General features: G+C 37.8%; 2 protein-coding genes across 4 annotated transcripts in view; both read left to right on the forward strand.

The window, feature by feature from the left end:
- LOC121402033 (protein unc-13 homolog B-like) overlaps positions 1-15857 on the forward strand; it is a 44562-nt gene extending 28705 nt beyond the window's left edge. Inside the window, exons 6-7 of the mRNA XM_041587759.1 lie at positions 1137-1257; positions 15491-15857. Of these exons, the coding sequence (XP_041443693.1) occupies positions 1137-1257; positions 15491-15569 (200 nt within the window). The 3' untranslated portion in view covers positions 15570-15857. The remainder of the gene's footprint in view (positions 1-1136; positions 1258-15490) is intronic.
- Positions 15858-41133: 25276 nt separating this feature from the next.
- Positions 41134-294492, forward strand: LOC108712323 (protein unc-13 homolog C-like). Of its 3 annotated transcripts, none has more exons than XM_041588308.1 (34): positions 41134-41693; positions 45050-48223; positions 75216-75238; positions 75957-76018; positions 114064-114142; positions 116243-116248; positions 118108-118179; positions 123467-123686; positions 140312-140539; positions 143107-143248; positions 146975-147144; positions 156175-156290; positions 157329-157492; positions 164678-164828; positions 167955-168023; positions 170055-170144; positions 170384-170512; positions 180720-180853; positions 197174-197259; positions 218644-218770; positions 221987-222083; positions 223181-223324; positions 234886-234963; positions 238580-238657; positions 239540-239569; positions 248674-248762; positions 251653-251802; positions 253748-253871; positions 261860-261916; positions 266725-266805; positions 274110-274257; positions 287783-287875; positions 287966-288125; positions 292896-294492. In XM_041588308.1, exons 2-34 carry the CDS (start codon positions 45229-45231, stop codon positions 293176-293178), a joined length of 6675 nt encoding a protein of 2224 aa, XP_041444242.1. In that variant the 5' UTR covers positions 41134-41693; positions 45050-45228; the 3' UTR covers positions 293179-294492. The 3 variants fall into 3 exon arrangements, with proteins under 3 accessions (XP_041444242.1, XP_041444243.1, XP_041444244.1); XM_041588309.1 differs by having other exon boundaries at positions 41134-41654; XM_041588310.1 differs by lacking the exon at positions 239540-239569.
- The last annotated feature ends 255918 nt before the right edge of the window (positions 294493-550410 follow it).

The raw sequence follows: 550410 nt of genomic DNA on the forward strand, positions 1-550410 counted from the left end.
TCAAATTCTCCACATACAACAATACAATGTACAGGGCTTGAGGCAATCAAGCCAAAAGATGAGCACACATTGCAAAGGTTCCATATAGAGGAAATACAGTCCACCCCAACTCTTTGCCTACTTCCGCTCTAGGAAACCTCTCTGGAGACTAAAAAAATCAATGGGTGGACTGGAGAGCTATGTGGACACTAGTTCTCATAAAAACCAGAATAATGGAATGTTTTGTCTATACCTAAAAATTGAAGCACTATTGAGAGACTTAAGGATTTGGTTAAGGACGATCTCATTCTTACTGACCTAGTCCATCATGGACTCAGGTATCTGTCTGGGTGCACAAAGCAATGACATATTCAAGAAAAGTAAGGATATCCTATTCATTAACATAATTTTTGAGATGGTTCATAAGTACTGGTGCAGTTAGGACCTTATTCTTATAACTAGTCCTGAGTTTGGAACTAAACTGCATATTAACCAAAACAGTTGACATTCGGGTCATTCTTATTCCTGAGAAAAGATGGCCAGGCAAGTACTTTGTATTGCAAAACAATCTAGGCTAAGGTTGCTGTTCAAGTGCATTTGCAAATTTGTTTTTCTACACTTACACATTCATTTACTCATCTTTGTGAATTGCATGGCATGGCCATGGCCATAACTAAGTTCCTTAGGTACAGCTTTCTCAAAAGGATATCAAGGGTAAGCTGGGTAATTGCTACATTACTATTCGTTTCTATAGCCTTGAAACTGCAATGTCCTTTTGACATTTTTGATTCATTTTCATGTACCCACACAAAATAAAACGGCAAATTGGAATGAGGAAATGAATTTAAAATTACACTTAATTTAAATTATGTACTTATGTTGCATACAACTAGTTCTTCAAAACACAAAGATAAACATGTCAAACTAATTTTAAATAAATGAGGTGCCATGAAATGTGTCTACATGATTAATATGGTACATCCACAATTAACAAACTGTGGATAGGAATAAATACCCACTATGCTATTGGAGTTTTAAAAAATGCTGCTTTGTCAAGATGTTTTTGTTATCCCTGATTTTGATATAGAATTGGTGAAATGTTTCTATTAAAATCCTAATTATGAGCTTATAATATGACTTTGTTGATGTTCCAGCAGATGGTGTAACTGAAAATCAAGACTTATATCCCAGAAATGAATCCCTTTGGAAGAATTCTGACAGCGCCAAAGTTTCTACTTCATCTCAAAATATTCACAGTACCATTAAAAAAGAGACAAGGTATATTTTATCAATACCCGTTGAATGGAATTCATGACTAATTCAAATAGGGTTGGAATCGATCCAAAAAAAGCAGTGTCATTTCAGTTATTGAAATTTTTACATTAGTTACTGTCCATAGTACGCCAATTTGGAATTAAGATTACAAATACTTATACACAAAACATCCTACAAAAACCTATATGGAGTCCTCATTTATTATACATCCCTGGTTCATTTTACAATTTATATTTCAGATCCTAAAGATCTAAAGATCCTTTAGAATCTTGACAGCAGTCAAAGACGCAGTGGAGGGGTCTGTTTTTATTATAACTTGAGATTTCATTGCCAGAAACCTTATTGCCCAATATTTGGAATACCAAGGTGTTTTCATAGAGAGATCCTTTCTAATGGGCCATGGTACTGTAGCATATGGGCACTTACTTGGCACCCGGGAGATTCGAATTTCCCATTGGCTATTGGCATTTAATGTGACATTATTATTGCTTAATTACTTAATTAGACCCTTATTTCCTTTTTTTAATAGCTACAATTACTTGAAGGTGTATTTAAAAAGAAGCATATGGCTAAGTAGGATTAATAATAAGTCTATGGTGAAAACAGATACAATTATCGGATATATACCCCTCTTCCCCCATTATGCTGCAAAATTGCATATACATTTTTAAAGAGAATGGATGATTTTAACCTTATACAGTTGGTTTTTTTCCCGCTTGTTTTATTGAGATGAACACATGCAAATTCCCAATATGCCAGGGCTGAAAAATAAGCATGAAGCAATTATTTAGCTTGCCAGTTTTATTGTTTTTATAAAAATGGATACAGCTGAAAATGTAGAATATAATTAATAATACAATTTTTCTTAAAATGATTTACTTTTTCTCTGTAATAATAAAGCGGTACTTTGTACTTAATTCAAACTAAGATATAATTAATCCTTACTGGAAGAAAAAACAGTTTATAGGATTTATTTAATGTTTACATGATTTTCTGGTAGACTTAAGGTATGAAGAATCCAAATTATGTAAGGATCCATTATCAGGAAAACCCCAAGTCCTGAGCATTCTGGATAACATATCCCATGCCAGTATTATCAACTGTCTTGAACAGCAAAACAAAACATTTACAAAAACGGGACACCGAGCTAAACATGTTTCCAGCCAGTGATGCTTTTTGTCAAGTGTCAAGTCACAATTGACAAAGAACCTCAGTGGTTCGATATACAGTATGTTGTTCAAATTAAACATACTTTTGAGTAGCAAGCCCTGCATCATGGCCGTTTTACTGTAAACTTATCTTTGCTGTTCAATACTGCTGAAAAAAGCAATACAGTATACCAGCAGAAGTACGTGAGCTGTATATGAGCTCCAGTGAGGTCACATTAATTCCAACTATAAAATATCCATTAATCACATCATATGAATGTGGTAAGGATTGTTCAGGCTATTGGATCTGATTTATGCTTTGAATGCTGTCTATAAAAAAAATAAGTGATTGACTCACATTAACTCTCTTCAGATTCAAATTCTACATTTAAAAGCAAATGCTAGCAGGACTGGCATCAGGATTAACAGGGCCCCCTTATGCCAAACCCTGCTTATGATACACCAAACCCCACCACTTGCTTACATGTCCTGCCCCTTTCTGTCCCAAATTGCACTTCTGCATATCTTAGGGCTCCCTCCCACAGAATGGGACCTGTTATCTAGAATGCTTGGAACCTGGGGCTTCCTAGATTTGAATTTTTCTGTAATTTGGATTTTCAAATCTTTAAGTCAGCTAGAAAATCATGTAAATATTAAATAAACCCAACAGGCTGGGTTTTGCTTCCATTAGGATTCTTAGTACAAGGTACTGTTTTATTATTACAGAGAAAAAGGAAATAATTTTTAAAAATTTGGATTATTTGAATAGAATAGAATATATGGTAATTTGGAGCTTTCTGGAAATTTTGCCAAACTTCAGATATATATGTCACAACTTTGCCCTCTCTGTAACAAAATGCAGCAGGCAACGTTGTGTCCATTTTTATGGCACTTCACAATTGCATCAAGAGGAACACCCATTTGTATTAACAATAATGCTGGAATTCTGTAGGAAAACAGCAATGTTTTATTGCAAGTAGTGATGAGCCAAAAATTCACAAAATGGCAAAAAAATCCGGCAAACACATTGATGTCAATGGGCGTTTCTTTGTGCAATAATTTTTCAACTCATGTGACATTTTTAAACAGCACAACATATTCTTTACTACGTTTTTTTTCTCTGCAAAACACAGAGAAATACTTCACTAGTTGCAAGTTATTTTGTGTTTGTGTGCTTTTTTTCTCTCTCAATATCAAATTCTGATAAATTAGGCTTCCCGCATTACCAGCGGTTTTAAAGTTAATGATTAAATTGAATTAAGTAATATATATTGTTGCATTTAAATTTACAAATAATTTTAACCAAATAATTTTTAATGAATGTATACTGGATAGACATTGTATTTCATTGAGTAAAGGTGGCCATAGATGTAGAGATCCGCTCGTTTAGCGATGTTGCCAAACGAGCGTATCTCTCCCCGATATGCTCACATTGAGGTGGGTGATATCGGGCTCATCCGATCATCGGCCCTAGGGCCAAACGATTGGATCATAATGCATCCGATGTGGGCGGTCGGATCGTGGGACGACATAAATGAACAGATGCGGCCGCAATCCGACAGGATTTTTTTAACCTGCCTGATCGAGATCTGGCCCGTTGGATGGCCCTACACACGGGCCAATAAGCTGCCGACTTGGCCTGCCGGCAGCTTTTACCGGACCATGTACGGGGGCCTTAAAACTGTGTTTTTGAATTTACATCATCTTTAAACTTAACAGCCGGCAACCAGATAAGAACTGACTCTCTCTTTGTCTTGCCTCATGGAATAAAAAGCCAGCAGCAAGGGGGAAACGAAAGGAGATGTGTATGAAGCAGTCCTTAGGTTGAATGCTGGGCTCTAGGGCTGCTTACATGAATCTATTCTCCTGGAGGTCAAAGTGCTGTTGCTACAGGTTAGTTATATCTCTAGGCACAGAGACCATACACAGTGCCAAGATTTTATATACTGTACATCCCCAGCTGTTACCTATCAACTGCCTTTAATCTAATTTCTCAGTTAGAGGGGAAGTACACAGACCCCATCATTTCTTTACACATGTTTTCTGGATTTCCTATCAAGGACAGCTCTAAATCAATAAATGGTGTGGGTAATCCTCAGGAATGTTTGTGTTTTGAAAACATGTTGGGATGGAGAGATAGCTTTAAGCCAAAAAGGCAACAAAATGCATAAGTATATTTTAAAAAATGTATTTAGCTGTCCATTAGTGAACCTCAGAATTTTGCATTTTTATCTTTGCACCAATCACCAAATGGTCTGTTAACCCTATTTGATAATTGGTATATTTCATTTTTATTTATATTTATATTATTCCTGTTGCTTTAATTTGAATGTCATCACCTACAGCAAAAATACATCCCATGAACCAGTTAAAAGGTTTTATGAGGCGAGCAAACAGTTCTGTGAACCAGAATAAAGGTTCTATGACCCTTTTAAAAAGTCCTGTGAAGAGACTCGCAAAATGCTCAGCAAATGATTTATTCATATCAGAAGCCAAAAAACAAGACAATGTTTACGATGCAGAAAATACACTAGGATTACTGTTTTATTTCTCTGACAAAGAATAACTTAACTGAAGGCATGTGCAATCTGAGCAGGTCTTAAATAGCTGTGGATTTTAACCACCTTGAAACTGATTGATGAACTCTCTTTTTTTTGCTGGTCCCAGTAGAAATAATTAATGAGCGTTCTTTTCAGTCCCTGTACTAGTTACCTAGAAATATAACCTGCATCCCTGCATTTCAGCTATATATGCCTTTATGGTTAGCAGCAGTGGTAGGTTATTATTTTTTACAGCATGATAACATAATTACTTACAGTATATGGACTTTAATATTTTCAAAGCTTACAAAGAGATTTCCTAGACCTCAATTGTTAAGCCTAGTGACTTACATTGCATTACTTTTAACATGTTTAATATGCTGGTCTTAGCAGTTTGCTGGAGTTTTAAGAACGCAATGTCTGCTTTGTGTGTGTTACCATTTTGTACTAGGTTTTACCAAGAATGTTAATAAAATTTTGCCAGTGAGACATACCATAATAATAAGTAAAGTTCTGGAATGCATAAAAGAATCAAGTTCACTGGTGAATAATAGTTAAGCACTGCTAAATACTGTAAGTGGCGAGCACTGAGCATATTGGGGGGTCTCTCACAGTAGTGATGTAAAGCAGTTGCACAGCAGAGAATCAGCCAGAAAAGTCTTTGTATCAACTACCTGTGATGTAGAATTTCCAGAATCAACATATTCTTTATACAAATGTGGTGTCCTTGAGTTTGGGTGGAGGCATCTCTTTCAGGATCATATTGTGTAATCTAGTTACTGTACTGTTAAATGAAGCATCAGACTTTATTGTATGGTGCCCTGCTATATTTATGCATAATTATTATATTACTCCTTAAGAGCCTTGTCTCTATAGAATCAATGAGGTCTGGCACAGTGCCGAGAGACGGGCAAATTGCTAAAATGGTGCAACTATTCAAAAAGGGATCCCGTTCTCAGCCTCAAAACTGTAGGCCAGTTAGTCTGACATCAGTGGTAGGAAAGCTTTTTGAAGGGCTATTAAGGGATAAGATACTGGACTTCATTGCAAATCATAATACTATGAGTTTGTGCCAGCATGGTTTTATGTGAAATAGATCTTGCCAGACTAATTTAGTTTCCTTTCCCTTTTTAGAGTGGTGGTAATTTGAACATTTTCTAATTGGACCAGTGTTGTTAGTGGAGTACCGCAGGGCTCTGTACTTGGTCCTTTGCTTTTCAACTTGTTTTTTATTGACCTGGAGGTGGGCATTGAAAGTACTGTTTCTATATTTGCAGATGATACTAAATTGTGCAGAACTACAGGTTCCATGCAGGATGCTGCCACTTTTCAGAGTGATTTGACTAAATTGGAAAACTGGGCAGCAATCTGGAAAATGAGGTCCAATGTTAATAAATGTTCATAAATGATAAATGTTCATTAGCAAATCTGTAATAACTGAAAAAAAACACAGAAATGTGTTCAAACTTTCATAACCTTGCAAATTTTGTAAAATGAACATGGTAATTAGGGGGTGTGGCCAAAAAATGGGAGTGGTCAAACGATTTTCACCACGCTGTGTAGCGCTGCAACTTTTTTGTCTCTATTTTTATTTCCAAAATGTTGGGAGGACAGTGAGGTTGTGGAATTCACTGCCAGATGCTGTTGTGATGGCTGATTCTGTTAATGCTTTTAAAAGGGGCTTGGATAATTTCTTGGGCAAGCATAATAGCTATTGTGATACTAAAATCTATAGTTAGTATAGATACCGGTATATATAATTTATGTGAGTGTATGGAGGAGTCAGTGTCAGTGTGTGCGTGGATGCTGGCTTTCATTTGGAGGGGTTGAACTTGATACACTTTGGTCTTTTTTTCAACCAGATCTAACTATGTACTGTAACTATGTAAATAGTCCCAACAGCCTTTCTCATAACAGAGACCAGCGCTGCCATCAGGACGCCTTCAGGCCCGGGCACACCTTGACAATGCCGAAGTCGTGCCGCCTCCTTCCGAAGTCCCGAACAGCAGAAATGCGGAAGTGCAGAAAAAGCCCGAAGCGGTGAAAAGACCGGAAGTCACTGAAATAGCCGAAATTGAAGTCCTGAAGCGACGAAAAGACCCCAAGTCATGAAAGGAGACAAAGTTGAAGTTCTGAAGCCACGATTTCAATTCCTCTGAACACCAATGTGTGTTTTTTTTAATGTGTTTAATCCCCTGGCCCAATGTATTATTTTAAAACTCTATAGGCCACCAATTTTTTTTTTTAAATATTCTTTGGGACCCCAATTTTTTTTTAAACTTTTATGAGAGGCCCTGGCACCAATATTTTTGTTTTTCTTATAGGGGGCTTTGGTCCCCAATTGCTTTTTATAACTTGTGTGTGTGGGGGAGGTTACCTTTGTGCCCTGAAAATTTCTAACAGTGGCCCTGACTAAGACTTCCCATACCCTTTATAAACTTACCTTTATAAACTCTCCTGTAAATATATAGCTATTTTAATAAACTCTAAACCTGCTGAAATTGTTTCGCTTATAAACTTATTTTTGCCGCAGTTTCGTAAAAAAAAAAAAATTCCAAATGGCAAAGTACAGTATTTTGCCACAAATTCATGCCTGGCAAAAAATTCGCTCATTGCCCCTGGAGCCTTATGCTATGGGCACACAGGCTTTAAGGCTCTGCTGCTCCTTGCTTGCGTATTTTTGCAAGTGGAGAAGCAGTGTGCCCCTGCTACATTAATTTAAATTATATCCTCCTGCATGCCCTCACATGATTGGTGCAGAGGTGGAGAGCAGCAAAAATATGGGAAAGGAAGCATCTTCAGGCCGACCTCTGCTTGTGTGTGTTTATACAGGCGGAAACATGGAGTGGATCTGCTTCTTTCAGCCTGCAAAAAATGCATGCTGAACGCAACAGAGCCTTCAGCCCCTGTGCCCAAATCTTAAAAATTATCTGTCCAATCTGCCTCACCACCTAGGGGGTTAAATTAGGAAGTGATCTGATTTGCAACATTTTGAAATTGGGAGATTCTAGCATGTTTGGCCATATTAAATGATACCAACAAAAAATTTAAAAGTACAAAAAATACCCAAGGCTATACTCACTTTGCAAAATCCAGAAGGAAACCTAGCTGTGTCATTCAACACAGATTAGTCGTTTCTGCCTATATACTAGCACATACTGTATGATTTGCAGACCAGGCCTAAACTGGAAGTAAATCTATATATTTTTGCAAATGCCAGATGTGCTACCATAGACATTCCCTATTTACTGAGCCTGCCAGGGGCTGTTTGGGACTCTGTGTATCTCAAATGCCTATTTTAACTTTCAGTCTGGACCTGATTATGGCACTTGACTGGATAGTTGTGATATCTTTTCTATTGTGTTCTGTACAAGTGGTTTATGTTAAATGCTTTGCCTAAGATTGCAATACTCTGATTTAGTAGATACATTTAAGAATTAATTAGATAGTGATAGGGTTCAGTCTTAATTATCCTGGTAGAAACCTGATTGCCTTGTTGCAATGTAGAATAATTTATTTACCCATCACTCCAAGTACATTAGTTAATGCTACAGTACTGTTTGACTTGCCTTCGATTGGCATTTGTAAGATGTGTTTATATCTTAAATTAATTGAATTGCAGTAACTAAAGTAAGCCTCTCAGCTGTGCTTTAATAATATATTGCCATTCAACTCACTAAAATGCTTGTTTTTACTAAGTGGGATTAATAATCCTAGCTGCACAGTGTACATTCCCATTGTTTCTTTATGGCTGTCCATAGTGCACTGAATCAATAAATTGGACTTGTGATCAGACCACACATAAAGGAAGGTGCATCCAGTGCAACTTCTTGCCCCATATGATCTTCTTCCTATAACAATGGAAGGTGTTGCTTTACTGATATTCAAGTGAGATGATCTTATATTTACATCTTAAAAACATTTAACCATTTTATTGTAAACTTTAGATTGTTAAATGAGAAAGGCAAACTATTCCTGGATTGTCTTTAAGACAAAAAAACGTAAACTAATCCTCATTTTGAGATTTTTCTAGTTTATGTTTATCCACAATTTACCATATCCCCTCTGATTATGTGTTTGCATATATAATGCTTGTTGTTAAACTCATTTTGTTGTGCAAGCTAGTGTCATAAATTGTGCAAACTTGGATTAATGTAAAGAGCCTTAGATGGAATAAAGTGTGAGATAAATTGAATGTATTAAATAGGGGCATGATGCAAATCCAAAGGCACACATTTTCAAGCAAACAATCGACATACCAATATTTAGCTTATGATGCTGTCAACTAACCTGAAATTTTAAGGTAAACTAAAACTTAAAGGGATACTGTCATGGGAAAAAATATTTTTTCAAAATGAATCAGTTAATAGTGCTGCTCCAGCAGAATTCTGCACTGTAATCCATTTCTCAAAAGAGCAAACTGATTTTTTTATTTTCAATTTTGAAATCTGACATGGGGGCTAGACATATTGTCAATTTCCCAGCTGCCCCAAGTCATGTGACTTGTGCTCTGATAAACTTCAATCACTCTTTACTGCTGTACTGCAAGTTGGAGTGATATCACCCCCCTCCCTTCCCCTCCCCCAGCAGCCAAACAAAAGAACAATGGGAAGGTAACCAGATAACAGCTCCCTAATACAAGATAACAGCTGCCTGGTAGATCTAAGAACAGCACTCAATAGTAAAAACCCATGTCCCACTGAGACACACTCATTTACATTGAGAAGGAAAAACAGCAGCCTGCCAGAAAGCATTTCTCTCCTAAAGTGCAGGCACAAGTCACATGACCAGGGGCAGCTGGGAAATTGACAAAATGTCTAGCCCTATGTCAGATTTCAAAATTAAATATAAAAAAATCTGTTTGCTCTTTTGAGAAATTGATTTCAGCGCAGAATTCTGCTGGAGCAGCACTATTAACTGATGCGTTTTGAAAACAATTTTTTTTCCCATGACAGTATCCCTTTAACAAAGAAGCAGGGTATAAATGGCACATGTTAAATTTTTGGATTCTATGCCAGCAAAAAGCAACCACAGCCCTTAAGTATTGAAGTACTGTGCCTCTGAAGATGCCTCTAGTAACTCTGCATCTTCTTCATGTTGATTAACAGCACATGCTCAGGCGTATCAGTAACAAATACAAATTCCCATTACATGGCAGCTCAGAAACCACACACTCAAGTAAATTTGTGGACAAAGGCACATAACGCAGTTCACATTCTTTAATTACTATACTGTGTCATGTATGAAGTAACTAACAGTATATGCCAGAATTACAGTTTCGCGTGGGACAGGTACAGTACTAAAAAGGCACAGTTATTGCAGATGATCCATGCGACTTACAACTCCAAAACCAGTGCAGATTGTTTTGGAATTTAGTAATTTTAAACGGCCTAACAGAATCCAATAAGTAAGCTCCTGTGCTCAACCTTGAAGACCAAATTATTGTTGGTATAAAAATGTTGAACATCTAGGCTGTTATATATTATAAGGTCAAGGTATATTAAGGTATATTATAAATCTCACATAAGAGCTATTGTACAAGAATAGTACAAGAATGTCGGCTGTACATAGGGCATTTTTTGTACAAAATGAAGCTGATGAAAACAAAATTCGCTTTCTACATGTTTCACCGTTTTTTTCCTTTGGAGAAGTTCCAGTGCTGCTTTATTGCCATGAATTAGAATAAATTGACATCAGACATGTCAAGATGATTAACAGTAATCCAATAATTTGAATACAAGAATTCACACTAGTGATGGGCGAATTTGCGGCGTTTCACTTCGCCCAAAAATTCGTGAATTTTGCGTGAAATTCGCGAAACGGCAAAAAAATTCGTGAAACGGCGCCGGCATCTCGTTTTTGACGCCGGCGCCCGTTTTTTGACGCCGGCGAATTTTTCCGCAAATTTTCGCGAATTTATTCGCTGGCAGCGAATCGCGCAAATTTGCCGCGAATTCGCGCCTGGCGAATAAATTCGCCCATCACTAAGTCACACTATTTTGACATATTTAGCAGATACCAAAATTAGGAAACACATATATATTTCCCTGTCTCTTGATGTAATTTTAGGCTTTTTGCCACCTTGACAGATGGATATTGGTATCAGTGCTCGAGAGGCCAGATCTGCAACTTTTGATTTGGGTAAAAACTCTCAGAAGTATGTTGACGAAACCTGAGCCAAGATTATACTGTATATATATATATATATCCATAGCGATGTTTAAGCTTGTTTTGCCAAATATAAATATATTTTTGTGCAGAGCACTGTGTGAAGTTGATAAACTATAGTGTGTGGCAGGCTGTCGCTGTAAAGATTCCTCTGGGTTCTGATTAAAAATAGAAGGAAATTGTGTTTGCTGTCTGTTTTGGATTCAAGAATTTGCCTTGCTAAGGAAGACTGTGCTGAGAACAACACACTGCTTGCATTTATCTTGTGAAACATAAATTACATTAGATGCAAACACAGACTGACATCTAATTTGGTCGCAGATTTGTTGAGAGCCATGGATAATGTCTGATCAAATGAACTGGAAAATGTTTCTAGAAAAGCATTTGTGGACATTTATTATTAGCTTGAAAAATATAGACTGAAACATTGGGGGTAAGAGTGAATGCAATTACATCTAGGATACGTAGGGTTTATCTCTAACCTCTTTAGTCAGAAAAAAGGTTTTACAAAATGCATCAGTTAATAGTGCTCCCCCAGCAGAATACTGCATTAAGATACATTTTGTACAAGTAGATTTTTTCATATTTAATTTGGAAATTTGACATGGGGCTAGACATTAGTTAGTTTCCCAAGTGCCTTCAGTCCTGTGACTTGTGCTCTTCAGTCTTCTTCTTCTTTACTGCTTCACTGCAAGTTACTGTATGCAATATCACCCTCTCCCTTTCCACCCAGCATCCCATCAGCACAACAATGGGAAGAATATGTCCCATGCAGATAGGAGAATAGCACCCGAAAGTAGGAGATCACTCCCCCTTTTAAACCACACCCATGTTATCACAAGAGCTTTTAAGACTATGTCCACATTAATGGTGGCAACACACCAAAAAAACAAATGGTTGGCACTCAACTGCAGGGATATCACTTATCACTCATATGTGCCCCTCCAGCAGTTTGTATGAAGTATGAACAGGTGAACAATGTGGGCACTTTTAGTCTGGGTCTGAGTTATGAACTGTACAGAGCTTTAGGGGTGTGAATAATAGGTGTTACAGGTGTGAACAATGCAGGGAGGATTACAGGTGTGAATAGTACAGGAGCCTACTGTCTGAATTATAGGTGTAAACAATGCAGGGGCCACTTAATTACAGTACTGATACCTTTTAAAGTTTACACAAGGTAAGGAATCACAGCAGACAGACGTTCATGTGGGGGGTCACACAAAGGGGAGTCGCGGGCCTCCAGTTGGACAGCCGTGGCTTATCTGAAAACCATTCCATTGTGAAGTGCTAGCTCTTTATGAAAGCACAGGATCAAGCTAGGGTTGCCACCTGTATTTTTAATAGCCTGGCCGGTAAAAATTATGCATGATCCAAATGCTATTAATAGGGGGAAAACACAAATATACAGGAAGGCCGGTATTTTTTTTCCTGAAAATATGCCAAGTTGGCAACCCTAGATTTGGCACAATGTTTGGAGGTGGCTGCCTAAACATCAATATTACAATTAAAAATATATATTTGTTGCTTCTACAATAACATTTTAAATTGTAGAATGGATTATTTGCAATGTGCATGGTGCAATTTAGTAATAAGAACTATACCAAACAAATCACTACTGAATCCCTTTACTATTTATGCAAACAGTATATTTCAGTTTATTATCCCTTGCTTTTTACATAAAACAATTTCACATGTAACCCCATATGTAATAAAATACACACGGTTTACCCAGGAGCAAAAACCTATACCAACCAATAAGATGTTTTCAGGTTAACAGGTGACCAGTTAATGCTATCTGCTGATTCATTTCTGTGGGTTGCTGCCTTCGGGCAAAATGCGGGCCTTTTTATTAAATAAACCTAAAAAGCTAAGCTTGTCTTAGTGCTTTGAAATAAAAGCATAACAGCTTTAACTACAGGATTAGATATTCAGTAATATGGAGAAAAAGGGTCTGAGTACTTTTGTTCACTACCATTATCAATGCAATGACAATACGTATTTTGTAGAAATCCTGTTAGTATACACAAAGTATAATTTATTATTTAAATTATCTGTGTAAATATCACTTACCAAAAATGCTACAGCGTTTCCCAAATAGACGAGATGTTAATTTAAAAAGTTTAGCTTCATTAATTTTTAATGGGTACAAGAAATTTTAAATATCTGATTACACTGAGAATAATAATAATATCAGCTATATTTAAGAGATGTGCTACTGTTTTAAAATGTGTTAAATGGGACATATTTTCATCTGCTGCTGGGAACTCATAAACTAAATTGTATTTGTATTTTATTGTGTCGCACAAAAATACAAGGCTTTGCTCAGAGGGGTAGTTTTTAAAATAGCATCCAATGGTAACTAATCTACCTTTTTTACAATCATTTGGTCACCAGAGACCATGGTGGATTTAACAGGCTACTCTAATGAGTAACAGTATGCCAGCCCCCACTCTTGCAAAGAACTTCTCTAGATTCTTAAGGCTTCTTGGGAACAATGCTGAGAAAAATTAGTTTTGCTGAACCTTTACTTGTAATAAATTTATAATAAATTTTATGCACTGTATCTATAACAAAACTCCCAACTGTCCCATTTTTCGCGAGGCAGTCCCGATTTTGACAAATCAACCCACAGTGCCAGGTTTGTTTCAAAAATGTCCTGACTTTCTCTTTGATATCCTGCACTGAACAGCCAGTAAAAGATACAAAGTTTCTAACTTAATTGGCTTTTGGCAGAGAGCCCAAAATACATACTTAAATACATTTGTAACAATGTAAGATAAGCAGGTCTCTTGGGGAAACTGACTTGCAGCTTAAAGGGCAATTCATCTTTATTAGCAAAACTATAATAACACATAAAAACCACAGAAATCTGTTCAAATGCCAAATTTTGTAAAATGACCATGGTAATTAGGGGGTGTGGCCACAAAAATGGGTGTGGTCAAACAAATTTGCCAGGGCTCCGCGCAACAAATCTTTTTGTCCCTCTTTATATTTCCAAAATGTTGGGAGTAGCGATGGGAGAATTAGTCCTGTTTCGATTCGCTGTGAAATTCGCAAAACTGGCAAAAAATTGTTGCTGCTGTCAAAATGGGCGCCGGCGTTAACGTTGATGCCGGCGCCAATTAAAGTCAATGGGCGTCCGTTTATTGTAAAACTATTATAGCATACCTCCTAACTAGTGATGGGCGAATTTATTCTTCAGGTGCAAATTCGTCCGTTTGCTGCAAAAACGAGCTGGAATTTTGACCCTGGCGCCGGTTTTGACACCATCGGCAAAGTTTTTCCAACGCCGGCAATGGTTCCGATGCCGGCGCCAATTTAGACGTCGGCATCTAAAAAACTTTGCAGCTGGCATTCCAGTTAATTTTCGCTGCAAATTCGTGAATTTATTCGCTGGCTGCGAAACGGGCAAATTCACCGCAAATTCGCCCATCACTAGTTAGGAGGTATGCTATAATAGTTTTTGCTGTTTTTAAGTGATAGAGGTTATGATGACTTGTGTGGGTAACATTCTACAAGGATAGTGTTAAAATATTTCTAGGGAACATCAGCAGCCAGTTCACTTATAACCTGATCTCCAGAAAATCTCACTATGTTTGCTTTAAGTTTTAATTCAAATTCTCAGCTTGTACCACTAATATCAGGGGGATGAATTTAGCTATAGCTTTTATGTGGAGAGAAGAAAGGTGGTTAAAAAGGAGCATCTTTAAAAGTGCTAGCACCCATTGATTACCATTCTTCCCTGCAATTATTGCAATTTTTATTAGGGTGCCTGTAGGGTACTTGTTTTTAATTGCAGTCTTTTGAAGCAAATTTTCTGAGCTGGCTTTTAACATTGTATTTTAATATATTTTAACAATCATTCTACGGACACGTATTTAAGGAATACATTTATTTCACAGCAACATTTGAGCATGTCAATATTTTTCACAGTAGCCCTGATTGCATGATGAACACCAGATGCCAGACAGAAATTGCAACTGTCATATAAGAGCTCCAAGCACTCAGGCACTCAAAAAAATTATGTGGCAATGACTCTTAGTTGTATTTATTTTTGCCAAGCTAATACAAATATTGATATTTAAACTTGTCAATATTGCATCCTAGTCCTGAACCATGGTGGACAGAGTCAGAAAGGAAATGGTAGAGAGCATTTATTTAGGAATGCTATGGCTAAATATATTCCTTGTGCCTTATGACTTTATTTCTTATGATTTTGTCCATTTTAATGGCAGGTCACAGTGTTTTATTTCATAATTATACAAGAAGGTTATATCGCTTGTTACAGCAGGAAAATATGATATTTGCATTTAAATCGTATGCATTGTAACATGTTTCAGGCACTTATCTGACATTGTGCTGAAATCTCCTATTTTTCAGGAATGAAGATGTGATCTTTACAAGCAATGTTGTCAAAGAAAGATGGGGCAGAGCTATTCAAAAGGTGATATGTCTCTAAAATGTCAATAGATATTCAGTATAATTCCATGTTAAAATGCTTTGCAGTTTTTATTCATCCTGACCTTTAGGCTTGTAGCACAATTATGTTTCTAAGAATTGATTTGTTAAACACATTATTTTGTCTTTCTGCTTGTCTGGTTTTATTTAAACTTTATACTGAAATTATCAGCTTTGATTTATGTCAAACATTTTGTCTTAGGTTGCTATAAAAAAAATAGTGTCATCGTATGATCACATTTTAAGGAAACAATTTTAATTCTAAAATAAACTTCAACCGCAATGTATTATTTTCTGTTGCATAACAATTTCAGGTTTGTTCATATTGCTGAAAATCAGCGCTGGGCATGTCTAGGCAGTGGTGCAGTAAATGTAGATGAGTCTATCAGATAAATGATCTTGAAATGGATCTTGAGATGCACTGTACTTGCTTTAACCCTTCAGGAATCAATAAGGAATGCAGTGTGCAAATCTGCCATTGTTTGCATGTGGTACACTGCCTTGCTGGGGTACAGAATTGCCACAAGTCTTGTTGTTCTGAAATGAAATGGCAGTGCTGTACTTAACGGTGGAAGAGGGTGAGACACTTAATAAGTGACCCATAATTACTTGGAAGTCCTTTGCCATGAAGGAATATCCTTAATCTTATGAATGATAGCCTGCATATATTTAAAAGCCCAAATCATAGCATTATATTTAATAAGTCTGGTACTCTGACACCAATACAGGTATAGGATCCCTTATCCGGAAACCCGATATTCAGAAAGCTCCGAATTACGGAATGGCTGTCTCCCATAGACTCAATTTTATCCAAATAATCCAAATTTTTAAAAATGATTTCCTTTTTCTTTGTAATAATAAAACAGTAGCTTGTACTTGATCCCAACTAAGATATAATTAATCCTTATTGGAAGCAAAACCAGCCTATTGGGTTCATTTAATGTTTACATGAATTTCCAGTAGACTTAAGGCATGAAGACCCAAATTACGGAAAGATCCGTTATCCGGAAAACCCCAGGTCCTGAGCATTCTGGATAACAGTTTATAACTGATGACATCAGAACTCACCGTTTATAAGGATATAATTTACAAGATATTCATAGCTTTTGTGTATTATATATATATATATATATATATATATATATATATATATATATATATATATATATATATATATATATATATATATATAATATCAAAACAGGGGGGTTGTGGGAGCACTCTAAAGGCTTTAAAGTATATATAAGTATAATAAATGCTATTGCATATGTACCCAAAACAGGGGTTATTTTGTTACAAAGTTATGATCATAAAATTGATAAGCCACCATACCACGTCAAGGTAAACCCCGAATGGCGGTCCCTAACTTGTTTTATATTTTATGTGCATTTTAGCATTACCTGTAATCAATGTCCGTTGAACGCTGTTTTTTCACTAAGGGCTAAATCCTCCCCAGCCAGCAATCAGGCTTTTAAAGGAGAGATATTCCCAAAACAAACGCCCAATTTTAAAAGCATAGGATCACCACTAGTTTAAAGGGGGGGTATGGGGTGCTACAACCACTGAAGCTATGCCACAGCTCCTGGCTAAATATACAATATCAAAACAATAGCAATAGCATTTATTATACTTATATATATACTTTAAAGCCTTTAGAGTGCTCCCACAACCCCCCTGTTTTGATATTGTATATTTAGCCAGGAGCTGTGGCATAGCTTCAGTGGTTGTAGCACCCCATACCCCCCTTTAAACTAGTGGTGATCCTATGCTTTTAAAATTGGGCGTTTGTTTTGGGAATATCTCTCCTTTAAAAGCCTGATTGCTGGCTGGGGAGGATTTAGCCCTTAGTGAAAAGAACAGCGTTCAACGGACATTGATTACAGGTAATGCTAAAATGCACATAAAATATAAAATAAGTTAGGGACCGCCATTCGGGGTTTACCTTGACGTGGTATGGTGGCTTATCAATTTTATGATCATAACTTTGTAACAAAATAACCCCTGTTTTGGGTACATATGCAATAGCATTTATTATACTTATATATATACTTTAAAGCCTTTAGAGTGCTCCCACAACCCCCCTGTTTTGATATTGTATATATATATATATATATATATATATATATATATATATATATATATATATATATATATATATATATATATATATAGAACAAGAAGGATCAGCACTCACTGTATTGATGTGAAGAAAAGTTTTGCGTTTATTGATTTACAACATAATCCGACGTTTCGGTCCCACCTGGGGACCTTTCTCAAGGATGGGACCGAAACGTCGGATTATGTTGTAAATCAATAAACGCAAAACTTTTCTTCACATCAATACAGTGAGTGCTGATCCTTCTTGTTCTATATATCCTGTATTTGATCGTGCACCACGAACCTGTTTAAAGATCGGAGTGCTGGTACTGTGGGACTACATATATATATATATATATATATATATATATATATATATATATATATATATATACACATGTTCCATTCTCTGGTTTCATTTCCTAAACAAAAATGACATTGTGAATTGTACATAGGCTTTATATTATGTATTACATATTTGCCAGAAGCCAGGTTTCAAGCTTAGAAGCTAAAAAGTGAAATATGATGACTTGTCATTAAGGCTTCTGCTCACTCAAATTACAGGAGGTTTATCAAGTTGGAGGGACTGAACATGTAGCTGATATTGCAAACTTCTCAGCTGAATTAAACCACTCAAGTTAATGGACTCTGGGGGCTGACTGAAGCAAAGTTAAGGGAAAAAAGTGAGCCTTGAATCTAAGCACATTGGTAATTAGAAATTTATATATATATATATATATATATATATATATATATTTATATATATATATATATGGAGTGCACAGTCAGTAACCACATTGTGTAGCTGCAGTGCAGTCTCTTTATATTAAAAGAATCAGGGAAACCTAACATTATTGGCAGTTGGTAGAATTTTTATTTTTACGGAAACCAAAGATTGCTATTTGTAGCACATCTAAGTGCAGAATTAATATTGTTAATTCTTTAGTGTCCAGATTAGCTATGCATTACAAAATACATTTTTTTAATGAGGCACGTATTCATCTATCAGTAGTGTGGCTGTTTCGCCTCACTGAAAAATTAGTGAAATTACAAAATGTTGCCAAATGCATTGGAGTCAAAAACTAATTTTTATTGTGGCAAATGCATTGGAGTCAATTGGCATTTTTTTCCCCATTGTATTTGTAAAACAAATTCTAATAATGCTGTCAAAGAATTTCATTTTTAGATCTGCTTTTGGAGATTTGAAATTTCATGTAACAAAGGTGGGATCTGATAAAGGTTAAACTTAATCCATGTATTCATTTTTTCTTTGGAGGCACAAGGGTTAAACAGTTCTGTTCTGCCTATCCTTTCAGATATATTTTCCTTACAAAACAACATTGTAAAAAGCAACATTTTAAGGGTTTAGTTAAAATATTGCCCTAATAAAATTTACATAGAGCCATTCTAAATGTTGGCTGTTATATACAGTACTGAAGGAAAGAATAAATACATGTTGTTAAACCATTACATACTGTAGTCATTTTTTGTATAAAGCCTCTCAAAATGTCTTACCCCACTTAATTGACTCTGCATGTCATTCCAATATGATAAGCCTGTATTATATTAACTACTCTGAATTTGTTAGTAGCTTTAAAATTAATATACATTTGACTGTCTACTTAATAAGTTTCTTGCATTGATGTTTGACCTTCAGCTCTCAGCACCCCCTGACAGGTGCAATGACTGTAACTGCAGATCTGAATTTATTTGGCTGAGATGTGTTTTTTGTCTTAACTGTGTCTAAAATGCCTTCTCCATCTTGGCACCAGGGCAGCAAAGCTGAAAGAGAATGAATACTTTATGAGCAGCAGAACTGGTTAATTACAATTACCTTGGGAGATCAGCAAAGGATAAAATGACAAGTTGTGGCTAGAGCAGCCATTATCTGGAGACTGCTGATGGTAGATAGAACTCCTTAGAGGAGACTTTCTATTACTTTGTCACATTGCATGGAAAAAAAAGAATTTAGGTTTTTTTTTCGAGATTTTTGTGGGACAACATATTTAATCGCTGAATGTGGGATTGATATAATGCATATATTTCTTTCTCAGTCTCTACAGTTGGGCATTGAAATCATCTTCCAGTGTATAGGTCACATATGACCACTACAAACATTTAGGGGCAGATTTACTAAAAGGCAAACTGAGTAAGGCTGGCAACGATTCAACATCGTTACCGATTTCAGGCACTCTGCCGATTTACTAATGGGTGCCGGCGTAACTTCCCTAGCAAAAGAGACAGGTGCTAGCGCTCATTGGCACTCTATCGCCAGGCGAATTTTCGCTCTGGCGAATGGACGTTACTCCGCAAATTCACTAAGATGCGGATTTTACTGAACCTTACCTTTGCCAGCTCAGACCAGGTGAAGTGCATTTGAGTGCATAGATCTTCCGCATTCTTCTGTTACTTACATCATATTTTTAGTTGAAAAAGTAAAACGCTGGCTTCTTTTCCTTTATTCAGACTGCAAAAGTCCTTCAATTTTTTTTTTCGTAACTCGGTTCCCCCATACATTTTCTAACATATGGAACATAAACTATACAGTGGTCTCATGTGTAGGGCAATATAAGAACTCTATTTTCCTTATATTTAGGGTTCCCTGGACTTGTGTAATGTAATGTATTTGCTGCAACATATACGTCCATTTAACTTTGTAATTTCCCACCAAAAGCAAATTTGCCTGAGCGAAGACCTCTAATGAAGTTGTGCAAGGCATAATTGAACGCCAGCGCATCTTCGCTTTGATTGCTGAAGTAACGCTAGCGAAAATTCACCAACGTTCAGCACCCTGGACGCAATTACACATTTTAGTAAATTATCTTATGAGTGAATTGTGATGGCTGCGAAGCCGTCGCTGGCGAATTTTCGTCGCTTAGTAAATGTACCCCTTATTTCAATGAAAAAAGTTAGATTAATGATATATTTAAATCAAGTGACTTGCTTCTTTATTGGAGTAATTTGTGTCACTGGCCCAACATTTTGAAATTGCTATGCTTGGTTATTCAGGTTGTAATTTTAAAGGCACAAACAAATTTACTGAGGTTTCATATAATTTAGACTGCTATGGATGACCCCTTTTAAAGATATCTCTTTAATCAAGGACTGTGCGCGCCTCGAGTCCCCATGTGGATCACCATGGGTTTTGGGTTAACCCGCACATCAGTGGTGGGTAGCATGCAATTAGTTCTTCTCTACTTTAAACTATGGGTCTCCTGAACATCCATTTTTTAAATATGTGTCAGATGTATCGCTTTGTAAATTATTTTAAGGTTTTGGTATAAAATGATAATGTTTCCACTATCAAGAGAGATCAGGGTACCTAATATGTTCAATGTCAGATCATGTAAGAGTGGGTGCATGTGGAAGGGAATGTGGCTATATTTTAATTTTAGGGGTTATGGGTTTTCCCCTGGAAGAATTCCAGGAATACCCAACAGCTGAAACACTACCTAAACATATGTGAGTATAGGGAGTATAATGTTGAAATATTAAGTACCACTGGCTGCTTATACACTAATCATTTTAGCTGCCAAATGCAGAGGAAATAAAAGAAAATATCCTTTTTTATAAAGTTAGCATGTGCAATCTGTGGTGGTACAAAATGACTTATTTTTCTCTAGGTGAACTCAAAGTACTTTAAACACAGACAGACAGCTCTCTGTACAATAAACATGCTCAGACATTCCTCATATGACTGCAGTACTTAAACCACTGCCTTATGCTTTGATCCATTGTCATTTCTTTGGCCTTCAAACCCACTTATGTTGCCTTTATTAGTCAGTTACAGGCATCGACATTGAACTGTCTTTTCCTGAGCTACATATGCTACATCGGGTCAGTGGCAAAACCAAACAGGGGGTGGAGTGCATGAGAGAAACTCACTGTAATTTAAACCTCGCATCATATTATTCCTTCTTTTTAAACAATTTAGTGGTAGTATAAAAGTGAGACAGAAGAAAAGGTTTGTTTGAAACTTAAAGTCACTATATAACAGGTAACGGATAATAATCCCTGTATGTAGCATGTTTTGATTTGAAATATACAGGGTTTTCCTATTGCCTACATGAGAGGAATCAAGAACTAAGTGTTAGCTGTATTATATTCATTGCAGTGCAATTATAGCAAATCTGTTATACATTAAAGATTTATGAAGCTGAGTATTAGTCACTGTAGCTCACAGTTTTAACGCTTTCACTTTCAGGGTTCTTTCCAAGCTTTGTATTGTCTATAAAAAGATTGCAAATTAATCAAACTTATATTTGATTTGAAAAGGTGGAGCATTTCGTATGGCTTTGCAAACCAGATATTGAATACAAGGCATGTGAAATGTACTTGATTGAATATGTTTTTTGATTTGTTATGATTATTCAGATTATATGTATTTTATGTATTTCACATCTCTAGCCATCATTCATGATTTAATGGAATACGGAGGTTCTGAATGCTTAAAAAGCAAAAAAAAAATAATAATGCTACCTCTGTCTTTAGAATCAATAGATGTGTAAAGCAATTTCTTACTGTTCCAAAGGGAGAGAGTGATGTCCAGCAAAGTTTACTTTTAAAATCTATTGATTTGTTGCTTAAAACATAGTACAACAAGATCTGACAAGCCTTTTGGCAGCTTTTCTATCACTCAATATTGTAAGATCTTAGAAGGTGTTTTTGACTGTCTTACTGCTCAGAGGGAATGTAAGGTTTTAATGCTGCAAAGTATATGAAGCTTAACAGATAAGGAAGTCCCTCCTGCCAGCAATAGCAATAGAAAACTGGTTGTCTTTTCCAGTCCTTTGTTTTCTAGTAGATTTATGCTCCTCATACTTTAAAGATTATGTGACTTATTATGGCAGAAAACCAAAAGATGAAAAAACTATTTGTAATTCTTACATTTCATTGGTAAGTCACCATGGAAAGTTTCTTATGGTACAATATGTGCAAGCAACTAAGAAACATTTTATTCTAGTTTTGTGTCCAACTTTACCTAGCAATCAGTTGAATGAGAAACTGGAAGTTGAAGAGCAGAGAGTCTGAAGAGGAAGGTGCTCTAAGTAAAAAGTTACAATAAAACAATGACCCTTTAATGGAATGGGTCTGTAGGTGTCGGGGAGTAGGAAGTATTGCATAAAAAGAGCTGGGGGAAAAGAAGAGGAAGGCCATATTTTTTACATCTCTGTTATTGCTGCTACATAAATTATGAGACAACCCCATCCATTATCTCTAAGGACGTTTCCGTAGCTGCTGCCACCTGAGGCAGTAGTCCTAGTGCTGTTGGATCACATTGTTGCCTCTACACAAAAAGAGAAAATTGCAGTAAAATTGGAATTTTGAGATAAGTACTAGATTTGATTGATCAATGACTTTGCCATATAGTATATTGCAATATATGAACATGTGTTTTTGAAAAGTGAATGCCACAAGGCAGGTCATATAAATAAGGCTGTCTTGGTATGCCAGTAGTGTTTTCTGCACCTGGTGCTGGATTTTTAAGCAGACATGTGCTCAGTAAATGATGATTTAGGTGTGTGCTTTTTGCCAGGCATTGTTGAATGACCCCTCTTGTCACCAGTGTTTCATTCCCAGCATCATTAATTAATGGACTACACTGTCTCTTTTTTGCCTTGATCTTGTAACTTGGTGGTATGTATATATTTGTGCTAATACTGTTGTGCATAATATACCAGTTTGTCTGGTGTATATTTGTTAACTATACACTATATAAAAGAGAATTTAAATACCACCTTTGTTTATTAAGTATTGTTTTTCTTTATTGAGTGTGCATCCCCTCTCTGTTCTTATAAACTCTTTACTCCCCGATTTATACCCTGTCTAAACTAAAAACCCTTTTATATTTTACTGTTAGCAGAAAATATGTCCGATCTTAAATTGCTAATTCAATTGCAGATCTGAGATGAAGCAGAACCACCAAACATACAATGCATGCAAGAGAAAATATTAAATGCTGGATGTCCGTTTGCAACTGAAAAGCAAAGATTATTAGTGCTTTAGGCTAAGGCTGAAAAACCACCTCTCCAACTGCTTCATGCTGGCTGCTGCTTGGACTCATCATTCACTTCTTAAGATCAGTGGCCTGTCAGGATTTTGGATGTGAATTTTACTCCTTAAGGCAGAATAAGTAAAATAAAGCACAGCAGTGAGTAAATCTGGAAAAAGATCAAAATATAGACTGTGGTAGAGGGGAAAAAAATTATATATATATATATATATATATATATACGCTATACTATATATATATATATATATATATAAGTTCAGAAAGTACCTGCATATATATATATATATATATATATATATATATATATATATATATATATATATATATATATATATATATATATATATATATATATATATATATATATATATATATATAAAACTTTTCTTTCCTTAATCTGGGATTTTACTAATAAATTTACTGAGCCAAAACCCATCAACTGCTATCAGACCTGTTTAAAATTACAGGGGTGAATGGGAGGTATGCTCCAGATGGCAATTATTCTCTTGTGCCTGAACTTTCTTCTTTTCCAGGAAATAAGTTTCTTGCGCTACTAACTAACCTATATTTCACTTCCTGCCTGTTGGTGAATTCTAAATAGCAGCAATTTAATGCATTTCTCGAATTTTGCACAAATCGGTAAAACATTTTCCCAGTCTTTTTGTAATCAAAAAGATTGGTAAATACGAACCAACTAATATTTCACCTATCCCTCACACCCGTGTTAACACTGGGTGGGTTAAAAATATTTACATACATGAAGGAATACATTTGTTTCGCACATTCTGTCAAAAAAGTATATTATTTATGGCTCTTCAGATATTTACAAATATTTCTGCCAAATACTGTAGTCACAGTAAATAACCTTCATAAATAAACCAGAATATCAAATATTGAACATGTATAGGGTTTGGGATACATATTTACTGTTGGAGTGTGACATTCAACAGAAAAAAACCTTAATTCTTAAAACTATTACTGTATCTAGGTATACAACCTAAAAATAATTAAAGTTGTTTATCTATATCCCATCTTCTAAATTGCACTGGGCTTTGGCTCTCTCGTTAGATTTACATTTTCAGAGTACCATTTGATGGATTCTCACAGAGATTCAATGCCATGGTGTCTACTGCGCAGGAATAACTGCAGCCTCAGTATTGTCAAAGACATTGATTTTTTTGTCTGTCTTGTGAACAAAAGTAGAAGTCACATCAGAAACAAATACAATAATGACAAAACACATAAAATTCCATCTAAAAACAATAGAAAAATTGCAAATCACAAAACCCATCCCATTCCCAGTGGTATTTCTGTAACTTGCAGATACTATAATGTAAAGGCTATATGGGTAAGACCTAGCTGGTCCATCTGGTTTTAGATTGGTCTCTAAAATGGTTATCTTGCCATGTTAGCTGATGTATAGGGATGATGATGAGCAAATCTGTCAGTTTCCATTTGTGAAAAACTCATGAAATGACTGAACAATTTGCAAAATGTATTGATATCAATGGGAGTTTTTTTATGCAAAATTAATTGGAAACTTAGTGGTCCATTGGGAAAGAACATCCTCCTACTGCATAGTCAGTAAAATGCATTATACTATCAATGGATGAGAACTATTGCCTCAAAAATCCCATATTCTGCAAGGCAGAGGTAGTGCTGAGAAAATAATGTGTGTCTGCTGCTTCAGTTAATAAACCCATTGCTATGTCCATTAAACTAAGACCGAAAAAAAAGCAGCTTGAGACTACTTGTTAAATTACATGCATATCCTCTCTCTGTTAGGCGACTTTTTGAGATGATACAACTACCTGTGTCAAAATTGTCTAAATGATTAAGAACTGTGTTGCAAATTCAAAATTGAGTCCTTTTTGAACGCATCACCTCAATATTGGTTTTATTTGCTTCTTGAAGGAGCTGGCGATCTTCTCACTTTATACTCTTAAGTCCCCAACCTTCAAGACCTATTGATATTTCAAAAAATTGTGCTCAAAATTTAGTTTCCCATCTTCCCTTCTATTGACACCTCTCCATTGAGATTGCATGATTTAGATGAATCATAGTGAGATACTAAGGGTCTGACCACACGGGCAGATTCAGTTTCCAAAGTTGCCCGAAGTTTCCTAGTGAGGCAATTACTTGCAACTTCAAAAAACGAAGCGTTCCATGTGCCTGCCCCCAGGCGATTTAAATTTTAGCCGGCAGAAGGCAGGGGAAGGCAGATCAGGGAGATTAGTCACTGCGAAGAAGATGAGATTTGTCGCCTGGCGACTAATCTCCCCGAATCTGCCCGTGTGGCCAGACCCTAAAAGTGTAATCACGCAATTACCTTTTATAAAGATTTTACTGTGCTGAGCTATTATTTGTGTATTTTTGTAATCTTCAGCTTTAACATATATATAGTTTTAAGTTTAGTGCTTCTGATTTGTCCGTCTATTTAGTTAGGTGTATTTATCTCTTCAGCTCTAATTGTTAAATCAACCGCAGCCATCTCCAAGCACCAGTTTAGCTGAAGTGTTTCAGAAAAAAAGGTAATTGATCCTGCTTTGTCCTGGGGGGCAGAGGCTCAGTTCCTGATTGTTTACTTTATCTAGAATCCTTACCATAAAGCAAGACAGATGTTCTGACGAAGGAACAGATACATTGCTCAATGCAAGAATAAAAACTGAAAGTTTTTTCTGTAAAATTATTTTTTTTTCAATACACTGCTTTACACAAAATTGCACATTTAGTAGTGCTTTAGGATTTACTTTAATCAGATGAATAAATCAGAGTGTCTTTGAATTAGCTATGCAGGGAAGGTTCCTGGTTGAGTTTGCCTGCTGTCGTCAAATACTGCAGACTCAATTTCAAAAAGACCTGTGCAAGCAATATTCACTCAATATGTATTCATTATAGTTACATATTAGGTACATTTCTCTATTGACTTATTACTGTCAGTATACATGTAAACTATACCTTCGCTTCCATTCCCCTTGGTTCTGAGTTTGCACAATTACTGTATCTCCCTCTCTTGCACAAAATTTCCACCTCCTCTTCCATGAAATTTGCTTGCATCAGGATTTGAGAGTTTCTTGGTTTCTGTATTACCTATCAAGCTAATAAACCAATTATCAGGAAATGGGAAAGACTCAATACTTTAGAGACTGCCTATTTAGGTAATGATTATTCACATTTAAGGGGTGTTGATCTTAGTGTGTTTTGAAATATACTAAATCCTTTTTTTGTTTATATAAAATGATTGTGTATGTACAACAAATATAGTTATTTACAAAAACTTAGTTTACAAAACTTAGTTTCAGTATTCAATATTTTTTACAGGTTGCCAGGCCTGTGTGTTCCTTACCTTAGATCTTCCCATAAGTTCTCCTGATCTTTGCAGATTTTTATGGATGACAGCTACTGTATGTAGTGATGGGTGAATTTGCGCCGTTTCGCTTCGCCGAAAAATTCGCGCGAAACGGCGAAAAATTCGCGAAACGTTTTTGGCGCCGTCATCTGTTTTTTCGAAAAAAAAAATTTTGACGCCGGCGAATTTTTGACGCAAATTTTCGCGGGCGTTTGGCGAATTTATTCGCTGGCGGCAAAACGCGCAAATTCGCCTCGAATTCGCGCCTGGCGAATAAATTCGCCCATCACTAACTGTATGTATATATATATCTGCCATGAATTTGCGGTGAATTCATAGATATCCACCAGATGGATTGGCCTAGGGAAGCTCTGGAGCTATAAATGCAGGGGCTGCATGACAATGCATCTGAATGACCAGCAGCCAAATGACACTGGTTTATGTTTAGAGATGGGCAGAATCAGATGGAGTTGTAGGTGAGAAGGAATGAGTTAAGGAAGAGGACAGCTGGGCTGGGGGTGGAGAAAGAGAAGGATGTAATGTCAGGGAAAGAAGCAGTTCACTTCCTTATCTTCTGAGCAGGTAGAAACATCCCACCCTCCCCCTTTTTACATATTTTGCAAAATGTCAGGTGTTTTTTTCTTTATGTTCTCATATTATCTAATATCTAGTAATAACTTAATGTGGATGTTTTTCTGCATTTATAGATACTTAGACTGGGTTGAAAAAAGACCAAAGTCCATCAAGTTCAACCCCTCCAAATACATTCCACAACCTCACTGCACTCACTGTGAAGAATCCCCAAAGCTGCTTCAACTGAAAGTCCTTTTTCTCTAGTTTGAACCTGACAAACTCTGTGCATTTGCCAGCTTCACTGTTTGGTTTTGTATCTTTATACATTATAAACGTGAGATTCAGCATTGTATTCATGTAAAATCCAAATCCTTGATACAGGGACTGTTTCCGATTTTTTCCCTCTTGAGGCAAATTTGGCACTGGCTTCAATCTGTTTTGTTTTAGTGGATATATGATAATGTATTTTAAGTTTTATTTGACACAGCAGCAGTAGGACCTTTCTAGTGTACTGCACAGGTAAATGTGTATAAATGCTGTGGCCATTTTACCTCATTTCTGGATCCTGGTGGTTCATTAAGATAAGTAACAATGGGCTTCAGTGGGATGCAGGCAGACACCAGTTCTTTTTTAACTTGTGGGGGGACCTTCCACCAATGTTGTTTTTTTAACTTGTAGTGGGGCCCTGACCACCAATGATTTTTTGTTTAACTTGTAGGGGGGCCCTGGTTCATTGAGATAAGTAACAATGGGGTTCAGTGGGATGCAGGGCAGATACCAATTCTTTTTTAACTTGTGGGGGAGCCCTTCCACCAATGTTGTTTTTTTTAACTTGTAGTGGGGCCCTGACCACCAATGGATTTTGTAGGGGGGCCCTGGTTCATTAAGATAAGTAACAATGGGGTTCAGTGGGATGCAGGGCAGACACCAATTCTTTTTTAACTTGTGGGGGAGCTCTTCCACCAATGTTGATTTTTTTAACTTGTAGTGGGGGCCCTGATCACCAATGTTTTTTTCACTTGTGGGGGAGCTGGTTGACCACCAATGATTTTTTTTAAAAGGAGAGCTAAAGCTTAACTAAAGAAGTAGGCCAGAAATGTTGTATATTATGTTTTAAGGCTTCTGTACCAACCATAGCCCTTTAGCAGGGAAGAGCTGTGCCCACAAATATGCCCCTGTAGCTCCCCAATTTCTTTTCTGCTGATTCACTGCACATGCTCTGTGCCGCTGTCACTTACTGAGCTTAGGGAGCCACTCACAATATACAGTACACATAGAATGAAATGTCACAATGTAAGGCTGATTAGTATTAATACAGACAATTACTACATGGCAGCTCAGAAAGCAGTGCAACTAGCATCATATTTAATATTTAGTCTTGCAGCATCAGCTTATATTACAGGTCAACCTTATTTTTTGATTGATGCTTTACAACAGTCTATAAGCTTAGCTTCTTAACATCTGCTCAGAACCCACTGGGCATGTGAGTGTCTGAAGTCCTGGATCATTTGCTGCTGTTGAGAAGCTGAAACTTTAGGCTGGTGCAATAAGTTCATTATATAAAATATGATAACTTGTAGGGGGGGGCTGGCCACCAATGTTTTTTTTTTAACTTGTAGGGGACCCTGGTCACCATTTTTCTAACTTGTGTGGGAGCCCTGGCCACCAATGGGCAAAGCCTGGGGCTAGCTTGAGTTGGGTGGAACCCAGGGGTCCCACAAAATGTTGGCATTCAGGGCCCCATTGTTTCTGATGGTATCACTGGTGGGATGGTTCAAGAGAAGGGTTAAATTGAGGAGCCCCATTGTCATGCATTTGCTGACTGATCCAGCTTTGCTTGGTAAGGAAGGACTATACAGGAAAGAGGAGGGAGTGTGGTTTATATTTTATATATTCAATAGCATTGAGGATGTTTAATGAATTTAATGAGAGATTGTGATTCAATATATACAAAGAACTAGTGTATTAGTCCCTCTTTAAAAAAATACAGAATGCTTTAGCATTCTAACTAATTGCAGTGTTGCTGATTATGTATAGCTTATAATACATGTATTAAAACTGAGCAGTGTCCCATGAGAGATTGCTAATATCACTTTATGTAATTAGAATCTACAGGGGAACATACATTGTCATAACATTACTGTCACATAAAGTCCATGATAACATGACCTAGCTGGATTGTTGAAAGTTTTGCAAACTAACTAATGACAATGGCAATCTACCTATAGGGGTCATGAGAACACTAACAAAATAATCAAAGTTATTGAATGCAATTTAATTTAAACCCCCCTACCCTTGAAAAAAAGGATGCCCCAAAATCCAAAAAACCTCTGATGTGCCAGAATGAGGCATGAAACGCATCAGGTGACTAGACACATCATAGTTTAGTTAAAGGTTGTTATTTAGTTATGAATACCTGTGCTTGTTTTTAATGTAAACTTTGCAATAAAGATTTTTTTGAATTTCACCCATGCAAAGCTCAGTTTCATCCCCTACTCGACTGAATACCACTGATTTGGGCTGGAGCAGAGTCCAGTCGAGAGGAGGCCACTACACGGGTAAAACTACAAAACCGTTTGAGATGCAGGGGGCCGATTCACTAAGGGTCGAATTTCGAAGTTAAAAATACTTCGAAATTCGACCCTCGGATTGAAATCCTTCGACTTCGAATATCGAAGTCGAAGGATTTAGCGCTAATCCTGCGATCGATCGATCGAAGGATTTTCCGTTCGATCGAACGATTAAATCCTTCGAATCGAACGATTCGAAGGATTTTAATCCAACGATCGAAGGAAAATCCTTCGATCAAAAAATCACAGGCAAGCCTATGGGGACCTTCCCCATAGGCTAACATTGACTTCGGTAGCTTTTAGCTGCCGAAGTAGGGGGTCGAAGTTTTTTTTAAAGGGGAAGTACTTCGACTATCGAATGGTCGAATAGTCGAACGATTTTTCGTTCATTTAGTTCGAATTCGAACGAATTTAACCAATTCGATGGTCGAAGTACCCAAAAAATACTTCGAAATTCGAAGTATTTTTCATTCGAATCCTTCACTCGAGCTTAGTGAATCAGCCCCTAAGTGTTCCAAAGCAAACTCCCCCAAAATTCAGTTTCAGCATTTCTTAAAAGGAGCTGACAGTCTTCAATGGTGCTTGTAGAAAATGTAATCCATTGACATCTGGAATGGATGCCATTCTTTACTCATTCTGGGCTTATATACAGTAGTTTTAAACTAAGTTGTGAAATACATCATGTCTTATTTGGCGCATGAATGTATTTTGTGTAGATTTAGGAAAGTTGCCAATATATCATCAGTTATCACCGTTCGAGTAAGGCCAGAAATAAGCTCTGCTGAAAAGATAATTTATGGCTTTCCCAAGCAGCATACTGTCTCTGCAGCCAATATAAGAAGTGACAGGGCTATCAGTTGGATTTGTATTCTACTGCTGAATGTTCCAGAAGCTGCTATTATTGTCAACTAGCAGACATAACTGATAAAGGATCGACTCACTATTGTATGCACATACATTATTTTAGTCAGTGCATTTCTTTCTAATAAAATTATTTCACAAGCTTCAGTGAGGGGCATTCTCAGCACAACAATTATTGATAGACAACAATAAATATAATATCTTTATCAACATTAAACAAGCCCTAGTGGTGTATCAGGTATATGTTTCTTTGCCTTTTGTTAAAGGATCTGTGTGGTTCCCAAAAGGTAGAACAATTCCTGTTATGACGCTTCAGGATTATAGAGAAAACCATTATGGTGTGTTAACTATCAGTTGGGCCAAACATATGTGAGAGTGAATTTTCTTTTTAATTATAGTTTTTATTGAACCATTTTAGTCAAGTAGGGGGAGGGTACAGAAGAAAGATGGTGGAGGTGAGAGTAGATGCTCAAATGAACAACATAACATTATGTTGTATTGCAAATATGAAATCACTTTTATATTTATGGAAATATTTTAGAATAACATTGTTAGAGTACAGTCAAGAGAGTTGTTGACAGAGACAGAGATTCTGAAGTTCAAATCAAGTTGCACATAAGGGTAGTTGATGGCTCAACTTCAGCCGTGTCATTTATGTGGCACATACAGTACAATACACTAAGGGATCCAGTATCTGAATGAATAAGATTTCCATATTTAGTTCACTATCAGGAGAAACAGCCCTCAATGATTCAAAATGGTGCACTTAGCTCTGCAAATAAATGTTTTCATTTATGTTCATTGGAGACTTTCATTTCTTGGGGCAGCTGGGAAATTGACAATATGTCTAGCCCCATGTCAGATTTCAAAATTGAATATAAAAAAATCTGTTTGCTCTTTTGAGAAATGGATTCCAGTGCAGCATTCTGCTGGAGCAGCACTATTAACTGATTCATTTGAAAAAAATGTTTTTTCCCATGACAGTATCCCTTTAATAATTATCAGATTAACACATAAATAAAATATCTAATGCTTGGTCTTTTGGATGTTGCATTGTCCAAAGGAGTCTATGGGAGATGGTCTTTCCGTAATTTGGAGTTTTCTGCATAAAGGTTTTCCAGATGCGTCCCCATACCGGTAATAATAGGTCTCCACAGATAAGTTTATGTTGATATCTCATGGCTGTTGAGATATAAATGTAAACTATAATCCACAGATGAGAATCTTAGGTTAAGTTACTCTCAATTTACAATTATATGAAAAAAGCACAATTTGTTAAACAATGTACTAAATCATCACCAAAATGTTTGTGTATTTTTCCAAAAGTCTCTGGATTAAGCAAGCATTATGGCACAGAGATCCATCTATCACTGCTCCATGTACAAACACTCTTCAACTTGCACATGATTTGCCAAATTGAATATGTTTAAAACTGCAGCAAATACTATTTAGCTGGCACCTGCTATTATCATGGAATTAATGAAAAATGCATGAGTTGCTTGCAGTTGAAAGAAAATGGCAGTTTGCATTTCTAAATGACCATAAAAATGTTGTAGAATTATTGCTATTTAGCGTAACAATGCGCACTTACATTTAACAGTGCAATATGGTAACTCCAATTATGTAATATGCTATGATTTGCAATAATAGCAATCTCTTTGTAAATACGTCAGGTCAGGCTTATTACAGTATATGTGTGAATTAGTATAAACATATACACATACTGTTATATGTGTATCTGCACATAAGTCCATATTGTGTATGTGTGTGTGCGTATATATACAGTACATACATGTTATAATAAGGTTTAAATATTGGTACCGTGAGTATTCTAGCATATGCAATACATTTCATAACCTGTACGTGCAGTGCAGTGATTAATATTTTAGCATTTATTTTTATCCAGAGCAGGATTACCATTGCAAAATGTTATGTGAAACACGGTTCCCAGCTAACTACATACTTCATAAGGACTGTTGTTGGATACTAATTTGACCCATGAAGAGCATATCAGCATTGTCACAGCCTATTACAGGCATGGGACCTGTTATCCAGAATGTTTGGGATCTGTAATTTGGATCTTCATTCCTTAAGGCTACTAGAAAATCATGTAAACATTAAATAAGCCCAATAGGCTGTGTTTACTTCCAATAAGGATCAATTATATCTTAGTTTGGATCATGTAAAAGGTACTGTTTTATTATTACAGAGAAAATAATGTGTGTTATTTGGATAAAATTGAATCTGTGGGAGATGGCCTTTCTGAAATTAAGAGCTTTCTGGATAACAGCTCCCATACCTGTACATGATATTTTGCTTCTCTGCTGAGGTTGGTGCTGGCTAGGTATGTTTGCAGCTCATAGGAAAACAAGAGTCCAGCAGAGGGTGCTACAAGAGCAGTTCATGAAAACAGTGGTTGGGTTTTCCATTAATACACTCCACTCTGCCTTATATGTACTGTATGTTATAAACACTAGAATTTGCATGATCCTCATCAGCTACATGGGTGTCTGAGCAAAGCAGTTACCATTTATGCATCTGAAATACCTTATTTGTACACATTTTGATTTCAGATTTGTTTGTAAATCTTTTGTTCAGAGATTTTCTCGATACATTTTTTGGAGCATCAAACCTAAAGTTTACAAAAAGGAAAAAAATTAAAAATGAAGTGTAATCAATTTAATAGGATTGTTTTGCCACCAACATGAATTTATACAGCTTAGTTAACCTCAAATACAAGGTACTGTTCTATAATAACAGAAAAATAAGGAAATAATTAAAAACAGTTGAATTATTTGCTTGATATCGTAAGATATCTCTTTTCCCATAATTCAGAACTTTCTGAATAATGGGTTTTTGGAAAAGAGATCCCATATCTGTATATATGTTGATTGAATGTTCCACATGCACCAAAAGGTATTTTCCAAGGAACTCTATTGGGGGAATGTAATAAAAGTCACAAAGAGCAAAACAAATTGCACAAGTAAGAATAAAATTTAGCATTTTGCAATGTAATACTCTTCCTTAAACTGTTATTATACAGTAAACTGTTATTACATTGCGAATTTTAATTGTGCATTGCCCACTTTTAAGAAGGGCTTGAAGGTGTTGTAATTTTTTGGAGCAAACATTTTTCAGTAAGAAAGTTTTATTACATTCACTGCGCATTGGCACAAACTATAATATTTCCAAACCTTCTCCTCCTGTCGGAGGTGGTCGAAAAACAGTTTCTGGGTTCGCAAAAGCTATATTAAATTTGTGCAAAGGCAAATTTTTTGCACAAAGGCATAACTTTTCGCATTGCAAATACTTTTTCAGTTGCCGACTTATTATTATTATTATAATAATTATAATTATTATTATTACATTCCCTAGATTCTCTAATGTCTTATTTCATATTTAAATTTTATCAGTAATGTGACTTCTTCGTGCTTAATAGCTCCTATATTGTTGTTAATTGCCTTTTTTTTGCTTGTCCTCTAGTGAAGGGGCAGAACAACACCTTGGATCTTCTCAATTATATACTGATTGATTGACAAAGAAAAACAAATAATTACAACCAGATTCGTGTCCATCACGCGTCTATACCCAATAGCCATTATGCATAGTGCAGATATTTCTGCTCGAAAGAACCCACATGTATGGTGATCATGCTGTTGTACAGTAGTTGCTCCTGCCAGTAGCAAAAGGCTGTTTGTGGATGGTAGGGACTGTTGTCAGATGGCCCTGTTATCACACTACACTAGGTTATGTTAGCAGCTGAGACTAGACCATTTAAGAAGACTGTTCAAGCAGCAGTTTTCACAAACATGCTATGTTAAAAATCAGTTTCATTTGTTAAACGTTCTCTATATAGCACCAACACATTTACACATCACTTACCGAGATTATATATATATCATTCACATCAGGCCCCTACCCTTGAGGATCTCACAATCTAAGGTCCCTATCGTATTCACACACATCAGTCAATTTCATCAGAAGTCAATTAACCTTTGTGTATTGTTTTTTTTTTTATCTCTTTGCATTTAATGCAAAGCTTAAAACAGACATAGACAGGAAATAATTACACAAGTGATATGTTTTCTCCTTCTACGCGGCACAGAGCATCTCAGGTTCATCAGAATATAACATGCAAAGAACATTTTATCAGCCTGCATTCCAATTCTGCCCAAGCCTGATCTTATCTACTGAATTTTACACTGAGCATTCCCATGCGACACCAATTGAAATGAAATAACTATAAGTGCCTTGGTTTGTAACAAGGTGTTTTTTACATTGTCCATCTATATTTTCAACCCATGTATTCGAGCCGGAGGGCCAAAACTGCAGACATTTCTTGAAAGCAAAAATAAATTACAAATGGATGGCCATATTTTACATTTTACTGTTTTCCCAGGAAGCTGCAGAAGAATGTTTAATATGGAGACAATGTGCCAACCCATTTCCTTTCACTGTGTTTAGCCTGCCAATAATCTGTACACATGAGATAAACCATTACACTAATACAAAAGCTATTGTCAGGCCCAGATTTGTGGAAAGGTCACCTAGGCCCAGGCCTAGGACGGCAGGATTTTAGGGGGGCAGCATGCTGTCCAACCACACCCAAATTGGTTCAAAAACACTGGTGATGTGCTGGAGATACAATCATGTCAGAAATTGTGTGAGGAGCACCTGGTAGTGGCCGGTTTATGGTAAAATGCTGGTCTTTCCACTTCCTGAATATCGCCCCAATGGTGCTCACTGGAACATTCAGAAGCTCAGAAGTACATCTATAAACAATGCCATCAGTATGTTTTGCAACAATAAGGTTGTGAAAGTCTTGAAAGAGCTCTCTGCTTTTATCATAAGGTGCTTCTTGTGTAATGAGACCGTTTTATAGTCCCTCAAATAGGATTAAACCAACTGATATTCATTTGCACTGATAGAGGGCAGGGCTGCTTTCTAAATACTGACAGATTTCAGCAGGTTTCTTGGCTGTCCATGCCTTTTTGTACCTCCCTTTCTTCATTGGTTTAATACTTATTCCCTGTGTCATCCCATTTTAGTACACATAATTTAATTTATGGACTTATTTGTAGTGATGGGCAAATTTGTCCCGTTTCGCAGAAAAATTAGCGGAAACCGCAAATGGTCAAAAATTCACGGAACAACACTGACGCGCTGGCGTCTGTTTTCACAGCAGTTTTGCGGTGTCGAAACCCGGGTATTCGCCGCGCATTCGCGCCTGGCGAATAAATTCACCCATCACTACTTATTCGTTTTGAGTTCTTTGTTTGTGTGGATTACTTGGGTTGTTACCGACACGGGGAGGATCATTTATCAAGAGTCGAATTTATGTGAGTTCTTTTAAACTCCCCTAAATGCCCATAAATTCAAAATTCGACTAGTCTAAATTTATTAATAAAATCATATTTTGAAAACTTCGAACAAATTTAAACAACCCGAAAACTTGAATCAAATTTGATTATAAAACTTGGTTTGAATAATAAAAACTCGATTCGAATTTACAAAACTTGATTCGAGTTTTTTCTCTAAAAAGAAACTCGAATGTCAGGAAGACTGCAAACATCACCAAATAAATCCCTGGACCTCTCCCATTGACTTATACAGTAATTGGGCAGGTTTTAGGTGGTGAATATTCCAATTTGAGTTCTTAAAGGGCCAGAGTATCATAAATCTCGGAATTTGAATTCAAATTAAAACTCAAATCGAGTTTGGATAAAAAAAAGTTGAGTTTTGACCCAAAAAAAAAAAATTTGAAATATATATATATATATATATATATATATATATATATATATATATATATAACATATACTGTATATAACAGTTGTGCTGTTATTTGTTTTATAGCAATAAATATATATGTAACTTTTAGGGTTTTGAGGTATCTTATTTTGAGATTATACAGTGTTTATACTATTAATTTTATTCCACCCCTTCCTCCCTGTTTTCTAATGGTAATTTTTTTCAGCAAACACTGGGGATTATTTATGTCAGTTTTTCGCATTCCAAGTTTAAATGTGTAATCCATTAGACTCCAATGAAAGAAAGCTTTCTGTAGGCTGTCAGTCCACATAGGGCAGTGATCCCCAACCAGTAGCTCGTGAGCAATATGTTGCTCTCCAACCCCTTGGATGTTGCTCTCTGTGTCCTCAAAGCAGGTGCTTATTTTTGAATTTTAAGCTTGAAAGATAATTTTAATTGCATAAAAACTAAGTATAGTGCCAGGGAGAGCCTCTTGTAGGCTGCCAGTCCACATAGGGGCTACCAAATAGCCAATTACAGCACTTATTTGGCACCCCAGGGGACTTTTTCATGCGTGTGTTGCTCCCCAACTCGTTTTACATTTGAATGTGACTCACGGGTTAAAAAGGTTGGGGACCCCTGACATAGGGGCTACCAGACAACCAATTACAGCCTGTATTTGGCACCCCAGGAACATTTTCATGCACGTGTTTCTCCCCAACTCTTTGCTATATTTGAATGTTACTCATGCATAAAAAAAATTTGGGAACCCACAGTTTACTGGGATAGAAAAGTCACTGAGACAATTTAAAGGTATTTAATATAAAAAAAAAAAACAGTACCATATGATAAAAAACAGAGAAAAGGATAACAAGCTGAAAGGGTGACTGTTCATTTCATTTCAGACCTACAGGAATTTGTAAACTATACAGGAGTAAATTATGTGTATACTGAAAAAATATTTTTCTATACTCTGCTATGTCCTTGACCATAAGCAATTACACACTTATCTCTAATCATGCTGCAACTCTCAATTACACAGTACAAATATGCAATAATGGGCTCACATGCCGATTATTATTAATACTGCACACATTTCTAAAGCACCAACATATTCCAATAAAACAAATTATATAAAATCTGTCTATAGATATAGAGGCCTTAATGCTTGAATGTGTTTTATATGTGAGATTGTAACTGTGTGATTTGATGTCAGTGAAATGAACTTAAGTCGTTTGACTCCATGGGGGAGATTGCAGCACAGGTAGTAGGAGCCAGGCTTTGTAATCCTCCCCCCACCCATTAAAATACACAGAAGGGCGCTGATAGGCTGAAGTTTACCTGCCATAAAAAATTCCAAGAGTATAAATAGCAGCATGCATTTGGAGTTAACTCAGATGCACAAAACTAGGCAGAAGATTTGTTCTCACACACCCACCATGTTTTATTAGCATTGGTTGTAATATATGGAAATTACGTCTTGGCTAGTAGACAAGGCAGAGCCAACTTAGCGAATCTTTTGGCAGCCTGAGTTGTAATGTTCAGGGTTGGCTAGGTTATATTACAGTCATTTTAAGTTCTGTATATCAATTGCCAAATTGAGCACTTTCTTTTAATAAACACTGTGACCATTCTCCATCCAGTACTGGTGTTGTTTTAGCATTTCTTAATGTCAATTATTGTCAGTTAACACATTTATGTAATGTTTCATAGTTGTTCGGGCAAAAAATGTCAGGGCTCCTTGTGTCAATGCTGCATGCTACCCCCATGAATGGTATTAATAGTTAGCATGAATTGAAGGAAAGTCAAAGGTTGTGAGTTCTTTGAGCTCCTACAAGTACTATGGGGCAAATTTACTAAAGGGCGAAGTGGCTAACGCTAGCGAAACTTTGCCAGCGTGACCTCATTTTGCCACTTCACCGATTTACTAATGGGTGCTGGCGTAATTTTGCTAGTGAAGTAGACCTACTCTAGCGCTACTTCGCACCCTTACACCACGCAAAGTTGCGCTCTGGCGAAGGGACGCAACTACGCTAATTCACTAAGTTGCGGATTTTCGTGAACGTTACCTCTTGCGCCAGATTTTACTTCGCCACCTCAGACCAGGCGAAGTGCAATAGAGTAGATAGGGATTGGTCCCAAAAAAACGCTGGTGTCTTTTACTTTTTATAGGATGATAGGCTGAAAAAGATCTAAATTTTTTTTTTTAGGGTACCCTCCTTCCCCCCTACATTTGATAACATATGGCACCTAAACTATACTGTGGGCACGTGTGTAGGGCATTAGAACACATTTATTAAGGTTCCCTGGCCTTGTGTAGTGTAATCTGTTTTCTGCTGCATATATGGCCATTGTACTTTAACTGCATGCCGTATGCAAATTTGCCATCGATATCGTAACTTCGAACCGCTGATTGTAATATCGCTAGCGCAACTTCGCAAACGATTGGTAACTTGTGCGCAACTTCGGATCTTCGTGAATTTGCGCAGCCTGGTTGAATCTACTTCTGGCGAAGTGCGGGTGAAGCCAAAGCTGGCGCAACTTCAGAGGTAAGTAAATTTGCCCCAACCATATTTCTATGCAAGCATCACACCCAGCTTTTATCTCCTACAAATGCAAGTATGCACTACTAGCATTAATAGTGATAGTCAAAGTAAAGTGACAAATGCATTCAGTGACAGGTGAAAAGCCTTAACCATTGTTTACTAAAAAAAAAATTGTAATTGTTGCATGTAAGTTTCCATGTTTTTGCCCAAAATGTAGTGATTTCTACTCCCTCAATTTTCAATCTAAAAGTTGCAGCAAACATTATAAGAATGGAGATGTCATGTGTGCAATGTTAATAACAGCGTTAGTGCCAGATTTGTCTGCCACAAATCAGTTGCAACTTTGATGCAACTCACTAAGGAAACCCTGAAAATACTGCTACTCCCAAGCTGGCTGAAAATTAAGGATTCAATGCATGCCCTTATGGAGATTTATTCAGAGCAGGAGGGCATATTGGCACTACCACAAGCTGACTGTGTATAGGCACAATTACTTTTATAAACTGTATCAGTGAGTGCTTAGCTTTGTAACTGTTTTAGCTCTTTGCACATGCAATCATAAATGTGACTTAATTCGATTTATTTTAGTGTTATCTTTAAAGCAGGCATAGGCATCCTGCAGCCCCTACAGATATTGCTGAGCTACAACTCCCAGCATCCCACATCAAAGACGATATGCTGGAAGTTGTAAATGTATTGTCTCCAAGGTCACTGCTATTTTTTTTCCTCTAAGATCCAAACAGACTTTGCACAAATTCATACTTTACACATTATGTCAATTCATGGCTTTCAGCATTTAGTTGTAGTTCTTATGGAAATAGATCCCTTCATTGAAAATTGAAATAAAATAATAGAAAACCTCCCATGAATAAAATTTAATATCTATTTTAAAATGTTTTTTTGCCTAAGAAGTACAAAATGCATTATAACTCCTTTATTTTTCTCTGCTAAGTTGTAAGATGCAATGTAATTAAGTGATGTCTTGCCTTTCAAACCCCCCCCCCCCCAAGAAATCAATAACAGCTATGGGATCTATTATCTGGAGACCCATTAACCATAAAGCATCAACGTGTGCCAAACCATTTTTATATTTTGACGGATTTTATCTTATTTATTTTCTCTGTAATCTACACTGGTGGCAATAGAATTGTTTTGTGTTTATTTATTTCATATTTATATATTTTAAGTAGCCTTTTGGTTTAGTGCTTCTAATTATGGAAGGACCTCTGATCCAGAAAATCCCAGCATTCCCTACCTGTAATGATAACACATAGTAAAAAAATAAACCTCTTTCCTTTTTTAAATCTTGAAAAAAAGTGTTCACATATTTTTTTAATGCTGTATCTGTGCATCAGTGGTTTAATCAAAAACAATAATTTTTGGAGGTTTTAGGCTTTCAGAATGATTCTCTTGGTCCTGTTAGGTCAAAACCAAATTCCTAGGTACAACAAGAGAGGAGAGAAGGCAAAACAATTCCCAACTTGCTAGTGGGAGCTTGGTGATTCTCATGCCGACAGACGTGCATCAGCAATTAACTAGGCATTCATCGCTTTCACTCTTTAAGTGCAAAGGCTCTGCTGAAAGCAATGGCTGTGCAGTTGTCACTCCTAGTCACGGATCTGTGATAAATGAAAGGTTAGCTATGACATGGCCCTAGCAACTAGATTTCCTCCACAAGCTATAGAGGCGGTACCATGCAATGCTCTGTGTTGTGGCTAGTGTTGCACCTGCTGGTTTTCAGAGTGCATCACATGTGCTGGATGTGGGAGCAAGGACTTTCACTAAACCTCCCTCTCTCTCTCTCTCCTTTTTTTTTACTCAATCTGGAAAGCGGAGGGGCTGCTTCCAACACAGGCGGGCTGTGGCTATTGCAGTGAGCACTGCATTCAGAAACGGAAGCAGCCTGGACAGCAATGTGTGAAGTTACCCACTCGCAACACACCAGGATCTCTACAATTATCTGTAGTTAATGTGCTTGTCCGTGTCTCTCTCTGTCTCTTTTTTTTATTTCCTCCAGAAGTGACCAATATTGTTAGTTCAGACACGCAATACAAAATAACAAGCCTCAGTAGGAAGCAATAGATAGGATGTATCTGGGACCAGCCCGGTGTTCATAGTGAAGTTATAAAAATGCAATTGACGGCGCCTGGGGAACGCGGTGGAATTTAGAAGAACAGATACCGTTGCAGACTAGCAATATGCCTGACTGCACTTGAGTCAAATCACTGTGAAGCTGCTTCATATTCCATTGTAACGGGCATGGCTGAATGGAGAATAGGAAAATAGAAATGGAAATGAGAAGGAAAAACATTTAATAGAGCCAGTGGTATGTAATTTTCATTCTTTTAAGAGGAATTTGATACAGGTATGTATCCTTTTTCCAGTTGTCTTTCTTGAGTGTATTTTCTCCATGCTTTTCACGACATACTTTTTCCTAGTAGCAGTGGCTGTGTTTATTTGGAGTGCTGGATGATTATTTTACATGCAGGGGGACAATTAACACTGCTGCTGCTGTTATACTGGGAGGAAAGCATTTGATGATGAGAATATGTGTGCATGCTAAGGACTTAACCTCAACCAACATGTAAAGTTCACTTTCATCAGAAGTACTGCTATGTGATGTGCATGTGTATATGGCCGGGTGCATGCTAATACACTTGTGTTTTGGTTTTTTTAATGGAATGCTGTGCACACGCTGTAGCTACAATTTCTACACAAATCCATCGGTTATCTCTCTGTGCATGATCTGAATCTGGCTGCTTCTGGCAGTGCTGCTGCTGCTGTTTCCGATAAACACTTTTTTTTCTAGTTCATGACAGGATTAGTATTAAATAGAGATTTGCAGTTGGTTATGTATTTCTGGTTCTTGATTGATCGCCAAAGAAGAATATCTTGTCTAAAAAAAATATACAAATGCATTGTGGATTATTCTGTTGAGCAATGGTTGACTCGGATTAAAATTCACTTCTGGTCAGAGGAGGATTAGGAATTGACCACAAGTGGAATCAGTGTTGAGTCAGATCATTCAGTGATTATTTTAGATTATGCCATCAGTTTTCCTTTTGCTTCAGTTCCTCATAGGGTCTTGGATAAAACACTAACATACAATATTGCAACAAAATACTGTATGCATTGTGATTTTTGTGTTGTTTAGCTTAAAGCCTTCTCTTACAAAGCTATTACAATGGTTAGCGTAAAGTTTAACTTCAGCTGACTTTCAAGGACGTTATTTATTTGGCCAAGTACAACTGCAATGGCCATGTTTAGCATTATGTCATCATTCTCCGATTCATTTCACAGAAAGTGCCATTCCTTTTTCTTTCATTCCAAGGGACATCATTATTCAGCCTGCAGCAGTATGCTAATGTTAATCACATGTTTGCTTGTACAGAATCTTGGACACCTGACTCCAAAATTTGAATTTGTACCATTGCTTGCTGTGAGATTTCTAGTGCCCTTGATACCACGCTTTGTCATGAGTGGTCTGCTTAAGCCTTAATGGGTATGTCTGATGCTTTTGATGTGAAAATCCTATCGTGCTATGTTCTATTATATTTTAAGGAAGTCAAGAATAGAGATTGGGTTTGCCTCCTGAAGCTGAGGGTGTTACTATGACAGTGACACCCAGTCATTCAGAGTTGCATCATTTGAGCATGGAAACCCCTAGATACATTAATACAGGTGTTATAAATATATTTAAATGAATAAATATTAAATACACTCAATGTCCTACACATATACACACACACTGTAGATGGCAATAGTGCCACTTCTACTATGTTTTGTTATGTTATGTTATGTTTTGGTAGCCGAGGATGAGTAGAGTATAACTGTGCTTTATTAACAGGCTCATACAGCCATTACACAACAGTAAGCAACTCTAACACCACAAGCTGTATAGAAAGTATGCACAGTATAAGTTTTGAGCACATTTGTGGTCTGGTGACCCTAGCTTTTAAATATTGAGGACTTGACATTGGCACTGGCTTTTGAAATACAGTACTGTGATATGCTAAAATACATTCCTAGAAAACCCCTGTACTTACCTCAGCATTAAATAATTCCCACCGGCATAGAATGCAAACTGTCCTGTCACATGACATAATAATGATAGTGGTGACATCATAAATAATGCACAACCTTTAATTTATATATATATAGTACAGAAAGGAATCTCGGACATTCAGCAGATTAAAAATAGAATTTAATAAATAATATAGAATATAAAGTTCCAGTGCAGCAGTGTTTGTAAACTATCCATATAGCATATACATTCAAATTTATAATAACAGGTTGTGGGCTTTGTGGGTTAAAAGAATAAGGTTGTGCAATCTGCTGCCTTAATTCACAGTCTTCAGTGAAATTGTCCCTCACTGGTTAATTAAATACAGAAGATGTTCTCTTCTTAAAGTGATAGCAAACATGCCTTCCCCCCTGCTGTGCCCAAACCAAAAGGTTTAATGATATGGTGAAAACATAATGCATATCATAACATTCACACTATAAAATTTGGTATGTAAAAGCCCTTTCCCCCCAATATGCTGATAAAATGCACAGAATGTTTAATGTACACTGCAATCTATTTAACTCTCTTCAGTTCATATCAGATAAATTAAACCGGGCTATGATTTTCACATGAGGACTCATACACTGGACTTTTGTCATTAATCCCCCTATTTATCAGTAGGCAATATATTCCATTTTATTTCTGTCTATCATATGTAGATTGATGAGTTAGCTATGTACACTTCTTTTGTTATTCATTTAAAATCTTTAATATCTACTGCACACCTTCACATTTTTATAACTCTATTTATACCTCGTTACTTGTTGCCAGCTAAGTTTATACTGTACCGTAATTCACAGTTTTTTTTGGAGGGACTTAATCTTTAGGGACTTCTATATGGTGAACACACATACAATCCCATATACCTGTGCTCAAAAGATTGCATGCAGAAGGCAAATCTAATCAATCAGTTGATAGAAATTGTACAGTATTTGTATGTTAAAACCTTTCTGTACAAAAGGTCATCTGGGTACAACATTTTAACTCTCATGTGTCCAATCCATTTGAAAATCTTATTGTTGATGTTTAACAGATGTTTGCATTTGTATATAACTTTTTTTGTGAAACACATTGGTCTAACTTACTGGAGGCCAGGCTGGATAAAAGTGTATTTATAATAACCTGGTTTATTCCTCTTGATTTTTTATATAATCCAGATCAAAGATTGGCCATTTATCATATAATGTTCTTCAAAAGTATACAAAGTCATTTTACAGTGTTAATACATTCATGTTTACAAATAGAAAATTAAAATAGATTATATATGCATGTGAAGTACATTATGCACACTTTCCTGGGCAGACTAAGAGCATAAATTGTAATAAAACCAGGCAATTACAATTATAATAGGACAAGGCCAACTTTTGATTAAATAAGGTAAATAAGACCAGTTACAAATCTTTTAAACTAATTTACTTGTGGAGTATGTGCCAACCTCCATATGGACTCAGCTGCCCCACAATGTAAAATTTAGAAAGTGTTAAAGATATCAATGAGAAGTTGAAATTTTTCATAGTTAAGTATCAACCCATCATGGTGCATGAAGATTATATTATGATATAGAATATGTCTGTTTTTTTGTTTCACATTGGAACACAATTTTTAGTTGTTTTTAACTTACTATAGCAATGATTTTATAATTCCCTTCATTGTAGACATGCCAAGGAATCATGAGGAACAGTAGCATTTTACAGCCAAAGTCATCCCTCCTCAGGACTCATTTTATAAAACGAGTAGAAGTGTTCTTTTCTGCAAAAATGGTGGACATACAAATATATGCTGGATCCAATATTTGTTGTTTTTTATGAGGATAGGTTGATATAAAAGCCCCCCCATGGTTTCTACCCTATTGAAGAGCCTGGTCTTTTATTATATATATAAGATTTGCAAAGGAATGTTTACAAAGAAATTGGGAAATCCTACAAAAAAGAAAGATAGTTCAAGCAAAAAGGAACAGGATATTTCCCAATTTGGACTATCAAAGAACCCAAACATTTCATCTACCATTAAAAGCACAGTGAAAAAGATTGCCAAGTGTTCTTCTTCCTGTAACTTATCAACTGAAGAAGAGACAATAAAGAGAGAATTTTCTCTCTCTCCAACTTTTAGTTACAGGGTGGCTATTGCCAATGGTCTCCAGAATAATATTGTGGTAGGTGGTAGTAATGAGGATGGTCTTCAGGAAATTTCATCTCTTGATAGTTCATATTCAGAATCCCTAAGTGAAACAAGGGCTAGTAGTAACATTAAGGAATACTCATCACACACAATGCCAGTGAGGCGTAATAGGAAGAGCTTAAATAGTCTAGCTCCATCTGACGGGAGCTCAGACGGGGAACGTACATTGCACAGTCTTAAAATGGGTGCTTTACGTAAGTTACGGAAATGGAAGAAAAGTCAAGAGTGTGTTTCTTCAGATTCAGAGGTGAGCACATGGAAAAAGTCATGGGGTTTGCGAAGCAAATCCTTAGACAGAACTGTCCGTCAGCAGAAACCCAATTCACTTGAACCCAGCTTTAGTTCCACTGGTTGCATTAGTCAGACACATGATGTCATGGAAATGATTTTTAAAGAACTTCAAGGAATAAGTCAAATAGAAACTGAGCTGTCAGAACTAAGGGGACATGTAAATTCTCTTAAACAATCAATTGATGAAATTTCAAGCAGTGTGGAGGTTGTACAAACTGAAATTGAACAGTTACGAACTGGATTTGTACAATCAAGAAGAGAAACAAGAGATATTCATGATTACATTAAACAAATAGGTCACCAAGGCAGCATGGCCAGTCTTAGATTTTTAAATGTGCCTGAAGAAAAGCAAGAACATTGTGAAAATGTTGTTTTTAAAATTTTAATAGAAAAAATGGGATTTGTAGATGCACAAAGCAGCATGAAAATTGAACTTTCTCATAGAATTGGAAAACAAAGAGAGTGTCCCAATGCAAAACCTAGACCAATTCTTGTATATTTTGGAAATCCACAACACAGAGATTTAGTGTTGAAAAAATGTTATAAACTTAAAGGGACTGGAATTGGTGTTTCAACAGATATTCTTACTCAAGATTTAAAAATTAGAAAAGAAAGACCTTTACCATCTTCTCAGACATATGAGAGCATGGATATGAAATTTTCAGCATTGGAGCCACAGATTAATCGTAATGAATGGGAATCCCACGAAGATAGCGATAAAGAATTAGAACCTGATATAAACAGGAATAGTTATGCAAAAATTTCTAAATCAGAGGCTCATATTAGAAACAGCAGCACGAAAAGAAGTAGCCAGACATCGCATAGCAAAAGATCTCATAAGACATGTGCTGACGCCACATACACAGCTAAAGAAGAGGATGGGGATCTTAATTTTCAGTCACCAGTATCTGATAATTTAGAAAAGCAAGGCAGAGGATATTATAATGATATGGCACCTTTGTGGCATTCACAAAATGACTTTTTGACACCAAAATTAAGTCGTTCAGAATCAGATTTTTCAAAGCTGTGTCAATCATACTCTGAAGAATTTTCTGAGAATCAATATCTTGTAAGGACCAATGGTAGTTCTCTCTTATCTTCTTCTGATCGTGAGCTGTGGCAAAGAAGACAGGAAGAAGGCTCATCAAACTTGTATGCAAGCTCACAGGAACAGGCATACAGTAATGAGGCAGATCCCTATCCAGAAGAAAATGAACTGGAGAACACTGAAACTGTTGATAGTGGTGTAAGCAATGGGGTTATTTGCGTTTCAGGTGATCACTATAGCGATTCCCAACTTTCTTTACACGGTGATTTGTCACCTTGGAAAGAGTGGCACCAATTAGAGCAAGGTGCAGATTCTGGACTTGATACATCTACACAGCATGTTTTTGACTACAATGTCAATTGCCCCTCAAATCAACAGCTAGAAGGTTATGAAAATAATTACGAAAAGTGCCAAAGCACAGATCATCAATATAGTCCAGAAAACTATGATTATTCAATGTATGGGAATTCTCCATCTTGTCCTAGAAATGCCAGTGAAGCACAAAATGAGTGGCCTAGTGAATTTGATGCTTATACTGAATCAAATGTCAATGATATGTATCAGAACCAAACAAGACTTCCCATGATGTACAGAAGCCAGAGTGAATTTCAAAGTGATGATTCTGAGGATGCTCCACCAAAGTCATGGCACAGCCGCCTAAGCATAGACCTTTCAGATAAAACCTTTAACTTCCCTAAATTTGGATCAACCCTTCAACGTGCCAAGTCAGCTTTGGAAGTAGTGTGGAATAAAAGTACTCAAAGTTTAAGTGGTTGTGATGAAAGTGGCTCTTCGTTTATGGGTCGATTTCGGACATTATCACAGTCAACAGCTAATGAGTCTAGCACAACTCTTGATTCTGATGTGTATGCAGAGCCCTATTATTATAAAGCTGATGATTACTATGTAGAATACAGCCAGTCAGCAGATGATAATGACACTGGGGAGAATTATGTTGAAGTTATGGAACAGGTTCTGGCCAAGCTAGAAAACAGGACAAATACAAATGAAAATTTAGAACAAGTGCAAGAGTACCAAGCATATGAATACAATTCATGTGATACAGAGTTTGAGCCTTTACAAATGGATAATTATGAAACTGAACTTAAACTATTTACTGAAGAAGTTATAGAGCCTGAATGTGAAATAACTTATGGCTTAACTGAAAAGGATGATGAAAATCAAAAATTACCGTCAGAAAAAACAGTTGAAATTCCAAAGAAAAAAAGAATCCGTCCTAGTTTCAAGGAGGCCGCAATGAAAGCATATAAAAAGGAAATGGCTGATCTGGAAGAGAGGATTCTTGCTGGAGGTACTTCATTATAAGTATTTCATTTTTAAAATATGAACGTGTTTGTGCAGTATGTTGCATGTCTGACAATAACAATAGTAAACATTTATTTTTTTGTTGCATTTTAATATAAAACTAGTTTACTTATGTCCACAGGCTACTAGTGTATAAAAAGGAGGATATACTATAGAAAGAAAGTTTGTTAAATGTTTTTTCATTTATGCATTCATAGCCTATACTGCATTACACATTACAGTTTATAATATCATTTCAAATCAAAAATGCAATAATAGTAGCTTGGTACATAATCATTCCATCCAAGGTCACAATGTTAATTATAGGATCTGAAGAAATTGCAATTTATATCAAATATATATAATTGTTTTCATCAGTTAGGGAAAAAGTTCTGCAGTAAATGCACAATATGGGTTTATATAGTCAATTCATTAATGTTGCTACCTATTGCATGAGCATTCATAATTTAGATCTGACACATACAGTATACTATTGTATAATTAAGGTTCTGTACTCATGTGCTATAGGTATTTAAAATGTAAAAACTCCAATTGTCACCTTGACTGAATATTTGCTTTGTTAGCTTTTTATTTCAAGGCCATTTTGTGATCCACAACAACATGTTTAAAACATTCTGAATAATGATTTATAAGGTATCAAACATATTCTGCATCCAGATCATCTTTTAATACTGGTGGAGTTGTTGAAGCCATTTTTGTACATTTTTCAAGAATTGAATTTGGCTAAACCAAAAGGAGTCCATAGCAAATGTGATTTATCTTATAGAAACTATTTTGTTATATTTTTACCATTTATGTTTAAGGACAAGGAAAGTCAGTGTTAAACCAACCAATAATTATGCACAGAAGCCCCATCTGACCCAGTTGCTTTTTTGTTGCCCTGTAAATTCTCATTGTGGCAGATCAGTGTTACATGACCTTTTATCTGCTCTTGTAGGAATGTCCTGAATGCTCCTGAATATAGTCTTGGAATGGCCAATGCAATTACTGTATATGTGTATTTTGCTATTTCTTGCAATGGTCATAGAAGTACAGTATGTCGATTTTAAGCATTTATTTCTGTCTATTTAATAGTAACATGCACATGTGTTGCCACGTGTATACACTTTTGAGGGTGTTGAGTCTGTAGCTCTGCTCTATGGATATTACAGGGAGTTACAAAATGGAAAAAGCAGCTTTTCTAGATATATGTGAAAGCCCTATTCCTATAGCCCTATTCCTATGACAAACACTGCTTGCCATTGGCATTGTATTATGTGATCACCCAAAGGGGTGTGACCATGTTGCATTTACATCAAACTAGGACACAACAGTGGTGTGTGATTTTTTTGAGCCATCACTAAAGCAAGCAAAGGAGATGACATGTGTGTGATAATTTACCAAAGGGGTCATGGTTTGCTAACAGGCAGTGTAGTTTATTACACCTGATAGAGAAACACACAACGTACCAAATAAGTACCAGCATTCCATAATCGGAAAGTAGAGCTGTATATGAAGGACCGAACATTGTTTGTTAAAATTGTTGATAAATATTGGCTGCAAACAAACATTCCAGAGAAGTTGTTTTAGACTAATTATATTTACTAGTATTTATTTTCTGGTAGTACCATATTACAAGTCCCATTGCACAGAGAATTTAATTTGCAGAGGATTAGAGACTTTGCAAGACAGGCATGCACAGCTGAAATCTTTCCCTTGCTTTGTCACTATTATATTCACTTGCAAAGAGGTCTTACGATTACAAGCAGAGGTGCATGTACTATACCAGAGGGAACCTTCTGCATTATTAGCTAAAGTTTAGTACACAATAACTGTAGGTTGCTCCCATGCTCTTTATAAAACCATTAGGCTGCTTCATTTCTTAAAACCTCATAATCTATGTTGATACGTGTTCTGTCCTTTCTTACAAACTTGTGAATATTGTAAATGTTATATGTATGTTGGGGATTATAAATGCAAACTTCAGCTATTGTTGTCAGTAGTGATGTATTGTTTTTTGAAAACCTACTTTTTTCTATGTGGTCTCATTAGAAGATGTTACACCTTCTCAGTCAAGGTGCTATGGTAAAGCAGGCAATGCATCAATTTTCTGGATATGTCTGTAAATTGGTTTCATTATGGGGCAGATTTATCAAGGGTCGAATAGTAAATTTGAATTTTCAAGTTTCAAAATTCACACATTTGAATTTGAATCCCCCTATTGGAATGTAAATTCGAATGTCACACCTCGACCATGGAAACAGTTCTAATTTCATATTCATCACCTAAAAGCCGAGTTCATGTAAAAGTCAATGGCAGAGGTCCATTGAGCCATTTGGAGATGTCAATAGCCTTCCTGACATTCAAGGGCTAGAACCATTCGATCAAATATGAAATGTTTTTCTTAAATTACCTCCCATTCGAATTAAAAAAAATTCACATGAATTTGAAATTCAAACTTTGATAAATGGGCCTCTGTGTTTGTTTGGCAACTTATATAGATGACCAGACTTATCCAACTGATCATTCTGCATTCTTATTCAGGGTGGGTGAGGGGATATTATCATCCTACCTAGCTTTCATTGCTGGTATGATAAACTCTGGTGATCATTCAAAATGTAAGTCAGAGGCCAATACTTTTATAATTTAGGTAATCAATGCTTTGTCCCAAATGTAAGTTCATTATTAGGAGCAATTCTTCCAGGCTCTGGCAACTCCAGAGAATGACCTGTAGTATCTATCAATGAATTTAGATTAATTAATTAAGGCTGCCAGATAGAAGTCACCATTCACTATGATCCCAGAGGAAACAGAAAAATTAGTTACTGCAATGATGCTGAGATTTAATCAGCTGCCCCAAATGTGAATCTGTTATTTAAACAGCTGATTATATTCAACATTTGTAATATAGAAATCTAAAGCTGATGGATTTTGTAGCTGAATAGAAGCTGGAGAAAGACTTAGGTCAGTTAGCTTACCTGTATTCTCTGATACAATGGTGTTTTTAATGGGTGAAGAATTCTTATTGGCTTTGACAATTTTGCTTATTTAATAATAGTTTAAATAGCAAAAGGGTATAAAAAGGATGTTTACCTCTGTAAATGATCGTTTTATCATGTGTTATACCTTGGTTCCATGGGCATTGTATAAACATACAGGCATGAATTATTTGGTATACTCTCCAGAACAGCTAAACCCCCATAGAGTCTTGTAATGAGGTGGAAATCATTTTTATATTAGAATAACACCAACCCTTTATTTTGACATTTCATCAGTCCATTATATTTGCCATGCCACTCACATCAGCATTTTCAAAGTGTCAGCATTTATTAGACTGCAGAGTTTTGGAACTGTCCTGAGTATACCCCTAATATTCACCATTTGCTATCCAGCTTATATATTCCACTGCAAATTGCCCCTGGATATTTGACAAAAAGCTTCTATTATGTTCCAAAGTTCAATAGATTCATTTGCAAACTTTGTTTTAAAATGAGTTTACTTGAACAGAGGAAACACCTGAGCATGAAAGTCAATTTCAAGGACATGCTGTAAATTACTTAGGCTTCTGCGGGATGGAAGAACAAGTGTATTTGAAATATTGTCATTAGATGAAAAAGATTGGTTTTATTTTTAGTTAGAAAATACATCAAACACCTTCCCCTCTGTTTCTTGCTTTAACTTGAAACAAACCTGCATATATTATATTCAATGAAAATGTTTAGCCGTCAGTTTGTACATTTCCAAATTGCTCCTGTGGGTACAAGAGATACTAAGCAAGCAAATGCATAAGAAAGACTTTGATATGGCGGTAATTAGCAGAATTTAAGCTCTATGGACCCGTTTCTTTTTTTTCAATAGAAAACAGAGAAATAATATAACAATATAATAATGTCACCCTGTCCATTTCCTTGTGGTAAGACATATTATTTATAAATGTGGGCTGTGCAATTCCAAGACTGAATTCTTTGCCACATAGAGCTGTGCTAAATCCATCAAAACTGGTTACCACATTTGTAACCAATCAGATCTTTGCTTTTGTTTTCTAATTTATAGGGGGCTGAAATATAGTTGCTGATTGGTTGCCATGGGCAACATCTCCAGAAATCTCTCCAGATATTTATCTCCAATGTAAGTAAACATGCCCTTAGGTTTGTCCAGGTGCAGTAACCCAGCAAGCAATCAGCAGGTAGAATTTGCTAGTCACATATTTAAAAGCAAACATCTTATTGGTTGCTATAGGTTACTGCACCTGGGTAAAATTTATTGTATATACGTGCCTTTATTAGATATAGACTGTTAAGTTATGTTCCCTGAAAGTTAAGTTGTACCCCAAAATTACAGTGTAGTCGGCCTGCCGGCTTTCCTAATAATATACTTTTATTAGTTCTTCGTTTCTTAGTTGATATTTGCCTTTTCAGGTTTTGGATCAGGATGAAATCTGCCCAGGCCCAGGAATAGGGCAGCAGAGATCTGGGGGGCGACATGCTGCCCGCTGGCCACATCTGAACAGGGGACTGGGCGGGAGATTTGAAAGTTGTTTGAATCTCCCGCCCACCCAGTCTCCAGTGCCTGCAAACATGAAGCTGCAAAGATGAGGGAGGTGAGCAGTGGGGCTGTGCGAGCAGAGCAGGTTGGGTATGGGGGAGCGGGTTGCGTGCAAGTGTTTGGGGGGGGGTCATGTGGCATATGGGTGAACATTTTATAAATCAAGCCCTAAATCTACCTGTCCAGATTTCTAAATTAGAAAATCGGAACTTTGATGTTAACGATGCGGGGACAACGTGATGTCATAGACCCACACTGAAACATCACCTATTCTGCCCCTGACATCCCACACCCCACCCATGGGAACTTGGCCTGGTTCTGGCTATGCTCAAACCTCTAAATATAATCCGTATAGAGCAAATTTTTATCTGAAACCACTGAAATTGCAAGGTATGATTTTACATGAATATAGGTCCTTCCTTGCAACAACACTTTATTGTTTTTCCTAATTAGGCTGAGCTGGTCACTTATTACATGTTGTTGTTGGTATCTACCTTTTTCTTAAAGGAGGAGGTTAAAAGCATATTACCATTGTAACATACTTATTTAGGTTGACAAATAAATACATGTCAACATTTAGGAACCTCTTTTTTTCTAACCTTGATGCATACCCTTTGCTGGAAAAATGTGTTAGTGAATAAAGTAAAGCATGTTTACTGTATGCACCATGTATATATTTATATATAGTTATCATATCTCCCCTAAAGAGCTTCTTCTTCAGTGCAAATAAACCCATCATGCCCAGTCGTTCTTCATAACTGAGATTTTCCATACTCTCAACCAACTTACCTTTTTTTGGACTCTTTGTCCAATAAACAATATCCTGTTAAGCACTGAAGACCAACCAGTGGTTGGAAAATTGGGTAAACAATTACCCTCTCCTATTAGTGAATCTATACCCCTTTTAATACACATCAAAATCTTCCTTGTTTGCCCTTGCAGCTGATTGTTATTGCTTGATTTTGCCAAGTTTGTAGTCTTTAGTGTCATCATTCTTGCAGTTTAGATTAGTAATTACTTAACCCTGACCATTTGCTTATTTTAAAAGGCCAAGAATTGGAATTTGCTGTGGAGGGTCCTTCACTGTTGAGGGGTGCTGTATCTCTGGGCCAGAATAGCTAGAACATTTATAGGGTCATTTTTTAGGCTTCGGTTTTCCTTTAATAGGAAGACACAAAAGATAAAAAGAGAGTGAGATTGAGCCACAAAATTCCACCTCCAACATATTCGAATCAATAAAAGACAATGGTAGCAAAATAAGGACGTTTTTAAAAACAGAATAATAATTTTAAAAAGTCTATATCAGTTTATGGAGTGGGCTGATTCCTGCAGGTATAATTTGTGTATGTATAATAAGAAGGAACATTAAATTCTCATCATATGTTTGATTTGTATTAGTTTTTAGATAGATTGCAGTTTTAATACTTTTGCTCACTTACTGCCAAGTAGAAATAAATCTATAACAATTTCAAATTAAATGAATATAGTTGGCTTGGTATATGCATCTTGTGCTTGCTGTATTGAAACACAAGTGGCTCACAGACTTGGAAAGAAGCCACTAAGAATAATATAGAAGCTTTTAGGTTATACTTTACAAAATTCAAAGCAGAGTTTATGTTCTGGTGTTAATGTATTTACAACTGTTGGCATATACTGTATCTAGTGAGACTCTGCTTTTGAAGGAATTAGTAGTGTCCAGCAGTGAGTAAAGTGCTCACAATTTGGTTTTTGAGAAACATTTAGGTATGCTGAAATTTCTGCCAAAACTTGTCATGTGTCATGCTAGTTTCCCAGTTGAACCTTTTGAAACGCCGGTTTTGGATTTGCAAAATAAACTTTTAATTGCTTAACAGGCATATTCTTTCTTTTTCTCTTGTTCTTTTGAGTCTGATATTTCATGATACTGTACATATATTGTCAATAGAAAAAAAACCTTGAAACAAAATAATATTTGCTTATGGTGCATTAATCATGAAGAAGTATGGGGCATAGGATAAGGACTGGGCTCCAAATTTTAGAAACAAATCTACATTTGACTAGCCTGCTGGTCTCTATCCTCCAGCTTTTGTACCAGTTGGTGGGTGATCCAGATGGACTACAGATTTAAAATCCCTGATGTTGTTACTAAAATATCTACAATTATTTCATAATGAATATTTGTAATTGTTTTTAAACATTTTCAAAATGCTACTCTTTCTGCTACTGAACCATGGAGCCTTATCTGTACGGGGCAACTCAGACCCTTCCTATATTTGTGCAAAGCTTCTAGACTTGAGCTATGGGAGACATGTTTCCCATAATTCATAGGGAATATTTCATGCATATGTGTGTAAAAAGCCATAATTATAATATAAATCTACTACACCATTAGGTTTTTGTCCCTGCTGCTATCATACTGTATTTCTCCTTCCTGTTCCAATTCTTGGTGACATGGTATGAAGAGAAGATTACTGAAATGCACCCACCAACATATTGCATATTATCAAAGCATCTGCTGTATCACTTATATGGTAGCACAGTGACAGAGAATACCTTCTTAATTAATTATGTTATTAAAGATGTTTTGGGGTACAGTAGCTATTCATGGCAGTAGACTGTTGCCCATTGTACAATAGCCATTGTAATTGTGATGTGAGATTAATCTAGTAATTACTTTTTTAAGATCAAATTGCTTGCTTTAAGAAAGAGGCTCATATATACCATGCTTTATGCTCTCCAGTGTCAGAACATCCAGAAAACTAGAGGTCTGCCAGGTATTTGGTGATGTTAGGCAGTGAGCACAATTGTTGAATGCATTAGATTTACAAGCTGAATGTTACTGGGTCTATGACTGGGTCTCGAAAACTCATAATTCTTTTCATGCTAAAGTAAAATGATTTAATAATAGCCAAATATACGTCTGTTACTGCTCCTTAGTGCTCTTGCACTTGCATCTATAACATGAATACATTATGTATTGAGCAGTTGACATATAGGCTCATGTGGGATATTTAGATGTCTATCTTGCCATAGCGCTACAATGAAGGAATAGGAATCTAGGTTACAAATGTGCAAATATTAATAAGTCATAGGGGGGAATTCACAAAAGTGTCGGGAACGAAAAAATGTCTTTAAAATGTCGTAAAAAGTGTCGTAGCAACAGCCGACAAATTCACAGAGCATTTCTCCGCCAATTTTCCGACATGTGCGACACTTTTGAATTAGTGTCGTTAAAAGTGGGCGTGGTTTTTTCGGCGCCACTTTTCCCGCCATTTTTATGAATTACTCGTAAACTCATTTTTTTTACCGACAATTTTTCAGACACTTTAGGCTCTCCAAAATGAAAATGTCAGACAAATTGTCGTTTAAAAAGTCTTGGTAAATGTCGTTTGTACGATGAAAAGATATACGACATTTTAGAAAATTGTCAGACTTACGAGACATTCAGAGATGGTAACATCTGCCTTTGTGAATTTGCCGTTCATACGACATTTTACAAATTTGTCGACCGCCACTTCTGGGTTACTTTTTTTACCGACACTTTTGTGAATTCCCCCCATAGAGTTTTTAAACACCTTTCTTTCAGCTTGTTCAGGGACAATAAGACCGCTTTGAATTTTTATGTGTGATGTCAATTCAAACAAACAGTAACATGAAAAAGTTGTTTCTTAAATAAAGATATTGAATCTTCTTTTTACCTAAAGTCACATCTATGAAAAGAAAATGAGCCTTAATTAAAAGGCTGCGTGCATCGATGCCCTTAAGTTGTATTTATCTAATTTGCAAGTTTTTCTTGGCACGTCTCCTGCCACTGTACTCTGCAATTTGTTTATGTTGTGTAATGAATATTTATGCACTCCTGCGTGAAAATGCTTGCCTGGTGAGATGACAAGCCAGTGTATGAAACTGTATGAATGAGCTTGCTCAAAATAGACTTTCAGAAGTGGATGCTTTTCTGAAACTGGGGATGGTGTCAAGAATGCAAAGATGAAAGAAATCCATGTTTCCAATTAGGGCTGTTTAGCCTGAATTTAAGAGAATTTTTTTCCAGATCATAACCTTCAATGGCTACTCTTAATTAACTCCCATGGTTAATGGAATGAATGGCAAAATGTTTGCCGTGGTGTAGCAACTCAAAGCAACCAATGTTTTATTAGATTACACCTGATATTGTTTAGAACAAAACATACCTCTGCAGTTTCTCCCTCTAATTTGGAACATTGCTTTAGTACACAACTTTAATAATACAATATTTCTAGAGAGAGTTGAAAAGACTGAACATTTAGATAAGAACTGATAACATAGCCAGGCATAGCATCATGCCAGACCAGGCACCATTTGGTTTCACAGAGAGACCCTTAGTTACACTCCAGTACCAATATTATATTGCAAATATAACCCGGACCAGAAAAATTTGGATTTTAGTAAATAACCACCTATGATTTGGGCTTCTCTACCAGCCCAAGGTAACCACAGCTCTGTAGTATTGAAGATATGTGCCTCCAAAATGACCCTGTTGCTCCACATCTTGTTTTCTGTTGAATTACTGCACATGCTCTGTGCTGCTTTCACTTACTGAGCTTAGGGGTGACAGACAAATACTGAATATTTATAAAATAAATGTCACAATATAAATCTAAGGTTAATTATTAAATACGTATTGGTACATTGCAACTCAGAAACCAGCAAAATGCAATTAAAATCAGAATTTAATAATCAGCCCTGTAGCTTCAGATTTTATGACAAATCTCATTTCTGCTTGATGATTTACAGCGACCCCTAAGTCTAGCTTCTCAACAACTGCTCAAAGCCCACTGAGCATTTGTGTGTCACTGACACTCCTTACAAAATCCAAGATGCAAAACTTTTGTGACAATTTTGAAATTATTACTATAGAGATGCTAATCCTTCAGGCTTGTGCAATAACTTCAGTATATAAAATATGGTATGCCATTTTAATTTGTATGGGTTATTGGGTTATCATAAATAGAAAGTTGCCATTTTAAAAAAATAAGGGCTGGGATCATAGTCTTCATGGTGAACACAAACAAATCATACATGTTAGGTCATATGAGTCAATTAACAGAGAGAGTTCTGTCTTTTACTTTTACCCTTCTTTTTAAAGTTAGATCTGCCATATTTCTGGTCAGGTGATCTCTAAGGAAGCACAGAGACCATCACGAAATAGTGGCTCAAGGCAAGAGATGTAAATGGGCAAGATTTACTTAAATATATATATATATAATATAATCTGTTGCTTAAGTATTCATTTTAAGGGTATAAGTTTTCCTATAATACACAAATGCCATGAATATCCTGTAAATTATTTCCTTATAAACAGTGACTAGTGATGTCATCAGTTATAAACGGTCAGTAGTGATGCCATTTTTGTCATATGACTCACTAAAACGTGTGTATTATAATAAATAAAGTACCCCTTGTTGGACACATGAGGATATTAAAACTTACCATGTTCCATGACCATATAAAAGCACAAGGCCAGTGACTTATAGGGGCAGATTCATTAAGGGTCGAATTTCGAAGTTAAAAATACTTTGAAATTCGACCCTCGAATTGAAATCCTTCGACTTCGAATATCGAAGTCGAAGGATTTAGCGCTTATCCTTCGATCGATCGATCGAAGGATTTTTCGTTCGATCGAACGATTAAATCCTTCGAATCGAACGATTCGAAGGATTTTAATCCAACGATCGAAGGAAAATCCTTCGATCAAAAAAAGGTTAGCAAACCTATGGGGACCTTCCCCATAGGCTAACATTGACTTCGGTAGGTTTTACCTGCCGAAGTAGGGGGTCGAAGTTTTTTTTTAAGGGAAAGTACTTCGACTATCGAATGGTCGAATAGTCGAACGATTTTTCGTTCGATTCGTTCGATTTCGTTCGAATTCGAACGAATTTAACCAATTCGATGGTCGAAGTACCAAAAAAATACTTCGAAATTCGAATTTTTTTCATTCGAATCCTTCACTCGAGCTTAGTGAATCGGCCCCATAATGTCCTTATATTTTACAATAGGGGGTACGTTATTCACTATATAATACCATCTGGGACTTCAAGAGGCCCAGTTTACTTTATTGATCTGGTAAGCTGATCTGTCCATTGGAGGTTAGCTGCGCCCAGGCTCCAACCCACCAGCGGCCTTCTCACCTGTACATTTTCTCTTCCAGCATCACAGCTGGGGCCACGGTAATAGTTCAATGCAGGGAGCAGGTCTGGCCCAGGCCAACCCTGGATGTTAATTCAGGTATCATGAGTCTATCTTGTCAAGGTAGAGAACACATCTCTAAAACATAACCTTACATGTTTAATTTTCTCGGGAATAATAATTATAAAGATATATTTCAAGTTATATTCGAAGCTCCATCCTTTGTATATATGAAATTCAGTATCTTAATATTTATATATATATATTTTTAACTAAACCCAAGCTCTGTATGTGATTTCCATCCATCAATTCTGCAAATATGTTGATATTTTCTAATTCCACTACAGTTGCTAATATTGGTAAAAAGAGACCTAACCGAAAATATATTACTGCAGTGTAATAATGCATGTGTAGCATTACATTTTATAGTGTAGGTGTAAACTATCCATCATTTAGGTAGTACATTTCTAATTCCTCGAAATAATATGAAAAATGCTATATAAAGCAAATGGTGCATCTTTTGTGAATTAGACTGCATTAGTTAGCACTTGCTAGATGAAGGGGTGCAAATAATGTGGTTCTGGAATGCCTGAGTTTAAAGAGCACAAGCACCGTTAGTCTAACATACTCCCTGCCTTATGACAAATGACTCCCATTAAATAGCTGATGACAGTTTCTACTGTAGGAAAGACACCATTTTGAGATTTCCCAGTTTTTATTGGTTTCACAGAAATATTATCATCTTCAATTATTAGAACCATTGTAGACTGTTTAAATCAGCTAATTTAAAAACAATTGTATAAAGCATTCACATTAATACACAACATAAACCCCAAAGCCTTTACGTTAAATTTCAACTGGTTGCGTTTGAGTATATGCCACTGGGAACACATCTTGTTCTGTTGACTGATTTTTTTCCCCTATAAACCAATCAATACCTTTGTATAGTAAGTGACTGACTATTGCCCTTTATTGCATCTTGTAATATCTGCAACATAATCGAAACGTCAACATGTCATAAATAGATAACATCTAGGTCACAAGTCTTCTCCTGCGGACAAAGAAGAAATAGTGCTGACATTATTTATTTTGAAAATCCATGTTAATTACAGCTTTAAGTGCAACAGCCCTGCAGCAACTGACTGAGAAGGCAGATATTACCTCCTTGACTGTGAGACTTCAATCCATTATGAAGATAACAAACATGCGCAGAAGCATACTCTGCTGCTTGGTGTTTTTTTTTAAAAGCCAGCTTTCAAGGAGCAATGTACTGTATGTGACCTAGATATTCTCACTGATCTGCATTCAAGCAAGCATTCCTGTAAAATGCTCTACTATCCTTGCTATTTAGAATGTAGAATTTCGTATTGTTGAGTCAGCAGCTGTACTGTATGTTATTGTGGGTAGGAAAGGATTGTACTATAGTTTGAACTGTGGCAATTGCTCTTGGTAAACTATTCCCCCTATCTTTAGATACAGTAAGTATTTTCTGTCTTAAACACAAGGAAGCAATAAAGGGAGAAACTGAGAGTGGGGATTTTAGATTGCATTTTACAATTTCTTTATAATTGTCATAGACATAGAAACATTAAGAAACTGATTTTTAATTATATAGTTTCTGCACATTTTTCTGTAGCTGTGGTTAATTTTCCTTTAACCCTCCATGATAGATGCTGCTGTCAAAATAACATAAGACAAAAGCCTAGTATAGAATTATACTGGTCTAGAATTGATTGCATGCATGGGCTAGCTAGTGGGAAATGCTGCAACCCAATGCATGTGTTTTGATGTCATCACCAGCATGGTAAGTTATAAGTTATCAATATAAGTAAGACCTAGCAGAGAGCAAAAAGGAGCAATCCACCATGCTTTGACTGTTTAAGGAGGTAAACAAACATTAGCATAGGTACTGCCTTATAAGTAGAGGGGTATTTGTTTCACTTTAACTGTTGCAGGACAAGACCTTTGTGGCTGCTGGGGTAAAGACCCTCATAAGTGCATACTGCTGTTCTATCTGTACTACACATGTACAATAGCTCTACAATTAAATAATACAATTAAATCACCCACTCATGTCTCAGACAGGGACATGAGTGGGTGAGCTCAGGAGCAGGTAAAGTGTCAAGGAGCAAGCAAAGTGCTGGGGAAGAATTGTCCTAGGGGGACATTTGTGAATTCATCTCAAAGTGTGAAGGTGTTCCACTATTCATTAGTGTATCAGTAGGGTATACTGCATACATGTTATGGGGAAAGTATTGTATTAACATCTTTGACTGACTTAAATAAATCAGATTAGTAGGAAAAAAGCTCCACTGTGGATTTGTAAGTCTATCCCACAGAAGTCTTTATTATGGGGTTTATTTGCTGATATCACCACCATTATGTGGTATAATTTTGCATGAGCTCAGTCAGAGCTACAGTTGACAGCTTAGTTGTCAGTGTAGCCTGCCTAAGGCTGGGTATATATTGGAAGCTTTGTAATATCCCTTGCGAAATAGAAAATAAAATAAAAATTCAGTACCCTGTAAAATTGTGTGCTGTATTTAGTCATAGCACTTTTGTTGATATCTTAAACTTTTTGTAGATACTTTTATTGCCTGAGATCTTTTAGGGGGTAATGTTTTTTAAGTTATATTAGCCCTTGAGATCTTTATGCCTCCAAGCCAGGAATTCAAAAATGAGGTCCCTTGGAGCAACATTAAATGGCTAATAAGCAACATGTTGTTCACGAGCCACTGGTTGGAGATCAATGAGTTAAGCTATAACAATATAAATTACCTCATATACTGTAAATAAAGTCAGTAGTATTTCTAATGATATAGCACAAGCACATAATCAATCAGGCACTTAATCTTCCTCCAATATACTATAGCTAATGTAGGCAAAATTTTACCACCACTTTATCAAATGTGCATTAATGTTAAAAATTGCATTAATAGCAAATTAAAATGTGCCTTAATCATCCCTTATAATGTACTGTATGAGATAGGAAATTGGAGTGCTCAGTGTGATGTCTGTATTTAGCAACAGGATTAGCATATTTCTTGTACAACATCTACCAGTAGTTGTCTTGTTTTGTCTAATTAATAGCCATTTAAGTACAGTAGTGATACACACAGATGAGCAACAGAATAAGAGAATTTTATAATGAGAACACATAAAGATTGCATGTGTACACTAAACTGCACATTTATGCCTAATTTAAATTATGATTGGATGATACTGGTGTTAATTTTAACTATTACATATTTATTAGAATAAGGATGTTGCAAGTTCAGACAAGTCATTTTTTTGCATGCCACTAATGGGCAATAGTCAGTCACTTACTATACATGCCACTAATATTTCAATATAATGATAATTTTTCTAATTTTACAGACAGGTATTAACCACCAGCTTCTTGGTTACAATCTCCCAAACTCAATTCCTCAATAAGGAATGCACATAACTCTTTTAAAGGGCCCGTGTAACACAGAGGAGCGTCTAAGCTCCAAACAAAGGTGGAATGCAGCATGTTGTGTTCCACCCGCAGTCAGCACTTAATGCTTCTGTGTCAGTACAGGCCCCTTTAAATCAATACACTGCTATTCTTACTGCTCTCCCCTGTGGCTGAACGAATTTAAACTGACTGCAACGAAAGAAGAGCTGCTCTGAAGGAAGCACCCTTATAGTAATTTTTTTTTTTGCAATTTGAGTGAATTGTAGGTAAATTTTGCATCCGCAAATGTACCGTCGAATTTTCGCGGTGGTTTCTTGAATTTATTCACTGGCAGCGAATCTTGGGAATTTGCCGCAAATTTGCGCCTGGCTTATAAATTCGCCCATCACTACACAGCTTAAGTGTTTTCATTTGTCCTATGGAAATTGTGCCCATTGTAGAGTACACAGGGCAGTTCTAGACTATTTAATTCATTGAAAAAGCCTTAAGATTCCTTAGAGTATCTAAAGACAGAAAATTAAATTAATAAGGATTTCAGCTGAAAAGACAGACTGGCAATATGGATTAATAATAGTGGATAAGATTTACTTAATGGATATGATAATTTTATACAAATATACATTATAAGTGAACCATAAATTTAATTTTGCAATTGATTAATAGGTCTTTTAAGAGTGTATTGCATATTTTTTCACTAAATTAGCCATTACTCTATGTTATGCTATGTTAATGTGTGATGAATGGATTTTCTAAACAAAATATACAGTTTAATGTTCTAGCTGGTGCCAGTAGCTATAATGTTCCCTGTATCTTTGATAAGAGCCAGAGTATGTAATATTTTTAAACATGTCCTAGCTGAGCAGGAAAAGAGTGGAAGTCATTATAACTCTAATATACATTTTGTGATCTACATTACTTGAAAACCAGATATTCAGGGGCTGATTTAGCAAAGTGTGAGATTAAATCTCAGAATACAAAAACTCACCCACCTTCTATGCATTCCTATCGGATTTTGAGAAGCGTATTTATGAATCAGTGAACGTTCATCATTTGATTAATCCCACAGGAATGAATAGAAAGTGGGTGATGTTACTGCCATGACTCTAATTTCACACAATCTGCTCTTAAATGACTCTTGTGCTTTGATTATTTCACTGACTTATTATTCATTAGTATTGTGGCAGCTCTATGTGAGGGCCTGTGCTGCCAGCAAAAAGCTATTGTAATGCATACAGGTAATTTATAGAGGTACTATTCACCCAATATTTATTGAAAATATATATGAATTAGGGCCTCATATGGCCCCATGCAGCGACAAGGTCTGCTTCCTCTGTATACCTGATTCAAAGAAACCATGACAGTAAGAAATGTTGTGCCAATAGAAACAAACAGGTAATCAACCATCAGTATGGAAACTAGAACTGTCTACTTTTTAGAGATTACACGCAAAAAAAAAAAGTGCAAACTTTTTATAAATAAAAAGCTATACTAAGGGGCACATTTACTTAGGGTCTAATATCGAGGGTTAATTAACCCTCGTTATTTGACTGTCGAAGTTAACTCCTTCGACTTCAAATATCGAAGTTGAAGGATTTACCGCAATTTGTTCGATCAAACGATCAAAGGAACAATCATTTGATCGAACGATTAAATCCTTCGAATTGAACGGTTCGAAGGATTTTAATCCATCGATCGAACGAAATTTCAATGATCAAAAAAAGCTTAGAAAGCCTATGGGGACCTTCCCCATAGGCTAACATTGAGGTTTGGTAGGTTTTACTTGGCGAAGTAGGGGGTCGAAGTTTTTTTTAAAGAGACAGTACTTAGACAATCGAATGGTCGAATAGTCGAATAGTCAAACGATTTTTAGTTTGAATAGTTCGAATCGAAGTCGAAGTCGATGGTCGAATTAGCCCAAAAAAAGTTCGAAATTCTAAGTGTTTTTTCTTCTATTCCTTCACTCGAGCTAAGTAAATGTGCCCCTTAGTGTATATGTGTGTGTGTGTATATATATATATATATATTTATTTTATTTCTGTTGCATTCCAACGTTTCGGTCCCCTGTTGGGACCTTTCTCAAGGAGGATTCCAACAAAGAGGATTCCAACAGGGACCGAAACGTTGGAATGCAACAGAAATAAAAGCAAATATTTTATATATGGGAGTGCTGGTTCTTTTGAAAATTTCTATATATATCTTAACCGTACACCCCAGCTGGATAAGCTACAACAGTGTGCCTTGGAGTGCGGATACTCAGTGGACCGTGATATATATGTGAGGCACATGTAAACATGTACAGTATCTACTGTTTAATCACTATTATAGCTAGACATTCTGTAATTTAAGGAATTAGGCATGTAGGAAGGAAACAGAAAACAAAAATTAGAAGATTCTATTTTATAAGAATTTTTGTATTTTTAATAAATATGTTCTCAATAATGTTCATTCTAAAGTAGTGGTTTCCAAACAGTATGGGGTTGCTACCACATAAAATGACCTGAAGCAATAGGTGGAAATGGCTTAATAGGATCTGAGACTTGGAGTTGACCTCCATATACTTATAACTACAAAAGGAAGGCTAATACACAACAACATTGATGTTTTGATGTAATGTTGGATGGAGAGGGGGGTCTTCGACTGAGTAGAGACCTCTGTTCTAGAGGGAGCAAAGCATTGGCTCCATATATTTGTTGTAGCACTGTGTACATGCAGGGGAAGTTTGGCCAAACATAGCATCAAATGCCACCAGATTTCCAGGATTTCCAGTACTGCATGTAGAAGATGAACAGACACATTCTTATTTAATTTTAAAAGAATTAAAAAGAGATTCCACTGCTGTCTTTTCTACAAAGCAGCTTAGCTTGGAAGTGCAAAGATAGTCAGATGAAACAATATCATGTTCAGATATTCTAAATAGAACAGATATTGCTTTGGTGTCATCTATCAAAAAGCATTTATAGCATTATGTAGTGCTTTGTTTTACAATCTTTTATTGAAATAAATGGCTGTGTGAATCTTGCTTTGTTTCTATACAGAAAGGCAGGACTAGAAAACTTTGCTGTGTCTGTGATATACAGTAATATTGGATGGATCTAACATCAAGTCAGCAAGATACTAAAAGGAAAACGTTATACAAAAAAGTTTAAGCTGATATTTAAAGAGACAGCAGCATATGAAACATAACAAAGATTCATTTTTTCATTGATAGTAAAAATAGTAACATGTCAATTCTAGCTCATTTCACTGCTCCCTTTTCCTTGCTGTAAGCGGCTCATTATGATACAGCTTTACCCCCCCATCCCAATGAACATATATTAAATGCAACCAGAAACAAACACTTCCAAATAAACAAGAAAGGCCATTAAGTGCATGAACGAAAACATGTTGTTTATTTATAAACTGCTTTTGTTTCTTTTAGCAGGGCTTTTGAGGAAGTTTATGAATATGTATTGTATTATGGTGTGTTGTTTAGTTAGATAAAATGAAGCCAAAACTTATAATAAATACACTTTAACATAAAATAGGAATTCTGCTTCAATAACATTTTGTACATGTAAATAATAGAAATAAATTGATATCAAATTAATAATTTAAATTTTTAGAGTTATCAGTCCTTTAAAATCTAAAGACAAATCTAGCATGAAACTAAAACTGCTTTCTGGTTACAACAATCTTTGACTCCCCCTCAACAAACCAAAATGCAGACAGTCATAGGGTATTATATTCATCTACACATTTAAATAATAGCCTATTGCAAAGTGACTATAGCCAAAGACAAGGCAAGCAGCATATGTATACATCAGCCTCTGTAGCATGTACCAGGACTTTCTAGTTTGGAATAAGCAAGATTGCATTGCATTCATAGAAGGCTACTGGAGAACATACTTCTCTGTTATTAAGGAGTCTCAGATTTCAAAATGTCGACCTTTCCATCTTACCTTTTTTCCTACATTTTATGATAGAGACTGCCAAGAGCAAAATGTTGTTCTGCAGTGATGATCAGTACAACATAACATATTGCACTACATTTTGGGTCTGAATCCATCTTATTTCATAATTTATGGTAGGGGTTTTATACCACCACAATAACCGCTAAACCAATTACACAGCTTTTATTCCACAGCTGTTTATTTCATTGAGTAATGCAGATTGTTTATGGCAATTCTAGGGTAGATTCAGGGTTGCGGTATTACTTTTGTAATCTGATGAAGTGCCCTATAAAATTTCTTCTGAGTCTGTGTCTATTAAATCTACTGCCACTAACTGAAATTGTCAATGTTCTTGTTTAATCATTATTCATTGTTTAAACCAGCAGAGCTCAAGTGGTAAAGGTTTACTTGATCTGTTAGGATAATGATTTGATGAATGCGTTTGATGAACCATGGTCAAATCTTCTTGTTGTTGAGAAGAGAACTTGTTTTTTCGGGATGAGTGAATTCCAAATTGGTTTCTGTTACTTGTTGTCCCTTTCATTTTTTTGTATCTTCAGAGTTCATAGGGAGCATGGTGTGCCCTGTTTAAGTGTCCTGTTTCGCGGTAGTCTCATTTTAATGTCTCACTGAAGAAAGATTTTTTTTTAGTGTTACTTCCGTGTTACACTTTTGTCCTGAAAATTGGCAGAGCATGTTGTCTGTGTTTAGTTTTGCTCTAATTGTATAATCTGTTTTGTTTTATCTATATCTATATCTATATTATTATATATTATATTATATTATTATATATTATTATATCTTTGTGTAGGCATTTCCTTATTTTTGTAGAGGCAGTTCTAATTTTGTCTTGCCTATAGAACTTTGTATTCTATTTCTCTGCTAAAATCCTCCTTATGTCCTCTTGAACTTTTGAGCACTGGCCATAGAGAAGCAACTCAATTGTGAAATTGCTGGATGAGTTGACATTTGCCTGGTGCACATCTTCTTTTGGTCTCTGCCTAAAGATCATCTTCTGTTGACCTCAAAGAAAGAACTGCTAAGAAAAGGTGTGAGAGCGAGGATATCCAATCAAAAAAACTGTATAGGAAAGAGAAAATCCAATTATCCCATGACAATTGGACACCAGTTATGATATTTTCAGCCAATCAAAGGCACAGCTGAAACTCAGAAATAAAAACCAAATTACTTTAGATACATTAGACCAGGGATCCCCAACCTTTTGAACCTGTTAGCAACATTCAGAATTGGAAGCAGTTGGGGAGCACTGACTAGCATGAAAAATGTTCTTGGGGTGCCAAATAAGTGCTGATTGGCCATTTGGTAGCCCCTATGTGGATTGTCAACCTACATTGAGGCTCTGTTTGGCAGTGCACCTAGTTTTTATACAACCAAAACTTGCCTGAATTCAAAAATAAGCTCCTGCTTTGAGGCCACTGGGAGCAACATCCAAGGGGTTGGAGAGAAACATGTTGCTCACAAGCTACTGGTTGGGGACCACTGTATTAGACAGTCAGAAGACATCTCAAGCACCTTTTATTTTATTATTTCCCTCTACCACAAGTAAACATAATACCTTGAGTTAAGTACTGTATATTTCTTTTAGAACTCTGCCCTGACACCCAACTTCTCTTGAACTAATCCCTTTCTGTATCTGTGTCTTGTTTCATGTTTATGAATTCAGTTAGCTGAGGCACTGCTTTATAGTTTATACCTTATTTTCTAGAGTCTTTGTATGGGGGAGAACTCAAATTAAATCATTCTTGCCCCTGTTTGTAAGATTATTTTGTGGTTTGTATAAATTATTTAGACTTTTTTCACATTTAATATTAAGGTTTTAAATTAATACTTAGGGACAAAATTTCTTTTGCACTATTATCATGCTAACAACTAGGCTAATACTGCTAAAAATAAAATAGCAATTATGTTAGCTAACATAGTGTATTCATGACAGATAGGAGTGGAAATGGAATTTCACCCAATTCACTTTTAAAATGCCCTGATGCACATCATTATGATTTGTATTGATTCTGCACAAACAAGATGATTAGCTAGATGAAGTCTGACCTGTTATTTACCAATTTGTCCCAGCATTTCTCCTCAATGCCAATAATTTCTATCCTAGGCAATGTCTGTAGATAATAGACTTTTCTGACTGTGACCATGACCTTTAGCTACCATAGTGCATTCAGCAGAGGTATGAACAGGTGATAGATGTACTTTAGCAGCTTCCAATTTGTAGTGATAAGGTAGCAGCAGGATAGTCAAAAGTTCTGTCATCAATCAAGCATTTTTTGGCCAGGATAGATTGCACAGTTGTTTTACAGATCTGACAGCCCTGATCTATCCATAGTTGTGATAGGTGCTGTCAGTCTCTGTTGTATTTGTTTCCATCTAATGATTTTTTCACTTGCACCAAGATACAGTTAAAGTGACTGTGAAGATGAGGTTATGTATATAATTTTTGATGTATTCATGATTGAGTATTCTTGTCTTACACTGAGGTATCAATCTGTGTAGAATGTGCTACAAGATCCATTAGTTTATGCATTTATTTTTACACCTTCATATGAAATATAACTCCACATGTAATAAAAGGCACTACATTTGTCCAGTAGCCGTAATCCATAGGAACCAGTAAGATGTTGCTTTTAAACAGGTAAATCAGTTAATTATACCTTGGTCATTGAAAAAAGACTATCTTGCTTAATAAAAAAAGAGAGCTAATTTATTTAAATATTTAGTATTCCTGTTAAAGTATTTTCAATGTATGTTTAGTCTAGGATGTATAAAATTATGGTGTATAAGTTGTGGTATATACCTCAGCAGAGCATTTGGCACACAGAATATATACCTGTCTACAGTTTAAAGGAAAACTATACCCCCAAAATGAATACTTGAGCAAAAGCTAGTTACATCATATTAAGTGGCATGTTAGAAAACCTTATGAAAATGGAATATATATAAATATATATATATATATATATATATATATATATATATATATATATATATATATATATATATATTTATATATATATATATATATATATATATATATATATATATATATATATATATATATATGTATGTATAAAAGCTGTAAAAGGTCAATATTTACTGAGCCCCCATTTTGTGATGGACTCTGTGTTGCCTCACAGATCACCTGACCAGAAATACTGCAGCTCTGACTGTAACAGGAAGAAGTGTGGAATCAAAAGACAGAGCTTTGCCCGTTAATTGCCTCATTTGACCTACCGTATATACTCGAGTATAGGCCGACCCGAGTATAAGCTGAGGTACCTAATTTTACCTACGAAAACTGGGTAAACTTATTGACTCTAGTATAAGCCTAGACACAACTACAGCCCTGTCTCCCAGCCGCGCACATTCTGCCAAAGCGATCCCCCAGCGATCAACCGGACTTCTTTGCAAAGTTGATGGTGACAGAGAATTGCCAAACGGATTACTGTGTGCATTGTCCCACTGTCCCACTACCATGTACAGAGGTTGCTGTGTGATATTGCCATCACTGTTAATCTTTCGTATAACCAACAGAGAGCGCTGTGTGATATTGCCATCACTGTTAATCCTTCATATAACCAACAGAGGGTGCTGTGTGATATTGCCGTCACTGTTATTCTTTAAAATAACCAACAGAGGGCGCTGTGTGATATTGCAGTCACTGTTATTCTTTCATATAACCAACAGATGGCGCTGTGTGATATTGCAGTCACTGTTATTCTTTCATATAACCAACAGAGGGCGCACTGTTATTCTTTCATATAACCAACAGAGGGCGCTGTGTGATATTGCAGTCACTGTTATTTTTTCATATAACCAACAGAGGGTGCACTGTTATTCTTTCATATAACCAACAGAGGGCGCTGTGTGATGTTGCAGTCACTTTTAATCTTTCATATAACCAACAGAGGGCGCACTGTTATTCTTTCATATAACCAACAGATGGCACTGTGTGATTTTGCAGTCACTGTTATTCTTTCATATAACCAACAGAGGGCGCACTGTTATTCTTTCATATAACCAACAGAGGGTGCTGTGTGATATTGCAGTCACTGTTATTCTTTCATATAACCAACAGAGGGCGCACTGTTATTTTTTCATATAACCAACAGAGGGCATTGTGGGATATTGCAGTCTCTCCCCAAGTGAACTGTTGGTATAGGAATGATTAAAAGTGACTACAATCTCAGCTACTGCCCGCTGACCCGAGTATAAGCCGAGGTAGACTTTTTCAGCACATTTTGGATGCTGAAAAACTCGGCTTATACTCGAGTATATACGGTAACATGTATGGTTTGTTTTGTGTGCAGGGTGACCCTTTTTTCTTAAAAATTGCAATTTTAAATTTAGGATTACCCAAATGGCACATGCTACTAAAAAGTATATTATTATGAAAATGGGTTCTTTACATGAAGCAGGGTTTTACAGATGAGCTGTTTTATAAAACAAATTTTTATAGAGACCTACATTTTTCAGGGGTATAGTTTTCCTATAAAGGGGATTGCTGTAATATTTCCACCAAAGACAATGTTCTAAACTGTTCTGCATCTTTATATGCCACTGTTTAATGGGGGAGCATTAGCTATTGTCTGCTTAGGATATTGTAAATATTTTTTCAGTATTCTTTTTACCAGATATCCACAAAAACTCATTGTAGGGAATGGCGTATAAATTATTTTTAAAATGTACCTGATATTTGAAGGATAAATCAGAGTGCTCTGTTATGCTATTGTATGTGGCAGTTTTATTGTGCCTTTCACTTTCCTCTGGGTGGGAATTCAAAAAAGTTTTATATATAAAAAACAAGTTTTCTTTTTATATATAAAACTTTTATATATAACAGTAGATTATTGCCAACATAACATATAAAAACATATATTTAGTTTAATGAGGTAATATTAGCATTTGAAGTGATTATATATTATAGATCTTTAATTAGGAATTAAAATCTAACTGGGCAAATTTTAGTTTTTGTACCAGAACACAGCCCATTCCCCATCATGCCCAAGAACTACAGAGCTGCTGTGTTGCCCCTCCCCCCCCCCGAATATGGAAGGAAATCCCATAAATCTATCACCACTTTTATTTTGTGTCAGTATTATCACTTTTGTGAATCCCCCCTCCCTCAGTGATATTTTATATAATCATAATTTAATCAGTAAAGTATTACTTATTCATTCTTATAAATTTAGGGATCTAATCAAATTGGCATTGGAATGTTGATCATATTCTTTAAATCTGGAGAGCATTCTGAATATCTACTAGGTATCAGCCTCTCTTGCTTTTTTTCTGGTCAGTGTTATGCATTTCATCATGTACTAATGCAAAGCATAATGAACTGCTGCTGACATAATAAAATATGCTTAGGAAAGGAGTGTATATTGTAATAATGAGTTTGCCCAGGAGCAGTAACCCATAGCAACCAATAGGATGTTTGCTTTTAAACAGGTGACCGGTGAATGCTACCTTCTGATTGGTTGCTATGGGCCACTGCTCCTGGGCAAACGTAGTACCTTTTATTACATGACCCTCACAGTTTAAAATACTATTGCAGCTCCAAGTAACCACCGCAATACTTTTGTTTGCAACATAGTTATTTCATCTCATCTTTGTAGAGGTAAAAATAAAAAATACAATCCTAAGAGAGAGATGTAGAATGTCATACCTTTCATTTCTTTTCAGATGTTTACATTTACATGGAAGTGCTGCAAGTTTCCCACTAGGTTTCAGAAACACAACTAGGGTATGGACTTATAGTATACAGACTGGTTCCTTTCTCAGTGGTGCTTGTACCTGCATTTCAGGGCCATTGGTCTTTGTTTTTCCAGCGGGAAAAAACATGTATTTTCTATATTGTGGGTGGTAAAGTTGAGAGAAGGAGAAAAAGATACACTCTGCCATAATTTGGGTTTTGATTGAACTTTTGAGCAGACTCACATTACTGCATTGTGTGATGACATTACAAATTACATTTGTTTGTCTTCTTCTGTGGGAAATTCTTTGCAGTGGCTGATTTAGAAATTTTTTTCTTGATTTATTTCATATACAACAAAACTTAAATTTTATATCCCCTGATTTTAACCTTTCCCTAATTTTTCACAGTTTTTTTGTGGCCCCACAAATGCATAATACATTTCCCTGATTTTAAATTTTCCTTGGATTTTGCACCATTTTTTTTATGGTCCACTGAAAATTGTATGAGAAATCAAAATCTGCAAGAGGAATATTATAGGGGCAGATTTATCAAAGCTAGAGGTGAATTTTTGAATTCATAAAATTGAAATTTCAAGCTATTTTTTGTGTACTTTGACTAGGGAATAGTCCAAATTCAATCTGAATTTGAAAAAAATTGAAAAATTATAATGTTGTAATTTATCATGTACTGTCTCTTTAAAAACTCTACTTTGACCATTTGTCATTTAAAACCTGCCGAATAGCTGTTTTAGCCTATGAGTGACCTACTAGAACCTATTTGGAGTCAATTGGTGGACTTTTAAAAATCGAACGCGCTATTACTTCGATAGGGATGTAGCGAACCGCCGATAATGTGTTCGCGAACGCCGTTCGCGAACACCGGCAAAAAATGCGAACAGTTCGCGAACAGTTTGCGAACTTCGAACATTCGAAAATCGTTCGATTCGAACGATTCGACCGAATGGTCGAATGGTCGAACGATTTTGACGCGAACGCCTATTGGCGAACGTCGCGCGACGTTCGCGAACTTGCGGCGGACGCGAACAGCCAATGTTCGCGCGAACAAGTTCGCCGCAGAACAGTCCGCGACATCCCTATACTTCGATACGTACGATTCTAATTCGGCCGAATGTGGATCGAAAACTGACCTATACGGCCAAAAAAAGCTTTGACTTAATTTCGGCTGGTCTTTTTGAATTGGAATTTCAACGTTTTTCAGATTTGAAATTTGAACCTTTATAAATATGCCCCTTAATGTCTCAATTTTCATTTTCAGCATTTGGACTTTTATTTTTATTTTATAAACAGCCCTTAGTCTGTTGTTCAGTGCTATTTGTTTTGTAGAAATGTTGCATGGATACTGAAGGGTAGAATTTACATTTGTCTTGATTAAATATATCATATAGTGATTTTTACAAGTTACTGTATGTACACATACTGGGAGAACTGATTCTAACAAAACCATTTGTCTTACAAAGAAAAAGGTTTAGGGCTGGGGGAAGCGGTCTCATTTATAGGATATATGAATATATTGATGTATTGAGTCATCTTAAAAATACCTTCACTATATTGTATACATGAAGCAATGTTTGAAGGAGGACTCGTGCTAAAATACCAGATTTTCAGAAATGTGGGGATATTAAATTGGCCCACTTTATACTCACATGATTGCAGGAACATCCTCAATTCTTTCATTTCTGGTTACTTTGTACATGGGGTTAAACCATATATTGAGGCAAATCTGTTGTAGCAATAATTTTGCCTCAGAACTAATAGATCTGTGCGGCTTTAAATTAATGATTTATATTATTATGCCACTTCTATAAAAGCAGTTCTATTTCTGTAGTGAATTTACAAGCTGGTGTCTTCTTATGAGACTGTGCGGCAGTGGGAAGAGCTTCTCCTAAAAACAAATTTAGTGGCACTTTTGTTGATCAATCATATGTCTGAAATGTGGATAAAATTCACTAGTAATGGGGACATTTGTAAGACATTACTAGGGACATTTCTGGGGACATTTTTCCTGGGGGCTTAAAATGGACCTGTCTTTGGGAAAGGGGAATAAAAGGGAAAGTTTGTTTTTTTTATTTGAAGTTATAGTATTGTTGCAATTATATTGATTGTATGTGGACTATTATCTACTGGTCATATTGACTAATACGTGATTTACTATCCACAACACTTCTGCAGAATATGTTGGTACTTTCTAAATAGAAGATACCATCCTTTATCACTAAATATTATGCTTCTATCATGGAAATCATTTTGTTTCTGAATTATTACAATTCTGTAAGCATTTAAGCAACGAGCATTTGACTTTGAATGTTTCCCCTCTAGAGTATAACAAAAAAGGATCTTCAAATGCAAATGGAATTAGCTATTGTAACAGTTCTGGAATATTTATTTCATTTAAAGAAGAAACCTATTGCTAAGCTGTCTTGATTTCTCAACATTAGTAAAGAAATTTGATAAATTATATTTTGTTCTATAACTTAATTTATAATTATATAACAAAAGCAGGTGATGTGAAGGTGACAATTCTTCCCAATATGCCACATGCTGAGTCAAAATTAATGCAATGAATGCAATTAAAAATGTGTATTTATATACTAGAGAGGTATTTACTGTATATCTATGTAAAAAGTCAGCTGTTTTTCATCATTAATGTAAATGCACATAAGTGAAGGAAGTAACTTTATCAAATGTGATATGGCATAGCACATCAAATAGGGCCTTCTTTTTATTGTCAGGTTAGTAAACATCATTTCATGCCTAATTTATTAATAGTGATGTAAACTAAAAACATAGGAATGCTCCTTTTTCTTCAGAAAGGGTGAAAAACCATAACAATAAGGTGTGTTCACTTTATTAGACTATTTTATAAATAAACTTGCACTGAAATTCCCTTAGCATGTTTATATGTTTACATATTTTTCAAGTATTGCAACCTTATTTTTGACTTTTCCCGAAAAGAAATATTCATTAATAATATGCTATATCAGTAGCTGTTTTCTACATACGAAATCCAGCTATATCCTATACATTTAGTCAAACTAGTTATTTCTTTGTTCATTCATGCCATATTTCATCTGTTGTGTCAAGTCTTGCAAAAATTATCATTTTGACTTGTTACAATTGTAAATTCGAAAACATGGAATGTAACACGTGAACATTTGGACAATAATATGTCTAACATCTATTCCCTTTTCATGATTCTCTTTCAGATAGCAAAGCTATGGATGAAAAGGTTTTAAATCACATCTTTCCTTAAGGGATCATGTCTTGTTAATATTTGTTTGTGACTGATTCAACATGTTTGGGTCCTTCATTATGTTGAATATTGCATGTGCCCCCTGGCTTCCCATTGTTTTGCTGTCCAAAAAGAACACCACATGTGTTGCATTGTTAAACAGAGTCACTTTAACTATAATGATTCAGTATATTCAATGTAAAAATAACATCTGTGACTGTGAAGTCATCATCGTCATCAGAAGTTCAATTTGTTTGAGATATATATACGTCCCTTATATTTTAATATTATATATTTAAGTTTTCCTGTTTGGTTTTGGAGACTAGGTTGTTGCTCTTGATGTGCAAACTGCCCAACTTTGTGCAGGAACACTTGAAGTTATACCTTCCAGATATCTTGTAAGCTGTTTCCCTCTCCTGATGGATAAGCTTTCTGGCAGGGCACTTCTCATTTTTCTAACATGTAAAATATTTTTGTATGGTGTCACACATTTGTGCTGTCAGTTTTTCATTGGTTGCCGGTACATTACTCACCAAGAGATAATTGTATTTTTGAGTGTTTTTCAGATTTAAAAAATACCAGTCGTTTGCCTGGAGCTGACCCTGCTTAACATTTATCATATTAGGTGTTCTGTGTATGGTGAATTTCTTCAGAAAACAAAATGTAACATATTCACATGTAAATGTTATCTCCCCCCTCTTCCTTTCCAAAAAAGGCAAGAATCATTGGACACTCCTTGGATACTTCCAAACTCTATGAAATCCAGACAAATGGAGGGTGAGTGATGATTTTAATCTTTTTTATTAATGTATATTTTTTTAGAGATATGCCATAGATACTCATTCTCTATGTTCTGTTTTTGTTGAACAACAAAATTGATATTAGGAGGCTTGAATATGCCACAAATATATCACACTATTGTGGCATGGCTTATGGAAGCAGAGACCCTCTTCAGTATTCTTTGAAACAAGTTCAAAAGAATATGAGCTAGTTGACATTTGGAAAACTCATTGATCAAAATAGTTAATTGGCAAAAATGTGAGCTTTGGTCTTCTACAAAAATCAGTTGAAATGTCTTCTTTTAAAGTGTTATGGTTTATTTCTCATATAGCTGACAGCACTGTGCTCAGCAAAACCTCAGTGTGTTCATAGATGATGTTGGCTGTTATTTATTTAATAATTGTGTTAACAAGAATTGTATTGGTAATTGCTCTGTTCTATTCTTTTTGAATATTGAGCCTATACATTCACCCACGTATTTAATTTCACTGGATCTACAGTATAGAGTATCTGCTGTTTTATTCAACTTAACTTGTTCCAGACCTGGTGTTAAAAATGTTCTTAACATTCCCTCTACATTTTTGTTTCTCGACCTGCCCTCCTCTTGCAACTGACAGAAAACAGTTTCACTCTTATAGTAACATTATTATTATTATTATTATTTATACTTTTCTTTGCAATGAGGAGCAGTCTGTTAGCATAGTGGCTAGCATTGCTGCATTGCATCGCTTGCGGTTTGATTCCAGCCAGGACACTATCAAAAAGAATCTCTGTAATGCACTGCTAGATATTTTAGCTTTATATAAATAAAACACAATAATGCTATGCACCTAGTATTGCAGAATTAGTGTCTAAAAGTAGATAACTGTTATTATAGTGTTATTACAACAATTATGAGAAGACCTGCGGCAATGATGTTTAGGGATGTAGCGAACGTCGGAAAAAAAGTTCGCGAACATATTCGCGAACTTGCGCAAAAATGCGAGCGGTTCGCGAACGGTTCGCGAACCCCATAGACTTCAATGGGAAGGCGAACTTTAACATCTAGAAAAGACATTTCTGGCCAGAAAAATGATTTTAAAGTTGTTTAAAGGGTGCAACGACCTGGACAGTGGCATGCCAGAGGGGGATCAAGGGCAAAAATGTATCTGAAAAATCTGCCTGTGTGTGCTTGGAAGAGATAGTGTAGGGGGAGAGCTGTTAGTGATTTCAGGGACAGATGATAGTAAGTTTGCTGGCTAGTAATCTGCTTGATACTGCTCTGTATTGGAGGGACAGAAGTCTGCAGGGATTTGAGGGACATTTTAGCTTAGGTAGCTTTGCTGGCTAGTAATCTACTGTTCTCTTTAAACAACTGCCATACGTTGACCTTGTAGGCATTGTTTGCCCAGTTTTTTTGGACGCAGCCACTGAAGCACAGTTGCCATAAAAAATATGCCATATAAATGCTGAAAATAGTCATTTTTCGCCATACGTTGACCTTGTAGACATTGTTTGCCCAGTTTTTTTGGTTGCAGCCACTGAAGCACAGTTGCCAGAAAAAATATGCCATATAAATGCTGAAAATAGTCATTTTTTGCCATACGTTGACCTTGTAGGCATTGTTTGCCCAGTTTTTTTGGTCGCAGCCACTGAAGCACAGTTGCCAGAAAAAATATGCCATATAAATGCTGAAAATAGTCATTTTTTGCCATATACGTTGAGTCAACGTATGGCAAAAAATGACTATTTTCAGCATTTATATGGCATATTTTTTCTGGCCTCTGTGCTTCAGTGGCTGCGGCCAAAAAAACTGGGCAAACAATGCCTACAAGGTCAACGTCGTTTTTTTGGCCGCAGCCACTGAAGCACAGAGGCCAGAAAAAATATGCCATATAAATGCTGAAAATAGTAATTTTTTTGGTCGCAGCCACTGAAGCACAGTTGCCAGAAAAATTATGCCATATAAATGCTGAAAATATGCATTTTTTTGGTTGCAGCCACTGAAGCACAGAGGCCAGAAAAATTATGCCATATAAATGCTGAAAATATAAATTTTTTTGGTTGCAGCCACTGAAGCACAGAGGCCAGAAAAATTATGCCATATAAATGCAGAAAATATGCATTTTTTTGGTCGCAGCCACTGAAGCACAGTTGCCAGAAAAATTATGCCATATAAATGCTGAAAATATGCATTTTTTTGGTTGCAGCCACTGAAGCACAGAGGCCAGAAAAATGATGCCATATAAATGCTGAAAATATGCATTTTTTTGGTCGCAGCCACTGAAGCACAGTTGCCAGAAAAATTATGCCATATAAATGCTGAAAATATAAATTTTTTTGGTTGCAGCCACTGAAGCACAGAGGCCAGAAAAATTATGCCATATAAATGCTGAAAATATGCATTTTTTTGGTTGCAGCCACTGAAGCACAGAGGCCAGAAAAATTATGCCATATAAATGCAGAAAATATGCATTTTTTTGGACGCAGCCACTGAAGCACAGTTGCCAGAAAAAATATGCCATATAAATGCTGAAAATAGTCATTTTTTGCCATACGTTGACCTTGTAGACATTGTTTGCCCAGTTTTTTTGGTTGCAGCCACTGAAGCACAGAGGCCAGAAAAAATTAAACCAGTAGGGTTTGCACCCTAGTTTGTAACGGTGGCGGAGGGAGGAGGACGCTAAAGGACAGCTGTGTGTGGAGTCATGAGGCTTGAAGAGAAGGACAGCTGCATAGAAGTCAGAACAAGTCTTCCGGCGTGCAGTAACCCTCCGAGATCCACCCCTCTTTCATTTTAATAAAGGTCAGGTAATCGACACTTTTGTGACCTAGGCGAGTTCTCTTCTCAGTTACAATCCCTCCTGCTGCACTGAAGGTCCTTTCTGAGAGCACACTTGAGGCTGGGCAAGACAAGAGGTTCATGGCAAATTGTGACAGCTCTGGCCACAGATCAAGCCTGCGCACCCAGTAGTCCAGGGGTTCATCGCTCCTCAGAGTGTCGATATCTGCAGTTAATGCCAGGTAGTCCGCTACCTGCCGGTCGAGGCGTTCTTTGAGGGTGGATCCAGAAGGGTTGTGGCGCTGCCTTGGACAGAAAAACATTTGCATGTCTGACGTTACAGACTGGCCAAAGGGCTTTGTCCTTGCAGGTGTGCTCGTGGCAGGATTACTGGCACCTCTGCCCCTGGAATGTTGATGAGTTCCTGAAGTGACATCACCCTTAAAAGCATTGTACAACATGTTTTGCAGGCTGGTTTGTAAATGCCGCATCTTTTCGGACTTGTGGTATGTTGGTAACATTTCTGACACTTTATGCTTGTACCGAGGGTCTAGTAGTGTTGCGACCCAGTACAGGTCCTTCTCCTTAAGCCTCTTGATACGGGGGTCCTTCAACAGGCATGACAGCATGAAAGACCCCATTCTCACAAGGTTGGATGCAGAGCTATCCATCTCCGCTTCCTCATTATCAAGGACTGCATCATCCACGGTCTCCTCCCCCCAGCCACGTACAAGACCAGGGGTCCCCAAAAGGTCACCACTAGCCCCCTGGGAAGCCTGCTCCTGTTGGTCCTCCTCCTCCTCCTCCACAAAGCCACCTTCCTCCTCTGACTCCACTTCTGGCACCTCTCCCTGCGTTGCAGCAGGTGCCTGGGTTCGTTCTGGTGATTCCGACCAGAAATCGTGCGCTTCCAGCTCCTCGTCACGCTGGTCTACAGCCTCATCTGTCACTCGTCGCACGGCACGCTCCAGGAATAAAGCGAAGGGTATTAGGTCGCTGATGGTGCCTTCGGTGCGACTGACCATATTTGTCACCTCTTCAAAAGGTCGCATGAGCCTGCAGGCATCGCGCATAAGCACCCAGTAACGGGGGGAAAAAATCCCCAGCTGTGCAGATCCAGTCCTACCACCCAGTTCAAAAAGGTACTCGTTGACGGCCCTTTGTTGTTGCAGCAGACGTTCCAACATAAGGAGCGTTGAATTCCAGCGAGTCTGGCTGTCAGAAATCAAACGCCTGACTGGCATGTTGTAGCGCTGCTGAATGTCAGCAAGGCGTGCCATGGCTGTGTAGGAACGTCTGAAATGGGCCGACACCTTTCTGGACTGGGTGAGAACGTCCTGGAATCCTGGGTACTTGGAGACAAAACGTTGGACTATTAAATTTAACACATGTGCCATGCAGGGCACATGTGTTAAATTGCCTAGTCTCAACGCTGCCAACAGATTGCTTCCATTGTCACACACCACTTTTCCGATCTGCAGTTGGTGTGGGGTCAGCCACCGATCGGCCTGTGACTGCAGAGATGACAGGAGTACAGATCCGGTATGGTTTTTGCTTTCCAGGCACGTCATCCCCAAGACAGCGTGACAACGGCGTACCTGGCACGTCGAATAGCCTAGGGGGAGCTGGGGGTGCACAGGTGTGGAGGAGGAGAAGGAGGACCCAGCAGCAGAGTAAGAAGAAGAAGAAGACGAGGTAGAGAGCGATGGAGGAGTAGAGGTGGTGGCAGAACCGCGTGCAATCCGTGGCGGTGACACCAACTCCACTGTTGTTGTTGAGCTACCCATTCCCTGCTTCCCAGCCATTACCAAGTTCACCCAGTGGGCAGTGTAGGTGACATACCTGCCCTGACCATGTTTGGAGGACCATGCGTCAGTAGTCATATGGACCTTTGGCCCAACACTAAGTGACAGAGATGCGGTAACTTGGCTCTGCACATGTTGGTACAGGTGTGGTATTCCCTTTTTAGAAAAAAAATTGCGGCTGGGTACCTTCCACTGCGGTGTCCCAATTGCTACAAATTTGCGGAAGGCCTCAGAGTCCACCAGCTGGTATGGTAAAAGCTGGCGGGCTAAGAGTGCAGACAAGCCAGCTGTCAGACGCCGGGCAAGGGGGTGACAGTCAGACATTGGCTTCTTACGCTCAAACATGGCCTTCACAGAAACTTGGCTGGTGGCAGATGACTGGGAATGGGAACAGGTGGTCAAGGTGGAAGGCGGAGTGTAGGGTGGTTCAGACGGGTCAAGGAGAGCAGAGGTAGAGCAGTAAGATGCTGGACCAGAAGGAGTGTGGCTTTTAGTTTGCCTGTTGCCTTTGAGGTGTTGCTCCCAAAGTGCTTTGTGCTTGCCGCTCATGTGCCTTCGCATAGAAGTTGTACCTATGTGGCTGTTGGGCTTACCAAGGCTCAGTTTCTGACTGCACTCATTGCAAATTACAATGCTTTTGTCAGAGGCACACACATTAAAAAAATCCCACACTGCTGACTTTTTGGAAGTGTGCGATCTGGCGGTAACAGTAGAAGTTGGCGGCATTGGCGGCAATGGCGGGTGCGTTGGCCGGCTGAACACAGGTGCCGATACATGTTGTTGCCCTACTGATCCCTACGGGCTGTCCTCCCTGCTTCTTCTAAGTCTTATTCTCCTACTGCCTCTCTGACTCTCCGTCTCTCCATCTGAACTACCCTCCTCTTGCTCTCTTCTACTAGGCACCCACAAAACATCAATCTCCTCATCATCATTCTCCTCAGATGCATCAATTTCTTCTGACACATCACAGAAGGAAGCAGCAGCGGGGACCTCCTCCTCATCACTCATTATGTCCATCTCTATCGTGTTCTCTGCCAGAATTAAATCTGGTGTAAGGTCCTCATCTCCTTCATCTTCTTCTGGCAATAATGGTTGCGCATTACTCAGTTCAAGAAACTCATGGGAAAATAACTCCTCTGACCCCAGTGAAGAAGGGGCACCGGTGGTGGAGGAAGTGTTACGTGGGGTGGCCATAGCAGTGGAGGATGAGGAGGATGTTGTGGTAAAGTTAGAAACGGTAGAGGATGGGGTGTGCTGTGTAAGCCAGTCAACTACCTCTTCAGCATTTTGGGAGTTCAGGGTCATTGGCTTTTTAAAACTGGGCAATTTGCTAGGGCCACAGGATTGCATAGCAGCACGGCCCCTAGCACGGCCTCTGCGTGGCGGCCTGCCTTTGCCTGGCATTATTTTTAAAAAAACAACAACAACAACAAAAACTCAGTTGGTTTTTCTGGAAACGATAATACACACAGCTAGATGGCGGGTTGAAGAAAACAGTGTGCAAATAATGCCTACAAGGTCAACGTATACACTACTACAGCGGTGGATACGGATTACGTAAAATATATGAATGCTGCTTGAAAAAAAGTAACTCAAGTGGTTTTTCTAGAGACGATAATATTATCAATATTTAGACAAAATGTGAACAAGCTCACACAGCTAGATGGCGGGTTGAAGAAAACAGTGTGCAAATAATGCCTACAAGGTCAACGTATACACTACTACAGCGGTGGATACGGATTACGTAAAATATATTATGGCTGCTTGAAAAAAGTCACTCCGGTGTTTTTTCTGGAGACGGTAATATTATGGATATTTAGACAGAATGTGAACAAGGTCACACAGCTAGATGGCGGGTTGAAGAAAACAGTGTGCAAATAATGCCTACAAGGTCAACGTATACACTACTACAGCGGTGGATACGGATTACGTAAAATATATTATGGCTGCTTGAAAAAAAGTAACTCAAGTGGTTTTTCTAGAGACGATAATATTATCAATATTTAGACAAAATGTGAACAAGCTCACACAGCTAGATGGCGGGTTGAAGAAAACACTGTGCAAATAATGCCTACAAGGTCAACGTATACACTACTACAGCGGTGGATACGGATTACGTAAAATATATGAATGCTGCTTGAAAAAAAGTAACTCAAGTGGTTTTTCTAGAGACGATAATATTATCAATATTTAGACAAAATGTGAACAAGCTCACACAGCTAGATGGCAGGTTGAAGAAAACAGTGTGCAAATAATGCCTACAAGGTCAACGTATACACTACTACAGCGGTGGATACGGATTACGTAAAATATATTATGGCTGCTTGAAAAAAGTCACTCCGGTGTTTTTTCTGGAGACGGTAATATTATGGATATTTAGACAGAATGTGAACAAGGTCACACAGCTAGATGGCGGGTTGAAGAAAACAGTGTGCAAATAATGCCTACAAGGTCAACGTATACACTACTACAGCGGTGGATACGGATTACGTAAAATATATTATGGCTGCTTGAAAAAAGTCACTCCGGTGTTTTTTTCTGGAGACGGTAATATTATGGATATTTAGACAGAATGTGAACAAGGTCACACAGCTAGATGGCGGGTTGAAGAAAACAGTGTGCAAATAATGCCTACAAGGTCAACGTATACACTACTACAGCGGTGGATACGGATTACGTAAAATATATTATGGCTGCTTGAAAAAAGTCACTCCGGTGTTTTTTCTGGAGACGGTAATATTATGGATATTTAGACAGAATGTGAACAAGGTCACACAGCTAGATGGCGGGTTGAAGAAAACAGTGTGCAAATAATGCCTACAAGGTCAACGTATACACTACTACAGCGGTGGATACGGATTACGTAAAATATATTATGGCTGCTTGAAAAAAGTCACTCCGGTGTTTTTTCTGGAGACGGTAATATTATGGATATTTAGACAGAATGTGAACAAGGTCACACAGCTAGATGGCGGGTTGAAGAAAACAGTGTGCAAATAATGCCTACAAGGTCAACGTATACACTACTACAGCGGTGGATACGGATTACGTAAAATATATGAATGCTGCTTGAAAAAAAGTAACTCAAGTGGTTTTTCTAGAGACGATAATATTATCAATATTTAGACAAAATGTGAACAAGCTCACACAGCTAGATGGCGGGTTGAAGAAAACACTGTGCAAATAATGCCTACAAGGTCAACGTATACACTACTACAGCGGTGGATACGGATTACGTAAAATATATTATGGCTGCTTGAAAAAAGTCACTCCGGTGTTTTTTCTGGAGACGGTAATATTATGGATATTTAGACAGAATGTGAACAAGGTCACACAGCTAGATGGCGGGTTGAAGAAAACAGTGTGCAAATAATGCCTACAGGGCAAATAATGCCTAAAAGGTCAACTTATACACTACTACAGCGGTAGTAAAATAAAAAAAAGTAAAATAAAAAAAAATGAATATTAAAAAAAAAAAATTAAAGTTGGTGCTGCTGAACTACTAGGAGCAGCAGATTAGCACACCAGTCCCACTCCCCAACACTGCTAGACTAATAGCACTGGGCTCTTATAGTAGTAGTAGTAGTAGTAGTAAAACAACAAAAAAATAAATAAAAGCAGTCCTTACAAGGACTACTGTTATTGCAGCAGTCAGCAGATGAGATCAGAAGCAGGACAGCTGCCCACTGCAGCTACATACAGAGCACTGCAGTAGAAGGTAGATTACTAGCCAGCAAAGCTACCTAAGCTTAAATGTCCCTCAAACCCCTGCAGACTTCTGTCCCTCCAATAACAGAGCAGTATCAAAACGATTACTAGCCAGCAAACTTTCAACTGTCCCTGAAATCACTAACAGGCAGCAGCTCTCTCCCTACACTTTCTCTTCAGCACACACAGGCAGAGTGAAAAAACGCTGCAGGGCTTCGGTTTTTATAGGGAAGGGGAGTGGTCCAGGGGAGAGCTTCCTGATTGGCTGCCATGTACCTACTGGTCTGGGGTGAGAGGGCAAAAAAAAGCGCCAACAATGGCGAACCCAAAATGGCGAACGTCGCGCGACGTTCGCGAACTTCCGGCGAGCGCGAACACCCGATGTTCGCGCGAACAAGTTCGCCGGCGAACAGTTCGCGACATCTCTAATGATGTTGTGATGATAAATGTTTATCTTCTTTTTTTATGTCTGGCAAGAAAAAGAGGCAGTTAAAAATATAAAAAGTTTTGTATATGGTATCAATTTATATTGATTGATATAAAATATTATTTAAATTGATATAACTATGTAATCCCTAGGACCCAAAATTGGAGCTGCTAGATTCCTTTGCAATGCTCAGGAAGTTGTTTGTTTTGTCCTTTAGGATAGGTAATTGTGGGCAACAACCCACATTCCTGTTGAAAATCCATAAAAAGTCCATCTTAATTAAGTCTGGAGGTTTTACTCATGTCTGGAAGTTTGGGTAACTGTACAAATAAAAATCATTATCCAGGAAAATTGGGTCCTGCGAATGGCATTGAATAACATGATTGTGATACTAAGGAATTGATTGTAACATTGTTAATATTCACATGGTGTATATCTTCTATGAAGCAAATATATAAAATTCAAATCCGTTTGCAAGGTAATTGTGTTACCATTTTGTAAGAATATGACGCCTTCAATGTTTCATTCTTTACAAATTATGACTGATGTATCAGTGTTGGAAAATAGCTAAAATTGTTTGGAAAGTATAATTAAGAGTCCATGTATAGTTCCACCAAAACAATCCAAGGATTAAATTTGCATTCAGATGAAAATCAAACTTGAGTTTTTACAAATAATGTTGATCTTGAAGAAAACATGTCAAGCAGCTGTCTTGTCAAGAATACTCCTGAAGAAAACCTACTTTTTATGGAACTGTCACAAGAATAACATGTCACAGCCTGTAGTGAAATTGTTTTCTAATGTAGCACCTGTTCATCTAGATTAAAATCTAACTTAATTTGTTTATTTGCTGGGAGAGAGAAATTCACCCACCACTATTAGGAAGGAGTTTCCCTGAACTAACACACTAAAACCTTTAATTTGTAAAAGTGTCCAACACTGTTTCAGCTATGCTACATCCTACCAATCCAGTAAGCCCATGGAAAAGAACAGGCAGTTTGAAAGCATTTCTTGTCTTTAGGAAACTTACTGAATTAAAATAAAAATAAAAATAAATAAATTTGTATTACTATGAAATGCTTGCAATGCATAGTCTCCAATAAGTTGCTGGTTATTAATTTTTGTTACCACTTGCAACAAATACATAATCCACTCTCAATTTTATTTTCTATTTATTTTTTATTTTCATAATACAAAAACACTACAAGAAGGCAATGGACTGTTAAAAATGTTTCATTAATTATAATTAAGAAGCTCACAAACATCTGTGGCGACTGTAATTGTGACAAGTTTATAGTAAAACATTAAATAACAATCAAATCCATTCTATATAATATAATGTATTCTAATCCTCATACCTACAGTACTGAGAAATTGTGTTGTTGAAATTTTACATTAGCAGTGATAGTATTGCTGTTACTCTTTGTATCGTTTTACTTTGAACCCTTTTATATTTTATTTTGTGAATATTTTTAACATTTTATTTAATAAAGCTTCTTGCCATGCTATCCCAAACTTTTCTATAGCTATCACACCCAATTAAAGGGGGGTTTCACCTTTAAATTAACTTTTAATTTGATATTATGAGATAACAAAAATAAACAATAACATTGTTGCCCCACTAAGCCATATAGTTTTTGCTGCACTCAGATGGTGTGACCCCCATTTTAAATTTTGAAAGAGGCAGAAAAAGAAGGCAGATCATTCAGAAACTTAAAGATATAAAACAAAGATCAACAGAAAAGTTGCTAAGGATAGAATATTCTATAACATACTAAAAGTTAATTTAAAGGTGAACTACCCCTTTAAAGGGGTGTGTAAGAAGTTTGTGTGTGATATTAATCAGCATAATGGGGGAATACTGAGACTTTTGTGAATTTGTCTTTTAAACAGTTTCCAGATTTCATCTTTTTGCATGACATTTTACCTTAGGTTTCTGAATTTGTCTTTTGCTCTTCATAAACCCTTCAGTCTGCCATCAGGTATCTCTCAGCTCTACCTGTGCCTTGTTATAATGTTTATACTTTTCAGACAAGAGATTCTCTGCCACTTATAAAGGTCAATATGATAGAACACATTCTTTATTACATAAGCTTTGAGTGATCTTCTCATCTCTCAGTTGATGAATGCAGCACCACATGAGTTATATCCATTAGTTGTCTTTTGTTAAAGGGACAGTAAAACTACCTGGCAAAATTTCAATTTTAGTGTCAGTTTACAGATCATCCACCCCCTCCTTTAAAGAAAGCTTTATAAGCACTCTAATGCTAACATTGCCTCATACATTAAGGAAAAATAGCAAAAACAAATGTTGTCACCTATTGTATGTCAATAAGCTACTTTTATATTTAAAATGCTATATACGACACTTATTTTATTGTTTATAAAATTGTTATACAGTTTTACAGAAAACAGGGCTTGAACCCTGACAATAGACTGCTATGTGACTTATATGCTTATAACTTCCCCATAATTCACCTAAAATTGGGGTGAACAGAGACTGAAGGAAACATTGCAGATCATGCACAGGGGGAGGCATTACACTGAGCTTTACTCCATTTTATGGGCATGTCTATATAGTAGGTATGCACCATATCCACTATTTTGGATGTAGCTAAATCCCTGAATCCTTCATGAAAGATTCTGCCAAATACCAAACCAAATCCGAATTCACCCAAATTAAAATCCTCCTGAAAAAGGCCAAATACTGAACCGAATCCTGGATTCGGTGCATCACTACCATAAAGTGAGCATGACCAAACAACTTTTACCTCGCTGCAAGCCAAACATATTTTGTCCCTCTTTCGGTTTATTATATGTTGGGAGGTATGCAGTTTTAAAACCAATTTTACTCCAAAGAATTGTGAATTCCCCCAATGATTACAGGCAACAAAATTACCTCAGATTATTGCAATATCCTTTACAACTGAGAGAACTTTATCCTCTTATATACAGTATGTTTGAGTAGACTGTTTTAGGTCAGTGGCATACTAAGCTTTTTTTTTGCATAGACACTAAGGCAAAGAATAAGCTGTTCTACTCCATGGAGCAAATTTCAGTGTCAAAATACAGACTTAAGCATTTTCCTGTCATAATTTACTCCATGTTGTGTGTCCTAATAAAGTGTAGTGTGCCATTGGCTAATGTCACACTGGGGTTACTAAGGATCGAATTTCGAACTTCGAACACTGGGGTTACTAAGGGTCGAAGCTAAAACTTCTAAATTCGACCATCGAATTGAAAAAATTCGATAGTCGAAGTTTTTCTTTTTATTAAATTTAGCAGTTTTCAATCTAATTAAAATCATTAGTTCGATCGTATAAATCGGTCGAATCGGCAGGTTTAAGGTGGCGAAGGGTCAAAGTCAAAGTTTTTTAAAGAGACAGTACATTGATTTTCAAATGGTCGAATATTCAAAGTTTTTTCAAATCGAATCGAAGTCTAATTTGGCCTATTCGATGGTCAAAGTACCCAAAAAATACTTCGAAATTCGAAGTTTTTGAATTCAGAAATTCACTTCTAATTCACTTCGACCCTTAGTAAATGGGCCCCTGGGTGTCTTCTCTGCCAGCATGATTCCACTGGTGCTACCAGTCATTGATTTTAATGCTAGCACAGGCTGTTTTTATCTAAAAATGCTCAAATATGCATTTTTCATGATTAAAAAAGTTATTTTTACCCACTAAAATTTTTTTAGTTACATTTCTTTTGCAGAAAATATCTTAGTTACTGCAAAAATACCAAATACAACAACTGCTGTAGAATTGTAGTGAAAGATCCTATCAGAGAATTTATTTGAGAGCCAGCCTCAAAATGTAAGATGAGATGCTGTGGATGCCTATACCAGTTCTGTGTGAACCCACAGTGAGTTTTGGCTTGAGGAAAGGGTATTGAAAGGTCCCAGCATGTGTCCCCTGTGTGAGGACAGGTTCTGCTCAATAGCCTGGGGTCTACTGCCTCTATCCAAAGGACAGATAAAGGGGGCAGGTAAAACTACCTAGGGTAAAGAGCTGTTTGGACTGTGTCTGTGTTTGTCTACCAGGAGTGGAGTGTGGGACTGTGCCCTGGGTAGAGACTATGCCAGGAGTTGGAAGACCACATTTCCAGTATCTTTCATTTAGCAAAGGGGATTCAGGACCTGTGTATAGTATGATTAAAATGATATACATCCTATAATACATGCGGTGGGAAAATAGAGTTACAGTACGTGTCCATTGACTTCAATGCATTTTGTGAATTTTCACCAATTCGCAAATTTTTCAACGGTTTTGCAAAACATGACAGATTCACTCATCATTATATGCAAATATATATATGAAAAGAGTAGATATAATAGAGAAAATCATACCTTTTTCTGTAATGATATACAACAATTATACCCTAAATGTTTAAATACTTTAGCAGCTTGTACCCTTAATGGCTAGGTTTTCTTCTACAGTAATTCTGACTCCATGTCCTTAATGCCAAAATATGCATAAAGCATATTTAGATTTACTATACTTCTCTGGTTATTCAAGTTCAGTATGATTCTCCTGGAACCTGATGTATAGTATGTACTCATACATAAGCATGCTCTGCTTTTTTTAGTCAGTTGTATTCCTGGACATTAAAGTACTACAAAGAACTCCCATCTTCTATTCCCTGATGAGATCAGCTGTCTTGTCTTGACCTTATTTCATTTATGTTTGATTCTGCAGTACAACCCTCTGTATTGCTAATGTATAGAGATGTCGCGAACTGTTCGCCGGCGAACTTGTTCGCGCGAACATCGGGTGTTCACGCTCGCCGGAAGTTCGCGAACGTCGCGCGACGTTCGCCATTTTGGGTTCGCCATTGTTGGCGCTTTTTTTTGCCCTCTCACCCCAGACCAGCAGGTACATGGCAGCCAATCAGGAAGCTCTCCCCTGGACCACTCCCCTTCCCTATAAAAACCGAAGCCCTGCAGCGTTTTTTCACTCTGCCTGTGTGTGCTGAAGAGATAGTGTAGGGAGAGAGCTGCTGCCTGTTAGTGATTTCAGGAACAGTTGAAAGTTTGCTGGCTAGTAATCGTTTTGATACTGCTCTGTTATTGGAGGGACAGAAGTCTGCAGGGGTTTGAGGGACATTTAAGCTTAGGTAGCTTTGCTGGCTAGTAATCTACCTTCTACTGCAGTGCTCTGTATGTAGCTGCAGTGGGCAGCTGTCCTGCTTCTGATCTCATCTGCTGACTGCTGCAATAACAGTAGTCCTTGTAAGGACTGCTTTTATTTATTTTTTTGTTGTTTTACTACTACTACTACTACTACTATAAGAGCCCAGTGCTATTAGTCTAGCAGTGTTGGGGAGTGGGACTGGTGTGCTAATCTGCTGCTCCTAGTAGTTCAGCAGCACCAACTTTAATTTTTTTTTTTTAATATTCATTTTTTTTTTATTTTACTTTTTTTATTTTACTACCGCTGTAGTAGTGTATAAATTGACCTTTTAGGCATTATTTGCCCTGTAGGCATTATTTGCACACTGTTTTCTTCAACCCGCCATCTAGCTGTGTGACCTTGTTCACATTCTGTCTAAATATCCATAATATTACCGTCTCCAGAAAAAACACCGGAGTGACTTTTTTCAAGCAGCCATAATATATTTTACGTAATCCGTATCCACCGCTGTAGTAGTGTATACGTTGACCTTGTAGGCATTATTTGCACAGTGTTTTCTTCAACCCGCCATCTAGCTGTGTGAGCTTGTTCACATTTTGTCTAAATATTGATAATATTATCGTCTCTAGAAAAACCACTTGAGTTACTTTTTTTCAAGCAGCATTCATATATTTTACGTAATCCGTATCCACCGCTGTAGTAGTGTATACGTTGACCTTGTAGGCATTATTTGCACACTGTTTTCTTCAACCCGCCATCTAGCTGTGTGACCTTGTTCACATTCTGTCTAAATATCCATAATATTACCGTCTCCAGAAAAAACACCGGAGTGACTTTTTTCAAGCAGCCATAATATATTTTACGTAATCCGTATCCACCGCTGTAGTAGTGTATACGTTGACCTTGTAGGCATTGTTTGCCCAGTTTTTTTGGCCGCAGCCACTGAAGCACAGAGGCCAGAAAAAATATGCCATATAAATGCTGAAAATAGTCATTTTTTGCCATACGTTGACTCAACGTATATGGCAAAAAATGACTATTTTCAGCATTTATATGGCATATTTTTTCTGGCAACTGTGCTTCAGTGGCTGCGACCAAAAAAACTGGGCAAACAATGCCTACAAGGTCAACGTATGGCAAAAAATGACTATTTTCAGCATTTATATGGCATATTTTTTCTGGCAACTGTGCTTCAGTGGCTGCAACCAAAAAAACTGGGCAAACAATGTCTACAAGGTCAACGTATGGCGAAAAATGACTATTTTCAGCATTTATATGGCATATTTTTTATGGCAACTGTGCTTCAGTGGCTGCGTCCAAAAAAACTGGGCAAACAATGCCTACAAGGTCAACGTATGGCAGTTGTTTAAAGAGAACAGTAGATTACTAGCCAGCAAAGCTACCTAAGCTAAAATGTCCCTCAAATCCCTGCAGACTTCTGTCCCTCCAATACAGAGCAGTATCAAGCAGATTACTAGCCAGCAAACTTACTATCATCTGTCCCTGAAATCACTAACAGCTCTCCCCCTACACTATCTCTTCCAAGCACACACAGGCAGATTTTTCAGATACATTTTTGCCCTTGATCCCCCTCTGGCATGCCACTGTCCAGGTCGTTGCACCCTTTAAACAACTTTAAAATCATTTTTCTGGCCAGAAATGTCTTTTCTAGATGTTAAAGTTCGCCTTCCCATTGAAGTCTATGGGGTTCGCGAACCGTTCGCGAACCGCTCGCATTTTTGCGCAAGTTCGCGAATATGTTCGCGAACTTTTTTTCCGACGTTCGCTACATCCCTACTAATGTATATCACACAAAATGTACAGTACTTTCAAAATACATTGCTTCTTAGAGCTTGTTGTGGTGCAGTATACTGTAGTACCACATCATATCATCTTCCTCAGTTGCTTTAAATGGCAATTATTTATAAGGAGAGCTTTTGTTTTTTGCATCTACTGTATGTCTTCAAAAGTAATGAAAAAGACATGAATACATGGTTTCTATGCTGATATGGCATTAATCATTAGACATGACAGCAACAATCTCATCTCCGATTTCTTTTTTGACACTACTCTAAAAAATTGAGTGTATTTTATAGTGTTTGCCCTTCTTTTTATCTTGAAATAATAGTCCAATGGACACACACACTTGCTTCGCCCGCTAGCTCCTTACTGCTTGCCCTCCTTGCCAGCCCTTTACCGCTCACTCCTCTCCACACATTCCTAGACTTTGTCAATTAAAGGAAGGAAGACAGTGGGGGAAGTGACAGTATCTACAGGTAGGGATCAGGTTTGAACCAGTCCACGAGGGCTCATTGAAGATCAAGATTTTTTGTACTGCTAACAATACATTTTAGATCAGGGGCTGTAGCAAGTGAAAATAGTACTGTATGTCAGATTTTATAACTTGTATATTACTTGAAATAAATAGTAAATAAATAGCACATTCTTCAATGTAATGCTTTATTTTTTTAGCCTTTGTTTAAATAGCACATTTTGCAATGTGATGCTTTATTTTTTCACCTTTGTTTTAAGGCTATTTATGAGTTTGGATCATCCATGTCTTTTCTTGAACCTGTGTGCTAATATCTTCATTGTCAAGATATGGGATAATGATATTTAGTGTAAATAGGAAGGCTTGGGTTAAATCAGACCTGGTTTAAAAATATTCATGCATCTAGACCTTAGTATAATACCAGTTGCACACGTCCTGCTTCAATATTTTTACTGGAAAAAATGTGAAAATGCTAAAATATATTGTTCATTTGTTTTAGTGCAGTGGACTAATATATAACCATATTATTTAATTTGTGGATCTGATGTTTGAATTCAGGCACACATTGCTTAATACTTCTTCCAAGAAAAAAAGTGTGTGCTGTGTGTGCTGTGTGCACTGTGTCCGTTGCACATGAGGAAATAAAGTGTGCCACTTTCACTCATGAATTAAACATTATGCATGCCACAGTGTATGGTCATGTGCTAGATGCTTTTGCTGTAATACAGTATCAATGGAGCACAATTGCAGCTTGTTTTTGCAAAATAGGGTTTTATGTATGATGTAAAGTATTAACACAGACATTTATAAAGTAAATGCATGGATATGACTAGCTATTTGTTAGCATTCCTTTGGATGCATACAGTCTACTTGTTCAGAACCAGTTTATTTATTTTTTTCTTATAGCCGGAGATTGATACTTATTTTGTGTCTATTTTCTTTAGCTCAGTAACAGTAATTCTTTTAGTTCATGGTACAGCTGAGCTGTAAAACCTTATTATAAAAAATAAATAGAGGCTCATACATGATTCATGAGCAAATATATGTATATTTTTAAGTGATGGAGCTAACTAGTGGAAAAAACACAGATACAGTTAAAAAGAAGAGGGAATTAATTGGAGTTTAGCTTCTGCAAGGTTCAGTCACTGTTTAAGGTGACCTACTGTGTTAAACTGAATTATCACTGTTGTAACTTATAAACTATTCAAAAGAGCATAAAAATTAATTACCACCAAGCTCCCGTGTTTTAAGTAGTTTGGTTTTAAGAACCAACCCACAGAAATAAGTCTTTTTCTATAATGGGTAATAGTCTCACTGTAGGAAAGCAAAAAAAAATGGCTGCAGGTGAAACTATTAGCACTCAAAGAGTAGAGTGAAAAATGTTACACAGGTATGCATACGACAGGAATGCCAGGGCACCCAAGATGGAAAGAGGCTTTTACACTTATGGGCAGATTTATCAAAGGTCGAGGTGAATTTTTAATTGAAAAAATTCAGATTTCAAGCTATTTTTGTGTACTTCGACAAGGGAATGGTCCAAATTCGATTTGAATTTGCAGAAAATTTGATTATTAAAATGTATCATGCACTGTCTCTTTAAGAATTTGACTTTGACCATTCACCATCTAAAACCTGTCGAATTGCTGTTTTAGCCTATGGGGGACCTCCTAGAACCTATTTGGAGTCAATTGGTGGACTTTGAAAAATCCACCAATTGGATGTCCAGTCTGTCAAAGGTCTAAATCCTCCCGTCATTTATCACAAGGTCTGTTAAATCCGTTGCCAATCCCTGAGAAGCCATGGTCGCATCTTTCGATGGATTTCATTGTAGATTTGCTTCCCTCTCAGGGTAAAACTCTAATTTGGGTGGTAGTGGATAGGTTTAGTAAAATGAGCCATTTTGTTCCCCTTCCACACCTCCCTTCTGCTAAAACCTTAGCCGATCTGTTTATTTCTCAAATTTTTAAGTTGCATGGGTAATATTGTTTCAGACAGAGGAGTTTAGTTTGTCTCTAAGTTTTGGAGGGCCTTTTGCTCCTTGGTTGGAATTAACTTGTCTTTTTCAACCGCTTACCACCCCCAAACCAACGGACTAATTGAGAGGGTGAACCAGTCCCTAGAGCAATATATCAGGTGTTACGTGTCTGATAACCAGTCCTCTTGGGCTGAGTTATTGCCCTGGGCAGAGTTTGCCTACAATAACGCTACTCACTCCTCCACTGGAGTGTCTCCTTTCTTCGTTGTCAATGGGTTTCACCCTAAAGCATTTTCTTTTTCCGGTTCTGGTTCCCCTGTCCCTTCTGCTGACTCCTCTGTGGAACACTTTTCTAAAATCTGGTCACAGGTGCACGACTCTCTCTCAACAGCATCCTCTGCTCAGAAGAAGGCTGCTGACAGGTTTATTAATCCAACATTTCGGTCCCTTTCTCAAGGTTTTCCTTGAGAAAGGTCCATGTGTGGGACCGAAATGTTGGATTAATAAACTTTGCTATATATATACATAGATGTACTTTGCGCCTTTTAGTTTTCCAGAATTGATGCTTGTTGAAAAATGACAGCATGGAACAGAGTTCCTAATGTATCTCTACATATTTATGCACATAATAAAATGGCCCACTGTGTAATGCTGAATATTCATAGCTGCTGATCTTAAACTATTTATTCTATGACATATTTGTTTGTAGTCATTATTAGCATGTGCAGAAAAAGCTACAATATTTAATTTTTTAAATATTGTAAGGACATCAGCTTTTCTCCAATCCATAGGTACCATACCATATGAAAGTGAATCTGAGAAAACCAGAAATAGGAAAAGGTCTAAAATAGAATTAAGCTCTCTTAGAATCCTGGGGTGTATGCCATCTGGCCCTGGCACCTTGTTTACATAAATTTTTATTAAAGCTTTATGAATCATATCCTGAGTCAGCCACTGACTAAATTGAGCCAAGCCAACAGTGCAGCTATGAAGTGAGCATGGGAACTCTGACTTCTCTATTGTATACACTGAAGAAAAGAACTGATTTAGCACATTTTTATTTTCTGTATCTGTTACAACCATACTGGTACCATTATTTAAAGGAGCAACACTCTCAAGTATATTACTATTAATATACTTAAAAAACTTTTTGGGGTTAGTCTTAGCTTCAGCTGCAATGCACTCCTCATTTGCTATCTTTGCCTTCCAGATTGCTGTTTTAAAACATTTATTATAGTGTTTATATTCATTAAATGCATCTGTCCCAACAGACTTGTAGTTTTTCAAAGCCTTTCTTGTCTTTCCTGTTAACTTTTTTACTTCTATATTAAGCCAGATTTGGTGATTCTTATTGTTTCTACATTTACTCATTAAAGGAAAACTATACCCCTAAAATGAATACTTAAGCAATAGTTTATATCATATGAAATGGCATATTAAAGAATCTTACCAAACTGGAATATATATTTAAGTAAATATTGCCCTTTTACATCTCATGCCTTGAACCACCATTTCATGATGGTCTGTGTGCTGCCTCAGAGATCACCTGACCAGAAATACTACAAATCTAACTGTAACAGGAAGAAGTGTTGAAGCAAAATACAGCAAACTCTGTCTGTTAATTGGCTCATGTGACCTAAGAAGTATGTTTGGTTTGTTTGTGTGAATCATATGATCCCAGGGGGTGGCCCTTATTTTTTTTAAATGGCAATTTTCTATTTATGATTACCCAATGGCACATACTACTAGAAAAGTATATTATTATGAAAATGGTTTATTTACATGAAGCAGGGCTTTACATATGAGCTGTTTCATGCAATATCTTTTTATAGAGACCTACATTGTTTGGGGGGTATAGTTTTCCTTTAAGTGAATAAATTGAGAACAGTAATGATTTAATATAATTCTAAATGACAACCATTTCTGTTGTGTTTTTGATGAAAAAATAATGCCCAAATCTATGCTCTGATGTTCTCAAGGCACTAAAGTTAGCTTTTCTGAAATTTTGGTTTGATTCGCTAAATCCAGTATAGCATTTTTTCTGGTTTGCTCCTCAACAACTCGTGCCATAAAATTGTTATGCAACACGTTTGTAAACTTGTTCCCATTAACTGACCTGGCCATACTCTTGCTCCAGTCAATATCTGGGGAATCAATATCCCCCATTATCATTTGCTTCAGGAGCGTAGCCTCCTCCTCCTCACTTATTTTAGGGGGTCTATAGCATACTCTTACAATTAATTTGCTGGACTCGGTAAGGCGCTTCACCCATAAGACTTCTGCCCCTTATTTTCTAACATCACCACCTCCTTTACTGAATATTAGCTTTTAAATCCTGCCTAACAAACACATACACCTCGTTTTTTTCTATTGCCGCTGTCCCTCCAAAACAAAGTATAGCCGCTGATATTAACTGCCCAGTCATGTGACTCATTCAGTCATGTGACTCATTCAGTCATGTTTGGGCACACCAATCACATCATATTTTTCTTCCAGCACCTCCAGCTCTCCCATTTTACCAGTCAGACTCCTTGCATTTGCAAACATTTAATACTGGTACCATATTGAACATACAACATGTGGTCCTTCCTGTCCTTAGCAGTACCCCAACCCACTACTTCACTACCTCATCTAACCTGTCTTCCATGGAATCCTTTACTGAATCCTCCCCCCCACGCCTATCTTAAAATCTCCTCCAACCCTCTAGCCATCTTCTCCCCAAAACAGCTGCACCATCATCATTGAGGTGCAGCCCATCCATAGCAATTAGCCTGTAGCCGATTGAGAAATCAGCCCAGTTTTCCAAAAACCCAAAACCATCCTCCCTACAGCAATCTCTCAGCCACGCATTAATCTCGCTCCCACTGTCTTCTTAAAGTTGCTAGTGGCAAAGGTAATATCTCCTTGCCCTCAACTTTTCACCTATGCACCTATGAACATGCACCTATGTTACATATTAAGTTGGGTTGAAAGATACCAAAGTTCATCAAATTCAACACCTCTAAATGAACCCCCAGATCACATAAGCACACATACTTATACCAACCTAGCTATACATTCACATATATAAACAACAGCTATGCTAAATTATACTGTATTAGATTTTAGTATCACAATAGCCATTGCTATTATGCTTGTTCAAGAAATAATCCAAGGCATTTAATAGAGTTAATAGAATCTGTCATAACAACATCATCTGGGAGGGCATTCCACAACCTCACTATTCTTACTTTAAAGAACCACCCCTGTTCCTATAATCTAAAGATCTGGCCTCTGGTGTTTATTCATATCACAGTAACCAAAATTTTGCTAATGCAGAAACTCATTAAAAGATTAAATTGAAACAATACACTCCACTGGCCAGTTTAGGGAAAAACAGTTGATCCCTTGTTTGGTTTAATGTAACAATAATTATTTATTGACTAAGGGGGTTATTTAATAAAAACGCTGAATGCAAAAATCACAAAAAAAATTGATTTTTTTTTATAAGCACATTTTTTGGAATTTATTAAACCCTGAGGATGGAAAAGTCTGAATCTGAAAATCCGGCATCTCAGACCTGTCGAGGTTGCATATGAGTCAATGGGAGAAGTCGCAATGATTTTTTGATGTGTGCTTTTGATTCATGAAAATCGGGTGAAAAAAAATCAGAAAAAATCATGAAAATCTGATTTTTCCCGCAAAGCAAATTTTAGGGAAAATTTTGTAATAAATAAGCATACAAAAAATCGAGCGGATTTGATCAGAGTTTGTAGCAGAAAATATTGAGATAAATTCAGACTTTGATAAATAACCCCCTAAGTGTCAAAACTCACAAATTAGAATTTAAAGGCACCAATTCAAATGTAAATTCAAATTTGAGATTTATCACACCTTGATCATGGAAACAGTTCTAATTCACATATTTTCCACCTAAAACCTGCCAAGTTCATTTACAAATCAATGGAAGAGGTCTGTTGAGCCATTTGAATATTTCAGGTCAGGCCTATTCAATCGAATATTAGACATTCAGAATTCGACCTTTGATTAATAACCCCCTAAATATCTCTCCAACATGCAAGTGCCCATAAAGCTTTCTATACATGCTTATTGTTTTCTAAATGTATAAATGTTTAGTATACTATTCTTTCTTGTTGTTAAATACAAAGTCATAACTAGATATGTTCTTATTGCCTTTGTTTTTTAGAAATGGCATGTGATGCATCTTGGACATCTAGTCCTTGAGAATGCACAGTCATATGGTTTTCTTTTAACTGAGGAGATGCAATTTAATAAAAGTCATGAGGGTATGTAAGAAATTCATTTATTCTTACAATACTCATCTTTGAATTTCACATAAAAGAAAATGCAGTAAAAACATATAAACATACTGTGCCATAAACAAATGGCTGGGTGGTATGTGTGTTTTGGAATTTTTGATTTGTGTTTAACTCTTCATTGCATTGCATATTTGGATGTACCAAAAACCTTTGCACCTAACATAGTAACATAGTAACATAGTAACATAGTAACATAGTAAGTAAGGTTGAAAAAAAGACACATGTCCATCGAGTGCAACCTTTTTTTTTTTTTTGTTTATTAACTACCTATCTGCCAGTTGATCCAGAGGAAGTAAAAAAAAACCCATCTGAAGCCTCTCCAATTTGCCTTAGAGGGGGAAAAATTCCTTCCTGACTCCAAAATGGCAATCGGACTAGTCCCTGGATCAACTTGGACTATGAGCTATTTCCCATAACCCTGTATTCCCTTGCTAAAAAGCCATCCAACCCCTTCTTAAAGTTATCTAATGTATCAGCCTGTACAACTGATTCAGGGAGAGAATTCCACATCTTCACAGCTCTCACTGTAAACAACCCCTTCCGAATATTTAGGCGGAACCTCTTTTCTTCTAATCGGAATGGGTGACCTCGTGTCAGCTGGAAAGACCTACTGGTAAATAAAGCATTAGAGAGATTGTTATATGATCCCCTTATATATTTATACATAGTCATCATATCACCCCTTAAGCGCCTCTTCTCCAGCGTGAACATCCCCAATTTGGCCAGTCTTTCCTCATAGCTAAGATTTTCAATACCTTTTACCAGCTTAGTTGCCCTTCTCTGTACCCTCTCTAATACAATAATGTCCTGTTTGAGTGATGGAGACCAAAACTGTACGGCATATTCTAGATGGGGCCTTACAAGTGCCTTACAAGTGCTCTATACAGTGGAAGAATGACCCCCTCCTCCCGTGACTCTATGCCCCTTTTAATACAGCTCAAGACCTTATTTGCCCTTGATGCTGCTGACTGGCATTGCTTGCTACAGCCAAGTTTATCATCTACAAGGACTCCAAGGTCCTTTTCCATAATGGATTTGCCTAGTGCAGTCCCATTAAGGGTATAAGTGGCTTGGATATTTTTACATCCCAGGTGCATGACTTTACATTTATCAACATTGAATCTCATTTGCCACTTAGCTTCCCAGATTGCCAGTTTGTCAAGATCCTGTTGCAAGGATGCCACATCCTGGATGGAATTAATTGGGCTGGATAATTTTGTGTCATCTGCAAACACTGATACATTACTTACAACACCCTCCCCTAAGTCATTAATGAACAAGTTAAATAAAAGTGGACCCAATACTGAGCCCTGGGGGACCCCACTAAGAACCTTACTCCAAGTAGAGAATGTCCCATTAACAACCACCCTCTGTACCCGATCCTGTAGCCAGTTTCCTATCCATGTGCAAACGACTTCATTAAGCCCAAAAGACCTTAGTTTAGAAAGCAGTCGTTTGTGGGGCACAGTATCAAACGCTTTGGCAAAATCCAAATAGATCACATCTACTGCCCCCCCACTATCCAGAATCTTACTTACCACATCATAAAATGCAATCAAATTCGTCTGACATGACCTATCCTTCATAAAGCCATGCTGATTGTTGCTCATAATGCCATTCATTAGGACAAAATTTTGAATGTGATCCCTTAACAAGCCTTCAAATAATTTGCCCACCACAGATGTCAAGCTTACTGGCCTATAATTGCCAGGCTGAGATCGTAATCCCTTTTTAAATATTGGAATAACATCAGCTTTTCTCCAATCCATAGGCACCATACCAGATGACAGTGAATCTGAGAAAATCAGAAATAAGGGCTGGTCTAAAACTGAACTAAGCTCTCTTAGAACCCGGGGGTGTATGCCATCAGGCCCTGGAGCCTTGTTTACATTAATTTGTATTAAAGCTTTTTGAATCATATCCTGAGTCAGCCACTGACTAGATTGAGCTGAACCATTCGTGCAGTTATTAAGTGAGCCTGTGAACCCAGACTCCTCTATTGTATACACTGAAGAAAAGAACTGATTTAACACATTTGCCTTATCTGTATCTGTTACAACCATACTGGTACCATTATTTAATGGAGCAACACTCTCAACCTGCATCTTTTTACTATTAATATATTTAAAAAACTTTTTAGGGTTAGTTTTCACCTCCACCGCAATTAACTCTTCATTTCTTTTCTTAGCCTTCCGGATTGCTGATTTACAACATTTATTACAGTGTTTATATTCATTAAATGCAGCTTCTGTCCCTACAGATTTGTAGTTTTTAAATGCCTTTCTCTTCTTTCCCATTAACATCTTTACCTCTGTATTAAGCCACACAGGATGATTCTTAGAGCTTCTACGTTTAGTCCTTAAGGGAATAAATTGAGAACAGTAATGATTTAATATCATTTTAAAGGACAACCATTTCTGTTCTGTGTTTTTAGCTGAAAACCTAATGCTCCAATCAATGCTCTGTAGGGCAGCCCTCAAGGCACTAAAATTAGCTTTGGCAAAATTCATGGTTTTTGTTGCCCCAGTATATTTTTGTTTTTTGCACCAGACATTAAAAGATATAACATTATGGTCACTATTACCCAGGGGTTCAATGACTTGCACATTTGCTATAAGTTCTGGGTCATTTGAGATCACTAAATCAAGAATAGCATTTTTTCTGGTAGGCTCCTCAACAACCTGTGCTAAAAAATTGTCGTGCAATAAGTTTATAAACTTGTTCCCATTAACTGATCTAGCAGTACCGTTGCTCCAGTCAATATCTGGGTAATTAAAACCCCCCATTATCATTACTTTACCTAAACTAGCAGCCTTTTCTATTTGCATTAGGAGCTTTGTCTCTTCCTCCTCACTTACATTAGGGGGTCTATAGCATACTCCTACAATTAATTTGCTGGATTCTTTACAATTGGTGAAGAACTCCACCCATACGACTTCTGGCCCCTCATTTTCTAACACAACCTCTTCCTTTATATGAGCTTTTAAATCCTGCCTAACATACAGACATACCCCTCCTCCTTTTCTATTGCCTCTGTCCCTCCAAAACAAAGTATAGCCACTGATATTTACTGCCCAGTCATGCGACTCATTCAGCCATGTTTCGGCCACACCAATCACATCATATTTTCCTTCCATCACCAGCAGCTCCAGCTCTCCCATTTTACCAGTCAGACTTCTTGCATTTGTAAACATACATTTAATACTGGCACCATATTGAACATATGACATGTGGTCCTCCCTATCCTTAACAGTATCCCTAGCCAAATCTCCTCCCCCATTTTCCCTTTCTTTGCCCACTATCTCATCTAACCTGTCTACCACTGAATCTTTTACAGAACCCTCCCCCCCCACACCTAGTTTAAAATCTCCTCCAACCCTCTAGCCATCTTCTCTCCCAAAACAGCTGCCCCATCATCATTGAGGTGCAGCCCATCCCTAGCAAAGAGCCTGTAGCCGACTGAAAAATCAGCCCAGTTCTCCAAAAACCCAAAACCCTCCTCCCTACACCAATCTTTTAGCCACGCATTAATCTCCCTACGCTCCCGCTGTCTCCTTAGCGTTGCTCGTGGCTCAGGTAATATCTCTGAGAAAATTACCTTGAAAGTCCTCGCCCTCAGCTTTGAACCTAGTTTTTTAAAATCATTTTTGAGGACTTCACCACCTCCTCTAACTTTGTCATTGGTACCTATGTGTACCAAGACCGCTGGGTCTTCCCCAGCCCCTCCCAATAATCTGTCAACTCGTTCCACCACATGCCGAACCCTAGCACCAGGCAAGCAGCAGACTGTTCGGCATGTAGGGGCCTTGCGACAGATTACCCTATCCACCTTTCTAATAATTGAATCCCCTATAACTAGAACCTGCCTTTCCTTCCTTGCACTCCCCCCACCACCCGTATTAGAGCCACTGCCTCCCGGGGTGCTCCGAGAGTCAGCCTGATCCATACACGCCAGTTCGGAGTTTTCCTCCCCAGCATCTTCAGCCTGCTGTGTGTGGGCTTTTCTCCTCAAATCTCATTGTGCTATTGTAAACATTTGACAAAGAGGTTGCTTATTTATTGCTTCAGCCACAGCACTGTCAATATGATTTGTGAAAAAGTAAATAGTACCAATCAACACACAAAGTACAAAAAACGTGATTGAACCAAAATAGCTATTTCGCGTACCCTGTTATTTCCAGTTGTTTGTAACTGTCTCAGCATGGTCTAATTGGGCTTTCAAAAGAAACAAGACAAGAAAAAATGTGATTGACTTCTCCTGTTGTACACTGTGCAAAATGTATTCCCAAATACATATAAATATTGCGTTATTAGTATGTGGAAGAAATGTAAAATAACAATTAAAAATAACAATTGGATGCTTTAACTTGCACAATCCTTTGGAAATTTTAACAATTTGAGCAAAAATTGTAGTTAATTAAGGGTTTCAAACTATATCCAAACTAAATTATTAAAATATACTTTGCCTTACTTAAACACTTATTGAGGACCAATAATATTTTAGTTACTGCTTACAGTGAAATTGCAGGATAAATGCAGTGTTGGTCATGGCAAAGGTGGGATGAATGCTGCAATTTAGGCCTACAAAACTACTTAGACTTCTTTTCATAAGCTCACCAAATTCATGCCGTTACCAAATTCATTACTGCTTGTACCAAGCAGCAATTCACCTGCAGAGAAGGTCCATTATACATGAAAAAAATGTTGCATGAGAACCAATATTGTTTATGAATGTGTTTGTAACGCTTTCTTGGCCTATCCCCCTAATAGATCCTATAGGTCCCTACATGTTTATATTATCATTAGAATATCATGTTAGCCCTCAAATCTTTCCAGTGCAACATGATGAAAAGCAGTCCTATAATTTAACACTACTACAGTGCGTAATTTTTGTGTAATTGTTGTGTGTGAGTTTTGTGCACTGTCTTTTACTTTTAAAGTATGGGTTGTCTTTAAGAAGATGACTGACAATAGAAGAAATATCAATAGACAAATCACAATATTCAAGTAAAGATAAAACGAATATGTATAGAATATGTAATTTTCCGCAGTTCTCCATTTCTTTACTAAATATTATACATTTGATTCGAAGATAAATTTAGAATAACTCTGTATCTAAAATATATGCTACAAATAAGTGAAGGTATTATTTTGCTCATATATAAACTGTATAAACCTATGAATGCAAATTAAGAAAAAATCATTTAGCTGTTAGTGTTATAATCTCTGAATTTACAATCACATTATGCTAAATTACTCATAATATATTTTAAAAGATTACATTTTTGTGCTCTTACACGAGTCAGTTTTCTAGTTTATGTATTCATCACTACTGTACCCATTAAAGCCATGAAACTTAATATATTACACTGCAAACTAACTCCATTTGTCAACAGTAATGACAGTAATGACAGACTGGGATTTAAATATATTCCTGCTTGGCTGCACCCTAGGTCTTAAGTATGATTTTGACAGAATCAACTGTCCTTTTTTTAGTTAAAACAAATATTGAGTCTGTTAAGGCCCTAGAGGCTTTGAGCCTGACATCTGTGTTGTACAAAGATAAACACACAGCCAATTGTGTCTAATGTAATGTTAAAGTATAGAAGTTCTATGATGAAACCCACATACATTTCACGAGATGTGAGTTCTTTTACATAAAACTAAGGATTGCCTATAGTCATTGCAAAGGGCTAAAGGCCTTATATTTGATATTTCTCTTTTAAATTGAAACACAAATATGTAGCTACCTCAGACTTTTTTAATTCAATTGAATTCCCGGGTTGCAAAACATACTAACTTTGCTAGACAACCCAACAATCACAGAACTTCAGCTACATTTAAGTACAAAACAGGGGACATCCAGGCCACAAGGACCACCAAAAAATAATATAAAAATATACTTTTTATTGTAGCGTAATTTAAAAAATAACAACATCTCCATTGGCCCTACACATTTGGGCGTTATTCAATATCCAAATTTATTTTTAAATAAAAAGTCTGAAGAAACTAGAATAGACTATTTGCTTTTATTTATCAATACAAAAAACTCAAATTGGATTGTGAAAAAAGCATATTTTTTGGATTGTCGTATAAAAATATTTTTTCCGTTTGACGACAGAAAACCACGAAAAATGTGTTTTAACTGAAAAAACAGCATCAAACGCCGAACACTCCGAACATTTTGTGAGGGTTAAAACATTTTCAAGTGGTGAAGGGGTTAACTGCCATTGACTTTTACATGGATTCGGCAGGTTTTAGATGGCGTATTTTTGGATTCAGACTTGAAACAGATTCAGGGTATAATATATTGTGAAAAAATCTAGTCTTTTTTTAATGCAACTATTTCGGGGTTTTCAGCATCAAAACAGATGCTGCAAAAAAAAATCGAGCCTTAATATATTCAGTATTTAATAAAAAATGATTCTTAGGAAAAAAAATAGTTTGCAGATAATTAAACAAGAAAAATATGGATTTCCATCTTGGATTTCTTAGTCAACCTATGGCATTTCTGAAAATGTTTTAATCCATTTGTAGAAAAGCATGACAACTTGACAAGCCATTCATTAGAACATGAAAAAATGACTTAATGTGTTAATGCACTATAATTCAAATTCATGAATTAATAATTTGCTTTAGCTTTAGTCAAAATAACTGTCAGTCTTTTAACATTTTGTTAGAGAACAGAACTGCGCTGTCTTGTATGAAAATAATGCTGATTAGGGTGACTATAATAACCATGTGAGCTGACATGGTTTTCAAATGCCCTTGGCCTTATATATATACAGAACCCCTACTAATTCAGAATTTTCACATTGGCATACATATTCAAAAATAGATATATTCTGATTCATGTTCTTCTTTAACACTCAATGAAATCCATGAATTTCAGAAACGGTCATGTTAATAGTCTCTCTCTTCCTTTCTTTTAAAAATATATACAAAATTATTGCATTGGAAATCATTGTAATGGACCTTATCTTTATTCTAGCTATATATTCGTATGATCCATTATTTGGAAACCCAATACCAAGGAAGCTCAGGATTACAGGAAGGCCATCTCCTATAGACTTCACAATCAAATGAAATGTTTAAAAATGATTTCTTTTTTTCTCTGCAATAATAAAACAGTGCCTCATACTATATCTCAACTAAGATATAATTAATCCATATGGGTATCAAAACAGTACTACTGGATTTATTTAATGCTTAAATATTTTTTAGCAGACTTAAGGTATGGAGATCCAAATTATTGAAAAAGCCCTTATCCCGAAAACCCCTTGTTCCATGATAATACATCCTATATCTGTAAAAATCTCAGAAGACTCAAAAGACTTAATTAAAATCTGTAACCTAGCAGTTTTTAAAGACCTTAGTGGGAGATGTTGGTATAGATATGGGGTATATATAGAGTGTATGGAGGGGTCAGTGTGAGTGTGTGTATATATGGATGCTGGTTTTCATTTGGAAGGGTTGAACTTGATGGACTTTGGTCTTTTTTCAACCAAATGTAACTATGTAACTATGTATTTTCAACATGCATCATATTAAATGTACAAATTAACCCTTTGCCTGCCAAACACTTATGCCGTAGGTGCTGGCAGGCAGGGGCTTTAACTGCCAAGGCCTTAAAATGTACGTCCTTGCAGAAATCCACTATTCTCTCTGCATCGGCTGCTTTAGCTGCCTCTACAGAGAGTGGGCAGAACTGACAGCCCCCTGGGCAACGAGGCTGAGGGGCTATCATGTCGGTCCTGCGAAAGGATTGTTGAAGTACTGACTTAGAAGCAGCAGATGGCGACATTCACACGGATCACGCCTCTGCTGCAGTGCCCGGCTTCCTTCTTCATCTGGGCCTGCCCACACAATTCCTGCTTACCGAGGCTTGCAGACACAATGCTCCAGGACTCCTCTAGCCATCAGATCGTCACTCCTGCTCCAGGAATGGTAAGTGGCATTTATTTACCTACCTATACACACTTAGATACATTATACACTCTTACAGAATCATTTTAGTAAAGATCCATTTTTTTTTGCTTTTTTTTGTCATATATACACTTATATACACACTGTCAAATGGGATCTAAGTTTTGGGAATGTTTTTTTTCTTGTGAACTATTTTTCCAATTCTTGATTTTTTATAATAAAACTAAAGGTTGAGCAAAATAATCATTAGGAAAATAATCTACAAGTTTAATTAGAATTTATTTTTTGTGATCAAGTATAAAAAAATAAATAGATCATCCTTCCTATGTTATGACAAGAGTCTAAGGAAAAAAAAGTATTTTGTTAACATTTTACACAAGATACGAAAAAAGGAGTTGAGAAGTACACCACTACTCAGAAGCATCCTACATTATTCCTTCGTTTTCTATCTAAACCATCCCATCTGAAAATATTTACCAATATTTAATTATGGCTTGCCTTTTAACATAGTTTAAGGTGCAGATTTACTGATGTTTAAGTTGTTTTCTTTTCAAGTTTAAAACTTTTTAAAGCTAAAAATTAGTGATGGGCAAATTTTTTCGCCTTGTTTCGCTGCGGAAATGACGCCCATAGACTTGTATGGCGGTGTGCGACAAAAAAAAACAACCACATTTTTTAATGCCGTCTTGTAAAATATAAGGATATTATAAGTTACCGAGGAGTTTCATGACCATATAAAAACACAAGGCCGAAGGCCGAGTGTTTTTATACAGGTCATGGAACTCCGAGGTAACTTCTATGGGCGTCATCTCCACAGTGTCATTTCCGCAGCGAAACAAGGGGGAAAAATTTGTTTTTTTTATTATAATACACAAGTTTCAGTGAGTCATGTGACAGAAATTACATCAGAACTCACCGTTTATAACTGATGACATCAGAACTCACCGTTTATAAGGATATAATTTACAGGATATTCATGGCTTTTGTGTATTATATCTGAATAATACATAGTGCTGGTAAAACAAATTCTGATGAAGTGGCAGGACGCCACGAAACGCGTTAAGCGGGCAGCCACGGGTTGCTGCTGTAACTGGTTTTTATATGTCTATTGAATAAAATTTAAATTTTTTTACATTTTACTGAATTCTCACGGTGCTTCGCCTTTTTTTGTTCCTGGAAAACAAATTGGGGGGAAATTGTTTTGTATATTTTTTACCAGGTGGTGAACATGAAATACAGAAATAGCCAATATGATTGAAGCACGTGGGACCCACATTGGCATCCCTTTTTCTTGTAGACCAGGGTTTTATTTACAAAAGATCAGAACTAGTACATGTACTGTATGATAGCTCTTATACTGAAAGCTCTAAAATTTCAAGAAGACTATCCCCAATAAAACATGTTTTTTACTTTTTTCTTATTATTTCTGTGTAATAATGGGAATAGCTTCTTCTTGATGGTAATTTATCTGCATATAATACACAAAAGCCATGAATAGCTTGTAAATTATATCCTTATAAACGGTGAGTTCTGATGTCATCAGTTATAAACGGTGAGTTCTGATAAAGTACCCCCAGTTGTAAAATATGAGGATATTAGAAGTTACCTCGGAGTTCTATGACCTGTATAAAAACACTCGGCCTTTGGCCTCGTGTTTTTATATGGTTATGAAACTCCTCGGTAACTTATAATATCCTTATATTTTACAAGAAGGGGGTACTTTATTCACTATATACTGTATGTTTCTCTGGGTAACATAGTGAGCTTGATTCAACAATGATAGAACAAATGTGTGTGTATCTTTCTCTATGGCAGTGCTGTCCAACTGAGGTCCCACGGCCCCCCTTGTGTGGCCCTCCATTACCTATGATTGCTTACCGATGTTTACCTATGTGTCAGCTAGCGCCTGCATTGTTCACTCAGGCAGTAAAACCAATGTTTTGTTCCCACTTGTATTGTTCACACCAATGAGATCCTGCATTGACCACACCTCACGCTGTTAGTGCCTACATTATTCACCTGTTCACACTTCAGACAGACTGTAGGAGCAGCACTGGCTTTGTGTAACTGTAGATAATACAGTACATACTGTTCATCTTAGAGTGCTCTTTATAGGTTTCCCTGTATCTTACCCTGCTCTGCCTGTGCCTGTTCTACCCTACCTGTGTGTACTCTACTCTGCCAGTCCAAAGCTACCTATGTGTGCCGTACTCTGCCTGTGGGAAAAGAACCTGTTGGGGGTTTGTTGCATCTAGAAATACTTGTTAGGGTGTCTCCAAGGTGTTTAATCATGTGCTGGGGTTTCTACTACCCCCCACTGGGGAGGAGGAAGTATATGATAAAAGGGTATATCTTAATATAACAATCTTTTTTCATATATGGGTGATATCCCTGCAGTGAGCATCAACCATTTGTTTATTTTGGTGTGCTACCATCATTAATTGTCTTAATATTTCTTGTGATAACATGGGTGTGGTATAAAAGACGTGGTCAATGCTGGCTTCCATCGGCCCTCCACCACGTATGTCAGAAAACTTCTGACCCTCAGTACCACAGAAGTTGGACAGCACTGCTCTGTGGTGTCACTTGGAAAAATCTCTTCCCATAATTATCTTCCGTGATTGTGATACTTACATTTTAAAAAATGTAAATCTTATCAAGGTTCTATATTTCATAATAAATAATAAAATAATCTTGTGTTTGTCTGTAATGGGAGGGTCTTTAAAGTGCCATTTTCCATTCCTACTGATGATTATATACTGCATTTTTGCCTTATTCTGAGCTACTGTTTTCTTGTCTGGCCTGGTGGTTGATTTTGGCAGCAGCTCTTTTGCATCTTAATATTTATTTAACCTTCCCTCAAGTTGTTTATACTGGACAATATTATAGACCTGATTAGGTAACTTGTTTATATGTAGTTAATGTTGTAAATTTGTACACGTGTAATTGCTCAGTTGACATATATTTGGACAATATGATGAATCCATAAACAGCTGTTCTTTTACAGAGTACAACACTTCTGACCTCTCTGTAGATGTGGCAAAAGGCTGTAATCCCTCAAGTCACTGACTATCTAACTGAAAAGGAGTGATGCGCATGTAATTGCTTTAAATTAATTCTGTAACATGAATTCTCTGCTTGTCCTCTGTATTCATGGATAAGAAGAGCATCAGCACTTTTATAGGTGTTATTAACTACTTGTGTACATTAGTAGTAGAATCACTGTAAAAAACCTTAGAGGAGAATTTAGATGCACCATAAATATTGCCCTGTAAACAACACATTGTTAGTGTGAAATCTATTTTGAAAATAATTCTGTATTTTGAAAATATTTTTGAGCATTTCTAGTACCACAAACTGACAGATATTAAACAAATTAAAAAACAAACAGTATGAATTCCTTTTCATAAACATTTTCTCTTTAACTCCCAACTTTTGATGTTTGAACCATATTTTTCTCACTTTTAATCAGAAAAATTAAGTTTTTGCCAAAAAAGTTGGTGTGTCAAGAGCTGGATGGCTTGTTGCAGTGTTTGCAGCAAAAAAAAACCTGTAAATGCATTTCTTTAGAAAATTGGCAAATTCACCATTTTTTGATATGAAAACAATTCATCACAAAAAGTGTGCTTGAGGTTATTTGAAATCAAGACAAGTGGGAATATAATATATGTCAGTCTATAAACATGCCGGAGATTAATCATGAGCCCATGATTAAGTACCCCTAGGGTACGAAATGTGTAGGGCCTATGGAGATGTGATATTTTTAAATAGCTGAGTGTCTGAGGCTGGTGCACCTGGACCACTTGATCTACTCATTGAGCAATTCACATTTACATGTAAATTGATATTCTGGAGCACCCCTTTTCCTTTTGCATAATTTTTTCACAGTGACCACATTTTTAGCCAATAGAAAAGCTGGTTTGTATAAGTCAGATGAATACTAAAATCTTATAGACGTTGTGATGCCTACATAGGTGATACTAATGATAGGAAAAGTATGGGGTCTTGATGAGGAGAATTTGTGCATCCTGTGTTGTATAGAGCTTTTAAGAAATATACTAAAAATATAGTAAGTTTTTTGAGATCCATGGATCGTAATTCGATTTTTAGTAAACTGGCCGCTCAGTCAGGAAAGACAGAATTATCATCAATTTGGAGAAAAAAATGTTTTCTTCTGAAATTGAATTTCATTCGTGAGTTTTAACGTAATAAACCAAAAGATAACGTTTTCTCACAGAATTGAATCTGGCCCATTATTTGGTTGTGGATGGACCCATTTGGCACAGCACTTTTCTTGCTATTCAAAGCAAACTAAGAAAAGCCCTTATCTATAAATAGGGAACATTTCTTTGAACCAGTGTTATAAGATAACATTTGGAAATGGTTAGTATGAATTTTGCATAGACTGTCGTGATTTTCTTTCCATTTGTGGAATAAGATATAGTAGGTCGGTAGAAAGAAAAAAAAATATTAATTTATTTTAATATATATTTAAATCATATATTTTAATTAGTATATTTATTTTTGGATTAAGCATTTTACCCACGGGAATTCAATATTCACCTGCCAATTTATTCAATTATAAACATGCCACATACAAGCACAAGAAAGGAATAAGCAAGCTATGTTTCCTCCCAAATACTCAAGTATACATTACTTGGGTTTCTCCAGAAATTGCACCTATTCACCTAAAAACATCTTTATGAAACTGTTACAGTATTAAATTCAAAAGCCAAACAATTGTGTCCAATTCTGTGATTGTTAGACAATTTGTAGTGGTTAGCTGCATGTAGAATTCTGATGGAATGTCAAACGACTGCAAAGTGTACATAATATGACTCTTGAACAGTTGTTCCTACTTGCCAGGGTGTGCTTGACTGCAGAGAGGGAGCATCTCTTATACTTTGCAGGCAGCACTCATTGCACAATAGCTCTTGGCTATGCAACTATATACTGTTAAATGGAATATCTTTTGTGTGTGACCTATCAATTCAGCTGAGGTGAGCAGAGTACAAGGAGCAGTAAGCTTACAGTTTATAGCAGAAGCTACTCACAAGCTGTTTTTTATAACTGTGTGTAAGACTAATAAGTAATAGTGATTTCTGGGTCATGGGTCGGTGTCAGGAATAGAAGGGGATTTGCATAAAAGGCCATACACAGTTGTCAGTTTGTTACTCTTTAAAACCATCCATTGAATTTTTAACTTTGGAATATGATATTGAGTCAGAGTAAACATAATTGTAGAGATACAATTTCCAGTTATACAGCACATCTCTTTAGTGGTGATGTGCCAGTGTGTACAAACTGTACCTTTTACACTGCTTTCAACCCAAGAGATTTATAATGCCTCCAGGGAGGCTGGAGATAACTATGCCATACAGAGTCACCAGGCCTAACCAGGGGTGTTCCTGCCATGATGCAAATTAAGTATTTTGTTGGCAAGCTGAATAATTTACCTGGGACAGTGCCCCACAGGTTACCAAGAGCAACAAAACACTGAACCTGTTAACTCAACTTTTTTAATACCTTTAATTTCACAATCCTTACTCAGTTTCCTCTCCCTTGCATTTATCTCACTTCCTGGACCTGTCTTCTTGTCCAGCCTGCGTCTCTGCCTCAAAAGGCATACAAACACAAATAATTTTAAAAGGTTGAACTTGATGGACATGTGTCTTTTTTTTCAACCTAATTTACTATATGATTCAGTTTGTATAAACATATACAGAGTGATCCTCTGAGAACTTTTGCAATATACTTTCAGTTTTTCATTTTAGACTGTTTTATACAGCTAGTAAGACTCTAAGCTCAACAACTTTTTGAAGTGTCAGTTACCCTATCTATGAATTTTCTTTGCTCTTCTTGACTTCAATTAACCCTGATGGTTGCTGGTATTTGATCCAAAAGCCTGGGATTAGCATGGGATTAGCAGTCTAAAAACATTAATATCTCAGAAACCACTAAAAATGGAAATGAATATAAGCAAAGTGCTCAGTGCATCCTGAGTAAGTTTACAGGAATACATTTTTTGGGTCGTATACAGGATTATTTAAGGCTCCAAACATATACAGTATATGTTTGCACTTCCTATAACACTGAAGCAATAATAATTCTGTTTTACCTATTAAGAAATAAATGGAACTCTAAAGGCACTTGGACCCCAGGCAATAATGGGGCTAAAAATGTAATTATACCCTTTCTCTGTCAGATTTGATAAGATTCTGCTTAAAATGTGCTATTGTTTTACAGTATATGCATAGGGATGGGCAAACTTTTCTCCTTGATTTGCCACGAAAATTATGCCCATAGACTTGTATGGCATCGTGCGTTAAAAAAAAAAAGACACACGTTAAAATTTTTTTGACTTTAATGGGCGTGGGCGACATTTTGCCGGCTGTGAATTTTTTGTGAAAGGAAATGGGTCAAATTCGCCCAAGACTATATATGCATAAAAACAGGGAGGGGGGGTCGGGAGGGGTCAGAGGGAGTCGGGAGGTTGTCGGAGGGGTCGGCCGCCCAGTTTAGGACTGTCCAAGGCCCGGTTCTGGGCTGCAGCCTGGTGGTTGGGGACCCCTGGTTTAAATGGTGATTATTTACATAAGTAGCTTACAATTTTGGCTATTTTTGTATGTACCACATTTCTTTTGTTATATTTACAAAGTAGAAGCCCTGTCTGTTTCTTTTGTACTGTACTCTGCCTTTGCTCTAGGGATAATCAGGGGTGCTTCGCCAATGAGGTGAGTTGAAGCTGCGCCTCAGGCGGCAGCACCCCACTAGGTACCAGGGGCAGCAAAAATGCTGCTCCTGGTACTTTAAGAGCGAATTTCCGGGGGAGGTGGGGCAGCAGCAACTACTGTTGCCTCAGGCGGCGGAGGGGCCAGGATTGCCCCTGGGGATAATTGATACTTGCTACAGTACTTTGCCAAATCCCAATGTGCCAAAAATATCCTAAGCAATGAAATTTCACACACAAATCAATTGCTATCCCCTGAGTGCTAATGACCTACTTCTATTGCTTTATAGATACCACTATTAGATAAAATCAATAGCACACACAGTGTAGGCGACATGCCTCACTTTCCTTGTTGATATATCTGATAATTGTCTCTAAACCTTCAGATTTTTGGGGTTTCTAGCATAACTGTCAATAAGGCATAAAGGTTTCAGTTAAGGTTTTCAGGAGCATTGTAAGCTTGAACTACCCTTCAGTGGGGATGAGTGTGATATTCATTTCTGTTGGTTGCATTACTATTGCCAAAACAATGTCTTAAGCAGTTTTGTATAATAAAAAGTTAGCTGGAAGCTTAACAATATATATGTAGGTCAATACTAGTGTGACTATTAGCTGCATATGATTAGATAAATGAGTAAAGCACTGTCAGTTGTTTTCATACAGTATGTATAAAAGCACACCAAGGTCCACACATCGCCAGCTCTACTAATATTTGTTTGGTACAGATATCAATGCACAAAATAAATCAGAAATGAGGGTTTTGAACAACTGGGGCACCAGTCTTATGTGGAATATAATGTTCTCAATTGTATATTTTGTTCAACAGTCATAACAAATGCATATTTCATGAGTGGTTTTGTCTGATTATTGTAATTTACTGCTCATTATATATTGCTTATTATTCAATCTTGGAAAGACAGATGTAGGGGAACAGACTCCATTTTTCCATTTCTTCTTTTGTTTTAAAATAAATGTTATGTCTTTTAGGCCAGCAAGTGGACTTTATGGAATTGACAGCATGCCTGACCTACGAAGGAAGAAAACAATTCCCTTTGTCAGAGATGTGGTAAGTTTGAATATGTTTTTTGGTCTGCATCGTACACTCTTTCCCTTAATATTTTTCTACAACACTTACAACTTACACCATGTTGTATTTCATATATATACATATATATGTGTGTAATACTGCTATACAGTACATAGGTCCTTGGTGAAGCCACTTAATTGTGGGTATTTGTATTTACTGTCTCTTGCCACAGTTATTGCAATTACTTGCTGTAATTCCATATTTTAGCTACAAAATATCCTCAGCAAATGTACAGAAAAATAAGCATAAGATTATTTTATGTGATAGCTCTCACATTCTGCTAGTCATTCATACAGAAGCAACATCCAGATTTGACTTGCATATTGATTGTAAGTTATTTTTACAGATATCAAATGTTTTGGAAATCTATTTTATCACAGCTGTTCATTTAATCAAATGCATTTTTAGAATGTGTTGTAAATCGCCCAATTGCTGGCACACAGGCACCCCACAGTTGCATTTACTTCCACAGATATGTGAAGTATTTATACATTATAAGGATAAGTTGCCAATTTTTCATAGAAAGAAAAATCAACGTATGAATGAAAGCGTTAAAAACTCCTAATCATAAAGTCACTTTTTTATACATTCTGACTGAATTATCATAGCATATCATATATTTTGGGACACTAGTATCACTTAAAGGATCAGTAACCTCAAAAAAAATTCAAAATTCGTTAATACACAACTAAAAAAAACACCAAGACAAATTATACTTTAAAATCGCAAAGTCTTTATTAAGAAATAAACTTCCGCTCCTCGTCAGGCGACAATCCATCGAGTGGCGCTTGATTTATCCTCCCTGGCTTCCGCTTCCTCCTTCTGTGCTTCCGTAGTGCAGCGGTGCTTCCAGCATGAACTATCTGCGGATTGGGGCAGGCTCGCTAGTGTGCCTTGGGTACTGCTGGCACAGAGCAAGCAAATAATAATAATTATCCCTTTAATGGACATACGAGGTGCATAATTATCCCAGATGTCCCTGCTTCAGGTTTACATTAAAACCGGCCCAATAGAACAGCATAGGAACCGTCTTTGGGAATGAGTGTAACAAACAACCTGCCTGAAGTGAGGAGACACCGCCACAGGCCACGCTCTTGCTCTGTGCCAGCAGTACCCAAGGCGCACTAGCGAGCCTGCCCCGATTTGCAGAGATTTCATGCTATAAGCGCCGCTGCACTACCGAAGCACAGAATGTGGGAGCTAAAGGATCCAGCAGCAGAGATCCAGGGAGGATAAATCAAGCGACGCTTGATGGATGGTCGCCCTGTCGCCTTTTCTAAAGAGGAGCGGAAGCAGAGTTTCTGTAAGTTATTTCTTAATAATATATTGGACAAATATTTAGACAATATATTAGGTTATGCATAAACACCTTAAAGAAATGCATTAGTTATAATAGCAAGCTTGTAACTGATGCATTTCCTTAAGGTGTTTATGCGTAACCTAATATATTGTCTAAATATGAATTTATATAGGTATGTGAGATGCATTACACAATGTTCTAATCAAACCTCTAGTATATGTATTTTAGTTGTGACATAGTATAACAATTTGTTCTGGTTAAGCCCACACATGAATCCAGCCACTGTGTGCTCTGTACATTTGCTGAGTTTTATGGACATGGTCCCACACTTTGTCCTGATGTAAGGACAAGTGAGTCTGTCTGTAATTGTATTTGGCAGTGTGCACATACCATTTTTATTGATTTATTAAAAGTTTTAACTCCTTAACTTATTCTATTGATCTGAACTGGATAGCTTGAGGTTTACAGACATTGCATGTTCTATGTGCAATGAAACCAGTTAAACTTTATATTTTGTGAGTGTGTTAAGAGTTGCACTGGAAAACAAAAACATGGAACCAAAAAAACTTTTCTTAGACTGCACTCTTCAAGAGCTTTTGAAAGTTCACAGATCCTTGACCTATTAATAAAAATACTGCTAAGTGTAATTACATTTTCATTATGGCTTTAATTGTGGTCCTATATATTTTGTAATATTATCTTCAAAAGACCTAACATTTTTAAATTATCTTCTTCTTCTCTTCCACTTAATCTCCAAAAACTTCAACTCTTGGCTTCAGGCCCTGGTGAGTATCTCTTTGTACTTCTTTCATTCAATATCTCTGACTGCCAATATTTTGTGATAAATGTAGACATGCTTTCTTAGGTTTAAGGTATATGGGAAAAGAGAGACCCCAAAATGCCCCTGACTCCTTAAAATGACTGTTGCATGTAAGACCTAGAATTTAACTCTTTTTGCTCCTGCTTTGGCTATTTCTTCTTCACTCTGGCTCTGAATTTATTTCCTGCAAAGATCTAAAACCCCGTCTTTTTCAACAGGCGCTCCTTTCAGTGCATGACATACAACTATATGTATGTGTGTAGTTTTTCAAAACCACTTATGTACAGTTAAGCAATGATGCACTGAGAGAGCACAAGTTGTGCTTAGTAAGTTGGCGTGCCTTTAACTGATACTTGTCTATGTAACAGTCTATGTAACAGTCTATGTAACAGGCTCTTAAACTGAGATGGTATAATGGGGATGTCAACCAAGTACAACAAATGTAGCTCCTACACAGAAAATGGTGGTGGCAACCTGTTCCTTGTCTTTTTACTTTTTAGTTTATATAGCGATAGACCTCCTAAACACAGGAACATTCTTGCACCGGTTAAGCAAGCAAAAAATTACTTGGCAAAATGTAATAAATTATTTATTTACCTCCTAATAAGTTTCAACATGGGAAATTCCAAAATATAGATGTAACCTTGTGGATTTCAGGATCCAAATCACAAATTTATAGCCACATGAATATATTCATATCTAATTAGGAAAAGCTCACATGTACAGTGATCTTATATTGATTTAGGCTAGCTGCATCTGATATAAAGTGATCTGTGATCTTACCATATGAGTTCTGAGTTGTAAATTCTTTATTGATCACTTTATTGATGTATAGTGTGGAAAAACACCTTAACCCGCAGAATATATATATTCAGTAAAGTGTCATTCATTGTTCTGGAGCAATAAAGGCCATATTAAATTTGAAATTTAACCTCCCATGGAAAATACATCTGATAACAATAAACCTTACATCCCAATAAACGTTTTTATGACATCTGTAAGTCTGACCTACATTTATGGTAATGATATAGCCTATAAATATTCTTTATACTTTTTCCTATTTATGCATTATCCCAAGCCATGCATTTTTGTAGAATCATTTAGAATGACGCATTTTGCGCCATTGGGTGCTTCATCTGATGAAGTGCCCAATGGCATGAAATGCGTCTGGAGGGAATGGCTGGCACAAGGTATACAGACAGGGAGGGAGACACTGTCATGTGGTATGTTATGCATGAACACTTGTATTGACTATGCATTTGTACTTCGGTGAATTTGCACAAATAAATATTTGATGTGAGGTTCTGTGCATGTTTCTAATTTGAGTGTATAGCTATCACAGCATAATGTTTTTCTTTTTATCTTGGGAAAACAGGGATTTAATTAAAAGATTTGCAAAAGTCGCAATGGATAATATCATGGTTAAATTACACTAGTTTATTGATGGCAAAATATGTTACCCTTTCGGTGTTCGCTAGGGCTAAACTACTCATATTATGAGCATCTGTTTAGGCTATGAATCTCTTTAATCACAATTAAAGTATTGCACCCAAGCTGTTTCCTTTTTTGTTGTTTGTTTGCTTTTGCCATTGTCTTTCAGACTTTGCACTCTGCAAATACAGCTCAGCTGGTCACAGATTCCATGTTGTGTTAAAAATCACTGTTTATCTGGACATTGGACTTGTGTTCTGTCATTTGATTAATAAGAAGATATACTTTAAAACTCACAGATTTTATTCATCCCATAAATAAGTAAAGTCATATACTATTGTGTGTGTTTACATTCATATCATGCCAGCAGTGACATCTGTATTTTCTGTTTAGACACTGGCTGCAAGGAAAGCAGGAATATCAGTAGCAATGGGCATCCGAACATTTGTAAACAATGAGGAGCTGGTAAGTGCATTTCCAGTAAGAATCATTTTTTATTTGCAGGAAATGTATTTTACTGTGATCGCACAAAGGACCAGAAACTGCAAACTGTATAATTGCTGTTTTTTTGTGCACTAGTGCTGATAGTTTTACAATGCAATGATGACACACAGAGTTGTTATTTATCAAAATCCAAATTTTTCTCATGTTTTAAATGAAAAAAGTCTGACCAAACTAGAATCCACGATTGCAAATCAAATTGCAAATAGGACCTCTGCCATTGACTTCTACAGGACCTCGATAGGTTGAAGATGGAGTATTTTCGGATTCTGACTTTTTGCATCCTCGGTGTCAGGGAACTGGGAGTTCCCTCTGGGGAAGTTGTCTGGATCTAGGAGGAAGCCCCTCAGGAGGGATCAGGAACTTGGTATCCAGGGATTAAGCAGAAGGGGTAGTCAAGTTCGGGCAACTGGTCAAAAGGCAGGCAGAATACAAACAGAGTCCAAAGTCCAGGCAGGTAGTAAACAACAAGAGATCAATCAAGAATATCCTCATGGATAACAGGAATAGCAACAGGGAACCCAGGAATCTACTCAGGAACAAGATCCTATTTTCGGGCGCCTCAGGCGTCCTTTTAAAGGGGTTTTTTGGCGCCCTTGCGTCGGCGTCAGCACGTCTGCGACCGACGCGCTGCGCCTGCGTCCGTCGCGCCGTTGTGACGTCTTCGCGCCTGCGCACTTGCGCGCAGGCGTCTCTGCGCCGGCGCCGCTACCCACGTGGCGGCCATGGGCGCCGCCATTTTGGGAGCGTCGTCGGAAGAGGTAGTTGCGCCGCCCGGAGCTCCTGGTCCTGCTCCGGGCGGCGATCGTGACAGTACCCCCCCCACTCACGGGGGGCCTCAGGACCACCGGGACAAGGCTTCTGGGGAAACTTGGCATGAAAATCCCTCACCAGACGAGGAGCGTGAACATCACGGTGTCCTTCCCAGGAGCATTCTTCAGGGCCAAAGCCCCTCCACTGAATGAGGTACTGAAGGGACCCTCTGGAGATCCTGGAGTCTAGGATTTTCTCCACCTCATACTCGAGTTGACCCTCCACAGAGATGGCAGGAGGAGGAGACTGACCGCCAGAGAACCGGTTGGTGATGGCGGGTTTCACCAGAGACACGTGGAACACGTTGGGGATTCTCATCTCTGGTGGAAGCTGGAGTCTGACAGCCACAGGGTTGATTATCTCCAAGATGGGAAATGGACCTACGAATTTTGGACCCAACTTGGGAGATGGTATCTTCAACCGGATATTCCTGGAAGAGAGCCAGACATTATCACCCACCTTGTAGGGAGGAGAGGATCTTCGACGACGATCCGCGAAAGTCTTATGAACAAGAGCGCTCTTCTCTAGGTTCAACTTGGTAGCAGCCCAAATAGCAGACATATGGGCTGCGGAATCGTCAGCAGCCGGGACGTCAGATAACACAAAGTCTTGGGGAAAAGCTTGAGGATGCTGACCATACACCGACATGAACGGAGACCTTCCTGTAGAGGAATGACAAGCATTATTATGAGCGAATTCCGCCCATGGGAGGAGATCAGACCAGTCATCCTGGCAGAGGGATACGTGGTTCCTCAGGAACTGTTCCAGGGCTTGGTTGACACGTTCAGCTGCCCCATTCGTCTGCGGATGGTATGCAGAAGAAAACTGAAGAACAATTCCCAAGTCTTTGCATAGTGAACGCCAGAATTTGGCAGTAAACTGGGTGCCTCTATCGGAGACGATCTCCACCGGGAAACCATGCAGGCGGAAGATGTACTGGATAAATAGCTGGGACAACTCCACCGCAGAGGGCAACTTCTTCAAAGGGATGAAATGGGCCATTTTGGAGAATCGATCAATGACAACCCAGATCACAGTGTTCCCACAAGAGGGAGGAAGTTCGACAATGAAGTCCATGGACAGGTGGGTCCAGGGACGGGAAGGAACCGGCAAAGGCTGTAGTAACCCACTGGGGCGAGAGTGGCTTGACTTAGATGTGGCACAAACATTACAAGCAGCAACAAAGTCCTTCACATCTTTGCGGATATCAGGCCACCAAACCAGGCGTCGTAAGAGTTCAAGAGTCTTAGCTGGGCCTGGGTGTCCGGCTTGCCTGGAGCAATGGGTCTGTTGCAGGATAGGCAGACGCAGCTCAGGAGGAACAAATGCCATTCCAATGGGTGTATCTGAAGGAGCAGAAGACTGACCAGCCAGGATTTGGTCAGCAAACTGTGGATACAGGGAGGCAATAATCTTGATTGGAGGGATGATTGGCTCTTGTCTCTCAGGAGAGCGGTCCACCGGAGTGAAGCTACGAGACAAGGCATCGGCCTTCTGATTCTTGGAGCCTGGGCGATAAGACAAGATAAAATTAAATCGAGAGAAGAAGAGAGCCCACCTTGCTTGTCTGGGGTTTAGCCTCTTGAGGGACTGGATGAACTCGAGATTCTTATGATCGGTGTAAATCTGAACAGGAATCAGAGAACCCTCCAGGAGGTGACGCCACTCTTCAAGGGCAAGTTTAACAGCCAAGAGTTCTCGGTTCCCGACATCGTAGTTCTGCTCCGCGGACTAAAACTTCTTGGAGAAATAAGCACAGGGATGCAACTTCCCATCAGTGGGGTGTCTCTGAGACAGGATGGCTCCGGCTCCGACTTCAGAAGCATCAACTTCGATGCAGAAGGGTAGTTCGGGATTGGGGTGTCGGAGGACAGAAGCGGACGTGAAGGCCTCTTTCAAGGACTGAAAAGCTTCAATGGCAGATGGAGGTCACAAGCTGGGTTTACCCCCTTTCCGGATGAGGGCCAGGATAGGTGCAATGCGGGAAGAGAACCCCCGGATGAACTGCCGATAGTAGTTAGCAAATCCGATAAATCTCTGGATTGCCTTGGTACTCAGCGGGAGAGGCCACTCCTGGATGGCAGACACTTTCACGGGATCCATCTCAAATCCCTCAGGAGAGATAATGTATCCTAGGAAGGGGATCTTGGACACCTCGAAGACGCACTTCTCCAACTTGGCGAAGAGAGAGTTCTTCCTCAGACGAGAGAGTACCTCCTTCACCTGGGAGCGATGGCTTTCTAGGTCTTTAGAAAAGATCAGGATGTCGTCCAGGTACACGACTACGAACCTTCCTAGGAGATCCCGGAACACATCGTTAACAAACTCCTGGAAGACGGCAGGGGCATTGCAGAGGCCGAAGGGCATAACGAGATATTCATAGTGCCCGTCACGAGTGTTGAAAGCCGTCTTCCATTCATCACCCTCACGGATGCGAATGAGGTTGTACGCCCCCCGGAGATCCAACTTAGAGAATATCTTCGCCCCCTTCAGCTGGTCGAAGAGCTTTTCCAGGATCGCCTCCAGCGTGTGTCCCACGTAATTCTGCCGGGCTTCATACGCCTCCATGCGGGAATGCAGGCCCCGAAAGGCCCTGCCGAAATCAGGCTGAGCTTCCTCAGTGGGATCCATGGCCCGAAAATAATGTCAGGGAACTGGGAGTTCCCTCTGGGGAAGTTGTCTGGATCTAGGAGGAAGCCCCTCAGGAGGGATCAGGAACTTGGTATCCAGGGATTAAGCAGAAGGGGTAGTCAAGTTCGGGCAACTGGTCAAAAGGCAGGCAGAATACAAACAGAGTCCAAAGTCCAGGCAGGTAGTAAACAACAAGAGATCAATCAAGAATATCCTCAGGGATAACAGGAATAGCAACAGGGAACCCAGGAATCTACTCAGGAACAAGATCCTATTTTCGGGCGCCATCTTGGCGCCTCAGGCGTCCTTTTAAAGGGGTTTTTTGGCGCCCTTGCGTCGGCGTCAGCACGTCTGCGACCGACGCGCTGCGCCTGCGTCCGTCGCGCCGTTGTGACGTCTTCGAGCCTGCGCACTTGCGCGCAGGCGTCTCTGCGCCGGCGCCGCTACCCACGTGGCGGCCATGGGCGCCGCCATTTTGGGAGCGGCTCGGAAGAGGTAGTTGCGCCGCCCGGAGCTCCTGGTCCTGCTCCGGGCGGCGATCGTGACACTCGGGGTATAATAAATCTCAAAAAATTCTAGTATTATTTCCACTAAAAATTTGGATTCTATACTAAAAAGAAACTCAAAATTTTTGAGAAGTCGAGCTGTTGAGTCCTGATTATTATGTAGCCCACCCTAGGGCCTATATGACCTTTCATCTTTTTTTATTCTTCCTGCACTGATATATATCATATAAAGTATATATTTTCATATAACCGCAACAATTTTATAAGATGCAGCTATGTGCAAAATGTAAGAGATAAAAAGTGAAACCTAATAGCCAACACCTAGCTTCATGGCTATTATGAAACTATTTGTGGACAGTAAACAAAATTGTGCAAAGGAAAACGTTGATGCCCATATAAGAAAATGTTGCTTAGCTTCTTTATGTAGATTTAATGCAGATGTATTTTAATCAATGATGTGTAAGACAATGCTTTTGATATGATATAAGACATGATAAATATGTGTGTAAGGGTCAGCTTGGGCAGGTCGTTCTCCCCGAGCTACCGAATGCTTATGTATTCTGTGCTTGAATAAACTTCCTTCTCCGATTGAAACTTTGAAAGGGCGTTGGCTGCAATCATTGGGATAGACACTCACTAAGGTCCAGACCCAACAGGACTTTTATGAATAACCCCCACCGTGTTAAAAACTTTGCATTTCTGGACCAAAATAATTGCATATGTTTCCTATTATTGAAGAAAAATCTCAGTCCCCAAGTAAATATACACCTACCCTTCCTTTGATTTAATGTCAAGCTAATTCACACATAAACCAAGTTGAACAATTACAAGCATATCTCTATTAAAATATCCCTATGTTTTAAGGCTTCCGACACACAGTCTGATTAGTGGGTGAGATCTGAAAAGTAGCTGGCAGGCTGATTGGGCAGCAATATATGGCCCCATCTCTCGGAATTCCTCTGATCCAACTGGTCACTATGCAGCTATTTAGCTGGATTGCTACACGCGATTGTGACTTGACTCATTGCATAATAAGGTATTAGTGGGAATCCTCTGTCCATAATTTGCCTATTTGTAACCCACTTACGTAATGTTGCAAGTAGTAAAGTTATGGTAAAAAATGGACCTTAGAATTTACAAGATATAGAGATATATGGCCTGGTTTAACAGGTTTATATAACAGCTAGATAGCAGTAAGTTACAGTCATGATTTCAAATAGTCCTGTAACTACCAATAAATAAATAAATAAATAAAAGTCTGTAAAGATAATCTAATAAAAATCAGTGTTGTGTCTCAACAGAAAATGCACGTGTTCAAGAAAACACTTCAAGCTCTGATTTACCCAATATCTTCGACCACACCACACAACTTTGAAGTTTGGACTGCAACGACACCAACCTACTGCTATGAATGTGAAGGCCTGCTTTGGGGCATAGCAAGGCAGGGTATGAGATGTACAGAGTGTGGAGTCAAGTGCCATGAGAAATGCCAAGACCTTCTAAATGCTGACTGCTTACAAAGTAAGGGTCTTATGTCAACTATTGTAAATATGATTAAAATAATGATCTTTTGGACAGGTATAATTATAATTAACCATACATGATGAGGGGCTGTTCCATTCATAGTTATATTAACTCTTTCATCAAGTGATGTACAGGTATAAGATCTGTATCCCATTATCCAGAAAGCTCCAAATTACAGGAAGGCTGGCTCCCACAGACTCCAATATAAACAAATAATCAAAATTTTTAAAAATTATTTCCTTTTTCTCTGTAATAATAAAACAGTACCTTGTACATAATCCAAACTAAGATAATTAATCCTTATTGGAGGCGAAACCAGCCTATTGGGTTTATCTAATGTTTACATGATTTTCTAGTAGACAAGCTATGAAGATCCAAATTACGGAAAGATTCATTATCCAGAAAATCCCAGGTCCTGAGCATTCTGGATAACAGGTCCCATACCTGTATAAAGAATCTGGGAAATCACAGTCTCCATGAAAGAAAATGTTTGTTTGTTTGTTTGCCGTGATTTCCTTACAATTTACATTTTTATACAAATTGCATTGTATTCTTACTGATTCTGCAGGAAGGGTATCATTAAAAGAAAAAGAAGAAAAGCTCATTTGTTTCATTATAAAGCTAAAAAAGCAGTGTGACTCAGGTGATAAGATAAACAGTAGCCATAAGCAATATTTTTAGGATATCCCTTTTTTTAAAACATTTGCACAAAAGTTTGCGGTAAAAAAAAAAATGATTTAAATTGCATCCTCTTATTTATGAAAATCAATGTATAAAGGACCTTTGGTGTTTGATGTTGTTTCTCTTGATAAAGGTGCACAGTATCTGAGGGCCACACAATATATATATTCCCCATGCTCACAAATAATTCCAAACTGACAACAAAGCACAGGGTGAACAATGGGATTATATATAGCATCCCTTCTGACTTTTAGAAAATTAAGGCTTTGTTTTTGCAAATGTGATGTTATTTTAATCTTTATTTATACAACACTAACTTGTTTATGTAGATCTTTACAAAGACTGTTCAATATTCACATCAATTGTTGCCCCATGGATTTTACAATCTAATGAGATAACAATGATTTGAATAATGTACCATGCTCTTGCCTGGTTTTGGAAACATCAGAGCTACAATTTAGTAACTGACTGGTTGCATGTCCCACATTGGGGGGCAGATTTATCAAAGTGTGAAATTAGAGCTCAACACAGTAAAATTACACCACACTCTATTCATTTATATGGGATTTTGCAGGATTATTTATCAAATGGTAAATGCTAACTTTCACCCATTGATAAGTCACCTTTAAAAATCCTATATAAATTATAGATAGTGGCAGAATTTTTCTGTGTGCTCACTAGTCTTATCCTTAATATTAGAATTAGGTATGGGGTTCTTTTTCCGAAAACCCATTATCCAGAAGTCTCCAAATTATGGGAAAGCCATCTCCCATAGAATTCATTTTATCCATATAATTAATATTTTTAAAAATGATTACCTATCTGTAATAATAAAACAGTACTTTGTTCTTGATCTAAACTAAGATATAATACATCCTTATTGGAAGCAAAACCAGCCTATTGGGTTTATTTAATATTTACATGTTTTTTTAGTAGACATAAGGTGTGAAGATTCAAATTACAGAAAGGTCAGTTATTCATAAAACCCCGGGTCCCGAGCATTCTGGATAATAGGTACCATACCTGTATTATTACAACGGGAGGCCCATTTATTAAAGGTTGAATTTTAGTGGTATTAGAGCTTTTTGAAACCAAGATTAAACAAATTTTCTCTAAAACCACAAATTACATGAACGTTATTAAAGATCAGATTATAAAAAGCACAAACTAAAATAGCCACTGAGCATTTCGGAAAAAAAACCAAAACCTCGAAATTTTCATGAATGAATGAACATTCGTATGAAAACAAACATTCAGGTCCCCAAAAACCTTGAAATCCATGAACAAAAACAGAAAAGAATGGCAACTTCCATTTATTTCTACATGACCTCGAGAACTTTTACTTTGGCATACTTTCATATTTGTAGCTTTTTTGGTTTTTACGGGGATAAAAAATGACAAAAGTGCACTTAAAAACCAGAATCAGAGAAACAAACTTTCCCAGAATATTTTTAAATCAGCCCTTTAGTATGGTTTTCACACTGCAGTTTACAAAGATTTTCTAGGCACCAAGAGTTCCGTCACAAGTTTATAACTGAACTGATGGTGCCTGTTGTTGAAAAGATATATTATGAGCAAGGTGTTCTTTGGACAGTTTTTGACAGGGAGAATTGAGGTGGTCAAAATGCCCTTTGCCTCCAGTAGTTTCCTTCGTTTCCAGTTCATTTTTTAATTTTAATTTAGAGTAACTCTAAAGTTCTAATGCCTGTAGAAATGAAGACTTATGAAGGTTTATATACAAGCAGCCATTACGTCTTCACATCATAACTGAATAAATTATTATTGCAGCTTCATTTTTGAAAAGGTAAAATGACGGTAAACCGAGTGTAATATATTGCCTGTGTCAAAAGAAAAAAAATTTATTGCACAAGTAAACACGGCATTCTTAGTGCCTTTATTTTAATAGGTTTTCTTTCCATTTGCAAGATGAAATTGTGTGCTTTTTGAACCAAAGTGATGAAAAATAACTCAAAGTAATAACACTTTTCATTTCTTTATTGATGCACTAAATGTGCATTTGTAAATAACGCACTAAAGTCTAGCACAAGAGAAATTCATCTCCTCTTGTTTAAATAACAGAATATTATCAAAGCAATTACTCTAATTCAAAATGAGATTATGGCATAACATATGTTTTTGCAATTAATGCAATTTTGCAGTACACACCCAGGGGCACATTTACTATGGGTCGAATATTGAGTGTTAATTAAATATCGATAAACGACCATCGAAGTTAAATCCTTCGTCTTCAAATATCGAAGTTGAAAGGATTTACCACATTTCTTTCGATCGATGATGGAAGGAAAAATCGTTTTAATCCATCAATCGAACAATTTTCCTTCGATCAGAAATTACTTAGAAAGGATGGGGACCTTCTCCATAGGCTAACATTGGTGCTCGGTAGGTTTTAGGTGGCGAACTAGGTGCTCGAAGTTATTTTTAAAGAGACAGTACAGATGAAGCCACTTGGATTTGTGAGTTAAATGCGTCATGACTCAGGGTTAATTGAATAAACTGTGTTATCTAAAGTCATCTTAACTCATTTAATGCATTTAACCTTTTCATTAGCATACCAAAGCACCATTGTTCACAATGGTGAATGCTTTGATTAGGTGGGATGTTGTGACACAGTTTTCTGTGTTAAATGAGATAAATGGGATATCTGTGTTTAGTTATTCTGTGTCAAACAGATAAACCAAAGTGGCTGCATCTGTACTTCGACTATCGAATGGTCAAATAGTCGAACAATTTTTAGTTCGAAACGTTCTATTCGAAGTCGAAGGTCGAAGTAGCCAATTCGATGGTCGAAGCAGCCAAAAAAACCTTCGAAATTCAAAGTATTTTTCATTCTAATCCTTCACTCGAGCTAAGTAAATGTGCCCCTAAGTGTCAACCCTGCACTTGCATAAAAGCTATATTTTATCAAGGGAAAAAGTAATCGAAAATCTTTTGTAGAGGTTGGCAAATTTGGTTAATCAAATTGTCTTATTAAATGTCATGTTTTTTTAAAATTTCGTGCATTTTTTAAAATATAAAAAATAATATAAATATAAAAATATTATAATATAAGCCCCCCCAGTTATTTTGTGACCCCAACAAACATAAAGATAACATTCTTAGTTGTAGGATGGAAAAAGGCAGGCCAGGCATACTAATAATTCATAACTATACAAAATAAGTGATGAAAACCAACCAAACAATTTATAAATTCACGAAATCGCAGCGAAAATTCAACGGTGTCAAAATATTTTTGTTGCCGGCGACAATTCTGATGCTGGCGACAATTCTAGGTGCCCATTGACTTTAATGGGTGTCAGAATTGTCGCCGGCGTCGGAATTGTCGCCAGCGTCAAAAATATTTTGATGCTGCTTCAAAATTCGCGTTTCGCTAATTTTTCGCTGTTTCACAAATTTTTCGGCGGAGCGAAACGGGATTAATTCGCCCATCACTACTGATAATCTGTCCACTCGTAACTTCCAAAAATTATTATAAAACTGAACATACACTTTAGGTTAATAGTTACCAAACAGCAGTTTCAACATCAATAACACAATAAATAGGAAAGTCAGAGAGGCACTTCCCATTTTCTATCAATACTCATCCCCCCTCCTACTCACACCTTCAATGAAAGAAGTTCTAATTGCTGAGCAACATATTGTTTTAGCTATTATATTGTTTTTATTTTTTCAAATTCCTTAGAGAGGATCAGAATAAAAGGATTACGCTGACAGACAGGCCAGATGGTGTTGACATTTTGAAACCCACCAGAATGCATTCAATCCATTCCTAATTGTGATCTTTGTTGTCCTGAAAGCATTAAATGTTCTTTTCTGGAATTAATATCGCACTGAACTCTTTTTAAAGATCACTTTAGAAAGTCTAACATTTCATTCTTCATCTGTGTGTCATGATATCTCCTGAATGAACCTTTATAGAGGAAATAAAATGCCACAATAATGTAATGCTAATATAATACAAGTACAGTAAGGGCTTAGGTTAAGCATTTGTACAATGGCTTAAGATATACAACATGCTTTTGTTGCCTAATACATACATAAAGTGTATAAATGTACTTGAGTGTACTGAATAAAATGCTTGACTTTATAAAGGGTGGCAGCTAAAAAGCTTCTGAAATGCACAACATGCTTTTCTTTACGCTGCCCCAATCTTTTTAATCTCCTTCAATCTTCAGATCTATTTAAACAGCCCCAAGGTTGTTATACTTGTCAGGTGCAGGAAATGACCCCTGACATATGCTTGTTATCCATTGCAGACAGTTTTATCCATTCTTGAAAACTCTGATAAATCACCACATTACACCATGAAAGCAACAAAGGAACAAAAATGTGGATGAATGTATCCAGTGGGCTATGTCATCTGATTTGGAATAAAAAAAATAGTTGGCAGTTGGCAAAGTGTTTTACTAAAACAGTTATTTGAATTTACACTCTTGGCTTCAAAGCTTAAGAAAAACTTGTGGCATATTTTATATAGTTTAGAAAATAAAGGAAAAGATAACCAGAATGAGTTCCATAACTACAGCTGCAAAAGTTGGCTGTGGCTGGGACATTAGCTATAATGCTTTTAGCCACCATGCATTGAACTATTTCTACTTTTCAGTTAAATGCTTTAAATCTCATTCATCAAATGATGGCTCTGTGCTAGGCATAAAACATAATTGTACCAAGTTCAGCAACATACAGAAAGTGCCTTTTTCTACTTTTAGCCGTCCATATAAGCAGTTCCCTGGTTAAAAAGTCAACACCAGAGCTACTGAGACAAATACAAATGCTCAGTATTCAGGCATATTTTACTTACTAAATTTGGGACAGCACTTATGGTACAGTACATTAGTGAATTAGTGAATACTGATCATTCCTTTTACTGAAACTCCAGAGGATCACATTTTCATGCTTCTTCTAGATTCTATTTTGTCATATATTCCTTGTTGCATTCATTAAATCCAACTCATATTATTTTTGTGCAAATTCAACAGTTGTTGAAATATATAATTTAAGATTTGTAGGTCTAAAGCTTGACATTGTACATCTAATATTTAGCTTTATAAACGATTGTATGATTTATTTCATTATGTAGGCCATGGGTCTTGATTTCAATTCCTTTTCAATATGGAATTAGTTAGCCTTGCAAGGTCACAGCCGTATGTAAGTTGCTTGTTTCCCTTCCTTCTCCTTTTAGTATCATGTGTTTCATAGTCATGGCATTTCAGCTCTTTAAAGTTTTTGTATGGTTTTGTAAAGTTATCACAAATGTATGTGTTTGAGGGCTCTGACTTTCTAAAAGTCCTAAATGCTATCTCTGATCTGTTTTACTTTTAATTCCCCTAAATAAAATATATTTTCATGTTACATAAGGGCCCTCACCATCTATTTCATATAAATACAGACATTCATGTATTTTTTGGTTTGTTCCTTTTAAAAAGCCTCATAATTGGTAAATGCCAGCACTTTTCAATAATTTCCTTACACATATATAGGTATATATATATATATATACCTATATATATATATATATATATATATATATATATATATATATATATATATATATATATATATATATATATATATCAAAAATGTATTTCAAAATTTAATTATTTATTATTTTACATTCATGCAATCCCTGTCAGTCCTGTCTGCTTTGTTTCATTGCTCCCTGGTGTCTGATATTCTTTAAATCTTTCTATTAAAATAATTTCACTTAAAGGAATTGTTCAGTGTAAAAATAAAAACTGGGTAAATAGACAGGCTGTGCAAAATAAAAAAATTTTCTAATATAGTTAGTTAGGCAAAAATGTAATGTATAAATTCTGCGGGCCCGGGACAACTGTCCCCCCTGTGACCCCCTGATGGTGGCCCTGAAAGGAACAGTTCAGTGTGAAAATAAAAAAAAAACTGGTTAAATAGATAGGCTGTGCAAAATACCATTTAGCACTGATGTCTATGTGGTCTTTTAACTGTAGTGTGGAGTGGGCGGGATCTGGGTGGGGCTTGGGGGCTGTGGTGGGCGGGGCCCAGGGGGCCCTGAACATTTTGTTGTACTGGGCCCCGTGATTTCTAATGGCCCTGGTTCCTTTAAATACTGTATTATAGAGCTCACATTTGTTTTTATTGACACATAGTAATACTCCCATGTCAAATAATTATCTTGAATCTAGATTACTAGCAAACTTTTCAAAAGTTCATAAATTATCCCTATGTAGTACCTGGTGGATATTTTTAACTTAAAAACTATACCAGTGGTATGAGCATCCGTATCTTTGGTCTTCCAAGTGGTTGGACAAATTGGACTGGTATTTTGGATAACTGCAGGCTCCTGTAGACCTGTCAGACATGAATCACATACATGGCCTGATGCTATACTCATTCATATGGCAAAGCCATTATTTTGTCCTCATACATGGAAAAATTATACATGGAGATAGCACTCCACTTCATAAAAAAGGCATGTTATATTTCTCTGTGCTGCAACTACTCATAAAGGCAATATTATTGGATGTGGAGTGCTGTCCAAATACATAATTTCTAAGTGATTAAATACAGTATTTGAAGAGACCAGAATATGTGCACTAGATTTATCTAAATATGTTAGAGTAGAGTGCAATATTTGGGGTTTTTATGGCCTCATACAGGTGCCAATATAATGCTAATTCAAGAATAGCCATGCTAGCAGACAATATTTGCTATATACATCTTAGCTTAAAATTTGTTTACTACATTTTTAGTGGATTTAATAATGAGTGGTGAAATAATAGGGGAGAATCAGCATTTGCTCTGCCAACCCTACACAACACGGATTGGCATATAATTCATTTTTATGAATTAAAAAATGCTTACCAAAACACATGCCCATTGGTAATTGCATTGGTTATTTATACCCATTTGTACGAATGAATAGGAGATACAGTACTATGTTGGATCAAAGTACTGTATCATTCTGAGAAAAAATAATGGTTGCATTAAGAACAAATAAGATAAATGTTTGGTGATCATAAACTGAAATCATGATACTGAGTAAACATAACTCATATATATTACATATATATTACAAATGCATTTGTAATATGAAGAATGTCATCAAGGGAAGAAGCTTAATCAAATTATTTATTGGAGGCAAGTAAGGGTGGATACATGCATGTTTTGCACTGCCTGGAAGTCATGGATAAGGGAAGGTTTCTCCCTAAACTTAGAGTGAAAATAATAACTCTTGCACTGCAGATCCCAATTACAAATCTGTAGCTCCGCCTGTCGTTTTGTAACCAATTCAAAGTATCTTACTTTCAGCACAAGTTATCTTGACACCAATCATCATGCAGTGGTTGAATCATTAAGAGCTACAATATATATCATCAAAAGACTAGAGAAACCACATTCTAAGCTTTGTGACTCTTATGGCAACAAATTACATTGTTGAAAGCCAGAGTGTGCAGGAGTATCTTTCCACTTCTAGTTGCCTACGCTTGTGAAATCCCAATTCAGCTGCAACCATTGAACGTGATTTATTTTATACTGTATTTTGGTAATAATAAGGTGGTCACTTTACCATAGCTACACTTCATTTACACATGTACCTTTACTTTTCTGTAACATCCAAAATGGCTAAATTCACAGGCTGCCTTGTCCGGTCACCTTCTTTCATTTACAGGGTTTGTAGGTAAGTCTCTAGTTTCTCTGCTCTGCCTATGTGCCATATGTACAGTAGGTACAGTTCATAGCTTCCATTGCAAGTAGTCACAGAGGTTGGCAGTAAAAGCCTACCTCGGACAGAGTCTTCAATCAAAAAAGGAGTTTAGGTGGTTGACGTAATGGGTTCATTTTTAAAATGCTTCCATGCAAAGCCTTAGCTACCTTAATGAGTCTCTGTGGCAGATTTTAAAAGGACCTCTTCACTTCACTGATAGGCTGTGGTCTATGTGGCAATGCCCCAGATGTCAGGGTCAGTTTCTGAAATCTGAATGATTGGAGATGGGATTTACAAATACACTGGAGGTATAGCATTTGCATAATCTTGTATTTAATTGATGGACAATAGGGTTATTAACCTTAAATTATGCTAAGTAACAACTTACTTTAGATGGAGCTATTTTCATTGAATACGGACTAGTAGCAATATATTTTCCCAGCATGCCATTTACATGTGTTACACTGTGAAACATTTTTGGGTAAGCTTGTTACTAAAAATTTGTATTATACTTGACATGGAACTTTCCCTTGGAATTATGTAAAGCTTTTGTGTCATGACTATCATGATGCTCTGTGCCCAGGGACATATTTTGCATCTGTGTTCATTAAATCCCAAAGGAAACCTCTATAAAATAATTATCAAAGTAAGCCAAGTCTCTTTCCAATAACTCACACATTAAGAGTATCTAGAGTTATCTGAAGAGTCTGGAAGGGAGAGACTGCTGGATTTATATTTTGAATTGGCAGAAACTGACAGTAATATTAAAGTAATGAGCTCCAGTGAGGTTACTGTTGGCCATAAGGCTATACTATTGAAAAACAACTTGGCAGCTATTCTTGCACTGTAAAGACAGTTTATAGATATGAGCCAAATATGTCAGAAATATGACAGGCTAGACCGTATGCAAGACTATCTTTATATAAAAGCTTGGAAAATGCATAATTAAGACCTGGAATAATAATAATGTCAAAACACATTTGTTTCTCCACCCTACACAGTCCGTCATATTAACACAATTAAAATATACAAGTGTGGGATTCATTATCCAGAAACTCATTATACAGAAAGCACCGTATTATGGAAAGGCCATCTCCCATAGACTCCATTTTATCTAAATAATCCAAATGTTTTAAAACAATTCTCTTTTTCTCTGTAATAATAAAACAGTACCTTGTACTTGATCCTAACTAAGATATAATTAATCCTTATTGGAAGCAAAACCAACCTTTTAGTTTATTTAATCTTTATATTATTTTCTAGTAGACATGGTATGAAGATCCAAATCACGGAAAGATCCATTATCTGGAAAATCCCAGGTCCTGAGCATTCTGGATAACAGGTCCCATACCTGTAGAATATACAGTGTTTAGCAGAAAATAGGGAGCATCTGCTAACATAGGTGCTATATTACACAAGTGCAGTTGCCCATACTAACCAAGCCTACTACAAGTTAACTATATTAGTGTATCAGAACATATATAGAAACAAAAAAAGTTCAAGGAAAACAAAGGGGAGCTGCCTGCTTGGCCCTGCAAACATAGATAGATTGCACTGGGATCGACAAAGATTTTTTGACCTGGCCGATCAATTTCCTGACAGATGTGGGCCGAAGAATCGTAAGATGTACAATCCCACTAACCGCACGATAATTTTCGAAGGATTGGTAGGACTTCTCAAAAATTGGTCGTTCGGCAAGAAGAATCGTCGCATCTATGGGGAGCTTAAAGAAGTGGTAGAAGAGTTCTTTCAATACAATCAATCTTTCAATACATCATTCTGAGTGTATAACGATGAGTAGTGATGGGCGAATCTGTGCGAAAAATTTGCGATACGCATTGAAGTCAGTGGGCGTCAATAGAATTTTGATAGATGTCAATTTTATCGCAAGCAACAATTTTTATACGCACAAGTATTTGGTCCAAATGCAAGTCAATGGGCACCCGAATAATTCTGACGAGCAACAATTTTTATGCGCGCACCAATTTTTACGTGTGTTAATGTTTTTTTTACGGGGCAGATTTTCGCTGCGTATTGTCACCAGAGTTTCGCGAATTAATTCACTTGCAGCGAAATTTGGAGATTTGCAGCGAATTTGTGTGTGGTGAATTTATTCGCCCATCATTACCGATGAATAGATTAGACAAATTCCTTGGCAAATTATTTCTTCACTTTTGCCACATCTGTGTCTTCTTTCATTTAACTAGCCTTTACATGCGGGACAGAAGTTGTAGAAATTTCTGTTGTATTTCCGAATGACATATGCATAATCACTTTATTTTATGAACAAATTTAACACTCAAATGTAAAATTAAATTTACAAAGCCTGCGTGCATCTGTGGTTTCTGTATATTTTAATAACAGAAGTGCTAACTGTTAAATCCAACACCATGTGAAAACCCCCATCTTTAGATTAGGCAATTATAAAATCCTCCATAAATAAGCTATATCTTTAATTAAACAGGCAAAAACAGTAAGCAATGATCACAGAGCTGCAGCCGGGAACTCCTGCCGATGTCTTATTTTACTTGTGCTATTGGTTTCTATAAATTAAGTCAATACTGTAATACTGCATAAAAAAAAGCTGGCACTATTCATCCATTGATGGTTGTCCAATAAAGATACAAGCATTTGAGAACCGATTTGTGTGTATGTGGCTTAAGGACATATACGCTATGTTTGTTTGCTTGTTAAAAGTCATCTGTAAACCAACATCAACAATGCTTGGGCTCTGGACTTCAAAATTGCAAAAGTGTATGTTAATGTGGCCTTAATGTACAAAACAAAGAATCACTCGCAATATACATAGTTATTATTGTTCCAGAATAGGGGCAGGCACTTGAAAAGGGCATTAACTGTTAATGAAAAAGATACAGATACATCCCTTTTGACTATTTGTCTTGCAGTAAGTAAACGACTTTAAAGGAACAGTGACACCAAAAAATTAAAGCATTTTAAAGTAATGAAACTATTATGTACTCCCTGCACTGATAAAACTGATCTGTTTGCTTCAGAAACATTACTATAGTTCATATAAACAACTAGCTGTCTACCAATGGCGGATATTGAAAAAAGGCTATATGGCACAGGATAAATAGTGGATAACAGATAACACCATTATGTTCTACAGAGCTTATCTGCTATCTGCTGTGTAACTTGAGCCTTTTCTCCTTTGAATGGCTGCCCCCATTGCTACAAGGCAGCTTATTTTTATAAACAATAGTAGTGTTTCTGAAGCAAATGCAGCAGTTTTACCAGTGCTGGGCAACATTATATTATACATAGTAACATAGTAAGTTAGTTTGAAAAAAGACAAACGTCCGTCAAGTTCAACCTTTTAACTTTTTTTAACCTGCCTAACTGCCAGTTGATCCAGAGGAAGGCGAAAAACCCCATCTGAAGCCTTTCCAAATTTCCTCAGAGGGGGAAAAAATTCCTTCAAGACTCCAATATGGCAATCAGATTAGTCCCTGAATCAACTTGTACTATGAGCTATCTTCCATAACCTATAACCTATTCCTTCCCTCACTTGCTAAATAGCCATTCAACCCCTTCTTAAAGCTATCTAATGTATTAGCCCATACAACTGGTTCAGGGAGAGAATTCCACATCTTCACAGCTCTCACTGTAAAAAACCCCTTCCAAATATTGTCTCTTCTCCAGCATGAACATCCCCAATTTGGCCAGTCTTTCCTCATAGCTAAGATTTTCAATACCTTTCACCAGCTTAGTTGCCGTTCTCTGTACCCTCTCTAATACAATAATGTCCTGTTTGAGTGATGGAGACCAAAACTGTATGGCATATTCTAGATGGGGCTTTACCAGTGTTCTATACTGTGGAAGAATGAACCCCTTCTCCTGTGAATCTATGCCCCTTTTAATACAGCTCATGACTATATTTGCCCTTGATGCTCCTGACTGGCATTGCTTGCTACAGCCAAGTTTATTATCTACAAAGACTCCAAGGTCCTTTTCCATAATGGATTTGCCTAGTGCAGTCCCATTAAGGGTATAAGTGGCTTGGATATTTTTACATCCCAGGTGTATGACTTTACATTTATCAACATTGAATCTCATTTGCCACTTAGCTGCTCAGATTGCCAGTTTGTCAAGATCCTGTTGCAAGAATGACGCAACCTGGATGGAATTAATTAGGGTGAATACTTTTTCTGCAAACACTGACATAACTTACAATACCCTCCCCTAAGTCATTAATGAACAAGTTAAATAAAAGTGTACCCAATACCGAGCCATGAGGGACCCCACTAAGAACCTTACTCCAAGCAGAGAATGTACCATTAACAACCACCCTATGTACCCAATTCTGTAGCCAGTTTCCTATACATGTGCAAACAACTTCATTAAGCACAACAGACCTTAGTTTAGAAAGCAGTTATTTGTGGGGCACAGTATCAAACACTTTGGTAAAATCCGAATAGATCACATCTACTGCCCCCCCCCCACTGTCCAGCATCTTACTTACTTCATCATAAAAAGCAAACAAATGTATCTGACTTGACCTATCCTTCATAAAGCCATACATAAAGACAACATTTTGAATGTGATCCCTTAACAAGCCTTCAAATAATTTGCCCACCACAGATGTCAAATTTACTGGCCTATAATTGCCAGACTGAGATTGTAATCCCTTTTTAAATATTGGAAAGACATCAACTTTTGTCCAATCCATAGGTACCAATACCAGATGAAAGTGAATCTGAGAAAATCAGAAATTATATTTTATTATTTTAAAAACACTTTAATTTTTTGATGTTCCTGTAAGATTAATTATGCCCTTCTTTCTATTCCTCATAACTCCTTTTTACCCACTTTATGGGTATAAATAGACAAGTTATAAAGAATAAACAAACACATACAAAATATAAATAATTATCATATTTAAAAATTGTTACTGTTTAATGGATTCCATCATTATGTAATCAACTTTATTGGGAAGCAAAAAATATAGTAAACATCTTTACCTATGTAAGCTTTTAGGCAGGTATCACAAAGTGTTTCATAAAGGGTCACACCGACATTTGTCCTATTTTACTATGAATATATATGAATATTTTATTTATATAGTGTTATGTTTCCATGTAGTGCTGTACAGTAGCATAAGGAAGATAATAACTGCTGTTATGTATGTGGTTATTAAATTAAGTCATATAGCTTACAAAACATATCCGCAGTATACATTCATTTTTAATTTTTTTGTAATGTCATGTTCCCAAATATGTACTGAAAAGAAGCTAAAAATAGCCTGTTTCTAAATCAAGAGTCTGCTCATTACCAATGAACTGAGATGAAAAATCAGCTCTAACATTAAGCATTCAGGTCATTTTCTGTTGAGTGTTCTACACTGCATTACTTTGGAGACAGGCTATTAGGTCCTGATATGCCCTTCAGTGCACTGACTCCCTTGGCATCTGCTTGTTACTAACAATATCACATTTATTGCAACTGTATTTACTCATTTCATCAAACATTCAAATTCCCTAAATAGATGATTATATTGTATAAAAAGTGTTGTATTAAAGAAATGTATCTGTCAAGCTGATTTTGCCTCCTAACGGCCATATGCAGAATATTTCTTATTATGTCCTGTCTTCCAGTTCAGCCTCTAGACCTCTCAATAGCATGTCTGTCAGTGATTGTTTATATATTGTATATTCATAATATGCACTCAACATCATGCAAATGTAATCTGTTATTTGGTGGAAGGATCCAATTATGACATTCTGAAATGTTATCAATACTTTTTCCATCCTTTTTAATTTTCCAGACAGACAATACAATAGCAGGGGAATTCTAATTTTTGTTCCAGGTATACATGAGTAAATGACTGATCCAAGAAGGTCTTCTATGACTAGGTTATGACAACACTTGTACAGAAGTGTGCTGTCTTTTGGTGTTCTGCCTTTTTGTATTGATCATTATTAAAATTCATATTTATATAAGATGCACAACCAAAGTTTACTTGTCTATCTAACAAGAAAAGTTTTTGCATCTAAATAATAAACATTGAGCTATAAAATATAATAAATATAAAAACAGTGGATCTAAAACAATACTAAAAGTAAAAAAACAAAAAGGAGAGACCGCTCAAACTCACCGCTCATTCCTCCCTTTGTCAGGTGCTCAGTCTCCAGTGTCCCAACTGTATCCAATAACGAAACTCGAAATAGACGGCACTTCTGGACAAATTTGAATATAGCAGGAACCTATGATTAAGGGATTTGATCCCGAAACGCGTTAGGTTTTGTCCAGCTACCTGCTATATTCAATTTTGTCCAGAAGTGGCGTCTATGTCGAGTTTCATTATTGGATCTAAAACAATTGGGGAAATTTACTAACCGGTGAAAATTTGCCAGCTATGGCTTTGCGCACATCGCAACACTTCACCAGGCGTAAATTCGCCTGGACAATGCTATTTCATGAAGATCCGAAGTTGCGCACAGGGTACCGAACGCTGGTGAAATTACACCAGCAAAATTACGATCAGCAGTTCGAAGTTACGCTAGCATTGGCTAATTTGCATACGGCGTGCAGTTAAAGTACAATGGTGTATATGCTGCAGCAAATACATTACACTACACAAGGCCAGGGAACCTTAATAAAATTATATAAAGTTGTTATAATGCCCTACACATGTGCCCACAGTATAGTTTAGGTGCCATATGTTAGCAAATGTAGGGTGGAATGACGGTACCCCAAAAAAAATGTACGATCTTTTTCAGTCTATCACCCTTTAAATAGAAAAAAACGTCAGCGTGTTTTTGGGAATTAGAAAAATGTTCAACTTTTTTTTTGAGGAACTCCTATCTACTCTTTTGCACTTTGCCTGGTCTGAGGTGGCGAAGGCAAGTCTCATGATAGAGGTAATGGTCAGTAAAATCAAAAACGTAGTGAATTTGCATACTAATGCTCTTTCACCAAACTGAAAATTCGCCTGGTGTTAGAGTGCGAAGTTGCGCCAGAGTCTATCTCCTTGGCGAAATTATGCCAGCTACCGTTAGTAAATTGGCGAAGTGCCGTGATGGCGTTCCCCACTTTTCCCTTTAGTAAATTTCGACTCACAAAAACGCCTCAATACTGTACATAGGACATTACTATTGCTCAGAAAAGTAAAAAATAGAATCCTTTTTCTGTAATATTCCCCCCTAACAATTGTTTTTAAAGAAAATCTTATTAAAGAGCATTCGGATGTGTATGGTTAAAACATAACATGCAAAGAAAGACTCATTTGTAGTTTTCAAATATGCAATTCCAGGACAAATTTATATATTCCATATGGGAGACTGTTCAGTAAAAAAATATATATTATGATACGAACAGGTAACATATATATATATATATATATATATATATATATATATATATATATATATATATATATATATATATATATATATATATTGTAAGATGTGTCTTAAGGGACCAGAGTCTCAAGTGTGCCCAGAGAGGATTCTGGGATTTGTGGTCTGCTGAAAGCCAGTGAGTGCTAAACTCTAACGTGTGTAAATAGAACACCATTGAGGGTGTGAAGTGGGACTGTTTATGTTATGTGATTTCCCCTATGTGAAGCCAGTGGGCTGAAGAATTGTGTTTATTTGAAATTAAAAGTCAGCAAAGCTGCAGTTTAAACTCTTCAAGGTGATCAGTCTCTGTTTTACTACCGGAAGCTCAATATATATATATTATTGATGTACTTTGCAGTTTGTAGGGTGCAGTTCAAATAATAAAAGTTCATGATTGGCAGAATGGCATTCACTGGATCTTAGGTAAAAAGGTCATGACTTGACTTTGGTAATCTATCCTACCTACTTCTACAAAAATTATATTCATATGCCAAAATTGATTGGTACATGGGGGACTGCTTCAACAGTGACCTGACAAAAATGTATAAGTAAAGGCAAAATTAATGTAAAGTTGATTCATAACAGCAATGAAATGATGGAACATTTCCTGGAAAGGTTAAGCATTTCATAACAAGTGATTTATCTCAGTTATGGCAAATTATTGTCCCTTTGCCTTATACTGCAACAAAAAGTACTGCAGCAGCCAAGAAGCAATCATAGAACTAAAGCCAAGAACTGTATTGCTGTGCTTGTAAACATTGTTTTTCCTCCTCTCGTATTGCTAAATAGACATCTAAAAAACTTTAAAATGTGAATTGAGTTCGCAAACTACAAGATTTGCCGCTCATCTTTTAAATATGAGACACTTCTACTTTTAGGAGCTGCAGAGAAAAGTTCAAAGCATGGCGCAGAGGACAAAACCCAGAACATAATCACTGCGATGAAGGAGAGAATGAAAATCAGGGAGAGAAACCGACCAGAGGTTTTTCAGCTTATTCAAGAAATGTTTCAGATCAGCAAAGAAGACTTTGTGCAGCATACTAAAGTATCCAAGCAAAGTGTTTTAGAAGGAACCTCCAAATGGTCAGCTAAGATAAATATCACAGGTAAGAATTAATTCAGCGTGCTGGGCATGGTTTAACAGTGTTTGGACACACGAAAGGTTATAGTGCATCTCAAAAATATGTACTCTTTGGAGAAAAGAGTAGGATATCCTACTATAAGTAGGATAAAAAGATATCCATTGAGTTCAACTTTTGTCTAAAGAAATATATCTAATTACCCGTCAGACCAGTTCCAGGATTAGCTTTGTACCAAGTGCAAATTTCAGTAACACTGTTTTATTCGCTAGAAAGCCACCCAACCCACCTTGATGCTATCTTATATACCAATAGTACGACTGATTCAGGTAGAGAATTCTAAAACGTCACTGGCCTCACTGTAAAAACCCCATAAAGGGTTAGTTCACCTTTCAGTTCCCTTAAAATATGTTATAGAATGGCCAAAGCAGCTTTTTAAATGGCCCTTCGTTTTTTCCTTCTTATAGTTTTTTTTAATGATTTGCCTTCTGTTCTGACTCTTTCAAGCTTTGAAATGGAGGTCACTGACCCAATTAAAAAAAAGTTCTGTAAGGCCACGCATTTAGAGGCAGATTGATCAAAATGGTAAATTTTAAAAAACTAAAACTCACCCATATTTTATTCATTCCAATGGGAAGGTTATTTATCAATTGGTGAAAACTAGAACTCACCATTTGATAAATAAAAAATCTCTCTACATCACACTAAGGGGCAGATTTATCAAAGGTCGAGGTGAATTTTCAAATTTTGAGCTATTTTTTGAGTACTTCAACTAGGAAATAGTCTAAATTCAATTAGAAATTGAAAAAAATTGAAAAATTTGAATATCGAAATTTATCGTGTACTGTCTCTTTAAAAATTCGCCATCTAAAACCGAATTGCTGTTTTAGCCTATGGGGGACCTCCTAGAACCTATTTGGAGTCAATTGGTGGGAAAAACCTTGAACCGAATTCGATCGAATGCGATATTCCTTAGATTCGTACTATTCGGCTGAATACGGACCTATTCAATCAAAACTTACCATTTCAACAAAAAAAAAAACTTTGACTTAATTTCAGTTGTTTTTTTTTCAAATTCGAAGTTCGATCCTTGATAAATATGCCACTAAGTGGTAGTTTTATCAAGGGTCGATTAAAAATTCAAATTTTAAATTCAAAATTTTTATGGTCAAAACTGTAAAATTTGACTAGGGAGTTATTAAAATTTGATTCCAGTTTTTAAAAAACTTCGAATTCGATTTTTGAGATTTATCATGCTCTAGTCCTTTAAGAACTCAAATTTGACTATTCACCACCTAAAACCTGCCAAATTGCTGTTTAAGTCAATGGTAAAGGGATCAATTTGGAATTGTTTGCAGCCTTCCTGACATTCGATTTTTTTTCAAAATTTCGAATTCATGTGTTTTTTAAAACTCCCATAAAATAAAAATTTATAAATTTTTTAAACTCGGACGAATTGAAACAACTCTAAATCAAAATTGATTTAGATTATTAAAACTCGATTGGAATTTTTTTTCTAAAAAAACTTGAATGTCAGGAAGGCTGCAAACCTCAACAAATTGATCCCTGGACTTCTCCCATTGTCTTAACAGTAATTCAGCAGGATGTAGGTGGCGAATAGTCAAATTTGAATTCTTAAAGGGTCAGAGTATGATAAATCTCAAAATTAGAATTAAAACTCAAGTTTGGATAATTCACAATTCGAATTTGAGCGTTTTCACCAAAAAAAATTGAAAATTCGCATTAATAAATCTGTCCCAAAAAGTTTATTTTTTAAATGTGAACAACGCCTTTAAGATTAAATTAAGATAGAATCTTCTTTCTTCAAATCTCAGTGAATGTCCGTGTGCCCACTGGAAGGATCTAATAAAGCTTACGACACTTTATCATACAGTATGTTCTCCTTATATGTGGTATTTTTTACATGGTAATATTGCTTCATAAGCACCTTGAATTCAGTGTAAATATTCCTATCTTGGCCAGTTTTATTTCATAAAGGAGGATTTCCTTGCACTGCACCAGCATAGTTGGCCTTATTTGGACTCTTTTGTTCAATGAAATCCAGGTTGAGCATTGGACTGCCTTACCGGTGCTTTTTTTTATGACCCTCTCCTCCTGCTTATCTACACCCCTGTTAATCCATGTCCTCTACACCCCTGTTAATCCATCTCCAAACATTGTTTAGCCTTACAGCAGCTGACTGGCATTGTTTCCTGCAGTCAAGTTTAGTATCTACAAGTACCCCAGGTGACTGAGTATCTTGTCTCAGGTGGCAAAATAGTGGCAAAAAGCTGCCACTATTGCCGTAAGTGTGATTGTACTTTCTTTATTATTAGCCATACCCAGGCTAAGAGTTGGGGGAGGGGTTAAATCTCCTGTGTACCAAGTAATAATCCCAACATCATACCAAGAATACCAAAAAGTGTCTAACATTCCAAATAGAAGAAAAACTATTTCACACTCTGCTGTCTTTCAGGAATCCATTTCCTTCATTTTTAGGCAGAGGCATGCTTTTTAATTTGATGGAAGTGCCCTTTATTATAAGCAAGCTTAGCATTTCGGCAATACTTACATATTTATATGTTTATTTTCAGTGGTTTGTGCTCAGGGTTTACAAGCTAAAGACAAAACTGGTTCAAGTGACCCATATGTTACTGTTCAAGTTGGAAAAACCAAAAGAAGGACTAAAACTATATTTGGCAACTTAAATCCAGTATGGGATGAAAAATTCCATTTGTAAGTATATAGAATGCAGAAATGCATTTTTTTTTCTTTTGTTATTGTTGCATCCAGAGATAAATAAATATATTATAATTATTTTATTATATCAATTCCCCCCCCATAGTACTGTGTGACTTTATATAAACCTTTAGTTGCCATGAAGACATTAGCAATATTCTATAAAAGGATTTAATGGTGATTTATTTAAATGTCTCAAGGTAATAAAATATATTGTGTCAATTCAACAAGAGCATTGATCACTACTCAGTTCAATGGTGCATTTTTATGCCACGGTGATACTATACTAAGTGCATATGAGGCAATACCTGTCTTACACAGCGCTCAACTAAATGCAAAGGTTATACAGTACATCATCCTTGCTTGTAATATGTCAAGAAGGGCAAGTTATTCAAACATGGTAAATGACAAACTGTCAGTAAGTACACCTTTGTAAATAATAATAAAATGTATATTAGAACTGCTTGAGGTCAGCTCAACCCCTTTCCTAATACTTAACCTGGAATTGTGAAACCTATGGCTTCATGGTGTCAAGTCCTTGTGTGTAATATGCGCAATATCTTTTGTTATTAGCCAGGTACTATGAGTATTAATGAGCCAGGTACTTTGAGTAATATCCATCGATTTTTGTATAATGGTACATATTGTTACTGAGTAGGATACTCCATAATTCTATCTAGCTATATCATAGACACATCAGTAACACTGGTCACCCTTTAGGGTCTGTAATTTTACCTCCTTTTGTTCCAGCCAGCAAGATCCAAGCCTTGCCTTGATTTCTGTTGCACTTGCAGCCTGTGATGCATGTTGTATAATGTTTGTATGAGTATCTAGAGGATTTGCAGTATAGTGCAAATTTTGACTGATGTGTTCCTTCATATACACTTTGGAATTGTAGTCTATTACCTTTAAAACTGCTACAGAGTTCTTGAGCACACAGTATAAGCCTTGTAATGTTCAAAAGGCAGATTTTCAGGGATGCATAAAATATGAGTGTTGAGTGAAAAAAGAAAAATGTTACTTTGGAAACGCCTTCAACATACGGCTGTTTCTCTTAATAGGCGACTTCTGCAGTGAAAGGGTAGAGCTTTTAGATGCATCTCAAGAGATTAAAAAGCAGCTTTAGGTTAAGCTTCCCATCTGCTACATTTCATTTCTGTAGTGTTACAACAATGAATATTCTGTTTAAATTTATTATTTATTACAGTATGCAAATATTCATAAGGCTTAGCTGTAAGAGATTTTTTTTTTGTTTTCTTTTGTTTTTCTATTTTAACAATTTGGGCATTTTCTGTTGCTGTCTGTATTTGTTCATAAATATGCATTGGTATTTAAAGGCCTATATCTAAGGTTAAACACTACTAAATCATGCTATGTATAATGCTTTCTCTACTGTTCAGCTATTTCTAATCAGTTTTACAGTGCCTTGCAAAATGTTGTTACTACACAGCTGCAAGGAGGAAAAACCAGTTGGGCCACCACTAAGAAACACTAGGGGGCCTTTTCACTAACAATCGAATTTCCTTTTTTCCCACAAATCTCTAAAAATGTGTGTTGTTTTCTATTTCATGAAAGCTCTAAAAATGCAAGATTTGTTAAATGTAAAACCTACAAAAAACCTCTAATACAAAAATTTGCCAAGTTCCTACAGAAATCAAAGGGAGCTGCACTGATCTTATTAGTCAATCTGGCTTTTTTTTTAGAGGATTTTGGATTTTTTCCATCAGTTATTGTGTGAAAAACTCTTTTAATTTTTAGAGGTTTTAGAAGTATTTGTATTTTTTGTGCATTGTTTAGCATTTTTTTGTTTTAATTCGTACTTTTTACATTCTGATTTTTTAATGAAATGTCATGCCATTTGTGGTTTTAGAGAAAGTGAGTTTAGTTGTGGTTTCAAAAACTACTCAAAATCCTAAAATGAGACTGTTGATAAGTAGGCCTCCATGATTTTGGACTTTGTATATTCTCCTCTTGTCTTTGAGAGTTTCTTGAGCTTCTTTCCACACACCAAAAATATTCAGTCAGGATAACTGACTCCTGATAAAACTGACCATAGTGTGTGAATATTATTGGGATATTACATTATAAACTATACTGGGTTAGGGAATCATTTGAATGATCTGCGATGTGCTACAGAACATGATGGTGATTTGAAATTTTGTTTCAGTGGGCTACCTAATTTACTCGCTAAAACACATTTTTGGCAATAATCTCTACTCTGACCATTAGTAATAGCGATGGCTATTACCTTGATTAAAATGCTAATTTTGTCAGATTGAGTTACAGAGTAACCCTTTTGGAATAAAAAAAATATTAAAAGTGGTATGAAGGTAATTTATTGGCTAACTAAGATAATCATAGCAAGTTTTCAGAATGTTTTAGTTAATTTTTTAAGATGATACCAACGAAGCTGTGGTGTTCTCTGGTATATGTACACAGCAATCAGACCAGATGACCCACAAAGAGGATATTCGTCTTTGTGTAAGGTGTTATATACAGTACAAGGGAACATACAAGGGACACACAGATAAGGTACCAGAGAATGTGGATCAAAGTTAGTGAAGTTAGTGAAGTGAGAAATAAAAGGAACTTCATACAATCAGTTAGTCCAGTGTCTCCACACGTGTGTATTTCTAGCTTGGTGCAGACTGTTCTTAATCCACATAATTAGTCATATATCCACGGTCCAAGTTCAGTCTCTTCTCCAGGGAATTGAAAGTTTTCATTCATTTGTATACCCATACTTTTCTTTCATTTTCTGTTTTAAATGTTCTCTTAAGAACCAAGATTCTTAAATGATTTAGGATGTTGTGGGGGCTACTGAAATGGTTTCCTACTGGTGTGTCCAGTTGTCTATTTGTTTTAGTGAAGCAGTAGTATGTATTTCTCTTTCTTAGGCTCTGACCAGGCTCTCCTATATACAGTCCTCCTGTTGGACATCTAATGGCCATGGATGCTGTACTCCTCTAATGTGTCTGGAATCTGTATTTTGTCCGAAATAAAAACGCGTGGACAGGTTTTACATTGTTTCTTGCCACAGGGGTATTTTCTATTTTTGGTGGGCTGTGATAGGGCACTTCTTGTTATTAGTCTCTTTAGGTTTGGATGCTGTAAATGCTAGGAGTGGTAGGTCTGGGAATATGCCTTTGAGACTCATCAGTATGAAGTACACACTGTAAATCCCTGGGTCTTTAGTTGTGGATTGTATGTGACCTACAGAGAACCAGCTATACAGTATATCAGAGAACTCCTCAGCTTCATTGTAATTAACCTGAAAAAGGAACCAAAATGTTCTGAAAGCTTGCTATGATTACCTTAGTTACCTTAGCCAATAAAGGTATCACTATTATACCACTTTTGTTATTTTTTTGTCTCAAAAGGGTTTGCTACTGGTCTAATGACCTAAAGCAGCCAATCAGCCAATAGTGTTTACATGGTACCATTTAAAAAGCAAACATCTCATTGGTCACTATGGTTACTGCAACTGAGCAATAAAACATGCAAAGCTTTCTACCGGTCTATTCCCCTATAGCAACCAATCAACAGGACACATTAATGTGTTTATGTGTTACTAAGCTCTGGCAAACTTTGCACCTTTAATTACCTATGGTGGTTAATGTATTTTATTTCACATAGGGTAAATATTTTGCGGATGTTAATATCAGGCTCGCCATTATAATTGAGGTTAATAGCTGCTTAATAACTACTTTACTCTCTTCGCAGTGAGTGCCACAACTCAACAGACAGAATAAAAGTGAGAGTTTGGGATGAGGATGATGATATTAAATCCAGAGTAAAGCAACACTTTAAAAAAGAGTCTGATGACTTTCTTGGACAAACATTTGTTGATGTGAGAACGCTTAGTGGTGAAATGGATGTATGGTATAATTTAGGTATGTATCAAAAATGTTTTAAATTCTTTTGTTAAGATCATCTTTGTCATGGATGGAAAAATATCAGTGCATAACAGCATAGCATGAGCTCTAATGCTGCATCCCTTACAGAATTCAGTTATAAGATCACTTGTTTGCTGGACCCTTCTGGTCAACAGTACTGCTTTACCGTAAAGGACATTTAAACCAAAATATGTAATTGATGTAAATGTAGGCAGAGCACTTTTCTGAGAACTCTTGCAATTTACATTAATATTCTATTTTTAATATCAGACGTTACATAGTTACATAGTTAAATTGGGTTGAAAAAAGACAAAGTCCATCAAGTTCAACCCCTCCAAATGAAAACCCAGCATCCATACACACACCCCTCCCTACTTTTAATTAAAATTCTATATACCCATACCTATATTAACTATAGAGTTTAGTATCACAATAGCCTTTAATATTATGTCTGTCCAAAAAATCATCCAAGCCATTCTTAAAGGCATTAACTGAATCAGCCATCACAACATCACCCGGCAGTGCATTCCACAACCTCACTGTCCTGACTGTGAAGAACCCTCTACGTTGCTTCAAATGAAAGTTCTTTTCTTCTAGTCTAAAGGGGTGGCCTCTGGTACGGTGATCCACTTTATGGGTAAAAAGGTCCCCTGCCAATTGTCTATAATGTCCTCTAATGTACTTGTAAAGTGTAATCATGTCCCCTCGCAAGCGCCTTTTTTCCAGAGAAAACAACCCCAACCTTGACAGTCTACCCTCATAATTTAAGTCTTCCGTCCCTCTAACCAATTTAGTTGCACGTCTCTGCACTCTCTCCAGCTCATTTATATCCCTCTTAAGGACTGGAGTCCAAAACTGAACTGCAAACTCCAGATGAAGCCTTACCAGGGACCTATAAAGAGGCATAATTATGTTTTCATCCCTTGAGTTAATGCCCTTTTTTATGCAAGACAGAACTTTATTTGCTTTAGTAGCCACAGAATGACACTGCCCAGAATTAGACAACGTGTTATCTACAAAGACCCCTAGATCCTTTTCATTTAAGGAAACTCCCAACACATTGCCATTTAGTGTATAACTTGCATTTATATTATTTTTGCCAAAGTGCATAACCTTGCATTTATCAACATTGAACCTCATTTTCCAGTTTGCTGCCCAGTTTTCCAGTTTAGACAGATCACTTTGCAAAGTGGCAGCATCCTGCATGGAACCTGTAGTTCTGCACAATTTAGTATCATCTGCAAAAATAGAAACAGTACTTTCAATGCCCACCTCCAGGTCATTAATAAACAAGTTGAAAAGCAAGGGACCTAGTACAGAGCCCTGTGGTACTCCACTAACAACACTGGTCCAATTAGAAAATGTTCCATTTACCACCACTCTTTGTAGTCTATCTTTTAGCCAGTTCGCTATCCAGGTACAAATACTATGTTCCAGGCCAACATTCCTTAATTTAACCAGTAACCTTTTGTGTGGCACTGTATCAAATGCTTTAGCAAAGTCTAAGTAAATCACATCCACTGCCATCCCAGAATCGAGGTCTCTACTTACATTCTCGTAAAAAGAAATTAAGTTAGTCTGGCAAGATCTATTACGCATAAAACCATGCTGGCACAAACTCATAGTATTATGATTTGCTATGAAGTCCAGTATCTTATCCTTTATTAACCCTTCGAAAAGCTTTCCTAATACTGACGTCAGACTAACTGGCCTATAGTTTTGAGGCTGAGAACGGGATCCTTTTTTGAATAGAGGCACCACATTAGCAATTCGCCAGTCTCTCGGCACAATGCCAGATCTCAATGAATCCTGAAAAATTAAGTAAAGAGGTTTGGCAATCACAGAGCTAAGCTCGCTAATTACCCTGGGATGAATACCATCTGGCCCTGGACCTTTGTTAATCTTAACCTGTTCAAGTCTCTTTTGAATTTCTTCATGTGTGAACCATGCATCATTAGTTGTATTACAAGAATTGGGAGTGTTAAGAAGGAAACCTTCACTTACTGGTTCTTCATTTGTGTAAACAGATGAAAAATACGAGTTCAGAATCTGCGCTTTTATTTTGTTTTCATCAACCAGCTGACCCCCCTCTGATAGTAAGGGTCCCACCCCTTCCTGCTTCATTTTTTTACTATTGACATGTTTAAAAAATAATTTTGGATTTCTTTTACTGCTTGCTGCAATATCCTTTTCTATAGCAATTTTAGCTTGCCTTATAGCTTCTTTGCATGATTTATTGGCCTCCTTGTACCTTATAAATGTTTCGGCTGTACCAGCTAACTTGAAAGCCTTAAAAGCACGTCTTTTCTTACCCACCTCAACACCAACGCTTCTATTGAACCAAAAAGGTTTTGCTTTGCAACGACGTTCCTTGCTTACAAGTGGAATATACTGACAAGTATATTTATTAAGCAGCATTTTAAAGACTTCCCATTTTTGTTCTGTGTTTAACCCTGTGAATAGTGATGGGCGAATTTATTCGCCAGGCGCAAATTCGCGGCGAATTTGCGCGATTCGCGGCAGGCAAAAAAATTTTTCCGAAAAAACAGACGTCGGAAAAACGGGCGCCGGCGTCAAAAACGGGCGCCGGCGTCAAAAACGAGACGCCAGCGCCGTTTCGCGAATTTTTCGCCGTTTCGCGAATTTCGCGAATTTTTCGGCGAAGCGAAACGGCGCAAATTCGCCCATCACTACCTGTGAAAAGCATTTCCCACTTAATATGTTGCAGAGATGCCCTTATACTGTCAAAGTTTGCACGTCTGAAATTTAGTGTTTTAGTTACTCCCTTATAGAATTGCTTCTGCAACAGAATCTCAAAGGAGACCATGTTATGATCACTATTCCCTAAATGCTCACCCACACAAATGTTAGAGATGAGTTCAGTATTGTTAGTTATTACAAGGTCCAAAAGAGAGTTATTCCTAGTAGGTTCTTGAACGAGCTGGAATAAAAAGTTGTCATTCAGCATATTTACAAACCTACTAGCTTTTTCTGTTTTAGCAACCCCATCTAAGAAGTGCAAAGAAAGTGCTAGACAGTTAGGGTTGCTAAAAATAGAAAATGTATTTAAATTGCAGAAGTGTGATACTCTGACTAACATTTATCATTATTGGAGTGTTGGATCCCCTTTAAATCAGATTTTTCCAAACTGTGAGTTTGATATTCTAGTGGCATTAAAGCAGAGGATGGGGGGACTCCCTGAAGGGATCATGTTGACTATTCTAGATATCCCTGGAACTATAGCTTGCTAGTTTGGGTAGCTATTATAAAAACGGTTTTGTATTGCTTTAAGATAAGGAATAGTGATGGAGAGAAAGTTTAAAGTTACTAAAGGCAGATAATCCCTGCCTTAGAGAAGCAGAGTAAATAAGTAGATGCTATAAAAAGAATTCCCACAGTTTGCTTTGTTTACATTAATGACCTTCTAGTTGCACTGTAGTCACATCTCAAAAGTGCAGAATCCATAAGATCCAGAAAAAAATAAACAAATTAAACATAAGATGGAGCATGCCATTTATTCTTACACTATATGATACTTGGTTTCTTTGTAATGAATTCCATAATTTTTAATGTAGTATGTTTACTACTTATTTGCACCAAATAAGCCATTGTCCTATATTCTTCATTAATACATCTTCATATCTATGGTTCCTGTTTATGAAAATATTGAATATTAAATAATAATATAGAATTTCAAACGTTTACACTATCAGCAGAATATGATATAGCTGCTGCTTAGCATACCTTCTAGGTTTACTAAATGGCCCTAGAAAAGAACACAAAGTGAATTGTAGTAACAGATAAAAAAATAAGTGCCTGGAAATTACAATTTCTTGGCAGAAGTTAACATGTAATATTTCTGCTGTTTTTTTATGGAAGTTCCATCAATTTTAGTGCAGATTGATTGCCTTATGGATGCAGTTTTGTTGATGGAATTTTTTTTTGTGACAATTCTTAGAAATAAAACAGAACTTGTCTCCAAGGTTATCAACAAGGTTTGCACTGGGAAGTAGTGTAACTTATGATATCCCAAAACACAGAACAAACACAGAGGTCCTAGTCTCAGCTCATGCGTCTGCCTATAACAGCTGCCTTTCCCTTTGGGAGGAGCCCTCTGCTACTCGGATGCCACCAGGTCTTAAAGTGAGAGGACCAATGGGAGAGTTCTAGGCAGACAAGGGAAACTTAACATTTACAGAAAAGACAGGGAGCATAGTTGAGAGTCAGGCCGAGAGTTATACTAGTCAAGCAGTGCAGTACAGAATCGGTAGTCAGACACATGGTCGGGGTCACAGCCCAGGGCCAAAACCAATTGTAATGCAGTACAGATTCATAATATAATTTTGTTTGATCAGTATAGTAATTACTTATTGCATTGGTACAAAAAAAATTTTGATTTGTGAAATAGTGAAAGGAGCTATATTCCAGTAGTTGCTAGGAAGTATGCATTGTGGTCCTGTTAGGATGGAAAAGGGATAGATTTTTATTATGGTCTTCATATAATTATATGGGTAATAATCAAGGGCACTACAAGGGAGAGTGCTGAGTCCACAAATTTAATGAAATATTTAGTACTATTATTATTGAGTATTATTTTTATTTTTATTGTCTTCACAGTATTACAGCCTTAACATCAATTTAGCATCCATGTATTATAAACAGTTCCAGTTGATTTTTAATTACATGCATAAATAATGTTAAATACAGTACAACTTTAGAATGTGTTGCTATTTTAATTTTGCTCTTGGTTCTCTGCGATATCCATGTGCTTTGAATAAACTGACTCTGAACTTGAACTGTGAATCTTTTAGAAATAGTGCAGCTATAAACCCAGGTAATAGCATCAAATATTCATCTGATGGCATTAAGGCTGAAAAAGATATCTAGGTCATGGCTGCAGCAGAAGATTTATAGATAAAATATGCAATAGGGAGTCTTGTAAGAATGTGTTTTACTGTGCCATTTATCAAAGCTTCAGAACAGCCATGTTGTTTGATTATATAACAACATGTCACTTATCTGATAACAACACTTAACAGTTTATTACCTCATAAGAAACACTACAGGGCACATAAGTTGTGAAATAAAGAAAAGCAATCTGGTATAGTGACATCATTGCTGGCTCTTAAAATCTTCTTTGATGGGATATTACAGAATTTCGGAGCTTTGTGTGTTCATGAATTCCAGGAGTTTATTTATCATGCAAGTGATGCAATTCTGGATCGATTCGTCTTCACAATTATCAACCGTTATTATTAAATAATCATTATTGCCATAGGATTTCAATGTATTGTAAAATAGCATAATAGCTGGTAGAATGAGTAATAAAAAAAGGTTAACTCAATCATAAAAAAGGGGCCCTTATACCAAGTGAGGAAAAAAAAATACTAAGCAATGTGTTTCATTTACAAATGGGGAGGAAAAATTTTTTTTACAGCTCCTAAAGGAATTTATTCTGTACTGAAATGTTTCTATTAGTGATTTTGTGGACTAGCTTTGAGCCTGTAAGCAAAGTAATAAATATTTTTTTCTAATTTTCTATACAGCTTTAGAACTGTTGGTTGATAGATAGTTGTAGATAGATAGCTACGCCCTTACTTTGTGTTCTTAGCAAGGCCTTACCTATATAATATGCTTTAGAATGAAATGGTTCTCATTTTTAAACTAGATGCATCTTTACAGCTTTGCTGTAAACCTTAGCAGTAGAAGGGATGTTTAAAAGTCATGCAGTTAGTCTTTTAGACTTCTATTTCATATTGTTCAGAACCTGCTTGATAACCAGTGGCTGTGTCATTGCAAGATAGCTTTTTCAGATAATCTGGCCCTACTGTATATTAGTATTCTGGACTTTATGAGCACAGATTTGCCTTACTCAAGAACATAGACCCAACCAACCTTACAGAACATTAAGGGGGTTATTTAATAAAGTCTGATTTTATCTTAACATTTTCTCCGACAAACTCTGATCAAATCTGCTTGGGTTTTTTACAGTTTTTATTATTACGTTTTCCAGAAAATTAGCTTTTCAGGAAAAAATCTGATTTTCACATTTTTTTCAGATTTTTTTCATCCGAAAACTTTTCTTTTGATTTTTGTCTGAAAACTTTGGGGTATTGCACGAAACCCAGCGCACATGAAAAAATCATTGAGACTTCTCCCATTGACTTATATGCAACCTCGACAGGTCTGAGATGCCGGATTTTCAGATTCGGACTTTTCCATCCTCGGGGGTTTAATCAATTCTGTAGAATTTGTGATTTTCTTAAAAGTCCGATTTTATAAAAAAATTCACAAATTTTTCGGGATTTTTGCATTCGGGGTTTCGTAAATAACCCCCTAAGTGCACATTCCTAGTTGTTTATAAATAAGAACAGTAATGGCCTTCTGACAATCCTTTTTTTTAAGGAAGATCCCCTGGTCATATACTGTAACTACAATTATATGACTAAGTTGTAATTGCAGTTGTTCTAAACACCAGTCAGTGGCGGAGCAGGGGTGCAATTGTACCAGGGCCCGCTGGTAGTTCGCACAAGCTTAAAAAAACCTGACGGTAGTTTGTGCACACTTGGATAAAACGATTCTGGAGGGGGGTGGCCAGGCCCGGCTGCACAGTCTGCACCAGGCCCCACACTCCATCGTTACGTTACTGACACCAGTTCACATGCATGTCGCTTTGCCCAAACTACTTTGTTGACATTTGGGAGCAAAAATAAATTTGTAAGGCAGTGGTGGTCAGGTACAGTATATTTCTTTTAAGTCCCACTTAAAGTTCCAGTCTTTTGTCAGCCCCCCTTCTTAGTTCATAAAGAGGTTATAGTCACAGGAAAATATATAAATAAATCAATAATCATTCCAAAAATACACCTGGGACACCTAGGGGCAGATTTATCAAAGGTCAAGTTGAATTTTCGAATGAGAAAAATTCAAATTTCCAGCAATTTTTTATGTACTTCGACTAGGAAATAGTCCAAATTCGATTTGAATTTGAAAAAAACCCCCAAAATTCTAATATCGAAATGTATCATGTACTGTCTCTAAAACCTGCCGAATTGCTATTTTAGCCTATGGGGGACCTCTTAGAACCTATTTGGAGTCAATTGTGGACTTCAAATCGAATTCGATTGAATGCGATATTTTTTCGAATTTGGCAGAATACGTACCTATTCGATCGAAAACTGACCTATACGACCAAAAAAAAAATTGACTTAATTTCGGTTGGTCTTTTTGAATTCAAATTTCGAAGTGTTTTTTCAATTTGAAATTCGACCCTTGATAAATATGCCCCCTAGTATATATACACTGTCATTCTCTTTTTCAAATCTTACCCTAACTGTCATTCAGGTTGAGCCCCAACTTTCACTGCTCCAAGCCCCACACTGGGGTGAAGGCAGAACCACATTTTTTTAAGCAATTTTGTAAGAACTTGAATAACTATTTCTCTAGCCCATTTAAAGACTTCAAAAGAAACTGATCTATACAGAAGGTATTAATCCCAACATTTGGCAGAAATGTAAAAACATAAACCACCAGAAATGTAGATATAAAAGTATTTTTTTGCAAGATAGTGTCCCTTTTAGACAAGCATACTTTTTGAGAAACTTTGAATCTAATTCGATCGAATGTGCTGTTACTTTGATTCGTATTAGATCGAAAATGGAACTTTGATTTTTTTTATAAATTTCAATTGGTCTTTTTTAATTTGAATTTCGTAGTTATGGGAGTTCAAAAAAACTCCTATTATTTCAAAATCCGACCCTTAATAAATCTGCCCCTTAGGGGTCCGTTTACTAAAGTGCGGTAAATCTGACTAAGTTTCCGCTTGTTATCGCTGAGAATATTTTTCCGCCACAATATTCGCAGCGACTAAGTCAGGAGTCATTGCGATCACTTGCGGTAACTACGTTAACGAACCAGCCTACGTTAGCGGAAATTTTGCAAGTTGCGAAATTTCTGGCGACAAATTACGTTTTCATGAATATTTATGCTATAAAATAGTCCTGTTTTATGGCGGTTATTATGGCAATTTTTACTGTGACATTTATGGCCAGAAATACATCTTCAAAACTTTATTGATGATTATATCATCCAACAACATTACCAGAGTAACACCAATCAAACATGTATGCATCATATAAACCCTTCTGCCAATAGAATCATATAAACAAGAAATCATACCGGAAGAGGAACGCTCTGTGGTGCTCGCTGGAATAACCGCGGACTAGTGCAGTTTTCTGCTGATAGGAGCACTGGCCCGGGGTTTCAGGAAAGTAAATACATCCATTTGGGGGTGCGTAACATTTGCCATCCCCAAGTGCTAAACAACTTTCCTTCTCCTTTTAAGGTCTTCATGTGAATCTTGTTTTTCATGACTAATTTATGTAAAAAATAGTCACACATCCCCAAAAAAATGTTTTGTTAAGCTGTTTGCCGTTCTTTGTCGGTTTTTATAAAAAGTTTAAAAACAGATTTTATAAAGAATAGATTGTATTTGTTTGTAGCTAAAAGCTTTATCTATGTACAGCTTTCTTTAAAGGTTGAATGTTCGTGTCTTTCCTTTCTGTGCTTTATGAAATAATGACATAGAGAGTATATTTTTATCAGCTCTAATAGTTCAACCAAAGCTGAATCAGCACATGCTGGAAATATAATTGTTTCTAACTACGAAAAGAAGCAGGTTGACTAGTTGCTGGAGCTGAATTTCTTTGCTGTCATAACCCGCTATGCCAAATACATGCAGAGAGCAAAAGAGTAACACATTCCGAGAGGAAATAAAAAATATGTATACACTCTCAATTAGAGCTGCTCAGCTATTAGAACAAGCTCTTGCATTCTAATTAGAACAAAGATTTCTCTATCTCTGGTGTAGCAAGCGTGATTATATGAGGCTTAGCTAATGTAAAGCACTCGAACAATAGGAGCTGACATCTGTTTTCAGCTGTTGGATCTGGCTTTATTTGAAACCATGGAAATGTTTGTGGTCTTGAAAGATACATTTATAACATTGCTGTGACTGACATTGTATTTCAGAAAAAAGGACAGATAAATCAGCTGTCTCAGGTGCAATAAGGCTGAAAATAAATGTTGAGATCAAAGGAGAAGAGAATGTGCCCCCTTACCATGTGCAGTACACATGTTTACATGAGGTAAGTATAATTCCATGGAAGCTTTTGCAACATGTCCTAAAACATAGCGAAGGAGCAATTTTGTGCTGTGTAAAAGGGTCTGTTTACCTTTAAATTTACTTGATGATGTAGAGAGTGATATTCTGAGACAATTTGCAATTGGTAGTTAAAAGTTGGAAAGAGTCAGAAGAAAAAGGCAAATAATTTCAAAACTATAAAAACAAAACATTAAGGCCGGTTACAAAGTTGCTTAGAATTAGCCATTTCATAACATACTAAAAGTTAATCGTTCGATTTGAAGGATTTAATCGTTCGATCGTAGGATTAGCGCTAAATCGTTCGACTTCGATATTCGAAGTCGAACGATTTTAGTTCCTAGTCGAATATCGAGGGTTAATTAACCCTCGATATTCGACCCTTAGTAAATCTGCCCCATAATATTCGCAATTTGCAATTTTTGCCATATTTAAAAAAGCTCTTATAGAGATTCACAGTGTGACAAAAAAATTGCAATTCTGTTTGCACTCTTTTATTCAGCTTTATAAATGTAACCGTGTGCAGGTCAAATATATTCACTGTGCAAACCAATCTGCCCTGCACAAAGTTTATAAATGAACCCGAGTGATTCAAATACTTTCAATAACTACTTTAGAAGGAAAGATTATTTAGTTAGTAAGACAGCATCCATAACTAGCTAAAAACTACAGCCAATCAAACAATCTTTCCCAGATTTCTACCTGTATGCACCAACAGGGCATTATGTAAACCCTCTGTTTGTATAAGTGTAGAATTCAAAACTACAACATTCCATTAGTTATTTATTTTATGTGTGTATTTTGAGGTTTATTTTATGAATATTTTTAGTTTATCTTCAGTACTACGCAACTAATATCAATATTTCTTCAGTGTTATCTGCCTCAATATTTTTTTTTTTCATTTGTGGAAGTTGGAACCTGTGGGGGTAAAATTTGAATAGTAACAAAGTAAATGTACATTTAAAAAGTATCACTCATAGATCTAGTGTTCTCCCTTATGATCTAAAACATTATTTACCTACAGAACTTATTTCACCACCTGACAGAAGTTCAGAATAACGGCATTATTAAGATTCCTGAGGTGAAGGGAGATGAAGCCTGGAAGGTTTACTTTGATGATGCTGCACAAGAAATAGCAGATGAATTTGCCATGCGCTATGGAATCGAGTCAATTTATCAAGCTATGACGTAAGTACACTATGTGACATCAATTAAAATGAAAGACCTACAAACCTACCTATGAAAAATAAATAAAGAGTAAAATCAAGGGGGTTATTTATCAAAATCACTATTTTCGAAAAACTACTCCGACAAAATCCGCACTGTCTTTTCCCCCATTTATCAATATTTTCACAAAAATGTCTTGTGCAGGAAAATACTTGATAAAATCATAAAAAAATCTGAATCGTACGTTTTTGGGTTTTTTCCACCAAAAACTGTGACAATCCAAAAACTGTGACTTTTTGGGATTGTCACCTGAAAACCATGAACTCTTCAGATTATTATTAATTAACTAAACCCAGTGCAGATCAAGATCTTCCAATTGTGTAAATAAGACATCTGCCATTGACTTCTACATGAACGTGGCAGGAGTACTTTTTTATTCTGACTTTTAACACCAACGTGGTGTAATAAATCATGAAAAATTCAAGTTTTTTCTACAAAAAAATTGTGTTTTCCCCTTTAAAAGTCCAACCAAAAAAAAATCAGACTTTAATAAATAACCCCCTAAGTCTCTTCATAACAAATTAATCATTATATGTTATGCTTTAAATATTAATAAAACAGCAGTTTTTATTACAGCTATTATTTATTCGTTTATAGATTTTATGAATGTACTGTAGTACTGCATATTGCACATTGCAGGACTTTGTAGGTCAATTCCCACTGCAACGTCTTTCAATTGTTCCAAATGAAAGAAGAAAATATTTTTTAAAATTGTTTGAAAAATGTTTTATACTTGGAAGGTGAACAATAACAGATCAGTTAATGTTAATTTGATTTTTTTCAGGATACAATTCTGAAATATAGCACTTGGAAAGGCAGATTTATCACAGTTTTAATTTTATTCCTACCTACTCAGAAGCCATGTTCCAATATTGGAATTGACTATTTACAGGCAAAACCATGGCAAAATATACATCTGTTTCGTATGTTAAACCTCTTCATTTCACTAACAATAAGATTTACAGAGGACAAACAGCAATTTTTGGGAACAAAAGGACAGAATTTGTATGTAAAATCCAGGAAAACGTTACTTGAAATCTGGGATATTAACCCATTGAAATAAATTCTAAATTGGTGGGGCCACAAATAATAAATGTAAAATGCGGGAAACTCAAAATCAGGATACTTAGGGGCACATTTACAAAGCTCGAGTGAAGGATTCGAATTAAAAAAACTTCGAATTTCGACTACGATTCGAACTAAAAATCGTTCGACTATTCGACCATTCGATAGTCGAAGTACTGTCTCTTTAAGAAAAACTTCGACCCCCTACTTCGGCAGCTAAAAGCTACCGAAGTCAATGTTAGCCTATGGGGAAGGTCCCCATAGGCTTGCCTGAGATTTTTTGATCGAAGGATATTCCTTCGATCGTTGTATTAAAATCCTTCGAATCGTTCGATTTGAAGGATTTAATTGTTCGAACGAACGAATAATCCTTCGATCGTTCGATCGCAGGATTTGCGCTAAATCGTTCGACTTCGATATTCGAAGTCGAACGATTTTAGTTCCTAGTCGAATATCGAGGGTTAATTAACCCTCGATATTCGACCCTTCATACATCTGCCCCCAAAAATCGAGGTTTCACTGTACTAATTTAATTTGACTTGAGCATATATAAATTTCACAGAAGATGAACTCTGCAACTCTCCTGACTTTGGTAATATTTTATGTTTTATTATGATGAAGTAAAATACTACATACTACATTTCTGGAGCTCTTGCTATTCTTTAGTTGACTTTAGGGAGACTAGGTAAAGTTCTAGGACAAGGCAGGTTTGTTCTAACGAAATTCCACCATCTGTTGCTGCTCTCTCGCCTGATTAGGCCACACCAGTCCGACCAATGTAATATGCAAAATGGAAGTAGGATGGAGCACACAAATTCAGCAGCTTTTACTGCAAAAGATTTATTAAGCACAACATGTTTCAGATCTTCATGGATCCTTTTTCAAGTGTGGCAGTAAAAGCTGCTGAATTTGTGTGCTCCATACTACTTCCATTGAGCTGGGACAAACTCCCAGCTCAACCCATTAAATAACACATAGGGGCACATTTACTTAGCTCGAGTGAAGGAATAGAATAAAAAAATACTTCGAATTTTTAATGTTTTTTTTGGCTACTTCGACCATCGAATTGGCTACTTCGACTACGACTTTGGATCGAACGATTCGAACTAAAAATCGTTCGACTATTCGACCACTCGATAGTCGAAGCACTGTCTCTTTAAAAAAAACTTTGACCAACTACTTTGCCACCTAAAACCTACCGAGCATCAATGGGAAGGTCCCCATAGGCTTTCTAACAAATTTCTGATCGAAGGAAAATCGTTCGATTGATGGATTAAAATCCTTTGAATAGTTTGATTCAAAGGAATTAGGGGCACATTTACTTTGCTCGAGTGAAGGAATAGAATAAAAAAAACTTCGACCTTTGACTACGACATTGACTTCAAATGGAACGATTCAAACTAAAAATTGTTTGATCGAACTAATTGCGGTAAATCCTTCAACTTCGATATTCGAAGTCGAAGGATTTACATTCGGCAGTCGAATATCGAGGGTTAATTAACCCTCGATATTCGACCATATGTAAATCTGCCCCTTAATCGTTCAATCAAACGATTTTTTCCTATGACTGTTCGAACAAACGAATAGCGGTAAATCCTTCGTCTTCGATATTCAAAGTCAAAGGATTTTACTTCGATGGTCGAATATTAGTAAATGTGCCCCATAGTGACATCTGGTTATCTGTGTCCCACACCAGCAAGTGTCATCAAAGACAGTTTCTTGCAAATGATACAAAAAGTCATACTTCTTCTGTGCATTGCTAGTTATGACCAACATTGCACATTGCACTCTACTAGTGATGGACACAGTAGTATATCTGTCAGAACCACTAGTCATACCATCGCAGGAACCTTTGTGGAAAAAGCATAATGTACTTTAAAATTTGGTGTTAGTTTTTAAAGAATCATAGTCAATTAATGCAAGAATAAGAAGTCATTTGTGGTATTGCTGCAACTCTTACATTGTTGGCCTTTGTATTTGTATCGATTTCTACACTTTCTGTCTTTTTTTCTGTCTGTGGTGGTGGGGCTTATTGTTTTATTTGCATCACTTGAATGTCCATTTTTTGTGCCAGCTTAACAGTTAAGCATCTCCGTTAAACAACATTTTTTAAATATTATGTTAAAAACTGGAGTTGAATTAGACACCGTGCTCTACACAGTGTTTTACACCATTTTTCACACACAAACTTCCTAGCGGCCTATATTTTTCCCATTGACTTCAATGCATTATGACAGGTCTGAGTTGGTATGACCTAATAGTGGTGTTAGTCTGGTGTCAAGGAAAATACACAATTTTATAAATAATCTGATTAGAACTTTAATGGATGACTTCCATAATCTCAATGGTGTAAACTTGTAGTTTAGGGTTATTTGTGAGTTTTACAAATCATGCCAATTTTTACAAAGTATTTTAGGCATGGAAAATTTTATACAGCTTTTTAATTACATTCCATAATGCACCACAGACTTGCTTGGGTAAGTTTAATAAATGTAAAATAGTAAAATAATGGCACTGACAAGTCTTAATAGAATAACCTCCAAAATTATATGGTTAACTGATTAAGATCTATGGGTGCACTTGATGTTATGTAATACAGGTGTGGGACCCCTTATCCAGAAACCTGGTATCCAGAAAGGCCATATACCATTGAGTGCGTAACAAGCAAGTAATTATTGTTTTCTATTTCATAATAAAACTGTACCTTGTACTTGATATTAATGAAGCTGCATAAATACATATGGGTTACAAAACAATCCTATTGTGTTGGTATGGTATGGAGATCTAGAGTATTGAAATGTCCCTTATCCAGAAAGCCCCAGTTCCCACATATTTCAGATAACAGATTCTATACCTGTATTATATCATACCTGTATGTGGCTGGTGGCTCATAGGCAAACAAAACATATGAGATACCAGTATCAAGTCAATGGATAAATAGTGGAGTGATAGCTGGAGTGTAATTGTTGTCCTTTTTCTTTTTCTAAGCATATCAGGCTGTAGCATTTAGATTAAATCTTATAACATGAAAATGCATTTAAGGGAAAGTATAAACATTACCTACAGCAATCAAGCTATAATTACAATGATTAAAAGCATGGAGTGAGGCTGTATGGATAAATGTAAAGTAATTCAGTATAACCAAGCACACTTGACATAACACATCTTTATAAATCTGTTTGCTTTCATAAAACCTGGATGAGCTGTGTTCATGATACTGACTAATAATAACACTATAAACTTGAAAAAACAGCAAGGTTTTTTTTTGTTCTTCTCCATATGGCATATTAAAGAATAATGAAGAGTGGTTTCTGATTTTACCTCACTATATTCTAGCCAAATGCCTTTAGGGAACTGTATACAAAATACACCCAAGAAATTCTAATTGTAGCAGTCTGACTTGGTGTTGTTTGCTCCTCTAAGAAGTAATTTAATAGAATGAATTTGATGCTGTTGCAAGTGAAGTTTATGTAAAAGGTTACTGGGAGATTGAATTGACCTAATTTGATTGATTTTTTTCTTTATTGCTTTTAGAGGTTAATAGTAGAATTTAATAAAATAAGAAATGCTTGCCATGGTCTGGAAACCAATAATAACCAAGCAGGTGTTTGTTTGCAATCAGGAGACCAGTAAATGCTACTTGCATGACTAGACATAGCAAAGTGTGTAGCTTTTATTACCTTATTCCTAAAGCAGTTACTCAACACATTTCAGTATTTCACTAGTGAACCTGTGCTTTATCAAAAATTCACAAAGCAGCAAAAAATTTGCCAAATGCATTAAAGTCTAAAAGCAACATATTCTTTTGACATGCAACAATTGTTTCACCCATTGGAGTCCATACACACCTTTTTTTACTGCAAAACCGTGCAAAAAAATTTTGCTCATCAATACACTTCATCCACTTTACCACTTTAGCCCTTGACTAAAATTAAAAGCAATTAGTGCAACCGTTTTTCCTATATATGATTTTTCCTGTGTGGTCTTGTTCATGCACCTGTTACATAAGAGCGGCTATAGCTATGGGAGAGGTACTTTGGTAAACTGTAGCACTACCTGGGGCATAAGAGTAGGGATGGGCGAATCTGAGCTGTTTCATTTCCACAAAAATTTGCCGCCGGCGAATTGTCGCCGACTCCCATTAAAGTCTATGGGCGTCAAAAAAAATTTGTTGCACGGCAAAAAATTTTTGACGCTCGTCTTTTTTTTTTTGACGCACGCCGCCATACAAATCTATGGGCATCATTTCCACGGCAAAACAAGGTGAAAAAAAATCATCCATCCCTATATAAGTGCACTTGGGGAAGGGACATTGAACTGTGTGGTCATTAGCCCCTTCAGTTGCAATTGGGACTGTGATACTAAAAGAACTGTGTTAAATAGACAGTCAGAGTAATATCTACTAGTGAGTTAGATAAGTCCCAACATGTCCCCAAGTGCAGAAAAGCATTATGTATTAGACTGCCCATTTCTTTCAATACATATCTATATAAAGTTTATATTTGTTTTACTGCAATTGTGTTCATTGTTAGTGATGGGCGAATTTGCTAACAATGTGTTCATTGTTAGTGATGGGCGAATTTGCGCCTCAAAAAAACGGGCACCGGCATCAAAAACGAGATGCCAGCACCTTTTCGTGAATTTTTCGCCGTTTCGCGAATTTCACGCGAAATTCGCAAATTTTTCGGCAAAGCGAAACGGCGAAAAATTCACGAAAAGGTACTGGCATCTCGTTTTTGATGCCTGTGCCCGTTTTTTTGACGCCGGCGTCAGTTTTTTAAAAGAAATAAAAATTTTGCTGCGAATTTTTGCCGCAAAATTTTGCGGGCATTCTGCGAATTTATTCGCTGGCGGGAAATCACGCAAATTCGCAATAAATTCGCCCATCACTATTCATTGTTCCTGGTGGAATTTCCCTGAGGTAAATCCTGCTGAAAAAAGCCGAATCCTGGCCGAATCCCGAACTGAATCCTGGATTTGGTGCATCCTTCTTTTAATCTCATAATTATGACTTTAAAGAGTCAAAATTATAAGTTTTAATCTCATAATTATGACTTTTAAACTCAATGTTAAAAGTCATAATTTTGATTTTTTAAAGTCATAATTATGAGATTATAAATCATAATTATGATTTTTTAAATTAATTATGACTTTAATCATTCGATCAAAGATTTTTCCTTTGATCGTTTGATCGAACGATTTTTCCTTTGATCGTTTGATTGAAGTATTTGCGGTAAATCCTTCGACTTCGATATTCGAATCTGCTTCAAAATCCACAAACAAATTTAATCCAATAAGAAAAATTAGCAATCAATTCTTAATTGTTTGCTTTTAAAAGTATCATACATTTGCTCAATGAAAATCAGTACAAATCTGATTAAGATAAAGTGTTTAGTAACTCACTTTTATCTTTCTAACATCAGTTCCCTAAGAAGAGATTTTACACAACTTGATTATGGCAAATTACCATGAAGTCTATATTTTGTAGATGAATTCAATGTGTCCCATTGGAGATTATTAAGAGAATGATTGTATATATCTGTAATTGTGTTAGAGGCTAAGGGGGTGATGCAATCAAATGCTGCACTGGCACTACGGCTAGAAATCAGCTTTCTCTTAATTAGTTTGACTGCATGTTTTTTAATCTATTTAAGTGATCATCTAATTTGTTGGTGTAAATGTATATACAGTATGAATTACATTTAAGTATGTTAGAATGGTATCCCAATATTAAACAGCAGAAATGCATTGATTGCTAAAAGATGTTGAAGTTTTGCAACATGCCTTCAACCACATAATTTTACCTGAATGTTTCAAACTAATGAGTTCTTTATGAAGGAAATACCTGTATATTGTCCTTGCTATTGTTGTTGTTGATCATGTAGTCATATACCAAGTTACAGAAGTATGTTGGCAATGACACACTATAGCACCCATAAATATTACCTTAAAAAACAAAATCTATTATTAATAAACCAATGTCGATATAAAGTGTACCGTTTTTAGAGATAAGACATTATAAAATGAATATGGCTAATGGATATAATATGATTATCACTGTTTTGTATGTTTTTACTATAGGCACTTTTCCTGCCTGTCTTCCAAGTACATGTGTCCTGGTGTTCCTGCTGTCATGAGTACCTTACTAGCAAATATCAATGCTTTTTATGCTCACACAACAGCTACAACAAATGTTTCTGCTTCTGATCGTTTTGCTGCAACAAATTTTGGAGTAAGTTGCATTTTATCATTTGGATTATGTTACACATTTATTAAAAACATGGTATGATGGCAATATATATTTTATTACAAAGTTGTGGACTTGTGTGTGTGTGTGTGTGTGTGTGTATATATATATATATATATATATATATATATATATATATATATACAGGTATGGGACCTGTTATCCAGAATGCTTGGGACCTGGGGTCTTCCAGATAACAAATCTTTCCATAATCATACCTTAAGTCTTCTAGAAAATCATATAAACATTAAATAAACCCAATAGGCTGGTTCTGATTCCAATAAGGATCTATTAAGTTAAGATTAGCAATCTTAAATTAGGATCAAATACAAGGTACTGATTTATTATTACAGAGAAAAAGAATAATTTTTGAAAATTTGGATTATTTGGATAAAATGTAGTCTATGAGAGATGGCCATTCTGTAATTCTGCGCTTTCTAGATAATGGGTTTCCAGATAACTGATCCATACATGAATATATGTGTGTGTATATATATATATATATATATATATATATATATATATATATATATATATATATATACACACACAGTATATATTTAAAAAATGCATGGGCAAACCGTCACTACCACTAATTACCTAGAATGTTTAATGCTGAGCTAATTCTATCCTTGCACAAACTGTCATGTTTCAGAGCCTGAGGCCCTAGAAGATAAAAAGGCTACCTAATATTGAAAGATGCTGACACAGGAATAAGAGAATACAACTGTTTAGTATTCACAATACTGGCTCCCTGGGCAACTGCTTGACATTTTGAAAACTGCCATTAATTAAAGGATAGATTCCTATGTTTAACTTTTTTTTTTTTTATGTGTTACATTTTTTACAATTCTGAAAGCAAAAGATGTATTATCTGTCAAAAACTGATATCTACATGATTTCTAGTTTATATTTTAATATTTATGATAACTTAATTTGAAAATATTTAGCCAAATTTAGATATATCTTTAGCCTGAAATGTCTTCATCCACCAAGTAAACTTTGTAGTTTTCTAATACTTCCATTAAAAATGAATACATAAAATCCACTGAGCTTGCTGAGTTCCTCAAAAATTAAAGCAAAGTAGTGAACATTCTGACTTTTAGAAAGCTCTTCAAAACATGTATTTCCTTAGCTATATCACACTGAAAATTGCAAGTTTTAAACGTTGGCTTGCACCATCAGTAAAATGTTTCAAGATATCCACAAAACTGCACAGTTGTATCTGTCAAGTTTAACCATCACCAAGCCAACTGTGCTTTTTTCTATACACTGTGCCATGTAACTATTTATGCTTGGGGTTACAGTGTATGAACTTTATTTGAGCTAGTTTCATAATAAATCTTTTATCAGGTTTCTGCTCTACATAATATTTGTGTATTTTGAAATTATGTATTGGCATCGTAGCAAGAACTACTTGAGATAATAAAAAGTTACTGATATTAAAAATAAAATGATTGTAAGTTTCAGATACTTAGGGGGTTATTTACTAAACTCTGAATATAAAAATCATGAAAAATGTGTGATTTTTTCTTATAAAATCAAATTTTTTAAACCCAGAGAATGGAAAAGTCTGAATCAGAAATTCCGGCATCTCAGACCTGTCGAGGTTGCATATAAGTCAATGGGAGACGTCCCAATGATTTTTTGATGTGTGCTGGGTTTCGTGCAATACCCCAAAGTTTTCAGAGTTTTCAGGCAAAAATCTGAGTTTTCGGGTGAAAAATCCCAAAAATCGTTAAAATCTGATTTTTTTTTCTGCAAAGCAAATTTTCGGTAAAAAAACCCGAACGGAGTTTGTAGCTGAAAATATTGAGATAAATTAGGACTTTGATAAATACCCCCTTAAATTATTCCTTAGGCATTTTCTAGTATACAGGTTTAAAGGACATGTAAAGCCCCCTACAAAAAGAAAATGTAATCAGTGAAGAGACTCTTTGAAATCTTTAAATTCCTGCCACTCCAATTGTGCAATGGTTATTAGTAAGGTTGCAGCATCCCCCTAATTGTTCTTTTCCTCTAACCCACTCAGCCTTCTTCTTCAGGAATTTACTTTGGCTGTTGGCTACTGAGCATGCTCAGTTCTTCTCAACTCAGATTACTAAACACACCTTCCAGTCTATCAGCCAACTAAGTGATGGCATTGCTGGTTCCCATAGAAACTCTTCTCTAGCTGCCTATTCTGAGTTCTTAATCCTAGCAGAATGTAAAGTAAACACTGTATGTGTAAGCCTGCATTCTTGCTTGCATAAACTTTACAGCATACTGTGTGTGTGCTGTCTGCAGATGTTACTGATGTGTCAGAGGGAAAATGGCTGCTGGGTGAAAGCTGCTATTTGTTTACATGGGCTTTATATAGGATATATATGCAGTACAAATTATGCAGTTTGGGTGGGGAAGATGTGCCCAACCTACTGTATATACTGTAAATGATGTGCACTGAACCCACCAGTGCCCTAAAGTGGTTCACAGCCAGTTAATATTGATTTACATCAATAATGATTTAAAATGCACTTTGCTTTTTTATTTTTTCCTAGTGATAATCCATTATTAAATCCTTATTGAGTTCCAGTATAGTAGGGAGACGGTCTGGGCTGTTTTTTTCACAATGTCCCGTCAGCTCAGTCCGACCCTGCTCTTGGTTGGATAGATGAAACCTTAACAAACAGGCAAACAAATTGTGATAACTTTAGTCACATTAAAGTTTCCAACCACCATGTATAATATGTTATCCATATCCATCCATCACTAAAATAGATTACAGTATTTTTCAACCCCCCCCATTTCCCACAAAGTTACTAATATTAATAATTTCATTTTAATGTAAAAAAAAAATGAAATGTATGAACGGGGAACTTTGACCTGTATATACTTTATTTGTAAACATATAAAATGTTTGTCTCCCAAATATAATAATTTAAAGTGCATCATTTCAGGTAATTGTACTTCTAGTGATGTTACCATAAGTATATTAAATAAAAAAAATATTACTTATACTGATGTTTATTTCTGGTAAAATTTCTACTTATCTGTTGTTATCAAAGGATTTATGGTGAATTACATCATGCATTATTAAGTATACTATTAATTGATGCTTATATGCTTTTGTAGAGAGAACGATTTATAAAGTTGTTGGATCAGCTGCACAACTCCTTAAGAATTGATCTATCAAAGTACAGGGTAAGTAAAGATCACATGAAAAACCATCATGCCACGATCATGTCATTATTTATGTATTTACTTAATTTGTTATAGAACTAAAGCTATTAGTTAGGACGGTTATAGTATAATATACATTAATAAACAGTTCTGTGAAAATAAAAGAGCACTACTGCAAGAGGCACAACCCAATGCTAAGAGCAGGGAGAGCATTCCTATGATGTGTAGCAGTTCTGGGGATACAGTATATTCTAGTCATTCCAGTTTCCTCGTGTGTATAGTAGTTATAAGAGAAGCTTAAAGAATAGTTTCTAAGAACTTAGTGGATGCTTTGGTAGTACAGGTATTAAGGTTCACAGCCTGTCTACTCATCTGCCTTCTCTCCTTATGTACTGCTGGTTCTTCCATAATTGCAACATCATGAGGGGGTTGCTCCCTTCATCATAGTGCCTGATGCATTAAAATGAATGTAATTGCAAGTGTTTGGTAGCAATTCGATTAATTCCTCTCCGAGATAAACTTATATTTGCATACAATTTCTGTTCACGCAAGTCTACTGTGCCTTGTAACGCAACCCAACCCTGGAATTACTGTAATGCTCAAGGGCAACTCTGGAATTACTATAATGCTCAGGATGGCAGCGTACACTTGTGTATGACAAGGCAGGACAAATGCAAAAATCGCGTTAGAATGCAAGAAACTCCAATTAATTGTGTAAAGCTGTATTAATAAATAACCTCTGAATTATGCTTAAAAGTATGCTTACACCAAATGTGTGAGATACACTGTATATACAGTAATATTTACTAGGCATGATCATAGCTTAAGTTACAAAAACTGGAACCTACTGCAAAACAATTTGGCTTCTGTACGTTTCAAATAATATGTTATGTTTTGCAGCAGAGAAAGATAGATTTATACATGTAAAAATACAAAATGCAACCACATTATATTACACTGGGAAATGACATTTTAGTGACATTTACAAATGGAAATGTATACTTGTAAATATTAATAAAAAGATATAAAGGTTTCTGAAATGTCAGGAATTCAGGAAATGGCTGCACTGGAAAGTGTCAGTTACTATTGTACAATGGATTGTTGTGTTACACACACATTTTTAATGAATTATTATGCTGTTGTCAGACACTGATATTCACTTCGTACAGTACAACAGTTCAACTAAAACAGACGATTTAACATATTCTAGATAATATATATATATATATATATATATATATATATATATATATATATATATATATATATATATATATATATATATGTGGAGTTCAGCAGCAGCTGGTGTTGGAGATTTAAAATGGTGCAGTCACAGAAGTACAGTAGAAAAGTGTGTAAACCCAACTTTTATCATAATGTTATCAAATATATTTGATTAGTAAGAATGCTGGGATGGGTTAGTAGAAAAGCTTACCAAAAGCAATAAATACTTGACTCAAATAGTGTTCATTTATAGCTTCTATGAAACAAGAAAATATTATCTTATATTCTCTTGGTCAGTGTTGGACAGGGGGCTGCTGCCTTGCGATGCACCCCGGGCCCCCCACCCCAACAGCAAACCTCCCTCCAGCCCCCTGTGCCTACCTTCTCCTTCTTGCGGTTACACCGGGGGCCAGGGAGGGAGGTCAGAAGCTGCGCTGTCGCAGCAACAGTTTCATGCAGGGAGACGGTCTGGGCTGTTTTTTTCTCAGTGCCCCGTCAGCTCAGTCCGAGCCTGCTCTTGGTTGGATACATGAAACCTTAACAAACAGGCAAACAAATTGTAAAAAATATAGGCACTTTAAAGTTCCCAACACCATGTGTAATATGTTATCCATATCCATTCATCACTAAAATAGATGACAGTATTCTTCCAACTCCCCACTATTTCCCACAAAGTTAGTAGTATTAATAATGTGGAATGTGTCAGCAGTATATAAATAAGTTATAAAAATAATAATGTCTTGAGATACAGCTTTCTGCAAAATGGTGCTTAAATCATAGCGTTTAGCCATTTTATATAATATGATATGTCAATCTTTTTTGTAATAGGATAATTTTCCTGCTACTAATCCGGAAAGGCTGCAGGACTTGAAATCAACAGTGGATCTTCTAACAAGCATCACATTTTTCCGTATGAAGGTATTCTATAATGTCCTCTTTTAAAAACTAGCATTCTATATACTCATACACCTCTTTTTATGTTTGCTGTAACCTTTTCATTAAAGGAGAATGTGCATAAATTCTGTGACATGATACTATGTCGCCACACACGGGCTACAGTATATGAACATTTCTAAATGACCCTCTGTTATGTAATTATTAATGCAAATTCTAAATAAAAGTTGAAATCCAAATCTAAAATTTACATTGTCTTGTAGGTTCTTGAACTTCAGAGTCCCCCAAGAGCCAGCGCAGTAGTAAAAGATTGTGTGCGCGCATGCTTAGACTCTACCTACAAGTACATTTTTGTCAACTGCCATGATCTGTACTCGCAGCTAATAGACCAGGTAAGATCTCAGTATACTTTTATTTATAATCACTGTGCCAAATGTAATGCAATGTATTGAAAATCCAGGTAAATTCACAGAATTTTTCTATTGCCAGGCCAATTGTGGATAAAAAAATGTACACAAAATTTATGAAGCAAGATTTTTAAGTTAAAACTCTACAATAGACTTATTCTATATTAAAATAATCCAATTTTTAAAAAAAAAAGTTTTCCCTTTTCTCCATAATAATAACAGTACTTGATCCTAACTGAGATATAATTAATCCTTTTTGGAGCAAAACCATCATATAGGGTTTATTTAATGTTTATGTGATTTTTAGTAGACTTAAGGTATGAAGATCCAAATTATGGAAAGTAATCTGGAAAACACGAGATCCCAAGCATTCTGGATTACAGGTTCCATAACTGTATATATATTTCTATTGCAATTTTCCTTGAGCACCCACTGCAGACAGAATAAACACACTCAGCAATTTAGTCATTTATTATATCCATCAGGAGAACAGCTAATTTTCATCACAGCTAAATGTCCAGTCTGTGCCCTTTTGGTATTCTCTTAGTTGATTATATCAAATTAAATATCATGAAATACCAATCCTGCCACACGACAAACATGTGTTTCCTTTGCAAATGTTAATCTAAGCAATTTCGCACTGTAGCAGTGATGTTGAAAGGCAGTACAAAATATTAGGTTAGCAATGACAGTTCTCTGCAAACACTTGATATAAAACATGTAATCTATATTAATCTATATCTTAATCTACATAATAACTTTGACCTAGTTGTGAGCTATTCAGATTTATAGAATATTTGATATTGTTTTTATAGTCACCCTGCAAACATATAGTAAATTGGCAAACTTATAGAAACTTTAGACAAAAGTGAAAGGTCTTGACATCCCCATGTAGAAGGAAGGTAAATGGAAAGCAGCACCAGTAACTAATTAATCAATTGGAGCCTGTCGGCTTCTGCTACAGACATAATATAGTGAATAAAGTACCCCCTCTTTAAAATATAAGGATATTATTAGTTACCGAGGAGTTTCATGACCATATTAAAACACGAGGCCGAAGGCCGAGTGTTTTTATACAGGTCATGGAACTCCGAGGTAACTTCTAATATCCTCATATTTTACAACTGGGGGTACTTTATTTATTATAATACACAAATTTTAGTGAGTCATGTGACAGAAATGACATCACTACTCACCGTTTATAACTGATGACATCACTACTCACCGTTTATAAGGATATAATTTACAGGATATTCATGGCTTTTGTGCATTATATTGATATACAACCACAGCTTGTGAAGCTAATTAAAATATGTTAATTGAGCGTATCTTTGCTATCAGTAGTAAGCAAAATATGCTGTTTCACTGTAAAGAGCTTGGCAGTGTTTGGTTTTGTTGGTGGGTTGAGCTGCTATTGAGGCTGAGCAGGTGGGAGAGCTTGTCAGAGTGGGGAATTCCCCTATCTGTAGTGTTGGCTGGTATCTCTTTGGGTAAGGGTTCCAGGAGGTAAGGGTTTGAGTCTGGCCACTTTCATTCCTACTTGCCCATCCAAGTGCAGCAGCATTTGCACCTGCCAGTAACCCTTGTCAACCAATTGGAAGTTTTGCTTTCATTGTTCTACCTGCAGATGGATGGAAAAATCGAATTGGATGCTGTAGGTTTGTGCTCATGTGCAAATTTGCCCAGTGTTTATAAATGAGCCCCAACTGTGTATGGGCTATATTTTAGTTCCAGTAGTGAATGGTTGTAAAAAGAATTAACCTTCTGTAAGAGCCTTGTACAGCTTGACCATGGGCTCTTCTTATAGAACCAAACTATAATCAGACACTACAAAGAAAGGTACAGTCTACACATCTACACCTATTGTTGTGTTGACTTATAGGTAAAATGACATTGCACATGAATTCTGTATTCAATTAAACTACATTTGAGAATTTACACTAGAACAGTGTCAACCACCATTGCTTTTCATAACCACTGATTTGGACAGCACATAGATGCCAAGGATACGTATGAGACCTTATTTGTTTTTTTGTCTAACTGGTAAGAAAGAATGAAGTTCTTGTGACTGAAATTGTATAACTGAAAAGCTCTAATTGGATTCTATACATTTGCTTTTTGCGTGAGTGGAGAAAAAAATGCTACCATAATGCTACCATTGCAAAGGCTGGTGCGGAATATAGGGTTCCCATGGAAACCGTGAGAAAATAAAAAGGCTTATTTGTTTTACTTTAAGGTATATAGAAGTATACACTGATTAAATTGCATCTTCAATATCAACCGCTCTTTGATAACAAAACAGAAATGCGGGCAGGGACTGAGTGATCCAATTTCAATTTACCCCTCCCTGATTAAGTTTGTGCTTAATGTATGGCTACAATAGTCCTTGAGTTTGGCTCATGAAAGTAGACAAATTCTGCATTAAAGATACATGTCTATAGCTTTTCTCAAATAAAAATAATTAAATAGTAATTCATCCTTTTTTTCTTTTTCCTCATCACTTCTTTGTTTGTCCCTGCATTCACTTTATATTTTTGCGTCCCATGTTCAGTCATATTTAAAGTTGCCTTATGCTTTGTATAAAATCTAATGAACACCACATTAATAAAACTTTTGAAAATAATAAGTTGAAGAGGTTGTAGAAGTAAAGAAATACAGTTATTTCAAAGATTTCCATAATATCACTGCATTTTAAGAAGACGGTGTCTAAAATGAGATTTGAGATTGAGAGTGATGCTGTATTTTCAGAAGACCTTGTGGTTTACAGAGGAACAGTAATAAACATTGGTGTCTCCCTGTGAACATTAAATAAATGTCTGTGCTTTTAAATAATGTTCATTGGAAAGAAGGGATTGCAAAGCTTTATAGTTTATTAACTAGTGTTCATCTATCACTGTGTGTGTCGCTATGTCAAGTATTGACGATATTAAAAGCAAGTTTGGCTTTTTGGAAACAACCAGCAGACAATTTATGCTACATTTACACTATATGCTACATTTCCCTTATTAATTGGGTTTCTACTATATATATTTATTTACTCATGTCGCTCATTATATTATTTCATTTAAATACATGATTCTCCCTCAGACCTTTACTATTAAAATGTAATGAGTAGGAAGTGCAAGGTATAATAAAGCAGTAATGCAGGAAACACCCACTTTCTTTATTGTACAACTTTAACAAACAAACTTGACTCAATTTGAAGGGCTACCCCTTACCAACTGGGTGATGATTACATAATAAATAACAATAAATACAATAAAAAATGGACGGATGGCCACCGACCCCATTATCCTAATCTGTATGGTTATGCAGTCAGTCAAATAACCTTTATCCATTATGTAACTTTTTATCATTTCTTCTTCTTATTATTATTATTAACCTTTCTTTATTTGTATAGTACCCAGAGAAAACCCATGCATGACACAGAGAATATACAAACTCGTTACAGATATTGTTGTGTAGTTGAAACTGAAATTAGAACCCAAGTATGTCATCTTACAACTGTCATTCAACAAAGGATTCATAGCCACAGATGTATTCCTGCAGTAAATACGTACTGCCCATGAAGAACAACTTATCTTTCTGTGTTTAGCAATAGAATGGAGACACCCACTTTCTCGTTTTATAGCTCATTTGTATGTTCTGGGGCTGCTGGCTTTTTAGGAGAGGTGATTTCATTATCATCATTTGCAGTATTATATAATCAAGTCAAACTAGTTCACACTAAAATGTTATATTTTGGATTCAATAAATATTATGAGTGGGTAATTTTTTTTTTGCTGTGTAATACTCTTTTTATAGTACTATAAGCGAAAGAAAAAAAGAACCCCAATTGCCTCCCACTCGTACCGCAGTTCCTCAGATATTACACTACTTATAAAGTATTTTGTGATTGCGTGAGGGCAATCACTGAACGTTAAAAAATACTAATGTGCTTGGTTTGCACAAATTACAATTATATTAAAGTGCCAGTGCTATAAGAATTAATTCAGTTAAATGTACTTAGACTTGATAGATACTCAATACAATTAATACTTTACACAAATAAATAATTAACCTTTTAATCCAGTGTATTATCCAATACCTTATATTTTCACCCACAATCAATCCAACCAGGAATTAATGAGAATAAAAATACTAAAGTGCTTTAAGTGCTAATAGGTTTATTGTAAGGTCGCAATTACTAAAATTTCATAATTGCTTACAAATTAATTAGTTGTAAAGTGCTAAAAAGTGCCAAGTAATTAATGATCAATAATAAATAGTGTAGTTGATATAAAGAGGACCGCAGTTAATGGGATAAATAATTTAAAAACACACAAATTGCTCAGGTTAAAAGGTTTCAAGTAGGAAATAGAAAATTGGAGAGGGTGGAGCTGTCCCAAAAGCTGCTACCTAAATTGTTTTCTATCCCTGGGACACCACAAAGATAAGGAGGCAGAATACCCGGGACTTGTGGTCTAGTGTTATTAACTAAATCCTGTTCTGTAAGAGAGCTAAATAAGCCTAAAAAAACCACGAATCCACGGGCTCTTGTGAGCTTTAGCAACAGAGAAAGGAGATACCCGAGCACTAATTAGAAATAGATTTCTTTTCCCACCCCTTCTATTCCGTTTCCCAAAGACTGAAATTTTTCTAAAAGTTATAAGTTAAAGGGATTCCAAACGCCGACGCGCGTTTCGCAGCGATAGCTTTATCAAGGCGCCTTGATAAAGCTATCACTGCGAAACGCGCGTCGGCGTTTGGAATCCCTTTAACTTATAACTTTTAGAAAAATTTCAGTCTTTGGGAAACGGAATAGAAGGGGTGGGAAAAGAAATCTATTTCTAATTAGTGCTCGGGTATCTCCTTTCTCTGTTGCTAAAGCTCACAAGAGCCCGTGGATTCGTGGTTTTTTTAGGCTTATTTAGCTCTCTTACAGAACAGGATTTAGTTAATAACACTAGACCACAAGTCCCGGGTATTCTGCCTCCTTATCTTTGTGGTGTCCCAGGGATAGAAAACAATTTAGGTAGCAGCTTTTGGGACAGCTCCACCCTCTCCAATTTTCTATTTCCTACTTGAAACCTTTTAACCTGAGCAATTTGTGTGTTTTTAAATTATTTATCCCATTAACTGCGGTCCTCTTTATATCAACTACACTATTTATTATTGATCATTAATTACTTGGCACTTTTTAGCACTTTACAACTAATTAATTTGTAAGCAATTATGAAATTTTAGTAATTGCGACCTTACAATAAACCTATTAGCACTTAAAGCACTTTAGTATTTTTATTCTCATTAATTCCTGGTTGGATTGATTGTGGGTGAAAATATAAGGTATTGGATAATACACTGGATTAAAATGTTAATTATTTATTTGTGTAAAGTATTAATTGTATTGAGTATCTATCAACCTTTAAGTCTAAGTACATTTAACTGAATTAATTCTTATAGCACTGGCACTTTAATATAATTGTAATTTGTGCAAACCAAGCACATTAGTATTTTTTAACGTTCAGTGATTGCCCTCACGCAATCACAAAATACTTTATAAGTAGTGTAATATCTGAGGAACTGCGGTACGAGTGGGAGGCAATTGGGGTTCTTTTTTTCTTTCGCTTATAGAATTAATTTAAATCTCTGACTTAGGTCAGACCTCTGCCTCCGCCGTGGGTTTAATTCACTTTTGAAAGGATCACCTTGTTTTTGTAACTCTTTTTATAGTAATCACATGGAATTAAGCAGAGCTAGATTTTTATCAAGCAAGGAGCAAACAAGGTCATCCATTCTGACTGACCAAACCTGTGCAGAAAACCATGATACAGTAAAAGTCGTAACTGCAGAAAGTGAACTAAAACACTTTTCATTTGGGATTTAATTGTTTCCCAGTAATAAAAGAACAATCCCCATAACAATGCCGATCCTACGATTTTAGGGGCTGTTTATGACCGCAAGTGCAGTGTGCATAGTGCTCCAGGGTTCCCCTGCAGCAATGAGTGGACTGCACTCAACTTGGAAAAGGAGACAAGGCTGATTGGCTACAAGTGCAACTATATGGAGGTGAAAAGAGCACCTTTTGAAGTAACTACCTTTATTAAATGGGATTTTTTTTGTGCAATTACTACAGGGAAACAACCAGAATAACACTTGCCATACTAAACAGACCATTTGAGTTAACTTTTAGTATGTTATAGATTGACTAATTATAAGTAATTTTTTCAACTGCCCTTTATTTTTATTCATTTATATTTTATCCTTTTTAAATTACTTGCCTTTTTCTTTTGACTCTGTCCTTTCTATTTGACCTCAAATGGGGGTTACTAACCCCATCTAATAAACCAATGCTCTGTAAGGCTACAAATGGATTCTTATTGATACTTTTTACTACTTACCTTTCTATTCAGGGCATGGTGGCAAGAGTAATATAGACCCTAGCAACCAGATTGCTGAAATTGAAAACTGCTAAACTGCTGAATAAAAAGCTAAATAACTAATAGTAATAATAAAATATTTCAAATTCACTCTCTACAACATACTAAGGGGCCGATTCACTAACTTCGAGTGAAGGATTCGAAGTTAAAAAACTTCGAATTTCGAAGTTTTTTTTGGGCTACTTCGACCATCGAATGGGCTACTTCGACCATCGAATGGGCTACTTCGACCTTCGACTACGACTATCGAAGGATTCGAAGTGAAAATCGTTCGACTATTCGACCATTCGATAGTCGAAGTACTGTCTCTTTAAAAAAAACTTCGACCCCCTAGTTCGCCATCTAAAAGCTACCGAAGTCAATGTTAGCCTATGGGGAAGGTCCCCATAGGCTTGGCTAACTTTTTTTGATCGAAGGATATTCCTTCGATCGTTGGATTTAAATCATTCGAATCGTTCGATTCGAAGGATTTAATCGTTCGATCGAAGGAATTATCCTTCGATCGTTCGATCGAACTATCTGCGCTAAATCCTTCGACTTCGATATTCGAAGTCGAAGGATTTCAATTCCCAGTCGAATATCGAGGGTTAATTAACCCTCGATATTCGACCCTTAGTGAATCAGCCCCTAAAAGTTAATTCAAAGGTGTACAACCCCTTTAAGTGTACCTCTGTTTCAAATTTATATTTAGTGATGAGCAAATGTATTCGCCAGGCATGAATTGACTGCAAATTTCTGCATTTTGTCATCTGTGAATTTTTTTTCACGAAACTGTGGCGCAAAAATTTTGCCGCGAGAAAAAAAAAAAGTCTCCAACACAAAAAAGTCACCCTTAGAAAAAACACCCATTGACCTTAATGCATTTGGAAAATAAAGTCTCCAAGACAAAAAAGACACTGAGAATTTTTTGTCGCTTCGTGACTTTTTTTGCAGTTTTACGAACCTGGACAGATTTGCTCATCACTTATAATATATACTAAACTTGTAGGCATTTATTAGAGGTGCTGTGAATTGTATGCATGTAGAGAGAGAGGGAGACAAAGATACTTTAGATTATATTATATTGAATTTGAGGAAAGCTCCAATTTTAAAAACTCTTGTTTTATGCAATATCAGCCTGTGAGAGATCATTTGATATGATCATTTTTTTGTTGCATCGATTTGCATTATTTGGTTTGTAATCACTCTACTAGAAGAGGGACAATTGTTTTTTGCAAGTTATTATTCAACCTTGTTGTGGGGGTGAGCACAGTTTATCTAATAATATGGTTGTGTTGAGTTTATTGGACTCCAATGCATTGCACAGTTTTCACTGTCTGAATTCAAATGTAGAGATAGTAAGCTGACTACTTCCATTTCTCAAACTTTTTTGTAATATACTGGCATAAAGAGGGTCATTAAAGAACATAGTTACAATTTCCCTGTTTCAGTGATTCAAATCTAAAAGAATAATTTTGTAAATTTCTAGCAAAAATCATTCTGATCAGATTTCATTGATGAAAACTCAGATCCATGTTGTACACAAAGTTATTCATCCATATAAGGTGACTAGAAATAACAAATCAATCCATCACTGATTTACTTCAAATATTCTGCTCCTGTGTTGTAGTTTGTTATATACATACGGTATACCAAAACCCAGAACAAACCCCAAGATTTTGGTTATGGCTCACGCTTCCACCTATAACAACTGCCTTTCATTTTGGGAGGAGCTCTCCACTACTCGGATGCTGCCAAGTCTTAAAGTGAGAGGACCAAGGGGAGAGTTCTGCGCAGACAAGATAACCAAACATGTACAAGAAGGACGAGGAACAAGGAATGTAGTTGAGGGTCAAGGCAGGTCGATGCCAATCAGGCAGTGTAGTACAAAATCAGGAGTCGGGGACATAGTCAAGGTCACACACCAGGGTCAGAACCAACCATACAGCTATTGTAACACTATTTTGCTATTTTACGTCAAAGGGCTTAAGGTCTAGCTATTGCCATAGAGCACAGGTTACATTGGACTCTAACACAACAGGCTGGGTCTTGGCTATGTGAAAGATAGTAGTGAGTTAGTTGGACTACAAATCACATACTGGACCATGGTTTACCCAGGCTCTCTAGAAAGCAGCTGGGTCAGAAGCCAAAGAAAAAGACCAGCCCCTAACCAAACACTATGTTAAAGTGTAGCACTAAGTCATCATAGGCCTGTAGGCCAATAACATAAATATGTAAATGATGTAACTAGATACATGGGCATCTGCCCAGCAACTAGAGAGATAAGGAAGTGTAGGGTTTTAAAGCCATAGGGACATGTAAACCTATGGATCCCTACACTATTGTTTAGAAACTAGTGATGGTCAAACTTGGGATGTTTCGCTGTGTAAAAGTTTTCAAACTCATGTAATGTTTCTCACAACTGCAAAGTTTTATTGAAATGCACCATAGACAGTTGTTTCACCTGGATACCTGAGCTAAGAAATAACACAAGCAATGCAGAAGAATGGCACTCACAGGACTTGCTGAATCAATCTTCCAAAGGTTTATTTTGCTCAACCCAGGGCTGGTTGCATTGTTTGATTCCTGATTAAGGTCCCTGTGGGGGACCTGAAACGTTGAGCAAAATAAACCTTTGGAAGATTGATTCAGCAAGTCCTGCAAGTGCCATCCTAAAATACAGTTAGGAGAGGAGACCTGCTTATATTCCTGCTTGAAGCTATGCCCCTTGGTGTTCACAATAGTTACCAGTAGATGGCACTGTGCTAAAGTATAAAGTCTTGGGTAGCCACTCGCTTGGGGTCTATCTTGTTCTAGCTCTGGTCTGAGCAGGCAGGCAGAGCTTCAGTGGAACCTAGAAGGGTCAGCCTAGCAAGGATAGGATACTAACCTTAAGAGGTCACTCTAGGAGCAACAGATAGACAGGATATTTAGCCAAGCAGCTTGAGGCTCCTCTGAGGAGAGAGATTCCTCTCAGGTTTCACTTAGAGAAAGGGTTGAAGCTGGATGTACCTTGAGAAAGCGCTGATGTACCTGTTATTTCCCCAGTGGTGACTGATAATAACCAAAGGTTCTGTGAGTATATGATTATCCACTGTTGTTGCAGTGTTTTGTTTCTGTGTATGAACATTCCATTGCCAAGATTCCAGCTAAATAAATGTGTTCCTGATTAAGTTATAAGACCCTCTGGTGCCAAATTATTGCACCCTGCATTAAGTTGCAGTTATACTACACCCTGCCTCCACAATGTTTGCGAGGGCTTACTCCCTAAGAATTAATGTCTCATCCAGAGCACAGTAATGGGGTGTGTAGCTCATACGATGCACTCAATTTACCATAGCGCTACATATATTACCCTATGTTGTTTCCACTATGCTACAATTGCTCTTGATAGAAAAAAACAACTCCCATGTTGCATATTTCTTCAAAACATGGCCGTGACTCCATTGATTGAATGCAGCAGCTTTTTTTGGTGAAACAGACTCCATGGGGAAATTCTATTGTGAATTCATAAAAACAGAAACCACAAAGTTCACCATAAAACTGTATGGGGCAAAAAAGTTTGCTCATCCGCATTTGAACAGGACCTTGCAACGTGTCTTAAAACTGACTTTTTTATTTAAATAAAAGAATAGAAATCGTTCCAATATATTCCATTTGTCTTGAGTTCTCCGTATTTTGTATCTTGTATTGTGACAAACTATTGTGGCTTTCATGATAGTGTTTTTTGATGCAAACTGGTCAAAAAAACTTCTTTAGTAGATTTAATGATTAAGAATTTTTTCATATTTCAGGGTAAGAAACAGGATGTTCCTCGAGAAGATCAAGGACCAACCATAAAAAACCTGGATTTCTGGCCAAACCTTATCACTCTGATGGTTACCATTATTGATGAAGATAAAACATGTTATACACCTGCCTTAAACCAGTGAGTATCATACTAGCATTATTATTCCTAATGACATTAGCATATACCATGTGGCTGTCAGAATTATATCATTTTAAGTACAACTAGAATATATGGTAAAAGATTCATTCTAAAAAGCTATTTTTCCCTCTTTCTGTTAGCAAGCATCAGTATACTATACTTACACACAGTCAAATTGTAGTTACTTCTTTAATAACTGACATGATTCTTAAAAAGAAGGCTAGAGTGTTTTATAATAGCTTAGCCAAATGATAATTTATTACCTACTTACTTTGCAAAACAGATTATCATCTCATGCTAGAGAAAGCAAGATTTGTATATATACACAACAAGAATCAGATGCATGCATCACTCTCATGGTGTGCATTACATTAAGTGGGCTTTTTTATTACAATTATGTATTTTTTTATTAAGTATGACCACAACTGCAGCACTGAAACTTACAATATTGAATACTGCAAACAATAAAGATTTGTTATAGACAGCCATGTTATTTATTTTATATCATATGAACACATGAGGAAACGTCGGGCAACTTCGAAAAGCCGAATCGATCTGAGTGCCATCCCGCCGGCATTTTAAATTCTAGCCGGCGGGAAGGCAGTTCGGGAGATTAGTCACCCGAAGAAGAATTGATTTGTTGCTGGACGACTAATCTCCCGAAATAGCAGTGTGTGTCTCTGCCGTTAATGTCTACACTCTGTACATCCGGTCTTGTTCAGTTTTAACAATAAATTATAGGCAGGTAACAGGAATACATACACAACAATGAATCTAATGAATGATACAGTATTAAACCATGATTTCTACATTCAAACTGTCTATTAAAAATTAATATGTTTTATTTGTCCCATCTGTGCAATACCATATTTTTAGCATACATATAATATTGCCAATTTAATTTAGTTAAAAATATCCTCTCAAGGGGACCAGGTAATAGAGAATGCCTCCAAATCTTTCTCATTTTTACTCCCACTTACAACCTGCAAACAAAAATTAAAGCACAAGAACCTTTTTTTTTTATAGTATGTTCCATCAGCTTTTTAAACCAGCTTTGATACATGTAGGGGCACTTTTTCTTAGCTCGAGCAAAGGGTTAGAATAAAAAAATACTTCGAATTTCGAAGTATTTTTTTAGCTACTTCGACCATTGAATTGGCTACTTCGACCTTCGACTACGACTTCGAAACGAACGATTCGAACTAAAAATCGTGCTACTATTCGACCATTCGATAGTCGAAGTACTGTCTCTTTAAAAAAAAAACTTCGACCACCTACTTCGCCACCTAAAACCTACCGAGCACCAATGTTAGCCTATGGGGAAGGTCCCCCATTGGCTTTCCTAGCTTTTTTGGATCAAAGGAAAATCATTCGATCGATGGATTAAAATCCTTCGAATCTTTTGATTCGAAGGATTTAATCGATCGAACGATTTTTCCTTTGATCGTTCAGTCGAAGGAAATGCGGAATATCGAAGTCGAAGGATTTTACTTCGATGGTCCAATATCGAGTATTAACCCTCGATATTCGACCAATAGTAAATGTGCCCCGTACAGTCAGTTACATGACAGACCTAGAACAAGTTAACTGTTATTTATTTAGCTAAACCACATACTTATTTTAATAAGGTTTAAAATAAGCATGAGGTTTAATGAAGGTTATCTTAAGGTTCTAACAGTTCGTTAATTAATTAATAGCAAATATGACACAAAACAAAGAGCAAACAGCTGTGCCTCTCTCAATATGCTGTGCAGTCTGACCTGGCAGGACCAAATAAAGAAGGGAACAATACTTTCCTATTTGTATATTATTTAGGCACAAGCCAAGGGCACAAGTGGAAGAATATTGGCTTAAATGGCAATTGTGCACCCCTTATCTTTTCAGCACTTGCATCCCTGCCTATATAAATGTGCCATTTAAATTTTACCACACTTAAAGAAGTTGTTCACCTTTAAGTTTAACTTTTAGTATGGCGTAGAGCAGTGATCCCCAACCAGTAACTCGTGAGCAACATGTTGCTCTCCAACCCCTTGTATGTTGCTCTCAGTGGCCTCAAAGCAGGGGCTTATTTTTGAATTCCAGGCTTGGAGGCAAATTTTAATTGCATAATAACTAAGTATAGTGCCAAACAGAGCTGCTAGTCCACATAGGGGCTACCAAATAGCCAATCACAGCCCTTATTTGGCACCCCAAGGGACTTTTTTATGCTTGTGTTGCTCCCCAACTAATTTTACATTTGAATGTGGCTCACGGGTAGAAAAGGTTGGGGACCCCTGGAGTAGAGAGTGACAATCTGAGACAATGTACCACTGGTTTTCATTTTATAAATATGTGTTTTTTGAGTTATTATAGCTTTTTATTCAGAAGCATATAAACAATCTGCATTGATTTGAAGAGACTGGGAGATGAATAAGAGAGGGCCTGAATAAAAGATGAGTAATAATATGTAGCAATAACAACATGTTCATAGCTTTACAGAGCATTTGTTTTTTAAATGAGGTCAATGACACCTATTTAAAAGTCAGAGAAAGAAGGGAAATAATTTAAAAACTATAAAAAATAAACAATAACGACCGAATTGAAATGTTGTTTAGAAATGGCCACTCTATTACCTACTAAAAGTCAATTGAGAGATGAACCACCCCTTTCAGGACCAAATGGGTGACTTTTTTTCTTTTGCAGAAAAAAACCCTATGCCCAAATGCTTAAACAAATATTTAAAACAAGGCAGCAACTATAAAGGATAAAAGATGCCAGGTTTCATGACAATGTCATTCTTCATCTTAATGAGCAGTGAAAGTAGAAAATTAGTGACTTACGCCCTTTCCCTGCTTGAAGCCTCTATGTTTCCAGATACTGCATTCAGCAAGCATGTCTGTTTGCAAACCCAGTTATTCATGAATGTATGATTGTGGTTCTAAACAAATATGTTTTACTGTGATAGCATTCTGAAGTATTCATTCATTGTTTATTAGAAATATCAGCATGCTGACTGCCTGGCTCATTTCCCTAAACAATGCTTTAGGATTTTGTTCTTTCTTAGTTGCCTAATTAGTTATCTAAATAGAATGCATTTATCTTTAATACCTATAAGCATTATGAACAAAATGCACAACCCTGTTATAATGTGAGCAATCGCATACTCTAATGCAAGATAAGTAAGAAACGTAGGTTCTATTTGCTAGCAATACCACATGCTTTCTTTGCAGCATGAAAAAGAGAAGGATGAGCATACATTTTTCTGCTTAATTGAAAATAGTATTGTTGAATTAAATACAACACTAAATACAATTGTTTTCTTTTAGCAATTAAGTTACATTTTTTCTGTGTAAAACTTGAAGTAGCAATGATTAAAGTCTGGACATCTCTGGGCTAGTCATTAATCAGAGTTGTAATGCATGGATTTTATAGGCTTTTAGATTCAAAGTGAAATCTGATCAATCATCCCTTTGGAACTACACTCCTCTGGAATATACAATCTACGTGACAGGCTAACAGCATCCAACATGGTTACATAGAAGACAACGCAGTATCCAACACACAACAAGTAGCCCTTAAACACAAAAAAATTTTGAGTTGCTAGATCACTTGGTTACTTGTGGATGGCTGCTTGTATAAAACTAAAATAAATGTTATTATTCCCTAGTCAGTGTGAACATTTGTAGGCTATGCATCATAAATATAATAATAAAAAATATGTATACTTTCCCTGATACAAGTAGCCAGATGAAAATCATTTGTGTGTCAAAAGTTTAAAGCTCGAATGACAATTCAGAAATGATATTTTATGTGTATCCTCTTTTCAAGGTGTGATCAAAGCAGGATATATTATAGGTGTCCAGCTTTATAGGATTGATATGACATTGACTTATCTTAAACAGCTGAAGTGCCCTTTAAATAAGGTGGCTACCTTGTCTCTTTAGCACCAGCCACATATAATATATACTGTATGTGCTTCATACTTAATTTATTAGAAACATTTTGCAGCATACATTTGAACAGACCTAGAATGTAAGTGTTTGATGTATGGCCTGCATTAAAGAGATGAATTGGCAAGCCTTTTATGAATGTTTTGGTTTTAAAAAGTTGTGTTTTTTATTCTTCACTCATCTCCTGACTTCTATTCTGTACTTATAAATTTTGTTTTTAAAGGAACGTTTTTGACATTGATTGCAGGGTGTTTAGTATCTGTTCAGCTGTATTCTGTCATCTTTTGCCTAGTGCATACACTTCTAGAAATGATGCACAATTCCATTAAAAGCATATACCTATATAATACTGGTCACACATTGACTGGGTAATATTTAATGAACTGTGCTTATACAGGTATAGTGGTAGATCGACTTATTCGGTAAGGTCACCAGGGTAGATTTCTCGTCAGTTTAGCCGCTAAGGGTGAAGACACACATAGCAGCTAGAAAGCAGCCACTTGTCACGGCTATAGAATAGACAATGTTGATGATTTACTGATAGTTGGTATCATTATTGTCTATGGCAGGGTATTTTCTGGTATCTTGTAGCCATGAAAAGTAGTTGCTACTAAGTAGCTCCATGTGTCTTCACCCTAATGTTTACATTAGAGGAGGACATCATGCATAGCAATGCAATCCTTGACAAATTGTTGTTTTTTTTTTTTTATTAAATATCTGATCATGCCAGATAAAGATGATTTTCATCCCATACATGGGTAGTCTGTAGCCATTATCAGTCAATTTATGAGCAATGTAAAAGGCCATTAACACCATAAAGTGAAAATATTTTGGTTACATTTAAAGACTTGATGTATTGCTCAAGCACCTACAAAAATATATTTAAAAGAGTTAGCCACATTTTAAAGAGAAAAAGATTGTAGACAACTGTGAATGTTATTTAACCTTAAATGTCCACCCCTCTTAAATACTAAAGCTATTGAATTCAAAAAGAGCTTGTGTTATACAAGTATGAGCACTAATAGAACTGCAATGGTTATGCCATAGCTACCCATCAAATAATTTATGATTTCTTTAAATATGTGAATTTAACATGTTTTGTACTATAGTGAGTCTAGAACACTATAGGTTTTTCTTTACTTTTTCTAGGCAAAGTGCTTGGAGCTTAATAGGCTCAGAATTCCACCTATTAACACTTTGCACATAACTGCACTTAATTCCCACATAAAAAAAGTTATTCTGAGGCTGCAAGATAGCTAGGAATAGAATACAATGCCATGACAGACAACCCCGCTTACACAAAAAAACATACAGCAAAACAAAAAAATGCTTCAACAGAGAATAAGACAGTCAAGTCAAACGTTATTGTCATCTCAACAGTATACAAGTACACATTGAGATGAAATACAGGTATGGGATCCGTTATCCAGAAATCTCTGAATTACGGGAAGTCCATCTCCCATAGACTCCATTTTATCCAAATAATCCAAATTTTTTAAAATGATTATAAATATAATCAGTATATAAAACAGTTCCTTGTACTAAAAAATTGGAAGCTAAACTAGCTTGTCGGATTTATTTAATGTTTACAAGATTTTTTAGTAAACTTAAGGTATGAAGATCCAAATTATGGAAAGATCTGTTTCTGGGAACAAAACCCAGGTTCTGCACATTCTGCATAACAAGTCCCATACCTGTACTGCCTAGAGAAAGATGTATTTAATGCCTGTATGAAGTGAGGCCGGGATACCTATCATGTGTGTGTAAATCTCTCAGTTAAACAGTAACACCAATGTTTTTTAAAGTAATTAAAGTATAATGTATTGTTATCTTGTACTGGTAAAAAAAAAGTTTTAGGCACAGGTTTAGATAACAGATAAGCTCTGCAGAATGCAATGTACTTATAGTAGTTCTTGCAAAGAAAGATAAATAGGGGTCAAAAGCCATTTATGGCTCTTTACAGACCTATGCAATGAACATTATAATCAATATTCCTATAAAACAGGACATTTGTTGACAATAAACGGTGTTTGTAGGTTCTAGATCAACAGATACAAACTACATAAACTAAAAGAAAAAAATATTTTTTTTTACATAGCTGGTGCTTTAATCTACCATGTCATTTAGTTAGGACTAAGAATGAGTGACACAATTTAACAAGTCCTCTCAGTACAATGGTGCCAGTCATTTGAGATTGACTTTTGAGATTTCTACTAAAACTCAAAATAATCAAGTTGTATCATCCACTGAGATGCCATAGAAATCAGTGGGAAGGTATTCTGTTTTTATTCTTGATGATGGCTTTAAAGTGCTTTGAAGTAGTATTTTGTGAAATTTTACCAACACAAAATTAACTCATTCATGGTTTTTCTTCTATTAGATCAAATTTGTGATTTTAACTGTCATCATTATAACTGATGTAATTTTCAATTCTGCACAAAGTCTTTGCTGTGATCCACTATGATTGAATGTTTGGTACACTTTTTTTAATATAGCTGTAGCTATTCAAGACATGGGCCTAAGTGGGGCTTAAACCCAAAAACTATGAAAAACCTACTGCATGGATTATGCACTGTTACTGGAATACACATTCATTGGGTAAATGAAAGTAATGGAAAGCTGTTCTGCTTTCATCATCCCCCCCCCAGATGAAAATGTTCTATTACTAGTTATGTACTTGATATGAGCCTCCGCCCACTGCATGATCAATGCAATCTCTTCCAACAGCTTCCGACTCTTGGTCCCTCCTTGCTTTCTTACATAAGCTACTGCTGTAGAATTGTCTATTCTTATCTTTACATCCTTGCCCTTCAGGTGATCTTGAAAGGTCAGAAGAGCCTTCCTCACTGCTCTCAGTTCCAGAATATTGGACGAGCCTTTTGACTCGATAGAGCTCCATCTCCCCTGTACACTGAAGTGTAGGTGATGTGCTCCTCATCCTACTGTACATGCATATGTGGTTACCAAACTCCAGACTGGCTCCTCGATAGGCAACCCTTTTCTGCAGATTCTCTGTCACTAGCAACCCTTCCAACTGTTCCCTGAGTCCCTCGGGAATCAAAATCTTCTGGTTCATGGAGGAATAATTCCACTTCTGTAGGAAGAAATACTGAATGGCTCTCATATGCCAACGGCTCCATCTCACCATCTGAAAGGACGACGTGAGCAGACTGTCTTGCTGACAAACATTCCTGTGCAAGAGCATAAATTCTGATACCCTGCTCCCTTACCAGGGCAACTTACGCCAAGAGAATCTATGAAAATACTCTGGGAGAAGTGGACAGACTGAAGGGCAGACAGACAAACTGGAAATGACCCTGCTGAGTTGCGAACCTCAGAAACCTGTGATGTTGTTGTGCAATTGGGATGTGCAAATAAGCATCCAGAAGATCGATAGACATCATCCATTCTCCCAAATGCACCATCTGGATAATCGTCGAGAGCGACTCCATCTTGAAATGTTGAGGACTGATGAATCTGTTGAGTTCTCTTAAATCCAGGATCGGTCTGTAGTCCACTGAGGCCTTTAACACGAGAAAGAGAGGTGAACAGAAGCCTTGAAATCTCTCTTCTTCTGGTACAGGTAGAATTGCCCTCTGAATCAGAAGCTTTTGGATATAATGATGGATTGCCTGAGACTTGGCCGGAGTAGACGGAATGGTTGAAGGAACATAATGCGGGGTCTGAGGTCTTTGATCAAATTCTATCAAATATCCCCTGCTCACCACCGTGCACACCCAGTTGTCTCGAATTGACCCAGCCCAAACCCCAGCAAAATCTTTCAAGCGACCTCCTACTTCCTGGGGTTTGGCTGGCAGATCCTCAGAATAATCTATTATTCTTGCCTCCCTTAAAGGAAGAAGAAGTTCTTTCCTTTTCCAATTTAACAGATGGCTGTCCTCCTTTCCATGCACGCGGCCTTCCATATTCTCTTCCTGGTCTATAATTCCTCTTATCAGTAGAGAGACTATCTCTGAAGGATCTTCTATTAGAAGAAGAGAAAGAACTGTTCTGACTTCTCTCTTGCGGTAGAAACAAAGTCTTCCCACTGGACATCTTCTTTATGGCCTCATCCAGTTTCTCTCCAAACAGCTTGTGACCCAGAAAGGGAAAAACACATAAATTGTACTTGGAGTTGTTATCTGCCTGCCATGAATGAAGCCATAATGCATGCTGAACAGAGACCGAAAAAGCAACGCTTCTAGCAGCAAGGCTTATAAGGTCTAGAGAAGCTTCTGCCATGAAATCGGCTCCCAACTTGAGTTCACTTAATGCATCAATGATCTTCTCTTGGCTAACCATGTTCCTCAAGTCTTCCTCGATATTCACCACCCAAAATCTGAAAGCCCTAGATAAGGCGGATAAAGCTATTGCCGGCTTAAGAGCAGAACCAGAAACTGTGTAGGTCTTCTTTAATTCATTATCCATTAGTCTTTCAATTGGATCTCTGAAACTGGTAGCATCTTCCGATGGGAGCGTGGATCTCCTAGCTAACCGAGCTATAGCTACGTCAACAGCCGGTGGCGAATCCCAAAACTTTGAATCTTCCAGACAAAATGGATTAAGTTTAGTTAACCTATTTCTGACCGATGGCTTCTTTTCCATCTTGCTCCATTCTGAAGCTATCATTTCCTTTACTTCCTCAAGGATAGGGAAAAAATTGGATTTCTTAGGTTTAGACATCAACAACTTCTTAGATTTACAGTAGAAGCTTCTTTCTTCTCTTCCCCACAATTCAAGGCTTCCTTAATGGCTCTTACCCAAGAATCCACCATCTTGAAGTCAAATAAATGTGAAGAATCCTCTTGGCGTCTTTTAATTTACCTTTGGCGCCATGATCCGAACCTGGAAGTGACGTCACTTCCTCCAAATGGAATGCACCATGACGTAATTTCCTCCAAATGGAACGCAAGGATACTGTGGAACACAAAGCGGCAAACTAGCCCTGCACCTTCCCCCACTGCCACTGGCACCTAGTCTCTCCCCACGGTCACAGAAGAATCAGTTCTCTCCAAACAGCTTCTTGGCCTCCAAGGAACGGGGGGAGACACTCTGACAGGCAGAGCGCCAAGCAGATACCCTTTGCAGAGGCTTCACCAAAGTGGAAAAAGGCCAACAATGACCCAGGTGTGACCAAAATTAAAAGCCAATCCAAACTCAGCGGACAGGAAAAAAAGACAGTGTATGGGGGGATGGAGAGGGTTCTTAAGGTCTTCTATGATTGGTCACTTGTTAAGCCTGTCCATTCTCATGATAGCGAGATTAACCCATTAGTTGCTGCCATGAGGGAACCCAGGAAATTTTATTTTTGCTGCAGATAAGAAATTGGTGCTTGATTTGGGAAAACTTTTTAACAAGCACTTTATTTGCAAACATATGTTTTCTGTTTTCATCTTGTGCTTTTGGGTATCATTGTGGGAGTGATTTATAAACTTTTTAATTTTTGGCATGATTCAAGGTTATTTAGCTTAAACTCTATAAAAAAATATATATATATATGATGACTAACGTTTCGGCCTCTCCGAGGCCTTTCTCAAAGTGTGAAATTATTGTTTCTGCACCCAGGCATACGAAGATTGTTTTTCGTGAGTACTGACACCATGGTGGAATATATATATATATATATATTACGGTAGAGGCAGGCTGCACACCTCGAAAAAATTCACAACCTGGGCGCTCTAGTCTATGGATTAATAAACCTGATCACTTTTTTCACAACATCAACTATTTGAATTCTCGAAGAAAATCCTGTTATTTTTTATATATATAAAAACAGCAAAAATGGGCCGCACATCCTTAAGATAGATACTACCTGCGTGCTCGTGCATTTGAAATTCATAAGATAGAAGATAAGAAGTGATGGCACTCACAGGATTTGCATAGAAAAACAACTTGGAGATTAAAATAAAAAAAAAGTTTATTAATCCAACTTTTCGGTCCCACACAAGGACCTTTCTCAAGGTCATTTTTTTTTTTAAATTAGCAGAATTAGAAAACTACAATTTCAATTCTCTAACTGAATTATAATTGTCTCTCAAGCTTTCCAAGCAGTCAAAATATGGTATAATATGGTATAATAAAGGTTTCAGTAGGTGGTGTTTGAATTTCAACTACATTTATTGTATCATCAAAAGAATTACAAATGATTCATGCACTCACTTTTAAAATATGGGTTCCAAACTAATAAACGAGGCAAGTAAAAATGGGCCTGAGTAAGTAATCAAAATAAATTCATTGCTTTACTGTTTGTTTAAGATCATTTCTCATTCATCTTTGACTGTTTCCAGGCAGACATAATTAATATTCTGGTTATTATCCCTTTTCAAGCAAGGAGAGCCAAAGGTCACCTCCATAGAAAATACAACACTGTGTGTATGTTCAATTACTCATACTCACATGTTTTCAATCTGACATTTGCGAGGCAGTTTTGTGTATACTTGAATACTCAGGTCTGTGCAAAACGATTGCAGAAAATGCAAGTGAGTTCCTGAAACCACTTGTAATTTCTGCGACCAATAGGAGAAATGTAATCCAACCCGATCACTTTAAGATCAAACACTTACAAGTCCCTGAATTCCCAGACTATCAAGAGCCCTTGACACCCAGCCCCAGAATAGTAGTATGCAATGCAATCTCTGGGTGGGTGGGCAACCAGGAGCTCAGCAGACCTGATATAGAAAAGCATTATACCTTGCCATGAGATATGATAACTACACACATCATAATGTGCTTCTGGGAAAGACCAAGACATGCCTTCATCTATTTTCATAAACCATAGAGAATAAAAGCAGGTGCTTCAATAACAGTCTAATTTTTAAGGTAACCATTGTAAATATGTAAAATAGGTGCTATATAGTATTAATCACAATGAGGGTAATTTTAAAATATAGTATATAACTCCTTCAACAGATGTTCTCTATCTATCAGATGTTTATATGTCCCTCAGTATGTTTCATAATGCTCTTACTCTAACATACTTGCTTTAACTTGTTAAATAGAGAACAAATGGCCCATGGCATGAATGAATCTTGAATTGAATTTCTAGTTTCTATTAAATCCGTTAAGATGTCTAGATAGAATTATAAATCTAAGTGCTGCTGTAAAGAGATAAGCAACTGCTATGCTTTGTTCTAATCCTTTTAAGAAAACAAATGTTGTTGACTGTTGATTTAGTCAGTCCATCAAAATTAAAGATTGAAATTGGTCAGCAGATCTAATAGAATTGCTGATCCTGACCCTGCTGTCCAATTCACTGGGCATTTACTGAACCACAGTCATGGCAAGACCTCTCTCTCTCTCATCCTATCAAATTGAAGTTAATTCATCCCACTAAATGTTTACTTTGGAAAAATGGGACATAAAACAAGAGAAGTCAAGGAACAATGCTATTTAGCTATACCTGTGGACATCCCAATGATCCCCATATGTTCATCCAGCTATTGTCACTGGACAAAATTAACTCCAAACGAATTTAGGTCATCAATTCCAAAACTAGTCCCTAGTTGGGGCCAATGCAGTAAAGTGAAGGGTAATGGCTAATCTGTGTAGAATTTAGAAGTTGAATACTTATGTAATGGTTTGAACAATGCTGGAACCATAGCTAGGTACTCAGTTTCATAATTACATAATCATTTATGAAGCATGGGGGTCTGACACATTTTTGATCAAGAACAAATAGAAAAAGTCTCAGCTATAAGTCATAAATGAAAGGTGACCTTATTCACTAAATGGTTTGGGGACTTAAAACAACATGGAACGTGTCACTGTATTACAAAGCGCCTCTCTCATTTGCAATGGCAGGACTTTGAGCACCTGTAGCAGACACAATGGGGCTTGTTAGCAGCTGCGTGAATACATTAGTGAATCAGAGCAGCAGTATTTCCCCTTAGGAATGATGATATCTCATTAATAAAATGCATTCACACAACCAATGCTTTGGTCTGGGACACAATAAGATTACAGCAAAGATCTATAAAATGTGGTCTCTGGTATCTCTTCAAGTTTAATGACCACCCAAATAGGCTGCACTTGGGTCAGTCAGACCATTTCTAATTAGCATTTAGGTTTTCATAAAGTTATGAACTAAAGTATGGTTGTTTCCTTTGCCATCCTGGCCTTTCTTATCTCAGTCACTATACTAATTAATCCTCTGCATGTGTCAGAATCATTAGATCTCACACCACTGTGCTGTATTTTAAAGACAGCTAGCACCTTATCCATAATGCAAGCAGAACTGCTGGTATATAAAATATGTAAGCGTTTGGTTACACTTCCCTGTGAAAGCTCAAAAGTAACTATAGATTATTCACAGTATTAATGTTATCTATTTATATCTTTTGAGTTACATGGCGTTGCCTCTGCCAAAAAATTCTTACAGCAAATATAGTTAGAGGGTGATTTATAACATTTCCTGCCTGACAAGTGGAATTGTTTTCCCTATTAATTCTAGACCAGAGATTTATTGATTTGAAAATTTCATTGCCCTTGCGATATACAGAATGCTCTTCATACTGTAAATGTCACTGGTATACTACTGTTCATTGGTATCCGACAGTGAATTTTATTGCCAACTCATTTTGGGTAATGAGCATATTTGTTTTGGTAAAGGATGTTGTTTTTGTATTCTGTGTTTGATGGCCTACTGTATCCATGGGTGGAAAAAAACTGTAAAAAAGGGGTTTATTACTAAATCTTCATTTACAAACATAGATATATATACACATATATATATATATATATATATATATATATGTTATAGTCATATCAATCTCAAATTAACTAATGCGAGTATATTTTCCATAGTAATGTGCGGGTCAGGTTTTCCCCGAACCTAACCCGCCCTCCCTCCAACCGTGCTCGCCCACCTGCGACTTCTGGGTTCCTTTTATAGTCCCACGCTGCCCCGCTTTTGATGTCACAAAAAGGAGCGGGGCAATAATGCTCGCATCTATAAATAAGGAGGCTGGAAGTTGAAAGCCGGCAGACCGGCAGTGCAAGGTGGTGGGCGGGGAGAGCAGGAAGAGGAGCTCAACCCGGACCTGCAACCGGAGGTGCGAGGTTGCCTAAACCCGCGGCTATCGGGCCAGCCCGCACATCACTAATTGTCCGCTATGCATTACTAGTTCAGAGCAAACTTAGCTCATTTCAGTACAATTGTCCAGCAGTTTTATGTGGCTTTAGCTTTCCTCTGATAACCAAACCCTGAAAATGGATTTGGCAAAAAAGCCATATTTTATATGCTGAACTTATTGCACCAGACTAAAGTTTCAGCTTCTCAATAGCAGAAATGATCCAGGACTTCAAAATTGCTACAGAATCCTTCTATCAGAAATTGCTAGGAAAGCTTATGGGGAAGGTTCCCATAGGCTAACATTGGTGTTCGGTAGGTTTTAGGTGGCGAAGTAGGTAGTCAAAGTTTTTTTTAAAGAGACAGTACACTCGACTATCGAATGGTCGAATAGTCGAACGATTTTTAGTTCAAAACGTTCGATTCAAAGTCGTAGTTGATGGTCGAAGTAGCCAAAAAAAACATCGAAATTCAAAGTTTTTTTCATTCTAATCCTTCACTCGAGCTAAGTAAATGTGCCCCTATGTGTACTGTATATTTTGAGTCAGTCCCTAAGCTTTAGTAACTGACAGCACCCCGAGCATGTGCAGTAAATCAGCAGAGAAGAAGATGGGGAGCTACTGTGGCATCTTCACAGGCACAGATCTTCTCTGCTGCCTTCGGCTAGTACAGTAGCCCAACACTAGGGGCAGATTTATCAAAATGTAAGATTAGGGGGCCGATTCGTTAACTTCGAGTGAAGGATTCGAAGGTAAAAAGCTTCGAATTTCGAATTTTTTTTGGGCTACTTCGACCATCGAATGGGCTACTTCGACCTTCGAATACGACTATCGAAGGATTCGTAGTAAAAATCGTTCGACTATACGACCATTCGATAGTCGAAGTACTGTCTTTTTAAAAAAAACTTCGACCCCCTAGTTCGGCAGCTAAAAGCTACCGAAGTCAATGTTAGCCTATGGGGAAGGTCCCCATAGGCTTGCCTAAGTTTTTTTGATCAAAGGATATTCCTTCGATCGTTGGATTTAAATCCTTCGAATCGTTCGATTCGAAGGATTTAATCGTACGATCGAAGGAATAATCCTTCGATCGTACGATCGCAGAATTTGCGCTAAATCCTTCGACTTCGATATTCGAAGTCGAAGGATTTCAATTCCTAGTCGAATATCGAGGGTCAATTAACCCTCGATATTCGACCCTTGATGAATCGGCCCCTAAAGCTCACCACAGAAAAAATAACATGTTCTATTCATTCCTTTGGGATTTTTAAAAGAATATTTATCAAATGGTGAACTCAATTGATAAATATGATTCTAAAAATATATAAATAGAACATGGGTGAGTTTTTCTGTGTTGAGTTCTAATCTCACATTTTTGATAAATCTGCCCCTTAATGTACAACATTTCTTACCTAATTTTTTAATTAGGCTTCAGTTTTCCTTTAAAGGTTCAGTACACACCTAAATACTGTATACTTTTGCCCAACACAATAAATAGGGATTTTGTTGAAAATGTAGTTTGCCTATTATTTTAATATAAAAATGTTGCAGGACTATCCTTGCTTAGAATCCATTATTTCTAGAAATTAATTCCAAAACAAGCAACAATATCAGAAGAAATGTAATTGTCTCTATCTGTGATGAAGTTACATAAAATATTTAGTTTTCAAAGCTATTATTATATTATTTAAAACTGTAACTGTTTTGCACCACGTATTCCTCTCTGATGAAATAATCATAACATAATGTTTAACAATTCAGAATGCCCTATTTTGTATTATTGCATTGCATAATATTTGGTGTAGGTCCAGTAGTAAGATGCTTTACTCTTCCTGACATGCAATTTCAGGATAGTGATCTCAAAGAAAAAGATGTTTTTCAAATGGCTTTATTACACTGAAAATGTTTTCAAACAATTGCCATTATAGCACTGTGCAGCATCAAGTCTTTAGAATCAAGCAAAAGTATTATTTACAGAGTTTATAATAGCTTTATGCTATCAGATTGTTCCTTGGAAATTGGATGCCTTAAAATTTTCTGTCTGTGTCAAAATAATTTTGAGAGACATACAATGCCATCATGTAATGTGATAAAACAATTTTTGATTATAATCAGATGGGAAAACAATCAAAATATCTTTCCATTCTAAATTATTAATGGAACATTAAGGAAATTAGAAAGGCCTCCACTGATGCCTATAAAAGTTTTTTGTGCAGTTTAATTACATAGAAAGCATTTTGAAATGTTGTATTATGGGAAGCCCATCTCCACTAGACTGCCTTTTAATAAATTTTAAAAAAATATTTTTCTTTGTAAGATATAATAAATCCATATTGGAGGCAAAACTATCATGTTGGGTATATTTAATTATTTAAGCATTCTGATCCAAATTATGGCTATTAAAATCAATTATCCAGAAAACCCCAGGTTTTGGTTGTAGGGTTCCAACTTTAAACCCCATGCCAATGTTTCAACTTACATACAAATTCAACTTAAGAACAAACCTACAGACCCTATCTCGTATATAACCCGGGGACTGCCTGCATTAGGAAGGAGTGGTCAATGTGGACGACTTCAACAGAGAGATGTTGATAAAATTGAATGTAAGAACCAAGTTTTCCAACAAATGAGATAAATGAAGAATAGAGAGACTTAAACCATCTTTCATGATAGTTTGGCACATAAGAAGGGATGCCCAAAGCAAGAGCTAATAATAGATATAGGAAAAATATCTGAAACATTGAACAATACAGGAATCCTTTTTTTATTAATGATGAGATGGCCTACAATTTACCTTGAAAAATGTTATCTTTAAAATAGTGAGATTCTAATATATTTGGTCATTGTTTATAAAGAAAACTTTCCAATTCTTTCTGATAAAGAAAGTTCAAATTTCAACTGTTTTTAACTGTTGGCCCACGTTAAAGATCAGTATTGTTAAAAGTCAGCCGAAAACACATTTTTAGCAATTCTAATTCTGAATCTTACTTGATACAGTCATTTTTTTGTGCCACACTTGCACAAGTGCTGTGTTATTCTGCATTAATGTATGATCTAATCTGTGTGTGTGATCTAATTTACAAAAGCAAGGACAGGATTTACACATATGGACATGAAACTTCCATTGTTTTTTTACCCATATTTTCTTATTCTTCATAAGCTATAATTTTGATAAGCATCCAACAAAAAATACTTCTTGTGGAAGGCTAAGTTTTAAAATGTCCTAGATTTTACTGGCATCCCAGACACCTATAGCTTCCCACATCAACTCTTGCTTATTTTTATTGTTTATCAACCCAATTAACTAATTAAATGCTATTATTTCTAGGTTCCCTCAGGAGCTAAATATGGGTAAACTTAGTGCAGAAGTCATGTGGAATCTGTTTGCACAAGATATGAAGTATGCCATGGAAGGTAAATATTGCATTCTGTCTCTCATCATTTATGCAAGTATTGTACACCATGCAATTTTTTCCAGTACGTTTTTTTATCTTGCACAGTAAATATCTCTCTGATTTCTTATCATAAATGTCAGGAGATTCAGGTATTGAACAGGCAAGATGGAGCCTATATATGAAAAACATGGTGAAATCAGTGTGTTATGATTCTTTAAATGTTCCAAACAGACAATGTGCAAAGCCTAATCAGCAGGTCAGAGATCAGGAGCAGGCAGCAGACCAGAGGCAAAGAGGTAGGGAAGGTGGCAGAGAAAATATGAATCGTAATTTTTTTTATTGCTATTAAACTTTAAAACATAAGTGTGCACAAATGTCATGGAATTGTAACAAGTAATTGTGTAAGAACCCTTTTAAACCTATTAAAGTCTCAATGCACAGCAGTATAACAGAGATCAATGAACCATTGGGATGAATGTTATTGATCCTGCCCCTTCTGTGCTGAACTCTTGCTCCCATTACTGAGTATCTCTGTCATAAAATAAAAACAGGACATTTAATAGCCGGAAAAGAAATGGAGACAATTACAAGAGTACCTAGAAGCACACTACTCCATACAAGAAAAAGTATTGAAAATGTTATGTTAGCAAAATAAAACTTTCGTCATTGAATCGATGATATTACGCACAGGTTTTTCAGGTATTTTTATGTATAGTTATTTATTTATTTACAGGAGAGAGCTACAGATTAAAAATATCTTCATGCTTTATAGCAGGCTGTAGATCATTAATGCAACTACAGTTGGCAGCTACTCATTATTCCATTTATGATTATCTGGATATAAAGGCAGCTTTCCCATCATTGTTTATTAAAGTACTAAAATTCATATGCAAAACACGTTTCTACTAAATTTCACTTAACAAGGTGAAATTCCCATAGGTAAACATAAAATAATCTTCCCTTTGCATATAATAAAATCTAAAAAATAATAGTATTCACAACCAAGTAGGTAAGAAGTTGTGGTTGTAGGCGGGAAAAGAGTACAGATTAAGATTATAGTGAGAAAAGGGGTCTGTTGGAATTGTTCATTTGGAAAAAATATGGTCATATCTCAAGACTGGCAAAATCAGCAAAATAACTTCATATCCATATTTATTAAGAAAAACAGCAGCATTTTATTTTCTACGATCCCAGTTTTTTTTCACAACTGTGTTTTATCACACAACAATACTTAGGGGATGATTTATCAAAGTTCGAATTCAAATGTTTGTCACAATTTAATTTTTTGTACAATTTCAAGTTTTATTTTTAAAAAACTTGAATGTTTGGTATTTATTAAGCACAAAAATTTAACATAAAAAATCTGAATGTAGAACTTCATCATGTAAAAAGCTTGTGAGTTCATATAGAAGTCAATTGGATGTTCTTGGCAAAACTCAGCCCGTTAGCTTGTAAATTTACAAATTCAAGTTGTTTGAGCTTATAAACTCAAAATGGAGGTTTATTTGAATTTTTTAATAAATCAGCAAACATTAGTTTTTTTTTAAATTGTGAAGTTTATTCGTGGAAAAAAAGACACACATCCATCAAGTTCAACCTTTTAACTCTATTTTAACCTGCCTAATTGCGAGTTTTGCAGCCTCTCCAATTTGCCTCAGAAGGGGAAAAATTCCTCCCTGACTCCAAAATAGCAAACAGACTAGTCCCTGGATCAACTTGTACTATGAGCTATCTTCCATAACGCTGTATAGGGAATACAGCGTTATGGAAGATAGCTCATAGTACAAGCCATCCAACCCCTTCTTAAAGCTATCTAATGTATCAACCTGTATGACTGATTTAGGAAGAGAATTCCATATTTCCACAGCTCTCACTGTAAAAAAAACATTCTGAATATCTAATTGGAACCTGTATATTATAAATGGAGCCTTACCAGTGCTCTATACAGTTGAAGAATGACCCCTTTCTGCCATGAATCAATGGCCCTTTTAATACAGCTCAAGACCTTATTTGCCCTTGATGCTGCTGACTGGCATTGGTTGCTACAGCCAAGTTTATTATCTACAAGGACTCCAAGGTACTTCTCCATTATGGATTTGCCTAGTGCAGTCCCATTAAGGGTATAAGTGGCTTGTATATTTTTACATCCCAGGTGCATGATTTACATTTATCAACATTGAATCTCATTTGCCACTTAGCTGCCCAGATTGTCAAGATCCTGTTGCAAGGATGCTGAATCCTGGATGGATAGTTTTGTGTCATCTGCAAACACTTATACATTACTTACAATAACCTCCCCTCATTAATGTGAAAAGTGGACCCAATACCAAGCCCTGAGGTACCCCACTATGAACCTTACTCCAATGTAGCATTAACCCATTACCAGTAACCCCCTGTAGCCAGTTTCCTATCCATGTGCAAATGACTTCATTAAGCCCAACAGACCTTAGTTAAAAAAGCAGTTGTTTTGTGTGGAACCATCTCACACACTTTGTCAAAATCCAAATATATCACATCTACTGCTCCCTCACTGTCCTGCATTTATTTAACTCATCATGAAAAGCAATCAATTTTGTCTGACATGACCTATCCTTCATAAAGCCATGCTGATTGCTGCTCATAATGCCATTCACTAGGACAAAATTTTGAATATGATCCCTTAACAAGCCTTCAAATAATTTGCCCACCACAGATGTCAAACTTACTGACCTATAATTGCCAGGTTGTGATCGTAATCCCTTTTTAAATATTGGAATGACATCAGTTTTACTCCAATTCATAGTTACCATACCAGATGAAAGTGAATTTGATAAAATCAGAAATAGGGGCCAGTCTAAAACTGAACTAAGCTCTCTTAGAACCCAGGGGTGTATGCCATCTGGCCCTGGCTCCTTGTTTACATTAATTTTAATAAGCCCATTAATGGTGATTAAACCATTTTAAGATGTTCCCGCAAAATCACAACAAAAGGCAATATGTCCCCTTTTGTTGATTTAATAGATTTGTTACTAAAAAGGAAATTATAACAAAAGCAAAAAATCTGAACAAAATGACCCATGCAGAAATTAATATTTTAATATTTCAGGAGCTTTTTTTTTTTGAGAGTAAGTTATCATGATCAAGGCTGTGTGGTTATTTCACTTTTGTAGAGCACTGCAAAATGGCTCTAAATAAATAAAAGATAATAATAGCAAAGTAAAAGGGCACATGCTGCTGATTTTATCAAAAGCAATGCAGCAGGCTACTGTTTTTTTTTTTTGGTCTGGTGTTAAGCTGATGGTTTTCTCTGCAGCAGAGCAGTCACCTGCTGATTTTCTCCTATTCCAGCTTGATTGTTTAATGCTTCCAAGTTACAGGGAGTTGGTCATTATCTTCTACTTGCCCTTTGACAGGAAATGCTGACAGGGTTGAGGCTATTCAAGATATTATCATGTTCATCCCACTTGCTTTAGGCATTTTATCACAGGATACAATCAACCAAGGAAATTCTTGCTGTATACAAAAGATGACATTTGGAATATTATAGACATAATTATTCTACTAATTAGTAAAGCAGCACCATAATAGCTGCTATTAATTGAGTGTACTGTTATTTTTGTGTGAAATGATAGGTTAGACTCTTAACAAAATTAACACCAACTGAATGGTATGCTTTGTGCTCAGGTTAAAGTACAATGCACGAACATGGAGAGCTCAACCTAATCCCAACACACTTGTTGTAAGTGTAGGGTGCTTATCCGGAAGACCCTTCCCTCGCATAAGGGTCAATGGGTAAATGACAAAAGAAATTCGGATGCACACCTGTTAGTTGCAATTGTGTCCAAATGGTGATTTATTTGAAGCCCAAAGTATACATCACAAAGGGGCAACCTTTCGGACCCCTCCGGGTCCTTTATCAAGCCTTGACAAAGGACCCGGAGGTGTCCGAAACGTTGCCCCTTTATGTACATAGATTCCACTAGTAATGGACAAATCTGTCCCATTTTGCTTTGCTAAGAAAAGGCAAACATTTGCAAAATGCATTTAAGTCAATGGGCATCTTTTTGCACAGCTGATGCCTTTATGCCAGTGTGTGCCTGAACCTGTCACTGTGCAGATTTCAAACCAACAATGCACACCTAAGGGTTTGAGGCTGAAATCTGTCCCATGTATATAGTGACAAGTGCATTTTATTAAAGTCTACGCAAATTAAGTGTATTAAAAAGGAAATCTTTAGTTAGCTGGTTCCTTCTTTAAAAAAGAAGTTCTTTGATCTCCCTGTACTGTTTTGACCCTGTTTCCAACAACCAATTTACCTGACTCTACAAGCTGTAGTCCCTGACCTTCTTTCCACATCTTTTGGGATTTGTTTGTGCATGTATGCTCAGGCACGTTTATTGCGGAATCCTGCAGGTATATATAGCCTTACGCATTTCAGGAACAAGATCCCTTAATCATAGGCATCTCAGTGGCTTAACCTTTTCTGATTTTGAGCACGGTATCTTCTCCCCACAGTGTTTCACATCCTCCAATTAAGCATTAGATTTGTATTGTCTTTGTACACAAATAATTTTCCAAAACCCCTTTCTCATTTCCCTCCAGTGAAACAGTTTAACAAATGCCCATAAATCCTTTGCAAATACATCTCCATAAAGCCTTAATACAGAATGTCAGCATCCATGTAAGTTTACTTTTCCTATACCACTTGTCTGCATTACAGAAAGGCTAATTGCCTGCCTTTAAGAACTAAGATTGATTGCCTGCTTGGCAATGGACGATCCGTTGGGTATACCAATTATACTGCAACTCTCGTTTTTTGTCAGTTATTTTCAGGTAGAGACCTAAGAGCCTCCTCCTGCTATTCTTTTATTGGATATGTCCTTGCAGACAAGGTTATCCTCTAGTAGATTGAGCGACTTGTGTAGATTTTGTGTCAGTAAACATGGAATTTATTATAATTATAGAGATGCTGGAAAAGCATTTGTTAATTCTTTTCCCCAACATATCTGTTCAAAGCAAAAACTGCAACACTTTAAAAGTGATATGCAGTCTGCTCCTCTTCCACTGCAAGTTTAGTTAGGTGTATTTGATTTTATAGTAAACTGCTTTATTGTGATATATATAGCTCAGCTACCACTGTCTTTTTACAATCTTAATGATGACACTTTGTTTTCACCCATGAGATCAAACAGTTCCTCTGCAAAAAAGAGTCTTATGCCAAATATAGACCATAGTTTAGATCAGTGTCCTGGAAAGTCTGAGCTTTCCAAATATAGATAATGTGTTACAAGCATGTATTATTATTGTCCTAATTTTCGTGCTCATTGTTTGTGTGACAGTTATCCACTGCAACAAAGGCAGTCATATTAAGGAATTGCAGGTCACCGCTCACGTTCCTGCCTTAAAGGGGAAGCATTGATTTATGCGTAGATCTGCAGTGTCAAGGGGGAATGTTAGTGTACCTTGCTTTATGCATCATTAATTATATACTCATGTCAAGGATGCCTTGTAATTCATTTACACATGGATCAAAGTGTAATGTATTGTGCTTTTGAGAGATCCTGCCGAGTATGATGGGGCTAATGGTCCATGTTTGATGTAAAATTTTAGTTTTTACATTAATCTTTAATGTTGTTAATTTTTCCTGCTGTTTATGATGCTTAAGATAATATACATATGTCAAGCAGCAGAGTATGTATGCTTGAATATATTAACTGGTTCCAGATAGTGACATAACAACACTGGACTATAAGTCTACAGGGAGGTCCAGAACAATTCCCACCAAGTGTGTGTGTACCCATACCATATGAGGGCCAAGAATCATTTTTGCTGTTTCCCCTATCCACAGGGCCTAATTTCTTAACTGGTTGTACGATCGCTCATTACTCACATTTTCTACATACTGTATTTTATGATAGATAATTGAATCATACAGATGCAACCATAAATAAAGCTTTTGAATAAATAGGCAATAAATATTGTATTAAAAGGTGTTCATTCTGAATAATTGTGAGAACTCCACCAAGAAGAGAACTCCCTCAACCGTTTTGAGCCTTGTAACCCTTAACCCTGCTGTCCATTAGCATATAAGGGTAAATGTAACAGATGTTTTACATCACATATTGCAGTTAATCTTTGTTTCATAAACAATTAAAAACTGTAGCAAGATTTGCAACATTTATCAAAATCTCAGCAAATGTGTGCACCAGGAGATAGATTTTCTAATAATGGCTTGTGTTGAGAAATGCTTCCTTTCTTTCATCCAAAGTCCAAAAGTTGTTTGTTTGTTTTTTTAATCACTTGCGTCTTTTATTTTGTCAAGCATAAAAATACCTGAAAAGTGAAAAGTTTTTTGAGAATTTCCCAAGGTTTCCATGCACTCTTATGGCAAAGCGTAAGAATTCTTGAGAATACTTAAGTATGTTCTAGTGGAATCATAGAAACATTTCTGTGTCCATTAGTTTGATTGAATTTCAGCATCTTTGAGTTCCCAAATTAGAAAAATTAATAACTGGCAAAAAATTGTATAGATGTATATAAATGTTCATGCTGACCTTTTTTAAATTGGCTCCTTAATTTGAGTCCATTTTCTAAGGCTCTAAGCTATCATAATATTCTAAAGACATCTCTGTTAAAGTAATTATTTTTATTTGATCTATTTTTAACCTGGGGACTTCTCAAATGGAGGCTTTGTGATGCTCCATCTCATTTAGTTTTTTTAATGCTGCAAATAATACAAGAACTCACAGAACAATGAACCCATAGCCCAGGTTCAATGGTGGCCAGGTTGTAAGCAAGAGGGTGAAAAGCCAGAAAGAGGTTTGTTTTACAAAAAAGTTTGGGGGGAGTTATCTATAAGTCAAGTGCCTTTAATTTTTTAGGTCATTGTGAGAGTGCATTAATTTCTACCATGCGGAAAGGAGGGAGGTGGGAGGAAAACCAGGTTTAAAGGAGTGCCAAATGTTAGGCACCCCCAAGTGATTGTATTGACTTACGTGAAACCCCGGGCCAGTGCTCCTATCTGAAGAAAACTGCACTGGCCCGGGGTTATACCATTGAGCACCACGCAGAGATCTTCTTCCTGTTTCCTCTTTCTTTGCGCAGTTGTGCATTTGCAGTAGAACGAAAAGTCGAACTTTAACTAAAATGTCGGCTATTTCGTTCTACTGTGCATGCGTTTGCACAGGGGAAAAAAGGTGCTCGCTAGAAAAACCCCTGGCTGGTTCGGTTTTCTGTCTATAGGAGCAACGGTCCGGGGTTTCAGGTAAGTCAAAACAGTTATTATCAACATTTATTTATAAAGCGCCAGCATATTTCGCATCGCTATAAAGTAAATGTGTGTATACAACTAAATAACATTACATATATAGAACAATCACTTGGGGGTGCCTAACATTTCACACCTCCAAGTGCAACCAGACTTTCCTTCTCCTTTAAGGGACAACTAACCCATCCACAGTTAATTGCTTATTTTAGGTAATGCAGCAATATTCCCTTTAACAAACTGTCATGCGCTCAAAGAATTTCATGTGAAAACAAAACATTTAGTATTCACTCTGACCTGAGCACACCATTTTTAAAAATACACAAACCTTTAAAATGTGCGCATTAAAATAATTTTTCGTGCACATAGGCAAGAAGGAATAAGAGTGAACATTGCAATGCATCGCTTGAACTAATAAGCAGGTTAGTTTATTCCCACTGTTGTGATCTGCAGGTGTGTGATGTATTACCTGTAATGCTTTGGATTCTGTACATAAAGTACATTTGTTTGCAAAGAGATTTTTGGTGGTTTAGCTAAACCAAGTTACAAAGAAATGTCATTATTATTAAGAAGAACAGCATACCAAGCCATACTGTATGTTTAAATAATACACTGTGGGACATGGCATTGCCAGTTTTTAGAGAATTCTGGGTAATTGATTTTCAGATAATAGATCCCATGACTGCATCTGGTACTGTGAGATAATACACAATTGCAAATGTTTTTTTTTTTTCTGATTCAATTAACTGAATGTTACATCATTTATAAATGACACAAGGGGCCCTGTGAAGCTTACTCTAAGAAACACAGATTTAAAATGGTAGAACGCTGTATTTTCTATAAGTAAAATTCTCTTGACTTTAGAGAAAGTTAAGGGTTTATGCATAGTATACATGGTACTGGACTTGTATCAATTATAAAAGTACTTCCAATTATTGTTTAAATATCTTAATGTTTCATTCTTGTTTTGAGTGTATGTTTGTGAATTGCATTTTTCATTATAAGGGGAAATATCCCCTTATTTTTTATATTTTTTAAGGAAACAATGATAGTGTATTTGTCATGGTAGGGACCAGTACAGCCCCCCCCCCCCCCGTTTAATGAGACTCTTCCCTTACCTTGTTTCGTTGAAAAGTGATGGATTCTGGGATTTTAACTGCCTCTACTTTCCCTAGCGGGCAGTGCATAGATTATCTGGAAAGCAGAGGGATTTAAGGTTCCTCTTCACAATAAAACAATATTCTCATATATTTTTTCAACATTAGCATATTACAGCCGAGAAAGCATTTTGTTCACATCATAATTCCATTCTCACTTAAACAAGAGAACCCTTGTGCAACATTTCTTTACTCTGGCTAATGTCATGTTTGCTGCACAATCTCTTTCATGGGGCACAGGTCAGGACTGGGGTCCTAAACATTAGTCCTGCAGCAAAATATAAAAAAGACACTGCTGCATTTTCCTTTTGTAAAGGAACAAAAGGTGTTTATCAAAGAACAGGCAATGATTTGGGCCATGCTCCAAGATGGAAAAGGCAGGATAAGGACAGAAATGTTCCGAGTAATAAATACCCTTTCCTCTTTCAAAAAGGTCGTGCCACAGAGGTGGAAATTTACTAACCAGCGACGGCTTCGCACCCATCACTACACTTCGCCAGGCAAAAATTCGCTCAGACTAATTTACTAAAATGTGAAGTTGAGTCCAGGGAGCCGAATGCGTGCGAATTTTCACTAGCATAACGTCAGCAATCAAAAAAAAAAGATGCGTTAGCATTCAATACTGCGCAACTTCGTTAGAGGTCTTCTCTGAGGCTAATTTGCATATGGCGGGAAATTATAAAGTTGCATGGACGGATATGTTGCAGCAGATACATTACAATACACAAGTCCAGGGAACCTTAATAAAGAAAATAAAGTTGTTATAATGCCCTACACATGAGCCCACTGTATAGTTTATGTTCCATATTTATGTTCCATTTATGTTTAGAAAATGGGGGGAACCTGGTTATCCAAAAAACTTTTTAAAGGACTTTTGCAGGCTATCACTCTGATAAAAGGAAAAGACGCCAGCATATTTTGGGACTTAGAAAATGTTTCCACTAAAAATTGAGGAAGTCCTATGCACTCCATTGCACTTCGCCTGGTCTGAGCTGGCAAAGGCAAGTCTGGCGAAAGAGGTAATGTTCAGTAAAATCCGCATCTTAGTGAATTTGTACAGTTATGTCCATTCGCCAGAGCAAAATTCACCTGGTGTTAGAGTGCGAAGCAACGCTAGCGTCTATCTCCTTCTCTAGCGAAGTGACGCCTGCGCCCGTTAGTAAATCGGCAAAGCAACGAAATGACATCATGCTGGCTAATCATCGACAGCGTTAGTCACTTCGCCCTTTAGTAAATGTTTCCCAGAGTCTTTATCATATTGTGACTATATTAACCTGGGCAAGGGTTTGAGCTGCAAGTCCACTCATCTGAAAATAAGGTTGCCACTTGGTCGGTATTTCACCAGGCTAGCCAATGAAATATCAGCCAAGACCGGGGATTGATATTACATATTTACTGGCAATGTAGCTGCTGTTAAATTTGTAAGCACTAGTCGATCTGCTCCTGACCTGCCTCCGATCTGCCCCCAGCCTGTCCTTTTCTAGCTACAATACTTAAAGGGAATCTGTCATCATTTTAAACTTTTTTTTTTTTTTGCCTTTTTCTAAAAAGTACACCTCAATAAACACTGTCTGGCAAATAAAATGTTAATTCACATTTCAATACATAAGTTATTATAGTTTTTATTTTGTCATGGGGGCTTCCATATTTGCTCATTATACATGCATCAAGGGCTACACTAACAGCAGGCACGGCATTACCTGTGTGCTTGGAGGCAGCCAGCCTCTGGTAGAAAGCCAAGTCGTGCTGCGACATGAGGATCCATCTGTGCACTCCCCTTCTGTGTCCTCCCCCTCCCGTCTCTGCTCATGCGTGTGATGTCACCAGGAGAGCGGTCACATGGTATGCAGAGCAGCTACTGCTTTCACTTCCCACTTCCGGTTTGCTCTCCAGCGTCCACGAGCAGCCCTTTGCATAAAGGAAAACTAAAACAGCTCCTGCCCTTCGGTACATTTACTCTCTGCATTCCTTTGATAGCGTTTGCAGAGTTGGGAGGGGGGAGATTTTACTCCTTGCTGCCTTCATTTGTTTGTTTGAGGCTGGTCACAAGATAAGGTGATAGAACTGTGACCGTGTTCCCTCTGCTATCCCACCCCCACACAGACTCACTCCGTGCCTGCAGTGTTTATATATAACTATCTACTCCCTTCTCTCTTCATTGATAAACTATAGAAAGCAACCCTGAACTATTTAACCCTTCCTACACTTCATCCCTCTTAGTTTTTCCTGCTTCTCGAGAATGTCCTTTTTTTTTCCCCTTTTCTGTTCCCTATCATCAGTCTTGGCATTGCGCTTTTGTTATAAGAGGTATAAATAATTCACAATTGCACTCTTCACTACCATAGCTCTGTTAACATTTCCAAGCCCAACACTGCCTTTCTCCTCCCTGCCCACTATTACCAGGGTCTAAGGCTGTGGAGCAAAGCACTGGTAACAGCAGGCAGCTACAGAACTCCTCTCAGTCCATTCAGCAGAATCCTTCTGAACAGTTGTCAGTGAGAGCTGTTATCTTGATACCTGCCTATTGTTCAATTAACAGGCTGACTAGAAAAAAGGCTCGGTTTACATTACTTCAGCTTGTAGGAGGGCGGGCTAATGACATCACTCCTACTTGCAGTGCAGCAGTAAAGTGTTCCTGATGTTTTTTAGAGCACAAGTCACATGACTGGGGGCTGCTGGGAAAATGTCAAAATGTCTAGCCCCACAGCAAATTTAAAAATTAAATATAAAAAAATCTGTTTGCTCTTTTGAAAAACGGATTTCAATGGCAGATTCTGCTGAAGTAGCACTATTAACTGATACATTTTGTAAAAAAAAATTTTTCCCACGACAGTATCCCTTTAATAAATCCCCTAACGATTCCATGATCCGCCTCCCCCTTGCGGACCCCCTCCTGCCCTGGCCGGTAAAGATGTGCTAAAAAGGTGGCAACCTATCTGAAAAGGATACTGCATGGTGGTTAATGCATGTCCTGAAAGAAGCTAATGGCAAAAAACTTTTCTCTTTTGCCAATAGAAAATTTAAATTCAGCAATATTTATTATAAATGTATAAAATAAACTCAGAAACAAGCTGGAAACCAAAACAATGGTGCACATTGCCCTAAGGGGTCCAAGGAAGTATACAGAAATGGCCATAAAACAGGACACACATTTTTACCCTTTATCTATACTGTAATCCATACTGTTGCATGAAACACACATGCAGCATTATACAGAAAGTGTTACAGAGAGTAAAGGCCAAGAAATATTCCAGTTATGCCATTATGCCTGCACCCAATGTCATCAGCTCCACTCCCTGCCCGTTCTCCCCTATCTGAAAAGGTGGCAACCTTACTCCATATTCCCAGCCAGATTTTAAAGAGAGACAGCAGTAGGATAACGGGAGACCAGGGGGAAGAGAGAGACAAAATCGGCTAACTCCTTAAGAATTACGAGGGAGGTTGCCAGCTCTGCATTTCTTTCCTCCATTTTCACTTTTATTCCTGCTGCAGTGGCGCAAATACCAAACAGCAGACCCCACAGTTGCAGGGTCCTGCTGCATCTGTTATATGGGAGTTTCTCCGACCTCGTATATTCTCTTATATTTGAATGCCGCAAAAAATCAAGTGGGTGGCAAAGGAGCAAAAGTGTGGGTAGAAAAGGGAAGGAGGTTTCTACTTGTGTATATGCTGGGCCCCCTTGAAGATTCAGAGTGTGTGTGTGTGTGCGTGCGTGCGTGCGTGCGCCAACTTTGAGACATTATAGCATTGTCCCCTATTTTTTTAATTCACCGATAATACACGAGACAAGAATATCCTGTAAATTATGTTCTTATGAATGGTGCTTAGTAATGTAATTTCTGGCACTTGTCTCATTAAAACTTTCCTTCTGCATTATGCCTTTATATAGTCATGGAACACCTTAGTTACTTATAATAGCCTTATATTTTACAACAGAGGGCATATTATTAAATTTTTAAATGGTCATAATATAAAAATTGCTTTCATTTGCTTGTTGGTCACAGCAAGAGGTGTTTAGTTCACATTTTATGAAATATGAAACCTCAGTGAATCTAAAAATGCAGTCTGCCTCAGATATCTTGAACAATCATATTGCTAATGATAATGATTTCCTGTTTCTTTAAGAGCTTCATTGGGCAATCCAGTAAACACAAGGATATAGACACGTTTCACTTCTTAAATTACAGAATGTCCATTTAAAAAGGGCATTACAGACAGCGGTATAATTAGTCTTTAGACAGGACATTTTAAAGTTCCTCACATAAAATTGCACTTTCCCTGATTAATAATCACCTATTTGATTTGCCAAGTGGAAAAAGTTCATGGTGAAATCAATGACTTACAGCATTTATTTCACTAGAAGCAGAATAAGAGGAAACGGTTGTTTTACACAAAGTCTCAGCTCAATGAGTCCTATAAAGGTGTGTAAACACAGGTCAAGTCTTTGCAATCAATGAACCAGTAGGATTACTATCAAGATAATAGTGCACTTTGTCCATGTGCACAGAATGTGCAAGCTGAACTGTAATTCTATTGGTTATATTGCTCAAAGTGTTTGCTCTGCCAGTTCAGAAGAGAGCAATTATACTAGCAAGCAAACCTGCTGAAACCAATTCGTATTTTCCTATATCACCTTGTAAAATTAGTTAGGCTGCCTTTTACATGGTCTTTGGCTAAGAGCATTGCATTTTGAGCTTCAGCTTGTGAATTGCAAGTTAACATGGCATTACAGTATATCTGATTGTCGGACTGGGATGCCTGGTGCCCACCAGGAAACCTCATTTCATGGGCCCACCCAGTACAAAATAGCGCACACAAATAAATATCAAGGTCAACATTTTTATTTAAAAAAAATAAACTTAAATGAAAATAACTTGTTCAACTCTCCAGTTTGGAATTTCAGCACTGATCTGGTTTCTAGAGTCTAAATTACCCTAGCAACCAGGCAGTGGTTTGAGTCAGAAGAAGGCAAATAATTTGAAAACTATACAATATAAAAAAAATCAGACCATTTGAAAAGTTGCTAAAAATTGGTCATTCTATAACATAATAAAAGTTAACTTCAAGATATTGAATGTGATCCAAAATTATATTATACAGTGAACACAATTGGATAGTGTCCTCACAATATAAATTGAAACATAACATTTACAGCACATTATTTAGTCAAAGGCACTGGATTCAGGGACAACAAACACATTATCCACAGGGAGAGGCAGTGACACTTGCACTTTAAGAATATTGAGAGGCAGTGGGTTCTGGCACCCCTGACAATTTATATACACTCAGGACAATGAAACAAGGTAAATGCATTACCAATTTAATTTATAATACACTCAGAACATTTGGTAGAATAAAAACCATGAAAGCATTATGTATCAATCCCCCAGAAAACAAACTAGGATAAATACAGAGCATTTGCAGGCACAACACAAACTGCAGCAGAGGCCCACAACCAAAAACAGTATAGCTGCAAATAAAATGCACTTTACTCACATTGTTTTTTTGTTGTCCCAAGCTTCTTTTATTAGTTTGTCTTCCCCCGGCTATCCATTTGCACTTTTCTTCTTCCAGTATTTCTGCCCTTGTACTTCCATATTTACCTCTCTCACCTCTTCCAGTGTTTCCCCACATTACCACCCTCTGGTCCTCTCTCCTCCACTTGCTTGTGCTCTCTACTTTGATTTTCTCTCCCTTTCTGTACAACCCCTCTACCTGTTTAATCTCTGTTCCTTTGTTCCTTTTCTGTTTACCAGTACCTCCTTGGCACTTTTTTATATTGCACCTCTTGCCCCCTTTTGTTTTTTTCTGGTCTCTTCTTTCCTTATGTCATGATTCATATTGCTTTTTACTATTTTCCCCTCCTCCCATTCCCCGATTCTATTTCCATCTGTATTCTTTTCATATTCCATTTCAGCCTTCCTCTCCCCATCTTTGGTTAGTCTATTTTGCAACAAACCCCTCTCTCCCCACTCACACACTTATTTTCTGTTGCCTAGACCCCAGGCATGAGTAAATTCCACCATACTGCTGTAAATATGACTTGAATTTCGCGCCGTATCCAAATTAGCCTTCGCTAGCGTAACTTCGCTTTATATAGCCAATCAACGCTAGCGCAACTTCGCAACCTTATGCTACCCCTGTGCGCAACTTCGGATTTTAGTCAATTTGCGTGGCCCTGGCGAAACTACGCCTGGCGAAGTGCGGCGAAGTGCGGCGAAGTTGCGCCTGGCGCAACTTCGCATCTTAGTGAATTTGCCCCTCATTGTTCTTATCGTAAGTGCAGGAAGTTCTCAGGAGGAAGTTGAGGTTGTCATGGGAACCCCACGATTTGTGCATGCAAAGAGCCTCTGGCCCATCGGGTTTCTTCACGGGGCCCTGGCAGTCCAGTCCAACCCTGCTGATATACATTATATTCATATATGCCCTTTTATGAGCAAGAATATATATTTTGACTTCCCTAGTGAAAGAAAAAATATAGCTATTTGGCTTGCAAAATGATATTGTAAAGCATTTTTAACAGCCTTGAGCAAATAATATAGACTGTATATGGGTAAAATAGCCATTCCTAATGCCATCAAACAGCTTCAGACTCGCTGATTCTCCCTAAAGAATGTAAACACTGAGTGAGATTTTTTTTTTAAATTATTGCTATTATTGCTACAATTAGCTTTTTTTTAGCTTATGAGTTGGTAAAACATTAAAATCCTATCAGCTATCAGAATTGTGATATTAGGATTATAGCAGTCAGTTCCAATTGGGGAATGGCAAAAAGCACAGTTGATATTCCTATACACCCCATTTAACTATATGTGGGCGTGGTGACCATACATTTGACCTCCAATTCTTCTACCCTATATGCAGTCGGTTATGGGGTGGCTCCAATTGGTGAATGGCAAAAAGCTAAATATGCTACTTAACATTTAAAAATATTACAGTTATGGGTTTGTAATAATAAAACAGTACCTTGATTCTAGCTAAGATATAATTAATACGTATGTAATCCTCATTATTTAATGTGTATATGATTTTCTAGTAGACTTAAGGTATCATTTTCAGAAAGATACGCTATCAGGAAAACTCCAGGTCCCGAGCAGACTGAATAACAGGTCCCATACTTGTACAAAAATAATAAATGTATGATGGGCTAGAGTCAGTCTATGTGGGGATGTGTAAGAGTTACTTGGGTTGTGTTGGAGTAGAGTTTAAGGAAACACTCAGAAAAATGCTTTGGAAGGAATAATGTTGGATGTCATTGGCAGTATATTTTGAGATGATGGAGATGAGAATATACTGTATATGAGATGTGGAGATAAGAACAAACAGTTAAATACATTACAGTTTCCATGGATAAAGAGAAAGAGAAAAGTAACTCCCTTGTAGAAATCAATAGCAAGTCTTGATTAAACCTGACAGGATATAGAAAATATGTAGAGTCCACCAAAATTGCAAATTATGGTTTCATTTCAAAAAGGGTAATTTTGTTCACTGTGCTACCATGAGTCCTAGTTTTGTCATTCACAAATAATTATATAAGGCGTTTTTATTGCATTTTTCAGCAGCTAATAAAAAACAAAGGTACTGAATTTGCAGGTACAGTTTCAGCAGACGATGATTGGATTCTGTGACATTATATATGAATGCGGCAAAAAAGAGTCCAAAAATCAATAGCTATTTTTGTATGTTTGCATACCATTGTGTTGATAACATTCCTGTCTCTCACATGAAAAGATGGACACTCTTCCTACAGAGGTGGTGATCCTAAGCTATTGTGATACAGGTGCCTTCCTTGCAGTTCTATAGATTCACCCCAGTCCATCTCAGCATTAATCTAAAAATAAAGGTAAAAATATATTTGATTTACCCTTTTCATGCCTCAGGTCTCTGATCTTGCCACCGTAATAAAAGAAAAACTGGCATTCAGAGCTCAATGCATGCGGGCAAAGCCCTGCGTGTTTATTACAATGTTTATAACATTGTAATAAACACGCAGGGCTTTGCCCGCATGCATTGAGCTCTGAGTGCCAGTTTTTCTTTTATTACGCTGACTACAATTGGGTTTGCCGATCCCTTCTGACTGTGCACCGGGCCAACTTATGCTGGAGAGGCCAGGGTGTGCTGGTGGGTTCTGGAAATTGCTCTGATCTTGCCACGCCACGTGTCGAAAATAAACACATGGCACAGGGTTAGATTTAAGAGAAATCCAGAACTTTAAAATATATAACATGGGCATACTAGAATTTTCACTGTAAAAATAAACTTTTTTACATCCTGTAGACAGTGCCCATTTTTTTCCCGTTCTTTGAAGTGACACAAGCATCTCTAAACTAAAATATTGTTTTCTGTGAATTAACACATTTGCCTGAAAATCTGGACACCATGTGAACCCCCCCCCCCCCATCTGCGCCTTATAAATACAGCCCTTCTGGTTTCAGGCAGGCAGTGCTATATTCACGGGGGGACTGCAGACACCTGTTTAAAAAGTTCATTACACTTTGCACTGTGCCCTTACCCCCTAAAAAACAGCAAATGAGACATCGGTGGTGAACTGTTTATATTTTAACTGCAGTAGCTGTATGGCTTAAAATATTTTGGCAACAATCAAACGTTGTTGCATATTATATTTATACCCTAAATCATGACATATGTAGCTGTTAACTAAATGCGTTAAATATGATTACACTATCATTTAATTATGCCAAAGATTAGATTGGTGGTAATAAAGTTAGATATAAGTGTGGCCTGCCCATATTCATCAGGATCAATATCCCCAGTGCTGAAGCTGAATATCTAGATATATTAAAACATCATACCTCATCAAATTCTGATTCAATCTTCTACTTCAATCGGTTATGGATTGACATTGACCCAGAACATTAAAGCAAAATATTCATAAAAAATTAAGAAGCACATTTAACCTGAAAGTACGTTGTACTTCAGTGTGTGGTTTTCTTGAGACTTGTATTGCCTAATACAAGTCCCAAACACACATTCAGTAAATTTGTATACAGAATTCACAAGATACAAATGAAATATTTTTATTTTGTAAAAGAAGAGGTTATTTTAGGTTATTTTACAGAATTTTTGTTCCCACTTGAAAAAACATACAAACAGGTTCATTGGCTTCTGATGACACTGACCCTAGTGTGAGTTTTGTGAATAAGGGACTAGGGCAGGGGCTTCTGATGGGAACATTTAACAGACTCTGAAAGTGCTGGTTAAACCGTGTGAAAGGAAATGTAAGCCCTCAAAACAAATAAGATCAAAATTTGCTCAGAGCACTTGCTTAAGAACTTTGCATTTAGTTTTTTTTTTCTTTTTCAAGATATCAGATGTTTTTAAACTGCTAAAATATTATATTTGTAACAGTGCCACCTGCTGGCTGACTTCTACAGTCAGGAAAAAAAGTTGTGTTGCTCTGTTTAAAAATGAACAGAGAAACATTAGATAACTCTTTTAATTCAATATCCCAAGAAAAACATTAACATTGGTTTCTTTTCTCAGTATTAAATATTTACCCAACTGTAGACAGTCAACTAAAATGACCAGCAGGTGGAAATATTGTTATAAATGTATTATATTGGTTTAAAAGCAGCTGATAATTGTCTTGATAACTAAAATAAAGTAGGAACAAAAACACATTTGGAAAACTTGAAGCAAGAAAGGCAACAAGTAATATTAAGCACTGTTTAGATTGAAAGTCAGAATATGTAAGCGGTGGTTTTGTTGAGGTTGACTTCTAATAGGATCCATTACCTGGAAGCCCTTTATCCAGAAAGCTTTGAATTACGGAAAGCCCATCTCCCATAGAGGGCATTTTCATGAATTAATTACAAATTTCTAAAATGATTTCCCTTTTCTCTGTAATAATAAAACAGTACATTATACTTGATCAAAACTTAGATATAATTAATCCTTATTGGGGGCAAAACGCTGGGTTTTGTTAACGGTTAATTGTTTTTTAGCCTAGCTGCCCCCCCCCCCCGGGAAATGCTCCTAACTTTTTACTTACCCCTCAGTGCAGTTTCAGGGATCACAGTTCACGGCAGCCATATTCCGGGTCTTCAGTAATCTGAGACTGAGGCAGACAAAGCAACTGTGCATGCAACGAAATGGACGGAAATTGCAGAAGGGCCAGAAGAAGACGCGAAGAGCCAGAAGATGGCTGCCATGAACTGAGATCCCTGAATCTGCACCGAGGGGGGGGGCAGCTAGGCTGGGGAGGAGAAGGGAGGGGGGACTACGTAGGGTAGGGTTTTTTTTTAGTTAAGGGTTGGATTTTTATTTAAGGTATAGCAATCCAAGTTACAGAAAGACCTCTTATCTGGAAGATCCTTCATCCCTGGCATTCTGGAAAACAGGTCCCATACCTCTAAATGAAAATGGTTGATCAATTAAAGAATTGGATTATTTCAATGGAATTATTGAGCACAGACGTAGGTTAGGTGTTTCAGGTGCAGCTTCAGTAATGAAATGGGTTTCTTTAATTGAAAACATGGTCAGACTGAGTATTTATAATTTCAGCAAAAAAGCTGTAAAACATATTTATTCCCAGTGATTTTACTTTTGTTTTTACAGACAATACAAGATTACAGAACCTTAACCTAATATGACAGACCCTCATGGGCAGTCCATTGTCACTATTCTATCTTACTGTATGTGCCATTGAATGTATGGTAATAAGATACTTTTTACTACAAGAAACTCATTTACAGTGAGAACAGAACATTAATACAGGTTTAAGCTGCCTTTTAGCATGGTTTAGCATGTCATTTAAAACTATTCTGGGCACTGTTGTTGCATTCTATGGAGAATGGCAGATCCACTTACTCAAATCAAATATCAAAGGAAATTCAACACATGCATTAATGATGATGTCTTTGATTCATCGATACAATTAAACTGAATACTTTAATGAGAGCTGTATTTCTCTTTTTTAATACTTGAGAATCCTTATATACAACAGCTTTTACACCTGCAGCTGTCATTATGAAATATGCTCTCTGATATGTGCATTAAATCATCACCTACCAATATACAAACTGTTTTAAAGTGATACTACACATGAAATATGTATTTTAATTTGCACTACTGTGGATATAGATTAAAAAATAATTTTAACTTTATACTTAGCCCCAAGGGGCAGTAAAATTGGGTATTTAACAAGGCGTGGGAGCATCTTGGTTGGCCTGGGATCAGTTAGGCAGCTTCAGTGTAGACTTGAGGAGAAAGGAGGCAGGAACCTGGCATCTGGGAGCAGGGTCAGTCCTCTTGCAGACAAGTAAGGTGGTTAATGTACAGTAAATCCTTGTTATGCAAATGGTTTTGTTAAAAGCTCCTGAAGTTATACATTGTTAATGAATCAATAACTGTGTCCCTCTTTTCAATCAAAGTGTGTGGGAGCTTTATTGGGGAAAACATACGGTTGCATGTATGTATGTATGTATGTATGTATGTATAACTTTATTTGTAGCGTAATGTTAAGGAGCCAAAGCCATAAAATATAAATAAAAGAACAATATATAAAAGTACACACAGGAAGAACAAGTCACATAATAAATACAATAAATATACACAGAGCTCATATAAGAACATAGACCTGAAGTGCCATGTAGTAAGAGACACAGTAGGAAGGAGGCAACTGACCTGTAGAGCTTACAGTCTAAATTGTTGGGTCAAGTAGGGGACTGAGAGAGGTCTAGTCTCAACCCTGTACCTGTCATTTGTTTCCCAACCCTCAAGATTTCCCTAAGATCCATATTAACCTAAATGTACTGTAATTCATTTAGCTGTCTATAAAATAGTAGTAGCGTGTTATGGACTCTATATCCACACCCACGTAGTATTCCACTGCTTTACACAGATTATGCTTTGTTTTTGTTCTTAAACCGAATTCTAACATTATAATATAGCCATTAAAGTATATTGAAAACTTCCACTTTTTTTCAAATGCCGTTTGTCTATGTCCATGCCACAGGTTTTAGCCTTGTGTAATGCATTTAATCTCTATTGTCCTTGATTGAAATCAAATATGATTTACCTAGTTGCTCATTTTAAGAGATTGGCAAAGTCCCCTTGCGTGTGCATTTTCTGGGGCATTCATTGATTATTTAGCATCCTTATATTCAACAAGCGCAAGAGAGACATTCTAATTGGTGAGTTTTTCGTCATTGACACAATCATCATTTTATCTTTACAGAAAATGGTGACAGTGTGTTTAATTAACACGTTTAACATCACATTCCCTATATTTAGAATGAAGAGTCTAAACATTGCTAGTATCAAGCTGTTTGCCACACGTAATCGTTGTAAAAATCTAACATATGCAAAACCCAACGATGAGCAACAACTGTAAGAATGCCAAAGCATGTGGCACCAATTCCTTGAATACATACAGCTAATTAACCCTTACTATTTCCGATAATGTAACAAAAAGCTGAAATACTATATTTCTTTTATTGCTTTAAGCTTTTCACCATTTGCTTGTTTGAAAGTACTAAAAGCATTTTATAATATCTATATTAAGAACAAGAGTTTTCACTTGCTGACAACAAAGGATGGTATTTGACAAAATAACTTTTTCTTAAAGGCATTTAATAGGCCACAAATAAGTGTTAATTTGCCTTAATCCAGCAAAAGAAATTTCTAATTTTTCCTTAATAATCCTGAGTCAAAAGGAGTTTATTAACAGTCAGGGCCATTATATTGTTTATTGGCTGAGAGGTGAGAAGAAAATTGTGGTCATAATGGTGTTAACAGAACACACTGATACTCTGTTATCATTGAATATATAAAGCAAGTAGCTTTCTTTTTCAATTTGGTTTATTATAATGATACCCTACTATACTTTGTGATATGGTACAGTACTTCTTAAAGACATCCCTTTATAAATTTGAAAACCTTGTTTTTTTTCTTTGCCGAATGTTTCTATTAAGTAGCGTAATTGATAGAGTGCACAGTTAACCTAAACTAACAATAGACTGTTTAAATCTCTTTATTACAGAACATGAAAAGCACCGGCTATGCAAGAGCACAGATTACATGAATTTGCACTTCAAAGTAAAATGGTTTTATAATGAATATGTTAAAGACCTTGCTTCATTCAATAATACAGTCCCTGAATATTCTCTGTAAGTCTTTCTCTCAATTGTTATGACACATTACTGTATATGGCAGAACTGCTTTTGACAATACGTAAATAATTTGTTATTTTGTGAAACATTTACTATAGTCCAATTATAGATTTTCATTTCTGTTCTGCCACAGTGGAAAATAAGAAACAAAGGGACCACATAAGACTCCAAATAAGTGGCATATTGAGGGAAGAGTACTAATAGTATAAAATGTAGAAAGCATAGTTATAACACAGATTATGCAAACTTGACAAGATGCATCATTTAAAGGAGAAGGAAAGCTACCTAAGCAGTTCATTTCCAATACATTAGCCACAATAGTGCAAGCTATACAACTATATTTATTCTGCAGAATGCTTTACCATACCTGAGTAAACAGCTCTAGAAGCTCTCACTGTTTGTTTAGAATAACAACTGCCATATTAGCTCGGTGTGACAATTTCCTGCCTGAGTCTCTCCCTGCTCACTCATAGCTCTGGGCTCAGATTACAGCAGGGAGGGGAGAGGGAAAGAGGAGTAAACTGAGCATGCTCACGCCCTAGCCCTGGAGGTTTGTGCTGAAAAGAGGAAGTCTGATACAGAAGCCCATGTGTACACAATAGCAGGAAAGACATGCAGTGTTTCTTTTGACAGAGGACCCAGAGCAGCATTAGATTGAGGGTTTACTGGTGTATTTATAAAGACATTTCTGATAAATCTTACTTAACTTTAGCCTTACCTTCTCCTTTAACTAGAAAATGCACATCATAGAGCAAAACTGATCTGAATTTGCAGTTATATTAATTGGATTATTTTATATGTCAAGCAGATAACGCCCAAATTAAAGGTCAGACTATGTTTATAAACGTTAAAAGATTTGATTAATTTATTGAAAAATAAATCAATCAAATTTCAATCTAAATGCACAACAGTAATGCTTACGAATTGGTCCAGGTAAAGGCTGAGCTGGTAAACTTGTTTCAAACATAATTTCTAAAGACATGAAACTACATTTAGAATAAGACTTGACTGGCATGATCTTCCTTCTACAAGGTATAGGTGCTAAATTAATGCAGCAGAGGAGCAGATATGTGTCTGTCTTGATAAATTACTTTACATTACGGGGCAGATTTATCAAAGGTCGAAGTGAATTTTCGAATTAAAAAACTATGAATTTCGAAGTAATTTTTAGGTACTTTGACCATTGAATAGGCCAAATTCGACTCGAATTGAAAATACTTTGAATATTAGACCATTCGAAAATAAAAGTACTGTCTCTTTAAAAAACTTTGACTTCAACACTTCGCCACCTTAAACCTGCCGAATTGCTATGTTTGTATATGGGGACCTCCTAGAACCTATAGCCAGTAGTTTTGAGAAGTCAAAGGATTTTTTTGTAAAATTGTACGATCGTATGATTCGAAGTACGATCGTACTATCTTAAAAAGCCTTCGACTTCGAATGTTGGATTACCCTATTCGATGGTCGAATTTCAAAGTTTTTTTCACTTCGAAATTCGACCCTTCATAAATCTGCCCCTACATTATTACTGTATATTCAGACTGGATAGCTGATTCAAAATGAAATATTAATGCATAACGCTACAGAGCTGATTTGTGACTAATCCAGTTGCGCAGTGCATGGCTGTCAAAAACGCAACTTGTTCTGCAATTAGTAATATTATGTAACAGTTTAGACTGTAAGCCCTGTGGGGTAGGGTCCTCTAGCCTTTTGTTTCCTTGACACTGAGCACTTAATCTGCATTGTAATTATATTTTATATTTATGTGAATTGTATTCTAATAATGCACTTATTGTTACTTTTTATTCTAATGACCCTTTGTTACTTCTAATTTATTGTTTTGCTGTACAGTGCTTTGCCCTCAAGGAGCGCTTTACAAATAAAAATATACATACATACATACATACATAACTCTTCTTTTCCCTTACCTGACTAGCAGAGTACAGAATACATAGGATCTCTCCTTCAGTCACTGTTATGTTGGATTTAGGGGTCAAACATACAATAATAATCTGGGTGCCAGTCGTTTGGTTTAATAGTTTTGTTATTTGTATAATGGTTTATTTAACTGCTACAGACATTGGAGTCTTGATCTCATCACAATTACTTCAGACTGCTCTACTAATAAACCATGACAGTATCTTTGGAGTCAATAGATGTAGGATCTAGTCTACCAATTACTAACCTATGTTGCTGGGGATTATCTTCTCCACACCACTAAAGCCTTCTTTTATTCTTTATACTGTTCGTCTCTGTGACCCATGGGGAAGGTAGGCAGCACTTTGTTTTGCTCACTAAATGCCCCAATAAAAGAACACATACAATAAGACTTTATTAGAGAAAACAGTTGCAGCGACTATTACAACCAGTTTAGCAATAGTAACAATGCTGCTAAGCAAAAATTCACAAACTTAAACCTCTATAACCAAATTCATAAGCAATAAATCAGGCCCACCTTTGCTACCATCTCAGCAGTGGAAATTTATCCTCTTAAGCTCTGCCTTTAACAACTAGGTCCCAGAGCTTGATTTACTGTATTTCTCCACTTGAGCTTAAGTCATTGAGACACTCCATAAATGTATTTATTGTTTACAAATATATATATATATATATATATATATATACACATATACATAAATTCAGCTGCCATTTATACTCGATCCAGCCGATCCATGATCACCTAGCGATGCGATTGGCTCCTCCAGATCTGGTCCCCTATTGGCTGCTGACCTCCCCATGCAGGATTCGCTGCTAGATGCAGCTCAGCCTGCCATTCCTCTCCCTCTTCTTTCTCATCCCTTCAAATCTCCTGGCAAGCCCTATTTGTATAGGGAAGACCTGCAGAGAAATCTCTCTGCAATAAAGGTAATGTAAGAGCACCAATGAACCAACCCACTAAAAACACGATAAAGGGATCAAAGTCACATTTGCATGGTGGCAGAATGAGTTGAAAATGAGTTGAGAAAATACAGTACGTAAGCATCAATGATAATAGAATTGTAGAATGATAACAAATTGAAAATAGGAGAGGATCAAAAAAAAAAAAGTTGGTGTAGATAATCTGTGTGAATCAATATATTTTAACCATTATTATAAGTATTTTATTTAGGTTAGTATTCTGCTTTGTGGATTTATCATCTGACTGCCCTCTGACAATATGTAGATATTGTATAAACTGAGTGAATTCTTAATTTTTACATATTTATTATATAGGTGGTTTGAACCATTTGTTATACAATGGCTAGATGAAAATGAAGATGTATCAATGGAATTTCTCCATGGAGCTCTAGGAAGAGATAAAAAAGACGGGGTAAGTTTGTGTTTTGCTATATTGTAATACACAAAATAGTAGTTAGAGGCGAGCACTCATAGAAGCAGACTGCTAAAACATTTTATTATTGACTACAAATCACATGACATGTTTCGGGCATGGCCCTTTCTTAAGTGTAATCCCAGTGTAAAGCGTGAAAACATTTAAACACAACCCTCCTCCCACCAAGTGTATTGTATTGTAATACACTTTAGGCTTCCCAAGAGAAGGAACATAAGGGGAGAAAAAATGTGTAAACTGAAGACATTATTACACAATGAGTAAAGATGTTCATTCATTACTGTCCAGTTGTTTCTTACCTACACATCCTATATATATATATAGCAGCCTTTAGTTTTTATATCTTTAATAATTTTTTTAATAAAATGGATACTATAGGGCAGATTAATCAAAGAGAAAAGGAAATCAAGACAGATTCTCAGACGTTTGATCTTTTTAAAATGTGAAATTCTTAAGTGGCTAATATTTTACAGTTCAGTAAACTGTACAGATACATTTATCGAATAGCAATTAACTTTAATAATTGTGTAACAAAATACTTTTTTTTGATGGAATGGTTTGACTTTTTTGAATATTTTCTCTTGTTAGTAAAAACTATACCCCTATAAACAAACTATATGAAAACTATACCCCTGAACAATGTATGTCAACACTGATTCATGTAAATAAGCAATTTTCATAATAATCAAAACATTTTTGTAGTATATGCCATTGGGAAATCCTAAATAGAAAATTGCCATTTTATGACCCCCCCCCCCCCAGGGGCCCACATACATGTTACATGAGCCAATTAACAGACTAAGTTCTGTCTTTTTCTTCCACACTTCTTCCTGTTACAGTTAGAGCTGCAGTATTTCTGGTCAGGTGATCTCTGAGGCAGCACAGAGAATATCATTAAATGGGGGCCCAAGGTAAAAGATGAAAAATGGCAATATTTACTTAAATATTTTTTCCAGTTTGGTAAGATTCTTTAATATTCAGCTCAATATGATTGAACTTTCTGTTGCTTAAGTATTCATTTGGAAATATATAAATCAAGTCTTAAAGCTTATTATTTTCCATATTTGTGCCCATAGTTCCAGGCAACATCTGAACACGTACTTTTCTCCTGTTCTGTTGTTGATGTCTTCACACAATTGAATCAAAGTTTTGAGATTATTAAGAAACTGGAATGCCCAAATCCAGAAGCTCTGTCTCATTTCATGAAGAGATTTGCAAATGTAAGTCATTTAAAATACCTATAATCGGTATCGACAATATGTGACAAATATTGCATACATATAGGTGCTGATTTATTAAAAAGGTGTCTTTTTTCCACGATAAGAAAAAATGCTGACTTTTTTTAAAACTCTAATTGCATATAAAGGTGTGTTAAAAAAGTCTTCCCATTATAAAGTCTATTGTGTTGTTTTGTGGAGTAGTTTAATATACTGTAAAGGCAGAAGAGTAAAAGGGTAACTTTTGGAAATGTATATGATAAACAAAACTGTAGGGTTCTTCCGTAGTGTCCTTGCTCTCTTCATATAAATGTTGGACCCATCAGTGCAATTTGTTTACTCCTGTCTCATTAAACATGTATTTGTAAGGGTTACAGCATGGAACCGCTGTGATAGTGGATAGCCATTCCATTGGGAGAGGATATGGCGGAAGCCCAGGGGTGTACCCATAGATGGTAAGGGAGGCAGACATGGTGAAAATAAAGCAGGTTTACTTGGAGCTTGCAAATAACACAGGAACAGTTCAAAATAAGGTAATTACCAGGAAGGTGAGGATAAGGAAACAATGCTGGAACAAGGCAACACAGGAGCTTGGAATCCAGGAGCTTGGGATACAGGTAAGGAATCACTGGAACAAGATACAGCGACCAGATACAGGATACGATTACAATTAATGACTCAGCCCTGAGCAAGGCTCAGGGCGGGGTTAATAAAGGGACGGTAATTGGGAATGGGAAACACATGGGGGTAAACGAGGTGGGTGGAGAATGGGGAGGAACACACTAGAAACTGACAGGTACATGAAACACAAGACACACAAGGGTAAGGATCAGCCTCAAAGAGCCCCCAGTGGCTCAAAAGAACACACAATGTCCAGAATCTGGGAAATAAAGGTTCGAGTCCCGGGCTGATCCTTACAGTACCCCCTCCTTAAGGGTCGACCTCCGGGCGACCCAACGAAAGACCCCCATCCTTTTTAGTCCAATGACTGGAGATGGGGACAAAAGTTTGCCAGGGTCAAAGGCTGGAGAGCCGCCAGGGTCAAAGGCTGGAGAGCCGCCAGGATCGGAAGCCAGATCAGAGAAGTCGCCAGAGTCAGGAGCCAGATCAGATGGATGGCCAGAGTCAGCCTGCATAGCAGAAGAACCAGCCAAGGCACCCATTACAGGCGGCGGACCAGCAGAGGCACCCATTACAGGTGGCGGACCAGCAGAGGCACCCATTACAGGTGGCGGATTGCCCAGGACAACAGGAAGACCACCACGAATAGCAACAAGACTGGTAGACTCTGGAGCACCAGAACTATCAGATCTTGCAGCAGGAATGGCAGGTCTAGAAGTAGATTTGTCCGTGGGCCCAGAGGCCATGGTACACAGGTCCTCACAGGCTGAACCCAGCAAGGCTGTTGGCACAGAGGCTGGAAGCGGCAAGGCTGCTGGCAAGGCTGCTGGCACAGGAGCTGCAGGCGGGACCACTGGCACAGGAGCTGCAGGCGGGACCACTGGCACAGGAGCTGCAGGCGGGACCACTGGCACAGGAGCTGCAGGCGGGACCACTGGCACAGGAGCTGCAGGCGGGACCACTGGCACAGGAGCTGCAGGCGGGACCACTGGCACAGGAGCTGCAGGCGGGACCACTGGCACAGGAGCTGCAGGCGGGACCGCTGGCACAGGAGCTGCAGGCGGGACCGCTGGCACAGGAGCTGCAGGCGGGACCGCTGGCACAGGAGCTGCAGGCGGGACCGCTGGCACAGGAGCTGCAGGCGAGACCGCTGGCACAGGAGCTGCAGACACAGGAGCTGCAGACAGGACCGCTGGCACAGGAGTTGCAGACTGGACTGTAGGAACTGGAGCTGAAAACGTAATGGGAGACATGGAAATTGACAGAGACAGCTTTCAGGGAGCCGGCACAGGAACAGGCAGCTTTCGGAGAGCCGGCACAGGAGGCAGCTCCTGGGGACCTGGCATTGGAACAAGAGGCAGCTGCTGGGGGACCGGCACTGGAGCAAGAGACAGCTTTCGGGGAGCCGGCACAGGAGCAGGCAGCTTTCGGAGAGCCGGCACAGGAGGCAGCTGCTGGGGGTCTGGCATTGGAACAAGAGGCAGCTGCTGGGGGACCGGCACTGGAGCAAGAGACTGCTTTCGGGGAGCCGGCACTGGAGCAGGAGGCAGCTGCTGGAAGACTAACACTGGAACAGGAGGCAGCTGCTGGAGGACCGGCACTGGAACAAGAGGCAGCTTTCGGGGAGCCGGCACAGGAGCAGGCAGCTTTCGGAGAGCCGGCACAGGAGGCAGCTGCTGGGGGTCTGGCATTGGAACAAGAGGCAGCTGCTGGGGGACCGGCACTGGAGCAAGAGACTGCTTTCGGGGAGCCGGCACTGGAGCAGGAGGCTGCTTTCGGGGAGCCGGCACTGGAGCAGGAGGCAGCTGCTGGAGGACCAACACTGGAACAGGAGGCAGCTGCTGGAGGACTGGCACTGGAACAAGAGGCAGCTTTCGGGGAGCCGGCACAGGAGCAGGCAGCTTTCGGAGAGCCGGCACAGGAGGCAGCTGCTGGGGGTCTGGCATTGGAACAAGAGGCAGCTGCTGGGGGACCGGCACTGGAGCAAGAGACTGCTTTCGGGGAGCCGGCACTGGAGCAGGAGGCAGCTGCTGGAGGACCAACACTGGAACAGGAGGCAGCTGCTGGAGGACCGGCACTGGAACAAGAGGCAGCTTTCGGGGAGCCAGCACTGGAACAAGAGGCAGCTGCTGGGGGACCGGCACTGGAGCAAGAGACTGCTTTCGGGGAGCCGGCACTGGAGCAGGAGGCAGCTGCTGGAGGACCAACACTGGAACAGGAGGCAGCTTTCGGGGAGCCAGCACTGGAACAAAAGGCAGCTGCTGGGGGACCGGCACTGGAGGCAGCTGCTGAGAAGCCGGCACAGCAGACAGGACAGGCTGGGAAGCCGGCACAGCAGACAGGACAGGCTGGGAAGCCGGCACAGCAGACAGGACAGGCTGGGAAGCCGGCACAGCAGACAGGACAGGCTGGGAAGCCGGCACAGCAGACAGGACAGGCTGGGAAGCCGGCACAGCAGACAGGACAGGCTGGGAAGCCGGCACAGCAGACAGGACAGGCTGGGAAGCCGGCACAGCAGACAGGACAGGCTGGGAAGCCGGCACAGCAGACAGCCAGTTGGGAGCCAGTCGTCGGGAAGGTCCAGCTGGACACTTGGGTAGCCGATGCTGCTGCGAAGCCTCCTCTCTTGGGGGTACTAGGCACGGCAGAAGCCCCATTTTGGGAGGCACAGAACATGACAGAAACCCCTCTTCTGGGGGCACAGGACAAGGCAGAAGCCCCTCTTCTGGGGGCACAGGACAAGGCAGAAGCCCCACTTCTGGGGGCACAGGATCAGGCAGAAGCCCCACTTCTGGGGGCACAGGACAAGGCAGAAGCCCCACTTCTGGGGGCACAGGACAAGGCAGAAGCCCCTCTTCTGGGGGCACAGGACAAGGCAGAAGCTGGGCCAGGACTGGAGGTAGCTGTTGCAGAGGGGTAGCAGGACCGGGAACTGAAGCAGACCGCTGTGGGGTAGAGGGCCCAGGAATAGACTGCGGAGGGATGGCTGGCGCTGGAACAGGAGCAGACTGCAGAGGCATAGCTGGCCCTGGAACAGGAGCAGACTGCAGAGGCATAGCTGGCCCTGGAACAGGAGCAGACTGCAGAGGCATAGCTGGCCCTGGAACAGGAGCAGACTGCAGAGGCATAGCTGGCCCTGGAACAGGAGCAGACTGCAGAGGCATAGCTGGCCCTGGAACAGGAGCAGACTGCAGAGGCATAGCTGGCCCTGGAACAGGAGCAGACTGCAGAGGCATAGCTGGCCCTGGAACAGGAGCAGACTGCAGAGGCATAGCTGGCCCTGGAACAGGAGCAGACTGCAGAGGCATAGCTGGCCCTGGAACAGGAGCAGACTGCAGAGGCATAGCTGGCCCTGGAACAGGAGCAGACTGCAGAGGCATAGCTGGCCCTGGAACAGGAGCAGACTGCAGAGGCATAGCTGGCCCTGGAACAGGAGCAGACTGCAGAGGCATAGCTGGCCCTGGAACAGGAGCAGACTGCAGAGGCATAGCTGGCCCTGGAAACAGGAGCAGACAGCGGTGGGGATTTCAAAGGCCAAGAAACTGGAGGTGGACGACCAGACACAGGCCAGATAGCAGTTTGTAGCTCATCTTCGCTCGAATCTGAATCTTCCCAGCCCACATCGAAGACTGAATCCTCCCAGTCATCGTCAGAGAGAAAATCCTGATAGACATCATCACAGAAATGGGAGCTGACTTTTGCCTCATTCTCCCCACCCCAAGGGAGTTGTAGTTCCACATTGGGACAAGAAAGCATGGAGGGCTTTCCCAAGGGCTTCTTGTTTGGCTGAGTCATTCTGTAAGGGTTACAGCGTGGAACCGCTGTGATAGTGGATAGCCATTCCATTGGGAGAGGATATGGTGGAAGCCCAGGGGTGTACCCATAGATGGTAAGGGAGGCAGACATGGTGAAAATAAAGCAGGTTTACTTGGAGCTTGCAAATAACACAGGAACAGTTCAAAATAAGGTAATTACCAGGAAGGTGAGGATAAGGAAACAATGCTGGAACAAGGCAACACAGGAGCTTGGAATCCAGGAGCTTGGGATACAGGTAAGGAATCACTGGAACAAGATACAGCGACCAGATACAGGATACGATTACAATTAATGACTCAGCCCTGAGCAAGGCTCAGGGCGGGGTTAATAAAGGGACGGTAATTGGGAATGGGAAACACATGAGGGTAAACGAGGTGGGTGGAGAATGGGGAGGAACACACTAGAAACTGACAGGTACATGAAACACAAGACACACAAGGGTAAGGATCAGCCTCAAAGAGCCCCCAGTGGCTCAAAAGAACACACAATGTCCAGAATCTGGGAAATAAAGGTTCGAGTCCCGGGCTGATCCTTACAGTATTCTCAATCATATTATTCCACTTCTGCGAAGATTATTTTTTTCTAATTATTAACTGCAAAATTGGTGCAGTTGGTCTAGTAATCCACAACAGCCAGAATTTTATTCAAATTCAAGATCACATTTAAAAAAAAAATGGTGAGTTATTTAAGGGTGAAAAAAGGCAAAACATAGATAAAAACATTGCAACTAAATACTGCTGAGTTTCTTTTAAAGTCAGTGGATGGCTCAAGATTTTGAGAAAACTTTTTCAAGTTTATCAAAACATGGAAGATTTTACAGGTTATTGGAAATAAATAGAATAAGGCCATTTTCATTTTCAAGCAACTATTTTCTTCCCTACAACAAACATGCAAAAATGTCAAAAACATGTACCGTATATATACTCGAGTATAAGCCGATCCGAGTATAAGCCGATGTACCTAATTTTCCTAAGAAAACTGGGAACATTTATTGACTCTAGTATAAGCCTAGGGGTGAGAAATAAATTTTATGACATGGCTAATTACATGGCATATTATCTTGTGTACAAGCATTAGCAGCACAGATAATTGCACAGAGGGAGGACTGAGTGACGGGAGCTGAGAGGGGAGGGACTGAGGGCTAAGGAAGATTGATCAAGCCACGAGGGGGGAGAAGTATGGGCATCACGGAGGAGTCACTGCGTGCTTCAGATCAGTGAGTAAGCAGCAACTTTGTAGCTGACTCGAGTATAAGCCGAGGTAGACTTTTTCAGCACATTTTGGGTGCTGAAAAACTCGGCTTATACTCGAGTATATATGGTACAGGTATGGGATCCGTTATCTGGAAACCCGTTATCCGGAAAGCTCCAAATTATGGAATGGCTGTCTCCCATTTACTCCATTTTATCTAAATAATCCAAATTTTAAAAATGTATTTGCTTTTTCTCTGTAATAATAAAACAGTAGCCTGTACTTGATCAAAACTAAGATATAATTAACCTTATTGGAAGCAGAACCAGCCTATTGGGTTTGTTCAATGTTTACATGATTTTCTAGTAGACTAAGGTATCCTTAAGATCCATTTTGCTTAAAGATCCATTATCCAGAAAGCCCCAGGTCCCAAGCATTCTGGATAACAGGTCCCATACCTGTATACTCAATCACATTATTCCAATTCTCTGAAGATTAATTTTTTCTATTAGTAACTGCAAAATTGGAGCCATTGGTCTAGTAACCCACAACAACAAGAGTGTTGTTCAAATTAAGATTTTTCTGCATTTAAAAAAAATGCAGATTTCAAGATACTTTTTTTATGCATTTCTTTTAAAGTCAGTGGATGTCTCAAGATTTTGATAAAACTTTTTCAAGTTTATTAAAACATCTGAGATTTTACAGGTTATTGAAAATAAATAGAACAAGGTGATTTTTTTTTTTTTTGCAACAAAGGGCAATCACGATTTTCCTGTTCAAGCTTCTTCTTATATATACACTAATGTTGTAATTTCTTTCCACAACTGTGTTTTTTCATAGACTTAGATAATAATAAACTGGCCTCCCATGTACTTTTCCTTTCTGCATAAGCATTTGAAAAATATAGTTTTTAATAGGGATGATCCAAGCCACTTCAGCCAAAAATGGACAAATGCTAAACCCTAATCTGCATATGGGAAAAAAAACTGCACGCAGAAAAAAATAACAATGCCCTTGTTCATGTGATTTTTAGGATTCAGTTTTAATTAGGCACTTGGCTGCAGTCAAATCTTGCTAAAAAAAAAACACTGAATCCTGACCAAATCCTGTATTTTGGTACTTTTGTAGTAGTATGTGCATTAAGTATAACGCTTGTAATAAAAAAATATTGCTTGTACATATGGGGATTCAACTGAACACCATGACAGAATACTTATAATGGATTTAATTACCTCAGCACCTCTTAGTGCTTTTACACTTCTTTATTTAAATATAAAACCCAATAGGATTTTTTGCTTCCAATAAGCATTAATTTTCATTTTAGCTAGGAACAAGTAAAAGGTACTGTTTTATTATTATTACAGAAAAAACTGTGCTTAGTAAAAGGTAATGTATTTGGAATATGTGTAATATATATTTGATATATCATATATCTCCACTTTCTCAGCACAGTCCCCTCTAGCCTGTTTTCCGACCAACCTACTAGTCCCTGCACTAGGTCAACACTTCACTTTAGTTAGACCATGTTTACCAGTCCATTCTCTTTTGAGAGGATTTTCACATGTTACAGAAGGGATAAGAGAGGATATAAAGATTATGGAACCACGGAACACGAAATTACTATGCTGGGTAAGGCAGAAAATTCACACAGACTTAGAAACCCTTCTGTAGAAGGGTAGAAATAGATAACACTTCACCTATAAATATTTAAATTGGACAAATACAATGAAATGATAATAGAAAGGGAATATTTATGTTTTGGGATTAAAACTGAATAGATGTTCTTCCTTATTAAGCACTATAAATGGAATTACTGCAGCATTATTTTCTGGAATGTATCACTTTTCGAATATTTACTACAAGGCCCTAGGCTATTAAATGAGTCTGACACTGAGAGCTCAGATGCATTTGAATAATTTATATCAAGGTATGTTATAGATGAAGCAATGCTCCAGATTTACTGTTCCAAATATATATATGGTTTATTACGTAATTACTGATTTGACTGTAAAATTCTCTTCTGTAGAAAAATATCTTAAAAGTCTTGCTTCACTGCTATGAAACTTAACTAAAAAAGTACTATGTCATCTATAAACTGTAATTTCCTTGGAGATCACCTGACAATGCATTGACTCATATATTTAATATATTTCATTGTACAGATATGTGATCCGTTATCCCATTATCCAGAAAGCTTTAAATTATGGAAAGGCCATTTCCCATTGACTCCATTTTATCCAAATTTTTAAAAATGATTTCCTTTTTCTCTTTAATAATAAAACAGAACCTTGTACATGATCCCAACTGAGATATAATAAATCCTTATTGAAACCAAACCAGCCTCTGGGTTTATTTAAAGATCAAAAAGGAGAAAAGGCACAGGATACACAGATAACAGATAAGCTCTGTGGTATAAAATGGAATTCTTCAGAACTTCTGACATCTACTGTATATCCCATGCTTGGAAATAGGCTACTACGACTTCGACTTCTAATTCGATTTGAAGCAAAATCGTTCAAATATTCGATCATTCGATAATCAAAGTACTGTCTCTTTAAAAAACTTAGACTTCAATACTTCGCCAAATTAAACCTGCCGAAGTTCTACAGTATGTTAGCCTGTGGGGACCTTCTAGACCATTTTTCTAAGTCTTTACACATCTAAGTAAAATCGTTCGATCGTACACTAAAATCGTTTGAATCGTTGGATTCGAACGATTTAATCAATCGAACAATTTTACTTCGATCGCACGATGGCCAAATTCGGTGAAAAATACCTCGACTTCGATATTCAAAGTATTTCAATTCGAGGGTCGAATTCCGAAGTATTTATCACTTCGAAATTCGACCCTTGATAAATATGCCCCTAAATATCATTTTATTGAGCAAACTATTCTCTCTTTGAAAGCACATACTTTATTTCAAATAGGTCAGCATTAAAAAAAAACAAATAAAACCCCAAAGACTAATTGCTCACATCCTGATATGAATAAAAAGTCAGTAGATGATTCACTGTGACTTTAACATACATATCTCTGCTTTCTTACAGCCATTTGCTGTACTTGGTTTCATGACTGTGACATACTGCCTTTTGGCCATTCCTAGCAAGACATCTGTCTTCAAGGCAGTGTTATTTTTCTGAAACATTTTTAACATGTCATAATCTGAGCACTGATGCTTATTGTTATATATATATATATATATATATATATATATATATATATATATATATATATATATATATATATATATATATTGTTTATATATTATATGTATAGTTATCGTTTTGCATAATTTTAGAAAATAATTATCCAATATTTTTGTTTTAAGGAATGGAACACAAAACAGTTCAGTTTTATTTAAAACATTGCAATGGAAAGCATTTGTACAAATATTATCTTAGAGATTACTTTAAAATTGCAAGATGTTTGTTTTGTTCAAATCCCCTGGTTTGAACAATTTTTTGTCAAGCCCTTTTGGCTCATAACAAAGTTCCCATACCTGTTAATGCTGATCCCGCTCAAGGATAAAGATTAGCAGTTTTCCACAAATGACTTTCACTGACTTTAAGGCTAGAAACACATTAACCTTTTTGGCGCTCTGGGTGGTGGGTGGGGGTGATACAGCTTGGGCGACTTTGCAGGCAGACAACTGATTGCCTGGGTGGACACATGCTCATAAAACAATTCTTCATGAAGTTTCAGTGCAATTGGAAAGATTCATTAGTCTGAACAAAGATGATTAGTTGCCACTACTCTGAAAACATCCAGGATTTGTTGCTTTCTGAGCAGGTACTGAGCTTCACTATTGATGTGCTGGGAACTCTAAAAGGGTGACAGTAGTTACCTTCTTTGAAGTTTTTTAAATAAATATATTTTGCAGAAAGTAGCATCATTTTATAGATTATTATACAAGGATTTCAAATATTAGTAAACTGTTTGAATTGTTAAATCCACTAATTGCTGCAACCTTTTAACATGTGAGAAGTCAAAACATTTGACACAATTTGGCTTACAATTAGGCAGCTATAAATAAAAAGGCTAATTATTTGTAGTACTTATATTTCAGAGATTCATTTGTAAATGTTTTTTCCTTTTACAGGTTCTTAATAAGATGTAATTAAATCTTTTAATTTAGACTGTTACATTTTTAAAACCTCTAATGCAGCAGAAGCCCCTGAGGCAGCAAAAGAATTGAAGGCATTAATGAATCTGTCTTTGTCAAGGTGGAAAGCTGAAATGGCCCTTTAATGTATTGGATCTAGTCTTGCTTACTTTACCAGTTTGTTTGCCAATGTTAATGTATTTATCATTCTCAACAGTTCCCATTTAAATCAACACATGGGGTGATAAACATTATAGTGTACCATTAAATCAGGAGTCCCCAAACTTTTTACCCGTGAGCAATATACAGATGTAAAAAGAGTTGGGGTGCAATGCAAATATTTGGTAGCCCCTATTTGGATTGGCAGCCTACAGGAGGCTTGACACCTGGTTTTTATAAAGCCTAAAGTTGCCTCCAAGCCAAGAATTCAAAATTAAGCACCACTGAGGCCACTGGTAGCAACACCTAAGGGTTGGAGGCTGGAGATCACTGCTTTAAAGGAATACTGGAATATCCAGAAACCCACTATCCAGATAGTTCTGAATTATGGGAAGGACAACTCCCATATATATATTTTAATCAATTAATTCACATTTTTAAAAATGATTTTCTTCTTCTCTGTAATAATAAAACAGTACTTTGTACTTGATCCCAACTAAAATATAACTGATTAATCCTTATTGAAGGCAAGACAATTCTTCTGGATTTAAAATTGAAATGATTTTTTAGTAGACTTAAGGTATGTCGATACAAATTACAGAAAGACCCATAGTACAGAAACCCCCAGGTCCAGAGCATTCTGGGTAAACAGGTCCCATACCCGTATTACCATATTTAACTACAGATATAACAATCTCTTCATAATTAAAATTAAAATTGTTCATTTTTTCCAATATAAACTTACTATTACACATTGTTGTCAGATATAAAGTTTAGATTTCAATAACTAGTCCCTATAATATAAACCAACTTTTAAAATAAAGCTACAATGATTCATTATAATGAATGCTTCCCTGCAGGGTGTTTTTATGAGGTCAGCCAAGTATAATCTTGATTAAGCAAGCAAGCTTAAAAGGCTATCTTAAAACTTCAAGCACAACAAGCTTTTGGGATGCAAACACCTCTACATTCAATGAGTTGCTCATTATCACACTGAAAGCAGGGGAGTGTAATTTATGAGATGCAGGTTTGAAAAGATTTGTTGAAGAGTGGATTTACCATAAGGCAAGGAGACTAGATGATAAAAGAATGTGGCATATATCATTCTAAATCCTTAAGAGTTTTTAATATACACGCTTGCAACATGCCTAAATAATTTGAATTCAATTTGTGTCCACTTATATATAAATACAAAGGAAATTAGGGTCTCTATAATGTATCATCCACTGGCCCATCATCATCATTTATTTAGATAGTATCAGGAAGTTAAACAACACCTTACAATACAATTGTCTTATAAGCAAGGGATATGGAATAAAACAATTACATGTTCAACAGCACTGTGTGTACCACGTACATTGCTAATTAGTTATTACATGTTTCCTGCTTGAGGAATCCAAACAAAAATACATTGACATATCCCACACTATAAGGGCAAAGCTCACCAACTCAGCAACAACAAAATCAACAAAACACTAATGTTATCATTTATTTATTTTGTTTTGGTACTTTGCATCCTGCCCCCTCTTTTGCAAAAACACATCATACCCATTAAATGTGTCTATTAATCAGTATTTGCCCAAAACTGGGTTTTCTGCCAGCACATAGGGCTATAAATGGCCATGTAATGCAGAGTGAATTTTATAGTAAAATTCTTTCTCTTCCTTTATATAGACTATCAACAAAGTGCTCCTTCAGTATGCAGTAATTGTATCCAAAGACTTCAGCTCATACTGCAGCAAAGAAACTGTGGTAAGTAACTAATGTTTGCATATGAAGAGTCTTTATTTACAATCATATTTTCAAATAATGCTGTACACTCTTCTTTTGGGTCTGTTTATGTGTCATGTTTAACATTTTCCATTCCAGTAATACAGAATAAGAGCTCAATTGTGATGAAGAGCTCAAGCAGTTGCGTTCATTTTGGAAATCAGATGCAACCACAATGATGCTGGAATTCTGGGGAAAACACTGCATTGTGGGGGGAAACATGCTAATTGTGCTTGAAATTGTACTTTGCTCACTGCACTTGAGGACATACATGTGACCTTAAATGTTTATTGAACTGCTGGAAATACAGTAGAACCCTCAGGTTATGCTTTTTAGGGAATTTGAAAATAAAAATAGTATAAAATCAAACTTTTTATAGACACTTAGATGGAAACTGACACCTTAGCCCCTTATATAACAGAGCTGTTTATGTTTTTTTTATATAATCTTTTTCCAATAAGTGTTACTGCACCTAAGAAACAGACCAGTAAATTAACAACATAAAGTGCCAGATTCACATTGATCTAAAAACATTTCCTAGTTAAATTCCACATTTTTCCATAGAGTCAGATGTAGTGATGAGCGAAAAAGATTTGCCACAAACTTTCAAAAATAGACAATCGACAAAAGAAAACGTCATTTTGGCCTTCCCCTCTTCTTTCACATATACCAAAGGGATCTTGAGTCATCCCCCCCTCTCTATATAATATATATATATTTTAAATACACATAAAATTATGGTTTATTAATGTGGGTTACAAAGCATGTGGTCAGATTTATTATTAGTTGTGCTTGTAAGCTAGTAGTAATATATAAATTATAGATGATGCATTTTGCTTAAACAGCAACATCTATAACCATGTAAAATTGGTGTCAAAAGAAGCATAATATCAGTGCATATTGTATGTGACTACTTGGTACATGGAATATGGGTGAAACTACCAGAATTGTATTGATTAGCTTGACCACAGAGCAGAATGAATTGCTTAAAATATTCCCTTTTCATAAAGCTTAAAAAGCAAACACTTTGTTCTCATATTTTGTGAAAGCATTTAATAAAGATACAGTATATCCCACAGTCCTGGGGAAGCTACCTAAAACAAGAGGTGGATGACTGGTTAAACATTTCTGTGCATGGGAATGCTTCTTTGTATACCTAAAAATTAAAAATTATATAGTGCAACTATATATTTTTTCAGTAAAAAAATCTGAAAGGAAAGTATTTTTCTTTTTTACTAAATGTCTTGAGATTTTGTATTCAGATATCACTGAAAAGAGTCATGAAATCTCTTGGTTACTATGGTGATGAAGAAAGATATCTTCACTCACACAGTGAGCAATCAAGCTTTAAATCTAACTGTAAATCCTCATTCTAGATTATGTAATATGCAGTTGGTAAAATACTCACGTAGTGCTACGAGCTATTAAGGTACATTTTCCTTGCGATGATTTCATGCTAGCATTATGGATGTGAGATTTATTTTTAGCTATTGGATTCAAAGCCAGTAAATAGTTAAATATGAAATTTGTTTTAGTTAACCTTTAAAATCAAATGTGTATTTTTAGGGTTTTAAAACTGTTATATCAGCTACTGTGTATTACAAAAAACAGTTTCTTTAGGCGGTGAAACAATTCCCAGCTACAGAAATGGTGCTACAGATTTCAGAGGCAGGGGGGCCAGTATGACCTTAACACATGGACCATTACTGATTTAATGCATTAATCTGCAACACTGCATTGGCTGGTCACCTGCTCCCATTAGGAGACAGCACTGGTAGACATATGAAAATGCACTTACAACCAAAAAATAGAATATTATCCTCTGCACTCATATAGTAGATGAAAATGTACTCTCTGTTTCCTTTCAAAAGGAGTTATGTCTCTAAACATTTCAGACCATAACCAGCTAGAGCACAGAGCAAATCATGTTAATCTAAGTAGTATCTAGAACCCTAACCAGCCAATGGTGCAGATCATAGTACCCAGATAATTTTATATAAAGTTTGCCATACAGTAAGATTTGCTCATTTGGTGAGGTCACAAAACAAGCAGATCTTTCCCCCAATATGCCTATGTTGAGTAGGTGATATCGTGCTTATGCGATCATTTGGCCCTTGGACCAAACAATTGCATTACAATGAAGAAGATGTGAAAAGTCAAAGCAAAGACCATATGAAAGAGCTGATGACAGAAAAATCATGCCTGCCGATTGAGATCTGGCCAATCTTTGGCCAGATATTGATCGGAGAGCCCTTTAAAAGAGCCCCAAACACAGGCAGATAAGCTGTCAAACCAGTCTAAAGGATCTAAATCTGCCCAAGTTTGGCCACTGAGCAATATCTATAACACCAACACACAAGACAGCACTGTGCTATCTTAGAGAAGATTTTGGTTTGAATATATATAATTCTGTAGGGTTTTACATAGATAGTGTTCACACTGCTTCATATCCAACTTGTAATGCATCCGATTTCTAACTGCATAACTGTCACCTATTCAAGTTCAGCCTTCAACATTATGGCTAAAAATTTCTATGGAACATTCATATTAATGATCTCAACAATGATAGCATTCAAGAGCTTTATAGAAAGTAGATTGTCTCTTACAACAAAAATCTATTTAGACAATGACACACCCAATCCAGATGAGCACTAAGCATTCATGTATGCAGCCATATTTGAGACTCTGGAGTTGAACCTTTAATCTGCTCTATAACACCATTGCTTAGCAGCTCATTTATATCCTTAATGTCTGCTTCTTTCTACTTGGATGATTTATCTCCATCTGTCTTTAGCTGCTTGGTCTGGTGGGATGGTATTTAATGGACAACATATATAAGAGGGTTTTACAGCTACTACTGCTATATGATCTGAATATTGTGTGGAACCTAGTGAAACTGATATTGATACATGGCAATAAACATAAACAATTGTCATAATAATATACAGCAGAACCTCCATTTTACATTTTCAAGGGAATAGGAAAAAATGGTGTAAAATCAGGGAAATGCAATATGTATTATATATTGGTGGGACCACACACAAAAACAACAGTTTAAAATGAAGGAAAAAATCAGGGGATGTAAATTTGAGGTTTTGTTGTAGCGTTTTTAAATTACAGGTATGGGACCTGATATGCATATCAATATCAGTTTCATACATTTCCGTAATTTGTCTCTTCATACCTTAAGTCTACTAAAAATTAATGTAAACATTATAGAAACCCAATAGGCTGGTTTGCTTCCAATTAGGATTAATTATATCTTAGTACAAGGTCCCATTTTATTACAGAGAAACAGGCAATCATCTTTTAGAATTTACCATCTATTTTAGAGGGCCTTTCCGCAATTGGGAGCTTTCTGAATAATGGGTTTCTGGATAATGGATCCCATACCTGTATTATGAATTATGATATAGATAATATAGTGCCTTTCTTGTCTCCAAACTTCATCCAACTTCTCTTTCGCATTCTTGTCAGCAGAGTCCTGTCATCTGTGTTGATTTAATTTCTTTGTAAACAAAATATGATTTCTCTCTTGTCATTCGTAAAGTATCTTTCTGCATTATTTTACTAAATGGCCAAGTTTTATGTATTTCAGCCATGTATCTTATTGAACAACATTCAACAACTAAGAGTTCAGCTGGAAAAGATGTTTGAGAATATGGGAGGAAAAGAGGTGAGGTTCACATTTGTTAATTCATTTTATTAATTGTGTTAAAAAAACACATTTAGAGATCATTAGCTCAGTTAAGCCCTAACTTACAGTTTAAAAATAAGTAAATCTGATAAGAGACTGAATAATAATGTTCTAATAATAGGCTAATGATCTGTAAAAAAAAATCATATTCATGTTGTATTCTGTAATGGAGCACAAAATAGGGGCATATGTATAAAGGTCTGAAGTTGATAATTCTTAAGATTGCTTCCTGGGTTCGGATGGCTTCACGTAATTATAATATGTATGTAAGAATCTCCTTTTCTGTGCATTTTTTACAATATTGATTTAACTCTAATAACCTTTGCATCCTGATTCGAAGACCAAGCAGTAATTAGACTTTGCATATTTATGAAGTACATTAGTTTCCAATTACTTGTAATCCTCAACATAGTTGTTGCAAGTTAAACAAAGCTGTGTGCCTCTATCACAGAGCAAATGGGAGATTAAAATATACAGTTGAACACTAAGCAAGATCTCATTTGCTTCCAATGTCGGTTATAGTTCTGGGAAATATATGGTTTAATTCCATTGGAAACGTGCTGCTATTCAGGGACTGTTTAAGGGTTCAGGGTATTGGGAAATCTGCCCCTTTTACACTGCTCATGCAGAATCTTCCTGTATTTCCATTTCAGATCAATCTCATTTCAGAAATATTTATTCATTTATTTTAATAATTTACATTGTAGATTGCCCTGAAATGAATACTTAGCAAATTTCAGATTTTTATTCATATGGCCCATAATGTGTCATGTACTGGTGTTCATAGGTTTGTGATTTGTGTTTTGTCTGTAATGTGTTATGTCTTTGTCTAATGCCTTTAATTTGCAATCGACTGAGCAGACGAAAGAAGGAGCTATAGCCTTTTTTAAGGTTTGTAAAGGAAAGCATGGTTTGATCCAGAATGTTTAACCATATGTTTCAGACAATTGCCATGTGCCAGCATAACAGGTTATCGTGACTGTGCCAGCCTACGTATTGCAAAACAGACATTCTTAGTACTAATTATTGCTAAGAAACAACATGCATTTGATTTCAATTATCCCATTTCTTCCACTTTATACACAATATTATGATAACCCTTTGACAACTCTTTGACAACTGCTTCTACATCAGAAAAAGAGTTATCAATTAATTTATATAAAGCTGTAAAATTAGAATAGTATCAACACAAAATCAGACACTGACTTATTTAGGTGATGCTGTGGCAGTAAAAAGATTATGCTGCTTTAGGCAGTTGGCCATATACCTATATTTTAATTTATCCCTCAACTAACCTGTCCCCTTGGAACCTGTTTCGCACACTTAACAGATTGTTTGTTCAGTAACTAATAAAAAACAACTTAGACTGAGCTCTGTCACTATATCTGGCAACAGCTAGCAATGCATGTCTTTTAAGTTATATTATTTTGTTTCGATCACTTTGCTTTTTAAGAGCTAAGCAGCAGCACCCCGATCTCAATAAATATTAACCTACAACTTGTGCACTTCTTAGTGGACCTGAGCCAAGGTTTGTCTGTTATGCAGGCACTGATTTTTTTCAGTCTGACAAAACAAATTCTGCCAGATGAATATTACAGAATTCACAGTGCTGGCAGGGAGAGACACTCAATCAAATAGTTTGTGGTGGATTTTTCTTGAGCATTTCTAAAATAAAATTTGCTTATCTTGCCATATTTTACATCACATGCAGTAGACTTTGAATCAACTGGATAAAATCAGATCAAGGCTCTTTTTCTTTGACATTTTGCATGCTGTGGAATTGTTGACAAAATAAATTCTGCACTGGCAGTATTTGTTCAATTTAGCATATATAACTGCTTTGCACTTTGGACATGACTTCTAGTGGACCAACTGATACTTGTTTCATGTCTATAACAGAGTAGAAAGTATAAGAAAGAGAAAGCAACCAAGTTCAGTGCATGGACAATTCTACATGTAGAGATGAACCAGATAGTTTCCATGACTAGACTCGTTGTGCTATTTGGCTGGTTTTGCTGTCTATTGACAGTTTTCTTGAGCATGTAGGATTCATGTGCCTAAACAAACTTGTACTTTCATTGGGTCATTCTATTTATCTATTTAGCACTAAACCACTGCAGAAATTTGGCTTTTGTAGGCAAGAGGGTCATTCACTAATGTTTCCTGTTAGGTAGAATAATGGAAATGTGTTTCTTGGTTGAAATACCATGTGATCTACAGCAGCAAGCACTAAGGATATAAGCATTTTAAGGAGAAATTCTGTGACTGCTTTCTGCACCTTAAATATGATCTCAGAAGAAAACTTACTATCCCTATCCAACAGTTGCTAGCCTTTAAAACTCTCCTTCACCTTTACTGTATATAGTCAGAGCATTAGTGAGGAACATAAATCTGCTCCGTACCTAACATATGTATTTATGAAGCATCCCCAATTGTAATTAACGCTCTACAAAACTTGAAAACAATATAAATGTAAAAGTTCATTAAACTAATACAATTAAAAAGACACAGTTGAAATTATTGTCCTGCCCCACAGAGCTATCAGAAGCAAGGGAGGTGGAAAAGGATCCGTGGATACAACAATGTAAAATAATGAATAAGGCTTTCATTTTTTTATTTCTGTGTCTGAACCTACTTGATGTTTAGAGTCAAATGAACAGATATGGTTTCACAAAGAGAAAGAACAGGGAAAACAATGTGGAACAAAAACAGGGATCCCACACTAACCTGAACCAATGAAGAGGATTTGTTGGCACAGACAGATAACATTTGGATAGAAAAAAGAGAATCAGGATGGAGGAAGAGAGAACTTGCATTAGAGGGGAATTATCTTTAGTATCAAAGGCAGAGAATAATCCTGGAGGATGCAATGCATTTGACTAAACTAAGACCCAAACTATGGTTTGCATATATGGATACTTAGGATCAGTTAAGATTAACTGCATGGATAACTGACCATCATGTACAGTTTACATGAGCAACAACATTTTAATAGCCTAGATATATTTCTGTAGTCTAGACATATTGCTGCCTGTAGGAGGTGATAATTTGTGATGTTGGATGTTGCAACAATCTTTATAAAATAATTATTATATTGGTTCAAAGGACCCTGGGCCAGACATTACAGGGCAGATGACCCATTAATAATCTTTTGTCCTATAACTACAAATGCACTGGGGCTTATTAGTATAGTTATTAGGGCTCAATTACAAACTGGAAGGCAAAGTGCAAAAAACAGGTGCAATCCACCATTTACACCGCTACTCGGGTGCCACCAGGTCTTAGCATGAGAGGACCAGGGAGAGTGTTCTGGGCAGGCAAGGGAACCGCACGTAGAACAGGAATGGAGAACAAGAGGCGTAGTCGGAGTCACAGGTCTTGTCAATACCAACAGGGCAGCAGTACAGAATTGAGAGGCGAGAGAATAGTCGAGTTCACAGGCCGAGTTCAAACACACCAAAATGCAGTACAAAAGTAGGATCTGAAAATAGTCAATACACAGGCAAAGGTCAGGACAGGCAGCAAACTAGACAACGTCAGGGGACAGGCAGGGTCAAGAACAACCAGAAATACTCAGAATAGCCCCCAGCAACTAAAAAATTAAACCTACATTGGGCAATGCATGAAAGGCGCATGTGCCTGTAAATATTCTAATTTTGCACCCAGACACAATGACGTCACCCGTGCCGCACATTGAAACCCAGAAGCGAGCAGCGCATTCAGCCCTTCTGTACGTGCATCCGCGCACATGAGGAAGGTGCGACAGGCGACCCCATCACACCCCCACTAGACCACCAGGGTGAGTGCTCACATTACCCCCCCCCTCTAGAGGGGGCCACTGGACCCCTAGGTCTTTTTGTAAACCTAGCATGAAACTGCCGCTTGAAATGGTCCACATGAACATCAGAGGTAGGAACCCAAGACTTCTCCTCAGGACCACAACCCTTCCAATGTACAAGATACTGTACCTTACCCCTGGAAAGGCGAGAATCTACCAGCCTCTCAGGCTGACCTTCCACAGAAATTGGAGAAGGAGGAGAAAACTGTCGCACCACTCTCGCAGGCTTTAACAAGGACACAAGAAACAAATTAGAAATTTTAAGTTCAGAAGGCAAATCCAATCTGACAATACCAGGATTGATGATTTCCGACACAGAAAAAGGACCAATGAATTTAGGCCCTAATTTGGCAGAAGGGACCTTCAATGGAATATTTCTGGATGATAACCAAACCTTATCCCCAATCTGATACTCTGATACCTTCTTACGATATCTCTCAAAGGCTCTTTTTTGAGCAGCTACTCAGAAGATAATGAATTTTGAACCTTTTGCCAAATCTCAGAAAGGTCCACCAAGGAATTTACTGCAGGCACGTCAGAAGACTGGCTCTATGATTATGACCAAAAACAGTAAAAAATGGAGATTCTCCGGTAGACAAGTGAGTAGCATTATTAAAGGAAAAATCAACCCACGGAAGAAAATCTGCCCAGAGTGACTGATTGCTGTAAATAAAACACCTGAGATATTGTTCTAAGCACTGATTTGTTCTTTCTGTCTGGCAATTGGTCTGTGGATGATATGCAGACGAGAAAGACAAATCAGTCTCCATGAGAGCACAAAAGGCCCACCAAAACTTAGACACAAATTGAATGATCCAAAACAATGTTCGGCAAGGGACTAAGCAGAGAGGATGGTGGGAAGGGGAAAAAAGTGAGACATTTAACTAAAATGATCCACTACCACCCAAATGCCAGTTTTCCGTGTAGAGGGAGGTAATTCCACAATGAAATCCATGGATATGTGAGTCAATGGCTTTACAGGAATCGGAAGTGACTGTAGCAGTCCCTGAGGTAAGGATCTGGACAGTTTGGAATGTTGGCAAACTGGTCATGAATCAATATATCCAGGGCCAGAACTAGGGTTAGGCAGGGTAGGCACCTGCCTAGGGCGCAGTCATTGGAGGGGCGCACATCTCAGTGCAGTTTAGTGCAGTCTCCACCTCATTTTTTCCATTGCTTAAAGGGGAAGGAAACCTTGTCGGCGCTAACCCCCCTCCCCCCCTCCCGTGTATTGTCCCCCCTCCCTCCTCCCCCCTGGCCTACCCCTCCCGCTGGGCAAATGCCCCTAACTTGTTACTTACCCTTCTGCGCAGGTCCAGTCCAGGGAGTTCACAGGCGACATCTTCTTCCACGCGATCTTCTTCCTCCTTTGACCGGCGTTTTGGCGCATGCGCAGTAGGAGCATTTCGCCGGTACGGATCTACTGCGCATGCGCAGTAGATCGTACCGGCGAAACGATCCTACTGCGCATGCGCCAGTCAAAGCAGGAAGAAGATCGCGTGGAAGAAGATGTCGCCTGTGAACTCCCTGGACTGGACCTGCGCAGAAGGGTAAGTAACAAGTTAGGGGCATTTGCCCAGCGGGAGGGGTAGGCCAGGGGGGAGGAGGGAGGGGGGGCAATACACGGGAGGGGGGGTGGGGGGTTAGCGCCGAGGAGGTTTCCTTCCCCTTTAACTGGTTGGTTTTGACAGTTAGTCAGGTCTGACTATATGCTCAGGTCGGACTATATGCTCCTTGCGCATGCGCTGTCTGTTTTTCTTGTAGAATAGAGGCTATAGAGTCAGGCAGGATATGCAGCTAAATGGTGTCAGGATGTAGGCAATGCTAGTGCGGCTAAAACTTTGTATGCTGACTTTCTGCATTGGTTCTATCGGCTGTCCTCTGCTACAACTACTGCGCTAAGTGACCAGAAATCTCTCCATCTTCTTTTCAACTGCTGTGTGTGCTGTGAACATGGGCGTCTGCAGTTAGCGCCCCCTGGACTTGTAGAAATGCATTTTAAGACTCAGCCCCCTCCCTCCTCAGCCCTTAGCCCAGCATAGATCAGTGAGTAAGAGGCGAGTCTGCATACTAATTCATTAGGAGAGCGCACGCAGGATCGTACTCCTTATGATGTCTTTGTCCCAAAATGCGTTCCATAAATGTGGGCCCCTCATGCCCCCCCCCCCTGAAAAATTTGGCTGTGAGTGTGACTGTTGGGGGTATAATGGTTGAGCTGATATGCTGTGACTGGGGGTTTGGGTTGGGCAGCTGTTATGTGACTGTTTGGGGGTTAAGTGTGATGTGACTCTGGGCTGGGGTGGATGTGCTGTGTGGAGGGAGTTGGGCTGGTGTCACTTTTTGGATGTTGTTGAGACAAAACTGCACCAGCTCCAATCTCTGAAGCATCCACTTCCACCAATAAGGGTATGGTGGAATTTGGATGCAAGAACACTGGGGCTGAAATGAATGCATTCTTCAGATTTTCAAAGGCCACTATCGCCTCTACTGGCCATATGCTAGGGTCGACCCTTTTCTTAGTAAGAGCAGTTGTGGGAGTTAACAGTGCTGAAAGATTCTTAATAAATTGGCAAGCCCCAGGAACCTTTGAATAGCTCATAAAGATAAGGGTTGCACCCAATCTAGGATAGCCTGGATTTTGGCTGGTTCCATCTCTAAACCCTTTTGGGACAGAATATACCCCAAGAAGTTGACAGATGGGATCTCAAAGAAACACTTATCAAGCTTAGCATAGAGGTGATTTTGCCTTAACCTACGCAACACCTTTTGGACATGGGAACGGTGATCGGGGAGACAAGAAGAAAATATCAGGATTTCATCTAGATATATACCACAATATACTGACCCAGAAGGTCACAAAAGATGTCATTAACTAGCTCTTGGAAGACGATAGGGGCATTACATAAGCCAAAAGACATTACTAAATATTCATAATGCCCACTCGAGTGTAAAATGCCATCTTCCACTCGTCCCCTTCCCTTATCCTAATTAAATTATAGGTACCCCTGAGATCGAGTTTGGAGAAGATAGTGGCGCCTTTCAATTTATCAAAGAGTTCAGAAATGAAGGGAAAGGCGTATTGGTTCTTGACCGTAATTTTATTTAAACCCCTTTAATCAATACAGGGCCTACGGCCCCCATCTTTTTTCTCGACAAAAAAAGAAACCAGCCCTGCTGGAGAGGAGGATGGTTTTATGAAGCCTCTTTCCAGGTTCTCTTTAAATGGGAGTTTGGTTGAATTTGTTTTAATAAAAGTTTGTTTTTTGTTATTTTTAGTAAATAACCCCTTTAGAGTTCCTGCTGTTATGCCAGGGGTCTTGGTAAATGACCCAGTAAACTCAATTATTTTGTATCTAGGCCCCCAAGTCACAGCAATTTTGTAGCAAATAGGGTGCTGGCCACACAACCTTCTAAAAGGTGACAAATCCTAAGGCTTCATACATCTTAAAAATCTTGAAGCTGTGATGTGTAATTCAAGGCATTAGTCTAACACTTTTGACACAAACATATACATTTTGCACTAAGACATCCTGTGTATTTTATACGTTTTAGAGGCTTTACAGCTAAATAAAGTATTTTTAACAAACAGTCTGGGCATATAAGCAGAATGTATACATTAAATGTTGTGTTCAGCTTAAAAGCTTGCAAGGGAAAATGACATAAAAATTACTTATTTATTGTGCACAACCTGGGGACATATCATTTCAATATTTCCATGTGCAACATGGAATTTCTTGCATGCCATGATAAAAAACTACACACATTACAACAGCTCAAATAAGCCTTTGGGGATTTATTACCAGGAGTTTCAGTCTAATTATATAATTGACTTGTGATTTCTTCTTAACCCAGCTGAAATATATTTGCTTAAAATACCTAACCTGTTGGCTAAATGCTGCTGACAAAAGTGGAATTAATCTTCACTTATGCCATTAAAGACAAGCCTCAAGCCTTTGTATGCATAATGACAGAGTACTTAGTACTGCCCTCTCTCAGGATGAATTCCCTGAATACCAGCAGTACTATTGTACTCAACACTGATGTTATGTTCTTTTAAATATGTCTGACACTTATATATGTGCCATTTGTAATTACTATAAGGCAAAGAGAAGAAAAGCAGGGGAGCTTTAAACTAAATGCAGCATGAGAACAAAACTGTCTTTCAAAATAATGTAGCATGAAAATTCTTAAATAGCTTCACCAAATTGGAATTGTAGAATATTTTTGTTGCAGCTGTCCAATAAAAGAAAGGTGCTGCATAACTTGCTGGTGCTACAGAAAAAATGATGATGTTAATTAAGTTTAGATCTACCAGGGAGCTGTTATCTTGTGTTAGGGAGCTGCTATTTGATTACCTTCCCATTGTTCTTTTGTTGGGTTGCTGGGGGGGGGCGGGGGAGGGAGGGGGTGATATCACTCCAACTTGCAGTACAGAGTGACTTAAGTTTATCAGAGCACAAGTCACATGACTGGGGGCAGCTAGGAAACCGACAATATTTCTAGCCCCATATCAGATTTAAAAATTGAATATAAAAAAATCTGTTTGCTGTTTTGAAAAAAAAAATTTCAGTGCAGATTTCTGCTGGAGTACCACTATTAACTGATGTGTTTTGAAAAAAACAACTTTTCCCATGGCAGTATCCCTTTAATAATCATTTTCCTTTTCCAAACAGGAGCTATCATTTAATTTTACCTTTTAAGTCTTGCTTATTTTGTGATGTTGACAATTTATATTATTGTTATTTCAACTCACTTTTTAAGCCTTCATATATATATATATATATATATATATATATATATATATTGTACATCAGTCATGGAAAGTGGTCAGAATGTAGGTATAGCATGTATTGGTCTGTTTTATACCTCGAGCACATGAACCCCAGCTGGCGGCTTGCAAGCAACATGTTTCTCCCCAAACCCTTAAATGTTGCTCCCAGTGGCCTCAAAGCAGGTGCTTGTTTTTCAATTCCTGGCTTGGTTTTGGTTGCATAAAAACCAGGTGTACTGCCAAACAAACCCCCCCCCCCCCGAGGATGCCAGGACACATATGGGCTACCAAATAGCCACAATCCTTATTTGGTACCCCTGGAACATGTTGCATGTTTTTGTTGCTCCCCAACTCTTTTTACATTTCAATGTGGCTCATGGGTAAAACATTTTGTGATCCCTGCTTTAGTAAGTGTCCTATGTTCAGGAATACCTATGATCTAGGCAATTGTATAGGACCATGGAAGAAAACTGCTACCTGTTGGTGATCTCTTGGTATCTGCTTTTGGTGGTCACAATATAGTTATCTGTGGTAACAAAAATTAGGCATACACAGAGTTAAACCACATAACAACAGTATACTTACACTAATCTGGCAACTGGTAATCAATAGAACAACAATCTACTGTGTATCTGGGATATGTGTCTACCTTCTGACACATTTAAAATCAAGTTATGTGTTAATTCGTCCTTTTGTCAATGTTAATTAACACGTGACTGAATAAAAGCAGCCAATTTCAATAGTACATATCCTTAGGTTGCAAATTTATTTTGTTTTTTTAAACATAGTACTGCCTGCTATACATTAAAAGCACATGTTGCTAGAGGAGAACTGTCAATGGATCAATGTCAAAAGGGGCCAAGGTCTCAAGCAGTTATCTGGGATGCTTTGCATGTTAATATGCAGCTGGAAACATTTTAGACAGAGGACAGACTAACAGAAACATTCATCTTTTAATCTATGCAGTTACTAAACTCACTTGAACATCCATTATACTCAGCTAACAGCTAGAGTTATCAAACCTCCTCTTAAGTGGACAAATGAGAAAACATAATGCAGGGAAAAGAACTGATCTCAACAGGCTTGCAATGTGCCCTTTAAAATGGATGGTACTCTTAGCAATTAGTTGGGTTATGAAAAAATCAAGCACCAGCATTATTTTAGAATTACTGAATAAAACGTATGATTTATGTCTGGTTAACAAAGTCGAAAACTGGTAATAACTTGGGTTTGAATAGGCATGTACCAAAATCAATGCCTATAATACTGTAAAGAAATTTACACATGTAATAGATTATTTAGGAAATTAATCTATTTCACTGTAGGGGACTTGTTATTACTGTTTATGTGAGAAAATGCATATATTAAAAATGTTTTCTTTTGCAGCTGGATCATGATACAAGTGCCATGCTCAAGGAACTTCAGGTGAAGCTGAATGGAGTGTTGGATGAACTGAGTTGTATATATGGTGCCAGGTAAATCAACATAAAGAACAATAGAAATAAAAATCAACTTTACTAGTTCAAAAAAAGAACAATTTGTTTTGTAAGACCCATTACCTAAAAACACAAATGTAAAAATGACTTCACATTAACTACCTTCAGTTCCAATTTTCTTCATGTATCCACACTGCAAAGGCTGAGCATGGTAATGGCTTGGAACCTCTTGCCATCATCAACTACAGTGCCTAGTATAACTTTGTTCCTAATTGTTGGCATCCCAAACATTGGGTCTGCTTCTGTTCACTAGCGTCCTACATTTTTTATTCTCCATAATATACGTCTCTTCCATGCTACAAAGTCTGTTTTTTTTTCTTAGCACACTTTATTCTAATCAGAAAGAAAAACTGACCTGCTTGGGTAAACCATTGTATTCTTCCTCCTATGCTCCAAAAACATACATGTAATATTATAATGAACCTTATGTGATACCTCAAAGGTACATTAGATTATAAACTCCATTGAGGCTTGGACCAATGCAAATGAGTAACAGTCTACATAGTCATGTGAAAAAAAATAGGATACTCTTTGAAAGCCTGTGTGTTTTTGTAACATTCTTGGACATATGGATATTTAATTCCAATTTAACAATACTGGGAGATATAAGAAATATAACTAAACAATTAAAACTGAAGAAAAGACTTTTGAAAATCTTCTGTTAAATGTAATTCTACAAAAAATGCAATTTCTGGTGAGGAATAAATAAGGACATGAAATCAGATGTGCTCCTGACTGTTGAGGTAAGAGTGAACACCATGTCTGAGGACTTCAGATAGAAGATTGTAGCAGCTTATCAGTCTGGTAAAGGATTTAAAAAGATTTCAAAAATAATTTAAAATCTGCCATTCCACTGTCCGTTAAATAGTCTATTAGTGGGGGACTTTCCAAACAACTGCCAACATGCCCAGGTATGGCCATCCAAGCAAGTTCACCCCAAGAGCAGATCGCAAAATGCTAAAAAAAAGTCTCCAAAAACCCTAAAACAGAGATGTCTCCAGATTTGGAAACGTAAAAAATGTGTGGGCCTGATAATTCAGGTTAACTCTCTTTAAACAAGGAATCACGTCGTCCGTACATCTATTGACACCTTTAGGCCTAAAGTAGGCAAGAGTGGCACATCACTACGTGTCTATTGCTATCACCTTCAGCACACAGGCAGCAGTATAGACCAAGTGGCAGACTATTTTACTAATTTGCCCAAATATTACTGCCTCGGCTACGCGATTCCTGATTGCACTATGCTGGTGGGCCGCATTATTATTAATTTCATGATGGAGGCTGAGGGCTGGTATAAATTTGAAAATGGGCCACAATTGGCCACCGGGCCTGACTTTGGACACGCCTGCCCTAAAATGTCATCACGGGACCTACAGCAGGCTCTTGCTACTGTTGATGTTAAAGTGCATGCCTCTACATTTAGAATGAGACTGCACAATTTTAACTAGCATGGGAGGTGTGTAAGGAGGAAATCTTTGCTCTCTAAGAGAAATATCAAGGCCAGACTGAAGTTTGCCAGAGAGAACATAGACAAAGACCAGAACTTTTGGAATAATGTTCTTTAGATGAGTCTAAAATCGGGAACAGAACAGAGGACATGCTTGGTGTAAAATAAATACAGTATTCCAGGAAAAGAACCTCATACCAACTGTGAAGCATGGAGGTGGAAGTGTCATGGTTTGGGGAAGATTTGCTGCAGCAGGACCTGACCAGCTCACTATCATAGAATCCACCATGAATTCTACTGTGTATCAGAAGGTGCTTGAGGAACATGTCAGACCATCTGTAAGAAAATGACAGCTGAAGCAGAACTGGACCCTGTAACGCGACAATGACCCAAAACATACCAGTAAATCCACCAAGGACTGAAAACTCTGAAATGGAGAGTCCTGGAGTGGCTGAGTCAAAGGCAAGATCTTAATCCCAGTAAGATGCTGTGGGTGACTTGAAATGGGCTGTACATGCAAAAAACTCCTCAAACATCTCACAGATGAAAGAATTCTGCATAGAGGAGTGGGGCAAACTTTCCACAGACTGATGTCAGAGACTGGTAGATGGCTACAAGAAATGTCTCACTTTATTCACAGTTATTTCAGCCAAAGGGGGTAACACTAGCAATTGTGGGGAAGGGTGTCCTAACTTTTTCCTCAGTTAGAATGCACATTTTTGTTGATATCTTTTGTTTAATGAGTAAATCAAGGTTATTTTTTGTTGTTTACCTGCAATTAAATCACTTTATTTTCCAGAGATAATCAAAAACAAGATTAGACATGGATACGTGAAGATTTCTTAATAAAGAACTGAATATTTAATGGGGTGTGCTAATTGTTTCACATGACTTTATGTAAAGAGTTGTGTAATGTGTTTGTACTCAATACACGAAGACTACAAATTATATTAGAAATAACTCTTGAATGAAAATGACACACATTTATTTTGCGAGTTAAGAAAATATTTGTTTAGGATTGTGTACTGTCGATGGCAATGGTATTTGATTTCTTCAATGAGGAGTGATGTAACATTTTTGTATGCTACAGAAATAGTATTACATTTTACAAAGCCTGAGAAAAGGAATGCAAATGTATACATTTTGATACCTTTCAACATTTATCCATTGTGCAGCCTCCCTTACAAAACATTTACACCACAATCTAAACCACAATCAACACAGACCATTTTAGTGTCACTGATGTTATACTGGAAAGTTTAATTCTTTATTTGTTAGGGGGTGGTCCTTTTTTAGGGTAAATACTGTATACATTTATTTTCCTTTTACCACAATAAAGGTGTTGGAAATAAGAGTTTATAAACTTGTACTCACTGATGTGTTTAATTTCATATATGTAGAATTGACATGTTGTTCTTACAGTTTTCAGAGTGTAATAGAAGACTGTGTGAGACAAATGAGCATGGAGTTAAATCAGATGAAAGGAAATGGAAATGCATCTACAAATAGGAATAATGCAGCAATGGATGCTGAGATAGTACTACGGCCGCTCATGGACTTTTTGGATAAAACGTTAGTATTTTGAACTCTGTATTCAGCCTATAAAACTGTTTACCATAAAGGCATAGACACATAGCAGGATATTGTTGTACATAGCTTGGTCACCAAACTGTAAAAATGTCATAAGCACAACAAATTTACAGAAGGTATCTTATAGTCTTATGCATTACCATTGTAATGCTGGCAAAAGTGTTGTATGCATGGTAAACAGCTGTCATCAGCCATTGGAACAACCAAGCAGCAGCTCAATGTCACAATGTTGTGACATAGTCCAGCTTCAAGAAAGAAAAGCAGAGAAATTAAAAGTAGCAGGCTGAGGGAAAATCATTTCAGAGGAAGGTCAGGCTACTGTGTGTACATACAGTATACATGGCTGACATTTGAATTGAGGTGTAAATGAACTGAGGTGCAAATTAGACAACACCTTGTTTAGTCCCAATCATGCCAGTAACACTAATTGACATTCCTTAACTCTGCTCACTTTCCTATTTTGGGTCCGCAAAGAGAATCCTTTGGTAGGGATGCACATCTGTTTTTACATTGCTTTAATATGTGGGAACATGATTTGGGGGTTTAATTGTCCATTGTTTTCTGTCTCACCTTGTCTAACTGGCTGATGTCAGGATGATTAAGCAATGCACCACAGACAAGCTATTTGCAGCAGGAAAGTACAGAAACATAAAAAAATATTCCAGCTACTACAGTTTTTTTCTACTTCATGTTTTAAATAAAGCCTTATATGTATTCATGAATCCAAGATAAACGTTAAGGTGGTCTTTGCATACAACTAATAGCCATGCATCCAACTGCATCCACAGTTCAAAACCTCATTTCATTCACCTGAGATTGTTAGTAGACATAACTATACATCTGATTAGAGTAGCAATGCCTTGTACAATAGTGTTTAATACAGAATAGATGTCACTAAGCTAAATGAGTATTTGATAGCCTTTAACATTGAGTCTGACCATATACAGTACAGAACAATCACACATGCAGTGATGGTATAGTTACTTTCTCTGAAGATTTCTCTGATATAATTATCTGTTATATAAAGCACTACAATAGATGTAACATACAATAAAACAGGCAACTATTTAAGCTTTGTTTCCATTTGAAAAAACATTTTTTCAAATTTGATTTTCCATGTAAGGAATGTATTTGGGTACACTGCGCTGAATAAATCACTATTCAGTTAATGTTTGCTCTTAATCATCTTTGCATAAGGGATTTCATATTTTTTTGCATAAGCTTGCATTTACTTTACATGCACTCTGCAAACTAATTATCTACTGTATATCACTGTGGATTCTGGCTCAGTGCTGCAGGTTCATCTTCAGGGAGGACTTTAACTTTTCTCCACTGTCCCTTGACCCAGTAATTCAGCAACTCATTTATTTAATGGCTTTGTGTGTGCATGAAATCCAGCAAGACTAATAAACTAAATTTGAGTATGCTATTGTACTGTGTCCTTTTATCATGTAAATAGATGTACATTGGCACATGACGAATTAGCACTGTCCTGACCAAACCCATAAGATCAAATGTATGTCTTGGTTCAAAACCCACAAGCATTGACGATTGACCAATGTGGTTCCTGAAATATAAATAAAATGCAAGTTGTCCTGAAATATGAGACAATATTGTTTCAGCTGGTTAAATCATTATGCAGAGCCAACACAAGGCATCATACTACTCAAAGTTCTTAATCATTATGATCAGCTCAATATACACCCCACTAAAGCAACACGTCAGAAGATCACAATATTCATCTACTTAAAAGGCATTCCGACATGCTAAGAGAAATAAAAGGTTTCTGGGATTGCTAAGCCTGGGCATTTTGGGTTTTATTAAAATCCGTGGAATTCATTTACAACAGTTCTGCAGTATGTGTCACATTTCAACATTCCTAATGTTTTTTTATTCATTTATAAAATGTTTCTTTTTTTTTTTCCAGATTATCCGTCTCAGCAAAAATATGTGAGAAGACTGTTTTAAAACGGGTCTTGAAAGAATTATGGAAATTGGTACTCAACAAAATAGAGAAACAAATTGTTCTACCTCCTCTTACAGATCAAACTGTGAGTAAACTAACATGAAATGGATTCAATATGTGTATACAAGAAAATAAGTAATGCCGACATTCTATGAGCACTTGACCTTGTTTAAATATTTTCTTAATTAATTAAAAACATTAAGAATAATGATGGGGAGTTTCTTGTAATCGAAAAGTGATAACCTGATAAGGGACCTGTGAAGTATCCCTAGGAATTGTCTGTCAGTCTGTCTCTCACTTTTGAAAGGGGCACATTTACTATTGGTCGAAGTAAACGATTCGAAGGATTTCTAAGGATTTTAATCCATCGATTGAACGATTTTCCTTCGATCCAAAAAAAACTAGGAAAGCCTATGGGGACCTTCCCCATAGGCTAACATTGGTGCTCGGTAGGTTTTAGGTGGCGAAGTAGGTGGCCGAAGTGTTATGGACAGAAATATGTCCTGAGAGTATCTGTCCCTTCCAAATTGTGGTGAATAAGTTCAGCTAGCTGATAAGAAGGAATGACACTGACACAGACAGTTCAGTATACAAAATGCTTCTCTTGCTTTATTCTAAGGCACACAAAGGTTATATAGGCTAAGTGGGGGTTATGACACCCCCATAAGCTTGCGGTTTTGCTATATAGCTTCAAATGGAAAAGTACAAACTACAAAAGCATGTTATGCGGTTTTAATATAGCAGTCGTCTTCAGGAAACAGGTGCAGAGGGGCATAACCACAACCGTCGTGACCTTCTTAGCACGAGTCTGTTTCTGTGAAGAGGTTCCTCTTGGTTTCATCCTAGCTTGCATTGATATATGGTTTTTGCAAATAGCTGAGCAAGGAAATATAGAAGACACACAGTATAACAGTAAAATAGACTTTTTAAATGATAGTAAACAGAATAGACTGACCAGTCCACCACAATCCCCCTAAAAACGTCTATTTTGCTGTCCCTACCTAGATAGAAGTTAGTAAGCTGCTCCAGAGGGAGTACACCCTAGTGGTGGGTATGATGCTTCAGCGTGGCCTGGAGAGACCGGCACAAAAATCAGTGACCAACCCTGCCAACTTAGCTAACAGCACTGTCCTTAAACTAAGCGAGGGAGGGGGTGGGAGTGGGTGGGGTCATGGGAATGTATTGGGAGAGTACAGTGGGCAGAATGTAAGGGAGGGACTGAAGGGCATCAAAATGAGGTCAAAGCCAGGGATCAACCCTACCAACTTCACAAACCTGACTATCCCTGGGAAGGAAATATTCAATTTGACAGTTGCAAAACGTTTAGTAATAGCCATTCTATTGATCAAGTATTTACCATCCTTATTATTCCTGCCTAGGGCACTAAAGGTGTAAGTTGCTACATGGGTGCTAGAGGAGTTTTACCAGAATTGTCCTGCACTTGTCTTGCGTATTGCCACCTCCTGGGCTAGTCCCAGGGGCAGTAGGTAAAGGATATAGAGCAATATCTGGTTCCTTAGGTGCATCTGTTTTCTTGCAGTGTGAGGCATGGATCCAGGTGGGTTTTCCTTCTAGCTTCACTGAAGTAGCTGTGGTAAGGAGAACTTGGAAGCGGCCATCAAATTTGGGCTCCAAACAGTGCTTTCTCAGAAACTTCTTGACTAGGACCCAATCTCGTTGCTTGAGGCTGTGGGCACCTGTGGCAAGAGAGGGATCTGGAATAGAAGAAAAGACCTGAGCATGCACTCTTGTTAGTTCACTGGTTAATTGAGATACAAAGTCAGTCAATACATTTGATTGTAATTGTAATTGTTGGGGAAAATAACACCCTAACCTGGGGGCTGACACAAACAGAATCTCGAAGGGGGACAATTTATGGTCCCCCCTTGGTGTGTATCTGACACTGAACAGAGCAATAGGCAGGCTGTCTGGCCATTTCATTCCTGTATCCTGCACCATTTTGAACATTCTGGTTTACAATGTGCCATGCATACGCTCCACTTTCCCACTACTCTGAGTATGGTAGGGAGTATGGAAACGGAGGGTCACCCCGAGAGCAGTCCAAATTTCCTTAGTGACGGTAGCGGTGAACGCTGGACCCTGGTCACTCTCTATGACTTCCGGGACACTGTAGCGACACACAACTTCGGTAAGTAATTTCTTGGCGGTGGTGATTGCTGTCATATTGGCCACGGGATATGCTTCCGGCCATCCTGAGAACATGTCGACAATCACAAGAACCCACTATAGAACACCTGCATCATGCGGATCTTGTATTTCTCCACGGATTCCGTCTAATCTTGGTTGATGTCCTGAATGCTTATAGCCTGATCAGCTAACCTATTCTGTGCCCAAGTTTAATTTGCTCACAGAATTCCACACCGGATTCATAAGTTGTGTCATTTACAACTTTAGTGTTGTCAAGAGAATATGTAATCTATCTGCAATATCTGAAATGGGTACATTGAGTGTACATATTTGGCTACGATAGATGAGAACCCAGGGCAAACCACACTCTTGATACTGCATCACACCTCCCCTCTTTTGAAATGTGGGTGAGACCATGGGAGGCAGCAACCAAATATGGTAACAGAGCAGGGGGTGCAACAGGGCAATTTCCTAAACGGCAAACAGAAACATCAGCACTCATTCTTGCTGGGCTTTTTAATTGGCAAGATGGCCTGATCTTGTGAATTAACACTCCCCTGTCAAGTAACCCTTGAATGACTGGGTGGATCCTCTCTACTTGCGCCCTGGACAGTTGGTGCTGTGAGATTTTGGGCATCTGTCGGTAATAAAGCCCATACATCACCTAGGACACATTGTAATTCAGGAGGTAGGTTCCTCCTTAGACATTTCTTTTAGTGACAGATTTGCTGTATCTGGGGCATTAGTCATCTCAAACACTTACTGAGGTGGGACAGACACAAACACTGCATCCTGCTTGCAGTATATGTTGCACCCTAGTTTACAAAGGATGTCCCTACCTATGTAACTGTCAGGGATGGGGACAAGGGACAATGATAAGAAAGGAAGCTTGTGTAAATACGGGACCCCTACTTGGGCTGGGTCAGCAGGGTTAATGTCCCAATTCATTTTAGCTAGCAGATGTTGGTAATCCGCTGGCCCACACACATGTTTGATTACAACTAACATATTAGTCCAATTAGGGTTATGGGCACTATGGATAAACAAGAGTTCCTGTCCAAATTTGAGTGGATTAGTACGGGGTTGTGAAACGTCTTGAAAAATCCTTCTAAGATTTGGTGCTGTGTGTGTGTGTGTGCCCCTGCCTCTCCCCCCCCCCTCTTCTCTAGTTTGTACTGTATGGGTGAGGTAGAGCTAGGCTACGGGGCTGAGAACTGCCTGTATCAGCGCTGCTGTTTTCAGCACTGAAAGATGAATTGTCTCTTCTCACTATTCTCTATTTTCTAACTTAACCCTTCTGCTAGCAGCTTTTCTTGTTCTTCCTTATCTCAAATAGACTATGCCCCCAATTGTCGTCTAATCCGACGGGGAAATGAACATTAAGTCTATATACATGCGTTTCTGAGAAGTCGAATGAATTTGGACCTGTTTCGGGAACGATGGGATGTCTGCCTAATTCTTCCTTTGGATAACCCTTAGTCTTAACACTGGTTAAACGATAACCTCTCTCTGCTATGATGAACACAAGACCACACACACACTCTGGACAGGACATTGGACACACAATACAATACTCAATGACGTCCACGAGGGAAACAACAACCTCAATACTGGTGGGTCTACTGACTAGCACAACTAAGGGACAACAGGGACAAGCCGCCACGGAGTGGACACGTTTGTCTCTCCAACCGATTTGACACACTCCCACGTTTGGGAGATATATGATATACAAACTTCCCGGGATCGATACGTTTGTTCGGGACACGTTTGTCCCTCCCCCCGGAGCAGACACCACTACACTCCTCGACCAGTATCTACTCAACACTTCGTCGCGTCCCACGTTTGGGACACTGGGATCGACACGTTTGTTCGGGACACGTTTGTCCCTCCCCCCACGAAATGTCAGAACCTGTGTATATCCAGTTGTCACCTGCTACCCAGAGTATTAGCCTAATCCTCTCATTCTACATTTCCCTCCACCAGTAAGGAGTTAACAGACAATAAACATGAACCATAGATTAACAGGTGACAAGATACTCTTATACAGGTTAGGTAAATGGCATCAGGCAAGATGTTACCTGTCTTTGCTGGCTGCTAAAAGTCGATATGACAGACACCATCAGCAGTAGGTATAGGTATGACACAGGCAAGAAACTAATAACATAGGTCTTACCTGTGTCCCGGAGGTGATCAGTCTCCGTCCTTTTCCTCTGCTGGGCGACTGCTGTCCGTGGCATCGGCTAGTGGTCAGCCAGAACCTGATGCCCCACGTTGGGCGCCAATTGTTATGGACAGAAATATGTCCTGAGAGTATCTGTCCCTTCCAAATTGTGGTGAATAAGTTCAGCTAGCTGATAAGAAGGAATGACACTGACACAGACAGTTCAGTATACAAAATGCTTCTCTTGCTTTATTCTAAGGCACACAAAGGTTATATAGGCTAAGTGGGGGTTATGACACCCCCGTAAGCTTGCGGTTTTGCTATATAGCTTCAAATGCAAAGTACAAACTACAAAAGCATGTTATGCGGTTTTAATATAGCAGTCGTCTTCAGGAAACAGGTGCAGAGGGGCATAACCACAACCGTCGTGACCTTCTTAGCACGAGTCTGTTTCTGTGAAGAGGTTCCTCTTGGTTTCATCCTAGCTTGCATTGATATATGGTTTTTGCAAATAGCTGAGCAAGGAAATATAGAAGACACACAGTATAACAGTAAAATAGACTTTTTAAATGATAGTAAACAGAATAGACTGACCAATCCACCACAGAAGTTTTTTTTAAAGAGACAGTACTTCGACTATCGAATGGTCGAATAGTCGAGCGATTTTTAGTTTGAATCGTTCGATTCGAAGTCGAAGGTCAAAGTAGCCAAAAAAATACTTCGAAATTCAAAGTATTTTTTATTCTAATCCTTCACTCGAGCTAAGTAAATGTGCCCCACAACATATAATAATGAATAAAGGTAGTAAGGATCTGCTCAGCTTTTCTTCCATTCAAAATTTAATGACAAAAAAATGTAAAGAAATATTACCCTTACCCTTGTTTACATGTAGGTTTTATATAAAACTCACTAATATTTTTGTCATCACTCATAATATATACATATATATAGATATTTGTATTTTAGCTGTCCAGAATGTTTCGTGTTGAACTGCCAAATAAAATGTTTCTAATTACCGTTCTTAGGGAAATTGTTTTAGAAGACTTGTTAATATTATATTAGAGTGGGATGCTAAGCAGATGGTTATTTAACACAAAGTGGCCAGTACCAGCTTGTAGCATCCTGACAGTTTCTGGCATGCTTCCCCATAAAAGTATGCTGAAATAATAGATTATTTCAATTCTAGAAGCTGAGTATTAAGATTAATCTAGGATTTGAAATCCTTCAGATATCTAAAAACTATGAACAAAATGTCAGTGAACTTATATGCAAGCTGTTCATATTGGTGCCCATGGCAACATTCCCCACTGCAAATTACATTCAAATGATAAACATTTTGCTACAATATTGTACTTATTTTTATGTACTTATATTTTGTACTTCCAGGCTTTCTTTTTTGCATTTTTTTGTTTTCACTGCAACTAGCTTTCATAAAATTTCATAGTTTTGTTCCGGCTTTATTGTTCTTAAAACAAGTGTTAAAAGAGTGACTTTTGCTAATGATTAGTTACTTGAACCTGAACTATTATCACTGTTACCTGCGACCAGGCTCATACAGGTTATTGCAACCCAGCAAGCATTGTGATGGTGTGCTGTTCACTGTGTCCAAAGATCTGACAAAACACACTTTACGGGGAATGTAATAAAAGTTGCAAAGAGAAAAACAATTCACACCAATAAGAATAAGGGGCAGATTGATCAAGGGTCGAAGTGAATTCGAAGTTAAAAACTTCAAATTTCAATCAATTTTTTGGGTACTTCGACCATCAAATAGGCCTAAATTCGACTTCAACTTTGATTCGAAAAGTGAAAATACTTTGACTATTCGACCATTCGATAATCGAAGTACTGTCTCTTTAAAAAACTTTGACTTCGCCACCTTAAACCTGCCGAATTGCTATGTTAGCCTATCGGGACCTCCTAGAACATATAGTTTTTAGAAGTCAAAGTATAATCATACGATCGTATGATTAAATCGTTCGAATCGATCAATTTGAAGTACGATCGTAATACGATCATAGGATGTTAAAAATCCTTTGAATTCTACTTCGAATATCGAAGTATGCAATTCAATGGTCGGATTTCGACGTTTTTTCAACTTCGAAATTCGACCCTTGATAAATCTGCCCCTTGATGTTCAGATGTCGCAATGTAATATTCTTCCTTAAACTTGTATTGCATTACGTATTTTAATTGCGCATTTTAAGTTTTCATTTGAAATTAATTGCTCAATTTTAAGAAGAGCTTGAAGGTGTCATAATCTTTTGGTGCAAACATAGCATTTATAAGTAAGAAGTTTATTACATTTACTGCACATTGGTCACAAAACAGTTTCCGGGTTCTCAAAAGCTATATTAAATTCGCACAAAGCTAAATTTGTTTGCGCAAAGGCATAACGTTTTGCATTGTGAATAGATTGTCTGTTACTGACTTTTATCACATTCTCCCAGTATACGAGCTTTGCAGCTCAGGAGGTGGCTCATCCATCAGCAAAATATGAAGATATGGACATATTTGTAATATTGTCTATTGGAAGGCATTCATAATTTGAAATGCAAATTATTGAGCAGTACAATAATTTCATATAGAACCCAAACCAGTTTTGTCTACTATGCTATAGGTGCCCCATAATTAATGATTGTGCATATTATTCCTTTACTGTTCGGGATCCAACCTGGATTCTGCCTTTTCCAGCATCCAAAATGCCTGGCCTTCACAATCCAAATGCCTGGCCAAACCAAATCCAAATAAAAGCATGTGACATTTCATCACACAAACAAGGAAGTACAATTTCTTTTTAACCATGCACTGTTTGCACAATTCTCTTCGTAGTCATAATTTGCATATGCAAATAAGGGTTCCGATTTGGTTCGGTATTTGGCCGAATCTTTCAGAACGAATTCAGGGTTTGGCTGAATACCAAATAGGTGGTTTTGGTGTATCCCTAACTGTTGCATATTTATTTTAAACTATTTTTGTATGAGTCCTTGCTTTTTAATGAAGCTCACAAAAAATAATTACTTTAAAGAAAGACGAATTCATGTATTGAGCAAGGACCTGTGCAACCTATATGTGAGCACTAAGGAGCTTTTTACTTAAAAATGCTCGTTATTGGCAGTTAATGGAAGCCAGCACTTAACTTACAGTTACCCACACTTGCCTACATAGCACAGCATGCTCAAAGAGAAAGAACAAGGTTGAAAAAGAGAAAGAAGTTGGTTTAAAAAGTTTGATCCAGTTTGAAAATCAGTAGAATTAAGGGGGTAAATGGTAGACTGCAACAAAATCAATGTACTCCAATTACTTAAATCTGCAATCGCACTCAAATATTGTCATTAATTAGTTTAGTGTAATCACCTTGAAACTTATTAAAGGGGTTGTTCACCTTTGAGTTAACTTTTAGTATAATGCGGAGAGTGATATTCTGAGACAATTTGCAATTGGTATTAATTTTGCAGTGTCAGCAATCTGGTTGCTAGAGTCCAAATTACCATAGCAAACATGCATTGATTTGAATGAGAATATGGAGTATTAAATAGTACAAACAAATAATGAAGACCAATTGAAAAGTTGCTTAGAATTGACCATTCTATAATATACTAAAAGTTAACATGAAGTTGAACCCCCCCTTTAAGCTGGTTTGGCTTTAGCATTACATGATGCATATATCACTTCCATCAATTAAATCTACTTTAATAAAAAGGTAAGGCTATTGAAATGGATGTACTTTGACAGTAAATTTGTTTGTCTTTTCTTTCCTCTAGGGGGCTCAAATGATTTTCAGTGCAGCTAAAGATCTCGGGCAGTTATCTAAATTGAAGGTAATACTGTTAAATCAATAATTAATTTTCTACCATAAAAAGTTAGTTTTCTACGCCTTGTAGAACCAATAAAGGCAAGTATTCTGACTGCCTTACAGGAAAACTATACCTAAAAACTATGGAGATCTTATAACATTGTTTTATCTAAATAAACCATTTTAATAATAATTTAGATATATATTTTTACTATATATTTTAGTAGTATGGGCCACTTAGTAATCGTAAATAGAAAATTGTCATTTTAAGAACTTATGGCTGTACCCTGGGATCCTACAATTTACAGTGCACACAAACAAGCCAAACCAAAAAATCCATAGTTACAGTAGGTCACGGGAGTCAATTAATGGATAAAGCTTTGTCTTTTTCTCTACACTTATTTGTGTTACAGTTAGAGCTGCAGTATTTCTGGTTGGGTGATCTCTGAGGCAGCACAGAGAATATTATAAAATGTGGGAATAGATGTAAAATGACAATATTTAGATTATTTAATAGGCCGCTTAATATTATATAAATTATATGTTGCTAAAGTATTTATTCTGGGAGTATAGTTTTACTTTAAAGAGTCAGAGTTTGTGATGGAGAACAGACTTTGTAGGGCTAAATATATAAATAATTAATGGAAGTTACATTTTTACTCTAGTTCCAGAACCTGTATTCACTTGAAAATGATCTTTACTCAACCAACATCAAGGCTAGGGTGTATTTTTCAAAGGCTGCCTGCAAGTTTCCAGTAGTCTTAGGTACTGCATCCCTGCTGTCTTTAAAAATGTCAGAACACCTTTAATGCTTTTCATTTGGAGGACTAAGCATAAAACTGAACAGGAAGGCCTGGCATTGAAGTTCACATGCTCACACTAGATCTGTACTGAGAAGAATGCACATTCTTTTCAAGCTTCATTATCAACCATTCTTTAAATATGACAATAGAAGTTGTAAAGTAAAACCACCATTGTGGTAAATTACCAGGCATACTTAAGTTTATTACAAACATTTATAAATCAGAGCATGATTTGAATTTAGGTAAACAGCTTATATACTGAATGTTCATGTGATATTCTATTCCACAAGTGTAAGGGAAGCTTGTCATACATTACTTGCTGTCCAAAGAACCAAGTAATGGCAGGAAATAGGCATGGATAAAACAAGGGAGAACAAAAGTTTTTTTTTCTAAAAACAAGGGAGAAAGAACATAAACCCATAAACAACATCTAGTTTTTGCGTTTTCTACTATAAAATATTAGGAAAATGTAATTTCTGGGGTTAGAATGCTTTTCAATTTTCATTTTATATGACGATCTAGTAGATTTTCATTGCTTCCTTGTTCTTTGATGCAGGATTTGTGGAGCAGTGATTGGTACTAAATTTCTAAATTTCAGGCACAACAAAATAACATGTGGAGTGTGACAGTGCTCACTCTGCTAAAGAATCTCACTGGCCACAAACAACATTGTTCTATGTGCCACAATAATGACACAATGTACATACTGAAGAGATTACTGCCACTGTTCATTTATACTGAGCCATTTTCCAACTTTGAATTTTGTTAAATGTAACCTCTATGATAGGTCATTCTCTTACTAAATTGTGGGTGCTAGTGAATGAGTCTATGCCAAAATGTAAGTGGGTAGTAACTCGTCAATACCAATTTACAAACAATTGAATTTCTATTTTTTCCATGAATCCTAAAAAATTTGTGGTTTTCCTAGTTTTCTTAAATGCTCTAAATAAACAAGATTTATTAAGGGGCAGATTTATCAAGGGCCGAATTTCGAGGGTTAAACAACCCTCAAATTCGACCCTCGAAGTAAAATCCTTTGAATTCTAATATCAAATGCGAAGGATTTTAGCGCAAATCGTTCGATCGAACAACGAAATTGATTCGACCAATTTTAAGCGATCGATCAAAGGATTTTTATTCAACCAAAAAAAGCTTAGAAAAGTGCTGGGGAAGGTCCCCATAGGCTAACATTGGACTTTGTTAGGTTTAAAGTGGCAAAGTATGAAGTAGAAGTTTTTTTTAAAGAGACAGTACTTCGGTTATCGAATAGTCGAACGATTCGATCGAATTTGACCAATTCGATGGTCGTAGTAACCAAAAAATTACTTTGAAATTTGAATATTTTTGCATTCAAAATATTCACTCGAGCTTAGTAAATCTGCCCTGAAGTGTAAAAACCACAGAAACATCTAATACAAAAATTGCCGGGTAAAAGTTGTCGAGGTCCTATAGAGGTCAACGGGAGCTGCGTTTTTAATTAATTCAGACTTTTAGAGGTTTTCAGATTTTTTGCTAGTGCGTTGTTCAACGTTTTTTTTTCTTCATTCATGCTTTTTAAATTTGCATTTTTAAAAATACATTTCATGACATTTGTGGTTTTAGTGAAAGTGAGTTTAATCATGGTTCTAAAACCGCTAAAATTCGACCATTAATTAATAGGCCTCTACTATTGGTAATGCATAATGCTTTCTCCAGGCCAGTTCCAGTGTAAGTGAGACATACATATACAGGTATGGGATCTGTTATCCGGAAACCCATTATCCAGAATGCTCTGAATTATGGAGAGGCAGTCTCCCATCGACATTTAATAGAAATAATAAAAAATTTTTAATATGATTTCCTTTTTCTCTATAATAATACAAACAGTACCTTGTACTTGATCCCAACTAAGATATAATTAATCCTTATTGGAAGCAAAATCAGCCTATTGGGTTTATTTAATGTTTTACATGATTTTTAAGTAGACTTAAGATATGAAGATCCAAATTATGGAAAGATCCATTATCCGGAAAGCCTCAGGTACCGAGCATTCTGGATAACTGGACCCATACCTGTATATATATATATATATATATATATATATATATATATATATATATATATATATATATATATATATATATATATATATATATATATATATATATATATATATTGCATAGAAAAACCGGCACTCTCGAAAATCAAGATTAGCTTGTCTGGGTGCATCATATATTTGTATCACAGTCCAACAGAAGAGATCCGCACTCTCAGGTCTTATAAAATCTTAGATTTGTTTATTAATAAAAAGGACCAACGTTTCAGCCTATTCCTATTCAGTGCAGTATCAGTAATTACGATTTGTATCCAGCAAGTAAGATCCGCACTCTCAGGTCTTATTTAAAATGTAAAAAGTTGTATTGTTGCATACAAGACCTTAACTATATAGATGAGAAACTAAATGACTTATAGTGCACGTATATATTTAAGACACGGGTACATGGGGAATCTAGTAGTTATAGTAGAAATTTTTACACGTACTAAAGGTATTTAGTGGGTTTCTATTAATCTACACATTGTTTGTCACACAGAATACAGGAAGTTTGTAATATTGACACAACTAAAGGAGTTCTGTACATGCATAAGAGAAGGACTGCATTTGAACTAACGTGTCTCCAAAAAGACCATTGATCCATATAAGACAGGCTCACATTTATACTGATATATTGCTACAAGAGACATAGGGTGGAGGGGTTTAACTGAATGGAATTATTCACCATGCAGGAACGGGGCATGAGTTCAGGGACTCAGATAAGAGATTTGGAATAAGAGCTGTTAAGCCGTAACTGAGAGATAGTTTTCTAACTTAAACGGAACTGATGATAAAAAGCGTTCCAGAGCAGACCTGTTATCTTAGCTCAAATTTCTGATACATTTGTAACTCATTTTAAAGCTGCGATAAGGAAGTAGGATGTGTCAGCATAATTTAATTCCACAAAATAGGGTTACATAGTATCTAGTGTTTATTTGTAATATGGATGCATTGTATAAATGTAGAGATTATTAATAGTTGCTATTTATGTATGAGCTTTGTATTTTTATAGTGATATGTTAAATGAGTTATATGTAAATGGCAGTCGTGTTTCGGAGTTATTGTTAATACGTCTGCTTCTCTGTGTCTTTTTTTCCCGCCAACTCTTGTATTTAAGGCATTTTTACAAATAATTAGACACTTTGAGAAAGGCCACGGAGGAGGCCGAAATGTTAGTCTCGTATGCAAGAATAAAACTTTTTATATTTTAAATAAGACCTGAGAGTGCGGATCTTACTTGCTGAAGATATATATATATATATATATATATATACAGTGAATAAAACAGTGTTATTTTATTCTTAGATGCATTTCCAACGTTTCGGCCCACATTTGGGCCTTTATCAAGGATACACATATATATATATATATATACCAATATTTTCCAGATCAGCACTCACTTTAGTGAGTTGCATAGTATCAATATCCAACGTTTCGGTCCCCATTGGGAAAAAGGTCCCAACGGGACCGAAACGTTGGATATTGATACTATGCAACAATTAAAATTAAATTTTTTCACTAAAGGGAGTGCTGGTCTGGAAAATATTGGTGTATACAATATTACCGCGCACCCCTCCTTTTATTGAAATCGGCTTTGGAGTGCGGATACTTATTGGAAAGATATATATATATATGTATATATATATATATATATATATATATATATATATATATATATATATATATATATATATATATATATATATATATATATATATATATTTCATTTTTATTGCTATTATAAGCCTATGCACAATGGTTGTTTTTGCATAATGCACCTGTTTCACTCTAACCATTGTTTATTAAAAGTGTTTACATTTCTGTCAAATAAATATAAATTGCTGCAATTGCCACCATATATATAATACACATAAAAAATACATAATGATTTTTTTTGCTGTGGACTTGCAGAACTTGTTTTAAAAAGATTTTTGCTTCTTCCTATTTTTGTATTTTCAGGACCATGTTATACGAGAAGAAGCTAGAAGCCTTTCACTTCGTCAATGTTCAATCATGGAAGTAGTATTAGCAACCATTAAGGTATCTTATATTATTTAACCATCACAGATTCATAAACATTAAAAAGGTCATTGACTTACTGACAATTACAGTAAATATGGATTATTATTAGCCCAGTGTTTTAACTGTTGATTTTCAAATGAACGACAAGGTGCAAAATGATTCATTGTTATTCACATGACTGCTAATTTACCACATTATCATCTTTATTAGAGAGTCAAATGCTCACACTATAGGCTTTGTACTTGTATGTATAGTGAGGCTAGAATATTAAATATAGATTTATATATCTCTGTATAATAATTTGGGATTTTTAAATAAATGCAATACAAATTGCAACTAGTTTAAAAATACGGTAACTCACCCAAGAAAGAATATAAGCATAGAGGAAACATTGCACTAAATGGTTTATCTAATCAGTTACGGTATTGGTAGATATATGTATAATCCATAAGTGAATGCAGTTATGTGAAATAGTGTTATTAATATTCAAATTCCCAGAATAATTGATGTTATAAAAGTTGCATTTGTAATTTTCTGTAGATAGAGTTGCTCTCAACCTGTATTAGGCTTAAATGTCACATAGGCAGCTTGGTTGGGAGACAGTTGAAGTAATTTAATAAAAAAAAACAGTATAAACATGTGTGCATTTAAGGAGATAATAGAAGAACAGATATTACATTCTGTTGCAGAATGTCTGAAGTTCCAGTTCTGGCTGTAATGCACAACCTTACATTGACAGCTAAAAGACTCTGGCCTTCTTTTGTACAGGACCCTGGATACAGATCTTTCCCACAGATTCTCCTGCATGCTGAAGTATAACACATTGCTACTGGATTTTTCATACAACCTCCCAATAACAAACAAAGAGATTGGCAAATCGAATTTGATTTGTTCAGATTGCTAGATAGCACTCTGGGAAATTAGATCTCTTCATTATGCCAATTAATGCATGGCACATAGACAGCTTACATCTTTTCAAAACAAATTCACCATTTTCAGTGCTAACAAATTGGCTTGTGATATTCCAACAATCCAATACTGCAAGTACAATGTCTCTGTACAATTGAGAGGGATTTATTGAAAGCAACAAAAAAATCCTCACCAGGAAACCATACTTGGAAACATGTGTCACGTGTAACCCCATTAAGAGTTGATTAGAATTATTTGTATAATAATGCATCAAATAAGCATTTCCTCTGTCTGAAAATAAATGCCATAACAAAATTATTTTGAATGGCATGTTTGATATTATTTGCCAAATACATTTTTTTTAAAAAGTAAAAGAATAATAAATGAATCACAAAACAGAAAAGGCAATCTCTTCCCACTGATGTATAGTGATACAAATACAATTAATATCATGTAGATCTATATTCTCTCAGAATGACACTGCCTGGAATTAGACAACTTGTTATCTACAAAAAACCCTAGATCCTTCTCCGTTTAAGGGATACTGTCATTTTTTTCAAAATGAATCTGTTAATAGTGCTGCTCCAGCAGAATTCTGCACTGAAATCCTTTACTCAAAAGAGCAAACGGATTTTTTTATATTCAATTTTGAAATCTGACATGGGGCTAGACATATTGGCAATTTCCCAACTGCCCCCAGTCATGTGACTGGTAAGATCTATTACATATACAATCCTGCTGGCACAAACTCACAGTAGCATTATTTGCAATAAAGTCTAGTATCCTATCCCTTTATACCCATTTGAAAAGCTTTCCTACCACTGATTTCAGTGGTCTTTAGTTTTAAGGCCGAGAACGGGATCCATTTTTGAATAGTGGCACCACATTAACAATTCACCAGTCTCTCGGCACAGTGCCAAACTTCAAAGAATATTGAAAAATTAAGTAAAGAAGTTTGGCAATCACAGAGCCAAGCTTGCTTAGTGCCCTGGGATGAATACCATCCGGTTCCAGACCTTTGATTATCTTAAGATGCCTCTTTTGAATTTTCTCATGCATCATTAGTTGTACAGTATTACTAGAGCTTGGACTACTAAGAAGGAAACCTTCATTAACTGGTTCCTCATTTGTGTAGACAGACAAAAAATAACAGTTCAGAATCTCTGCTTTTTTTCTGTTCTCATCAACCAGCGGACCCCCACTGATATTAAGTACCCATTCCTTCCTGCATAATTTTTTTTTACTATTTGCATATCTAAAAAATAATTTTGGATTCTTTTTACTGCTTGCTGCAATACCCTATTCCATCTCAATTTTAGCTTGTCTGATGTATTTTTTGCTTGATTTATTGGCCTCCTTGTACCTGATTTTTTTTTAGCTGTCCTGGCTTAAAAAGCAGGTCTTTTCTTAGCCAGCTCAACACCAATACTTCTATTGAACCACAAAGGTTTTGTTTTGAGACAACATTACTTGCTTATAAGGAATGCAACTGCACACTGAAATACAACTGCCAAGTGTAACCTAGCTTCCAATAATTCTTTAGTTCACCCACCCCTCCCCTAGTTATAGAAACTCCTTCAACATCTTAGCCATTCTTTCCCCTGGCACAGCAGTCCCCCTTCCATGAAGGTTTTAATCTACCCTTAATCTTAGAGCCTAGATCCCGGAACTCACTCTTTAATGTCTTCCATCTACCATTAATTATGTCATTAGTACCAACATGTACTAAGACAGCTGAGTCATGCCCCACCTCACCCAATAATTTGTCTACCCGATCAACCACATGCCAAATCCTAGCACCAGGAAGACAGCAAACTGTTCAGTTGTTGCAATCCAGATGACAGATTACTCTAACCACTTTCCTAATAATTGAATACCCTACAACCACAATCTGTTAAGGTCTGTCTCTGCTCTCGGCCCCACTAATACTAGAGAAACTGCCCTCCTGGCTGTTAAAGAGACCAGTCCCATCTAAAACTGCCAATCCAGAGTTCACACTCCCATATTCTTAACGCAATCTGGTGAATCTATTGGGGTGCATAAACCCAGACGCAACCTCCATTTTCCTTTTGCCCACACTAGATTTTCTTACTGTCACCCAGCTGACTACTTCATCATCCGGCTGCTGTTCTCCTCCCCCCAAACTATCTGACCCCACTAGGTCCTGTTCAGTGATTAAGAGACTCCTCTCAAGATTGTCAATCAACTGCAGTGTTGCAATGTGTTGCTTTAACACAAGTCTCTAAAGTGGCAATTTTGTCACAGAGGTAAGCAGGTTGGATCTTTTGCTCCAAATCTCAGACTGTGCACTGTGTCAAACCTTCAGTCTATCCAGCACTTATTATCCTAGTTACAGATCAAAAAACAGGAATAAAAAAATAAGTTGAGTTTAGACCAAACTTTGGATTTTGTTTGAATCTCCTTTAGTTTGAAACTCTTGTGTTTGTAACTTCTGGAGTCCCAGGCATTGTATTTATACTGTCTGCTCTCAATGGATGAAAATATTATTTTGCCTCTTTATAGGTCCCTGGTAAGGCCGCACTTGGAGTATGCAGTGCAATTTTGGACTGTAGTCCTTAAGAGGGATATAAATGAGCTGGAGAAAGTGCAGAGACGAAATTATGAGGGTAGACTGTTAATGTTGGGGTTGTTTTCTCTGGAAAAAAGACGCTTGTGAAGGGACATGATTACACTTTACAAGTACATTAGAGGACATTATAGGAATAGAGGTCCCCTGCTATTTGTCTATAAAGAGGATCACCGTACCTGAGGCCACCCCTTCAGACTAGAGGAAAATAATTTTCATTTGAGGCAGTGTAGGTGGTTCTTCACAGTTAGGGCAGTGAGGTTGTGGAATGGCTGTCTTTTAATGCCTTTAAGAGCGGCTTGGATAATTCCTTGACATGCATAATATCCAAGGCTGTTGTGATACTAAAACCTACACAGGGAGGCATATTTATCAAGGGTCGAATTTCGAATTAGTTAGAGTTTTTTTAAACTCCCTTAAAAATTAGATTGAATTCAAAATTCAACCGGGCCCTAATTTATTATTAAAATCAAATTTTTAAAACTCAAACTAATTTAAACAACCCGAAAACTCGAATCGAATTTGATTCAAATTCGATCAAACTTGATTGAAATTTTTACTCCAAAAAAACAAAAACAAATTGATCCCTGGACCTCTCCCATTGACTAATACAGAATTTTGGCAGGTTTTAGGTGGCGAATAGTTGAATTTGATAATTCCCTAGTCAAATTTGACAGTTTTGACCATAACATTTTTTTAAAATTTTAATTTGAGGGGTTAGTGTGTGTAAGTGAGTGTGTGTATGTATGGATGCTGGGTTTCATTTGGAGGGGTTAAACTTTATGGATTTTGGTCTTTTTTCAGCACAATTTAACTTTGTAGCTATGTTTAGGTGCACTAATCATAACCCAACCCAAAGTAAAGCAGTTTGTGGCAAACATGTTGTAAGCACGATAGCACACCAAACTTTGCTATTTAGCAAAAAAAAACACTTTGAGAATTAAACCACAGTACTTAAATATAGAAAACTTACTTTGAAATAATAGTTTATAAAAAAAATACTTATTTTGTGTTGATAGGTTTGCTTTTATTTGATTTTTGTTTGATTTTAGTTGTTTTTACCAGTAAACAGCCTGTTAGTAAGCCAATCTGATTGGATTCAATGGAGCAGGGACAAAAGGCAGATCTGCTTTTCTCATCCTGCAAAAATATGCAGGCTGACAACAGCTGGAGCCTTCAGCCTCTGTGGCCATAGCCTAACTGCCAAATAGTAAGACTATTCATATACTTGCTCTATTCTCAGGGGTGCTATGCGAATGAGAAACTTGCCTCAGTTGGCAGTGACCCCACTACTTACCAGGGGCGGCAGAAAGCCACTCCTGGTCATTTTAACAGCCAAATTTCAGGATTGAAAACAAGGCCAAAAGCCAAAAATTTGAGCGTGGGGGAGGGGGGGGGCAGGAAAGCCACCTTGCCTTTTCTAAAAAGGCACAGTTCAAGAAAGTAGCTTTTCACTTTTGAGCCTTATCAGAAGAACCTCTAAAGTTTAACCATGACATATTTCATATCTCTGTAAAGAACATATTTGCCTCAATTTAATTCACCAGCCTGTAGGTCTCACCACATTCCCCCACTTTAGCTTTGATCTCCAGACAAACTCACAGACGTTCAACAAACTCAATATATTGACAACCAATTGTGACAGATTTACCTTTATTTCCTATTGATCCAGTTGTTTTCTTACGTGTGAATACCATAAAAAAAAACTGTAGTGGTTTAATAGCCTCAGTGCAATTTTGGTAACAACCAGATCAATAAATCCTTCCCTTAAGCTGTCATACAACATTTCAAGGAGAACTGTAAGAATGAGCTTTACATTTCTGATCAGGCATTAAACTAGTGCTTCATATCCCCAGCTAAACACATAGGGGCAGATTTACTAAGCTCGAGTGAAGAATTCGAATGAAAAAAAATTAGAATTTCAAAGTATTTTTTTGGGTCGAAGGATTTTAATTCCAAGTCGAATATCGAGGGTTAATTAACCCTCGATATTCGACCCTTAGTGAATCGGCCCCTTATTGTCATTGTCCTGTTGCTTCCTGGTGGCTTTGCAAAATAGTAAGTTTACTTTAACAAATACAAGATTTTAATAGTGTCCTTGCATTAACATTTGTGAATTATTTAGAGGAATGTTCACAACCACATTGCATCCTCATATGTGAGTGAGCATTCTGGAAACCTGCAATGATAGGGTGCCTGAGGGCTGAACTTAAGAGTCTTTGTCCCCCTAAAGTAACAAAACAAATGACTGAGACAAAAGCAACAATGAAGACTAAATAATTTCTGTAGGTAAATAAATGTACAAGTTTTATGTTCACAAGAAGAACTGCTCTGTTTGAGAAAACAAATCAGGTGAGAAATTAAACTCAAAATGAATTATATTGTAATTAACCTCCGTTCGAGCATCAGAGCTGATGCAAATAGTAGAAGAAATGGAATAAACATTAAATGGCAGAATGGATAACTGAATATAATAAAACTGCTATCAACAAACACACGCACAAATACAGGTATAAAGAAACCGCACACATAAATAAGTTACGTTCCTTAGCTATAGCCTTTGCTGTACATCTAATCTCTCATGACCTAGAACCCAATGCAGTCACAGCCTCCAATTTATACAGTTTATTTTACCTATGTTTATATTGTATTACTGACCTTACCAAATACTAACTCTACTTGGTCTATCTACTTCTTTGTGGGGAACCAACCCAAGTCAAATAAAACAAGAAAGAGAATTATTCTCTATAATAAACAACAACATTTGCATCAGAGCTGATGCAAATGGTAGAAGAAATGGAATAAACATTAAATGGCAGAATGGATAACTGAATATAATAAAACTGCTATCAACAAACACACGCACAAATACAGGTATAAAGAAACCGCACACATAAATAAGTTACGTTCCTTAGCTATAGCCTTTGCTGTACATCTAATCTCTCATGACCTAGAACCCAATGCAGTCACAGCCTCCAATTTATACAGTTTATTTTACCTATGTTTATATTGTATTACTGACCTTACCAAATACTAACTCTACTTGGTCTATCTACTTCTTTGTGGGGAACCAACCCAAGTCAAATAAAACAAGAAAGAGAATTATTCTCTATAATAAACAACAACAAAAATTGATCAGTTGTCATGAGCTTTGTAGTTAACTTTCCCTGTTGAGCAGAAGATTTATAGTCCAGTAACATTGTATGCAAGATTTATGCCTTGATTAAAGTAGGTTTAAAAAGTTGGTTTAATATGTCACTGCTATGTCACTTAGTTTTATACCCTGTTGTGGAGAGAGGGACTAAAAGGGAGATTTACAACTAAGAATAATGTATGAAAATAATAAAATTAGGCAAAGTGATAAATGTCATTTTGAAGACTTTACAGAAGAAACCGTACAAATTATCTATCAAAGCAGAAGGGGATGCTAGATAAAGCCTGTGTGCCAACAAGACAATAGTGAGGATTCAAATGCTTCTAAATATGTTGCCATGTTAACAATTTAGAGTTGTTTTATATCTGATTCCTGTCATGTATGTCCACCCAGGTTATGTGTCTGGAAACCATTGTACCCAACTTTAAATAACTACTAAGTTACTTAAGTCTCCTAAATTTCCAGTATTGCATAACAGAAATATCACAGACTGAAGCTTGATCTGCAGATGGATACAATGTATTTTTCATATAAGTGAAGAGATAGATAAGTAGATTGGATAGTTTGGATATAAAATATGTAAAACATAGAGATAAATAATTAATATATGAAGGCTTTGCAATTTATTATAACTATTCCAAATCGTATCTTTTGTTTTTCCTTTTGCTACAGCAATACTTTCACGCTGGTGGGAATGGTTTAAAAAAGAATTTCTTGGAAAAGAGCCCAGACTTACAGTCTTTGAAATATGCATTAAACCTTTACACCCAAACCACTGATGCTTTGATAAAAAAATTCATTGACACACAAACATGTCAAGGTAAGTGCAGGACATTTTCTACCCATTAGTGAATGTGGTGAAGCTACAGACTTCAGTTTACCTATGTACAGTATATGCACAATCACTCCTGTGTATCAGTTTAATATGACTTAAGCCATTGCCTGATCTGTGAAATTTCCCAAAACAGAGTTGAGAATGACTTTCAAATAATACATTGACTCTCTCTAATAATAAAATAAATTTAACGACCATGATTTTTAACTTTTGGTAGTGACAATTGGGTGGTAATTAGCACATAACTTATGTATGTTACCAAATGTACAAAAGGGATGTTTTTTTCAATACTGTTTTTTCTTAGCATATCTACTTGGAATACCAACCCTCAACTCTCCTTTATACCAAAGTATAACTAGGCATCCATTGTGTTTTTCTATTGTGTTTCTTTCCCACGTTCTTTCTTCCTTTTCATGGGCAGCTTTTTCATTACTTTCAAAAACCCACTGGTGGACAAAGAAGCTTATTTTTTTAAACCCATTCAGCAGCAAGCCAGATCAATTGATTGCAGAAAATAAAATGGGATCAGGAATTCACTTAAAGTTTTTGCAGTCAATCTCACATGCCACACTTCATAAATCTGCTCCTTGGTGTGCTATTAGACTAGAGCAGGGATCCCCAACCTTTTGAACCTGTGAGCAACATTCAGATGTAAAAGGATTTGGGGAGCAACACTAGCATGAAAAATGTTCTTGGGGTGCCAAATAAGTGCTGTGATTGGTCATTTGGTAGCCCCTATGTGGATTGTCAACCTATATTGAGGCTCTGTTTGGCAGTACACCTAGTTTTTATACACCCAAAACTTGCATCCAAGTCTTGAATTCAAAAATAAGCTCCTGTTTTGAGGCCACTGGGAGCAACATCCATGGGGTTGGAGAGCAACATGTTACTCACGAGCTACTGGTTGGGGATCACTGGACTAGAGAGAAACACAGCTAAATAAGTATATATTGGCGGTAGTTTTATATATTTGTTATCAAATACCTATTAATGGCCAGTGCCATATAGATGCATGTGTGCAAGGATAGTGAAATGTGGAATTAGGTGAAATTCTTACCTTGGATTAACCCTTCACATTTTAACATACGATCCTCAGTATTGGGATGAGGTCTCTATTCCCTAGTCTACTTGTTTCAGGACTCCCACCACAGTGAAAAAGATTAGGTTAATTTGTCTTTCCAGACTAAGTATGATCCCTACACAGCAGACAAAGTGATCAGTAATGCCAAGGGAACCCTCCAACTGACCCCATTAATGCTATTCTATCAAACATTTACAATGCTCTAAAAAAAGAAAAAATAATTAATTATATATACAAAGGGTGTGTCCCAGATACCTAGAGGTTAATTGTATTACAAGGGTTAACATGTGCTAAGCTATTCTGAAATATGTATCCTAGAGAGTTCATATTATCTTCAAATATTTAATTAAATTCACCCACAATAATCTTGCTTAGAAAATCGGGGCAGAAAAAGGGGCAGATTTATCAAGGGTCGAAGTGAATTTCGAGGGAATTTTCGAAGTAAAAAATTTCGAAATTCATAGTAATTTTTTTGGATACTTTGACCATCGAATAGGATACTATGACTTCGAATTTACTTCGAATTCGATTCGAAGTAAAAATAGTTTGAATATTCGACCATTCAATAATCGAAGTACTGTCTCGAATTCTAAGTATTTTAATTTGATGGTCGAATATCGAAGTATTTTACACTTCGAAATTCGACCCTTGATAAATCTGCCCCTAAATCTAAACAACATCTTGTAACATTTTTCAGAATGCAGACACTGCACAAATTTGATAATTTCTTCTTCATGATTTGATTTGGAATAGAATGTGCAATGTTCCCAATGTATTTGATTTTATGTAAATAAATCTATTTTAAGTATTTTGAGCTTTTCACTTTTTTAAACACACTGCTTTTATTCTGAGCACAACTGTAGGTGTTCTTATAAGTATAAAGAGATACCATAAATGATATTGATGTCTCAGTGAATAGATCTAAAACTTTAAGAAGTCCTGTAGGTATTATTATATTCTAAGTCAAAAGTAACTTTTAGCCACAAAAAGTTTAAGTGCCAGTTAAACAAATAGTGTACACACTATAGACACAGTTATTTAAAAATGTTTAGCATAATTAGCTCCTTTTACAGTTCAAATATAGCCAGAAACGTAAAAACTGTGTTGCTTTGATGCCCTTCCATTATTAAACATAGATAAGATGGTCTCATTTTATATTTTGGCTTCTTGCTTCCCCTTCTACCTCATGAATTGTACAAAAAGTACTTTGTTTTCTCCTCGCAGATGCATTTCAAGTGTCTTGTAAATTGTAAGCAGTATCGCATAGCATAAAAGCAATCTCAAGTGGCTTTCAGATGTAGCGCTGTGTATATCATGATGGGGAAATACTGACAAAAGAAATTTGCTATATGTAATATCTTTTGTTTTGTTGACTCATAAATAAGTTGCATGAAAGGTTAAGAAGACCTTGAAGGCAGCATTTCTCTAAATGATTATAGATTATTTAATAGCAGTCTCCTTACACAGACTGGATTCCTACTGCAACAACATTGATAGCAGTTATTTAAAGGGACAAAAAAGCTCTATGTATAAAATGTATTTAATATTGGATATTTTCGGGCAGGGTTTGGGTGTTTTTATCAGGATTTGGAATTGGGATTTTTGGGGTCTTTTTGTGAACCTACAAAATCACCAGCTGGATACAGGCTGATTGGTCTGATTTAGTAAATGTTCCATTCTTCTGACAGGGCACAGGCTCATTCACATAAACATCAAATTTTAAAAAGTGCAAAAAGGAGATTAAAGTAAATGCTTATTCTTCAGTGACACGTACTGGTACCTGAAAAACCACTGAAAATGCATGGCAAGAGTTGGAGAGTTTAGCAAAATACATTTTTAAGATATTGAAACACTAGTCCTTGATCTTAAAAATCATAATATAAAATTGCAAACACCATTTTCCTATTTCAGGAGCTTTTTATACAGTATATCCAGCCAATAAGAGCAAATTAATTTACTGTTATATTTGTTACCTCTGAGCTCCATTTTGTTTTTGATGGATTTTTTTTGCATGGTATTTATTTTCAAATTGATAAATAGTAAATATATTGCTAGAATAATATAAACATGCAATCACAATAACCGCATTTCAATCAAAGTACAGATCACAAGAAATTGCTGTTTAAGAAGCTTTGTAATATTAGGTTCCCGGTATGCCATGAATCTAGAGCAGTTGCTTAAATTTTCCCAGCAACCATCCAACATCCAATTTTCACACATCTTAGTTAATGTTGCTATACCTTGCAAAAGTATTCTAATCCTTTACCTATTGCCATTTGCAATGCTATGGGGCTACATTTTACTACTTTAACTACAGTGGACCCTATTAAGCAGGGCAAGGTCCCATTGCACCAACTGCTCCACAGGTTGTTACGCTACTATATAGAGGTTCTGTAGGTTTATGGTGAACCTCTGGTACTCTGACAGGCCTGCCTAACTTTCAGGCCTGATACTGCAAGAGAACCCTTTCCCTCTACTAAAAACTGAAGCTTGGATAAAAAGGACAATGAAACAAAACACAAGGCCAAAACAAACCCAAAACTGTGAAACAAAAAAGATGGATGTCTATTAATGGCCCAGTCTCTCTTAGCTTCACTGAAAATCTGTGGAGCTTAAAAATCATACAACCTAACCTAAACAACTGGAGAAAATCTTTGTAGTGTGCAATACAGGTACAGGTATGAGACCTATCATCCAGAATGCTCAAGACCTTGGTTATTCCAGATAAGGGATATTTCTGTAATTTGTAATCATATGTTGTCTACTAAAAAATCATGTAAACAATATATCAACCCAAAAAGGCTGGTTTTGCTTCCAATAAGGATTATTTATATCTTAGTTTGGAGCTTTCTGAATAACTGGTTTCCGGATAACGAATACCATACCTGTATATTGCTGTTATTGCTGCAAAATGCATCTGTTGAAAATAACGAATACAATTAATTGTGTATTAATACTTTTACAAGACACACAAAAAAAGTTTTAGATTATGTTCAATTAAAGCAAGTGGAACTTTTAGAAACAAATTCCTGTAAAGGCAGGTTGTCCCTTGGGATTCAGATGGCAAAATACATTTTCTGTTATTGTCAGCAGCAGTATCTCCAAATCCCAGGGATTGTTGAAGTATACTCGAAATATAATTGACCCATTTGCATTTCCCACATGATACCTTAATCTAAATGTATATTATACTGCATCAATATCTTTCTGTCTCTCTTTGTTTACATATCTATAACGTATTTTATCTCCAAAGTTCATATGATGTAGTGATAAGATCACAATGGTGCTTGGCAGTTACTGCTAAGAAATGTTTCTCAGCTATGCTTTGTTTGCCATCAGTTGCTCACATAAAAAGGATAAATAATTCATAGGCAAAAGGTAAAAAGGACCCTTCATGAGACAAACAGGACTTTGCATTTATAAAACTTACTTCAATGTGCTTCTGTTCAGAATGTTGCAGCTACAATAAGAAGTTTATAGTGAATACTTATATCACCTAAATTATTATTTATTAATAGTGATGGGCCAATCTCTCTCGTTTTCATGCGCCGAAAAATTTGCGAATTTCCCGCAAAACTCGCGAGACAGCAAAATATTTGTGAAAAATTGTGAAATCTCAAAGTTCACGAAAAATTTGTGAAATTCGAACGTTTTCACTAAAAAATCAAGCAATTCAAATGTTTTCACAAAAAAATCGAGAAATTTGAAGTTTTCACAAAAAAATCAAGCATTTTGAACCTTTTCACGAAAAAATTGTGAAAAACAGAAATTTCCACGGGAGATTCTCTAATTTATTCGCCGGCGGTGAAACGCGGCAATTCGATGCAAATTCATGGCAGGCGAATTTATTCGCCCATCACTATTTATTAGATCAGTTAATAACAGGATGGTACAAGCACACCAATATTATTCATAATAAAGTGATTCTAGTCTATACCACTCTTATAATTATTTTTAAAAGGCATTCATGTTGCTTAAATTGGTGTTCCATGCATAACCAGTTTGTCCTGTCCAGTATCTCATAGCAACAATTAATTTAATTGGCCTGATGTAATTTAAACAGCCATTATTAATAATAGTTCTTAATACTTCACTATCATCTTTGTGAATTTTCTCAAGAAAACATAACCAAAACTTGCTAGTGTGTAAAGTAATAGATTTAAAGCTGTGTAATGTTCTAGGAATCATTTACAACCATTCATTCTTGTTTCATATATTTAGTTTGCCTGCTAAAGCCTGGCAGTTCCGAGTTTGTGATATGTGGAAATGTACTTGGCTATTGAATTTTCATTAAACTTATTACAGTTCAAACTCACATTTTCTTCATCACAAATCTTTTTGATTATCACAGAATCAGATTTAAAGAGTAGACTCTGGTACTGCAAATAAATCTGTTGAACTGTAATGAGAATTTGCATAAGTAAAGCCAGACAGGGCTCAATATTAAATTACTGTTTAGAAGAAGATGCTTAAGTGCCTGATAAATTAGGGATTTAAATAAATAAATGGGATGAGTAACATGTTTATGAATTTCATAGCACTGTGATTTATTTAGACACAGTAAGGACCTTTTCATAAGAACATTAAAATACCTGCCCAACTTAGAAGGAGAGATGAGGCCAGTGACTTGTTTAAATCAATGTGTAAATGTGCTACTGAATGGCTTTTATAAGCTGCTTTTTCAGTATTCTTTTGATGCTCTTACTCTTAAGTCAGGTTAAGATAATCACTAGACTTGTTCAAAAAGTTTTCTTACAAGACCCTTCATTTCAAATTCATTGTTGTGATTAATCAATCTTGGCACTGCACTTATTCATGACTGCAGAGAATTCGCTTTAAGTTGCCTTTTTAATTTATTTTCCAGTGAAAGGACACAAGGACATATTCACAATGCAATATGCAGTGTGCAATCTCAATATCAATTTATTCTTGATCCAGCACTCTGTGCAGAGAACAAAAACCCCAGTGGGCTCAAGTGCTGTCAAATGAGCACTGAGGGGCACACGCTTGAGCCTTTTGTGTGGTTGCATTTGTGCCCCCAGTTGTAAATGACCACTAAATTCATTTATAACTAAAACACCAAAAGCATTACCTTGAATAGGACTGTCCAACTGTAGGCCCATGTTCTGATGTTTGAGGGTTTTTTTTTTTGACATCCAGCATGCCTAATCTTCATAGACCTCTTTGTAGGACATCATTGTTCATCATGATTATCCAGCTCCTAAACATATCAAATACTTGATAATTGGTAAAAACTGAAAAACCTGTATAGCACTGACCTAAACAAGATAAGATTTTTAGTGAAAAGACATCAATAATATGTCCACATTCCTTCTAGGTTCTTAAGTAAATCCCTAGTTGATCCTAAAGGTTAGGACTCTAACTGACTGTATACTGACATAAACTGACAAAGCTGAAATCAAATATGTCTTCTTGACTAATGGTTAGTACAGAGGCTTTACTGAGATGGATTTTCTTGGTTTAACCTGTACCATGAATCATTGGCAATTAAAATATATTTTATTTAGAGGTGCTGCCAAAGCTAAATGGCTAATTTTTTTAGTGCACATCCATTCTCAGCCGACCTATTATACTGGATGACAAGAGAGTATATAATTTATGGAGTCAATGGTCCTTTTTTATTTCAGATATAGGATCTATTATCCAGAATGCCTGAGACCTGAGGTTCTAGGATAAGATTTTTTGTGTAATTTGGATCACCATACCCTAAATATGCTAAAAAATTTTAAAAGACATGTAAAGCCAAAAAATGAAATCCAATTATTACTTTCTTTAATGAAAAAAACTATCACCGATATACTTTAATTAAAACATGTGTACCATTTTTATAAGAAACCTGACTGTATGCAGTCAAATTCTCCCTTCATTTATTGCTGTGGACAGGAATTGTCAGACGGTCCCTTACTGCTCTACAGGGAAACAATCATACTTATGAACAGCAGGGGGAGCCCCCGCCTTACTTCCCAGCCATGCAGAACTCAAGCAGCTTTGGTTGTTTCCCTGTAGAGCAGTCGCGACTGTGTAAAGATTTGTATTGGATTTTATTTTGGCTTTACATCCCCTTTACTGTTTCCAACTCCAGATGTAGGGACAAAGATCATGGAGCCAGATTTAAACAGATAAGCTGGGATTCTATTTTGGAGGATTATTTTGCTGCAGCCACTGGTTCTGTAGAGTTGGAGAAAGTTTGTATTAAACAATACAAAAACTATGAAATCCACATTAGATTACATGACAACACAGGACCCAGTAATATTCTGATTATTAATCAGTCTTGCTGTATCGGCTTCTAGCAGATGTTATTTGACTTGTGCTTTTTTGATTATTTATGATGATCCCTAAGCAGCTCAGACCACACTGAGCATGTGTTCAGTCTTGGTCTTGCAAAGATGTTTAACAAAGTTATAAGATGGTGACTCCCTGTGGCCAACTTTGAAAGCATAAATCATTTATTTGATTAGGCTTGTGATGCAGTAAGTTTATGTTTATGTTTAGTATACAAAATACAGCCTTTCTAGCCTTATTCTATTTTAGACTTAACTTCCCCTGTAAACATCAAATAACCTCAATAGGATCGTTTTGCCACCAATATGGATTCATATAGCTTAGTTTGGATCAAGTGCAGTGTACAGTTTTATTATTATTATTATTATTATTATTATTATTATTATTATTATTACTACAGTGAAAACAGAATCATTTTTAAAAATCATTATTTGTTTACAATGTATTTTATGAGAGATTTCTAGATAAGGGATGCCATACTTGTACAAATTTATTTTGGTCTGTGTTCTTATTGAATCTCTGACCAACAACAATGGCAACAATGAAAACTGAATGAAATCAAACCAGCCGAGTTACAAAATACACTACTCTGCATTTTCCTATGCTATTTTATGCAAAAGTGTGTATATACAGTATATATATATATATATATATATATATATATATATAAAATATATATATATATAATATATATATATATATATATATCGTGACTATTATTTTTGCAATAATACAATATTGCCAAATACTTGCCATGTCACAGTATATGATTTATTTAATGATATGCATAAATATCAAATATTAATGCAATTGGTATGACAAAAAAAGGTTTTATTACAGTACATACAAATAAAAATTTTTGATTCATGAGTTTTATTTATATAGAACTCTTTTCAACGTACCAACCTTACCAACGTATAAATATGATGCTAAAGCATTTACTTAATTGCTAGAAATGGACAACACAATTATTTTACCATACTGGCCTTTTTGTTATGTTATTACATGATAGTTATCATAATTACATTGAACCATTTTTGCCCGTTCATTTCATGAAACCATCTTAAAATACTATTATTTGAGCATATAATTCATTTGGACTATGCAAATTAATATAAAGCAGAGGAAAAGCCTGCCCCTTTTTGCCACCTTGGACCAAGCAGGTGCACTGTCTCTCTCAATAATAAGTGGATGGCAAGTTTTAGCACAATTCACTTTTTTTGCCCTCAAACTCACAAATTTGAACTAAGGTTTTAAAAACTTGAATTTGTCTAATGCCATGTTTTTATCCACAACACATTAGAATTTCAGCATAATTGTGGGCACATGCTTTCCTGCATCCAACAAGTTTCCACAAAAAAAGTACAATACCTGTTGGTAAATATGTGAGCAAGTTGCGGCATCTCTTTACCCCTCTGCACTTGTTTTCAAGTGGTGTCAGTTCCAGTATTCAGTGTTAATAACATTAGCATCCAGTTAACATTCAGATACCAAGTTACTTGTGTCTACTGCCACAGCCCACTAGCAGGGGCGATCCTGGCCCCTCCGCCGCCTGAGGCAGCAGCAGTTGCTGCTGCCCCCCCATTCCACCGTGCGCATACCTTTTTGCGCCTGAGGGGGTCCAGGGGGTCCACGAGGGCAGCAGAGAGGGCCAGGACACTAGTGTCGAGAGCCTAACTACGCTCTCTGTGCTAGAAGTGCTGAATTTCCGGTTTGAAAACCGGAAATTCGGCTCTCAAAGTACCAGGAGCGGCATTTTTCCCACCCCTGGTACCTAGTGGGGCACTGCAGCCCGAGGTGAGAGCCTCAACTTGCCTCATTGGCAAAGGGCCCCTGCCCACTAAAGAAACCCTGGATATACCATAAGGTCCAGAAATAATTTCAGAATTCCCTTTCAACTTGTGCGCAATTCATCAGAGTAAGCTGCATGGGTATGTTGGCACTTACTAAACTATGCAAAGTATAGACACAAGTAATTTTCTGAATGTCAATGTGCACTTAATTTCTAATTAGTTTTAGTGCTTTTCAATTGCACTTGCATTCACAAATGTAGAAGTGTAGCAGTAGGTGGAATAAGTTTGTTATATTCTCTGTGGTGTGTTTCATTGACCAGCCATCCCTTTTCCTGGATAGAATAAAAGATGGCCACAGAGGAAACCTCTTTGCTCCTTCCCCACTAATAAATGTCACTTTCAGCTCTGTAGGCAATAAAGCCAAGCATTATCACTTTAAAGTAGTCCCAGTTGCCTGCTATTGGATTCTTTAAATTGACATTGATGCACTTCTACAAATGCTTTGAATGTTTTCTCTACACCTTCCCACTGGCCCTAGTCTCTTGTCACAAAAGATAAATGTGGCCCTTACTCATCAGTAGACAGGAAACAGGGATACCTAGTTAATCCATTCTGAACAGCAATACTATTTGCTTAAACGGACAGCTAGCTTGACAGCTAGAAAGAGCTTTAGGCAGTTTCTAGTGATGGTCAGTCATAGTATTGAACAGTCTCTATATACAATCATATGAAACAGTTTGGAAACCCCTCAATACAGATTGTGCAAATTGTGCTGAATTGTAGAACGATGTACAGATACACCATCTGGAGCAAGATGTTCTTGAAGGTCTTTGGAGGTGATCTTTGGGTTGTCTCTAACCATTCTCACAATCCTCCACATATGTATTTTTCTTGGCCTGCGAGACCTGGGTTTTTCAGCAACTGTGCCTGTGGCCTTCTATTTCCTAATTACGGTCCTTACAGTTGAAACTGACAGTTTAAAACTCCAAGATAGCTTTTTGTAGCCTTCCCCTAAACCATGATACAGAACAATCTTTGTTTTCAGCTCTTTTGAGAGTTGCTTTGAGGATCCCATGCTGTCACTCTTCAGAGGAGAGACAAATAGAAGCCCAACTTGCAATTGGGCACCTTAAATACCTTTTCTCATGATTGGACACACTTGCCTATGAAGTTTAAGGCTTAACTAGCTAATCCAACCAATTTGGTGTTGGCAGTAATCAGTATTGAGCGGTTACATGAGTCAAATTAGCAAAATTACAAGGGTACACAAATTTTTGCACAGCCCGTTTTCTCACATTTGGTTTAATTTCATACATCTGAAAACTGCTTCACTAAAAATCTTTGTTCAAAATATACCCCAGTACTCAGATGTTCCTGGGAAATGAAAGAGTTTGACGAAAACTCAGAATTTTGCCTGAAAACTTTATTGCCAAAAATCCAGAGCACATAAAAAAATCATTGAGACTTCTCCCATTGACTTATATGCAACCTCAACAGGTCTGAGATGCTGGATTTTCAGATTCTGACTTTTCCTTCATCAGGGTTTAATAAATTCAAAAAAAGTCAGATTGTATAAAAAAAATCACAAATTATTCCTGATTTTTGCATTCAGAGTTTAGTAAACAACCCCCTTAGTCAAAGGCTAGTCATAGCCCTTTGTTGAAGGCTGCGGGTGGTGCACCTGGGTCTCTTCCCTAATGTGAGGAGTTACTATCTGACTTGGGACCTTCTTTTTTATGTACATCTTTACTATAAGATCAATACCTGTTTCTTATATACTATACTAAAACTTCAGGAAACTTTAAAATATTCATGTATTCATAAGCTTTGCATTTCATTGTTGATAACCATGTGATTGAGCTGCTTTTCCTGCAGGGAGAGTTATGATCAAGAAACATACTGTCCTAACACAACAACAAAAGTTGGTAGCCAAGAGTCGGCATTTAACATGTACATGTTATGGTATGAACAATTTCATATTGAGCCAGATGCAAGTCAATTAGAGAAACTTATTTTAAGGTTAATCTCATGAAAACTCAACAAACATCTATGGGGAAATTTGGAATTGAATTATGAGAAGTTTTTTTCTCACTGAATTTGATCTGGCCCTATATTGGTTATAAGAACTGGAGCACAATTTGTGCGTATTGGGTTAGATTTAATACAATAAGAAAAATGTATCCCATGGTTTATCACATGAACATTCCATTGAAATCTATGGGGAAATTCAGAATTGAATAAGGAGAAACATTTTCTCCTTAAATTCTCCTGAAATCTGGCCCATTATTTGATTATCAAGATGATCAAGACAATACACTGAAATTGCACCTATATCATATTTTAATGACTCATATTTTTTATTACTCTTTTCTTTACATACATTTATTAATCATATTTTCAATTGCAAATTTGTTTTAGTATAATTAATACATTGATTATTGAAGTGCTATATTATTTGCAAAAGAATCACATGTTTTGTGTTTTCCATAAACAAGAAAAAAATCTTTGCTTAGTAGCTTAGGCCAAAGTATAATGAGAATACATGTTCACTAGGTTGGATCACCAATGTGGTGCAGCAGTATTTACAGTGACATATTACAAACAGGATATACAGTAAATGAATGCAAGGGAACAGAGTTTGGCTTCTCCCCATATAAATAGCCAAATATGCAGAACATTACAAAATCATTAAGATGAACATTGCAACTGATTATCCGTATTGTAAAATATGTAATTAGTAGTCAATAGACACTGTTATTTGTTAATCTAACTTTGGCAGAAATCTACAGAACTGGATTGTGCCAACTATTTTTTGCAAATTAAAATCAGACAAATCTGTGTATTTGCAAACAGGCTTGATTGTTTAGTTTTTGTTTGCATTTTGTCTTACTAATTCAAAAGCCATGGCTCAGTAAACTTTCAGTTGCAATTCAGGAATTAGTGCTCATCTCTGCCATGTGCTGATCAATATCAGTAACTGTATTTGAGATCTATCTCATATATATGAATATAATGAAAGCCTTTTTGCATACACTGTATCTAACCTATGTGTTATTTTTACCAGCTCAGTTGCCCTTCTCTGTACCCTCTCTAATGTCCTGTTTAAGCGCTGAAGACTAAAACTGTACATATTCTAGATGGTGCCTTACCAGTGCTCTATGCAGTGAAAGCAATACCTCCCCCCATGAATCTATGCCCCTTTTAATACAGCTCAAGACCTTATTTGCCCTTGGTGCTGCTGACTGGCATTGCTTGCTACAGCCAAGTTTATTATCTACAAGGACTCCAAGGTACTTCTCCATTATGGATTTGCCTAGTGCAGTCTCATTAAGGGTATACGTGGCTTGGCTTTACATGGCTTTACATTTATCAAAATTGAATCTCATTTGCCACTTAGCTGCCCATATTGCCAGTTTGTCAAGATCCTGTTGCAAGTATGCCGCATCTTCGATGGAATTAATTTGGCTGCATAGGTTTGAGTCATCTGCAAACACTGATACATTACTTACAATACCCTCCCCTAAGTCGTTAATGAACAAGTTAAATAAAAGTGGACACAATACCAAGCCCTGAAGGGCCCTACTAAGAACCCTATTCCTAGTAGAGAATGTACCATTAACGACCATTTTCTTAATCAGATCCTGTAGCCAGTTTCCTATCCATGTGCAAATGACTTCATTAAGAGGCCGTTCTAAAACTAAACCTAGCTCTCTTAGACCCCAGGGGTGTATGCCATCTGGTCCAGGCACCTTGTTCACATTATTTATTTATTTGTAAAGCTTTATGAATCATATTCTGAGTCAGCCACTGGGTAGATTGAGCTGATCCAACAGTGCAGCTATGAAGTGAGCCTGGGAACTCTGACTTCTCTATTGTATACATTGAAGAAAATAATTGATTTAGTACATTTGCCTTTTCTGTATCTGTTACCATCATACTGGTACCATTATTTAAGGGGCAACACTTTAAACCTGCATATTTTTACTATTCATGTACTTTATATAAAACTTTTTGGGGTTAGTCTTAGCCTCAGCTGCAATGTGATCCTCATTTCTTATCTTTGCCTTCCGGATAGCTGTTATGTACTAAAATGTCCTAAATTTGTCCATATATATTAATTCAAGCATCTGACCAGTAAATGCTGCATGTAAATGCTGGATGGTTGCTATGCATTGATATTCAAAAAGTAAACTTAACAGTATTTGAAGACCCAGTAAAACCTTCAGAAGTTAGGAAACAATAAGTAAATTAAGTAAAATAAGTAAAAAGAGTACATTTTTGTTTAAGTATATGCATCTAGGGTTCATCAGAAATGTATTTGTTTTTTCAGGTCAGTCCACAGAGGGCTCAGTAGGGGAAATATCTGTTCAAGTGGATCTGTTGACTCATCCTGGAAATGGGGAGCACAAAGTAACAGTAAAAGGTATGTTTTGAGCTATATTTCCTTTATCACAATATTGTAACATTTCAGTTTTATATCAAATAACTGATATAACTCATTTTCTTTTTGCAGTTGTAGCACTCAATGGCTTGCTCTGGCAAACTACTGCTATGTTCCGGCCTTTTGTTGAAGTCTATGCATTGGGTCCCAGTCTAAATGATAAAAAAAGGAAATATGGGACAAAGACAAAGAACAACACTTGGTCTCCGAAATACAATGAGAATTTTCAATTGTAAGTAATTCAATATTGAAATATATTTCTAAATTTACAATAGAATTTTTGGTAGATTTGTTGTCAGATAGCCCTGAGCTGGCAAGTAACATTGAGGTGGGTAAAAAAAGGAAATATTGGACAAAGACGAAGAACAACACTTGGGGGCCCATTTACTTAGATTGAGTGAAGGAAAAGAAAAAAAACTTCGAATGATTTTTTTGGCTACTTCACTCTCGAATTGGCTACTTTGACCTTCGACTACGAATTCGAAATGAACGATTGGAACTAAAAATTGTTAGAATATTCAACCATTCGATAGTCGAAGTACTGTCTCTTTAAAAAAAACTTTGACCCCCTACTTCGCCACCTAAAACCTACCGAGGTTCAATGTTAGCCTATGGGGAAGGTCCCCATAGGCTTTCCTATGTTTTTTTGGTCGAAGAAAAATCGTTTGATCGATGGATTAAAATCGAAAGATTTAATCATTTTTTTAATTGTTAATTAATTGTTAATTAACCCTCGATATTCGAACATATGTAAATCTGCCCCTTGGTCTCCGAAATACAATGAGAATTTTCAATTGTAAGTAATTGAATATAAGTTATCCAAATGTAGATACACTGTATAAAATGCTTTTTTTCTAAAAGATGTTTCTAAAAGATGAATTGCACACAGTAACATCTGTTTCTAATTAAATATGTTTCTAATTAAATTGTACCTGATTAGTAAATATATCCAGTTTATTGGAGTACAACATTGAAAGAAAATTCATCAAAACTATAGACATTTCTGCAAGAATTATCTACATAATTCACCAAACTTGTTCTGTAGATGCCCTAGAGAAAGGCATCATTGCTAACATTCCCTGAAAGTGAAAAATTCCAGCACAGACTACAGAAACTTCAAAATAGTATAGGAACCTCTGCATTCGACTTACAGTATATACAACCTTGGCAGGTTAAAAATGGCGGATTTTCCGATTCGGACTTTAATAAATCTCAAACAATCCGAGGTTTGTTTGCACCAAAAAGCCATAACGCTCATGAAGTTTGTGTCCGTCTATACATTATTTACAAATAAACCACTTTGGTTATGTTCAATAACATTCATTTACATATGTTATACCATTTTTTGTGGTCCCACCAATATATATATATATATAAACTTTATAAACTTAAAGAGACAGCACTTGTAGTTGCTGCTCTCTCCTCTACACTTGTTTCCCGCAGTTTGGCTTTCATGCGCCACATTTCCTTGCTTCGCCTGCACTTAACACGCTCCACCTGTTTCACTGCCTCCCATCTATCGGCTGCACGTTCCTTCCTCCCAGAGTCCCAGGTCACCTGCAGCTGCCTCCCTGGACGGTGTCGCTTCCTTCCTCACACGATTCCTCTCCACTCTCCATGCCCCTCCCGTCCACTATAGCAAGTCTTGCTCCCCCCTCCCATCCATCATCTCAAATCTCGATCCCATTCGCACCAACTATCGCATGTCTGGGAAGGGGGTGTGACTTCCTGTGTGAGGAGAATAACTGACTTTACTGTTGTGAGGTAATTTTGAGTAAAACAGCAGAAAAAAAGAGAGCAAACACAGAAAGGAATCAGGAGTTACGATTTCTAACCATATTGCAGACAGAAAAATTCTCACTCCCCTCCCATCAATCATCTCAAAACTCGCTCCCCCTCCCATACACTATCGCAAGTCTTGCTCTCCCCCTCCCATCACTATATCAAGTTTCACTCCCTCTCCTTCCCTTGGCCCACCACCATCTCTGATGCAGCAGAATGTCGCCTGCCAGCCTGTACCTATAAGATTCGATAGTTACACAGATATACACAGGTTCATTATAGTCTGTTTGGACCTTCTGAAACACAGCTACCCTTTCACACTTTAACATGAACAATTCATTTTACACACACACTTACACTGGCATTGACACACACACACATACACTGACTAAACACACCTGACAGATTCACACTCATCTGCCCTGGGAAAGATGCTGCTTCAGCAGAAGGAGATTCTCTGCTCTGATCCTCTCACACGGATCCTCCTCACACAGTTGAGGAGCAGGAAGCGCCTCACAGAGGGAAGGGGTGGAGCTAAATCCGGACTGCTGACCTGAGCAGTAGAATAGGCATTGGGATGGTCCATTATTTGAATGGGTGCTGACCTGACAAGATGTAAGTGTTTCATAAGTGTATTGCAGGTTCTCAATGGCAATTTTAATAAATGTGTTCATATAAAAGAGAAAAAAATAATATATGTACATAAGGCAATGGAAGATCTTTTATTATGAGGTACAAGTCAGGGGGGTAGCAAGTACCCCCCCCCCCTTTGCCCCTATCCGTGGATGCCCATGTCCTGTTCATTATAAATTCTAACCAATATTCATTATTAGTTCCAAAATGTAATAAATGTTACAAGAGAACACTACTAGACTGTAAGTCCTACAGAGCAGGGACCTCCTTCCCATCTTTAAACAGCATCCCGATTTTAAAAAGAGTTTGAACAAAATTCAATTGACAACTCATATTGCTTGTATTGACTTCCCAATTATTGCAGCATCCATTCACCTTGCAGCTCAGCTTCCTTAAGTTTCAGCCTTTATGGCTGTAACTCAGAGATTTATTTAATGATTTTCAATATTCCACAAGATACCTCCTTAAAAATAACATGAGGCAGCATTTTTTGTCATTTGACTTAAATGAACTATAATAGACATAAACATTAAAAAACAACCAGTACAGTAGCTATGCCATCAACATGGCTTTGTTAACATGAAGTACAAAATCTTCTCTAATACATATGCCTTTCACTTTTCAGCCAAGCTGAAAAAAAGTATCCCCAAAAGTACTATTGCCAAGTAATGTGAGCCACAGGAGGGCTTTTTAGTGCTTTCCCGATGATCAAGAAGTGCCCCAGCCTTATAGCTGAACAGTTCATAATGGTTTATTTAAAAGTACATTGTTGGAAATTGAAAAAACCAAAAAATCAACTAATATTTACTTTTAAAACTCTGGCTTATAGTAATGTGTGACCAGTCGTATACTCTACTGACTCTCGATGCAGCCCAGTCAGTGAAAGGAAGGTCATCTGCCTGTTACTGTGCATACAGGACAGGTTTGATTAAACTGCTCTAGTTTGCATTTTCAGGATGAAGTTTTGTCTGACAATAGGGTTGCCACTTTTTCTAAGGTCTGTTCGGGTCTCAATTACCTCTTCAGTTTTCAGCTTTGTGAAACCCAAACAATAACCTGGCAAATTAATTCAAAACATTAAAATATTAAGATACTCGCTGTGATTTTTTTTTCTATCAAAATGGCTTCGTTATCATCAGAAGGATGATAATTATAAGAGAAAGAAAAAGCAAATCAGTCAATAATGAGGAATTGCCATTTTAAATTAGCATTGCTGTATTCAGAGCCTTCTCTGATTTCTGTATAAGATCCAATATCTTTAATTAAATGGAGGACTAAAGATAGTGCATGTATGGTAGGAGATGAGCTTTGAAGGTGCCTGATGAATCATCAGATACAGGTAGAATTTGATTATATCTACATGTATATCTGACTATTCAGCTCTAAATATCTGTAATGAAAACAAAGTTCTTCGCAAGAAAGATAAACCTGCTCCAGTGGCATAACCCCAACAAGCATTGTTGTGTCCACCTCTGATGTCACCATACCAACCCCAGCACCATCTGTCCCACTCCCTTTTTTGGGTTTAGCCAATGGCAAATGTGGCAACCGTATCTCACATTAGCCTGTGTTGTCAGGGGGAAATACTTGATAAATCAATGATTAAAAAGTCGTATGAGTACAAAAGAAAAACAAGCAAAAAAAAAAAAAAAGAAGAAGCTTCATAACTAATTCCAATAAGAAACTGAAAAATCTATGAAATATACAATGTAATAAGGGAACAGTTATATCCTGCAAGAATCATATCAACTGCATTAAAACTGTATTTTGCATTAGCGATATTTAAATTAGCATTGTAATCTAAAAAGGACCCAAACACTCCATTATGTAATCTCAACACCCTCTTCTGTGGAACTTTGGCTACAAATGCACAACCTTTTCTGAAAATATTAAGTTTCCATCAATAGAATTCAATCCATAGAATGAGATGTCAAGTTCAACCCTCAACTCATCTCATCCATTTTTAGTTATAAATTGATTCAGAGGAAAGCAAAAACCATCTTACTGGTTCAAAGTAAAAACAATGATGTTGGTTAAAGTGAAAATTGAATAGAAATTAGACCAAAGACCAGGATGTGGTATTGTGCCATCAATTATTTTGTCTGCTCCATAGCATCAGTTAACTTACTGTCATTTGTGCTGTATAGGTAGTTATTTTTGATAAGTATTATCTGTATTGGATGACCTTCAAAAGAGCTGTGACATCTTCCCAATTCTGCTTTCATAATTTTGATAGAGAATTAAGATTTTATTATGATGCATAAAAAAACTTCTAGGTTGGGCTAGAGGGGCACATAAAAAACAGGCTTAAAAATAAAAATAAAAACCTATTAAAATGATAAATTAATAAAACCACTATTTGATTAAATTGATAGAAGCACAATAAAATTGTGAGTCTGGGAACATACGTTGCCAAGAGTCAGAGATTTTTCATTAGTAAAGTTGCAGGATATAAAATATTCCTAAGGATATATTTGAATTTTAATAAGGGTGGAAAGGCTGACTAATTGAAAGCAGGCTAAATGAAATTGAAGAGCATGCTCCTCATTCTTCTTTATAACTATATCTATTTTTTAATTTTCCACAGCATTCTGAGTAATGAGGAGAGCCCCCGGGAGTATGAACTTCACCTCTGTGTGAAAGATTACTGCTTTGCCAGAGAGGATCGCGTTATAGGAATGACTGTGATCCAGCTGAAGAATATAGTGGATAAAGGAAACTGTGCCTCTTGGTATCCTCTGATGAAAAACATCTGTATGGATGAAACCGGACTGACTATTCTGAGAATACTTTCGCAGAGATCAAACGATGAAGTTGCCAAGGAGTTTGTAAAGTTAAAATCAGACATCCGATCTCCAGAAGAAGTCTAGAACACTACTGCTGGCGCATGAGGGGACACCTCCATGGACTCAAATTAACATTGATACAGTGTTGTTCCGATTAGTGTATGCATGTGAAAAAATCAGTGGGAATGTTTACTTCAATATGTTTGTGTTTGCTAGTACATATGGACTATATTTGCAAGGTATGTTGAAGAAAATGTGTATCTTTTTATACGACTGACATTGGGCAAGGTCTTGCTCTCATGAAGTGCCAAAATAAACAGTCAGAGCTGAAATAATCGTAGGGTTTCTTTTTTAATGTCGATTTCGATCAGTTTACACATGAGCACGTTATATTACTTCAACTCATGTCAGTCACGGAGCAAGCCTCTCTCTCTCTCTAGCTATGTTCCACAGGACAACACCATCTACTCCTGTTGTTCGAGAACCTGGCTTCACATTTGTGGGCATGAGTCAATGAGGATGCAAACTAACACTCAGTCTGGAGGTCTATCAAATGTTATTCCTACATGCTTACAATTGCCTGCATTCCCTTTACATGATGTTACACTGTTCTATCCATATCCATTTGCAATATCTCCATTAAATATTGTTGTCAGTGCATATTTAACTATTCAAATGATAAACTATAACACAATTTGTAATTTTATAAAAGATTTGCATTAAAATAGGAAAACAAGAAAGGGTGGGGGCTCTTTTATGCATATGACTCTCTTTCTGGCATCACTGTGAACACAAACTATAAAGAGAAAGATTTACTTACAAAAAACTACTTGTTGCCCTAAAGTGGTAGCCCTTTCTTTGTCCACCAGCTATCTACTAAGCCCCTCTGTATAGCACCATGGGTAAGAAATGTATGCTGCAAAAACTTGCTGGAAAATGTCTTAGTTTTTATCTTTTATTATTATATATATAAAATACATTAACTTCACTCTGACTCCTATTCTTTCAGCTCTGCTTCTTGTCGCTGACAATTACGGGGTATTTTCCATAAATCTGCAGTATTTTTGTACCGTGCAAAATGTCTATAAATCTATACAAAAAATCTGCCACAGTTTATGTGCTTAAATCATTTTATGGGACACCAAGGATTCAAAATCGTTGAAAATTGTTTTGCATTTCTGAAAATCAACTAAATCAAATAATGGTTTTTTTTTCATTCAGACAGGAACGTGTGTTGCATTGTATACTTAGCTGTATGATCAGTTAAGTGTTGTCTATTTTTCAAGAAAAAAAATACAATTTATACTTATGCAACATAAAAATGTATTGCACTGAGGCAAAAGTCTTGTCTTGTAAATACATTTAGTGAGATATTGTAAAATAAAGTATGAAGAAACAGCTTTGTGTCTGGTTAATCATTTTAGATTTGGGAAATATCTTGTGTTAGAAACAAAACAGAATAAAACTTACATAACAGAAAGAAATGGCCCTAATGGCATGTTTGGTGATTTTATTGGCTAAGTAAATAGAAAATGAAAATCAATGCAATTTTCAGTGAGCTGTTTGAGACTTTCTGTTGCACATGGGCAAATTTATAAGGAAATATATGTTTGACTGAATGTAGGTGCAATGGGCAAAGCATAAATATATATGCAAATTTCCCACAGTTTCTCCCAGAATTCCATCTAAATAGCAGGCACCCTCTAAGCCAGGGGTCCCCAATATTTGTTACACGTGAGCAAAATTTAAATGAAAAAAGAAATGGAGAGCAACACAAGCATGAAAAAAGTACCTGGGAATGCCAAATGACGGTTTTGACTGGCTCATTGGTAGTTCCTATATGGATTGTCAGCCTACCGGAGGCTCTACTTGGCAGTACATTTGTTTTTTTATACAATTAAAACTTGCCTCCAAGCCTGGAATTAAAAAAAAAAAAGCACTGGCTTTGACACCACTGGGAGCAACATACAAGGGGTTGGTAAGCAACATGTTGTTCATGAGCCACTGGTTGGAGATCACCGCTCTAACCAGTGCTTGCTGCAATTTGCATGCAATATATTCATTTGAATTTCAGTTCACTTTATTAAATAGCTGAGCACAAAAATACATTCCCAGTTTCCTTCATTAGTAGGGGATGAGGAACAATGTTCCTTCACTGGTGTTAATTCGTGCACGCACATGCAAAGCTTGAGGCCAGCATACACAACAAATTGTGACGCACACAAAGAATTTTGTATATATTCCGGATCACACAGTGTTTTAAAAATGCGCACTCAGGTTTAAAATGTATGCACAAATAGGTTTTCCCCACACAGAGTTGAGAAAGAATAGAAGGAACATTGGTTAAAAGTCCTATAATTTCCAGTGGTGATAGCGTCAATAAATTTGATGCAAGTTAGTTGCATATGTAGGTACAACTCGCTAAAGTTAAGCTCTCCTTCTTTGTATTTTGCACTTGTGTTCGTAATATCTAAGATACCTGCATAAAAATACCAACTTTAAAGGGCCGATTCATCAATAGTCGAATATCGAGGGTTAATTAACCCTCGATATTCGACTGGGAACTAAAATCGTTCGACTTCAAATATCGAAGTCGAACGATTTTGCGCAAATCCTGCGATCGTACGATCGAAGGATTTTTCGTTCGATCGAACGATTAAATCCTTCGAATCGTTCGATTCGAAGGATTTTAATCCAACGATCAAAGGACAATCCTTCGATCAAAAAATCACAGGCAAGCCTATGGGGACCTTCCCCATAGGCTAACATTGACTTCGGTAGGTTTTATCTACCGAAGTAGGTGGTCGAAGTATTTTTTAAAGAGACAGTACTTCGATTATCGAATGGTCGAATAGTCGAACGATTTTTACTTCGAATCGTTCGAATTCGAACGAATTTAACCAATTCGATGGTCAAAGTACCCAAAAAATACTTCGAAATTCAAAGTTTTTTACATTCGAATTCTTCACTCGAATTTTGTAAATCTGCCCCTAGGTGTGGAGCATCATTGTTAATGTACAGTGTAAATGATTGGTTGCTTTCTTGGTGCCCTTAAACTTGATGTTCATTCATTAGCGAGCACAAATGGGTACGTTTATTGTGTAATACGCTGAATGGTTACATACAAATGCTCAGTACAAAGGTATTATTGCTTACAAATGGAAGTGGTTATGGTGCACTTTTAAAAAATTTTATGTTACTATGTAAATGCTGTCATTATGCACATACTGTATTCTCCATTCTATTCTATATCCCTGATATGTAATAAAAGGCAGTAGATTTGTCCAGAGGTAGAAACCCATAGCAAACAATTAGAGATGTTTGCTTTGAAACTGGTGATCAGTAAATGCTACCCACGGCTGGAACTAGAGGTAGACATTTCAGGCACATGCCTAGGGCACAAAGCTTGGGGGCTGCTCCAGTTATACACTGAATGTATCACTGTTTTATATACTTTATACTAAAGGAGTGAAGCCTTCTATCCAGTTTATTTTATATATTTGCAGATGGTGAAAATTTGACCCTCTAATAAGGAAGCTGCGCTTACCTGCATGGGATGATAGCCTGAAAAAGACTTGTCATTTCATCATATTTGCTACATACTGATTTATTTGGGGTTATAATTTTATTTATGAATTATTTACAGTGGATAATTGTGTGAACTTAAACTTCATCTTGAACTATTAACGTCTCCCAGTAAGGCTTGTTAATTTTTTTGATCCTTTATTAATTGGGAGGGGGGAGGATTTCTTATTTATTACATTTAGTTTACATTTAGTACATTTATAACCCATATTTATTATATTTAGTATGTTCGACTGTAACTGTGCCAGCATGGAAACAATCTACAACAAAGCAATTATTGAGTCACTATAGGAAAGGAAATGGATAGAAAACAATAAAAATACACAAGTGAATACTCAGCACTGATGTAATTTTGATTACAGTGAATTTCTGCTGTCATTCAATTTTTATGACACTTTTTTTTAACATTTTTTTTTTGCAATACTCTGCATATACGTTCCACTTAAAACTTAAACTGAAAAAGTAGTTAAATGTCCTTTAAAAGAATTGATTAATCTAGGTGTATTTCCAGGTATATGCTACCCAGCCTTTATTTTATACTTTACATTTCTATGTCGGCATCTTGCAGCTAATGTTTTGTAAATACAGGTGAAGTACAATGTGTTCCTATTGGAATCAATGCTTTTATTTTAGTCTTGCACAAAAGGGGTTCATTTCTTCTAGCTTACTAGATGGTTGATCTCCAGTCAGAGCTAATAGGAAGAGTTTTCATGGTTTGGTTGGACCCCCTACCTCTTACCTAAGCATATTTAGATGTTTGTTTGATTCCACTGGTAACAATTCACTCCACTTTGACTTTCCTAGTTTTCCAATTTTCTCTAGATCTTTGCTTGAATTTACCTGGTCTTTATATAACATGTCTGTACCACTGTTTCCAGTGTGTGGATCTACCTAACCTGTTTAACTAGCCAGGTTCTGTCAAGTTTGTGTTCTACTGATTTGTTCAGATTAAATGTAACATACAGGGAAGCAGTAAGAACACTGGTTCATGCATTTTAATAAATATAATATCAGTTTATAATTAGAATAAAACATTTAAAAAACCTGGCCTGGTATTCTAAGGACATATCGACAAAAGAACATTTCTAATAAGTAAAAATAAAGTGGTAAAAGCAAACAGTAATCACTTAAAGAGAGATTGAAAATATTTCAAACAATCCAAAAACTAAAATACCAACTGCAAGGCTTGTGGCCAGTTCACTACTCCCCTATAAACTAACAAACTTAGGAGGTTCTTATAAAAAAGGAAAGGATGTTGTTGACTACTAATACCAAGTTAACTGCTGAGGATGAATTAAATATTTCACTACAAACTCTAATGTGCCCACAGACTAATTAACCAGTTAAAGTTGAAAAAATGGTGCTTGAAAAACCATCTACTGACTTCAATCCATATTTTTCGCTTTTCGATATATACAATAATGCTGACTTCAACCATTAATTGTAGAAAATGGAAGAAAATGCAACCAGTGTACTCAGTACCCAATAATAGTATTAGCCATAGGAAAAGCACAGGTCCAAAGTATTCTAGATTAATAGGTCCCATACCTGTACTTTCCTATGGAGCAGAAACATTTCAGAAGTTGTAGGTGGAGCATTCTATTCACTCTTCCATGGAGCACAAACTGTTCACACATCCCCATCACTAATTACAAAGAAGAAGGTCACTGTACTGAAGGATCAGTTTGGTAAGGAAACGGCCAACTCAAAAATCAGCATACACATCTTTGTGTGACTTCTATACAGTACATCTGCTTAGCTAGGTATTGCAGTATTCTTTGCATAAATGTGTAAGGTGTATATAGAAAATAATTAGCAATCAGCAAAAACTGCATTTTTATATTTTACTTGTGCTGCATTTTTTGTTGGGCTCCCAAACTCTCTCACCTATCCCAAAATATTTTAATGGGCTTTCATTAAGAAATGCTATAAAAGCCATTTTCTACTGGTTTTGCAAATCACTGCAACTAAAAATCAGTGATACCTATTCTGTGCAACACTTATCATAGACAATCTACTTTCCTGATATGACATTTCAAAAATGCACAGGGTGTAGGTGAACTAATCCTCTGATAACCCCTGTGCATGGGTGTCCCCCTAGACTTGCCTGCAGAAGCGTACGGACGCTGCACTGATTTTCAGAATGTTTTCCCCCACTCCCTCAGACCTTTTCTTCTCTGCAGCCCAACGTGCTTGCTCCTCCCTTGTCACACTCCCTGCAGCCCTCCCTTCTCAGCTGTCAGTCATATGAACTCAGCCTTCTGCCCTCAGTCTTCCGCCCTCAATCCTCCGCCTCAGTCCTCTGCCTTCCATCCTCAGTCCTCTTCCTTTTAGTCCTCTTCCTTCCAGCTGTGCCATCTTTGTGTGAGCTCTGGAGGTATTTATTCATGGACTTGCCACTTTGCCATCTTTATGTGAGCTCTGGGGGTATTTATACATGAATTTGCAGCTGTGCCATCTTTGTGTGAGCTCTGGGGGTATTTATACATGAACTTGCCACTTTGCCATCCTTTATATTTAATAAAAATCTCCAAATTGGAATGATCCAAATGATGGTAGTGTCAGTAACAGTATGAAGATGCTATACGTATGCAATTTGTACTACTTTATATATTATATATATATATGCAAGTAATTTGACTCCTTGCCCCCCCCCCTGGAAAATTTTCTGCAGACATCCATGTCCCTGTGGCTAATGAGTTGATGTATATCAGCCAATTCATGTCACTCTAATCTAAAGGACAGACAAATAATCATGTACTTACAATGAGTCTGTGGCATACAGTTGGGATACTTTTACTCATTAGTCATTTCTTTTTTCCAATGTGATTAGTGTAAGAATTCCCAGACCACTTGAAATCACTGATGCCTTCATTATATGTACATAAACCAGAGCTTACTGCATTTACTTTTTTGTAGCTGTAATTAAAAATCATGTCCCAGAGTCACAGAGGAATTGATCTGCTATTAAATACATCAAAATCTAATCTCAATAGCCCAAGCAAGATTCTAATACATGTTGCCTTCCTGCTAATTAAATGTTTTTTATAATATGCCAATGAAATGTGGCAAGAATGAGAGGAAAATTTAGTCATTTTTTTATTTTTAGTAATTTTCTTGCACTCATTAGAATTACCTTATTAGTACCTATATTTCAAACAGATATGGTCTACATGTTATCTACATGTATCTACATCGTTTTTATTGTTTTTTAAAAAAAATGTGACTGCTGAAGTGATGGGGGATATTTGAGTTCATGCAGGGTGTATTGTAAAAGTAAATTGCCTAAAATTTGACCAACACAGATAAAGCAGTGTGAAAAAATATAATTTAACATAAACGTGTAACTATGCACAACTTTATTGCAATATAATTGCCATATGTATGCAGATTTGGAACAAGAGATCCAAAATGCTTACCTGAGCAAACTGCCACTTTGGAGGCTCGAGTTAGTGCACAAAGAGCAACAAATTGCAACACTGCAGTCAATTGACAATCTTGAAAGGAGTATCTTGCTCACTGAGCAAGACCTAGTGGGGTCAGAGAGTTTGGGGGAAACAGAACAGCAGCAGGATGCTGAGGCAGCTAGCTGGGCAACAGAAAATCTAAGGTGGGCAAAAAGAAAATGGAGGCTGATCCAGAGCTTATACATCTCAACAAATTTGCCAGATTGTGTGAAGAAGATGGGAGTGTGAATTTTGGATTGGCAATTCTAGATGGGGCTGATCTCTCTAACAGCTGGGAGCAGGGCCAGGCAAGGTGAGAATCTTGCCTCAGGCAGCACAGAGCGGCCAGTTACCAAGGGCGGCAAAAAGCCGCCTCTGGTAACTTAAAGAGACGAATTTCAGTTTTTTAAAATGGAAATTCGGCTCTTCTAGTGCAGCGAGCGCAATATCGCTCACTGCACTAGCGATGCGGCCCCTCCTCCACCCGCTCCGACGCTAGAAGTTAGAAGAGCAGAGCAGGAGGAGGGACGGCATTGGGGCTGCTGCCTCAGGCGGCAGCAGCCCCTGGAACGTGCCTGGCTGGGAGACCAGTTTCTTTAGCAGGAGGAGAGCAGAGGTAGGCCTAAGCAGATTGTAGTTGTAGGGGATTTGATTATTAGGAAAGTGGATAGAGTAATCTTTCATCCAGATTGCTACAACCAAACAGTTGCTGTCTACCTGGTGCCAGGGTTCGGCATGTGGTTGATCGGGTAGACAAATTATTGGGTGGGGTTGGGCATGACCCAACTGTTTTAGTGCATATCGGTACTAATGACAAAATGAATGGTAGATGGAAGACCTTAAAGAGTGATTTCAGGGATCTAGGCCTTAAGATCAAGGAAAGGTCTTCAAATGTAATTCTGAAATTTTGCCCGTGCCACATGCAAGTTTAGGAAGACAGCAGGAACTTAGGGAGCTAAATGCTTGGCTCAAGTCTCGGTGAAGGAAGGTAGGGTTTGGGTTCATAGAGCACTGGGCTGATTTTTCCCTGGGGTACAACCTATACAGTCATGACGGTTTTCACCTCAATGGACTGTGCTACGGGAAAGAATGGCTAAGAGGTTGGAGAAGTGTTTAAACAAGGCAAGGTGGGGTGGGTGAGATAAAGAATTATGGGGAAGCTAGGGTAGACAGGGCAGTGGGATTAGTAGTGGGTCATGGGGGGAGGAGTGAGGGGTAAATAATAGATATGGAGAGCACTACTTATACTCTTCAGGTGTTGTTGCATATGGTGGTGCTATTCCTTAGACGTACGGCCACTTCCACATTCAGCAAAATTTCATCAAGGGAGGTGAAACCCCCCCCCCCCCGAAACGTTGTTCTGTACTTGTAGTGGTAAAACTGCCTAAAATAAAGGATTATTTGCACAGCAAGAAGTTGTGAAGTGCTTGCCTTTCCTTTGAAAAGTGGGGTCAGCTGCTTGATGAAAACAAAAAAAGTGCAGATTCCGAACTCATATTTTTCGTCTGTCTACACAAATGAGGAACTAGTTAATGAAGGTTTCCTTCTTAAAAGTCCAAATTCTAGTAATACAACTAATGATGCATGGTTCACATATAAAGAACTTCAAAAGAGACTAGAACATGTTAAGATAAACAAAGGTCCGGGGCCAGATAGTATTCATACCAAGCTTAGCTCTGTGATTGCCAAACCTCTTTACTTAATTTTTCAGGATTCATTGAGGTCTCGCATAGTGCAGAAAGACTGAGGAATTGCTAATGTGGTGCCGCTATTCAAAAAAGAATCCTGTTTTCAGCCTCATAACTATAGGCCAGTTAGTCTGACGTCAGTGGTAGGAAAGCTTTTCAAAGGTTTAAAGTGATACTGTCATGGGAGAAAAAAAAAATTCCAAAATGAATCAGTTAATAGTGCTGCTCCAGTAGAATTCTGCACTAAAATCCATTTCTCAAAAGAGGAAACAGGTTTTTTTTTTTATTTAATTTTGAAATCTGACATGGGGCTAGACATATTGTCAATTTCCCAGCTGCCCCAAGTCATGTGACTTGTGTTCTGATGAATTTCAATCACTCTTTACTGCTGTACTGCAAGTTGGAGTGATACTGTTTCTATTTTTGCAGATGATACTAAATTTTGCAGAACTATAGGTTCCATGCAGGATGCTGCCACTTTGCAGAGGGATTTGTCTAAGTTGGAAAACTGGGCAACAAACTGGAAAATGAGGTTCAATGCTGATAAATGCAAGGTTATGCACTTTGGCAAAAATAATATAAATGCAAATTATACACTAAACGGCAGTGTGTTGGGAGTTTCCTTAAATGAGAAGGATCTAGGGTTTTTTGTAGATAACAAGTTGTCTAATTCTGGGCAGTGTCATTCTATGGCTACTAAAGCAAATAAGGTTCTGTCTCAAGGGATGAAAACATAATTATTCCTCTTTAAAGAAACAGTTCAGTGTGAAAATAAAAACTGTGTAAAATAAAAAATGTTTCTAATATAGGCAAAAATGTAATGTATAAAGGCTGGAGTGACATAATAGCCAGAACACTACTTCCTGATTTTCAGCTCTATAACGCTGAGCTAGTCAACGACTTGAAGGGGGGCCACATGGTACATTTCTGTTCAGTGAGTTTGCAATTGATCCTCAGCATTCAGCTCAGATTCAAAAGCAACAGATATGACCCATGTGGCCCCCCCTCAAGTCTCTGATTGGTTACTGCCTGGTAGCCAGGGTAACCAGTCAGTGTAAACCAAGAGAGCTGAAAAGTAGGAAGTAGTGTTCTGATTAACATGTTATACATCAAATCACTCCAGCCTTTATACATTACATTTTTGGCTAACTAACTATATTAGAAACATTTTTTATTTTGCACAGCCTATCTATCTACCCAATTTTTATTTTTACATTCTACAATTCCTTTAAAGGTCCCTGGAAAGGCCTCATCTGGAGTATGCAGTGCAGTTTTTGACTCCAGTCTTTAAGAGGGATATAAATGAGCTGGATAGAGTACAGAGACATGCAACTAAACTAGTTAGAGGGATGGAAGACATATTATGAGGGAAGACTGTCAATGTTAGGGTTGTTTTCTCTGGAAAAAAGAGGACATTATAGATAAATATCAGGGGACATTTTTACCCATAAAGATGATCACCGTACCAGAGGCCACCCTTCAGACTAGAAGAAAATAACTGGTAGGTGGTTCTTCACAGTGAGGATAGGGAGGTTGAGGAATGCACTGCCGGGTGATGATGTGATGGCTGATTCTGTTAATGCCTTTAAGAGTGGCTTGGATGATTTCTTGGACAGACATAATATCAAAGGATATTGTGATACTAAACTCTATAGTTAGTATAGCTATGGGTATATATAATTTATGTGAAAGTACGGAGGGATGTGTGTATGAATGCTGGGTTTTCATTTGAAGGGGTTGAACTTGATGAACTTTGTCTATTTTCAACCCAATTTAACCATGTAACTATGTAACAAAAGGAATATTAGGTTTTGCATATGTTTGCAACAGGCAACTGAGGATGCTTATAAACAGGAACTTGGAAATCTGTGTGCTTTTAGGTCAATGCCTCTACATAGAATGGGTCAGGGACAGTGTCGGACTGGCCCACGGGGATACCAGGAAAACTCCCAGTGGGCCTAGGTGTCAGTGGGCCCTCTTGCTTCTAACCATTTAGCCTATTTCATGGTCATTCCCTAGTTCTTTATGGAAAAAAAGAGGCTTAATAATGGAGGAATTGAGTACAGTATGTAGGCATAAAAGACTATGGAAATAAAGAGGAGAGAAGGCATAATAGTTTGGAAAATGGTCCCACAGTCTAAGGTTTTCTATTGGGCTCCTCGCATGCTAGTCCAACACTGGTCAGGGAGCTTCATACTGTTGAGCTAGAAAATTGTAATTATTACACATTACATATAAAGTACATTAAGCAGTATTTCCAGGCAAGTAAAAAGCTCACATATTTATATATTATATATTCTGACATTAAATTGCAATTAGCACATAAAATTGTATTCCTAAATGTGCTAGTGATAAATAAGTCTCCATCAATTAAGGCATTTTTTTTAAACATGATATCAAAAATTGAGACACAATACATTAGTATAGAGCATGCTATTTTATGGCACTGTTTTCACTTGATTGTTCACACTCTTCTTACTTTTGCCGTTAATAGTCTTCTCTGTCTTATGGTTTATTCCTTGACAGTTTTCATTATTATTTTTCTAAAACATTAACTTGGAGATTTTGTCATGTCTTCTGTTCATTTGATTACTCAATGAAGCATTGAGGAATTCAGATAATGGATAGTCCTTATAAATAATAATTTTATTTAAATTAATTTCACTGCCAGGAGATCAAGATGGGACAGAAAATAAGAAAAAGCACAAAAGGAATAAAATAGCTAAGCAATGGACATGCTTATAACCATACAAAACTTAAAAATAAACACTGGCATTCAAAGGTTTGGAACCACCCAGAACTGTTCATATTTTTTATAGAAATGGATAAATGCAAGTCATAAAATTTTTTTATTTTATCAAAAAATAATATTCATCAAACCTAAGAGGCTATTTTCTCTGATCTTACAGTAGAGCTCTTCCCACAACTTAATGGCTTTGAGGTCTAGAGATTGTGCCTTCAGTGTTCTGCTGTATGATGAAATCTGCATCAATCAATAGCTGTTCACAGGGAATCCTGGGGTAAGAAACGAATACATGGTTAATCCTTCCAGACTTTAAGGGGGTTATTTACTAAGCTCCGAATACCCAAAATTCCCTGAAATCTGAAAAATTCACAAATTTTTCGGAATTTATTAAACCCCGAGGGCTAAAAAGCCAGAATATAAAAACACGGCATCTCAAACCTGTCGAGGTTGCATAAATGTCAATGGGAACAGTCAAATTGATTTTTGGGTGTGTCGGGGGTTTAGGGCACTTTCATGTTTTCGGAGCTTTCGGGTGAAAATTCTGAGATTTTGGGGAAAATCCGAGATTTTCCAGCAAAGCAAGTTTCTGGGAAAATGTAATAATAATAATCACCTTTTTAATCACCTTTTCATCATCGGGACCAGAGAAATGGGGATTGGCGTACAGGAAATATCAAAAAATATCATATCTCCTGCGCCTCCCCTGTGTTTCTAAACCAATGTGCAGTGTTGGACTGGCCCACCGGGATATCAAGAAAAGTCCCGGTGGGCTCAGGTATCAGTGGGTCCTCATTCTGCTAGACATTTGGCCTATTTTATGGTCATTCCCTATTTCAATGAGAACAAAGATGGAATAATAGATTAAAGTATGTAAAGAAAAGAGACTAGGATAATAGAGGTTGAGTGAGGAGAGGAAGAAAAATAGTACTGACAGTAGGCCCCTGGTCTAAGATTAATTGGTGGGCCCTTGTTCAAAGGTTTTTGGGTGGGTCCCAGTCTGACACTGCCAATGTGGGTGTGGTTGGGCATCATACCGCCCCCTAAAGTCCTGCCGCCCTAGTCCTGGGCCTTGGTGGCCTCTCCACAAATCCGGGCCTGGATAGATAGATAGATAGATAGATAGATAGATAGATAGATAGATAGAGGTAGTTAGACACTGGAGATAGACAGATAGATACAGTGGATAGATAGATAGAGCTTATCGCACATCACATAAAACTGTATAGCTAGCCCTACATTTCAGTGATCCCGTAGCCTATCTCAAGGTCACAAACATTAAAATACAGAACCTTTTCTTGCTGTTGTGATAAATGGGGAAAATATTGAACCTTTCTTCAGGATTTCTCAGATCAATATTTGATAACTCAGCAGTTAGTTTCTGCTGATAATGTGGTTTGAGATTTGTCCCAAATCTTCACAATGCCCTTGGCTTGTTACAGTTCCTGCATTTGACTTAGCATGTCATTGGACTTTCTCATTTCTTTCTTCTGAAGAGAATGCTACTTACTGTAATTTCAGGATCTGTATTTTTTTAACTGAGCATTAGCCATTGGTACCACTCACAAAATACAGATCTTTGTAAATTTGCATTGTGAATGTAGACCAAGTTACTGCTCTTTCAAGAAAAGAATTTGCCTTGTGTGTTATTGTATTATGTGCCCATGTAGCTTACATTATTTTGGAAAGTTACATCATTTCGGACTTGCAAAAATAACCACAGATCTGTGATATGCTCTGCCTTGGCCTCTGGGAAATCAAACATCCCTTGGTGAAACACTATATTTAGAAATTCACTCCCTACTTTACATTCTATTGTTATATCTAGTATAGGTCAATCTAAAAACAACTGGAATTGCTGAGTAATCAATGAAGACGTTTCACTACTCATCCGAGCAGCTTCTTCAGTAAATGGATTAGTGGAAGAGTTTATATGCCGAGAACTTCCCACACCAGTCAGTTGAACTGAAGAAGCTGCTCGGATGAGTAGTGAAACGTCTTCATTGATTACTCAGCAAGTCCAGTTGTTTTTAGATTGACCTATACTAGATATACTATGACCTGGATGAATGAAAATCTTCATAGTCATTCTATTGTTATATACAATATTCCACCTTTGTCAAAACAGGGCTATAGGTCTGTAATAGGTTATTACTACAAAAAGTGTCGAAATGGGTCTGAATTCTTGATATGGTAGTCCCTAAAGGACTAAATTAAATTTATTTTTATCACACTTTTTATAAACTGTACTGATTTAAATTCTTTAAATCTAATCACTGTTGTCCTGCTTTTCAGTAGAAGCACGTGGAATGCTACCAATGGATACTGTAAATCAGACTCTGAGGTGCTTTTAATTCCAAAGTTGCTTTACCTTTATGTTCCCATTTAGGAAAACCTAATACAGCATTCCCATAAATCAGCCAGACTGCTAGTTCTCAGATCTTACATGCCTTTTAGAGATTTCTTCCCTAACAGTAAGCCAGGGTTTGCAGGGAAGTGACAGATATTAATCTAGCACCCTTTTATAAGATATATATATATATATATATATATATATATATATATATATATATATATATATATACACCAATATTTTGCTGGTTCCTTTATTTCTTAAATACTAATGATCTGCTAGCATATTTTTCAGTGTCAGTGTAGTTTTCTTATGAGATTATTGTTACTTGGAGAGTTGCTTGGAGAGTCAACACTAGGGATGGGCGAATCTGAGCTGTTTTGTTTCGCCAAAAATTAGCCGCCGGCGAATTGACGCCAATGCCCATTAAAGTCTATGGGCGTAAAAAAAATTTGTCGTGCGGCGAAATTTTTTTGACGGGCGTCTTTTTTCTTTGAGGCACACAGCCATACAAGTCTATGGGCGTTATTTCTGCATTGAAACAAGGTGAAAAAATTCACCCATCCATATCAGCTATAAAATGTTCCTTCTATATGGTCATGGGTTACAAAAGCCATTTTGTAATATGAATATTAACAATATGAATATTAACAAAAACTTCAAACTGTATTATAATTAATATGTGAATGAGTAAATTATTCTAAGGTAGAAAATGTGAAAATATGAGTTCTTCATGATGAGAGAGAAAGGAAATAGGAGAGGTAGAGGGCATATTGGTCCTACGGGAGTCATTCTACACCTACAAAAGCCAAAGTTCATTTGTAGTTTGACAGAGGAGATTAAATAAATATGTCTGTGTACAGATATATATTTATTTAATCTCCTCTGTCAAACTGCAAATGAGTACAAGCCATGTACTGTGAAACTGGTCATGCACAAAGCATGCATCCATTCAAAAAGGTAATAATAAAAATAATAAATAGACCATGTGATCTAATCCATATCACTGTGAAGTCAGGGTGGAGTAATTGAATTTTTTAAAAAGTAATTGCTTCTGTAGCATGTAGCAGAAGTTATTGTTAAAAACAAGTGATTGTTTAAAAATGTCTTTTGTTTATCTTATTGAAACATTTCTATATGCTGTATATTATACATTACTCATTAATGACACCTTTATTTAATCTTGCTGCTTTACTGTTCATTGTTGCTGAACATTAAGAGCAAGGTTTAGAATTTCTACTCTTCTTTGTAGAGATAAGGAGGTAATTGTACTGTTGACCAAGGGCCTTAGTGCTTAGTTGATTCTGTACATGGGACTTGTTTGAAATTAATTTTCAGAATAAGTGAAAATGAATTCACAGAATAAGCAAGACTGGCTCCATAAGGCTAGAATTACCCTAACCAGGAATGTAATGTAATTTTCTCAGAAATCCTATGGCACTATTTATAGGAACAGAAATTGCTGTAGGGCCATTTCGATATCTGCCCAGAATCAGCACACAGGGAGGCCCATTTATCAAAGGTCGAATTTTAAATTCATGTGGATTTTTTTTAATTTGAATATACTCACAGTTCGACTGGGAGGTTATTTAAGAAAAAAATTGAATGTCTAATATTCAATTGAATGGTTCCGACTCGAAAATTCAAACATATTTGATTCGTATGAATCAAGTTTTTCTCCCAAAAAAACCCTTATTAACATCTCCAAAATGGCTCAACGGTCCTCTGTCAATGACTTGTACATGAACTCGGCAGGTTTTAGGTGGTGAATATTCGAATTAGGACTGTTTCCATGGTTGAGCTGTGATAAATCTCACATTCAAATTTACATTGAATAGGGGGATTAAAATTTTAATGTGTGAATTTTGAAACTCTCTCAAATTTACTATTCAACCCTTAATAAATCTGCCACTTAATTCTTCACCATTAATAGGGTTCTGAGAGGCTAAACAAATACCTAAAGAAACATTTTGCTTAATTGTTCAACATGAATCCTATCAGTAGGGCCTGGTTTGAAATTGTATAGTCTTAATTCTTTTGGTAGAGAGAATGATAGCCAGTCTCTCTCTCTCGCCACAGTAACAAATTAAAAGTAAAAGTACAAGCCCCTAATCAGTTATTACTGTGGAGGAAGAATAATGGAAAAGTCAAGATTTCCTGCTGTCATGTATGCAGAACAAAGTACTCTAAGGAAGGTATATCTTAAATAATCTTATGCCAAATTTAAAAATGAACAAGCGAAGCAGGTATTACATTTTGGAAGCCAATGTATTCTGTTGACAATTTGTAATTGTAATCCTGGCACACATGAATAGTCTGATGCTAATGTTCGAACCTATTACTGTACATATGAAGGTGTGTTTTTTTAATATAATGTTTCTAGAACGTACATCAGTTATAAAGAAATAAAGCAGAAAGCACATGGAAATAATCACTATTGAAGTTTACACAGCATTCATTTAATTGATTTATGATTTTGAAAGTAATTTACTCAGTAATTTACTAGAGCTGCTTAGAGTTAGTCGAAAAAATAGTATGTAGTATGATGTGAAATTAAATATTAAGGTAATTTTCCACAAAAGGTAAGGAAAACCCTTCCTCTAAAACATTGAATAAAAAGTGCAATCATTCGGCTAGATGCCAATTCTGCAGATTTACAAAGTACATTAAACATTTCACTGCTTCACATAATAAAAATCCCTTACTTTAAGTTATTGCTTTCCCTCTAAATTCTAAGCCTACCAGATCAAATTACTTTCTTAAATGCCACCCATCATCAGTAACAGTCTATGCTTCAAGTGAGTGCAAACAAGTAGAATGTGTTTTGGATGCTTCCATATTTATAAACTGGGAAATTTACCTTAAAATTAGCTTTTAGTTACAACCGGTCTGGTTTGTTTATTTATTGTGATTTTCAAAATGATGAGCCATTATAGCTTGCTTTTCCCAAAACTGAAAAATAGGTATGGCATCCATTATCCAAAAAGCTCAGGATCATTTACTGTATGAAGTGGATGAATCTACCATATACCTAGCTGGATAGTCTTTTGTTTGAATTATGCATTTTAGTTCAGATTGGGCAGGGATCACTTTCCCTATTGTATCAGCTGTTTTTTTTATATGTAATCTGTATATTCGAAGTATACACCCATTTATTATAGAGCATTACTGAATATTTTAACACTTCATAGATACGCATTAATTTAAAAGTAATAAAAAATAATTGACCATGTACATTTTAATGTGTTCTGCATTATTGACATTACTTTCCCACGTTCTTCCTTTCCTAGGTAGGATTATAAGAAACCTCTTATCATGCATCATTATATACCATTTTGTTTTTCTCTCGGCTGATTCCAGTGCACCACACAGTTCTATGAGACTGTACATACTGTTGGTTTCTCAAGAGTCTTTCAATTCACTTGCATTATCCTTCACACCCTGCCTTAAGACCAAAAATTAGGCATTTCAATGTTTGACTCAAACTAACCTCCCTGGTTTTTACATTTGGTTATAGTTCTACATCTCAGAAACCATGTTCCGACATTTTATATAATGTTTTTAATTTTTATTTGTGCTAGTTAACCAGCTTTTCTTTATGAATAGTTGACAATATGCCCATTGACTTTAATGCAGTAGGAGTGAGAAAAAATTGTGTGTGTAAAAATTTTTTGCGCGTAAAAAAAGTTATGGGCCATTAGCAACTGCACATTATGATTTATTTATAATGAAAAATACAATGAAAATAGCTTTGTGCAAATATCTGACATTACTGACGCTTTTATTGTAACTTAAAAATGATCACATAAAATGTACTGCATTGGGGTAAGCTTTTCAGTAATCTCACTATAATAAGGCAGTTCTCACCAGTGATTTCCATAAAGATATTTAATGGGGTTATGTGATTAAAATGATTAATTACATAAATTAAAGGCCCTTATGACATACATGGTGATATAAAACAAAGCATACAACATATTTCTGTAATACATAGTTTCATAATGCTTTGCAGGGGATTGTCAGCACTGAAGAGAGTAAGTGATCCTCTTGATCCCATGCATATAAATCCTTGTCAGTTTGGAGCAATGTTTAGCCAGAGAGCTATGATTAATTGTTGTGGCATGGATTCATGTGTAAGGCATGGAATTTCATGGAATGAAAGCTTGGAATTCTTGTCTTGGAGGCAAGTTTTGGTTGCATAAAATCAAATGTACTGCCAAACAGAACCTCTTTTAGACTCCAGTACACATAGAGGCTACAAAATAGCCAATAACAGTCCTTATTTAGCAACCCTCGGAACTTTTTTCATAATTATGTTGCTCCCCAACTCTTTTTACTACTGAATGTTGCTCATGGGTAACCCTGCTATAGAAGAAGCAGACCCTGCAACTTTTTTTGTTTTACCAGTTTTTGCAAAAAAATAAGTCTTGGCATTTTGATGGCATATTTGTATTTTTTTTAAAAAAAACACTATTAGGAAAATAAACACTTATTGGAGAAAAAAGTAATTGTTAATAAAAAAAGTAACCCACAATCACAAATACAAAATGGAATTAAGTTTTTTCCTTGTATTGCTCAAATCAAGGCAAAGTCACAATTCAAAAATGAATACATTTGACCCAAGAGTGCTTTTCTTTGATAAAAAAATAGACACCAAGATAATTTTGCCAATTGGGGTGGCAAACTGTATGTAGGTTTTCAATCGATCCAGATTTGATCCTTGGCCTGAGTGTATTCTAAAATTAGCATTTGCCATATCATAATTCAGTTGTATTGCATGACCATCTAAAAGAGAAAAAAAATAGAGTTGGCCAGGGCCCCTTATTGCTGTATTTTTGTTATTGAAACAATTACTTATTTTGGGAGGCCCTAAAACTTTCTGATACAGAAACAAAAAGTTATCAAAGTAACCAAATTATGAGAGATTAGTCAAATTTCCTTTTTTATTCAATTCATTTTTACAAGCAGATAATAGTCTTGTTTACGTGAGGAAACCCTGCAAGAAATATACACAGGTTCTTCTTCTTCCCATTGCTATATGGGTGGTTTTTTTTAATTATGTGCTACTTGCCTATTTTCTGTTCAGGGGAAGATTTAAAAAAGTATCTGTTTGATTATCCATTATGTTACAAACAACTTTATGACAAAAGAAGCTCAGTGATTTATTACACAATTGAGTTAACATCCCCATGATAAATCTAGACTTGCATCCTTGGATATTTATGAGCTGTAACATTACTTCCAGGCTAGACTTTCTAATAATACTCACATTGCATACTGCTCTACTGCAAAAGCAAATAAAAATTAGTCAGTTTAATTAGGATTAACATGTTTTGATTATTAATTTCTATCAAAAAATTAACCTAAGACAATTATGAATCTCAAAATGATGCTACTGAAATATTTTCATTTTTCAATGACTCCCCCTTTCTTTTCTGTCTAGTTAATGGATTTATTTACAGAAGTGAAGTAATTGAGAATAACCTAGTTCTGATTTTTGAGTATATTTAGACCTTTCTGATAAACAATTCACATACAGTATTTAGGAAGTAAATGAAGCATATAAGGACAACTCCAAAAGATGATGTACTTTATATATATAACTTGATGGACGTGTGTCTTTTTTCAACCTAATTTGATTTATTACTATGTTATATACTATATACATGGGCAAACCAATTTATTCATTTTTAAATTTGAGTTCTGGCAAAGCAATTAAAAAACTAGAAACTATCAAGATTTTTTTCTGTGATCATGTTTTTTATCTCAATTTCTAGCATACCGTATATACTCGCGTATAAGCCGAGATTTTCAGCACCCAAAATGTGCTTGAAAATCCTACCTCGGCTTATACGCGGGTCAGCTGCCTTACCGGTAAATTTGTAGAGATGAATCCCACATGATCCCCCTCCCAGCCGCGAAGAAAGAGCAACAGCGAAAGGAGTGTGTGCGCACGCTGACGTCATCAGCTCAGCGACGTGACAACTCCGGCGCCGGCTGCAGGAACAGTATCCCCGGCTCTCCCCTTCTGCCTGCCAGCATCTCCGGGCTGCCCCCTCCCAGACGCGAAGAAAGAGCAACAGCGCAAGGAGTGTGTGCGCATCAGCTCAGCGACGTGACAGCGCCAGCTGCAGGAAGCAGTATCCCCGGCTCTCCCCTTCTGCCTGCCAGCATCTCTGGGCTGCCCCTACCCCAGCGATCGCTTAAACTTTGAAGGGGCCCAGCAGCAGAGAGCAGCTTCCCCTCCCACCCACTAACAACTCAGGGCAGCCTTTGAAGGCGATCAGCGCCTACTACAGGGAGCAGCTTCCTGACTCTCCCCTCCCATTGGAGCAAATTTACCGGTAAGGCAGCTGTCTTCTTAATATATCTATTTCATCTACCAGAGTTTTTTTTTTTATCATTGTACGATGAATTAATGTTTTAAGCATCATGGCTTGATTTTTAACATTAAACCGACTGTTTGATATTTCTGAGACTTTTCTGAGTTGTGTCTAGGCTTATACGGGAGTCAATACGTTTTTCTGGTTTTCATAGGTAAAATTAGGTATTATACGCGGGTCGGCTTATACACGAGTATATACGGTATTTAATTGTAAAAACTTATTGCTTATTCTAAAATACTGTAGGGGATCAGACAACCCTTCCCCCTGTTCTGCCTGTGACATGACCAAGCCCGGTTACAGGCAGGGAGATGACCAATTGGATGTATGCAGGAAGAGCTTGGGTTTGCAGCCAAATGTAAGGGGTGGCCAGAGGGAGGTTATAAAAAGTACAGAGAGAGTCCATCTTGTTCTCTGCCAAACTGCTAGAGACTCAGGAGGTGAAAGGTGCAACTGTGGAGATTGACCCTGCTGCTGACCCACTTGTATCTCCAGTGTGACTGCCTCTGAGAGCACCCTGGTGACTGAGCCACCCAAGGGAAGATATTAGCAAGGAAACAAGTGTGGGTCCCCTGTATGAGTACAGGTCTAGTTTGTGCACCTACTACATGGGAGCAGCTACTAAGAGTCCAAAGGGAAAGATACTTTGGTAAAAGGTAGCATTACCTAGGGTATAAGAGCACAGCTTCAATATATTAAAATATACATTATAGTCAAACAATACCTTTGTTGATTATATGGTAAGACATATTTTGTACAAAAAGCTACTAAAAGCTACTAAAAGCTACTAAATATTTTATTATCCTTTATTATATTGATATGGGTGGATTCCTTAATTATGCCGGCAAAACCTAATTGAACTTAATTTTAACAAAGCAAGATCTTTCATTGTGCTACAACTTGAGAGCTCAGTTGTCATTCGTGATGCTTTTGTTTTATACTATCTTTTTACGTGTTTGTCCTTCTGGCTAATATTTTCAGTGTCAGATCATAACTTTATAACTTACCACATTTCAAGTTGATATTTTAAACAAACCTGACAGTTCAGGTGCATTCTGCAGCCTGCACTAATGGGCAACCACATGGCATGCATATTAGCTAATTACTAACCAGTGCAATTATAGCACAAACTCCACGGTGAAATATCTTCTGATCCGAAACGCAGGCGACCAGTCGAAGGCGACCAGTCGAAGGCTCCGAATATAATGTAAGTTATAGAAACATCGCACCTACAAACTACACACAAGCGTGCGGTGTTCGCATTTGACAGTCGTGATGTATGCATGTAGTTTGTAGCTGCTATTATTTTTTATAACATTATTTTCTGCGCCTCCGACTGGTCGTGTGTGTTTCCTTTCAGTGTGTCAGATCAGAAGACATTGTGCCATGGAGTTTGGGCCTTACAACCCATTCACAATTACCATGTGTGAATATGCCCCAAGTGCTCTATATGCCATTTTTTAAATACATTAAGGGTAGGACTAGATGGACGTATTTGGCGCGATCCGACGCACTGTGAAAAAACGCATGTGACAAGTCGAATGTGTCTGCATCCGACAGTCGTGTCGCGTCGGATCAATGCTGCAACACCAGGCAACAATGCATTTACTTACCTTATTTTTGTTGCATGTGACTTGTCACAGTGTGTCGCATCATGCCGAAAACATTCATGTAGTCCTACCCTGAGATGTGGTAACCACTCAAAGGTGCTATACAACCAGGGCATGCTTCATGTAGTTATTTTGCTAATTCACACTATTATCTTTGGCATACATGCACATTTTATTTCTTCTTTGTCCTAGTTACATATAAGGTAAAATACTTTCTTGGTGGTTAAAGGAACACTAACACAAAAAAAATAAGTGTTTTTAAAGAAATTAAAATGTACTGTTGCCCTCTATTGGTATAACGGGTGTGTTTGCTTCAGAAATTCAGCTATAGTTTACATAAACTAACTGCTGTTTAGCCATGGGGGTAGCCATTCAAGCACAGGGTACACAATAAAAAAAAAACAGATAAGATCTGAAGAATCCCATTGTATATTACAGAGCTCATCTGTTATCTGCTGTGTAGCCCCCATGGCTACACAGCAGCTTTCTTTTGAAGCAAACACACCAGTTTTACCAGTGCAGGCCAACAGTACATTATATTTTCATTACTTTAAAACACTTTCATTTTTTGGTGTTACTGTTCCTTTAACAAACATGCTTTACCAATACTGTACAACGTCTAGTTAATAGACCTTTTTTCTCTTCCCAAGTTCTTTCATACAGCTGTAACTGCCAATAATAATAACATCTGCAGTATTAAGATTAATGGCAAACAAGCATTTCTGAAACAGTTGTCACCTCCAGAGTTGCCTTGAGACCAGTGCAGTTTGCTTTATTCTAGCTTTAAGCAAGAGGTTGTGTATTCCTTTACCACACAGGGTTATATGTCAGAATAGATAAAAGCAATATATCTCACACTGAATGAGGGCACTGAATAATATTCTTGTTCCTTCACAACTATACAGGTAATGTGAAACTTGTTCTTCAGAATTAGTCTAAATGATCAAAGCTAGTTAATTTTTGCATTTATGAATTTATATCCTCTGTAGTTAAACCAATTGCATCACACGCATACAATTTAAATATATGTTAGTTTTAAAAAAATTTCTTCATTTGAATAAAAGACATAGCTGATTTTTGAACATGCACTCTGATTTAATATGTAAATAGAACATTTAAAGGGCTGTTTTGATCAGTGCTAGTTTAAGTCTTCAAAAATTAATTTGTCAGTGTTCCACACCAAGTTGAAGAATGCCCTGCTTCTTTTAGTGCCCTATTCCCCATACTCAAGTTGTCACCCTTTAAAAATGGCTACATTTTCCATATCCACAGTCCTGTAACCTCTATTTTGGCCCAGTAACGGCCTTCCCAGACTAGTACCAGTAGAACACAGGTTACACTGGACTCTCTCACTCAGAGTGGGCCTTCACAAAGTGAAAGAGGATGGTCAGGGTGTTGTGCAATGACACCTCTCTTGCTGCTATACAGAAAAGTAAAGACTGAGGGTGCAAAGTTTCTTGCAAAAAACAAAACAGAAAGTATTTATTGAACATCCACAGGGGTTACTCACTAGTGATGGGCGAAACGGCCCGTTTTTGACGCCGGCGAATTTTTTTTTCCGGAAAAACAAATTTTTTGACGCCGGCGAATTTTTTCGGCGAATTTTCGCGGGCGTTTCGCGAATTTATTCGCTGGACGCGAATCGCGCAAATTCGCCGCGAATTCGCACCTGGCGAATAAATTCGCCCATCACTATTACTCACAGCACAGTTTCTCATAGGCCAGTGGTACTGACAACATCACATGCAGAGCGTAACACAGGCTGACACTCCCCTGCGGACTTGGCAAAAATCTCACTTCACCTCTGCGACACACCCGGTAGTGGCCTGGATAACCTCTAAACTGATTCCCTTTCCACTGGGATCCCTACACTACAGGCAATATGGCCTGGCCAAAACTCTTATGTTAGACCTCAGAACTGCTCTTTTTAGCTCACCCCTAGCTGACTTACACTCCTAGAGTGTACTGGTATGGGAGCTACACCTGCCACGATCTAATACCTTCATGTGGTCCCTTTTCCCCCCAAATTTATCTGGGTCCATGCCAAGGCAAAAAGCAGACATCCACCCTGTTCCTACGGTGGAAGGCAAAGAGGAAGTGCCACTTCTTTTCCAGAACTACATCAAAGTGGTCACCCTACCTGCTAGCCAATAGCATCCATATACAAATGAACTTAAGATACATTCCCTTCTGCCCAGCAACTAAGAGAACTGAACCTGTATGGATTTAAAGTCATAGGGGCTATTAACCCTATGTGCCCCAACATTCTGTTTGTCTAAATTACTGTTACTGTAATTTAGATGAACTGGCTTCTGTGCATTCATCCAGACATAAAGCATACAAGTTGCAAATGTGTCTGATCACTCTTTCATCTGACCTTCCATGTATTTGCTAGTATGCAGTGTTCTAACAAGGATATCTTCCTTGTATATTCATCTCTGTGCTTTGGTTTCTCTTTTCTCTGTATAGTAGCTATGCTAATAAATGGTATAAATGCTGCAAATCCTTAGGTCCTATATAAGTAATCATACCCATTCTATGTGAATTTCAGACACATGGATTTGATGTAATTCCATTATGAAGGTACCATTATCTTTATGTAACTTCAGAGAAATTTCTGGAAATTAAAATCTGGGTTACAGCACATAGGAAACCACTCAGTTATTTTTTCATTATAATCAAATAATCCACACGCCTCATGGTTCCTTCCTGTCTATTTCCTATTTCTTTATCTGATTGGTTAAAGGGAACATATAATTAAGTTGTGTTTTTAGAAAAAAGTTTCTTCAGCTGCAGGGCAATGAAACACATTTTTTGTGATCCTATTAAAGCCTTGCTAAGGCAGATATAAGACTTAGGCAAAGTCAGTATTAATAGGATTTGGAATGCTGAAAAACAATATTAAGTTTGCTTGAAATAGTATGTAAACATTTTTCTAAAATAAACAAGTGATGCACTAGTTTACTGATGACATCACTAAATGCGCCATTCCTAAGGTTTGTAATTTACCTGGCACCTATTTTATTCAAACCAAGTGGGTAGGGTTATTACTATCAAATGGATCATTTAATACAGATATTACCATCTCATGGACATACTGTATACTTAATACATATACAAGAAAATGCAATACAAGCATGTACATATAAATATAGTTAAAATTACTACAAAGTTTTGACTGAGGCTAAACTGGGAATCAAATGAAAAGGAATAGTTGCTGCTAGAAAATATGCTCCAAAAAAAGAGCATCAGATTTCAGCTTGTATGGCCCTGTGCACTCCTGGCACATTAACTCATGTTAATGATTTGACTTAATGTTTATTTTATTCCTGGAAAAAAAAATAGAAATTCCATCTTTGCCCTGCAGACTGATTAATTGAGTAATACTGTGTCAGCGTTCACAATCTGTGTATACCCTACAATAAATTACCAACAACGCTAAAATATAATCTGTTCTACACAACATTTTGTTTTGAAAGGGAAAATGCTTTACTATATTGAGTTTCGATGAACCATTATAAGCATTAAATGTTTCATGTTATATATACTTTTTAATTCTAGTAATTCCTTAACTCAATTACATCTGAAATGGTTCATCTACTTTCCGTTGGCTTATATTAAATTTGTCCATTGTTACCAATAACATTTTTATACTTACTAGCATACCCAAGTCTATGTTCAAGTCTATGTTGGTTAAAGTGTTATATGTATAGGTAGATACCATATGGGTAAAGTAAGGGAATTGTCTTGTCTCAACTTAACTGGGAAATATAATATGTTTGGTCTCTGTAACATAAATTTGGTAATGGCATTAAAGCTTGCCAATAGCCTTAACAACCTTTTATTTTACAATTTTTTTCAACATAATACATTTACTTCATGTTCATGGTGAAGAATGAGGCTGTCACCAAAATAAAAATGCTATACATGCTTTGTTATCCACAGGCCAGAGGCACATATAAAACCCATGTACATTGTGATTGCAGTTTGAGTGATATTTTTTCCAAGAATCATCCATCTACAGAGAAAAACCTAAAGGGAATTTTGACTTTTCATATAACAAGAATATCTTCGTATTTACGTATTTAAAATTTTAAGATTTTTCACCTTCCAAATAAAATGGGACATATTCTGATAACATTGACTGATGCTAATCATAATTTTGTTGATCTCTAAGTATTGGAAAGTCTGAACTTCAAAATTCCTGTTAAAAAATGTCAAATTCCTTGCAGTGTAACAAGGAAGATCTGTTTTCCTATGCACAGTTAAGTTAATTCATTTTCATTCCATGATTGTATATTTTTATGCTGATATTTTTTGCTCTTTTCTAAGGAGTAAAAGGAGTGCTAGATAATAAAATAAAATTATAATAGAGGACTGCCAGACCAGTTATTGTACTGATGGCACTTTAGACCTGCTGCAGTGGTTTTGAGTTTCTATAATGGAAGGACTAGCATTAATGATAATTTTTTTTTTTAGTAATACCAAATAATGGATAACAGTGCCATTTCCATGGCCCCTTTTGATTTTAAGGTATTGGTGCTCACAGGTTCACAGTGAAACCAAGGGCTACTAACCAATGCCCCTACATTTGTGGACAAAGTGAAAAGATCCACACAGATAGTAGGTGGGGATATTGGGAGGGGCCAATTAGGACAGTCAGAGAATCTGCAGTGCATTTATTAAAGAAATATTTAATTTTTTTACTATTGTGGTGCATTACGCAAGAAGCTACTTTTAACTTAGTGCACTGAGCTCTGTGGTTTTAAATAAACATCTCTGGTGTTAATTTGATAGCCTTACTGGTGTTGTCACAACAAGTATCAGAACACTAATGTTTTATAGATAGTTTAAAGCTCAAAATACGGTTTGGCATGACAATGTGAATATCAAATGTAAAAAGCTTGATAGTACTTGAAATTTTCTGGAATTTTGATGGATATTATATTAGTGGTTTGTGCTGTTACACAATTGCATTGGTCTGAATAAAGAATATATAACCAGACAGGAAAGTGACAGTCACTGGTAAATAGATAAGACCAATACTGTATATAGAACGTGATGTGGGAGGGTGATTTTGTGATTTAATCTTGATATGACTATGTATGACAATATTACCATGATTTATAAAATGCATTTATTTGCATGAATTGCTAGTAAAAGGTGTCTTGAGTATGTGTTTTCATCAATTACCGGTTTAGAATGTTACTGCAACTTTGCCCAGATTTAATTAGTGAGCCAGTAATGTATTTTTGTAGTTAGTTTAGTTTAAATATTGTAAACACATATAGAGCAATAACAGGTATAAAGATTCCTTTAGGTCTAGTACCCTTAGCAACAAATCAAATTTATGATTTCCAACAGCACATCTGTAATTGCTACCTGCAGATTGGTTGTTAGGGGTTACTGGAAACAAGCAGTTGTTATTAACTAAAAATAGGTGTATACACAAGTTGTTTTCAGTATTATTAATGTGGGACTACTGAAGTGAAGCAGTCGGACACAATGAGGCCTTTAATTTGTGAACTTAAAGGGGAACTCCACAAAAACATAACTTAAGCCTTTTGAAAAGTAAACATAAATTCAAGTAACTTTTATAATTTTTAATGGTTTGGAACAGTTCCCTAAGGCTAGCCCCCTGCTCCCCTGCTCCCCTGTTGATCTGTCTGACTACTTTGCTGAGCTGGCTGACTACTCTTACTTTGTATCAATAGCCAGCTGTCCTCAGCCTGCATCCTCCAAATCCCATAATTCCCTGCACACAAGATTTCAATAAGGAAAGGAACATCACAGTGCAATGCATTTAGGGTTATGTAGTGCCTGCATGCTGTCTGTAAGCTGTGGAGAAGTTGTTACAATTTGTAACATCAGTATTTAGTCCCTCCTTTCCTGCCAGGATTTCAAATAATGCAGAAAAAGAAGAACTGTTAAACAGCTGGATTTCGGCATAGAAAATGGCATTTATTCATACTTTTTGAAGAAACAGGTAACTGTGATTAGGGGTTTCTGTGTTATGTGGGCCTCTTTATCAAATTTTGGTTTGGAAGCTGAAGTTCCCCTTTAAGTTAGAGAGATATTTACTTTCAAGCATCCTATATCATGAAATACTTATTGGCTAAAATATAACTGCAATGTTCCTGTAGTGAGATACACAGAAGAAGAAAAAGAAGAAGAATGACCATAACAAGGAACTACATTATATCAAAAAGAAACAAGGTGCATGAAAAGGGGAAATTTTAGATATACAATAATTTTAGTTTACTGCATGCTATAATGTTATAATATTTGTACATTTACACAATATATATACCTTAACTGCACAAAGCAAATGGCGATTCAGCTTGATTGGTTCAGCCATTACAGGAAATTCTGGATGTGACTGCTCATCTGTGGCACATCAGTTGCTTTACAAAAGGTCTACAAAAGGTCCTTTCTTTTGAAAAAATGTGTTTATGATCGGATAGTGTGTGTGTGCCTCGAGATCTTAAAGATGCTTTTTATGCAAATTAGTATTTTATGACTACTAATTATCTGATTCAAAAGGCTGCAGAATTTCAGGACATCTCATATGAAATACAGAAGATTTTTAACATGGGTTGGGATTTTTAGCAGAAAGCTACAGGTAATCTAGGAGGAAAACAAGCCCTCCATTGTAATATAAAAATATGTAAGTCTGTCATTCTTCTTTCATTCTTTACTGGATCACTTTACTTTCTAAAATTACACATAGGAATAGATTGTGCTGTATAGGGAACCTGTCAATTCCATTAAAGATAATGACAGTATTTAGCACTGCCATCATATGGCCAAGGGTTTCATTGCCGTTTTCCTTTTGTCTAAATCAATATACAGGACACTTGCATTTATCGTCTTTCCATTTTGGGCTGTAAGTTATGGAAATTTATTTATTTGTGTCTTGCACTATGATTGTGTTACTTTGGTAAACTCAATTTGTTAAGTGCACATTCATTCTGATATAAGGAGTGCATAGTTGCATTTCACACTAAGCTGTTGGCTTGATAAACATGCAGGCATTGTGTACATTTTCACCAAGGGCTTTGTACACTAAGAGAAAAATAAAAAAGAGAAGACTCAACCGTGCTTAAAATGACTACAATGGTTAGTTTGTCCCTCTGTGGAAAAAGGCTTGAACACAAGAGAGACAAAATGGCTATACTATATATATATAGTATTCTTTCAGGCAGTACTCCGCTTCCAGCCCCAGTTGCACGATAAAAGTTCAAAATGTACTCGAAGGAAGATCAGCAACACCAGGATTTCTTATGAAATAAACAAATGTATTAAGAAATGCATGTGCAGCCAACGTGACGTTTCGAATTTGCAGAATGAGGGCTCCCAACTGGTGTGACAGTCCTACCAGACAGGGGTTTAGTGATGTAGCGGAGGGCATGGAATTTTAGGAATCCAAATGGTTAGCAGTTAGGCATAGTAAACAAAGACTCCCATCCACTATCCCTGGTTGTACATGTAGTGTTAACTTTTGAGTTGGGATAGGTTAACTTTGTTGTCAAAGCAGGGTCCCTGGCAATGGAGGTATTGCTTGCAATGTCTTGTTTCTAAGAAGCAATTATTCAGAATTATATGTCTTAAAGTTACATTTTTATGAGTAATGGGGGTCTAGGAGTTGGCATGTTATAAAGTTTTAGCAAATGCCCCTTTGTAACCACTATGCTGGGAAGAAAGTTTCTGAAGGCCGTACAGTAGTCATGCTCCTAAACTGACCTATTACCTTAGCATATTTATTATTGTTATTGTTAAGTACTATTATTTAATACATGTATGGGACCTGTTATCCAGAATGCTCGGGACCTGGGGTTTTCCGGATAACAGATCTTTCTTTAATTTGGATCTTCATACCTTACTTCTACTAGAAAATCATGTAAATATTAAATAAACCCAATAGGCTGATTTTGCTTCCAATAAGGATTAATTATATCTTAGTTTGGATCAAGTACACCCCCTCCCACTCTGACTTAAAACATCAGCGTCGGAGTGGGTCATAGGGGGGCCAGATCGCTAGTGCACTGAGCGCAATAGCACTAGCAGAGCACTAGCGGAGCTGAATTTCCAGGTTAAACCCCAGAAATTCAGCTCTTAAAGTAACAAGAGGCGACTTTTTGCTGCCCCTTTTAACAAGGTTCTTACCTTGCCCCATGGCAGGAGCAGCCCTGGAGACAGGTACAGTTGCTGCATTTATTTATAGTAGACAGTTGCAATGTATCACTTGTTAAGGTCTTATTTTGTTAGACATTTATTTTATTTTTGTATTTAGTAAAGTTTTTTTTTAATTTTTTTTTATAAAAATGCACATAATATCATTTCAAGCCTTGGGCAAAAGTGTAGCATTTACTGGTCAGTTGCGTGAAAACAAAGAGCTAATTTGTGGTTATAGGTTACCAAAAACGGGGTTACAATTTTAAAAAGTATTATGCAACATTCACAAAATGTTTATAAGGTTAAAGGGATAAAATATAATTTGTGGCCATGCACCCAGCTACAATGTGTGCTCTTAACATACTAAGAGCCCTTTCCTATTTTAGAAGCTTCAGAACAAAACATTAAATAAAAAAATTAACCAATTGCAAGTTACAAATATTGCTCTCTACAGTATACAGTACTGTTAAGAGGGTTAGTGTGTCAGGGTACACACAAGTATTGAGTAGGGCACGGTTAAAAAAAATGCAGTGGAAATTAGTTTTTTTTATTGTTGCAATTTCTTTAGTTTACAGGAATTTGCCAGTAGGTGAATATTCCCTTTACCATATAAACAAGTATTAAAAGTAACATCTAGCTTTTGAGGCATGCAGTCTATGCTATCCATACAGAAGAATATATGTATTAGTGTTTGCCCCCAGTCAACTTTCTGAGCATCTGCTCCAGTTAGCTGTGATATGAAGGAGATGATTTGTCATACCTCTAAATATGACATTTCTACCAATGTAATATTTAAGAGGCTATTTTCTGTTTGGAATTTAATTTAAGCCAACAATCCCTTGGGTGACCCAACAGAAATTCCAAACTATCCCTTCTACGATTCTTAACATTTTCTGGTGACGTGAGCAACATACATTATTTATTTCATGAATACAAATCATATAATGTTCCATTTCCCTATCAGAAATTGCCAAAAAAAATAAGAGAAAGTAGCTTAGCTTTCAATCCTTTTGTTTGATATAAAGAGATCTTAACAGCCATCACACTGATGAAAATATTCCCTAGGTGCCCTCTATGACATATGGCTACAATCATCAATGTCAAGACATTCATATAGCTCTGCCTGCCTCATAAGTAATAAAGCATATGTTTAATATCCATAACTATTGAAAGGCTAAACTAAATCCAGGAAGCACTCAGAATTTGTGTGAAAAAAGTGAAGGGAAGTTCATAAATTCACAGCACAGAGACCTGCTTCAGTATAAAGGGATAGATGACTAGTGCTAAAAAGTGATATTACAGCAATGTCTTTTAAGGTCTTAGCCAATATTTTGGACTTTATCACCTAGCAGGGATCATGGATCAGTTTCAATACATCAAAATACTTAAAGAGGTCATGTTGCCTTATGCCAAAGAGGAAATGCCCTTGAAATAGGCATTTCAACAAGGCAACAACCCCAAACATACTGGCAAATGAGCAACATCTTGATTCCAGACCAACAAGATTGAAGTTATGGAGTTACGTCCCAATCCCTGGACCTTAATCAAATAGAAAACTTGGATGAAAAATGCTATTTCTGATGCAAAACCAAGAAATACAGAAGAATTGTGGAATGTAATAGGTGCCAGAAGTTGGTGGACTCCATGCAACACAGATGTGCAGCAGTTCTCAGAAACACTGCTTATACAACTAAATATTAGTTCTGTGATTCAAAGGAAAGCAAAATCTTAAAATATTTTTCAGTTTATACAGTGAATGTTTGTGTTTGTAAAGAATAAGGCAGGCACTGCAATTTTTTGGAACAGCCTAATATTCCTTTTCTTCACTTTCTGTAAAAGAATAACACAATGTTGATACATTTTTCTTAATGTTTTGATTTGGAATAGAAGGTGCAGTGTTCCCAATGCATTTGCGTGCAAGGAAATAAAAGCAATTATAAGGATTTTGAGCATTATTCACTTTTTAAAACACATAGACAAATACAAGAGGTTGTCTGCACTCAACTCATTATCAATATATTTAAGACAGAGACATTTTATGCATACTGCTACTAAAAATGTCTTACCCTTTAAACAAAACAGGGATTGTTTGTCCATATATTGCAATATATTTAAGCTGGCCAACTACGTCAAAGTCATCCCATATCTGGCCAGTCCTACGCTCAATTTTCATCTGATTCATTAAAGTGGACCCGTCACCCAGACACAAAAATCTGTATAATAAAAGTCCTTTTCAAATTAAACATGAAATCCAATTTCTATTTTTTATTAAAGCATTCATAGCTGTTGTAAACTCATTTAAAAATCTCAGCTGTCAATCAAATATTGTCTGCCCCGCCTCTATGCCTAGGCATAGAGGCGGGGCAGACAATTACTTTCACTTTCCATTCAGCACTTCCTACATATCACTGCTCTCCCCACATTGCCCCGTTCTCTTCACAGTTTAATTGTGTAGCCAGGACATGGGGATGGACATCAGGTCCCCCATTCTGGTGCACAAACAAGATTCTGAGATGATACAAGACTTGTCTTAATAACAGTGTCCACAAAATGGCTCCTGCCTGCTTGTTATAATTATTAATTCCCAGACTGATGGAAACAAGATTCAAATAATTTATATAGTGTAATTAAAGTTCATTTTGCTTGATTAATGTGATAAAATAAGATTTTGAATAATTTTTTTCGGTGACGGGTCCACTTTAAGAATTCTATTGCTTCATTATACATTTTACAAAGGGACTAAGTTTTACCTGCAACTTACTTGCTGCTTTCAAAGTAAAACTCCCAAACTTGGCTGCCCTTTTATTAGACACCAGTGGGATCACCTGACTATAGTTGGGAAGGGTGGGGGCTACAACATGGAGCTGGTCACTGCTCCTGTATAACTATAACAAACAAGGGAAAGTTGTGCTCACCATTCATTTTTAAAACCAGGAGCAGTGACCAGCCTGCGGCCTCGTGCTTTAATATGGTCACATAACTCCTCAGTGACTTATAATATCTTTATAAATTACAGTAGGGGGTACATTATCCACTATATAATACACAAAAGCCATGAATATTGACTTATAAACGGTGAGTTCTGATGTCATCAGTTATAAACATTGAGTTCTGATGTAATTTCTGTCCCACTCACTGAAACGTGTGTATTATAATAAATAAAGTACCCCCAGTTGCAAAATATGAGGATAATGGAAGCCTTCGGCCTCGTGTGATCATGAAATTCCTCTGAAACTTATAATATCCTTATATTTTACAAGAGGGGGTACTTTATTCACTATATAACCAACCTCATATACAGGATTTTGCATTCCTCCTCTGTGCTTCCTTGTAGTTACTCTTACCTCTTCTATAAGGTCAATATATATAGAGTGAGTGGTAATCCATACTGTAGTTGTCTTTCATTCTGTAAACCCCACATGATCCCAATCAATGCAGCACGGGTCTTTCCAGATTAGAAATTAATTAAATTATTCCTCAAACTTCACAGCTCTACTTTAAGGGATTTTTTTGCCAGCAAAACATTTTGCAGCAATTTATTCAGTACTTCACATAAAAACTGGGATTCATTTGGGACCTAACAAATACTGTACCTGTAGCTGATACTAACAAGGACATGGAAATAGTAGAATCGGTACTGAAAGCCTGTCACTGTTATTTATATCAATTTTGAGTTGTTTGCAGCCTTACAAATCCTTTTCAAATATTTTGGTGATCCCTCACTCACAGTATTCAAGGTATCTCCAACAGAGTAGCAGTCCCGTCCAGCCACAAACCTTCCAAATTCAATTCAAATAAACTCTGGAGTCCCACAGCAATTCAATGTGTCTTTATTTCACACAACATGTTTCGGATAAAACATATCCTTCATCAGGTACTTTATGGGAGTTCTTAAAAACTCACATAAGTTTGAAATTCAACCTTTGATGAAATGTGCCTCTAAGTGTCAGATGAAATTCAATGTTGATAAATGTAAGTGCACCTGGGATGTAAAAATATGGAAGCCACTTATACCCTTAATGGGACTGAGCTGGGGTACTAGTTGAAAATGAAAAAAGAAATGTCAGTCAGCAGCTGCAAGAGCAAACAGAGTGTTTTGAGCTGTATTTTAAGGGGCATAGATTCAGAGGAGGAGGGGGTCATTCTTCCCATTTACAAACCACTGGTAAGGTAAAGTTTTATCTGAAATATTGTTTCCATGTTACATTTGTTACGTTTTAAAGTCAGTTAAATAGTTTAAGATTAATATATTTTGCTGTGAAGTTTACTGTTTGCGTAAGTAGGTACGAATAAAATATTTTCCACGTTTAGCCACTAGAAAAAAATGCCCATAGACTCTAATGTATAGTTTAATAAAATGCCCATTGATTTCAATGGTTTGGCAAATTTTTTGCTGTTTCCATCACTACTTGCGAGTGGAAAGATACAGGTGTCATACATATGATGCATCAATGCATACATCTATTAAATAATACGGACATCGTTTAAGTCTCTCTGTACTGCAATGGGAGTTCTATTTGCATATTATTAGGCTGAGGCTGAGCCCTGGATGTTGCTTTAGGGTCCTCAGGGGAAAACCAGTTCCATGCTGCCAACTAAATTGCAATAACACCTTGTATAAATAATTGTATTTGAAATTATGCATTTAGAAAGGAATATGCACCTGTATTGATGTCTATTGGAGAATACTCAGTCCTAGTAATGGTTCAGCCATAGCCAGAAAGCCACAGGATGTACTGTAGATTCCTGCATTAAATGAACAAAAGATTGAATTATGGTGAATAATTTTTGTTACTGTGACACAAACACAATTCTTAACAACACTATTTTGAAATGGAGAACTTAAACTGCAAATGTTATTGATATGCTAATATGAATTGGACATGTACCTGCTTCTGGTTGATTAGAATATGCAGGAAATATGAAAATAGGTTTAAAGACAGTTATACTGTCTTCAAGTCTGTGTATTCTTGTCAACTAAAATGTTTTATTCTGCATATCTGAAATATTATTCCAATAAATTCTAAACTTAGACCATTGCCAGAAATGTATTCACATCTGGAAATTAAAAAAATTCAACCAAGGAAAGTAATTATTTTAGGGAGTCTTTTTTATTTTATCTCATTCCAAACAGTGACATCTTTGGGTTTTCCAAGCAACAAACTGTGATATCTCCGGAGACCAATGTACTGTAGATAAGTTATAGATAAGTCAATGCAGGTTGTACCATACCAAATGTACTCACAGCTTCATTTGAATGCACACTATATTTGGGTGTAAAGATGATACAATTTCCACTTTGGACTTTAAAGGGATATCTAATTTATAGTTATATCTAAACAGTAGAACATCATACAATACTATGTGCTGGAAAATATATAGGAAAGAGGATTGAAGTTTCATATAGTGCTGCCATGAGTCAAATATATTTGGCATAGGTTATTATGATGGGGCCTTATTATATGAGATGGGGGATTTCTGCATATATAACTGGTAAATCTAATGGACCTTTTATGAAACAGTTTCTCTGGTCCTGCTACCATAAGTCCATAGATATTTAGATGCACAATTGTGATATTTATGAGATGAGAAGTAGGCTTCCTTTTTAAAATGATTACATTCAAGTATTAAGTAACTTCTAAAATATTCTTAACCCAACAAGGCATGTTTGAAAGAAAGACTGTAGTTCTGTACTCAAAAAAAAAGTAACTACTGTTAGTCTTGTGGTTGTCTATGCATATAACAGCACATGCAATTTATATGCAAGGCAGAGTAGGTAAGTTCGCTTCCCTGAATAATTTCTGTAGCTGACCTATGCACTGTTATTACGTGGCTGAAGTTCTCTTCACTGTAGAATTCGGGTTCCTAATGAGTTCTTTTGCCATTACCCAACTGTGCAGAACACAGTAGTTAATATGAGTTATATTACTGCAATGCAAATATTCATTAAACCTCAGATAATTACACACTCCAAAAGCAGTTCACAAACCTTTTAAAATGTAGGAGTTTGATGTATTTTACATTTAATTATTTTAACTAAATATTTGGGCTGCAATTAAAGGAAAACTATACCCTCCAATGTAGGTCACTATAAAAATATATTACCTAAAACAGTTCATATGTAAAACCCTGCTTCATCTACATAAACCATTTTCTTAATAATATACTTTTTTAGTAGTATGTGCCTTTAGGTAATCCTAACTAGAAACTGCCATTTTAAAAAATAAGGGCCTGCCCCCTGGGATCCTAGGATTCACAGTGCACACAAATAAACCATACATGTTAGGTCACATGAGCCAATTAACGAGTTCTTTTGCTCCTACACTTCTTCCTGTTACAGTTAGAGCTGTGGTATTTCTGGTCAGATGATCTCTAAGGCAGCACACAGACCATCATGAAATGTTGGTTCAAGGCAAGAGATGCAAAATATGGTAATATACTTTAATATGCCACTTAAGAATTCATTTTGGGGGTATAGTTTTCCTTTAAGTACCTCCTGTAGTTCAGCACCATTCTAAGCCGACCGGGCACCCTAGGCCGGCCACTCTGCTCCCCTCCCCGACTGTGACTGCGCTCCTGATCGCAAAGTGCGTGCATGCATGTGCTGTAGGCAGGGGAGAGTGACAGAGGGGAGATTGACTCAGGGGAGAGCAGCAAACACAGACTAGAGGTAGGCAGAACACAGGTACCACTTCTGCCTACCTCTACGTACAGCCCTGCGATATTTTGTAGCTTTTTATCAATTTTCCAATGAACAAACAGCAGTCTGATTCAATGTCACTCAGTGTATATTTGTGTGTGTACAGTTGCATTTGTGTGTGCACTGGAAGCACAAAAAAAAGCATTCTTGTGAAATACAACTACAAGAGGTTAAAGGTGATACATTTATTGTCAAGCTGAGAAGATGATCAGTACTGCCTGGACAATCACAGTCAGATAATAAGCATACAAGCACTGGGCTGCAGGACTTTTTTTTACAGTGAATTTAATTGGTGGTAATGCTAGGGGAATATAAATGTAATGTGGCTGTACAGGTTTGCCTTTTTATAGAATTTGCACACATTTGCAGAATTTTGAGAAATACTGTTCTACCTTGAAACTGGGTTCTGCTCTTACATGTACAAAGGGTTATCTTTAAAATCCTGTGTTGTAGGGTTGACGCTACAGTGTATTGGAAATAAAGCAAATAGTTTCCTAAAATAGACGCTCTGACAAGTTATAAAGCTGGGAATTGTGGAGGCTGCCAATACCGCCATGTAGTTCTACAGTGGTAAAACTGACCCTGTCTTTGAGTTATACTGTAGTTGCTCTAACTGAAGCAGTATGTGCAACTTATATAAAATTCTAGGCTGACAGTGTCTTATTGCTGTGAAACAGACATATGTATATATATATATATATATATATATATATATATATATATATATATATATATATATAAATATATATATAAAACAATTTTACACTTTTAACATAACAAATGAAAAGTCAGCAGCGGTTGTTCATGGTCCATCTGGGCAGAGGAGAAAGAACATAACTCATCTTGGGACTCTTAATTATGGATGAAGTTATAGTACTATTACGTATCTGAAGAACAGGAAAACGATGAGAACCCTTTATCTTGTTTTTGTGCAAATATATATATTTTAAATTGGTTCCTACCCTCCAGCTACAAAAAATTATCCAAATCCAGAAAATCACACAAAAAGATGGCATTAGTATGGAAATTATATAAAGGTCATTACTGTGAGTTTGGGGAAAAATATATTGTTTTAAATAAGAATTATAAAGCAACCATTCACTTATCTATATAAAGGTACCATTGAAAATATGATGAAATGGGAGCCCTTGCTAATTCCTATTCTCTAGATATGACAATTTATTGTGCCACAATGAAGTTTAAACATATGGCCTTGGTGATACCCAAAGGACATTTACTGTAACTCCTAGAGCAGAATACAGCTGTGCAGAACATATAAAACATTTTTTCAACAAGATTTTGTTGGGTCATATGGGTTAACCTATAGTCGTTGCACAGTCACTTAGGCGTTGCTTCACAGGTTTGAGTCTGTTCATTCATTACATCATGTATCATAAATCGTGATTCTGTGGTAGAAATATAATCAAATAAAGATGTGTTGGAGGATCTCAGCACACTAAAGCTGGCCATAGATGTTGAGGTTTCTAAAAGATCCGATCGTCATTGTGAGACCACGATTATCTTGGAACAATCGTACGATCGTACGAATTGTTCATCAACTAAAAAGACCAATTTGCCAGGAAAACAAAGGGGAGCTGCCTGCTTGGCCCTGCAAACATAAATAGATTGCACTGGGACCGACAAAGATTTTTTAACCTGACCAATCAATTTCCTGACAGATGTCAGCCGAATGATCGTAAGAATCCCACTAACTGCACGGTAATTTCAAAGGATTGGTCGGACTTCGCTAAAATCGGTCATTCGGCAAGAGAAATCTTTGCGTCTATGGGGACCTTAATTCTTTCAATGCCATAAATGCTGTTCACCTATAATTAGATCACACACGTTTTCTAGGCCATTTGTCTTTATTATATGGCTCACAGGAAGTGCAAAAATTTAATACACGTTTTGCCCCACCCAACAGTAACAATCACTATATTTGGCATCTTTAAAATGTGCTGAATTAGAGTAATGAGTCATTACAATTATGAGGAATTTCTTAAGTTAAATATAGTATACTGTATTAACTCTAAGGGGCCTTTTTGTGTTTAACACATTTTCCTTTGGTCATATTCCTATCTAAGACTGTATTACCTCTTATCTAACCAAAGAAATAGTAATAAATCACGGAGAGACAAGGCTCATAAGACCAAGTAAGAAATTGCATTACATGTGTATATTGTTTACTGTACTTTAACAAACATCCTAGTATGTTTATAAGCAGTAACCATGCTTTATGAGCCCTCTACTTTTTCCCAGGAGCATTGTATGCCATATCTTGTTTGCCAATGTCTGTTTTCTCTTCTGTTATTTCCTAAATCAAAGTGTATAAACGATATCAGGCTAAGCAAATAAAGTACATTTTCACAGAAACACAGTGCTTTAATATATTTAAAAATCCAACTAGAGAAAAATTGATTGGTATTCCACTCACTACTACACTAGAATCATATGCCATTAAACCCCTATCCAAGGCAGATGAATTACTACCTTTAATGCAGAACAGTTGTGGATGATTTGTTTCCAACAAACCAGATATTAACTCACAGTTAGAAGTAGTTCTCAGTTCTCTTGAACGGCTTTACCTGCACTCCTTACTCTCAGAACAGAGAGAGCTAAGGATAGGACTCCACAAGCGTTTTCGGCACAATCCGACACGCTGCGACAAAAAGCATGCATTACAGGTGAGGCTCATCAGCCCTAACACCTGTCCAGGCACTCATTTGCACTGCTCTCTGTCCTGCTTCATAGAGCATTCTGGGAGGTATAGGACCTTTTCAGGTTACTATAATTTTTAATGCATGTGTAGAAGGTAAACAGTATGTTTTGTTATTTATATTTATGTTTCAGTGCAATTCACTAGAAAAAGATGCTGTTCAAATACAGCGTAATGTGTTACAAGCATTGGTTTATTGTCCAGCGCTTTAATGTCTTCTGTGCTTCTTCCTGTGGCACAGTGCTATTGCTATTCTGGAATCAATACATTATCATGTTGTGAGATTGACAATTCAATATTATACAGCGGGACTGACAGTTCAAAGACCCCCCACTGGCCCAGAGAACCTACTAGAAAGAAAGCTGTTTGGCCTGCAGGAATTCAGACAGAGCTAGAGCTTTGAATTATATGGCAATTTCCAGTTTCTTACTTTCTTGACAGTCATGAAAGTGTTTAAAAAATGTTTGCCTCAATATGCCTTCCATCATAAAGTGTTTTTCTATAATGTTATATTTTGCAAGGCAGTACTGAATTCTACCACCTAACAAAGTCATGAAGACGCTGAAGTAAGGATAGTTATGGCATTCAGTTTTACAGGATGTGTAGCTTTACAGATCAGTACAATATTTTTGTATAGTTTTATTCACAAAGTAAGGCCAAAAAATCCAGACTATTCTCTTTCTCGTAAAAGCTAGTGGAAAAAGAAAAAAAGATTTTGGATAAATCTTCCCCATATTACTGTGCAAGTTCTTTTACGGCTCTTACAAATGGGTGTTTTTTTTATGCCTTTGAAGCAGGTTTCAGTGAACCTAAATGCATCAGCGAAAGGATTCCATTATATTCTGTCTGGCTGTAATCATGGTCATTCAGTTGCATTTCAATGCATTCACAGTGTATTGTGTTTTTTTAGACACACCTTTTGCGCTTAATGTGCATTCAAAAGGCAATAGAATAAGGTTATTTTACAGATGGACATTTCCTTCACTTATCAGATCCAGTCACATATTAAATCATTTCATCTAAGGAACATATCCAATATACGATCATTTATTACCCAAGATGTCGCCAAAATTCTTATTCACTCTCTCTCATCATATCATATTTGGACTACTGTAACTCTATTAATTGGCTTCCCCTACCAGTCCATAATGAATACTGCCACCAGGCTTATACACCTCACTAATCGCTTCTTCTCTGCCATGCCACTCTGCCAATTCCTGCACTGGCTTCCGCTACTATTCAGAAAAAAATTCCCAGACATTCAAAGCAGTTCATAACTCTGCCCCACCCTACATCTCGGAACTTATCTCTAGATACTCACCCAACCGCTTACTGCACTCGTCTTCTGACTTGCTCTGAGAATAGCACTCAATAGTAAAAATCCATGTCTGGCTTATCCAAGTCATGACCCTTTTCAGTTCCATTAAGTAGAAGAAAAAATAGTGTATCTGAAAGCACTTCCATTGTGAAGCACTGGTGTTCTGACCTCCCTATGTATTTCCCTGTTGCAGTGTGTATTTCGACATGCAGCTACCTGCAACTTCCCCACGATCCAATAAAGAGACTGAGCTTGGAGTTTGTAGATTTTACTGGATAGGCCAGTGGAATAGATAAAGAGCTGAGTGGAGAGGTGAAACTGTAATACAAACAAAAGGAGTGAAATTAGTACAAAGAATAATAATGCAAAAACATAGCAAATACATGACAATAATGCTAGCTGGCATGAGATATATATATATATATATATATATATATATATATATATATATATATATATATATATATATATATATATATATATATATATATATATATATATCAATGTCTCTGGGGGTGCTGGCAGTTGTGGAGGTGACTTGGTGCAACTATTTCATTACCAGCGATGCTACAGTGAGGAGGATGAGTAACTATGTGCTTCTTCCACAGCTTAGACTGTAAAATGAAGTCTTACCTCCCACAAGGCACTGTGCTGGGTCACATGGCAAGACCACGGTAGCCGGATAAGTCCAAATGCAGTTCTGCCATAAGCCATGTGGAGGTGCAGAATAAACATGAAATGGCCTTGTGCAATTACAGAAAGCATCCAGCGGAGGGAGTTCATTAAAGGAGCAATAAAATATAAAAGCATGATGACAGCTTATGCTGGTGACATGACAACTGTCTCTTTCTGAAAGCACATGACCGGACAAAATTACCTGATATGGCTACCTACACATCAATATCACAACAAAAAAAATACATTTATTGGTTCAAGAATAACATTTTAAATGGTAGAATGAACTAGGTGCAATGTAATTGATAAAATCAATACCATAAAAGTCATGACAGAATCTAATTGCCTCCCTCCAGTTACTTGAGTTTTTTCTCTTCCTTTAAGTCAGGATTTGGGATCTGATGCTGTTTATCTTGACAGAAAATGATCTGCTTACAAATTATATTTTCTCAGTACAGAGTTAATTTTGCAAGTTAATTTAAAATAAAATAAACCTGGAATAAAATAAACCTGACTAGTAGCTTTATCTACAAGGTATTGCCTGTCTATACGAATGACGAAAATAGAATGTCTTGTGCAAGACAATTTTACAGACAGTTAACCATTAAGTGCTAGCTGCCTTTCCATAAACCCATCTGCAAATCAACAAGTGATTTTGCAACCTTCTGTAATCTTTTCGCGAGGGTAACTTTTTGTTTACCGAGGAGAAATGTGTATGTGCATACAGTAGAACATTTTACATTTTACAGGTAACCAAGAAAAAATTATGTAAAATCCAGAAAAATGTAAAATCAGGGAAATGTGTTAAAGCAACATATTCTTTAAGTAATCAAAAAATATAAGCACAGGAGTCTGTTTTGAAATATATTGAATATTGAATATAAAGGGGGTATATATTAAAACTCCACATTTTATTATTATGTTTAAAAGAAAAAGTTGACAATAACTTCCATCCATGATCTTAATTACTAAAGAATCCAAATGAAAATTTTATAGCTAATAAAAAAACCTCCTCCTCCCCAGCCACTCTCTAACCGGCGAGGAAGGGGTACGAAAGTTTGGAGGGACATGGGCAAAGTATGGCAAAAACTCAATTCCAGAGCAGCTCTGGTCTACTCTGCTTTAACCAAATCTCGAGAGTGATAGAAGGGCAAGTAACAGTAGTCCATCATCCACCTTCCATTTGGCTGCCCCTTTTTCGTAATGGGGTTGTCCTTCTAAGCTATGCCGGTATGTACTTCTACTTCAGGCCTTCCCCATCTAGCACCTTGCCCTTTGCATCAACTTGGGTATTTTTTCCCCATACAGAACTCTTTTTGGGGTTTGCCTAGCATCAGCCTGAAGTTGACCTTGGCAAATTGCTTAATGAGGACAGTGTTCTGTGCCAAGCTTAAAAAAAACAGGCATTTGAGAAGCTGACTAGCGAGTGCAGCTTTGGTGCGATTCTGCCGAAAAGAAAGTAGAGTACACTCTTGATTGCAGATTGCAGATCTGCATAGAATAAAGGGTTCTGTACAGCCATAAAGAAACCTGAAAAGTCACCCACCCGGGTTTTGAACTCAAGACCCCACGGTCAGAAACTTGCGTTTTAACCATTACACCACAGGAAACTAGACCTTATGCTATTGGTTCTGGATGACTGTAATAACCCATTGTCCTCTTGTGCCTCTGCATTGACCGGCAGGGCTGGAAGTCAATCTTCTGCCTAATAAAGTCAATACCAACCTGAGGCCCAGTCCTATAAGAGCCTGCTTGAATAGCTCAGTTGGTAGAGCGCGCGGCTATGGTTGATAACCTGGTCCAAAAGGTTGTGGGTTCGATTCCCACCTCTGCCAAAAACACAGCTCCAGTCTGCTGTGCCTAAACCGTCTCACGAGAGTGATGGAAGGGCAAGTGCCAGTAGTCCATCATCCGCCTTCCATTTGGCTGCCCCTTTTTCCAACTGGGGCTGTCCTTCTAAGCTACGCCGCTATGTACTTCTACTTCAGGCCAGGGCTTTCCCATCTAGCACCTTGCCCTTTGCATCAACTTGGGTATTTTTTCCCCATACAGAACTCTTTTTGGGGTTTGCCTAGCATCAGCCTGAAGTTGACCTTGGCAAATTGATTAAGGAGGACAGTGTTTCTGTGCCAAGCTTAACAAAAACAGGCATTTGAGAAGCTGACTAGCGAGTGCAGCTTTGGTGCGATTCTGCCGAAAAGAAAGTAGAGTACGCTCTTGATTGCAGATTGCAGATCTGCATAGAATAAATAGTTCTGTACAGCCATAAAGAAACCTGAAAAGTCACCCACCCGGGTTTTGAACTCAAGACCCCACGGTCAGAAACTTGCGTTTTAACCATTACACCACAGGAAACTAGACCTTATGCTATTGGTTCTGGATGACTGTAATAACCCATTGTCCTCTTGTGCCTCTGCATTGACCGGCAGGGCTGGAAGTCAATCTTCTGCCTAATAAAGTCAATACCAACCTGAGGCCCAGTCCTAAAAGAGCCTGCTTGAATAGCTCAGTTGGTAGAGCGCGCGGCTATGGTTGATAACCTGGTCCAAAAGGTTGTGGGTTCGATTCCCACCTCTGCCAAAAACACAGCTCCAGTCTGCTGTGCCTAAACCGTCTCACGAGAGTGATGGAAGGGCAAGTGCCAGTAGTCCATCATCCGCCTTCCATTTGGCTGCCCCTTTTTCCAACTGGGGCTGTCCTTCTAAGCTACGCCGCTATGTACTTCTACTTCAGGCCAGGGCTTTCCCATCTAGCACCTTGCCCTTTGCATCAACTTGGGTATTTTTTCCCCATACAGAACTCTTTTTGGGGTTTGCCTAGCATCAGCCTGAAGTTGACCTTGGCAAATTGATTAAGGAGGACAGTGTTCTGTGCCAAGCTTAACAAAAACAGGCATTTGAGAAGCTGACTAGCGAGTGCAGCTTTGGTGCGATTCTGCCGAAAAGAAAGTAGAGTACGCTCTTGATTGCAGATTGCAGATCTGCATAGAATAAATAGTTCTGTACAGCCATAAAGAAACCTGAAAAGTCACCCACCCGGGTTTTGAACTCAAGACCCCACGGTCAGAAACTTGCGTTTTAACCATTACACCACAGGAAACTAGACCTTATGCTATTGGTTCTGGATGACTGTAATAACCCATTGTCCTCTTGTGCCTCTGCATTGACCGGCAGGGCTGGAAGTCAATCTTCTGCCTAATAAAGTCAATACCAACCTGAGGCCCAGTCCTAAAAGAGCCTGCTTGAATAGCTCAGTTGGTAGAGCGCGCGGCTATGGTTGATAACCTGGTCCAAAAGGTTGTGGGTTCGATTCCCACCTCTGCCAAAAACACAGCTCCAGTCTGCTGTGCCTAAACCGTCTCACGAGAGTGATGGAAGGGCAAGTGCCAGTAGTCCATCATCCGCCTTCCATTTGGCTGCCCCTTTTTCCAACTGGGGCTGTCCTTCTAAGCTACGCCGCTATGTACTTCTACTTCAGGCCAGGGCTTTCCCATCTAGCACCTTGCCCTTTGCATCAACTTGGGTATTTTTTCCCCATACAGAACTCTTTTTGGGGTTTGCCTAGCATCAGCCTGAAGTTGACCTTGGCAAATTGATTAATGAGGACAGTGTTCTGTGCCAAGCTTAACAAAAACAGGCATTTGAGAAGCTGACTAGCGAGTGCAGCTTTGGTGCGATTCTGCCGAAAAGAAAGTAGAGTACGCTCTTGATTGCAGATTGCAGATCTGCATAGAATAAATAGTTCTGTACAGCCATAAAGAAACCTGAAAAGTCACCCACCCGGGTTTTGAACTCAAGACCCCACGGTCAGAAACTTGCGTTTTAACCATTACACCACAGGAAACTAGACCTTATGCTATTGGTTCTGGATGACTGTAATAACCCATTGTCCTCTTGTGCCTCTGCATTGACCGGCAGGGCTGGAAGTCAATCTTCTGCCTAATAAAGTCAATACCAACCTGAGGCCCAGTCCTAAAAGAGCCTGCTTGAATAGCTCAGTTGGTAGAGCGCGCGGCTATGGTTGATAACCTGGTCCAAAAGGTTGTGGGTTCGATTCCCACCTCTGCCAAAAACACAGCTCCAGTCTGCTGTGCCTAAACCGTCTCACGAGAGTGATGGAAGGGCAAGTGCCAGTAGTCCATCATCCGCCTTCCATTTGGCTGCCCCTTTTTCCAACTGGGGCTGTCCTTCTAAGCTACGCCGCTATGTACTTCTACTTCAGGCCAGGGCTTTCCCATCTAGCACCTTGCCCTTTGCATCAACTTGGGTATTTTTTCCCCATACAGAACTCTTTTTGGGGTTTGCCTAGCATCAGCCTGAAGTTGACCTTGGCAAATTGATTAATGAGGACAGTGTTCTGTGCCAAGCTTAACAAAAACAGGCATTTGAGAAGCTGACTAGCGAGTGCAGCTTTGGTGCGATTCTGCCGAAAAGAAAGTAGAGTACGCTCTTGATTGCAGATTGCAGATCTGCATAGAATAAATAGTTCTGTACAGCCATAAAGAAACCTGAAAAGTCACCCACCCGGGTTTTGAACTCAAGACCCCACGGTCAGAAACTTGCGTTTTAACCATTACACCACAGGAAACTAGACCTTATGCTATTGGTTCTGGATGACTGTAATAACCCATTGTCCTCTTGTGCCTCTGCATTGACCGGCAGGGCTGGAAGTCAATCTTCTGCCTAATAAAGTCAATACCAACCTGAGGCCCAGTCCTATAAGAGCCTGCTTGAATAGCTCAGTTGGTAGAGCGCGCGGCTATGGTTGATAACCTGGTCCAAAAGGTTGTGGGTTCGATTCCCACCTCTGCCAAAAACACAGCTCCAGTCTGCTGTGCCTAAACCGTCTCACGAGAGTGATGGAAGGGCAAGTGCCAGTAGTCCATCATCCGCCTTCCATTTGGCTGCCCCTTTTTCCAACTGGGGCTGTCCTTCTAAGCTACGCCGCTATGTACTTCTACTTCAGGCCAGGGCTTTCCCATCTAGCACCTTGCCCTTTGCATCAACTTGGGTATTTTTTCCCCATACAGAACTCTTTTTGGGGTTTGCCTAGCATCAGCCTGAAGTTGACCTTGGCAAATTGATTAAGGAGGACAGTGTTCTGTGCCAAGCTTAACAAAAACAGGCATTTGAGAAGCTGACTAGCGAGTGCAGCTTTGGTGCGATTCTGCCGAAAAGAAAGTAGAGTACGCTCTTGATTGCAGATTGCAGATCTGCATAGAATAAATAGTTCTGTACAGCCATAAAGAAACCTGAAAAGTCACCCACCCGGGTTTTGAACTCAAGACCCCACGGTCAGAAACTTGCGTTTTAACCATTACACCACAGGAAACTAGACCTTATGCTATTGGTTCTGGATGACTGTAATAACCCATTGTCCTCTTGTGCCTCTGCATTGACCGGCAGGGCTGGAAGTCAATCTTCTGCCTAATAAAGTCAATACCAACCTGAGGCCCAGTCCTAAAAGAGCCTGCTTGAATAGCTCAGTTGGTAGAGCGCGCGGCTATGGTTGATAACCTGGTCCAAAAGGTTGTGGGTTCGATTCCCACCTCTGCCAAAAACACAGCTCCAGTCTGCTGTGCCTAAACCGTCTCACGAGAGTGATGGAAGGGCAAGTGCCAGTAGTCCATCATCCGCCTTCCATTTGGCTGCCCCTTTTTCCAACTGGGGCTGTCCTTCTAAGCTACGCCGCTATGTACTTCTACTTCAGGCCAGGGCTTTCCCATCTAGCACCTTGCCCTTTGCATCAACTTGGGTATTTTTTCCCCATACAGAACTCTTTTTGGGGTTTGCCTAGCATCAGCCTGAAGTTGACCTTGGCAAATTGATTAATGAGGACAGTGTTCTGTGCCAAGCTTAACAAAAACAGGCATTTGAGAAGCTGACTAGCGAGTGCAGCTTTGGTGCGATTCTGCCGAAAAGAAAGTAGAGTACGCTCTTGATTGCAGATTGCAGATCTGCATAGAATAAATAGTTCTGTACAGCCATAAAGAAACCTGAAAAGTCACCCACCCGGGTTTTGAACTCAAGACCCCACGGTCAGAAACTTGCGTTTTAACCATTACACCACAGGAAACTAGACCTTATGCTATTGGTTCTGGATGACTGTAATAACCCATTGTCCTCTTGTGCCTCTGCATTGACCGGCAGGGCTGGAAGTCAATCTTCTGCCTAATAAAGTCAATACCAACCTGAGGCCCAGTCCTATAAGAGCCTGCTTGAATAGCTCAGTTGGTAGAGCGCGCGGCTATGGTTGATAACCTGGTCCAAAAGGTTGTGGGTTCGATTCCCACCTCTGCCAAAAACACAGCTCCAGTCTGCTGTGCCTAAACCGTCTCACGAGAGTGATGGAAGGGCAAGTGCCAGTAGTCCATCATCCGCCTTCCATTTGGCTGCCCCTTTTTCCAACTGGGGCTGTCCTTCTAAGCTACGCCGCTATGTACTTCTACTTCAGGCCAGGGCTTTCCCATCTAGCACCTTGCCCTTTGCATCAACTTGGGTATTTTTTCCCCATACAGAACTCTTTTTGGGGTTTGCCTAGCATCAGCCTGAAGTTGACCTTGGCAAATTGATTAATGAGGACAGTGTTCTGTGCCAAGCTTAACAAAAACAGGCATTTGAGAAGCTGACTAGCGAGTGCAGCTTTGGTGCGATTCTGCCGAAAAGAAAGTAGAGTACGCTCTTGATTGCAGATTGCAGATCTGCATAGAATAAATAGTTCTGTACAGCCATAAAGAAACCTGAAAAGTCACCCACCCGGGTTTTGAACTCAAGACCCCACGGTCAGAAACTTGCGTTTTAACCATTACACCACAGGAAACTAGACCTTATGCTATTGGTTCTGGATGACTGTAATAACCCATTGTCCTCTTGTGCCTCTGCATTGACCGGCAGGGCTGGAAGTCAATCTTCTGCCTAATAAAGTCAATACCAACCTGAGGCCCAGTCCTAAAAGAGCCTGCTTGAATAGCTCAGTTGGTAGAGCGCGCGGCTATGGTTGATAACCTGGTCCAAAAGGTTGTGGGTTCGATTCCCACCTCTGCCAAAAACGCAGCTCCAGTCTGCTGTGCCTAAACCGTCTCACGAGAGTGATGGAAGGGCAAGTGCCAGTAGTCCATCATCCGCCTTCCATTTGGCTGCCCCTTTTTCCAACTGGGGCTGTCCTTCTAAGCTACGCCGCTATGTACTTCTACTTCAGGCCAGGGCTTTCCCATCTAGCACCTTGCCCTTTGCATCAACTTGGGTATTTTTTCCCCATACAGAACTCTTTTTGGGGTTTGCCTAGCATCAGCCTGAAGTTGACCTTGGCAAATTGATTAAGGAGGACAGTGTTCTGTGCCAAGCTTAACAAAAACAGGCATTTGAGAAGCTGACTAGCGAGTGCAGCTTTGGTGCGATTCTGCCGAAAAGAAAGTAGAGTACGCTCTTGATTGCAGATTGCAGATCTGCATAGAATAAATAGTTCTGTACAGCCATAAAGAAACCTGAAAAGTCACCCACCCGGGTTTTGAACTCAAGACCCCACGGTCAGAAACTTGCGTTTTAACCATTACACCACAGGAAACTAGACCTTATGCTATTGGTTCTGGATGACTGTAATAACCCATTGTCCTCTTGTGCCTCTGCATTGACCGGCAGGGCTGGAAGTCAATCTTCTGCCTAATAAAGTCAATACCAACCTGAGGCCCAGTCCTAAAGAGCCTGCTTGAATAGCTCAGTTGGTAGAGCGCGCGGCTATGGTTGATAACCTGGTCCAAAAGGTTGTGGGTTCGATTCCCACCTCTGCCAAAAACACAGCTCCAGTCTGCTGTGCCTAAACCGTCTCACGAGAGTGATGGAAGGGCAAGTGCCAGTAGTCCATCATCCGCCTTCCATTTGGCTGCCCCTTTTTCCAACTGGGGCTGTCCTTCTAAGCTACGCCGCTATGTACTTCTACTTCAGGCCAGGGCTTTCCCATCTAGCACCTTGCCCTTTGCATCAACTTGGGTATTTTTTCCCCATACAGAACTCTTTTTGGGGTTTGCCTAGCATCAGCCTGAAGTTGACCTTGGCAAATTGATTAAGGAGGACAGTGTTCTGTGCCAAGCTTAACAAAAACAGGCATTTGAGAAGCTGACTAGCGAGTGCAGCTTTGGTGCGATTCTGCCGAAAAGAAAGTAGAGTACGCTCTTGATTGCAGATTGCAGATCTGCATAGAATAAATAGTTCTGTACAGCCATAAAGAAACCTGAAAAGTCACCCACCCGGGTTTTGAACTCAAGACCCCACGGTCAGAAACTTGCGTTTTAACCATTACACCACAGGAAACTAGACCTTATGCTATTGGTTCTGGATGACTGTAATAACCCATTGTCCTCTTGTGCCTCTGCATTGACCGGCAGGGCTGGAAGTCAATCTTCTGCCTAATAAAGTCAATACCAACCTGAGGCCCAGTCCTAAAAGAGCCTGCTTGAATAGCTCAGTTGGTAGAGCGCGCGGCTATGGTTGATAACCTGGTCCAAAAGGTTGTGGGTTCGATTCCCACCTCTGCCAAAAACGCAGCTCCAGTCTGCTGTGCCTAAACTGTCTCACGAGAGTGATGGAAGGGCAAGTGCCAGTAGTCCATCATCCGCCTTCCATTTGGCTGCCCCTTTTTCCAACTGGGGCTGTCCTTCTAAGCTACGCCGCTATGTACTTCTACTTCAGGCCAGGGCTTTCCCATCTAGCACCTTGCCCTTTGCATCAACTTGGGTATTTTTTCCCCATACAGAACTCTTTTTGGGGTTTGCCTAGCATCAGCCTGAAGTTGACCTTGGCAAATTGATTAATGAGGACAGTGTTCTGTGCCAAGCTTAACAAAAACAGGCATTTGAGAAGCTGACTAGCGAGTGCAGCTTTGGTGCGATTCTGCCGAAAAGAAAGTAGAGTACGCTCTTGATTGCAGATTGCAGATCTGCATAGAATAAATAGTTCTGTACAGCCATAAAGAAACCTGAAAAGTCACCCACCCGGGTTTTGAACTCAAGACCCCACGGTCAGAAACTTGCGTTTTAACCATTACACCACAGGAAACTAGACCTTATGCTATTGGTTCTGGATGACTGTAATAACCCATTGTCCTCTTGTGCCTCTGCATTGACCGGCAGGGCTGGAAGTCAATCTTCTGCCTAATAAAGTCAATACCAACCTGAGGCCCAGTCCTAAAAGAGCCTGCTTGAATAGCTCAGTTGGTAGAGCGCGCGGCTATGGTTGATAACCTGGTCCAAAAGGTTGTGGGTTCGATTCCCACCTCTGCCAAAAACACAGCTCCAGTCTGCTGTGCCTAAACCGTCTCACGAGAGTGATGGAAGGGCAAGTGCCAGTAGTCCATCATCCGCCTTCCATTTGGCTGCCCCTTTTTCCAACTGGGGCTGTCCTTCTAAGCTACGCCGCTATGTACTTCTACTTCAGGCCAGGGCTTTCCCATCTAGCACCTTGCCCTTTGCATCAACTTGGGTATTTTTTCCCCATACAGAACTCTTTTTGGGGTTTGCCTAGCATCAGCCTGAAGTTGACCTTGGCAAATTGATTAATGAGGACAGTGTTCTGTGCCAAGCTTAACAAAAACAGGCATTTGAGAAGCTGACTAGCGAGTGCAGCTTTGGTGCGATTCTGCCGAAAAGAAAGTAGAGTACGCTCTTGATTGCAGATTGCAGATCTGCATAGAATAAATAGTTCTGTACAGCCATAAAGAAACCTGAAAAGTCACCCACCCGGGTTTTGAACTCAAGACCCCACGGTCAGAAACTTGCGTTTTAACCATTACACCACAGGAAACTAGACCTTATGCTATTGGTTCTGGATGACTGTAATAACCCATTGTCCTCTTGTGCCTCTGCATTGACCGGCAGGGCTGGAAGTCAATCTTCTGCCTAATAAAGTCAATACCAACCTGAGGCCCAGTCCTAAAAGAGCCTGCTTGAATAGCTCAGTTGGTAGAGCGCGCGGCTATGGTTGATAACCTGGTCCAAAAGGTTGTGGGTTCGATTCCCACCTCTGCCAAAAACACAGCTCCAGTCTGCTGTGCCTAAACCGTCTCACGAGAGTGATGGAAGGGCAAGTGCCAGTAGTCCATCATCCGCCTTCCATTTGGCTGCCCCTTTTTCCAACTGGGGCTGTCCTTCTAAGCTACGCCGCTATGTACTTCTACTTCAGGCCAGGGCTTTCCCATCTAGCACCTTGCCCTTTGCATCAACTTGGGTATTTTTTCCCCATACAGAACTCTTTTTGGGGTTTGCCTAGCATCAGCCTGAAGTTGACCTTGGCAAATTGATTAATGAGGACAGTGTTCTGTGCCAAGCTTAACAAAAACAGGCATTTGAGAAGCTGACTAGCGAGTGCAGCTTTGGTGCGATTCTGCCGAAAAGAAAGTAGAGTACGCTCTTGATTGCAGATTGCAGATCTGCATAGAATAAATAGTTCTGTACAGCCATAAAGAAACCTGAAAAGTCACCCACCCGGGTTTTGAACTCAAGACCCCACGGTCAGAAACTTGCGTTTTAACCATTACACCACAGGAAACTAGACCTTATGCTATTGGTTCTGGATGACTGTAATAACCCATTGTCCTCTTGTGCCTCTGCATTGACCGGCAGGGCTGGAAGTCAATCTTCTGCCTAATAAAGTCAATACCAACCTGAGGCCCAGTCCTAAAAGAGCCTGCTTGAATAGCTCAGTTGGTAGAGCGCGCGGCTATGGTTGATAACCTGGTCCAAAAGGTTGTGGGTTCGATTCCCACCTCTGCCAAAAACACAGCTCCAGTCTGCTGTGCCTAAACCGTCTCACGAGAGTGATGGAAGGGCAAGTGCCAGTAGTCCATCATCCGCCTTCCATTTGGCTGCCCCTTTTTCCAACTGGGGCTGTCCTTCTAAGCTACGCCGCTATGTACTTCTACTTCAGGCCAGGGCTTTCCCATCTAGCACCTTGCCCTTTGCATCAACTTGGGTATTTTTTCCCCATACAGAACTCTTTTTGGGGTTTGCCTAGCATCAGCCTGAAGTTGACCTTGGCAAATTGATTAATGAGGACAGTGTTCTGTGCCAAGCTTAACAAAAACAGGCATTTGAGAAGCTGACTAGCGAGTGCAGCTTTGGTGCGATTCTGCCGAAAAGAAAGTAGAGTACGCTCTTGATTGCAGATTGCAGATCTGCATAGAATAAATAGTTCTGTACAGCCATAAAGAAACCTGAAAAGTCACCCACCCGGGTTTTGAACTCAAGACCCCACGGTCAGAAACTTGCGTTTTAACCATTACACCACAGGAAACTAGACCTTATGCTATTGGTTCTGGATGACTGTAATAACCCATTGTCCTCTTGTGCCTCTGCATTGACCGGCAGGGCTGGAAGTCAATCTTCTGCCTAATAAAGTCAATACCAACCTGAGGCCCAGTCCTAAAAGAGCCTGCTTGAATAGCTCAGTTGGTAGAGCGCGCGGCTATGGTTGATAACCTGGTCCAAAAGGTTGTGGGTTCGATTCCCACCTCTGCCAAAAACACAGCTCCAGTCTGCTGTGCCTAAACCGTCTCACGAGAGTGATGGAAGGGCAAGTGCCAGTAGTCCATCATCCGCCTTCCATTTGGCTGCCCCTTTTTCCAACTGGGGCTGTCCTTCTAAGCTACGCCGCTATGTACTTCTACTTCAGGCCAGGGCTTTCCCATCTAGCACCTTGCCCTTTGCATCAACTTGGGTATTTTTTCCCCATACAGAACTCTTTTTGGGGTTTGCCTAGCATCAGCCTGAAGTTGACCTTGGCAAATTGATTAATGAGGACAGTGTTCTGTGCCAAGCTTAACAAAAACAGGCATTTGAGAAGCTGACTAGCGAGTGCAGCTTTGGTGCGATTCTGCCGAAAAGAAAGTAGAGTACGCTCTTGATTGCAGATTGCAGATCTGCATAGAATAAATAGTTCTGTACAGCCATAAAGAAACCTGAAAAGTCACCCACCCGGGTTTTGAACTCAAGACCCCACGGTCAGAAACTTGCGTTTTAACCATTACACCACAGGAAACTAGACCTTATGCTATTGGTTCTGGATGACTGTAATAACCCATTGTCCTCTTGTGCCTCTGCATTGACCGGCAGGGCTGGAAGTCAATCTTCTGCCTAATAAAGTCAATACCAACCTGAGGCCCAGTCCTAAAAGAGCCTGCTTGAATAGCTCAGTTGGTAGAGCGCGCGGCTATGGTTGATAACCTGGTCCAAAAGGTTGTGGGTTCGATTCCCACCTCTGCCAAAAACACAGCTCCAGTCTGCTGTGCCTAAACCGTCTCACGAGAGTGATGGAAGGGCAAGTGCCAGTAGTCCATCATCCGCCTTCCATTTGGCTGCCCCTTTTTCCAACTGGGGCTGTCCTTCTAAGCTACGCCGCTATGTACTTCTACTTCAGGCCAGGGCTTTCCCATCTAGCACCTTGCCCTTTGCATCAACTTGGGTATTTTTTCCCCATACAGAACTCTTTTTGGGGTTTGCCTAGCATCAGCCTGAAGTTGACCTTGGCAAATTGATTAATGAGGACAGTGTTCTGTGCCAAGCTTAACAAAAACAGGCATTTGAGAAGCTGACTAGCGAGTGCAGCTTTGGTGCGATTCTGCCGAAAAGAAAGTAGAGTACGCTCTTGATTGCAGATTGCAGATCTGCATAGAATAAATAGTTCTGTACAGCCATAAAGAAACCTGAAAAGTCACCCACCCGGGTTTTGAACTCAAGACCCCACGGTCAGAAACTTGCGTTTTAACCATTACACCACAGGAAACTAGACCTTATGCTATTGGTTCTGGATGACTGTAATAACCCATTGTCCTCTTGTGCCTCTGCATTGACCGGCAGGGCTGGAAGTCAATCTTCTGCCTAATAAAGTCAATACCAACCTGAGGCCCAGTCCTAAAAGAGCCTGCTTGAATAGCTCAGTTGGTAGAGCGCGCGGCTATGGTTGATAACCTGGTCCAAAAGGTTGTGGGTTCGATTCCCACCTCTGCCAAAAACACAGCTCCAGTCTGCTGTGCCTAAACCGTCTCACGAGAGTGATGGAAGGGCAAGTGCCAGTAGTCCATCATCCGCCTTCCATTTGGCTGCCCCTTTTTCCAACTGGGGCTGTCCTTCTAAGCTACGCCGCTATGTACTTCTACTTCAGGCCAGGGCTTTCCCATCTAGCACCTTGCCCTTTGCATCAACTTGGGTATTTTTTCCCCATACAGAACTCTTTTTGGGGTTTGCCTAGCATCAGCCTGAAGTTGACCTTGGCAAATTGATTAAGGAGGACAGTGTTCTGTGCCAAGCTTAACAAAAACAGGCATTTGAGAAGCTGACTAGCGAGTGCAGCTTTGGTGCGATTCTGCCGAAAAGAAAGTAGAGTACGCTCTTGATTGCAGATTGCAGATCTGCATAGAATAAATAGTTCTGTACAGCCATAAAGAAACCTGAAAAGTCACCCACCCGGGTTTTGAACTCAAGACCCCACGGTCAGAAACTTGCGTTTTAACCATTACACCACAGGAAACTAGACCTTATGCTATTGGTTCTGGATGACTGTAATAACCCATTGTCCTCTTGTGCCTCTGCATTGACCGGCAGGGCTGGAAGTCAATCTTCTGCCTAATAAAGTCAATACCAACCTGAGGCCCAGTCCTAAAAGAGCCTGCTTGAATAGCTCAGTTGGTAGAGCGCGCGGCTATGGTTGATAACCTGGTCCAAAAGGTTGTGGGTTCGATTCCCACCTCTGCCAAAAACACAGCTCCAGTCTGCTGTGCCTAAACCGTCTCACGAGAGTGATGGAAGGGCAAGTGCCAGTAGTCCATCATCCGCCTTCCATTTGGCTGCCCCTTTTTCCAACTGGGGCTGTCCTTCTAAGCTACGCCGCTATGTACTTCTACTTCAGGCCAGGGCTTTCCCATCTAGCACCTTGCCCTTTGCATCAACTTGGGTATTTTTTCCCCATACAGAACTCTTTTTGGGGTTTGCCTAGCATCAGCCTGAAGTTGACCTTGGCAAATTGATTAATGAGGACAGTGTTCTGTGCCAAGCTTAACAAAAACAGGCATTTGAGAAGCTGACTAGCGAGTGCAGCTTTGGTGCGATTCTGCCGAAAAGAAAGTAGAGTACGCTCTTGATTGCAGATTGCAGATCTGCATAGAATAAATAGTTCTGTACAGCCATAAAGAAACCTGAAAAGTCACCCACCCGGGTTTTGAACTCAAGACCCCACGGTCAGAAACTTGCGTTTTAACCATTACACCACAGGAAACTAGACCTTATGCTATTGGTTCTGGATGACTGTAATAACCCATTGTCCTCTTGTGCCTCTGCATTGACCGGCAGGGCTGGAAGTCAATCTTCTGCCTAATAAAGTCAATACCAACCTGAGGCCCAGTCCTAAAAGAGCCTGCTTGAATAGCTCAGTTGGTAGAGCGCGCGGCTATGGTTGATAACCTGGTCCAAAAGGTTGTGGGTTCGATTCCCACCTCTGCCAAAAACACAGCTCCAGTCTGCTGTGCCTAAACCGTCTCACGAGAGTGATGGAAGGGCAAGTGCCAGTAGTCCATCATCCGCCTTCCATTTGGCTGCCCCTTTTTCCAACTGGGGCTGTCCTTCTAAGCTACGCCGCTATGTACTTCTACTTCAGGCCAGGGCTTTCCCATCTAGCACCTTGCCCTTTGCATCAACTTGGGTATTTTTTCCCCATACAGAACTCTTTTTGGGGTTTGCCTAGCATCAGCCTGAAGTTGACCTTGGCAAATTGATTAAGGAGGACAGTGTTCTGTGCCAAGCTTAACAAAAACAGGCATTTGAGAAGCTGACTAGCGAGTGCAGCTTTGGTGCGATTCTGCCGAAAAGAAAGTAGAGTACGCTCTTGATTGCAGATTGCAGATCTGCATAGAATAAATAGTTCTGTACAGCCATAAAGAAACCTGAAAAGTCACCCACCCGGGTTTTGAACTCAAGACCCCACGGTCAGAAACTTGCGTTTTAACCATTACACCACAGGAAACTAGACCTTATGCTATTGGTTCTGGATGACTGTAATAACCCATTGTCCTCTTGTGCCTCTGCATTGACCGGCAGGGCTGGAAGTCAATCTTCTGCCTAATAAAGTCAATACCAACCTGAGGCCCAGTCCTAAAAGAGCCTGCTTGAATAGCTCAGTTGGTAGAGCGCGCGGCTATGGTTGATAACCTGGTCCAAAAGGTTGTGGGTTCGATTCCCACCTCTGCCAAAAACACAGCTCCAGTCTGCTGTGCCTAAACCGTCTCACGAGAGTGATGGAAGGGCAAGTGCCAGTAGTCCATCATCCGCCTTCCATTTGGCTGCCCCTTTTTCCAACTGGGGCTGTCCTTCTAAGCTACGCCGCTATGTACTTCTACTTCAGGCCAGGGCTTTCCCATCTAGCACCTTGCCCTTTGCATCAACTTGGGTATTTTTTCCCCATACAGAACTCTTTTTGGGGTTTGCCTAGCATCAGCCTGAAGTTGACCTTGGCAAATTGATTAAGGAGGACAGTGTTCTGTGCCAAGCTTAACAAAAACAGGCATTTGAGAAGCTGACTAGCGAGTGCAGCTTTGGTGCGATTCTGCCGAAAAGAAAGTAGAGTACGCTCTTGATTGCAGATTGCAGATCTGCATAGAATAAATAGTTCTGTACAGCCATAAAGAAACCTGAAAAGTCACCCACCCGGGTTTTGAACTCAAGACCCCACGGTCAGAAACTTGCGTTTTAACCATTACACCACAGGAAACTAGACCTTATGCTATTGGTTCTGGATGACTGTAATAACCCATTGTCCTCTTGTGCCTCTGCATTGACCGGCAGGGCTGGAAGTCAATCTTCTGCCTAATAAAGTCAATACCAACCTGAGGCCCAGTCCTAAAAGAGCCTGCTTGAATAGCTCAGTTGGTAGAGCGCGCGGCTATGGTTGATAACCTGGTCCAAAAGGTTGTGGGTTCGATTCCCACCTCTGCCAAAAACACAGCTCCAGTCTGCTGTGCCTAAACCGTCTCACGAGAGTGATGGAAGGGCAAGTGCCAGTAGTCCATCATCCGCCTTCCATTTGGCTGCCCCTTTTTCCAACTGGGGCTGTCCTTCTAAGCTACGCCGCTATGTACTTCTACTTCAGGCCAGGGCTTTCCCATCTAGCACCTTGCCCTTTGCATCAACTTGGGTATTTTTTCCCCATACAGAACTCTTTTTGGGGTTTGCCTAGCATCAGCCTGAAGTTGACCTTGGCAAATTGATTAATGAGGACAGTGTTCTGTGCCAAGCTTAACAAAAACAGGCATTTGAGAAGCTGACTAGCGAGTGCAGCTTTGGTGCGATTCTGCCGAAAAGAAAGTAGAGTACGCTCTTGATTGCAGATTGCAGATCTGCATAGAATAAATAGTTCTGTACAGCCATAAAGAAACCTGAAAAGTCACCCACCCGGGTTTTGAACTCAAGACCCCACGGTCAGAAACTTGCGTTTTAACCATTACACCACAGGAAACTAGACCTTATGCTATTGGTTCTGGATGACTGTAATAACCCATTGTCCTCTTGTGCCTCTGCATTGACCGGCAGGGCTGGAAGTCAATCTTCTGCCTAATAAAGTCAATACCAACCTGAGGCCCAGTCCTAAAAGAGCCTGCTTGAATAGCTCAGTTGGTAGAGCGCGCGGCTATGGTTGATAACCTGGTCCAAAAGGTTGTGGGTTCGATTCCCACCTCTGCCAAAAACACAGCTCCAGTCTGCTGTGCCTAAACTGTCTCACGAGAGTGATGGAAGGGCAAGTGCCAGTAGTCCATCATCCGCCTTCCATTTGGCTGCCCCTTTTTCCAACTGGGGCTGTCCTTCTAAGCTACGCCGCTATGTACTTCTACTTCAGGCCAGGGCTTTCCCATCTAGCACCTTGCCCTTTGCATCAACTTGGGTATTTTTTCCCCATACAGAACTCTTTTTGGGGTTTGCCTAGCATCAGCCTGAAGTTGACCTTGGCAAATTGATTAATGAGGACAGTGTTCTGTGCCAAGCTTAACAAAAACAGGCATTTGAGAAGCTGACTAGCGAGTGCAGCTTTGGTGCGATTCTGCCGAAAAGAAAGTAGAGTACGCTCTTGATTGCAGATTGCAGATCTGCATAGAATAAATAGTTCTGTACAGCCATAAAGAAACCTGAAAAGTCACCCACCCGGGTTTTGAACTCAAGACCCCACGGTCAGAAACTTGCGTTTTAACCATTACACCACAGGAAACTAGACCTTATGCTATTGGTTCTGGATGACTGTAATAACCCATTGTCCTCTTGTGCCTCTGCATTGACCGGCAGGGCTGGAAGTCAATCTTCTGCCTAATAAAGTCAATACCAACCTGAGGCCCAGTCCTATAAGAGCCTGCTTGAATAGCTCAGTTGGTAGAGCGCGCGGCTATGGTTGATAACCTGGTCCAAAAGGTTGTGGGTTCGATTCCCACCTCTGCCAAAAACACAGCTCCAGTCTGCTGTGCCTAAACTGTCTCACGAGAGTGATGGAAGGGCAAGTGCCAGTAGTCCATCATCCGCCTTCCATTTGGCTGCCCCTTTTTCCAACTGGGGCTGTCCTTCTAAGCTACGCCGCTATGTACTTCTACTTCAGGCCAGGGCTTTCCCATCTAGCACCTTGCCCTTTGCATCAACTTGGGTATTTTTTCCCCATACAGAACTCTTTTTGGGGTTTGCCTAGCATCAGCCTGAAGTTGACCTTGGCAAATTGATTAATGAGGACAGTGTTCTGTGCCAAGCTTAACAAAAACAGGCATTTGAGAAGCTGACTAGCGAGTGCAGCTTTGGTGCGATTCTGCCGAAAAGAAAGTAGAGTACGCTCTTGATTGCAGATTGCAGATCTGCATAGAATAAATAGTTCTGTACAGCCATAAAGAAACCTGAAAAGTCACCCACCCGGGTTTTGAACTCAAGACCCCACGGTCAGAAACTTGCGTTTTAACCATTACACCACAGGAAACTAGACCTTATGCTATTGGTTCTGGATGACTGTAATAACCCATTGTCCTCTTGTGCCTCTGCATTGACCGGCAGGGCTGGAAGTCAATCTTCTGCCTAATAAAGTCAATACCAACCTGAGGCCCAGTCCTAAAAGAGCCTGCTTGAATAGCTCAGTTGGTAGAGCGCGCGGCTATGGTTGATAACCTGGTCCAAAAGGTTGTGGGTTCGATTCCCACCTCTGCCAAAAACACAGCTCCAGTCTGCTGTGCCTAAACTGTCTCACGAGAGTGATGGAAGGGCAAGTGCCAGTAGTCCATCATCCGCCTTCCATTTGGCTGCCCCTTTTTCCAACTGGGGCTGTCCTTCTAAGCTACGCCGCTATGTACTTCTACTTCAGGCCAGGGCTTTCCCATCTAGCACCTTGCCCTTTGCATCAACTTGGGTATTTTTTCCCCATACAGAACTCTTTTTGGGGTTTGCCTAGCATCAGCCTGAAGTTGACCTTGGCAAATTGATTAATGAGGACAGTGTTCTGTGCCAAGCTTAACAAAAACAGGCATTTGAGAAGCTGACTAGCGAGTGCAGCTTTGGTGCGATTCTGCCGAAAAGAAAGTAGAGTACGCTCTTGATTGCAGATTGCAGATCTGCATAGAATAAATAGTTCTGTACAGCCATAAAGAAACCTGAAAAGTCACCCACCCGGGTTTTGAACTCAAGACCCCACGGTCAGAAACTTGCGTTTTAACCATTACACCACAGGAAACTAGACCTTATGCTATTGGTTCTGGATGACTGTAATAACCCATTGTCCTCTTGTGCCTCTGCATTGACCGGCAGGGCTGGAAGTCAATCTTCTGCCTAATAAAGTCAATACCAACCTGAGGCCCAGTCCTAAAGAGCCTGCTTGAATAGCTCAGTTGGTAGAGCGCGCGGCTATGGTTGATAACCTGGTCCAAAAGGTTGTGGGTTCGATTCCCACCTCTGCCAAAAACACAGCTCCAGTCTGCTGTGCCTAAACTGTCTCACGAGAGTGATGGAAGGGCAAGTGCCAGTAGTCCATCATCCGCCTTCCATTTGGCTGCCCCTTTTTCCAACTGGGGCTGTCCTTCTAAGCTACGCCGCTATGTACTTCTACTTCAGGCCAGGGCTTTCCCATCTAGCACCTTGCCCTTTGCATCAACTTGGGTATTTTTTCCCCATACAGAACTCTTTTTGGGGTTTGCCTAGCATCAGCCTGAAGTTGACCTTGGCAAATTGATTAATGAGGACAGTGTTCTGTGCCAAGCTTAACAAAAACAGGCATTTGAGAAGCTGACTAGCGAGTGCAGCTTTGGTGCGATTCTGCCGAAAAGAAAGTAGAGTACGCTCTTGATTGCAGATTGCAGATCTGCATAGAATAAATAGTTCTGTACAGCCATAAAGAAACCTGAAAAGTCACCCACCCGGGTTTTGAACTCAAGACCCCACGGTCAGAAACTTGCGTTTTAACCATTACACCACAGGAAACTAGACCTTATGCTATTGGTTCTGGATGACTGTAATAACCCATTGTCCTCTTGTGCCTCTGCATTGACCGGCAGGGCTGGAAGTCAATCTTCTGCCTAATAAAGTCAATACCAACCTGAGGCCCAGTCCTAAAAGAGCCTGCTTGAATAGCTCAGTTGGTAGAGCGCGCGGCTATGGTTGATAACCTGGTCCAAAAGGTTGTGGGTTCGATTCCCACCTCTGCCAAAAACACAGCTCCAGTCTGCTGTGCCTAAACTGTCTCACGAGAGTGATGGAAGGGCAAGTGCCAGTAGTCCATCATCCGCCTTCCATTTGGCTGCCCCTTTTTCCAACTGGGGCTGTCCTTCTAAGCTACGCCGCTATGTACTTCTACTTCAGGCCAGGGCTTTCCCATCTAGCACCTTGCCCTTTGCATCAACTTGGGTATTTTTTCCCCATACAGAACTCTTTTTGGGGTTTGCCTAGCATCAGCCTGAAGTTGACCTTGGCAAATTGATTAATGAGGACAGTGTTCTGTGCCAAGCTTAACAAAAACAGGCATTTGAGAAGCTGACTAGCGAGTGCAGCTTTGGTGCGATTCTGCCGAAAAGAAAGTAGAGTACGCTCTTGATTGCAGATTGCAGATCTGCATAGAATAAATAGGTTCTGTACAGCCATAAAGAAACCTGAAAAGTCACCCACCCGGGTTTTGAACTCAAGACCCCACGGTCAGAAACTTGCGTTTTAACCATTACACCACAGGAAACTAGACCTTATGCTATTGGTTCTGGATGACTGTAATAACCCATTGTCCTCTTGTGCCTCTGCATTGACCGGCAGGGCTGGAAGTCAATCTTCTGCCTAATAAAGTCAATACCAACCTGAGGCCCAGTCCTAAAAGAGCCTGCTTGAATAGCTCAGTTGGTAGAGCGCGCGGCTATGGTTGATAACCTGGTCCAAAAGGTTGTGGGTTCGATTCCCACCTCTGCCAAAAACGCAGCTCCAGTCTGCTGTGCCTAAACTGTCTCACGAGAGTGATGGAAGGGCAAGTGCCAGTAGTCCATCATCCGCCTTCCATTTGGCTGCCCCTTTTTCCAACTGGGGCTGTCCTTCTAAGCTACGCCGCTATGTACTTCTACTTCAGGCCAGGGCTTTCCCATCTAGCACCTTGCCCTTTGCATCAACTTGGGTATTTTTTCCCCATACAGAACTCTTTTTGGGGTTTGCCTAGCATCAGCCTGAAGTTGACCTTGGCAAATTGATTAATGAGGACAGTGTTCTGTGCCAAGCTTAACAAAAACAGGCATTTGAGAAGCTGACTAGCGAGTGCAGCTTTGGTGCGATTCTGCCGAAAAGAAAGTAGAGTACGCTCTTGATTGCAGATTGCAGATCTGCATAGAATAAATAGTTCTGTACAGCCATAAAGAAACCTGAAAAGTCACCCACCCGGGTTTTGAACTCAAGACCCCACGGTCAGAAACCTTGCGTTTTAACCATTACACCACAGGAAACTAGACCTTATGCTATTGGTTCTGGATGACTGTAATAACCCATTGTCCTCTTGTGCCTCTGCATTGACCGGCAGGGCTGGAAGTCAATCTTCTGCCTAATAAAGTCAATACCAACCTGAGGCCCAGTCCTAAAAGAGCCTGCTTGAATAGCTCAGTTGGTAGAGCGCGCGGCTATGGTTGATAACCTGGTCCAAAAGGTTGTGGGTTCGATTCCCACCTCTGCCAAAAACGCAGCTCCAGTCTGCTGTGCCTAAACTGTCTCACGAGAGTGATGGAAGGGCAAGTGCCAGTAGTCCATCATCCGCCTTCCATTTGGCTGCCCCTTTTTCCAACTGGGGCTGTCCTTCTAAGCTACGCCGCTATGTACTTCTACTTCAGGCCAGGGCTTTCCCATCTAGCACCTTGCCCTTTGCATCAACTTGGGTATTTTTTCCCCATACAGAACTCTTTTTGGGGTTTGCCTAGCATCAGCCTGAAGTTGACCTTGGCAAATTGATTAATGAGGACAGTGTTCTGTGCCAAGCTTAACAAAAACAGGCATTTGAGAAGCTGACTAGCGAGTGCAGCTTTGGTGCGATTCTGCCGAAAAGAAAGTAGAGTACGCTCTTGATTGCAGATTGCAGATCTGCATAGAATAAATAGTTCTGTACAGCCATAAAGAAACCTGAAAAGTCACCCACCCGGGTTTTGAACTCAAGACCCCACGGTCAGAAACTTGCGTTTTAACCATTACACCACAGGAAACTAGACCTTATGCTATTGGTTCTGGATGACTGTAATAACCCATTGTCCTCTTGTGCCTCTGCATTGACCGGCAGGGCTGGAAGTCAATCTTCTGCCTAATAAAGTCAATACCAACCTGAGGCCCAGTCCTAAAAGAGCCTGCTTGAATAGCTCAGTTGGTAGAGCGCGCGGCTATGGTTGATAACCTGGTCCAAAAGGTTGTGGGTTCGATTCCCACCTCTGCCAAAAACACAGCTCCAGTCTGCTGTGCCTAAACTGTCTCACGAGAGTGATGGAAGGGCAAGTGCCAGTAGTCCATCATCCGCCTTCCATTTGGCTGCCCCTTTTTCCAACTGGGGCTGTCCTTCTAAGCTACGCCGCTATGTACTTCTACTTCAGGCCAGGGCTTTCCCATCTAGCACCTTGCCCTTTGCATCAACTTGGGTATTTTTTCCCCATACAGAACTCTTTTTGGGGTTTGCCTAGCATCAGCCTGAAGTTGACCTTGGCAAATTGATTAATGAGGACAGTGTTCTGTGCCAAGCTTAACAAAAACAGGCATTTGAGAAGCTGACTAGCGAGTGCAGCTTTGGTGCGATTCTGCCGAAAAGAAAGTAGAGTACGCTCTTGATTGCAGATTGCAGATCTGCATAGAATAAATAGTTCTGTACAGCCATAAAGAAACCTGAAAAGTCACCCACCCGGGTTTTGAACTCAAGACCCCACGGTCAGAAACTTGCGTTTTAACCATTACACCACAGGAAACTAGACCTTATGCTATTGGTTCTGGATGACTGTAATAACCCATTGTCCTCTTGTGCCTCTGCATTGACCGGCAGGGCTGGAAGTCAATCTTCTGCCTAATAAAGTCAATACCAACCTGAGGCCCAGTCCTAAAAGAGCCTGCTTGAATAGCTCAGTTGGTAGAGCGCGCGGCTATGGTTGATAACCTGGTCCAAAAGGTTGTGGGTTCGATTCCCACCTCTGCCAAAAACACAGCTCCAGTCTGCTGTGCCTAAACTGTCTCACGAGAGTGATGGAAGGGCAAGTGCCAGTAGTCCATCATCCGCCTTCCATTTGGCTGCCCCTTTTTCCAACTGGGGCTGTCCTTCTAAGCTACGCCGCTATGTACTTCTACTTCAGGCCAGGGCTTTCCCATCTAGCACCTTGCCCTTTGCATCAACTTGGGTATTTTTTCCCCATACAGAACTCTTTTTGGGGTTTGCCTAGCATCAGCCTGAAGTTGACCTTGGCAAATTGATTAATGAGGACAGTGTTCTGTGCCAAGCTTAACAAAAACAGGCATTTGAGAAGCTGACTAGCGAGTGCAGCTTTGGTGCGATTCTGCCGAAAAGAAAGTAGAGTACGCTCTTGATTGCAGATTGCAGATCTGCATAGAATAAATAGTTCTGTACAGCCATAAAGAAACCTGAAAAGTCACCCACCCGGGTTTTGAACTCAAGACCCCACGGTCAGAAACTTGCGTTTTAACCATTACACCACAGGAAACTAGACCTTATGCTATTGGTTCTGGATGACTGTAATAACCCATTGTCCTCTTGTGCCTCTGCATTGACCGGCAGGGCTGGAAGTCAATCTTCTGCCTAATAAAGTCAATACCAACCTGAGGCCCAGTCCTAAAAGAGCCTGCTTGAATAGCTCAGTTGGTAGAGCGCGCGGCTATGGTTGATAACCTGGTCCAAAAGGTTGTGGGTTCGATTCCCACCTCTGCCAAAAACACAGCTCCAGTCTGCTGTGCCTAAACTGTCTCACGAGAGTGATGGAAGGGCAAGTGCCAGTAGTCCATCATCCGCCTTCCATTTGGCTGCCCCTTTTTCCAACTGGGGCTGTCCTTCTAAGCTACGCCGCTATGTACTTCTACTTCAGGCCAGGGCTTTCCCATCTAGCACCTTGCCCTTTGCATCAACTTGGGTATTTTTTCCCCATACAGAACTCTTTTTGGGGTTTGCCTAGCATCAGCCTGAAGTTGACCTTGGCAAATTGATTAATGAGGACAGTGTTCTGTGCCAAGCTTAACAAAAACAGGCATTTGAGAAGCTGACTAGCGAGTGCAGCTTTGGTGCGATTCTGCCGAAAAGAAAGTAGAGTACGCTCTTGATTGCAGATTGCAGATCTGCATAGAATAAATAGTTCTGTACAGCCATAAAGAAACCTGAAAAGTCACCCACCCGGGTTTTGAACTCAAGACCCCACGGTCAGAAACTTGCGTTTTAACCATTACACCACAGGAAACTAGACCTTATGCTATTGGTTCTGGATGACTGTAATAACCCATTGTCCTCTTGTGCCTCTGCATTGACCGGCAGGGCTGGAAGTCAATCTTCTGCCTAATAAAGTCAATACCAACCTGAGGCCCAGTCCTAAAAGAGCCTGCTTGAATAGCTCAGTTGGTAGAGCGCGCGGCTATGGTTGATAACCTGGTCCAAAAGGTTGTGGGTTCGATTCCCACCTCTGCCAAAAACGCAGCTCCAGTCTGCTGTGCCTAAACTGTCTCACGAGAGTGATGGAAGGGCAAGTGCCAGTAGTCCATCATCCGCCTTCCATTTGGCTGCCCCTTTTTCCAACTGGGGCTGTCCTTCTAAGCTACGCCGCTATGTACTTCTACTTCAGGCCAGGGCTTTCCCATCTAGCACCTTGCCCTTTGCATCAACTTGGGTATTTTTTCCCCATACAGAACTCTTTTTGGGGTTTGCCTAGCATCAGCCTGAAGTTGACCTTGGCAAATTGATTAATGAGGACAGTGTTCTGTGCCAAGCTTAACAAAAACAGGCATTTGAGAAGCTGACTAGCGAGTGCAGCTTTGGTGCGATTCTGCCGAAAAGAAAGTAGAGTACGCTCTTGATTGCAGATTGCAGATCTGCATAGAATAAATAGTTCTGTACAGCCATAAAGAAACCTGAAAAGTCACCCACCCGGGTTTTGAACTCAAGACCCCACGGTCAGAAACTTGCGTTTTAACCATTACACCACAGGAAACTAGACCTTATGCTATTGGTTCTGGATGACTGTAATAACCCATTGTCCTCTTGTGCCTCTGCATTGACCGGCAGGGCTGGAAGTCAATCTTCTGCCTAATAAAGTCAATACCAACCTGAGGCCCAGTCCTAAAAGAGCCTGCTTGAATAGCTCAGTTGGTAGAGCGCGCGGCTATGGTTGATAACCTGGTCCAAAAGGTTGTGGGTTCGATTCCCACCTCTGCCAAAAACGCAGCTCCAGTCTGCTGTGCCTAAACTGTCTCACGAGAGTGATGGAAGGGCAAGTGCCAGTAGTCCATCATCCGCCTTCCATTTGGCTGCCCCTTTTTCCAACTGGGGCTGTCCTTCTAAGCTACGCCGCTATGTACTTCTACTTCAGGCCAGGGCTTTCCCATCTAGCACCTTGCCCTTTGCATCAACTTGGGTATTTTTTCCCCATACAGAACTCTTTTTGGGGTTTGCCTAGCATCAGCCTGAAGTTGACCTTGGCAAATTGATTAATGAGGACAGTGTTCTGTGCCAAGCTTAACAAAAACAGGCATTTGAGAAGCTGACTAGCGAGTGCAGCTTTGGTGCGATTCTGCCGAAAAGAAAGTAGAGTACGCTCTTGATTGCAGATTGCAGATCTGCATAGAATAAATAGTTCTGTACAGCCATAAAGAAACCTGAAAAGTCACCCACCCGGGTTTTGAACTCAAGACCCCACGGTCAGAAACTTGCGTTTTAACCATTACACCACAGGAAACTAGACCTTATGCTATTGGTTCTGGATGACTGTAATAACCCATTGTCCTCTTGTGCCTCTGCATTGACCGGCAGGGCTGGAAGTCAATCTTCTGCCTAATAAAGTCAATACCAACCTGAGGCCCAGTCCTAAAAGAGCCTGCTTGAATAGCTCAGTTGGTAGAGCGCGCGGCTATGGTTGATAACCTGGTCCAAAAGGTTGTGGGTTCGATTCCCACCTCTGCCAAAAACACAGCTCCAGTCTGCTGTGCCTAAACTGTCTCACGAGAGTGATGGAAGGGCAAGTGCCAGTAGTCCATCATCCGCCTTCCATTTGGCTGCCCCTTTTTCCAACTGGGGCTGTCCTTCTAAGCTACGCCGCTATGTACTTCTACTTCAGGCCAGGGCTTTCCCATCTAGCACCTTGCCCTTTGCATCAACTTGGGTATTTTTTCCCCATACAGAACTCTTTTTGGGGTTTGCCTAGCATCAGCCTGAAGTTGACCTTGGCAAATTGATTAATGAGGACAGTGTTCTGTGCCAAGCTTAACAAAAACAGGCATTTGAGAAGCTGACTAGCGAGTGCAGCTTTGGTGCGATTCTGCCGAAAAGAAAGTAGAGTACGCTCTTGATTGCAGATTGCAGATCTGCATAGAATAAATAGTTCTGTACAGCCATAAAGAAACCTGAAAAGTCACCCACCCGGGTTTTGAACTCAAGACCCCACGGTCAGAAACTTGCGTTTTAACCATTACACCACAGGAAACTAGACCTTATGCTATTGGTTCTGGATGACTGTAATAACCCATTGTCCTCTTGTGCCTCTGCATTGACCGGCAGGGCTGGAAGTCAATCTTCTGCCTAATAAAGTCAATACCAACCTGAGGCCCAGTCCTAAAAGAGCCTGCTTGAATAGCTCAGTTGGTAGAGCGCGCGGCTATGGTTGATAACCTGGTCCAAAAGGTTGTGGGTTCGATTCCCACCTCTGCCAAAAACACAGCTCCAGTCTGCTGTGCCTAAACTGTCTCACGAGAGTGATGGAAGGGCAAGTGCCAGTAGTCCATCATCCGCCTTCCATTTGGCTGCCCCTTTTTCCAACTGGGGCTGTCCTTCTAAGCTACGCCGCTATGTACTTCTACTTCAGGCCAGGGCTTTCCCATCTAGCACCTTGCCCTTTGCATCAACTTGGGTATTTTTTCCCCATACAGAACTCTTTTTGGGGTTTGCCTAGCATCAGCCTGAAGTTGACCTTGGCAAATTGATTAATGAGGACAGTGTTCTGTGCCAAGCTTAACAAAAACAGGCATTTGAGAAGCTGACTAGCGAGTGCAGCTTTGGTGCGATTCTGCCGAAAAGAAAGTAGAGTACGCTCTTGATTGCAGATTGCAGATCTGCATAGAATAAATAGTTCTGTACAGCCATAAAGAAACCTGAAAAGTCACCCACCCGGGTTTTGAACTCAAGACCCCACGGTCAGAAACTTGCGTTTTAACCATTACACCACAGGAAACTAGACCTTATGCTATTGGTTCTGGATGACTGTAATAACCCATTGTCCTCTTGTGCCTCTGCATTGACCGGCAGGGCTGGAAGTCAATCTTCTGCCTAATAAAGTCAATACCAACCTGAGGCCCAGTCCTAAAAGAGCCTGCTTGAATAGCTCAGTTGGTAGAGCGCGCGGCTATGGTTGATAACCTGGTCCAAAAGGTTGTGGGTTCGATTCCCACCTCTGCCAAAAACGCAGCTCCAGTCTGCTGTGCCTAAACTGTCTCACGAGAGTGATGGAAGGGCAAGTGCCAGTAGTCCATCATCCGCCTTCCATTTGGCTGCCCCTTTTTCCAACTGGGGCTGTCCTTCTAAGCTACGCCGCTATGTACTTCTACTTCAGGCCAGGGCTTTCCCATCTAGCACCTTGCCCTTTGCATCAACTTGGGTATTTTTTCCCCATACAGAACTCTTTTTGGGGTTTGCCTAGCATCAGCCTGAAGTTGACCTTGGCAAATTGATTAATGAGGACAGTGTTCTGTGCCAAGCTTAACAAAAACAGGCATTTGAGAAGCTGACTAGCGAGTGCAGCTTTGGTGCGATTCTGCCGAAAAGAAAGTAGAGTACGCTCTTGATTGCAGATTGCAGATCTGCATAGAATAAATAGTTCTGTACAGCCATAAAGAAACCTGAAAAGTCACCCACCCGGGTTTTGAACTCAAGACCCCACGGTCAGAAACTTGCGTTTTAACCATTACACCACAGGAAACTAGACCTTATGCTATTGGTTCTGGATGACTGTAATAACCCATTGTCCTCTTGTGCCTCTGCATTGACCGGCAGGGCTGGAAGTCAATCTTCTGCCTAATAAAGTCAATACCAACCTGAGGCCCAGTCCTAAAAGAGCCTGCTTGAATAGCTCAGTTGGTAGAGCGCGCGGCTATGGTTGATAACCTGGTCCAAAAGGTTGTGGGTTCGATTCCCACCTCTGCCAAAAACGCAGCTCCAGTCTGCTGTGCCTAAACTGTCTCACGAGAGTGATGGAAGGGCAAGTGCCAGTAGTCCATCATCCGCCTTCCATTTGGCTGCCCCTTTTTCCAACTGGGGCTGTCCTTCTAAGCTACGCCGCTATGTACTTCTACTTCAGGCCAGGGCTTTCCCATCTAGCACCTTGCCCTTTGCATCAACTTGGGTATTTTTTCCCCATACAGAACTCTTTTTGGGGTTTGCCTAGCATCAGCCTGAAGTTGACCTTGGCAAATTGATTAATGAGGACAGTGTTCTGTGCCAAGCTTAACAAAAACAGGCATTTGAGAAGCTGACTAGCGAGTGCAGCTTTGGTGCGATTCTGCCGAAAAGAAAGTAGAGTACGCTCTTGATTGCAGATTGCAGATCTGCATAGAATAAATAGTTCTGTACAGCCATAAAGAAACCTGAAAAGTCACCCACCCGGGTTTTGAACTCAAGACCCCACGGTCAGAAACTTGCGTTTTAACCATTACACCACAGGAAACTAGACCTTATGCTATTGGTTCTGGATGACTGTAATAACCCATTGTCCTCTTGTGCCTCTGCATTGACCGGCAGGGCTGGAAGTCAATCTTCTGCCTAATAAAGTCAATACCAACCTGAGGCCCAGTCCTAAAAGAGCCTGCTTGAATAGCTCAGTTGGTAGAGCGCGCGGCTATGGTTGATAACCTGGTCCAAAAGGTTGTGGGTTCGATTCCCACCTCTGCCAAAAACGCAGCTCCAGTCTGCTGTGCCTAAACTGTCTCACGAGAGTGATGGAAGGGCAAGTGCCAGTAGTCCATCATCCGCCTTCCATTTGGCTGCCCCTTTTTCCAACTGGGGCTGTCCTTCTAAGCTACGCCGCTATGTACTTCTACTTCAGGCCAGGGCTTTCCCATCTAGCACCTTGCCCTTTGCATCAACTTGGGTATTTTTTCCCCATACAGAACTCTTTTTGGGGTTTGCCTAGCATCAGCCTGAAGTTGACCTTGGCAAATTGATTAATGAGGACAGTGTTCTGTGCCAAGCTTAACAAAAACAGGCATTTGAGAAGCTGACTAGCGAGTGCAGCTTTGGTGCGATTCTGCCGAAAAGAAAGTAGAGTACGCTCTTGATTGCAGATTGCAGATCTGCATAGAATAAATAGTTCTGTACAGCCATAAAGAAACCTGAAAAGTCACCCACCCGGGTTTTGAACTCAAGACCCCACGGTCAGAAACTTGCGTTTTAACCATTACACCACAGGAAACTAGACCTTATGCTATTGGTTCTGGATGACTGTAATAACCCATTGTCCTCTTGTGCCTCTGCATTGACCGGCAGGGCTGGAAGTCAATCTTCTGCCTAATAAAGTCAATACCAACCTGAGGCCCAGTCCTAAAAGAGCCTGCTTGAATAGCTCAGTTGGTAGAGCGCGCGGCTATGGTTGATAACCTGGTCCAAAAGGTTGTGGGTTCGATTCCCACCTCTGCCAAAAACACAGCTCCAGTCTGCTGTGCCTAAACTGTCTCACGAGAGTGATGGAAGGGCAAGTGCCAGTAGTCCATCATCCGCCTTCCATTTGGCTGCCCCTTTTTCCAACTGGGGCTGTCCTTCTAAGCTACGCCGCTATGTACTTCTACTTCAGGCCAGGGCTTTCCCATCTAGCACCTTGCCCTTTGCATCAACTTGGGTATTTTTTCCCCATACAGAACTCTTTTTGGGGTTTGCCTAGCATCAGCCTGAAGTTGACCTTGGCAAATTGATTAATGAGGACAGTGTTCTGTGCCAAGCTTAACAAAAACAGGCATTTGAGAAGCTGACTAGCGAGTGCAGCTTTGGTGCGATTCTGCCGAAAAGAAAGTAGAGTACGCTCTTGATTGCAGATTGCAGATCTGCATAGAATAAATAGGTTCTGTACAGCCATAAAGAAACCTGAAAAGTCACCCACCCGGGTTTTGAACTCAAGACCCCACGGTCAGAAACTTGCGTTTTAACCATTACACCACAGGAAACTAGACCTTATGCTATTGGTTCTGGATGACTGTAATAACCCATTGTCCTCTTGTGCCTCTGCATTGACCGGCAGGGCTGGAAGTCAATCTTCTGCCTAATAAAGTCAATACCAACCTGAGGCCCAGTCCTAAAAGAGCCTGCTTGAATAGCTCAGTTGGTAGAGCGCGCGGCTATGGTTGATAACCTGGTCCAAAAGGTTGTGGGTTCGATTCCCACCTCTGCCAAAAACACAGCTCCAGTCTGCTGTGCCTAAACTGTCTCACGAGAGTGATGGAAGGGCAAGTGCCAGTAGTCCATCATCCGCCTTCCATTTGGCTGCCCCTTTTTCCAACTGGGGCTGTCCTTCTAAGCTACGCCGCTATGTACTTCTACTTCAGGCCAGGGCTTTCCCATCTAGCACCTTGCCCTTTGCATCAACTTGGGTATTTTTTCCCCATACAGAACTCTTTTTGGGGTTTGCCTAGCATCAGCCTGAAGTTGACCTTGGCAAATTGATTAATGAGGACAGTGTTCTGTGCCAAGCTTAACAAAAACAGGCATTTGAGAAGCTGACTAGCGAGTGCAGCTTTGGTGCGATTCTGCCGAAAAGAAAGTAGAGTACGCTCTTGATTGCAGATTGCAGATCTGCATAGAATAATAGGTTCTGTACAGCCATAAAGAAACCTGAAAAGTCACCCACCCGGGTTTTGAACTCAAGACCCCACGGTCAGAAACTTGCGTTTTAACCATTACACCACAGGAAACTAGACCTTATGCTATTGGTTCTGGATGACTGTAATAACCCATTGTCCTCTTGTGCCTCTGCATTGACCGGCAGGGCTGGAAGTCAATCTTCTGCCTAATAAAGTCAATACCAACCTGAGGCCCAGTCCTAAAAGAGCCTGCTTGAATAGCTCAGTTGGTAGAGCGCGCGGCTATGGTTGATAACCTGGTCCAAAAGGTTGTGGGTTCGATTCCCACCTCTGCCAAAAACGCAGCTCCAGTCTGCTGTGCCTAAACTGTCTCACGAGAGTGATGGAAGGGCAAGTGCCAGTAGTCCATCATCCGCCTTCCATTTGGCTGCCCCTTTTTCCAACTGGGGCTGTCCTTCTAAGCTACGCCGCTATGTACTTCTACTTCAGGCCAGGGCTTTCCCATCTAGCACCTTGCCCTTTGCATCAACTTGGGTATTTTTTCCCCATACAGAACTCTTTTTGGGGTTTGCCTAGCATCAGCCTGAAGTTGACCTTGGCAAATTGATTAATGAGGACAGTGTTCTGTGCCAAGCTTAACAAAAACAGGCATTTGAGAAGCTGACTAGCGAGTGCAGCTTTGGTGCGATTCTGCCGAAAAGAAAGTAGAGTACGCTCTTGATTGCAGATTGCAGATCTGCATAGAATAAATAGTTCTGTACAGCCATAAAGAAACCTGAAAAGTCACCCACCCGGGTTTTGAACTCAAGACCCCACGGTCAGAAACTTGCGTTTTAACCATTACACCACAGGAAACTAGACCTTATGCTATTGGTTCTGGATGACTGTAATAACCCATTGTCCTCTTGTGCCTCTGCATTGACCGGCAGGGCTGGAAGTCAATCTTCTGCCTAATAAAGTCAATACCAACCTGAGGCCCAGTCCTAAAAGAGCCTGCTTGAATAGCTCAGTTGGTAGAGCGCGCGGCTATGGTTGATAACCTGGTCCAAAAGGTTGTGGGTTCGATTCCCACCTCTGCCAAAAACGCAGCTCCAGTCTGCTGTGCCTAAACTGTCTCACGAGAGTGATGGAAGGGCAAGTGCCAGTAGTCCATCATCCGCCTTCCATTTGGCTGCCCCTTTTTCCAACTGGGGCTGTCCTTCTAAGCTACGCCGCTATGTACTTCTACTTCAGGCCAGGGCTTTCCCATCTAGCACCTTGCCCTTTGCATCAACTTGGGTATTTTTTCCCCATACAGAACTCTTTTTGGGGTTTGCCTAGCATCAGCCTGAAGTTGACCTTGGCAAATTGATTAATGAGGACAGTGTTCTGTGCCAAGCTTAACAAAAACAGGCATTTGAGAAGCTGACTAGCGAGTGCAGCTTTGGTGCGATTCTGCCGAAAAGAAAGTAGAGTACGCTCTTGATTGCAGATTGCAGATCTGCATAGAATAAAGGTTCTGTACAGCCATAAAGAAACCTGAAAAGTCACCCACCCGGGTTTTGAACTCAAGACCCCACGGTCAGAAACTTGCGTTTTAACCATTACACCACAGGAAACTAGACCTTATGCTATTGGTTCTGGATGACTGTAATAACCCATTGTCCTCTTGTGCCTCTGCATTGACCGGCAGGGCTGGAAGTCAATCTTCTGCCTAATAAAGTCAATACCAACCTGAGGCCCAGTCCTAAAAGAGCCTGCTTGAATAGCTCAGTTGGTAGAGCGCGCGGCTATGGTTGATAACCTGGTCCAAAAGGTTGTGGGTTCGATTCCCACCTCTGCCAAAAACGCAGCTCCAGTCTGCTGTGCCTAAACTGTCTCACGAGAGTGATGGAAGGGCAAGTGCCAGTAGTCCATCATCCGCCTTCCATTTGGCTGCCCCTTTTTCCAACTGGGGCTGTCCTTCTAAGCTACGCCGCTATGTACTTCTACTTCAGGCCAGGGCTTTCCCATCTAGCACCTTGCCCTTTGCATCAACTTGGGTATTTTTTCCCCATACAGAACTCTTTTTGGGGTTTGCCTAGCATCAGCCTGAAGTTGACCTTGGCAAATTGATTAATGAGGACAGTGTTCTGTGCCAAGCTTAACAAAAACAGGCATTTGAGAAGCTGACTAGCGAGTGCAGCTTTGGTGCGATTCTGCCGAAAAGAAAGTAGAGTACGCTCTTGATTGCAGATTGCAGATCTGCATAGAATAAATAGGTTCTGTACAGCCATAAAGAAACCTGAAAAGTCACCCACCCGGGTTTTGAACTCAAGACCCCACGGTCAGAAACTTGCGTTTTAACCATTACACCACAGGAAACTAGACCTTATGCTATTGGTTCTGGATGACTGTAATAACCCATTGTCCTCTTGTGCCTCTGCATTGACCGGCAGGGCTGGAAGTCAATCTTCTGCCTAATAAAGTCAATACCAACCTGAGGCCCAGTCCTAAAAGAGCCTGCTTGAATAGCTCAGTTGGTAGAGCGCGCGGCTATGGTTGATAACCTGGTCCAAAAGGTTGTGGGTTCGATTCCCACCTCTGCCAAAAACACAGCTCCAGTCTGCTGTGCCTAAACTGTCTCACGAGAGTGATGGAAGGGCAAGTGCCAGTAGTCCATCATCCGCCTTCCATTTGGCTGCCCCTTTTTCCAACTGGGGCTGTCCTTCTAAGCTACGCCGCTATGTACTTCTACTTCAGGCCAGGGCTTTCCCATCTAGCACCTTGCCCTTTGCATCAACTTGGGTATTTTTTCCCCATACAGAACTCTTTTTGGGGTTTGCCTAGCATCAGCCTGAAGTTGACCTTGGCAAATTGATTAATGAGGACAGTGTTCTGTGCCAAGCTTAACAAAAACAGGCATTTGAGAAGCTGACTAGCGAGTGCAGCTTTGGTGCGATTCTGCCGAAAAGAAAGTAGAGTACGCTCTTGATTGCAGATTGCAGATCTGCATAGAATAAATAGTTCTGTACAGCCATAAAGAAACCTGAAAAGTCACCCACCCGGGTTTTGAACTCAAGACCCCACGGTCAGAAACTTGCGTTTTAACCATTACACCACAGGAAACTAGACCTTATGCTATTGGTTCTGGATGACTGTAATAACCCATTGTCCTCTTGTGCCTCTGCATTGACCGGCAGGGCTGGAAGTCAATCTTCTGCCTAATAAAGTCAATACCAACCTGAGGCCCAGTCCTAAAAGAGCCTGCTTGAATAGCTCAGTTGGTAGAGCGCGCGGCTATGGTTGATAACCTGGTCCAAAAGGTTGTGGGTTCGATTCCCACCTCTGCCAAAAACACAGCTCCAGTCTGCTGTGCCTAAACTGTCTCACGAGAGTGATGGAAGGGCAAGTGCCAGTAGTCCATCATCCGCCTTCCATTTGGCTGCCCCTTTTTCCAACTGGGGCTGTCCTTCTAAGCTACGCCGCTATGTACTTCTACTTCAGGCCAGGGCTTTCCCATCTAGCACCTTGCCCTTTGCATCAACTTGGGTATTTTTTCCCCATACAGAACTCTTTTTGGGGTTTGCCTAGCATCAGCCTGAAGTTGACCTTGGCAAATTGATTAATGAGGACAGTGTTCTGTGCCAAGCTTAACAAAAACAGGCATTTGAGAAGCTGACTAGCGAGTGCAGCTTTGGTGCGATTCTGCCGAAAAGAAAGTAGAGTACGCTCTTGATTGCAGATTGCAGATCTGCATAGAATAAATAGTTCTGTACAGCCATAAAGAAACCTGAAAAGTCACCCACCCGGGTTTTGAACTCAAGACCCCACGGTCAGAAACTTGCGTTTTAACCATTACACCACAGGAAACTAGACCTTATGCTATTGGTTCTGGATGACTGTAATAACCCATTGTCCTCTTGTGCCTCTGCATTGACCGGCAGGGCTGGAAGTCAATCTTCTGCCTAATAAAGTCAATACCAACCTGAGGCCCAGTCCTAAAAGAGCCTGCTTGAATAGCTCAGTTGGTAGAGCGCGCGGCTATGGTTGATAACCTGGTCCAAAAGGTTGTGGGTTCGATTCCCACCTCTGCCAAAAACACAGCTCCAGTCTGCTGTGCCTAAACCGTCTCACGAGAGTGATGGAAGGGCAAGTGCCAGTAGTCCATCATCCGCCTTCCATTTGGCTGCCCCTTTTTCCAACTGGGGCTGTCCTTCTAAGCTACGCCGCTATGTACTTCTACTTCAGGCCAGGGCTTTCCCATCTAGCACCTTGCCCTTTGCATCAACTTGGGTATTTTTTCCCCATACAGAACTCTTTTTGGGGTTTGCCTAGCATCAGCCTGAAGTTGACCTTGGCAAATTGATTAATGAGGACAGTGTTCTGTGCCAAGCTTAACAAAAACAGGCATTTGAGAAGCTGACTAGCGAGTGCAGCTTTGGTGCGATTCTGCCGAAAAGAAAGTAGAGTACGCTCTTGATTGCAGATTGCAGATCTGCATAGAATAAATAGTTCTGTACAGCCATAAAGAAACCTGAAAAGTCACCCACCCGGGTTTTGAACTCAAGACCCCACGGTCAGAAACTTGCGTTTTAACCATTACACCACAGGAAACTAGACCTTATGCTATTGGTTCTGGATGACTGTAATAACCCATTGTCCTCTTGTGCCTCTGCATTGACCGGCAGGGCTGGAAGTCAATCTTCTGCCTAATAAAGTCAATACCAACCTGAGGCCCAGTCCTAAAAGAGCCTGCTTGAATAGCTCAGTTGGTAGAGCGCGCGGCTATGGTTGATAACCTGGTCCAAAAGGTTGTGGGTTCGATTCCCACCTCTGCCAAAAACACAGCTCCAGTCTGCTGTGCCTAAACTGTCTCACGAGAGTGATGGAAGGGCAAGTGCCAGTAGTCCATCATCCGCCTTCCATTTGGCTGCCCCTTTTTCCAACTGGGGCTGTCCTTCTAAGCTACGCCGCTATGTACTTCTACTTCAGGCCAGGGCTTTCCCATCTAGCACCTTGCCCTTTGCATCAACTTGGGTATTTTTTCCCCATACAGAACTCTTTTTGGGGTTTGCCTAGCATCAGCCTGAAGTTGACCTTGGCAAATTGATTAATGAGGACAGTGTTCTGTGCCAAGCTTAACAAAAACAGGCATTTGAGAAGCTGACTAGCGAGTGCAGCTTTGGTGCGATTCTGCCGAAAAGAAAGTAGAGTACGCTCTTGATTGCAGATTGCAGATCTGCATAGAATAAATAGTTCTGTACAGCCATAAAGAAACCTGAAAAGTCACCCACCCGGGTTTTGAACTCAAGACCCCACGGTCAGAAACTTGCATTTTAACCATTACACCACAGGAAACTAGACCTTATGCGATTTGTTCTGGATGACTGTAATAACCCATTGTCCCCTTGTGCCTCTGCATTGACTGGCAGGGCTGGAAGTCAATCTTCTGCCTAATAAAGTCAATACCAACCTGAGGCTCATTCCTAAAAGAGCCGGCTTGAATAGATCAGTTGGTAGAGCACGCGGCTATGGTTGATAACCTGGTCTAAAAGGTTTTGGGTTCAATTCCCACCTCTGCCAAAAACGCAGATCCAGTCTGCTGTGCCTAAACCATCTCGCAAGAGTGATGGAAGTGCCAGTAGTCCATTATCCACCTTCCATTTGGTTGCCCCTTTTTCCAACTGGGGCTGTCCTTCTAAGCTACGCCGCTATGTAGTTCTACTTCAGGCCAGGGCTTCCCCATCTAGCACCTTGCCCTTTGCATCAACTTGGGTATTTTTTCCCCATACAGATCCCTTTTTGTGGTTTGCCTAGCATCAGCCTGAAGTTGACCTTGGCAAATTGATTAATGAGGACAGTGTTCTGTGCCAAGCTTAAAAAAAACAAGCATTTGAGAAGCTGACTAGCGAGTGCAGCTTTGGTGCGATTCTGCCGAAAAGAAAGTAGAGTACGCTCTTGAATGCAGATTGCAGAAGATGGCACATATGAACCTTCTTGAAAGAAACCATTTGAGAAGCTGATTAGCGAAGGACTTTTTGGTGCTTTAACAAATGTGAAATATTGGTTACTCATTAATGTAGCCTGAAGAAAAGGCACCTTTCCCTGAAATGCACCCCTGGGGCTATCACGCTGGGCCCTTTGGGGAAAAAAACCAGGTGATTTGCTGCATGCGCCATAGAACAGCCATGCTGATTTTGCTGTCTCCAAAGTAGCAGTCGCTCTTGAATGCAGCATGAAGAAAATGCCATCGGCGAGCCTGCATAGAATAAAGGGTTCTGTACAGGCATAAAGAAACCTGAAAAGTCACCCACCCGGGATTTGAACTCAAGACCACACAGGCAGAAACAGGCGCTTTAATCATTACACCACAGGAAACTCAACCTTCAGGAGTTAGCTCTGGATGACTGTAATAACCCATTGTCCCCTTGTGCCTCTGCATTGACCGGCAGTAGTGATGGGTGAATTTATTCGCCAGGCGCGAATTCGCGGCGAATTTGCGCGATTCGCCGCCAGCGAATAAATTTGCGAAACTCCCGCGAAAATTAGCGGAAAAAATTCGCCGGCGTCAACATTTTTTTTTCGAAAAACGGACGCCGGCGTCAAAAATGGGCGCCGGCGTCAAAAACGAGACGCCGGCGCCGTTTTGCGAATTTTTCGCCGTTTCGCAAATTTCGCGCGAAATTCGCGAATTTTTCGGCGAAGCGAAATGGCGCAAATTCGCCCATCACTAACCGGCAGTGCCGAAAGTCTATCTTCTGCCTATTACCAACCTGAGGCCCCTTCCTAAAAGGGCCTGCCTGAATAGCTCAGTTGGTAGAGCACACAGCTCTGGTTAATCACTTGGTCCAAAAAGTTGTGGGTTCAGTTCCAGAGCATCTCCTATCTGTTGTTCCTTAACCAACTCTCGAGAGTGATGGAAGGGCAAGTGGCAGTAGTTCATCATCTGCCTTCTATTTGGCTACCCCTTTTTCCAACTGGATTTGTCCTTCTAAGCTATGCCAGTATGTAATTCTACTTCAGACCAGGGCTTCCCCATCTAGCACCTTGCCCTTACCTTTGCATCAACTTGGGTATTTTTTCCCCATACAGAACTCTCTTTGGGGTTTGCCTAGCATCAGCCTGAAGTTGACCTTGGCAAATTGCTTAATATGGACAGTGTTCTGTGCCAAGCTTATTTGAGAAGTTGACTAGCGAGTGCAGCTTTGGTGCGATTCTGCCGAAAAGAAAGTAGAGTACGCTCTTGAATGCAGATTGCAGAAGATGGCACAGATGAACCTTCTTGAAAGAAAGAATTTGAGAAGGTGATTAGCGAAGGAAGTTTTGGTGCTTTAACAAATGTGAAATATTGGTTACTCATTAATGTAGCCTGAAGAAAAAGCACCTTTCCCTGAAATGCACCGCTGGGACTCGAACGCTGGGCCCTTTGGGGAAAAAAAACAGGTGATTCGCTGCATGTGCCATAGAACAGCCATGTGGGGGTGCTGATATTGCTGTTTTCAAAAGTAGCAGTCGCTCTTGAATGCAGCATGAGGAAAATGCCATCGGCGAGCCTGCATAGAATAAAGGGTTCTGTACAGGCATAAAGAAACCTGAAAAGTCACCCAACCGAGATTTGAACTCAAGACACCACAGGCAGAAACAGGCGCTTTAACGATTACAACACAGGAAACTAGACCTTCTGGTCTTGGTTTTAGATGACTGTAATAACCCATTGTCCCCCTTGTGTATGTGCATACAGTAGAACTCCCATTTACATTTTCCAGGTAACCAAGAAAAAATTATGTAAAATCCAGGAAAATGTAAAATCAGAGAAATTTGTTAAAGCAACATATTCTTTAAGTACTCAAAAAATATAAGCACAGGAGACTTTTTTGAAATATATTGAATATTGAATATAAAGGGGGTATATATTAAAACTCAACATTCTATTATTATGTTTAAAAGAAAAAGTTGACAATAACTTTCATCCATGATTTGGCTTAATTTATTAAAGAATCCAAATGAAAATTGTATAGCTAATAAGAAAACCTCCTCAACCCCAGCCGCTCTCTTACCGGCGAGGAAGGGGTACGAAAGTCTTGAGGCACATGGGCAAAGTCTGGATGGGACATGGATGGGGCAGAAGCGGGAAGTGGACTGGGTGGAGGTGGGGCGGGGGCCGCATGGGAAGTGGGCGGGAGGATGTGGATCGGAGTGTGGCGAGCCCCTCTGAAGATTTTTTTTGCAAGGGGGCCCGGCGCACTCTAGTTATACCACTGATTTATACCCAAGCATTACCTATAATGCACCCTTAAAGTTTGATCCTAACGGGAAATTTGCTTTCTATATTTTCTACACTGGCATTTCCCCCAAAGTCTGCAATGAGGTGTACACCCGCAAATCCCTGTTGTTTGACACAAGATACTAACATAGCCTAATGACTGCAATTCATTATTTTTGGTACAGATTAGCAAAGCAATTCAATGCTATTGTCTATGAAACATACACATTCATTTAGCAAAAAAAATGCTGGTGAATACTTTATTGCTCATTATTCTAAATCTTTAATGAGGTATATTTTCTGTGCTAGAACACATTTTTTCTAAGCCTTTAATAGGCTTATTTTTATACATTAGCTATGGCCTATTTCTCTTCTGCAAAATCTACCTGTCCCTAGTGATAGGCTAATCTGTCCCGTTTTGCTTTGCTAAAAATTTTCGAAATTGTGAAAAAATTTGTGAAACGCATTGAAGTCAATGGGCGTCAAAATAATTTTGATGTGCAACAATTTTGACACAACAAGCAACAATTTTTATCCGCCCAGATGGCAAGTAACTGTTCTTATCCAATCAGCATTCTTAGAAGAGATTGTTACTCAGGCTCTACTGTAGAATATGATACTGCGTTGTAATAAACAGAGTTAGTGGAGGAAAAACAAAGCAATGCAAAATGTTTTTACTCATTGCTTCCACCTTATTTGCAATCCATGATCCATGGTTATTTAACCACCCAGAAAGAGGGATGTGATCGGGGGGTTGTATGCTTGCATCAAAAATAACAAAAACACACCAAACTGTGCTTGAAACTCTCTTTTATGATATCATGCTTATAATGTAATACAGTATACAGTATCAGACTTTACTTCCAGGATAATCATATATTTCATTAATCTATTATATAATTATATTGGAGTACTTTATGACTCTATGATTTATAATTATATCGAGCTAACTGATCTGTGTAATGGGTGTGCTAATACAACTTCAGCATATAACTAATTAGAAGCAAAACAGAGATTTTGGTGTTTTGTCAAGTGTGTAAAACCAAAAAAATCCACCTTTTGTCGTGGATTGTACATTCATTATATCCTTACTCAAAATCAACCGACACACTAGCTTTTAATAATGAAACTCTTTCCTGTAGCACATTCTCTACAGTAGGTCTGTTAATAATTCATAAACCATAATAACAGAAACATTATTTTGCTTAGGGGTTCAGGCAAAAATTAAAAACTAGAATTTTCTTTATGAATTCTTTGTATTCTGAGTCTTCTTGCTGGCAATTCAAAAGATTGTAACAGGGCTACTCGTGGGTAGTGGGCACCTGTCATTAGTGTGTTCATATGCTAGGCACAAATATATCTCTTCACAATAATAAAACACTTTTATTGTTGTAAAGCCTCTTGCAGGGAAACAGCTCTACACCACCCTATTACTCCTCATCAGGAGAACAGGCTCGTTGTCTGTGCTTGCTAGCCCTCTCAAACATTCACTCCTAGAGTGAACTCACTTGCCACTACTATCACCTAGCTAGCCCTAATGGTACTAACCTCCCCATAGGTCTAGCCACTTTGATCTTTGATGTTGCTTCTAGAATTTTTCAGGCTAAAAGAGGAAGTACCCCAGCAAGGCACTGTCTTATATAGACTCTTAGTAGACTTAGTGCCATCTGCTTGTTGCACTACAGCATAGCTTAACTATTTACATTATAAAAATAAATTCTTTATTTTCACCCTTTACAGGTTGCTATTTTTGACATAATGTAGGCAAGCAAAAGGCACTTTTGGTAACGATGTCTTAACAAGATCAACAATGCACTATAATAATGCCCTAATCTGCAAAATGTATGTTATACTCATGACCTGAAGGATTTGCTGAGTATATCTTTTAACTCTAGGCCATAATTGTTATATTTCCCTGAGAAACTGTCAGATACTTATGTGAACAAAATGGATGTTTTCATGCCATTCTGTAATTCACTTCAGCATCAAAAATGTATCTTCACTCCTGGTGATTTTTTCATTTAAAAAATGCTGCTTTGACCAGCTAAAGTTCATTGTAGTTCCATATCATGGATATATTTGCTTTGTCAAATTTGGCAGCCTGTCTGATTCTTGCTGTACTGATTAAGTACAGTGTGCAGTAGTATGGGGTAATGCACATACAAAAATTACCATATAATTATATGGCTTGATGACACTGTGGAAATTGTGAAGGTCACATATGCAGCCCCATGTTCCATAGTCCTAAAGATATTAGACACAGAGGGCCAGATTCAATTTGATGAAAAAAAATCACTCCAATTCCAAATTTATCAATTCAATTTATCAAATTAAATCTGGCCCCAAGTTCAATCAAGGTGCTGTAAATGACCTCAGTATTAAATGAATATACAGTATATTTAACTATTTAAATGTGATATATAACATTAAATATAATTGTAATGTGAAATGTTTATAAACTGTATATATATATACTCTGGACTAGTGAGCATTTGAAAACTAATTAAGAACTTTGGTGCTATCTCACTGTTTATCACATGAAAACTCTATTGAAGTCAATGCACTGGAACTGAATTAGAAGAGAAGTTTTTTCTTCTCCTTCAATTGAATCTCACCTATAAGTTTTCCAGTGATAAAACATAAAAAGTCTTCTCATTGATTTGAATCTGTCCAAAATATATAGTAATTTATTTGAAAGTGTGAAAGACAAATGTTTTGGAGTTGTTTTTGGCACAGCCTTAGAAGAGCATAATGTTTTGGTAGGCCTCCACATTTATATTTTGCACCTTGGGGACCTACTGTAGGTGAGATGAAATTTCAATACTCTGTAACAAGCATATAACTGTACTGACAAAGTTTTCTTGATTCTTGTTCATAGATAATATCCAAATTATTGTGACAAACATAATTGTCTTAATCTACAAAAACAACATTCCTTCTAAACTAATCTACACTGAAAAACATGAACAAAAATATGAATAAGAATTATAATATGGAATACGAGTGAGGTGTGTCGTTATGTGTTCCCACCTCATCACTGATATTTTTTCTATAATGATAAGGTTTCCACCGATGAAGCAGGTTTTTGTAGCTGGGAATGATAAAATGCCACGTTTTTGTCACAACCATACCAGGTATGAAGCCTGAACAGTATAAAGATAAATGATGCTGGATACACTAATAATTGCACCACTTATACTGAGGCAAGGTTATTTCTAGAATATTCTATTTTGCTGGTTCACAAGCTACCATTTGAGCTCCTCTTTTTGAGGGAAAGTACGTTTTAGATCCACTTCCTGGAGTGTTACAGCTTTAATGCCTACACAGTACTTCTTTAAATGATGCTTAAAATGGTCATAACTACGATATAAAAAGCAAACTAATTTCAACAGACTTTTCTGACAGATTGAATGGTCTATTTCTTATACAGAAGGATTTTCCCCTGCTAATCTTTGTTAATTAACAAGACAAAATAGTTAACTGTTGTTCAAAAGGAAAAAAAATATCAAACACTAAGCCCATATATAATAGACTGTTTTGAGTAGATCAATGAAGTGCCTTGAATTTGCTGATATTAATTCTTTTGTTACAGCATTTTGCGCACATAATTAGGGTGTGTAATATTGGCTGTCAATCAGACTAATTAGTTCTAGTACTGCTATTTTATAAATAGGATAAACAATGTCAGCAGTTTCACTATGGTCCCTTTCAATGCCTTTTTTTCCCAAAGCTGAAAGGCTTTGCTTGAAATAAAACCATTTCAGATCAATTATTGCCAGAATGGCAGAATCAAGGCATGGACATCGACAGATAGGGTCAAGGGGGGGCACTTGCCCCACTGGACTTGTACTTTACATATGGCAATAGAATATCCTATATTATATACAGATATTGTTTTGTTCTTAAGAATCTGCAATAAGCTTATAAAAGGCTTATATCTTATGGTTAGCACCCCTTCAAAAACTGGGCCATCCCAATGCATATTTTACTGATCAGAGCAGCAGTCTGGATTTAGCTCCGCCCCTTCCTTGTATGAGATGCTTCCTTCCTGTGTGTAAAATGAACTGTTAGGGGGCACATTTACTAAGGGTCAAATATCAAGGGTTAATTAACCCTCGATATTCGACCATCGAAGTAAAATCCTTCGAAGGATTTACCGCATTTACTTCGATCGAAGGAAAAATCGTTCGATCAAACGATGAAATCCTTCGAATCGAATGATTCGAAGGATTTGAATCCATCGATCAAACGATTTTCCTTCGATCAGAAATTGCTTAGAAAGCTTATGGGGAAGGTCCCCATAGGCTAACATTGGTGCTCGTTAGGTTTTAGGTGGCGAAGTAGGTAGTCGAAGTTTTTTTTAAAGAGACAGTACTTTGACTATCGAATGGTCTAATAGTCGAATTATTTCGAAGTCGAAGTCTTAGTTGAAGGTCTAAGTAGCCAATTCGATGGCCGAAGTAGCCAAAAAAAACTTTGAAGGGCAACTTTGTGTAAGAAGGTCTGACAAACTCTGTGTGTGAGTTATAGAGACTATAATGAACCTGTGTATAGCTGTGTAACTACATTCATTATTCAATCTTATAGGTACAGGTTGTGGGTTTTGCCTACAAACATTCTCACAGTGCATTTTCCACAAAGCACATTAACCCCTCAGTACCTTGCCCTGCTGCTCTATTGTATGCCCCACCTATCCATGGCCTCACTCTTATTACTGTCCTATTTTACCCTTTCCCTTCTCATTCTGCTGAGTTACCCTCACACTCACCTCTCTGTCTCTAATAACCCTCATTCCTCATGCCTCATTCTATATATTTGTATAGATAGAAATATCTATAATATTATAATATATATTATTGCACCTCACCCCGCTCTCCTGCTCCTGTCCTTTATTCACCTCATTGTTTCTTTTTGGATGACTTATCTTTTAACCATTCTGCCACTCTGGAAACAAAGCAGTTTTCCCCTAGATTGAAATAGAATGTATAAACATAGAATATATACTAGTGACATTTTATTGTGCACAACCTCTTCCTGCTGTTGTTACTCTACTTAATGTATAGTAGAACCCGCATTTCACATTTTCCAGGGAACCAGAAAAAATGGTGTAAAGTCAGGGAAAGGTATTATGTATTATATATTTTTGGGACCACAAAAATGGTATAAAATATGGAAAAACTTAAAATTAGGGTATGTAAAATGGTGGCTTCACTGTACAGTATGTATCCAGCTGCAATTAGACCTCTACAGGGAATAACATTCTACAAACCACTGGCTAGTAATTGTGCTAAGAAATAGAAAATACCAAGTGCTGTCCTGACAAACAGTGAGTTTGTGTCACTAATAGCAATGCTATACATGTGTAAAAGTCACTAATTTACATATTTATAGAAAAGCTGTTGTTAGGTTTGTGTGGAAACCAAAATATGGGTACAAGTAATTTGTGTAATATGTCTTATTCCTTGTGCGCTCAGGAGAATTTTCTGCGGCTGCCCATGAATCAAGGGCATAGAATGTATTAATTCTAGGCCCTTCTTGCCTTTAAATCTCTAAATAATCAAGGAATACTCTAGGTGCTTTTTAGCAAGTGAGGGAATACAGGATTATGGGAGATAGCTCATAGTACAAGTTGATCCAGGGACTAGTCCGATTGCCATTTTGGAGTCAGGAAGGAATTTTTTTCCCCTCTGTGGCAAATTGGAGAGGCTTCAAATGGGTTTTTTTGCCTTCCTCTGGATCAACTAACAGTTAGGCAGATTAAAAAAAAACTAAAAGGTTGAATTTGATGGACGTGTCTTTTTTCAACCTTACTTACTATGTTACTATGTTACTATGCTACCCAGAGTATCTCTAAAATCCTTGTGCTTTCTGTCACACAACACCCATAGTATGGAACTTTTTACTAATAATAGTCCGAGAGGCACCTTCCCTTGATATTTTTAAAAACAAACTCAAGACATTTCTGTTCACTCAGGCTTTTTCATTACAATAAGAAACATCCTCTCAATCCATGTTGATGATTTGAATGATTTGAGTCCCACAGGAGAAAAGCGCTATAACAATGTTATTATTATTAATAATTTATCACAGGGCTGTCCAACTGGCGGCCCGCCCTCATGTGGCCCTCCACATCAAAGTCTGTCTGCTTACCATATGTAAACTTTAAAAGGTATCACTACAGATTTAACTGGCCCCTGCATTGTCTAAACCTCAAATTCAGACTAATCCCCTGCATTGTTCACACCTGTGATCCCCCTGTATTGTTCACACTTGTGACACCTCTATTGTTCACTCCCCTAAACCCTGTACTGTTCATACCTGAGACCCAGACTGAAACTGCGCACATTGTTCACCTGTTCACACCTTATTCAAAATGCTAATGGGGCACCAGCACCGTGTCACTGTATGTAGTACATATTAGACTGGTCCTGATTCCTGTCTCCTGCTCTGTTCTGTCTTCCCTATGCTCCCTGTGTGTGTAATACTTTGGTATTTGTTCTGGGGGTTTGTTAGCAATTGAAAAATATTGTTAGTGGCCCCTAAGGTGTTTAATCACATGCTGGGGTACTGTATTATACACAGGGGATGAGGAGGCATATGGATTTAAGGGTATGTCTTAATATGACTTAACTTTTTTCACATATGAGTGACATCCTTGCCAGGGCAGGCACAAGGTAGTTTGGCACCCTAGGCAAGAGCTTCAATCAGTGCCCCCCTGTCCTGCATTAACATTTCCCTCCTTACCATGATGAGTTTTAAATAAAGAGAGCAAGAAAATGTACAACACTTTTTCATTTATATTACTGCCCTGTACCTGTAACAGCAAGCTCAGCAGCCATCCATCATACAGCCCTCCTGCAGCCATCATATTGCCCCCAATCTTTACCTGTGTCAGCAGCAGCCAAAAATAAATCTGATCACATCATATTGCCCCCAAGTATTTATGTACCTGTGCCAGCGCCCAGCAGCAACAGCAAACATATGGCCCCCAAATCTGTACCTGGCAGTGCCAGCAGGAAGCTTTGAACTTTCACAGTAATAGAAAGAATGTTTTCAGTTCAGTGCAACTGTGAAAGGCTGAGAGCAGCGAGAGTCACACCAAGCAGCCCCCCAGCTCTCTGCCTCTCTCTGTCATCCAACACATCAGTGACGTCAAAACAGGGGGTGGCTAACACTGGCTTCCGTTATCGGCCCTCCACCATGTAGATTGGAAAAATTCCAGTCCTCGGTACCATAGAAGTTGGACAGCACTGATTTATCATATTCATGTAGTATGCTTTAGTATATATGTACTAAGAAGTATGAGTATAGTGCGGGTTATATATCATTGGGAAAAGTAACCTCCTTATAAGTACAGTTTGTTTTCCCATCCTGTTTCAAATGTTAACTACATATGAGAATCAGCACAATTGTGTTAATAGGTGAACCAGCCATTAGTGCTTTGATGTGGAAACCTTCTGTGGACCAGAATATAATAAAAATTGGTGGAATGTTTTATAATTTCCCTATGCAATAAACTCTGAGCTAAGTATTTTCTAGACATGGGAATAACTTTAATTTACTCAACAGTAAAACCCATGCATGCAATCTATAAATGTACTACAACAAGGTTATGCCCACAAGTTAAATTAAAGGGGGAACAGATATGCTGTGGTTTAGTATACTATTACTGACCCTCTATTTTTTCTTGCAATGCATAAGTGTTCCTACAATAAAAACCTACAGAAAAGCAAAAGACAATTTTAGGAATACTGATTCCTGCAACAGATGAAACTCAAACTAAAATGACTTCTGTGTGCTTATTTTATTAAATTATATATAATTGTATTCAATTTTTATAGATTTTCGCATAATAAATCTTAAAAATGCATGTTTTTGAAGCTCGAATTCAAATTGCCACAAAAAAAAAAACTTGAATTGCAAATAAAATCTGCTCCTAAAACTCAGGTTATACACAATGAATTATGCCTGTTGTGGTTAAACTACAGCAATATGAAAACTGAATTAGCACTGGGGTAGAGACAATAACCCACCGTGGCCAGTTTTGACTAGAATATAACAATCAGTAAATAAATTTATATTATTGTACAAACCTTTGTTATAGCTGAACTTCAACATGCAGAAGGTTAAGTTGAAACCGTAGTGAAGAAATGTGATATGTTTTTAAATAATCAGTAAGTAATGATGAGGATACTGTAACAAGTGTTCATTAACATGACAATTTTAATTCTTAAAAGTAAGAGTTAATGAATGAATGAATGAGTTATAGTATATGATGTATATACATATCCCGTTAGATAAAATTATTATTTTTTCATTCCTTTACATTTAGAAGCACTTAAAATAATCTACTACTGCATGATATTTTACCTGTAATGCTTGTCTTCCAATTTCATGTATCATTGCAGGTAAAAAAAGGCTGCTGCTATCTATTTCTTATTTGTACAGCCACTGTCACCATGACAATGCCAGAAACCTTTTTAACTGATTGTGCTTACATAACCGGAGAAGGAGAATAATGCTGCATGATCTAATTTATTTGTCTAATGCATTTATCTTCTTTAATTAAAATGTATTTTTTCAAAGACGTCCTGTATTTTGACATGTTATGACTAGCAATGAGTTTCTGATAATATTGTTATTGTACTTCTCTACAATGATTGCTTGCTTTAATATTATTGAAGCGTTTTTCAGTCTATCTCACAAACCGAGTTTCCCTAAAAGGAATATTTCTCCTGATGTGGAAGCGGCATCAGTCAATAAAGCCACTTTTTCAGAAATTTAGCAGATTTTTTCATTTAACCTATTCAATACCTGCCAGTAGGACATTTCAGTCTGTTGTAATCTATTCTTCTTGTAATGCTTAATGCTAAATAAAAAATATATTGATTATAGATAAATATACAGACAAATAAAAAGACCCACATAGCTACTTTTAATATATTATATTAGCATAAAAATCATTAACTGTGCTAACCAGATTCAGTATTAAGGTACAGTATATGCCACTAGCGACTCCACGGTAATGGAATTCAAATAAGAGTATATCCGCATTAAAAAAAATTAAGCAAAAAAAAAAAAAGTAATATATGAGTGATTAGATTTGTAAACCCAAAAACATTGTAATCCATGTTAATCTTAAATTATAACTATAATTCTGCATCTTTTTGGCTGATCCATTTAACAATCATTTTAAATTATTTAGTCAATGGTTGGTAAAAGCCTGTAAATGGAGAATATGGCCTAAAAAGTGTATGTTTTTGCTACATATTTAGATTAAAAAGCATCAGTGGATAAAGTATGGAACATTTATCTTTCATGTTTCTTCTCTGTGTAGGATATGATAAAACATAGAGGACTTTTACCATTTTGAGTCAGGAATAGGGATGTAGCGAACTGTTCGCCGGCGAACTAGTTCGCGCGAACTTCGACTGTTCGCGTCCGCCGCAAGTTCGCGAACGTCGCGCGACGTTCGCCAATAGGCGTTCGCGTCAAAATCGGTCGCCCATTCGACCATTCGATCGCTAAAATCGAACGATTTTCGTTCGATTCGAACGAAAATCGTTCGATCGAACGATTAAAATCCTTCGATCGTTCGAATCGAACGATTTTCGGATGATCGAAGTTCGCGAACAGTTCGCGAACAGTTCGCAAATTTTGCCGGTGTTCGCGAACGGCGTTCGCGAACACATCGGCGGCGGTTCGCTACATCCCTAGTCAGGAAGAACTGTTTCCCCTTCTGAGGCAAATTAAAAAGGCCTCAGACTGGGTTTGTTGCCTTCATTTGGCTCATCTAGCAGTTATGCAGGTTTTATATAGACATAAGAGGTTGAACTTGTGTGTTTCGTGTGCCTAACTTACCATGTTACCTTTTGGAATGCTTGTCAAACCACAATGGGTGCCGTGTCCCACTAGCATTCACTTGATTAACCACCACCTTGAATGCTTCCACTAACCAAGCTATTTTACCTTACATTTTTGGCTGTCCCACTTCCTGACCCAATCAGCGCTCCTTCCCTCCATTCTGTGCTCTCAGTTGAAGCCCCAATAACAGAGTTAATATCCAGCCAGGTGGTATCTAAGTGGTGCACTGCAAAGTGCTTACTCATGCTCATCAGCCAACCATACCAGGTAAAAACTTGAAAACTGACAGCTGTGGGAGGTTGGCGACCCTCCCTCCCAGAGCTGCTTTAGAAGGTGAAAAATGACACTTTACACTTCAATATTAGAAAAACTGTGATACATAGAAAATAGAAAGTCATTGGAAAAAGTCGTTATTTCTGGTGATGAATGAGTCTATCTGAAACCAACTAGTTGTTTGAACGTGAACCACCCCTTTAAAGGAAAACTATACCCCCAAACAATGTAGGTCTCTATAAAAAGATATTGCATAAAACAGCTCATATGTAAAATCCTGCTTCATGTAAATAAACCATTTTCATAATAATATACTTTTCTAGTAATATGTGCCATTGGGTAATCATAAATAGAAAATTGCCATTTCTAAAAATAAGGGCCGCCCCCTGAGATCGTAGGATTCACTGTACTCACAAACATACCAACAAACCATACATGTTGGGTCACATGAGCCAATTAACAGACAGAGTTGTGTCTTTTGCTTCAAGACTTCTTCCTGTTACAGTTAGAGTTGAAGTATTTCTGGTCAGGTGATCTCTGAGACAGCACACAGACCATCACGAAATGGTGGCTCAAGGCAAGAGATGTAAAAGGGCAATATTTACTTAAATATATATTCCAGTTTGGTAAGATTCTTTAATATGCCACTTAATATGATATGAACTATCTGTTGCTTAAGTGTTCATTTTGGGGGTATAGTTTTCCTTTAATTATAGATTTTAGTATAACTATATATGAAATTATGCTTGTCCAAGAAAACATCCAAGCCCCTCTTAAAAGCATTAACAGAATCAGCCATCACAACACCCTACGACACCTTTGCAGCTTCAAATGAAAATTATTTTCCGCTAAAGGGGTGGTCTCTGGTGGCCTCTTTATGGGAAAAAAGGTCCCTTGCGATTTTGTCTATAACGCCCTCTAATGTACTTGTAAAGTGTAATCCCCTCACAAGCGTCTTTTTTCCAGTGAGAACAATCCAAAACCCTCATAATTTAAATCTTCCATCCCACTAACCAATTTGGTTACACGTCTGTGCACTCCAGCTCATTAGCCCAAAACTACATTGCATACTCCATGTGAGGCTTACCAGTGTGAAGACCTATACAGAGGCAAACTTATGTTTTCATCCCTTGAGTTAATGCATTTTTTTATGCAAGACAGTATTTTATTTGCTTAAGTAGCCACAAAAGGACACTGCCTGGAAATGTTATCTAAAAAAACCCCTAGATCCTTCTCAATTAAGGAAACTCCCAACACACTGCCATTTGGTGTATAACTCGCATTTATATTATTTTTTACCGAACTGCATAACCTTGCATTTATCAAAATTGAAGGGCACATTTACTAAGGGTCGAAGGGAATTCGAAGTGAATTTTCTAATTCAGAAACTTTGAATTTCGAAGTAATTTTTGAGTACTTCGACAATCGAATAGGCCAAATTCAACTTCAACTTCGATTCGAAGTAAAAATGCTTCAACTATTCGACCATACAAAAATCGAAGTACTGTCTCTTTAAAAAACGTAAACTTCGACACTTCGCCATCTTAAACCTGCCGTACGATCTTAAAAATCCTTCAAATTCTAATGTCGGACTAGCCTATTCGATGGTCGAATTTCAAAGTTTTTTTGAATTTCATATTCCAGTTTCCAGCCCAGTTTTTAAGTACAATATTCTACATATCACTTTTAGTTCTGCCCAATTTTGTATCATCAGCAAGTACAGAGCCCTGCGGTACTCCACTAAAAACAATGGTCCAATTAGAAAATGTTCCATTTACCATTAGTCTTTCTAATCTATCTTTCAGCCAGTTCTCTATCCAAGTACAAATACTATGTTCCATGCCAACATTCCTTAATTTAACCAGTAACCTTTTGTGTGGCACTGTATCAAATGCTTTAGCAAAGTCTAAATAGATCCACTACCATCCCAGAGTCAAGGTTCCTGCTCACCTTTTCATAAAAAGCAATTATGGACTCGCTATAATTTAGACCACTTTTCCTTAAGGCTACAAAAAAAAAGAGAAGAAAAGTCATACTGCCATAAGTATTGATTTATGCTACCTTAGTTGCCATATAGAACAAGGCACTAATTATCACAGAGAGAAAGGAAATCCCAAAGAACTTTTGTTTCAATAGTACTCCATGGGAAATGGAAATGCCTTATTTGGGGCCTTTCTGGGTAATGAATTTTATATGTGTATTGTTTTTACAAAAAAAAAATATGTTAAGTTTTGCTCTGAAATGGATGCATTTTCCCTTCCAGTGCAGAAGAGAATAGCTGCATATTTTTTTGCAGTTTCTCATTAGAGTTTATTAATTTATAAGGCTGTATTTATTCATATAGGGCCTTTGGCAAGAGAGTTGTTATGGAAAAATACTGTATATCAGGTTGATGTGAAGCTATTATGTATTTCTTAACAGCATCATAAAGAAAATGTATCTTAAAGTCTAAGGTTACATACTAAAGGAAATAACTCTCAAATGCCATTAGAAAAGTTACATTTGGTTAAAAAATTACAAGAGATACTTTAACTAGATGAATAACTCATTCTGTTTAATATGATAAATTCAATGTGCACAGTCAATGTTCTCTTAGAATGTTTCTACAGGATTTCAACAAGAATAACAGTTCAGTCACTTCTTCATGTTTATGCAAATCTGATATAATTCTAAAGGCTATAGATTTTTAGGGAAAAGTATGCTTATATGCATTTCTTTCATGTATCACTTGCAGTCACTGGGGCTGACTTACTATCATAGGTGCTAAATTGCACCAGCAAATTTACCCATATCATCCAATCAGCAGGTAGTTTAAAACATATTTCAAAATGAAGACAAAGATTTTACTGACTGCCATTAGCAGAGCTGGGCCAAGCCAGCCGGGCACCCTAGGCAACCCGGCTGGCCATCTTGCACCATTCTTCATGCGTGCGCTCCTTCGCATGCTGATGTTATGTGTGCAGGACGGGGCACCAGAGAGTGCACATAGTGTGCAGAAGAGGCCCCTTTACCTTTGTGCCCTAGGCATGTGCTGTACCAAATATCTAAGTAGATCCCATTCATCAAAATCCCAAAGTCTAGGTTTCTGCTTACCTTCTTTAGAAGGCAATTCATTTGGTCTAATGGCTGTAAAACCATGCTGGCACAGACCTGTAGTATTGGCATATTAAATGTATTTCAGTATCTTATGACTCCCATCAAAAGCTTCCCACCACCTAGTCATTGAAAACTGGATCCATTTTTAAATAATGGTACCCTATATACTCGAGTATAAGCAGAGTTTTTCAGCACCCAAAATGTGCTGAAAAAGTGTACCTCGGCTTATACTCGAGTCAGTAGATAAAGCCAATGTGCACAATGTCCCAAAGCGCATTGATTGTGCTCATGAAATGTCCTTGTGTGCCCTGCTCAGCTGCCTCGTTCCTGGCTGTATTTATTAGTGTAGCCGGATGACATTTTCAATGCAGTGTCTCCAAATCCTGCCCTAGCAGTGTATCCAACAACCACTGGTTCAGAGAATGGCCATTAACACTCAGGGGTTGATACTTATTATAGTGGAACATTTTTCAATCATTACATTTTTTTGGTGGCAAAATTTAGGAACACTTACCAGTAGCTGCTGCATGTCTCACCTTAGGCTTATACTCAAGTCAATAAGTTTTCCCAGTTTTTCTAGGTAAAATTGGGTAACTCGGCTTATACTCGGTTCGGCTTATACTCGAATATATACGGGTACCACATTAGCAATTAAAATTAAGATTCAAAATAAATTGCACATTATTATATGGCTAACTAATAAACCAAAAGGCAATCAGAAAATAAAAGAATGTTTTGTTTTCCTAACATATAGTATTTTCATGTCACTGAAAATAGTGGATGGTGTTTAATATGTAAAATCTAAAAACATTACATGCTTTATCTGCATTAAGCTTAACTTCTATTACAATGAAGTGTAGACACCTGAAGAAGCAGTTGAGAAGAGGATACCCTGAACAAACTGAAGCTGGATTACAACTGTATGTCATCCGTGAAAGAATCAAAATGAAACTTTTGAAAGTGTACCTTTTTTACCTTTGAAAATTGCGACTGTGTTTGAAATCATATTTAATTAAATGATGTGCTTTCAGGAAAGTAAAATATGCATAGTTTATGTTATCGTGTAAGCCTTATTATTTTATTAGCACGATTTGCAAATTAGTACTTAACAAACCTTGAAAGCTTAAAGCTGAATATCTTATGCATACTGCAGATATACTTGATAATATGAATTTAGCTTAATTAGGCTTTTAGTCTACAAAATTAGCATACAGAGATATTTGAAGAATACGTTTTTTTTTAATTCCCAAGTTATTTGCCTGTGAAAATGCACATTGGTAAATAAGTACTTTAAAAGTTAGTGGATACTTCTGAACGCGGTCTTAGACTCTATGGGCTGCACTACCCAATTTAGGGAGGCTATTATGGCTTTGTATGACGGCCCCACAGCCAAAGTTTGTAATGCAGGACACTATTCAGAACCCTTTGCTATTCAAAATGGGACGAGACAGGGTTGCCCTCTGTCACCCCTGCTCTTTGCTCTCTGCATGGAACCTCTAGCTCAGAAGATCAGACTCAACCCAGATATCTTCAGAATTAATGTGGGGAATGACTCTTATAATATTGCCCTGTTCGCGGATGATACTCTACTCTCACTTACTCGCCCACAAACCACATTACCCAATCTATTTAACGAAATCCACAAATATGCTGCAGTTTCGGGTTTTAAAGTTAACAACGCAAAGTCTGAAGCATTGGTGCTTTCCTTGACTAAACCTGTTCTAAAACTACTGGAACTAAACTTTACTTTTAAATGGCAGAGGGTGTCTTTTAAATACCTGGGAATTTTCCTAACACCCAAAGTTACTGACTTATATCTCCATAATTATCTCCCGATGATTAAGAAACTTGTGTCAACTCTCAGATCTTGGCAAAACAAAAAAACAATCTCATGGCTAGGTAGGCTTCATTCTCTGAAAATGGTCATACAGATGCAGCCACATTGGTTTGTCTGTTTGACACAGAATAACTAAACACAGATATCCCATTTATCTCATTTAACACAGAAAACTGCGTCACAACATCCCATCTAATTAAAGCATTCACCATTGTGAACAATGGTGCTTTGGTATGCTAATGAAAAGGTTAAATGCATTAAATGAGTTAAGATGACTTTAGATAGCACAGTTTCTTCAATTAACCCTGAGTCACGACGCATTTAACTCACAAATCTAAGTGGCTTCATCTGTAGTTCCTAAAATACTGTACCTATTTCGCACTCTACCAATCCCAATTTGTAAATCAGATATTGATAGACTCCAAAGAGCAATGTTTACTTTTTTCTGGAATAATAAGCACCCTAGGGTATCCCAACAGATTTGTATGCAATCTCTACATCAAGGTGGCCTAAATTTTCCTAACCTCTATCATTACTGGTGTGCGGGCCAGATGGCTCAAATGACCAAACTTCACCGGCCCCGAATGCAGTTAGATGGGTCTCCTTGGAGGCACAATTACTGTCACCTTTGTCCCCTAAGGGTTTTTTATGGTACCCACGAGATGTTAGACCCCCAGTAGTATCTACTAATCCTATATTGAAATATACCTTCATGTTGTGGGATAAATTGAAACATAAATATAATGAAGGGCTTTGCTCAAATCCATCTCCATTCACTCCATTATTCCATAACCCACTTTTTCCTCCAGGACAAAATTTGCTGTCTTTCGGATGGTTGATAGACAATGACTTTCTCGATATCAATAGCCTTACTCCATTTGGCAAAATTATTACTTGAGAGGATTTAAGATCCAAATACTCTATTCCTCTGTGTGAATATTACCGCTACTTGCAACTCAGCCACTTTATCCAAACACACAGAGGTAAAACTTCGAACCCGAAAACTTTTTTTGAATTTCTCTGTGCCCACCCACATGCTAAGGGACAAATATCCTTGATTTATGCTCACTTTCGCTCCTATGCCACTCCAGATAAACATAAATATATGGAAAGATGGGAAACAACTTAACAAGGTACAAGAGAAGGCGCAATGGGAACTGGCTCTTGATAATATTAGGAAAGCATCCATTAATACAATTATTAAGGAAAATGCCTATAAGCTACTATACGATTGGTACCTTACCCCAGAAAAGCTCAACCGAATATGTCGCTCTGAATCTACTTGCTTTAGAGGCTGTGATGCAATGGGAGATTAACTGCACATGTGGTGGGAATGTCCACTAATTTCTAATCTTTGGAAAGACATATTTGCTCTTTTGAGTGATATACTTAACAAACAGATCGCACCAGACCCTTGGCTTGCCCTTCTTACCTTTCTGTCCACATCCCTTACTAAGAAAGAATTTAAGCTCTGCTCCCATATATGCTTGGCTAACAGATGTGCTATTGCCCGTAAATGGAAAGAGGGTATCCCCACAATCCCAGAAATTAAGCGCAAAATATGGTGCGTGTCCTCTATTGAAAAGCTTACAGCAATGATCCAGCATAACATGGACAACTACAATACAATTTGGAACCCATGGATACTTTGGACTGAGACGAACTTACGAGTTCCATCAAACTTATCTGCAAACGCAATGTGACTTTCTTCTTATAATGTCTTGCATGATATTCACTATTACTTATATGGTTTTTGGTACAACTTAAAGAAATGTATTATTCATATACCCGCTTGATATATGATGTCAATTGGCGAGAGTCCTACCCCCCTCCCTCCCCCTTTTTTCCCCTCTATCATTATCTTCTTCATTCTTTTTATTTCTTTTCTCCTTATATATTTAATCTTTGTTATAAGATATTTTCACAATCCAAATATCACTACTTGTCATGAACCACTGAGATACTCTCTGACTTGTAAATCTCTACTTTCTTTTGTAACCTGAATGTCAAAGCATATGACTGGATTGTGGAAAGAATAAATAAAAAGTTGAAAAAAAAGTTAGTGGATACAGGGAAACTTCAAATTTAAGGGCATGTTTTCCAAGTTTGACAAGGCTGAAATATGGATTGGGTAGGGTGTATTTAATAAAGAATTTGCATATTCAGTCTTTATACACTTTGAATAAACCCTAAATTGAATAATTCATATCTGACTTTGAATGATTTGCCTTCGACTGCTCTGCAAATCACCACTCATTTTTAATCATTCCAAAGCCACAGATACTTTCTATAATGAGTCTAAACTTCCTAGTCTAGTTCAGAGAGATTGACCTTGAGGGCAGAATAGTGTCATGGGCAATCATACACTCTAGAGTCTTTCCACTGTATGGTGCATTCCCTAAACCTAAGACTCACTCTGGCTTCCCATTGTTGGGTGGCAAGGGCCACTATACACTGAAACGGGAAGACTTCAGACTGTAAAAATCTCTTTGAGAACTACTCTATTGGTTAAAAGACTGCTCATCCTCAGTCCAAAGCCAACAACTGTACTATAAGCAGATGACTGGTTAAAGACCACAATTCAAAATTCTTTTATATTAATGCATAAAAATTGGAGTTCTATGAACCCAAAGTCATAGAACTGATCCAATTGGCATCAGGCCTTGCATTAACTACCTTCTGGCAGAAAATGCATGTAATGCAAATGTATGCCTGGAGTTGTGACTTGCATCTGTAGATTTCATTCAGGACTGATAAATCCTGATAGTATTTAGGTTTAAAGCAGAAATACAGTTTTCCATTGTAAAATGGTTTCTGACTGGTTACCAGAAAAATGGATTTGCATCCAATTTCAATGTTATGCCACAAAGTTTAATGTGATTACTTTGTGATATATGTGGGAAGTTACTCAAAATGTATCAAAGCAGAATGGCGATGCTATCCTGGTAACTTTAACAGAAACTGAGTTGCCCAGAGAGCAATAATGTGTAACAAAGTGTAACAGAAATGACAAACGTACAGTTTTTGTTTATAAGTCAGAACAGCCTGTTCCACTGGTGGCACCAGTCCTGCTCTTTACAACAGCATTTTAGTCCATACCTCTCAGTATCAAAGAGATTTAGCACAATAAGATTTCCCCTCTTCCCCTTACCTCCCTCTTCCTTGCCCCCCCCAACCCAGTAGAGATCTCTCCTCCCTCCAGCTGATGACATCACTCCCAACACCTGCCGTTAATCAGAACTGCAGGTTGTTCAACACCTCTATAGTTCTCTTTACAGTCTGAGTCTTATAGAGCATTCTGGGAGATATTCACCTTCCCTGAAACACAGTGTAACTCCTATATACTGTAGATATGCACCAGCAGAGGAGTGCAGCAAGACCAATTAGGTGGTAATCTATTCAGTCTCATGATGAGTCTCATGATGAGATGATTTTTTTTATTATTGCAGAGCTGCTATAAAACAGAAATATAACATTAAGGAAACATTTAAAGATTTATATAATAGTATAATAGTCACCTAGTATAATAGTCTTTTAGACAAATGCTGCTTAACACCCCAGTATATTTAGTATAAATATATTTATACAAACTTATCAATGCATATTAATATTTTAGTTTTGATTCATATATTACATACTGACTTAATTTAGAAAAGTTTTAAAACATATCAGAAATATTTAAGTTAAAGTTGTTAAAGACAGTTATGGTGAATAGACCTTATGAAAGATTTGTGTTGATGCATATGGCCAGAGCAGAGTAGAATTAAACTGGCTGCCATTCTGATGGTACAGGGCAAACCTGAAATCCAATGGCACACAGGACTTATGCAACACTTTAAGTTGTTGAGGGGTGAAACCCTTTGTCAAGTTGCAAGGTCTATTGGGAGGTGGCCGGACCTCCACCATTGAGCACCAGGCATCTCTGTCTAGCCTATATGACAGGGTGTGCGAGGACCAAAACTTACTGCACAGGGCAAACCTGAGCCACTTTTTATCTAAAAGTAAATGGCCAACTAATACAAGCAGCACTCCTAACAAGGTGGCAATAGGAGCCTCTCTAACTAGGCAGGCACAAGTTGTCTGACTGACTCAAAGAAAGTAAAGTATTTTAATGTATTTCGAAACAAACGTAGTCTCTGAAATCATTGAGCGCTCTTTTAGAGATACCTCTCAATTATCCTATTTTTCGCGGGACAGTCCCAATTTTGACAGCTCATCCCACAGTCCCGGATTGTTACTGAGATGTCCTGACTTTCTCTATAATCTCCTGCACTGAACAGCCAGAAAAAGATACGTTTCTAAAACTTAATTGGCTTTTGGCAGAGAGCCCAGAATACATTGCAGGTGCACTTAGATATTTTTGTAACAATTTACGGTAACAATTTAGGATAAGCAGGTCTATTGGGGAAACTGTGACTTGCAGCTTAAAGGGCAACTCACCTTTACACTGTAATAACACATAAAATCACATCAATGTATTCAAACTTTCATAACCTGCCAAATTGTGTAAAATGAACATGGTAATTCGGGAGTGTGACCACAAAAAAGGGCATGGTCAAAAATGTTGTCCCTCTTTTTATTATCAAAATGTTAGGAGGTATGCTTCAGGATATTGTAACTTTAAATAGTAATACTCACTACAAAAGTCTCTTTGGATGCTTTACAGTCACTCTTTAAGTGAGTCAAGCACTTATGGACATGCAGTGTGACTTCAGCCCCTTTGGATACTCAGATGGCAATTCCCTGCAAATGCTAATTCCTCCAATCTGGACTCCTCTCACACTCTCTGTCTCTATCTACTTTCCCCAGTGCCAGCCTGCTCCAAATGACAGCTTCTGGTGGGGCCTTCCAGTTATCTTGGCCCACCCTGGCACACACAGGGACATTTGCTGGAGTATTCCACAGAGCACAAGGTCTTGAAACGTGGATGGATGGGAACCTGGTTACATACCTTAATGAAACACCAGGAGCCAGAAATGGTGTAAAAGGCCACATGTATTCACATTTTATCAAATAAACAGGACATTGCCAACCTCACCCCAAGAGAATAATCTAAAGCCAGAATTCCAGAAGAGATCACTACTATGCCCTGCCTTCCTCACTGAAGACTTGAGATCAGCACTATGTCATTATATCCACCACTGAGTATTAGGCTGCCTCTACCTACAGAGAGGATGGCCCCAAACTCTGCTACCAGCAGGAGCTGCATCTCCCACCATGAGAAAAGTTTAGCAGCCCTGCTGCCAGACCTGAATCTGCAGTGTCTGGATGATAGGAAATCCAAGCAGGCTGTCACCTAGCACCAGCAGTAGTAGCGTCTGTATCATTCAACACACCGTGCAGTCACAGGAGAGAACCTACTTTCTCCCTCTTCTCTTTCCAAGGTCCTACTGCCATAACGAGCCAACTGAAAAAGCTTCCGTTGGGCTTGTCCCCAGTATAACTATTGATTATTAGTTAATAAAACATAGAAAAAGAATGAAAAAGTAAATATTCACAAAACATCTTCTTTGTATTAATCATACTGTACAACAGTATGGAATAAAATGTGGATGTTAGCTTTATGATATAAATGTTTTTTATAATATCATATGTATGCAAAAAACAAAAATAAATACATTTCATTATTGAAATACATTTAAAACAATCTATGAATGTGAGCAATTGCCTGCAAAGTATGTATGTTGGACAGGTTAAAGCAAGGCATACTTACTACTAGGTTGCCTGCCATACCAGACCAAACAGTTCACTGCTAGAGAATTGGATGAGCACAAAAACCAAACCAACTAGAACATTCCATTGGCCAGAAGACTTGACCTAGGAAATTGTTGCATTATTTTGCTACAAATTACCATTTACTCATGTGGTAGACTAGGATGCGTACACAGACTTTCAAAGGCAATTTGATTTCATCCTGGATAGCAAACGTAACTTTCTTTTAATAATAAATAGGGTGCAGGTTATCCTGCCCAATCTATGGAGACCACCCTCCAGCTGTACATGCCTTGCTGAGAGAGTCAACAAACCACTTTGCCATGCTGCTCCCGTCAGCTTCAGATCAAAGCAATCATCTGATTGGTTGCCATGGGCTACTGCCCAGGTGCAAATTTCCACAGTGTTTATAAATGAGCCCCACAGTTTGCAGAAAACAAGAGAAACTTTATATAAAGAATAAAGGAAAGAATGGGTTAAACAGTGCAATGCAATAATATTCCTACACTGGGGAAATGTGGTTCTGTCTAGTAAGTAGCGCAGTCCATTCCACTCCGGGTGGACAAGAACCTTTCCTGTGCATTTCATCACGTTTTCGCGTGAAAGTTTGAATATTTAAATGGGCCTTTGGCTCAAACTTGTTGCCTGTTGTTAGGTATAACTTGTTAGTATCCTCGTTACGATTTTTGTCTTGTCTGATTCCGGTTTTGATCCTTGCCTCCCTGATTATTCTGAACTCTGCCAATTCTGACCCTTGCCTGTCTGACTATTCTGAACTCTGCCAATCCTGACCCTTGCCTGCCTTGACATTTGCCTGCCTGACTACTCGAACGCTGCCTGTACCGACCACTGCCTGTCTGACCCTGCTTGAACTCTGCCTGTACCTACTCTGGCCTACCTTACTACACTTTTCGTTTACACCCTGAACTGTTGCCTTCCGTCCAAAACCTTGGAAACGCATGTGTCCCTTTGCTTGTTCGGAACATCTGCTTTGCTCCTCTCAAGTGAAGACCTGGTGGCTTCCAAGTAGCTGAGGGCTCCTCCCGAGGCCAAAGGCGGCTGCTACAGGCAGAAGATTGAACCGTGACCAGGAAGCTTAGCACTTGTTCTGAATTTAGGGAGCTGTACGTGACACACAGGCTGGATATCTATATAATACAGAGGGTGCCTTATGGGTCCAGGCTGACTTCCATACTGCCTAAGTGAGATTAACTGCTGTAAAACAGCAAATAAACAGTCAGAGACTAACAAGCAGCTACCCAAATAGTTCTACCCCTGAAGCCAGCAGTATAGTGAGGATTTAGTGTGTATATAATACAGTGAACAACATTATATAAAAGAGAGAGCTCTGCCTCATGTTTCTACCTGCTCAGAAGATAAGTAAGTGAACTGCTTCTTCCCCTGACATCACACCCTTCTCTTTCTCTGCCCCCAGTCCAGCTTTCCCCTGCCATAACTCATTCTTTCTCACCCAATCACAGCTGCATACGATTCTGCCAATCTTTAAACATAAACCAATGTAATTTGGCTGCCGCTCATTCAGTTCCCTTGTCACGCAGCCCCTGTGTTTATAGCTTCAGGGCTTTCCTTTCATTTTGTGTGACATCTTTTTACCTAGATAGCGTATGTATTGTACAGATGGCCATTTTACCCTGTGTCTGATCTGATGTATTCTAGATGAATTTAACATATACAACTGATGGTTCAAAGCAGGGCCTGTAGTTGAACTGACCGCTGCAACTTTGGCCTTATATTGCATCTTGCAAGATGTGGCAGAAGCAACTTGGCTGACACTTGATATTACAGTGGGATTCAGGAGATAACAGCACTTTGCAAGATTTTAAAGTAGAATACACTCTTTTTTAAATGATTTTGCAGTGGTTATATTTGTTTAATAAAAGTATGTGATCAGTACAGAATAAACTAAGGCAGGAGACCTTCTCTGGATAAAAGCTGATCCTCCCATCTGTTCCTTCATTATTAATGACATTGGCATGAAGTAGGACTTTGGCAAACTCAGTGGTGCAAAGTAATTTGTGCTGCCATTTTAAAGACCTGGAAACCATCAGACGTGTTATCCTGATAGCGCTACACTACACTAAGATAAAATCCATGGGGAAGTTTGCTTTTGCACCATCATTGTGGTTTATAAGACAGCTGCTTTGAAAAACAAAATTAAATGAAAACAGCTGCTGTTTTTTATTCCAAAATGCAAATTACATGAGTGAAATTTGTAAAATTAGCTCCCATGTGAGTTTATAGATTTATAAACAACTCACACGAAGCTGGCAAGTTATTTTAGTCCTTTCTCTTCTTTGTACATTTTAATCAGAGCATAATCATATTTGGGAATTTCTTCTCTTGGGGAATATAGTGGAAAGTTAGCAGGCCATTGATAATCTCAGGCTAAGATTGCAGGTCTAATCACAGTCCTGGACAGGTTCATTTTTCTGGCTTATCCTTTGGTTGAGAAGCTGTGCATGATTGATATTATAGCCATGTAAAACCCAAAAGAGATGAATAACCTGTTAATTACATCCTTATAAATGGTGCATAGTGATTTCATCAGTTATTCATTTGTGTCACATGACTCTCTGAAAATAAAAAAATAATGTATACCCATGTAATAAAACATGGATATTATAAGTGGCCTTTAAGATGCATCATGTATTGTTTCTTTTGAACGTAGACCTCCAAATGACTCACAATGACTTAATCAGAATGAAATGTTGTGCTACACCATTGGTTGCTTTTGATGATTGCACAAATATTTCATTGGCAGCTTAGTCAATTGTCTATCTTTGTACAAATTACCCCCACTATTGCTATATTCATTGCCCCAAATGAGAATATACTGTAGAATGAAAATGGGCAGAAGAATAAATATTTGACCCATTTCATTCCAGACTTTAGAAGAAGTATAATGTTATGATCCCTGATAAATTATATTGAAACACAGTGTGAAACACTTCAAATCCAGGGAATATGTATCTATGATTTTATTTAACTCAGCATTATATAATACCAAGACAATCCAGGAGCAGCTAAAGATGTGCCCAGGTTCAATCCCTGCAGTAATGTGGAGAAATGAGTCTGTATGTTTAAAGTTGCAGAGTTCTTATAAAATGCGCCTTATACCCCAAACATAAAAATTCATGTATAATACATAAAACATTATGATATACTATATATATATATATATATATATATATATATATATATATATATATATATATATATATATATATATATATATATATATATATATATCTGCCTAAAACATTTTAAGTTAAACATAATAAAAGAGCCAAAACACTAATATGTGTATTATACGTTCCTATGTAAGAGAAAATTACTTCCATGTAGACTGTAGATCCATTTGCAATTTCCCTCAGTTAATACATGCGTAGTCAAGTTTTCTTGCAAGCAATAGAAAAGTAATATATAAAGGCTTAATTCTAGGCAGAAACCAATATGATTAATGATCTCATTGTGAACCTTTAAGGGCAGGACTCCACGGACGATTCCGCCGCGATCTGTCGCGCTGCGCAAAAATGCAGGCATCACATCGGATGCGACAGAAATAAGTTAAGTAATGCTATTGTCGGATCATCGATCAATACAAGTCCTATCAGCTGGACAGTATATACCACCATTAACATTTACCTTGATGTAAAAAAAAATCTTTCTAATGGTGATTCACACTACCAGCATTACAAAAAGTTGTCAGAATTCTAACTGGGGTTAATATTACTACCTGTGCATAATGATGACTATCCAGTACTGTACAGGTATGAGTTATCCAGAAAATTGGGACCTGGTGTTTTTCAGATAACTGATCTTTCCATAATTTGGATCTTCATTCCATAAGTCTACTAGAAAATCATGTAAACATTATGGGGGTATTAATTAAAACTCACATTTTTTCATATTAAAAATAAAAATTGGACCTAACTCCCACCCACGATTTGGCATAATTTACGAAACAATCTGAACAAAAACTGTATGTGTGGGAAAAGTCTCGACAAAATCGTGCGACAATTTGAATCGTGTTTTGATTTAGACTTTTCCAAATTATTGCCCGAAAAACTCAAATGTTTTGAAAACCAGTGTCTAACAGCCTGAAACCCATGAACATAATGACGGCAAAAAACAGCTTCCAATTGTAAAACAGGTTTTAGCTGGAGTATTTTCAGATTTCGATTTTTAGAAGCTTCGGAGCATAATAAATCGCGAAAAATATTGAGGTTTTTTTCCCCCTCTAAAAATTGAAATTTTTCCCCTTAAAAACGTGACCAAAAAAATGTGACACGTAGGGGCACATTTACTATGGGTCGAATATCGAGGGTTAATTAACCCTCGATATTCGACCATCGAAGTTAAATCCTTCGACTTCGAATATCGAAGTCGAAGGATTTACCGCAAATGCTTAGATCGAACGATTCGAAGGATTTTAATCCATCGATCGAAGGATTTTCCTTCGATCAAAAAAAGCTTAGAACTCTTATGGGGACCTTCCCCATAGGCTAACATTGGTGCTCGGTAGGTTTTAGGTAGCGAAGTAGATGGTCGAAGTTTTTTTTAAAGAGACAGTACTTCGACTATCAAATGATCGAATAGTCGACCGATTTTTAGTTTGAATCGTTCGATTCAAAGTCAAAGTCGTTGTCGAAGGTCGAAGTAGCCAATTCGATGGTCGAAGTAGCCAAAAAAATACTTCGAAATTCAAAGTATTTTTCATTCTAATCCTTCACTCGAGCTAAATAAATGTGCCCCAAAATAAATAGGCCCCTAAATAAGCGCAATAGACTGGTTTAGCTTCCAATAAGGATTAATTATATCTTACTGTGGGTCAAGTAAAATATACTGTTTTTTATTATAGAGAAAAAGGGGAAAAATTTAAAACCTGGATTATTATTATAAAATGGAGTTTATAGGAGAGTCTTTCTGTAATTCACTGCTTTCTGGATAACAGGTTTCCAGATAACTAATCCCATACCTGTACAAACTGACCGTTCAAATTCCAGTTGGTGTTCCATGAAGTAACAAACAAAATATTTTGATAATTCTGCATCCATCTGTATTATGATTACTAACAAATACCTCAATTGGCAATGGCTTAATGTTGACATTGATCTTGGTATTACCAGAGATAAAAACCACAGTTAAAGTGAACTTTGTTAGTCTAACAATCAGACAGAATAATGTCGTCTTTCACCTTGTGATTCTGTATGCAATGCAATTGTTCCATCAATAGCTCTAGATAATTGTACAGTGATTGAAGAAAAAAAATGCTTGGCAAAGACGCAGCATGTGTACTAGGTCACACGTATTTAGTTGAAATAAATAAATACATATCTGGCTGAATAATTTTGCATTTGATTATACTTAATAAGCACATCAAATATTCCAATGCTTTTTAAAAATGACTTAGTTCCAGCATTTAGAACCTAAGCTATTAGCTTTTACTGGATTAATAGCAAAAAAATCATTTAAATACAGACACATACAAACTATATTAGAATATTTAAGCTCCCATGTATCGACTTTTTCACAAGAGATTTGGTTATAAGCAATTTAAATGTTCCTTTGTGGCTTCACCTACTATTTAAAAAAAAGCTGAACACAAGGAAAAACAGCAATTTATTTATCAGCAGTGGTTCTGTAACAAACATAACGCTTTTTCTCTGAACTTATGAGGATAAATTTAAATTAGGAATTCCCAGGTTAAGGACTGAAATGTAAGGCTTTAATTAATCATCATTTTGGAAATTAAACAAATGACCTGACTACAAAGATTGTGTACATCTACAGGTAGCACAGTGTACAGCTTTATTTAGCAAACATAGCATAATTGTTTGGATGCAAGGTATTGAGGGATTTGTAGAATTGTCTGGAGGAGAGAGATGCCTTCTGCTTTTTTCAGTCGCAAAATTTAGTAGTCAGTGCAGAGAACACAAGGGACAGACATACATTACTGCTTGGAGTAGCAATACCATTTAACATTTAGGGGCATATTTATCAAAAGTCGATAAATTGTTCTTACATTGCGAATATTTTTCCGTTACTGACTTTTATTAGATTGCCCCATCAGTCTCTGAAGTCTCAGAAGTCATTAGAACCTAAACTTGTCATGGCCTAATCATTTTACTTGTGATTTTACCAGTGATTTTCAATTATTATCGGGATGATTATTAATTAAGAAACTGTCACAGCCATGTTAGAAAAATGTAATGTAACTAGTCCAAAAAACCAAGAAAAGAGAAATGGCAGAATTTACATTTGTGGCATTGTATGACAATATAATGTGTATATATTGGTTGTTTTTCCATGGTTAGTGGGGGTTGGATCAATAGAAATGGCGGAGATGTATGACTAATGGGTTAACATATCCCGAAAATGAGAATAAATACTAAAATGATTGACAGGCTTAGTGATTAGTCTTAGGCCTAGGGGTTTATTACTAAAATTAGTATTTTTTTTCACAAATTGTATTTTTTTCTCTAGAAATTTTTTTTTCTCTCTAAAACTCTAAAAATGTAAGATTTGTTAAGTGTAAAAACCACTAAAAGCTCTAATACAAAATTTGCCAAGTAAAATCAGTTAATGTCCTATATAAGTCAATGGGAGCTGCGCTGATCCTATTGAATCTTTTGGTAGTGTAAAGATGTGGGTATCTGGGATCAGTTTTCTGGAGGTAACACAGCCCACGGCACAATCACAACTCATGAGAGTGTAGACTCTTTTGGGCAGTTTATTTTTACTTGCAGACAAATAAACAAAAACCAAAAGTTAGAAATAAAAGCCTTGTCACTTAACAAGCTTCTAACTAATACAGGTCAGTTTTCCTAACTAATCAGGAGGAGGCCTACCGCCTGTCTCCCCAAAACCTCCTCTGTGAGCTCACACAGGCAGCTTTCCTGTGTCTTTTCCAAGACAGGAGCTCAACACTCTGGCTTGAGCTGCCTTTTTAATTATCCACCTGAGATGCCTAAAGTAGACCCAAAACACCCGGGCTGGATTAGCAGTCCTGGAACCACTCTGTGGTTTTTGAGTTATTTATCTTTTTATTCAGCAGCTCTCCAGTTTGCAATCTCAGCAATACAGACGGGAATATAAATAGGAAAGGGCCTGATTAGGAAGATGAGTAATAAAAAGTAGTAAAAAAAAATAAATGTGTAGCCTTACAGAACATTTATATTTAGTTGGGGGCCAGTAAACCCCATTTAAAAGCTTGATAGAGTCAGAAGTAATATTTTTTTTTTTTTTTAAATTAAATGAGGGCCAATTGAAAAGCAGCCTAAAATTAGCCATTCTGTAACATACTAAACAGTAATGTAAAAGTGAACCACCCCTTTAACTAGTCAATAATGAAATATTGCAGATTTATATAAGACATTTATTTTGGACCTTGGAAAATTTCTCCCACAGTGGAGGTAGCAATATTTTATGGTGGCAATTAGAGAACAATTTTAATTATTCAAAATTAGGACATATAGACTTGAAACAGTATATAAAATATATCACAGCAACGCCAAGCATTTGGCAGTTAATACTAATGGTAAATCATCTAAGATATACAGTATATTGCATTTTGGTTCCATTCTCAGAAGAAGAAAGGCCTTATTTTGTTCTACTTAAGCAATGAAGTGGTTGATTCAATTTAATCTTCAAGATTTGTCAATGTTCCCTCTAACATATTTTTTTTTGACTGTGCAAACAAAATGTATATTTTGTGCACAGTGAGAATTGGAAGGCCAAAATAAGTACAACATTTGTTGTGCACATACACACAGAGGGAACATATGGAAAGAGATTCCAAATAAAGCAATTTTTAGAGGCCTATTTATCTTAATTTGGATTTGTATAGTTTTTTTTTTTTTTTGAAAAACAGAAATGTTACCTTATTTATAAAAAAATCTGAAAATATAAAATACTTGCATGAATAAAGTTGTAGAAATACTCTGATACCTCAAATTTGGGGTTTATTCATAATTTTTAGTGAGTTTATAAGCTCAAAAAAAAAACTTGAATTGAATAAATAGTGTAAATTAAACTCCCCTTGACATTTTGTTTCATGGTTTTTTTGCTTAATAAAAATGTGTGTGTGTGTTTTTTTTTTAAACCATTCTTCATTTTCAGGATTTTTAGCACAACACAAATTTGAATCATGGGAAAAAAATATATGAGCTTTATAAATAGTGCCCTTAGTATATATTGTCTTTTTTTCTCAACATAGAAATATATTTTGCAAAAAAAAGTCACTTTTGAGTATTTTTCTGATTCCAGCAACCATGGTTGCAGTTATGCATGCGAATAGAAAGTAAAAAATTTGACCTACTGTAAAATGCAATAACCTTCTTACATGATGTGTTTTATAGTCTAGCACAGTGCAAATGCATGAATACCAATGAAATGTTGGGGCTTGGAAAGTAGGTCACCTAGTGGTTTTTATAGTCTATTAGGATGTACACAGGCATGCAAATAGAATATTAAACTAGCTGCAGTTAGAGTAAGAAGATTAAGTAGACCATAAAAAATCTGACGCCATGGATTTGGTCTCAAGGTACTTTGCAGACGGACTGTTGTATCTATTTTTGAAAGATGATCTATAATGAAGCTTTTTGTTGGGGGGGTCTTTTTTTTTACCAATAACAAAGTACTTTGAAACGAAAGGAGTAATCTTTTGATTCCCATTTACACAATGCTGTGTTCTGCAGAGCTTCTATATTCCGTCCATAAGGCTATCAGTGTAAACCAAGAAGTCTCCAATATTACATTATTATTCATCATTTGTTATGTATGGTGGCTGACTTCAACATGCAGATGGAAGTTATGAATATTTGTTCTTTTCATTTCCATTTTCATTGCAGAAGTGTAGCAGATACAGTATATATTCCCTCTGCAGAATACCAGTAAATAAAACTTTTCATTTCATGTCTGCAATCCAGACCTATTTCAGACTGTTCAGCACTGCTTAAAGGTCCCCATTCCATGTAAAATTACATCAAAGTTTTTCAATTCATTACAACTTGTTATAAAAGTGCAAACTCTTAAAATTATATTGAATTATTTAATAAAATATCTTCTAAAATATCCCTGGGTTTAAGGTTTTATCATTGATGTTCCTTTTTCTGCTCCATTACCGAGTTTATATGATTTTACAAACATTATAAAAAGTGGAAGCCATTAAGTGATACCATCTTACTGGAAGAAAGCACTCCTAACTTTTCAGTTAGCAGTGCTGATGCTTCTTCTGTTCCACCACAGAGTTTAGTGCAGTTGTAGATGCCAGCCTTATAACATAGCTGCTGTATGTGGGCAATGTGTGGCACCACTTCCCACTAGTATAGATGTGGAAAATGGCTGAGGCATGCAAGCAGAAAGGTTCTGAACACTGTAAAGCCACTTGCCTGTTATAAACCGCCCCTACCCCCACAATGCTGTGGGAATGCACCACCTGCCTCACAGTGCTGTGCATTGTGGAATTAAAGGAGAACTAACCCCTAAAAATTAATATGGCTAAAAATGCTATATTTTATATACTGAACTTATTGCACCAGCCTAAAGTTTCAGCCTCTTAATAGCAAAAATTATCCAGAACGACAAACTTGTCATAGGGGGTCATCATCTTGGAAAGTGTCTGGGGGAACTCAGTGCTCACATGCACAGTGGGCGCTGAGCAGCTATTGAGAAGTTAAATTTAGGGGGAGCTTTAGTTCTCTTTTAATAACAATGCACCCCAAAAGACCCCATGGCCTTCCTTTAAAGGAACAGTTCAGTGTAAAATAAAAACTTGGTAAATAGAAAGGCTGTGCAAAATATAATTATTTCTAATATAGTTAGTCAGGCAAAAATGTAATCTATAAATGCTGGAGTGACTGGATGTCTAACAGAACATAACACTACTTCCTGCTTTTCAGCTCTCTAACACTGAGTAAGTCAGCAACTTTAAGGGGGGTCACATGAGACATAATTGTTCAGTGAGTTTGCAGTTGATCCTTAGCATGCAGCTCAGATTCAAAAGTAACAGTTTTGACCCATGTGGCCCCCCTCAAGACAATGCCTACGTAGAAACCAAGAGAGCTGCAAAGCAGGAAGTAGTGTTTTGGCTATTATGTTACACATCCAGTCACTCCAGCCTTTATACATTACATTTTTGCCTGGCTAACTTTACTGGAAAAAAATTTTTTAATTTGCACATCCTATCTATTTACCCAGTTTTTATTTTCATACTGAACAATCACTTCAAAGCTGAACTACCTCACACTGGTCCACAATATTATAAAGGATTGTTTTTGTCCCTGGTTTGTTTTGGTTGGCCATGTCCACCAACATCAAATCATGCAACTTTGTTGCTTGTCATCCAGACAGAAAACCTTTGCAAAAAAGATAAGCAGTTTATGGGGAAACCAAAAAGGACAAAACATTTAAATAGGAAACATCTCTAATTACATTATTATATTCATATGTCCAGTAAAAGAAAATGGGTCCAAGAACTGGAACAACCATCTCTGGCTTCAGCACTTTATTTTAAATTTTTTGCAATGTGTATGACTGCTTTTTTACCTTTTTTTTTTTATTTCACTTTATACTTTTACTTTATACTGTCCACCAAGTTCCATTGTAAACAATACCAACTTGGCCAGTCTTTCTTCATAACACAGATTTTCATACCCTTAACGAACTTAGTTGCCCTTCTTTGGTTTCTTTCTTTCCTCTAAATCTCTTTAATATTCGGTTTGCCCTTGCAGCTGCTGACTAGCATTGCTTGTTACAGCCACGTTTATTACATACTAGTTACCCTAGATCTTGCTCTATTAAAGATTTTGCCTAACATAATCCCATTCAGTGGTGTAATTACCTTTCTTATGAGTCGGGGACGGCATAACCTTAAACCGACTTTCAGCACCAGGGTCTGTGGAGGTATTAGAGGCTATCTACCCTAAATCCCTCTGTTCTTGGTTCCCTAGCTGGGTGAGGTGCTGCCAAGACACTGTTCCCTCTCTAACGTCGTTGAAGCTCATCTATTCATCTACACAATCTACACCTGACTCTCACCAACTACAGCGAGCTTAACCAAGTTACCGTTACACTACTTACCCTCTCCAATAACACTTCTCAGTACTTCTGAGGTTGCAGGCCTCAGGCTCTCTAGCATCATACCCTTGATCTGCTTATCAGCCATAGAGCAAGTAATGCCCAGTTCTCTCTCTCTTGTATAACCTCCCCCTTGTGAACTTTACCTATCCAACAGAACCAATTAAGAACTAACAGCTGTTGTATAACATAATTTATCCTACTCCTTACAGTCTGGTTCACCTGAGGAAGACAGATAGGAGCCCCCCAAAATGTTGTGCATGCAACACACCATTTTGCACAGTATAACTTACAAAATAAATTGTAATGGAAGAGATTGAGATGTCGGTGTGCTTGCCTCTATTGTCTGTGGACTTTCACATAGTGGATCAGCGGAGCAGCACCCTGCAATAGCTGCAGCAGAGTTATAAGGCAGTGAGTGAAGATAATTTTTTTTGAAAGTTACCTTAATTTCTTTCACAGAAAACAAGAACAAAATGACAGCAAACATTCTGTTTGACCATGACTGGTGAATATCAATATTTAAACCCATCACATGCTTTCCGTAGAGATGCCTCAGATGTGATCTCTGCATGGGGATAATTTGAAATATCTGATGATTTAATTGAACAGCATGCATTAATTTGTCTGTATGTTAATGGGAAATTTAATTCACTAAAAAACACAATAAAACTGTGTTAATGTGCTATGTCTTGGAAATATCTTACCTCCCTTTCCCAAAAAAACTATTATAGCAGAAATCACAATTAGTGATGAGCACATCATGTTTTGCTTCACTGAAAATTCAGAATACTGCGGAAAAATTCGCAAAACGCTTGCAGTCAATAGGCGTCAGAATTATTTTACACATGCAAAAAAAGTTCTCACACAAATGCATTGAAGTTAATGGAAGTTTTTCTTGTGGCGACCTTTTCATCTCTGTGACTTTTTTGTCCAAATACATTAAAGTCAATGGGCTTTTCTTTTCTTATGGCGACTTTTGACTCAGTGACAATTTTGTCTTGGCAACTTTTTTGTCACATCAACATTTTTCATGGTGGATTTTTGCTTTAGTTTCATTCAAAGTGCAGACTTTCGCCACAAATCCATTCCTGGTGAAAAAATTTGCTCATCACTAATCACAATTCAGATAAATTACTAGTTACATTTCAGATGGAGTATTTCTGGGAATATATACCCAAGCGTTTTGGAATATAGTAGTCAATCTATGAACCTACTAGCGCCTGTTTGATGAACTATTAAATATGGTAACAATTATAATTATGGATGCAATGGTAATATGGAAACAATAGTAACTAGGATAGCAATAATAACAATAATAACTATGGAAATAATGGTAACTATGGTAGCAATGGTAACTATGGAAACAATAGTAACTATGGTAGCAATAGTAACTTTGAAAACAATAGTAACTATGATAACTATGGAAATAATAGTAACTGTGGTAGCAATGGTAACTATGGAAATAATATAACTATGTTAGCAATAATAACTATGGAAACAATAGTAACTATGGTAGCAATGATAACAGCAAGAACTATATACCATATATACTCGAGTATAAGCCGACCCGAGTATAAGCCGAGGTACCTAATTTTACCTACGAAAACTGGGAAAACTTATTGACTCTAGTATAAGCCTAGACACAACTACAGCCCTGTCTCCCAGCAGCGCACATTCTGCCAAAGCGACCCCCCCAACGTCAAACCGGACTTCTTTGCAAAGTTGATGGTGACAGACAATTGCCAAACGGATTACTGTGTGCATTGTCCCACTGTCCCACTACCATGTACAGAGGGTGCTGTGTGATATTGCCATCACTGTTAATCTTTCCTATAACCAACAGAGGGTGCTGTGTGATATTGCCATCACTGTTAATCCTTCATATAACCAACAGAGGGCGCTGTGTGATATTGCAGTCACTGTTATTCTTTCATATAACCAACAGATGGCGCTGTGTGATATTGCAGTCACTGTTATTCTTTCATATAACCAACAGAGGGTGCTGTGTGATATTGCAGTCATTGTTATTCTTTCATATAACCAACAGAGGGCGCACTGTTATTCTTTCATATAACCAAAAGAGGGTGCTGTGTGATATTGCAGTCACTGTTATTCTTTAATATAAGCAACAGAGGGCGCTGTGTGATATTGCCATCACTGTTAATCCTTCATATAACCAACAGAGGGCGCTGTGTGAAATTGCAGTCACTGTTATTCTTTCATATAACCAACAGATGGCGCTGTGTGATATTGCAGTCACTGTTATTCTTTCATATAACCAACAGAGGGTGCTGTGTGATATTGCAATCACTGTTATTCTTTCATATAACCAACAGATGGCGCTGTGTGATATTGCAGTCACTGTTATTCTTTCATATAACCAACAGAGGGCGCACTGTTATTCTTTCATATAACCAACAGAGGGTGCTGTGTGATATTGCAGTCACTGTTATTCTTTCATATAACCAACAGAGGGCGCACTGTTATTCTTTCATATAACCAACAGAGGGGGCTGTGTGATATTGCAGTCACTGTTAATCTTTCATATAACCAACAGAGGGCGCTGTGTGATATTGCAGTCACTGTTAATTTTTCATATAACCAACAGAGGGTGCACTGTTATTCTTTCATATAACCAACAGATGGCACTGTGTGATTTTGCAGTCACTCTTATTCTTTCATATAACCAACAGAGGGTGCACTGTTATTCTTTCATATAACCAACAGAGGGCATTGTGGGATATTGCAGTCTCTCCCCAAGTGAACTGTTGGTATAGGAATGATTGCCAACTATGGAAAAATAGGAACAATACAAAACAAGTAACTATGACAGCATTGTTAGCAATAGCTGAAATAGTACTATAGTAACTATAGAAGTACCATAGCTCAACGAGGTTAATGCCTTTAATCTACATTTCGCTTAAAATCAAAATCAGATTTTTTCAGATTTTTTTAAATAAAAAAGTCTGATCAAACTAGAATCCACAATGTAACCTAATTTATTAATTCAAAAAAAGCACAATTCAATCGAATTGGGGAGAAACATTATAAAATAGACTATTTCAGACTTTGGACTGATTCCAGAGCAGACAACAGAAACTTCCAAATAGTATAGGGACCATTGACTTATTACAACCTCAGCAGTTATGAGATGCTGGATTTTCAGATTCTGACTTTTTCCATTCTCTAGGTATAATAAATTTCATAAAAGTTCTAGTTTTTTTTTCCACCAAAAATTTGGATTTCATAGTAAAAAACTAAAATTTTTCGAGCTTTTGGCATTCGGACTTTAATAAATAACCCCCTTTGTTTTTTCTTTAGCCTATTTTAATTTTTCCTTAACATAATCACACAAAAAAGGTTTCTCTTTTCTTTTTTTCTTTTCTATATCTTTTTGTTCTGAAAAAGTATATACATTAAAATAAAAATAACAATGAAAATCCAGCAACAAGATCTACCAGGGTCAGTCACTACATACATCAAATCCCAGGCTGGAAAGAATTAGCACAGAAACACCAACATTTTAGAAAACATCAAATAACTAAATCATTGACTTATTGTAGATCCTTCTTTGGTGCTTAGTAGTCACTTTTCCTTATATTACAATAGGTGTAATCATTATCCTATATTTATGCACATACATTTTTTTAACAAGTGTGGCATCTCATTTTTTCTCTGTTACAATTATAGCAAATTGTAAGGCTGTTTTATTTTAAGGTATTCCTAGAAACTATGAGTATCCACTCTTGCAGTCAATTAAATGGCAAAATAGATACATTTATTTCTTTTTTTGTTGTTGGCAGCTCTGGGGCATACTTCTTGGCTTTCTACTGCAGAAATACATAAAATATGTACAGTAGTTTTATATGGAGGTCACTGCATACCTAAAACTACAGATAGTTTATATATTACTTTTCACTATACATTTACACCTGAAGTTAAATTATATAGTGAATAAACTACCCCATATTGTAAAACATAAGGATATTAAAAGTCACTGAGGAGTTTCATGACCACGTAAAGCACAAGGCGACTCCAAGGTTACTTAAGGGGTATTTTATTTATTATAATACACAAGTTTTAGTGAGTCATGTGACAAAAATAACATCAGTTGTCACTGTTTATAACAGATGACATCACTAGTCACCATTTATAAGGATATCATTTACAAGATATTCATAGCTTTTGTTTATTATATGCATAGACACTTGTATGTCTCACTTCATTAAGTGAATTTTAATGATGTTTATAAATGGCAGCAAAGCCAGTCATGTAGAGATAATGCTAATTATGCAAAAGCTAGACATGACCTAATTCATTTTAATACGTTTTTAGAGAATGAACCAATAACTAAAATTTCTACTTGACAGTTATATAATAGAACTAAAATGTCATTTGTCAATTGTAAAACTGACACTCAGTCTATAGTGATCATTGAAGGGAGCCATGCAGGTTGAATATGTGGCCTTGGGTCAGTTGGCAGTAATTGTGACTAATTGGTGTTTTCCTGCATTACTTTGCATTCACCATGGCTCATGAATGCCAAAACCTGGAGTAATTATTTTCAGCTGATATGGTGGAAGTGTTGCCCAATTTAGGCACAAGCTGTGAAAGATATAAACAGAAGCAGAGATAAACACAAAACAAATGTGTGATTCAGAGCAGAACATTTTGAAAAGTTGCACTCTGTGGGTAACCAACACAAAATCCTAATCATTTGACCAACAGCATTCTTTTCAGTCTTTTTAATCTGCATTTTCCAACTCTGCTACCATCATGTGGTCAGTGCTACTTGCATCTATTCATGATGTCCTTCACTCATGTGTCGGCAGTAACACATGTACACATCTCATTGTTATCAGTCATGCAATCACAACAAATGATGTCTAAAACAGGTTTAATCTACAGCCATTTACCAGGGGAGTCACAGATGCATATATATTCACAAAGTGCCTTTTTATCAAAGGCTAATGACTTTGTATTGGTTACAATAAAACAGAACAAAAGTTGGTATCTTAATAAATGACTGAAAATAGGGATTAGACAAATTTAAAGAAACAGGCTACTAAGCTTATTCATGGAAGGCTTGAAGAAAGACTTGATTTTGTTTCTAGAAAGTGGAACCCAAATGGAGTTTTGATTAATGCTTATACAGTAAATCCATCATTGGTCTATAAAGTGATCTAATTATTTTCAGAGCAATGCAATATGCAAGGGACATTCCTTGAATTGTCAGGAGAGTATCAACATAAGATCAATAAAGTCAATTATACTATAAGGATCTTTGCCTACAGAACTGTCATTGCCAATTTATGCTGAGATCATTTTTTTTTTTTGTCTAAAAGTCTCCAAGGTCAAGGCAGAAGTTTTAATATAGAATGCCCTTCTTCCTCCTGGCACAATTAACTAATGCTTCATTTTGTTAAGCTTTGATGGGTTTTAGTTTGACTTTATACTTTGACAGTATAAACAGGGTCTTTGAAAAGTGGAACTTGAGGAATGGGTTTCTATTTTCAGCTTAACTATTAGGTTACTATATTTTGTAACTTTTTTTTGCTCAACTTCTATATTTTACCATGCTTTAATTAAGCAAGAATGAATGCCCTTTTTGTAATCTGGATTGTTTCTTACTGATTATTAGAAACTGTGATCATTTTTGCAATGTCTAGCTAGGCTGACCAGTTTCTGCAATTATAATACACCAGGCTACTCTATAATCTTTCCCTCTCTAAATTTCAGTATCCAGTGGAAGCTCCACATCCCATATTTTATGATTATATTATAGGTGCAGTTTGCCTAAGACTATAACTGACAGGTAGTGATGGGCGAATTTGTCCCCCACAGAAAAATTAGCAAAAGTGTGAAAAATTCATGAAATGCATTGGTCAGTTTTGATGCAAGTGACAATTGTGACGCACGACTATTTTGATGTGCAACCATTTTTTTTGTTTAGGTGAATTTTTCGCCTGCAAATTTTTGCCGCAGTTTCACAAAAACATTGCCGGGCGTCGAATCGCCCTCGAATCCTTGCCTCGTGAATTTATTAGCCCATCACTACTGACAGGCAGCCAGTATGGCCATTTGCAAGAGGTGCTTGAAACCTTAGCAAAACCCACCTCAAACATAAATCAGTTTAGGAATTAATTGTTTTTAGAATTAAGGAGTAAAGCAGTAGAAGCGTGGGCAGACTATACAACTGTCATGTAGACAGTTCCCTGAGGTACAATCCCAACCAAGGAATAGATGCCGAGGAAAAGTAAATGAAAAAGAAACTTCATACATAAATAACAAACATTAGCCTCACATAAAAAAATAACAATACCGTAACCTAAATCAATTAATTGAAAATGCTATTTTTGTTTCCATAACAAAGAAGAATGTCAAACTGATTAGCCTAATTTAGTATTTTTGAGATAATATTTTCACTTCAGTTGATATTGAATATATAGGTTTAAAATCTCAAACTTTTCCTACAGAACTCATTTCCTATCATTTAAAAAAAAAGATGTTTCAGTGTTCCAATTGTACTGTGAAGTTTAAACATATTTGTCACTGTCAGACACAGCTTTTCCTTCAATATTTGTATTAACAGTATTAAATCCTGTGGGGACATGAAAGCTCTTGAAAAATATGTTAGAGGACATTATAGACATAGTGAAGGGGATCTCTCTTCATGCAAAAAAAAAAACAGACAAATGGACTTGAGAAAGAGAATTTTCACCTGAAGAAAAGAAAATTATTATTTTCATGGGGCAGAAAAGCTGGGGTAAGCCCTGCTGTGAGATGGTGTGATGGCAGAATAATTTTAAAGTAAAGTTATCATGAAAGCAAAAAAAAAGTTGTGCTCACCAATAAATTTAAAACCATTAAGCGGGGATGTAACCACAAAATCAATACAGGCAAATACAAGAGGTCCTCTGCACTCAACCCATTATCATTGCACCCCCGCTTAATGTTTTAAAAATTCACAACAAAATAATGGACTCTGTATGGTTAAGATAAGAAACTGAAATCAGCTCTTGAGAAGCAGGGAAATGCTAAACCTGCTTGCGAAACATTTGTTGACAACAGATACTGCTGGAGCATGTGGAACGACAGGTGCAATGACACAGAAAGTGCAATCATAAATGCACAGATGTCTCATTTATTCTGGTTTATAGTCTATTACTTTACTGTTTACTTGCATTCATTTCTCCCTTTGGTGCCATTTCTGGTTGTAACAACATGTTAATTTTCTTTGGCCAAGAACTAGTTAATGCTAGGAAACCACAAACAGAGAGAAATATTTTGTAAAAAAGCTCCATATCTATATTCCACAAAAAAACACAATGTAAGGGTTTTATCTTCTCTGTGATTTTTTTTTTGTAATATAGTTTTGCATATTTACATCTAAATATAAAACTAGTAGATCTTATGCTGGTTTTAATCTTCCACAGGTATCAGTAGAAAAAGTTTTTAGTGTTCTATAAAGGCTTTTATGCACCCTCTGAGTCAGTATTAACATGTTCATCAAATATTCATTGCCCTTATGAATAGAAAGCAACCTTACCTTAAAATAACTTTTCAGTATGATGCTGGGGATAATTTTGCTCTCTTTTTTTCCTTTGCCGGTTTAAATATATTTAACTTTCTTCCTGCAGCTTACCCAATTTTAGTTTAAACTACTACTTGGCCTGTAAATCTAGCAACCAGGCAATGTTCTTCAATGATAGACTGGAATATTAATTGGAGAAGTCATATATTAGAGAATACGTAATGCAAAATGATTGCAATAAAATCCATCTTTATTGTGAGCCTAACATCCAAATTAGAGCATTCTAAACCTCAGGCTGAAGAGAGTCAAAATCAAATGGCTATTCCAAAACATTAAATAATAAGTAAAGGAATAAAAACCAATAGCTAAATTGTTTAGATAATTGCCAAAAACCTACTCAAACTTACCCTTAAAGGGGTGTTTCACTTTTAAGTAAACTTTTGGGGGATTAATTCCAAAGAAGTAGAAAAAAAACTAAAAATGTTTGTGATTTATTAAACCCAGAGGCTGCTAAAAGTCCAAATAAAAAAGTACTTCATCTCAAACCTGCTGAGATCATGTAGAAGTCAATGTCAGATGTTCCTTTTACAATTGGAAGATAATATGACCTGCACTGGGTTTTGAACAATAGTCTGAAAAATTCATGGTTTTCAGGGGTCAAATCACAAAAATTGTATGATTTGGTGTTTTTCACGATTTTATCGAGTCTTTTCTGGCACCAGAGGGGCACATTTACGTAGCTCGAGTTAAGGAATAGAATAAAAAATACTTCAAATTTCGAAGTATTTTTTGGCTACTTCGACCATCGAATTGGCTACTTCGACCTTTGACTACGACTTCAAATCGAACGATTCGAACTAAAAATCGCTCGACTATTTGACCATTCGATAGTCGAAGTACTGTCTCTTTAAAAAAAACTTCGACCACCTACTTCGCCACCTAAAACCTACCGAACCTCAATGTTAGCCTATGGGGAAGGTCCCATAGGCTTTCTAGCCAATTTGTGATCGAAGGAAAATCGTTCGATCGATGGTTAATTAACCCTCGATATTCGACCCTAAGTAAATGTAACCCCAAGTGTGTTATTGGACCGCCACTCTGTTCTGTGAAGCAAATAAATATATTTAAATATAATAGCAAGGTGCAATACATTTTTGCCCCTTAATTCAAGCAAAAAAAGAGACTCTCCATTAACCTTAATAAGCATTATGGGATATTAAATAGTATTAATTACTAGGATATATCTTTTGTGCAAAAAGCTACTGTATATATCCTCATCTGTGCGCAAATATAGGTTGTCCTTATATATTTAACATATTTAAAGAAACTGGCTTGATTCAGAACTCCAAAATTTTAGTGTACTTATAATATATGTTCATTTTGGGGGAGATTTTTCAGATGATGCAGGTTTTCCATGAAGAATATGGAAATGTGGGAGATAAACTGCTTAGTTGTAAATGCCTGAGATCAAGCACTTTTAAAAGTGAAACTAAAATTATGTAATGTGTACGTGAATGTTATAAAACGCTGGAAAATAAGATTGGAAAGAAACTGGTTACAATGTCCCATTAAAAGTGTGTAAGACCTCATATCTTTGGGGGCTGAGAACTCAACATCCTCTGAACTCCTCTGTTGCTTTCCAGTCCATATAAAATATACAAGCTGTTTCTAAATTATTTTTGTTATTCTTTTTTTAACGGGCAGCTACCAGGTTACTCATTGTATTCATAACCTACAAGAGCGATATAATAATCCCTTTTATATAGGCACAGTTGTCTAATGTGTATGTAACCTTCTTACCAAATACTATGTACTATGAAAACCAGTTTGGTAATCAGAAAATTGAATTTCTGAAATCAGAAAGCTTAAAGCTTTATGAAAGTCAGAAGCTTAAACCTAAAATGGATTTTATGGATTTACCAGGGAATAACAGTACCATAGTATCACTATGAAAATGTATTTAACCACGTGTCTGAAGTTTGGAATAAGCTCTGCAAAAGACAAAATATGTGTAATTTGTCTGCTAAAGAAGCCATTATTCTCTTTGCATATTACAGCATAAGACAACAAATAATATATAGCAGATACGTGGAAGCTTTTGCTGTAATGGACAAACAATGATATAAAGAGGAAGCTGCTAGAAAATTCAACACAATTCACCCAATAATATCAGGTATTGGATCACTCCTTGAACCGCTGTCAAATATATAGAGAGCTACCTCCAGCCCATTGTCTGTAAAATACCTACGTCTCTCAAAGATACTACTGATGTACTTATGTACTTACTGAATATACAGCTTCCAGATGTAGTCTTGATGCACAGATTTCATGTACTGTACTTCCATTTCACAAACAGAGTGTATGAGCCATATTGTGGTAATTCACATTACTTATATTTCATGACTGATTAACTATTGTGTTACAAAAATACTTCTTTAGATTTATGAAGACTTATTATTGGCAATACCAGGGTACATAGGAGGGGCAGTGATTGCACCCTGATTTCCCCATATATTAATTAATAAACTAGAACAGAGCTTGCTGTTACATGGGCCATATATTAGTGATCATATAATTAGATATTGAAGATATGTGAACAACTTACTGGTTAAATGAAAAGGGACATGGGCCAGATTCTGGAGAATGGTGCATTAATCTGACCAGGGGCATCTGACCATTGATAGGGAAATGTAATAAATAGTGATGGGCGAATTTGCGCCGTTTCGCCGGAAAATTCGCGAATTTCGCAAAACGGCAAAAAATTCGCGAAACGGCGTCCGTTTTTCCAAAAAAAAATTGTAACGCCGGCGAATTTTTTTCTGCGAATTTTAGCCGGCATTTCGCGAATTTATTCGCTGGCGGCGAATGGCGCAAATTCGCAGCGAATTTGCACCTGGTGAATAAATTCGCCCATCACTAATAAATGTGCAATGTGGAAATGTATGCCTTTGCAGGAACAACTTTTCCTTTGAGTGAGTTTGATATAGCTTTTGCAAAACTGAGAACTTTAACAACCACTTACAATAGTTGAAGAAAGATTGGGAAGTTTGCGCCAATGTGCAATGGATGTAATAAAACGTCTTACTGAAAAGGTTGTTAAGTTTGCTCCAAAAGATAACACCTTCAAGCACTGCTTAAAAGTGTGCAATGAATTTTTGCATTGCAGTAATAGAAAAATATTATATTACAAAATGCTAAATTTTATTCTTATTTATGCAAATTGTTTTTCTCTTTGTGACTTTTATTACATTACCCCCTAAGTTTACTAGTGAAATATCACCCACGTCCATTAACTTATTTGATGTAAACGAGGGACTTAAAATAACAATACAATTGTTACAGAAATGTATTCCAAAACTACACACTTTAATACACTGTTATATCCTACTAATCCTCCTAATCCAAAAACATAAAAGCGATTACTTAAGACCCATACATACAACTCATAGCCTCTCATACCCACTGCAGTATGACATACATTTCACACTGCAGCAACCATTTAGCAAATTTATTTTAGGCTATAATTAGAACAATCTACTACCTACAATCCTTCTCCAAATCCAAGGAAAGCCCCCATGGTCCCATATAGAAAAACACCATTTGTATCTAGTAGAGTAATAAAAATGCAGTGTAACAAAATTGAGTGAAGTATATAACAATATTGGGCTATTTTACAGTAAGATTACCTATATGACACACTATTCTTTAACCTTCTTGTGTTTTGTAGCACTAGAGTAGAAGCTCTGATTCACATTCTGCTTCTATCAGACATCCACAAAAAAAGGGGAACCCATGCATGCAATAACTGCATCTGCTTCCCTAAGTTATACAGGGTGAAATGTAAGCCATTCCGACAAAATGCACACTAATAAAATTAAAATATTTTTCTACCTGTGATATTAATCATGTTGTATACATTGCTCAAATGTCTGTTTGGACAGACATGCCAAGCAGTGAAGAAATGTATAAAGAAACACAATGGCAATAAAGCAGGAACAGAGAAAGAAAGCACATCTAAGTAATTATTCTGCATTCATCCTTCTTTCCAATTTTCTGCATTATCCAAGAATACTTTGATGGATGTTAGTGATGGCGCATCCTGGGAGTGGTAAAAGAGGACCTTTTGCTATTAATGTTATAGTCTGTCTACTCTATAAACACAACACAATATGTTAGGTATGTACACTTTTTATCAGACATGGGTGGTATATAAAAATGTATCTTTATATACAGTTAGGGGCAGATTTACATATGGTCGAATATCGAGGGTTAATTAACCTCGATATTCAACTGCCGAATGTAAATCCTTCGACTTCGAATATCGAAGTCGAAGGATTTACCGCAAATAGTTTGATCGAACGAAAAATCGTTCAATTCAAAGGATTTTAATCCATCGATCGAACGATTTTTCTTCGACTAAATAATTGTTAGAAAGCCTATGGGGACCTTCCCCATAGGCAAAGTAGGGGGTCGAAGTTTTTTTTAAAGAGACAGTACTTCGAAACTATCGAATGGTCGAATATTCGAACGATTTTTATTTCGAATCGTTCGATTCAAATTCGAAGTCGTAGTCGAAGGTCGAAGTAGCCAATTCGATGGTCGAAGTAGCCAAAAAAACATTCGGAATTCGTAGTTTTTTTTTATTCTATTCCTTCACTCGAACTAAGTGAATGTGCCCCTTAATGTGGCAATTGCAACAATGTAATATCAGAAAAACATCAGTATACATAGTAAATATACATCCCATCCAAATTGTCTATACAGAGTAAAAGAAGGCAACAATAAGCGAATACTCTGATATTACATTGTTGCAATTGCCTCATTAACTCTAAATTAAGATACATTTTTATGATAAAACCCTTGATTGGTGAAAAGTTTTTTTGAGTGTACATATCTAACATATTGGGGCCGATTCACTAAGGGTCGAATATCGAGGGTTAATTAACCCTCGATATTCGACTAGGAATTAAAATCCTTCGACTTCGAATATAGAAGTCGAAGGATTTTAGCGCAGATAGTTCGATCGAACGTTTCGAAGGATTAAAATCCAAATATCCTTCGATCAAAAAAAGTTAGCCAAGCCTATGGGGACCTTCCCCATAGGCTAACATTGACTTCGGTAGCTTTTAGATGCCGAACTTGTGGTCGAATTTTTTTTTTAAAGAGACAGTACTTCGACTATCGAATGGTTGAATAGTCAAACGATTTTTACTTCGAATCCTTCGATTCGAATTCGTAGTCGAAGGTCGAAGTAGCCAATTCGATGGTCGAAGTAGCCCAAAAAAAACTTCGAAATTCGAAGTTTTCTTAATTCGAATCCTTCACTCGAAGTTAGTGAATCGGCCCAATTGTGTAGTGTATATTAGGTTACTCGATGTATGGGTTACCATAGGTCTTTTGCGCCTCTTACCATACACAGTTATAATATTTTTTTCAAAATCGTGTGCCCTCCATTGATCCTATATTATTTCTCTATAAACACAACCAAGTTGAGGAACGGTTTTTCATACTGAATTTTTATGCCATCTCATTAAGGCATTAGAATGTGATTTGCTCAGTGCAATTCAGTTGTTTCGGGAAGTGAATCTCACTTACGGAACCCTGGAAGTACCACCTCCTGAAGTAAGTGTTATTTCCAGGGCTTTCTTGATTCAGTGTGACCTTTACATTGCATTCTCATACAATTCCACACAATTTATCAAAGCAGACTAAAATTGAGATTGGCACAACACTCAGGTTGTAAGAAATGCACATGAGTACAAATATCTTTCCTAAAGCATTTAATTGCAGCACAATAGCACCCTATTTTGCACTTTTCACTTGTGCTTGCCTTTGTAAAACAACCAGTATGTACTTATTAATACACATACATGCAGATACAAGAAAGGATAGACCTATTTCTTTAAAGAACCTTTGAGCTCCATCACACTATGGGGCAAACTTTCTTACCTTCAAGTTGCGCCAGAGTTGGCGTCGCCGCACTTCGCCAGACAAAGTTTCGCCAGGGCGCCGCTAACTCACTAAAATCTGAAGTTGCGCTCAGGGAGGCGAAAGGTAGCGAAGTTGCACTACCATTAAGTCAAGCAAAGCGAAGTTACACTAGCGATGCCTAATTTACATACGGCGCCAAGTTAAAGTACAATGGATGTATATGTAGCAGCAAATACATTACACTACACAAGCCTGGGAAAGCTTCATAAAATAAAATAGAGTTGTTATTTTGCCCTATACATGTGCCCACTGTATAGTTTAGGTGCCATATGTTAGGAAATGTCGGGGGGAAGGAGGGTACCCCCAAAAAAATTTACAATCTTTTTCAGTCTATCACCCTTAAAAAAGTAAAAGACGCCAGCGTTTTTGGGCCTTAGAAAAAATTTTAACTTTTTTTGAAGCAATCCCTATCTACTCTATTGCACTTCGCCTGGTCTGAGGTGGCGAAGGCAAGTCTGGCACAAGAGGTAACGTTCAGTAAAATGCGCAAGTTAGTGACTAGCGTAATTACGTCCCTTCGCCATATCGCAACTTCGCCTGGCGTAAGGGTGTGAAGTATCGCTAGAGTAGGTCCACTTCACTAGCAAATTTACGCCAGCACCCGTTAGTAAATCGGCGAAGTAGCAAAGTGACGTCACACTGGCGAATTTGCGCTAGCGTTAGCCGCTTCGCGCTTTAGTGAATTTGCCCCTATGAGACAACTCTGCTAGAGTTACACAGCATATGGCTGTTTGAATATTACCCATAGGGCCTCATATATCTTAAATTTTGTGCTCCAAAGTGCAGATTTCAATACTGCCAGAAGAACAAATTTAACACTGACAGAAATAAACGAATTATCAACAGATTTCAGAATGCTACTTTTGGGAAATGGTATTAATTTTACTTGTTCTGCTGAAAACTGAACTTTCAATTTATCTTAAAATTATTGGGCCAGGATTCCATTTTGAGTTGAAAAGGAACAGTCAATTGTACATTGAATTCAATTACATCTAAGACCATGCATGAGTAATTACAACTGAAACTGATTCAATTATAATAGCACAATAGTCTGTAAATATAGGTGAGCCTTGGGACCAGTTATCCAGAATGCTAGGGACCTGGGGTTTTCTGATTAAGGGCTCTTTCCTTAATTTGGATCTCCATGCCTTAAAGCTACTAAAAATATTTTAAACCTCAAATAAACCTGATAGATTTGTTTTGACTCCAAAAAGTATTAATTATATCTTCATTTGGATCAAGTACAATGTACTGTTTTATTATTACATAGAAAAAGGATATCATTTTTTTATAAATTGATTTATTTTATTAAAATGGAGTCTATGGGAAATGGTATTCCTGTAATTATGAACTATTTTGATAATGGATTTCTGGATAATGTATCCTATACCTGTACTTCCATGTTCAATGTTACCACTCCTTAAATTCTTAGAACACTATGGGGCTGATTTATCAAAATCAAGTTGGCATTTGTTTCACAATTCGCGAAAAAACTCTGTGAAAAATGCAAATGTGAATATACTCGAGAATATTCTTCAGAAGTTCGAATAATCATTATTTTTTTAAAGAAAAAACTCAAGAAAAGTCACGAGAAAAAACTTGACAAGTAAAGCTGGTGAGCTTCAATAAAAATCAATGGGAATAGTCTTTAACAACATTATTTATTTATTTTTCCAGTTCATTAAAACACTAGTGTTTTGTAGCTTCATTGAAAAAGAATGAAACAATATGATTCTCTCTGGCATGCAACTTTTTCTCTTAGAAAAAAACTTGCACGAATATTTTGGCATGGTTTATTCCTAAACAAGCTAGCGAAAAAAGTTGCAAATGTTTTGCCGCAGATTAATTTTTGGCACCCACGTTTTATTCCTCGAAAATTTGTCTATAGGCCTCCACATATAACCCCCAGCATCATCTCTCCCAAGATTTGTTCCCTATAAAAAATACTCAAATGAACTGGTTTGCTAAAATATAGAAAACTTAGAAAACATAAAAAGGACTTTAAAATAAACCCCAAAGCTTCAATTTTAACATAAGGTTTATTTTTATTGTTGGACTCTGATTTGATACAAGTGAACAGACACCAGAGTTGAATTTCGGCAAGAGGTACATGACGGGTCAGTGCCCCAGGCCCCCGACCTCATCTCTGCCAAACTAATTACAGTTGAAACAAAGAGACAAGAGGAAGAGATCCATGCCCCATAGAGCTTACAATCTAAATGGAAGGGTAACTTTTAGACACGAATAGAAAGTTGTTAAGTGCTGCAGGTTACGGTGGGTGACACTGCCATATAAGTGGCAATTCCCAGTTTCGGGGGCAGATTTATCAAGGGTTGAATTTCAAATTCATGGGAGTTATTTTAAACTCCCATGAACTCCCATGAACTGGAAATTCAATCAACTGCAATTTATTAAATAAAATAGTATTTTTGGTACTCAGATGAATAGGATCAACCCCAAACTCAAATTTGAATCTAATTCGAGTTGATTCGAATCAAATTTGATTCAAGTTTTATTTCTGAAAAATATTCAAATGTCAAGAAGGATGCAAGCAACTTCAAATTTATCCCAGGACATCCTCCATAGGTTAAAACAGCAATTCAGCATATTTAAGGTGGCGAATAGTCAAATTTGAGTGCTTAAAGGGCCAGTGTATGATATTTTTTTAAAATCGAATTTGAATTTTAAAAAAAACTCGAATCAAATTTTAACAATTACCTAGTCAGATCTGACAGTTTTGGTCATAAAAAAAATTTGACCCTTGATAAATTTGCCCCTAGGTGTTATTTGAGTGCCTTAAGAGGTATTCAGTTAAGAAGAAGATGGCCAGGAACTTATGGAGACACAAGAGAAGAAATATGGTGGGGTGCAGAGGAGTGAAAAGCCTTGAAGATTATGAATAGGACTTCCTAAAAAAATCTTTGTTTTATGGGAAGCCATGATAAGGACTTCAGCAGTGAAGGGGTCTGTACTCTCTTGAATGAGAGGAGAATTCTGGCTGCAGTGTTTAATACTGTAAAGGAAGTAGATGGGAGTTAGGGAGGCAAGTTAGTAGCAAGTTAAAGTAACCTAGATGGGATAGGATGAGAGCATGTATGAGCATCTTAGCTTTTACATGTGGAAATGACAACACAATGAGGCGACAGGTTAATGAACATACCACCAATATCGATAGTAAAGGGGAATTGGACCAGGTTTAGATGGAAATATGATTAGTTTGTTTTTTGTTAAGTTGAGTATGAGGTGGTGTTGGTTCATTGAGATGGAGATAGCTAGGAAGCAGTTAGAGATTTGTATCTCAGATTCAACTGTTAATGAAAAGTTTAATAAATATATTTGGTTATAATCAGCATACAGATGAGCCAAATGAGTGAATGAAATCTCCCAAAGATAGAGTGTATAGGGAGAATGGGCTAACTGCCAAGCCTTGTGGCACCTTTATGTTTAGTGGAACTAGTGCTGAGGTTTTTTTGGCTAATATTTATACTATCCAGTCCATTAATTTTCATTGTATTTAAACAGATGTATTTATTCCCTTAAAATACCTAATTTATTCACCACCAATTATCGGGTGTATGTGGTGAAACTGGAAACAGTCAGAACTGGTTAAAATAGAAGACGCAAATTGGATCCCATTTCATGAATAAGGATGGTTTTAACATATTTCTAAATTGCATAGCCAAAACATACATGCACATTGGTAAGGTATTGTGCTCTTTAAAATTGCTCTTTTATTTAGCAATATGACAACAGCAGTATTGCTACAGGTATGGGACCTGTTATCCAGAATGCTCGGGACTTGGTGTTTTCCATATAAGAAATCTTTCCATAATGTGGATCACCGTAAGTTGTCTACTAAAAAAAAATTGATTGTAAAGGAGTCTACGGGAGATGGCCTTCCCCTCATTCAGAGCTTTCTGGATAACGGGTGTCTGGATAAAGGATCCTATACCTGTAGTACCAATTACACATTTTAAAAAAGGATAATATATTATTACATTTCAGTTTACTATTTATTAATTGTGTATTCTTTAATTGAATTACAGTATCTTTGCATACAGTTCAAATACATCTTTCTGCCATCCCCTCCCCTAAAAAAAATCCCACACATGCATTATTTCAAGTATTTTAGATTTTGAGATTATCTATGTGTTTCACCACCTGGACTTGCATTTTGAGGTCATTATTAGCATGACTATTTTTTAAACTGCCTCTATCTCACAATTCATATAAGTGAACATTGGCCCAGGTAGGACTAAAACATCAAAGTGTTTTACTTTAATAAACTCACAATTCACTCAGTCTAAATAGGTGAATATGTATGGGACATAATCTACTTAATTTCATTTAAAGAATGGCCTTTCACCAAACCCATAAAAATACATCAAACCCACAAGTAGTACTGATCGCAGCTGCTGGCAGTTTAAAGTAGAGAGCTGGTGGCACACTTCTAAGTATCCATAGGGTAAGCAATATCTCAGGAGACTGATGCACTCATAAAATATTTAAAGTAAAACATTAACGCTGAATTCAAAATGGGAAACATAAAACAGGACAAATGAGTGTTTGCTTAATTTATACAGTGAACTGCAGTCAGCGAGTGCCGACAGGCTACAGCTGTTCACTGTAATTTCCTTCTTCTCCTCTCAAAAAAATACTCATGCATTCCTAAAAATTAACTAATAAAATTTAAAAAAATGCAATTTTATCCTAGTGAATGGCATTAGGAGCAGCAATCAGCATGGCTTTATGAACGATAGGTCATGTCAGATGAATTTGATAGCTTTTTATGAGGTAAGTAAGATGCTGGACAGAGGGGGAACAGTTGATCTATTTGGATTTTACTAGCAGTATCTGTCCAGCAGATTGTTTTCTGCACTCCTGGCTTTGGCTTTTAAAAAGTGTTTGATACTGTCACCCATAATCACTGCTTTCTAAACCAAGGTCTGTTGGGTTTAATGAAGAAGTTTACACGTGGATAGGACACTGGCTACAGGATCGGGTACAGAGGGTGGTTGTTAATGGTACATTCTCTACTTGGAGTAAGGTATGGTTCTTTAATGACTTGGGGCAGGGAATTGTAAGTAATGTCAAAACACTCAACAGGCAGACAGCACTTCTGGACATTATTTATTTTGAAAACTGCTGCAAATGGCCTAACGCGTTTCGGGATTGGATCCCTTATTCATAGGAGCCTATGATTAAGGGATCCAATCCGAAACACGTTAGGCCGTTTGCAGCAGTTTTCAAAATAAATAAAGTCCAGAAGTGCCGTCTGCCTGTGGAGTGTTTTGATGTACTTACAGTGGGGACACCGTTGACAGAGCACCTGGCTAAGGGGAAGAGCGACGAGCTGGAGCAGTCTTATTTTCAGATTTTCTACTGATATTGTAAGTAATGTATCAGTGTTTGCAGATGACACAAAACTATGCATCCCAATGAATTACATTCAGGATGCGGCATCCTTGCTGCAGGATTTTGACAAACTGCCATATATATACATATTGTCAATTTCCCAGCTGCCCCTGGTCATGTGACTTGTGCCTGAACTTTAGGAGATAAATGCTTTCTGGCAGGTTGCTGTTTTTCCTTCTCAATGTAACTGAATGTGTCTCAGTGGGACATGGGTTTTTACTATTGAGTGTTGTTCTTAGATCTACCAGGCAGCTGTTATCTTGTGTTAGGGAGCTGCTATCTGGTTACCTTCCCATTGTTCTTTTGTTTGGCTGCTGGGGGAAAAAGGGAGGGGGGTGATATCACTCTAAAGGTGGCCATACACGGATAGATCCGCTCGTTTGGCGATGTCGCCAAACGAGCGGATCTCCCTCCGATATGCCCACCTTGAGGTGGGCAATATCGGGCTGATCCGATCGTGGGCCCTAGGGCCCAACGATCGGATCCTAGCGTTCGCCAAATGGGCGGTCGGATCGCGGGACCGCATCAACGAACAGATGTGGCCGCGATCCGACGGGATTTTTAACCCCATCCGATCGAGATCTGGCCGACTTTCGGCCAGATCTCGATCGGGGAAGCCCGTCGGGGGCCCCCATACACGGGCCAATAAGCTGCCGACTTGGTCTGTCGGCAGCTTTTATCGGCCCGTGTATGGCCACCTTAACTTGCAGTACAGCAGTAAAGAGTGATTGAAGTTTATCAGAGCACAAGTCACATGACTTGGGGCAGCTGCGAAATTGACAATATGTCTAGCCCCATGTCAGATTTCAAAATTGAATATAAAAAAATCTGTTTGCTCTTTTGAGAAATGGATTTCTGCTGGAGCAGCACTATTAACTGATTCATTTTGAAAACATTTTTTTCCCATGACAGTATCCCTTTAAAGCTACTCTATGTTTGGTTCTTGCAAGGTAGATCATTAGATTACCAGTATACCACCCCTCCCTGGCAGGAGTCCATTATGCAGGGGGATTATGTGTTAACTGGATATATAATCTAATCTAAAAGAATCCAAGTCTATTGCATGCAAATTACAGTATTACAGTTTTACAATTTCCACTTCTGCAATGGTGAATCTCAAATTCACTCACATCAAGAGTTAAAGATTCTCCCTTTTAAAATGAGCGTTCAATTAATGAAATGTTGACTCATAATATAGCTTTTATACACCAAAAGGACACTACAACAATCTGTTTCTAGGTAAAGTTGTCATGGGATAATGAAATAATTGATGCAGAGCATGTAGTGTATACTGGTCTACTGCTTAAAAGCAATCATCTGGTTGGTTGGTAAGGACTGGAGTAAATTTAAAATGTATTGCAATCCCCCTAAAATGTTTTGCTGCTGTTGTAAGGGATCTCATCTTGATCTAAGCCCATTAAGACAGTTATATGAGTCTGGCCTGTAGTATGCTGTATGTTGATCCATATAATCAATAGGCATGAGTGTACTATTTGTCAAGATGTAAAAGCTATGTGTAGAGTTCTAAAACGGCAAATCAATCTAAAAATGCCATGCTTCTTGGGTTTGCAGTATTTCACTTTGAATTTACAAACATTAAACTCAGTCTCTTACTTAAAATCAGGCGGGTAGGAGTTTTTGGGTAAAAAAAAAAGAATATTTAAAAATAGGTTGAACTAAACCTCAGTGTAAATTCATTATTAATGCACATCTACCTAATACACAGGGTCCAGGCTTTGCAGTATTGTTCCTATTTATTGTAAACTGTTCATTCGGCAACTGCAATTATTGCACGATCTGATTACTAGTACATTCTATCCTATTCTTTCATTCTGTAGTAATAATAATGCTTGAACATAATATATAGGCATGAGCAAACTTTTTTTGCCTACTATAGTTAAATTCACCATAAAAATTCTGGAAATATTTTTTCCTATGAAGAACAGTTGTAGCACAGTAGAAAGGAGCGTCACTAACATAAGGTAGGGCAATGTACATGCTATAGCAGATTTGAAAATATTTTAACCACAGTGTAATTTTCTATTCCCAATGCGGCCAAATAAGTTCAGAAAATTTTCACAAATTTTTCAGCAAACATATGCGGCAGTTTGGTTCATCGCTAGTCATAAACTTTGAGAATTTTGAGTTTATGTTAAGCTTAGGGTGCTTGAATTGAAATGTAGTTTCCATATCTCGTTTACTAACACAACAAACAGTTACCAACAGACAAATGGAGGGTGTGTACCCTTGAAATGTTGACTGCACTTCACCAGTCGTGTCTGTGAATGAATAAAATTGGTTATGCACCAGAAGTAAATGTGTGCCTAGTTTAGGAATATAAACCGTTACATGCCAAAAAATCTAAAGTTTGTCTTTTAACAGCTGACAAATAAATGCTGCCCTCTGATTGTTGCTATGGGTTTACACCGGCTTAGGGTGTGATCAGTGTCAAGAGTAGAATGCATTTATTAATACAGGTAAGTAGAAAGGAATAAGCAAATATGCAGCATGCACATACAAATGAACAAGTACAAGGCAGTACAAAATCTATGGATTCAGAACACAAATGAAACAAACACAGATAAGACTTGAATAAACTGGTGGGGCAAGGCTCCTGGTGCCTATAGTCTATAACTCCTTGCCCTTGGAAAATAGAGCATATCAATGGCTCAACAAATGTGCTCCATTTATTGTAGTTGTATACGTTTGTGTATAGTTTGCAATACAATTCATAATATCCTATTAATATCCCTGTTGCTCATTCTAGTGTGGAAGACAGCCATTGGTTTTCTTTTCATTTTCTTTTCATTTGCATAGTAATTTAAATAAAACACCATTTCTTCCAGATAAATGGCTACTGTCACCGAGCAGAAAAGTGAGAAAAAGTCAATCTTTATTACATTAAAAGAATTGCCCGGAGAAAGAAATGGTTCATTGCAAGGGGAAGGCTGGTTTAGATGTCATATATATTCCACTACTATTTATCAAAGTGGAAGAGAACCACAAATAAAAAACATAGTGTTTTTGTCATATGTGGTGTATAGCCAGTGCCCCAAATGTTTAGCTGATGCCCAGATATTTTATATCTTTGAAGAAACAGTGAAGAGACAATGACATGATATCTGAGCCCAAGCCTCAATAAATATATCAGGAAACATTGAAGCATGTAGCATCAATCCTTCCTACATATGAAATTGACAAAATTCTATTATCAATAAACAATGTTTGCTATTTATGTTGCCTGTAATTCCTGACTTTCCCCCTTAACTTTATTATCCTGACATCCACCCACAATCTAAAGTGAAAAAAATCAATTCCTTTTATTTTTAATGCCATTTTCATTTTAATATTCATCTCTTTGAAATGCCCCAGGGCACTTTAATTGATTGGACTTAAATGCATATATTTCTTGACCCCAAAACTTATTTTAAATTATCTAATTGTTTATCAATCTAATAGAGCCTAGAAGCAAAAAATACAGACTGCATTATATATATTGCAATTTATGGATCTATCTAAATGTCAGGCAAGACTTCCTAGTATGTGCAAATTATGGGGTCTGTATTGTAGTATTAACTAACTGGGTGTTACATTTCAAACCACTAACAAAATAAATTTATAATGAGAAATTTAAATTGTAATTATTGGTATATTAGTAGGAGCTTGCTGTTTTCTTGTCATCAGAATTTTATTTAATTCAATCTTCTCTATTATACAATAGTATGAAACTCCAAATGGTCATAGACCTGTGTGGATTTCAAATATTTCCTCAAGTCCAGAAAAAAAAGGATCAGATTCAAAGGCATGAAGACTGAAAACTCAGAGCTATGTCTCCACTTTAGGAAACTGATTACGGAGATATTGTAATGTATATTTTTAATAGGAATCTGATACAGGCAGGGCCTGTTATATTAATAGTTACAATTCAATCTATGATAAATCCAACATAAGCGTAAACAATACACTATAACAATCCAAGGAAGGTTAAAGGACAAGGAAAGTTAAACTAAAGAATTAGCTAGAAATGTTGTACTTTATGTTTTGAGCTTCTGTACCAGCCCCAGGCAACCACAGCAGGGAAGATCTGTGCCTCCAAAGATGCCCCAGTAGCTCCCCATCTTCTTTTCTGCTGATTTACTGCACATGCTCTGTGCTGCTGTCAGTTACTGAGCTTTGGGACCCACTCACAATACACAGTACACATAGAATGTCACATTATAAAGCTGATTAGTAATTAATATGGATAATTACTACATGGCAGCAAAGAAACCAATGCAATTAGTATCAGAATTTAATAATCAGCCCTGTAGCATCAGCTTATATGGAAGGCCAACCTAATTTTCTGCTTGATAATTTGTGACAACCCCTAAGCTTACCTTCTCAACAGCTGCTCAGAGCCCAATAAGCCCACAGAGCCCAATAATAAGGAATTGTAAAGCAATTTAATAACTTATATCCAATCTCTAGCACTCAGGTTGGGCGTCACATTACTTTCAAGGATGTGCAAAGTTAAGAAGATGCCAATCTATTTGTAATGGATGGCACCAGAAGTTCTTAGCAGTAATAATAATTTATTAAACAAAAAAAATTGCAGTGTAAATTAAGGAAATGCACATTACTTTTTTTCAGATCAATGTCACAGTACTCAATAGCTAACTAACTTCAGTCAATGTGAGCAACAAGAGCTCGGGTTTTATTTAATTCCTGCTATCCCATCAGACTAATTATTGTGTTCACTTCGGTCTGCGTGATTTAAATGGAAGAAGACTGTTTATTTTCATAAGGCTTCATTGTATAATAGTTTACTAAATGCTCTATTGTTTGTAACATATTGGTTTTTTTTCAATGTTGTCATAGCTTTTATTGTGGTTATTTGGAACCACTTATCAATGTGGTTAATGCTTTATTTAGGTGGATTAATTTGCAGGGTCAGCAGTATGGGATAGATTATCAAGAATGCTTAGGGTTTTCCAGAAAAGGGGTCTTTTCATAATATCACCATAACTTCAGTCTATTAACAAATTATATAAACATGAAAAAAAGACTGGTTTATAGGATTAATTATATCTTAATGTGGGATCAAGTACTGTACAAGATAATATTTTATTAAAACAGAGAAAAAGGAAAGCTATTATTTACATTTTGAATTTTATGATTAAAATGGAGTCTGTGCTTTCAGCTATATGGATCCTATACCTGTTACACTTTTTGTCGCCAGAGTCAGAATTGTCACAAGCGTCAAAAATATTTTGATGCAGTGTCAAAATTTGCGTTTCATTAATTTTTCGCAGTTTCGCGAATTTCTCAGGAAATTCATCCATGACTATTTATAAGCCATGTAATTCAAAATGGCCACTCCCAGCTCTAACCTATGGACACTCTTGTTCTCCTGAAGATGGCACACTTCCTGGTGTTCTGAGTTACTACAAAGAGGTTGAAGCAGCAACACAGTAACCCTTAAAAATATTTATTTAGTTCATTTAAAAACAAGCAACCTCCATGCCAATGCATTACATGTTTTAGGCATGACTGACCTTAATCATAGACTTTATTTAATGTTACAACCTGCATCTCATTGTATTGGCACTATTCGCCACCAATATATTATTTATTGGCAATAGAATATATTGCTCTATTTTGAATTCAATATTTTTCATTGCCTGATCTTTTTTTTTTTTTTTTTTTTATCTAACCCTTTATAGCAGAAGGGATTTTTGTGATGTCCAAGAGTGTATGAGAACAAGACACAAACAGCTGCTCTGTAAATAGACTTATATATAAGAGATGGAGACGGTGCTTTCTTTATTTAGCAGTGCAAACACTCCATGTTTCGGATCAGAGTCCTTTCTCAAGTGTGCGGCACACTTAAGAAAGGGCTCTGACCCGAAAACATGGAGTGTTTCCACTGCTAAAAAAAGAAAGTACCTGCAGTTTAAATTACTGCCTCTGAAGCTGTTTATTCCACCTATCTCTTACCCTGATTGCCTTGGGAGTGTGACACAAACTCCAGGAATTTTGCAGCTGTAAACATCTGGAAATCATATGCTGGCACTTTAAAACTTTATTTATATACAGCACATCTTTGTAAAAACATGGAAATCATGTAAAAACATGGAAAGACCTACAGCATTATACACTGAGTTCGATATACTGTGTTCCCTTTACACAAATATGGGAATGAAGGGGAAAGTGTACCATTTCATGATATTCCCATAGCAGCTAAAGCTTAATCTGTTTCACCCAGGAACATTTTGTTCGTACATACAATACTACAAATAAACTACTTGCATTCTACTTTAATGCGTATTGTCCCCATGTGCAATTCTTGAAGCAACCCAAGCCATCAGCATTTATCAGTGTTAGATGAAATTGTTCCCATCATCTTGCATACCAAGCTGATTCTATTCATGTAGAGTGTATTATTTTGTATGTATTGGAAAAGCAAACACAACATCAAACCAAGATTGTGCCTTTAAGTATTTATTAATTCTACACAACAATATCAGAAGGGAAGGCCATGGCACTCATAAGCAGAGTTCACTTCAAGGTTGAATTAAAATTGGATGGTCATTTGCTCAAAAAAAGAGGAAAAAAATAATTGTCTATCATAAATGCATCTGCAATGAGGGTCTGTTGGTTATGGAAAATACATTCCAAAGCAAAATAACAGTCATGAAAAATAAATAAATAAACTTACACAAACATTTTGCCTAAAAATACTTACTCTACTTCTGCATGCAATATCTTCATCTCTTGACACTTTTCATCAGTTACTTGAAATCAGTTGAAATAAACAGAAGCTATATTTAAGCTATGTAAAGCAGAACATTGCAAAAATAAGCAGCTGCAAATGTTAATATGAACTGACATTAACAAGACTGAATTGGAAGGTGCTTCCTCTCTAGTAAGACAAGTAAAACTTGTCAACAATACAACTTAGATAGAACTGAGGCCTCACAGAACTGAGTGATTTAAATAGGCCCAGCTTATGTAATTCTCAGTTGTATAGACAAAAAGATTTGACTCAGCCGCACTGTACATTCATTATTCAAGATCTGCCTGTTAACACAGTCAAGTTTTCACTATATTCATTCTAGAGTCAGGTATACATAATTACAGATGATAATTCTGAAGATTTCTGTGCAATATCATGCATCAGGTGGCCTAGTGTACCCACAATTGGACTCTAGATTTTTTTTTTATCAATCAGTCTCCCCTATCTACCAGTCGGACAAACTGAGTTTGGCAGCTTCTAGTAGAATATTATTATGTGAGTATGTGATGGACTGGTGCAGAAGAAATATATGTTTTTATTGTTTGGGCAAGGGGTGGTACCAGTGGAAGATTAATGATATGTGAGGCCCCTAGGCTACACTTTCCACAGACCCCCCTTTTAGGCAATTCCCACTACAATGTGCACAGATATGCATGCTCTCTACTCTGGATCGGCACATACCAGTGACATCTCTGGCATGCACCAAACCCGAGCATAGAAAGCTCAGGTGCACACATGCCTGGATCAGCACACATCACATACTGTACATCACATACATCTTCTATCTTCATCCAGTCCCAGGTGCACCCTGGAGCCACTGCAAATAAAAACAAATATTACAAGTTTAGGAAGATTTAAGAAAAGCAACATGGGCCCCTGATCACACTGGACCCCTAATCTATAGACTAGGTGCATTAATCTGCCTCTGGGTGGTACCACTGTAAGCAAACACTATTACTAGAGAGCGAAAAGCACAATCAAATTATTAATAATACAATGCTTTCAGCTTTTTGTAAACAGGTTGAAGTTGGCCATCTCCTGTTTCAGCATGACCAAACGTGCAAAGTGAGGTCTGTACAGAATTAGTATGCTGAGATGGGTGTGAAATAATCTGGCATAGTCTTGGATAGAGCCTTGACCAAAAATTAACATCTGTGGGATGAATTATGCCAACTGTGAGCCAACACCAGTGCATCATTATTACACTAGCGGCTGAATGGAAGAAAATACTACAGAGTGAAATTCTACAGAGAGAACAAAGAGTTCTATTACCTAAATTGTATTTTTTATTGTAGAATAATACAAATATTCCAGCTGTGCACAGACATACATTTTCCTGACAATGATCCACAACATATTACTATATTCATTTTCATGTTGTAAAAAATACATGCTCACTTAATAAAGTAGGCAATTAAGCTAATAAGCTACATTTCTACTAACATATGCCGTCAAATAAACAAATGATATGGGAACTTACCTATTTACCATTACCATTGGGTTTATGTATTGAATTACTGTATATGGATGTGCTGTAAATTACATAGTCACATAGTTAAGTTGGGTTAAAAAAAGACCAACCCCTCCAAATGAAACCCAGTGCACATACTGTAACTACATACACCCAGCGAAACAATATATTACAATGTATATATTCATTGTAGATTTTAGTATCACAATAGCCTTGGATATTATGCTTGTCCAAGAAATCATCCAAGCCCCTCTTAAAAGTGTTAACAGAATTAGCCATCACAACATTGTCCTGCAGTGCATTCCACAACCTCACTGTCCTGACTGTGAAGAACCACCTACATTTCTTCCAATAAAAGTTATTTTCCGTTAGTCTAAAGGGATGGCCTCTGGTCTGATGATCCTTTTTTTTTTGGAAAAATAGATCTCCGGCTAACGGTCTATAATGCCCTCTATTGCACTTATAAAGATCATGTCCCCTCGCAAGTGTCTTTTCTCCAGAGAAAACAAACTCAACCTTGACAATCTACAGTCATAATTTAAATCTTCCGCACCCCTTAACCAGTTTAGTTTCACATCTCTGCAATGTATCCAGCTCAATGAAATCCTTCTTAAGGACTGGAGCCCAAAACTACACTGCATACTCCAGGTGAGGCCTTACCAGGGATCTATAAAGATGCAAAATTGTGTTTTCATCCCTTGAGTTAATGCACTTTTTTGCAAGACTGTACTTTATTTGCTTTAGTAACCACAGAATTACACTGCCGGGAATTAGATAACATCTACAAAAGAAACTTGCGATTATCAACATTGAACCTAATTTTCCAGCTTGCTTCCCATTTTATAATCTAGTCAAAGCACTCTACACTGGCAATATCCTGCATGGACAATTTAGTATCATCAGCAAAAAAAGAAAAAGTACTTTCAATGCCCACCTCCAGGTCATTAATAAAGAAGTTGAAAAATAAACAACCAGGTACAGACCCCTGTGGTACTCCACTGACAACACTGGTCCAATTTGAAAATGTTTCATTTACCACCACTCTTCCTTCAGTCAGTTCTCTATCCAAGTACAATTACTATTTTCCAGACACATTCCTTAATTTAACCATTAACCTTCTGTGTTGTACCATATAAAAAGCTTTTTTTCCTGTTCAAGGCAGGCAAGGCTGACACAAACTCATAGTATTATTATTTGCCATTAAGTCAGGTATTTTATATCTTAGTACCCTTTCTAAAAGCTTTCCTACCACTGCTGTCAGACTAACCAGCTTATAGTTTTGAGGATGAGAACAGGATCCCTTTTTGAATCAGCACCACATTAGTAATTCGCCAGTCTCTCTGCACCATGCCAGACCTCAATGAATCCTTAAAAAATAAATAAATAGGATTGGCAATCACAGAGCTAAGCTCGTTTAGTACCCTGGAATGAATACCATCTGGTCCCTGACCCTTGTTTATCTTTACATGTTCTAGTCTCTTTTGGATTTCCCTTTGTGTGGACCATGAATAATTTGTTGAATCAATAGAATTGGAGCTATTTAGAAGGAAACATTAATTCGTCATTTGTGTAGACAGATGAAATATAATAGTTCAGAATCTCTGCTTTAATTCTGTTATCATCAACAAACTGAATCCCCCCCCCTCGACCACAAGGGTCCCACCCCATCCTGCTTCATTGTTTTTACTATTTACATATTTAAACAATAATTCTGGGTTTATTTTACTCCTTGCTGCAATACCTTTTCCAAATCGACTTGTCCGATTTTGATAGAGTGAGCTCTTATACATCTTTTAGGTAAAAGGAGTCCCCCTATAAGATATATTGGCTATAACTGTAAATGATTATCTGACACCCAACTCCTGCATGAAGACAGAATGAAGAGAAACAGATACTGAGAGAGGAATAGTGAAGAAGGACTTGATTATTTCAGAAACAGTACAGAATTTTTAATTGATTGTATTTACAAAGTTTCTTATTTCATTATGCTGAAGCTTACATTAAATTTTCATTTTCGTTATAGTTCCCCTTTAAGCAGAATTTTGAAAACGTTCTGTGTTTAACCCTGTGAAAAGCCTTTCCCAGTTAATATGTTTGCAGAGATGTCCTTATCCTGGCAAAGCTTGCTCGGCTAAAGTTTAGTGTTTAATTACTCCATTGTAGAGTTGTATCTGTAAAATAATCTCAAAGGAGACCATGTTATGATCACTATCCACTAGATGCTCACCCACACAAATGCTAGAGTTGAATTCAGTATTATTAGTTATTACCAGGTCCAAAAAGATTCATTCCTAGTTTGTTCATGAACGAGCTGAAATAAAAAGTTGTCATTCAGCATATTTACAAATCTGCTAGTTTTTTCTGACTTTTCAACCCCAGTACCCCAGTCAATATCGGGATAATGGAAGTCACCCATAATAGTAACTTGACCCAGTTGTGAAGCAGCCTCCATTTTCTAGCATCCATTAACTTTGCCAGACTAGCTTAGATTCACAGAGTGGACTGGCTATAGAGATGTGGCTTTAAATGTACAGTTCAGTGTAACAATGGGTAAATCTGTAAATAAATAGGCTGTGTGAAATAAAAAAATGTTTATATTAAAGTTAATTAGCCAAAAATCTACAAAGGCTGGAGTAACCGGATGTCTAACATAATAGCCAGAATATAACTTCCACTTGTGCAGCTATCTAACCTGTTATCAGTCAATAACCACTCAGTGATTTGAAAGGGAGCCAAATGGGACATAACTGAACCTAACCTCTCCCCTTCTGGCTATTAAATTAGATATCTGTTCATTCCAGTCTTTATGGATTACATTTTTAGATAACTAACTATAATAGATTTAATTTTTATTTCCCACAGCGTATCTACTTATAGAGGCACATTTATCAAGGGTTGAATTTTGAATTCCTGTCAGTTTTTTAAAACTCCCATGAACTTGAAATTTGACCAATCGAAATGTATTATAAAAATCAGATTTTGCATACTCGAGTAAATAGAATCAACCTGAAAACTGGAATCGAATTTGAATAGAATTTTAAAATTTCAAACAACTTAAAATTGATCCCTGGACTGATTCACGTATTATGCAAATACTTGCAAAGCTTTGCGTATTAAAGTGGCAGATAATGTTCTGTTAGTCTTCTTCAAATGGCAGGTTTGGAGAATCTAATGGCTAGGCGGTGGTGACAATAACTATATTACCTGTAAAAGTGTCCAAGTAGTTTAAATGATTTAGGATCAATAGAGAGCCTTAAAGTTATACTGACACTAAAAATTTTCTTTTAAAAATATTAATCATCATTAAAACTATGGGTCATATTGATCCTTTTTCGGTGATAGTTCTGATTTTGTAAGTAATTGCTACTTGAAGTTGCTAAACATGACAGTTTTGCCAACCTGACTATCTCTTCTCAGCGTGTCAGTTAGAGTTTCTAATATATATACAAGCACACAGGTCTCTGAGGAAGTGCAGTGACACGAAACGTGTCAGACCTCATGGCGCTGGGTTTGCAGTGTATCAAGATGCTTGAATAAAGTGTTTTACTTACAAGCGATTCCTTTGAAGTGGACTCCAAGAGTGTGCCGTCTAAACGATTGGTGTGTGCAGTTAGAGTTTCTAATGCTAACGAAATTCTGCTGCACAAATATGGCAGCCCCCTCCTATAGGAACACAGGGTTAAGGAAGGTAATGTAAAAATAGCACACAAATAATTTTATGGCAAAATTATAAATAGCATTCAAAAATAATGTTATGACAAATACAAAAAAGGTTATTTTCTGGTATCAGTATCTCTTTAATAAGAGATACTGACACCAACTGTCCAACTTAACGTTTACCCTCTTATTAAGGACTTTATAGCCAGTGTTTGTGTTTTGTCTATTGCATTATCACTTAACTTGTTTCTTGATATAAAATAGCCTTTTAAATAAGCAGGGGTTCTCATTACACATGAAGGCTTCCATTTTATTAGATCCAATTCTAGTAATATAACTACCGATGCATGGGTCACTCAAGAGGACATTAAAAAGAAACTTGAACAGGCAAAGTTAAATAAAGGTCCGGAAGCAGATGGCATTCATCCCATGGTACTAAACAAGATTTGCATTTTTTTTCAGAATTCATTGAGGTCTGGCATGGTGCCGGGAGAGTGGGGGAATAGCTGATGTGCTCAGAAAGGAATCCCATTCTTAGCCTGCCTCGGCAGTGTAGTTAGTAGAGTACTGCAGGGGTCTGTCCTTGGTACTTTCATTTTTAATGTACTGATGACCTGAAGGTGGGCATTTAAAGTACTGTTTCTATTTTTGCTAAATTGATGCTAAATTGTGCAAAACTGTCAGTTCCATGCAGGGTGCTGCCACTTTGCAGAATTAATTGACTGAATAGGAAAATTGAGCAGCAAACTGGAAAATGAGGTTCAATGTTGATAAGTGCACAGTTATGCACTTTGGTAGAAATAATATAATTGCAAGTTGTACACTGAATGACATTGTAATAGGGGGTATTCGTAACTGAGAAGGATCTGAAGATTTTTGTGGATAACAAGTTGTCTAATTTCAGGCAGTGTCATTCTGTGGCTACTAAAGCAAATAATGTACTGTCTTGCATAAAAATGAACCCAAGGTATGAAAACATCATTTTGCCTCTTTATAGTTTTGTGGTAAGGCCTCACCTTGAGTATACAATGCAATTTTAGCTCCTTTAGAAGGACATTAATGAGCTGGGCGAGAGTACAGAGATGTGAAATTAAACTGTTAAAGGAGTTGGAAGTTTTAAACCAGTGATCCCCAACCAGTAGCTCATGGTGAACATGTAGCTATCCAACCCTTTCGAGAAAGCAGGTGCTTATTTTTCAATTCCTGATGTGAAGAAAAGCTTTAGTTAATGAAAAACCAGATGTTTTGCCAAAAAGAGCCTCCTGTAGGCTGCCAGTCTACATAGGAGTTACCAATAGCCAATTACAGACAAGATTTGGCAGCCCCAGGAATGTTTTTTATATTTATGTTGCTATCCAACTTCACAGGTAAAAAAGGTTGGGGGACCCAAGATTTAAACTGTAAGGAAAGACTGTCATAGTTGGGGTTGTTTTCTCTGGAAAAAATATGCTTGCAAGGGGACATGATTACTCTATACAAGTACATAATAAACAGATAGTGGGGGGGGCTTTTTCCCATAAAAAGGATCACTGCACCAGAGCCCATCCATTTAGACTAGAGGAAAAAAACTTAATTTGAAGCAGCATAGGTGGTTCTTCACAGTGAGGACAGTGAGGTTGTGGAATGCCCTGCTGATGTTATTGTGATACTATAATCTACAGTTAGTATAGATATTGGTAAATATAGTACAAGACTGCAAAATATGTTGGTGCTCTAAAAATACATGCTAATGTATGTGAATGTATAGATAGGTCATGTGTATAGATGTACACTGAGGTTCATTTGGAAAGGTTGAACTTGATAGATTTATTCTACCCGACTAAACTATGTAACTATGTGGAGTAAAGAACTGACTACTTTACAATCAGTGGCTACTCATACTATCAACCAATGCACCCTAAAAATTCTATCTAGCTTTAGAGCTCTTCCAGACATTGTTTGTGCACAAAGGGTTACAGGCAATATGCTTTATAATTAGAGGAGGTGGCAAAGTAAGCAATGATGACATTGTAAGACTGAAAGAGGCAGGGATATTGATTTGCTAATTCTAAATTTTCCTTCTAAGGTTTCCTTCAATATGTTTTTTAAAAACTATAACAGTTGATGAATTGAAGGAGTACATTTTTTGCTGTTGCTGCACACTGTGAAACATGCATAATTCCATAAAGTTAACTGGGACTTATTTCATCTTAATAAACACCAGCTGTTTTCTTTCTACGCTGAGCTGAAGGTTATGGGAATTGGAATAATTTGTGTGCTATTTTTTAACAACTGAACTTACATTGAGAAAAATGTTAAATGTTTGTTATGTTTCACCTCAAGTGTTTTCCTTGAGCCATATGGAATAATTTTGAGCAATCAACCTTTTGGATTATATGAAGGTAATAATGAATTTTGCATATCAGCCTATTCAATGCTAATGACTTTCATAGCCAATTACCAAGTCTAATTTGATAGTGTTGTTGCTGTTAATATATTATACATATATTTTACTCATCTTTTGTCAAGTCAGTATTACGCAGTATACAGCTTAAAAAACCTTGCAGGAGTTTTATTTCCTCTATGAAAATATTAGCTCTGCTAAATAGTATGCTTAAAGTGGACCTGTCACCCAGACACAAAACTCTGTATAATAAAAGTCCTTTTCAAATTAAACATGAAATCCAGTTTCTATTTTTTATTAAAGCATTCATAGCTGTTGTAAGCTCATTTAAACATCTCAGCTGTCAATCAAAAATTGTCTGCCCCTCCTCTGTGCCCTGGGCATAGAGGCGGGGCAGCCAATTACTTTCACTTTCCATTCAGCACTTCCTAGATGTCACTGCTCTCCACACATTCCCCCGTTCTCTTTACCATTTAAATGTGTAGCCAGGGCATGGGGATGGACATCAGGTCCCCCATTCTGGTGCACAAACAAGATTCTGAGATGATACAAGGCTTGTCTTAATAACAGTGTCCACAAAATGGCTGCTCTCTGCTTGCTGTAATAATGAAATCCCAGACTGAAGGAAGAAAGATTCAAATAATTTATATAGTGTAATTAAAGTTCATTTTGCTTGACTAATGTGATAAAATAGGATTTTGAATACATTTTTTTGAGTGATGGGTCCCCTTTAAAGGGATACTGTCATGGGAAAAAAAAAATTTTCAAATGAATCAGTTAATAGTGCTTCTCCAGCAGAATTCTGCACTGAAATCCATTTCTCAAAGAGCAAACAGATTTTTTTATATTTAATTTTGAAAATTGACATGGGGCTAGACATATTGTCAGTTTCCCAGCTGACCCGAGTCATGTGACTTGGGCTTCTTATAAACTTCAGTCACTCTTTACTGCTGTACTGCAAATTGGAGTGATATCACCTTCCCTCACCCCCTAGCAGCCTAACAACAGAACAATGGGAAGGTAACCAGATAACAGCTCCTTGACATAAGATAACAGTTCCCTGATAGATCTAAGAACAGCACTCAATGGTAAAATCCAGGTAAAATCCAGGTCCCACTGTGACACATTTAGTTACATTGAGTAGGAGAAAAACAGCCTGCCAGAAAGCAGTTACATCCTAAAGTGCTGGCTCTTTCTGAAAGCACATGACCGGGCAAAATGACCAGAGATGGATGCCTACACACCAATATTACAACTAAAAACAGGAACAGTTCAGTGTTAAATAAAAAGTGGGTAAATGTAATGTATAAAGGTTGGAATGACTGGATCTGTAACATAATAGCCAGAACACTATTTCCTGCTTTGCAGCTCTCTTGGTTTCCACTGTTTATCAAGCATCAACCAATCAGTGACTTGAGGGGGCCACATGGGTCATAACTGTTTGCTTTTGAATCTGAGCTGAATGCTTAGGATCAATTGCGAACTCACTGAACAGTTATGTCCCACGTCCAGTCACTCCAGCCTTTGTAGATTGCATTTTTGGCTAAACATTTTTATTTTTCACAGCCTGTTTACCTAGTTTTTATTTAACACTGAACTGTTCCTATGTAACTATGTAACTATGCCCCATATTTTGTGCTGGCCCACAAGGGTATAGTAAGCCATACTATAAGTGCCTCTGCTTTGCATATAGATTTTAAAGAACCATGTATAATAACATGTCGTGTAGTAAGTTGGATATCTGCATTAACCAATTACGATAGAAGGCTGGTATAGTAGTGGAGCTGGAGGTTCTGTAATTAAAACATTTAAAAAAACTGAAACAATATAAATAACAAGAAGTTTTGTAGAAATAAGAAAATTGCCAGGTAAAACATATTGGAAAGGCTTGCCCTCCCCTACCATCACAGGCAGATGTAAATAATGGTTAACAGTACTAAAATTTAGCAGATATTGGATCAAGGTTATCAGCTTTGTAGTTTCTCACTATAGAGATTATGCTACATAAATATTAAAAAAAATGTGTGATCATAGGGGCCTCAGTGTCCCTAGGGCCTTTCAGTGAGAACAATACTGACATATAGTATTTCTATTAATTGCAATGTGCTAAATTGCCCCAGCAACTTTCTGTGTATCTTTAAGATACTAGAAAGGGATTTTGAAATATTTCACAGATTAACCCATTGACACCATGTAACTGGGGCACTAGAATTGAAATGACTCATTTGTTAGGGCAAAAAGCAAAGGGAAAGGGACAAACGAAGAAATACGATGTGGCTAATGGCGGAGCTCTTCCCTTGCACGACAGCTCCTGCTGAACCGCAGCTCTCGCAATAGATCGTCTCCTTCTAGCCGACTTCCACTTGCACGCTTCTGTTACTCCTGTATAGCACTGTTCAAAGCATTATCGGAGTCTGGCAGGATAGTATCAAATAATTGGCTTTATTGAGCGCTTTAAAATAGCTGAGGAGGGGGATTCACATTCACAACAAGCCTAGCTTGTTCCCAAATTTGGTGGGACAACTCTGTAGAACCAGTGTTTTGTACTTCCCATTCAGAGTCCCACTACCCAGAAAGTTTCAAATACTGGTACTAGCTGGGTTTACGAGAGAATGGGGGCTTCCAACTCCTTTCTTTCTCCATTCTGACTCATATCTGAAGGGCTGCCACCCCATTTCCTCCTCCATTGCTCTCTAATAAAGAGCTAGGTTTACGTGTTTTTTTAGCAATACACCTAATAAAAAATACCACATACAAAACCTGCACTTAGGTATATGGAATGCTAAGGCACTCTGCAATGCAAACTGATAGAATGTACAGATGCTAAAGAAGAACAGCTACTATATCATATTATAATTATAACAGTCTATGTTTTAATATCTGCCATTGAAATGATAATCAGATAATAATAGGAAGGCTAGCCAAATTAAGAACCGTGATACATGCCGCCACGCTCCTTCCCCTGTCTCCAGCGCCGGCGCCATCTTGGTCTCCTAGGGCGCGCCTGCGCGCCTCTTAAAGGTACAGGCGCGCTGGCGTGATTACGCCAGCGCGCATTGGCGCACGTTTTGGCGCAAAATTTGAAAGTATGTAAGGCCCATTCATACTCCCAGCCAGTGCCCGTGATAGAACTTGTTTCTAGTGGTTTCCTGAGCCTTGTGCATCTGATCTGAATCTCGTCTGTCTGATTATCCGTGTTTGACCTTGTCTGTATCCTGACTATTCTGAAATCTGTATCCTGACCCTTGCCTGCCTATGACAACTCTTCCTGCTTAACCCCTTGATTGACAACCCGGTTTGACCCTTGCCTGCCTGACGATTCTGATATCCGCCTGCCTCGACTCTGCTTGTCTGACGATTCTCTTGCCTGTTCCATTTGTACCGTGACCTTCGGCCCAAAAGACTCTCTACCTGCCGTGCCCCTCTGCTAGCCAGAACATCTCGCTTTGTACCCCTCGTTAAGTCCAGGTGGCACCCAAGTAAGCTGAGGGCTCCTCCCGAAGCCCAACAGTGGTCACACTACTGGTGAAGCCGAGCCGAGACCAGGGTACTTAGCACCTGTTCTGGTATTGGGTGCAGGCCGTGACATTATCATGGGCCATGGAGGACGAAAGTCACGATGAAGCTGCTGCTGCTCTTCCAACTACCACCGAAGTGCTGCTTACCACTCTGTTACAGCGCTTGGAGGATCATGAACAGAAGCAAAATTACCTCCTGCAAGGTTTACACAATCTAACCCGACAGCTGGAGGGTACGCAAGCTTTGCAGCAGCAATCTGTTCCTGTTCCAACACCTTCTGTGGGTTCCTCTGCCAATTGGGGAGACTCATCTAAACCCCATGAACCCAAAATTGTGTTCCCCGAAAGGTTCAGTGGGGATCGTACTAAATTTTTCGTTTTCAAAGAGGCATGTAAGCTGTACCTTAGTTTCTTTCCTCATTCTTTCCAATCTGATGAGGAGAAAGTAAGGTTCATAATGACCCTGCTTTTGGGTGACCCCCAAATGTGGGCCCTCAGGCTGCCTTCCTCAGACCCTGCTCGTTATTCCCTAGACACCTTCTTTAACAGCATGGCCATTCTTTACGATGACCCGGATTGTGCATCATCTGCCGATACCGCGATTCGTAAGTTGCGCCAAGGGAAAAGGGATGCGGAGGTGTACTGCACCGAATTCCGCCGGTGGGCAGTGGAGACTGGGTGGAATGATTTGGCTCTAAGGAGTCAATTCCGGTTGGGGTTATCCGATTCTGTAAAGGATAGTCTGGTTAATTATCCCCTGCCTTCTAACCTGGATGGTCTTATGTCCCTCGCCATCCAGGTTGATAGAAGGCAAAGGGAGAGAAGGGGTTAGAGGAGTACAAACTTCCCTGGGGTTACCAATATAAGATCCAATGTGGTGACTAATGTGAAATCTCCTAACCCCTCTGTGCCTCTGCCTCAGGAGGAGCCTATGCAATTAGGCATATCCCACCTAACTCCTGAGGAAAAGGCACGCAGGCGTTCCATGGGTCTCTGTATGTACTGTGGTGAAAAGGGACATTTTCTGAACCAATGTGTTAAGAGGCCGGGAAACTCCGAAGCCTAAATGGAGAAGGGGAGCTCCATTTGGGTGCAGGAGTTTCCTCTCCCCAATCTGCCTCTAAAATTTTGTTACCAATTAAACTAACTTGGCCTACGGGCTCTGTTGAACTGTCCGCATTTGTGGACTCTGGGGCGGAGGGTAATTTTCTGGATACTGCTTTTGCAGCTAAATTCTGTATCCCTGTAGTTCCTCTTAGTGCCCCCATGAGAATAATGGCTGTGGACAGAAGACCCTTAGAGTCAGGTGTAATCTCTAAGGAGACGGTAACTCTTTCCATGTGTATTAATAACTTGCATTGTGAGGAGATAGCTTTTTACCTCATAGAGGGTGCTTCCTCTCCTCTTATTTTGGGGTTACCGTGGCTCCAGAGGCATAACCCTCTGATTGACTTGGTCTCAAGGGAGGTGGTTCAATGGGGTACTATGTGTGGTGGGGTATGTTTTCCCTCTGTAGTTGCAACTACTTCACTAGAAGGGTTACCTGCTGCATATGCAAACTTCACTGATGTCTTCTCTAAAAAGGCAGCAGAAACCTTACCCCCACACCGGCAGTATGACTGCCCAATTGATCTGGTCCCTGGGTCAACTCTTCTTCGTGGTAGAACCTATCCTCTTTCATTGCCCGAAGCCCAAGCAATGAAAGAGTATATAAAAGAGAACCTAGAAAGGGGTTTTATCAGACCTTCTAGTTCCCCTGCGGGGGCGGGCTTCTTTTTCGTTGGTAAAAAAGATGGTGGTCTTCGCTCCTTTATTGATTATAGGGGGCTTAATAAGATTACCATAAAAAATCGCTATCCTCTCCCTCTAATTTCTGAACTTTTCGATCAAGTTAAAAGTGCAAAAGTCTTTACCAAGCTTGATCTTAGGGGGGCTTATAACTTGATTCGAATCAGGGAGGGGGATGAGTGGAAAACAGCGTTCAACACCAGGGATGGCCACTACGAGTACTTGGTAATGCCATTCGGTCTTTGTAACGCCCCGCAGTGTTCCAGGAATTTGTCAATGACATCTTTCGGGACCTGCTGGGGATATTCGTAGTGGTCTATCTTGATGACATTCTTATTTTCTCTTCTAATCTAGTTGAACATAGGAATCATGTTTGTGAGGTTTTACATAGACTGAGAGAAAATAATCTGTATGCAAAACTTGAGAAGTGTACTTTTGAAGTTACCTCTGTTCAATTTTTGGGTTTTAACATTTCTAACAAGGGTCTTGAGATGGATCCAGGAAAGGTGAGAGCAGTCCTGGAATGGACCCAACCCCTTTCTTTACGAGAAACCCAAAGATTCCTCGGTTTTGCAAATTATTACCGCCAACTCATCAAGAATTTTTCCCTGGTAGTTGCCCCAATCACCAATTTGACCAAGAAGGGTGCTGACCCTAGTATTTGGCCCCCAGAGGCAGTTCAAGCTTTCGAACGCCTCAAAAAAGAGTTCAGTTCTGCCCCTATTTTGCAGCATCCTGATACTGCTTTACCATTCATTGTGGAGGTAGATGCCTCTGAGCTGGGTGCTGGGGCAGTCCTTTCCCAAAGGCACCCGATTACCAACAAATTACATCCCTGCACCTTTTTTTCTAGGAAGTTTTCGCCTGCAGAGGCAAACTATGACATTGGGAACAGGGAATTGTTAGCTATCAAGTGGGCCTTTGAGGAATGGTGGCATCTACTTGAAGGTGCTAAACATATGGTAACCGTATATACAGACCATAAAAACCTGCTTTACATTGAATCGGCCACACGGCTAAACCCTAGGCAAGCTAGATGGGCATTGCTCTTCACCAGGTTTCATTTTTCTTTAACATATAGGCCTGGATCTAAAAACACCAAAGCTGATGCACTCTCTAGGAGTTTTGGATCTACCTCCTCTGACTCTAGTGAGTGCATCCCCATCATTCCTAGAGAGTTGATTGTAGCCGCATTGGATTCTGACCTCTCCACCTTGTTGTTCCCTGTCCAATCTTCTGCTCCTGCAGACACTCCTTCTGGGAGAATGTTTGTGCCTGCGGAGTTGAGGGAACAAGTTCTCGAAGAGGTTAATAACTCCAAAATGGCTGGGCATCCTGGCATTTCCAAAACTATTTCTTTGTTAGCCCGTCATGTGTGGTGGCCTTCTTTTAAACTGGATGCTAAGGTTTTTTTAAATTCTTGTCCAATTTGTCAAAGGTCTAAATCCTCTCGTCAATTGTCACAAGGTCTGTTGAATCCGTTACCAATCCCTGAGAAGCCATGGTCCCATCTTTCGATGGATTTCATTGTAGATCTGCCTCCTTCCCTGGGTAAAACTGTAATTTGGGTGGTGGTGGATAGGTTTAGTAAAATGAGCCATTTTGTTCCCCTTCCACACCTCCCTTCTGCCAAAACCTTAGCTGATCTGTTTATCTCTCATATTTTCAGGTTACACGGGTTCCCTGTTAACATTGTATCTGACAGAGGGGTTCAGTTTGTCTCAAAGTTTTGGAGAGCTTTCTGCTCGTTAGTTGGGATTGATTTATCCTTCTCAACTGCTTACCATCCCCAAACCAACGGACAAACGGAGAGAGTGAATCAATCCCTTGAGCAATATCTCAGGTGTTACTTTTCTGATAACCAGTCCTCTTGGGCTGAATTGTTGCCCTGGGCAGAGTTTGCCTACAATAATGCCACTCACTCCTCCTCTGGGGAGTCTCCTTTCTTTATTGTAAATGGGCTACATCCAAAAGCATTTTCTTTTTCTGATTTAGATTCCTCTGTAACCTCTGCTAATTCCTCTGTCAACCATTTTTCTAAGGTTTGGGCTCAAGTTCATCATTCTCTTTCTGCAGCTTCCTCTGCTCAAAAGAAAGCTGCAGATAGATCTCATAGAGTGGCAGCTCTTCCTGCTTAACCCCTTGATTGACAACCCGGTTTGACCCTTGCCTGCCTGACGATTCTGATATCCGACTGCCTCGACTCTGCTTGTCTGACGATTCTCTTGCCTGCTCCATTTGTACCGTGACCTTCGGCCCAAAAGACTCTCTACCTGCCGTGCCCCTCTGCTAGCCAGAACATCTCGCTTTGTACCCCTCGTTAAGTCCAGGTGGCACCCAAGTAAGCTGAGGGCTCCTCCCGAAGCCCAACAGTGGTCACACTACTGGTGAAGCTGAGCCGAGACCAGGGTACTTAGCACCTGTTCTGGTATTGGGTGCCGGCCATGACAGACACATAAAAAGATTACGCTCCTGCAAGAAATATCCTCTTCAAAAGGCAACTAATCTGCTTTTCCACCCATTGGAAAAGTTGCCAGTGATAAAACATGTGTGGCGTTGCCTGGAAAAGGCTTTAAGTTGTGGTTTTTCACAATTGGGAGGGGGGGAGGTGGTAATTTAGAATTGCCTTCTTACCTTTTAAATGTTGGAAGCATATTAGATCTGATAGGCTAGTTAGCAAGTAATTTAGATGCAAGGTGCAAGAAACCAGAATCCCCTTTATTGAACACCCCTTCCTATCAATCATGTCTTCAGAAGAGAACCCTTTTTTTGTTAAGTAAAAAAACTGTGCAGCCTGTAGCCAAAAATATTTATGAAAGACATGTTTAATATCCATAAGATTTCAGAAGCAAATAAGACAAATGTTGCATTATTTTGCATTATTTTGCCCTCTCCCATTGTAAGTTCAAAATTAGACATTTACAAGGTCATAACAGTATTTCAATATAATTAGCCATGAATTACTGTACTTTTGTCTGAGTGGTTTCCCTTCCAGGAAAGGCATCATTTCAAATCTTTATTCAACCATCCAGATTAAGAGCATCTTGTTGTCCACAGTCCAGAAGAGACATAACTTTGTCACCAGGCTTTACAATGGGAAAGTGACACTGCAACATAAATACTTCTGACAAGGTTTTTGTTGTATGTGCTGTAAAAAGCATAGTATATGTTCCCAAACAAAGCTAAATGGTTGTAAGGAAATTTGTATAATACTGGCATAATGCATGAGCGAATTGAGAAATCTGAGATGGTAAATTGTGGATTGCTATTCTTGTCAGTTTAAAGAATTTAATAATTCACTCAGAATCTGATATTTTCCTATAGTATAGTAACACCTTTACTTAAAGCCAAACTTGAAATATATGGTTGTTAAAGATCACTAAGGCTTTCTATTGCCCTATAAAGTTACAAGTTCCATTTACATATACAAGATGCTAGTGTACATGGAAAATGATAAATGTCAGACCAGATAAAACCAGAGCAGCAATCACAGTACAAAATTAGTAGATTACTAGTGTGTTGTATATGTAAATTGAACTTGTAACTTTATAGGGCAATAGAAAGCCTTAGTGATCTTTAACAACTGCTCACCAAGCAAATGGCTCAGCATAGGAGGGCAAACTATACAGGGCAAGACTCGGCTGTCTTTCTACACCTAAAAGACAAGGGACACTCATTTGAAGATAGCAAGGTCCAAATCTTGGATAAAGAAGACAGCTGGTTTGAACGAGTCGTAGAAGAGGCGATTCATGTCAAGGTGGAGAAACCATCCCTGTCTGCTACATACAATGCTGTTCTAACATCTTTTCCTCCAGCAGATTCAGAACACTTCACACATCCAATCATGCAACTCTCACAAGTAACACCTGTTTCTAGGAGTTGCATGACACATTGGATAATCCTATCACAGTAACTACACAGAATCAAAACCTCTATGAATTTCTTCAGATGTCACCTCTCTGAAGAGTTACAATGTGCCATTGTGATTGGATTAGTGGAAGAGTTTAGATGCTGAGAACTTCCCACACCAGTCAGTTGAACTAAAGAAGCTGCGTAGATGAGTAGTGAAATGTCTTCAATGATTACTCAGCAAGTCCAGTTGTTTTTAGATTTACCTATTCTAGATATAGTAGATTTGACTAGCTCAAAAACTGCCAGTTATCAGGAAATGCAGAGATCATACAAAGTTTAGAATCAGGAAAGCTAGAAAGTTAGAAACAAAAGACTTATCATGGGCAGGAGCACGGTGCTCGCATATTTAGGGAGAAGGATGTCAGAGACAATGAAATACACCAGCCTCATTTGTGTGATAAGTGAAAGAAGTGGAGAGCAGAAGGAATTTCAATACCACAAACAGGAAAATGCAGAGCGTAAGGCAGCAGAACTCCCCCCCCCCATCCATACCCTGTTTTTTGTTAACAAACTTTAAGAAAATGAGTGGTAGAACTTCATGACAGCATAATCGGTGTGGTATTAACCACTAATGGTAAAAATAAGATTTGTTTACTAGTTCTCAAGGATTTTTTTTGAAAGTTCATCCTGTGCAGACTCGAAATACTGGACAATATGAAACAGAGCCCCAGAATTGGGAATGAAGGGGAAAAAACAACTAGAGAAATTTAAAAGAAGGTTATTAATGAAAACAATTATCTATAGTTTTTCCTTTGTGCAAGGAATTGTTACTTGGCTAGGTTTTAAATGTTTGTATAGTCTGTACTACACTATCCCCCAAGTGGAAAAAGAGATTGCACATTTTGTAATTTGAGCATGGTATGTAATAAAACTTTAATGAAATAACAGTGAAAAAAACTAAGAAATGCAAATGTGATGTTAAGACTTTTATTATATTCCATCCAAAGTATAAATGTGCAGCAAAATTGAACTGTACAGTAATTGGGAGGCTCATATTTCCATTGTGGGGATAAAATAATCATTGGTACTACCTGTAGAAAAATCATTGCAATGTGAACAATTTTGCCTCTGCTCATAATAGCACTGTCACAAAATTGCAAAATAATAAGCAAAACATCAGTCAACCGGAAAAAAATGTGTTCTTCTTTTGGATCTGTGCAGGTTATGCAATAAAACGGCTTCTTAGAAATCTGGTCATTTTGAAAAAATAAATTAAAAACTCCAATCAGGTTTAAAGTGAAATTATCTAATAAACAAAATTATAGTGTGTAAGGTACTTTTTATTTTAAAAGTTTGTGAATTTTCATTCCTTTAACAACTTCAGTTATATTACATGGGATGTTCTCTGGTTATATAACAGACTGATTTGTTAGTGTATGTTTTATATAGACTAATGCCTGCTTATAACACAAAGCTTCCCTGACTATTCTAATACTCGGCAGGTTTATTACAACGTGATGGATGACTGTTTAGAAATTCAAGCACACTGTAGAAATAGGAAATGCTATCATCTGATTTCCCACAAGAAAAGGAAGAAGCAATAAGAAAGAAGAAATCCTTTTGAACATTTCTGCATGACCCTCCTATAGTACTGCTCTAACCCATAAAATGCTGGAACATGAACAATGAAACCAAAAACTTGATAAGTTGCTATGAGATAACACCCAGGGGCCAACTTGCCTGGAGTCAGTAAATGTGCCGTTTTATTTACCTTGGCTGCTCTACAGCTGCATTTATGGGTTTCATGAAATATATTTCCCAGCTAGAATTGTTGTGGAATCAGATCTCAGCCTTCTTTAGACTTGCTGATCAATTACATTTGTTAATTCTTCTTTTGAAAGAAGAAAAATAAAATAAATTAGCGCACACAAGAAAAGTAAAACTAGTATATTCATATTTAGTTGGTTGTTTTGGTTTTAGCACAATGATCTAGTCTATACATTGTCTAAACTTAAACTGGGAAAATATAATAAATGGGAGTGATAATTAACAAGCAGGAAAGCAGTGTAAAAAAGTAAAAAAATGTGCGCAATCCACCATTTTTGCACACTGCATCTCCCCCAATGAATTCAGTGCTGTCTTTGTTCAGCAACACTTTTTTCATAAGTGGCAGGCAGGGGTTGGCTCATAGTCATCCCTTATCCATCCCTTTCCAATCCCCCAACTGGCCCCCAACTTGCATGCCATTCAGAGTGAATTAACCTATCATTCCTTTTAATAGTATATGCTTAGCAGGGGGTGTATATCCTTGGTAGGTCATTTCTTAGTCTATAGCTGACAAGCAAGAGTAAGTGGTCTCTGAGACAACTATTTTGGCCAATCATAAAAATATCAAAAAACTGTTTATAAATTTATATTCATAAATTGATTCCAATAAATTAGACCTGAATTAAGTATGCATTGGTTTAATTGTGCTCAGACCAAAAAAAATACAAATGATGGGGCAGGCAGTGCTAAAGCTTATAGTGTTAAAGTGACCCCTTTTGTTTTCTTAGCACTTCACACAGCCCATTGGCTATATAGCAGGAGGAACATGCTTATTTGAGGTAAAAATACACATTCGAGGGAATGTAATAAAAGTCGGTGACGGAAAAACTATTTGCAATGCGAAAAGTTATGCCTTTGTGCGAACAAATTTTGCTTTGTGTGAATTTAACATAGCTTTTGTGAACCTGGAAATTGTTTAATGACCACTTCCGACAGTGGAAGACCGTTTGCGAATTTTAAAGTTTATGCCAATGCGCAGTCTATAAAACTTCTTACTGACAAAGTCGTTATGTTTGCTCCAAAAGATTACGACACCTTCAAGCACTTCTTAAGAGTTCGCAATTACAATTCTCAATGCGCAATTACAATTCGCAATGCAATAACAGTTTAAGGAACAATATCACATTGCGAGTGGATTTTTATTCTTATTGGTGCAAATTGTTTTTCTCTTTGCAACTTTAATTACATTCACCCGATTGTGTTTCAACTGGTAAAAATGCACTTGGCAAGTTTCAAAGGCAAGTCAATGAAGAGAGCAAAGGTGAGGCAAGGACAACACCCTAACTCAAAAAAATAGACTTTGGCTCACAAGCCCAAAGAAGGACATTTGGTGAGACCAGGTTGCAAATCCTCTACAGTATTGCAGCACTATATTATCTGATCAGTAGCAATGATTAAGAGGGTAGCCCTAAATTTCAAAGGCTCCAAGTGTTAAAAAAAAAGAGTTGGGCAGTATTGCTAAATTTTTAAAATCTACTAAAGATGATTGCAGATTAAGGGTGCCCAATGTTGTGTAAGCAGACAAGTTGATTTGTTAAATTTACCTTTGTGTAATTAGTGTTCTTTTTTTGTGGGAATCTGCTTATAAAGACCACAAGGGTCACCTGAAGTGGATACAATAGCAGTGGTAATTTAGTCTAGGATTTCTGTATGCCACCACTAAATCCTCAGGAACATCCTAAGCCAAAAGTACAGCACCATATTAGACAACATTTATGACTCTGAATACAGGGTGCAAAGCTCAAAACAGGTGCAATAGCTGTGTCTTTGCACTTTCTGTGGTGTTTATACAAATGGCCTGTAGATGTCACTGTGCTCAAGACTTATACTGTGCATACTTTCTATACAGCTTATGGTGTTATAGTTGCTTACTGTTGTGTAATGGCTGCATGAACCTGCTAATAAAGCACTGTTATACTCTACTCAGCTACCAAAACATAACAAATTAGCGACAAGATGTCTCTTTTACCTCTGCAGCAGCCTGCACCTTTTCTCCCTGGTGAGCCTATCATACCTTTTACTGCTTGGATCCGTATGTTTAAAAATTACATTATTGCTGCTGACCAAGGGGAGATTTCTGCTGCTAGAAAGCGTGCTTTACTTATTCACTGCCTGGGAGCAGAGGGACAGCGTATATTCTATACATTACCATTACCTGATGATACTTATGAAACTGATTTTACTGCTATAAAGAACTTTTTCTTTCTTTGATGCATTAAACCTACAATTAGTTGATGGTCTCATTACTACAGCACCAGTGCCTGCCACACAGTCTCTAAAATTTCACCACAAAGCAACACTTCACTGGGCTGTGCAAAGAACTTTGTACACAAAGTTAAGGTGAGACCAGATGTAAAACCAGTACCATTTCCTGATTCAGCATGGGAAAAACTTGCTATTGATATTGTCGGTCCTTTTACAGATGCTCCTTTAGACTGCAGATTTGCTATAACCTTGATAGACTATTACAGTAAATGGCCTGAAATTGCATTTGTTTCTCATATAACATCAGCTACAGTAATAACATTTCTGTCTACAGTCTTCAGCAGAGAAGGTAATCCAAAGGAGTTAATATCAGACAACAGACCACAGTTTGTCTCATCTGAGTTTGAATCTTTCTGAGAGAGAGGAATATTGTGCATAGGAAATCTTCAGTGTATTACCCACAAGCAAATGGAGAAATCGAGTGATTCAACAGAAGTCTGAAAAAAACATTACAGACAGCAAATCTTACTGGGAAATCTTGGAAAGTATATGCAACAGAGTTCCTACATAACTACAGAGCAATGCGCCATGCAACAACCCAATCATCTCTAGCTGAATTATTACATGGCAGACAGATGCGCACTAAGTTACATGTTACAGACATCAAACTTCCACAAAATACTGTGCCCACAAAATCGTCTACTGCTGACATTGTCAAACGTCAACAAGCCAAATGTAAGGCTTATACTGACAGAAAACGTGGTGCAAGAGAAGTACACTTTCAGCCTGGATCTATAGTCAGAATTAAGAAACCAGGAATACTGAAACAAGGACAATCTCAATTTACTACACCACTTGAAGTGAGACGCCAGCGAGGACCATACACATATGAACTGTCTGATGGATGCATATGGAATGCAAGTCATCTTGCTCCTGTTAGAAATGACTTTGGAGAAGCTCCATTTGATGAAGGACATTTTCCTACTCCTGATGTCAACTGCAATAGGCCTGAAGAAAGTGAACCTATAAGGCATACTGAGAGAATCAGAAAACTACCTGCATGGACCAAGGACTTTGTGATGTGATGAATGTATAATATTGTTTGAAAATGCATCCTGTTTAATTGTTGCTGTTTATGATGCTTTCCTACTGCAGGGGGAATATGTGGTGTTTATACAAATGGCCTGTAGATGTCACTGTGCTCAAGACTTATACTGTGCACACTTTCTATACAGCTTGTGGTGTTAGAGTTGCTTACTGTTGTGTAATGGCTGCATGAAACTGCAAATAAAGCACTGTTATGCTCTAATCATCCTCGGCTACCAAAACATAACACTTTCCAACCTGTCTTCCAATCTAATTGAGTTCATGCAGGTGTCTATGCTTGTTTTTTTTTCAGCGAGCAAAGACTTGGTGCCATCCCCATGGATACAGCACTGTCTCAGTTAGGTAGTGCAGTATTCATGAGGGGTGGGTGGTGAGTGAGACAAAGGCATTTCCCTTCAACTCCCAACTCAACTTGTGCGTCATTCAGATGTTAGGGGACAAGTTAGGGAGCAGAGACAGTGTGCTTTGGTTATTCCTTTTTTTTCTAGTAATACATTTTTTTGTTTAACATCCAACTTGATAAGCTAAAACATGCTTGAAGTATTTTATTACACTTTGTATAATTAATTCAATATTTAAACATAATTTCATTTATATTTTGCAATTCCCTAACTTAAGGTTTATGACCAAGAATTATATTTGAAATGAACCAGACATGTCCAGGTTTATTAGAGCTTAATCACGTAACGCAACATTTACATTTCACTAAATATCACAATATATTAGCCACACTTAATACATCACAGTAAAATAAATTCTATTTTTGTGTTTTAATTCTTGGAATTGTACTCCACCCTTTATGATAGAACTGCACTTTGCTACTAGCTGGTATGCCATATTGCAAGTTAGACATCATATCATCAATAAAAACAAAGATTTGTCTTTAGGTGAGCTTTTTGTAACCTGCTTGAAAAAAATCTATTTCAACGTTCAGTGATTATGATGATGATCTGCACTGCTGAAGCCTGGCATAGATGATGCACAAAATACAATTGAACAAAGTGCAGTCAGTGTGGAGAGCAGTAAATGGTATTGAATTGTGAAAATCATTTACTTATTCTTCAAGAAGTTCTAGATTCTAGATGAGTGATGCAAACATTGTCTGAGGCCTGCCACACTGATGTCATGCTGCAATACTGTCTCCAGCCATATTAGGATTAAGTATAAATATTGTTGCAGAAACCATGTACATACAAATAATTACAAGAATTTCATTGAAGCATGCAAGCAAACCCATTGTTTCAAAGAAGACAATTCATTACTAAATACCACACAAGGTATGGCATTTTGAGGGGAGTGTCTCTGAAGTGTGAGATATTCCTAATAACCATTCTCCAGTAACCTTTTCTGAACAATGAGAACTGGCCTTACCCAAAGCTTTTGTCTTCTGGAATTCTCCAGTTTTGTTGCAGGAAGGAATCTTTGTAAGTAAAATGAACCCAATTACCTTTTTGTATGTTAAGTAGATTGAGATCCAGAGGTTCTCTTCCACCCTATAAACAAAATGCTTGAAAATTAAAAGTAAATGATGGTCAGGGTTTTTTTTTCAATCTCATTTACCATTCCTCAGCATTACTGAAAGGTAGTCAGCGTAGCACATATGTATATGCAAAGAAGGGAAGAAACTAACAGGAAACTGAGTTTGCCTCTCCAAGTACATCTGATGGAATTCAGGGAGGAGTTATATTGAGGATGCCCAGATAAAAGGAAGCAAGTATAAATAGATATACAACGCAGAAAGAAAAAAACGTATATGCAGACAATATAAAGAAAAAAGAGAAATTCTATGGGGCAGATTTATCAAGGGTCAAATTGAAAATTCAAATTCTAATTTTCAAATTTTTTTTATGGTCAAAACTGTAAAATTCGACAAGGGAGTTATTCAAATTCAATTTGAGTTTTTAAAAAAATCTAATTAGATTTTCGAGATTTATCATACTCTGCCCCTGCAGTTTAAGTCAATGGGAGACATCCAGGGATCAATTTGGAGTTGACTGCAGCATTCCTGGAAAATTTTTCGGATAAAAAACTCGAATCGAATTTGATTCGATCTTTTGGGTCGATTTAATTCATCCAAGTTTAAAAAAATTACATTTTTTTTAACAGATTTCAATTGTTTGATTTCCGAATTTATGGGAGATTAGGGGAGTTTTTAAAAACTCACATGAATTTGAAATTCGATAAAAGTGCCTCTATATGTTCAAATATGAAAAGAAAAAGTGTTTGGTAAGAGAAGAGAGGAAAAACAACATTCATCTATTTATAGAAATGCACTCACATTTCATGCTGAGACGACTGTCACTTGCAATCTAGTTCATTGTTTGATAACTGGCACTGCATGATCATTATAAGGGTACACAGCAGGTATCTGAATACTACAGTCCATCTGTTTTGTGCTGTTCTGCAGATCATCATGCAAGGAAAGGCTCCCTGATGACAGACTGAATGATACAGTATTTTTTACTATTGAATGAGTACCTTAGGTCATTCTTTATATTAAGCAGGGTTTTATGTGCCCTTTACTGTGTAACATTAATATTAATAATAATTATTAATACTAATAATAATAATTATATATATATATATATATATATATATATATATATATATATATACAACATTGAGAGGAATGCTTATTTCATCACTCTTCCACTGTTAAAAAAAACCAACTACATACAGGTACTGTTGTCCTCATCATTTATTTATTTATTTATTTTGAATGGATAGTACAAAATTATTATTAGCATGAGTATGGAATCTACAGAGACACCAGTCATCACTGTCAAATGTACATTCAAAAGCAATGCACTGTACATCCTACATGAATTTAAAGGACCAGTAACATCAATTTCTTTTTTTTAAAAAAATGAGTTAGAATGAAAAAAACCACAAGAACAAATTAAACTTTTAAATCGCTAAATCTTTATTAAGAAATAACTTACCACAACTCCACTTGGTTTATTCACAAATATATGCCACTGATCCATAAAAATAATTTGTATGCTGTAATGGGTTTCCCTTTTTTTGCTCTCTGTGCTGATGGAACACTGTGTATAAAAGGCAAATGAAACCTTAAATCACTGGTGTATACTTACAGTTAGGTCCATAAATCTTTGGACAGAGACAACTTTTTTTTCGTTCTGTGCATTACCACAATGAATTTAAAATGAAACAACTCAGATGCAGTTGAACTGCAGACTTTCAGCTTTAATTCAATGGGTTGAACAAAAAGATTGCATAAAAATGTGAGAAACTAAAGCCTTTTTTAACACAATCACTTCATTTCAAGGGCTCAAAAGTAATTGGACAAATTAAAATGGATAAACGTTCATTTCTAATACTTGGTTAAAAACCCATTGCTGGCAATGACAGCCTGAAGTCTTGTACTCATGGACATCACCAGATACTGCGTCTCCTCCTTTTTAATGCTCTGCCGGACCTTTTTAATTTGTACAATTACAAGTTGTTTTTTAAGCCACCCTAGTGATCAAAAAAATAAATATCTGTCTGGTTCACCTGATCTGTAAAAAATGTCTTTACCTGTTGAAATTGGTTGGAGAATGTCAGATGATAACCATCTTCCTTAATTTACCATGTAGTATTGGGCATTCTTAGTCTGGGCATATGTATAGTAAACAATTCTGTAAATCAAAGAGAACGCCATCCCAAACTCGCATGGACTAACTGGGAAATGAAGAAAGATGGTGAGTGGCACTCCACAGGCAAGTATCCCAAACCAGTCCTTGTATTAATAGAAGAGACATCATGGCTGGGCGCAGAGGGTTAGCCTTTTGGATCACTGGGGATTTTTAATAATTTGTCACTGCTGGTGATTTAAGATTTCTTAAAGGGGACCTGTCACCCAAAAAAATTATTCAAAATCCTATTTTATCACATTAGTCAAGCAAAATGAACTTTAATTTCATGTTTAATTTGAAAAGGACCTTCTTGTTGTGCTGCACTGCTACAGTGACACACACTTCTTAGAATGGATACGGGTCAACTATCCTGGTTGTCATGCGATGTTATCTTCCTGCTCGTCTCTCCCGCCTCCCAACTTGTTAACATCAAGGGGGTAATTTACTAAAATCTAAACATTTCTCACTATTTTCTTAAAACTACTTCAACCAACCTCCTGTGCACATTTTTACCATATTTATCAATAAATGTAAAAAATCTGGTGTCGGAAAAGACTCGATAAAATCGTGAAAAAATATGAATTATACGATTTGATGCCCGAAAACCACTAATTAATCGGATTATTGTAGGAAACCCAGTGCAGATCATGATATCTTCCAATTGTAAATGGGACATCTGTCATTGACTTCTATGACCTCCGCAGGTTTGAGATGGAGTACTTTTTTTATTACTACTCGGGGCAGAGTACTGCAAGGGTCCAATCAGACAGACCTGTGCCAGACGCAGACACGGAGACCTGCAAGCCGACCTGCACCTGCCACCCACAAAGCCCTGCCGACCCAGAACCACTACCCGATCCAGTATCAGGCACTCAGAAATTTCTGCCTAAAACCCAACCACCATGTGGGTATTCTGTGGGTATCTGACCCGATGCAGGCCTCTACCTCTGGGTTTAATAAATTTCAAAAAATGTGAGGGTTTTTTCTATGAATAAATGGTGGTTTTCCCCTTTAAAACTCTGACCAGAAAAAGGGACTTAAATAAATAACCCCCAAGTGTTTCCAGTTATTCAATTAATCATTGCTTGATTATTGAAGCCTCAGAGCCAGATCTAGCGTTATTCTTGTTTCCGTGTTCCTGTGCTTGATTCCTGCTATTGTTCCTGAGTCCCCACCTGATTCCCTGTTCCTGTTCCGTGCCCTTGTTCCTCCGCTCCAGTTCCCAATGATTGTTGGATCTCCTGGTATTAACCTCAGCCTGCCTATTGGACTCTCCTTGTCAGCCACCTGCCCAGACCCTCTTTGAGTTTTCGGACTTTCCAGCCTCCTGCCTCTGACCATTGGCCTGGTAAAGGACTTGTGTATTTCCTTGAGCCTGCATTAAACCTGTTGTATTGTTTCCTTTAATAAATCTCCACATTCTTCTAACATGTCAGCAGCCTTTCATCAAGTTCCAATTTTCTATTACCCACGTTACACAGGCTCCCACCTGCCAGCCACTCACCCATGGCCAAACCTGACAGACATATTAATATATGATCAATATATGTGCATGACGTTCTGTAGCCAGTAATAATGCAACATTTGCTGCTTCCTGATGCAAAATGTCTATAGCACATATGCATTTAACCTTTCCCTCTGCTGCTCAACACCATCCCAACTCAAACTCAACTAAACTATCCCAAATTAAAACCAGGCCCCTATTTCTTACTAACCACCCAGTCTATCTTCTCCTTCCCATTTGGATTTTTACAATCAAGTTCAAAAAATCAGACAAGTTTTTGGCATCTTGCTAATCTACTAGGCCACAATCCTGTTGACCCCTTGTGATTGCAGTGTAACTTTTGTTTGTGAATTTTCTCCTTTTGCACCAGAAAATTGGATTATACATATTTGGTATTTTACCCCAGATATGCAAATGTGTTAAATTATTGACTTTTACTTCCTCCATGGGAAAAAACAGTCGATTAACCTACAACAGCAATTTCATTCTGTCATTTCTGGCAGGAGGGTCTACCAAGAAATGTGCAAATGTTTAACCTTTTCTACAAAGAAATGGTTCTAAATCAAAATTATGTTGGGTTGTACTCAGAATAACAATATAGTTTCTGCCAAAGATGTTTTATTGAATTGCATTGCAGATTAGTTTGGCAGTAAACTTGTAAACAGCCTTCAGCCAGTCATTAATTTCTTCTTATCAGGCTCGAAATGCAGCATGGTCCGGATGAGTTTTCATGAACTACAGTATTTACATTTTTTAAGGTTAACTCAAAGTTAGTTTTATAAATCACCATGGCATTTTTTCCACTTTTTTATTTCATTTCATTACAAAGGATTGAGGCTTACCATTTTTTCACTACATGGTTACTTCTACTACCTAAGAGGGAAAAACACAATTTTTTGTGGGAAAAAAAACGAGAATTTTTGGAGATTTACTCTACCTCTAGGCTGCTAAAATTCCAAAAAAAAAAATACTCCATCTCAAACCTGCCACTATCATGTAGAAGTCAATGGCAGATGTCCCTTTTACAATTGGAAGATATCATAATCTGCGCTGGGTTTCATACAATAATCGGAAAAATTTGTGGTTTTCGGACTGTAATCAGAAAAAAACTGAGTTGTCATATGTCAAATCCGAAAAAATTGTACGATTCTGATTTTTCTTGATTTTATCAAGTCTTTTGCCGCACCAGATTTTTTATTGATAAATAATTTATCGATAAATAAGGTAAAATTGTGGATGGGACTTTGGTCGAAGTTGTTTTCATAAAATAATCAGAAAAAAACTAATTTTAGTAAATAACCCTCTAAGTGTTTAAAAATACTTATATTGCATGATTCACAAATGCACAGTTATAAACGAGGCTTGAAAAGTTTGGGAAAATAGCAAATCCAATGCTCTCCAATTCCACAGGGAAAACAATTATTATATACTTATTATTAAAGGATAAGAAAACCTTTAAAATAAGTGAATATAAAATTGATGAGAGTGCTATTCTTAGCACTTTTGTAATTAGCTTTCATTGTTTATTTTCTTTGTATTTGATATTAAAGGATACATGTGCTGTTAATATGAATGCATTTTGTTCCAACAGCTCCACCTGCTGGTCAGTTTCTGACCAGTTTAACCACTAAGTAGTCAATGAAGTTGCCAAGAGAAAGAAAAAGGCTGCTCTGATGTTCTTCTGCTTAGGAAAGATTTGAGAAAGGTTTCTAATTGTTTTCCTAAGCAGAAGAACATCAGAGCAGCCTCTCTTCCTACATTTCCTCTGTCTAACTTCCCCATTTTATAATGGTTCTGTTATTGTTATTGCTGCACTCCGGTGGTGAAACCTAAATAAATTTAACTGTGTACTGAATGCTGTAGCATTTATTCTCACTGTTTAATTTATATTAGCTCTGTTCCTGTTTGTGATCTTGTAAAACACTGCAAGCATTTGTGAAGCTATATAAATAAATAAATATCATGAAAAAGCTGTAAAGGATGTGGATTTGTGTCTTTTTAAATTATGTAACTATACATATGCAACATTATAGGTATGACTGTGGCAGATGATATGAAAATTGACTCTTAGATAGGGTAACAGTACCCAGAAATTGATTGAGTGAAATAAACTTGAAAGGTACCTTATGAAATAGACCTATAAGCATCTTAAAAGGCAACTATACATGTTGCTAGATGACTAAGACTCAACTCAAAATGAATGAGGCTTTGCTGGATTTGATAGTCTCAAATGAAGCAGAAAATATATTAAATATTCAACCAACAAAGCATCTGGGAAACAGTGATCGCAATATGGTCTCATTTAAATAATTTATGAAAGGCAATGCTGTTACAGGGACAGCTAGAGTCCTTAATATCAGAAAAGCTTTAGTTTAATCTAGCAAGTGCATCATTGTAGCAAATTTGGGGGAAAAAATCATCAAAGTAAAATACACAAGAGAAATTGAGATTATAAAGTGATATATGATACATTTGTTAACAGGGTTTATTAATGAAGAATCAAGCACAGAAGAAAAGATACATATAATATAAATACTTCATAAGTCTTAGGGGATATATATAATTTAAATATGAAATTTTAATATTTGATTACAATAAAAAAATGAGTAAAATCTAGCAAATATCTACAAAATATATAAATACTTTTACAGAGCACTTGGTAATACCATGGAGGATTTTTACAAGTTTTTATTAAATTGTAAGGGTTGCAGTGACTTTTGGTAGTAAAGAGTGGCTTTGTGTGATATTTTGAACTGCAATGTAGAAAAAGAAACGTTACAGTACTTTGCTATCTGAATTAAGCATCTGACCTTGGAGGGCCACTGAAGGCTATAAAGGTCACCCTGCAACCTGCAAAGGTAAGACCTGGAGACAAACTGCCCATGAAAAGGTCAGAAGAGCTTCAAAAAGATGTGATCTATGTGACAATAATGAAAGCAAATGACTCACATATGGAGTGTAGACCAATTCACGGCTTTATTTCTGCATACAGTGTGATACAAACAGTGGGTGTGCAACCAGATCTATGTGGCAAGCCAGCCCCCATAAGCATACCTATGAGAAGACCCAATGTGGAAATATACTGGCAAACATACAAGTGTATGGTCCCTGTGTGAGGACAGGTTTTTTGTGTGTGTCTACATTGGAACAATATTCAAGGTACTTATGGAGCTTATCTCCACCTAGGATACAAAGAACATTTTGGAACATGTGCCAGGAACTAAACTGTGCCTGTACTTATCTCATCTGGAGTTAAACTGTTGGAATGTAACTTTAAAAGACAGTGTAAGTCAATAAGCCTTCATTTAACCTTCATTTAGCAAGTTTTGCACACCAGTGGGTGGGCCTGAGAAGTGTATGAGTAGTGTAGCTTGCTGCTAGTGTATCACAGGCACACTGAGGCTATGGGAAACTCCATGCAACTTCCAGCAGTGTGTAGTGGCTCCTTTAATCACCTTAAGGTGGCCATACACGGATAGATCCGCTCGTTTGGCGATGTCGCCAAACGAGCGGATCTCCCTCCGATATGCCCACCTTGAGGTGGGCAATATCGGGCTGATCCGATCGTGGGCCCTAGGGCCCAACGATCGGATCCTAGCGTTCGCCAAACGGGCGGTCGGATCGCGGGACCGCATCAACGAACAGATGCGGCCGCGATCCGACGGGATTTTTAACCCCATCCGATCGAGATCTGGCCGACTTTCGGCCAGATCTCGATCGGGGAAGCCCGTCGGGGGCCCCCATACACGGGCCAATAAGCTGCCGACTTGGTCTGTCGGCAGCTTTTATCGGCCCGTGTATGGCCACCTTTACCCTCAGGTGGATCCTGGGTGTCTCCTGGTGCACAAATCAAGCAGCTTGGAAATAACAGCAGTCCAGGGGTTGCTTCAAACCAAGAACTTATTTATTGAACAGTCAGGCAGTGGATTTTGTTCAGTAATCAGGCAACATAGATTTTCTGTACATTCACAGCACACAGTGGAAAACCTTCACACTTTTTGAAATTGCAAGTAGATCCCTCTCAGGGGGTAGCCTGTTTTGGTGATGTTCTCCAGCACGGGGTATCTTGCTACTTGGCATTGTCCCTGCTCCTGAGCTCACCCACTTGTGTCCCTGCCTGGCAGCTTGATCACCGCAAGGGTGCTAACCCCAACTTCTCTCCTTCTTGGAGCCAGACAGCTGCTCACTAATTCACTCATTAAGCTGCCACTATCTTTCACTCCTAGAGCGACTATAACATAAACTCCTACTACTAAATAAACTTTCCTTAACTTGGGGCCTGATACTGCCCAGACCGACACCTGTACCCCCTCCCCACAAGGTGTGGTTTCCCTTTTAAACATTTACGCCCTGTCACTACTGGGCAAAACCTTGAACTACATTGGACTCAGGAAAAGGGACATAGCTGCATGGGTGATTCAAATGACCACTTAGGTGCCCAAATACAGGGGAAACTGGCTGAGTAAAATATACCTAAACCTCAGGGTCTCTACCAAGTTTTTTACTTATCAATAATAAACTTTGCATCTATAAACCATTAATGCCATTTTATTAAATGTGTTTGTATTAATTGTTTAGCTTCTGCTATTATTTACTAAATAACCTCTAAGTACTGAACTAGAATTGTGCCGAGGTTTAACATGATCCATCTCTACAATGAAGCAAGGCAGTGTCCTCCATACTGGAGCCCGAGGCTTCAATTTGCTTACTCTATAAAGGGTATCGCCAGACAGATTCACATATTTGTGTTGGGTGTACTGAATTATGTCCCCCTGGGAGTATGTTGGATTTCCCATCTGCTCTTCAGAAGATATTTTTACAGCAAAGAAATAAGTTACATGTTTTTACATTTAAAAGAAGCCAGAGAACAGAAAGGCAAGAAATAAGTTACATGTTTTATAACTCTGTTTACAATGGCCACATCTCATTTCAGTTACCGGAGATGCAGCAGCAAATACACTGAAATCTAACAATTTCCTCACAGGAGATATATTCTAAGAAGCAAACCATTTCATGAACATAAAAACGGAATAAGCTATATGCACGAGTTCATAATGGTTCATAATGGTGTTAATAGAAGAGGGACAGTAACATGTATGCATCACACTGAGCCTGAAACAATAAATAAGTGGATGCATGCATAGTTTACCTAATTGATGTACAAGCCAGTCCTGAATATCTGCAGGGACCCATGGGTCTTCTTTGTTACCCTTATCCTGGGAACCAGCCCCTAAATCCAACATATGTATCATCTCTATCACCTTTTTTAAGGATATAATGCTAATTCTCTCTTTGTTTTAGAGTATGCAGATTTTCACAAGGCAGTGCTCAGAAGTCCCTTTGGACTTGTATACTCACAGTCACACTTTCCAGCTAGCACATAGTGATAGTACAGTCAGGGGTGTAACTACAGAGGAAGCAGACCCTGCGATTGTAAGGGGAACCATGAGTGTAGAGAGCCCGGTAAGTTCAGCAATTTCTTTCCAGTAGTTTGTATTAATAGTTTTAGAAGTACACAATGGATATTACAGTAAGAAATATGTGTTATTATTTACGGCAATCCATTTGAAAAGCAATCTTAATATATCTTGGTAGAATAGGTCAACTTTTTGACCAATGTTTTCAGGGTCTCAATTGAATTTGCTGTGGAGTCTAGCAGCATCTAGTTAACCCACTGAGTACAGTCTAAGGTGCACTGTACCACACAGCACCTCCTACAGTGTTTCATTTTTAGGTCAGTAACTTGTCAGTACATACTGTATAAAAGAAAACTGACAGTCAATGCTTTTTATTTACAATTCCAGGTTATGGTTTCACTGTTTCTAGGGATCATATGACTATACTAATATCTATTAAAAAATTTATGGAAATTTGCAGGCAGTGACTACTGACTGCTCCAGAAGAGGTCATGATCCTCTTCATAAGAAATAATGTTGCCTGCCTAGACTCATGCACATAAACTGTCTGATAATTGCTTCCCATATGAAATAATAACTTAAATATCCAGGCAACAGACAAGAAACTGAGAAGCAGAATATCCAGTGTTTAGGGCATAAGCAATACATTTGAATCTTATGTTGTGCACAAGTAAGTATTTCTTCACATCTCTTTTGTTAACTGTGAATAATTCTTATTATAAATCTAACAGCTGTCAGTTATATGTATTACCTTTCGATGGATGAATTCATAGAAAGCTTGGCAAGCTTTTATTTGTTACCTACAAACCCCACCTTCAAAAGATAATAAATATACCCCCTAAATGTCTAAGCACAGAGAATTTTCCACATTCATAGGATACCCATTGAATTAAATTGTTGATTTTAAACTGGATGATCCACTGATAACTTTGTGTTTGAATTAGGGAGCTATTAAATAGAACTATCCCTTTTATTTGACTTGGTATCCATACCCATGGGCCATCCGTGCCTTTTGTATGTTCAGTGAATTTTAGATGTGCCATCCTGATCACTCGGGCAGACATGCAATGGCGTGCTGTGCATCATTTGTCATTTTCTTCTCAATGTGGAAAGGCAGATTTTTACTGTACGAAGAAAAGAAGAAAATAAAAAGGAATGTCACATAACTAGATGAGAACTGTGACAAGGATAGGATACGTGGCTCAGGGGATAAACTGTCAAGTGATCTTATACATTCTATGAGATTGAAGAATAAGGGGCAGATGTATAAAAGTTTTAAATAGGGAATCTAGAAGTACGCCCAGCACTTTAAATTAAATTCCTATCTAACAATACTTCCCTGAATGTCAGGAATATTGACAACGACATTGAATCATTGCAGATAGGTGTGTCATTTTTTGTGTCTGTTCAACTGCTTTGAATGTATAGAGTAGATAGAAATTAATGTAAATCAGCCCCTATATGTTTGCAAAACACCTCCACACATACATACATAATGACAATATCTTATCCTACAAAGATTGGATGCAGGGCAGTAATCCTAACATTTTTTTTTTCTATTAAAATGCAGTATCTCTGTGGTCTTGCAGTGTCTTTACAATTCCTTACATTTTTCTAATAGATATATTCGATTCGATTTTCATATTCTAATAGAATAGAATTTGATGCTTTCCTAATTAGAGAATAAGCAGTAAGTCTCAGATGTTTCCTAGACTAAAAAGGGGGTGACTGACATGTGAGAGCTTGTCAGTCTAGCTGCAAATGGGATTAGACTTTATAGCATATTCCACTACTGTGAACGTTTGATAACTACAGTATGTGCCTGGAATTTGCCTGTGGAATTTTACGCTGTTAGACTTTAGCAGCCATTATTTTCACCCAGTGAAAAATATCCTCCTGTGTGTCCAGGAGGGGTCAAAGACATGATCCATATTCTTTCAGCACTTCCATGTGCAGTTATTATTTAATATTCTGCATTGGTGTTCCTGTCTCTGGGTTCAGTTGTCTTCACTACTAGCTTTGTAACCCCTTTCTGACATCTCACAGCTGCCTCTCAGTTCATCATTTGTAATTTGTTCTCCTGATCTTGTGTGGTTCTCCTCCAAAAACATAGAGGAAGGTTAACTGGCTCCTGGTAAAAGTTACATTAATGTATTTGTGATTGGGACCTTAGACTGTAAGCTGTTTCAGCGACTGGTGGAAATGGTATATAGCATTCAGAACCTTGTTTCATACTCATATTTTCTTGTTTAGCCTTACTTTGCTAAATTACTTTCAAAGTTGTTGGCCACCAGCAAAATCTCTGCAAAGAGAATCCTTACATTGCAGTAAATTGAAATAAAAATATTAATCACTACTTATACTGTGTCAGAGTTTATTGAGCGAGCTGTTCTATTTGTAATTAATTCCACATTATTTCAAAGGTATATGTAGAGGTTATTGGTGTTTTATTGGAGGTAATTTGTAATTTGATTTATTTGATCTAATTCTTTTGTTATTTATGTCAAAGTGTTTTAACGGCAGGTTATTCAGGAAACTGAGCAGTAGAAGAGACAGTACCGAAGAAAATTATGTTTAAAGATTTAACTCAGAATTACCCATGTTCATAAATATGTACATTACAATCCTGAAACCCTTCTTTTACATTTGCATTGGCCACATCTTAACCAAAAAGAGAATGCTTAAGCTTTCCATAAAAGGACAAATGTGAGTTGCTTAATCTGGCCCTCCATTCAACTCCAGAGCTTAGACAGACTCCCCAACCAATAGCTGTTGGACAGGTTTGAAAATACTTTCAGATGAGGACTGCCTGTTTTCCCTGCCCTATGATCTGATCATTGTTTATCATCATATTGGGCAAAGATCTGCTCATTTGGCAACCTTGCCAGATCTCTAGGTATATTGCCAGCTTTCACCTGCTTCTACTAGGACCTAACTGTCAGGCCAGATGTCATAGAAGTTTAGATTTTTGGTTAAATGGCACTTGCAGTTAACTGCTGTTGGCAAGCAAGTGGCTATCAAGCCATCTACCTGCAATATGTGGGTGATATCTCTCATGATCTGGGAGTGAGTTTTATACATGTATCATTAATCAGCAGAAAAATTAAAGTTACAGCATGAAACAAATTTATATTCCAAACCCACTGAACACAAATATGTTTTGCGATATGATAACAGAACATACCAAGTACAATAAGTGTTTTCCCTAAAGAAAAGTTCTTAAGGGTTAGAAGAACTGCTAATGAACAAACCCCAATGAAGATATTAAACTAATGGATAAATGTGTTGACAAGTGGATGCAGATAGGAAGCCTTTTTTAAATTATAGGTAGATATAGATATAATATCGGCAGATATTGCCTTTTGAATAAAATGCATGCCAAATAGTGAAATGTCGGAAGCCCATTTGATTCAAGTATTAGGCAGACTGATTTAAATAGTCAGCTGACTGTATGCCACCAGCACCAGTCCATTCTTCAATTTACACGGTCAGTGGCGCTGCACAAGTGGACCCCGGGACCCCCAGTCTGAACCTGTATCCATCACATTGTTTCAGAATGTTCATAATGTCTCCATTGACTTTTAACAGATTATGTGAGATTTGTAGTGGTGTAAATAAACAGCATCAAACCTGGTGACTGGGCGGCATTAAATAAAACACTCATCTTCATAAATTTGCCATTCTGTTTTTTACACGGTTTTTCTGGCATTTGTGTTAAAATCATTTTACACAGTATGATGAATAGGCCCCTTAGTTTCCTGATTTGTGAATATTGCCAGGGCTGCCATCAGGAGAATACAGGGGTACTGCAGTCAGGGAAGAGTGTAGAAAAAAAACGGAGCACCAAGGAAGCTGGTATTTCTCAGTAAAAAAATTAATTTATTGAATAATCATTACATTTCATTTTGTAGGCTGCCCGCTTTATGCGTTTCGTGGCTCCCTGCCACTTCAGCGAGCCTAACTCGATCTTCTTTAAAAAGGCACAACCCCTTAGTTTCCTGATGTTGCCAGGGCTGCATCAGGGGAATACAGGGGTACTGCAGTCAGGGGTGAGGGGTTCCCCAAGAGGTATAAAAGTGTGATTTGTGGATTGTAAACAGTTTTTTTGGTCACAACTCACAATTTTGAATTTAAAACCACCAACTCAAATTTGAATTCAAATGTGAGATTTATCACACCTTGACCCTGGAAAAAGAGTTCATGTAGAAGTCAATGGCAGAGGTCAATTTGAAGATGTTAATTGCCTTCCTGATATTCAATTTTTTTTTGAGAATAACTCTATTTGAATTCTATTCGAATTTTCAGGTCATTCCTATTCGATCTAATGTTAAACGTTCGTGTTTTTTTCATAAATAACCTCCCATTTGAGTTTTGAGTACATTTGAATTTATTAGAGATAAAAAAAATTCACATAACTCTAAAATTCGACCTTTGATAAATAACCCCCTTTGTGTAGATTGGCAGAGCCTTCCATCAGGAGGTCCAGCTGGGGGAAAGGACTGCAACAAATATTAGTGTGGGCCCCCATGATTTATGATGGTGGCCCTGTATTGTAACAAGTTCTTCATTAAAGAAACAGAGATGAACATCCATATAAAAGAAATAGCATGGCAGTGATCTCTAAGGTGTTGTGGCTCAAAGAGTTGCATGGATCTTGCAACATGGTGAAACAGTATATTTATTGTTCAAAATTTCCCTAATAAAGATGGTAAAAGAATTACAACATATACAGTCCTTATGGATAGTGATTCCAGCGATGACATGCCCTAATCTTTCATATATAATATTATATTATATTATATTATTATAATATAGTATAGGACCATACCTAGAGACTGTTGTCCTTTTTTAGAATTGTCTCCTGTTACTTCAAAGCTGCTTTTCATATTTTATGTATATGTCCTATGATATGATATATTATTATGTTCTCTATAACACAGGGACTCCTCTTTGTTCTTGTTATTACAGTCAGTTTTCCAGATGGCTGCTGGAATGTAAAAACTTCACCTACAACTCCAGCTGTTTCAGTGGATTCAGCTCTTGTTCTGCTCTTCCCTCCCAGTGCCATGCAATGAACTGAAGCCTCAGCGTGCATCAACTCATAAAGTGGGGAGGCTTATTTAATAAAGTTCAGATTTTAGTGGTTTTAGAAACGTGACTAAACTCACATACTCTAAAACAATGATTAGAATTGAATCTATTAAACAGTCCAAATATAAAAAGTACAAATGAAAAAATGCGCTGAATGATACTCTAAATAATACAAATACTGTAACTCGAAAACCTCTAAAAATTTGAGTTTTTCGGACAACTCCTAGTGCAATGGAAAAAATGGCCCAAATGCATTAAAACAGGTCCAATAAGATCAGCGCAGTTCCCATTGCGATGAATTTTCACCAGTGAAGGCTCCGCCACACATCAAGCCACTTAGCCAGGCGTAAATTTATACCACTACGCTAATTCAATAAAATGCAATGGTGCGTCTCTGGCCATGTTTTGCTAGCGTTACATTTGCATTTCATAGCAAACTTTCACTAGCATTCATTTCTGCCTAGCGAAACTTAGTTAGTACTCTTAGGCTTACGTCAATTTGAATAAGGCGGGTACATATAGGTCGTATAGACGTCTTTATTAGAGATGTTGGTGCAAATGCTTGAAGTGGCCACTTATTATTACAAATGTCCAAGGAAGCATAATAAAGACAAAAGAGATCTTCTAATGCCCTAAACATGAGCCAACCCTAAAACAAATATGGCATGCCCCTCAAATGGTTGGAAAAAAATGTTAACACAAAAATCTTCAATAGAACTTTTGAAGGCAATCCCTCTTCAAAATATGAAAAAACACCAGCTTTTTTTAGAACTTTTATGACTTTTCAGCATACAGGATATGATGTCACTGACTGAGGAGGATGTAGCTTAATTTTATTAGTTCCCAGGTTTCCCTCAGATCTTTCCTTATATTCTGCAACAATTTACTCTACTGATGTGGATGTCTAATTAATGCCACCCAAGCCGTTGGACTAAATCTTTCTAACAGTAGAAAGACACCCAGTTATGTCCCCTGCCATATGTTCACACTCTTACTGCTTGCTTCTCTGATTTAGGATAAGTTTTCTAATCAGACCAAGGACATTTTGCTCTTTGTTCAAACAGCATTACAAGCATACTGTCAATTTGACATTGTTTTTTTTTTTGTATTTTGGCTGCAATCCAATCCATCCATTGTACAGGGCTATAGTGGTCATACTAATACACAAACCTAAAGGCTCCATTTTAGGAGAGAATACCTGTTTTAGCTCCCAGAAATTCCTGAAAGCCCAGAACTTATTTCTCATGCACTTTAACATTCCATAAAATGTTAATCAGCTTATCTCTTTATGTATTATATGTGTATTCCTTAAACAGCAGTCTGAAACATAATATAAAGAGGGAAAAATTACTATGTGCAAGGCCAGACATTTGGGAAGACACCCAAGTATTATTCTGCTCCTCCATTTAGAAGTTGTTGGATGTTTAAGGGGTTTATTAAATGCACAGCCAGTCTCAAGTCCCTGTACATTTGATGCCAGTATGAATTTGGCCATTTCTGAGAACCCTTTAAACCTGGTAAAAAATATTACAATTTATGGATAATGAGGGTTATACTGTATATGTAAAAACTAGTGTATATGTCACCCCAGCATATGCCATAGCCAGAGCATTTCCCAATCTCTTGAAAGGGAAGCAGTAACAGTAAAAGTGTTTGACTGTCACAGTTTTCCCTAAGGCAGTCAAACCTCCAACTGTGCTTCTACAAAAACAAAAGCATACTGATTTCTGTATTTTTTTTTGAATATTTTGGAGAACTTCCACTTTCTGTATGGTGCTAGTTTACATTATTCACTCATTCCAATGGTTTTAAAGTTATTTTTAAATGCAATTGTAATTAAAAGCAGTGTCTGTCCAGCAGATTGTTATCTGCACTCCAGGCTTTGGCTTTAAAAACAGTGCTATAAGACAACAAAAGCTGGTTAAAAGATGATATTGTCTTACAAGTCAGACCCATGAAAATATATATATATTTATTTTTTGTTGGTCATTTGACCTATGAGCTGAATGTTGTATATATACCAGAGAACACCACAGCTTCATTGTAATCAGCTTGAAAAAGGTACTAAAATGTTCTGAAAGCTTGCTATGATTATATTAGTTAGCCAATAATGGTATCACCTTTTGTTATTTTTTTTATTTCAAAAGGGTTTCCCTGTAATATGTATTAAATAGGCCTGAGTCTATTTTAATTATACTACTGTACCACATTTTTAAAGGATATAGTTACCATTTATTTTAGTAAAGCTGAATGCTCCTGTTTATGACTTCAGAGTATTCCAATTTTACAGCCGGAATTGGCTTAATGATTTAATGTTATTTACTGACTACTTTCTGCAAATTAGAGGGACTTTTAAAATGAGTCGATAAAGAGTTATACATTTTATATAGCATGCATCTGTATGTATTTGGTCTCTCTGAGACCAATCTGAGATAAAACTTTTTCCAATACTATCCAGGGAACTGTGACTAATATGGTTACATTTATGATTCCTGTGATTCATGACTATTTAATTTACTGGCCCTCAATTTAGAAATACTGTATTTTTTTTATCCCTGTACAGTACAAAAATTGAGATTTTAATATAGCTGAGAGGATCAGTGGGGGTTATTTATAAACCTTGTTCTTTGCAAGATAGATAATGTAAGGAGTATATAAATAATATACGAGCAATGCTTTTCCAGATCTGGTACCCTCCGTTCTACACAACATCACCAAGGGCAATTATCTATTGGATTTGTCCAGTTATCTGTAGTATTAAAGGCACAGCATAGAGATTCATCCTTGGTTAGAGAGTGAGGTTTAACTAGAATATAATGAGAAAATTCTAATATTGGGTTTACACCAATTTACTTATTTTAACCAGTTGGAAATATGAAGCTGATTTTATATAGTGGTGTGTTTCCACATATATTTTGTTGCTGTTTCTTTTTTAGCTGTAAACTATTTTTTTAGATAAATATAAATGCATAAAAAATAAACATAAAATAATTCAATAAAATAAAATATAGTCACAAGATTTTTATTTTTTTTGATCATATGCATATAGCTAGTTTATAAGCTTTGTGCTGAATGACAAGACATGAAAACAAAATTACAAATGAATATGCTATGTAAATATCAAAGGGCTACGTCCACGTGTCATTTTTTAAAATGTAATTTAAAATGTAATATACTGTAAATTGTACCTTCTCAGAAATGCCAATTCTGTTACTTTCATCCACAGTTTAGAGCACAAAAGGCTTCTAAACTATGCAAAACTAATTTAAACACTAATTGATCTAAGATAGAAAAGCCCCAGAAGAAAACTGGAAGAAAATGAATTTCCAAGACCTTGATTATGGTACCTGTTGACTTTGTCTGTGTGTCTTTTCTCCACTTATAATTTATATCATGTCTTTTAATGTCAAGGTTTTCATCTTATGCAAGACATTAAACTGCAAAACCAGATTATTTTTTTTGTTATTAGAAATCAGGAGCTTGACAATGAATCATATTCAATTCTTTATCCAATCTGTGTATTGCACTTGCTACCAGACACGCTAATTAAGGGGGGTGGGTGGTATAAAATCTTCTGCAAAATGAACTTTTGCAAAGACCTAGTAGTGTTTTTTTAAACATTATAAGAATAGAGAAATACTTGACAGATTGTAAGACAGTCATTGGATGAATTTGCCAATATACAAGTTATACAATATCGATTTTGTTAGTTTTCAATATAGTCATCCTATTTTTGAAGAAAGCAGTTGAGTGTTTTTGTCTGTCTTTTGGGTGTTGACATTTTTTCAAATAAAATCCATTTTTTTTATATTCATGTACAGCAGTTTACTTGCCCATTAGCCGTGGGCATTCTTCCAGATATATAGCATCTTCATTTAATGAATATTGTGAATTAAAGGTGAATTGCCTCCTGAAAAACATCTGATGCAGCCTTTCTATTTGGACAGTCTTTTTTAAAAGCAAAAATGCATGATTATCTTGCTTACAGACCATAATTTATCTACATTTCATAGGTATAGATGAGGCGATGTTGCCATTCTGCTTCTGTCGATGTAAAATGAAATTCACTTTCATAAGAAAAATCTGGACAATAATCTGTATAATTCAAAGAAATAGTGCCCTTGGTCGATAAATTATTCCGGAAAGAATTGAAAAACCTCCTTGGCTTTACCAAGCAAAAACAGTGCATGTGATTGTAACACCCTCTTGGCGACCCCCTTGGTGTCAAGGTTGTACATTCTTACCAAACACCAGTGCAGATCCTGAGTCCCTGTTGCAAGGTGAAAGGGTACTGGGAAATTCTTCTCTGGCATTGCCTCCACCTAATGGGATCTGGGAATACACCTACGGGTGGCCCGATTACGAAAAACATTCAACAACACTTTCCTTTATAAAAATATCAACTTTATAATAACGAAAGTGCAGATTAAAGGGTAAGTAGAACTGCCATAGTACAATTGTGCATTCAAATAGCATGACCCACTACCCTGGGAACCCTGTAACAGTCCAGTCCTGGCACTTCCCTACCAGTCTCAGTCCCTTATCCCCAATGAGCACAATTGGTGCCCAGAATTCTCTCCCTGGTCCTCTCACTTTAAGACCTGGTGGCACCCGAGTAATGGAGGGCTCCTCCCAAAGTGAAAGGTGGTTTTTATAGGCAGAAGACTGAGCCATGACTGCAGGCCTCGATTTGTGGTGAGGCCACATAGGCCCGGGCCTAAGGCAGCAACATTTTGGGGACTCAACGTTCCCCAGTGCTCCGGTACTTGACAGCGTGCTTATGCACTCGCTGAGGAGGAGTTGCATCCAGTAACTTTTCGAAGCTAGGATCATGCGGTGGGGAAGGGGGCGTGCGCGTGTGAGCCCCCCGGTGCCAGGACCGTGCGGCCTCGGGGAGCTGCGCCATGGGATATGGCCCTGCGTGACTGGGACCTTGGGATTTGTTCTGGGTTTGGGATACCGATCATAACAATAGCTTTATTTCAAGGGCTATTTGTTACAATATATATTACTAAAGTAGTAAAACATAACATAGGAAAGTACATTACATTTAATGTAACAAAATCATAATTAAATAGGCAGCTAAACTGGTGCATCATATTAGGTTAGTAGTACAGTATGGGGGCTATTTATTAAAATTTTTCCCTTAATTTTATTTTAAAAAATTTGACCTGGCTTAAATTATTAAAAATTCAGATAGAACATTGTCCGTGCAGGACAAGTCTCAAACAAATTGTGAGACATTTCAAATTGCCAACTGAAAAACTCAAATTATGCAGATTATCGAACGAAAAACAAGAATTTATCAGATTATCGAACAAAACCAGTGTTAAAATGCCTGAAACTCTTGACAATCATGAAGGAAAAAAAACATGTTCCAATTGTAAAAGGGACCACCTGCCATTGACTTTTACATGACTTTGATAAGGTTTTAAATGGAGGATTTCAATTTTTTGCAGCTTCGGAGTATAATAAATCTCCAAATATTCAAGGTTTTTTTTTCCTTCTCAAAATTTTTCTTAAAATTGTTAAATAGTCAGTGCTTGTACTGCAGATGGATCAGTCACAAATAATAATAGAACAAAGAAAAAGTGACCATTTTTAAATTGTACCCAGCATAATAAAAGTGGTTTAAATCTTAAAAATGTATTTTACTTATTTTAAATATCAAATATGTTTGTCCATACCGTAAAAAATATTAGTATGGGTGGGGTATCATTGTGTTGCAATAGTCTGCCAATCAACTAGGAAAGTGTGGATAGGACCTATTCACAGAGCCCACATGCATAGAGCTCTGTAGGATAAGTAAATCTTTAAAACAAGTGAATGTAAAATTGATGAAAGTGCTATTCTAATAACTTTAGCAATGTAAATTTTTCAAATTCCGAGAAATTAAGGCAAACATACTTTTAATATGAATTAATTTTGTTATAACAGTGTCACCTTCTGGTCATTTTCCGAACACTCGAAGCACCAAGTAGTCAATGAAGTTGTCAGGAGAAAGAAAGAGGGCTGCTCTGATGTTCTTCTGAATTTTTAACATCATCAGAGTTTAATACATTTCGAAAAATTTGAGTTTTTTTTCTACGAAAAAACTTTTCCCCCATTAAAAATGTGACTAAAATCGGATAAATAAATAACCCACTTTATGTGTTTGCATTTGTTTTATTTTTGAAAACAAAATGGGCCAATAAAAAGAAGTGTCTAAAAAAAGGCACATTTCATTCGAATCAAACAAGTTTTGTTAAAGTCCATTATGTCCCACAATAATATAATAACCAAACATTACCACAGAATCTAATCAGCACCTACCTGTATGTGTTTCAGTCTGAAAATGACATACAAGGTAAAACTGGGCCGTCAGGACACCGGGAAAAAACCCGGTGGGCCCAGGCTCTTTCGGGCCCAGACCCACTCCTGCACTCCATCTTCTTTTCCAGAAAAACTTATGAGTGTGCTCATTCGGAGGGGTGCAGCAGGTATCGGCGGCACAGAATAGTTTGTGGCTGGGGGCCCTGGGGGATGGTGCAACACTGTCCGACACTGTGCACATAACATGCTTTGTGAATTTAAGTATTAGAACCATGTCCACCCTAATACATGGTATGTTTCCATATTCCAGTTAGTTATTCCAGTTAAAGAGTAGTTTTCTGAGCCCAAGGATGTCAATGACAAATGCATTCCATGGCATTGTATGATAGCATTGCAAGGTGTATTGAAGCAAATACAAGTAAATTATATACCAACTTCTCTGTATGAATTACTGCCTGTGTGTGTGTATTTATTAAAGTCTCCCCTTAACTGCTTTATAATCTTCTCTTATAATTATGCTTCTTGAATAATTCCAGTACTCACCTCTTGTTTTTCTCTTTCCTTACCCTTTCTACTTCCTTTTCTAGCTAAGCAAATACTAATTTATAGGGAAATCTAGCTCTTTCACTAAATGCATTTGACAAAGAAAATAAGTTAGGATATGTTGTATATGTAATTTATATAATTTAAGTGAAGCATACACTGGATTGAGATATCATTTTAAAAAGAAGTGCAAATAAGTTTGGTTAGTTGAATGCAGCAGTGGTCATTTTAATTGCATAGAAACATAAACTAGTCTAATGGACAAGTGTTATAATTAATTTTCATTAGGATTTAGACTTTAAATAGTTCAGTACAACTACAATTATCTCAAATAGAGCAGAATGTTAATATATCATCAAAAAATTAAGTACAGAAGCAAGTTAAATATTAGTAGCACACAAACCCAATACTTTTATAGCATTTGCTGTTTTCTGGAGCTACCTGTATAAGATAAAATATTCAATAAGGTATAAAAAAACTTCACTTTTAATCCCAACTCATGAATTCCAAAAAGTAGACAGGCTTTGGCTGTAAAAGGCCATGGCCAAATCATGACCAATATCGATTTGAGGTGCCGAAATTGTGAACTGTTTAAAAGCCACTGTCAATAAACTACACCAATCTTATAAAGCACTTGGAGTGAAAACATCACATCTTTGATCTTCAGCTAGTGAAAGGGGGCTGTGGAATGTAACCCATACTGTCTATACACAGGATCAGACTGGGCCGGTGGGCACAGCCTCTTCCAACCACAACCGATAGAATAAAATCGCAGGTACGTGCTAGTCAAGGTGGGGGAGGGGAGGTGTTTGGAGGAGGATTGCGGGCAGCTGCTGAGCTTAATGCAGCTCTTTAAATGTGATTTGTGGAAAAAAGTATTTCTGGATTACAGGGAATCTTATGATAAATTATTAAATGTTAAATCATGTTAAATTTATAAACACAGAGAGAAGGCAGAATTTTGCCCACCACTCATGTGCTATAGAGTTTATGCAAGGAAATCTTTGTGTTAGAATATTATAGATGCCACACCGTAAAGCTGACGTGATTCTGAGCAAATATTAATCTGCATTAAACTGAAACCTGGGAATATGTCCACCAGGCAATCAGAGTTTCTTTCAGATATCTCTATGTGGTTGTTTTCACTTCAATCAAATCCATCTGACCAATCTTTCATTACAATAGGGCTGCTACTCTGAATTAATTGCAGCACTCACTGATTGGACTGTTTCCTTTGATATAGCAGTTACAAGTTACTTACAATGAAACCAATGGCAACTGAGGCATTCTCTCTCATTCTGCTTATCTTTTGCAGCACACATTTATTATCAAGATATGAGTTACAATGGAATTAGTGCAATTTGTACACACAGGCTGGGAACATCATTAAACTGTTCCTTTATTATAATGCCACATTGCTTCCTGATTTTACTTAATTTAATCATCAAACCCCTAAACCAGTTTTTTTCATGGAACCATCAAAAACATTTTAAGCAACAGAATTTAAAAGCATTTCTTACCAATTAAATACAGCTTCACCTTAATATACTAAATTCTTAGCACAGTATAGTGTTTAAAACCAAACTGATCTCATAAGGTGTTGTTTCCATCCTCTGCAATTCTTTACCTGCCTGGGTGACTCCTAAAATATATAACTGTATTATATTGTAGGCTTCTGTTTTACCCCACCCCACAATTATTCATATTTATTCATTCAGGTATAGGGTCCCTTATCCGGAAACCCGATATCCAGAAAGCTCCGAATTATGGAATGGCTGTCTCCCATAGACTCCATTTTATCCAAATAATCCAAACTTTTAAAAATGATTTCCTTTTTCTCTGTAATAATAAAACAGTAGCCTGTACTTGATCCAAACTAAGATATAATTAATCCTCATTGGAAGCAAAACCAGTCTATTGGGTTTATTTAATGTTTACATGAATTTCTAGTAGACTTGAGGCATGAAGACCCAAATTACTGAAAGATCCGTTATCCGGAAAACCCCAGGTCCCGAGCATTCTGGATAACAGGTCCCATACCTGTAGTATCAATGTTCACCACCAGTAAGTGATGAATGCAGTTTAAACTATTAGTGGAGAGAACTCTTTTCTGACATCCGTTAAACATTGCTGCAAAGGTTCCAGATATAATTGAAACTAGCCCTCTTAGCATTCTTTTAGACTACTATACCTTGGAGTCAGTTGTCTCATAATTTAGTTATATTAAATACAGCCTAGGTCTTTACAAACATCTAGACTATTTTCAAATCAAGTCTATCCCTTCAAGCAAGAAAATAAAATGTTTTTACACATGTTATGTGGTTATTGTAGCCTTGTCCGATAATTAAACTAAATTTTAAAATGTCTGCAATTTGTGAGCAATGTTTTTTTACTATCATACTATCAGCACAACAATAAAAGATATAGTTATGGTTTATATCTCTGTTGCCATTTTCCAAACAGCATATAATAGCCAGTTGCCCAAAAATATTTTTAAAAAAAGTACTTTGTTTAAATTACCTGTTAGAGAAATCTGAATTTGCAGGAAAACAGGATGTAAATACTCTGGGTTGTTTTTTTTAAATTACAAAACAGGACATATTCAGAAGAATCATTTTCTTTTTGCACATCAAAACAGCATATACATACCCCTGAGGCAATATTTTCACCTTCTAGTTAATTTTGCATAAAATGGAGCACAAAAAAATATTCCACTAAATCACTGTTGGCATTTTCATGTGAGCTTGTGATTTACTAGGTTATTACCTTATTAGAAAATGGATATTGTTGAATGGTTTGGATTAGGAAACAAAATCCCCTTTAGTAGAATGAGTTCTATGGATTAATCGGTTAGATTATTTTGTGGTTTTGTTTCCCTTGTTCAGTTCCTTTCTCTTTTCTGTTTGTTCATTTGTAATGATCTCTAATCTTGTTGTTTGAGAGAGAATATCCTTCATTGCTGATAGCCTATCTGCAGACTCCTGCAAATGTGATGCCCAACCATATCATTAGAGTACCTGAATTAAATAGCAAACTCAAATGGAAGAACATATATTATGGAAATAAATTTTAGACATTGCTTTCTAATGATTGCCTCAGGTCTAATACATTAGAAGCCTATTCTGCTGTTTGTCTGATTTAATACCTTTCTCACAAGGAATATACTTCATTCCTTGGCCATAAATTAAGTAGCAAAAATAGGAACCTTTGATAGGCAGTTTCATCAACATGTTTGTATTTCAAAACAATAAAAAGTGAAATAATAACAATAGAGGTATGGGATCCAATATCCAAAAAGCTCAGATGTACAGGAAGGCCATCTCCCATAAAGTACTTTTTTGGACAATGAAATAAAATGTAATTCCAATAAACTTTCTGATACACAGTCAATAAAAAATCCAAGGTTTTTAAGTGTCTTAATGTAATTGTAGTTAAAAACAGGATATATCACTTTATTTTTTCTGTGTGTCTGACTCAAAAACAATGTAACAGGAATCTAGATCTTTAATCAGTGCTTTTGCTGTGCAAGGAGTCAGTGCCAAAAGACAGAGAATGTAAACTGCCAGATACTGCTTTCAATAATAAACACATTTATATATACATATATATTGTGGCATTCAGGTTATCAGGGACAACAGCCACGGCACGGTTTAAGCACATAAATTGAATATGACGCCACAGTTAAGAGTTCAATGCAACTTGGCTGGCTTTTATTATGAACAAAGTCACATCTTCAACACAGGATTATTCACATAAAAATAGCAGTCCCACTTTAATACCCACCTTGGTGTTCACAGAATCCAAATCCAAGTCCCAGAATACTCTGTAAGACTCTCACTTAACACACAGACTCTTAGGAGGGGGTTTCTGCCCCTCTCTCAAGTCACTTGGAGCTCTTTCCAACACTTCAGCTTAGAGAAATACCATCTCCTTCCCAGCTACTCTTACACACACACACATCTCCTTCCAGCATAAGCGGTGTCCGCAGTCCACTCACCCTCCTCCAGCACAAGGAGGTCTCTGGGGGAGAACTTTTTCTTCTGCAGCTCACCTGAAGCCTAATAAGACAGCTACCTGTAACTTGGCAGCTGAAAACACTCAATGGTGCATGGAATGGAAGGCCCACCCTGCTTAATAGCTTAATTAGCATAATATGAAAAGTTCAATGAAACCTGAAAGCTATGTCACTTAGAACCATGAGATCATCTTACCTGTCATCTGCCTGTTGTGGTTGTATGGGAGAATAGCTTTCTGTCAATTCAAAAATATAAACCTCTTCCTTGGACACCCAAACATTTCTATGATTGATTTGATAGGTCACTCCTACAAGTGACAAAGCAAATATTTAAAAAATATAAAGAAATACAAGAATTATACAACTTTTATTTTAATACACATATAATCGATAGGAGAAAAAATTAAATGTACAGCAGAAAACCCATCGAGTAAATCCCTTACTATTCCCTCAATAAGTATACATTTATTAAAATCGCTGGAAATGTAAATGCTCAGTGCTTTGCACTTGTGAATAGCACACTAGTGCCATTGTGGGGAAAATGATGGGTAAAAAATAGATTTACATGCATTTTGCCACATAGCACTTTGCACTTGTGTTAAGTAATGAGCCCTAGTCATTCTGCAAAGTTCCATGATACTTAGACATTACTGTTTCCCTGTTACCACTAAACTTTCCATAAATGTATAGGCTATATGACTTAAAAAATGCAATCTATAAAGCATACCAAGGCAGTTAATACAGTACAGCAACTTTCACTGTTATTAATGTGAATATGCAAAGAAAGAAGGCTCTGTGGACACAGTAAGTTATACCCTCATAATTTATTGCTTATTATAGAAAAAAATAACCTGGAGAAAAAAACCTACTTAGAAACACAGTGGATTTTCCATTTTGTCCATAGAAATTGTTCACAGGCCCGGATTTGTGGAAAGGCCACCTAGGCCCAGGCCTAGGGCGGCAGGATTTTAGGGGGGCGGCATGCTGCCCAACCACACCCACATTAGTTCAAAAACACTGGGGATGTGCAGAAGATACAGTAATTTTGTAAATTTCCTGTGCCCAGTCCACATTGCTCAGGTCCCGATCATGAAAATTTGCATAAATAAAGGGGGGACACGGGTGACGAATGGCAGTGGGCCTAGGGGCACCCGCTATGTAAATCCGGCCCTGATTGTTCATGCTGTTTCTCGGTAACTGAAATAACAAGATTTTAAGGAACTGAAGAAAACACCTTATTGAAAGTTTTGAATATATTGTTTTATAAGAAATAACTATTACTAATATCAAACTGTACAGGTGTAGGACTATGGGCATGAACGTTTCAAGCCTTGGTTCATGTTTAGAAATGAACTGAACAATTGGCACAGCACTAATAAATGAATGGGTATTAGGGCTGTGACTTAATGAATGTGAAGAGGAAATTTAGCGATAAAAGATTTATGGTGTAATCCAATGGACCTTTATATAATGTGTTTTTTTGTTGACATTTATTTAAAACTGGATCAGAGTAATGCATGGAATTCATTAATTTGAAACTCACTAAATTCATTTATATTCTAACCAGGCTGCAAACTGCCTATGAAAATCAATTATATGCATCCGATAGTGGATACATAAAGTATAACAAATGTATTGCAATAAATATAGATGGGATGAAAGGGCATAGAAGGAAAATGTGGCAGGGGCTGGTAGATGATCACACTGGAGATATGAACAATAAGTCTGATATTGTAAACCCTCTTCTAGAATTACAGCAACAAGGTCAAACACATGGAACAATAGCAGATGTCCCGTTGATATCCTGATCTCCTTTGGTTTCATTCAATAATCAAAAGATTTTGTGGTTTCGGGCATCAATTCTGAAAAAGTCAGAGGTTTTGGGCATCAAATCCAAAAAAGTTGGCGTTTTCAGCTACAAATTCAGGTTTTGGATTTTTTCATGATTTTATCGAGTTTTTTCCCGAACAAGAAAATTTCTAAAAGATTTATTGATAAATATGGGGGGAAAGTCTGTGTGGATTTAGTCAGAGTAGTTTTCAGAAAATAGTGAGAACTTTTCAGATTTTGATAAATAACCCCCCAAGGGAATTCAATGTTCATGCCAATACTGACAGTACACATCTAGGCACGCTGAAAGTGATGCCATCCCTATTATTAAACCGTGTGCTGAAACTTGTGCATGATTCACAACCACTGGTCACTAAACACTATTACCCTGGAATTCCAAGGAAGAACATTGCATTGTGGATAAAAAAAAGTGTCAATATTGGAGCACTTCATGCATTGACACTCTCAGCTATTTCACCCAACTTTTGATATACTGGTCCTTCAAATCAGTACCCATATGCTGAATAACTATATATTCTGTAGGTAGATGGATCAACGTTTATGTAGTATTAACAGAATATCACATTAATAATATTCCTTCCTGTAGTTTGTATGTTTGTACTACCACTGAATTTCTGGCTGAGACTGACTGTTTACTTTGTGTACAAGATGTGCCATCTGTTACAAAACCCTTCTCATAGTGGAACTTTGCCATGAATTACTGCCCAGATTAAAAAAAAATATTTAAATAATATCTCCGCTATTCTTAGCCAAAATGCATTGTAAATTCCATTATATTCAAAGTCCCATCTTACCTCATTTTACATGTAAATCTTGTTTTAATTGTTTAACGGCATTTTCGTGTGTAACACTCCAGACAGCTTTACTTAAATTATGGATAGAACAATGAAATTACATTTTTATTGGACTTATTGATGTGTTATTATCTTTTAATATTAATGAAGTCTATAATATGTCTCTTATTTGGGAATGTATGAGTTGAAGGGTCTGTTTAGACTATTGGCTTTAATCAGACTGCAGTTAAGCAAAATCCGTAGCGTAAGGACTCTCAGTCTCTACCTCAACTATATATACCACTTACTGTATATGTACTAATCTAGACTAATTGTAGATTTAAGTATCGCACTAGCCTTGGATATTATACTTGTCCAAGAAAACATCCAAGCCCTCTCATCTGGCAGGACATTCCACAACCTCATTACCTTCATTGTGAAGAACCACCTACGTTGCTTCAAATAAAAGTTATTTTCCTCTTTTTTTTTTATTTATAGATTAAGCTTATGGTTATTGCTTTTTTTGTTATTTTAATTTCCTGAAAAATTGTGTCACAAGATTGTTAACAAGTGATATTGTGATATGATTACCTATGCCTTGTGAATTTTGTACTGTATTTTCTTGTTGACACATCAATAAAAATATTGAGAAAAAAGTTATTTTCCTCTAGTCTGAAGGGGTGGCCTCTAGTGCGGTGATCTTCTTTATGGAAAAAAGGTCCCCTGATATTTGTCTATAATGTCCTCTAATGTACTTATAAAGTGTAATCATGTCCCCTCGCAAGTGTCTTTTTCCAGAGATAACAACCCCAACCTTGACAGTCTTTCCTCATAATTTAAGTCTTCCATCTTTCTAACCAGTTTAGTTGCACTCTCTCCAGTTCATTATTATTCTTCTTTAGGAGTGAAGCCCAAAAGTGCACTGCATACTCCAGGTGAGGCCTTACTAGGGACCTATAAAGAGACAAAATTAGTTTTCATCCTTTGAATTAATGCATTTTCTTATGCAAGACAGAACTTTGCTTTAATAGCCACAGAATGACACAGCCTGGAATTAGACAAATTGTTATCTACAAATACCCCTAGATCCTTCTCAGGCAGGAACATTGTACCACATTATAATGAAATCTTATGGAATTTTGATTCCTTGAAAGCAGGTATGAATTCCTTTAATAATCTACTCATTCTACTATGTAGCATTAAAGTGATGTACCGTATATACTAGAGTATAAGCCGACCCGAGCATAAGCCGAGGTACCTAATTTTACCTACGAAAACTGGGAAAACTTATTGACTCGAGTATAAGCGTAGACACAACTACAGCCCTGTCTCCCAGCAGCGCACATTCCGCCAAAGCGACCCCCCCAGCGATCAACCAGACTTCTTTGCAAAGTTGATGGTGACAGAGAATTGCCAAACGGATTACTGTGTGCATTGTCCCACTGTCCCACTACCATGTGCAGAGGGTGCTGTGTGATATTGCCATCACTGTTAATCTTTCGTATAACCAACAGAGGGCGCTGTGTGATATTGCCATCAATGTTAATCCTTCATATAACCAACAGAGGGCACTGTGTGATATTGCCATCACTGTTAATCTTTCATATAACCAACAGAGGGCGCTGTGTGATATTGCCATCACTTTTAATCCTTCATATAACCAACAGAGGGTGCTGTGTGATATTGCAGTCACTGTTATTCTTTCATATAACCAACAGAGGGCGCACTGTTATTCTTTCATATAACTTACAGAGGGCTCCCTGTTATTCTTTCATATAACCAACAGAGGGCGCTTTGTGATATTGCAGTCACTGTTAATCTTTCATATAACCAACAGATGGCGCTGTGTGATATTGCAGTCACTGTTATTCTTTCATATAACCAACAGAGGGCGCATTGTTATTCTTTCATATAACCAACAGAGGGTGCTGTGTGATATTGCAGTCACTGTTAATCTTTTATATAACCAACAGATGGCGCTGTGTGATATTGCAGTCACTGTTATTCTTTCATATAACCAACAGAGGGTGCACTGTTATTCCTTCATATAACCAACAGAGGGTGCTGTGTGATATTGCAGTCCCTTATTCTTTCATATAACCAACAGAGGGCGCCATGTTATTCTTTCATATAACCAGCAGAGGGCGCTGTGTGATATTGCAGTCTCTCCCCAAACAAACTGTTGGTATAGAAATGATTAAAAGTGACTGCAATCTCAGCTACTGCCCACTGACTCGAGTATAAGCCGAGGTAGACTTTTTCAGCACATTTTGCATGCTGAAAAACTCTGCTTATACTCGAGTATATATGGTACTTCTCATTTACATTCTACATACCTACTGTTCTTTAAAAAAAATCAGAATATTTGACCTAGGGTGAAAATTCCCAACTTAAATTCTCCCAACAATTGTAAAACTTCTGGAAATTGTAATAAATCTGCTCTTATAGATACCTTAATCTTGAACATTTGCTAAGAGGACCATAAATTCTTTGCCCATTTGCTTCTAAAAATTATTTTACACTTGGAAAAACTATGCTCTTCATTATTATTGCTCATCACTAATTCACCCAAATTAGACAATTTTATTCACCATAATGAGACAATAATTAAGTTACATAAATTAAATTTTGATGCTGTGAATGTTTTTCTCTATAATTAATATCAGTTTGAAAGCAATAATGTAAGGTTATTGAAGTAGGTTAATTATATTTAATTGAGGTATGTTTTATCAGAAATCTGCAACCTGCAGAATTCCAGCTGTTGATTAAATACAAACTCCCAGCTTATTTAAGTGTTTGTATTTCCACAACAGCAGGTCACAGGTTGCAGATCTGGTTGGTTGTAGTAGGGTTTATGAAGATTATTAAAGGGACATTATCATACCAGACTAGTATAGTAATTATTGTATATCTATTTTTATGTATATTTGGGCTTAGCTCCTATAGGAAAAAGAAAGTTATAATTATGAGAGGTACAAGATAATTATGCACTCCCTCAGTGACTCAAGTTGTTTACCTGCTACCCCCGGCTGGAGCCTATCTCACATAGGCTGCCTGCCAAATACTATTTAATGCTGGTTTTATATACTGCTTCTAAGTTGTAAAGAATTAAGTCCTTGCACAGGTATGGGACCTGTTATCCATAATGCTCAGGACTTGGGATTTCTGAAATAATGGATCTTTCAGAAATTTGGATCTTCATTCCGTAAGACTATTATAAAATGCTTTAAAGGCAGGGGTGTCCAAACTTTTTGCAACAAGGGCCAGATTTGATGAGGTGAAAATGTGTGGGCCGACCATTCAGCCTGACATTCTTTGAACCATTAACATCATTTAACTCATTTAAACAAGGAATCGCATAGCCATAGCCGTAATATTTGGGCAAATTAGTGAAATGATCTGCCACTTGGTCTATACTGCTGCCTGTGTGCTGATGCTTAGCAATAGACACGTACTGGAACGTAGTGATGCGCAACTCTCACATACTTCTTTAGTTTACTGTACTGTCAGCACCTTCAGCCATAAAGAAGTATGTGAAGCGGTGCATCACTATGTGCCAGTATGTGTCTATTACCAACACCTTCAGCACACATGCAGCAGTATAGACCAAGTGGCAGATCATTTCACTAATGTTACTGTTACGGCCACGCGATTCCTGATTGCACTGCACTGGCGGGCCGCATTTTTATTAATTTCATGATGGAGGCTGAGGGCCGGTGAAAATTTGAAAACAGGCAACATTTGGCCCCCGGGCCTGACTTTGGACATGCCTGCTTTAAAGGAGAAGGAAATTCTTTGTGCACTTGGGGGTACCAAATGTTAGGCACCCCAAGTGATTTTATTTAATTACCTGAAACCCCGGGCCAGTGCTCCTATCAGCAGAAAACTGCACTGGCCCAGGGTTCTTCCAGTGAGCACCATGGAGCGATCCTCTTCCGTCTTCCTCTTTCTTCACGTGGCTGTGCATGCACAGTAGAGCAGAAAGCCAAACTTTACCTAAAAAGTCGGCTATGTCGTTCTACTGCGCAAGCGTCTGCCCGGGAAATTTGAAGAAAGAAGAACCGGGAAGAGGATTGCTCTGTTGTGCTCACTGGAATAACCCCGGGCCGGTGCAGTTTTCTGCTGATAGGAGCACTGGCCCGGGGTTTCAGGTAAGTAAATCGAATCACTTGGGGTGCCTAATATTTGGCACCCCCAAGTGCAAGACAACTTTCCTTCTACTTTAAACATTAACTAAACCAAATAGGCTGGTTTTGCTTTCAATATGGATTAATTATTTCTTAGTTTGGATCAAGTAAAAGGTAAAGTTTTACTAATACAGAGAAAAAGGAAACCATTTTTGGATGACAGGTTCCTGATAACAGGTTTCCGAATAACAGATTCCATACCTGTACTACTATAATAATCCTATCTAGGCTAGCTCTTTTAACCTTCAGCCAGCTATATCTGTGTCAGGGCCCGAAGGCTCTGTTGTAGTGTGGACCAAGGAGGAGACAAAACAACACCAAGTTCGCAGTACAAGAGGGTTTATCAGAAGAATGGTCAAAAGCAGGCAAATTGGTCGGTACAGGCAGCAAAGAATCAGAATCGTTAAACAGGCAATAAGTCAATACACGGAGAATCCAAATAGCAAGAAATCGCACCCAGGAACTATACAAGATAGACCTATAATTGGGCAATGACAGGATGGGCAAATAGATTTAAATAGTCCATAGTTTGGCGCCAAAACTTGACGCGCTGACGTCATGACGCCGACGCCGGCATCCTCACGTTGGTGTCCTGACGCCGACGCACATTCTGACGCCGGCGTCCATTCCGTCGCCGGCGACCAATCCTGGGGCGACACGTTTCTGACGCAGTCCCACTGCGACCAGGAAGAACCGCATGGTGGAGCAGGAGGTCGCCATCTTGGATGTCCCGTGGGGTAAGTTCCTCGATTTCCATTACAGTACCCCCCTCCTTAGGGGGGGCCTCAGGACCACCGAGGCTAGGGGAAGAAGGAAAAAGTCTGTGGAACTTACGGACCAAGACAGGAGCATGAACGTCAGAACTTCTCACCCAGGAACACTCTTCTGGACCGAACCCCTTCCATTCGATAAGGTATTGAAGAATGCCCCTAGAAATACGAGAGTCCAAGATTCTCTTGACTTCGAATTCCTTATGATCATCGACCAAGACAGGAGCTGGAGAGGAAGAAGAAGAGGGGCAAGACACAGCAGGTTTAAGCAGGGAAACATGAAAAACATTGGGTATCCGCAGCTCAGGAGGAAGTTGAAGACGAACAGCCACAGGGTTGATGATTTCGATGATAGGGAAAGGACCGATGAATTTAGGACCAAGCTTGGGTGTAGGAATCTTGAGACGAATGTTGCGTGTGGAAAGAAAAACTTTATCACCAGGAACATATGGAGGGGACGAAATCCTTCTTTTATCGGCAAACATCTTCTGCACCAGGGAACTTTTCTCCAAGTTTGCCGCAGTAGCATGCCAAATAGCCAACATGTGAGCAGCTTGGTCATTGGCCGCAGGAACATTGGTAAGAAGAAGATCCTGGGAAAAAGCCAAGGGATTCAGACCATACACACAGAAGAAAGGAGACTTCTGGGAAGAAGAATGCAGAGCGTTGTTGTGAGCAAACTCAGCCCAGGGAAGAAGATCCGACCAATCATCCTGGCACAGGGACACATGACAACGAAGAAACTGTTCCAAGGCCTGATTGACCCGTTCTGCGGCTCCATTAGACTGTGGGTGGTAAGCAGAAGAAAATTGAAGAGAAATGTTAAGAGCCTTGCAAAGAGATCTCCAGAACTTGGAAACAAACTGGGAACCCCGGTCGGACACAATCTCGGCAGGAAAACCATGAAGACGAAAAATGTGTTTAATAAAAAGTTCAGAGAGTTCAGGGGCGGAAGGCAGTTTCCGAAGCGGCGTGAAGTGAGCCATTTTGCTGAATCTGTCGATTACCATCCAGATGACAGTGTGGCCAGAAGAAACAGGGAGATCAACAATGAAATCCATTGCCAGGTGAGTCCAAGGTCGAGATGGAATGGGAAGCGGCAAGAGTAAACCCTTGGGGGGGAATGTCCGGACTTGGAAACAGCACAAATGGAACAAGAAGAGACAAAGTCTTTAACATCTTTCCTTAGGGTCGGCCACCAAAGCAAACGAGACAAGAGCTCGGTTGTCTTCTTAATCCCGAGATGACCAGCCTGTTTGGAACTGTGAGATTGGGATAAAATGGCATGACGGAATTCCGGAGGAACAAAAGCAACACCAAGAGGAGTCTCTACAGGAGCCGAAGACTGAGCAGAAAGTAACTGAGAGGCACAGGAGGGAAACAAGGCGGCAATAATCTTGGTAGAAGGCACAATGGGTTCAGGATCTTCAGGGCAGGAATCTTCAGGAACAAAGCTTCTGGACAGAGCATCAGCCTTCCTGTTTCTGGAGCCAGGACGAAAGGTGATAACAAAATTAAAACGAGAAAAGAAAACTGCCCACCTGGCTTGCCGGGGATTGAGGCGCTTGAGGGATTGAATAAATTCAAGATTTTTGTGGTCAGTAAAGATGGTCACAGGAACTGAAGAACCTTCAAGTAAATGTTTCCATTCTTCCAGGGCCAACTTAACGGCAAGTAGCTCGCGATTCCCAACATCGTAATTTTGCTCTGGGGAAGAAAATTTTTTAGAGAAAAAAGCACAAGGATGAAGTTTACCATCAGAAGAAGATCTTTGAGACAGAACTGCTCCAGCTCCAACATCAGAGGCATCAACTTCCATGAAGAAGGGTAGTAGAGGTTCAGGGTGTCTAAGAATTGGAGCAGAAGAAAAGGCTTCTTTGAGGGTCTTGAAGGCTTCGAGAGCTAGAGGGGACCAGTGTTGAGGTTTACTCCCTTTACGGATCAAGGCAAGAATTGGAAAGATTTTGGAAGAAAAGTCTTTGATAAACTGTCTATAATAATTGGCGAAGCCAATAAACCTCTGAACTGCCTTGACGCTGGTAGGAAGGGGCCAATCCAAGATCGCAGAGACTTTGGCGGGATCCATCTTGAAACCTTGTGGAGAAATGATGTAGCCAAGAAAAGGAATGGAAGAAGCTTCGAAGATGCATTTCTCCAATTTGGCGAAGAGATTGTTTTTCCTCAACCTGGAAAGAACTTCACGCACTTGGCAACGATGATCCAGAAGATTCTTAGAAAAAATAAGAATGTCGTCTAAATACACGACCACACACTGTCCCAAAAGATCACGAAAAATGTCATTGACTAATTCTTGGAAGACCGCAGGAGCGATGCAGAGACCAAATGGCATGACGAGGTACTCGTAATGTCCATCGCGAGTATTGAAAGCGGTCTTCCATTCATCTCCCTCACGGATCCGAATGAGATTGTAGGCCCCGCGTAGATCCAGCTTAGTAAAGAAATTAGCACCCTTAAGCAGATCAAAAAGTTCGGAGATGAGAGGAAGAGGATATCTGTTCTTTATGGTGATCTTATTTAACCCCCTGTAGTCAATGCAGGGCCGCAAACTACCGTCTTTCTTTTCGACAAAGAAGAACCCTGCTCCAGCAGGGGAGGTAGAAGGACGAATGAAACCTCTTTGAAGATTCTCCTGGATATATGACTTCATAGCAGAAGTTTCGGAGGGAGAAAGCGGGTAAGTGCGGCCTCGGGGGGGGGCATTGAGCCGGGTAAGAGTTCAATAGGACAATCATAGGGACGATGAGGTGGGAGAATCTCAGCGGATTTCTTATCAAAGACATCGGAAAAGGCTTGATACACAGGAGGAAGAGAAGAATTTGAAGATACTGAAGAAACTTTAACAACAGGAACAGCAGGCAAACAATTATGTAGACAAAATGAGCTCCAACGGGACACTTGTGTGGTGGACCAGTCAATGACTGGATTATGAACATACAGCCACGGCAATCCTAGGACAACAGGAGTGGAAGGGCAATCGATAAGAAGAAAAGACAGTCTTTCCAAATGCATAGTGCCCACCTTGAAAGAAAGTTCCTGAGTAGACTGCGAGATGATGGCAGAAGAAAGAGGACGATCATCGATCGCCAGGACTCGAAGAGGGGTTGCCAAGGGTTGGAGCGGAATAGCATGTTTACCGGCAAAGGCTCGATCCATGAAGTTGCCCGCAGCGCCAGAATCGAGGAAGGCTTGAGAAAGGATCTTCTTGGAGCCGAACTGGATTTGTATAGGAAGGAGAAAACGTTGAGCAGAGGAATGGGGAGAATGAAAAATTCCACCCAGGTAAGTCTCCCCAATCTTACCTAGGTTCAGGAGTTTCCCGGCTTCACTGGGCATTCATGGGCGAAGTGGGCTTTTCCCCCACAGTAGAGACATAACCCAGCAGCCCTTCTCCGGAGCTTCTCCTGTTCGGAAAGACGTGCCCGTCCAATCTGCATTGGTTCTTCAGGAGGTAAAGAAGAAGTAGCAGATGCCGCAGGAGGCGGAGAAAGAAGGTTGGAAGCCGGACTGGAGAGTAAGGGTCTTTGGAAGCGTGGAGCCAGGGTGGGTTGGAACCTGGAAAACTTCCTAGCGCGTTCCCTGTCAAGTTCGACTTGGAACTCCCTTTGTCTGGTGTCAACTTTCACAGCCAACGCAACAAGATCTTCCCAGCGAGAAGGAATCTCCCGTGATACAAGATCATTCTTGATGCGCATTGCCAGGTCGTTGTAGAAGGCAGCATGGTAACCATCATTATTGCAAGAAGTTTCAGCCACAAGAGTGCGGAATTCGATGGCGTATTCCGGAACAGAACGAGTCCCTTGCTGCAGCTGAAATAAACGAGCCGAGGCAGAGGTAGCCCGACCAGGAGCACCGAACACCGTGCGAAGGTCATGGATGAAGGCCTTGGCATCGTCAATAACCGGATCCTCCTTCTCCCAGAGAGGAGAAGCCCACTCCAGAGCTTTCCCTTGAAGGCGGGTGATGATATAGCCCACCTTCGCTCGCTCCGAGACAAACTGACCTGGAAGCAGGGTGAATTGGATCTCACACTGGTTGATGAAACCACGGCATGATTCCGGATCACCGCTGTACAGAGGAGGTGCAGGGATGCGAGGCTCGGAAACCTGGAGCGGAGTAGCAGGGACAGGCAGAGGAACTCGAACCACTGGAGACAAGGCAGACAATTTCTCCAGGATTGCTTCTAGTGCCTGGCCGAAGTGGGTTTGTTGGGCTTCGTAGGTCTGCATGCGAGAAGCCAATCCACAAACAGCTCTGCCGACATCAGTAGGAACTTGAGGCTCCTCAGAAGGGTCCATGGCCCAATTATACTGTCAGGGCCCGAAGGCTCTGTTGTAGTGTGGACCAAGGAGGAGACAAAACAACACCAAGTTCGCAGTACAAGAGGGTTTATCAGAAGAATGGTCAAAAGCAGGCAAATTGGTCGGTACAGGCAGCAAAGAATCAGAATCGTTAAACAGGCAATAAGTCAATACACGGAGAATCCAAATAGCAAGAAATCGCACCTAGGAACTATACAAGATAGACCTATAATTGGGCAATGACAGGATGGGCAAATAGATTTAAATAGTCCATAGTTTGGCGCCAAAACTTGACGCGCTGACGTCATGACGCCGACGCCGGCGTCCTCACGTTGGTGTCCTGACGCCGACGCACATTCTGACGCCGGCGTCCATTCAGTCGCCGGCGACCAATCCTGGGCGACACGTTTCTGATGCAGTCCCACTGCGACCAGGAAGAACCGCATGGTGGAGCAGGAGGTCGCCATCTTGGATGTCCCGTGGGGTAAGTTCCTCCATTTCCATTACAATCTGTCAGGTCCTGACATGGATGTGCAGCTGGCAGGTGGGATCCTCTGTGTGTGGTAACTCAGGGTACACATAGCAGGATGAATTTTAGAAGCCAAATGCATAAAAGATAAATACACTAATGGATAATAAATAATTGGACAGAATATAAGAAGAACACAACAGAAGATAAGAAGTAATCTGTAAAACAAGCCAGTGGTCAAGGCAGGCAGCAAACATAATCCAGCCTGTGAAACAAGCTAGAGGTCTAGGCAGGCAGCAGGCAATACAAGTCCATGAAAACAGCCCATATGCCAAAACCTGAAGATCCACAGCAATCAGACAGGAATGGGAACTGGAATATAGGTATAAACAGGACTTGAAAACTTGGGAGGTAGAACAAGAAAAACGATCTAGCAATGTTGGAGTAAGAAGAGACTGGCTTAAAGGAACAATAACACTAAAAACTGCAAGTGACAATATAATGTAGTGTTGCCCTATACTGGTGTGTTTGTTTCAAAAACACAACTATAGTTTTTTATAAACAAGCTTCTATGTAGTAATGGGGGCAGCCATTCAAGCACAGGATACACCAGTAGGTATGCAACTAGAATTACTATGGAGATGTTTAATAATTTGGCACCCTCAAATGATTTTACAATTCCTTCAACTTTGTTGTTAATGTCTGAAATGCAGCAATAATATAGGGGAACAAACAATAGCTGCAAACTGCACTATTTGCCTTATTTATGCCTAATGGGAGACATGTGCCTGTAAACCACTGTATAATAAATAGCATAAATCACCTTGCAAGTTCAGTGGCGTCCTATTTTGCAGTGCTGAAATGTGCGCATTTGTACTGAAACGAATTGGCCCGTAGGATAACATTGTCCTGTAGTGCTGATCTGAAATGCTGAGGGAATTATAAAACAAACAGTGCAAGTGCTTCCAGACAAACTTACTAAGTTTCTTTTAAAACTGTTATGTTATTGGCAACAACTTTTTCTCATAGGAAACACTATTCATGCACAAGCAGGACTTTTGGCTTTTTTTGAATGCATCTGGACTCCCTGGATATTTACATTAGGACGCATAACATATGACAATGAAACAAAACTGCATTCTCATATTAAATTAAATATCCATAACCCTAAATCTCTGTAATTAGGTATGGAATATTACAGTAATAGTTAAATGATATTCAAGTAGGCTGCATGGAATAAATAAGTTGCAACTGCATAGGTAAAAATGCAAAGTATATGATGAAATATTTAGTAGCCATCAGATGGTGTCCATTACTCTACCTAGAAAAGCAATTGAAAACAAATATTGATTCTGCTGACGAGATCATACTTCATCTTGCCAACATTTGAATTTAGTATTATTTAAAAACACATCAGTAAAAACAAACCCACTCTGCAAATAGAAACCCCTGATTAGAGAAGTGTCAATAATGATTCATTGAACAATTAAATGTTCAGCACTACTACCACTAAAAGCCTTCCGGCACCTGTACACATCAGATTAAATATTTAAACATGAGCTTTGTGTAAGAAACAAATGGCCTTATTTCACTTTTTTCTCTGTTATTTTGCTCCTGTTTTATTGTCACACCTGTGTGCGTTTGCAAAGTCTAAGGTTTCTCTAGAAGGATTAGGGTATTCTCTCATGGGAAAGAAGTGTAACTTGTATCTCTACTAAAGTTAAACTATGGTTATTTGTATCCAAGTAAGGATGGATGGGATAATTAGCACAGTTACAGAGGTGCTTAGACTACATGTATGGCTTTACTAGGAGGCCCTGCAATATATAGTAAATTACAGGGGTTGTTCACCTTTGAGTTAAATTTAGTGTGATGTAGAGAGTAATATTCGGAGACAATTTGCAGTTGGTTTTAATTCTTTATTATATGTGATTTTTGGGTTATTTTGTTTTTTATACAGCAGCTCTCCAGTTTGCTATGTCAGCAATCTGGTTGCTAGGGTTCAAAGACCCCTAGCAACAAAGCACTGATTTGAATAAGAGACTGGGATATGAATAGGAGAGGGTTGGAATAGAAAGATGAGTAAAAAAATATAGCAATACATGTGTAGCCTTATTTTATTTAGACTTTTTAGACTTTTCAAAGCTGGAAAGAATAAGAAGGCAAATAATTGAAAATAACTATTAAAACTGTTCACCTTTCCACGTCCCCAGTCTTGCAGACCGCAAGTGACAGAGGGTGTCGCCAATCCCCTCTACCCTCCAACAAGCCTGCCTCTACATCAGCGTGACGCTGTTTGGGCAGGAGCGACTTCAGACACGTTGTGCATGTGCTCACAAATCTGACGTCACCGATTTTCGACCAGGTGTGGCTTCAGTCAGATATGCACATTCGCAAATGCATTTGAAGCCGATCCTGCATCTGCAGATATCTCTGAAAATGTAAGTTTCAGATAATAAAAGTATATGCCATTTATGTTTATATTAATTCATTTAACACATATAACAGTACTTCTTTTCAAGATGAACCACCCCACTCTGCCACTGCTCTCTTCTGGGAACAATTGCAGATGGAATATACTGTACATTCACCTTACCATGGAAAGTCCATTAGGAAGGTACATTATTGTTTCCTTTTGCTGCACGGGCCAGCCCTTTTGCCAAATAGTATTATCTGTAAATGACCTCGCCTATGAATCAGGGGGGGAAATATTTCATTGCTCTTCTCATTTATCATTGAAGGCTGTGATATGGCTAACAGCTTACTGACCTGGAAATGAGTCTAATGTAAAATTCCATTCGCACTGCCTTTTGAAAATTTGAGTTGACAACAGATTTCTATCAATTTATTTGTACTTAAACAGTGGAATTTGTGCCTCTAACAAAATGCTCTTTCGTGTAACAAGCACTTGTACATTAGCACCGGTGTCCTTCTAACCTACAATGACAAGTGAGAGATCTGACAAGCAAGCTTATGAATCCACATTCCATTCATGCAAGATTGCAACCCATATAATCACATTACACGTGACATTGCAGGATACAGAAATATCTCTACTGTCACCATAAACTAGTGATATTATTACAGGAAAACCTTACATTGTCCTTACATAGCCATTTAATTTATGACCATGCATGCACTCGCTAGAGTCCAGCGTCTCTGCTCCTTCTACAGAATAACAAACGGTGGCAAAATATTTGCTGCATATCCATTATCTCTTTAAAATATGTGTTATTTACATAATTAAGCTTATCAATTTTAACTGCAGGATTCACATAGTGTTTTGTATTCCTCAAACTGTTTAGTGGCATAAGAGAGGTCTACAAAGGAGGAGAAAGTGGAAGCACTCCAGGCTACAAAAAATATATTTGTTTATATACAATGGAAGTGCAACTGATTTATCCCATTAATCAATGCACATTCCCTGGTCCCCTGTCTCACAAATAATTCAATATATAAATGCAAGTGCATGTGTGTATAAAGACAAGGGTTTTTAGTTACAAAATTATGATCATAAAATTGGTAAGCCACCATACCACGTCAAGGTAAACCCCATACGGTGGTCCCTAACTGTTTACCTGGTCAATAATATAAAAGCAGTGGTCCTTGGGTTTGGTTTTAATGTGAGGGCTAGATCCTCCCACTAGCTGCTGCGGCTTTTAAAAAGGAGTGATTGCTCAAACAAACACCCATTTTTAAAGGTATGGGACCATTTTAGTTGAAGGGGCAGGTAGGGGGTGCTATTACAAACCACTGAGAGCATCGCCTGCTTCTGGCTACATATCAACTACAAAGGGGAGAAAGTGGAAGCACTCCAGGCTACAAGGATCCAGGATGTGAGGTTTTGTCTCCCTCCAAGTCTCCCGAGCTCGTGTCAACAGAGTTTAAAGGCTTTATAAGCTTGCAGCGTGGAGCTCTCCTGAAGCACGTGTTATATTGGGCTGGCTGGCGGTACCGACTTAGCCAGCGATACAATATATATATATATATATATATATATATATATATATATATATATATATATATATATATATATATATATATGGGATGACTTTGACGTAGTTGGCCAGCTTAAATATATTGCAATATATGGACAAACAATCCCTGTTTTGTTTAAAGGGTAAGGCATTTTTCAGTAGCAGTATGCACAAAATGTCTCTGTCTTGAATATATTGATAATGGGTTGAGTGCAGAGGAATCTTGTATTTGTCTATATGTATTTTGTGGTCATACCCTCATTGCACCCCCGGCTAATGATTTTAAAAACTAGTGGTGAGCACAACTTTCCTTTGTTTGTTATAGTTCTACAGGAGCAGTGACCAGCTCCATGTTGTAGCTCCCACCCTCTCCAACTATAGTCAGGTGATCCCACTGGTGTCTAATAAAAGGGCAGCCAAGTTTGGGAGTTTTACTTTGAAAGCAGCTAGTAAGTTGCAGGTAAAATGTATTCGTCCCTTTTATAAAATGTATAATTAAACCATAGAATTCTTAATGAATCAGATGAAAATTGAGCATAGGACTGGCCAGATAAGGGATGACTTTGACGTAGTTGGCCAGCTTAAATATATTGCAATATATGGACAAACAATCCCTGTTTTGTTTAAAGGGTAAGGCATTTTTCAGTAGCAGTATGCACAAAATGTCTCTGTCTTGAATATATTGATAATGGGTTGAGTGCAGAGGAATCTTGTATTTGTATATATGTATATATATATATATATATATATATATATATATATATAGCGCAATGGAGCCTAGCAACGAGCTTCACAGTAATCTCAGGGCTGCAGGAAGTTATACATTACCTGGGAGTGGCCAGCAGGAAGAGGAAGGCCTGGCAGAGAGAGCCATGCGGTGGTTAGAGACCCTTGTGCTGCTGGTGGTCCCAGAGAGTGGGAACCCAGATACTGTGCCTGGAGAGACAGAGAGTGTGAGAGGAATCCTGACTGGAGGAACCAGCACCTGCTTGGGATTTCCTCAGATTCCCATCCGAGTATCTAAAGAGACTGGTAGTCACGCTTAGGGTCGCCACCAGTAAAACACCTGCCATGGCCGGGGCAGCTATTACAAATTTACCGGCAATGTAGTTACAATTGTTCTACTCCTCTACCTTGGGTCACACACACCATGTCCTTTTTTTCAATTTGATGGAAGGTGCTGCCTAACTCATTTTCTTTTTGCTAATTTAGTGATAAAAAAGACAAAAGCCTTGATGGCTGAAATCTTGTGCTCATATATCATGCACCCTCATTATTAAATAAGGTATCAATTCGGTAACCTCAAACTTGCATATTTCTGAATTTGATGGTAAAACCACCTCTCAGTATCATATCCAATATTTGATATTTCAATTACAAGTGTTGGTGGCTCCAAACCAACAAAATTAAATTTGAAAATCAGGCAAAAGTGATTCAACTTAGGTTAATGGAAAAAGGCTATGATTCTAGGAAAATAGAAAAATTGTTGGGATATGCAAGAAAAAGAGATAGAAGGAGATTATTAGAAAGTAAAAAGAAGAAAGAGGAGAAATGTGAAATTGTGCCAAAGGTTTAAGATTACAATGCTCATAGTAAACAGATGTTTAAAATAATACAGAACCATTGGGATGTATTAAAACAGGATGCTGAAATTAGTCCATTTATAAAGGATACTCCAAGAATAGTATATAGTAAAGCTCGAAATATTAAAGGGGAACTACGGCTTCCAAACCAAAATTTGATAAAGAGGCCCACATAACACAGAAACCCCCAATATACCCATCACAGTTACCTGTTTCTTCAAAAAGTATGAATAAATGCCATTTTCTATACCAGTTCTTCTCTTTCTGCATCATTTGAAATCCTGGCAGGGAAGGAGGGACTAAACACCGATGTTACAAATTGTAACAACTTCTCCACAGCTTACAGACAGCATGCAGGAATTACATAACCCACAATGCATTGCACTGTGATGTTCCTTTCCTTATTTTTTGGAGGATGCAGGCTAAGGACAGGTGGCTGTTGATACAAAGTAACAGTAGTCAGCCAGCTCAGCAAAGTAGTCAGAAAGATTAGCAGAAGAGTTGGGGGCTAGGCTTAGGGAACTGTCAAAAACAAAAATCATGAAAAGTATGCATATTTTTAAATTGATGTATATTGCAAAGTTGCTAGAAATGTTGTTTACTTTTCAAAAAGCTTAAGTTATGTTTTTGTGAAGTACCCTTTAAAGATAAAATAGCCCCCACAAGATTAAGGATAGAGAATTATAACGGTAAAGTGGAGAGCTGGGTATAATGGCTGTTTTTTTTGGCAAACCAAACAGATTGAAAGGGGTTCAGAGATACACACAATTAAATCCCTGTGTAATTGTCAATCGAGGTATGTGTCAAATAATTTGATACATTTTTGAATTCCACACTGTAAGACCTTTTGTGTTAAATGATAGTATTGAATTAGTACCTTTTTTAAAACAATGAATTTGTATGTAATGATTTTTGCTGTATCTTGCTATTTTTAAATGATAATGATGACATAAAAACGTGAACCAATAAAAAGAAAGAAAATGGTATTTAAGGATCCAAGCCAGGTAGAGAGAATAATGCCTGATAAAGCTTTGAGCGAAACACGTAGCAGACACTGTAGTTATTAAGTAGTGATGCAACAAATACAGCATTCGGTTCGGGATTCTGCCTTTTTCAGCAGGAATCGGATTCGGCCGAATCCATTTGCCAGGCCGAACCGAATCCGAATTCTAATTGGCATATGCAATTAGGGGCGGGGAGGGAAATTGCGTGACTTTTTGTCACAAAATAAGGAAGTAAAAAATGTTTTCCCCTTCCCACCCTTAATTTGCATATGCAAATTAGGGTTCGGTTCAGCCAAATCTTTTGCGAAGGATTCAGGGGTTCAGCCGAATCCAAGATAGTGGATACGGTGCATCCCTATTATTAAGACCACAAACTCTGACCAAAAAGAACGATATTGCAGCCCGCTGGATCACACAGCAGATACAGTTGGTGAATAACACGTGTGGCTGATTGAGTGGGGAAAACAACAAGTGGTGAGAATTATTGGTGGGAGTGAGAAATTGAGGGGCCAGAGAACACCTTGTGTTCACCTGTCGGCAACTATATCACCCCACATATTAAACTGACTCACTCACCTCTCCCCTTTGTCCTTCTTCCTCTCAACAAGCACTTGCTGTGGTCTGTATATACAGTCAGAGAGCATTGACTTTCTATATTAACACAGAATACTACTATTGGTTTCTGGTCACAGATATACAACCTTCAATAAATAACTGACATCAAGCGGTGCTGGAACTCTTTATTCAATTTGCTCCCTGTTGAGCTACGGATATAAAATTCACTTGACATGAGATGCGTTTGAAATTTGAAATATAAATAGTTTTTGCCGGATGGAATGGGCTTTTAATTTTATATTTATCAAAATTGCTTTTATGGAGATATATGAATTTAAATAGAATTATATGAATTCTATCGATCTCTGTATTGATATATTGTTAATTAAGTGTTTTAAATTGGTAGACTGGCAAGTCACTGATTAATTGTATTATTTGTGTGTAATAAATTAAAATTTTAATTCCACCTCTTGTACAGTATTTCATACGTTAATATGTGTGTACTGTCATCAGAAACAAATAAACCAAAGAGGCAGCTGGCACTATGAGAGACATTTTCAGCTTTGGTGCCTAATTTAATAGGTTCTTTGGCAAAAAACAAATCATGTCTATGTCAGGCATTACAAGCAGAAGGGTTACATTTGCCTAAACCTGTAATTCATGCTTAAATATTAATTCTCCTTCATTTTGTAAGAGACGCGGAAATATCTTTATGAGCATAGGATGTCTTATTACCCTTTATATTTCTTCTTATTTATATGTGAGTAAGCTACTCTGCCCAGGTAAACAAACCTCCTCCCTACAGTCCAGAAAAATTTTATAATGGAAAAATAGAAAGCTTGGCTTTGCTTGAGAAATACACATTCAACACATTTTGAAAATAAGTAATTGGTCACTTTAATGTTGCCTTTAAAAGAGCTTATTATAATAGAGATAAATATATTAAAGCAGATATGGGATATTAGGAATCAGAAAATATGTTCCATAACAATAAGGAGAAATAAAAACAGAGATTAAGGGAGTTATTGATTAAACTCCAAATTTTTGTAGTTTGACTTATATAGGGGAAAATACAATTTTTTTTTCAGAGAAAAAAAACGGAAAATGAAAAAATTTAAGCTTTCGTGCACAAAATCCCCAAAACATTTTTTTTACAATTTTCTTATGACTTTTTTTGCGCAAGAAAACTTTGTGAAAATTTATTGATAAATAGACGGGGAAAGTCCATGCGAATTTGGTCAGAGAAGTTTTCAGAAAATAGTGAGAACATTTCAGATTTTGATAAATAACTCCCAAAAGACTGCATTATAGAATAATTTTCAAAGTTCTCAAAAGTGCAATTTTATATTGGTTTGTCTTGAAACACTGGCATAACTATAGAGGAAGCAGACCCCGTGGCCGCGGGGGACCCAGGGAAAAAGGGGGCCTGGACCGTATGGTCTGTTTCCTCTATAATGTTGAAACTCTCCACTGCTTTCTTTTCATTTAAATTGACGTGCTCATGTCTCAGCAAGTGAGCTTAGATATATATATATGTAAAAAATAACCAAGAGATTCTAATGACCATAGTGCGGGTTAAGACGTCACAAGGCCAAAAAAATCCATGCTAAAGCTTAAAGCAATATAAATTGTCACACTCAGACATGAAATAATAGGTGAGAGAGAGGTGAGTAAAGAAACTGGTCTATGTAAATTGTATGATTTTAAACAAGTGCAACATGTTTTTGCAGTGGTTAGCATTGCTGCCTTGCACCCTGTAGTCCTAGGTTTGATTCTAGCCAATGCCCTATCTACACGTTTTAGGTTACCTCTGGTTGTTCCAAAAACATACACTAAGATTTACATTTAATTATCTCCTGATAAGAATGACCACATTTAAATGTGTAATCGCATATAACAAACAATCAGTAGGTAGCAGGTACCGCTCTACAATTTCTGGTGCTTGGTACTGAGCAGTGACCAGCATCCACCATGCAGCATTTACCTTCCACCTGTATAAAAGCAGACATTTTATTGGTTGCTATCAGTCAATGCTGCCAGGCAAATTGAGTTCCTTTTATTACATATGGGGTTAGACTGTAACTCCACTGGGGGAAGGACTGATGTAAATGATGTATGACCTCTGCTATCTATAATATCTGTAAAGCCCTGTGGAATATGTTGGTACTATATAAACGAATCCTAGTACAAATATAGACCACATAGGAACCAGGTCTCATACCATTGATACAATTTACCAAGCATTTGCACCTTATTATTTTACATGACCCTAGTGATTAAAATTGCTTACCTGATACCCTGGGTGGAAGCTCCTGTTCACTAAAAACTGCACAAGTATTTCTGCTGAAGATCCTTGTCGCCATCTTCCTCAGATTCTTATGACTTCTTTTCTTTCTGGTCCAGGCAGGCACATAGAACATTGAAACTAAATTATGGCTTTTTCGCTGTAGTACACATGCCTGTTCCCAGAGAAAATGAGAAAGAAGAGGAAGAAAGATTTTTTTTTAGCTAATGGGCCCAGGCCCCCCCATTGCAATTTAAAAAAGAAACATTAGGGCCCCAGAGAATTTTTTTTATAAAACATTGGTGGCAGGGGCCTATAGACTATGGGTAGGACTACATGGACATTTCGGTGCGATCCGACGCGCTGCGACAAGTTGCATGCGACAAAAATAAGGCAAGTGAATGGACTGTCACATGGTGTCACAGCGTTGATCCAATGCAACACGACTGTCGGATGCAGACGCTGCATCATTGGTGTTCTGTAGAACTAAACTCATGGTTTCAGGACTTCAATTTCGGCTCCTTGCGTAGCTTTGGGTCTTTTCGCCGCTTCGGGACTTCAAGTTCGGCTCCTTTTGTGGCTTTGGTCTTTTCATGGCTTTGGGTCTTTTTGCAGCTTTGGGACTTCAGCTCTTCGGGACTTCAGCAGTTCTGGACTGTGGCAGGTGAGGCAGGGCTTCGGCACCTCTCTTTAGGCCCGGGTCCAGTACAAGACTACCCCCTTGTGCCCCCCTGATGGTGGGCCTGCTTCTACATACTGATCAGCATACTCTGTAGTGCCGGATCTCCCTTTGGGTGAACTACTCAGAAAGTTAAATATATGTTTCCTCTGCCAAGTCACTAATAGTCCTGTAGGTGTTTTGATACACAGCAGATCAAGTCTAAGTAATGTGGCCATGATCATATAAAAACCTAATTCGCTCCACCTGTTCTCATGCTTGTCAGGGGCTGAATCAGGAGAGCTTTGTTAGATTAAAATTAAATCTAATTTAGGCTGTCAGTCCCTCAATGCAGCTCTATTGACTGCTCTATAATTAAAGTCACTTTGCATTTCAGAGGCTCAGTGACACATGTTCTTCAGTGACACTTTTAGAATTGCTGCTAGAGACTTATAATGAAACACTAAATATTTAATGTAAGGTAAATTTAAGTAAGGTAAAAATATCTCCAGAAAACAAACAGGAAGCCAAGACTCAAATGACTTTCCTGGAGTAGTAACTGTAGTTACATATTTGCTGGATCAGACTCAGGAAACTGACAAACTATAAATCTCTCAGTGGGAAAATGTATTTTTCAATAATGCTTGCAGCATATAGCAGCAACAGCAGCATTTCAGAAAACAGGATAAATGTATTGTATATGAAGAGAAATCAAGGTTTACATCTGACAGAATATAGTATTTCTTAATGTTAATGACATTGTCAGTACTGGGGGTTCCGGGTCCACTGGAGCTTCTGCATCAGGGACCCCCACACCCTCCCTGTGCGTGTGCTGGCAGTAATTCTGGGCTGCATCAATACACACAGCAGATTTGCATCCAAATTCACATGCCATTTTGATGCAGAGTGACAGAAATGACGGCACAATTTTCAGTGCAACTGCATCTGATTTGTCAAAATACACATGTGCATTGGGTATAGGTTTGACTGTTCTCCTTTTTGGTCTCAATAACATCATTAAATTTGTATTAAAACATGTTTAATGTGTCCAAAATTGCACTTTGCACACAAATTAATCGTGTTTCTTCTTTTTATGGATGTGTACACATAACCATACCCAAGCTGTTAGGTTTTGTTTACAAGTGCACCCACAAGCAGGGAGAGTGCATACTGATGCAATTCCTCAATGTACTTGTGTCCAAACAAATGGTTGCCAAAGCGTCCATCTTACAAGGAAACCCTGGAGCTACCAGCTCCCTAAACTGGTAGTTCCCACAGAGGGCTGTCAACAGATGCACCAAACATGCGCCCAGTGAATCAGATGCAAACACCGTTTTAAACTCACACTCCAGAAGTGACCTAATACACCAGTCTGGAAATGCTACATGCAGCTTGCACTTACTTTGCGTCTAGCAGTGTCCATTCTGATAGGGAAATTAGTAAGTGCAAGTGCAGGATCACTAAAGGGCACAAGAGTGCACCCCTTAATGCTCACTTACAGAGCACACTTACACTTGTGCCAAAGGGTTGCTGGTCTCTGCAAAAAATCTGGCAATAGAGCAGTGTCAGGAAGCACACCTCAGTCTTGTCCTTACATGCCTCTCCTCATCCTTCTTAGGGGACATGAAGCCCCATGGAATGAGCACTGACTGTGCAGCTGTTGGGGAATGTTGCAAGTCTCTGTGCTTCAAAAAGGAGCTAGAGGCCTGTGGTGAGTTACACAATGCAGAACGCAGCCTGCAAAGTGCAGAGAAATGGCCATTTGTAACCATTTTTGTACTTCTCGTGCTGTGTCCCGCATTGTAAATTAGGCATTTTATTGTTTGGGTTTTTGTAGCAGCCCAAGGCCACCACAGCCCTTCAGCAGTGAAAATCTATGTCTCTGAAGATACCCCCAACAGATTCACATCTTGTCACAAAACATGCCCTGGGTTACTATCATTTAAACTGAGTTTAGGTTAAACTGACAACAATAATTATGCTATACATAAATTAGAAGGCTGACAAATAATTTACATAACGTGGTGCCAGTGCATTCAGCATCAGAAATGATTAATACTTAATAAACCCTATAGTATTAGTCTCTCTAATGTTTTTTGAGTAAAGATTCATAAGCTTAGCTTATCGACATCTCAGAGCACACTGAACAATGTAAATCAACAATGTATATGACATTCAAAATATGGACTAATAAAATAATGACACAGAGAGGCACTGTGGACAATATTGAATGAATGGGTCATAACTATTATAGGGCAAGTGAGTTTATGGGCTGAAACAACATTTCTAGCCTGTAGTGTTTATACAAATGGCCTGTAGAGGTCACTGTACCCAGATTTATACTGTGCATACTTCCTGACAGCTTAAAAGTGAAAGTGAAAGTTACTGTTGTGTAATGGTTGCATGGGTCTGCTAATAAAGCACTGTTATACTCTACTCATCCTCGGCTACCCAAAACATAACATAGCCATATTTTTTTAGGCTTTAGTTTTGCTTTAAAATGTTACTGATCTCACCAGATTTCTTGCAATAGGATAGGATAGGACCAATCAATGCCTGTCTATGTATTTCACTAGTATACTCATTCAGAAACAGCAGTTTTAATGGTTTATTTCATAATAGTCTCACCATATTGTCGTTACCAATTTTTACAAAAATATACAGTAGTTGTTCCTAAATTCTGTTGCTTCTCTGTTTAGACTTAATTTGTAACAGTGACAGGTAGCAGCTTCTGTTACAATGTGCACATAACACATTTTAGCTTAAAGTACTACAATACTATATAGCCATATTCTACAAGACTAGACCTAGAAATAGGCCAAGACTATCCATGATCATTCTAGATATTTGCTAGTGGAGTGTGGGGTCTAACATTTTCCAGCTTCTCAGAGGGAACCCTGTTATCATAATAGAAATTTGTGCTCCCTAAATTAGCCCCCCCATCTATTTGTCTACATAATACATATACTAGTACATGTACTAGGGCCTGGTTGTCTCCCCACAGCTGTATTCTACAACTGACACATCTGGCACCACAGGCAGTATGCTGGAGTGTCTGAGGAATTGTTTAATTCTCCTTTAAAGTTGAAAAATGGAAAAGACAGCAGATAAATTAAGGGCCCTAAATACATATAGTCAAATACAAGAGGTCCTCTGCACTCAACCCATTATCAATATATTTAAGACAGAGACATTTTGTGCATACTGCTACTGAAAAATGCCTTACCCTTTAAACAACACAGGGATTGTTTGTCCATATATTGCAATATATTTAAGCTGGCCAACTACGTCAAAGTCATCCCATATCTGGCCAGTCCTACGCTTAATTTTCATCTGATTCATTAAGAATTCAATTGCTTAATTATACATTTTACAAAGGGACTAGGTTTTACCTGCAACTTACTAGCTGCTTTCAAAGTAAACCCCCATACTTGGCTGCCCTTTTATTAGACACCAGTGGGATCACCTGACTATAGCTGGAAGGGTGGGAGCTACAACTTTCCCTTGTTTGTTAAAATTAAGGGCCCTATCACATTCATACATACCCTTTTGTCAAAATTAGCAGGCGCCAATTAACTTGCCTATAGCCCCGTATGAGGGATTTGGACTGCTAAGAACTGGTCTTGATTTACAGTTGGCAGGTGGAGATGTTTCCCTAATACAGTGCTGTCCAACTTCTGTGGTACCGAGGACCAAAATTTTACTGGCCTATGTGGTGGAGGGCCGATAATATAAGTCAGTGTTGGCAACTCCCCTTTTAAACCACACCCACTGTAAACCACACCCATGTTACCACAAGAACTTTTAAGATCATATCCTCATTAACGGTGTTAGCACACCAAAAAACCAAATGGTTGGTGCAAACTGCAGGGAAATCTCTCATCACTCATATGTGAAAACTTGAAGTCATGTTAAAATATACCCTTAAATCCATATGCCTCATCCTCCAATGTGGAAAATACAACAACCCCGCAACACGTGATTAACCACCTTAGGGGCCCTTAACAACAATTTCCAAATGCTAACAAACCCCAAGAACAAACCCCTAACAGGCTTACATCCCACAGGTAGCGTAGGGCAAGCAGGGAATGGCACACACAAGCAGCACTGAGTAAGCAGAGAATGGCACACACAAGCAGCACTGAGTAAGCAGAGAATGGCACACACAAGCAGCACTGGGCAACCAGAGAATGGCACACACAGGCGGCACTGGGCAAGCAGAGAATGGCACACACAGGCAGCACTGAGTAAGCAGAGAATGGCACACACAGGGAGGGAAGGCAGAACAGAGCAGGAGACAGGGAAAGCTATCATTGTAATATGTACTACATACAGTGACACAGTGCTGGTGCCCCATTAGCATTTTGAATAAGGCGTGAACAGGTGAACAATGTGGGCAGTTTCAGTCTGGGTCTCAGGAGTGAACAGTACAGGTTTTGGAATATAAACAACAGAGGTGTTACAAGTGAGAACAATACAGGGGGATCACAGGTGTGAACAATACAGGGGATTAGTCTGAATTTGAGGTTTAAACAATGCAGGGGCCAGTTAATCTCTGTAGTGATACCTTTTAAAGTTTACATATGGTAAGAAAACACAGCAGGTAGGTGGGGGGGCTACAGAAGGGGGGGTCGCGGGCTGCATGCGGCACGCAGGCCACCAGTTGGACAGCCCTGCCCTAATACGATTAAAGTGTTTCCCAAGCACTTCATTAACTGGCCTGTGGTTACTCATTCTACAAAAAGGGAAGCCATCCCATATTGTGTTTCTTTGATCCCCACTTGCTAGAGAAGGTAGTGTGCTGATGAACCTAGGACAGAAGTGTGCCTCAATAGGTGAAGCGAGTGCTAAGAAACTTTGTAATAGCTTTCAGGATGAGGGGTTGGATCAGTGTAGTTAGTATAGCATCCAGAGGCTCCATCAAAAAGGCCAGGAAGAGTGGTGTCACCCACCAGTATTGGGACTCAGTTAGGCTCAGGATCAGGAGATTCCTGGAGTAATGTACCACTGTTAAAGACTAAGGCTGGGAACAAGTTAACCAATCTGTGAGTACTACCTCTAGGGTGTTATGAACACTACAGCTGAAATAGAATGTGTGCCATCAAAGGGATAATAGTGTTTTAGAATTTATAACATGACTGATTATTGTACCATCTAATCAGCACCAAAAAGAGATTGTGAACTAATCAGAGTTAATGGGGAACTCAACAAAAACATAACTTAAGTTTTTTGAAAAGTAAGCATAATAATAAGCAACTTTGCAATATACATCAATTAAAAAATATGCAGACTTTTCATGATTTTAATGGTTTCTGACAGTTCCCTATGCGCTCTCCTGCTGATTTGTTTGACTACTTTTTGAGCTGGCTGTAAGCTGTGGAGAGGTTGTTACAAATTCTAACATCAGTGTTTTAGTCCCTCCTTCCCTGCCAGGATTTCAAATGATGCAGAAAGAGAAGAACTGTTAAACAGCTGGATTTCAGCATAGAAAATGGCATTTATTCATACTTTTTAAAGAAACAGGTAACTGGAATGGGTATATTAGGGGGTTATGTGTTATCAAATTTTGGTTTGGAAGCCGGAGTTCCCCTTTAATATTTTGTTTTAGGAACCACTGGTGCCCCTACTATTTGCAAGATTGGGTTCTGTGTGTGAATCCAGTGTGGTTAACCCATCCGCCACCATTGCAGTGAGGGCACACCTGTAAGGAAAGAGTCATATTGGGAGTAGCAGGAAGTTGCAACAAGCAGAAGTGAGTCTGGGTAAGACCAAGGAAGGTACTAATAAGCAGTCTGTTTTCAAAAAAGCTATTACATATTGTTTGTTTGTGATCTTTTTTGTTAATGAGTAATATTTTTTTTGAACTTGGCAAAAGCCTGCTGTATTCTTATTATCTATATGAATGAACAAGGTATTTTCTCTGTGACTATTTATTAGTAATGGTTTTAGTATCTAGTATTTTTGTATATAGTAATGTTTTAATATAGTATTTACATGGCTGCACTTTCACTGCTATAAATGGTACAACAATACATGATAAAACATCCTTTAGTTATCATTCTTATAGGAAAATCCCTCCCCCCAAGCTTTCTGACAGATTTACCTAATTATACAGCGGTTCAATAAAGCCATTACCCGTCACTTAAATCAGCAACGGGGACACAGCAGGGCAACAATAAAAAGTATGTGGCTTCACATATTCTACCTTTCTTGCTTCCATCTTCCTGATCTGTGACCTAGTGTACTATTCTGTTCATTCTAGCTTTCCCATATCATTCATCAGTAATATTGTAAAAAAAATTTTTATTCTATTCACCCGTCACATCCTTACAACCTGCCAAAAACTGATTGCATGTGACATTTTGATTCTGCCTGCACCATCTTTTGTTCAGATTCTATCATATGTATTTCTTAGTACAATGAAATAACAGCAGTTAAAGCAATCATAACACTCAGTAACCTTTAATCCTCTACCAGTTTTATATTTTTTAATCCCAGTTTAAAAATTTTATTGAAATTTCTGCTGGAGAAAATATTTTCTTGCATAGTTTTGTTTGTTTTGTTTTTATTAAATGACTGATTAACAACAGTTTGGAGTTTGTGTGATTTCTGTAAGACTTATTAACACAGCCTTTCACATGCATATTATAGTCTATAACTTATAAACTGAGACTACTGTAATACCATTTATGTCTCCAGGTGCAACATTATCGTTAGTAACAAGAACCACTGGAAAGTGATATTTTGATATGCTAAAATGGATGTATGAAGAGGAGGCAAGAGCTTTAGTTTCCTCTATGGCCAGGGCCATATTTACCATATAAGAGCTAGAAGGCCTGTGCCTTGGCTGGCAGCTTTAGGATACGACCCTAAAGTATTCTGTGCATTGGCTGATCTGGCTGTAAGAGGGAAGACTGGGGTTCATTGCCTAGAGTGGCACTGGGCCAAAATACAGCTCTATCTAAGGCCTTATCAGGTTTTAAAGAGAAAGCCATATAACCGAGAGCAGCATATGAGATGCACTGCTTTATATATACAATTCATGGCCATGTCAGCCCCAGGACTCCAGTAGAAGATGATTTTTATGGTACAACTGCTTGAACTTTCAGACCTGGTGAAATAAAAAGTTTTGGCCAGCTAAGAGGGCCTTTTTTCAGTTCTAGAGAGCTAATGGGGGTCCTTAGCATAGCTGGGAGATAAGATCCCCTACCTGTGCCAAAGTATGACCTTTACAGGTCTCTATTTTGGCAACAAGATGGCATTATGTTACAGTATATTAGCTTGAGCAGCCATTTGTTTTGGTCCATTTTAAAAGTTCCAAACTGACCAAGCAGGAGGGGAGCTAAGTGGAACCTAGGTAGTTATCCCTTGTAAGAGGTAGCATATACTCTGTCATAAAGCACTCTAGGGGCAGATGTACTCACATCCGAATATTCACTTCAGAAAACCCTTCCATACTTTGCGGAACTATGTCAGCCGTTATTTCTTGGTGAATGCATATATTTATCAAAATGCAATACTTCATCTCAGTACTGCTGAAGTACTTTTGCCAGTGAAAATTCATCAGAGCAAACGTTTCTTAGGAAATTTTACTTTCTTCCTAGTGAAACTTCGTTAACATACTTATGCTCACATCAATTTAAATATAGCAGGTACATAAAGGTCATATCTATGTCTTTATTAGATAAAAATGTCCAAAAAAAGCAAAATAAAGACAAAAGAGATCCTCTGTTGTCGAAGACATGAGCCCACCTTAAAGCCAATTTGGCTTCAAATGGTTAAAAAAAGTGTAAATAACATATTTAACAGTTATATCCTGTAAACATAATCTCACATTAATATATGAAAAAAAACACCAGTGTTTTTGGAGTACAGGATGTGACTTCATTGATGTAATAATGTTGGAAGGTGTACAGTAGCATCACCTTATCAATTCACCAGCCAGAACCTGCAAAATAGACTTTGGTAAAAAGGGCAACATATAGAAAAGTTCACTCTTTTATAAATTTGCGTATTAATGATCGGTCACCTGGGTGAAAATTCACCTGGCGCAAATCTTATCTTGCACAGAGCTTTTTCACTAGCCTTTTAGTAAATTAGCGATGTCCGTGCAAATTGTAATTTTGCCAATTTTTTAAAAAAAATGCATTTCTCTCTCTAGTAAATTTGCCCCTAGGAGTGATAGATAGTTAGGGCTAGCTAGTGAGTAGCATGGACTCCAACACGAATTGTAAGATTAGACTCCGTGGGTGCACTATTGCCCTGAAGTCGAGACTAAGGAGGTTATTTATTAAAGTCCAAATGCAAAAAAACTTGAACATTTTAGATTTTTTTTACTATACAATCCAAATTTTTAGTGTTAAAAAAACTTAAAGCCCAATCCTGCAAAAAGTCAGAATCTGAAAATCCAGCATCTCAGACATGCCAAGGTTGTATATAAATCAATGGGAAAGGTCCTTATCCTATTTGGAAGTTTCTGTGGTCTGCTCAGGAATTAGCCTGAAAATCTGACTATTTTGTAAAAATTCTGATTTTTTGAAAAAAATCATGAAAAAATTTAGCAATTCAGGAAAAAATCATACGATTCAGATTTTTGATAGATTTTATAGAGTTTTTCCCTGATGCAATTAAATCGTGCTTTTTTTTAATAATAAATAAGGTCAAATTGTGGATTCTAGTTTGGTCAGACTTTTTTAAATCTAGGTTCCACTGAATGAAGATCCTGAAAGCTTGGGTAACCTTCTCATATTGTGGATTTAGTTAAATAAATCTGTGCTGTTTAAGTTCAACAACCACTGGTACCAATTATTGCTATCTCACACTGAGAGAAATAGTTGCACTACACCCCGGCTTCCACCATATGCAAAGGCTCACACCTGAGAAAGAGAGTTTCATCTGGGGCAGTTACTATTAAAGCTTATGGTTTGGTAATTCTTGGGTAGCCTGTTTTACTATAGCATTACACTAGTGTTGTTTATAAAGTGAAAAAATGGAAAAGCAGTTTCTGAGCTGCAGAACAAATAACTTACCATAACATATTACCAGCAAAAATAATTTGGCCTTGGAAAAATCTGCGCATGAAAATAAACAAGTATTATTATCACTTTCTAAATAATGATATTTATTGGAGGTTTTCAGTCGCTGTCCTTGAATTTTTATTCCTAGTAGTATCCATTGAGCTAGTAAAGTAGGATGAATAACCACATCATCTCTCAAGGATACTTTCAGCTCACACAATGGTTTATAAAAGAGCAACCTTGTTTATTTACTAAGGCAGGAACTGAGCAGCTCATAACTATCCATACATAATCTACTTCAAAATGATTTTGTTTTTGAGTGAGATGGAAATTTATCTTACTAAATTATTGCTCTTTCATGTCTTCTTTAGCTTTTAACTTTCTTTCTTATGCTATATATAGTCACAATGCAGAGTCTCCACAAATAAATTCTCACCTTGATTTACCAAAGATCTGTGAGCGCAACCTAACTTTAACTTCAAGTAAATGTGCAAGTGCATGTAATTTTGAAACAGGGTTTTTTTGTTACAAAGTTATGATCATAATATTGATAAGCCACCCCACATGGTGGTCCCTAACTTATTAACCTCTAATCATAGTAAAAAAGGAATTTTTCCTCTCTGTTTGGTAACAATTCTTTATGTAAACATCTCCTGTGCCTTGGTTTCAAACTGTGTGCTAAATCCTCCCCGCCAACTGCTAAGTGGCTTTTAAGAGGGAGAGACTGCCTAAACCAACGCTAATTTTAGAAAAAAAGTAAAGTGGTAAACAGGTGTAATTAAAAACAAAGTGGAGTGATATGTGCAGTTGCACAATAGTGTGTATGGTGGTGAAAAGGGGAAAGTGTGTGTGTATTTGGGAATGTGTATGAATGTATGCACAGAATGAAAGTGTGTAAAGGAAAACTAAATGAAAGAATATATATATATATATATATATATATGTGTGTGAATATATATGTATATATATATATATATATATATATATATATATATATATATATATATATATATATATATATATATATATATATATATATATATATATATATATATATATATATATGTGGTCCAGTAAAGTACAGCACTCAACAGGTCTCAACAGGTCTGCTGTTAACTACATTAGAAATCTTTCCATTTGGCTAATAGATATGGGCATGAGGGTAACATTCCATTTGTTGTTTTTTGTGGTTACTAAAACAAATAAAGTTCTGTCTTGCATAAAAAAGCGCATTAACATAAGGGAGGAAAACATATTTTTGCCTCTTTATAGGTCCCTGGTAAGGCCTCATCTGGAGTATGCAGTGCAGTTTTGGGCTCCGGTCCTTAAGAGGGATATAAATGTGTTGGAGAGAGTGCAGAGATGTGCAACTAAACTGGTTAGAGGGATGGAAGACTTAAATTATGAGGGTAGACTCTCAAGGTTGCGGTTGTTTTCTCTGGAAATAAGACACTTGCAAGGGGACATTACTCTTTACAAGTACATTAGAGGACATTATAGACAGATAACAGAAGATCTTTTTTTCATAAAAGGGTCAGCGTACCAGAGGCCACCCCTTTAGACTAGAGGAAAAGAACTTTCATTTGAAGCAACGTAGGGGGTTCTTCACAGTCAGGACAGTGAGGTTGTGGAATTCACTGCCGGGTGATGTTGTGATGGCTGATTCAGTTAATGCCTTTGAGAGAGGCTTGGATGATTTCTTGGACACACATAATATCAAAGGCTGATACTAAAATCTACAATTAATATAGCTATTGTTATATACTGTATAGTATATATGAGTGCATGGAGGGGTCAGTGTGATTGTGTGTATGTTTGGTGCCGGGTTTCATTTGGAGGAGTTGAACTTGATGGACTTTTTTATTTTTTCAACCCAACTTAACCATATGACCAAGTCAGTGAGAAAATGTGTCTTCTTTTACAGGGATAGGAGTTGTATTTGTACTCCAACACAAGATCCAGGGCTTGTGCGTCAAGGTCCAACATTAAGTTAGTTGTGTCCTTAACCTTTAGCTATTCTTTCTTTCTTCTTAGCTATTATTTTTGTAATGTTTAAGATTAACATGTGTGCCTCTTTATGCAGTAAACACAATCTAAGAGAAGGACTGAAATAGATCACTTGATTTTGGCCAAAACCAAGAGGGTTAATAGAGAGAACATTCTGCATTTATTTTAGGATATAACTGAGAGTTGACAATTTCTGTTGAAATATATAATAAATATAATTTGATGGATAGGATGTGACAAGGTCCTTTTTCATCTGATATTCCAATGGGGTTTTTTGTTCATTTTACCATAGCTCTTCACTCTGTGACTCTTTTGATGTTAAACCAGTTTGACAATAAATTCACTTGATGTCATTTCCTGTTGCATATTTTCAAGAGGTCCTGTGACCTGTAGTAAATGTTTTGTATTTTTGGGCAGATGGCTGCCAGAAACGTTCTCTTGTGGAAAAAGATATACATTTCAATGACATTTGAGTGGTTCCCCTGGAACTTTCAAGTTCTTTAGATATATTACTAACCCTGAAAACTAAAGCCAGCCCATACTTATATTTTCCCTGTAGCTATGATGAGTGCAAGTCTGAGTGCCTGTCTATGATTGATCTGCAAGTCACCGGAGACAGACAAATACGTGGCACATCATTTCCGAACAAATTCTTTATTTAGCAGAATATCTGTATTTTATTTACCCAAGGCTGATCAGAAGTGGAATACAGAATAGAAAACACAGACACTGAGACAGATGAACTGAAACAAATAGTTACAATAAAAAACGAGCATGTCTTCAATACCCACAGTATAGTATAAAAATAAATGACATTTTTGCCTTAAATTTAATCTGGAAAGAAAATCCTATCATCTCTAAGCAATGAAAGTGAAATCTATATTTAAACACGCTATACAGCTATATTTAAATTGCTATAAAAACGCAGTCTAACGTGTTTTTTATGAAATCCAAACAATATCAATTTTTATTTGCAGTTATATATTTGTTTAATTAGTGCACATTACAACTGTTTCTGCTACCTCTTTTTTACATTCCTCTTAGTTACTCCTATTGACTACAATTTTCTGTCATTTTATTTTTGCAGAGATTCATCTGGTTTATCTCCTTTCCAATTATTTTACAGCGTTTTATCCAGTTCATCTAAAAACTAATCTAGATTATGCATGTATTGCCTTGTGCAATGAAAATGTACAATTTTACAGGCCTCACATACTAAGGGCAACCACATAAGGCAGAAACAATTGTGGCTGCAGCAGTCAAATGGGGCCAATTATTATAGGTACTTGCAGCTAAAGCCACTACTTGCACTTGTGTATTTTGGAATGAAATATACCCAACCATTCATTTTATATAAATCATGTGTAGCACCCTACTATGTATGCAAGCATTTGATATTCCTGGAGGCAGTACTGGTGATGGAGGTTAAGAACTATATAAAACACAAAAGCCATGAATAGCTTGTAAATTATATCCTTATAAACGGTGAGTACTGATGTCATCAGTTAGAAACGGTGAGCAGTGATGTCATTTCTGTCACATGACTCACTGAATCTTGTGTATTATAATAAATAAAGTACTCTCTGTTGCAAAATATGAGGATATTATAAGTTACCTCGGAGTTCCATGACCTGACCCGGCCTCGTGTTTTTATATGGTCGTGAAACTCCTCGGTATAATTATTATTATATATTATTATATGTTATATGTTATAATATATTTTACAAGAGGGGGTACTTTATTCACTATGTATCCTACAAGCCCTACAGGAAGAACCTAAAAGGCCAATAGCAGCCCAGTCCAGAGAATCAGAAGGGAAGAGGAAGGGAGGAACCAGCCAAAGGTGCACTGTGCTGGAAGACTTAGGGACTGGGAGTGTTGTGTTGTAGCAGTTTATTGACCAGCCAGAGCTAGAAACTGCTACTAATCTGCAGAGTGACACATTGAAGTTAAGAGTTGTTTCCTGTTGTTCCCTGGAGGGAAAGTGCACAAAGTCCCAGTTGCCAGTGTGATCCTTGGTTGCGGCCTTCCAACCAATTTAATCAGGAGAAAGCTACAGTTAGAGGAGAAGCAGAGTTCCTTCTGAACTGTGAGTCACCCTTAACCCCTGCCTTTCCAGTTTTGGAGATTACTGTTCAGCCATTATCTGTGAGACTGCGTGGTTTCTATGGACACCTAAGTTGCTGGAAGTTTCCACAGTGCTCAGATGTGTCTCCTTCCTTACTACAATCACCTGAGAGTGTTTCAGTGAACCAGATCTATTGAGGTGACTTCAGGGATTACACGGTTGCCTCGTCCACCTGCAAGTATTGTAAGTAAGGCTGACAACATTGCGTTCTTCACAAGGGGGCATCCCACTGGTACACACTACTGTATATCAAGCTGATAACGTGTCAAGGGGGACTTAGGGGTGCACACCAGGGTTAAGCTGGGGCTATTCTTGCTGAATTGTTAGTGCTGTTACAGTATGTTTTACTAGAAATTGAGCTGCTGTTGTAATTAGCTAATTTCTTTCATACAGCTTCAGCTGTTTAATAAAGTAAGGCTGTGTCTGTTGCACTGACATTCTTGTTTGCCTGGTTACTGGATATCTGTGATGTCACTAGTGTGATTCGCAAGAGTATAACCATTAGCACAATTTTATAGCACACTCATGGGTGTGCTACACATGCACAGTATGAGTATTGATGCAGGTAAAACCTTGCGCTAAAACCACTTCCTGGATTCCCAAAGTTATCTAGGGAAGTGAGCGTAGACATCAATTTAACACCCAACCTCAAAGATTTAAAGCTGCATTGCCAGGGGCTCACCAGCCATGAAGGAAGATGAAAACCTTGCCTCAGGCGGCATTTACCCGTGTGCATCACAGGACCCACCTCAAGGTGGCTTAAGGGTCTGAATCACCCCTATCCATTGCTTCCAGTTTTCATCAAATTGCATTTGCAGTTACACAACTTTCCCTAAACAGTTAGTTGAACATGACTTAGACCTACCATTGCTGCTTCCAACAGACAGCACTCCAAAACCTTCTGCAATCATTCACCACATCCTTCCAACCTTCCATGGAGCACTTGCACTGGCTTGGAATGCAATGTGCTTAGATGCACACAGAAATCCTGCTCCCAGAGTTGAGAAATTCCGGGCCATTTGTGTGCTATTCTTTAGAGCATGCAGGACGGGTATATTGCAGCTCCCTGAAAGTAGCCACATGTTTTTAAGAGTACTTATGTGCATACATTTTCCTAATACTGGACTATGTGTCTTGAAATCATTTTAGTCACCAATTACTATTTCAGTGCACATAAGGATTTAAACCTTCCAGAGTTGAAACTAAAATGCCATTCTCTGTATTTATTGATCCAACAGGAATATAATTTGAAATCAATACACTCAGTGGTACAAGTAGTACAAGCAATATCCTGTTTAAGAGAGGCAGTCTTGGCCTTTTCATCAAATATAAGAACCAATACACACACACAGCAAATAGTTAGCAGGGGCGTAACTATAGAGGAAGCAGACCCTGCGGGTGCAGGGGGCCCAGGAGGTATAGGGGGCCCCATGAGGCTCAAATTCATATACAATTTCAATACATTTTGGTAAAACAGGACAACCTCTGGATATGTTTGGGGCCCTAAAATTAATTTGCTATGGGGCCCAGTAACATCTAGTTACGCCACTGATAGTTAACCATTAAAACTTTGAAAAATAAATGCCATTCAAAATGAATTTGAAAACAAAGGCACAAAATACAATTGCCCAAAGCAAAAAGGCTGCAGGGAAAATGAAAGGGATGCACAGTGAGTAGGGTTATCACAATGTTATATATAAATACTGTACATATTTTAGCTCACATAAAGTAACTTGACTAGATCTGAAACATGAAATTTGGGCAACAAAAGCATAATTTAAAAAAACAAATATATGGGCCAAACCTCAAATTAGTCACTGTTTAAGAGGTGGCCGTTCAGAACCATGAAAGCACATGTGAACTTGTGTATATCAGTAATAGATAATAAATAAACCCACTGCACAGCTGAAACCCAGAAGGACAATAGGAAATCCCTCTGTTACTGGCATGTGTATGTCTGTGACTTTATAGGGCAGAAATAGGGAGATAAAACACTGATAAAACAGCAAATCTTATCATTGTGTGTCAGTTTTATTTTTATTCATGCCATTGGCTACATGAGGTTTATATTACAGTACACTTCTAATCCAGTACTGAATTGCATGAATCCCTGTTTTATATCAAATGCCATTGTTAACTACAATTTTTGGTGGAAAGCAAAGGTAAATGTAAAATATGTTTGACTTTTGTATATTTTGATACATGAAATTTTTTTCTCAATTCTCCAGCTCTGAAAAGGTTCCCTATCTTGTCGCTGGCACAGAAGACAAGTAGGTAATTCCATTTCCAGCAATCATTGAAACAGCAGCGGGAAAGAAACCATGGAAACCTTCTAAGCCTCTGCTGTGTCAGAGCTGTCAGATCAGCGCCGCTCTCTCTCCTATTCAGGCACGGCATATCTTTGGCAAGTGAAAACAATAATCATAATGTTGACCTTTTAATGCTATCGACAACAATATCTCTTGCATCTAACATTTCTTGTGTATACTATAGAATTGTCTTTATAGAGAAGCTGAAATGAAATAAAGACATCAAATAGAAATATCCAGTCCAATTCACATTTGGGTGTCACGGAACATAATGGAGGCAATACAACTGCAACTATCATACTAACACTGCTGTTGGTATTAACCATCTGAAGAGACAGTACCTGCAGGGTAAAGTTGCCAGCTTTTCATAAAATTTCCACTGGCAGGTGGTGGGGGAGTGAACAAAAGTGGCAGACTGTGACATAAAAGGGGGTGGAGCCATGTCACACGATGGCCAGAAGGCGGAGAAAAGGTAAGTTTTGAGTGGATTGGACGTGGGCCAAGGACTTTTGTTAGGGGTATGACAAATCTATTTATTGCTGGTAAATTTGTAATACCAGCCTCGGCCTTCGCAGGTGTTTTACCGGCTAGGCCGGTAAAATACCCGCTGGGTGGCAACCCTATACAGGCAGCGTCGGACCATTCGTCACACCATTCGCCAGGCCCCCCAGGCTCAAAATCCCCTCTGCACCCCCATCCCTGCCACAAACCACACACCCCTACACACACTCGTGCATGCACACACCTTTTCCTTCGCGTCACTACAGGGGTCAGCGAGGTAAGCGGCGGTACAGGCAGGGGGTCTGGGCTGGAGGGGCCCAAAAGAGCAGGGCCCAACCGGGTTTTGTCGCAGCCAGCCCAGTCCAACCCTGCATACAGGGATGGAATCCTCTTGGCTCAGGCACTGATAGCAGAAAAGGAAGGTAACCAGAGATAAACAAGAGCAGAAGTAGACTTGTGGAAAGCCCCTACCAAAGCTCAGGAATAGGGGACAGTTAATGTAATTAATGGTAATGTAAAGTTTATTATAGAGCTAAATATGTATTATTGATTTGATCAGCTACAAAACAGTGTCAATGCAGGACAAAGGCATCAAATGATAACTCCAATATACTGAGAGCATTTGACTTTGATATACATGTTCAGCTTCTGTGTTAGGGGGATTTGTAAAAGGCAGCACTGAAGTGTGAGCTGCTGGCATTGTGCTATTTAGTTCCACATCTATATAGAATAACTTACAGGGGTTTTTTTTCTGCCCATGCATGTAACATGTTTCCAATAAAAGTAGCCAAGATAGGATTTCTAAAAAAACAAAACATTTGAAAGGGAAGAAGCAAGGTAATATAAATTGGATCTTGTTCTGTAAATAGATTCAGGATAATTACTTAAAATTGTTCTAAATGGCATTGACTGGTAGAAAAGGCTTGCAGGAGTCAATTAATCAACTGTCACTGATGTTTTGCTCAAAGTCTTTCATTCGCAGTGATAAAAAAAAGGGGCATTGTATTCTCTGGGGATTAAATAGTGGGAGCATTGGACAGATTATTTAACTACAAGCAATAAAAAATTCTATCTGATATATTTAATGAACTGTGACAAGTGAAATATATGAAAATGGCTCATTAAAAATGTTAATTTTAATATACATTAGACCAATTTCATTCTTCCAGTTAACATTTCTCTTGTGTCTCCAGAATGTACTAATGTCACTGTCACTTCTGGAAGCTCATTGACATGTATCATAATATCAAGCATATACCACACTCTGATAAACCGGTGTGATTAGAATGGGCTTTCACTAGGCATTACCCAATCTTAATTACTGCAATACTTCCTGTATGGAAAAAGAGAGCAGCTACAATGCATGCAGATGAATGCAGGGGTCATTTTAATTGAAAAGGTGCAATTTGCAAAAATAGGAACAATCTGCCATTTGTTTGCCCTTTGCACACTGTATTCCACTCTTTTAACTTCCATACAAAAGAGAGGGGATTGGTCAATGCACCTAGAGGTAAATAGTTTGGACCACTATAGGGGGGTTTACATTATCGTGGTATGGTGGCTTGGCAATTTTATGATCATAACTTTGTAACTAAAATCCCGTTTTCGAAATTATACTGGATACTAAATTACTAGTGAAACAGGCGCTGTTCAATCCCCTCTCTTTTGTATGTTTCTAAAATAAAATTTGTCCCACACCTGAACCTAAAACGCCCAATCCGACACCAACCCTAATCCAGCCCACGCATCTCTAGTATTTATGTATTTATGTAGCCTTGGAGTGCTCCCACAACCATACCCTTTTTGTGCACTGTTTTAATTTCCTTTTGGATCACATAGACCTGTTGCTACTCCATAAAACCAGTGCAGTCTGCATTTGGCAGTGCTGTAATCATAACTTTCATGTCATTGAGATACACGGTTAGCATGTGGAGCTGCCCCAATAAGGTTGAGTTGAAAAACTCACCTCAAGCGGCAGTGCAGAGTAGGCTACCAGGGGCAGAAAAAAATGGAAATTCAGCAAGAGAACACAGGAGAAGGTAAATGGGGAGCATTGCAGGAGCTGCCTTGGGTGGCTCCTGAATTAGAAACGGTACTGCAGGTTAGGGAACGGTGGCTAACAGAGGCCACATCTGGGCCCTGTACTTATCAAGCAGTAAGGACAGGGATGGCCTGCACCCACCAATGCTGCATAGTCAAATCCCACTCTGAAGGGAACCTACCAGTCCCAGTCATGAAAGAACAAACAAAACCAAAGGTAAAGCGCTAAAGGGGAAATGTAATTAAAAATCGATATTAATGTTTAAAATTTTTCTTTTGCGAATGTTTAGCGATGCTTGCTATGTAAAATCATTCGCTGATGAATATTACATTGCTAAGCAAAGGTTTATTTAAATATTTAGTCACAAAATATGGTTTACGATTGCGAAATGTTATTGCATGCAATGCAAATGTTAGCAAATTACATTTGTTCGCCGACTTTGTGAGGAAGTCATTGAGGTCTGTAATCTGTCAAAAAGGAGGCAAACACAGTCACTAACATTCGCAACTAACGAAACATATTACATTCCTCCCTAAATATACTATTGGGCAGAAACTGGCACTGCGATTAGAATTGCTTGCATTGGGGTCTTGTTTTCAGTTATTACCAGGGTTGAGGCTGTATATTCTTCCTGTAGGTTAAATTAAGACTGGTCTTCAGCAATACAAAAACATATTGACTACTTAGCAAATTGAATTTAGGGAAATTAGATTGCAAGTAGTAATATTAATGGTTAACTGCTTTGTTGAGCACCAGGGAATTTGGAATAGTATCATTACATTTTGTTTGTGTATATTCAGCATTCAATAAACCAACCTCGGTGGAAGTTCTATTTATAAATATTATATTAATATAATTGATTTGTATATGCATATATCACAACATTAATACAGTATGTTAATGAATACTTCACAACTATAGGAGAGGAAAGGGGTAATGCGAATTGCTCATTATAATATACTAAATTCACTAAAGTGCGAAGTGGCTAACGCTAGCGCAAATTCGCCAGCATGACGTCATTTTGTTACTTCGCCGATTTACTAACGGGCGCTGGCGTAAATTCGCTAGCGAAGTGGACCTACTCTAGCGCTACTTCGCACCCTTACGCCAGGCGAAGTTGCGCTATGGCGAATGGGACGTAACTACGCAAATTCACTAACTTGCGCATTTTACTGAACGTTACCTCTTGCGCCAGACTTGCCTTCGCCACCTCAGACCAGGCGAAGTGCAATAGAGTAGATAGGGATTGCTTCAAAAAAAGTTGAAATTTTTTCTAAGTCCCAAAAAACGCTTGCGTCTTTTCCTTTTTTAAGGGTTAAACTATACAGTGGGCACATGTATAGGGCAATATAACAACTCTATTTTATGAAAGCTTTCCCAGGCTTGTGTAGTGTAATGTATTTGTTGCTACATATACGTCCATTGTACTTTAACTTGGCGCCGTATGCAAATTAGGCATCGCTAGCGTAACTTCGCTTTGCTTGACGAATTAATGCTAGCACAACTTCGCTACCGTTCGCCTCCCTGAGCACAACTTTGGATTTTAGTGAATTAGCAGCGCTCTGGCGAAGTGTGGGGAAGCCTGAACTAGCGCAACTCCGCAGGTTAGTGAATTTGCCCCAAAATTTGGGGGCAAATTTATCAAAGGTCGAGTTGAATTTTCAAATGAAAAAAATTCAAATTTCGAGTTATTTTTTTCCCTGTACTTTGACTAGGGAATAAAAATTCAAACCTGCCGAATTGCTGTTTTAGCCTATGGGAGACCTCATAGAACCTATTTGGAGTCAATTGGTAGACTTTGAAAAAACTTTGGGAAAAACTTCAAATCGAATTCGAACAAATGCGATATTCCTTTGATTCGTACGATTCGAATTCGGCTGAATACAGACCTATTCGATCGAAAACGGACCTATTCAACCAAAAAAAATTCGACTTAATTTCGTTTGGTCTATTTGAATTTCGAAGTCTTTTCAATTCGAAATTTGGCCCTTGATAAATATGCCCCTTGGTGCTATCAATAAATTACAAAATAAATAAAAATTTGGTACAGGTACAAAGTTTATCATTTGTGGTCTAAAGGTGGCCATACACGGGCCGATAAAAGCTGCCGACAGACCGTGTCGGCAGCTTATTGGCCCGTGTATGGGGGCCCCCGACGGGCTTCCCCGATCGAGATCTGGCCGAAAGTCGGCCAGATCTCGATCGGATGGGTTTAAAAACCCGGTCGGATCGCGGCCGCATCTGTTAGTTGATGCGGTCCCGCGATCCGACCGTCCGTTTGTGAATGCTAGGATCCGATCGTTGGGCCCTAGGGCCCACGATCGGATCTGCCCGATATTGCCCACCTCAAGGTGGGCATATCGGAGGGAGATCCGCTCGTTTGGCGACATCGCCAAACGAGCGGATCTATCCGTGTATGGCCACCTTAACAGGTAATCCTCTCATGTGACCTTGAATAGATTGCTACTAACTCCTTTTAATTAAAAGCTACCAGGCCTTTCATTAGTCCTCCTATGAGAATTTCAAGTCTCCAGCACTGTAAGAACAATTCCAAATGGTTATTTCTAGCAGCTTTACTGTTGATGTTGTATCTTTAAAAGAATCCAATAGGAAAGAAATCCACGGCACACAGGCTGCTGCAAGCAAGGAACCCCTTGCACGTTTAATGCGGAAGTGAGCAACGTTTCGGGGTCACGCCCCTTTGTCAAGCCTACGGTAATTAGTGCATACAAACATAAATAGCCATACAAAGGCCATGATTGGTGCAGTAATCAGATCATGTGATAACAGTGCTAAGTGCATTTAGAAAACATTATTCCAATAAAAATACAAACATTCTCATACAAGATAGAAAAACATATTTTTATAAACATTTTTATAAAAAATTTTTTAAAAAAAAGACAATTTTTTTAAAATTGAAAAAATTGAAAAAAATTGAAAAAAAATGAAAAAAAAATCAAAGTCCAATAGTGATACCAACCTAACTAAAGTCCATAAAATATCAAAAAATTATCAAATAAGTAAATATTAGCGCACAAAAATACAATTAGTGTATAATGATATAAGATATATTAATTTTAATCAGAACATCTTACCCTACCAGATGATGAGCAGCAGGTTACAGTACCTGTCCCTGTCATATATTATGGGAAAATTATCTGTAAAAAAAGAACAAACGTTACTTATAAAAAGCATGCCAAATTGTACTCTTCGTTCAAACCCTTAGGTTGCTTAGATTGCAAACGCCAAATCCAAAAGCATTCTCTTTGGTGTAACAGTTTTTTTATATCCTGCCCAGGCCTAGAAATCACCCGCTCCAATATTTGCCAGCGCAATTGCGCCACCCGGTGGCCATGGGTAAAAAAATGTCTTGCCAACAGCATTTCTTTCTTCTCTTTTTTATCTTTTCTATCCTTTATCTCCCCATCAAGAATACCATCGACCGGTCGTGACGACCCAGTGGGTGGTTTGTAATTCCTTATAATAGATTTATGCTCATTGAGCCGTGTCTTGATAGGTCTAGTGGTTTGGCCTACATAGGCCATCCCACATGGGCATTTTATACAATAAATCACATTTGAAGTGTCACATGTAAAGAAACCTTTTAACTTATGTTTCGTGCCGAGTGATGGATGCATTACCACATCCCCAGGAATTATGCCACTGCAATGCCCGCAGTTTCTGCAGGGGAAAGTACCATTAGACTTAACCGAATGATGGACATCCATTTTACCCTTAGGTTTGGGTTTGATTAAGTCCCCTATATTTCTGCCCCTTCTATATGAAAAGAGAGGTGGCGATTGAAACAGATGTCCATATTTCGGATCAGCCTTCAAGATGCCCCAATATTTTAGAATGACATTTCTACATAATTTAGAATTAGAATCATATGAGGAAATAAAAGGTATGCGTGTAGACACAGTGCTACTAGAAACCTTACGTTTCAATGTTTCATTTCTAGGGATTGCCTTAACGGCCTCTTTGGCCAAAGTTAACTCCTTAGTGTCATACCCTTTATCGGCAAATTTTTGCATGATATTTATAGATTCTTCCTCAAATAATTCCTCGGTGGATGTAATGCGCTTAACACGTAACAGTTGACTCCTAGGTAAACCTTTCAACAACCCTGGTGGATGAAAACTTGAAAACCTAACCAGATTGTTCTTATCGGTAGGTTTCGTATACAGGGACGTAGAAAAAGAATTACCTGTATACTTAATCCACACATCCAGAAAGTGTAACTCACAAGGACTAGCCTCAAAGGTGAATTTAATGGTGCCATGTGTGCTGTTCAAATACGTGACAAAATCATGTAATTTGGTGAGGGAACCTGTCCAGATAAAAAAGGTGTCGTCCACATACCTCATGTAAGATTGTATGTGTCCAGAAAATTCGACATTAGAAAAGATGAAGGTTTTTTCAAAAAAATCCATAAAAATATTAGCATAGGCGGGAGCCATGTTGGCCCCCATGGCGCAGCCCTGCTGTTGTAGGAAAAAATCGCTTTTGAATTGAAAATAATTTTTTGTGAGTACACACTCCAGCAACGTACACAAAAAATTGACCATATATGTAGGTAACATTCCCTTAGAAAGGTACGTCCGCACACATTCGATGCCCTCATCATGTGGTATAGAGGTGAAGAGATCCTTCACATCTAAAGAACACAGGAAGAAAGGTTCCACGGGTATTTCTACATTGCCTAGTCTGGTAAGAAATTCAGTAGTATCGGTTAAAACCGGTTCCAATGTGGGCAATACCTCCTGTAAATATAGATCAATATATATGGAGAGAGGTTGCCAAATAGAGCCAACATTGGAAACGATAGGCCTTCCTGGGGGTTGTATTAAGCTTTTGTGAATTTTCGGCAAAAAATAAATTTGCGGTATCTTAGGAAATTGTGTTAGCAAAAGCCTCCCAGTCTCATCTGGTATAATCCCTTCCAAAGTAGCCTCATTTAAAAGCATGTTAATCTCATTCATAAATTTATGGGTGGGATCACTGTCAAGCCTTTTATAATGCACACAGTTATTTAACTGGCGTTCTGCCTCTTTATCATAGTCGGCGGTGTTAAGAACGACTATGCCTCCACCTTTATCTGCTTTTAAAATAGTCACTTCACTTTTACTTTGTAAGGATTGTAATGCCCCTCTTTCGGCCCTTGTGATATTACACTGTTTACCCCTAGTTTTATTGGCAAGTAATTTGGACAATTCACATGTAACTACAGACTCAAATGTATCAATAGCAGCAAAAATACCAGGTGGAATAAAGCTACTTTTCGAGCCTAATTTACTCTTAAGCATTGGCAACCTTGTATCTTTATTAGTACTGCCAGATTTATCAGAGAAAAACGCTTTCAATTTCAAAGACCTGGTGAATTTAAATAAATCAACAGACTGCATAAAGATAGGAGCCGTAAAGGTAGGAACATAATTTAACCCTTTGTTAAGCACATTCAGTTCAATGTCAGTCAGTTCGTAAGCAGAGAGATTAAACACCGAATTTACCTGCGGTGTTGCTGCTGATGTCTCCGCCTGGTGTAGGGACGTGGTGGCGGGTTTCTTTAAAAGAAACAGCCATTTTCTGAGTTCAAATTACAAAATATTTTACTTTCCAGCAACAATGCCTCTGAGCTGTCAGCTATAAACTAAACTTGTCGGAATAACAACCTCGGAAGCTCAGTAAATCTAAAAAAAAAAAAAGAATAAATTACTCTTATAAGAAAGGTCATGTTATGACATTCATGGATATATATGTGTACACGTTTCCATAACTTTACAGAACAGAAATGTCTGTGATCGTTTTCTGCACACTGAGGAAATCAACTGTTTCTGTAATTTTATAACATCAATATAAGTACAGAACTAATTTCCAGAGGCTATGACAAATCTCGTAAAAAAAAGTAAGTTGTTTCCTTAACAAATGACAGAAGTAGTGACGGAAAAAGATAAAATATTGTTGTCAATTAATATCCATGTAATAAAAATTAATAATTCATCAAAACTAACCCCTTCACTGGCCAGAGTTTTAAAGTACTGTATATGAATTTATTAAGTATAGATTCTGCTCACTTTTAGTGGCTTCGCTTACTGCTACAATGTCCAATGCTGGGCCCACTGCTAAATAAATGAACAGTGATAGTAAAAAAAAATAAACTAAAACTGTAAAAGACATGGATCATTGCAATTGCTGTCAGTATTTCACCCCCTATTCAACAGTTTTAAAGGGATACTGTCATGGGAAAAAAAAAAATTTCAAAATGAATCAGTTAATTGTGCTGCTCCAGCAGAATTCTGCACTGAATCCATTTCTCAAAAGAGCAAACAGATTTTTTAATATTCAATTTTGAAATCAGAAGAAGTCAGAAACCAGTAACCTGGTACATTAATCCTCATTTCTGCTCTTCCTAATTTTAATATTATTTATTTGCTATTATAGTATATGTTTCATTTCCTTTAATTACAACACTTCAATACCAGTGAATTATCATTATCAAGAAATATGATATTTTTATGTGTTGTCGCTTTGAGTATGAAGTGAGTTTCAAATAATAGCTAATAGTTAGTGATGGGCGAATTTTTGCGAAACGGCGTCAGCTTCTCGTTTTTGATGCTGGTGCCCGTTTTTGACGCCTGCGCCCGTTTTTTCGACGCCGGCGAAAACATTTTTTTGATGCCGGTGAATTTTCGCTGGCATTTTGTGAATTTATTCGCTTACGGCGAATCGCGCAAATTCGCCGTGAATTCGCGCCTGGCGAATAAATTCGCCCATCACTACTAATAGTGCAATTAACAGGCCATACATTTGCAGTAACCAATAATAAAAGGCATGAACACGTTACCGTTCTATTTTATAATTGTGAAGATGGTTTATATCACATTGTCAATGGTTATTACATAAAATGTTTGACACAAAAGTGATTTTATCACAAGAAAAAACTTTGTAAAACAAATTAATACTTTTCAGCATGAATTCAAATAAACCTCTTACGGAGGACTTTTCTATAAAAAAAACTCACAATGCGATATACAACATAGTCTTCGGACTGCATCTGGAGAAACTAGTTCTGTATATAGGTATAGTACAATATTGGTTTTAATTTGATGTTTGATCTAAATTTAATTTATGTAACCTTCATTATTATCCTTTATATTCATACTACAGCAGAGGAATTTGTGCAGTATATTCTGACATGTTAAGGTGCATTCATTTACAAAGGAAACGTTAAGAAAAAAACACTATGGGGGTTATTTATCGAAGTCCAAATTTATCTCAATATTTTCTGAAAAAAACTCTGACCAAATCCGCACAGGTTTTTTGGGCTTATTTATCAATACACTTTCCCGAAAATTTTGTTTGCAGGAAAAAATCGTGAAAAATAAGATTTTCACAATGATTTTTGCATTCGGAGTTTAGTAAATAACCCAATATATATATATATATATATATATATATATATATATATATATATATATATATATATATATATATATATATATATATATATATATATATATATATATAGCAGTCCACGAAAGCACTCACAGCAGTCGCCATCCAGCGTGTATCAACAAATCATTTATTGGTGCATGGTATATCAATGCGTTTTCACATTATCATCAAGATAATAACAGGAAGTGTGGCACATCATTAAATAACCCCCTCAACCAATCAGGGTAAATCCCTAGTTAAAACATCACACATACGTGAACCATTCTGATATAGTTCTAAAAAGTGATTATAATCATCTCACATCTATTACGTGACTATTATTCATTTGCATATATCAAATACCCATATGTGCGGCCTCTAGTGCCAAAAAATATTAAAATCTTAGGTGGAAAACTAAGAAAAACTAATGTAAGAGTTAAAAACACATTTGTATATATAATGTCTCATTCAAATGTATATAATATTATCAGGTAAAAAATGTTGCAAATAAATGCAAACAAAATTACCATCTAAATTAACTAGAACATGTAACAATATACTGCATACAATATTACTAGCTAAATTGACATGCCTGAACGTATTATAGCAAGAAATCTGCGTGTATGGACACTAGCAAGATCAAGCAAACCTCTCTAGAAAAAGTGGTAAAAGGTGCATCATATAAACTGTCTAATACTCAATTTATCAAGCATTTATTCGAGTCCACCAGAACGACTAGCAGTTTCAAATTTCATATCCGTCAGAATAGTTCTTCACTAGAGGCTATACATCTTAGATAACTAGCCAGGGAGTACATTTCATTCAGCCCTCTAGGGGCCACTGTATCAAGAGTCTGCATCCACTTGGCTTCACGCTGTAATAATAATTTAGATCTGTCACCACCTCTCCGTAGGGGGGGATATGATCAGTTAGAACTGCTCGTAGAGAAGGCAGAGGATGTTTACATCCCAAGAAATGTCTGGCCAAGGGGGTATCAGCTTTACCCGTGGCCAAAGCTGCACGTATAACAGAGCAATGATTGTTCATACATATGCGGAATGTCGTTACACATTTCCCAACATATTAGAGGCCACATGGGCAAACTATGCAATATATGACAAAATCAGAGATGCAAGACAACCTATATGGGATTTTGTAACGTTTTCCACTATGTTGATGAGAGAAAGTTTCACCAGTTAATAGACATCCACATGTCTTCCAACCCACACACCTGTAACAGCCAGTTTTATTAGATCTAAGCCAAGGATCAACCTTATTGGTGTTTAAATCCGTCACCATTAGGAGGTCCCTTCGAGATCTACCTCTACGGTGTTGCACATATGGGTGCTGGCATATGGGTAAAAGGCAAACTCGCATCCATCTGGAGTATGGGCCAATGCTTCTTAACCACAGTATTAATTCCCTGGCTCGCAGGCGTATAATCAGAGACAAACACTATCCTCTACACCCCATGTCTCAATTTTCTCATTTTGCACTGACATCTTTGATGCTCTCCATCTCGGTATTGAGGAACTGAAGTTGATAACCTCTCTCAAGAAAACAATCACGCATTTCTTGTGTTTGCTGTTTAGCTATGACCAAGTCAGTATTAATCCTAAACACTCTCAGAAACTGTGTGTAAGGTACAGATTTAAGAATGGAGGGAGAATGGTAACTCTGTGCATGTAAGATCATATTTCGATCAGTGCTCTTACGGAATAGGATGGGACCTACTTCACCTGCAGTGTGAATTATCCGCACATCCAAGAATTCCACACTGTCCCGTCAAATTTACATTTACTCACAATAGGGACAGTGTGGAATTCTTGGATGTGCGGATATTTGGCACTGCAGGTGGGGTGGGTACTGCCTGCTTTAATACTCCAAAATGTAATCATAAGATTATAAAAAATCGGTTAAATATACTGTGTTTCTTGAAGTCAATGCCTTAAAAATGTATTTAAATACTTTAAATAAGAACTAAACCCTAATATTGAATAAACAATTTTATTCAACATAATTATGACCACACTCCAAAATCGCATCTGTGTAAGGAGGCAAAATGTGAATTATTAAATAGTTAGGGGCAGATTTATCAAAGGCCTAGGTGAATATATGATTTAAAAAAATTCAAATTTTGAGCTATTTTTTGTGTACTCGACTCAGAGGAAAGTCCAAATTCGATTAGAATTCGAAAAAAATTATAAAATTTGAATTTTGAAATTTATCATGTACTGTCTCTTTAAAAATTTGACTTCAACCATTCGCCATTTAAAAAGCGAATTGCTGTTTTAGCCTATGGGGGACCTCCTAGAACCTATTTGTAGTCAATTGGTGGACTTTGAAAAATTTAAATTTTTTTTGGGATGCGCTTTTACTTCGATTCGTACGTTTCGAATTCGGCTGAATATGGACCTATTTGATCAGAAACTGACCTTTTGGACCAAAAAAAATTGACTTAATTTTGGTTGGTCTTTTTGAATTCGAATTTCGAAGTTTTTTCATTTCGAAATTTGACCCTTGATAAATATGCCCCTTACTGTTGAACCGCAACTGCCAGCAATTTTCCCTGCTATGAAAAGTGCCATCTAATTTTATGATAAGCTGACACTTACTCTGATCATATAATACCAAATCCTTTATACTGCTAGGCTACATACCCTGCAGTTTCTTGTAGGGAGGGAGGCATTAGGTGTACGATTCTGCCATGCAGCAGCACATTATGCAGGATTTGTATTTGGCTGAAGCAAAGCTAAACCTTAAGCTAAGACATGTAATAAGGATGAAAAAAAATCATTAAAAGTAACGTATCATTAAACAATTTATCAGTTTAAAATCATTATATATTAATTACAGTTTGGTTTGAAAGCTACTTGTAAATGTCATGATTTGAATGCTCCTGTACAGCTCTGTTTATCCTCTGGCCTTCTGCAACACAATTTCAGTAGTCAGAAATAGCACTGCAGAGAACAGCAAGGCTCAGGCAGAGAAAGCTTTCAATGGCAATTACATACATACAATAATAAATAACTGAAAAAGTGTAATGAGCTTCTTGATGAAGCTTAAATGTTTCTTTATCCAGATTACACAGAATTTTACTTGGGGGCTACATAGATTTAAGTATTTGTTATTAGGCAGAATACCCTATTAATTGTATTGGGACACATTAGCAGCCCTGAGGAAGCTGATACAAATAGCAATATACAATACCACAATTTAAAACCTTATGCGTACCTTGTGTACTTCTATTCGTGGTCAGCCACGGATACATTAAACAATACCACACTTCAATACCTACCACAAAGCCAAGTAGGTTGTAGCTGTGCTATTTCTTTATTACTGAACAATTTTGAAGGTAGATTCTTACAGCAGTACAATTTGTGATGTACTTTAGTCCCTCTCATCTAAACAGTGTGCCAAAAGCCCATAATTAGGAGGAGACCCACAATTTAATCGCTTCTGTAAGTGCTGCAAAAACTAACTGGGCTGAATGAGTTTTGATTCATTGGATAAATATGGATTTCTAAAGACATTAATAGGAATATAATGGCTGCTTTGTAAATATTGCAAGTAACAATTACAGAGGTGTCAAGGTAAAGAAGCCAAAGATGTCATTAAACTCAGGAAGGAAGGAGAGTGCAGTGCAAATAAACAAGCTGTACATTCTATCTGTACATCCTTTATGCTGAAGTATGCTCTATGGCAGGTGAACAAGGAAAACAATGGTATAATGAGAATGGCAGAGTGAGCAAAATGACTAGGAGAATAACAAGAATTTGTATCCATTTTTCAGTATTTATTTTAACTATTGCTGTTAAAAAAGTAACGACAAAGAATAAACTGTTTTATTTAAGGGTTTATTGTACAAGTCCACAATAACAGCACATGTATACACAAGGCCATGCTTTATTTATGGGGTTAACACAGGTCTCTATGCTCCATTTTTACACATTGCAGGTAGTAAATGACCCCTTTATTTGAGACAATTATTCATATTATTTACTGTATACATGCTGGCAGCATGGGACGTCAGAGAGGGATACCATGGATGGGCTTTAGTGGCACTTAATGTCATTGTTTTCTTTATCTTTTTTATATTGGTCCAATAAACTCAATAAACTGTGCACCTTCAGATCTAGCTGTAAACTATTTCAAATAAAATCTGCCACCCAAGCTAAGGTCTATGGTTAAATCAGAGGCTTTTGCAGGAAGTAAAGCAAATAGGAAGAGCCAAAAGTAATTGGGTGATCATATATTAAAGGATACCCACCGCCGAATTTGTAATTCCGTCTTCCTTAGGCAAGGTCATGACCTCTACTGTACCCACTTTATAGGACAACTAAACCCTAAAAAAACGAATAGGGTTATAAATGCCATGTTTTATATATTGAACTTATTGCACCAGCCGAAAGTTTCAGTTTCTCAATAGCAGCAATGAACTTCAAACTTGTCACAGGGGGTCACAATGTTAGAAAGTGTCTGCAACACTCACATGCTCAGTGGGCTCTGAGCAGCTGTTGAGAAGCTAAGCCTTTTATTGTGACATTTCTATTCTATGTGTACTGTATATTGTGAGTGGGTCCCTAAGCTCAGTAAGTGACAGCAGCACAGAGCATGTGCAGTGAATCAGCAGAAAAGAAGATGGGGAGCTACTGGGGCATCTTTGGACACAGATCTTCCCTGCTAAAGGGCTGTGGTTGCCTTGGGCTGGTACAGAAGTCCAAAACATTATGTACAACATTTTTAGCCTACTTCCAACTTTTCTTGTCCTTTAACACAAATCCAGGTTCTGTGTAACAAACAGTGTGGTGCTCAATCTGGGAACTCTGCTGCTCAGGGGTTACATGCACAAATATAACAAGAAGGAAATCAGATAGCACAGCAAAATGTGCTAGATTTTCTTAGTTTATTAAAATCTCCATAAACCACATTTTGCTGTGGCAAATGTCATCTCATGCCCTCTATAGTACCTTCCTGGAGTGCACATGCTCTCTGTACCCCATACCAGCACTCAAGGCACTGGGGACTTTGCAAGCAGGAGATGTAAACTGCCACAGTCATACGCACCCAGGATGAGAGTACTAATAAGAACTAGGGAGCACATGCAGTTTGGTGGCATGCCTCCCCTAAAATTTTGTCACCCTTGGTCAATGCCTTTGTGGTCTTCCTACCAAATCGGTTTTCAGTATTTTCCATTTTTTTAGTGTGAGGTTAATAAAAAAGGGCTTGTGCTGAACATATTTTATGAGTATTAGTGAGATATAGACAGTGTCTCCATTTTGCACACGGTGATTTATACTAACATATGGTCATTATGAGGAACTCCAGTACTTTTAGCCATCCATTTAAAATACCTATGACTCAATATAGTTTTTTAAAAAGTATAAACTTTAATTCATCACTATTAAAACAGTATTTTTTCAATCATGTGTACAAAGTTGATATTATTTCATTTAACCTTTAAAAATACAATATATAGAATATTACAGTTATTGAAACAATTGCGTATAGATTGGTGTATTAGGATTAATTGATGAGAAAGAGTTAATGCTTCAAGCTTGCATTAGACAGTCCATGGATTCCTATTTGAGGAAAAAGAGATTGATGTGGGAAAGAAATGTCGGAGGAATAAATCACTGAAGGCACCCGCTCTAAATTGTTTGAAAAAAGTCTCTGAAAGAATTCCGCGTGCTGGAAATAATTAGAGTCATTTGTTACTTTTAAGAAACATAGTATCCTGTGTAGAAAAGATGCTGAAAGCATGTAACAATGTAAGCCGCCTTCACTTCTTCTGCTGCCGTATCGGTTTACCAACAGCTTGTGAAGCAGTAAATCGGTGGCTGATTGACTCACTGTGCACCGGCTGCAATGTGAATGCCTGCAAGTAAGCCGCCAACGCGCGTTTCACCAAACAGGCTTCGTCAGGGCGTGACGAAGCGCCCTGACGAAGCCTGTTTGGTGAAACGCGCGTTGGCGTGTCATGATGGAGGAATCACCCGCTCTCAACCGCTCCTAACCAAAGATTGCGATAAGTCTGGATGTTACTTGAATAAGCCGTAAAAAATCTGGAGACACACGTGCATTCCCTCGTCTGAGTTATCCGAGTCTGGACAAAAAGACACTAATGCAGACCTTGAACTGAGGGTAACGTATACTTGGGGCGGCTTACTTGCAGGCATTCACATTGCAGCCGGTGCACAGTGAGTCAATCAGCCACCGATTTACTGCTTCACAAGCTGTTGGTAAACCGATACGGCAGCAGAAGAAGTGAAGGCGGCTTACATTGTTACATGCTTTCAGCATCTTTTCTACACAGGATACTATGTTTCTTAAAAGTAACAAATGACTCTAATTATTTCCAGCACGCGGAATTCTTTCAGAGACTTTTTTCAAACAATTTAGAGCGGGTGCCTTCAGTGATTTATTCCTCCGACATTTCTTTCCCACATCAATCTCTTTTTCCTCAAATAGGAATCCATGGACTGTCTAATGCAAGCTTGAAGCATTAACTCTTTCTCATCAATTAATCCTAATACACCAATCTATACGCAATTGTTTCAATAACTGTAATATTCTATATATTGTATTTTTAAAGGTTAAATGAAATAATATCAACTTTGTACACATGATTGAAAAAATACTGTTTTAATAGTGATGAATTAAAGTTTATACTTTTTAAAAAACTATATTGAGTCATAGGTATTTTAAATGGATGGCTAAAAGTACTGGAGTTCCTCATAATGACCATATGTTAGTATAAATCACCGTGTGCAAAATGGAGACACTGTCTATATCTTCCTAATTATATATTTTTCTGCCTCCTGCACCGCCAAAAATTGTTGGTTGAGTGAGACTAAATTAAAATATTGGGTGAGTGCTATGCCATTTTTCATATTTAATGAGTATTAGTGAACAATACTCAAAATTTTGTAAATAATTTGTTTAGTAACAAATAAGCTGTTCTTAATCTCCAATGAAGGCTTAAGCTTACAAAAGTAAGGGGTTTGTTTCTACAGTGGGATTCTCAGTAGACTAATAATTTATATTGATTGTGCTCAGAAGAGAAGGCTATAGAATGTGACTTTACATCCATTTCCAGACTTTTCATGTTAAAGGAACAGTAACACCAAAAATTAAAGTGTTTTAAAGTTATTAAAATATAATACGGTGTTAGCATGCACTGGTAACAGCTGTGTGTTAGCTTCAGAAAGTCTACTATAGTTTTTATAAATAAGCTGCTGGGTAGCCATGGGGGGCAGCCATTCAAGCTGGAAAAAGGGAGAAAAGGCACAAGTTACACAGCACATTGTCCAATACAATGGTGTTTTATCTGTTATCTGCTAAGTAACCTGTACCTTTTCGCCCTTTTTCCAGCTTGAATGGCTGCCCTCATGGCTACACAGCAGCTGTTTATATAATCTAAATCAGTGTTTCTGAAGCAAACAACACATTCAGTTTTTGGTGTTACTGTTCCTTTAAGAGCAAGAAAAACATACTTGTAGAGACCCCATGGTTTGGTTGGGGCAGTTAAAATACAAAAACATACATATCATTTAAACAATAGGCAAAAAGTATGTTCTACTCAAGCCCTATTCATTATCAACAGGAGGTGCACTGCCCTTTCAAAGGATGCGCAACTTCCTAAATTCATAAATAAATGGGGCGCTATTAGTAACTTATTGGCAGCATACAAGGAGCTCTCTAATTACGAGCTACTTTGAGTACTAACTGCAGGATTTCAATCGCTCCCTGCATTTACTATTAACAGGCCTTAAGCTGGAAATGTCAGGCACCCTGTGGGCAAAATAATGAACATAGCCATTTGCTCTATGATCAGAAATAAGCCCACTGGTCTTTAGAAAGTGACTGTGCTCCATTTTTTTCTTCCAAGTAACTACTTATTTCTCAAACTATGTCTTACATGTTTCAGCTCTGTTAGAGAACAGCGCAAGTTCTGATGTCTAATTATAGGGCTTTTATGAAGAGGAACCAGAAAAGCTATTTATCTCTAAGAAACCAGCCACCCAGTTTTGGAACTATGATAAAAAGAGACAAAATAAAACTTAAAAAATAGTTTTAACCTTGCTGTGTTCTTCTGTTTTGGGGCATACTTTGGTACAGCAAGATGATACTCTCATTTTACACCTGCCTTCCCCTTCAATAGAAAGGTGTTTGAACTGAGAAATTGATCTGCCAGCCTATTACCTGATAAAATCAACACACTATATGGGAATTAATACCTTGAAGAACATCTGTTGGTTCTAAAGAAGAGACTAAGATATGAACAGCGAGAGGTCAATATCATCTCAATCTCCTGACAAATTAAATTTGAACATCTCTTAATTCTATTTTCTTCAAAACAAAATGATAACTTTTTATTTTTTTAGAAAATGCACAAATACGGGTCTGGTGTTGTGCCCTGTGGCAGTAAAAGACTGTGGTGTATAGAGACTAATTTCTTATCTTACTTTACACTGCACACAAAATGATTTTGATAAGGCTGCCAGTTGATCATTATACAGTATATTTGCAAACAGAACACATCCTGGGTTTGTTTTCCAAGGGAAGATACATTAATTACACCTTACAGCTACAGACAGATGAATGGAGCTCTGATTATAGGAGTGCGGGCCTGATCTGAACTAGAGCATGCGGCTAGACACAAGGAAGTACACTCCCGAAAGGAGGAAAACACATATTTTATTATTTTTACAATGGGAATGAGTATGCAATCTTTGGGGGGCTGAATTAGCAGTAATGTGGCATTATGATCCACATCTGACAACTATCTGGAATCATTCAGTAACTAATTACAGTATAATTGCACTTCTCTATTTTTTCTTTGTAAGCAATCATTTCATTTACATTTGTTGGGCTATGGTGACCAGGGAAGGGTCCTCTTTAGCTTTTGTATCTATTAATTGCAGCTTTGTATGTAAATCTGTATGTTCCATGAATTTACTTATTTACTTGGCAGTGCTAAGGAATTTGTTGCCACTTTATAAACTCATAATAACTCACATTTTATACGCATCATCAGTAATTTATAGCAATTGGGCAGTTATATGGAATACTTATAGGTTGGTAGGTTGAGTTTGATATAGGTTGAGTTTGACATTCACATTGCACATTCCCCTGCATGTACCTATCTATAATTGGCTTACCATGAGATTTAAGTTCTGAATTCAGTAAAAGGTATAGTAGGGAAATTGCATTCTGTGTGTACTATTTCCATTATTCTGGGATTAAACTTTGGGCAGATAATAAAGTGCTTATATTTATATATAGAGGGAGCTATATTTATATAGAGGGAGAGAGAGACACAAACATACGCTATTATTTATCCTACTCAATGTAACTGAAAAGGTCGCAGTGGGCTTGGATTTTTATTATTGAGTGTTTTTTTCATATCTACCAGGGAGCTGTTATCTTGTGTCAGAAAGCTGATATTTACTTACCTTTCCGTTGTTCTGTTATTAGACTGCTGGGGGGGAGGAAGGAGGGGTGATATGACTCCAACTTGCAGTTTAGCATTAAAGAGTGATTGAAGTTTATCAGAGCACAAATCACATGACTGAGGGCACCTGAGAAACTAACATATCTAGTCCCTTTTCGGTTTTTTAAATGCAATAATAAAAAAACTGTTTCTCCTTTGAAAAATTGATTTCAGGGCAGAATTCTGCTGATGCAGCACAGATGCACTTTGAAAAGAACTATTTTTCTTGTGACAGAATGTTTTTCATCTTTAAATGTTTTGAATTAGAATTATAGTAGGGAGATTCACATTCACATCCTCGCTCAGAAAATCCCAGGTCCCAAGCATTCTTGATAATAGCTGTATTACATAAGAGTAATAATTACAGGATTATTTTGGTGCATTCTAGACTAATAATTCTATTGTTGGGTTAAATAGGACAATATAGTTTCAGAGAAGTGCCACTCTGTTACTGCTTGGTAAAGCCTGGCATTTTACAAACTGTTATGCTCAACAAGTATTATAGTAGCTCCCACCCATGTAAAGAAACAAATATGTATATTCAAGCAAAATTGGGGCCTGGAAATAGAGTTGTACCTACAACTTGCTCAAGAAAATGCTCAACGTCAGCAGGGAAATATTCACTTAGCTGCACTCACTGGGATTCTGCCTTGCTGTTATATAAAACTACAGACAATTCATATTTTAACAGGTATTTTATGCAACTGATGTGCTTTTAAAGTATGTTTACATTTGGAGACTAGCTTTCATCTAGGCAAACTTTCTTAAGAATGAAGACAGAAAATGCTGATGCCTCTGTTGCAAAACTAGGTAGCTATTAATTAGGGATAAATTAAAGGATGCCACAGAGGAACACATGCACAATCTACGTTCCACATTCTTATCCTTATCTATCATTAATGCTGAACACCCTGCTGATTTGTTTAATAAACTGCAATGCATGCACAAACTGCTTGGCATGATGAACTTGTTTGTTCTTTATAGTTTTTGGATACCTGATAAGAAAAGAAAATGTACTTTTTTTCTGGAAATGATTCATTTCTTACATGACACTAGTCTAAACTGCTGTCTTTATTATAAAGACACTGTCATAGCTGTAAATGAATCCAAACTGCAGCAGATACTTAATCTTAAATCTGCTTAAATAGATGTCCTAGACATCAAATGGTTATTAGTGTGTGTTAGTTGTATTATTATAAATTTGTTAAGGAATGAACTTACTAATAAAGTAAGTTGGTTTTTGTACCCATAATGCACCATCTTTCCTCATAATTCCAAAGTAATTATAAAAAATCAGGGAGTAGTGCCCACTGCACTACCCAGTGCATCAAAATTATCGCATGTGTATGTGCGTGTGGTAGCAAATTGGATGCAAGCTGTGGCTTATATTTTTAGAGAGGGGATCTTGTCAATTCTAGAGCTTGGAGCTTGCATGTGATTCTTTGGTGCAAGTCAGCTGCAACTCAAATATAAATAGATGCTGTTACCTCTAACCGTATGCAGGTTCAATTAAGGTGGAGTTCCAGGTGATGCACCTCCGCCGTGTGTGCTAATGAAGTATACAAACGATTGGAATTCACAAGGAACGACTCAAACGCAGCTTTACTGCTCCACCTTTAGTGTTTTATTGTTTAACACAACATGTTTCGAGTCTAGTATGACTCTTTGTCAAGTGTACAGCGATGTGGAAAAAGGCATATAAATAGGTGACAGACAGGAAATGACCTCATGAAGGTGAGTACACACCCCCCAACCATACATAAGAAACAAAAAAGAAACAAACTATTGACATATCTTGCTGTGGGAACCCTGGGAAGAACTGTCATGTTTAGTGTGGCAGTGGCTCCAGGGTTCCACAAATTCAATAAGTGGAAATGCATACAATTAAGTGGGCCATGCGAAAGTATACAAAATTTGGGGGTTGTGGAAGCACTCTTAAGGCTAAATCAAGGTATGTTTAAGTATAAGGGAAGTGCTACTTACAATGCACTTCCCTGGGCCCGTCTCATAAGCAATTCAGTATAAATGCAAGTGCATGTGTTTACAAAACAGGGGTTTTGTAAACATTGTATTGTTGCTGGAAGCTGTGGCTGAGCTTCATGTGGTTTTTAATAGCACCCCATACTCCCCCTTAAACTAATGGGGCCCTATACTTTTAAAAATGGACGTTGGTTGGACAATTCCTCTCCCTTAAAAGCCGCATACTGGCGGGGGAGGATAGATCCTTTTCACTGAAACCAAGGTTCAACAGACACTGATTACACTGAATGCTACTATGCAGTAAGACTTTTTATACTATGGCCGAAAGGCAAACAAGTTAGGGACCGCCATGTGGGGTTTACCTTGACGTGGTATGGTGGCTTTTCAACTTTATGATCATAACTTTGTAACTAAAAACCCCTGTTTTATAAACTTACTTTTGAGACAGGGGACCAGGGAATGTGCATTAAAACTAGCACTTCCATTATACTTAAATATACTATTACTTAGCCTTTAGAGTGCTTCCACACCCCTATTTTGTACATTGTATTTTGGCCATGTGAAAGTGCAAAGAACGTAGAGCACCTTTAATGAATAGTGTGAAACCACACAATTGTCTTACCCTTACAAATTTCACTTGGACAAAAAGTACAATGTTAGGCCCAAGCCCAAGAATATAAAAATTATATAAGGTTTCTTATGCTGTGATTGATATTGGAGGCTGCCAAACACTTCCACAGTGGTTCTAATTAGCCAATTCTAACTGGCTTTCCATTTTTAGAGGCAGTAATATTTAGGTGTTTTAAATGAAGCATTGGCAAAGGGATGATGATCAGTAATGTCAACAAGAAAAAATCTACATTTAGGGGAAGATTTATGAAGCTTTGACTTGAAAATCAGTGAGTTCCTGTTTGCCCTGTTTATCTTACTGTGTAAGAACTAAACCCATTGCCCACCAGTTCTCCATGTCTATCCATGTTAGTCCCTTCATGGCCATGACTCCAGCCTCTCCTCCACTGCAAACAAATGGCAAAGATGTGACATTACAGAAACTAGTTTATACGTTTGCAAGTTAAATAAATGTAAATTTGCAAATTATCAATTTAATAATTTGGAAGAAATATGTTCTTTATTTGCTTTTTAAAAAATCAAATTGACACTATGTACCTTGTACATTATGGGCTCTTACACCAGAGTTGTAATGCAATGCTCCCTTGCAATTGCTTTTTTATGTGTTTGACTGCAAAGAAACACATGTATTAATGCAGCCTGTTGATTTCGACAGTACTTCCACTGCATTGAATCTACAATGCAAGCAAATGTATAGCCGCTGCTTAGCAGAGCATGCACAGTCTGAATGTTATTGGCAGAAACATATTGAGTGAGGGATTGGTAATTGGTGCAATACCCTCAGCTGATCAAGCCAAGTTCTGCTAAAACAGTACATGTATAAGATCCGTTATCCAGAAACCCGTTGTCCAGAAAACTCTGAATTACGGGAAGGCCATCTTCCACAGTCTTAATTTTATCCAAATAATGCAAATTTTGAAAATTGATTTGCCTTTTCTCTGAAATTATAAACAATACCTTGTACTTCTCCTTGAAGTTAGAATTAATTCCTAGTAGAGGCAAAAGAAGCCTATTGGGTTAATGTTTAAAAAATTTTTGTAGACGTAAGGTATGGAGTTACAAATTACGGAAAGATCTGAGCATTCTGGATAGCAGATCCCATACCTGTAATAGTAAATGCATTTATGTAGTGCTAAATCAAAGCTTGTTACGTGGATTTAACATGCACCTGATCGTTAAAACTGAATACAGACATTATAAAATACATATGCTACTGTAGCATTAATACAGAAAAGAGAAGATACAATCTGCCTATTATGTAAAGCAGTTAACATCACAATTGCAGGGAAATCAGCAATATGATCTCTTTATTAAAAAGCTAATGTTCAAAATGTTGATAGGAATAGTAAGGGTTGGAATGAGAGAGGCTGGACACAGACTCCCTTTGAATCAGTATAATTTTATTAGTTAATTGTGGTCCTGTGTCCATGAAACTGGATTCCATCAATATCAATACTGATTGAAGCCACAGGAAACAAACATGTTTATAAAATGTAAATGTATGTAAATTTGATGGCATGGTATTTGAGGGTCTGTTATAAAAAAAATGACCAGATTGTCCAATAATCAAACAGCTTCTAGATGAAAGATTTGGCACCAAAGCATTAACCCACAACCAACCCAGCTTTAATTAGTTAAGTGAATGTAGAATGAACACGTGGGTGCTCAGTTTACATATTCAGAAGCACTTACATGTCCGTATCCCACATTCTCCCCTATACTGTGCGTACTCTTTTTATAGCAGGCACCTCCACGAACTGTGTGGCAGGGTGATGATAGCAATCCTCCCATGAATACCCCCATAAAAACAAATACAAATGTGAGGCCATAAATTCCAATACTCTATTCAGTGGCTGCTCAGGGAAATAATGAACTGAATCCATAATTCTTGCATTTGGCCAGTCAACAAAAGATTCTATGTAATCAGGGAACAATGTCCAATTGATGAGCGCCTAGGCCATGCCATCCTTGCTAGTGCATCTTCATCATCCCCCCCCCCCCACTATCTCCCAGCTCACCTGCACATGCTCATTAAAGCTTCCCCTAAAAATTTGGCATCCCAGATCCAGTTCTTGTGGCCTTCACACAAATCCAGCCCTAGTCCTACTGTATTCAAACAATTATTCAGCTTTAAGATGTATCCATAAAACTATATCATATGAATACAAATATGTTGTTTTTTTATTGAATGCTTTAGAGTCACATGTTGCTCTGAAACCCCTTGGATGTTGCTCCCAGTGGCCTCAAAACAGGTGTTTTATTTTTGAATTCCCAGTTTGGAGGCAAGTTTTGGTTACATAAAAACCAGGTGCACTGCCAAACAGAACCTTCTGTACGCTGCCAGTCCACATAGAGGCCACCAAATACCCAATCATAGTCCTTATTTGGCACCCCATGGACTTTTGTTCATGCTTGTGTTGCTCACCAACTATTTTTACATCTGAATGTGGCTCACGGGTAAAAAAAAAGTTGGGGACCCCTGCTGTAGTAGGTACAGTCATGATTGAATTCCTTGTTATTAGTGTTTCTATTGACTATACCATACATAAAAAGAAAAATAGGAATTAATATTTGGAAAAAAGCACCATATCTAGTTAAATGTTGGGCAGCCTCTAACCTCCCAGGAATTGTTTAAATCTAAAAAAAATTCTACTACTACTTCTGCAAATCCTTCATCTGTTGGGGGGGTGCTGAGAATTGCAGTTCAATGACCTAGAATTACAATAATAAGAACATGGAGTTATACTGTAATATAATTTGAATGCTGTCCATTGGGCCCCTTGTACACCAACAGAAACAAAAACTTTTGAGAAAGGCTGCGAATGTGAATGGAATGATATTTGGTTGGAACGCTGTCAAATATTATTTACACATTTTAAGAAAATCAGGCTGATTCAAATTCAATAAACTAAGAAACACTTTCCGTAGCAGTTTGGCATCAAGACCCAATAGATTTAATAAAGAATGTGAAATACCCAGAGTGACGGTAATCAAATGGATTTCAATAAATACGTGGGTTTGCTTCCCACCACTAATCCTATGAGCAATGGAGAGAGCATCTCTTCTATCATATCTATTAATCACTCTGGGAGCTTCAATGAGGGATATTCCCTTTGCATCTATTCACTTCTTTTACTTGTACAGTGTAATACATCATCCTAAACCAGGGAAGCAAAGGGAAATTGTGCATGTTGGGGCAAATGATACATGTACAAGCTGTAGTATTCTGATTACACATCTATCAATATAAAATCATTCTCTTCTCATTTTAGAGCAGTTCTGTGGTTCTTTTAACAAAAGTTTCCATTGCTAAAGGCAGCAGAAGTAGCATCTATTTATCATAGAATTTTAACCCATAATGCTAGCACAATTCTACTTTATAACCCTCAACTAGAAAACAGAGCTCGTTCTTCTAGCATAGGCTGGAACAATTTCCTAAACAGTGATTTTTTTTTTCAGGTTGAGATCAGTTTTATCAATAGTATACTGTAAATGCCCTGGGCTATAACACATTGTATTCATTTCCACTTCAGATATATTTCCCTGAAAACATTGTTTTTACTGGACAGCAACAATGCCTAATTTGCCAATCATATTATACAGCAATACATACTACTATATATATAAATATTACTATAATAAATAATGGTTTCAGTTTTGCATCAGTTTTTTTCCACCTCAGTCTTTCTCATTAATGGCGTTCATTGAATGTAATCAATTCTAAATGCGGATATTATATTAGAATGTGAAGGGCAGTCAGTGAATTGATTACAATTAGAAGACCCTAGCTGTATTTATCTGCAGCTTTCTACTGCCATCTATTGTCCAGAATGCTTATATGTCTGGCATGTAATTCTGCCAGGTTATTAACCGAGTGATGAAATATGATGGTGAGATTGTACAGTACTTTATGATACAGAATGAAAATCTAAAGATGCTGAAAAAATCCTATATGTCATAAGAGGGTTAATAAAAGCATAGCTAATTATACAGTGTAATTAATACAATATAACCCCAATTAATTTAACAGGGCTGTAAAAAGACAGCAATGCATTTTATACATTTATATTTTATTCATATTTAGAAAGAGCTTTGTTTTTGCTTGGCTAAAGGTTCTTATCACTTGCTGTGAGTCTTGTCAGACTATTGGCCTGATTATGAATCCCCTTATATAGTGCCAAACATAACTGGGCTTTTTCTATCCTATGCTTTATTATTTATAAAAGAAAGCAGAGAGCAAACACATGGAACGCTGGGAAAAACGACTCCATGCAGTTCAAGACATTAAAAAATGGGAATTTACATTAGATCATATAAGGAAAGCATCCATCAACACAGTCATTAAAGAAAACGCATACAAGGTACTGTATGACTGGTACCTGACCCCAGCAAAGTTACACAAAATATATGGATCCGACCCTACCTGTTTTAGGGGTTGTAAAACAACTGGAGACGAACTGCACATATGGTGGGAATGCCCACAAATTTCCAACGTGTGGAAAGAGATATTTGCTCTTCTGAGTACCTTGTTCGGTAAGGAGATTTGTCCAGATCCTTGGTTAGCACTCCTCACCTTTAAACCGAATTCCCTTACCAAAAAGGAATACAAATTATGCTCGCAGATATGCCTGGCTACAAGGTGTGCTATAGCACATAGATGGAAAGAGGGCGTCCCGACATTTGTGGAAATAAAAAGGAGAATATGGTGGGTGTCCTCGATGGAAAGACTTACTGCATTGGTCCATCAAAAACTAGACTTATTTACTGCAATCTGGGCCCCTTGGCTCACATGGTGTGACACTCAAAATTTACCGAATCCTGCGAACACAGACACCGGAGCCGCATGTTTTTGAAAAATGTTTTGTTTTATTTTCAGAATAGTTTGATATACTACTCAGGTGGTTTTTGTAATGTATTTCAACGGCGAGAGTTCCCACTTTCCCCCCCCCTTTGTACCCCCCTTCCTCCTGTTTTTCCTTCTTATTTCATATAATGTTTCTTTTTCTTCTTCTTTGATATTTCTTACTGTTATGAAAACAGCAGACTGAAATGTACATGCAAAATCTACTCAGATAATGTGATATTGTCGGCATTACACAAGTATAACACTGCATGTTACCTACATATGGAAGATATCTTTGTCTGCTTAATAAATAAAAAGTTAAAAAAAAAAAAAAAAAAAAGAAAGCAGAGAGATAGAGACACAGGTGAACCCCATGTATAAAGGAAAACTACCAGTGATGGACGAATTTCTCGAAATTGGGGAGAATTTCACAAAAAAAACAAGTGAAAATTTAAATTGACGCCCACGTCGAATTTGGGACGTGCGTCTGAAAAGTCGTTCGCGTCAATTTTGATGCTGGCGTTACAGTCAATGGGCATCCGAATAGTGTTGACGCACTGCGATTTTGACGCGATCGGCTTTTCGGACGCGCGTCCAGAATTTTTCACATTTTTTTCCGAGTGAGATTTGCAAATTTATTCGCCGGCAGCGAAATCCACTGTGATTTCGTGACAGGCAAATTTATTCGCCCATCACTAAAAACGACTACTTTTTCAAAGCTAAAATTTGTTTTCCAGGTTAGGCTGATATTGTATGCGAGTCTATGCTGAGCTTTGAGCACATGAGTTGCTTGTGTGTGTGTTATACAGAAGATAAGGCATATATTTGTATTTTTCTGTATGTAACGCTATCTTGGGCAATCTTGACCACAATTACCGTAGTTAAAGTGTCCAGCTAACGGTATAAGCATGGGTTACACTGCGATTTACACACAGGGCCTTCTCTAAGTGGAAGCTCTCCCTTTAAGGTGTAGTTGGAACTACAACCCACACAGGCTACTGTACAAAAAAAACAGAAACTTGGGTGCCAGGAGGTTCTTTGGTGCAAACATGCAAACGGTTTATTGTCAGATACAATGACCACAGGTTTACTGACGCAGGAGATGAGGTTTTAGCACATGACACATACTACACAGCTCACACAGAAACTGGTAAACTCACAAAGAGCTTATAGATAGAAACAGCATACGGAGAGGTACATATAACTCACAAAGAGCGTCAGGTAATCGGTAATTCAGCTGAAGAAGAACTACATTAGGCATTTGCTGTACATCAGTGCAACCATTCCCTCCAGGAAGTTGTCAGGAAGCAGAATCTACCCTATAGTCCCTGCACTTGAGGCAACACACAGAGCCTTTGGGAAGCTAATACCTGCTGCAAATCCTTGTTGGAGCTTCAGCTGCTCTTTCTCTCTTATCTATCTACCTTTCTCTCCTAGAGAGACTATTACAAGTCTGCCCTATTATAACTGACCTCATTCACAGGGTTACCTGATCCCCGACTTTCCTGGACCCATGCCCAGACTGAGCACACATACACCCTGCTCATCAGGTGGAAAGCAAAGAGGAAGTTGCCACTCCTTTCCAGCACTATACCAGGGTGAGGCAGGATGTGGTCACAGCGCCTCCTGGCCAGTAGCAGGGGATATGCAAATCTTTAAACTAGGGACACATTTAACCCTAGGGGTCCCTACACATACATGAAATTTATCCCTTTTATAATCCTAAAATCACTTTTTCTCCACTGGATGTGGTGTCTTCTCCGTAGCTTATTAACCCTATGGTTCTGCTCCTGTACCCCGTCCAAGGTACAATTTCATCAGTATTAACTTGTAGAGTGGAACAGACCAGGTTTACGAAGTACTTTGCTGCAAAATTTCCTTTATTTGACACTACATGTTTTGAGCCAAATTGCCCTTTATCAAGTGTCTTGATAAAGGGCAATTTGGCTCGAAACATGTAATGTCAATTAAAGGAAATTTTGCAGCAAAGTACTTCGTAAACCTGGTCTGTTCCACTCTATAATCCTAAAATGTCCTTCTTAATGTGGCTACATTCCTAAGATACAGTATATGCTCAGAAGCAGGTGTACAGTATATCCATATAGAATACAAACTGCAAATGCAATTGCTGGGGGCCCTAGAGGTTATAGGGGGTCCAGTCGAACAGTTAACTATTAAACAGATTAATGTGTGTTTCTAAAAGATGTCTTATTCTCAGTGTTGAAGGGGACCCAAACCTGATTGGATAATAATTCCTGTGAAAGGACATGCAGCCGCATGTAGACGGCTCCAACTGTCACAAGCAAATGAAGTAATCTCTCTGATGACCTAATTTGCATAATTCTTTTCCATTGCTTTCCATCAGAAGGAATGAAATACAGATGTCTAACCCACTGCTTTCCATTTCTTGAGCTAGAATTCTAAAATGCTAACAATTTTGCCTTCATTTCTCCTTGTTTGCCTATTCTTCCTTAATCCTGGGCCATCAGTTTATTTTTATACTGAGATACTTATATGTAAAAGCATGTTTACACCTGTCCTTCAAATTTGGAAAAATTCCTTCCTGACTCCAAGATGGCAGTCGGACCAGTCCCTGGATCAACTTGTACTATGAGCTATCTTCCATAATCCTGTATTCCCTCCCTTCCAAAAAAAAGCCATCCAACCCCTTCTTAAAGCTATCTAATGTATCAGCCATCACGACTGATTCAGGGAGAGAATTCCACACTTTGACAGAATATTTAGCCAGAACCTCCTTTCTTGTAATCGGAATGGGTGCCCACATATCAGCTGGAAGGACCTGCTGGTAAATAAAGCATCAGAGAGAGTATTATAGGATCCCCTTATATATTTCCCTTAAGCACCTCTTCTCCAGCGTCACCATCCCCAATTTGGCCAGTCTTTCCTCGATGATGAGATTTTCCATACCCTTTACCATCTTATTTGCCCTTCTCCTGATCCTCTCTAAAATCAATAATGTCCCTTTTGAGTACTGGAGACCAAAACTGTACGGCATATTCTAGATGGGGCCTTACCAGCGCTCTGTACAGTGGAAGAATGACCCCCTCTTCCTTCAACCTTGTTTGATCTTGCAGCTGCCAATTGGCATTGCTTGTTACAACCAAGTTTATTATTTACAAGGATTTAAAGATCCTTTTCCATTATGGATTTGCCTAGTGCAGTCCCATTAAGGGCTTGCATATTTTTACATCCCAGGTGCACGACTTTACATTTATCAACATCAAATTTCATCTGCCACTTAGTGGTCCAGAATGCCATTTTGCCAAGATCTTGCTGTACGGATGCTGCATCCTGGATAAAATAAATTGGACTGCATAGTTTTGTGTCATCTGCAAACACTGATACATTATTTACAATACCCTCCCCTAAGTCATTAATGAACAAGTGCCTTATACCAATACAGGGCCCTGAGGGACCCCACTAAGAACCTTAGAAACATTGATTTAAGATAATAGTTTATTTTACATTAAAATCCATTGAGTGATGCGTTGCTGTCTTATGTGTAAATATATATATATATATATATATATATATATATATATATATATATATATTCACAAGAAAAGCAGACACAAGGGAACACAGCATATGGGTGTAGTACCAACATTCTGCAGTCTCCAAATTACACTCCATTCAGATACCTTAAATGTTTTATTTCACAGTCTAATAGTTTTATACATATAGTTTTATATATACATATTTACCTGCGAAATAATGTTAATAGAGGGGGGTTCTCTATAAGCAACCTAGATTAAATTAGAATTGGGACCAAAGCATTGGTTTTCCATTATTTATTTCATTACAATTACTTGCATGGTAGGAAAATATATGGAAAATAACTAATTATATATGCTGATTTAATGGGGGTCAGTGGAATGGGTAAACTAATTTCTGTTAATGGGTTATTGTCTGGTTTCTTGGAAAATTAATTCATATAAAACAGTTCTAATTAAATTTCTTCATTTTTATGTGACTTCAAAGGAACCATTTTTATAGGTACTAGAAAGACTTAACAAGCCTGAAGATGGAAATGATTATCTACTGTCTCTTTACAGTTACTGGTGCATTCATTACAAAAGAGAACATATATAGTGTATATATTTATTTCTATGTACATTTTCATGATTATTCTTACATTTTCGTGTTCTGCTACTAGTGGTATTAGCCTTCTGACTTACAGACCTGAACATCTGTTCCTGAGCAGGTATAAACAGAAGGATCCTTATTTACAGGATATAATAATGATTCTTCATGTCAAATCCAGAGGAAAATATTTGCATAGATGCTTTCTTCTGTGTGTGGTTTTCTTTGAACAATAAAACAAACAATGACCGCTATAGCACTGTTGCCTTCCCTGTAATAACTGTCTAGTGAAACATCTCTTTTTCATCGCTTGAAAGAATGATTTCATCATAAAGGGCTAGAATGTGAATCAAATAATTTGTCAAGAACAGTATCTAGTGAAATCAAGCACATTATTAGACTGTGGTTCAAATTAAAGTAAATAAAACATAGAACTTGAGTATTTGATTCACTAATTAAAACATCTGCCACCAGTGGTAGAAGTAGACTGCATCTATTTTAACAGCAGATCTCATTTGTAGTGCACAATAGCACTCACCTATGCAGCAAAGCCACATGATAGGGCAAATCAGGGCCGGGCCAGACCCGACAGGTTCCCTAGGTAACCTGGCCGCACCGGCTGAGCGTGCGCATGTGCAAAAAAAAATTTGCTTATTTATTAAACATCTGAATATAAAAAAAACTCGACCGAATACAATGATGCTAGAAAAAAAATACCTCAAATCTATAAGGCTATAAGTCTATCTATAAGTCTATAAGCTCAAAAAAACTCAAGTTTTCTTCATCTGCATAACATTTGTTGTCATTTTGATTTCATTTGTTTAATATGAAAATCAAATAAAATATTTTAAACACAAAAAAACTCAAGTTTTACATTTGAGTTTTTCAAGTTTCTTGTGCTCAATAAATACCAAACATTCGAGTTTTTGAAAATAATGTTCAATTTTGTGAGATTTCATGCAAAAATATTTGAATATTGGCAATAATTCAAACATTGATAAATCATCCCCTTAATAAAAGCTTCATCATACTGAAATAGAAACTTGCTAAATACAATTAATTACAAATTCTATACCAATTCTGAAATAATTACTTTTATCTTCACTATCCCTCTCTCAGCATCTGTTTCTTTTCATTCTCTCTTCATGTAGGAGTTGGCTGTTATATTTTGATTGACCCAAAATACTTTTTCTAGTATATGCATCAAAGTTCGCTCAAAAAACTGATTCCAGCACAAACAAAATCAAACAAATAACTGACTGGTGCAAATCCTGCATGTAGAGAGACAGGATGTCTGCTGATTTTATATGAGTGGGCTCTGATACATCTTGTAGGCAAAAGGAGCCTCCCAAAGGTTATATTAGACCTACCTGCCATTCAAAATTAGACTCACAGCTCCTGCATGAAGAGGAAATAAAGAGAAGGACAGATGCTGAGAGTTGGAGATTGAAGAGTAATTTGATTATTTTAGAAACTGGTTCAGAATGTTAAATTGATTATATTTAGAAAAAGTCTTACTTTGGTATGATAAAGCTTATATTAAGGGGGTTATGTATTATATTGTGTTTTACTAGAAAATCTGAATTTTTAGTGAAAAAAAATAACTCAAATTTGTAATACTCCGAGGCTGCAAAAAGTCTGAATCTAAAAATCCTCACTATCCTGTTTGGAAGTTTCTGTGGTCTGTGCTAGAATTAGCCTGAAAATCCAACTATTTGGGACTTTTCAGGCAAAATTCAGAAAACTTTTGGCTTTTTGGGAAAAAGCCATAAAAACAGGCCGATTTGGGAAAAAATCTGAAAAAACGTCCAATTCAGTTTTCCCTGATCCGATTAAAGGACAAGGAAAGGCAAAAAACATAAAATCCCATTTTTACTTTCTTTAATGAAAAAGAAACCTATCTCCAATATACTTTAATTAAAAAATGTGTACTGTTTTTATAAGAAACCTGACTGTATGCAGTGAAATTCTCCCTTCATTTACTGCTGTGGATAGGAATTGTCAGATGGTCCCTAACTGCTGAGCATGGAAACAATCATACTTATGAACAGCAGGGGGAGCCCCCTCCTTACTTACCAGTTATGCAGAATTCAAGCAGCTTTATTTTTGACTAAGCAGCCCAGACCACACTGAGCATGTGCAGGGTCAGGGTCAGGCAAAGATGTTTAACAAAGTTACAAGATGACAGCCCCCTGTGGCCAACTTTGAAAGCATAAATCATTTGTTTGATTAGGCATTGTGGTGCAGTAAGTTCATACTTATGTTTAGTATACAAAATACAGCATTTCTAGCCTTATTCTATTTTAGACTTTCCTTGTCCTTTAAATCCTGCTTT

The sequence above is a fragment of the Xenopus laevis genome, chromosome 3S, assembly GCF_017654675.1.
Source record: "Xenopus laevis strain J_2021 chromosome 3S, Xenopus_laevis_v10.1, whole genome shotgun sequence".
Classification (NCBI taxonomy): Eukaryota; Metazoa; Chordata; class Amphibia; order Anura; family Pipidae; genus Xenopus; species Xenopus laevis.

Coding starts and splice junctions, on each gene's coding strand:
- LOC108712323 (XM_041588308.1), top strand. CDS start 45,229: ATGGTTTCTACCCTATTGAAGAGCCTGGTCTTTTATTATATATATAAG. Junction 222,084..223,180: donor GAAGAGATAAAAAAGACGGG/GTAAGTTTGTGT, acceptor TTGTGCCCATAG/TTCCAGGCAACATCTGAACA. Junction 261,917..266,724: donor GGCAGTTATCTAAATTGAAG/GTAATACTGTTA, acceptor TTGTATTTTCAG/GACCATGTTATACGAGAAGA.